At 36.2% G+C, this 439,545-nt stretch overlaps 7 protein-coding genes and 2 long non-coding RNA genes across 24 annotated transcripts; 5 read left to right on the forward strand and 4 right to left on the reverse strand.

Annotated features, from left to right (window-relative positions):
* Window positions 1–10,725: 10,725 nt before the first annotated feature.
* Window positions 10,726–20,553, reverse strand: LOC129924309 (bifunctional endo-1,4-beta-xylanase XylA-like). Its single transcript, XM_056018568.1, has 3 exons — window positions 20,528–20,553; window positions 18,801–19,265; window positions 10,726–11,890 (listed from the first exon to the last, which is right to left on the reverse strand). Exons 1-3 carry the CDS (start codon window positions 20,551–20,553, stop codon window positions 10,726–10,728), a joined length of 1,656 nt encoding a protein of 551 aa, XP_055874543.1.
* A 12,451-nt stretch (window positions 20,554–33,004) lies between these two features.
* Window positions 33,005–37,151, forward strand: LOC106058137 (uncharacterized). Its single transcript, XM_013215518.2, has 5 exons — window positions 33,005–33,108; window positions 34,244–34,333; window positions 35,039–35,137; window positions 35,370–35,425; window positions 35,551–37,151. The coding sequence occupies exon 5, from the start codon at window positions 35,553–35,555 to the stop codon at window positions 36,558–36,560; it is 1,008 nt and encodes a 335-aa protein (XP_013070972.2). The 5' UTR covers window positions 33,005–33,108; window positions 34,244–34,333; window positions 35,039–35,137; window positions 35,370–35,425; window positions 35,551–35,552; the 3' UTR covers window positions 36,561–37,151.
* Window positions 37,152–44,361: 7,210 nt separating this feature from the next.
* LOC106058138 (calcitonin gene-related peptide type 1 receptor-like) lies at window positions 44,362–239,105 on the reverse strand. 4 transcript variants are annotated; one of them, XM_056026572.1, is made up of 16 exons: window positions 229,714–229,857; window positions 151,966–152,135; window positions 136,871–136,998; window positions 77,490–77,606; window positions 76,169–76,266; window positions 64,352–64,443; window positions 63,553–63,679; window positions 61,646–61,799; window positions 55,741–55,807; window positions 55,004–55,067; window positions 51,673–51,758; window positions 50,588–50,723; window positions 49,304–49,345; window positions 47,651–47,833; window positions 46,568–46,644; window positions 44,362–45,240 (listed from the first exon to the last, which is right to left on the reverse strand). In XM_056026572.1, the coding sequence occupies exons 3-15, from the start codon at window positions 136,989–136,991 to the stop codon at window positions 46,591–46,593; spliced, it is 1,341 nt and encodes a 446-aa protein (XP_055882547.1). In that variant the 5' UTR covers window positions 136,992–136,998; window positions 151,966–152,135; window positions 229,714–229,857; the 3' UTR covers window positions 44,362–45,240; window positions 46,568–46,590. The 4 variants fall into 4 exon arrangements, with proteins under 4 accessions (XP_055882547.1, XP_055882540.1, XP_055882525.1 ...); XM_056026565.1 differs by lacking the exons at window positions 46,568–46,644; window positions 229,714–229,857 and adding an exon at window positions 239,082–239,105; XM_056026550.1 differs by lacking the exon at window positions 46,568–46,644.
* LOC106061775 (uncharacterized) lies at window positions 232,826–235,146 on the forward strand. The gene is made up of 3 exons (XR_001216698.2): window positions 232,826–232,886; window positions 233,698–233,735; window positions 234,840–235,146. It is a non-coding gene; the product is annotated as an uncharacterized LOC106061775 (long non-coding RNA).
* A 5,781-nt stretch (window positions 239,106–244,886) lies between the features above and the next one.
* On the forward strand, window positions 244,887–247,743 carry LOC106073263 (60S ribosomal protein L36-like). Its single transcript, XM_013233784.2, has 4 exons — window positions 244,887–245,000; window positions 246,132–246,231; window positions 246,698–246,832; window positions 247,624–247,743. Exons 2-4 carry the CDS (start codon window positions 246,133–246,135, stop codon window positions 247,714–247,716), a joined length of 327 nt encoding a protein of 108 aa, XP_013089238.1. The 5' UTR covers window positions 244,887–245,000; window position 246,132; the 3' UTR covers window positions 247,717–247,743.
* Window positions 247,744–251,571: 3,828 nt separating this feature from the next.
* On the reverse strand, window positions 251,572–414,848 carry LOC106073239 (multiple C2 and transmembrane domain-containing protein 1-like). Of its 11 annotated transcripts, XM_056026675.1 has the most exons (23): window positions 391,271–391,496; window positions 389,862–390,057; window positions 355,964–356,721; window positions 296,987–297,095; window positions 289,483–289,625; window positions 288,891–288,970; window positions 281,932–282,040; window positions 280,280–280,297; window positions 267,369–267,557; window positions 266,952–267,082; window positions 266,407–266,593; window positions 265,466–265,520; window positions 264,215–264,356; window positions 263,809–263,911; window positions 263,616–263,717; window positions 263,335–263,409; window positions 263,135–263,254; window positions 262,388–262,513; window positions 262,216–262,263; window positions 258,464–258,573; window positions 255,893–256,002; window positions 252,804–252,901; window positions 251,572–252,578 (listed from the first exon to the last, which is right to left on the reverse strand). In XM_056026675.1, exons 2-23 carry the CDS (start codon window positions 389,893–389,895, stop codon window positions 252,510–252,512), a joined length of 2,916 nt encoding a protein of 971 aa, XP_055882650.1. In that variant the 5' UTR covers window positions 389,896–390,057; window positions 391,271–391,496; the 3' UTR covers window positions 251,572–252,509. The 11 variants fall into 11 exon arrangements, with proteins under 11 accessions (XP_055882650.1, XP_055882633.1, XP_055882657.1 ...); XM_056026658.1 differs by lacking the exons at window positions 389,862–390,057; window positions 391,271–391,496 and adding an exon at window positions 414,711–414,848; XM_056026682.1 differs by lacking the exons at window positions 389,862–390,057; window positions 391,271–391,496 and adding an exon at window positions 407,744–407,894.
* LOC129925823 (uncharacterized) lies at window positions 252,908–262,540 on the forward strand. 3 transcript variants are annotated; one of them, XR_008777510.1, is made up of 4 exons: window positions 252,908–253,207; window positions 256,945–256,996; window positions 261,548–261,656; window positions 262,399–262,540. It is a non-coding gene; the product is annotated as an uncharacterized LOC129925823 (long non-coding RNA). The 3 variants fall into 3 exon arrangements; XR_008777508.1 differs by having other exon boundaries at window positions 253,176–253,310; XR_008777509.1 differs by lacking the exon at window positions 256,945–256,996 and having other exon boundaries at window positions 253,176–253,310.
* LOC129925815 (uncharacterized) lies at window positions 351,054–355,899 on the forward strand. Its single transcript, XM_056026617.1, has 2 exons — window positions 351,054–354,033; window positions 354,082–355,899. Exons 1-2 carry the CDS (start codon window positions 351,238–351,240, stop codon window positions 354,637–354,639), a joined length of 3,354 nt encoding a protein of 1,117 aa, XP_055882592.1. The 5' UTR covers window positions 351,054–351,237; the 3' UTR covers window positions 354,640–355,899.
* Window positions 414,849–417,440: 2,592 nt separating the features above from the next.
* LOC106073232 (uncharacterized) lies at window positions 417,441–418,310 on the reverse strand. Its single transcript, XM_013233737.2, has one exon. The coding sequence runs from the start codon at window positions 418,308–418,310 to the stop codon at window positions 417,441–417,443; it is 870 nt and encodes a 289-aa protein (XP_013089191.2).
* Between the last annotated feature and the right edge of the window lie 21,235 nt (window positions 418,311–439,545).

Here is a 439,545-nt window from a genome sequence, read left to right on the forward strand (position 1 = left end):
AGTTAGGCCTAAAAAAAAAAACAAGGAGAATAAAATCATTATTATTATTTTATAGTTTTCAAGGTCTCGTCAAAAGCTTAAGTTTATTTTAATATCTAATATGAAAGTATTGAGTAATGGTGCAAACACATACATATTGAGGTTTCTATTTCTATATACTTCGGGATAGAAGATTTAAAAAAAAATATTTTAAATATTACATTACCGCAACCATTTCATAGTGGAATTTGAAATGGCCTACTCAATAACTATATTCGAATTTAGTTTCATCTGTCTCTATAGATGCAGGCGTGTGTCACAGGGCCGGCCTTAGGCCGATTGCTCCAAATCGGGCCCCGCGCTTGGCAGGGGCCCCGCTATTTACTTTTAGCATATGTCATGTCATGGCTCTTGTCACTGAATTTTAAAGGTATAGGTCTAAAAGGGTTAACACATGTAGTGTATCGTACAATTGACGTAACTTTAATTATGCCACTGACATCTATTGCGTTTGAGTTGCTTCCTATGTATGCTGTACAATAAATGTGGATATAATGATCTATTTAATTGTAATAGTTGTAAAAAAAATTAGAAGAGTCTCTTAAGCATCCATTAAATTGGCAGGGCCCCGCAATTTGTAAGGCCGTCCCTTAGGGTGTGCGCATATATAATAAGATTGACCAAAGACAATTTATTTCTCTGTAAGCTACGCTTCTCAAATACAGTCAAATTGGCCTTAATAGAGATGTGGGTTGATTTCTCCCGGTTGGTTTGCACAAAGATGTCAGATAACAGAGGAGCGAAAATTGTATACAGGCAAAAACCAAAAGGCAGGAGACCCAAAGGCAGACCCCGAATGCGATGGATTGATGATGTGGTGGCAGATCTGCAACAGCTTGGGGTTAGGGCATGGCGACGAAAGGCCCAGGAGAGATCTGAATGGAAGGATGTGTTGGAGCAGGCTGTAGCGCCACTGGGATGGATGGATGGATGGTTTGCACTAAGAACAAATATTGAGATCAGAACATACGGCCTGTTGATAGATTGACAACGTTTACGTCCCAAGTGGGGAGAATGTTAAAGTAGATGTTGTCAAAGATGTTACTAAAGGAGTGAGTGAATTAAAGTGTATCGTGTAAACATTTAAACAACTGCATTTTAAACAATATTCCAGAATCATTCATTATATCTATATGCTGTTTAAAGTTTTAATGATCATTCTTACACACACGAAGAAGACAAAAGTGCGTATCTAAATAAATCATACATTTTTAGTTCGTCTATATTTCAAGTCACGAGCAATCCTCGACATAGAAAATATAATATTCATTATTTTTTAGATTTAAGAAAAACCTCAAAGATGTGACATGGGGCTTATTGTTTTACTGACACATTCATTTTTTTTTCCTAAATTTATAATTAGTGACTACAAGAGATAGATAGATAGATAGATAGATAGATAGATAGATAGATAGATAGATAGATAGATAGATAGAGAGAGAGAGAGAGAGAGAGAGGGAGAGAATAGATAGAGAGAGAGACGAAATATTACAAAGAAAGAGCCTGTGTTAAAAAAAAAAAGATCCATTAAGCATTATTTTTGGAAGTAAAAAAGAAAAAACAAAAAGAACCAATTCAATGAAACAGATTTTTGAAAGCAGAGAAGTTTCAGAGGATGAATCCATCTCTTCTATTCTCTGGCGGCGGCCATTTCTGTCGAGTTGTGTGCATATTAAATCTGGTAGGCAGCGTAAAACAATTGTCTGCTCGAGACTAGAGATAATTACAGCAACTAGGAATCGATGTTTGGCCCCATACCAAGGCCGACATAATTGGGCGCTCATGAAACACGCGTTCTTGAGTCATTAAGAATCATTAAGACATTTTTTTTTTTATATTTAAAAGAGAAACTAAAAATCCAAACATCAGTTGATGGTAACTCTGTACAGAATACGTTTGTATGGAGACATTTTTGTAAATGTTTGGAAAATGGGGGGGGGGGGGGAGCAATAGCGGAACCTCATTTTGAAACTACTGAAGTACATATTGGGGACAATTATATGTAAAACATTTTTTTCTTCATGAAGGAACATCTGTAACGTACAAAATAAGAGATGGTCTGACAAGATTGATTGTTATTAGACTAATTTTTTTGTTTTTGTTTTATTCGTTTTGGTATGTTCCTTTAGACTGGACGCCTATTACATCCTAAACCAAACCTTACGCTGGATGGCGGGGATGGCGGTGGACAGGGTTCGAATCCGGGCAGCCAAGACGACAGTCCAGAGCGCGTACCACATCACCAGGCAGCCATCCACGTTTGGTAAGAAAGAATTGGGGTAGATCCAGTGACGTCTATTTAGACAATGTTCATTTTCGTCACGAAAGAACAGTCAACTATTCTTTCGTATAGATCTCGCTTCGTTTCCTAGTGTGAACCTGATCCCCATTCGAACAAGGCTAGATAGATCTTTAGCGCCAAATACCTGCAGTATTGGTATTGGTATTGTTGCAACTCTCGGCTAGGCACTCAACGAATAGGCATGCAACTCAACACAGTTTAACAGGAAATAAATAGTTGTGTTTATTCACTAGGGTAAACACATAACATCCTTCAGCTTCCTCAGAGTCTTACTACTAAGTATACCAGTCCTTTGCTACTTAACCCGAATGTGGACCAACGACAGCCTTCCCCGCTTCTCTCCAGGTCCCTACTACAACCTTCAGGCAGCACAAAAGTTGGCCTCTTAGTTTCCAAACATTCAAACTCTTCACAATCCCTGATGCACTGTTCTTCTCTCCATTCTAGTGTCTTCGTGTTTACGTTCACTAGTGCGCTAGTGCGCACCTCAAGCACTGGTGCAAGGCAGGGTTACAACAATATTTATTCCACATTTCTTAGAGTGTCATATTGTATTTGTAGCAGGTACACCAAGCCAGGAGATATCAATAAAACAAAAGTGATGTGGTTATATGTAAATTAATTTGTAGAAAATGTAAAATAATTCACTTATGAAAAGAAATACCTACAAATCAGAGCACAAGACCAAAACAAAAATGTTAGTATTCTTTAGAATTTCTTCTTTTTTTATACCAAGCTTATTTCTGTTGGAATCATTGTGATGCATGCACAACAGGCTGTCTCTTTTAGGTCTCATCTGTATAGTATTGTAAGGACAATTACTGTAAGGAATATAGGTAGGTCAATCACCAATAGATGTCATTATATACGAATAGATTGTACTTCTTCTGATTTGGATTCCTCAATTTAAGAAAACATGAAAAAAAAAAACAACTAGAAAAAGAAAGTTTATTTGTACATTTTCTCACCCATTAAAATAAAACCAGAAAATCACTACAATTTGTCCAATTATTAAGAATCACAACATGTAAGAGGCCTATAACAAGTAGGCCTATAACAAGTTGGCCTATAACAAGTATATGACAATAAGGAAAACACCAATGTCTCATTTCTCTCATAGCATTAACCTAATGCTCTACTAAAAAATAAAACTTAAAAGATCTCCAAATTTGTCAAAAAATGCATTTATCCGTTTTAAAATATATTTTTTTGTTTACGAATCGGCCTTGAAAGTTTTGGGCCACACTTGTAAATAGTTCAGTACTTCTTAAAGATTGAATGCAGGTTGCACTGGGAACACCCAATCTCTAGGATTACAGTTCAAAGCAAGAGCAATGTGGAAAGATAGAAAAAGAAAACGCGGGAATATTTCTGGTGGAATCACCTGGCACTGTCGAGAAATCAATGGCTGCTGGGAATGAATGAAATCTGAACTTGAACTGTAAAAAAAGGCAGGGAGTACAAAATTCGGAGATATAAAAAAAATACTAACACAAATCTGTATTTTAATGATCAATTTAATAAAATGAATTCTGGTGAGTCCAAAGCTAAGGCGAAAAACACGAATAGAAAATTAACTGAACAGACGTCATATTTTAATGCTAATAAATTTGTTCATTACAAAAACCGAAACAAACAATAAAACATAAAGAAAGGGCACATCTCTTTATCTTTCTTTCTCTTTGTCTCTATCTTTATTTCTCTCTATCTCTTTATCTTTCTTTCTCTCTCTCTCTCTCTCTCTCTCTCTCTCTCTCCCTCTGTCACAAGATTAAAGAGTGTTTTTAAAGACTAAAGAACTTGGTTAGTGTAAAGAAAAAAATGAAGAAATAGATTGACGTTTATACATATAAATTTATATATTTATATATATATATATATTTATTTGCTCAAATATATATATATATAAAAGAAAGAAAAAAAGACAGACGTAGCAATAAATAAAAAATGTAGATCCAGAGAGTAAATTGATAAGAAAACAAAATGAAATAAAAAATACAATAAAAGGCAAAAAAAGGAACAAAAAGAGAGACATTGGAAAAAAGAAAGGAAAGTGAGAGACCGACGGAGAAAAGAAAATTATACCAGAGATGAAGGTCAAAACTGAATTAAAGAGCAAAGACTGAAGATAGGGGGAAGACACAAACAGAGTGATGAAGAGACAGAGTGAGTGAAAGAAGAATAGAGATAAAGATGGATACAGAGAGAGAAAGAAGAGAGAGAAAGAAAAAGAAAAAGAGAAAGAAAAAGAAAAAGAGAAAGAGAGAGAGATAGAAAAAGAGAAAGAGAGAGAGAAAGAGAGAGAGAGAAAAAAAGAAAAAGAGAGAGAGAAAGAAAAAGAGAAAGAAAGAGAAAAAGAGAGAGAGAGAGAAAAAGAAAAAGAGAGAGAGAGAGAAAAAGAAAAAGAGAGAGAGAAAAAAAAGAGAGAGAGAAAGAAAAAGAGAAAGAGAGAGAAAGAAAAAGAGAGAGAGAGAAAGAAAAAGAGAAAGAGAGAGAGAGAGAGAAAGAAAAAGAGAGAGAGAGAAAGAAAAAGAGAAAGAAAGAGAGAAAAAAATAAAGCGAGAGAGAGAAAGAAAGAAAAAAGGAAAGAGAGAAATAAAAAAGGGAAAGAGAGAAAGAAAAAGAGAAAGAGAGAGAGAGAGAGAAAAAGAGAGAGAAAGAAAGAGAGAGAGAGGAAACAAATGAAAGAGAGAGAAAGAAAAAGAAAGAGAGAGAAAGAGAGAGAGAGAAAAAAAAGAGAAAAAGAGAGAGAAAGAAAGAGAGAGAGAGAGAGAGGAAAAAAATGAAAGAGAGAGAAAGAAAAAGAAAGAGAGAAAAAAAAGAGAAAGGGAGAGAAAGAAAAAGAGAAAGAGAGAGAGAAGGAAAAAGAAAGAGAGAGAGAAAGAGAGAAAGAGAGAGAGAGAGAAAAAAAAGAGAAAGGGAGAGAAAGAAAAAGAGAAAGAAAGAGAAAAAAAAGAGAAACAGAGAGAGAGAGAGAAAGAAAAAGAGAAAGTGAGAGAGAAAAAAAGAAATAATGAGAGAGAGCAAGAAAAAGAGAAAGAGAGAGAGAGAAAGAAATGAAAGAGAGAGACTGTGTAGGCAACGTATCCAAGCTGACCAAGACTCGACACAGAGAACCTTCTGGTATGTTTCTCAGAGCTGAACTTGTCTTCACTGTCCAATAAAATTTAATTAACTTTTAACATGAATGACATACACACACACACACACACATCCCCCCCCCCCCTCTGCAAGACTGGTATTGTCATTGTGCTATTTGTTAAGAATTACAGAGAGACGAATAGGCTCAGCATTTGATTTGCATACAGTTGTAAAAATAATTACTTACAGCATATGTTTCAATTTAATGAACTTAATAATTAAAACATTTTCCGTCTATCTTCTATTTGTCTGACAGTTTTTCATATTTATGAAATGTCGCAAGTTCTTCACAAGAGGTTGAAAAAGTTTCACTTCACAATTAAAATTATTCTGATTCCTTTTTTATCAGATCCCGGGGATTTTAAATTTCTCTGCAATAGTAACGCAGATTTTTTGTTTTGTTTCTTAAACATTATAGTAAACAAAGATCGTAATATATCGTCAAATTGAGTTTTGCAAAATACTTATTGTAATATTTATGTGTATATACTATATATTAAATTATATTAGTATTTATCTATATCTATATATGTCTATCTGTCTGTCTGTCTGTCTCTCTCTTTCTCTCTGTGTGTGATATAGGTAATGCTATGTTAGGTATACTCAGTATTTAGGAGTAATTGTCCCTTGTTGACTGTTGTCGCTATCTATTATGGCGTCCTAATAAACAGACGATTTTGTCAGAAACTAGCATAAGAGTTATGCCCTTAACCGTTTGATATATGTATATATACATATATACCATTAGCAAATGGTCATGGAATCGGGTAGATATTACATCACTTGTTTCATATACGCTTGAACGTTTACTATCCTTTGTCCGAATCTTATCACAATTTAAAATATTATTTCCTACTTCCATTGAAAACGTTTGGCATTCTATAAAGAGTTGGAAACCTAGAAAACAAACATGCAAAAGTAAAGTAGCCTATGGAAGCCTATGGTAGCCTATGGTAGCCTATGGTAGTATTTCGAAGCTGCTATTATGTAGGGCTTTAGGCTAATTATTCTAGCCCAAAATGAGATTGAAGGGGATTGACCACCGGATGTAGCTTAGAAAAATAATTTAATGCAAATGTTACCACTCTAAGTGACCAACGTCTTTCCAGCTTGTTTAAGTTCTTTCAAAACACTTTTTTTTTTCTTTTAGAAACAAAGTACACGCGTTATTGCCACGTGTCGATGAGAAAAAAGAATGCGTGATCATATTTCGACACTCCAGAAGCCGGCTCGTGTAAGGAGTTTATCGCGGTATTCATGTCTCTTTTTGTCTCTTTCTAATCTTTGATGTCAAATAACTGAGGGGAGGGGCGGGGGACAATCTGTCTTTGCAAAACAAAACGAAAAAAAAAAGGTTTCTTGTCTTTAATGTCCTGTCAGCTCCCTCTGACCACTCACTTTTTAGTTCACTGTGGCACAAACTAAAGAAGCAATCATTTCTGTCATCACATATTGCCCTTTGACCTTTCTTCACAGACCATCTGATGTCCCTGTTACATTGCCAGGAGACAAATGGGGACAAAATAGTTAAGGAAGTGTGTCGTTCCTGTTGTTTTTGTATCCTTTCCTTCCGTCAAAGTGACCGAGAAGTAGCTAAAATTGTGTCATAAAGATCGCCAAAATGTCCAAAAAAAAAGACGACCATCGCAAGAATGAGGTCAGGACCTAAGATGAAGTGGCTAAGACCGCAGATATTGCAATTCAGCAACTACCGAGGCGAAGCACTGTGGTCAGGTTAATAGTAGCCCTGGGCTATTGTCCTTCGGGGAATGGGGAATTGCAGGGACAAGTCTTTTCATGACAAAAGAAAAAAAAAGCGAGAGGGACAAATGTCCTGGTCTCGATAATGGACGGTCACAAACACAGGGGGAAAAAAATTCTTGTCCAACACACAAGTATGGAAAAAAAAGAAAGAAAAAATCTTGAAGCCTGACCGTCAAGGCGAAGAGACAGAGACGATTTTTTTGTTCTTCTTTCTCCCGTTCCTCCCCCTCTCCCTATCTCTCCCACGGCTGAAGTGTGTGGAAATACAAAGTAATGGAATTATTACATGGCCAAAGACCCTCGATGTACTTCGGGGCGCTGTCGGGTGCCATTCATATCGGGTGTGGGGGGGAGGAGCGCGTGTTGGGCGGCAGAATGGACGTGGAGAGTGAGCGAATGTCTGCAAGTCGCCACTTCTGGGAGACAGCACGTGCGCCCCATTGTTTCGCCTTGCGCATCCTTTTACTTTCTCTCCTGAACAATTGCTCACTCTCGAGCGCCAGTTGACATACCCACTGAGAAGGAAAAAAAAAAAAAGACTGTTTCTGTCCACTCGTATGTAGTTAAGTACTTTTACTGACCATACACTGGACACACAGTAGACCATTAGCGGCATCTTGTAGGCCTTAGTAGAACTTTATTGTCCATTTCTTTCATTGATTATCATTCATTCAGATGACAATGATGAAGTAGTGTTTCATTCTCTTGCACTACATTTTTTTTTTTACAAATAAAAACATATTTATACTAGTAAATAATTGGCTTAAAATATTAAAATGTGTCTTTTTTAAAGTGGGAGAATATAGAAAATAAAATCCCCGTGCTATTCGTTTATCGTGTTATCTTTAACAAAGTTACAAAGACAGTTTGAGTGGAAACACAAACTCAAAATCGGCCCCCGAAGTGGTCCACCCAGCCAGGTAAAAAGGCAGGTTTCAATATTTTCAGAAAGCATATCAGATTGAAATTCAATCAAAGGCAAATGGCAGAGAAAAATGGAAAAAGAAGGTTAACAGATCTTGTGTGGTGCCCCAACGGTGCAGTAGACCAAGGGATAGGTGAAAGTGAAGGTGAAGTTAGATGTGAACCTGACCTAACTGATGTCATATAATAATTATCTAATTGGTTTAATTGTTTTGTAAAGGGTCAATCTCTTATTCAAAGCCTCAAGAAAAAAAAATTCCTTTAGTTGCGTGTACTCATAGTCGGAACTGCACTGCAGTTCATGCGATAATATGAAAAACTACTTATTAATTGTCAATTTAAAATAATTTTACTAAAATGCATACTAAATAGATTTTTTCTCCTTAAAAATAAAAGTAAACATTTTTTTTTTTTGTAAATTTAATAGTTAGTATGACAGAACTTATTTAACTTAATTATACAATTGTAAAAAAAAAATTGACAAAAGAATCTATAACCGTTTGCATAAATATGTTACAAATATGGTACTCACGTATGTCCCTTGTTGAATAACCTTCAGTATCCGTTAATAATAATAATAGGGAATAGTTGTAAAAAATGGTGCATTTTTAGGAAAAAACTGCTTGCATAGTTGATTTAAAAAATTACATTTTTCGCTTTCAGAAAAGGAAATAGTAGCCGTTGCATCAAATCACCGAATGGTCTAAAATATCATGATGTCGGATTTTCAATATCCTCTCTATATTACGAGATCAAATCGAGACGAAGGGACAGACAGACCACACACAAATAATAGCATCCATTCCCCTTTCGGGAGCCGCTAAAAGAATATGAAATTACTTATTTTGAATTCGGTAGGCTACTTCAGTGGAATTAGAACAGAAGTGACAGAGCAAAATGAATGTATTGTTTTAGGCTATAAAAACGAAAAGAATAAATTATCTTACTCCTGGAATACTCATACATTTATATATACACACACCACTTGCATACTGTCACGTGTTGTACGGTCAATGCTGTTATAATTGCATAAACAATAAACAGCATGTTTACTTTTCGAGCAAGTTTCCTTTCAGACCTTGCGATCTTTAGGGCAGATGATGTTAAGGTCATCCGTTTCTCTGGTCAACGGTTAACGATTAGGATGTCATGTGACCAGCACAACGACCAACCGCCTATACTTTACCCAAATCAAGTCAAGTACCCATTAGAGTTGTGTGGACTTTGGGGCGCCTTAGAAATAAAAAAAATCAAATCATATTCACCGAGATTTAAACCCAGGACCCCAGGTTCGGAAGTCTGGCGCTTAACCACTCAGCCACCGCGCCCCTATATTTCGAGAAACAATAGTAATTTTTCAACAGAATTTAAATAAGCAGGAATCTCTATAATATAAGATTTTGGTTCTTTCCTGCCTGTTGAGGAAACTAATTTACCAAGAAATGTTCCTTTTTTTATTATTATCAATCATTTATTAGTTATTAAGCTAATATTGTGTTTGAAGATTTTTTAAAAATCTCAATCGACCACCGGCGGAAAATGGTTGTGCTTGCTTTGGTGTGGCAAAATATGAAGGTCGCAGGTGGGGCTGCGTAGCTAAGGGAGACATTTTCTTTCCTGATTACTTTTCGGACTCGAAGACAAGCCTTATTATTGTGTATAAACTTTTCATGATTTCAACTTGAAGAATTAAACTGTTGAATTTCGTAAAGAGGAATTATGTTACTACCATTACAATTCAGCTTATCAGCTTGCAAACTCTTATTAGACTCAGGAGTCAACAAAAAGCTGGAACCTGGACTCAAAACAAGGATCTCGAAAAAGTTTATGTCTATCTCTGGGGAAAACAATTACTAGCTAATTAGCCACACGAAAAAAAACAAACGACAATGATACTATAATTATCATTTTTTTTCATAAAATAATCATCTTAATATTTAATTGGTCTTGTGATTAGCACACGTCAGTGGAAATTCCTGATCCTATTCACTAAAAAGGTAAATAAACAGATAGATATTCAGGAACATTTTGCGCACCGTCTTATGTAGAAATATGTCTAGACGGTCTAGACTGTCTTTTTATGTTCCTATGTCTGGATCTATATCATCAAACTAGAATTTTGTATACTCTGAGTACATTTCATCATGGGCGTAGCCAGGAATTTTTTTTCGAAGGGTTGATTGGGATGGGTTAAGAAATGTTCTTTTTTTTTTATTATCAATCATTCATTAGTTATTACGAGCAAAGTAATCACTCTTACAAAAAGTCTTTTTATCTTTAAAACTGAAAACGTTATTTGTTGTTACTTGTTTCTTCACCTAACAAAGATTCCCGGCATACATTGGAAATTAAGTCATTAGGACATTGGGTCATTAGGTTCAACTTTTGGAAATAACAAGACGTACTCACCAACCACATCATTGTAACACAAATAGGTCTACATTATACCTCTAGCTATATTTTGTTATTTTATAATATACACCTTCGTAGTATGTATTTTGTATATATGGCAGAGCTAAACGTCTTTCTACCTTGTTCTGAGTAGCCTGTTTCTGCTAGGTTCTCTGATCAAGCCTCTGTCTGTCGTTGTTTCTCTGATCAAGCTTCTGTCTGTCGTTGTTTCTCTGATCAAGCTTCTGTCTGTCATTGTTTCTCTGATCAAGCTTCTGTCTGTCGTTGTTTCTCTGATCAAGCTTCTGTCTGTCGTTGTTTCTCTGATCAAGCTTTTGTCTGTCGTTATTTCTCTGATCAAGCTTCTGTCTGTCGTTGTTTCTCTGATCAAGATTTTGTCTGTCGTTATTTCTCTGATCAAGCTTCTGTCTGTCGTTGTTTCTCTGATCAAGCCTCTGTCTGTCATTGTTTCTCTGATCAAGCTTCTGTCTGTCGTTGTTTCTCTGATCAAGCTTCTGTCTGTCATTGTTTCTCTGATCAAGCTTCTGTCTGTCGTTGTTTCTCTGATCAAGCCTCTGTCTGTCGTTATTTTTCTGATCAAGCTTCTGTCTGTCGTTGTTTCTCTGATCAAGCTTTTGTCTGTCGTTGTTTCTCTGATCAAGCTTTTGTCTGTCGTTATTTCTCTGATCAAGCTTCTGTCTGTCGTTGTTTCTCTGATCAAGCTTCTGTCTGTCGTTGTTTCTCTGATCAAGATTTTGTCTGTCGTTATTTCTCTGATCAAGCTTCTGTCTGTCGTTGTTTCTCTGATCAAGCCTCTGTCTGTCATTGTTTCTCTGATCAAGCTTCTGTCTGTCGTTGTTTCTCTGATCAAGCCTCTGTCTGTCGTTATTTCTCTGATCAAGCTTCTGTCTGTCGTTGTTTCTCTGATCAAGCTTTTGTCTGTCGTTATTTCTCTGATCAAGCTTTTGTCTGTCGTTGTTTCTCTGATCAAGCTTTTGTCTGTCGTTATTTCTCTGATCAAGCTTCTGTCTGTCGTTGTTTCTCTGATCAAGATTTTGTCTGTCGTTATTTCTCTGATCAAGCTTCTGTCTGTCGTTGTTTCTCTGATCAAGCCTCTGTCTGTCATTGTTTCTCTGATCAAGCTTCTGTCTGTCGTTGTTTCTCTGATCAAGCCTCTGTCTGTCGTTATTTCTCTGATCAAGCTTCTGTCTGTCGTTGTTTCTCTGATCAAGCTTTTGTCTGTCGTTATTTCTCTGATCAAGCTTTTGTCTGTCGTTGTTTCTCTGATCAAGCTTTTGTCTGTCGTTATTTCTCTGATCAAGCTTCTGTCTGTCGTTGTTCAGTGTGTAGAGGAATAAATAAAATCTTATGTTTTAATTACAGAAACAATTTGGTGAATTTTTTTTTTTAAATTTATGAACTACTGTTGACTTAAAATTATTTTGTAGATTTAAAATAGTGACATAGTTGTCATTTCCAATTTGGTTAAAATAATATACAAAAGTAGTTAAGACCACATTGGGTAAGCGTCAAAAAGGTAGAGATGTACTTGTTCAGAGAAGAATCATTTTTTAAAGATTGTCTTAGATCACAGATACGCAAACACAAGTTACAAAACTTTAAAAAAATGTGCGATATTTGAAATTAGGTCACTAGAGCATTGAGACGTACGTGAAACTGAATAAATGTGTCAAAACACGAAGATATGTACTGTGTGAAATTTCAGGTAATGATTAAGACGAATTCGAAGAGCAGAAAAAAAAATCTAGACTTTGTGGAATAGCAAATAAAGATCTTAGCTATCAGTCCACATGGGAAAAAGTATCAAAGCTGAATAGTCTGTTAATCTTCATGTTTTCAAACACATTTGGAAGTCTCAAACAAAGCTCGTTTAGTTGACTATCAATGACAGTAGCTGCGCCACTTGTCAGTTACGTCACGTCCGCCAAGTCGAGTGTCACCAAGTACATGGCCCACGAGTCTCTCACTCTACTGACCTGGTGGGCACATCTCGACCTTTGTTCGTGGGGGGTAAGAGGGACGTACACGCGGTGGGCACTCGAGCGTGGTCTGAACGACCGTTAGTAGCTCTGACCTGATGGCACCCTGTCACTTAAGTTGTTGTGTGGGTAGGTTCCAGCAGTGTTTCTCAACCTGGGAGACGGGAGCCCTGGCGAGGAATTAGTAAGACGTTTGGGGACAAATCCTAGAAAATAATATTGATTCTAAGGAAGAACTATTGACTATGTGTGCGTGTGTGTGTTTATGTGTAATATAATGCAATGTGTGTTTGTGTGTGAGCTGTGAGTGGGGTGGGGATGACAATTGAAAATGAATAAGAGATTCTTGTAAAGAATATAAGAGATTGATAAAGAAGTGAAATAAAGAAAAAGAGAAGAGAGAAAGAGAGAGCGTAAGAGAGAGAGAGAGAGAGACAGAGACAGAGAGATTGCAGGATGAGGAGAGAAAATAGAAGAGAGAAATTGAAAGATGTAGATAATAGAGGGAGACTTAAATAATGAGCAAGAAAATAAAATAAAAGAGAAAGTTGTACAATGAAAAATAGAAGAGAATGACAGAGAGAGAGAGAGAGAGTGAGAGAGAGACAGACAGACAGACAGACAGAGAGAATGGAGATTGTGAAAGTGTTGATAGACAAATAGAAAAATGATAAAAAGAAACAACAAAAGTTAAGAATTACAAGAAAGAGAGTTCGATAGAGTAGAGAAATAGAGCTATAGATAGAGATAAAGCAAAAGAGAGCAAGAAAGAGAGAGAGAGATAAGGACGACAGCAAGAGAGAGAGAGAGAGAGAGATAAAGAGAGAGAGAGCTACAGATAGAGATAAAGCAAAAGAGAGCAAGAAAGAGAGAAAGAGATAAGGACGACAGCAAGAGGGAGAGAGAGAGAAATAAAGCAAAAGAGTGAGAGAGAGATATAAAGAAAGAGAGCGAGAGAGACAGAGAGAAATAAAGATATAGGGAGAATAAGGGTTAGGGTTAGGGTCAGGGAGAATAAAGAGAGACGATGAAGAGAAAGAACAATTACATTTACAAAACACAGGCCAACATTACTCGCTTAAAGAAGAAAAACATTGAGATCTACGTAGACTACAGCTCGTTTTTAGAACCGTTTCCTTGACCTACATTCCCTACCAAACGATTAGCAGCGGCCAACGGTCACTATATCAAGGATCCTCAAGCCCCAAAACACAATGTCCCCATGGACTCTTCGTATATGCTACTTTTTTAAACGCTTTTTTTTTTCAATAACAAAAAAAAAAAAAAGTCGGATTAATTTGCATAGTGCAATGTGATCTGTTCGCAAACTATTTAAGAAACATTTAAGTATGGATCTAAATCATTCTAGTTGACAGGGATTCCCTTTATAAAACACAGCCTAATGGTCATAACGAAACGATCAGTATTTTATCTGTAACAGTAGAAGCCCATTCATTTCTCAATAAATTTTCTTCCATTCTTTATAAAAATCTTTTTTTTTTTCTAAAGTTCAAAGTGAAATAAGCGGTTGGACTTTTTTTTTTTATGTTTAGGCTATAGCGGGTCGACTTATAATACCCACAACTTTAGAAAACAAAAGAAAAGGTATTGGCGGTGAGTTATAACTCATTGGCCTTATCTCTTGCTGAGAGTCCAGAGGAAGGGAAATGGTACCAGATTAACGTCTGCGCTTGTCTGAAACGAGGCTCTCGAGGGGTTTGGAGATCCAGTCGCCGAGATCTTCGGATCTTATATTTACACTGTCTTGATTCTAATCAACTCCTCGGGGGTTAATTACGACGTTAGGGGGGGGGGGGGTTACGCCCCTGCTCACCCACACAACATTTCCGCTAGCCCTAATTCTCCCTGCCCCACCTCACCTGTTTATTTTCCAGGTCTGGAGGAGTCTCGATGTCGGTTGAGAAGGGCGCTCACGTGCAAACTGACTGCAACTGTCGGCTATATTTCTTGCGCAACCGATACTCCCGGGAGATTATACTTTATTCCGTAGTTATCCCCCGGTCTATGGAGATCGCCTGGCTCCCCTTCAATACCCGCTCCTGTGCGCATAAACCTGGGATCTACCGTTTGAGAGATGGCGGTTAAGGCCCTCTTTAAAAAAAATGGGGGACGTTACTCTTTCCATTTATTTTTCTTTTCAGAAAAGCTGGAAGTTGTCTTCCCCTGATTGACCGCAGATAAGGATGTTTTGCACTAGTGAGCAAACCACATTAACTGGTACCTTCCGACCAACCGCCCACATCAAACATTTCATTGACCTGAACTATTAGTTTCATCCCCCTCTCCTTTTCCTTTCATATCATGACTATTTTCCTTCGTCAAAAGAAGAGGTCCAAATAGGAAGACGATAAATGAGTGGCTTTGGAGGGTGTTGGTGTGGGGGGGGGGGGGGGAGAACTCTTTGGTAAAGTTGTTTTTTTTTAAACAGTAAAAAAAAAAAAAGTTCAATCTCCACCCAAACAATACATAGAGGCGGGCCCATTGACTAACCCCAGAACGTGCGCCGCAATTAGCTGGTTTGTGTCCGCACGAGCTGCTCAGACCTTCGAGGCACCTCGCCGACATCCGTGTTAATTTGCCGTAATGGGGCTGTATGCGTTTTCACTCAACTAGTCAAGGGGGCCTCCGAGTGAGTGTGTGTCTCTCTGCATACTCCCATAAATAACTAAAAAGGAAGAGGAGGAGTGAGTTAGTTTTAACTTTAATGGTCACACGAGAGGTTACGTGAGCAGAATGCCTGACATGGAAGCCAGAATGAAATATTATTGTTGTCTCCCTTTTTTGTTTGTAAATGTTAGGAATGAAATTATCACTTTTAAGAAGATGAAGTATATATATCAAACAACGTTTATTTAAATGAGTCCTTACGTTTCCTGCACGAGTTAGCTTCCCTACAGTCTCTTGGGAAAAATAGTACGATTTAAAATGCTTTTCCTTTGCGAGGCTTGAGTTCGGGGTTCGTATCTTACTATACATAGTCTTCAAAACATCTCACATGCACAGTGATAGTAGGCCTATCTATTTATAGCTAACATTGCCCAGACTCACAATATGAGGACATTGTAGCAGTGTGGACCTGTAGTGAGTGCATTGGTCTACAGTCTACACTTTACTATTATAATGAAAATACATTAGTGACGTAGTCTGTACAGGAAACAAAAGGGACAATACTTGCATTCGTTAAAAAATAAAATAAAAGGTCAGCAGTCTGGGATGTCTACCAAGTGTTGATGAGTATAGGGGAAATACGACATTAATAGATATCACTGTTAATGGGATCTATTTAGCATCTATGTAGGCCTATTTTATATTGTAAGGATAATACGACAGGATAAGGATAGAGATGTTGAAATCTTGTAGGCCTAATCTATTGTTAACTCTTAAAATACAAAAGACTTTATTCTCTAGTTTTTGAATGCGATATTTACAAATCTCAAAATCCTCGTGTTACTTTTTGTTTTCTGGAAAACGAAACGTTTAATTTTGAATTTAAATATGTTAGCATTTTTTTTCCACAAAATTACATTGTTTTGAATAAAAAAATCTGAGTTTGCACATTTGTACCAAAAAAAATTCACAAACGAAAAAAACTATTAATGACACATTATGATTATAGTGTTGTTTTTTATCAAAGCATTTTTGATCCGCACATTCTATTTATTTTAGCAATCAATATCATGATTATTCTGTAATAGCACAGCTTTGACCTGCGATTTGCATCTTAGGTCATACTCAAACTTAATGGTACCCAGATCTAGATCTACGTTAATTCACAATTTTTTAATTATTAAACAATGCGATTTTAATAATTTTAAGATTAATCGTGTTAGAGACGCAATATGATGTCATTATGTTTTCAATGATAGATGACTTGTAGATCTAGATCTATGAGAAATGTGCTCATCTTCGACCACAATATTAGGGCCTATATACTAGTCGACCGGCGGCGTAGCACACTCCGCTATTTTGCAGGGACGGCCTTAGGCCACTGCAACCTATGCGTCCGCAGTGTGCTCCGCACTTTCATAGGACCCGCGCTAATTCTAGGTGTATAAATTATTAAATTATACAATTTTATAGCTTATAACTGAGTTCCCGCGGCCTGGAAATCCTGGGAATCTCCTGTAATTGCAAACTATACGAAAAAGTCCTGGAAATATCCGGAAATTATTAAAATCGTTTTGAAACTCATACAAATCTCCTGAAATATATAGACACAAATTGTCATTTTGGTGTATCATTCAATATGGCAAACGCCAATCCTACGCTCGATTAAAAAAAAACGGCATTATGCAATACCCGTAATTGTGGAATCTAGTGAAAGAAGCTTCTCGCGCCTCAAACTAATGAAGAATTAATTTAGGTCCACAATTCTCAAAGATAGATTGAAACATTTGGTAATTCTTGCTATTGAGCGTGATCTATGTAGGAAACAGAATTCGTATGATATACTGTATGACTTCCCTACACGCAAGGCTCGTGTAGTAATTCTGCGCATAGTAAAATGCAAAGACGAATATATTTTCTAATACAAACTCGTAATTTTCACTTATTATCCGTATCCCTACCCAAACTGGGCACCGCAAATTCGATTCACATTGGGCCCCACAATGGTTAAGTCCGGCCCTGCTATTTAGTGACGGGTGAATAATACTTGTTCTCCCCCCTCCCCTCTTTTTTTTTTTCGCCTCTAAAATTACGTGGGGTAACTCTAGTCCGTCCGACTTGCAGAAATAAAAGAGCGATCTTTCCATTACTTGGTGTCCAAACTCTTGAGTCATGAAGAGAATTACATATATCTATATCTATCTATCTATCTATCTATTTATCTATCTATCTATTTATCTATCTATCTATCTATCTATCTATCTATCTATCTATCTATCTAAATATATATATATATATATATATATATATATATTTAGGAATAAAAATATAGTGAACAAGAAAGTAAAATAAAAGAGAGACGATTTATGCTCATGATTAAAAAGATGTTTTTGAATTTTAAAATGTAGTACTTAGACAAAAATAATTATTTTGAAAAATATATCGAAATGGAAAAATACTAAGGCCAAGGTGACATCCTAAAAATGGTTCCCAAACTAATTGATTTATTTAAAAGGTGTAATGTTATATATATCAGCGTTAGTGAAGAAAAATAAATGTTTTAATTGTTATCCCTGAAATAACAAATAATTTGTTTCTGGTGATTAATGTATCAACTTCGATTAATGATATCAGCATAACGACATAACTTGAAACACCTTCAACATTTACTCATCAAAATTATTGTTCCGAAATCTAAATTTACACGTCACTCATTCATCATACTTTGAATTTTGGAACAAATGGCAGAAATTCAACGGTTATTCGCTCGCACTCTTAAAGCCACCAAATGTCAACAACAAAAAAAAACATCAATTTCATTCTACACATTCTGGGAGTAACTCCAGCAGGAAAGGATTACGTTTCCTATACTTTTACCTGTAAAAGTAAAATCACGGAATCAAACATTAATTGAATATTAATCTTTAAAAAAATTATTCTCGTGCATATATTTTCGTCTCTCGTCATCAGCCTATTGTTAGCGAGATCTCGCCCTCTCGAGATTTCATCGGAACCGACTCATTGTTGTTTCCCTTATACTGACGCGCAGATCTTCATCGAGGCCAAAACGGAAAGAATATGAAAGTTTTGAAATGAGGGTGAGGTTTGAATTCCCCGGTTTAAAGTGAAATTATTCACAATAACTGAGTTGGATCGCATCCCACACAGGGATAAAGTTGTCAGGAGTTTTGCAATCAATAATCAATATGGATAAACTCATTTTCGGAAGGTAAGGGAGGTGGGGAACGGGGGGGGGGGGGGTAAGATGATGGTGATAATGAAAGAAGAGGGGAGAGATAAGGTGGACGAAAAAAAAAAAAAGGACGAACTTTGAGATATTCTGCAGAGAAACCCCGGCTACCTGGCCAAACAAGATTTCTCGCAGAGCACACACTCGTGAATTAATAATTTCTTGTTTGCTCTCGGTGTCAGGGTCCCCTGGTTAGTTTTCTAGTTTGTGTTCCCTCCCGTGTAGTGGTGGCTCGAACGGACCCAGCTAATGTTTGAACTGGACCGATGAAAGAACAACTGTTAGATGTTATTATGGCCCAGGTTAATCACAACATTTACAAGAGGAGATGTTCAGTTTGGGAATAATGAATAGTGATGACTTTCTGTAACGCGCTTCGTTGTCCTCCAGAAAGTCTTGTAGAACACTTCCTGTTGGAGCTAGAAAGTCTCGTAGAACACTTCCTGTTGGAGCTAGAAAGTCTCGTAGAACACTTCCTGTTGGAGCTAGAAAGTCTCGTAGAACACTTCCTGTTGGAGCTAGAAAGTCTCGTAGAACACTTCCTGTTGGAGCTAGAAAGTCTCGTAGAACACTTCCTGTTGGAGCTAGAAAGTCTCGTAGAACACTTCCTGTTGGAGCTAGAAAGTCTTGTAGAACACTTCCTGTTGGAGCTAGAAAGTCTCGTAGAACACTTCCTGTTGGAGCTATAATGTCCCATTCTGTAGAGCCATTCCTGGCAGTTTTATCACAGGTAAATTTCTGTCTCCCAGGAATATAAATAGTTATGCTAAATGAATCAATCACCCATACAGTGTTGGTGTATTTAAGAAATAATATAAATACAAGGCTGGGGGACAAGTGATATCATGTACAGATTTCTCACAAGAATAAAAAAAAAAAACTCTCAAGAGCTAGAAACAAACTTTTAGCTCAGCAGTTAATTTTTTTCCCCATTTTTCAACCTCGGAAGGTCAATTTTATCTATCTATCTATCTATCTATCTATCTATCTATCTATCTATCTATCTATCTATCTACCTATCTATCTATCTATCTATCTATCTATCTATCTATCTATCTATCATCTATCTATCTATCTATCTATCTATCTATCTATCTATCTATCTAATCTATCTATCTATCTATTTATCTATCTATCTACCTATCTATCTACCTATCTATCTATCTATCTATCTATCTATCTATCTATCTATCTATCTACCTATCATCTATCTATCTATCTATCTATCTATCTATCTATCTATCTATCTATCTATCTATCTATCTATCTATCTATCTACCTATCATCTATCTATCTATCTATCTATCTATCTATCTAGCTACCTATCTATCTATCTATCTATCTATCTATCTATCATCTATCTATCTATCTATCTATCTATCTATCTATCTACCTATCATCTATCTATCTATCTATCTATCTATCTATCATCTATCTATCTATCTATCTATCTATCTATCTATCTATCTATCTATCTACACATGTAGATGAAAAGATAAACTCTCATCCAAGAAATGATAATTATTGCACAAAGTGGATACACAAAAGCATAGCCACTAAAGTATGACTGATGCGCTCCTTCGTCATTACCACATCTTTGTTTCCTTGTTGAACTGTACAACGAGATAGGAAGATTCTAGCCATGAATTTACATGCACATACAAAGACCCGCATCACTGATGGGGAGATTCGAAACAGTATCACACTAGCAATTGGGCCCCACGATGACCTGACCAACGTAAAAAAAAATGCAAACTAAAAGTTTATGGCCATCTCACAAGGCCGTCAGGGCTCGCAAAGACCTGCTTTCGGGGAACAGTACCAGGAAAAAAAGGAGAGGCAGGCAGAGAAAACATCAAAGAATGGATGGACCTGTCAGCGAAAGTGATTTTATTGAAAGCAAAAGATGAATGGAGAAAGACGGTCGTCAGATCATGTGTGGTGCCCAAAACGGACTAAAAGATAGGTGAAAGGGAAAATAGATAATAAACAAAACATTGCTGTTCAAAGTCAAATGAAATCGTTAAAGTGTGGTAGTACAGTTGTGACGTCAGTGGTTTAAAGAAACTGTAAAAGATGGGCTCTCACCTGAAGACAAGTAAATTGTAAGACATGTAGTCTGCATGAGCGACTACTTGAATGGGGGACACGTGAAAGAACAAGCCAGAGTACTCACGATGGTGATTTGCCACCTCTTTCCACCCCCACCCCCTTCACCTTTGTCTTTTTTTTTCCCAATCGATCGGAGTGAGTACCTGGCTGCACGTGCGGAGTCAACAAGTACCCAGTGAGAAGTTTACACTGCGACAGGGTTCTTAGATTGGTCAATGTTTGACTATCGCGGTGTACACACGTTACCCTCGGCTAGACCGGAGTTTGCTCATTTCATTGCGAAGTCATTTAAAAGATGATTAATTAGTTTTAAGCATGCATCCTCGACACGCACATAAAAAAAAAGATCGAATCAAACTTGTTATGGGAGGAGGATGGGAATTTTAATGCAATTTTTTATTCTTACCCGATAACACTTTATTTTATTTGCTTAGATCTAGCTATTCATTCGTGATTTTGAGAACTCCGATGCCGGTATAAACATATCAACCGATCGATCTAAAGCAGGCAAAGGACCGACTATTTTCTTCATATTTGCAAAACGGACTGATTACTTTGAAATACCATTATTGATATTATTAATCTTAGTTATTAACATTATTATTCCAGTTGTGTAAACAGATCTACATTCGACATTTAAAAGACGTCTTTATTCTTTAGTACTATTGATGAACCTTTGGGGAAAGGGGAACATAACTCGTTTCACAATCTCCTGCCAATAGTCGTTAAAGAGAAGACATAACAAGACAGAGCATGTTTGCTGGAGATAGTGGACTTGTGCCGCACTCAGTGGGAGCTCACATCATTCAGGGCAGAGAAACTGCGGAGATAAGACCGGTAACTCCAATCATTAATGGCGGTGTTGTCAATGTCATGCAACTAGTCGAATAATTTCTATTGTGTATCCTTTTAACCAGTGATGCCCAGCCTAGACCGGCACGCGGGCCATTTTAATTTGACACTCATGTCGCGGGCAATATCAACGAAAAGAAAAAAAAAATTAATTGACAATTTTTTTGAGAACTCTTGTTGCAAGTCCGCTGTGACATCCAAACAGACTTTTTCACTTTTCTTCGAAGTTTTAGATTGAGGTCCTACTTTTTGTTTTCTCCCATTTCATCCATGGTACAGTTCCGCTTGAGTTGATACCAAAAGACGATCCAAAATTATGCAGGAATGATGCCCTGGGCTGCACACACAAGATGCTAAGGACACGGCTAGCTTAAGACGCAGTTGACTTTTTAAAGAATTTTAAAGAATTAAAAATAATAGAAGATTCCTGTCCCTGAATTATAAAACATAAACGTAACATAAACAATATATATATATATATATATATATATATATATATATATATATATATATATATATATATACAAATATGAATATTAGAATAGCAAAGAATGGAAACCATGGAAGAAATAGTGAGGTGTGGTTTTCTACATAATTGTCCGATGTTTGGGCGGGCCGGATAACACCATTAAGAGGGCAGAATCTGGCCCGCGGGCCGTATTTTGAGCATCACTGGTTTTAACGATTCTTGTAAAATAGCTAGACTATGGTATTGCCTCCCCTAACAATGTTCAATAAGACTTTAATTTAAGAAGTTTGTGCGTCTGTCATTAGCTTTCGAGCTCAATATATCTCATTGTCAACAATTGTTTTTGGACTATCGAACAACAGAAATGCAATTTATTTGATTTATAAATAACACTAAGTACGAGTTAAAGCCTTGAACTAAAATGACATATTTGAAGGTCAAGCATGCATTATTTCTATATGTCAAGGGAAACTACTGCTGCAGGAATGTCACATTATTAGAAAATTTCGTAGTGGACATATGGCTTTAACAAATTTCGTTCCTAGCATTGCTAGAAAATAATTCAAGTTTCCGATCATAATTACAAAGATAATAATAGGCAGAACGTAATTATGTTCTATTTTGAAATAGCATGTGTAACTTATAAGATAAGATAATATTTGTTTTACAATTATGTTATTCATAGTGAGATTCAGAGATTTTGAAAAAAAAAAAAAAAAAAAAAAAAAAAAAAAATTTATATGTGAACCATAATAAAGGTAAGGCACCACAATGTAATACGGGTAAGAATTTTTAGGAAATTATTGTATTAATAAGAGAATGAAAAAGTTATCATTAATATAATGTGAGAAAATTTTGAAAACTAGTAATATATTGGTTTCTATACTACTGTAGCGATTACTGTCTGTATTGGACTACTTGATGTGGATGAATGTCAGATTGGAAGAAAAAAATCAAAGACTAACAAGTGGTTACTCCTAAATTCAGAAAGATTTCATGCAGAGAGTTGAGAAGAAAGATTGTAAAGTATTCATTTATTGAAATAGAAATCATGATTGCATTTCATTGAATCTCACATGTTCTGTGGTTAAGAAAGCTGGTTTAAAATTCTCCACAAGTAATATTTTCTGTTGTTTAGAGAACTGAGTTCCCCTTTCAGACCTTGCAATCTATACAGCAGGTGGTGTCAAGGTCATCTGTTTCTTTGGCCAACGATTAACGAGCAGGGTGTCATGTGCCAGCACAACGACCAACTAATAGAGAATAATCAAAATATGAAGGAAAAGAAAAAAAAATTGTGCAACATAAAAAAGCAATATTATCACACACACACACACACTTTTTTGTTTACATTGCCATCATGTCATATCGGCAAAATTCATAATATTGTTTCAATGCAAGAGTTGAACTAGGGACATGTTCTATAATCCTGGACATTCTTTTTATTTGTGTTGATCAATCGACCTGTTGAATGAATTAACTTGTTGAGATCAACGATATATGACCACCAGTTACACTGGTTCATTCGCGAGGAAACTCTAACATTTTATCGACAAAACACATTGAAAGTGTGGGTCATTGTACCTTATAGTTCATTTACTGAATAAAAAGGCGTGTCTTCATTTACTGTATATCTATAGTTTATACTAATACAAATGTTTATGTCATATTTACACTTTCATTAATATAATTGGCAGTTGCTTTTCAATATATGAAGATATAAGTATATTATTTTCTTATATTATTTTCTTGTATAAAATTTATTTGGCTACGAACCAAATATAGTCAGAAGGAAACAGAGCCTCGTTAGAAGAAAATCAACGGTTCGTGAAATTTAGAAGTTGACGTGATTCTTGATCGAGTTATGTTACCGCAATGTCTTGAGGGGATTTCTTAGCTGCAAAATCGCGAAGCAGTTAACGAGGGCAATAATGACAAGGCAATCTGGAGGTCCTTTGAAGCGGTGGGTAAGAAGAGCTTGGGGAAAGAGTTGTTCGAGGCAATGATTAACTAAGCCAATAGATCTTACCCGTGACGAAAGGATTCTGGGAAGGAATGGAATTAAACAATCATTTACGTCGCCTTGAAATGGAGACGAGATGGTGACCTGGGCAACTACCTGGTGGTCCGGGGATCAAACAATGAGATAATTCTCAGCTCACACTTTAGGATTCTGCCAATAACGTCTTGGTGTTCAAAGTTGGATGAATGTTTCGGGCAAAGCGAAACGTGCCTTCTATTCTGCAATCTTTTTTCAACGCAGTTTTAATTTGAAGAACACACACACTCAATGGTGAAAGATCTGGGTGACGGTTGTAATGTCAGACAATGTCTCAGTGACCGACGTCCTCAGAGTGACTACAGCCTGGTCCCATGTAAAGGGCATCCAGTGAAGCGTTGAGAATTGTACTCATTTATTCTGTAGACCACAAGACCATTGTTCGAGCACTTCTGCCCTCCCCCTCTCCTTTCAGACACGATGTCCTTTTCATAATCATTTTTTAAATTTAAATTTTTTGACATGGACAAAGCATCGAGTGATAAAAACTGTCGATGTTTTTTTTTTTCTCTTGGTCACAAGTACATTATGGCCGTCTCCCTCTCAACACTAAACGTCTGCAAACACAATAAAATTAGACCTGGCATGGCGAGAGGTTGCATGTTCTATTTCTAGAATTAATTAACGTCTTCCAGACCCCCGAGGATGAGATTAAGGGCAACAGCTCAGCTGTAGTAGCCTCCCTTCTGAGTTTATAAAGAACAAAACTAAAAATAAAAAACAACAAAAAAACTGAAAGAAAATACTTCGAAAAAAAAATGTTCGAACCGTCTGTCGCCAGTGTTATCTGGGCACCTGGTTCTATTCCCTTCATCTTGGTTTTAGGTCCCTGTCTTCAAACTTTTAAAATAAAGAAAGCCTCCTTCTCTCCTTTGTAAAAGTCTTACATCTGCTAGCAAGCTGCAGACACACCAAAGTGTAAGGCTGGATACGGTATTTGTTTAATGGAGAAAAAATTGTTCACCCAAGCCCCTTTTTTATAGTCCACGCTTGCATATTAAAAACTATAAGGAGGGGTAGGGGTAGAAAAAAAAACGTTCGAGGTCTGGCATCCTTTGATGAAGGGCATATCTAAGAAAAGAATGAAACTTCAGGTGTTCCCGATCATAAACCCTTTAACGTTTGCATAGCCTGCGCCCGTTACATGCAGTGAGGCGGTGCTGTCAAAGGAACCAAAGCTTCCAGCCACTTGCCACTTTTGTCTTCGCTTCTCATGCATTTTTATCGTACAAACCTTTCAACCTTACACAATAACGGGACGCCAAGTTGCCTCTTTGTGGTCCCACCCCAGATTGAAGGTTTCCAAGGATCCTGGAGGCCACGCTCCCCCACTGCCTCACCTGCTCCTCATTAAGTGGGAGAGCCTTGTCTTGTATTGGTGGCCAAACGCCCTAGCAAGACACTTTGGTGCGAGACATCGCTAACGGGAACTTCAAATTAGCTGAGTCCCCCTCTTGTTATTTTCAAGTCATCTTTGCATTTGTAATGGATGTGTGTGTGTGTGAGTCGGTTTCCCTCTTCTTCCCCCTCCCCCTTCTCTTTCAAGGCTGTGACCTGCTGTGGGGTGTAGAAGTAGGGGCGTACACAAGATTAGAAGAGGATTACAGAGAAGTTCGTATCTCTCTCTGTATGCTAGTCTGTTAAATCTTGAGAAATACTGCCAGCTTTCCTCTTGCAGATGGCTTCGGTTGAGATACTCCGTTTAGGGTTAAAATAGGAATTAGTTACTCAAAAAAAAAATATCTTGCACAATGTAAGAAGGGTGAGAGGGAGAGAGCAGAGGAAAACGAAGAGAGGAAAAAAAAAAGAGAAAAGAAGATGACTGTCCCTATTTTGCCTGCTCATAGCGAAGAAGAGGGTTTAAGAAGCGCAATAATAACATCCCAGAAGTTGTATGAAAAGTCTCAGTCGCGCTAAAAGAGACAATGACCCCGTCTTTCAGCCTAACCTTTAATAAAACAAAGTGTGTGCAACTCGTTGTCAGTGGTTTCAAGAGTTGTCCAGTAAAGACGTCGGGAGTCCACCTCCTTAAAAAGAAAAAAAAAGGTCTACTCAAGTACCTATTGTTGTCTAATAAATAGGCTCAAGTCGGGAACGAGAAATAGTCTTTGAAAGGAAGATTTACGCGTCGTCTGCTAGCATCTGTCAACTTCCTCGCACTGACCCCTGATGCAATTGTTGTCAGGACGCCAAGTTGAAAACTAGGGCACCGGTCACTCTCAGGTGAATGGCTCAGCCTTCAAGTCCCCTTGCCTTGTCCACCTAGGTTTAAACGAGATCGTTCCTATTTACCTATACCCCCAGAACCGACGAGTCGCTCTGCATGCAACACAGATACGCGAGTATTCAACTGCAAACTGCTGCGCAGAGAAATCGACTGTGTCCCCTTGTTTTGAATTTCCCTCCATTTGGTTGCCATGTAGCAACGACTGTGGTAGCGCATGCGTGCTTTGTATCAGCTTTTCTATTGTGGGACGTCACATTAACATTGGTGCATAGCGCGGAGGCAGCACATTTTTTTTTTCTCTTTTCCTTTCACACGTGTATTAGCTGATAGCTCGCGCCGACGGAAGTACTCTTAGTGTCATAGATCTGTTTTTATTATCTTCTCTTGTTTGGGTGAAAATAAATTAGATTATGAGAATCCACAAAGTAATGAAAAATATATTTAAATAAATACCTTGCACACACCTGCCTAACTCTGGTATGTTGAATTGATGGTTTCTTTTTAATTGTTATATAAATGAAAGATTTTTTTTTTAAATTGGCATCAATAATTTTTAATTCAGTTTAAAGGGTGGAAAGAAAGAAAGAAAAAATGAAAGGATTAGAAGAGGACATGTAAATTATTGAGTTAACGAACAATAAAACAGACTTTGTTAACACGATTTAATAAAACCATTCAAAGAAATACCTATTTTATTTTTTTCTTAAAGACCCAACATTTTTTTTTTACTGTGTGTGTGTGTGTGGGGAGGGGTGTTTAAATTTTCCATTTTCCTTCTGTCTCTTTTTCTTTCTTTCTTTCTCTCTCTCCCTTTACTGTTTCTTCCTTCATTCTTTTCCCTTTTCTTTCTTAACAATTCTATTTTAACAGGTAAACATACTGAATATTAACCTTACATAATTATTAATTGTGCCATTATAAACATATTACAATGACAACACTTCAACATAGAGAGCCACTGAGATGATTTCTAGAACATTGAAGCAAACTCCTTTTGTTGTTCCGAGAACAGAGAACAGTAAAAATGTGAAATAATCAAGTGAAAGACATGAGTTCATAAGAAAGAAAGGTAAATGAATACTGCTGAACATGAACTCTATAGTGGCGATGGAACCGTTATTTGGCTTCGCATTACTTGATAGATTAGTCATAATTACAACGTCATAGTTTCTGGTTTCCTTATAAGCTTCTAGTGTTCAGGACGGTACATTATCAGCCCCCTGCTCACAGAGGGTCCGTTGCTCTCAACCACAATTACCAAAGTATTGGTTACGCTGGACGTATTGTTAGACAAAAAAATAATCTCAAGAAAGTATTATTACTCTCCCCTTCCCTCCCCCCCCCCAGTGGAACAACGCGAGAAAAGTTCCTTTCATTTACTGTCGCTACCTAGGGGCATGATCCCCCCTCCCCCACCTTCGTTTCTACGCTCACCCCCTCCCATGTTCCGCGTACCTCCCCTCCTCACCCACCACCCCGTTCCGCTATCTGTAATCTCTGTTCACTTAATTCATCATTTTGTAGTATCCGCGTCTTTTCCCTCCCGCGCGCTGTTTTTTTTCCCTACCACTAGCTGCCCTACACTCCCCCCCTCTAACTACAAGTGCCATTTATAATAAAGGATGGGGTGTTAGCTTGTTTGATCAGGCTCCAATCAGTTCCTTATTTGGGAGGAACTTCCGTTTTGTGAGAGACCATTATAAAGCACCTTCACGAACTTTATTTTTTATTTCTTCTTTTAAAGGGAATTTTCTAAATAAAGACTGGTATTATTTTTTTTTTTATACTAGCGAAAACTTTAGTCCAGAAAGAGCGATTCATTGGGGTAAAAGACTCTTTCGGATATTGGGCACGGCTCAGCTTTTCTTTTCTGCCTTTTCGTTTAAACGGTTAATATTGCAAACGATGTTTTGTGTTTGTTTGTTGCAGTCGGACCAAATTCATTAGATGTAACCTGAGATGGTACTATTTAGTCCTGCAAACCTTGCTGGCAGGTGCAGACCATTTACATGGAAGGGTGACCTCTGATACATGCCCCTTGCGCTCAATGACAGAGGAGAAGATAACAAGGGCTTATTCACGAGCAACTTTAGAGAGCGCCATGGCTTTCTGACAATTAATGCCCACAGACTAAATACTACCTTGTTCGTAAGTCGTTATTTTGAGGACGAGGAGCTCGAGGGGCTTATTGGTAGGGCTCTTGGCGATGGGTCTTGAAAAAACACTTAAAATTGTTGGCAAGTCCGATACGCGAATAGTTAAGGTGGTTTTCTTTCTTTTTAAAAACATAATTGCAATGTTCCATTAAAATATTATGCATATTTAACAAAGAACTACATGTTATTGTTATATTTTATAAAGCTCAGTATGTCTGGGTGGAATCGTTTACACGATATTTTTCCAATTCCAATTCTCAGATCAAGTTTAAACTTTGCACAATTATTCGTTGTCGATGACAACACATGAATCAGTAAAAAAAAATAATTAGTAAATCAATTAGTCGTAATTAGATCAAATTAATCTTGTTTTTAATATAAATACACTAAGATACGAGGAGATAAGCCTTGTTTAGATAATTAGGCCGTTCATTTAAAATGTTAAACTTTAAACATTTTTAGACTATAAAACTTTCTATTTTTATAAGTACTCGAAAAGCATCTTCTTCCCGTGAACCAACACTTGTAGAAACCTAACATTTAGAGACTCTAACATTGTATGCTTGACATATTTTAAAAAAAAAAAATTCACGCGGAAAGTTTATTATTTTTGTTCCCTAACAAACAAAACGAACAAACAGACAGAAAAATAAACTTTAAAATTGGTTCCTGGCTAAGTTAAATAAAAATTATTTCATATTTACTTATTTACTTTATGACATAAGACCTAATTAATATTCACTAAGTAAATACGATGGATTATTTTAGTGTTTAACTGTTTTACAAGTCTTCCATTTAACGCTCTTCAAATGTCTAAGTGTTTAAGAACATGTTACACTTCACTTAAATTAATTACAACAAAAATTTGCAAAGCCGAAAATTTGACACACTAGCACAATTTGATTATTTTTAACACAACGACATTTTTGTTCTTACTTTTAAATACAATGACATCTTCTTCATTATAACTGTTTTTCCAATTTATTTACTCTGTTAAGTATTTGCACAAAAAAGAATCTATCAAAAAAAAAAAAAAATTGTGGCTTTGGTTGTATACATGCTTTCACCTATTCTGGTATTTACATTGTTATGAACTCTACCAACGAAATGATTCTGAGCTCCAACTTTATCGACACTTTCGTATTGCAGAGTCGGAGACGTAAGAAATAATCTAAGAAACAGTAGGGGAGAAGGGGGGGGGCTAGTATAAAATTTGAACAGAAATTTTATTTAAGTCCAAAGATGAAGGAGGAGTGCAGTATAAGGGAGAGAGCCTAGGTATAAAAGCTGATTTTTGACCTGCTTAGAAGGCACGTATATCCTAAAGTCGCAACTGTTGCCCCCCCCCCCTTTCATTTCATGCACGACTATGGCTCATCTCGTAGAACTTTTCATGTGACTATGGAGCCCCATTTCGGATAAACACTCCCGTCTGCATATATCGCAGGTTAAAGTGGCTTTCGTTTTGGTGGTAGAGCCATTTTTCGTTTGGCAAGCTTTTTTTTTTTCCAGAGCTGAGGCCCAAGCTTTTTCGCTGTCCATCGTTCTGGGGCTATGTCGTCCCAGTAGTCCGTATCAATATTCACTGCTTTCACGTCCCGTTCGATTCTATCCACATAACAGACAGGTAGAGACGACCAGGTTTTCTTGAACAAGTCGCGAGTGCCAATAAAGGATGACTTTTGGGGGGGGGGGGGGAATGCAATTGTCCTCCTTCAGGTGAAGAACATGACCAAACCAGCGCAAGCGTCGTTGTCTGAGGATTGCGATGATTCTAGGAAGAACATGAAGAATTTTGTTCACAATATGAGTACGTTATGTCTAGCTGTATTATGCCTTTATATCGAAATGCGATTATTGTATTAAATGGAAAAGAGGTGTAAGATTAGGGACATTTTGCTCTCGTGAGCTTATGCATGCTAAATTTAGTTTCTGTATTTACTAAGAACATGCATATCTAGATGTATTATAAAAACTAGTTGTCGATTCATGGCCTTTAAAAAATATTTAAAAGGCACAATGATAGGTTTTAGACTCACATTCTCTCAATAAATGTTATAGTAGTAAGTTTACAGTACTTTAATTTGATGTATTGTCTAGAAAGTTACAGGGGAGACAACACTGCTTTTATACTTAATTCTTTTAAAGCATCCTAGATTTCCTCCCTTAGAAAGTCAAAAGCACACATAAACACGTCAAATTTTGTGAGATAAGAATTTGAGATGTTATTACTTATTAATAAGTGCACGATAATTTATGTTGAAGTATAATTATACATCCTAGAAAGAATTTGAGAATAAGAATAAGAATTTGAGATGTTATTACTTATTAATAAGTGCACGATAATTTATGTTGAAGTATAATTATACATCCTAGAAACTAATTGACAGTAGTACTATCAGTGGCGTGCCGAGGGTGCCAGGCGCCCGGAGCGGCATAGTCTGTTGGCGCCCCCCCCCCCCCCTATTAGTATGCGTAATCTATATTTGCATTAAAACAATCACCAATCAATAAATTAATTTTTTTTTATTGTAAACAAAGTTAATGAACAATCTGAAGCAACATTAGCCATTTCTTATAGAACGACTTTTCGTGATCTTGCACTAGCAAAGTTGTCAATGACATCATAAAATTAATTGTTTCGACCAGCTCCTTTTCTATGCTTAGCAATGCCAAGTCTGACAGACGCTCCTGACCCATTGAAGCTCTCAAATAAGTTAAAATGATTTTTAGTTTACTAAAAGAACGCTGACAGCTAGCAACTTACACAGAGATTGTCAGCATAATTTGCAAAGCAATTCGCAAGTTTGGAAATATGTCATTGCCATATGAAATAATAAATGAAAGTAATTCTAATGGGCTGCTTGGGGTAGCATCTGGCCGGATTTCAGCAACATACTGCAGTCACTGATTTCTACGAACAGTTCAGTTCCATCGATATCAGTTTTATAAAAGTCAGCCAGCGTAGCACAGTGCTGTTGAATATCATTAGAGGTATCATTAGCAAACAATTTGCTGATGTTGAATAGAAATCTAAACTTTTCATCTAACGTCTTCAGACGACCAAATCGTGTTGGCATCTCCTGGATTAGTCTATCAATAACTAATTTCATAATGCGAGTTATTTCTTCAACCGCAGCGAGTCCTGCATCACCAGCATTTTCACCAGGCATCTGTTTTCGACGTTTAATTCTTCCTTCTATCCTAATTCCCAATTTTTCACACAGAACTTTAGCTGCATTGACTGCAGTGATGCAAACATCTTCTCGAATGCTACTTAGCCGTTGCTGCAGTCCTTCTAAATCCAGTGCTGCGTCATGGAAATTCATTGATGGATCTTGCAGTCTTGCACCTGCCTAGTGACGCCACTGGTAATACCCATTTTGGCGCCCCCTACTCTCTGGCGCCCGGGGCGGATGCCCCCCCGCCCCCCCCCCCTCGGTACGCCACTGAGTACTATGGGAAGCAATATATCATATAAAATAACAACCCAAACAATTTCTATTCAAATGTTATTGTTTCCCTTTAACTACTAACTACATTGTTGAGATCCAATGTTCACTAAGAAAAAATAAAACAACAACAACCTGGAATTACGACAGAGGGATACATGCAAATATTTACTTAGGTATTCCATCTAACTCATCCTGTGTTACAGAATAATTTACATTTTTTTTTTTACAAAAGAAAAAAAAAATTGCATCATTTCTTCATCTCATTAAGGCAACTTATTGCATGTTCGCATGTCTCCTAATCATAAATTACTTCTTTATGATTTATGTGTTGGTCCTAGCATGTAGAAATAAAGATCATAGTTACATGTGTGTTAATTGGTAATTAAGTTATTGATTTAGTATTATCGTGTAATTATAGCAATTTATAATAATTTGTTTTTGTAAGTTCTTTAAGTTATAAATTGTCAATTGTGATAACGTTAAGTGTATAAGGCAAAAATCATAAGGGAATGAAACTCTAAAAGCGGCATAGTAAGTATGGGACCTAGTTGGAGTCAAGTATATTGTATTTTAAAGTAAGAAACGTTAAGTCTATTACTATTCTAAGTGGTCCATTCAGAGCGGTCTCAGCATTCTATAAAATACCGTTTGACATTTGCTTCAATGAACAAAATTCTTCTCTGCTCCTGCTTGAGTACAAACCACCAGAGTCACTAATGTCTATCTTTCTTGTATGTTTGCATCTTACTTGTATGTTTCAATTTTCGTTATCGATTTTTCTACCGTCTACTCACCAATCGTCATCAAATTTTGCGTACAAGCTCATGCTTGATTCCTCAAAAAGAAAGTTGTCTAAAATGAATGTAAAAATTTGAGACTAAAAAAAAAAAGTAGAAAATAATAAATAAATAAATAATGAAAGCGTTGGATGTGAATTCCACCGGTGCACATACTTAACTCACCCAACGCGTTGATGATTATTATTTATTTATTATTTTCTAATTTTTAATTTATTTTAATATTAGTGTAAAAGAAGATGCATGTGTGCAGACCATAGACTATATATATATATATATATATATATATATATATATATATATATATATATATATATATATATTCTATGGTGCAGACGTCATATATGGATAATCCATGTAGATTTTTAGCTCTTTAAAAATAGAAAACTAGAAAATGTTGCCAAATGGGAACTCTTTTATGACTGGAAATATCAAATAATTATTTCACATTTGTGTACACATTTCACCTTTAGAAGATTTAGATTTTAGATCATCATCTAGACTATTCTAGACTATAGGCCTATCTAAATCTAGAGATTTTAGTAGATCAATTTTTTTTTATATAGAGTCTAGATATAGACTAGATCTAGATAAAAACGATTTTCTAGAATCTGTCTATATTCTAGATTAGATACTCTAGACTCTAGTTTACAGTCTACTATTTACTATTACTAAGTCAGTAAGTTGAGTAAGTCTACTGTCTTAGTTTAGTGTCTACATCTAGATCTAGTTCTAGACGACTGACACAGTCAGTCTAGTTTAGCTAGATCTAGTCACCCAGTAAACCGTTTAATTAGTTATAACTTATATGAATGATGAATCTACTAATCTAGATCCAGATTGTAGACTAGTCTAGATTCTATGACTATTTCAATTTTTAGAGAAACACACGGCTTCGATTGAAACATAAAATTATAGATCTAGTCGTCTAAAAAAGTGTGACACTAACTCAGTGACTGTGAATCCTTTTTCTTAAACTTAAAACTGTGACTTCATATGTAGTCTGTGTATTTGTGACATCACTGAGGAAAAAAAATGACATTGTCCTACCAGTGCATTTTAAGCTAGAGCTATTAAATTTAAATCCTTTGTTTTTCAGAGTAAACGAAACTAAATGTGTCTGAACTATGAAGAAATAGAGCATGCACTAAACAATTGGTTTAATCTAACTCCGCCATACCCCCATGCCCATAGCTATAGCTATAAAAATAAAGCTCATTTTAATGATTTTAACAAATATGAACTTTATTTAAAGATAATAAGAATTATTACATCCTAATTAAAACACTTCTGCTGGACAATGGGGGATAGCAGTGGGAAAAGTTCAAACCCAAGACAATTGATTGACAGTCTAAAAACATATTTCACCACCAGACAGCCTTCTAACTAAATATTATCTAGGTCGTCATCATACATAGTCATAGATCTAAAAGTGGATCATAGTATAATCATAGACTAAATTTTAATTTATTATATTAATATGATTAGAGTTGTCAATTGACGTTTATTTTCATTTTATTTTTAAAGACAGGTTTACAAGCAAATTGTAATTCTAGGTCTTAATTTTAGATCTTGACTAGCTCTAGAGATATTAAAGATCACATATTATATATATATTCAATTCTCAAGTTTAGATCTAGATCTAGTAGTTATGTTTGAGTCTCTTTTACTCCACAGTACATGCCATAAATAATCATGAATTCAGTAAGAAATGCTAGACAACGTATGAAGCAATATCCTGAAGCTATCTCTCAGTGTGCACCCCAGGTAAGTTTTATATATGATATATGTAATATGTACCCATTTCAGACCTTACGATCTATAGGGTAGATATGTAAATATCGTCTGGTTCTGTGCCCGACAAATAACGAGGGTGTCATGTGGCCATCACAATGACCAACTGCCTTTACTTTTCCTCAACTAATGTCTGGTATCATTTAGAGCTGGGTGGATTCAGAGGCGCCCAAAAGATTGCAAAATTAAAAATCCCACTCTTCAACAGGCCTTGAACCCGGGACCCCTCGGTTCAGAAGGCAAGCAATTTACAACTCGGTTCATGTGGCTAGCAATAATATGTGACAAAGATTTTTTTTTTTAAATAACCATCAAATTTTGTATCTTATTCATTTGGACACTTGTTAAGCTATTAGATAGTTGGGGGCCTCTTTCATAAATTATAAATAATTTAGCCATTTTGACATTGAATCCATTGAAAACAAGTCAACACTATAAAAATTAAGAATCATATATAATAATTTCTTAAGCACTATTATTATGCAAAACATAAAGCCACTTTAGTTTTTGTATCAAACACGATTACAATGTAGCTTCTAGTGCAAATGTAAAAATTGAAAGTTGTCTTTGAGAGAAAATGATACCATTTCCACCTTTGCACTGGCTTATATCAAACTGCCAATATATAAGAAATGTATAGATATGCTCCTTTAAACTATACTGATATTTTTTTTCCAGGCAGCTGCATATGGTAAATGCGTTGTAGCCAAAGAAAATATTCAACAAAACTTTTGTCAAAAGGAATTCGAAGCTTTAAAAGATTGCATCAAGAATGCTGTAAGATTGATTTCAAAATCACATAAATTTACAAATGAAATAAACCTGTAATGTCTAATCACTAAAAATTATACATTCTCAAGGCTTAAGGTTGTTAGAAAAATATTTTCTCATGTCTGCCATGCATTATATTTTATTTTCATTTCACTCTTTTGACATTAATAAAAAATACTTTCTTTATCTTTCTGTTATTTATAACAATTTTTTTTATTATTTATTTAAACTAATCCAGGTCAAAAAATAATGTGTACAGATAGAGAAGTAATGATTTAAGACATCAAAATTGTGGTATGTTACTTCTTTAATATGTATAATAATGAATTGAGGCTCTTCTAATTACATAATTTTTTAATTCATTTTATGGTAAATAATACATTTTCTTTCTTTTTTTTTTTTGTTTTTTTGTTTTTCAGAAATGCAAAACAAAATGCAATTTATGGAAAGGCTTACAAAATATTTCTTTAAATTGAAAGTATCTGAATATAGAAAGAGGTGTACTGGTAAAAACATTTGTTTAATAAGAGTTCACTATAGTTCATTAAATCAACAGTGCATCCAGCAGTCTAACAGAAATTACTGTTCACCAGCATCAGTCCCATTACCCCACTTCATCAAATTGCAGAAAAAGTTTGCCACTTTGCCACTTAGCTTTCAGCAATGCCATAACTATTTGATTTCTTATACATTACACACGTCTTCTACAGAGGTTTCACAAGAAGAGTCAGACGATGATAAGGGCAAAGATAAGGGACTCACTCCTAAGCGTCTCAAACTTTTGTCAACACTGTTTGATTACCCTGTAGAAGAAGTGCCTGGGGTAATCGCCAAGTATAAATTTTTAAACCACTTATCTCTATCACTAATTACAGACAAGGTGAAAATAATGCAAGATTTCAATTTGAGTCAGTCTTTCATGAAGAATAACATGCGTATCATGTATCACTCATCGACCTGGGAGCTGCAGAAACGATTAGAGCTGTTAAAGACACATGGTTTCCTAGAAAAGAACCCTGTTTTACATATTGACAAATTAGGGCATTACTTAGAATGCCCAAATGAGATTTTTCATCTTGGCTTTCAGAAGCTGATCAATGAGTACAAGTCACTGGAAGGTTGTTCTAACCAAGAAGAGTACATTCAGAAAAGGCTCTGCTGTTCTAAAGAGTCTTCACATTTGTTGGTATCTTCTTACCCCTTGAATAGAGGTGTCAGCAACGCGAAACTGAAAGAATTCCTTGACTTTGTTTTGATCGAAGCTAACTTGTCTCCTGATGTTGTTATCAACAACATGCGGTTATGCTCATTTTCAGTCACTAGACTGAGAGATCGCTTCAAAATTATGCAGTCTGCCAATATTTCAAAAGAAAGATGGTTTGTATATTGGAATTTATCAGAAAACAAGTTTAAAGCAAACTTTGTATAATTTTTCAGGATTTATCTTTAATATAACTAGCAATCTTCTTTTGAATTAAAAAAAATCTGAATATCAAACAGTTCTTCATTTATAATTACAACTCTCATGAGCTTTTGTTCATCATCACCTTTTTCTGATGTCCTCTTGTTTTGTTCTACCGCTACCAGTACAAAGAAAAAAAGATGTCAATATTATGAGATTCTCTGGCTTAGATCTTTCATGCAAGGTTTATATAATGAACACTGTTAGCAGTGAACTAATTACTTTGTTTATACAGTTTACAACAGATTCTTTTGTTGAACTATTTTGTGTGTGTAATGAAATGTGTAAAATGTGACAACACATTTTTTCATCATATTTTCCTATGACTGTAATTGCATTTACTACTATAAGGTCAGTGCTACTTTTACATTTAACTTTGATGTTTTAAACATTGATGTGGTTTGGGGGGGGGGGGTAGGTAATGCAGGATTTTTGTTGGTCATTTTGAATACTTCACTATTGTAAACTATATTTGTTTGGTTTTCTTGTATTATGTTACATTTCTTTCTAAATTTTACTCTATAAATAAGCTGAATTATATTTTTTCTCACTCATTCATAGGACTGTTAGTTTTTATTTCTTTTGTATTATTACTCACAAATGTAAAATATAAATCCTTTTTTATATTGGTTTTAGTGAAGTGACTAATAAAGTTCATATTGAGAATCATAGCAAGTTGGTATCTAGTACTACTCAATTAACTGCAGCATAGCTTTGCAACCTGTAAATTACAGCAGTATTATAAAATAAAATACTTTAAAGAAGTTTGCATATAATATTTTTTCAAGTAACAGTAATATAGCTTTTCATTTTGCCTTAACAAATAGATGAACAGAATTTTACATTTACAACTAGATCTAATATATGAACGCTGACTATCATTAATTGCAAGTTATCCAATCACATACTTCCATCCATCCCAGTGGCGCTACAGCCCATGGAGGGCTCTAGCCTGCTTCAACACATCCCTCCATTCAGATCTCTCCTGGGCCTTTCGTCTCCACGCCTGAACCACCAAGATGTTGTAGATCTGTCTCCACATCATCAATCCATCGCATTGTAGGTCTTACTTTGGGCTGCCTGCCTTTTGATTTTTGCCTGGTTACAATTTTCCCTCCTCTGTTCTCTGACATTCTTTCAAGGGGACCTTCCCAAAGAAGCACCATAGATTTTCCAAAGAAGTTTTTGTTCCTTAGTATTTAGTAGCTTTTCGGTTGACTGTCAGCGTCCAAGTCTCACATGCATATATTGCTGCTGGTCTTATTATGCTTTTGTATATCATTTTCTTGGTTTACCTTGATATTGTTTTTCTCTTAAGTAAATGACGGGGGCTATAAAATACTCTGTGCCTCCTGCTATTCTTTCCTTTATTTCTGTTAGTAGGTCATTTTCAGAAATTAATTGTTCTTCCTAGATACCAGTATTTGAAAGTTTGGACATTTTGGAATTTGTGGTCTCTTGATTTTAATATATTGTTCTTCTGTTTGATTGTCTCTTGTCATTGCGATGTATTTGGTTTTACTGTCATTGACCTCAAGTCCTGCTGGCTTAGATGCTTCTTCTAGTTGTATGAAAGCTCTAGCAATGTCAGAGGTTTCTTTACCCAATAAGGCAATGTCATCGGCATAAGTAAGGTATTGTAGAGGTTAGCTGTATATTGGCCCTGTTGGTTGTGGATTCATATTTTCTCTCCTGAAGTATATTTCTTATAACTCTCTCCAGTGTCAAATCGAAGAGCATGCAAGAAAGTGAGTCACCTAGGATGGCTGCCTGGTCGTGCGGTTTGCGCGCTGGACTGTCGTTCGGATTTATCGACGGTCGAGGGTTCAAACCCTGCCCGCTCCCATCCCCCGTCGTCCTGCGGGAGGTTTGGACTAGGAAGTAAACTATCTTCAACTCTGAAGGAACATCCGAATTATGTAAAAACATTTTACAAAACAACCTTGTCTTAATCTTCGTTTAATCTTAAATTCATGTGAGTGTTCTCCTTGTATTATGACTTTACTTTTTGAGTTGTTTAATGTCATGTGTATAAGTCAAAATCCTGAAGAGTGTAATATAGATATTTGCTTTTGATTGGTTGTCACCTAAGATTTCTTTGGAGTATTTTCCAATCATAAGCTTAGACAGGATCTTATAAGTCACATTTAAAAAAATGAAACGTTTTAACAAATTGGGTAAACTCATTTTTACAGTATTTTATATTTGATATGAATATGTCGGCTAAACTGGTAAACCCATTTTCACACTACTTTCATTTTTATGGAAAAATCTAAAAAATGTTAAGGGAACATTCATAATGTTATATATACATAGATCGAAATCCAATCCACTAGATCACTAATACCCAAACTAGGACCCACCTTCCGCTGGTCATATCTGGCTAGTAAATCATAAAAACTGAATTTACTGTTTCAGTACCAATTGACTAATCATAAAAACTATCTAAAATTTCCAGAAACACAAATACATACAATTGAAATATGCCAGTACATCTTATTTAGCTTGATTGCAATATATCTTTGATATCTTCAGACTTTTCCTTCCTGAAAATGGTTTGTCTTGAGAACACCTATCATTTTAATATGAGTTTTTTGGTGTGCTGTTTTAAAACCATTTCTGCTCAGCATTAGTTACTTGTAGATCTTTCCTTGACTTTTCATAAGGTATCTACAGCATTATCTTTCAGGTATGTACATGTATCTACAGTATTGTGTTTCAGATCTATATTTATATGTATATACATATATTTAATCTGGTGGCCAACATTTTCTATTGAGTCTGATGAGTGGCAAGAAGAAAAAGTAAAACCATTTTTTTTTCTCTTTTCAATTTTACAAATTTTATTCCACAAAATGGCATGTCATCTAATAGATTCTTATCCAGGTTGTATTTTTACTTTATTCACTTTTCCACTTTACTCTCTACACAGAAAATGTCAAAGTAATATAATAGCTGTCATACAATGAATAGTAAAACAGTTTTCACTTTAAAAAAATATTTGCACATACATACCCATAAATTATTGATTTCAATTCATTCATCCCATTCAATATACTAAAAAGTAGGTAGTAGGTCCTAGTACGGTACTAGTTTGTAGGTAGACTAGATTTTATTTAGGTACTTGATAGTATAAAGTACAGTATTTTGTAGGTTGTAGGCAGTAGAGGTGACATATTTCCTTTAAAAAAAAAAAAAACTTGTTTGTTTTTTAAACCAGGTCCCAATGGTTCTTGTGTACTGGGCCTGACATAAAGAACTAAGAGATGTGTAGTCCTTTGATATATTGTCACTGACCTATACATGATAGATTCTGTTGTAAAGCTTTATATCTTTGAATCACTATTAATTGTGCCTTTCTTTCATTGTGATGTGTTTTCATCTTTTTGAAAGAAATTAGACTCAAAGACATTTGAGACCCAAAGAAGAGCTGAAGACAGGCGCAGACAGCAAAAATAAAACTTTAATAGACCCCCCCCCCCCCCGGGAACATTGGCTTTATTTGCATTAGGTGTGGCAAAATATGTAGGTCACAGAAGGGATTGCGTGTTCACGTGAACTACTGCATTTCTCCTGATTGATCAGATTCAAAGATTGCCTCCCTTATTTTTCTCTTATTATTTTAGTCAACATATGTTTTGTTTTCAAACATATCAATGACATGCAAAAAGAAAAAGTTGAGGGAATTCCCAACAAAATCATTTTTTTTTCATGGGCTTAGAAATGATAGCATGTTGCTAGCATATAAGAGTGAGGAATTTTAAGCTATATATATATATGTGTTTTAAACACTTTACATTAGCCTTGTTCACATTGACTCTAGGAATAGGGCATTAGTCATATTTCACAACTTATGGTTTGGAGACTTTTTCCTTCAATGTATATTTGGGAGACCAAGGTAGGACAATGAAGAAAAGTGGCTTCCAAACAGAAAAATGGAGACTTTCATTTGGCACATGATCTTCTAGCTCCCCAACAGAGTTTCGTGTAGTACAGTATTTCTGCCCACAGTGATCAGCTGAAACCAAAGCTAGCATCTATTTCTTGTCTCATTTAGTCAAGTTGGCGAATTTCTGACAGTTACACCCCACTTCGACTGATCCTCAGCAGAATGTGGAGATTGAAAATGTTGATAATAAACCATTCATTATGCTGATAACAATTTGACTAATATAGTCATTTTATCTTGGATTATCTAATGAATATAATTTTATTAGGTACAATCAATCACATTAAAAAGAAAGATAATGGACAAACACACACACATATTAAAAGACTTAAAAAATTCACAAACACTTTCACTTGTTTCTCTTGATTTAACTTCAAGGGAAATAATGTTACAATTTTGTTTAGTTGTGTTACATAAAGGGATATAACTATGATTAACAGAAATATACAAAATACAAAGCTATTTCATTATTAAGTAATTCAAAACTCCAAAGTATTTCATGATACATTTTATAAACAGTCGAAACTAAATACATGCTTTCAAAGAGTGTAACAGTACAACATAGAATTCATTATTTCACATTATAATAGACGTTGTGGATACGACTTACAACACATAGTAGGCATATAGTTTTTTGAGTGAGACATACAATTAATCACTCATAGTTATTTACATGAGTACACAAACCTTAGTATATACTTAGTAATATTAGTAACTATTCATAAATGATATGATTTAATGGTATAGACATGAGAACATAGTCCACATTCTTCCATCATTTGTCATTTTCCAAGGAGCTCAGTGTGAGGTGACCAGATGATGGCCTAATTAGAATGAGGTATATAGTGAATGTTAGTGCAATACAGAAAGATGTTGCCCTTATAAGCAATAGTCCAATAGTTCCTATTGAAAAAGTAAATAATAAAATCAAATAACACGACACTTAACATTTACAGTAGAGTGATTCGCAAAACTGATATATACTTATATACACAAAATACATGTGGCTATTTAGTTTCTTTTTTTTGGTCTTTGTCTCTTTGAGTTATTCAAAAAATAAATGTGAAGGAATTCACTAAATTTTGCGCACTCCCTACCGGTATTTGAAATATAATTTTAAAAAAAAATCTTTTAACGTTACCGTTACATATTTAAATATCGAGGAATGAATCGAACGTCACGCAACTGAAATAATTGAACTGTAGCTCGACTTCTCGGCTCAAATATTTGAAAGGATGTTTATGAACACAATTTTACTAATAAAATGAAATATTTCCAGACGCATCTTGTACATAAGGGTCAATAGCCCGGTGGTGCTCCGAGTGAACTACTACGGTTATTCATGTATGCCCACGAAACACCATAGCAAATACATTGTATTATAGAAAATATTTTATTTGGAATGTAAATTTACGCAGCCAGGGCTGACAAAATGTTGGTTACTTAGTTTTCAATAATCTATGTCTTAGAACAATAATAAAGTTGGTTGATTCTTTTGCTTGGAAAGAGTAAGTAAAATACTGAGCAAATGTTGATTAAATTGATTATTTAATCATTGTAATGTGATTATTTAGGCTGTAGTCCTTGGTCAGTCATTTATTTCTTTGCCATGCACATCATTGACAAGGGTAGGCCTATAGACTAGTAGGCCTATAGGCTAGTAGGTCTATAGACTAGTAGGCCTATAGGCTGGTAGGCCTATAGACTAGTATTGAGTCTAACGAAGAGTAAGTCAATTGTGTGACCTCTTTAAAGATCTATCAAGTAACCGCGTGTCTCAAAATACAACAGTTCCTTGTTTAAAAAAAAAGTTATCAGCATTACAGGAAATAGTCCTAATTCCTAAAGTGTCAGATAGTTATGATGTGTGTGTGCTTGTATACTGTCAGTAGACGTTATCATTTGCTGGCTCATAAAATACAAAATCATGTCTTATCTTATCTTATATAATACAGACGTTACTTCAAAAAAGAAGATGATTACGTCCTACGCGTCATGCATTTAGTCATGCATATTAACCAATGACTTAAATTCTGCCAAGTCACTGGTTTTCCTGGCTAGCTCAGGCAACCCATTCCATGCTCTAATAGCACTAGGGAAGAAGGAGTATTTGTACAAATTTGTCCTAGCATATGGGACGAGGAATGTGCCTTTATCTTTGTGTCTTTCAGAGTATTTTATTAAATTTTGTTTTTGTATTTGAAGATTATGGTTCAGTGTTTTATGTATGATTGCTACTTTACTTTTGAGCCTTCTGTCCTGAAGGCTTTCTAAATTTAGTGATTTTACTAAAGGTGTTACTCTAGTCAAATGTGAATATTCGTTTGTTATGAATCGCACTGCTCTATTTTGTGTCTGTTCTAGTTTCTTAATGTTTTCTTGAGTTGAGGGGTCCCAAACAGAGGATGCATATTCTATTATTGGCCTAACCAAGGTTAAATAACATTTTAGTTTTATGTTCTTATTTGATTTATAGAAATTTCTTTTAATAAATCCTAATGCTTTGTTTGATTTTTTTGTAGTTTCATCAATATGTGGATTCCATGACAGTTTTTCATTTATTATAACACCTAGGTATTTTGCGTTTTTAGTCTGTGTTACTGGTTTGCCATGAATAAGATAAGTGGAATTAATTTGTTTTAGTTTTTTTGTTACTCTTAACAACTGACATTTTTCTGGGTGGAAAGACATGCTCCAATTTGATTCCCATTTCTGTAATTCATCTAATTCTCTTTGTAAAATATCTGTGTCTTGTGTTGTTTTTATTGTTCTATATATTATGCAATCGTCTGCAAATAATCTGACTTTTGTTCCTGAAGTAATGCAATTTGGTAAATCATTTATGTAAATTAAAAATAGTAGTGGACCCAAGACTGTTCCTTGAGGTACACCTGAGTTTACTGTTATCGGTGTTGATTTAGAGCCATTTATTATTACAGTTTGTTCTCTCCCTATCAGAAAGTCTTTAATCCACTGATGCAGTGGACCATTAATGCCGAAATATTTTAATTTTTTAAGCAAACTATGGTGGTGAACTTTGTCAAAAGCCTTAGAAAAATCTAGTAAGATAGCATCTATTTGTTTGAAACAAACAATGGTACATGCAAAAACAAATAAATTCTTGCATCAAATGTATGAAAGTGTCGAAACATTAGTGCTTTTGCCTAATAAAAATGTCATTTTAAAATGTGCATGAAGACGCATGTAAAACGGAACACATTTTTAGCCAGTTTACGAGATGCATTTGAAATTGTCGGCCACTGTTTGGACAGCAAGGCGGTAAGGCTTATCCGTATTTAAAAATGTATAAAAATTACTTTTGTTTAATTTTATTTTCCATATAAATTTGAGTTATCATAGCAAAAGAGAATTATGTACTGTTCAATGCAAAACTTGTGTGTTGAGTCTGAGTCAGTCTGAGATGGTAATCTGCTAGCAGACGTAGGGATGATGGCGGTAGGGTAATTGTATTAGATCCTCGTGTCGACCTGCTTTTTTTTTTTTTGACTTCCCTCCCCTTGAACAGCTTCAAACTGATTGAACGACTGTTCAAAAAAAAAATCATAAGAGACATTGTTTTCATAGCATTTCACAGGCCACATCTTAGAAAAAAAAACATTGTTTTTCAGTGCATTCCATAGGCCACATCTTGGAAGATGATATCTACACGATTAAACTGACTGGACAATTTTTTAAAATGAAATCTGACCAACCAAACACCCATTGCATACAAAATGGTATTGGAACCTTAGACATATCAAACAAACAAAACAGGCGGCACTGGAAGTCAAGCCCGATCAATGTGTCAACTGTTCGAAGCTTTCTTTTTCTCTTTCTTTTCTGTTCTCTTTCTTTTCTGTTCTCGTTCCTTATTTCCTTCTCGTTCTTCTCATTCTCTATTTTGTCTCTCCTGAGCCAGTACATTGGCTTCCTGTTCTCTTTCCCGTCTCGACTTTGTCCTGCCCACTAATCCTCTCTACACCAGGTCTTTGGTGCATTTCTTGTCTAGACATACCGCTAAGAAGAGCATTTTGTTCAAATTCAGAAGTCATCTAGATGGCCTTAAGCATATATTCACTCACAATATCGAGCAGGCGTTCTCCACTGTTCCAGAACCTGGACCACCATCATATTAAAACAGTTCACGCCATGACGACGATTAGTGTTAACATTATACTCGATATAATCATTTTTTCTCGTCACAAATTCCGAAACATGATTATTTTCTATATAATGAAATTATTATTTTTTAAAATAAATCAGCTGCTAACTTGCTAACGCATTTACAGTTGAAACTAAACTACACAGTTCTAAATAATGAGGTCCACCTGAATGGTAAGGGAGAGTACCGATTAAATACACAATGTCACTGGATTAAAAAATTGCCTCCCTTAGAGATTAGATGCATTAAAACTATTTTTATTGTTATTGTCATTTTTTCTCTCAATGAACACATGGTATTAAAGCTTCTTCGCTTCTTAGACATGTATATTTACGTTGGGAGTAGCAAAATTATTTTGTGAGACATGACAAAGGGAGATAAACCAGAGAGACAGAAATAACGGAGAAATGATTACAGAATAACATCTGTAAGCACTTGATTTCTTCTTCCGACGTTGTGTCCCCTTGTTAGGATTTGGTAGCTGTGATATGGTCTTGTTTGTGATTCGGTACCATCAGTTGAAGTTCTGTGCTGTCCTGGAGAAGAGCGAAAAAACAAATACTAGTCGATGTCAAAATACTATTGGAATAAAGAGCTTAGAAAACACTAATGAAAATGTATATCAAACAACTATGGCGTCTACAAATCATATTAGACTTCACAAATGTCTTGTCTCTCCACTGGTAATTAACATTAGTAGGAAGAGGTTACCTAAAGTATATAGCATAAGTAGGCAACTGGTTGTGTTACGTAAAAAGGATTAGTAGTCTATGTGTTGGAGTTGTCTAAAGTCTGTAGCCTATGTAAGCAATGGGTTGTATTAAGTAAATAGCAATAATGACTCATGGGTTATCTAATGTAGGCTTTTGTAGGCAATGTGTTGTCTAAAATATATTGCATTAGTAGGCGAGTGGTTGTCTAAAGTATATTGCAATAGTAGGCAAGTGGTAGTCTAAAGAATATTGCATTAGTAGGCAAGTGATTGTCTAAAAAATATAGCATTAGTATGCAATGGGTTGTGTTAAGAACAGTAAAGTAAGTAGTTGTCTAAAGTAAATAGAATAAGTAGGCAATGAGTTAATTAAGTAGACATCCTTCTTTTGCCATGTACTTTTCCTGAATAAAGGTCTATGCAAGCCCCGTGGATCTTATGATATGGCGTTGACATGAACCCGATCGTTTTTGTGATCCCGTTTGGACTTTTCTAATTTGTGATTGGGTCTTTGTAGGTGATACGTAGACTCTTTCTAGAGCTTCTTGTTTCCTTGGCTAGGATCCTCCTTTCTAATTCTGCAGTTAGTGTCCAAGAATGGCAAGCATACATGATACAAGAATGCTGCCATGATCCAGCAGCCTATCAATCTGATTTGTGTGCCGATGGTTACGCCTTTGTCTTTTTAGATAGCCTTGAAGTCACATGTGCTGCTGTGAACTGTGGAATTCTATTTAGGAATTCAGGTCTGGTTCCTTCAACTGACCCAATAGCTCCAAATTATTTAAAACTTTTGACAAATGTCAGTTTTTCGTCTCTGATGCTGGTGTCATGTTAGTTCGTTGTTAGTCATAATGTGCGTGTTTTGTTTTCTGCATTGATTCTCATAGTATATTCTGCAGAGGAGAAGCCATGATAAATGCACTATTGAAACATTTCAACAAGATTTGGCAAACGATTATCATCCCCTCCTAAACTCAGCCAAAATTATCGAATTATCAGCCTCATAGGCCACACCAGCAAAGCCCTGTTAAAAATTATACTAAATCGCATAAAACCGCAAGCAGACCAAATTATGCTAGAGGATGAAGCGGGTTCCCAACCCAGGACCGTAGCACAAACTTAAGCCCATGATACTCTCTGAAATATACCTTCAACAACAACAGAATCTCCTTCACTTCTTTGTTGATTTCAAGAACACGTCCGACGGAGTCTGGCATGGAGTACTCTGAGCAACAATGGAGAAGTACAACATAAATAAAACATGAAATAATCCAGAGACTTTTCGATCAGGTCACTAGTGCAGTGTACTTTAACAATAACATTGGAGATTGATTTAAAAAAAACAGCCTGAGACAAAGCTGCCTAATTTCACAACACTTTTCATTATCTCCGTTAAAGGGATAACGAAGGATACTATTGAAGGTTACTGGGGTTCTGCTAGCATTGGCGGGAGAAAAATTATTAACTTTTTTGGGGCTGAAAATAAAATGCTCTGGCAGGGACAAAGGAAGAGCTAGCAGACTGGGTGATGGGCACAGACCTCAGTAGTTGTATTCATTCATTATATTGGCCACAAACTCTCTCCTAGATCTTGTAGATTATCATCTATTGCATTGTAAAGCGTTTTTTTTTTCAAAACATATTAGTACTTGTGTATACAGTATGTATAGTTCATTCGTTAAAACGCTTTCAAAAGATCATAAGTAGCCTATCTGTGACCATAAGTAGCCTATCTGTGACCATAAGTAGCCTGTGACCATAAGTAGCCTATCTGTGACCATAATTAGCCTGTGACCATAAGTAGCCTGTGACCATAAGTAGCCTATCTGTGACCATAAGCAGCCTATCTGTGACCATAAGCAGCCTATCTGTGACCATAAGTAGCCTATCTGTGACCATAAGTAGCCTGTGACCATAAGTAGCCTATCTGTGACCATAAGTAGCCTGTGACCATAAGTAGCCTATCTGTGACCATAAGCAGCCTATCTGTGACCATAAGTAGCCTGTGACCATAAGCAGCCTATCTGTGACCATAAGTAGCCTATCTGTGACAATAAGTAGCCTGTGACCATAAGTAGCCTATCTGTGACATTTACGAAGACAAATACTAGAGTGAAATAGTTGACATTGATTAATCAGTTAATTTTTAATGGTGATCGTTCCATTCATCACGTGATTTAATACGCTTTGAAGTGACCAGGAAACTCTGCCCCCTCCCTTGAATTGCTCACCTTTGCGTTTCTTATCGATGCTTTGGACATTCGATTGTTGCCATTTTTAAACACGGCACCAGTCGTCGAAGTCTCCTCCAAGGTCATGGCCATAGTGGTACTGTTGGTAGTGGGTCTGCCCATAAAGGACTGATCGTAGCTGTGAGACCACTGTCCAAGACGTCGTTTTAAAACGGTTAACACCTTGCGGGAAATAAAAAGCAAAACATTTACAAAGATTATAAAGAAATCAGTTTAACTAAATGGTTTGTTTCGTAAAATTAGTTTTGCGAGCTCCTCGCAAATGTGACCAACAATTCAGCTTGAATCTAAAGCAACGTTTCTTCATTATGAAGTTAGAACTATCAGAAGACCAGTTCTAGATGATGCCGAGATGTACATCAGATATAAAAATGCAGTCCTATGTCTGATATGAACTGCGCAGTGGTTTCCGGGTCAGGTAGTTCTCCTTACATGTCATCTTGAAGGGATGTTCTGGGACCAACTTCTTGACCTGACCTCCACAAAGGCATGTTTCATTAGTTTCGTAGTCAGCGTTGTTATGTCTGCAAACATTTTTCTTCATGTCGATAATTCTATGGCTCAACAGCTCAACTCTTCAAATGAAAAAAACATCTTTTTTAAAGGTTAACAATACTAGTGATTAGGCTGAGACCAATGTTCTTTTTTTTTTCTTGAACAATGGGCTCTTTATCTCCCCATCTTGACAGAGGACTATTTAACGGACTGTCTAGTGGAATGTCTTTTTTTTTTAAATCGATGGCAAAGTATTAGGAATGAAAGAATTTTTTAAAACTTTTCTTCCTTCGTGCCGAGAGAGAAACATTTTTCTAGCTCTGCACCTGCCCGATATACAAACACTACGTTAGCTATTGGGAGACTCCTGCTGTGCGTCAATTGCGACAAGGTTAAACTCTTTCAAATCGTAGACCGATGTCGACAGGCAGAAGGTCAAACTTCACTACCAGACACCAACTGGCTGATAGTTCTAGATTCTAGTAGATCAGCGGTTCTCAACCTTTTATGCTCGGCGACCCCTTTTTACAATCCCTCACTCTGTCGCGACCCCCCCCCCCCCGCCAAAACACACAGCAATAGAAGAATAGACAAACAATTAATTTTTTCGATGGTCTTTGGCGACCCCTGGCAAATCGTCAATCGACCCCCAAGGGGGTCGCGATCCACAGGCTGAGAACCCCTGTTCTAGATGCTTTGTAAAACAAGACGAGTTCTCTCCAGTGACCAGAGAATGTACCGAAAAGATAAAAGGTAAAAAGACTGAGAGTTTCAGAAATAATGGAAAATATAAAATAACACAGACAGTCGAAGATTGCAAAGGGGAGAGAATAAGAAAAAAAATAATTTGTTACAGCGGTAGAGATATTTTAATCTATGGCCATTACATTGACAATCTATACCATACTCCGTAACTATTAACAATATTGGAAAATCTAGGAAAACAAAAAGTTGATTTAAAAGTGACTAATGTTTGTGATTTTGAAACGTCTTTTATGAAATACAAAATAATGTTTTTAAAGATTGTATCTGTTTATATACTTGCTAAATCTCTCTCTCTCTCTCTTTCTCTCACTCAATCAATACTATCTTAAGTCTGGTGTTTGTGTCATTGCTAAATAAATGAAGCGTTCTTACCTCGCCATTGAAGAAACAAAATATCAGAGCAACAGCTGCACCCTACAAGGGAGATAATCAAAGAAACACTATTATATACCGAGTTACCCCTAGACAGCTTACAATGCAGTGTACCTCTATTATTTTTTTTTTACAACAAAGGTATTGTAAGCATGTGGTAACATGCTGTAGGGTAAAATGGTTAAGTGGTTGTCAGTTTAAATACATTTTTCAAGAATAAAAGTAAATATGTCGCATTCCTATGGATTAAAACATCATTTTTTTTGTACTTTTAAATATATATAGACAACAAATGTATACTAATTCAAGAAATACATATTTCAAAGTGGATATACAGTAAGATTATATCCATTTCATGATTTATACATCAAATTATTACATTATCAATAAACTACTTTTAATAGGTCTACATACAATATTTTCCGTAAACATAATTTCTTAATGCTACTATGTGGGTAAATTTGACTAGAAAACAAAAAAAGGAGAATGTAGAAGACTCTATTGAAACGGCCCTAGAACTGGGACAACCTCTCTCAAGAACTGGCATCTCGTCTTTATCAAGAGATGGTATATTCTCTTTGAGGGTATCAAAAACTGGCACCTCCTCTTTCGAGACTTTCATAACTGTGACAACATCTTCCAGAGCATCAAGCACTGGGACTACTTTCTACAAAGCATGAAGAACTGGGATCTTCTTTTCCAGGGCGCCAAGCTCTGTGATCTACACTTCCAAGGCTTTAAAAACTAGAGAATCAAGCACTGTGATCTACACTTCCAAGGCTTTAAAAACTAGAGAATCAAGCACTGTGACCTACACTTCCAAGGCTTTAAAAACTAGAGAATCAAGCACTGTGACCAACTCTTCCAAGGCTTTAAAAACTAGAGAATCAAGCACCGTGACCAACTCTTCCAAGGCTTTAAAAACTAGAGAATCAAGCACTGTGACCAACTCTTCCAAGGCTTTAAAAAATAGAGAATCAAGCACTGTGACCAACTCTTCCAAGGCTTTAAAAAATAGAGAATCAAGCACTGTGACCAACTCTTCCAAGGCTTTAAAAACTAGAGAATCAAGCACTGCGACCTACACTTCCAATGCTCTAAAAACTAGAATAATTTCTTCCAGGAGGAAGAAACAGTTTTCTTATAAACTCATAAACGACAACATTGGGAGGGCGCAGATTAGCTGAAGAGATTTTCAGTACTTCGAATCTCAAGTAACCTTTTACCCACATCAAGGAGAAAAACGAACATTTCAATTGACCAAAGCTTCAACTCTTGACTTACCTGTAGCGACACCAGGACGCTGGAAGCCATGTTCCAAATTTTCATACTGCTTTCGTCTAGGTCTGGCGTGACCAAAGTGAGTAGGTTCTGTAGTCCCAACAGTGGTACAAGAATTAAGGTGGCTTTAACGGCCCGCCTAGAACCAGGAAAATGTAAACAGAACAAAGAACAGATTTTAAGAAGAAATTGTTGTATCATTCAGATTAAAACGTAAAGCAAATTAAACGAACAAACAAAGCTAACATCAAACTATAGGTTTTAAAATCCCAATAAAATTATTACTTTTTAAAACTCGGAGCCCCATCACGCTTCATTCAAAGGGAAGTAATAAAAACTAGTGTAGATATTTGTTGCATTGATCCTTTATTGTGGCCTTCTTGAATAAAAATAGAATATAAATAGGATTTCATGTAGGTCAGTGGTGCATAACTGGCCATTTGGGGTCATTGGAACTTCTGACTCTTGCGTAGGGACCATCAACTTAAAAAGCCTTCAGTTTAATGGAGCCAAGTCTTAGCAGTGTCCTAATACACGCTGGACAGAGGCTTCCAAGGGTTGGTTAGGTCTGGATATGGGCCGCTCCGTAGGTTGGAAATCAATGACGTAGATGCAGGTACCTTACGTGGCCGCTGTATGACGACAGGCTTGATCAGGTTTCGTGAGACAGTGTGTACAACAGAGTGTGCATGAATTTGAAATGGTTTGACTTCCTTTACGATTGTCATGATTGGTCATGCTAAGTTTAAATTTGGCATAGATTTAGTCAACAATAAATGCGTCGATTGCCACAAGTGTTAGAACTCTTTTCAACCATAGACAGAAATATGTCGACAGTCTGAAGGTTAAACTTCACTTTGTTATGTAATAAATATAAAATGTTATGTAATTATTATAGAATGATTTTTGGTAACACTCACGAAATGAATGAGAGTCACCTGATACATGCATTCAATATTAAGTAATACAACTTGGGTTTACTAATTTTTTTTTTATATTACCGGTATATGTCCCCTTGTTACAGTATTTTGTTGTTACTGTTACCGTGTTACCCTGTAAAACCAAATGGTAGAAATGAAGTGACTTACCTATTTTGATTATGCTCTGCAGTGTTGAAAGCTCTGATCTTGGACAATAAGATACGAAGAATGTTGAGCAGTAAAACAAAGTTGATCTTTGAAGAAAAACAAATCATTTAGGATAATTATACAGCCAATAGAAGAAAGATATCATAAGTCCAATAGCGATATCAGTTTATAACAATAATATTTAAACACAAATATAAAATGATCTCAAAACATGCACACTCTCGTTGTTGTTGTTTTTAGGAATACATGATATTTCCTAAATATTTTCCATTTATTTTGATGGCTTACTCAGTGTACAAATTATTCTTGTTTTGTTTTCTGAAGTCGGTTAGTTTACTTTCCCTTGTATGACTTCAGACGATGTCTTCCTGGTCGAGTGTTATGCAATACAGTCCCGAGTTTGAATCCTGCACGCTTCTATCCTCTGCCTTTCTGCAGTAGGTTTTGGCTGGGACGGCAATGCGCTTTGTTACAACAGCTGAACAATTTCTTTTGTTGGATTTACTTGTGTGTGACGTGCACGCGAATTCTTCTAATAATAACTTGAAGTGACTCAATCTTGATGTTAAGTTGATAAACAGTTTAACGCCTTAAAACGAAATACCAGACAGTAAATATAAATCCCTGAAATGAAATAAATTACTTAACAAATGAACAGATCATCAAGTCACGTGACCGCGGTATGACTTCATGAACTGCAGTCAGCTCCAATATCTCGATCTTTCTTTTATATATATTTTTGTAGAAAGTCCTTTCTAGAAAGTCTTGACCTTCTCTTTGAATAGGCTTATTCTTTTGAATAATTGTTCTCTTCTGACCATCATATTTGTTTACTCGACTATCAAGACATCTTTAAGGTAAAATACTTAATTCGTTTACTGGTCTTCCATGTGCAGTCGAGCGTGACAAAAGAGATTATCTTCATTTCCGTAGGAACAACTTAAACTTAAAAGGCCATTAAGCAGTTTCTCATTTCTTCCTTGTTGAATCTATTTGAACAAAATATTTGATTGTATATAACATATCTGTGAGTAGGACAAAAAGAAAGATTAATTTGACCTCTTTAGTTACACGAGAATTCACAAAGAAAAAATATCGTCTCTTGAGACGTCCTTTGCCACAAAATGTCAAAATTGGACTAAGGACTCAGACTAAGATATAATGTTGTACTTGCTATTATAGTGCCAGGCTAAAGTAGTTGGAGGCCCTAGGTAAAGAGAATAAGGGGGGGGGGGCAAATAAAAAAAAAAAAAAAATTAAGACCGAAAATACGAAATGAATTATAGAACCACCCTGTATCTATATCTAAATCAACGAATAAGTTAAATACATAAAGCGCCTACAGCACTAATATTTTTTATGGACGATTCATGAGTAGGCCTACCAGACTAGAAATAACGTTTCGACATTTCCCCAAAGGAAGTATACATAGTCTTCTAAGATACGTTGTCTAACAAATAGATCTAAATAGTCTTCTAACATAGCCTACGTTGTCTAACAAATAGATCTAAATAGTCTTCTAACATAGCCTACGTTGTCTAACAAATAGATCTAAATAGTCTTCTAACATAGCCTACGTTGTCTAACAAATAGATCTAAATAGTCTTCTAACATAGCCTACGTTGTCTAACAAATAGATCTAAATAGTCTTCTAACATAGCCTACGTTGTCTAACAAATAGATCTAAATAGTCTTCTAACATAGCCAACGTTGTCTAACAAATAGATCTAAATAGTCTTCTAACATACGTTGTCTAACAAATAGATCTAAATAGTCTTCTAACATAGCCTACGTTGTCTAACAAATAGATCTAAATAGTCTTCTAACATAGCCAACGTTGTCTAACAAATAGATCTAAATAGTCTTCTAACATACGTTGTCAAACAAATAGATCTAAATAGTCTTCTAACATACGTTGTCAAACAAATAGATCTAAATAGTCTTCTAACATACGTTGTCTAACAAATAGATCTAAATAGTCTTCTAACATACGTTGTCTAACAAATAGATCTAAATAGTCTTCTAACATACGTTGTCTAACAAATAGATCTAAATAGTCTTCTAACATAGCCTACGTTGTCTAACTAATAGATCTAAATAGTCTTCTAACATAGCTTACGTTGTCTAACTAATAGATCTAAATAGTCTTCTAACATACGTTGTCTAACAAATAGATCTAAATAGTCTTCTAACATACGTTGTCTTACAAATAGATCTAAATAGTCTTCTAACATAGCCAACGTTGTCTAACAAATAGATCTAAATAGTCTTCTAACATAGCCAACGTTGTCTAACAAATAGATCTAAATAGTCTTCTAACATACGTTGTCAAACAAATAGATCTAAATAGTCTTCTAACATAGCCTACGTTGTCTAACAAATATATCTAAATAGTCTTCTAACATAGCCAACGTTGTCTAACAAATAGATCTAAATAGTCTTCTAACATACGTTGTCAAACAAATAGATCTAAATAGTCTTCTAACATAGGTTGTCTAACAAATAGATCTAAATAGTCTTGTAACATAGCCTACGTTGTCTTACAAATAGATCTAAATAGTCTTCTAACATAGCCAACGTTGTCTAACAAATAGATCTAAATAGTCTTCTAACATAGCCAACGTTGTCTAACAAATAGATCTAAATAGTCTTCTAACATAGCCTACGTTGTCTAACAAATAGATCTAAATAGTCTTCTAACATACGTTGTCTAACAAATAGATCTAAATAGTCTTCTAACATAGCCTACGTTGTCTAACTAATAGATCTAAATAGTCTTCTAACATAGCCTACGTTGTCTAACAAATAGATCTAAATAGTCTTCTAACATACGTTGTCTAACAAATAGATCTAAATAGTCTTCTAACATAGCCTACGTTGTCTAACAAATAGATCTAAATAGTCTTCTAACATACGTTGTCTAACAAATAGATCTAAATAGTCTTCTAACATACGTTGTCTAACAAATAGATCTAAATAGTCTTCTAACATACGTTGTCTAACAAATAGATCTAAATAGTCTTCTAACATAGCCAACGTTGTCTAACAAATAGATCTAAATAGTCTTCTAACATAGCCAACGTTGTCTAACAAATAGATCTAAATAGTCTTCTAACATACGTTGTCTAACAAATAGATCTAAATAGTCTTCTAACATACGTTGTCTAACAAATAGATCTAAATAGTCTTCTAACATAGCCAACGTTGTCTAACAAATAGATCTAAATAGTCTTCTAACATACGTTGTCTAACAAATGGATCTAAATAGTCTTCTAACATTTGGACGTCGTAGCCGTAGCACTGCAGCGATGTAAGCGATTTAGTTACTTACCAAAAGAGATAGTACAATGGGGGCACTAAGTATCCACATTGTCCAGGAGGGTTCAAACCAGCACCTAAGAAAAGAAAAATTATTTTAAAACAAATCTTTAGAAACAAATAGTTCTAGAAGTTCAGTTGGGTTTATCTAAACACAAACAAGTTCAAATAGAAGAAGGATGTAGAAGAGATGGCTGAGGATGTTAACTAAAAAAACTAACCACGCTCCACTGGTGCAGAGCTCCGCTGGTGTTTGGGTGAACGAAACCATTCGTTATACAAGGTCTCAACACAGACCTGCAACGTCACAACCTGTGGGCAGTTTAGACCAATATTGCAACGACCTGTGAATGGTCTCGGGGTGAAGCACTGAGCTCTGACTGATTCTTGCACACTTGACTAGTGTAGGGACTGTCAGTCGGGGTTAGAATTAATGCTGAAGGGATCACTCGCTGCCACGAGACAGTTGAGGCTCGAGTACTCCCAACTCCGAAGGCCCTATACTGGTGGTATCATAAATGAGTCTTCTGGCCTACTTAACTGTCGTGGATTATACAATGCACACACGAATGGCCATTTGGTAGATTTTATCCAATAAATTGTGTAGTACACAATCTTCTACTTTTAATATCACTGTCCACTATTATTGAATATTGATACTTATACTAGGTCGTTAGTTGAACATAAATAGTGAATTATATTTTAATGAATGGTTAGCACTTACTAAATCTGAATGTCGACACTACTTACTTGACATCAGTGTCAGGGTCTAACACTCGTGCAATCGTGTAAGCAGACACAGGGAGAACAGGAAGACCTGACAGAAAGAAAGAGATTCAGTTTCAATCAAGGAAACAAATGGCTGTTAAAGATTTTTTTTTTTTAAACTAGGATCGAGGGAGATAATTAGATCTATTTATATTTGTCAATATTTGAAAATGTCCGCAACGAGAAGAGATCACCAGGATGCTGAATAGCCTCCCTTGAGTTTATTAGTTCTCTCCCCTTAACTATTTCCCCCACTATTGTCGTTCTGACGTCTTTGTATAATATATAGTATTTGATGAAGCCATCCATTCAAACCACTAATGTTAAATACTTTCATGTCTATTTTCTGTTTCACGGATTTGGATTTATTTACACACGAACAATGCAAGTTGACAATAACATTTTATAAAAAGTTCAGCTTAAAAGTTATGATAATAAAGTCAATCAGCACGAAAAGTAAGCAGTCTTTGTTGTATCAGAGCTCATCTAGACTTGATAATTTTTCTGTATATGTAAGATAATAGGGTACGCTGTTCTGCCTCATCGTGGCACCTGGGTGGAAACGGCTACTTGAGGGGGTAGCTAGGCTAAATGAATGGCGAAACATAACTCCCGTGGGGATGCCCACGGGTAGACGAGAGTCAACCTCTTGCACGGGCGGGGTTGTAAAAAAGTCCCCACGAACACGTCTCACATCCATGCGCTGTTCCTCAAAGGGACCGTTACATAAATGGCGGGTCCCGCACAGTTAGCTTGGTACAACGAAGGAAAATGGCGGAGGCTCCCGGTGCCCTCGGCCTTCGGCCATGTGCAGCCAAGCATGCGTCGGGGGCCAAAGGCATTGGAAACAGCAATGTTTTACATAGGCATTGACTCGGGTCTCTCTCAAAAAGAAATGTGTTCTCACAGGTTTTTTTTTTTTTTACTGTTTGGCGTCCAAACAGGTTTTTTTTCAAACTTAGAGCTCGAAGAGCCTTCGGCTCAGCTCTTGGACACCAACAAAGGTAGACAATGCTCTTGTCACTCACAGGCTTCTAACACAGTCCTGGATATTTTATATTATAACACCAGGTCCCTTTCCACACACTAGCGCATCTGTTAGAGTACTGAAAGGTCATACTGAATACCTTGAAGTCATTCAGGACAAATGAAAGTCAGATGAATGAGAAATGAGACGTCGAGAAAATTTTGGTGTTCGAGACATTCTGGACTAGAGTAGGATATCAAGTGAACCAGAGCGTGCACAGTGTTTTAACGTCGGCACTACATGACCAAGTCTTACATTGGCTACTTTTCAACACTGACAGACATTGACAGTAGACTGCAGTAACCATACATATTGTCCACACTGACAGCAAACCACACATTTTATCAACACTGACTGTAAGCCACTTATTTTCAATATTGACAGTATGCAAAACTTGGCTGCCTGGTCGTGCGCTTTGCGCGCTGGACTGTCGTTCGGACTTATCGATGGTCTCGGGTTCAAACCCTGCCAGCCCCCATCCCCTGTCGTCCTGCGGAAGGTTTGGACTAGGAAGTAAATTATCTTTAACTCTGAAGGAACATCCGAAACATGAAAAACATTTTACAAAACATTTCGTCAACACTGGCAGTACAGCAGACAGTTTGTCATCACTGCCATTACAACAGTCAACGCTGATAAATTGCTAGTCCTTTTGTTACCACTGACAGTTTGAGATAGTTTTTGTGACACTTGATGAAAGCTGAGATCATAACTTCCAGAGGACATTTCACACTACAAAAATCTTGACACAATAACTTTTCAACAGGTCTCAAACATTTTCCATCAGTTCTCCAACATTTTGAAACAATTCTCAAACATATTTCAACAGTTCTCAAAATGACAACACTGCAGCTCTTGTATGAGGAGATAAGAATAACATTTGTCGACTTGAACAAATTGTTCATCTCAACCTAATAAAAAAGTTTGTGTATGAGTTCAACAAAGTTCACTTCCGGTATAATGATGGAGACGACCACGTGGAAGTGAACTTTTAGCGAGATGTTGTAGAAAAGGTTAAAGTTGAGGGTTCAATGTTTGAAAGTCTTTTTTTTAATACATCATTTATCTAAACTTTTCACGTGAAGATCTTCATACGTCCCATTGAAAAATGGTATCGGAGCCAAGAAATGGGAGAAAAACAGATCCCTAGCCATGAACTCCTTTGTTAGGCCCCTGGACTAGATGCCAAAGTTATGATTGACGTGGTGATTCCATTATGGCAGCATCTCGTTCACTTATATTAGGTTTACCGATTCAATCTGACTCCGCGTGCACTCATCGGTATGTCAGTAGTGCTCAAACTATAGGAACTACTATAGGATTTCGGACATTCTCCTACAGGTCAGATCACACACATTTTAGAATACCCATTAATGTGAATTTAATTTTAATCGCACTAGTCCTTTATTTCGTTCAATATGAAACACAAACTAAATTTTAATCTGTAGAGTCCCAGCAATGATTTCAGTGAGTCCTAGCTATAAAAATGTGTGAACCGCTGAGGTGGAAATCAATAGTGTGGGAAGCAATATAAGCGCCTGAACACCGGGTCATAGAGAGTCTCCATCAGTGTCCTTATTAAACATGACAGTGAAATATGATTTATACTCGGTACTATTGTTCACATATCGGTCCATCCTTGTGGGTCTACTGCCCATGAAGAGCTTTGGTCTGTTTCACCAACTTCGTTCCAGTTAGAACTTTTTGATATTTTCTTCTCCCAAATCTGGATTAAAGCTGTTTTAAGTCCGCCTCTACAATGTACAGGATGTTTAGTAAGTGGAGGGGTTTTGTATACGCTTCTACCACCATCAAGCCTCAATAGAAACGCACTTAATGATATGAATACATCTAAAGGCGTGTCATAGTTGGCAAGAAAATAATAGGACTAGTTCTAAATATAATCTTGTTGCTCTTATTTTCATATATTCAATATGCATATTCTATTCAAATGATATATTTTTGAGATGAGGCTGAGGCGCTGTACGGTCTTGCACTGTCCTTAATCCGACCCTGCTTCTTAAACGTTGGTCTGTTTTGATGACTGGTCTTTAACAGTCTTTCTTGTAGGTATTCATGACTGCTCACTGGTCTTTAACAGTCTTTCTTGTAGGTATTCATGACTGCTCACTGGTCTTTAACAGTCTTTCTTGTAGGTATTCATGACTGCTCACTGGTCTTTAACAGTCTTTCTTGTAGGTATTCATGACTGCTCACTGGTCTTTAACAGTCTTTCTTGTAGGTATTCATGACTGCTCACTGGTCTTTAACAGTCTTTCTTGTAGGTATTCATGACTGCTCACTGGTCTTTAACAGTCTTTCTTGTAGGTATTCATGACTGCTCACTGGTCTTTAACAGTCTTTCTTGTAGGTATTCATGACTGCTCACTGGTCTTTAACAGTCTTTCTTGTAGGTATTCATGACTGCTCACTGGTCTTTAACAGTCTTTCTTGTAGGTATTCATGACTGCTCACTGGTCTTTAACAGTCTTTCTTGTAGGTATTCATGACTGCTCACTGGTCTTTAACAGTCTTTCTTGTAGGTATTCATGACTGCTCACTGGTCTTTAACAGTCTTTCTTGTAGGTATTCATGACTGCTCACTGGTCTTTAACAGTCTTTCTTGTAGGTATTCATGACTGCTCACTGGTCTTTAACAGTCTTTCTTGTAGGTATTCATGACTGCTCACTGGTCTTTAACAGTCTTTCTTGTAGGTATTCATGACTGCTCACTGGTCTTTAACAGTCTTTCTTGTAGGTATTCATGACTGCTCACTGGTCTTTTGTTGTATAAAGGAATTAGTCCTACCACTGTGCTAATCCACTGTCCGTAAGTCACCACAGAAGCCTAGTAGTCCCTGGATATTCTTTCTTTAAATTATTGTTTTTCGGTCAGTATTTCAGGGAATAAAATCATGTAATTTGTAAGTTTCAATGTTTGTCCCAATGAGACTAGTACAGCGTGTGAACATTTGCAGCTAATGTGTTGTATATCGTTTAGGTTTTTTCAAATGGTAAACATAAACAAATTATGAACATTACTGACGTTGTGGGGCATTAGAAAATATTAAACTTCAACTTGTAGACACACATATATTTTAATAGTTTTAGAGATGCTGGTAAAAAAAAAAGACTTATGTCAGTGGCATGATTAGAAGTGATTGTGAAGATAGAAGACATACAGTGTTGAACAGAAGTGATAAATCTAATTATTGATTCCCGCTCCATCTTTCCTTGCTATCTCAGCGTACTTTTGTGGTCTAGCACCAACTTTTTTTGTTAGGGTCTCGTGTCTCATCAAGTTAGTCATTTACACAAACAAGCCGCTAATGACAGACACTCGTCAATATGTCCTGATGAAAACACTTCTGTAGCCAGCTTTGATTTGGAGAGAGATGAGAGAAGATTGAAGACGTAGGCTTTCACTTGAACATGAACAAAATAATGTTCAGCCATAATAGAAACTTTTCTTTTATACTCATGTTCCTTTTATGTCATTTGTGGTACTAAATGTTAGGCCCACTAAATGTTAGGCCCCATAAATGTTAGGCCCCATAAATGTTAGGCATCTTAAAGTAAAAGGCCCACTAAATGTTAGGCCCCATAAATGTTAGGCATCTTAAAGTAAAAGGCCCACTAAATGTTAGGCCCCCTAAAAATTAGGTCCCCTAAATGTCGGCAATGGTGTTGAAAGAAGTCAGAAAATAAACGTGAAGTTTATACAACGCTTGCTTTTTGTTACTGGCTACATCCAGGATTTCGATCACTTTTTAATCCTCTATTAAAACTAGTAGCCACGTGGATTTCAGGCAGATATTTATAAAATGAAATATTTTCTCCCCCCCCCCCCCCATCCCCGAGTGATCTGCGTAACTTCTTGTGGTCGTGACTTCTTTAATAATTTCAAACGAGATGCTTGTTGCACCATGGGTAGTTTTAAAGTGTTCAATACAACTAGGTTTGACTTTCTATAACATTCAGTGTACCTGTAGCTACAAAGTAAATAAAAAATGGTTACATAATTTATAATTATAATTAATTTGTGTTTGTTTCTTCCCTTATATTCTCTTTCTATATAGTGTTCCACGTATAGTGAATAATAAGAAAACATGACACTTTAGACTTTTTCCATTTATCCACATCTACAGTCTCCAGTTCTATTGTGTAACATTAATCCTCCCGGAGACATGTATCTTTACAAAAATATGTTTACGACTTCATTCAAAATTAAAAGCAAATGATCTAACATTTAATCCTGAAGACAAGAAAGTTTTAAATGTATTTGGTATTGTTCATGAGTGTCAGTTAAAGATTTATCTTTCTTGGATGTATTCATTTGTATCAACAGATTTTGTAGTTGTCTTACGTTTATCTGTAAACATTTTGTTATGTTCAGTGTTTATTTCAAGATGTTCATTTATCAGACTTTAAGTGACAGGAAAGAAACTGCGTGGAATCTGTTTTCAAGATTTATTAACCAGCAGTTGATTTATAGTTTGGGGAAAAGCTATTAAAACATCGTTTGAAGGACTTGGTCTATAGATAATGAATTTACGGTCACTGTTATTCGAGGCTTTTATTAACAATCTCATACTTGAGTTTATGCCTTGTTCCATATGCTAGGACAAATTTTGTACAAATGCTCCTTCTTTGCTATTAGAGCATGAAATGGGTTGCCTGAGTCGGCCAGGAAAACCAATGACTTGGCAGAATTTAAGTCATTGATTAACATGCATGACTATATTGACCTAGGAACACGCACATGGCGTAATCCTTTTTTTCTAAAGTAACGTCTACATTTCATAAGATAGGATATATCGACAGATTGACAGAGACAAGAACAAGCTCTATTCAACTCACCCCATCCTATAACAGTGCACGCAATGAGAAGTTTCTTCTGTTTAGAGAAGGCCTGTACTACGATGGTATGAAGGAAGAACCCTTCACAGAACATCCACATGTAGTTACAGAAGGTGACGTACTGTGTGGCTACATGGTAGACTTTACACCATGTCTGTAGATAAACAAAGTGTGATTTAAAAACAAAATTAGAAATTTACGTCATATTTAAATTCTGATTCTGTGGCATTTAAGATTTTTCAAACCTATTAGACTTCTCAACTTGCAACTTCTCAAATGACTAATCAGGAAAAACTTGATACACATCCATGGTCTCAGGTTAAAAATTGCAGCGTTTGTCCTGCTTCTGGGGTGAGCACTATCTGCGATGCAGGGCCCCTTCTTTAGGCGTGTCATCCAACTTGGGGCTTAGCTATATCTTTTTTCTCTCAAATGTTTGTTTCCATCTTAAAGAACTTCATGTCACGCTTTCAGACATCAGTGTGTCTTAAGAAAGGAAGACATGCAACTCTCCTGCCCTCCAGGACATGAACTAAGACACGGTGACTGAATGGAGCACTTTGACCATGATCTAAGACACAAGTTGTCACACACAGACACATTGACTGAACTGTGAAACTGTTTTCCGAATTCCTCCATCTAAGGTCTGTTATATCGAGTAATTGTTTTATATTTGACATACGTTTGTACTTTGTACTTTTTATTGGTCTAGACCAGTATTATTCAAATTGGGTACGGGTACCCCAAGGGTACGGTAAGACATTACATGGGGTACCCGTTGCACCTCATTAACTATGCGGATTTTTTAAAAATACCTATTTATTATGTTCTGTAAAAAAATTAAAGTGTGGTGGGGGGGGGGGGGCGAGGGGTACTCAGCATTATAAAAATTATAAAAGGGGTACACATATATCGTTAATACCGATACAAAGAGGCCCCTACTAGTTTAGCTTAAGAAAATAGTGCAGATAATAGGATTGTTTCTCTAATGTGAATTTGTTCATTTGTACTTAGAATAGACACATGTACACCACTACAAGCACAAACAGAGACACACACACAGACACAGATACTCACACAGACACACATACACAGACACAGATACACACACACACACACTTACACATATATGCTCACACTTTCCTTTCTACCAACACAGTACATCTGACCCTGTTTGTCTAAAAGTCGCCTCATTCATTTGTCCAGCCAGAGCCAGGTCAATGTTTGACACGTTGCTGGTCAAGCAATGAATATTTCTAATCTTTGTTTGGAAAGAACGGACTACCATCCTTTTGACTTAACGCTTGTATAGGGCCAACTCCGTTCACTCTCAGACTTTTGAGTAGACAGTTGTCTTTTTATTTCGGGCAACCCACTAAGTCCTTGACTCCTCACCTCATTTCATCCAAACATCTGTACGTGGGTAAGTAGACGTCCAAGGAGAGAGGGACATGATTTGAGCGGGACAGTACAACTAGACCATCACTTGAAATTTGAGGACTAACTCAACGGTTAATCAACATTGAATGAATCATCAATGAAACTAAATCAAAAACCTAGCCTTTTCTAGAAAACTCAACTCAAACATAGCATGATCTAAAGCAGTGTTCCCCAAACTGTCTTCCGCGGAACCCTAGTTTTCCGCAAGGCCTGAATGGGTGTTCCACAAACTACTGAAACAATTAACTTGAGGGCCACCACGTGAATTAATCTCTCTTAAAAAATAAACAAAGTGCCCCATTAAATACTCAGAATGTGCGAAATGTTCCGTTTGAGAAAATGTTTGGGAACCACTCTAGAAAACCCACCCATTTTAAAATAACCTTCCTCGGTCGTTCTCTTGCTGGCTTGATATCAGTAACATTGTAATAACAGTTATTACATACAAAAAGAAACATCTGACTTACCGGGCTATTGTCCTTTATTTCTGATGCTTCCATCAATAGAACGTAGATACCAATCCACAACATCCCAGTTAATATGAATGAGACAAACAAATGTTGATGTATAATGACTCGAGCACATTTTAATTGCCTGCACAGAATCCGAGAAGAACAGAATGGACATTACATTAGTTTGTTTAATTAGTCCTCAACCCATGAGCTGGGTATATCCACATTTCATTTTAAGTCAGAAATTATTCATTTGCAAATACAATTTTTTAAAGAAGTATAGTTCAGAAAGATACACACAAAGACAAAAGCAATATCTTATTTATATTCTAGTAATTCTATATAAGTACTCCTTCTTTCCTAGTGCCATTATAACTTATAATGCAATCAGCTAGGGAAACCATTGATCAAACAGAGTTGAACTCTCCACTTATCATGCACGTCTAGATTGACACATTGAAAGGACGTAGTTATCTTCTGGTAAGAAGAACGAAACGTCTTAATTTTTAAGATAAGATAAGATATAAAATAGAGGATCTTTCTTTAAAGTAAAAAAAATGTATAAAGGAAATAAGCAATACAATATTAAACTTAAAATAGAATTACATTTTGCCATGCATAAGTAAAAACGGTTGGCCACAAAGTACCTCTGGTAGCCCTTGGTCATAGAAACAAGCCAATGCTACAAGTCAGCGACTGGTAATAACACCACTACATTCAATTATGGGTCACGTATATAAACTAATTTTATCATTGCACATTATTGTTTGTTGATGTTTGTTGTTTAGCTAGTCTAAAGTCAACGTTAGCTCACCTGAAGGCGTTGAAGATGACCAGGCTAATCAGGAGAAGAATGCACGAAACGGCGTAGCCCGCTATAGGAATATACAAGGTCGTGTGGGTGTCCTGTGGAGCAGAGTCTATTGTAAGAATCAGGTAGAAGGATAGATACAGGAGAGCATTAAAGAATTGGCAAGAAGCAGGTAAAAGAATAGATACAGGACGGCATTAAAGAATTGGCAAGAATCAGGTAAAAGAATAGATACAGGACGGCATTAAAGAATTGGCAAGAAGCAGGTAAAAGAATAGATACAGGACGGCATTAAAGAATTGGCAAGAAGCAGGTAAAAGAATAGATACAGGACGGCATTAAAGAATTGGCAAGAAGCAGGTAAAAGAATAGATACAGGACGGCATTAAAGAATTGGCTAGACTCACAATGGGGGGAACCTTTAGAACGGCATCAACAAAACAACGCTTTTAGAGAGGAAAGCAAAAGCAAACAGAGATCTCATTGTTTTCAAACTGTCCAGTACATTAAAGTAAGGAATCGTTTAGTACAAGTTTTCATTCGATCGCATAATTACGGAGAGTCTTAGCGTGTAACATTTGTATGGAGAGTCTATGCGTTCTATAAGTATGCGCTCTGGACAACTGTCTGGAGGTTAGGGCTAAGATGTAATATCTTCAATGCTGAAGGAACATCCAAAACATGTAAACAAAAAAATCATAGGAGTTAAAAAAGGAAAGGGGCTGAGAGGAAGCTAACTTCTTGCTCTAGTAGAACATTAGAACTCTTCTAAATAAGAGAAACAGACGGTCTTTTTGTTTTATGTGTTATACACTTTAGTAAACTGTATATAAACCTGACTCCAGAAAGATTATTAGGATCTAGCCAAATCCCCTACAGAACGTCAGAGAACGAGAGCTGGCATTGTTTGAGTTCAAGACTTTTGTGTTATTCATCTGAAACGTTAACTTCTATAGGCCAGGCAGGTATCTGTATAAGTAAATCTGCTTCTCTCTACGCCACTGTATACACGTGGCCTGAATGATTGATTTATATTCTTTTTTACAAGCTTAATAGTCATTAATATCAATAACGTCCAGTCAATAATTGGTCTCCTGTGAAGTAGTCTGCTGCGAGTAGCCCTCTAAGTAAAATAATGTATTTTCCCCCCATTGTATTAACATCCATTAAATGTCATTACTCGAACAATTGATTCAATTTTCCGGAAGCTGACCGCGCCTAAATACGTATATCAATTATCTGGCCGAGACTTGCAGACGGAATAATTTCATTGGCTCAAAGGGAGCAGCAGACAGAATGGCTTACAACGAGATCTCTAGCGAGGTTTACTAGATCTGTGATAATGAAGATTTTATTCTTTAAAAAAAAAACGAATGAAAAGAAGAACAAAGATCTAGTTTATATTCAGAATGATAAGCCTCAAGAATGGCTGCATCCTCACATCGTATATCATTTAAAGCTTTTATCGATGTCATCTCTGAAACCGCATTTTATAACAACAATGTGTGAGAGACATAGAGTAGTTCATTTTCATGTAGAGATAATATCCTTTGATGACTAGATAGAGGCTGAGATAAGCTAACAACTTATCTTCTTAATTACTAATGTTCCTGGAGGAAAGATGATGTTTATGGATGTTTACTGATGTTTAGAGATGTCTACGGATGTTTTGGGGATGTTTAAGGATGTTTAACCTATGTTTAGGGCCTCGACTGTGTATGCGAGGTCAGTTATCACTATCCCTTCGGCTGATATAACAACAGGGTATATTGTTATTTTAATTATCCTACATAATAATAATAATGATTAAAATGATTAATAATTTGAGAGCCTTTTATATAGGAATAAAAGGAGAAGTCTTTGAGCAGGTTTCTGCGCAGTCTTTGGATGATTTAGTTTATTTTTTTTTTATAAGTCATTAGATTTTTCAGCCGAATTAGGATTCCTAGGCTCTATTGAGATTCAAACTCGAGCTGTCAGTTGAGCAGCCATGCAGATGACACTCAATCTACAAAAAACAAGGTTACAAAAGACAGTTTGTGTGGAAACACAAACTCAAAATCGGCCCCCGAAGTAAAATGTTTTACATAATTCGGATAATCCTTCAGAGTTGAAGATAGTTTAATCCTAGTCCAAACCTCCCGCAGGACGACGGGGATGGGAGCAGGCAGGATTGAACCTTCGACCGTCGATAAATCCAAACGACAGCCCAGCTCGCAAACCGCACGACCAGTGGTTCACCCAGGTAGGCTTCAATATTTTCAGAAAGAACATCCGAATGAAATTATGTCAAAGACAAATGAGAGATAAGTATGGAGAAGGAAGATTAACAGATCTTGTGTAGTACCCTAACGGTCCCGCAGATCAAAGGATAGGTGAAAGTGAATGTAAAGTTAGATGTGAACCTGGCCTAACTAGTTTCCTTTTCAGACCTTGTGGTCTATAGGGCAGACGATGTAAAGTTCATCTGTTTTTGTGGCCTACGGTTAACGAGGGTGTCATGTAGCCAGCACGACCAACCGCCTTTACTTTTCCCCAACTAACGTCAGGTACCCATTAGAGCTGGTAGACTCAGAAGTTGAAAATCCCAGTCTTCGCCAGGATTCGAACCCGGGACCCTCGGTTCGGAATAAATAATGTAATTGTTTCGAAAAGGCTTAATCTCATAATCGAGTGCTCAGAAGAAATCATCTGCTATATAAAGAATATGTTCACGAAAATAAAGTTTATAAGATTACTATTCGTTTTAAATTAGGTCTAACATATAATGCATACTAATTAGCTTTTTCTCTTTAAAAAACTGCTTGCATAACTGATTTTAAAAATTAGAATTTTCGCTTTCAGGAAAGAAAAGTAGCCGTTGCATCAGAACTTTGAATGGTCTAAAATATTGTGAAGTCGGATTTTCAATATCTTTTCTAATTTACGAGATCTAAACGGGAAAGACGGACAGACATTTCATACAACATAATAGCGTCTTTTCCACTTTCGGGGACCGCTAAAAATGACATAGTGCAAATTCTTATTATGACTGTTTACAAATGAAAATATTTGATAGTCTTGTACAATTGTACTTTTTATGTTTTACTACTGAGTGGTTGCAATTCTCTATAGTAAAACATAAGAATACTATCTAAAATATTGTTGAATCCTGATTTCGAGGCGGTGTTGCGAAATATAAAATAATGACTAAATTAATTGGTTCTCTTATATTTTATTGTTGGACAGCACATTTCATGCTCTAAATAATTGAAAAGCATTAATGTATTATTAAAATACAAACAAAATGTAAATACTAGTCTCCCTTTATTTTGTCAAGGTTTAATATGATTTCAAGCAGATTTTTTTGGGGCCCTTTATTAAACAAAGATTGTTTTTTTTTTAAACGAATTTCTCTGAATTAAATTGAAAAGAACTCCCAAGAGACACACAGATTCAGTTCAAAGTTTTGAAAGGGTTTAAATAAAATGTTCAGCAGTCTGGTTGAACTTAATAGACGTTTAACTGAAGCTAGGTAATTCAACATTTTACAAATTTTGACTTTATACTAAATGCTAGTCTGATACTAGAATACATCATGTTAAAACAGAACACACACACACACACACACACACACATATATATATAATACACACAAATAAAGCATTTGAAACTAATACTGACGTCAAACAGAGTTACTGAATCCTTCTGGAAAAAAAAATTATTTCTTTTGATTCGTACCGAGAAATGAAAAAACTGACGAGAGCTATGAAAAGTAGAGGTAGCTAATTATTTCTCAGTAAACCACAGTAAACGTTGGTTAAAAAATGTTATATTGAAATATAGAAAAGACACAAAAAAAAGTATACTAAAACCCCTTCTTTTGATGTCCCAAGCTCCATTACATTTTGATAAGTCTCTGTCCATCCTTCTGTCTCGTATCGTCTTTGTTTAAACGTATACACTCAACACTTTAGACACATCTACCCAAACCAAACGTATACACTCAACACTTTAGACACATCTACCCAAACCAAACGTATACACTCAACACTTTAGACACATCTACCCAAACCAAACGTATACACTCAACACTTTAGACACATCTACCCAAACCAAACGTATACACTCAACACTTTAGACACATCTACCCAAACCAAACGTATACACTCAACACTTTAGACACATCTACCCAAACCAAACGTATACACTCAACCACTGGCGGATCCAGGGGGGGGGGCGGTAGGGGCGATCGCCCCCCCCACTCGGCCGACCCCCCCCCCTTCGGGGGGGGCGGACGAATTTTAGTATAGAATTCACACAATTTGTATACGAATTTATTACTTATGTTAATAATATATACTAATTATTTATATTTTAACCTTTTTTTAGATTATTTCGCCCCCCCCCTCTAGTATGTTGGCCGATTTGGTGGGGTCGGGAGGGGGCGATGGTATCAATCCCGCCCCCCCCCACCCATACACTTTCGAGTGGGGGGGGCGGTCCAATTTATTTGTAGAAATCACAGCTTGCTAACAGAAACAATTAAATATATATATATAGGCCTATATGATTAAAACTTGTTATTAATATTTTAACCGATCTTTATATTATGTCGCTCCCTGTTTGCCGATTGGGGGAGGGGGGGGGGGGCGAATACCTCTACTGCCTAAACCCTTTGAGTGGGGGGGGCGGTCCTACTTTTATGGAGAAATCATAGTTTGTGAACAAAATTAATTCAATTAATATATAAATTTTATATTATGTCAATCCCCTTCTGGTATCTTGGCCGATTCGGTGGAGTTGGGGGGAGAGTGATTGCATGTACTGCCCTCCCACTCTAGCCCTCTGAGTGGGGGGGGGGGGGCGGTCCTATTTTTATGGAGAATCATAGTTTGTAAACAAAATTAGTTGAGTCGCCCCACTCCTATTCTTTAATGCCAAATGCAATCTTTAGCAGAAATTATTAAAGGAGCGAGGATTAATCGTTTTCACTCTACCGCTCTCTCATTTCCAGACAAAGTTTATGTAATTTCACATGAATTTATCATAATTATTTTTAAAAAGTTAGAATTCAAACGAAATTTTTAGTATAAGAGTCATGATTGAGAAGTTCTAAACTCAAATAATGTGAAACATAGTCGCCTTTTCCCAAACTTTACTCAATCTGAAATTTTTCTAGTTAAATAAATTTGGGACTATAATTCACAATTTATACTTTAATTTTATTGAATATTATTTATCGAATAATTCTTTTTTTCGGCGGCGATCCTCAAAGCCAAATCTAAATATGTGGGGTATCATATCTTCTCAAAGGAATAAATCGGTTTTATTTGCAATGTATTAAGGGCCTATAAATTCATATTAGAATATTTTTCAAGTACAACATTATTCGAAAGGTCCTTTTTTAATAGTATGAAAAATGAGCTTTAGGTCAGGAGAATGCGTTTCTTCTGTGAAGTATGCAAGAAAAGGTTTTTGGCGTCGGAACCCCACTTATGAATAATGAGCTGCAGTTGTCAGGAGAATGCGTTTCTGCAGTGAAGAAAACGCTTTTGACGAACTCCATTGATAAATAATGAGCTGTATATGTCAGGAGAATGCGTTTCTGCAGTGAAGCATGCAAGAAAACGCTTTTGGCGTCGGGGCTTCGCCCCGAATTCTTTTTATGAATAATGAGCTCTGTATGTCAGGAGAATTCGTTTCTGCATTGAAGAATGCAAAAAATACGCTTTTGGCGACGGGGCTTCGCCCCGAACTCCATTGATAAATAATGAGCTGTAGATGTCAGGAGAATGCGTTTCTGCATTGAAGAATGCAAGAAAACGCTTTTGGCGTCGGGGCTTCGCCCCGAATTCTTTTTTGAATAATGAGCTGTATATGTCAGGAGAATGCGTTTCTTTAGTGAAAAAAGCAAGTAAACGCTTTTGGCGTCGGGGCTTCGCCCCGAATTCTTTTTATGAATAATGAGCTGTAGATGTCAGGAGAATGCGTTTCTGCATTGAAGAATGAAAGAAAACGCTTTTGGCGTCGGGGCTTCGCCCCGAATTCTTTTTTGAATAATGAGCTGTATATGTCAGGAGAATGCGTTTCTTTAGTGAAAAAAGCAAGTAAACGCTTTTGGCGTCGGGGCTTCGCCCCGAATTCTTTTTATGAATAATGAGCTCTATATGTCAGGAGAATGCGTTTCTGCATTGAAGAATGCAAAAAATACGCTTTTGGCGACGGGGCTTCGCCCCGAACTCCATTGATAAATAATGAGCTGTAGATGTCAGGAGAATGCGTTTCTGCATTGAAGAATGAAAGTAAACGCTTTTGGCGTCGGGGCTTCGCCCCGAATTCTTTTTTGAATAATGAGCTGTATATGTCAGGAGAATGCGTTTCTTCAGTGAAAAAAGCAAGAAAACGCTTTTGGCGTCGGAGCTTTGCCCCTAGCGCTGCCCCAGTTGTTTTGTTTTTCGCCGAAGGTTGAGAAAGGCTGCGCTTTTTTTCTCATATATATATATATATATATATATATATATATATATTATATATATATATATATATATATATATATATATATATATATATATATATATATATATATATATATATATATATGCTGTACGCACGTTTATACATAGGGTTAGGGTTTACTGGGCGTTAGGGTTAGGGTTTGGAAAAAAATCGCCCCCCCCACTCCAAAGTTCTGGATCCGCTAGTGCACTCAACACTTTAGACACATCTACCCAAACCAAACGTATACACTCAACACTTTAGACACATCTACCCAAACCAAACGTATACACTCAACACTTTAGACACATCTACCCAAACCAAGCGCAGCAAACTTCCATTATTTTAAACAGTCTCTTAAGTAACTAGAGGCGCAGTGGCTGAGCGGTAAATCCCTTGGCTTACGAACCGAGGCTCCCGGGTTCGAATCCAGGTGATGACTGGGATTTTAATTTCGGGATCTTTGGGCGCCTCTGAGTCCATCCAGCTCTAATGGATACCTGACATTAGTTGGGGAAAAGTAAAGGCGGTTGGTCGCTGTGCTGGCTACACGACACTCTTTGTTCACCATAGGCAAAAGAAACAGATGACCTTTACATCATCTGCCCTATAGACCACATGGTCTAAATGGGGAACTTTTTAGTTTTTTTATGTTTCGGCATCTACACACACATTTAGACATATAATAACGCCTATTTAGTGATAATAAATGTATGTTGACAAAATTCTCACAATTTTTTTTACAATGGAGCAATTAACTTTTTTTTTTCATTCTTTCCCTTTATTCTTTCTCTCTCCCTTTCTGTCTTTTTGTTTTAGCACTTCTAAATCCACTACACTACCGTGCATGGTATCATGTTGCAGATCGCATAGTCCCAGCCTGGCTAAAGTGCTTTCAACCCTCCCTCCCCCAGAACAAAATGTTACAAGTGTAAGTGGGAAGACTGGCCAGAACATAGCTATCGAAAAACTGTTGATAATAGCGGGCAAGAGCCATTTTGTGTCAAGGGTAGATTACTAATGATCCATCTGAAGCATAGACTTGGTCATATAATATGCATAGAATTGTGTTGTTACCGCCTATACTATGTGCTTACAACTTCGATAGGCCTAATTTATTATTGTAAATATTCACATAAATAGCTCGACCATAAATAAACGCTAAACGCGGATGCCATGAAGATATAATGCAATGTTTCTCATATTGCGGTGTGCACCTTCTTTCAGTGAACAAAACATGCCCCCCAACAAGATGTCTTGCTGAAAGTGAGGGTGATCTTACGGCAATCTACTGACTCACAGGTCTCCCTCATTCCCAGCCTGCCCCACTCCATCTTTATTTATCTTTATAAGACATGCGCACTTGCTACTATGTAACTATAATGCGTCGTAGTTCTGACTGCTCAAACTCCCAAAGTAAAGAAACAAGACATTGATAGTTCTACATCTTTCCTTTACAGAAAGACTGGAAATGTTTTCTTTCTTCTATTGTTATAGTTTACCAAATTATAAAACATAAAAAACTTACTTAATAAAGAACCCAGCGGTTTAATTTTTGATAACTAGAGCTATAGGGGGGCCTATAAACTATATTTTTAGGCTGGCCTCTGAACTTTGTAATTAACTTCAATTAGGTCTAATTGGTAATTAGTTGAATACGTTCTTTCAGGGACTATAATTAGAATGGCTTTCATATATAACGTTAAAATTTCTGATCGAATTATTGGATCTGAGTCTAGATCTGTTCAACTAATTGCAAGGTCAATTGATCCACTAGTTGGTCCAGACGACCGGATAGCGGGAGGAGAGCTGCGTGTCTCGAGTAAAGCGGTGGACAGGTTTGTTGTCTCAAGATAGCCAGCCAATTAGTTTCATTATCAGGGGAAAAGCAGATGCGGTCAGTGTCCAAGTTTACGACATAGGCGGCACTTTCAATCAAGAGATATTCGACTATTCCCCATAGTTTATAGGAGATGGGTTGTTTGCTTCTACTATCTATCTATCTATCTATCTATCTATCTATCTATCTATCTATCTATCTATCTATCTATCTATCTATCTATCTATCTATCTATCTGTCTGTCTGTCTATCTATCTATCTATCTATCTATCTATCTATCTATCTATCTATCTGTCTGTCTGTCTGTCTATCTGTCTGTCTGTCTGTCTGTCTGTCTGTACGTCTGTCTGTCTGTCTGTCTATCTATCTATCTGTCTGTCTGTCTGTCTGTCTGTCTGTCTGTCTGTCTGTCTGTCTGTCTATCTATCTATCTATCTATCTATCTATCTATCTATCTATCTATCTATCTATCTATCTATCTGTCTGTCTGTCTGTCTATCTATATCTATCAGACCATTTCTGATCTCCTTCGTTCATCTTTCTTATCTTATAATTTTGACTGACTGTAGAATCTAAATGATGATGACCTCTACATACAATTGACTATTCATAGAAGGACAATCTTGTAACAGAGGTTCTACCCAGAAATTGAGCGACCACATCATATATCTGTACATTGATCATGGCAAACAATGGCATTCGTAGGTAAACATCTATTTTTCTTGTAACACGCTTATTGTATTAATCCGAGTTTATAAGATTATTTATCTGTTAGCAGCTATGTATACATGCGCCAAGCTGTAAAGCTTAAAGATTGCAGTGTAATGTTGATGTAATATTGTGTTTATTATCAAGAAAGCTATCCAAAATTCACAACATGAAGAACTTCTTGGTGAGCTGTGAACTCATGACATTTATGCTCACAAATGCTCGGAGTTATTTGTTTCCGGTCACGTGATATGATCTCATAGCGTCACACGAGTGGACAAGAGAAACAAATACTTGTGCATTAAAGCGGACTTCTCAAATCGGATCAAGTACGTGCGAAACATAACGTTAAACTTTAAAAGAGAAAGGGGGCGGGCGATATTTCAAGGAATGAAACAGTATCTAGCCACATCAACATTGTCAATAGCGTGTCATTGATACTGTCGATATGTTGGGGCATTCGCAAACCGTTTTATGCTTTATCTGACGCTCAAGATTGTTTGCTTCTTGTCTTGCAACATATCAACAAATTGACGGTGAGACTTTGGGTTACAAACAGCGCGGCACCTGAGTCAGATTTGGGAAAACTACAACAGGCACAATTTCTGTAAAATCATTATCATTATACGATTCTACCTGCGGGCCGCTAAGAACTTGAATCGATGTTTCCTAATAGAGGCATACAATAAGGTTAAATTATTCATAAGGTATGCAATTGTGTATTTCTATTTTACAAGGTCCGTTTCTCATATTTGTTAGTAATGTCATGAAATTGTAAAAAAAAACATTTTATTCCATAACATGAAATCTGGATGTATTGGAGATTTTCATACATGGTGGGAAAACTATAAATAGCTAGATTTTTTGTAAATCCGGTTTCAAAATAAAGGAAGTGTGGGTAAGCTTTGTTTTTTTAAAAGGTTTATTGTAAGTCGCAAGGGAGAAACATATATTATTTTAAGATTTTCCAAAATAGGTAACTTGCTATAAATAGGTTGCTAGTCCACTCGCCCCGCCCTTTGGTAAGCAATATAAGAAAAAAAGCTCGAAAAAATACAAACTAAGCAAAACAAAAAAAAACCAACATAAAATAAATTAAATTGCGGCTAAGTGGTAAAGTGCTTGGCTTCTGAACCGAGAGATCTCGGGTTCCAGTTTCGGTGAAGTCTAACATTTTGGGATTTTTACTGTGATGGGTAGCTAACATTAGTTAGGAAAGGTCAAGGCTACCTCGTTAACCGTAGGCCATAGATATAGATGATATTTACATCTGTCATATAGACAGAAAGCTCAATATGGGTACTTCACTTTTTTCACATGTGAGTATAATATGCTTTGTATCTGCTAATATAAAATACCGCTATTTTTCTATTTCTGTTGTGGTAATCTCAATTTGACTAATTAAAGATGCTAAGAAAGGCAGAAAAAAAAAATAGAAAAAGAAAAACTCAGATGACGCTAATGTTGTTGATTACGTGTGTCATGTCCTGTGCTAGATTTGATTATCCCTCGTTGTGATGACGTAGACCATCAATATGAGGAACTGATAACAATTGGTGGCCTAATGAAGACAGAGATGAAGATGAGGGCCATGATGACAGTGAACGAGAGGTAAGGGGAGAGAAACCAAAGATAAAGGGAGAGTAACAAACACCACATGAACAAAATTCGCTCTGCCTTGGTGGTCATGACAGAGTGTACATGCTGAGGAGGACTGGGGAAATGAGAGGGGTGAGTTGGGTAAGCGGGGCGGAGGGGTGGGGGGATTTGATGGGCTTATAATGTAAGTGCCAGGGGTAGCGTTTCTGTGAGGCCGACTAATCTGTTTAGACGAAATTGTATCCGGCCACATGGGCATGACGGGAAGGCATTGTTTCTGTTCTTTACTTCTACGCGTGGCATGGAAACACCAAAGCGTGTAGATTTTTTATGACGTCACACGCAACTAGAAGAAATGGTTTCTATAACAACTGAATCTAATCTGTTTATGCTGCCCCTTTTTCTAAGTTCCACGCACCCGACCTTTGCACTTTTCGATGGCCATATGCAGTACATAGAATGAAAAAAATGCTCGTCAATAGATTTTACAAACCAAATGTATCCCTTACAATGAGATGTACACTTACAGAAGAGGAAGATCCAGTTGACACTTTCTAATCAATAAAATACAGTAGGACAGATAAAGAAGAGAAAGCGATAAGGATAATGTAGAAGCGATATTATTATGGAACCTAGAGAACATGAAAAGAGGAGGATTATGAGCTATTATGGAAACACCTAGGCTTTACATGACAATATCATTAGATGGAAAGATCACTGTTACTAATTCAATATTAAAACGAATCTATTTTGTGTTACAAGTGTTTGAGATGAGAATTTTTTTTTATGTGGTACTAAAATGATTTGATGTTTAGTAAAATACATAGCTTATCTATACACTATCTTGTACACCGGATTCACCAAGGACCACGTTTATATTTTTTAAAACTCTAATTAAAACATTCTCTTCATTTCTTGACATTCTCTTTTATCTTATCGTTTTAAAACTATAATTAACTTGTTCAATCTTGACAGATCATGTCACTAGTTTGGTTGCTCTCAGATCCTCATCTGATGATGTTTCCACTTTTTGGTTTAAAAATGCGCAATTTATGCACGTGTTACAATCGGTTACAAATTAATAGGACAGTACAGAAAAAGATAATATACATATATAAATGTTTTCAATTAAATGAACAACATTAGACAAAACTAACATGTCCTAAGAAATAACTTAAGCAGAGGCGATGACTCACTGTGAGGTGGGCACATCTGAGATAGTTGGTCCACGTTCTATTGGATAGCGGGTTGATAAACCAGTTGCCATTTTCATCACACATCTTTGTGGCCATCTCTGCGGACATAAACACGTATGTCGTTAGAACAGTCTAAACCTGAGAAGCCATTTTAAACAAATACTAAGCTCCGCCAATTTGTATGGTAGGCTTATTGAGCCGTAATGCTATTCTCACATAACCGCAAATGTTTACCCTGCCAGTAGGCATTGATGTACGAAACAAAGGCTCTTGAGAACTGTATCCTCTATTGCCAGATTAGCGTAAATAAATAAATGTAGCGTGAATTATACTTTGGAAACAAATGTGATTGTACAAATATTGTTTAATAACGTCTTTGATGTTTGCTAAATTGGAGAGAATCCAAGTGGCTGGAAAATTAGTGTATGCATGGGAGGATACTCCAGTGTCATAGTCACAGTAAATACTGTTCAGCGTGTTTGTAAGAGTTCAAAGAAAGAAAATATGCTTAGCAGTTAAATTGCGAATGTGTTTTTATTGATTCTAATGACCATAGCTACTGCCAAGAGGTACATGACGGGCTGACGGATGACTCTATAACAAATTAGCTGATCAACCATCTGCTTCTTGAATAAAAAAAAAGAAGAAAAAAAAAGATAATACCCCCTTTATACATCTTAGATAGAGCGATCACGTTATTCTTAATAACTAATCATTGCTAGATTCTAAAAAAACAAAAGCCGCCCCACCCCCTTTCCGCGCGGGGAAAAAAATACTGTTTTCTGCGAATGTATAAGCCTATATACCTTTATAATATTCTAATGCTAGGCCTATAGATCTAGACTTAGAAGACGATGCGCAAAATGTTCCTGAACATGAATTGATTCAACTCTTCAATGAATACGGAAACAGCCAAAGACATAGAGTCTGTTCGAAAAAAGTATTTTTTTTTAGACTTTGAACAATTATAATGGTCATACTAGAGTTTTCCCAGTGTGGCTACGAGCTAGTAATTCTTTTCCCAACTATATGCATTAACTGTTAATTTTCTAGAAAAATCCACCCATGAGTTTCTAGGTTTTGTCCACTCCAAATGTGTGAGTTGACCAGAGGTATTTTAATGAATCATTGAAACGTTAGGTACGCAATGGTGAAATTGATGTTTTAAATGGTGGAAAGCATGTAACTCAAAAATTAGCTTACAAGAACACTAGATCTTGGTTTCATTTTCCCACCTAGCCCAACCCCTACGTATATAGTACTCATCACCCCACTTCTGATCAGCTTCTTCTCCAAGTAACGTGATCACTAGGTCACTTACCGTGTTTGTTAAGCAGTGGCTGAAAATCAGCTGGACAAGGAGCTGAGGCCACTGTCCCTGCCAGTGTATAGTCCCAACATAACCAATCGTCAAACATTGCTGGACAGTAGAGTCGACCTGAGGAGGATCAGAGATCACCATTCATCTCCATCTATCTATCTATCTATCTATCTATATATATATATATATATATATATATATATATATATTTATATATATATATATATTTATATATATAGAGAGAGATTAGGGGTGCACCGGATAGTACTTTTTGATATCCGGCCGGAGCCGGATATAACCGGATAGTACAATTCGGCCGGAGCCGGAGCCGGATACCTACATGACTCAAACAGCTCGTTTTACTGAAGTTTTCGCAAATCTTCTATATAACATACCTATATTCATATTTTGTTATTTACTTTCTTACTTTAAACTCTATCACTGATTGATAAATTAAAATGAACAGCATTTTTTTTTTACAGATATGCTTATCATAAACTAATCTTTGTAACATGAGATGGTGTGTGCGTATGTATTGTAAAGTAGAATGTGGGATAACTCATGCAGAATATATAAACATATATGTAACTAATGTAAATCTTTCAAAGGTAAAGTTCACTCTTGGTTTTATAGCGTAAATCTTTCTTAAGTACAATCTAAGTTGTATAGTGGGTAGATGTTTGTGTTCATGTATTTGACACCATCAATTTGTCATTAGGCTCGTGTTTTAAAGGCCACAAACCGCTTCTGGTTTGTATCTAATACAGATAATGGCTTAGTAAATATCTTAAGTACAGCAAATTTGCAGCCGTATGCTGGCCATTAAATTTTGTACAATGCAAAACATAGCTGCTTCGGTCAAATGACTCATTCAACCAATGGGCAGTTAAACCAAAATATGATTCGGTGGTATTATCAGCTGTCCAAGTGACCGTTGAGAAAACGATGCTTTTAGCATCGGATAGCATTTCACGAAGCTTTGAGGAAATATTGTCGTAGATATCTGGAATAACACGTTCTGTAAAATATTTGCGACTAGGCACAGTGTATCTTTTCTCCAGTACTTTTAAAAGTCAAATAAATCCAGACTTCTCAACTACTTGGTAAGGTTCCATGTCAGTTGCAATCATCTTTGCTATGGCCAAGTGAATGCGTTTAGCATTATCACTATTAATATCCCACAATTTAGCTTTGTCTAAGACCTCTTTAATCCCTGGTTGCTGCTTGTGTGTGAGGCTTGACGAATCACTGGAGCTCGTAGACGTACTGGCACAGGCAGTGATATTACTTGATGCTGATTTCAATGCAGTCATTTCGTTGAATAAGTCTGGGTGTTTCGAGCGTAGATGACTAATCATAGTGGTGGTTGAGAAGTCTTTAGGTTTGCTTGGTTTACCACGTGACATTACTATTTTACAAGCATTGCAAACTGCTTTAGAGTTGTCCATTGTTTTGACATTAAAGTAACGCCATATAAGTGATGACTTTTTATCAGCCATTATTATTACTATTTAATTTACTAAATGCCCTTGCAAGCCACTTTTATACCCGTGGCTTGTCTAACAAAATACTTGTAGGGGTGTGTCTTGTAGTTCAGCGCTCTAATTTACATTTCTCTTCAAGTAAACAAACTTAGTGTCATCATCTAGTGACCTCTAGACAGTGTCAATATGTCTTAACAATTTGGTTTGTGGACCAGACCCTTGATTGAAAACCTATCTCATAATAAACAAACAAACATGTTAACTAACTTACTCAAAGGTCAAGACAAGTTGAAAAAAGTGCCAGCCATTGCTGCTCTGTATGTAAAGCGCATTTATGATGTAAAGTTTCATCTCTATTTATATTAAGTTATTAACACGCCTTGTCTTTATAATAAACGAAGTTTGGTGCATATTCATAATGGCTCTATTTTTAAGCACATTATTTTGTTTTCATATAAGCATTAATACATTCTATAACAGACAGTAATGGAACGAGGTTCACTTTATGCATATTAAATAGGTGCATTTTTTACTATCCGGTTTACTATCCGGTAGTGATATCCGACCGGAGCCGAATAGCACCGGATAGTAAAAAATGCCGGATATTCGGCAGAAGCCGGAGCCGGAGGGACTATCCGGTGCACCCCTAATATAGATAGATAGATAGATATTTATATTTATATATCAAGGAGTTGCTTTTTTTTTTGGGTTCTTTGGGACAAAAATATGCTAATGTATCCAATTGAAATACAGCAATTTTCGTTTGTCTTCGTTTTTCTTCCGGACAGGAAATTTAAAATTAATTAAGACCTGATCATTTTACATTATGCAACCCATGCAATGTATTCTCTATTTTACTAGCAACTTCATTAGAAAGTCTAAATTTGTTTTCTTTTTTTTAGCGGCCCCCGTAAGGGGAAAAAGCCGCTATTAGGTTTGTGCAAAATGTCCGTCTGTCCGTCTGTCCGTCTGTCCGTCTGTCACACTCAGATCTCGAAAACTAGAAGAGATATGAAAAATATTATTTCATCATTAAATCCGGCTTGAAAAGTTTAGGTGCAACGGCTACTTTTGGTTTTCTAAAAGCAAACCGTTTAATTTATAAAATTAATTATGCAAGCGAATTTTTCATAAAAATACACCAATTCTAAAACAATTACGTAAATGTAAGGGAGGCAATGTTACAATATGCTAACAAAGATGGACAGTTTTTGTGTATTTTCAGTATCACTAAGTCAAATATATTTTTAAAATGTACAGGAAATGTTTACAACAAATACAAATAATAGTTAAAGATGTTTTTTCTGGTCAACTAGCTGCTAAAATTAAAAGAAAACATTTCTGTTTGTTTATAAAGGCTAATAATGCACTTTGTATGTAAATATCACGCACATTTTTTTAAATGGACTTTTTATGCAGCGATTTTCGTGCAGTAGCGTAACGTCGCAACATGATCAGGTGCTAAACCAATTCCTTAAACTTTTTTTAAAAATCAGATTTTATTTATTTTTTGTTTAGTGCCCCCATCCGAATATAAGAAGCTTATTTTTGTGCGTTTTGTCTGTTGGTCGGTCTGTCCGTCACGATTAGATTTAAAAAACTAGAACTCTAAAAGCTATTGAAAATCTGATTTACCCTTTAATGTTCCTCCCATAACATCTCAATAGTTTTAAGTATCTAAAATTGATTGTTCCGGATTTTTTTGTGCAAAACTAATCAACGCCAACAAATGTTTGTTTGCTCTTCTAACTTATATTACATTCAATTTCCATGCTTAAACGTTGCAAAAACACATTATCAATTATATGTTGTTCCGTTTTTTATGTAAATAGCATATTAATGCTAAATCATAATCTCTATACTGACTTATATTTCATTAAGTGTAAAAATGTTCCGGATATTGTTTTATAAAACATGAATTATGCCTAATGATTGTTTGAAATCGCATAAGGCTTTTAAAAAAAGTAATTTACTAGAATTGATTACTGAAAATTACTTTTTAGACATTTAATTTTCTTGTAAAACATAACATAGAAGTTTTGTAATCGATAAAGAAAGTTCCGGATTTTGTTTCTTACAAATCGTCGCCAGAAATTTCCGAATTTATTTAAAAATCTACTAACGCCAAATAATTGTTTCAACTCCCTCTTCTAATTAGTAAACAAATAATCTTCTCATTTACGAAATAATGTTTTTACGGATTTTTATGAAAAATATTTTAACTCACTACTCTCTTACAGTACATTTAACTTTCTACCTAAAACATTAAAAAACTAATTATCGTTAATATTATGTTCCGATTTTTAAGGAAAACAGAATCCAAACACCAAAGTAAGGTATGAAAATCTCTCCACGTGGCTGTAGTACATCTAATTTTTATACGAGACCATCCAAAAAATTTAATTAACGGTATTACATTTATCTGAAATTCGGAACAATCTATTATATAAACTTTTCAATTGTGTTCATACCTAAAAATTATTGCGATGTTTTGAAACGTAAAATAAAGGTTAATCAATTTTTAATAACTTTTAGTTGTTTTTTTTATATCAAGATAACGGACAGACCGACTGACAGACAAAACGCAAAAACAATGTGGCTTTGATCCTTTTTAAATAATATCTATTAGAACTCAGTGCACCAATGTCTATGAACCCTCGTTAAATATCTCGTGTAAATAAAGACATTTTTTTTTATGGTACCGGTACTAGCCTATTGTGAGGTAATGGAATTTTTTTTCTTTGACGTCATATGAATGGACTCTTTAAATGTAATGTTAAAAGAACGCACTCGGTGCACCAATGTCTATTAACCCTCGAAAAAATTGCTTGTATTAATGAAAACATATTTTAGTCTAACTAAGCCGTGTGACGTAGTGTTTTTTTTTCCTTTGACGTCACATGGAATGAATTCTTTAATGAAATGCTAAAAGAACGCACTCGGTGCACCAATGTCTATGAACACTCGAGAAATGGCTCGTGTTGATAAAGGTGATTTTTAGTCTAGCTAGGCCGTGTGACGTAGTGTTTTTTTTCCTTTGACGTCATGTGGAATGAATTCTTTAAATGAAATGCTTAAAGAACGCACTCGGTGCACCAAAGTCTATGAACACTCGATAAATGGCTCTTATAGATGAAGGCGATTTTTAGTCTAGCTAGGCCGTGTGACGTAGTGTTTTTTTTTCCCTCTGACGTTATATGGAATTAATTCTTCAAATGAAATGAAAAAAGAACTCGGTATAGTAATGTTTATTAAGCCTCGTTATGTGACTCGCGTTTAAAAAAGGAATGATATCTTGATTTAGATCTAATCTAGATTTTTTAAACTAGATCTAGATTTTTATTACAGTATATCTAGATCTGGATTTATATTCTTATTAAAATTATTTTAGTGTCTAGATCTAGAATTTCTAGATCTAGTTTAGACTAAAATAGACTAGATTAAGATGTAGAATTTCAATTTCTAAACTTAAAGTGTAAAAAAAAAGTGTAGATTTTCATTTCCAAACGTTTTGATCAATATTGTAATGTTTTAATATACTAAAACTAATCTACTATTTTTTTATTAAATTTAAATTTAAATTTACGGCAAATGAATCTTTGAAACATTATTACTTTTGACCATCGGATGGCTGCCTGGTCGTGCGGTTTGCGCGCTGGACTGTCCTTCAGATTTATGGATGGCCCAGGGTTCAAACCCTGCCCGCTCCCATCCCCCGTCGTCCTGCGGGAGGTTTGGACTAGGAAGTAATTATCTTCAACTCTGAAGGAACATCCGAAACGTGTAAAACATTTTACATCAAAATTAAATCACCTCTTGAATATTATTTGCGAATATGCAGATCCGACAGGGATCCGACTTCGACGGGGGCCGCCTCTGAGTTTGTGTAACACAAACTCTCTTTGTAATCTTGTTTACTTTTTAGTTTTCATATCGCAATAATGGTGATGCAGCTGACTGTAGTTTGCTAAGGTAAGATGTTTGATTTCAATACCAGAACATAATGTTTGTAAGAGCAACCTATTTGTTTTGGTTGTGTAAATATTCATAATGTTTGGAGTCGAATTAGAATTCAAATTCTCGTCAGTTTTAATCGGAATCATGAACAGGTAAAAACAAATACACACAAGGTAAATAAAGTTTTGTTTTCATTTATGTAAGCACAACTTTCTATAGAATACAAATATACAAAGTAAAAAAAAAGTATTATGTGGACAAAAGATATTCAGATCCTTGATTACAATTTACAAGTAACATTTTAATTAATTAATATTTTTTTTTTTAAGATATTCATTACATATGCGCGCTGTAATATTAAAAAGAAGTATGTTATGAGTCCATTAGAGTCATGGACACACACACACACACATATATGTATATGTATACATGTATGTATGTATGTAAGTATGTATGTATGTGTGTGTGTGTGTGTGCGCGCGTGCGTGCGTTTGTGTGTGTGTGTGTGTGGACGCAATTTATCTTCATTACATTCCGTCCTTTCATTTTTTTAAACCCTAGAACAGGTTCCTTCTGGATTTTTTGGAACGACAATAGATATCAAAGGGATTTGGTGGAACCTCCCGCAGCGGGGCGCCAAGCATTAATTCTGGTATTGGAAACTTTAAAAAATATTTATATTCTGAGATGTCTACAATGTATTATCCTTGTTTCAAACATTGTAGTTCAAAGATCAAATCTGTTAGTCACTGCACTTTGTTAATGGAGCCCAGTGACTAATTGACAATGATTTAGATTTTGTTTATTGGAGAGTTGGGGCGTGACAGGTTAACTACAAAATCCTTTTTTGGTTACACTCATGGAATTTTCTGATGTAGCTTTGCTTATCGTTTCATAGAAAAGAGCTTTAACCTCAAAACACCCATTGGCTACGTTCATGGAAATCTCTGACTGTCTTTGGCTTTTGTTTTCTATTGAAGAGGGGGGGGGTAACTTCAAAACCCCCTTGAGGAGAAATTTAAACTCAAACCCTCTGAAGTAGAGGTGTTTAAACTCAAAACCCCCCTTGGCTGCGCTCATGGAAATTGTTGACTATAGTTTGCTTTAGTATTTTATTAAAGAATGGATTTTTAGCCTCAAAACCTCTCGGCCATGCTCGGGCAAGTGATGGATAAACATTAAAATCTAATCTCAAAAAAAAAAAAAAATTAAAAAAAAGTCACAAAATTCTACCCCACTCTCCCCTACTCCCATGATTAGAGTTACCGTTACAAGGTTAAAATAATTGGGTCACGTGAAGGAGGATTGGAACAGAGGTTTTGGTCAAGGTTTATAGACTAATGGTGGACATATGTTCTGGCACGAGTTTGGTTCTGCTTCTACAAAATGTGTACCAATCTAACTCTGTTTTAAGCAAAGTAACTGATAGAACATTTCGTAACCACTCATTTAGTAGGTTACCATTTACCAATTACTAGAAAGTAATAAAGGGCTGAAGAAAATGGCTAGCGGTATTCAAAGAGTCGGAGGTGGTAATCCTGGGACTCTAAACGGTGCTAATGGATCTATTCAATATCAAAACAGACCGAGATAACGGTGTGACTTTATCGGACTTCAATTATTCCACTCTCTTCAAAACGATTTTTAAAATATACCTTTTCACTGCCGGATGATATTGCAAAATTACAAATCAGAGACACAACATAATTTATTTATGAACATTTCTTAAGATTCCATTAACTGGCTTTAATTACGTCATTGCGTTTTGAGCTTTAAAGGGAAGGCATTCTGATCGAATGATAAAAATAAAACATTACGGAAGACAAAGATCTCTTTAAAAACCTTGCCTCATTGTAAACACCATAGTTCAGTTACACTGAAAGCCTTCATATAATGGCTTGAAATAGTTTTTTTCATATAAGTGGCCCACACAAATACCATAGAAAGGAAATTCTTTAAGCGAAGCAAAAAAATAAATCATTCGCGATAAAAAAAAATGTTTTCAATAACTCTGCATTGAAATAAAGAATCTGATTCCATGAAATGACTATGGAAAATACCGTTGGGGTTTCAGCTCTTAAGTTAGAAAAAATATAGACAATATTTTGAATTAATTTCAATATTAATGTGTATCATTTTTTTTTTTATTTATTAGCAGTCCATTAGCGTTTTGATGTATCAAACCTCGGGGGAGATAACTCCATCTAATCCAAATATCTCTACAGAGAAAGGTAATTCTATCAAGAACTTGAATTTAAATACAATATGCTAAAAAGGGAAATTCTTCTGGGGGTTTAATGAATTCTATTTACACTAAGTAGGAACATGAAGATATAGCCATCACATTGTGGAGAAGACAATGACAACGTTAGCTGGAGATGGAGAGCTCTTCTATATTATGTTGCACGACTACCAGGATATTATATTGTTATAACCTTGCCATGCACACCGCTATCCAAGATAGTGCAGAAAGAAGGTGCGCACTATCTGTGACCAGACAAGTCGGATGTTGACATAGGAGACGAACGATTTCCGCCCAAGTAGAGAGCCAATATGGAGATGCTGTGCCCAAGGCAGATGCCCCTTTGTGTTTGTCATGTCTCCGTGTAAATAAACGTCTTTGTCTCTTTGAGTTGTCTCCCTTCAGTTATTACAATATTCAAAGGAGAGTTACGTAAAGAAGATCACAAAAAGTATTCCAGGATATACATTAAATGGAGAACAGCTCCACTGCGATAATTTATTTCAGCCTAGTTGACTGAAAGTAAATAGATTTATTAACTGGCTTGCTCAGAAGTCAGATCTCTCGCACACAAAGATACATTTAACTATTGTAGTCTGAATATAATCAGATTTGTAAACTGGATTGATCAGAATTCTCTCGCGCATAGACTGATAAAAGAACAAGATAGTGTAAACACAAACTCAGAGGCGGCCTCCATAGGGTCCGACCCAGGGGCCATATGTTTAGTTAAGAATGCAAGAAAAAAAAGCAGGTTTCAATACTTTCAGCGCCAATATCAGAAAAGTACAAAGTACAACCTATTGACAGCCAAAAATCCTCCTTCCCTTCCTACAATCCTCCCTCCCTCCATACACTCCTCCCTCCCTCCATAAATCCTCCCTCCCTCCATACAATCCTCCCTCCCTCCCTCAATACAATCCTCTCTCCCTCCCTCAATACAATCCTCTCTCCCTTCCTCAATACAATCCTCCCTCCCTCCCTCAATACAATCCTCCCTCCCTCCCTCAATACAATCCTCCCTCCTTCAATACAATCCTCCCTCCCTCCCTCCCTCAATACAATCCTCCCTCCTCCATACAAAACTGACGCGTGTGTGTGTGTGTGTGATTAGAGAAAGTGTAATGTTATTATTTGTCCGGATGACGTTGTTATTATTATCACAACGTTAATATAGAAAGCGTATTCCATCAACTGATTGTTATGAGGCTATAGTTCAGCGTCACTCTGGACTAACAGCTAGGATAAATTGCTCATCTAACTGATGACTGACCGAGAGGCTGGTGAATGTCTAATCTCTCATTCATAGCTTCTGGAAGAAATATTATCTTCCAGAAAGGCAACAGTGGATGCAAATATTAAATTAATTAAAGTATTAAATCTTGTTTTTAAAAATGTCTACTGTATGTACATGTAATATTCATATTTAGGAAAACAAGAAAAACATTAAAAAATAAAAACATTTTAAAAAGATAATACTTCCTTTAAGCAACACATGTATTAATTATTTCTCCCTTAATAACTAATGAATGTTAGATTAAAAAACAATGGAACATTTTTTTACACCACTACCCCCTCCTTTTCCCACGAGAAAGAATCCCGGTTAAGCGAATGCATAGATCTACTACACTTTATACTATTCCAATGATGGGCGATTAGATCTAGACCATAGACATAAATAAATATAGACTGGAAAAAGGAAATAACTTCAAGTAACTTGAAAACATGTATATCTATTGTATTCGGATTTCCGAATTCTGAAAAATTGAAAAATTGCATGATCTTCAGTCTTAGAGATTAAACAAAACTCCTAGACATAAATAAAGTACACAGAAATGCAAGTCACAAATTTTCGTTTCATAAAACTCTATTATCGGCCAGTCTATATTTATTTATGTCTATGATCTAGACTAAAAAGACGATGCATACAATTTTCCTGAACATTAATGAATTCAACTCTTGAATCAATAATGCCTTACATTAAAAAATTCCCGAAAGCGATAGTCCTTTCAAGAAAGCGATAGTCCTTTCAAGAAAGCGATAGTCCTTTCAAGAAAGCGATAGTCCTTTCAAGAACGCGGTAGTCCTTTCAAGAACGCGATAGTCCTTTCAAAACCGATGTTGGATTTAGACCTAGATTTAGTTCTCTAGCAAAATTTACATTTATTTTTTTTTTATACTGGAAAATTGATAACAGTCAAACTTGAGTTTTGCAAGTGTGGCCTACGAGCTAGTAAAACTTTTCTCGGCGAAACAATTCAACTGTTATTCAATTTCTGGAAAAATCATAAACGCTGTTTTTGAGATCAGCGTTAAGGTTCCACTCTTCGCACGCCCACCCACCTTCCACGAAGTTCTGACATGAATAGAGGCATTGTAAAAATAGACGTATTCTGTACATTGTTAGTAGCTTATTTAGTACTGAAAAGCCACATACTCCCTCCCTCCCTTCCTCCCTCAATACAATACTTCCTCCCTCCCTTCATACAATCCTCCCTCCCTCCCTCAATACAATCCTCCCACCCTCCTCCCTCCCTCCATACAATCCTCCCTCACTCCCTCTATACAATACTCCCTCCCTCCCTCCTTCAATATAATCCCCTTCCTTCATACACTCCTCTCTCCCTCCCTCACTCCAATCCTCCCTCCCTCCATACTCTCTCCCTCCAGGTTATTAATAGTTAAAGTTTTAAAAATGATGTATTTTATGAAAATAAAACGGCATACATGTTTAATTTTCAAAACAAAACTGTTTGCTTTCACAAGAAAAACATTAGCTGTTGCTCCTGAAATTTGCTGGCTTCAAGATATCATGAAATATTATTTTCAATTATTGAATCTCTTTTCTTGTTTTTGAGATTTAATAGTGACGGACAAAGGGACGGATCACACAAAATTAATAGCAGCAATTCCCCTTTCGGGGCCTCAAAATGTTTTTAGCTTTTACTTTTTTTTTTCACCAAAGAGTTCTTATCTTAGACATCAGAGTAACACAATCTAGGCCAGTGTTAGATGAAGTTTTGAATAGTTTTGATAGGGGAAAAAAAGGATGTAACTATAGGAGTCTTATCTATTATTAATGGGTTCCCAGATGAAAGGGAGACAAGACTGGACATTTGGACATGACTAACGCCTCTTTGTGATGCACTGTTAAGAGGTTGAGTAAGTGTCTGACTGACGAAGTCAACAAGTAGAGTAAATACGTCTGGGAAATAAACCAATGGAGGAAAGAGAAGGGAGGCAGCATAGGCGTGCACGTTCTTCAAAACTCTTGTAGTCGTCAACCACATGGTCTTCTTATACATTCAGAGGCTCTACGTCAAAGTGCGTTATTAACATGCGCGCACAGGGAAAAAGGCATTAGAGATAGATAGATAGATAGATAGATAGATAGATAGATAGATAGATAGATAGATACTGCTAGTATTGTGTGTTGATACCGTGTAGTTACTGCTCATACAACAACAACAAAAAACAACAACAACAACAGCAAAGTCAATTTCAAACATCTCTTAAAGAACACAAAGGACATTTTTCACTTTGTTGTAAAAAAGTTTCCTCTGTGTGTCTATGTTAATGGGAAGGCACAAGTTCAATAAAAAGAAATAACCAACGTATCAAGTTTGTAAACGACCAACACTGAAAGGGAATAGGTGAAGGTGAAAGGTGAAGGTGACATAGATCGAGTTCTCTACAAAAACAAATAAAAGACCGTACAAATAACTGATATATTTTTTTTCGCTACTTTTTTGGAAGGGGAAATACTTAGATGCATGCTTTTAATAGACGTTGCCATGGAGATCTATTCTCTGCACGATGAGGGCGATGGTCAATTCAGATTTTCCAAAGCGCTTTTTTAAAATCTTAACCTGGACACACAGAGACAGAACAAACAAAATGACATCATTGGACAGAGTAGACAACTAGTTTGACTATTCCATTTCTTTTTGTCTCTCCGACTTGACACTTCACCCCCTCCACTCTGTCTGTCTGTCTGTCTGTCTGTCTCTCTCTCTCTTGCATATCAAACAAATATAACTCAATGGTTCAACTAGTTGAACAACACCAGAGTTGATAAGGCACTGACTAGTACTTTGCCTGTTAAAACACAGACTAGTACTTTGCCTGTTAAAACACTGACTAGTACTTTGCCTGTTAAAACACAGACTAGTACTTTGCCTGTTAAAACACTGACTAGTACTTTGCCTGTTAAAACACTGACTAGTACTTTGTCTGTTACAACACTGACTAGTACTTTGCCTGTTTAAAACACTGACTAGTACTTTGCCTGATAAAACACTGACTAGTACTTTGCCTGTTAAAACACTGACTAGTACTTTGCCTGTTAAAACACTGACTAGTACTTTGCCTGTTAAAACACTGACTAGTACTTTGCCTGTTAAAACACTGACTAGTACTTTGCCTGTTAAAACACTGACTAGTACTTTGCCTGTTAAAACACTGACTAGTACTTTGCCTGTTAAAACACTGACTAGTACTTTGCCTGTTAAAACACTGACTAATACTTTGTCTGTTAAAACACTGACTAGTAGTTTGCCTGATAAAACACTGACTAGTAGTTTGGCTGATAAAACACTGACTAGTAGTTTGCCTGATAAAACACTGACTAGTAGTTTGCCTGATAAAACACTGACTAGTAGTTTGCCTGATAAAACACTGACTTGTAGTTTGCCTGATAAAACACGGTCTAGTCCTTTGCATGATAAAACACCAACTAGTACTTTGCCTGATAAAACAACCTACTAGTAGTTTGCCTGATAAGACACCGACTAGTAATTTGCCTGATAAAACACGGTCTAGTCCTTTGCCTGATAAAACACAGACTACTAGATCTACTTAACATGACTTAAAGACTGCATCTTATAAGGGAAGAAAAGAAATCAAATGAATATTTAAAGCTAGGAGTGAAGCCACGATTCTCCAGTTTATCTATCGTATCAGTCTGGCTGTCAGTCCATGACGTAAGTCACGTGATCGACTTTAATGGCCCACCTCACTCTGCCCACAACGGTCATCTTTGACATTCAAGTGGTTTAGTGAGTACCAGTTTTTTTGGTAACGCCAGGGAGTTGTAGAAGTGTACAGTGGAGTGAGTGCATGTGTCAGTGAGTTCTTCTATTTCATTTCACCAAAAGCAGCAGGTCTCACGGGATTTGCAAAGATCTCCCCCTGACAGCTTCAGTGTTTCTAAAACTCCTAGTGGTAAAACAAATACACTACACATAAACGCAGATCAATGTCAAACACACATTTGCAGCAAATGGCGCCTGTAAGAGACAGTTTGAGAGCTCTCATAAAGATCGCGGGACAAACATCTGAGAGCCAAAGACCAAAGCCGAAGACTTGCGTAGACGACGAAAAGAATAACTTAAATAAACACCCAGCGGACAACGCAGCAGAGGTGGCAAAGTATGTAGGTCGCAACTGCGTCATCATGTAAAATAGTATACTCGACGAAGGCAATGACTAAGACTATTTCGTTTTGTCTGTCTTTTTTGTCTTTTAGGAATATTACTTCTTTATGGCCACCTAACTGACTGGGATCGAGTTCGTATCTCTCTGCAAACACTAAACTTCTCCCGCTAACTCCCTCATCGACATGAACCAGACTGCACCTACCATGCTATAAGAGCATTGTGACAGCAAAGACGGAGACATCGAGTCGAAGGTGTAAAACACAAAGACTTTAATGTAGGATTAACTCCAAAGAGCTTTTTTTATTGAAAAAAGTGAAGACTTTAAAATCAGTTTCATTAGTTAGTGTTTTTAAATTATTCAAATTCAATTAACTAGAACTATCAGAAAAGCGGGTGACAGTGCACGCCGACCTCCTCGTGGTGTCCCCTGGTAACTGGAGTAAGTTCACCCTTTGTTCTCAGGGTGGTCTGAAAAGGGCTAACGTTGTGGGAGCCCCAACTTTCCCAACAGGCTCTCACGCTCTCCTGGTGCAGAGTTCTGCTGGTGAGGTCTGGGCAATGCTAAGCTCTGATTGACATAACCCCCTGCACGCTCGTCTGGTGTAGAGATTGTGTCTGTCAGGGTCTATAGCCAATGCTGAACTGATCAGCTGCCGCCCTGGAGACTAGTGAAGGGTCAAGCTTTTAAAATTTGCGGGCTCTAGACTGGTGGTAAAAAAAAGGTCTCCTGCCCACTCCACTTTCGTGGATTAAACCCTGATGATGATGATCAGAAAAGCAGAAAGAATATTTAATATCAAATAAAGCACACAATTATATTAGTTTAAAGAAATAATACAAACACCAGTCCAGGAAGTAAACGTCCAACCTTCCTGGACCGGGAACAAGACCTCACTGCATAACACACTCTCTCGCACATTCATCGAAGACTAAACCATTCAGTTCATAACACGTGCAAGACTATTCACATTCCTAACCTGGGAGTACTTAAACAAGGAGATATCACTATCATAGCAAAATATCAAAGTAGCATATTCACTCCCACCATACCTCCCCCCCCCTGACATCCCACCTCTCGTGATATGACTGTTATTAGATAACATTCAAATATAATCGAAAAATACATAAATCAGAATAGATAGAGATAAAGAGTAGCACTTAATCTATTATATATTTACAAGTGGCCTGATTGATTCACTCTTTGCCTATCCTACCACTTGCAATAGTACCCATACAACAGAAGTCAAGAGACAGATGATGAAACAATTGAATAGTATGTGCATACAAATAAACCTAGGTGTCTGACTCCATCATTACAATAGTTAATGTTCTTGTTTAGACAGCTGATACATTATTGTAGGCCTAATAAAATACTTAAATAAATATAAGTAATAAATTCTAAAAATAACAAAAGTAGCCAACTAAAAATTCGAATGTCTTTTGTTGTAAACTTCACGTACACATAGATTTGGTTGATCCATAAACCGCAGTCAATTATTGTGAACCCCATCAAAGCTATGTCTGCAGTCGAAGAATTAAAAAAAAACTCTAACAAAAGATTAAAAGATATAAGTCAAGTATTTTTCAAACAACCATCTCTATATTCAGCAGACGTATTCTGTAAATCCAACAGTCGTGGGCGTAATCCCCTGGACGACATGAATACATAATATTCCAATCTGGATTTCTCCCAGATAATCTTTGTTTACGAGATAAGAGAAAGTCAACTTGTGTCATAAACATGGCGTTGTTGCAAGGGCAATTATCATATTTCGAGAGCAATCTAGGAGGACATTTGACATGCATAACTTGGATAACAGTTAATGTTCCATTTCTATATTAAATTCAAATGTATTTATTGATCATAAAAAGAATCTACGTTAAATTTAGAAGACACGTGGCAGATGTGTGTCCGGATAAAATGAATATTTAGCTTTCAACGCTAGATAATGAATTAAAATGGATCTGTTTGACATTATGGTATGATTAAATAACTCAGATAAGCATCTTTAGATTAATGGTGTTTTAAATGGGGAGAAATATTTAAGCTTTGCATGCGTAGGTTAATGAGTTTATGGTGTAACCACTACAGCTTATCGTATCTCAAACATTTCGCCAATGCCTTTCATTTGCATTTAGTGCAGAACAAAAGACCTATAATAAAGTTGACTTCTATGTCGGCACTCAAGCTATATGTATAACAGTCTAATACTTTAACACTTTGTCTACAAATTGGGTTATTATTCAATTTTTCCGATATATACAAATTACCTTTAATGTTGTGTTTCGTGTATCTGCTAATAACAATGCACTACATTGGTGACATGTAGTTTCACGTGTTCTAAAACAAGATCTAACAGAAAGTAACGCTCGGTGTCCGAAATCAATGGAGCAAAAGAAATGAAAAGATTTCTTCAAAAGGCCAAACCCCGTGTCCGAAGGTCGGCATCAACTAAAAGGTTCACTGCTGCTTGAGACTCAGCTACCCCAGACCTGAGGCCGAATCTCACGAGGAGTCCTTCGTATTCCTAGTATGTATGGTCATTAAAAATGTAAAGGCCACCACCACCACCGCAGCTTGCGACGATAGTGAAGAAATTGGTGGCGGATTGGAAAAAGGGTTTGTGAGCCTTTCTTCTTTACCAGGTTAGAGTAAACGGTACTCCGGAAGCACTCTAAGATAATGGCTCATTTTTCTTGTTCGTGTAGTCATATTTTTTTTCTGATGGATCTGTTCACGAGTGGGCCTCAATGAGAGCGGAAAAAAGATAAACACCAGATGCTGCCATGACCATGACATTGCCCTTCTCTTTGTCGACATGGAGAAGATTACGCAATTTCCACGCTGGCCTTATTGTACAGTCGACAAGCAGACATGCATTGGTTGGAAATGTTTGCAGAAAATCATTACAAAGCTTATATCAATTCCGTCCGTCTGTCTGTCTGTCTGGTACACATTTTGATCACGTTATCTCTCCCACTTTCCATTCCTTGATCAAATTAAAACTTTGCACAATTATTCATTGTTCCTAGAAAAACATGAATCAATAAAAAAAATTAATTAATTAATTAGTGGTAATTTAAAAAATTTTGTTTGATATCGAAAAAGGAAATTAATATCACAGTGTTATGTTTTTTTTTAAAATAAATGTTTCTATTTTGCTTGTTTTTCAATGTATATTTTGTATTGAGGGAAGTTGGGATTGTAGCTATTTGTTTGTAATTCATCGCTTCTAATGTTCGAGATACAGATATGAGAAGCTCACTTTACATACACATTACATAAGGGTCGTCTGGGTTTGTATGAAAATAAACTTTCTTTGTCATTTTGTTATTTTTCTTCCAATTTTTGTTGTATTATTGTCGCTCTATTTTTATCTTCCAACTCACAAAACGTTAAGAGAAGTATTTGCTTTTCATTCAGTTTGGGGAGACGAGACAAGACACAACACAATGAGGTGACAATAGCAGTAGAGCGAGTCAGAAAATGTTCTTTAATCGCAAGCGGAAATAATCCGGAAAAAAATTCAAGGAATTAATCTTGGGGATTTATTTATTATTCACTTTTTTTTATGTATTTCCCTAGCTTTGCTTTGGCAACTCTATTGGCTCAGGGAAGCTACTTCGTCGTTAGTTTTTTTTTTCTTGGAATAAACAGATCTGAATTATGTTTTTATTGAAAGAAAGAAATTAGAGAAATATATTTTTTAAACAAATATGCTTTACTTTTTTTTTGGAGGGGGGAGGGATATTTGCATTGTCAAAATTGTCATTAGGTCTAGCTCTATATACTTATAGGAGATGAAATATATTTGCATTGTCAAAATAAATTGTAACTAGATCTAGCTCTTTATACTTAGATGAAAGGTATTTGTATTGTCAAATTTGTCATTAGATATAACTCTATATACTTATAGGAGATGAAATATATTTGCATTGTCAAAATAAATTGTAACTAGATCTAGCTCTTTATACTTAGATGAAAGATATTTGCATTGTCAAAATTGTCATTAGGTATAATCATATATACTTAAAGGAGATGAAATATATTTGTATTGTCAAAATTGTAACTAGATCTAGCTCTATATACTTAGATGAAAGATATTTGCATTGTCAAAATCGTCATTAGATCTAGCTCTATATACTTATAGCAGATGAAAGATAACAATGTACCAAGAATGGTGATATTTTCGATATAACTAAATAAAGAAAAAGTTATTTCAACCATCGATGTGGGAGATAACATGGCAAGATGAGATAACAGTTTGTCTATTCCCATGAAGTAATATCTGCGTGGGAATGGAGACATGGAATTTCCAATAACAGGTTCAATCTACACATCCAGTTTCCGTGTATCTTCAATGGCAATGAAAACATCACAGAATAAAGGTTGTTGACAATGTTCTCATCATTTCTCCATCATGTGCTGATAATTATCACAATCATAGCGAGCTAGTGCAGCCTTTTTAAAATATATATTTTGTGGTTATGGTTATCAATACTCACTCACTTTCCTCTTACAAACACACACATACACTTAATTTGACTTATTTATCTATTTTCTAACTCCTTTCTTCTATAACTTTTTCACATTTTGTACAAAGCTTATATCAACTCATTCTGTCTGTCTGGTAAAAAGTTTGTACACGTTATTGATCCGTTATTGATCCGACACTCAACCTTTGATCAAGCTGAAATTTTGCACAATTATTTCTTTTACACGAAAACAAGAATCAATAAAGAAAAATATGACCAATTAGTTAATTAACAATTGGTCATTAATAATTTAGTTTTATATCACTCAGACACAACACTGAGATGAGTACTGGTTAAAAAAGAGATTAGTTTTAGAGTGAGTGTAAACCAGTCACGTAAATTCATTGATTTAAACGTTTACAAATAATTTTATATATAAGACAAACAGGAACTTAACACTCCTAGAAGCATCTTTGTCATAGTACAATGATCTATAAAACGTAGGTTGTATCACCACCTCCACACAATGATCTATAAAACTTAGCTTGTATCACCACCTCCACACAATGATCTATAAAACTTAGCTTGTATCACCACCTCCACACAATGATCTATAAAACTTAGCTTGTATCACCATCTCCACACAATGATCTATAAAACTTAGCTTGTATCACCATCTCCACACAACGATCTATAAAACTTAGCTTGTATCACCATCTCCACACAATGATCTATAAAACTTAGCTTGTATCACCATCTCCACACAATGATCTATAAAACTTAGCTTGTATCACCATCTCCACACAATGATCTATAAAACTTAGCTTGTATCACCATCTCCACATTTATCAGCGTAATGGTGTAGCTCCTATAAATATACGTAAAAACGGAAACAAAAGTATTTGTGGTCATCCTGATCACGTCTCCACAATAATATTTGAGTCTAGAAATGAAAACATACAAGTAAGAAGTCTAGTCTCACTCACTTAGAGACTAGTTCGACTTAGAAAGCAATGTAACCGACTAGCTGCTGTTTCACTGATGATTCAACTAAACAAATCGGAATCTGTTTTTTTTTTCTCTTCACAAAAATCCTATTTTCAATTTCGACTAAATGGAATAAATAACAGTTATGACACTGACAGCATTACATGTTTTATTTTTTATATCTCTTGGTTTTGTTTGTTTCTAATAGTCTGTAACGGGTTACATAAATGGGATATGTTAACTTTAGTTTTTTGTATGTTGTTTTTTATTGGAGGAGATTAACTCTAGGGGTAAAAAAAAATCCCCAAAAGTTTACTGACGTATCAAACATGGAGAGAGAGAATTCATTATGATTTCTAAGTGGATGAAGCGACCGAGCTCACATTGCAGTGGGTTACTGTGACATAAACTTGTTTTTTATTGCATGTTGCTTGTTAATGCAAACAGATAATTACGCCAACACAATTCCTGCCATTATCCCAAGAAAGAAACATGAAGAGAAACGTACACAGCGATAACAAGGAAATGTATTTTTATATGTTGATGCTTTGTTTCAATTTTTATCAACGCCACCATCACGTGACTCAATCATGTGATCTGCCTAATTATTGATATGTTAATGTTTTGTTTACATTTTTATCCACTTAACCAGCACGTGACACAATCCTATGATCAGCATAATTGCACATCGACGACCTGAGTTGGTTAGATCTACCAACAATTTTTGTTTAATAAAGTAACTTCTGCTGGCGAGATCTAATCAGCGAATACTTGACAAGTGCTGGCACGGCACACAACGTTGTTCTGGAAACAGAAGTAATCTTTTGAGGCAATCATGGTAGCGTGTTGGTTGAGATGTAAAGCATTTGGCTTCTGGACCGTGGGGTCTCCTCCTCAAACCTCGTTAGTCGACGGTCATAGAAGCAGACATCATGTACCCTAAAGATAGCAAGGTTTGAAAGGGATACTTCAATTTTTTTTCTTGACTATTTTTTATCTCAAGGATAGAAATTTGAGATATAAAAATAAGACTGGCGCAATGACGTCATAAGATGTGACATTTTCGTAAAATCATGTGAGCTTTTATACCAGTTATAAGTTAATACCTTGAAGCATTGCTATAATATGGGCTGACATAGGACAAGATAGTCTGACATGTACAACGACTAATACATCTCTACATAGGCCAGACAGATCATCTTCTGACACCGCAGTTTGAGACGCTAACAATTAAACAAGGGAGAGGTGAACAGAAAGTCTCAATTCCTTTACTAATGTTCAATGACGTCATATACGTTGTAAACTAAGAACATCGTATACTGGTCATTATTAGAGCAATGTTTCTCAAACTTTTTCTCTAAAAATAACCCTAAATGAAAAAATAACATCTTCTTTCTCTGAAATGTATTGTCGACATAGTGCCGATATCGCCAAATGCTCCATAAACTATACATAAAAAACATCTCTTCCATTCTCCACAAATAAACACCAATTTTGTTTTCCATTATTTTCCCTTGAGTCTGCATGCATTGGGCTACAACAACACACGACACTCTTTGCTTGTTTGTTTATCTGATGGCTTTTTTTTTCTTTTTAGTTTCAAATACAATAAGCCAAACGTATCATCTGAATTCCGTGTAATTCCCTTTTTATATTATACACATTGTTCCAGTATAGCACAGGGATACAATATAAAATGGTATATGTAGACTTGGCTGCTATCTTTTGGGCCTCAACCGTCAATTATTTCACTCAGGTACACTGGCGACTTTGGTTTAGCTTTATATTGTCTTTGGTTTAACCTTTATATTGTCTTTGGTTTAACCTTTGTATTGTCTTTGGTTTAACTTTATGGTAGTCTTTTAAAGTCGTATACTCTTGCGCAATAAACATTTCCAGTGAGTTGTAAAATCGACCTCCCCTGAATCCTCCTTTCAACAATCTTTCTGCCCGACTCTCTCTTCCAAGCCATCACCATATCCAACAGAGAATAAAAACATATCTCTCGTGATGGAGAAACCATTTTTATTTTACAAGTCACCAAGTCCATACGCATTAGGAAAGACTAGATGATAAAAAGTGAATGGAAAATCAGACTACAAGCAGACGTCACGCTGGGATGAATCTGACTTTTTTTTTTGTTCGGCCAGCAATGGTCTTCGAATATTGTCATCATCACTGTCCCCCCGCCAATCCCCAGCCTCATTAGTCTTCCGGTTCCGGTCTTCCCAGCAGTCTTTCTGTCTCATTAAGCCCTATGAGGTTCCGATAAGTCTGGTTGGTACATAGGAGTGTCAAATCAAGCCGTCAGAATCGGCAGGGCTCTCACAAATTGAAATAGTGAAAGACTTTGCCCTTTCGGGCGACATAGGCGTATCCTTTTTTTATCATTTTAAATTGTCTTTCCAAATTAAAAAAAAAATATTAAAGTAACATTAAAAGTGTACTTACCACTCCCCGTTCTATCCTTTAGTTCTGGTTATAAACAGACAACCTCTTCCAGCGGCGTCGCTAGTAGTTGTGGGGAGGGCGAACCGCACCGGGTGACAAGCACGCTAGATATTAAACAATTTCAGTGATATTTTTGGGGGGAATGATTACAAAGGGTGAGGAAGTGACACATTAGCTTACCAAGTCTAGCGACGCCTCTGCCCTCTTCTCTCTTTCCCAGTGCCTTGGTCAATTAATTGGTAGCTTGCTGACCAAAGTCTCGTTAATTCTTCACATTAGCGTGAATAACCGAGAATTTAGCAGTGATCTCCCCGTCACATTCAGATGTGAGTAAAGGGAAAATCTATTTATAGATCAGTCTGTGGGATTTCTATCAAGCGGTTGAGGTTGTGTTTCATAAGTGGGGCCAATATTCAGTATGTATTTTTATTGTAGCTACTGTACATCAGAAATCCTATTAAGGTTAATTTAGGTAACTGTTCTAGTCAACACATTAGAGCGAGGGTCAAGGACGTCTTGGCCTCACGTCTCTACATAAACGTTTACCCCCTTCCCCGCAAGCGTACAGCGTCTATGTAAACTGTAATTACAGTATCAGTAATGTTTGTAACATGTTTGTAAAAATGTTATACATTTTTCGGATGTTCCTTCAGAGTTGAACATAATTTATTTCCTAGTCCAAACCTCCCGCAGGACGACGGGGGATGGCAAACCGCGGGGTATGAACCCGGGACCATCGAGAAGTCTGAACGACAGTCCAGCGGCATATATAAATATTTTTTTTTTTTTGTAAAACAAATAGTTAATAACCATTTATATATATATACAATTTCGATTTATTTGCAACTGACTGTAAAGTTATCTCAAAGTGTGAAAGATATCATGAATATCTGGGAAAATCTCTTCAAAGAAGCTTGAGTGAAACACGTATCTTATTATTATAATGTTACTAAAATCTTATTTAACAAAGATTTACTTGTAATAATAACAAATGTTTGTGATATTGAACAAGCTTTAAGAAAAGGCATGGGTCACATGATGATGGGAGACAGCCGTGTTATAAACATTTTGTTGAGAATTGTTTTTCAAACTGAAACTCTGAGCACAGGCAGACAAGGCAAACTGTATGGCCACGAGGTTCTCATAGCTCGCAAAAAACTTTCTGCAGGGACCAGTACCAGGGAAAAGAAGAAGAGGCCTATAGCAAAAGCGAAGGGAAGACAATATCAAAGACTGGACTGGCTTATCATTGAAAGAGATTCTAATCAACGCTAAAGACAGAAAGAAATGGGTAAATACAGTCAATAGATCATGTATGGTGTCCCCCTTTGTACGGTCCAACAGACTAAGGCAGTGTTTCCCAAACTTTGGACATATGTCTACCCGTTCTACAATGTTCGTAACGCTGATCAACCCTCGACCAGCACCAAATATACATTATTTTTAATTTGATTTTTAAAAAAATATTTTGGTAAGCCTACATACACAAAATAATAATAAACAAAATATAAAATTGCTAATAAAATAAAATAAAAATTATATTATAAATAACTTTTATTTTGTATCAATGAGAAGGATGATATTGGGTTTAGATGACAAATCATTATAATTTAGTTACCTGGTTGTTTATTTTAATCTGAGGTGCGATTCTACGTCCAACAGTCAGTTCATTTATTGTACTTAAAAGTCTAAAAACTGCTGACAAAGCAACCTTTGTACACATGAAGTCATGCCAACTATTATGAAGAAAACATTGAAGTTCATGTATAATTTCAAATAATCCATTGAATCTTTTCCCTCGCTATAGTCAACGCAAATCGCTATGAAAAAGAAGTTGGTATGACTAGTTCCTATTTCTTCACGAAACCATCGTGCTTTCAAAGGACAGTTTTCAATGTAGTGAAATATTTTCACACTTTCATCCAGAACTTTCAGTAGATTTGCTGGAGTCTTACGTAATACCAAAGACACACAAAGTATGCAACAATATGTGGATAAGCCATTGGGGACATGTTCAATTCTTGCAACGAGTCCTTTATTAATTAATATTGAATGTAAATATTGAATTATAACTCTTCACCTTCTTTGTCATAGCGATGTTCCTTATCTTCTGTATATTTAAAACTTGGTTTAGAATACATTTCTAAAGAATTAATGTAAGTAATAGACTCAAGGTTTCTAGTAAAAGTGGTTTATTGTCTATTTCTTGTTTTCCCCCTATTTTTTGATGTGGCACTCGACACAAGTGACGGATATTAAAATGGCCCGCAGGGCTGAATAAGGTTGGGCATCACAAACTTATAGTAAATTATAGTGAATCAGAGATACGGAACAACCCCTTTTAATCAATTCTTTCTTAATATTGAATTAATATAGTAAACTAAATATTAATATATTATTTGTGACTGAAGAAAAAAGAGAAAAGCACTGGCCAGTATGGGAATCGAACCCACGACGTAAGCGTGAAAATAAGCACGACGCTCAAGTGAGCTAACGTGCGAAATATTGAAGTCGAATATTTGTGTATGTGTCTGTGTAGTGTAATCCATGAGGAAAAGGGAGATAACATTAATCAATTAGGAAGAAAAGCTGAAAACATCCATTACACCCAGTTCTTCCTTTCTACTTCGCACGGAAACAAAAACTAAGGGAAATCAAACATGAAACTTTTTTGTTTGTTTATAGAACACGCCGAAATGAATATGAAATAAAATAAACCAAATGTGACTTTTGGATTCGAAATCTAAAATTAAAGTTTTTATTTTAACTTTTTTTTTTGAGACTTCCGGCAGTGATATGAAGCTCACTCACACTCTCTACAGACATTCCTAGACACTCCCAAATAAACAATATTGAAAATATAAAAGAGAGATAATATATTATACTAGTGAGGACAAATTGTCTTGATGTCTCAAAATGATCGTTACAATTCTACGTAATAGCTCAAAGATGTACATTATAAATGTATATTTTCCTGGTTATTGAGGTGACTTGATACACAGACACGACACATTTATTTACAAGTGTCTGAATGTAAATACAAAATAAAAAAAAACTAAATAAGAATGTGTAGGTGGAGTAGTGAGGGTGTAGGTGGAGCAGTGAGTGTGTAGGTGGAGCAGTGAGGCTGCACGATTGAAAGAGAGAAGGGTATGGGAGAGATGCTTGGCCTGGCAGTTGACACTGTTGGAAGAGTTTCTGGATATTGAGCAGGTCACGTTCTGTGGGTTAAAGAGCCGTCTCAAATGTTTACAGTGGCAAGCATAGAAGGACTTCTGCTTTCTAAAGTGAGGCGATCTGTCCTGTCCCCATTTTAACACGCCTCTCTGGCGAACGTGAGCAAGCGTTATAGGGTTAATGTCATCACTTCTAGGAAAGATGATTTAGTGTTGATAGGTCAACATTGCAACTGAAGCCCTTGATATCGTTACTATGGAGACATTAACATGTGTAGAACGTGGACATTATATTTGTAGTGAAACTATTTTTGACGTAAACATGAATTGTAATCGTTTATCTGACCTCTTTTAAATGTAGTGAAACGACAGCGCTACAAAATATTAACCCTTCCTATCTCTTTCTCACTTTCTCTCTCTCTTTATCTCTAAAAAAATAGACTCTAGGTCTAGATATATCTTCTTGGTGCTATTATGATTAGTTGTTGCTTTTTTTTTTATTTAGACCGCATCTAAACGGAAGCGGAAATGACGCAAGGCAATTAAAAATAAGTTAACTTAGCGAAAAAGAATTCGCTTTAAAAATATGGAGTATTTGTTTTATTGTTACAAAGCGTATATCAACTCAATCTGTTTGTCTGTCTGGTCAAAAGAGTATACATGTTATTTTCCCCATACCCAGTCTCGGATCAAGTTCAAATTTTGCACAATTCTTTCATGTCCTTGACAAAACAAAAATCAATTGAAAAAACAAATAAGTTAATAAACTATTGGTAATTAATTATTTTGATTGGTATCGTCCAAGAGAAAGAAATCGTACTTGAAAGATGTGGCGGTATAAGTTGAATTAGTTCTAATCGCACACATTTATTATTGTTAGTCTAGATCTATTACAAATTTAATCATATGGCTGATTTAAACTGATTGATACTATTATACTATTCCATTAAATATAAGCTTTGCTTTTTTGTAAAATGTACTGTGGATGTTTTTTCTTGTTATTTATGCTTTCTATATAGACTGGGTCTTAGCAAACACATAAGAGGTAAAAGAAACCTGTGTACGAAATATATATATATATATGCCTGGGCGTGTGTGTGTGTGGGGGGGTGGGTGGGTGTATGATCTGTTTATGCCAAGGTTATGAAGGAAGAAAAAATTTTGTCATTGATTTCTTCAATTGTTTGTAATATTTGTTTTAGACTGTATTGGACTCACACAAAGTAGGAACACGTTTTATCGACCTTTAGTCAGTAAGGATTAAGAAAAAACAAAAGTACCACGTCTCAATAATAACTGAAATCTTGTTGTTTTATGCAGATTTATGAAACCAAGATTTGGGAAGTCGCCATTTTTTGCACTTTTACCTTCGCTTTCAACGCAAATAAGACTAACATCTCAGTGGCAACAAGAAAATTAGCTTTCAACTTTAGGCGGCCAATAAAAACATAGATACGTATGATATCAGCAAGAAAAATGTGTCTCGGCTTCAATAAATGAATGCTCACAACAGTTTTGTTCGTTTATCAAAGCTTTCTCCATCTTCATTTTCTCTCTCTCTCTCTTTTTTTTGCCTTTCTCATAGTAAAGGTACACGTGAAAAAATGCAAATAGTACCGTCATAAATCATAACTAATCTTCCATTGGTCACTGGAGCATGATACGTTGATAGATCTATAGGTCAGTGGGTGCCAAGAACCAAGAGTCAAATCAGCTTCTATTGCCAGCCTGTTCTTACTAAGCCGATTTTCCTCCTCAGTCAAGGTCACGACCTTTGTTTGGGTGTCGAGATGTCATTGTAAGTAGTTAATACAACAGGCCTTGCTTTAAACCTGGTATAAGCTAGATCTCATATTGGTGATACGAAGAAGGGGTCGTCCAAAGAAAAGCTGGATAACATAAAAGAATGGACCAAACTCTCTTTTGATATTCTGCTAAGAATAGCTGCTGACCAGGAAAAGTGGAGGGATATGGTTACGCGGACTGTCCTACCACCCCTATGACGAAAGTCGACGGACAGATGATGATGATGATAATGATACGATATCATTGTTGTTATGAATTAATAATGTTTTTATTTTCTGAGAAGACAAATTAGTAGCTTCCACGCTTTAAAGATTTTGTTTTGGTTATATTATATTTTAAACATTGTGTTTGGTTATATCTTATCTTATGAAATACACAGGGGCGTAGCTAGAAATTTTCCATCATTTGGGGTCCCGGGGTCTTGACCTCTTTTGGGGGCCTCTGCATTTTGCGTAATATTTAATATTAAATGTAAAAATACCCACTCATTTTGGGCCCCCCCCCCCCTCAAGTGTCGGCCCAGGGGGATTTTCAAAGCCTTCCCCTCCTTCCCCATCCTAACTACGCCACTAGAAATACATATCTAGACTAAAAAGACGATGCGCAAAATTTTCCTGAACATGAATTTATTACACTCTTCAAGGAGTGCGGAAATACCCGAAGATGTTTAGTGAGTTCAAGATAAATATTTTCTCTAGACAAATTTAAATATATTTCTTTTTTTACTTTGGAAATTAATAACGGTAAAACGAGATAGTAATTCTTTGCCCAACGATATACATCAACTGTCCAATTTCTATGGAACTCGTTAGAACCGTTTTCGAGAACCGTGTCCAGGTTCCACCCGCCAACCCAGAAGTTTCCACAAAGCTACGAGTTGAATAGTTGTATTGTAATAAATAGCGAAAACTAGATTTATGCAAATGTTTTAAACCAGAACTCTAAGATATATTTCAATTTGGGAGCGATGACCACGTTGTTGGACATTTGTATTATCCATCTTCGTCTGGAAACCTTTGATGTTGACTACACTAGATCTCTGAGACTGAAAGAAACATGACAAGGGCTTTCTCTTCCAGCCAGCAGTGTTTATTTCTGTAACTGTAGACACCTCAAACCTCAACACGGTAGCTTATTTGGCCAATCGACTGACCTTTACTAAACTGTCCAGAATAAATCTGTCATTTTATTTACTCACCTTTCTCTTCTTCATGCTCATCAAATATTTAGACGTGAGTGGCAACTTTCAATTTATCTCCCTTTACTGGAAGCAAGGAAAAAAAAGGTGGGAATCAAAGACTATCGGGTGAGGGGCTGGACACAACTAGAGAGTGATTCATTAGCATTCAAGTGAAAGGGGGAGAGAAAAATGTATGTGAGAGGGAGAGAGAGAAAGAGAGAGAGAGAGTGGGTGGGGGGCTGAAAGAGAAAGAGGGATAAAGGGACAATCATCGTGAGCAGTCCGATGGGTTCTGGCCCCTGGCCAAGAGGACTGCGATTTACTTTGATATCCCGCGCCAAAGATTGTACTCACGGAGAAGATGGCTAGGTCATTCTGTTGGTCAGGGTGTACATATAACTTTATTACCACTTGTCATGACAACAAAGCGTGGCAAGGTGGTGTGCGGTGAAGTGTGTCTCATTGAAAGATGAGCTAATAGAATAGGCTTCTCAAAGACAGACATAGCAGGAACCAACAAACAGGCTAGGCTTCACAAAGACAGACATAGCAGGAACCAACAAACAGGCTAGGCTTCACAAAGACAGACATAGCAGGAACCAACAAACAGGCTAGGCTTCACAAAGACAGACATAGTAGGAACCAACAAACAGGCTAGGCTTCACAAAGACAGACATAGCAGGAACCAACAAACAGGCTAGGCTTCACAAAGACAGACATAGCAGGAACCAACTAACAGGCTAGGCTTCTCAAAGACAGACAAAGTAGGAACCAACTAACAGGCTAGGCTTCACAAAGACAGACATTGTAGGAACCAACTAACAGGCTAGGCTTCTCAAAGACAGACAAAGTAGGAACCAACTAACAGGCTAGGCTTCACAAAGACAGACATTGTAGGAACCAACAAACAGGCTAGGCTTCACAAAGACAGACATTGTAGGAACCAACAAACAGGCTAGGCTTCACAAAGACAGACATTGTAGGAACCAACAAACAGGCTAGGCTTCACAAAGACAGACATTGTAGGAACCAACAAACAGGCTAGGCTTCACAAAGACAGACATAGCAGGAACCAACAAACAGGCTAGGCTTCACAAAGACAGACATTGTAGGAACCAACTAACAGGCTAGGCTTCACAAAGACAGACATTGTAGGAACCAACAAACAGGCTAGGCTTCACAAAGACAGACATAGCAGGAACCAACAAACAGGCTAGGCTTCACAAAGACAGACATTGTAGGAACCATCTAACAGGCTAGGCTTCACAAAGACAGACATAGTAGGAACCAACAAACAGGCTAGGCTTCACAAAGACAGACATTGTAGGAACCAACAAACAGGCTAGGCTTCACAAAGACAGACATAGCAGGAACCAACAAACAGGCTAGGCTTCACAAAGACAGACATAACATCAATCAAGCTTAGAAAGCCTTAGTGATGTCCCAGTTGGCTAACAAGTGTAGTTTTGATAGAAAGACTTGGTTGTGTCAGTGCATAGAGTGTTGATCTATTCGTCTCCCACACTGTAGCTCATACACTAGGAAGATCCTGTAGTATTTTATATTACCGCTAACATCTCCAACAAATATATCATTTTCAGACCAACGGTTACCAGTGAATATTAATACAAGTAATTCAGAGCACACAATAAATCGGTCATCTAATGTCAATTTCTTTTGTTTAATGTATTGCAATGTTTTGCTGAGTATGTTACATCACAATGTTTCATCCATGTGTATAATGTAGCTTTCTATTCAATATTGGCTGAACACGATGGAACTATTCTCCTATTTTAACTAGACTATTTCCATCTGGTTGTGAACTATATATGTGTGCTAACTCTTCAAATTTGGATAGTCTCGAGATACACGACAACGTCAACTTCGGTTGAATGTGAAAGCAGCAATAGAGAAAAAAAAAGTGAACCCAGTGAAGACAGTTTTATTTCAAACTCCCAAGATAGAAATTTGGATACATAACATGACGAACAGATGAACAGAATCTGAATGTCATGACAATGTTTATCAAAATATGAATCACTGTATCAGAACAATGTTTTAAAGTGCTAGCTAAAGACCTTGCAATATTTAGATCGGATAATGTGAAGGAAATCTTTTTCTATGGCCGACGGTTAACCAGGGTGCCATGTGACCAGCACAATGACCAACAGTATTTACTTTCCCCAACTAATGTCAGGTAACAACTGATATATGGTAGACTCAGGGCATTCTAAAATTTTCGAAATTTAAAATCCCAGTCTTGAAGGAAATTCGCACCCGAGAACCCAAGGTTTAGAAGTAAAGTGCTGTACAACTCAGCCACCACGACCATAAATATACTTATACCTTTTTTGTTTTGTCCACTTTGACTTCATACTACAATACAATGTGTTTTTTTTTTACTCACTTCTTCCTTCTCAGGTGTCTGGATTCACTATAAAATGTCTGTGTGTGTGTGTGTGTGGGGGGGGGGTCTAAATTGTTAATGGGCCGTTCCTCTTATAATGGTAAAGGTACATGACTAAGAAGACTGAACGAGAAAAGAGGCTAAACAAAAAGGTGATTGGGGCTAACACAAGGTACATCTTGTTATCATTAGGATGTCATTGTATTTAGTTGTTTGTTTGTTTTTACTTGTATATGTTAGTTTGAGTAAGTCCGACACATAGGAATACATGCCTTCCTTGAATCTAAAGAATTGTATGTTATTGGTTGTATTGAAGCCTCATTATGTAATATTTTTTCTCCAGATCCGCTGGTTTAACGTTGCTCCTCTAAAATGTCCCTTTACAACAGCCTTAGCTAAAAATGTTGTGTTTGTTTCGTAACTTGTTTCGTTTAAAATATTATCAATCGATTCACATTTTAGAGAAATTTTAACAACTTTTTTTTTTTTCGTTTGCAAACTAAAAGTATAAAAAGATGAAATAATTAGCCAAGAATTGTCTTTCTTTCTTGATCTTTCTTTGTTCATCTTTCTCTTTCTTCCTTGATCTTTCACTCTTTGTTCTTTCTCTGTTCATCTTTGTCTTTCTTCCTTGATCTTTCACTATTTGTTCTTTCTTTGTTCATCTTTCTCTTTCTTCCTTGATCTTTCACTCTTTGTTCTTTCTTTGTTCATCTTTCTCTTTCTTCCTTGATCTTTCACTCTTTGTTCTTTCTCTGTTCATCTTTCTCTTTCTTCCTTGATCTTTCACTCTTTGTTCTTTCTCTGTTCATCTTTCTCTTTCTTCCTTGATCTTTCACTCTTTGTTCTTTCTCTGTTAATCTCTCTCTTTCTTCCTTGATCTTTCACTCTTTGTTCTTTCTCTGTTAATCTCTCTCTTTCTTCCTTGATCTTTCACTCTTTGTTTTTTCTCTGTTCATCTTTCTCTTTCTTCCTTGATCTTTCACTCTTTGTTCTTTCTCTGTTCATCTCTCTCTTTCTTCCTTGATCTTTCACTCTTTGTTCTTTCTCTGTTAATCTCTCTCTTTCTTCCTTGATCTTTCACTCTTTGTTCTTTCTCTGTTAATCTCTCTCTTTCTTCCTTCCCTCACCCCCACTCACACTGTTTTGAAATATGTAGAAACAATACAAAACAATCCTAATATTAAACATTCATAATTTCAGGTTAATAATTGCTAGATCAAAGTGCCTGACATTGCATTCAATCATTCAAAGTTTTTGTTTTTTTCATTTTTCAACAAATATTTTTATACTCACAAAATTTGTTTTGGAAACAAAAGTCTGAAAACATTGCTAGAGAAAAAGCGTAGTAAAAAGAAAAAGTTTTGATATAAAAAAAAATAAAACGTTTCTTAATGATTTCATGACATGACGAATAAACGAACTTTCAACGCAACGGAAATCACGTAAAACAAAAACAAAACAAAAAAAAAAAAAACAAGAAAAGAAAAAAACAATTTAAATGCACAAAACTATCGGAACGCTTGTCCTTAGCTAGTGTATGTCTCTTCATGTCTTCCAAACAGTGGCTGGATAGTTTGGCTGTTCTAAGTTTACAACCATACACAAGACAAATACAAAAAATACTTTTTATAAAGATAATATCTCCTTTATATATCGTATAGGGCGAGTTGTTTTGCTCTTAATAACTCATGAATGTTAGATTTTTTAAAAGTTTACATTTCTGAAACATTATAACGATCAAACTAGAATTTCTAGCACTGTGTCCATCCAGGTTCCATGAATATGTGACTGGAATTGTAAGAAGACCTTTACATCGAGAACTCTTAAGTTTTGCTAAGGAACAGAATAGATATAATTCAAAATTGTTTACACTAAGGAGTTTGCGATTATATTGTATCAGCTATGCAGCTCGCAACTGGGTTTGCGTGGTCACGTGAGGTACTGCTCCCGCCCTTAATGTGCGCTATTCAAAACAAAATCCTTATTATGGCGCAACTTGTAACCCTAAGTTTCTATGTTTAGTTTTCTAGTTTAGACAGTAGCAATTGAAAATCAAATCGGATGTAAAATGTGTGTGTATGTGTGGAAAAAACAAAATTATGACTTATGAATAAATAAAAAACAAATTTTTGCCCATCGTAATACGAAGATGACCACTTTTGTCCTCTAGGAGACTGATTTTTGCGCCAGTCTTAGCAGCCGTGAGGTTCTATTATTTAATTTCCGTGCCTCATGAGGCAGAGTTTATGTAGACAATGAAATTGACTTGAGAATAGTCAAGGCTAGTGTATCATAGGCAGACAGTCTCAAAATGTGAGGAACTGAGGAGGCATCAGTACACGTACAGTACTAGGGTCTATCGGCCAGCCATTCTCCTGACGTGGCTGTACGCCTCTGAAACCCGACAGTATATCAAAGGCATGCAAAGAAGCTGAACCCCTTCCACGCGATCCGCCTCTGAAAAATCCGATCGTAAAGTGACAAGTTACCTGACACAGAAGTCCTACAAAGAGCGGGTTTGCATAACATCCACACAACTCCTGATGGAGCCTCAATTGCGATTTGAAGATCACCCCTAAAGCCTCTATGAGAACCTTTAACATTATATCACCCTTACATTAAGATAAACATGTTCAATAAGCCATGTGATTTATTACCTGTATCTTTCGTTGACATATTCCATTGTAATATACAATAAACATACGGCCAATCACCTTACCAGGTAACAGCTGACTGGTACCTCAGGTCAATATCCCCCCAATAAATCTTTTAGTGGCAAACACAGTAGACACCTTTTAGAAGTCATTCCTACAGTTGCATTGAGCAGTCATTATCACCAATTGTAGTGATATATGTCTTTCACAAATCTTTTTAAAGGGCACGTGAGACATGTTTAAATCTTACTTCTATTGCTTAGTGAGCTTCTATCACATGTTCCTTATTGACCTGTCTACTATATCCTGTTTGCAATGGATATTGCGTTTCCTGTTCCAGGAGGACCTTAATTCTCCTGTTCCCCATTGACATTATTTCTCCTGTTCCCCATTGACATTATTTTTCCAGTTCCCCATTGACATTATTTCTCCTGTTCCCCATTGACATTATTTTTCCAGTTCCCCATTGACATTACTGCTCCTATTCCCCATTGACATTACTTCTCCTGTTCCCTACTGACATTACTGCTATTTTTACACTGTAACTTTACTTTTCTTGTTCCCCTTGGACCAGGATATTTTAAAAGTAAACTTCTTTTATTTAGTTCTCTCATCTGGCCACCCAGACCTAGATTCTCCTTGTATTTTCAAGCCACCCAAACAGACAAGGATCACACGATAAAACACTCATAGGTATATAAAACATATAACATTTCTTTAACTAATGATAAGAAATTGTGAAACAATTCATTCCAAATTCCTTGTAAGCTCATATACATTACGAAACATAGTTCTACAATGAGAAAACGGCATCAATTCCACAGTGGTGGAGCTAGGAATTTGGGGGCCAGGGAGGCTTAACCTCTTTAGGGGCCGCTGCATTTTGACATTAGACATCATGACATGAGATAATGGCGTAATATTTAATGTAAAAAAAATATTCGAACACTCAAGTGAGGGTCCGGGGGGATTTTCAAATTTGGACCCCCCTTCTCTCACCCTCGCTAGTTCATTGTCATTCTCTTATTCACAACCCCTTAGAACTAAAGAGTTGTAAATGTCTTGGAGCTTTTGCACTTTATTTAGAACACTTATTTTGAACCCCTGGAGACACCGCCAAGAATATCTTGCCCCCAACCCCCCGCTCCCCCCCCCCCCAAACAAAAAACAAAAAACAACAACAACACCCAGAATGAAGGCGTTGTGCACAAATCCATAAAGACGAAAGTATTACAATTTTGCTGGGGTCACAAAGGTCACATAGGACGGTTGAGGGCGGTTAATGCATTTATATATATTGAGTACGAAAATTAAAATTAAAATCAGGATAGGTGTTGGTTTTCATTTTGTTATACCTCGCTCTCTCCCTCTCTCTTTAGTTCATCTCTCACTCTCTCTCTGCCTCTCTCTGTCTCTTTCTCTCTATATATACAAATATATATATATATATATATATATATATATATATATATATATATATATATATATATATATATATATATATATATATATATGTACACATAAATATATTGCATATATCTTGTCTTCCTCCCTCATTCTTGTCATTGTTTCCCCTGTAACTGTTCAATCTGTAGTGTATAGTAGAACATTGGATTCCAGAGTTTGCTGGATTCATCACATTGTTCCACAAGCTGAGCCAAGAATGTGAACCAAACTTTTATAACCCATATCTCAGCACTCAAACACAAGATGCTAGTGTGTCTCAGACTATCACCTGGGGAGGCAACTTCATGAACAGGCTATAGAGATAAACGTAACAGTTGGGTTTATCTTCCCTTGAAATATCTGATACAATTATTTTTTTTTCTCTTCCAGAGAAGCTTTTTCAACGAAAAAAAAAGTGTGTGTGTGTAGTTAAAAGATCTATATGCGTGTGTTTCTTTGCATGTGTGTTTACTGCTCATGTTATTTACTTAAAATAGCCTTCAACCTTGACCCTAGGATCCATGTAGATACAACCAACAATGTTTCAAATGTACATGCCATGCATCGTGTTGAATTCATGTTTCGCAAAAATTCAAATTTTAATGTTTTGAAGTCGTCACTATCCTAATGATTGAATTATAGTTATTTTAAGTGCTTTAAAGTGGTCGACCTTTTGTTTCAACCTACGATGTATCTCAACATGCCGAAGCAGGACGTTTTGGCGCAGCCGTTTTTGGCGCATGGGACGTTTTGGCGCGAAATGTTTTGGTCCCATTATTTACGTTCATCGTATTATTTCTATAAAAAGAATGAGACATCTCTATGTTTTGTGTGTGTGTGTGTTTGTGTTGAATGTATTTTCATGTACAGAACAAGAGATACTTTTGTCCCTTATTTTTGGTATTTAAGTTTGTTATTAAATTAATGTTAAATCACCAATATTACACAAGACCAGGCTGCCATCCATACTTCACAGTATGCATGCATGAAATAGTCAAAGTTATTAAGCCTTTTTTCCGTGATGTGGGGGAGGGGTAGAATGTATACTTTGTTTATCTTGGTATAATATAGTGAAAAAAACTGTTTTTTGTTATACATTTGTAAACACATTTTTAAGCGAAAAACTTTAGTAGTTTTTGTACATTATATATAAGTTACTTGAGTAATTATTTTTTTATATCTGCTAACAAAACTTATATTATGTGAACTACATAGAGATACAAACATACATACAAACATACAGTATTACACATAGACAGGCAGGCAGATAGATAGATAGATAGATAGATAGATAGATAGATAGATAGATAGATAGATAGATAGATAGATAGATAGATAGATAGATAGATAGATAGATAGATAATGTACACTTGTAAAAATGAAGACACATCTTCTTGTTCAATACTATATCAATATTGCAGTATGTCAATCATCCCTGCAGTCTCAATCAGGAACTTTCACTATAATTAGCAGCTATTAATAAATTATGGCCAACTAACCAGTGACCTTGCGACCTCGGTATAGCTTATTTTTGAGATAACAGTACACAGTTAACTTGTTCGAGTTAAGAATAATATATTTTTTATATATATGTATATTTAATATCTTTAACTGTATGTCTCTCTCTATATCTCTCTATATCTATCCATCTATGTATATTTATATATATAAACACTTTATTATTCATAAGGAAATATCTTACAATTCGGGCATGACACAAAAAAAAACCCTTTAAAACTATAGAAAACAAAATATAAATCTACATTCACAGCACATACTTTCATAAATTATATGGAAAATGTTTATATCAGTTGAAATGCATTTGATGATTTGATTGCAAAGGTAACAGAAAAGTTTGTTTGTATGTCGTTTGTAATCGTTGTCTTACTATCAAATATCTTCTTTGTGATGGTATAACAAAAATATAGAAAATATTACATCTGACTTTTTCTTTTATAAAAAAGCATTTTTTAAATTGAATAAATAACAAGATTAAAAATAGAGTTTGTGTTATAATAATAATAATTGAATTTATGTTATCACACAAAATCAGAGGCGACCACGGCACACTGCTTAGACAAAAAATATCTTTTTTAATACGAGAAAATTGACGAGGGCTAATAGACATTGACGCACGAGTCCTTGTAGCATTCAATTAATAAAATTCCAAATGACGTCAAAGGAAAAAAAAGTTCACACTACGTCACACAGCCTAGTTAGACTAAAAATGTCTTTTAAACACGAGAAAGTTAATAAGGGTAAATAGATTATGGCGCAAGAATTTTATATAGCATTTCATTAATTAAAATAATGCCGAATGACTTCAAAGTAAAAATAAAACTTTCCATTGCGTCACACGGCCCAGGTTGACTTACAAAATGTCTTTATCTAGTTGCCTTAAAGCGTTGACGAGAGTTAGTACAAACATAAATAAGGACTCTTTCTATTTTTTAATGGAGCACTTTACCTATATCAGGTAAAAAGATAGTCGACCTATGCAAGCTAAAATTTGATTCCTGCCTTGTCGTTTCATATGCATTTCAGACTGACATCATTATGATCCCAACCTGCTTCCATGTCCTGCCATCCTGGAAGTAGGTCTAAGAAGTAACGCTCTTCATGTCTGAAGGAATGGCCGATACGTCTTATAGAAAAGTATTAAACAAACACAAAAACAACTAATGATTATCATGAACTAATCTATCACGTAGATAATACAAAACTTATCTTTTAAAATACAACATTATCGTACAGATAAGTTTTGAACTTCTTGATGAGAGAACGTCTGTAAATTACAAGATAGACTCTTTATTTGTTTATTTGGAGACGTGACTGGAATGTTTTCAACTAATTTGGTTTCAGTTTTATCACAAATGTTCTATCAAGGTTTGAGGTGAAGGGATGTTTCTATCAAGAGAAGGTAATTACTAATTATGTATTTTTTACATAAAATTTAGATAGTCAATAAATGACAGATTGAGTTTTTAAAATGTACGATAATATTTTACTAGGATTATTTTATATTTGTTTATAAGGATTTTGTTTTCCTCGGATTCACGCTGTTACGTTGTATAATAGTTATTGTTGTTTGTTTTTTTACCGCCGTGAGTCTCGGGTAGGAACAAGGGTCCCAGTTTCGTATCCCGGAGAAGAAAGGGATTTTCGAAATCTTTAGGGTACCTCTGAGTCCACCCAGCTCTAATAGGTACCTCACATTAGTTATAAAGAATAAAGTTGTGCTGACCACATGTCACAGATGTATACTCTCATCAGTATTGAGACTCTTTTGTAGTTTTGTTTTTTTAAGTTTCACATTTTTTATATTGCCATTCTCTGTATGATACGAGTTATCCTGGTGACCTGGTATAAGCCTGGAAGAGTTGTCTTTATCAAGCTAATAGCATTGTGGGCAATGATCATTTTCAATCTTTTGTTTTTGTCATAAATTTTAGATTTTGAAGACACAAACACGAAACACTAAAATAATAATGCCACAAACAATGTGTGGATCACCTTGGAGATTATTGGTCTTCTAACAGTGTGAGCCCTGCATATAGTAATGTAATCTGAATAATCTTTAACAAAATATCTCCTTGCAATTGTACCCTGTATAATAAAGTATTTATGTACAATTCCCTCACTTTCTCATCAGTCTTTGCTTAGAAAATGATTCCTCATTGGGATATAGAATGGCATAGCATTGCTTTAATTCAATAAAAATTTCATAAGCGTTGCTTCTTGGAAGCCAATTATTCTCATTCAGACTTGTTCGTCGCAAGTCAATACTTCATCCCTGATTTCTCTGTATTTTCAGTCAGACATTGTGACCTACCTCCTTTCACCCCAGGATAAATTATCCTCAAAGCTAGTAGCATCCTCCGGTCCAATTAAAGGTCTATCTGTCCATCCCTAAAACTTGCAGACATGAAGATCCATGAAGGAGACTTCAGATGCGCGCGGGTGTCGGTGCGTGAGCGATTGGGGCAAGGCGAGAGCAAATGAAGATCGTCTGCAATCAACTAAGGTCGAAAAGGCGGGAAGATTAAATTGAAGCTCTGCGGTGCTGTAATTTAATTTATAGACCCGAACAGCGGGATACATCCAAGATAACATTTGCATTTTGGTGGAGCTAGCATAGCGCGTCCGATGGATGTCTTCTTAAACAATAGCTTCCTCATGTCAAGTGAGGCCTAAAACGTTATTTGCTGATTCCTCCCATCAGTCTCCTCTATCATTATTCAATCATATTGAATGGAAGACGGGAAAATGAATCAATATGGAAAAAAAAAAAGATTTAGTGTCCATAGTGTATGATGTGTTAGCATCAGCATTGAGTCCGGGCCTTTTCTTTAGGAAAATTTCTAAAGTCAATTCCGCATGTCATTAAAAGATTACAAACACATAACATTAACCTGGTCTTTTATACGTACAGCTTAGATGACATTGACTCCCAACATGTTTATAGGTCAAAGGTCGATCTCTTTTTGATGAGAAACAAAAATTCATCTCATTAACAGCACTGTCCTGTCATTGTCCAGTTCCTCACTGACCTTTCGATGTCTCCAGCGCATTCCATTGGAATGAAAAGTAACAGAGAGAGAGAGAAAGAGAGAGAGAGAGAGAAAGAGAGAGAGAGAGAGATCATTTACAATGACACGATGCCATAACAACCAGTTGTCAAGGACGCCAGATCTGTCACACGTGCTATTATCTCCTCTGATATCTCTTTATCATGTTGTGAGGACCGCACGTCTTGCAGTATACAATTAGCACAACACGCACGCATCACGCACACACACACACGCCCTCGTACAAGTTCATAGAGGCGTCTTCGCGTGGCCGTGGGCCAGCTTTAAGAAATTATAAGCTTGGTCAACGTAATTATCTGGATATGTACAAAAACGTCAGAAGATTGTCAAAATGTGACAGATGGTCATTTAGAAGAGGCACAATTTCGTCCCTTCTGACAAACACGTTTGTTTTTCCTCTAGTTTTGAGTTCAAGGCGATGGGGCAGAGACGCTTGTTTTTTTCTAGAGACGGAATCAATCAATGGCTGGACATTTAGAAATATAAAAAATGTATAAAACCAAAATGACTTGTTTGTTAAGTCCACATTCATACAATCCAATAATTATGTTCGTTTTACTTTTTAACTTAAAGTGTGGTTGTTGTAATTTTTTAAAATGTTTGAATTGACCGATATCTGTTACGACTCACAGAAATATTTCTAAATAAATTCTTCTAAATAGTTTTTGCTGGTATAGCGTAATATAAAATAGATACCTAAATAGATACCTAAATAGATACCTAAATAGATACCTAAATAGATACCTAAATAGATACCTAAATAGATTGTGGATTGTGTGAGATGGGGAAAAGACAAAGTTTTCAAATCCAGGGGACACAAGTCCACTAGATCTACAAAAAGAAAGTTCCAAATCGTTGGGCCCTATTTAGTTAAAATCTTCAAAGAATACGCAGTTTTGCTGCTCAATTATGAATTATGTCCATTTTACAATTGTGACATAGTATCAGTATCTCAGCGAGAGGTAGACTCTGAAAAAATGATGACTTGGGTCAGACCTACAGTAATGTTGAGAATGAGTTGGATAGAGAATGAGTTGGATAGAGAATGAGTTGGATAGAGAAAGAGTTGGATAGAGAAAGAGTTGGGTAGAGAATGAGTTGGATAGAGAAAGAGTTGGATAGAGAAAGAGTTGGATAGAGAATGAGTTGGATAGAGAAAGAGTTGGATAGAGAAAGAGTTGGATAGAGAATGAGTTGGATAGAGAAAGAGTTGGATAGAGAAAGAGTTGGATAGAGAATGAGTTGGATAGAGAAAGAGTTGGATAGAGAAAGAGTTGGATAGAGAAAGAGTTGGATAGAGAATGAGTTGGATAGAGAATGAGTTGGATAGAGAATGAGTTGGATAGAGAATGAGTTGGATAGAGAAAGAGTTGGATAGAGAAAGAGTTGGATAGAGAATGAGTTGGATAGAGAAAGAGTTGGATAGAGAAAGAGTTGGATAGAGAATGAGTTGGATAGAGAAAGAGTTGGATAGAGAAAGAGTTGGATAGAGAAAGAGTTGGATAGAGAATGAGTTGGATAGAGAAAGAGTTGGATAGAGAAAGAGTTGGATAGAGAATGAGTTGGATAGAGAATGAGTTGGATAGAGAAAGAGAAAATGAGAACGAGTGAGGAACAGAGAGAAAAAAAAAAAGGGAAAGAGCGAGAGAGAAATAAAAAGATTCTAAGAGAGAGAGAAAGCGAGAAAGGCTCATATAGAAAGGGCGCGGGGAGGAGGAAGACGAAATGACGAAGGCATTAAAAAAAACCCAATCATATTTTAAAAAACAAATATTTCTTTCAATGCTGTCAAGTGACTTTTTCCCCCTTACTTTTTTTTTCTTTTTCGCCGTTTTTCTTTTTCCTTCTTTTTTTTTTAATTATCTTCTTTGTTTTTGACTCTACGGATGGGCACTTTAGCCGGGTCGCCCCCCCCCCCTTATCCCTTTTTTTGCAATGGCCTTAACAAATAGAAAGATTTACTTACACGTGACGTGGCTCTATGTTAGTGAGAGTTATAGAGTCAAGGAGCTGTATGTATGTGTACAGAAAACACAAGACAAGACAAAATCTAACAATAATAAAAAAAAAGGACGTACCTAAGGCAAACAACCTTTTACAACTATATTTCTCAATAGTGTAAAAGTTATTTCTCCTTTTCGATAACAAACAAAACATTTAATTACCAATAATTAATGGGCTAATTGGTAAGTTTTTAAATTGATTAATGTTTGGTTAGGTACAATCAATAATTGTTTAACGTTTCAACTTGATCCGAGAATGGGTGTGGGAGGAATAACTTATACAATTATCTAAGGGTACAAAGCTCTACATATATTTAGCCATATCTTGTGAATAGCGAAGGATTAATCTCCTTTGTAAGTATCAAACAAACAAAAAAATAATTACCAGTTATTAATTGATTACATTTTTTCATAGATTTATGTATTGACTTCGCCAATGAATAAGTGTGTAAAATTTTAACTTAATCGAAGGATGGATGTAGGAGAAGTAATGTGTTTAAACACTTTACTAGACAGACAGAGAGAGTTGATATAAGCTTTGTAAAAAGGGTTACATTACATGTACCATACCAAGTCTAGCAAGTCGACTCATAAGCAATTTTTTAAAGGTAGATAAAAATATAGAAAAAAGTATAACATAGTTTTGATGTTGCGAAGTGGCGCCTGAGTAGATCATTATGGCGCATACAGGGGAGGGGGGGCACCTCTGTTACGCTGTCCTCCTCTAAGCTCGCCATAGAAGATCGTCCTTGCCATGCAGTCGTCTCCCATAATGATTAAATAGCGAAAATAGTTTTAACAAATTATTGACAAAAAAATCCAATTTCGATACTTTCTATTTACTGTAGGGCTAGGCCTACACTTACAATACGATAGGTATACACAGTCTCAGCCAATGAAAAGATAAAGTTTCTTTTAAAATGGATTCATTGTTTAGATAACCAGCTGTATACAAGTCTCTATGTATGTAACATTACTTGTCTGGTTATTCATCAGTTTTTATCAAAATATTTTGTTATTATAGCATCGGAGCCGTCTAGAAAATAGACTTTTTTTTTTTTAAATCTGTACGTTCAGGAAGAGTTCGTTCCACTCTAAAGATGATAAGATAAGAAGACACGTGTTTTTAGGACACCCCACCCACCACCCAGCTCCAACATAAAATCAAGTTATCAAATGTCTGACGAATAACATAAAAACATTTTCAAGAAACGCTAACTCTTATTTTATTTTTGCACGGGACCAATCTTACAATCTTTATGCCACAGATACGCTTTCTTCGGCTTCTATTTATAGCAGCATTACTCTTAAAAGTAGTCCATTTCTTGTCTGCAGAACTCTAAAAAAAAACAACAGGTTATATGTTTAACTCTCTCACACTTACAGAGCTAGAAAACTGGCAGGCGCTAGTGTATTAGTTAACTCTCTCTCTGCTGGGATAGGACCCTTGCTAGTGAAGGATTACGTGAAAGGCACCCGTCACAAATGATGACGTCTATTACATCGAACAAGATTTGGCACTACCCCTTGACGACTACACCCGGGAAACTTGTCTTCAAAGAAGACCTTTTCTTCAAGCGACTAAAACTATTGACTCGTGCATAGAAAGTCAATAAGCCCAGCCACTCAAGTTGGACCAGAACCTTTTGGTATTTAAGAAATACATGAAGATTAGAAATGACTGATTCGATTTTAAATCCACATAAAAACTTAATGATTTATTATATTAACAAAAGCGATGTGTAATTTTTCGTAATAAGAATATTGATTTTCAAATTATTCATATCGGTTGTAGCGGTTAGTATTAAAAAAAAATGAATTTGAGTATACCTGACGAAGTTTAAATAAGCAGTACTTTCACCATCTTTCAACTTCTATATGAGCTAAATATAGCATATGTTAGAATGTAGATTTCTGTACAGTTATTTATTATTGTTTTTGGACTCGAATGAAATGGCTGGTAGACTATCAGATTTTTTTACTTGTGATCACCATTTTTCTTTTAAATAGGCCCACGTCTCATCAGCTGTATCTACTAAGCTCATTTCTTCACATTAAGATGCTGCTCTTCCATTTTATAATAGAGATAAATGATTGTATGTATGATTATGTTTTGTTTTACATGTTTATAATGATCCTTTAGATTGGGAAATACTTACACCCTAGCATTACAGCTCAAACCTCCCGCAGGACGACAAGGAACGGCAGCATACAGGGATCAGACACGTGACCATCGAGAACAGAGCGCATTCCACACGACCAGATCTAGATCTAGTTGGTCTTTCACATTATAGAATTCTGGTCTTGGAGGGAATGACCATAATATTTTCAAGCAGTACTAAAAATGTCTCTTTTGATTCAAAGAATGCATACAACAATAATAAAATTATTAGATTTTATGCACAGCTTTACGCTTACGTTAAAACAAATTGGGAGTCGACTTGTTTAACTTACACTTAATTTGTTAAGAAACTGAAATTAACTTTTGAAGGAACTGAACAGTCTCGATAAAAAGCCTAAAACTCCGGGGCTCCTAGGCACTAATCTAAGATAACTCTTTAAAGAGGGCATTGTTGTATATTCAAGATAACTCTTTAAAGAGGGCATTGTTGTATATTCAAGATAACTCTTTAAAGAGGGCATTGTTGTATATTCAAGATAACTCTTTAAAGAAGGGCATTGTTGTATATTCAAGATAACTCTTTAAAGAAGGGCATTGTTGTATATTCAAGATAACTCTTTAAAGAGGGCATTGTTGTATATTCAAGATAACTCTTTAAAGAGGGGCATTGTTGTATATTCAAGATAACTCTTTAAAGAGGGCATTCTTGTATATTCAAGATAACTCTTTAAAGAGGGCATTGTTGTATATTCAAGATAACTCTTTAAAGAAGGCATTGTTGTATATTCAAGATAACTCTTTAAAGAGGGCATTGTTGTATATTCAAGATAACTCTTTAAAGAGGGCATTGTTGTATATTCAAGATAACTCTTTAAAGAGGGCATTGTTGTATATTCAAGATAACTCTTTAAAGAAGGGCATTGTTGTATATTCAAGATAACTCTTTAAAGAAGGGCATTGTTGTATATTCAAGATAACTCTTTAAAGAGGGCATTGTTGTATATTCAAGATAACTCTTTAAAGAGGGGCATTGTTGTATATTCAAGATAACTCTTTAAAGAGGGGCATTGTTGTATATTCAAGATAACTCTTTAAAGAGGGCATTGTTGTATATTCAAGATAACTCTTTAAAGAGGGCATTGTTTTATATTCAAGATAACTCTTTAAAGAGGGCATTGTTGTATATTCAAGATAACTCTTTAAAGAGGGCATTGTTGTATATTCAAGATAACTCTTTAAAGAGGGCATTGTTGTATATTCAAGATAACTCTTTAAAGAGGGCATTGTTGTATATTCAAGATAACTCTTTAAAGAGGGCAATGTTGTATATTCAAGATAACTCTTTAAAGAGGGCATTGTTGTATATTCAAGATAACTCTTTAAAGAGGGCATTGTTGTATATTCTACAGACAGTTTTATTTAACTCGAGCGTTGTTCATACGCCTCAATAACACTCAGGGCGCCATCTAGATCAATTTGTTTTAAATAGTAAAGCTTGTTATTAGATTACACATGGAACCAATAATCCTTGAAAAAAGCCCCGAAGCTTGGCTGAGGGGGAGCTAATGGATTCCTCTTTGAGTGCATCTCTGAATGAAGTCCATTTAAAGTTTTTGAATACAAGATGCGTTTGAAAGTCGAGATGCATTTACCTTGACGTCTGCTTAAACAGACGTAGAAATAGAACATTAGCAGAAATATCAAAACTATATATTTATTTACACAGCTAGGACATGTGTGTGTGTGTGTGCGTGAGTGTGTTTGTTTGTTTGCCTGTTTCCCAGGCAGGCTGTTGATCTAGCTCAGACGTTACATTCAGATATTTACTAGTGCAGTGGCGCTTTGTTTTTTTTTTGTTTGTTTGTTTGTAATGGCGGCAGAAAGGCACACGTGTATGTTCTTTGTTTTCCTAGCTTCATATATGGTCTATGTATGTGTGTATGTTCGTTAATTAGCTTCATATATGGTCTATGTATGTGTGTATGTTCGTTAATTTCCTAGCTTCATATATGGTCTCTGTATGTGTGTATGTTCGTTAATTTCCTAGCTTCATATATGGTCTATGTATGTGTGTATGTTCGTTAATTTCCTAGCTTCATATATGGTCTATGTATGTGTGTATGTTCGTTAATTTCCTAGCTTCATATATGGTCTATGTGTGTGTGTATGTTCGTTAATTTCCTAGCTTCATATATGGTCTCTGTATGTGTGTATGTTCGTTAATTTCCTAGCTTCATATATGGTCTATGTATGTGTGTATGTTCGTTAATTTCCTAGCTTCATATATGGTCTATGTATGTGTGTATGTTCGTTAATTTCCTAGCTTCATATATGGTCTATGTATGTGTGTATGTTCTTTGTTTTCCTAGCTTCATATATGGTCTCTGTATGTGTGTATGTTCTTTGTTTTCCTAGCTTCAATTATGGTCTCTGAATGTGTGTATGTGTGTATGTTCTTTGTTTTCCTAGCTTCATATATGGTCTCTGTATGTGTGTATGTGTTTCTGTGTGTGTCTAGCATTCAGTCAATATCATCATGCGGAAAATTATGAAGTATGATTAGTACTACTGTTATTATAAGTTACATATCATGTTTATCGATTCATAAATTTGTGATTGAATGGAAAATTGAATAGTAAAGCGGTATCTCAAACTATGGCAACTGTATCATTTCAAAACTTTAAAAACTATCTTTATTTTTCAAGGTGAAATTATTATCATTAAGGGTCATTTATATTTTGTACTATTAAGCAATACATTTTAACGAGAAAATTGTACATAAATGTACATTCTAGATATACTACATGGCAAGGTAAACAAAAGTGAATCGGTTTTTTCTTAGACTTCACAAGGGTTTAAAAAGTCTACGATTTGTTGACCTTTTCTTTTGCCGATGTGGAAAAAGTGGTACAAAAACCAAGAGAGCCAATGAAGACATACAGACGATGAAACCAAGCTTTCATTTAAGGCATTTATTCATTTACTTAAAAAGACCTATTGTAATACAGATGTCAATACAGCCCCAAGGTTGAGGTCAAACCTGAGACTCACTAGCTGTACATAGTCTTTTACTTTTCTTGGTCTCTACTTCCTGTGACTTTTATAAAAATGTTCTACTAAACCAACAAAACAGCTAATGTTCTACTAAACCAACAAAACAGCTAATGTTCTACTAAACCAACAAAACAGCTAATGTTCTACTAAACCAACAAAACAGCTAATGTTCTAAAGTAAATATGAACCCAAAACATTGAGTCAAGTTCTTTTTATCTTTTGTCCAGTTTTTTTTTTTTACAATAAGTCACGCTAACCAAATGGTCAAACTATCTCCTTGCGTTCTCAGAGATGTCCACGTTCTGTAATTCTGCATCGATTCATTTCTCACTGGCCAAGCTACTCTCCATTGAGAGGGATAGATTTCTCGAGTGCTCTCGGCTACTGCTGTGGTCAATGTTCCCGGACACTGGGAGAATTGTTTTATTTATTACTTAATTTGCTCGGCCTGGGCTGGGAAGAAACTGGTGTAGCCCATGGACACTGAATGAAACGAAGTAATAGAAAGTCTCGAGGCGAGTAACTAATAGTATTAGTATAATAACTCGTTTTGCAGTTAGACTGTTCCCCAATTAGCCTGGAGCTATGTTCCCTGTACATATAAATATACATATAATATAATCAATGCTTCTCAAATGTCTCTCAATGGAGCAAACGTTTTACTATCTATGTACTCTATTTGTGACCTATTTGGATGGCTGCCTGGTCGTGTGGTAGGCGCTCTGGACTGTCGTCTCAAAACAGTTTAAACTATCATGGTACGCACTTCAGACTGTTATACGATAGTCTTGAGTTCGAATCCTTGACACCGTTCTTCAGGAAGCGTGTATTTAGTGTAATTAGATTTTTTTTTTTCATTTTCCAGAAATGTATAACATTTTAAATCTCGATGATGCAGGGTGCTCCTACACTGAAGATTAAAGGGCTATGAAAATGTTTCAAATTGCCATAAAGTATTTACAGTGTGGACAATGTTTTTTTTTTCGTGTAGTCAACACTAGCGGATCCAGAACTTTGGAGTTGGGGGGGGGGCGATTTTTTTTTAAAACCCTAACCATTAAAATTTTTTTGCATTTTTAGGATTCAAGCATAAATTGTGAGTTATAGTCCAAAATTTATTTAACTAGAAAAATATCATATTGAGTAAAGTTTGGAAAAAGGCGACTAGGAAAACATTATTTGGGTTCAGAACTCATCTCAATTGTTACTCTTATACTGAAAAATTTATTTCGCATGAATTCTACATTTTCCAAAACAAAGTCTTTCTTAACATAATTATGATTAATTCATATGCAATTACATAAACTCTGTCGCCTTATTTGACTATCCTGTTTTCCTGTTTTAAACGTCATGTTTTCGTCTGGAAAGGGGGTGGTCGAACGATAGGCGGGGGGGGGGGCGATCGCGCCTACCCCCCCCCCCCCCGGATCCGCCAGTGGTAGACAATGATTGCTTTTGGTGTTGTCAATGATTCATTTTTGTGTGGTCATTGATTGCGTTTGATGTTACCAGTGATTGCTTATCACGTAGTCAACGATTGCTTTTAGTCTGCTAAAATAGAATTGGTTCACATCATCCCGAAGACAGGATGAAAAAAAAAAGTGCTTTGCAAATGTAAGTATTTTTTTATGAGAGTAATGTATTTATTTAAAAAAAAAAAAAGCAGATCGATCCAATTAAGAAAAATAAACTGTTCAAGTGTTCAACATTAACTGGTCCATGCATTGTTCACATGTTGTCCTGTGAACATTTTTTCCCCCTATTTGTTCACATTTCTCTACCTGCCCATGTTGAAATACAGTCGTGCTTTCATTCCTTATTTGTTTTGAAAGTTTGGTTAGTCCAGCACCAAATAATTGATGCCAACTACACAATTCTGTGCTGGGAACATTGAACTCCTAGTCTACAACTGAAACGTATGTAATCAGCGCGAGGACGTCCCCTTGCAACATTAATCTTTTTTTCAACCAGTATTTTGTAGGTGAATTGAATACATCAAAGGTGAAATCCTCAGGAGTAATACATTTATTGAAGACTATTCTGGAACATTGTTGAACGCAACGTAATTGTCTCTCTATAGAAGGGGACCAAACTCTGCTAAAACATAATAGATGAGTCGTAATTGTTATTGAGATTTTCGCGATATACTAAACAATGTCAAGGACACTAAATTAAACTGAACTCTTGCTAACTAAATGAAAAAGAGTTGAGACTTTAATTCTAACACTATCTAGCAGCTCTCGTCTGCTCTACTTTATTACTTGCCCATTGGATTGCTGAATTATTGAAAGTCTTATGAAAAACTAGAAAGACTCATTCTTCCTCCATATTGAAGTACGATTATTTTGTGCTACGAACTAAGGATTCAGAAGTTTTATTTCTGTAGTTCTTAGAATGTGCATAAAAAACATCACATACCTTTTAAAAAAAAACATAAATTCATTTTGTTAAGTACATCCAAAAAAAAAAAAGGTGGCTATTTATCATTTTTCTTTCGAAATAGTGATGAAAAACAAAACAAGGGCCTATAACTCTGAAGAAGATTAATTTGCTTTTTTCGATATATTTTAAGTCAGTTTTTATTAAGTCAGTGGACATTGTCTACTTTGAAGGAACTTATGTAAATGATAACATAATACATTAACTCAGAATCGAGATACCATAATCAAACATTAACGTCTTCGGACTGTTAGGCCATATGCCAAGTTAAAAAAAAAAGCTGCAATAATAGAATGCATTTTTTTATATTATCTAAACTATTTTAGACCATATTTTGTGATCTAATCACTCATTGGCCTCCTTCAGTCGTAGAACGACATTGGTTCATCTCGTACACTTTTTCATATGGCTATGGAGCCCTATTTTGGAGAGACACTCCCGTCCACATATATTGCAGGTAATCTAATAGGAGACCAAATAAAATACACTCCTCAGTAGGACTAGAAAGTAACTCACTATTGAGTGTGTATCTTCTGATAGCTCAAACCTACTTGTGAACTTGTGAGAGTCACATTAATTACTTTAGTTTGACTTCTTTCTACTCTACCAGCTACTGGACCTATAGTCACTTCTGTAATGGACTAAAGGTCAGTTCTGTACTGGACTTATGGTCAGTTATGTACTAAACCTATGGTCAGTTACGTAATTATTTAATTAAATTAGTTTTTGACTATAGTTAGAAACACATATCACAAAACATACTAATGTAGATGACCAGATACAAGTGCTAGACTTATATGGTAAGTTCTGGGTCTTTATGTTTATTAAGATTTTGGATGACCACAGACTATACTAGTTCTCAGCTCCGTACTTTTCAACAAAAACATAGATCCCTAAGATAACAACTCGCAGGATTTTATTCTAAGTCTCTGTCTCTCTCTCTCTGTCTCTCTCTCTGAGCTATCCTTTGTTCTCTCTCTCTCTCTCTTAAACCGTTTAGTCTCTTCTATCTCTATGTTTATCTCTCTCTCTCTCTCTCTCTCTTTTCCCACTGTTTATTCACAATCTTAAGCTGTCCCTTTAAAAATATATACTTGACTAAACTTGGCTAAAATTCAGCAATTTAGCCAGTGAGCCCAACCCTCTTGACTTGGTCAGCAGTCATTAGAGGTCAGGGGATTCCTCCCTGAGTCAACAATGGAATCAAGAAGAGAGGAAGTGATCGGAAACTATATGTTGCACCGACTCATGAAGAACTTTTTTTTTTTACGGAACTCAAATCTTTTGTTTAAAGGATAATCACGAGAGAAGTAGCTACACATTTGTAGTTGTTTACCATGTCACATTTCAAACAGAACTATGGATTTCATCTCCTTTTTTTTTAACGAATCGTCTTTTTAAATTAAACTATAAAGTTAAAAAAAAAGTTTGTTAGAGTAAAACATGTGATGGTGACTTTTTTTTCATTCTATATATTTCCGAACTAATTGATACAATTACACTTTATATAAGCTTTGTTAAAGAAATTTTATTTTTCTTGTTCCACTGTTTACTAAATACAAAGAAACAGTGGAGTCGAGTGCGGGAATTCCCGCCGAGCCATGCTCAAGACGTACACCAAGTTTAATGTTTAGATGACTATACTTTTGAAAAATTATAACGGTTAAACCAGGGGTCTCAAACTCATTTCAGCATGTGGGCCACAGTGGAAAGTAACAACCATTCAGCGGGCCGCACCACAAAAAGAGAATGTTTTTTCATTAAATTTAACGAACACTACTGTCGCTGCAGTTAAATGCTAAAATAAAGTTTTTTATAATTATTAATTACATTTAGTGTAGTTTATTACATGCACAGGCAGTATAGTTTACTAAAATAAGTTGACGTTGTCTCTGTCACTTATTAAAAAGCAGAAACTGTAGTTACCCAAAAAACTACAACTATAATTTCTAGGCCTACTGCAGATGGCTCGTCACTCATGTTTCTGTCCACTCAGCTGAGAGCGTTTGGCAGAGACCAGACCATCGACGTTAGGCCTGAAGTCGCGTGTAGTGGCAAGCCGCAAGGTTGCTCTCAGATGCTCTCAGATGCTTATCAGTCAGCCTTGATCGTAATTCTGTTTTGTTGATCATTCTGAAAAAAAACTGTTCGCAAACGTACGTACTCCCAAACATCGCTAGAATTCTAGCAGCTGCGCAGAATAAGTTTGGAAACTTCTCTCTGGTAAGAAACTGGTAGAAATCTGAAACGCCAACATCAGCGTATTTTTGCTTCAGAACAGTGTCACACTGCAGGTCCAGTAATTCCATCTGGACTTCCTCTGGAACGTTTTTCACGTCAACTGCGAACGGAGTGGCAAAAAGGAAAAACTGTGATTCGAGAGCAGTGAATTGCTGAAAGCGGTAGTCCGGAGAGAATGTCTACGTAGTCTTTCAGGCGCTGTGGTTCAACCGTAATGCTCTGTAGAAAAGACAAATGAGCCAGGTTTCCATCTGCCAGCTGAGTGGCCAACAAAATCAGCTAGCATCTGAATGATTTGATGCGGTCAAACATCACGGTAATCAGCTGCTTTGTGCCTTGTAGTTGTGAATTGAGTGCATTGAGATGTTGCGTGATGTCAGTAAGAAAAGCAAGATCCGACAAAACAATTGGGTCACTGAGCTGAGGTATGTCTTCGTCTTTCATTGCCATGAACAATGCTATTTCCCGTCTCAGTTCAAAGAATCTCTGCAGCACTTTTCCACGACTCAACCATCTGACTTCCGTATGATAAAGCAACTCACCGTATTCCGTTTCTAAATCAGCTAGAAATGACACAACCCGTCTGTGGTTGAGACCCCGTGCACGTATGAAGTTCACCGTCTTCACGACAACATCCATCACGTTCTTCATTTGTAGACTTTTGCCACAGAGTGCTTCTTGGTGTAGAATTCAGTGTATGGCTGCAAAAGGTCCCGCCAAGCTGAGCTGATACCGTTTCTCTACCATTAATCCAAAAACACCAACCTTCTCTGAACACATTGCTGGTGCACCGTCCGTAGCCACTGAAACAAGTTTTTTTCCCACGGTAGCCCACACACCTGCCAATACAAGCTTCCAGTTCTTGAAACACGTCGCGTCCAGTCGTCGTTCCTTTCATGGGTAGTAAGTCCAATAGCTCTTCAACAATGTTCAAGTCGACCCACCGAATAAATACAGCACAGTATGCGGTGTCTGTTACACCAGTAGACTCGTCCACTGCAATGGAATATGCTACAAAGTCTTTTGCAGCGGCAATCAGTTGCTATTGAACATTTGTCGACTCGGTGATCCTGCTTGCCACTATGTTTGCAGACAAACTTATGCCTTCGAAGAGTTTCTTTTTCTTGGGGCAGATAATTTCACACGCATTCACTCTTTTACAAACTGGCCTTCAGTGAATGGTCGTGATGCCTTTGCTATCATCTCACTAATAACAAAGCTTGCCTTCACAGAATCTTCGCTTGCAGTGGGCGGACACCTCATTTACTGATTTGTGCAGTTGTAAATCATTTCACGGCTTATATGTGGTCATTGTAAATTTTATCTAATTTTTTTTAATTCGAGGAGGTGGCGGAGGTTTCTTTTGTGGCCCGCGGGCCACGTGTTTGAGACCCCTGGGTTAAACCAGAGTTTTCCCTGTGTGGCCAATTATTATTTTTTGGGCCCAAAGATAAATATATAAACTGCAATAAACAGTTTAATTACTAGAAAGTCGTTAGTCGTTTTCGATATACCCGTCCAATGTCCACCCAGTTCTTTGAAACCATGAAGAGTTAGCCTGCTATAATGAGAAATCGTATTTATTAATTAAAACAAATGCAGTTTCACTTCTATTAATTGTAAATAATAAGCATTCATTAAAAAAAAACATTTAAAAAAATTCATTTGTTGATGATAATGTCATAACCTGGTCAGATAGAATATTTCTTTAAAATAACAACAAAAAACAATGCTAATTGGTTTATGCTTATTACAACTTAGAAACAAAATCAATGTCACTGCCACCGACCAATTACGTTATGACCACGTCGTCTGGCGCATAAAACCTTGTCAGCACGGTCTTGAACAATGCTACAGTTGTCTGTTTATATAAGACTAAATCCAGACAGACTTCTGCCGTTTTCAATTAGGCATCCAATAAATCAGCCCTACACTGGATGGAGCAATAACTGTGGATAGACATTGATCCGATTAGCTCCCCTAATGGGCTGTACGGAGAAAATGAGAGTTTCGTTAAAACCTGTACAATTAGAACTGGACTTCTAGTTTTTAAGTTTTCTCATCTCATCCGTTTCCGGTGCATCTTAATTGAAAGAGTTAGCCTGTTGCGGGAACATTGAAACAACTCTCATTTAATGGTCGATATTCAAAGCTGTTTTTTTTTAAGTTAATGTAATGGCGAGTCATATCAATGATGAGACCATTTGTAGTTGGCTGCTTGGTCGTCTGTTATGCACTTTGGTTCCGACTTTGAACTCTGCTCTAGGCCATCCCTGCAGTCCTGCGGGAGATTTTGGTTTTTATGTAGTAAAGAAACGTAAGAAACATAGAAACAAATCAATTCTATCGATATGTTTCTGCTTGTTGTTGACAGTCGTTGACTAGTAGCACCAAACTGTTGGTAGACAACTCAATCGCTGTAGGTGTAATCAATTTGGACATGTAAAACTTGAAATAACTTTAATAATTTCTTGGTGAAGAATGCTATAAGGCTTGTCTTCGAGTCTGAAGATTAGTGATGAATGCAGTATTTCCCGTGGCTGCGCAGCCCCAGCTGTGACCTACATATTTTGCCACGTACCGAGCAAACATAACCATTGTCCGCAGGTGGTTGATTTAGATTTTCTTTTCGCGGTTTGCGTCTGTCCTCGGCAGCGGATCTTCTTTTGGTCTCAAATGTGTATAATACTATATATAACATTTATTACAATATAGACAAATTTAACTTGAGATGAACTGAAATAAATGTAGAAGACTTTAGTAATACTATAAAGATGGTATTTCGAACCCAATCTAGCTCACTACAAATACAAGTACTCTGGCCTACCCAAGACAGCTTACAACAGTGACGCCTATCTTGCTTTCTTTACACTAACTTCTTCTAACCGTCACCATAGAAACGCTCGCACAACACCATAACACGGGTGTACTAAACACTTGTCTTTAAAATTAATACTTTGAGAGTGATCTTATGATCAAAAGGATTTTATAGCTCTAGAAATAGTCATCTTTCGTTACGCCTGTATTACGTTTGCAATATTAAGTTGTGTTTGTTAGATGTCAAATTTTGAACATTTTCAATTGTCTTTTTTAAGGGACCTCCAACATTCGGTATCCTCATAGAAATAAAAATATTTCACTGTTTCACTTCCAGACTCCTCTTAATACAAACACACATTTAATGCTACACACATGCACACATTACACATATACATTCAATTATACACATCGACACATGTATATAGAAAAGATGCATGAATGATAAATTGTTCATGAGGTGGGTTTTTTTGTTTCCTCCCCACAGATTCTATCAAATAAAATTCCACATTATCACCTCGTTCTTCCGAGAACATAATCTCCATTGCGATCTGGTGGCGCCTCCTAGTGTTTGGGTCTGATTAAAATGATATCACTTGGAAACAAAAATGTCTGTTTGTTTGTTGTTGATATTTCTTTTGTTTTTTTATTTGCTTGTGCAAATATTTGTCTATTTTGAAGACAACATGTGTGCTAGTGTGCAACATTTGTTAGGATTGCAACATTGTTTTAAATTTAAAGAAGCATTTAGATTAACATAATTTTATATCAAAAAGATCTTTGTTTTTTTTCTGTGTGTCTATCTATCTATCTATCTATCTATCTATCTATCTATCTATCTATCTATCTATCTATCTATCTATCTATCTATCTATCTATTTATTTATCTATCTATCTATCTATCTATCTATCTATCTATCTATCTATCTATCTATCTATCTATCTATCTATCTATCTATCTATCTTTCTATCTATCTATCCGTCTGTCTTCCTGTCTATTGTTTATTTATTCAAATACCCAGTAAAAACAGAAAGAAGTAGCTATCTATGTCTTAGTGCACATATTACTTGATGTACGGCTATATGTATGTCAGTGCATTTCAACGTTTCATCTCCTAATAATGTGACCAGTTTCTCATATCATACAACCTTAGGGCACATCCCAATGGGACGTCACTCTTGTCTCTAGGCACTGAACTACATGCATCAGCGATGCCCAAACTACGGCCCGCGGACCAGATCCGGCCCGCGACATGCTTCTATCCGGCCCGCCAAAACATTAGAACAAAATGTAAAAAAAAAAGAAAAAAAAAATAAAATGTTGAAAAACTATTCTCTTGAAGTTAGGATGCTAACCCTTTCTTGGACGATTTCCTCCTTTAGGTTTGTTATTCTAACATCTAAGTCAATATTTGTTTTATTGTAAGAACACAAGTGTGGGTTTTTTTTCAATGGCGATAAGACTTGACAGCTATTTTTAAATCTTGGACAATTCCGCTACTGTCTTGAGCTAGCCGTGTTCTTGACACCTTGTGCAACACAGAGCATCATTTCTGGTCGTGTTCTTTTGATATCGAAGCCATTGGTACCGTATTGTTTAACGCAGTGATGCCCAAAATACGGCCCGCGGGCCAGATCCAGCCCTCGGTGTGGTTCCATCCAGCCCGCCAAAACGTCGGTGTATAAAGTGATTGAAAAAGTGTATCTTTACCTACATTGGGGCATTAATTTTATTCTAATGGATTGGTACCATGGCCTTTAACATCTGTATTTTATGAGATTGGACTCTGAATGTAGAATCTAAAAGTAAAAGTGAACGGATCTTGACTTGATTACGGAACATTCTAAAAAGCCAACAAGTTTGCTTCATAAAGAAAGTTTGACTTTAAAAAAAAGAGAACAAAATATAAACGGCATTCTTCATTTGAGCCGCGAATAAAAGATTGTTGAACTAGTCTTAGTCTTAACTACGGGTACTAGAACAACAGGTTTCTACTTTCTAATAGTTTCAGCTTAATTACATTTCATTTCTGTATCTTTTTGTTGATGTGGCCCGTGACACGAGTGTTGGAAATTAAAATGGCCCGCAGGAAGAGTAAGGTTGGGCATCACTGACATGCATGATTCTTTGATTAGAAATAGTAGCAATGCTCTTCCAGAAAATAAAGAGATAAAAGTAGTTTTAAGTTATTTCAATCCATCATGCACATGTGTTTGTGTGTGTGTGCGTGCGTGTGTGTGTGTTTGGAGCAATAATAGGTATGCGCTTTTATGAGTTTTGTTTGATTTGTGTTTGAATGTCTGAGTGGATTAACATGTTTTGGCATTCCTGGACAGTAATATATAAAATTGGATTAGTAAAATCCCAGTAGCATGATGAATGTATACAGCTGTTAGACAGACTACGTCAACTACAAAAGGCTTGATTACGTTTGGCTTCTTGGCTCTTATATCCATTAAGGCAATGGCCCCTGTTAATGTCCACACTTATATCCTCTGAATTCTGGAAGTTAGATCTACTGAGACTGTAGCCTAGTGGTTATAAATACAATCTTGCTTATTTGAAAGACCGCAATTTGGTTAATTGAGATCTATCTACAGAATCTACACCATGACGAATATGTGTACGTTGTATTTTAATGTTTCAATACATCTACTGCGGTTGTCCTTCAACATTTGCACAAATCCTTCACGATTAAATAGAAACGCGAATATTTAGATATTATATTTTTTTCAATAGCAAAAATTAAGCTTAGTATAAATCAGGCCAAATCTGGATTCAAAAGTTTTGAATCTTAAGAAAAAGAAAGTTATGGTCACAACACAAAGAGAGACCCCAAGAATTCGAGATGAAAATATTCTCCTAACCCTTTTCTCATTTCATATTCAAGCGAGGGTTTTCATGAGGACAGTTATTGCCACTGGCTGGAATGTTCCAGATTTACTGAAGCCCATGTTCCAAAGTTCACTGCCAGTAGAAACACTAGTCGACATTTGTAATCTTTTAAACCACAAGGGCGTTGTGTGTGTGCGCGTGTGCGGGAGGGAAGGGGGTAAGGAAAGGAATCAGCAAAGGAGAGGAGGGTTCCCGAAAATCGTAAAAGGTTTGCGCTAAAAGAGAAATGAGTGTGTCTTTAGAAGGTACGCAAGTAAAAAGAAATTTGAGAATCTTTTGGAATGTCTTAAACATCCGTTATGTTAAATGTCTTTTCTTTTGTGATTATGTTTCTACAAGTTGAGTACGATGAAACCTATTTATCAGTCTTTGACCACCGGGGGGGGGGGGGAGGGAAATCCTTAAACAGAAAATGATGTTTTGGTGCTTATATTACTGAAATGTGTTGATGTCTAGTCAATGTAAAATATAAATGTTAAGAAAGTCTTCATCAGTGAAATAATGTTTGGATTTGTAATTAAAAAATGAATATATGAAATGGACTAGATATCAACATATCTGATATATATCATGTACGTATCTAGTTCTGTCTAAGGGCTTATTGATCTTTTAATCTTGCTTGAGATGAGAGATTCTGATATTTAATAGATGTTGCGTCAGATGATACAGAACTGAAAACATCTGACCAGGTCTGTCCCTTCATGAGATGTGCTACTTCAGATGATACAGAACTGAAAACATCTGACCAGGTCTAGCACTTCATGAGATGTGCTACTTCAGATGATACAGAACTGAAAACATCTGACCAGGTCTAGCACTTCATGAGATGTGCTACTTCAGATGATACAGAACTGAAAACATCTGACCAGGTCTAGCACTTCATGAGATGTGCTACTTCAGATGATACAGAACTGAAAACATCTGACCAGGTCTAGCACTTCATGAGATGTGCTACTCTGTCATGATTTGTGTTCTTGTAGTTCTATTCGTCTCCTTGTGCATAGTTTTAACGGTTATTTTAACCTGATTTCAAGACTCCAAGTTTTAAGAAACACTTCTTTATAGAATGTTTACCAAACAAAAAAACTCCCTAACTGTTTTCTTGCTTTTTTATGCTACGCCCGTTAATTTGTTCCTCTGCTTTTTATTGTATATTATGATGGCCGTTAGATTTCCTTCTTTAATAAACACATTTTAATGAGCAACCTAACATTTTATTTTAGCCCGTGAATTCTTGCATCTCTTACAATGAAAGTTCACGTCCGTCTCTCACTCTCTCTTTCCTAAACACCTCCTTTCTTGGTTTTAATTTTTTTAATTATTTTAATAAACGGGCCTGATTTTATTACGCCCCGGACACATACACGCACTGATATTTCGGGCCTGTTAATTCTTGTAGCACTTTTGTTTACCTGCTTCCTCCCGCCCGCAGGAAAAAAAAGTTGCCACGTCACAGGTGTGACGTCACCTGTGTTACAAACCAAAAAGAATTAAAAAAAAATCTGTAACATTTTCATCAGCGACTTTGATGAACTACACAAGACTTCAAAACGTTGAGATACCAGTTTCAAACTTCTGCTTCTGAAATTCTGTATAACAGCGGTTCTCAACCTTTTCAGCTCGGCGACCCCTTTTTACAATTCCACACTTTACCGCGATCCCCCAACAGTAAATTATTTTCGTTTCGTATAAGTAACTGTGCTTTCGCTAATGTTAGAATTATAATTGTAAATAACTTATTTGCATTGCTAGAGATTTATGTTTAATCATGAAACAATATAATAATGTAATAATAATAATAATAATAATGTAACATATTATTATATGTTACAATATATTATATTCTTGAGTTAAATACTCTCTTATCATCAAATTACAACTAAATGAAATAATATCTTTTTGACATGCATTTATTGACCTACTTCTTATTCACATTATCAACATTTCATTCACATGTGACGAGTTTCTGTATTTAGACATGATAATGAACAGGCTGTTATGCAATATATTATCGCAGATTGAAGGTGCAACACAGGCAAATTGGACATGACTGAAAACACTTGGTCCAGATTTATGTAATTATAGAGGCATTTGTAGCTGTATCAATACATTATTTCTGTCTTCTAAACATCTTTAACTTTGACTTTCATTGGAGTTCTGACATGTGCAAATGGAATGTTAAGTTTGGAAAGTTTGATGTGGTAGCAAATGTTCTTTCACTTGATCCTTGCAGTGACCTTTTTCATCGCGTTTTTTTGTAATTTTAGTAGCATTGTTCTCGTTATTAATATAGGACGATGAATCACAAACTGAGTTCCGATGACTTTTGGTGACTCATTCTGTTGAAATCGAGACCATCATTATACTACCATACATCTGTGCAGAGACACCTTTAATATTTGTCAAAAATATTTGACACTTGTCCAAAGATGAACAAATTTTCTTCAACACGTTCCTATAATGTCGTGTGTAGCAAACATCTTGAAATGGCCAACATTTGTATGCCTAACCATTCCTCTAGAATACTGTATAGTCATGAAGACAAAGTTTGGATGCTAGCTATCAAAATGACATTGCAGTTATATTTCAAGTCCATAGACTTAAAGAACTTCGTTACATATGACATAATGGTGCAGACAGAGGAAACAGTGGTGCATGTCTTACAAGAGTGTCAAGAGCTGCGGGGAGACAACTGAGCTGCATGGGAGCTAGGAGGCACTACGTTCAACAACAGAGTCTCTTACCAGGGCACTACGGGAGCCCCATGCTTTCCTGTCCTGCTGTCATTAAAATTTCATCCAAGTTTCATGTTGTCCTATAGTTTTTGTATTTCTATACATAGTTTGTGTATTAAAATTCAGATTTATGGAAGCTTTCTTCAACCTTTTTCAAAACGTACTTATTATAATTCTTTAGTTACAGTTTTGGTAAGTCGCAGTGTTATAAAGGATATATAGACCGTTACTGTTATCTTAATTAATTAGTGACTATAAGTACTGAATTTTGACCTTACAGACGATTAAACGTAACGTTACGCATTAATGCGCATTAACTTAAGGTCTTAAGCTATTGAAAATATTTCTGCTGCGATAATTAAAATGTTTGAAACCAATTCTGATTCAGTTATCTGCAACATCCTCGAATAACAACAAAAATAAAAAAATTCCAATCAAATAAAAACTTTGCATGTTTCAAGTTGTATAGGTTAGAATTGACAAAACAAAATCAATATTTTCAATGGTCTTTAGCGACCCCTGACAAATCGTCAATCGACCCCCAAAGGGGTCGCGAACCACAGGTTGAGAACTCCTGCTGTATAACGATTCCCCCCCCCCCTTCCTGTCAATCAAATCTATCTTAATGAAGGCACGTCCTGCTTGCTCTGAGACTACGGTGGGAAACATTTCTCGACATCTATTTCTTTCTGCACAGATTGAACAAAAACTTAATTTGGTGTTAACGGAGCACGTGATGGACGCCCCGAGGGCGCTAAGAAAAACGTAACGTACTTACCGTCATCCGGTGGGGGCTTGTCCAGAACACTGAGGCATCGCTCTTTCTCCTTCCAGTTGACGCCGTGAGATTTATTGTCAAAAGTCTCGGTCTCATTGGGCCATTTCACGGGGATTTCCATGATGTCACTGCCAGATTAAAAATTAAAAAAACGTTTGAAGAGTGTAATTTGTACATAGCTTTTATCCACTCGCTCTGTTTGATGCTTTGTCATACAGAAACAGAACAGACCCAATATAGTGCAGTGAGATTTATAACAAACAAATACTCTCATTTGATTAGATTAACACCATTAGTAAAATGACTCAATTTAGAGACACTTCAGGACAGAAGTCTAAAACGTAAAGAAACACTGTCTACGTAAAACATCAAATTATAATAGAGAAAAATCAAATATTACCTAGTAAAATACTCAGATATACACAAAGAGAAAGGCATATTTCCTATTCTATATGCTTGGACAAATCGTATAAGTGCTCCTTCTTCCATAGTGCCATTTGAGCATTGAATGCGTTGCCTGAATCAGCCAGGAAAACCAATGACTTAGTAGAGTTTAAGTCTCAACATACACCACTAGTAAGATACATTGATGTGCGTAGGACGTAATTATCTCTTCTTGATAGAACGTCTGTATTCTATAAGACTTATAACGTTCATAGCTGTGTCGTGTTTCCAGAGAAAAACTTTGATTTAATTCCTAAATTACATGCAGGGGAAGAATTAAATTCACGATTCATTTAATTTAATACTTTTTTTTAAAAAGACGTACTATTAGTTGTATTGATTCGTATATACACAACATCTGCACTTGACTACATCACCTTTCAACAGTAGGTCTAAATTTTGATTTAAGTAATTTTTACCTTGAATGTAAAAAAAAAAAAAAATTTGTAGATTTAACAAGACTAAATTGAAAATATATTAATAGACTAAATTGAAAATATATTAATAGTTTGAAATAGATTGAAGTGCTAAATATATGTCACCCAAAGTGCATGCGCTCAACTAAGGGAACATAATGACACGATTTTAGAGCTCAAATTGATACTTGTGATTTGGATAGTGTAGAGGAAATGATTCTGATTCGACAGCAGTGCATTGTGGGACATAAATCGTGTTTACGTGGTGACAGAATGATTAATGTTATTGTTATTATTATTGTTTTTATCTTGCAAGCCAAAATAAAAGTGTACTTCCAGAAAATGGTTTAAGAAGATGCTATATAATATATATTGGCTTATGGGAAAAACATTTTGTGTAGAAGGCTTCGAAATAGACAGTCCGAAGAATTAGACGCGGACTTTCATATATGCGGTACAGACCCAGGAATCGGACACTTTCTGATGGACGATACATACCGAGGAATTAAACATTGATCACGGACCGTTACTTAGCAGTGAAGAAATGGAAAGACTGAAACTGGAACGTTAGTTGCCTCTTTCTTTATGTCTTCTGCGACAGCTGTACAAAGACTAGCGTTCACATGGACAAACACTTCAACTTCTCAAACTTAATTCCACATTACATCGTTGGCTCTTACATCCATCTTTCTAGCATTGAGAGGAGCCAGTAGCCTAACGATTATATCCCGAAAACTCTTCCTTGCTCTCAATTTTCTATGATAGACGCTGTCCCTCCCCTTGAGATAAGTTGTCCATCCCTGTGATATAGGCTATTCCTCCCTTTGAGATAAGCTGTTCCTCCATTTAATATAAGCTGTTCCTCCATTTAATATAAGCTGTTCCTCCCTTTGATATAAGCTGTTCCTCCTTTTTATATAAGCTGTTCCTCCCTTTGATATAAGCTGTACCTCCCTTTGATATAAGCTGTCCCTCCCTTTGTCTACCTCCTGCTGTTCTGCAAGTACGAATGCACATGTCATACATGTCATTATTAATGACCATTAAAGAGGACAAAATCGCATTGTCCGGGTAATTAGTTTCTCCTTAAGGGCAAACCTCCACTCGTTCTGCGGGATGAAATAAACGATTGCGGAGTGGACTGGACACATAAAAACTAACATAGGGAACCAGGGAACACAGGAAGCACAAAGGGAAAAACAAATAACGTTAATTTAAGTCTATGCTGAAGTATGTTTACATCGTGTTTGCAATGAATTGTTAATGAGAAAGTTTTCTGACTCGGGCTGCTGGACAGGTCTTCTACATGATGCCTCGCATATTCTATTGAATAACGTGAAAGCCACATTGAAAGAAGCATCTCTGAAAATGGTAAGTAAACAAAACAAGAAACATTTTTTAAAATACTTTTTTAGAAAGACAATACCTCTATTATACAACTTAAAATAAATTATTGAAATACAAATATTTAAAAAAAAATGTACATCCATACCATACATGGTATCGAACTCGTGATGTTGACACCGTCAGCTGCGTGATGGTACGTCGTTAGCAATTAGGACAACGGGCAATGCAAACATTAACGATTATTTATTGATATTATTATTATACGGACATATAGATCCAACACTAGACCTAGACTTATGATTTAAAACTCCTCTTCAAATTTAGTCTAGTTCTAGATCTCGAGAAAAAAAGTCATAAAAGAAATTTCTTCAATTGCGAACTAAAATTCTACTTTAACATTTCATTTATCTTGTCTAAAATGTTTTTTTTTTTTAAATTCCTCTGTCTTTCTTTCTCTCAATTATTCGGGCTTTCTGTTAGGACCTAAGGGACGTTAATCTTTCAGATAAGGTTCCAATCCCACCAGAGTTACGCTTTTATTCCCCATTGACTTCATTTACCACACGAAGCCGTTCGGTTTATTAGGTGATTAATTATTGAAGAGCAATTAACAACATCGGTAACAGAAATCTATTGGATGAAATCTATTTGCTTGTAGTTAAAAAAAAAAACACAAACAAAACGAAAGTCAACAAGAAAAAACAAAACTGTTTTCCTGTATAGCGCGGTTTAGTTCCCTGGTTCCTGCCATCACTCTTAAACAGAAGTGACACATCTTCCTGTTAGAGTCAGCCATCTGCATATAATGGTTTTTTAATGGCCTCTCTCAACAAATTGAGAGAAGAAAATGTTACGATAAAAATTGTCAGTGGTAAAAATCCAACAATATTTTACATGATATAAAAATTCCCTTCAATATTTTATTCCAAGCCTTTAAAAATGTAGTGCTTGCCTTTACCATTATGTTTGTCTTGTCTGTTTAATACAACTTTTGTTTGTTTTGTCTGCTTCAAACATTTTTTGTTCCAGTTGTCTGATTAAAACAACTTTTGTCTGTTGTTGTTTATAAAATGGCTACTCTCGGAATTTTCTCTGCAATAAATCTGAAAACCTGAAAGTTTTATCCGTTTAAAATATTTAGATTCAGGCAGCATTCCCACCGTGTCTGAGATGAACTCCAATAGGTGACAAGGCAGGGAGACCTAGGTCTCCCATAGTGCTCTGGTAAGGAACTCTGCTGTGTGGCGTAGTGCCTCATAGCTTCAATACAAACTAGGTCTCCTGTAGTTCCCTGCTAATGAACTCTGCTGTGTGGTGTAGTGCCTCATAGCCTCCATACAAACATAGTGAACCACTGGATACGTCTTCCCGCAGCTCGCGGACACTCTTGCAAGACGTGCGCCACCGTCTCTTCTGATTCCCCACAGTGTCGGCAACGGGCATCAAAATTTGGCCGGAACCGGGCGAAATACGCACCTATGGGGCAGTGTCCCGTACGCCACTGCGCTATTGTTGTTTGTTCCGACCTTTTTAGCCTCCACCACGGGTCCTCTCGATTTGGGCGGCGCATGTGCTGCCAGACTCCCCTGGCAGTGTTGGAGTCATCCCAGGATTTCAACCACTTTTCATGTACCCACTCTCGTATAACTGTGGTAGCCTGTTGGAACGTACTTGGTGACTCGAAAGCGGGCACGGCCAGCGCTCCTTCTCGTGCTAGAGCATCAGCCACGGCATTGCCCCTCACGCCGCAATGCGAGGCACCCACTGCATAAAGATGACAGTTCCAATAAATAGGCGGATGCGGCGACTAATGCCTCTTCCACCAATTTGGACTTTCCCCTAAGCCAGCTATGGCTTGGAGCCGAGAAGGAAGGGGGAGAATTGGCGGGGGCCACCAAAAGTGTTTTTTACATTAAATATTAAACATTACACAAATCGCAGGGGCCCTTAAAGAAGTCAAGCCCTGCGGGCCCCCAAATGATGGCAAATTCCTAGCTACGCCACTGTTTTAATGATGTATATACTTGGAGGCAGGACTGGTCCCATCGTATCACCATGAATCACTTCAGAACTAAGTAGTTTCTAAAACATAGCATTGGCCGAAACAAAAACTCTTCCCCCATTGCATTTCTGTTCTGAGGAAGACATCCAATAGACTTTTAATTCGTACTAACTATTGATAGACTAGAACTGTAGTCACGATTGGCACTGCGTTGAATTCTATTTACGCCTGTAACTCAACTTGTTAATTGCATCGGTTTCAATCTCTTCGATCAGTACTAATGACCAGGAGATAAACCCAAAAGCACTCACATTTCCCCTTAGGCTGAAGGATGTGAGTTAGTGCATAGGACTGCTTTAAAATGATCGCTAAATTAATGAATTTTTTCTTAAAGTTCAAACTGAGTAGATTTAATCGAATAGGTTTCTGGTAAACAAAAACCAAAGAGTATCAACAAACTAAATATTTAAGAGTTTCTTGGCCTTGTGCTATTTTATGGGCGCACATGCACAAACGCTCGAAAACACAGAGAGAAGAGAGAGAGAGAGAGGGAAAGAGGGAGAGAAGAATTGAGGGAGACAGAGAGAGAGAGAGGGGGAGAGAGAGGGGGGAGAGAGAGGGGAAGAGAGAGAGAGAGAACTGAGGGGAAAACGTAAAAATGTATATTGGCAAAAAAAAGAGAAAAAAAACTTTTAAGAATCACTGATATTAAATAAATATTGATCTATTCCTTATTGTTAAACGTGACACTAAGCTCAACACTTTTACTCGGAATTTTTACTCCATTACAGACTTTATAGATCAAATATTAACTGCAGTCGTAATTCTAAACCAAACTAACAGTCTCACTTACAATCAATATGTTATCGTAAATAAGAAACCACCTTGAAAAGCAGATATTTCAATACAGTAAACAAATATCACATGGCGGCTTTAATAGAGTCTGAAAACAATAACAACAAGTTGGCAATGATTACATTTCTCTAGTCATGATTATATTTCTTGTCATGATTATATTCAAACAAAAACTATATCTATTTTTGTAGGTCTAAAATTACAAATGTCTAATATTTTTCCGTCTAGATTTATACTTCTATGGTCATGATTAGAAAAATATAATTATATTTTCCAAAACCATAAATATAGTTCAAAGGTTATGTCGACATTCGAGAGGTCATGTTAAAAAAACAAGTTTCATCGTTGTATTTGCCAAGTCAGTTTCCCTACAATCTCAGACAGATTTTTGAATGCTTGATGTAATGAGTTCACTTGTAAGGCATTCATTCATTATTCTCGCTTGCTCAACATTTCTATCGGACTTCTCTCGTTAGAAACATGTCCTTTGAAATTATATTAGGGTTTTTTTTTATTTGAAAGCAAGCTAACGATAGAGTTTTGTTTTCAGTCCTTTGTATCATGTCAGAAAATGTTTTGAATCAAAACAAAATGTTCAATTGAGAGGAAATATTTCTGAGAATTTATGTTTCGAATATATTTGTAATTTGAAAGATGTACAAGTCTCGGTGCTTCCAATAGTTTCCGTGTGAGTTTGAATCAAGGAATAGATATCTACATTCAGTGTAATCTAATAGAGTACTACAGAGGAGATTTTAATACATTAGGAATAGGATAGGTAACTAGCAGTCATTGTTAGAATACAACATTAGCAAACCATCATAAGTGACAGAGCCCTCTGTTGCTTCTCAAGACATTAAGTTCCACTCGTAGATCTCACTATGGAGACACACAAAGGAGCCACGAATATCCCCAAACAGAGAAAAGGAACCAAAGAAGCCAGTGCTAGATTTACCTACCCCAAACAAAGAGACAAGGAACCAAAGAAGCCAGTGCTAGATTTACCTATCCCAAACAGAGAGACAAGGAACCAAAGAAGCCAGTGCTAGATTTACCTATAGACAACATAAGCTATAGCTTGGGCCGCTACTTTTCGAGAAAAATCAAAGTAATAAATTACCTTAGGTTGATTACAAGGGGGCACCCTATCTCAGATAGTTTAAGGCTTTATCTAATCTAAATTCGGTCCTAGATCCAAACAAGGAGAAATATAAAGAACCAGACATAGATCCAATCAGTGAGAGACATTAAGAGACACATTATGTTCCTGAGGATAGAACGCAAGACAGGCCTATACATATGTAGAGTCAGATTTTGAAGGTTTTCATTACTTTAAAAAAAAATGTTTCCCTTTCAATCTATAGGGCAGATGATGTAAATGTCTTCTGTTTCAGTGGCCCACAGTTAACGAGGATGCCATGAGGCCAGCAAAACAACCAACCGCCTTTAATGTCAGGTACCCATTAGAGCTGGCTGGACTGGCGCGGATAAGATCATGAAATAAAAAATCCCAATCTTCACCAGGATACGAACCCAGTACCCCTCAGTACGGAAGCCTCTTCCCCTCAATTACTTAAAACTACTTCCAATCAGTCCCTCATGAATGACTAAACGTGTGTTTGTTTGATGTGTTCTAAATACCGAATATCTTTTTCTGTACCAGTCTTGTGAACTTAACAAATATTACATTCGCCATGTTTGTGTCTTGAAAAGACATTAGTCGATGTGAAACTTTCCCTCATTAAAACCATCAAGTAATCTTCAGATTGAATGTCTCCACAAGACATTCTCGAGCAATAAAGGCAATCATTGGAACCATTACCTTCATTCTAAAGCCATTTAGATAGGATGGAAAACCTAGAACAACATTGATATGGAGCTATAAATGTTCAGATGTAATCACGGAATGAAAACATGAACATTCCCATTGGTGTTGAACTCTCTGGAATGAACGTTTATCTAAGTAACAGTCGTGTCACAGTTGACTAAGAAACCATTTTCCAATCATGTCAACATCTTGGCTATTAGTGACGAGGCAATAGAGGAAGACAGGAACTGGTTTACACTAGTTACACCAATATCTTTTAGGAAGCCCGAGGAACAATTATTGCCCAGTTCATTTCTCCGATCCATGAGACCTATCCCGCCAGATGGACGCCTGTTTGATGGACCAGTTCAGACGATTAGGCTACTTGTTTTCCGGTCCTGTCTATGATTTTCTTGTGAGTGATTTTGAAAGGATCATTGACTTCAGTTTCTTAAAAGTTTCTGTGATACCATCTGAAGGTCGGTAACTGTTTGAGTGATGGAACACCTGACTTCCTTTTTTCTCATCTTCAGTTTTCATTTCGCTTGAGGGTTTGTTTACTCCGGTATTTTTTTTTTTAGTAGAATTGAAATATTGTACGACTTAGACCTCCTCTCTTCTCCCCCCCCCCCCCACCCCCTCTCTCTCTTTCTTTCATTGTCTACCATTCTTGTTCTTCATACACAAAAATATTGAATTGTTCTATCAAAATGAACGACTTCTATTGATAATCTAGAGCTCAATTTTTCTCAGGTAGATCCAAAGACTTTTGCTCTTCCTGGTTAAACAATAGATGTATCTGTTAATTACAGTTTATAATTCTAATCACACACTAAACATACATATAGGATACCCTGCAGGACGAAGTAACAATAAAGGACTTTTGGGCCGGTTTTAATTGGCTGTATACAAACATAAAGACAGGGCTTCCTAAATGTATGTTTTGTGTGATTTCTTTACACTCATTCAGCCTTAAGGCTGGAAATCTTTTTATTTTGTTTTTATTTTCAGTTTCAGTTTCTGTTTTACAGTTATAGCTGTTATTATACAGATATAAGAAACAAAATATAGAAAGGCTTCTAAAATGGGAAATATCCGAGGAATTACTGTCATATCGCTTATAATACTGCAGGATTTATCTTCCTTTTTATATATATAAAACAAATTTATTTAATAACCACTAATTGGTTACTTTTTAAAATTGAATCATGTGTTGTCTGTCTTCGACTATGAATAATAATATAAAGTGTAAACTTCATCCGAGAATGAGAAGTGGGAGAAATAACGTGTACAAAATTTGTACCAAACAGACAGAGTTGATATAAGCTTTGTAATAATAATCAATAAGATTGCAATAACATTCATTGGTACAGTCAGGAAGATATGAACCAAAAATCTTGTGGTGGGTCTCTCTCATGGGACGCTCGCAACGAACTAAATAATGTCCTTGACAACTTCAAAGTTTCTAACTCAATATGACAGAAATGAGCTAGATAGAGAGGAGCTTAGAAAACTTAATTCACTAGTGCTAAATAGTGTACACCAGTGATGCCCAACCTAATTTGACCCGCGGGCCGTTTTAATTTCCGACACTCGTCTAGCGGGCCACATGACCGAAAAGTTACAAAAACGAAATGAAATTGTTCTGAAACTATATTGGTAGAAACTTGTGGATTTAATACTTAGCTAATAGGTAATTGGACAATTATCTTTGTTACGTGTCAGAAAATAGCTTCATTTCTCGACTTAAAATGTGAGTACCAGTGTAGGTAGCTTAACCACAGACTCATTTTATGGTCTCTTTTTCCTATGGATCCTCCAATCTCTAGGCGTAGTTTAACATTCTTTTAGTCAAGAATGCCGCCATATTTATTTAATAATGCCGTTTTTATGTTGTTGTTTTATTAGACAGCCAGACACTTTCTGTATACAATAAATATGTCGGCTTATAAACATGTTCAACAAAGAAGTAAAGACAGAATCACTGTCATTCAGAGTTCCAAAGCATAAACACACAAATGTTAAAGATCATAATACTAATCCATGGGAGAAAAAATGAGGGCCCAAACGTAAATAAAGATACATTTTTTCAATTTTTTTTTTTTGGAAGGGAGATTTCTACACTTTGTGCCAATGATTCGGTGGGCCGGATGGAACCACGTCGCGGGCCGGATGTGGCCCGCGGGCCTTATTTTGGGCATCACTGGTGTACACAAATCACTTTAAAAAAAACAACTCTCTACTTTCTTTACTATGTACACTAGAAGAAGCTAGCTATTGGCAATAGTTCTTCTCTACATTTAAAAGAAGCTTGTTATTTATAGTTGTTGTTTTTTTCACTCTCCATATATTGGCTTATAGTTTTTCAAAAAATCAGGGAACAATCTATTTATTAATCTATCATATCTTTACATTCGTCCTTGAGTTTAAATATTTGTACTGACGTTGATTCATTATGAATCAAGTAAACATCATCGGAAAACAAAGTTCTTTGTTTTCATCCGTCATTCAAACTCATCTTTCTGTTTTCTCTTGGTTTATGTCAAATGATATTTTTTGTAGCGCTGGACTTCTATCTATCACATGTCAGCTACACGGGGAAAAATGTTTTAATCTATTTCTTTCACAACTTTGTTTTTTAATCTAATCAATTGAGCAGATTGGACAAAAAAATGGAAGAAATTAAAATATTTTTTTTTAAAGTTTGGAAAAGTTTGGCGTGGAGTAGAAGATCTACGTTCTTAGTGGGTTTGTAGCATAAACTACATAGACAAACCAGTGCGCTACACTTCTAAGAAATATTGCATGTCTGGTTATTTTAAACGGAGGTAGAAAGATGTTGATACCAGAGATTAACAGATGACCAGTTTTGAAATAAAATATCTCATGACCAAAAGTTACTGTAAGGACATACTAAATCAAAAGAAAAGAGAAAGTGTCTCGTTAAAAAGAAAGCAATAATGATAAGTTTGAATTTTTAAAAAATCTCACCACTAAGTAAAAAGCCGTTCTTGGTTTTGTGCTGTTCGTCTGTCTCATTTAGAATTGAACAACTTAAATCTATTTTTAAAACCGGATTTCACTATCGGATCGCATCGGCCATTTTGTGTCTTTGAAAAGCAAACTTTGTTTTATTTTATTGTATTTGTTTTTGTAAAGTTTATATCAACTCCCTCTGTCTGTCTGGGTGGAGTCTTGTACACGTTATATTTCCAACTTCTCATTCTCAAATCAAGTTGAAACTTTGCACAGTTAGTCATTGTCGATGACTACACATGAATAAATGAAAGAAAAAACCATTTGATTAATTAATAAGTCGTTATTAATTAATTTTGTTTTATAGAGAGACAGTAGGACCTACTTAGCTAAAGGGAGATAAGCCTTGTGTAGAGAATTAGGTCGTTCATAAAACTTAGATAGCTCATTTGTTAACTAGTCGGCCTTCCATCGTGGAGGCTCGAGTTTGAATTCAAACTGTTTTGCCTTCTATGACCCACAGGGTCCACCTACGAATTTGTGTATCACATATTTTTTAAAATTATTTATATCCTTGTTTACAAGAAAAAACAAAACTAGACGGTCATTTTGAAAGAATCAAAATAAATAAGTCCTGTTGTTTCTTGTATGACACCTTATGATTTTGAAAATTCCTTTTTCTTAGGGTCATTGTTCTGTTGTTGTTTTTTTCTTAAATCTCCACATTGGAACATTAGAACAAAGTCAACAAAAAACGGCTATTGATACACCAATCGATTCTAGAAAATTGTGCAAGTTACAGAGCTAATCAACAAAGATAATATTACCTCAATCCTCTTGGTATAGATACCACAATGAGACTCTGAACCTGGAGGTCAAGGGTCATGTGGACAGTTTGAGTTAATTAAGAAATGTGTGGAAAGAAAGGAAAGAAATAGCCTTAGCAGACGACAATAAGTTTTCAAACTAAAACATAAATAAATGTAACTTTGGCTGGAGATTATATCTAGATCTAGAGCCAACATGGCGCAGTCAGTCGTATTACCGTAATTATGTCATAACTGAATAAATGTAAATATGTAATATAGAATACATCTCGATTCTAGACCTAGAAGTAGATCTAGACTAGATCTTGAGAGTTCTAAATCACAACTTTGGGTCTAGTGTTAGATCTAAATGTCCATATAATAAACACACCAATAAATAATGGCATATGATTGCCTTTCTCGCTAGCCGACTCAGAAAATGCGTAAGTTCTAGTTGTTGATGCTGTCACTGGTTCAATACTCACATTGAACCAAATATTTTTCTTTTTTTTTTTTAGAATTATTTTATTCTATTTGAAGTTTAATAATGAAGGTATTGTCTTTTTTTTTAAATATTTTTAAAATGTTTTTCTTGTTTTCAGCTTTAAAATGAACAGTTTACTATTACCAAGAAAGACTGGAGCAAAGTTCAACCGTGACTTGATTTGGTAGACGTAACAGGCTGTTTGACCGAATTACTGCCACGTGACGTAATGTCAGTAAAACCAACGAGAAATGACGTGGTGGTCGAGTTCCAGTTCTGGACACTTTACCAATGTACTGGAACGCATTTCAGTCTTTTTATTTGTACTATGTCTTGTGTTTGTGTCTCTGGTCTCAGTGTTTTATCTCAAATCGCATCATTGAACACGTTTTGGCTGATTGGTTAGACTTCTGAAATTAGAATTTCATTTTTTCTAGTATGTAAGAATGTGCCAAAAAAAAAACAAGAAAAAGATTTGTTACAGTAATTACAACATGATGCAAGTACCAATGTTCACAGTTGAAAATACCTACAATATTTTCTATGTAGCGCTACTTTCATGCTTATATCTGCCCGCTTTTGGTCCAATCTCATTTGTGGACCAGATGGGGGAGGGGGCATCTAGGAGTTGGTTTTCCGTGCTGCCTTTAGGCGCTCAGTAAACACAACTCTGCCCGTGTAGGGTGTCGAACCTCGAGCCAAGCCAAGTTCAAGCGCACTTGGCCTCTCGACCCCGCTTCCCACCAAATGAGCGAAGTTAATAGATACTATAGATTTTAATCTCTACTTTTATATTTTCGGTTTTTCTTTTTTGATTCATTTTGTTGAGAAGTCACGTAAACCAGAGTGTCACGTGTCAGTGTTGAGACCTTCGATATCTATTGGTCTAGATAGAACCCGCAAGGCAGCAACCCAATTTAAACCGCAGCCTTTATTTAGAGTTTAAAGTTCCGAAAAAAAAAAGTAGAATCTAAGCCGAGGCTATTTTAGCAGAATCCTGTTTTTTTTATCATCAACACGGTATTCATTGATGCCACTCCCCCCAACCATTAGAAAAAAGCGAACCGTCTGATCGGCCTAAAATTATGAAAGACAAGGAAGAAGAAGTGGCTGAGTGGTAAAGTGCTTGGCTTCCGAACCAGAGGGTCCCGGGTTCGAATCATGCTGAAGACTGGGATTTTTAATTTCGGTATCTTCAAGGCGCCTATGAATCCACCCATCTCAAATGGGTAACTGACATTATTTGGGGAAAAGTAAAGGCGGTTGATCGTTGAGCTGGCCACGTTAATCGTTAATCGTGTGCCACAGAAGCAGATGACCCTTAGCACAACCTGAAGGGAATTTTGTTTTTGTTTTTAACTAAGCCGCTGTTATGTTAGCAGAATCCAATTTTGTATCATCCACACGGTATCTATTCATTCCTCTCGCAAATATCTTCCCTAGCCAATAGAGAGAACCGTGTTGTCGGCCTCAAGTACCAAAGACCAGGAAGTAAATACGAGAAGAGAGTGTTCTGAAGCGCAAAGATCAAAAGAGATATTGCTAACCGAAAAGGAATGCAATAGAAAAGCAGCAGTGACATCAAATCTGCTCATTAGACGATAAAGATAACTAAATTGTATTTGACGCGAAAAGTAATATAAGGGTAAACTTGAAACTTAACGGCTGTAACGGCTGTCACGCGTGGGTCATTTTACGAGTTTTAGTTTTACGAGTTTTAGTTTTACGAGTTTTAGTTTTACGTGTTTTAGTTTTACAAGTTTTAGGTCGTAGGTCGCGAATGTAAGCCGCACCTGGCTTTTTTTTTTCTTCCGGGCAAATAGGGATTTTGGCCAATATGTCTGCTTTTTCATTGCCTTCCATTGACTTGGAAATACATTTTGTTTCACTAAGCCAATGTATTTACAATGACATTTTGATGTAATGTGTAAGCAAGCTGCTGATCTAGCGTTCATTCAGTCCACTGACAAAACATCCACTTTTTTCTTTTGACGAATGTTTCATTTAATTAATTTGAAAGCATCATAATTACGGCCATGCAATTAGATGCTTAGGAAAAAGTTTTCCCATAAAAGAGGGAGGGGCGGAACAAAGAAAGGTCGTACAGTGTAGCGCCCCAGTGCATGTATTATTCCCTTACAGAGCGTTCCGCGTGGTCTAATGTAATCAACTGACAGCTTGTTGACGATTCATTAAGCTCAACTCCAGGACAAACTCATTTTGTTTACTTTTATTTGAATCTGTACAATAACGTCAAGTTAAGTTTTTTTTAATGTAAAGTCCCTTTCTCTCTCTTTTTTTTTATACTCTCTCTCTCTCTCTTGTTCTCTCTCTCTCTCTCTTTTTATCTCTCTCTCTCTTTCTCTCTCTCTCTCTCTCTCTCTCACTCTCTCTCTCACTCTCCTATCACATCACCCCATCTTTTTTTTTAACTCTTTTTTTCTTCGTGCTCATTGTACTGAACGGGTCAACTGACACAAAGGGAAGATAACCTCACTGTCTACTTCATGGAAGAACCCTGGAGAGTTATCTCTGAACTGTTTAACATATTGCTCTTCATCCCGTGCTAAACATTGAAATAATTGTCGTTGGGAAAACATTTACAGACTCATTCCGATGAATGATTTCGTTGAGGAGCCGGGGCCGCAGAGCTGAGCTGAATTCAATGCAGGTAAGCTCACGGAATGACCGTACGCCGTAATGAAAATTAACATTAAATCAAGCAATGTTTACATCTGAGGAGGGCGGGAAAGAGAGAGCGGAAAAATGGCGGTATTGAAGTGCAGCAGACGACAATGAAACGTCTGTATATCACACAAGGGGACAGAATAAACAGACGGACGGTTAGGATCATTGCAGCGACAACGCAGGAGACAAAGCGAATCGTTGGTTAAATACACTAATTAATCTGGGGTCAAAGATACGTCATTTTAAATCTAATAGTTCTCTTAAATGAATGCATGTATTTAGCTTCCGGCAATGTCATTTGTGCGATTTCTATTGGGGATTTTCACACTAAGAGTTAGTCTCAGTAATCTGCGCTTTGTCTATTCTTTGTTTTTAAGCTCGCGTTGATGTTCTCTCAGCTTTTAAATTCAGTCAGGAAGAAAAAAAAAGAGAACGCGATATGAAGAAGTGTGAAGCGATATAGTGGAGTTGAAAGAAATTAGTAGGAAAATGAAACGATGAATATCAGGAGAGTTTTGAAATAAATAAACAAAATAAACTTATGCCACATTGAATATGTCAAGGTTATTCCTACTAAATAATCAGAATTAATGACGCTACAAGCTAAACTAATTAGTGATTTGATTCTACAGAGCTGATAAGTGCAGATCAATTATTAAAGGGCTTATTGAGATACCTAGCTTGTCACTACTTTCGTATACTGTACACTGGATGCTCCAATTAGATTGGAGTTGCTTCCACGTATGAACATTTAGTGTGGAAGAAAATTAAATATAGAGCACAACAAGATGTTCAACTTAGTTTTACGGATATTGGCCAGCAGCATTATCTCATTCTTACAACTGCAAAATCGTTTACCAAAAAATTTTTGTATGATTATAACAAGTAAAAAGGGGTCTATATGTTTGATGTATGTAAAATTAAATGACAATACTTTGATATTTTTTTAGAATCTTTAGATTAGATATTATCGATAGATAGATAGATAGATAGATAGATAGATAGATAGATAGATAGATAGATAGATAGATAGATAGATAGATAGAGAACAAATTAGACTATAAAGCAAGTAACAAATCCACCCACTTCTATCTTTATACATAAACATCATGCGTCATCTGCTCCCTGACGATTGTATGTTTGGCTATCATGCTCTACTACTTATATTTCAGTTCATCTCACGTGTGTGCTCATAAAACAGCGCACGCTAATGTCCACCAGACCTTAACCCGAATAGCAAAGTAATTAAACAACCCAACTTGTGACTTACCTGACGTCAGGGTTGGAACGACAGGTGTTGACTGCGTTGAATAAGATCACAACAGCAGCAAAGCTTGACGTCAGTAGATTTAGGATCTAGATCTCTACCCCAATGGCCTCAAGCTGTGTTTTGTCGTTACTTGAAGTGAATGTAGGATAGATCCATAGCAGTTTCTATTTCTGTAGACACACAAGACAAATATATGTTTGTTTGTTTCAACAATTGCTTGATCTAAGTATGAACTTAACAAATAACTTTTAAAAAATACAAAGTTTAACGGATATTTGAATCAGACAAATGTTAAGGATTGAAACTTGAAAATCAAAATTGGAGTCTAAAAAAACTAGGAACATCTTTGAAGAATAATTTGAAACTTGCATTTTTGAAGCCGGACCAGGAAGGGAGGGAGCAGACATTTTGTCACACATCGATAAAACGTACAGAGAAATAGGCGAATAAAAACTAATTCGGAGGACAACAGTTGGACTGGGCGGACGAGACTTCACCAGACAAGACGAGCTAGCTAGCAGAAGACTTGTCCTACGTACAAAAGGCAAACACCCAGTCGCCCGTCTACATTCAGTTCCTTAAGCGTCAATCTGTAAGACAGAGACCCACAACCTTTTGTATCTACCTGCCATAGAAATATTATCATGTGCCACGGGGACAAAATGGGTCGAGTCCAATCATAGACAACTTTCGAAGGGCCGGATAGAAGCGTATCACGAGCCGGAAAAGTCCCGAGGCCGTAGTTTTGTAGCAAATTGAGTACAAATAAATTCGAAACAATAATTGCGCTCATTGGAAACTTACCAAACTAATCTCTCTTATAAATAATAATGAACACATCCAGTTCAGTCTTAATGCTGTTTGGTTCAACTGGCTCAGTGCTTATTAGACTTTTTTTTCCCATGTGAATACTTTCAATGTAGACTTAAAGACTTGATTGAACTAAACCAGGTGCTGCTCAGTCTCAGTTACAATGTCCATAGACATGTCACTACTGTCAAGTATTGCGATACTTGTGCAAGCGAAAAGCAGTTTAGTTTTCTACTTGGCAATATCACACTGGTAGTTAAGGATAAAATGATTGGATTTTACATAATCTATTTTGTTTCTTATATATATGAACACTTCTGAAAATGTCTTTTAAATTATAAATGAGATTTAGTGGTCAATAAGATGTGCCTTCTATTTTATTTATATTACTACTATGCTTATATTAACTCGCTCTATATCTTTCTTAGATGTATAGATTTTCACTATCGATTTTTCGATCACTTTTACTCATCCAATCGTCATCAAATTTCTGCATATAGTTAAACTTTTTTATACAGCAACCATCAGCAGTCTAATTAACTTTGCCATCACCTGCTGGTATGGTAATACTTCACTGGCACAAAGACATAAACTAAATAGACTAATTAAAAAAAAAGCATCGTATATCACTCGAACACAGCTACCATCTCTTGAAGAGTTTTGTCATGAAAGATGCCTTTCCAAAACACTCACGATTCTTAAAGACAACCTGCACCCATTAAACCACTGTTACATAGGATCTGAAAGAAGTGGTCGTCTCCTTTCCGTTAGAACTAAAACAAAAAGATTTAAAAACTCCTTCTTCCCACTTTTGGTCAGAGTGTTACAAGATCATCTATCGTCATCGAGAAGTACATAGAAGTCTAATTCATAAAGCGCTGGTTGTGAGTGTGTATGTGTTTCGTGTGTGAATGTTGTTCGTATTTGCATCTATATTGTTATTGTACAGTATTACGCTGAGGTTGTCAATTGTAGTCAAACTGAATTTCCATTTGATTGGATCAATAAAATTATCTTATCTTATCTTATCTTATCTTATATAAGCTCATGATCGAAGACAACATTTGAATTAATAAAAAAAAAAGTCAACCAATTACTTAATCAATTAGTCCTAATTAATTAAGTTGTTTATTTATGTAGAATACATAGAAAAAAGTTTACTAATTTAAAGAGAGATAAGCCTTGTGTAGTGACCTAGGTCGTTCGCTAAAATTTTCAAACTAAAAATAGACTAAAATGCTTTCTATTTTTCTGACTACCTGGGTTGCTCAGTGCAACTTTTTAGACAAAAGTTTATACCAACTCACTCTGCCTGTTTGGCGAAAGTTTGTACACGTTATTTCTGCCACACCCAATGTCGGATGAAGCTGAAATTTTGCACAATTATTTCTTTCACCCTACAACACAATAATCAATAAACAAAAATTAACCAATGAGTTAATTAACTAATGGTAATTAATTATTTTGTTTGGTATCTTGAACAAGGGAAAGAAATCGTACTTGACAGATGTGGTGGAATAAGCTGAATTAGTTCCCTTGGGGGCTCTTGACCCCTTAGTGAACATTTGTTTAAATACTGCAGTAACTCCAGTGGCGGACTGAAAGGGTTAATGTGTGTGCGGCCTACTGATACACACGACTCAGGCCAATCACACAGGTCAACGGGTCAACGGCTGTTGAACAAGAGACAGTACTGCTAGTGCACGCAAGTATGATCCGTGCTGTGTTCACGTGATCAAGAGCCTTCACGGTCGAGAGACAATTTGTAAAGAAAGGACAGTTGAGTCCAGGACAGCAAAGCAGAAGGACTGTGATGTACCTTTGAGTCCTCGAGAATGTAGCTGTACGAGCTAGAGAGACCTGTAATGTTAAGTTAGGCAATTTTGTTAAGTAAAAGAAAGCATTTGAAGTTAATGTAGCCAATTGTGTTGAATTGGCTGTCGATGTAATTGTAATTAAAACACCACATTGTTTATTGAAGCTCTTGTTGTCAAGTTCTTGTGTTAGATGTGCTGTGTTGTGTTTAGCAGTGTTTACAGAAGGCCTGATTGAGAAGATCATAACAATACATTTAAAAAGCGATCATGTAAGCATTCACCAAGATACCCCATTCTTCCCTCCCCTTTTCCCAACTGGTCCAGACAATGATAGAAGCATAACACAATTAGAAAATATTTTTTTTTGTTGTGTTACTTGTTTAATAATTGCTTATGAAAAGGCAACACAAGCTTCCCCTATAGGCCTACGCTCATATAAAAACGCACTAAAAAGTAGAAAAGAAAAAAAAAAGCTTTGGGTGTGAATTTTACAACTAACTTTTTTAAAATTATCTACTTTTTAGTGTTATAGTGCCTTTTAATATGAGCTTTGTTTTAAATAATTTAAAAAATTATCTCTAAAATTGTACAAGCCCGAGAGAGTTAATATGTCACACCAAGTGAACTAACTTTAGAGGTCGAGTTCAATCTCTTGTACCCAAGCCGAAGTCCTCGAATATATTCAGTTAAAAGCTGTGCTTTAGCACTGTGTGTAGTCTAAATCACACCAATACCATTACATTGGACAGTCATGTGATGTAAATGGTAAGAATGTTGTAGGTTGTGTTTGTTCGCGAGATATTGTGATTTGGGGGGGGGGGGGTAGGGTCAGTTCACATAAGCCAATAGAAAACCACGATGGAGAGAGGGAACGGAAAAGAAAAGGGGCTAGGGGAGAGCATCGGGTGTTCACCATTGTAACAGAGTTATGTTTTCTTGGGCTGAACAGCCCCCCCGCTCTTTGTTCCTTTGAAATGATACGATACGTGGACATTAGAAATCAATTAGCGGTTGGGTGTGCCAGTGTTTATCATGAAGGCTATGGGGAAGTAGTGTAGTCATTAGTTGCTTATCACTCTCTGCTTGATTAGTGTCTAACTCTTATGTCCATCTTAGACTTAGGTCTAGACCAGGGGTCGGCAACGTGCGGCTCGCGAGACACATGTGGCTCTTTGAGTGTTAAGCTGCGCCTCTTTAGTTCCATGCGCAAATATTATTTATTTTATTGAAGAAAAAAAACACTTTTAAAATTGTTCTGATTCGATTCTATCTCTCAGCCACTTGTACTCGCTTTTCAGCAAGTGGAAGATATTCAATTTTCTTCTGCCTTATCACTTGATATAGATCTAGATAAAAGACACGGCACAAGTTGGCCTATTTGTCAGATATATGTCTTCCCAAGGCCCCCCAAAAAAAAAGAACTTCTAGGATTGCTAACGCTCTCGTGACAAACTAGAAGAAAAGATACAGCTAATGAAGTGCGAAAATAAATTGAAGACAATAAAATCGATATAAATAAATCGTTTCAATAGAAACTGATGGAGCCAGAAGTATGACAGGAAAAAAAAAGGGGTAACTACGATTCTTTGTCGCAAATTCAACCATGACATTTTTACGTTTCACTGCATAATATATCAAAAAGCGCTTTATCTCAAAACATTTCCGGATGACATAGTTGAGGTCATGAATTTGTTAATCAAGATTTCTAACAGCATCTTGTTGAAAGCACTCTAACATCTCAGTTGAAAGAACTCTACCAGACGTCAGTTGAAAGCACTCTACCAGACGTCAGTTGAAAGCACTCTACCAGACGTCAGTTGAAAGAACTCTACCAGACGTCAGTTGAAAGCACTCTACCAGACGTCAGTTGAAAGCACTCTACCAGACGTCAGTTGAAAGAACTCTACCAGACGTCAGTTGAAAGCACTCTACCAGACGTCAGTTGAAAGCACTCTACCAGACGTCAGTTGAAAGCACTCTACCAGACGTCAGTTGAAAGCACTCTACCAGACGTCAGTTGAAAGCACTCTACCAGACGTCAGTTGAAAGCACTCTGAACGAAATGTTCGGAAAAACAAAAAATCTTGTGGCGCTTTAGAAACGTTGAAATTTTGTAAATTGTGATTTACATCCGACTCCAAAGGTTGCCGACCCCTGGTCAAGACCAGCAGTTTCAAAATAATGTGCGTAAGTAGTGTGTTAACGTTTTAAATGATTAAAACAAAACATGGAGTGCACAGATAAAAAACAAATAAATTCAAGCATCACATGAGGTGCATAAGTACTAACTGCCTACATGACAGTAGGTATCCTTGGGTCCGGGTTCAAGAATATGCTGATGGGCCTCCATTTTCCTCCCTCCCTTAGGTCGAGTGTTACAAATACCAAAAATCCTGTATGAATTGGTACACTTACACTATTCACCTACTGCCTTACACAACCATTAATGTTATTACTATCGAAAGAAGAATTGCCATGTTCTAAAGAAAGTCTGTACTAAGCAAGAGAAACTGTGAGAGACACAATGGACAGCATGCTCGACGAATACATAACAATTTACATTCACTTACAAAGTGAAGATCAGTTGAAAGTATCGAGATGATTAAATACAGCAAAAAATCAATAATGCTGAAATCAGAGCTTTTAGTGCAAAGGTCCAGGACTATGTTTTGGAAACTATATCTTTCAAAGCAAATGTCTAGGAAGATGAAGCCTTGGCGTTTAAATCAAAGGTCCAGGGAGTTGCTTTGGAATTCCACAGAGTAGCTAACATTGCTATAAAGAGATCATTTCAAAATATTGTAATAATGGATTAGCAGCTGAACTTAAGAAACTTGAGAATTATTTATTATTGCCCAAAAGGTGGCTACACTGAGGCCCTTGTTAAAAGCGACAAGAAATCAGTAAACAAAAAACACATTAGGACAAAAGATGAATAGATAGTCAAAACATTTTCAGTAACATCTGCATTGACCAGCGCCTTAAAATATTCCAGTAATTAGTACATCTTGATTTAAAGTGGGGTTGTCTTATAGTGATACTTCTTTCGGCACATGGAGAAGTCTTCAACTTGATTCAGCAAAACAGAATTAAAATGTTCACAGAACTCGAATTATTATAAATGTCAGAGCTAAAGAAGCATGTTCCTGAAAGATCTTGCACGGATCAAGCGGCAAATCAAACCACAACTCTTCGCAACTCTCGGTGGAATGGAACCTTTCAGTGAAGAGGATGTAAAAACAGTTCAGAATATTTCTATACTCTATAAACAGTTCAGAATATTTCTATACTCTATAAACAGTTCAGAATATTTCTATACTCTATAAACAGTTCAGAATATTTCTATACTCTATAAACAGTGAAGAATATTTCTATACTCTATAAACAGTGAAGAATATTTCTATACTCTATAAACAGTGAAGAATATTTCTATACTCTATAAACAGTTCAGAATATTTCTATACTCTATAAACAGTTCAGAATATTTCCATACTCTATAAACAGTGAAGAATATTTCTATACTCTATAAACAGTTCAGAATATTTCTATACTCTATAAACAGTGAAGAATATTTCTATACTCTATAAACAGTGAAGAATATTTCTATACTCTATAAACAGTTCAGAATATTTCTATACTCTATAAACAGTGAAGAATATTTCTATACTCTATAAACAGTTCAGAATATTTCTATACTCTATAAACAGTTCAGAATATTTCTATACTCTATAAACAGTTCAGAATATTTCTATACTCTATATACAGAGAAGAATATTTCTATACTCTATAAGCAGTTCAGAATATTTCTATACTCTATAAACAGTGAAGAATATTTCTATACTCTATAAACAGTGAAGAATATTTCTATACTCTATAAACAGTGAAGAATATTTCTATACTCTATAAACAGTGAAGGAAAAAAAGTTTATTTATCATCTATTCAATGTAGCTCTCTGTCGCCTGAACATTTATAATACTATTTGATAGGAGAATCTAAATTTCTGCATAGTCTACCTAACATCTAAGTACAATGACTGACCACGGCTGTTTCTGCCTATATCGTTATATTCACACATGATAAGGCTCTAAATGACGTATCTGTCGTAGTGAGCTTAAATTAACTTTGTCCTGGTTGACTCAAGGTAACAAGATGAGTTGAAGTTCTTATAGTGTTCTAGCAGACCTGCAGACGACATATGATTACTGCCCTTGTCAAAATAATCGCTTTCGCGACATAATAAACGAACTCGAGATTCCCTTTTATCTTACACGTGTTTAAAAATAGACTAATCCATTCTAAAGTTTTATCAGCTGAACACAACCAGAGGGTTATTTGCAGTTTGTATATCTCTAATTGAAATATATTTTGGAGAGAAAGAGATACTATAGTATTATACGTCTATATTAAAATGTACGTTTTCAATAACCTCTAGTTTACATCTAAATCAAGGGACACTCCTTGGGAATCTCCTATAGCTATGGGATCTCTCCTAGCGTGCTGTCCCTTGAGATGCGTTCCTTGTCCACATGTCATTCACAGAAAGGTAATTGGGGGGGGGGGGGGAAGTCGGGGGTAGGTGGACGAGGGGCTGGCGCGAGCGTTTTGTTGTTGTTGTTTTTTATGTACGTTGAAAGATTTTTACATTTTTTTTGGTTATATAAAAAAATAAAACAAAATATATTCTGGAAAATAACAATTTTTTTTACAAAGATAACAGCACAGAGAAATGGGGGGGGGGGGATGGTTAGGTTTATATGTTGGGATAACGCTACTGATTCAGCAATTACTGCACATAACTTGAACTATATTTATAATTTAGATAATTTGCAACTGTATTACATTTCGTTAACTGAAGAAATTTTCGCTTCATGGGGTCCTGAGTATCCTACAGTGACCCCTTCAGACTTCCAAGATACAAAGATAGTATTGAGTTGTAGCTCCTGACAGCTAGATCAACGTAATCCTGTAGATGCAAATCTTAATACAATTCTCAAACTTTTTTTTAGGAAAAATAAACTTGACTTTATATAGCAGTTATATACAACTTTCAATATCAACGTAGACAAGTTGGAGAGCACACATTAAAATACAGGATAATGCATTATATAAACCATATACTTCAATTGACTTTTAAACTACTGCTTTTAACATACATCAATCAAGGGGGTAGGTCTACTTCTCTAAGATCTCTTTCTTTCATTCTTTCTCCCTTATTAACCTTTTTTATCCAGCCCTCCTCCCTTTGATAATCCTACTCAAAGTGTCAGCAGCCACAAGACAGATCGGTAATTTCTAAACATGTAATCAACCCTCATCTTTTATCTTGTGTAGAAGATAGTCTCATTATTGAGTAGATAGAAGAACACTTAGCGTGATTACGAACAGTCTCCATGAAGGAAATTCCTTAAATTTAGGTGTAGCCCTACTAGTTAATTATTCCAGTAGTTCGAGGAACACCAAGTCACGCCTCCAGGATCTTTAGTGTTCCGCGTAATGAAGTTTGGGAAACACTGACATAATACAACCGCCTGGTCGTGCGGTTTGCGCTCTGGACTGACGTTAGGATTTATCGATGGTTGTGGGTTCAAACCCTGCCAGCTCACGTCCTCCATCGGTCTGCGAGAAGTTTAGACTAGGAAGTAAATTATTTCAAACTCTGAAAGAACATCCGAAACATGTAAAACTTTTAAAACCACTATTTGACTCACACAGTTATTGAACTAATAATAAGTCTTGACCAAAGATTAATGAGGAGTGCAATATTTCCCATGGCTACGCAGCCCCAGCTGTGACCTACATATTTTGCAAGGCAAGCATAACCATTGTCCGCAGGTGGTTGATTAAGATTTTCTTTTCGCCATCTGCATCTGTCCTCGGCAGCGGATATTCTTTTGGTCTCCAATATGTATCCCTCGGCCTTTGTGAGTGACCTCCAGCTGTCTCGTTCTGAAGCCGCATGCAACCAGGTGCTCTCTTCTATGTCAGCTAAGGCAAGTTGGCGCCTAAGCTTTCTTTAAAGCGTTTCCGTGGAGAACCTCTGTTACGTCGACCACCTTTTGGCTCACCAAAAAAAGACTGCCTTTGGCATACGTTCGTCTCCCATACGGATACGCGCCCTGCATAGCGTTAGAGTCAGACTTGAATTAATAAGTAAAGATTGAAAATGCGCAACACATCTGACACTTTACCATGTAATCATGAAGCAGACAAACAGCACGACTTGACTGCATAGAAACGCTAATACACAGCAAACTGTAAATGATTATGTCACGTGGTTTGTTATTGATGTACACACCATTGAACATTTTCACGAGGAATTAAATAATGTCAAGGACGTTCTCTTGAACTTCAATGTTGCCAACTAAATACAAACTCAAAACGGAAGAACTGAGAACAATTGATTCTGCAGTGCTGCACAGAACTAATCCTAGAACGTTGGAAAATTCTGTACACCGGAGACACCAAAAAGCGAGTTATTTATAGATTTATCTCCATGTATGAAAATAGCGGTAAACTTGCAAACTTCATCGCTGCATTATCACGCTTTATGAATGTATCTAAAGTACAATATTACTTTCTTTTTTGTTTTTAACTGCTGCAGATCAATAAACCATTGAATGTCTAAAACATTTGAATCCTGGAGAATAAATAGGAATCTGCAAACAAGAGAGGGCACTCGTCTTAAATCGCTTCTGATCTATAATAGTGCCACTCTGTAAAAGTGTAAAATATGTGTGAGTATGTGTGTGTGCCTGTGTGTTACTGCCGCGGACATTTTCTCCTATTTATCTGCTCACATAAAACTATGGTTTACGATTTTAAAAAAAAAAGCATCGGAGGTAGATGTTATAGCTGATATTTAAAAAAAAACTTTGAATACTTTAGGCTATATATTATAAGCTAAATCTCAAAGTGGGAATGCACCCATAATTACAGATGTAAGCAGTAGAGAAACATGGATGTATATCTGTTGTCTGAAGTCTCCTCCCGTTCTTAACATAGATTTTAAAAGAGACGCTTATCTTGCATCATTCTATAAGAAGCACACAAACACACTCGCTAACAGCAGGACCCGCGAGACAACTGAACGTCAGTCCAATGTGCATACTGCATGACCAGGCTGCCATCCTCTTTATTATCTAAAAGGTAATTTCGATGTTCATTATTTGACAGAGACTGTATGAGACATTGGTCTTATTTTGTAGCTAGACATAATTGTTGGACAACAGCTAATTCGTGACTAAGTCCCAGCACAATGAACAATGAAACTCCAACTAACAGACCTTTGCATAGAGAGACTTACTTGTTAACAAAAGGTGCACAAAATTTAACTTTTTATATTGCAATGATTACTTGATAAGATTATTACCACTACAGAAAACAAACATACAATCAAACTATTTTTGAATTAACCTAATTACCTTTCCACTATCTCCCATCAAATTCTTTTAAAACCAGAAACTAAATACCCAGAATGCAAGCTAATACCCAATTAACCAAAGACTTAGTCCAGTAAGTCCATATTTCAGACTTGCTAAGAATTTATTGATTCTAGCTTTTATTTAAGCTTTTCAGAATGAAGTTTTCAATTCCTGTAAATGTGGTATTATAGTGTTTAAAAACGTGGTGAACACAGTCATGTGTGTGTGTGTGTGTGTGTGTGTGTATGCTGTAAAAACTAACAACTGTAGACAAAATGAAATACATTAGCAGCAAGCAGTAAGAGCGAAGTAGCCGTGCACACATTACATGTAGCCACTAAGTGTAAGCAGATGGTTGACTAATGCTATGTAATAAGCTGCAGACAAAAACTGAAGACTGCAGCTGCTGTTGGCAAACCTTTCAATGTTCAATCACCTCGTACAATGGAAGTGATCCGTGACCCCAAGGGATTAGAAAGCTTTTTTATTCTATGAATGTGGCCACATACACTTTATCAAACCATGCAAAACGTCTGGGTCAAGAAAATTTAATTATGACTTTTAATTAATGAGTTAAAGTATAATGGCTCATCTTATTAAAAATAGTTTTACTAGCTCCGTTCAAAATATTAGTTAGCTAGTTAGTTAGCTAGATATTTAGTTAGTTAGTTAATTAGTTAGTTAATGTGTACATGTACACATTTGTTTTGACAGCTTTTAAATAATCCTTACTCTAGTTTAATGAGCCATTTTAATTAACCCCTTGCCCCTGAGGAAAAACTGAAGTGTCTTCCTAAGTTCCTAGTCATAAATTTAGCCTTGACTTTAAATGTACTGACCGAGAGCGATTTGAATTGTTTCATTCAGAAGGATAGACAACTCAGGCCTGTTGATTATAGTGTACATTTCACCCTTGTTAGGTTTCCAGCCATTCGTTAAGAAACTTCACATGCAAATTCTCTCTCTCTCTCTCTCTCTCTCTGCTTGACCAGATTTCTTTCTTTTGGAACTGTGCCACTGACACCAGTCTCCTGATGAGTTTCCTGCCCCCCCCCTCCGGTTCTGAATAATGGATGCAGTGGTTTTAAGCATAATAAATGGTACAAGACTTTTCAAGCAAAGACTCATTTGAGTTTTTATTGATTGTATGATAGTGGAACCATCTCGTTGGGGGAATAAAGAGTGATTGAAACCGGAAGAGTACGTGAATAATTTGAAGAGTCCACTTGTTGGTTACATCACAGTATTAAGATATGTGATGTGTGGCCGTCCCTGAGACATCCTCCAGCAGAGACTGATTCAACTAGGAATCTCATTGCTCCAGGTTTTTATTCGTTGATGTAGTCAAGCATCGCCAACATTGATACTTAGCTAGAAGACACGAAATGAAACAAATATAAAAGAAGGGATTCCAAACGTATCCTGTTTTCTTTCGACGATAACGCGGATATATTTGTTTGAAATTCTTTTCTTTGCCTATTTTGTAGAAATTGAGCTCGCGCTGTCTCAGAAGGTAGTAGAGTTTCAGTGAATGTTGACTTATTTCAAGCATAATCGTTGAGACTATGTGGAGATTTTTGCTTTTTTTTTTTGTATTACTTTCTATAATTAACTCAACACATTAGTCATATTTGGACAACCTTTCATTATCATACCGAGCTGCAACTTTACACAAAAGTCGTGTAGGGTGACAACACATGTTATTGAAATTAATATTGTTTTTTTGTTTATTTCTGTTAGAGTTTATTTTAAGGGACTCATGGGTATAAACTAGGGGTGCACCGGATAGTCGCTCCGGCTCCGGCTTCTGCCGAATATCCGGCGTTTTTTACTATCCGGGTCTATTCGGCTCCGGTCGGATATCACTACCGGATAGTAAACCGGATAGTAAAAAATACACATATTTAATATGCATAAAGTGGACCTCGTTCCATTAATGTCTGTTGTAGAATGTATTAATGTTTATATGAAAACAAAATAATGTGCTTAAAAATAGAGCCATTATGAATATGCACCAAACATCGTTTATTATAAAGACAAGGCGTGTTAATAACTTAATATAAATAGAAATGAAACTTTACATCATAAATGCGCTTTACAAACAGAGCAGCAATGGCTGACACTTTTTTTCAATTTGTCTCGACCTTTGAGTAGGTGAGTTAACATGTTAAAATGCTACATTCCTTGACTACGTCATGCTGACCAGACGTCTGTCTAGCTGTGCGGGTATATCTCCAGAGGTAGAGATGAACAACTCCCACCCCTTTCATTTGTTTAGTCCATCACATTGAGTTTTTTTTAATAGGTAGGTGACCACAAGTTCAATACGAAGTTTAATGTCAGCGTATTGACACTCTCTAGAGGTCACACCTTTCGAGGGAACTGAGTTTGTTTATTTAGTAGTTAATCTTTATTAGGGGGGGGGGGGGCTGGACTACAAGAGCCACACCTCTAAGGTAACCAGGTATATTTCCAGATGAACAACACCCTCCCCCTTTTATTTGTTTAGTCCATCCCATTGAGTTCATTGATTGACAGGTGACCACAAGTAAGATACGATGGACGTAAGCACTCTCTAGAGGTCACACGAGGGAACTATGTTTGTTTACTTAATAGCTAATCTTAATTGGGGGGGGGGGGGGAGTGGACTGGACTTCAAGCCTAACATCTACACGGGTATCCGGACAAAGAGTTTGCTTATTTGGAGAAAAATCTTAATCACGTGTTTGGGCTAGAGGCCACACCTTTTCAAGTGTGCCGAGTTACTTGAACATAAATCTCAATTAGTAAGCTGGACTAAAGATCACACGCACCTAAACGAGTGACCTTTAGCTACACAGAACACAAACCGCGAGATTATATAGCCCAGTAAGCCAGTAACTAATTATTTTGTAGAAGACACGACCAGAGCTATATCTTGAAATGGAGAGCTAAACACCCCCTACTCTTTATTTCTTTGGTCCTTGACACCCAATTTATTGATAGACATTGATCATTTTTTTAAGCCAGAATGAAAAAAACACAACGTGCTAACAAAGGATATTACACTGTCAATAAATATTTTTCTAACGTGTTGACTTGAATATTACTCCTGCAGTTAAGTGTCTTGATTTGATATCAATATTCTTTATAATTTGTGACAGTCAATTAACTCCCTGTTATTACTAATTTTTTTTACTTAAGATGCGTACTTAGCCACTATGTATCAGGCTAGGACGACTTTTACACACCTAACATCCATAGGCTTACTATCGTTCCCTTTTGTAACAGTTACTGAAACCACAAATAAAATAATTAATAAGTAATAATTAAGGAAGATGTTTCTAACATGCGTTCTTTGCATTTAATGTTTCTTACGTACGTTCTTTGCACAATAAAATAAAACAAAGATGTGCATGTTTGCGTGTGTGTATTTTTTTTGCCTTGTATTAAAACCTTTAGAAAGAAAGCTAATTTCATTGTTTAATTCTTTTGGCTTAATAAATAACGGAAAACATTTTAAAATTGCATAAAATAAATTTAATAATAATACCGCAGTTAGATCCACTAGCGGATCCAGAACTTTGGAGTGGGGGGGGCGATTTTTTTCCAAACCCTAACCCTAACGCCCAGTAAACCCTAACCCTATGTATAAACGTGCGTACAGCATATATATATATATATATATATATATATATATATATATATATATATATATATATATATATATATATATATAATATATATATATATATATATATATATATATATGAGAAAAAAAGCGCAGCCTTTCTCAACCTTCGGCGAAAAACAAAACAACTGGGGCAGCGCTAGGGGCAAAGCTCCGACGCCAAAAGCGTTTTCTTGCTTTTTTCACTGAAGAAACGCATTCTCCTGACATATACAGCTCATTATTCAAAAAAGAATTCGGGGCGAAGCCCCGACGCCAAAAGCGTTTACTTTCATTCTTCAATGCAGAAACGCATTCTCCTGACATCTACAGCTCATTATTTATCAATGGAGTTCGGGGCGAAGCCCCGTCGCCAAAAGCGTATTTTTTGCATTCTTCAATGCAGAAACGCATTCTCCTGACATATAGAGCTCATTATTCATAAAAAGAATTCGGGGCGAAGCCCCGACGCCAAAAGCGTTTACTTGCTTTTTTCACTAAAGAAACGCATTCTCCTGACATATACAGCTCATTATTCAAAAAAGAATTCGGGGCGAAGCCCCGACGCCAAAAGCGTTTTCTTTCATTCTTCAATGCAGAAACGCATTCTCCTGACATCTACAGCTCATTATTCATAAAAAGAATTCGGGGCGAAGCCCCGACGCCAAAAGCGTTTACTTGCTTTTTTCACTAAAGAAACGCATTCTCCTGACATATACAGCTCATTATTCAAAAAAGAATTCGGGGCGAAGCCCCGACGCCAAAAGCGTTTTCTTGCATTCTTCAATGCAGAAACGCATTCTCCTGACATCTACAGCTCATTATTTATCAATGGAGTTCGGGGCGAAGCCCCGTCGCCAAAAGCGTATTTTTTGCATTCTTCAATGCAGAAACGAATTCTCCTGACATACAGAGCTCATTATTCATAAAAAGAATTCGGGGCGAAGCCCCGACGCCAAAAGCGTTTTCTTGCATGCTTCACTGCAGAAACGCATTCTCCTGACATATACAGCTCATTATTTATCAATGGAGTTCGTCAAAAGCGTTTTCTTCACTGCAGAAACGCATTCTCCTGACAACTGCAGCTCATTATTCATAAGTGGGGTTCCGACGCCAAAAACCTTTTCTTGCATACTTCACAGAAGAAACGCATTCTCCTGACCTAAAGCTCATTTTTCATACTATTAAAAAAGGACCTTTCGAATAATGTTGTACTTGAAAAATATTCTAATATGAATTTATAGGCCCTTAATACATTGCAAATAAAACCGATTTATTCCTTTGAGAAGATATGATACCCCACATATTTAGATTTGGCTTTGAGGATCGCCGCCGAAAAAAAGAATTATTCGATAAATAATATTCAATAAAATTAAAGTATAAATTGTGAATTATAGTCCCAAATTTATTTAACTAGAAAAATTTCAGATTGAGTAAAGTTTGGGAAAAGGCGACTATGTTTCACATTATTTGAGTTTAGAACTTCTCAATCATGACTCTTATACTAAAAATTTCGTTTGAATTCTAACTTTTTTAAAATAATTATGATAAATTCATGTGAAATTACATAAACTTTGTCTGGAAATGAGAGAGCGGTAGAGTGAAAACGATTAATCCTCGATCCTTTAATAATTTCTGCTAAAGATTGCATTTGGCATTAAAGAATAGGAGTGGGGCGACTCAACTAATTTTGTTTACAAACTATGATTCTCCATAAAAATAGGACCGCCCCCCCCCCCACTCAGAGGGCTAGAGTGGGAGGGCAGTACATGCAATCACTCTCCCCCCAACTCCACCGAATCGGCCAAGATACCAGAAGGGGATTGACATAATATAAAATTTATATATTAATTGAATTAATTTTGTTCACAAACTATGATTTCTCCATAAAAGTAGGACCGCCCCCCCCACTCAAAGGGTTTAGGCAGTAGAGGTATTCGCCCCCCCCCCTCCCCCAATCGGCAAACAGGGAGCGACATAATATAAAGATCGGTTAAAATATTAATAACAAGTTTTAATCATATAGGCCTATATATATATATTTAATTGTTTCTGTTAGCAAGCTGTGATTTCTACAAATAAATTGGACCGCCCCCCCCCACTCGAAAGTGTATGGGTGGGGGGGGGCGGGATTGATACCATCGCCCCCTCCCGACCCCACCAAATCGGCCAACATACTAGAGGGGGGGGGCGAAATAATCTAAAAAAAGGTTAAAATATAAATAATTAGTATATATTATTAACATAAGTAATAAATTCGTATACAAATTGTGTGAATTCTATACTAAAATTCGTCCGCCCCCCCCGAAGGGGGGGGGGTCGGCCGAGTGGGGGGGGCGATCGCCCCTACCGCCCCCCCCCTGGATCCGCCAGTGGTTAGATCTAGCAAACAAAGAAACAATATGCTGGAGCGTAAAAAAAAAAAACCTTGACCTCTAACTAGTGGACGGGTATAATTTATCTACATGCTTGACTGACCATGCCAATGTGTTATCTTTTTTGACTGACACCCAACTCTATTGCGTGCGTATGCTCAAGGAAAAAACAATGCGTGATGGTTAACACAAACAACTATACACACTACACTAGGACTACATGTGTAACCTCACTAGGTATATCTGACCAGGTTGTTGGTCTGAAATTCATGAACACATACATCCGACCACTATACAAGGCAGATTGCAATTTACTTATGAGAGATTTACATTAGTAACTAGTTAAATATATACTAACATTATTTACATTGACCTTCCTACACACATCCTTTACAGTTGGTGGCATCGTACATACACACAGACACACTCATGCTATACCGATTTTTAGAAATACTGTTAAGTTTGAATAAATCAATCAGTAACAGAGTTTAAAACAATACGGTATATAAAAGGAAAAAAAAAAACCAATATAGGTATGTTATTTAACAGTTTCGTAAAATGTTCAGCAACACAAGCTATTAACAAGACACTTAGGTATCCGGCTCCGGTCCCGGCCGAATATCAAATTTTACTATCCGGTCATATCCGGCTCCGGCCGGATATCAAAAGTACTATCCGGTGCACCCCTAGTATAAACATTTTATATTGTAATTTTCTTTGTTCTTATTACCATGCCAAGGCAAATTATATGAAAAGGAAAATTGAAAATGCAAGTAAAATAATCGCTTTCTACTTTGCTACTTGTGTGTGTGTTGATATTTATCAAATATTTCCACTAGTCGCTTCGATGTGTCTATGGCCCAACCTACCAGACTACAACGCAGCTAAGATCTTCCGATGGTTCCACTCTACTAACAAGCAAGGCGGATATACTAAATAGCTCGACAGTGCACTATAATCAATCATTTAGTGGAATTTATTTTTGGTCTATGACTGAGGAATCCCTGGCCATTATCCCTCCCAAAATTGTGCGAGAGGAAATCTCTAAAAATGGAGCTGTTACCCTAACAGACAGGCTAACAGAAAAGTTCGCTCTATGCTGGTAGAAGTGCGTTGTTCCACCTGAACTTCGAGATGCCGTTATTGTATCCAACTATCCAGGCATCACACTTCTGTCTGTAGCAGGAACAATCTTTACAAGAGACCGGTGCAACGCTCGACTGACCAACTCTGTAGTGGATCGAGGTGCTATCTGAGAGTCAATTATTCTTTAGCAGAAGTATATCTGACATGATATTTGCTTTGCGACTATTACAAGAAAAGGAGCAAAACCAGGACATATGGATCATATCACGGCTTTTCACACGGTCAGTCAAGATATCTAACGGAGTAGTTTGTCCAAGCTAGGATGCCCACCTAGGTTCCTATCCATTCTCAAGCATTTTATGTGAAACAAAAAGGCCAAATCCGAGCCAATGGTGACCTATCTGATCTGAGAGAGAATGTCGAAGCGCAGGATTCTGTCCTTGACCCTACTCTTTTCGTTTATATCTTCTTTGGAGTAATATTGGGCAAAATATGTAGGTCGCAGCTGGGACTGTGTAGCCACATGAAGTTTAGTGCATTCAAATCTTTGGATACGAAGACGAGCCTTATATTATTATATATTTGAATTCTATCATTTTTACAAATGACAAATAAAATATTAATGTTTATTTTACTATATTATTTAAATGTAAAGTAGGAATTGATTTTTCAAAATGCTTCCTCGTGGGACAGTGCAGTCCTATTAAAACAACCTTTTCTGCAAAGAATTTTAAAATTTTGCTTTGATCTATAAATTAGAAGGTATTTCACAGAATGACCACTTATTGTTCTTCTTTCTAGAATAATGAAATAATGAAAAGTAATATTTACACATTTTGACATTTTTCGCTAATACACTTTGATGTCTAAGGCATTTTGTAAAGCATCATCTGAAGACACACGATGTATTTAATGATTGCTTAGCCCATCTAATTGATTGGTCAAACTGTTTTAGTAAAGGGATCACTAACAATTTGATCGTGAACAAGTTGTAAATGTTGGATAAGTCAATCGATGCCAATATCTTATCTTATCTTATATAATACAGACGTTACTTCAAAAAAGAAGATGATTAAGTCCTACGCGTCATGCATTTAGTCATGCATATTAACCAATGACTTAAATTCTGTCACTGGTTTTCCTGCCCAGCTCAGGCAACCCATTCCATGCTCTAATAGCACTAGGGAAGAAGGAGTATTTGTACAAATTTGTCCTAGCATATGGGACGAGGAATGTGCCTTTATCTTTGTGTCTTTCATAGTATTTTATTAAATTTTGTTTTTGTATTTGAAGATTATGGTTCAGTGTTTTATGTATGATTGCTACTTTACTTTTGAGCCTTCTGTCCTGAAGGCTTTCTAAATTTAGTGATTTTACTAATAATATGGTAATATATGGGTTGATTAAGCTTTGTAAATAATATGTTATTGTCAGATTAATCTAACTATATTAGCATGGTAGATAAAAGAGTAATCAAACTATGTTATATAAAAAGATTTATTGAATTATTTATATTTAAACTAAAATTGCTAGTATTTTAAAATGGAAAGCAATGGGTTAGCCAAATGATCCCCTTAGAAGACTTGCCCCGAGGAGGATAAATGAGTACATTCTTTAAGTGACTGCCTTAAAAACAAAAAGCCACAACAACAAAACTAAAAGGTTAAGGTTATTTACGGTAACTACCTTCTTTCGTCGCGTGACTTTCCTTCAGTGTGATCTTCTGCTTAAAAAAAAAAGATCGTCTGCTGTAAAGGGAACGTCACGTGAGATGCAGCCATTGACTAAAAAGGCGGAAACATGATCGTGTGTGAGGAGCCAGTACATTTCGGGGAAAAATGTACGGTCAAATAAATCAAAAGCCAATTTCCAATATAAGTCTTGTCCATGCTTTTAGACTCCGCTATTCCCATGGTGTCTTTAAATTTGTAATCTCAAAATATTTTTAATGGCTTGTCAACAGACCGGTGGTATCAGCCTTTCAGATAGTTTTTGCCTAGCAGTACAAAATGTGAGTTTAATGGAAAATTGATGAAGTGTGTACAAGTGTACGTGTTTTTTTTTGTGTGTATAGAATGGGATTGGCTGTGAACCTATTGTGGGAATATGTGTCCGCGTAAATCAGTGTACATCAAACATAAACCCTAGCAAGGTCTGTAGCGTCTTCTTTTTCTACATTTCCTTATGTGAGAGAATATACGTGGAGCAACTGTTTTTCTAGACACCTAAGGATTATTTAGGAGATTTCAGCGAATGTCTTATACATTTTGTCCCGTAAAAAAAAACAGTAAATAAAACTTTGTTGTTGCTCTTGTCTTTCCGACAATAAATCACTTTTATAATGTTCTCACAGAAAGTCGGAAATTGAGTTCATCACTTCCTGACAGAAGTAATCATCTTGTAGATTTAGGTTATACTCTTTGAGGACAACGTGGGAGAACCAAATAGAGTTGCTTCTTGAACCAAATAGAGTTGCCTCTTGAACCAAATAGAGTTGCTTCTTGAACCAAATAGAGTTGCTTTTTGAACCAAATAGAGTTGCTTCTTGAACCAAATAGAATTGCTTCTTGAACCAAATAGAGTTGCTTCTTGAACCAAATAGAGTTGCTTCTATTAAGTTGTTACTTGTGCAGAAGTTTCTATCCTTGAGTTAACTGTCAAAAATCTGTTCCAGCCAGTATTTGAGACTACCATTTCCAAAATGTTCAAAGTGGTTAAACCGCGTTTTTTTTTCGTCCTTACGTCCCATGACACTGTTTCTCTCAGATCGGTACGTGACGTTTTAGCGCCGCCGTTTTGGTGACGCCGTTTTGGCCCCGCCGTTTTGGCGACGGGACGTTTTGGCGCGAGATATCATTTGACGATAATTTAATAAGCACGTAGCTTTTTTTTAATGAACCCTTGAATTCCAGCGACTTAGGCAAATAACCCTGGTGTCTATGTATACGTAATTTAAAGTATTTTGAGAAACATGGTACATGTATTATATTTTTACTTATATTAGCAAGTGTTTGGTATGTATAGCTGGAGATACCATACAGTTATTAAATAAACCAATGTTAATGTAAACAAATAATTGCATCAATTTTTAGTCTTTCATCGTTTCATTTTGTTTTTAATTTTTAAAGTAATATCTTAAAAAACTTTTTTGAAAATAAAAGTGTGCCTCTTAATAAACACACATTCACAAGCCAAAATGTTTATTAAAGAAAATGATGTGAAAAACAAACACACATTTACATTTAGTTCGTGAAAAATATGTCTTAACACAAACACTCATGCAAAACATACATATGAATAATTCTTTTAAAAGAATTAATACAATAAACGTACATAATGTATTTCGCGCCAAAACGTCCCGTCGCCAAAACGGCTCGCGCCAAAACGACCTTTTTGCCAAAACGGCGGGCCCAAAACGGCGTCGCCAAAACGGCGGCGCCAAAACGTCCTGCTTCGCTCTCAGATCGTGAAACTAGGGGCTAGGTTGCATCGTCTGTTCATCCAGTTCATTTGATGTCTCTGAAATAGATATGTATCGCCTTAAAAAAAAAAGAATCGCACTGTTTAAGATGACAAGTTGATTCCCCATTGTTTCTCCAGCCTGTATTTCAGACTATCTTCCTCTGTCTTCTTTAGCTCTACTTGGCCAATGATTGAATTTTCAATATGCCTAAAATGGTTAAATGAGCGTGTACTAAGTTAGTGCAAATGAAGTATCAACACATAGTCAAGAATAATGATGTGTTTGTTTGACGTGAAACACAAACTAAGATTCAAAAGCTGTTCACAGGTAATACTCAAGCAACCACAAAGGGATGCTTGTGAGTCTCATGATAGAAAGCCACTGTAAAGCTTTTAATTTTGTGGTACTCTCTAGTTCCAACTGGTTAGGCTGCGCACTTTGGTGTGTCCGATACCCGATCCTCTATTCAAGTTTTACATTTAGATTGCATACTTTTCATCAGTGTTATGGTATGTGTGTGTGTGGGGGGGGGCGCTAAGGATATCTGATGAAGCCATGAGTAAGACTAAGGCGAGTTTATAACTAAATGAACAGTTGGTGACAATGAGTTGAGATCTTAAACTGAAAGTTCAAAGGACGTGTATGTGTTGTCGATTTCAATGGAGTTTTATTTTCTTTTTAAATTGTTGAAAATTTCTTTTATTATTTCCCTTGTGTTTCTAATATCAGCATTGGAATTAAACGATTTATATATTGTCAATACAAATACGTTTTTGCTTAAAAAAACGTTTAAGTTCCATGTAAGTTCCTCATTAAGAATATAATTACACCTACAGCCGTTGGTTGGACTAACTTTCAGGAGCTACAATAAGTAAGCAATCACAATTTGATGGTACTTTAACAGACAAAAATAGTTGGGGGTTTAAACTAATTTTAAAGTTACTTGTAAAATTTAATTTTACATACTTTTTAAAAAATTAGATTTGTTACATATTTGGAGAATTCGAGGGTATTTGTTTGGAGTAAAAGAATATCTTAATAGCTTACTGGATTCTAGAAACTCAAACTGAAGGAAATCATTTGCAAACTGTTTAAAACCGAAGAGATAGATATTATGTTGTTTCAAACCGAAGAGATAGATATTATGTTGTTTGAAACCGAAGAGATAGATATTATGTTGTTTAAAACCGAAGAGATAGATATTATGTTGTTTAAAACCGAAGAGATGGATATTATGTTGTTTAAAACCGAAGAGATAGATATTATGTTGTTTGAAACCGAAGAGATAGATATTATGTTGTTTAAAACCGAAGAGATGGATATTATGTTGTTTAAAACCGAAGAGATGGATATTATGTTGTTTGAAACCGAAGAGATAGATATTATGTTGTTTAAAACCGAAGAGATGGATATTATGTTGTTTAAAACCGAAGAGATAGATATTATGTTGTTTAAAATCGAAGAGATGGATATTATGTTGTTTAAAATCGAAGAGATGGATATTATGTTGTTTGAAACCGAAGAGATAGATATTATGTTGTTTAAAACCGAAGAGATGGATATTATGTTGTTTAAAACCGAAGAGATAGATATTATGTTGTTTAAAACCGAAGAGATGGATATTATGTTGTTTAAAACCGAAGAGATGGATATTATGTTGTTTAAAACCGAAGAGATGGATATTATGTTGTTTGAAACCGAAGAGATAGATATTATGTTGTTTAAAACCGAAGAGATGGATATTATGTTGTTTAAAACCGAAGAGATAGATATTATGTTGTTTAAAATCGAAGAGATGGATATTATGTTGTTTAAAATCGAAGAGATGGATATTATGTTGTTTGAAACCGAAGAGATAGATATTATGTTGTTTAAAACCGAAGAGATGGATATTATGTTGTTTAAAACCGAAGAGATAGATATTATGTTGTTTAAAACCGAAGAGATGGATATTATGTTGTTTGAAACCGAAGAGATAGATATTATGTTGTTTAAAACCGAAGAGATAGATATTATGTTGTTTAAAACCGAAGAGATGGATATTATGTTGTTTGAAACCGAAGAGATAGATATTATGTTGTTTAAAACCGATGAGATAGATATTATGTTGTTTAAAACCGAAGAGATGGATATTATGTTGTTTAAAACCGAAGAGATGGATATTATGTTGTTTGAAACCGAAGAGATAGATATTATGTTGTTTAAAACCGAAGAGATGGATATTATGTTGTTTAAAACCGAAGAGATAGATATTATGTTGTTTAAAATCGAAGAGATGGATATTATGTTGTTTAAAATCGAAGAGATGGATATTATGTTGTTTGAAACCGAAGAGATAGATATTATGTTGTTTAAAACCGAAGAGATGGATATTATGTTGTTTAAAACCGAAGAGATAGATATTATGTTGTTTAAAACCGAAGAGATGGATATTATGTTGTTTGAAACCGAAGAGATAGATATTATGTTGTTTAAAACCGAAGAGATAGATATTATGTTGTTTAAAACCGAAGAGATGGATATTATGTTGTTTGAAACCGAAGAGATAGATATTATGTTGTTTAAAACCGATGAGATAGATATTATGTTGTTTAAAACCGAAGAGATGGATATTATGTTGTTTAAAACCGAAGAGATGGATATTATGTTGTTTGAAACCGAAGAGATAGATATTATGTTGTTTAAAACCGAAGAGATGGATATTATGTTGTTTAAAACCGAAGAGATGGATATTATGTTGTTTAAAACCGAAGAGATGGATATTATGTTGTTTAAAACCGAAGAGATGGATATTATGTTGTTTAAAACCGAAGAGATAGATATTATGTTGTTTAAAACCGAAGAGATAGATATTATGTTGTTTAAAACCGAAGAGATAGATATTATGTTGTTTAAAACCGAAGAGATGGATATTATGTTGTTTAAAACCGAAGAGATGGATATTATGTTGTTTAAAACCGAAGAGATGGATATTATGTTGTTTAAAACCGAAGAGATGGATATTATGTTGTTTAAAACCGAAGAGATGGATATTATGTTGTTTAAAACCGAAGAGATAGATATTATGTTGTTTGAAACCGAAGAGATGGATATTATGTTGTTTGAAACCGAAGAGATAGATATTATGTTGTTTGAAATTTTAAATTTTTCACCTCGGTATCGATTTTCACAGACTTTGGCCTGTAACTATATTTGTAGCATCAATAGGTCAGAAATCTCAGGAGCCAGGCCAAGTCGTGGGGTAGAGATTTATGCTGGTCAAATGTAGTGGAAAATAATCACCCCTCCTCCTCCTCCTCTCATATTTGCGGGGCTGCACTGGCTGCAATGTAATTCTTCTTTAATGTTCTTTATTTCTGATGCTTCGCAGTTTTCACGTATCGCTTATAGCCAGAAGATGAAATTGTATCAGGAAATGATCGATAACTCGTGAGTGTTGAGTAGCTCCAGGGAGGGGAAAAAACGTGGCTTAAAACCCTAACCGCTAATAAATGTTTTCAAATATTTTATTTATGTCACGTGGTACTCTATCGAATTTTGAAACAGTTAAAAAAAAATGCATAAGTCTAGATGAGAGGTGTTTACATGCTGCTTTAGCATTCTCAATGCACTCTTGTTGTGGGGAAGGTGCGGCTAAGGTTGTCAAGTACATGTCTTATCAAGTCTACAGAGTAACCTCTGGTGTGTCTAGGGTTGTCAAGTGTTGTCAAGTACATGTCTTATCAAGTCTACAGAGTAACCTAGGGTGTGTCTAGGGTTGTCAAGGGTTGTCAACTACATGTCTTATCAAGTCTACAGAGTAACCTAGGGTGTGTCTAGGGTTGTCAAGGGTTGTCAAGTACATGTCTTATCAAGTCTACAGAGTAACCTAGGGTGTGTCTAGGGTTGTCAAGGGTTGTCAAGTACATGTCTTATCAAGTCTACAGAGTAACCTAGGGTGTGTCTAGGGTTGTCAAGGGTTGTCAAGTACATGTCTTATCAAGTCTACAGAGTAACCTAGACATTAAAAAATAATAGTTTCCGTCGGAATTAAAACTTGAGCACCCTCAATCAGACAATAGCTTTAGGTCACTCAGCCACAAGTCCCGTGACTAACACGAAATTAACGCTATATTTGATCATGCATCAAACACTTAATATTTCATCATGCGTCAACCACTTAATATTTCATCATGCATCAACCACTAAATATTTCATCATGCTTAATAAAAAGTAAATATGAAGCGGTGTTTTTGATTCCTGTTGGACAATTCTTACAGCATTCTAATAAGAGAGAGAGAGAGAGAGAGAAAGAGAGAGAACTAAGAAAACAAGAGAGAAAAAAAGAGAAGAGAACTAAAATAAAGTAGGAAAGAAGTTAGAGAGATGAGCTGGTAGAGAACGCGGGAGAAAAGAGAGAGAAGTAGAATATATAGAGAGAAGATAAAGAGAAGGAAGATAGAGAGATGTTAACTTAGAATCTTATCAACACGTTACTTCCCCCCCCCTTTCCACAAACACACACACATCCATACATATTTAATATTCACCTCATTAGAAGCGGAAAAATCAAGGCTTAAATAATGAATGAGGTAAGACAGATACTTATATACGCAAAGACTTGCCTTGAATACAAACTTCTGAGCAAATCAATAGAAATTACTTGTGGCGGGACAGGAAAGTATTTGTGTGTGTGTGTCAATCTGAAACATAAATCACTCGAAAACAAAAATTCGGTCACAGCTTAATTTTGTTTGGCGACTCAATATTTCTGTAATGTAAGGATGGCTGTTAAGTGTGCGATGTGCGCTCGGAACTGTCTTCCTGTGAACTGACGTCCTGTGAACTGACGTCCTGTGAACTAACGTCTCGATGGTCCCAGGTTCGAACTCTGCCCGCCGCCACCCCCCCCCCCCCACCGGCGTGCTGCGGGAGGTTTGGGCTAGGATGTAATAATCTTCATTTCTGAAGAAACATTCGAAAAATGTGAAACAAACAAATTAAGTAGCAAACAAGTATACAAACAAAGTGTAACAAAGACACACAAAAAATGTGTTCTCTACAAAGGAGAGTGAAGCAATCGGAATATAATTAAAATAAATAGTCCGTTCTAAACTCAAACAATTCATTGATGATAGATTACCAATGGACAAATACATGTCCATCTCGGTTTCATCACCGGGGGTAAAAAAATAGTCAACAGAAAAAGGAAACTACTAGTATATACTGACGAACCGCTCAAAACGTTTTTTTTTTCTCTTCCGATTTCTAACCTAATAACTAAAATAACATCTCTGAACAGATTATCTCACAAGTGGCACTGATGTTCATCCTACAATTGTTACATAGGTCAAATATATTTTCTTCAGCATTCTACTGTGTTATAAAACTGTCAGTAGATGTGCATTGCACTTCCTCTCCCCCCTCCTTTTTGTTTTCAATATGAGTCACCTCATGGGCGTAGCTAGGATTTTTTTTCGGGGGGGGGTGGGTTTGGGGGGGGGGGAGCGCGAAAAAATGTGTATATGTATTTATGTGTGTGTGTACATAATTTTTATTACATTCTGACCCTTCATTCTTTCGGAATACGTTTATTGTGTCCTAGAATAGGTTCTTCCATGAGTTAGTGGAAAAATTGTAGATTCCCCGCCATTACTAGCAAGGGGGTCTGGGGGAGCGCTAGGAGCTCCACCAGCGCGGGGCAAAGCCCCGCCGCCAAGCACCATTTCTGATATTGAAAACCAACGAAATGCATATTCTGAAGTATCGACAGTGCATTTTCCTGCAATTAAAAAGTTCTATTTCAAAAACCTAATGTGCTATTCTTACTGACTTAGACCCTCCCGCGCCGTTCTGCGCATTTGCTGTTAAGCTGTTTCCATAAATTGTAAATTCCCGCCATTACTAGCAAGGGGGTCTGGGGGAGCGCTAGGAGCTCCCCCAGCGCGGGGCGAAGCCCCGCCGCCAAGCACTATTTCTGGTATTGAAAGCCAACAAAATGCATATTCTGAGGTATCTACATTGCATTTTCCTGCTATTAAAAAGTTTTATTTCAAAAACCTAATGTGCAATTCTTACTGACTTAGACCCTCACGCGCCGTTTGGAGCATTTGACGTCAAGCTGTTTCCATAAAAATCTGTCACTGGTAATGTCTGAAGCCTCTTCCCACCTGCCATGAGGACCTCCATGAATGAGTGGCGTCAAGTTGTACTAGGATATCATTGCAACTCTTCTTATGCGTAATTCATTTTGTCGGAGAACATGTCCCGCAAACCGTATGCGTCGCTCTCTCACAATCTTACTAAGGGGTCGACTCCCAGTTCGGCATAGGATTTCCTTTATTTAGACCCGATCTCTATAACTGACTCCTAAAATCTGTCTAAGCCATCTTTGTTGAGCCACATTTAGTGTTTTTCAATTTCGGCAGATGACTATTCACTGCAGTTTATTAATGGAGCCCTGCCACTGGTAAAAATGTGTAACCTCTCTTGAATACGCTCTTGGAATTAAGTGACTGTAGTTTGCTTTAGATTTTATATCGAAAAGAGAAGTTTTATCGTCAAAATCATCTGTTGGTTTTTTTTTTTACCTCAAAATGCTCTGTAGGGGGATCTTAAACTCAAAACCATCTGGAGGGGTTTTAAACTTTAAAAAAAAAGCCATCTAGAAAAGGGGTTTAAACTCAAAACCCATTTGGCTACGCTCATATATTTTAGAGTGAGTAATTTGCTTTTATTTATATTGAAGAGTTTTTTTTTAGCTTCAAACTCCACTGGAAGGGAGTTTAAACTCAAAACCCTTTTGACTACACTCATAACATTTTGAGTGTATAATTTGCTTTGTTTTTATTACCTTCAAACCCCGCTGAAGTGGGGTTTAAACTCAAATCTGAGTCAAAACCCATTTAGCTACGCTCATAACATTTTGAGTGCGTAATTAGATTTTTTTTTTTATATTGAAGAGGGGGTTTTAAAATCAAAATCTTCCTTAACTGTGCTCTTGGAATTAGGGGATTTTAGTTTGCATTTTTTTTGGTTTTGTTTTATAGAAGAGGGGGAGTTAACTACAAAAACCCCAGGTAGAGGGTTTCAAACTCAAAACCCCTGCTAGGGGGTTTTTAAACTCAAACCCCTCTGGTAGGGGTTTTAAACTCGAACCCCCTGGTAGGGGGTTTTAAACTCGAACCCCCTGGTAGGGGGTTTTAAACTCAAAGCCCCTTTGGTTGTGCTGGGGCAAGTGATGGTTTAGTATTAAAAACTCACCTAAAATAAATAAAATCAAAGCAAAAAATCAGTCATTAAATTCCGACTCCCACCCCCCCCCCTTCGGAGGGGGGGGGATTTCATTTGGGGGGGGGGTTGAACCCCAAACCCTCCCCCCCCCCTGGCTACGCCCATGAGTCACCTTATTGCAAACAACTTTAATATTGAATGTTTAATATGAATAGAGTTCAACTCTTCTTTGGAAACATTCTATTATATTCTTTTAGAAATGCCATAGCATGGCATTTTACTACAAGGGACAATTTTAGCACCTATGTCTTGAACGGGAAAAAATGTCATTCTATTCGTGTAGTATCACTGTATCACTCACTTGAAGTTCCAGGTATTTTCCTGATCAAGATTTAAATATTAAAAGATTTAAAAAAAAAACATGTTTGTTTGTCTTTTTTTTGTTGTTGGTTTGTTTTGTTTGTGTGTGCTTGTAAAGCTTGACATAATTAGTTTCACTGATTTTATCTCTTTGTCAAATATGTTTTTTTCCCTGGCTTGTTGAACACTCAGTCTTCCCACAATTCCTCTCAGTGTTCGAATAAAGTTACAACGTGAAAGAAACTCAACAAGGTCAAAATACTTTGATAGATTCAACAACGTAGAAGTCAAATACAGTTTAGCTCCCGCCGGATCACATTTAGCACTTTGATTGATTTGATGAGCGTTTGAGTTGAAATGAGGAATGAATGTAAATATCTTGTTGACTTTTATTTCTTATCTTATTACTTTTGTTACAAGAAGCGTTAGGAAATAACAAATTTCAAAGTAGTTTATCACTTTCATCATTTCTTAGCTATTTGTTTCACAAAGTCAATATTTCTATCAGTAGTTTTTGTTTAATAGACCTAATTCACCAATCGTAAACAAACAACATTTAGCCAGGTGATAATATTGATAAAACAATTAAATTTACGTATCACGTGACATTGGTAATTTGTAATTTGTATAGAAGAGATAGAGAACCACGTGGCAAAATGTTGTTTAAGATTGGTGAATGAGGTCCATTCACTAAACGTGTGAATGTGATAAGTAGATTGATCTTCGTCTTCAGGCTAATAGGTTGCTTTGTCCAAGAGTAATTTTTGAAAGATAATCCCTGTCTTCCTATTGAGCACCACGATATGTGCCCCATTGCTTGACTTAGTGCTGGGTATTTTCTTAAAAGTTACTATATGTTCAAGTTGTGTCTGACCGGGACTTCGTAATCCGGACAGAAATCTAAACATACGGAAGAAGAAGAGGCTAAATGCGGCTCAGCATCAATAAATAAAAAGAATATTTGGAGTCAGCAACAAAGAAATAGTTTACCAAGCTTGCTCACTTAAAGAACGTAGCAAGGGGTACGAGGGACATGTCCTTACACAAACTTGCTCACTTAAAGAACGTAGCAAGGGGTACGAGGAACATGTCCTTACACAAACTTGCTAACTTAAAGAACGTAGCATGAGGTAGGAGGGACATGTCATTACACAAACTTGCTCACTTAAAGAACGTAGCATGAGGTAGGAGGGACATGTCCTTACACAAACTTGCTCACTTAAAGAACGTAGCAAGGGGTACGAGGAACATGTCCTTACACAAACTTGCTCACTTAAAGAACGTAGCATGAGGTAGGAGGGACATGTCCTTACACAAACTTGCTCACTTAAAGAACGTAGCAAGGGGTACGAGGAACATGTCCTTACACAAACTTGCTCACTTAAAGAACGTAGCAAGGGGTACGAGGGACATGTCCTTACACAAACTTGCTCACTTAAAGAACGTAGCAAGGGGTACGAGGGACATCTCCTTACACAAAATGAAACACGTTCCTCAAAGTTGGAAGTAACATGGAGACCCAAAGGAACAAAACGGAAACAGTACCGTCTTCGCATAACATGGCGTCGTCGTACCTTCATGGAAGACTTAAAAGCAGCAAACTTCAGTTCAGGCTCTAAACATGTTGAGGACAAACCTCAGCGGAGACAAGTTGACCCCCTACGGAGCACCGAAGTAAATATATGAACGTACACCACATAAAACTTGTTACGGCCTATCCTATTAAAACTTGTTACGGCCTATCCTATTAAAACGTGTTACGGCCTATCCTATTAAAACGTGTTACGGCCTATCCTATTAAAACGTGTTACGGCCTATCCTATTAAAACTTGGTATGGCCTATCCTATTAAAACTTGTTACGGCCTATCCTATTAAAACGTGTTACGGCCTATCCTATTAAAACGTGTTACGGCCTATCCTATTAAAACGTGTTACGGCCTATCCTATTAAAACTTGTTACGGCCTATCCTATTAAAACGTGTTACGGCCTATCCTATTAAAACGTGTTACGGCCTATCCTATTAAAACGTGTTACGGCCTATCCTATTAAAACTTGGTATGGCCTATCCTATTAAAACTTGTTACGGCCTATCCTATTAAAACGTGTTATGGCCTATCCTATTAAAACTTGTTACGGCCTATCCTATTAAAACGTGTTACGGCCTATCCTATTAAAACTTGGTATGGCCTATCCTATTAAAACTTGTTACGGCCTATCCTATTAAAACTTGTTACGGCCTATCCTATTAAAACGTGTTACGGCCTATCCTATTAAAACGTGTTACGGCCTATCCTATTAAAACGTGTTACGGCCTATCCTATTAAAACTTGGTATGGCCTATCCTATTAAAACTTGTTACGGCCTATCCTATTAAAACTTGTTACGGCCTATCCTATTAAAACGTGTTACGGCCTATCCTATTAAAACGCGTTACGGCCTATCCTATTAAAACGTGTTACGGCCTATCCTATTAAAACTTGTTACGGCCTATCCTATTAAAACGTGTTACGGCCTATCCTATTAAAACGTGTTACGGCCTATCCTATTAAAACGTGTTACGGCCTATCCTATTAAAACTTGGTATGGCCTATCCTATTAAAACTTGTTACGGCCTATCCTATTAAAACGTGTTATGGCCTATCCTATTAAAACTTGTTACGGCCTATCCTATTAAAACGTGTTACGGCCTATCCTATTAAAACTTGGTATGGCCTATCCTATTAAAACTTGTTACGGCCTATCCTATTAAAACTTGTTACGGCCTATCCTATAAAAACTTGGTATGGCCTATCCTATTAAAACTTGTTACGGCCTATCCTATTAAAACGTGTTACGGCCTATCCTATTAAAACGTGTTACGGCCTATCCTATTAAAACTTGTTACGGCCTATCCTATTAAAACGTGTTACGGCCTATCCTATTAAAACTTGTTACGGCCTATCCTATTAAAACTTGGTATGGCCTATCCTATTAAAACTTGTTACGGCCTATCCTATTAAAACTTGGTATGGCCTATCCTATTAAAACGTGTTATGGCCTATCCTATTAAAACTTGTTACGGCCTATCCTATTAAAACTTGTTACGGCCTATCCTATTAAAACGTGTTACGGCCTATCCTATTAAAACTTGTTACGGCCTATCCTATTAAAACTTGTTACGGCCTATCCTATTAAAACTTGGTACGGCCTATCCTATTAAAACTTGTTACGGCCTATCCTATTAAAACTTGTTACGGCCTATCCTATTAAAACTTGGTATGGCCTATCCTATTAAAACGTGTTATGGCCTATCCTATTAAAACTTGTTACGGCCTATCCTATTAAAACTTGTTACGGCCTATCCTATTAAAACTTGGTATGGCCTATCCTATTAAAACTTGTTACGGCCTATCCTATTAAAACTTGTTACGGCCTATCCTATTAAAACTTGGTATGGCCTATCCTATTAAAACGTGTTACGGCCTATCCTATTAAAACTTGGTATGGCCTATCCTATTAAAACGTGTTACGGCCTATCCTATTAAAACGTGTTACGGCCTATCCTATTAAAACGTGGTATGGCCTATCCTATTAAAACTTGTTACGGCCTATCCTATTAAAACGTGTTACGGCCTATCCTATTAAAACGTGTTACGGCCTATCCTATTAAAACGTGTTACGGCCTATCCTATTAAAACTTGTTACGGCCTATCCTATTAAAACGTGTTACGGCCTATCCTATTAAAACGTGTTACGGCCTATCCTATTAAAACTTGTTACGGCCTATCCTATTAAAACGTGTTACGGCCTATCCTATTAAAACGTGTTACGGCCTATCCTATTAAAACGTGTTACGGCCTATCCTATTAAAACGTGTTACGGCCTATCCTATTAAAACGTGTTACGGCCTATCCTATTAAAACTTGTTACGGCCTATCCTATTAAAACGTGTTACGGCCTATCCTATTAAAACGTGTTACGGCCTATCCTATTAAAACGTGTTACGGCCTATCCTATTAAAACGTGTTACGGCCTATCCTATTAAAACGTGTTACGGCCTATCCTATTAAAACGTGTTACGGCCTATCCTATTAAAACTTGTTACGGCCTATCCTATTAAAACGTGTTACGGCCTATCCTATTAAAACGTGTTACGGCCTATCCTATTAAAACGTGTTACGGCCTATCCTATTAAAACGTGTTACGGCCTATCCTATTAAAACGTGTTACGGCCTATCCTATTAAAACGTGTTACGGCCTATCCTATTAAAACGTGTTACGGCCTATCCTATTAAAACGTGTTACGGCCTATCCTATTAAAACGTGTTACGGCCTATCCTATTAAAACGTGTTACGGCCTATCCTATTAAAACTTGTTACGGCCTATCCTATTAAAACGTGTTACGGCCTATCCTATTAAAACGTGTTACGGCCTATCCTATTAAAACGTGTTACGGCCTATCCTATTAAAACGTGTTACGGCCTATCCTATTAAAACGTGTTACGGCCTATCCTATTAAAACGTGTTACGGCCTATCCTATTAAAACTTGTTACGGCCTATCCTATTAAAACGTGTTACGGCCTATCCTATTAAAACGTGTTACGGCCTATCCTATTAAAACGTGTTACGGCCTATCCTATTAAAACGTGTTACGGCCTATCCTATTAAAACGTGTTACGGCCTATCCTATTAAAACGTGTTACGGCCTATCCTATTAAAACGTGTTACGGCCTATCCTATTAAAACGTGTTACGGCCTATCCTATTAAAACGTGTTACGGCCTATCCTATTAAAACGTGTTACGGCCTATCCTATTAAAACGTGTTACGGCCTATCCTATTAAAACGTGTTACGGCCTATCCTATTAAAACTTGTTACGGCCTATCCTATTAAAACGTGTTACGGCCTATCCTATTAAAACTTGTTACGGCCTATCCTATTAAAACGTGTTACGGCCTATTCTATTATGTATTATGTTTCTTTCATGACGTGTAGCTTGTAGGGTGTAAAACTTTTAATTGCTGCGTTAAAATGTACGTGGATGAATTTGAATTGTAAATACTTCACGCGTTGCAACTTCTTTTTGCCATTAATTAGCTCGCTCATGAAACGCAAAATGTCTGAATTGATGAATACTAATTCATTTCATTTATCTTTAATTTAATCTTTGCACACTGCAAGGGTCATTCTGTTAGAGTAACTGTGTCAAAGGAAGATTTGTACATCAACTGGCTTTCTATTACTTCCGTTACTTAGTTCTAAACGATCTATCCCTGCTTTTTAAATAATGAATCTAATAAAGGATATAAATATTATATAATTTAGTTGAGTCTTATTTTCAGCATCCATTTCATCCAGTTTCTTCAATATTTTTTTTCTCTCCTCTTAAATACTTTTCGGTCTTGCCAAATTTGGCATGCGATCCATAGATTTCCAACACCTTATAAAGAAAATGGCATAATTTAATTTGTAAGAATTTAATTAGGTCCAACACCACAGAACGCATTTACCTCGGGTGTGTTTTGAAATTACAAGCAGAGGCTGTTGTAATGATATTTCATTATCCTTATTAACATTGAATGTTTGCAGCCGGGTTAGGCTTTTCAGCCTTCATGTGGCTCCCGTCGTTAGAGGAAACGATTAGGCCAATATAGAAACAAAACAGAGCACCGTTGGGGTGCTTAAGGACCGAGTCTATTGCACTGGCTGGGATGAAAGAGAGCATGTCACTATCCAGTGTCCACACGTTCTTCAATGGGCAGTCTTGGGCGGACGCCAACACGGCTGAAGGAATATGACGGAGATTCCTCTGTGTGCATGCCTTCGGCATCACCGCTAAACAGAGCGTCTAGGGTGACTGTCCATCAACACTAAGTGTTTAACAAATAATATCTCCCTCCACTACAGAACAGTTATTCAGACATACCGGATGAGGAGAGCTTGAATGGGCCAGAGTTCCTACAGTCTTCGACTCAGCTCTAAGGACCATTATAAAGGAGATTCACACTCAAAACATAGACTTTTATTTATAAGCCTACTATATGTTTCTTAGTTCGTAGGAAGTATGGCTAAGTGGCGAAAGCAAAAGGTTCGAGTTCGAATCCCAAAGTAGACCAGGAATTTTAGTATGAGGTTTTGAGCACTGAAACCGCCCAGATATTCTTCAGGCCCTTCCCACACCCTACAAATGTCTACAAGACAAATGAGACCAGAGAGAACTAAGCATGCAATAGAAGTAGGAAACACGGGCTATATTAAAGCAATATTATTATTATTATTATTATTATTATTATTATTATATAGTCTACTACTTTAACTATAAGCTTCACACCCTTATATTTCTACACTGTCTGTTCACATCCCTTTTGATTATCTTTAAGTTGATCTAAAGAGATCGAGAAAGTGTGAACACGAAGCGAGAAGAGAAAAAAAAAAGAGAAGACGGAGAGAATGAGTATGAGAAAGTGTTGTGATGTTTTTGGCCATTGTGTTTTTGTTTCAGATGCAGCCAAAGTGCCAGGCGGTGTAATCAAATAAGGGAATGGTTCCAGATCGTTGGTGGACTGGGTCCCAGGAAATCTCCACAATAGCTGGAGAGTTTGAGATCAATGTCGGGGGAAAATAAAAAAAAGGCGGAATGAATAAAGGTGTGTGTGTGTGGTGGGGGGGGGGAGACAGAGCTAGCGGCATCAATGGAAGATTAAAACATATCTATCAATGTCAAGGTCACTTGAACAAATCGATAGAACAGCGCTGGCGAGACATGCAACCACTGGGAATAGTGGGTACAAATAGATTGTCGGTTGGACCAATATAGAATGTGTGTGCGTTTGTGTGTGTGTGAGTTGACCACGTGAGTTGTTAGATCATAATCTGTGAAGCGGAGGAAGGATTTAGTTTCTTCGTGTCAGTCAAGTCCTAGTGACTGCTAGTGAGAGAAACTTGAAAGTTGAAACAAAGATTTGTCTGTGTGTCACTAAGCCAATACTAAATGTTTTTGTTTTTTTTTGTTAAAATCAAATCTCTTATCTTTTTCTTTCTCCCCTTTTCACGATCTCTTTCTCTCTTGCTTTTTCCTTTCTCTTTCTCTCTTACTCTCCTTAATACGTATACTTGTCTTCCTACGTCTGTGTGTGTGTGTGTGTGTTTAATACTTTTCTCTCTTTGTTTCTTTGTTTGACATGTTTTGAATGTCCCTTCAGGTACTGAAGACAATCTACTTCCTAGCCCAAACCGCTAGCAGGAAGACGTGGAATGGCACCTGGCAGGGTTCAAACCCGGGACTTGCGAGATAACCGAAGTCATGAGCGCATACCACACTACCAGGTAGTCTATATTTACTACATGGTCGACATAACTTTTTAGTCGAGTTTTATTTATTGTTTCTTCAATGTACATGTCACGTGGCCAAGCCCAAAACGGAATTAGTAATAATATACGTAATTAATTTCTCTGTTGTAATTAATTTATCAAACTTCAAGACGTTGTTTTCAATTGTCTATTTTTTTACAAAACTTATATCAACTAACTCTGTCTGTCTGTCTGTCTGGCAAAAATTGTAAACATGTTGCACACCCATTCTCGGAGGAAGTTAAACTTTATACAATTATTATTTGTACCTACAAAAGAGAGAGAGAGAACAGGAAAGGGAATGAAACAATAAACTAAATTAATTAACTATTTTTTCGATACCAAAATGGAAAATTAATCGTTCAGTATTAAGAGATATGACTAACTTTTGGGGGGTTTTATTCCCTCAGATAATTGTGCACATTATCTCATTATGTAAATGTGGATTCCTTCCCCTTAGATAAACGTGTTTTTTTTTCTTCTTTAAACATGTTTAGATTTGGTTTGTTTGTTTGTTTGTTTGTTTGTTTTTCATCCTCGAGATATGACGTCACACAAGTTCATGTTTCATTTCTTTCGTTAATTGATGGCAATTATTTTGTTTAATTATATTTTTTAAAAAAGATTAGATGTTGCTGTGTGTTACAAAATTATCCATCATTTACATTTTACAGGATTAATGTTACAGACGATTGGATCTTCCTAGAGGCTTTAAATATAATTTTAGAGAGCCTTGCTCAGAGGTTGTATTTCTTCGCCTTCTTTGTTCACCTATGTATTGAGTAAGGACCTAGCTGAAGGATTGGAAACAAAAGTAAAATCTTATAGCAAATAAACTCAAAAGCGTTCGACCCAAGTCTATTTATAGCTCAACTTTTGCCATTCCCATGAGTATGTGTGCTTGTGTCCATATTGAAAGAACATTTGATCAAACATTCAATCACCGTGCTGGACAATGCACCACTTGGTATGAGGGATTCGATCATCGACTTCTTTCGACCAATAGTGGTGCTACTGGTCGAGACCACCCACTGTTTATGTAGAGGTCAATAAATAGTTGTTACATTCGAAAGTAACACTGAATTCAATTGTGACTGGTCAATGTAAAACAGAATAATGTTATCTTATCTTATTAATTACAGATGTTAGGAAAAAAAGATAACTATGTCTTGTACGGCATGTTAATAAGATACTTAAATATACTAAATCATTAGTTGTCCGTCTGATTCCATGCTCTAATTGTAGGCCTACTGGAGAAGAAGGAGCACTTTCACGAATTTGTCCTAGAACATGTAATAGGCCTTTGTCGTTACGAACATAAACAATGAAATCCTAATCCGAACGATTAAGTGAACCCCTTAGGGACGTCGTGACTGGGTGTCGCACGAGATTTGTTCTCCGACAAAATTATCCACTTGCCAAAAGGGTAGATAGGCACGATGCGAGGCAGACGTCAACATGGCGCAGCACATTCATGGAGGATCTCAGGTCAGTGGACAGCTGTTGGTAAGAGGATGCTGTCATAGCTGGACACTGATCACCACAGCGCAAGAGAATGTAAGTCAAAATAAAGAAATTCCTTATCTTTGAGTTTTTTATTAGGTTATTTCTGTTTTTTTTGGAGGGGGGGGGGTTGTTTTGTTTTTTCTGTTTTTGTAACTATGGTTCAGTTTTTTTTATGTATTATTGCTACTTTACTTTCTAGTCTTCTGACCTAACGTTTCTTTAATTTTACTAATGGTGTTACTCTAATTAAACGTAAATATTCAAGGAAACTGAATTGACCTAAATTGACCTTTTTATCCTTAGCCCAATACCCAAATTGTGTCGCTTCAGTTCATGGTTAATTAAATTTAAAAACAAATATAATGATTAGGAAAGACATTACGAACTGACACATTAACCTTATCCACATATTGGCGGCATTAAATGATAAATTAAAGTTCTCATTTCAAAACGTGCGCTTCAATGGGGCAGTTGATATGAGACCGACGTCACTAGGACGGGTGACAGCCGGTGCGGTAAGGTCAGGGTCTCACCCGTCCCGGCCCCAATATCCGTTTAGTTCTGTTTGTTGCTCCATGATACAGTTCGTTGATTGCCGTCACACGAGACGTTATAAGGAGTGTCGAGTCTATTTTTTTAAAAAATTTGTCTCTAACATTTTATCATTAGTTCTGACATAGATTTTTAAATTAGAAACATATTTAACATCAACTGTATCATCTTTCTTTAGTCAACTTTAAAGAGCTCCTTATGGAAACTGTTTAACTTTATAGTGTTAGTTTTCTAAGGACCACTAATGAAAAAATGCAACTTTAGGAAAAGTCTATTGATCGGTACTAAAACTTGAAAAGAAAATGATACTAAGCTTAACATTTAACAGCATACAATATCTTTAAAAAATTACAAACTAAAGGTTTCCTTTTCAGGATTTCAAACGTGAAAACTTATAAATAGCTTTGAATTCAATATCTTTTGCGACTTCGTTTTTAATGGACAGAATCGCCTGATTAGAAATTCGTGTTTCAAAAGTTCTTAATTAATACTTCTTAATGAAATTTAGTTTTGAAAAGCTTCTTTCACGTGACGCCACTTGGCAAGAAACAGTTCAAGGCTTAAATCAAAGGCTGGTAGAGAATCGTTTAAGGCTCATCAGTATGCCATTAGATAAAAGTACTTCCCAGTTTTAACTCCTTCAAAATTAACCTGCCTGTAGACGTCTTCTAGTTTTGGTATTTCTATTAAAATATCGTCAGGCTAAAAGTATAAAAGAGATCACTGCACTCTAGCATTAACCTCTTGCTCTCTATTTGAATAGTGAGTCCAGGCATCTTGAGATTACTCTCCTGACATTTTCATATTGTTTGAACTTATTTTTTGTTACAATAACATGCTAGTTTGATTAGACAAGAGTTATCTCAATAACATGCTAGTTTGATTTGACAAGAGTTATCTCAATACCATGTTCAGCTAACGTGTCATACATTTCGTAGAGTCAATGTTGAAGTGCTCGAGCTTAGCCACCACTTTGACAATAATTAACCCTTCAATTAAAAGGTGTTCTGTACATCTGCCAACAAGAAAGTAATTCAATGAACTCATAGACAGCTGGCTATAGTCTTTGCGCTGCGCCTTAAGTGTCTGGATCTTCAGATTGACGGCAAAGATTTTCAATCGCGTCACATATTCATTAAATCTTTCTTTCACGGGTCTAACAGCAACACAATGTGCACTCCAGCGAGTTGTTTCTAGACATTTTAATGACACTCTTTAATTAATAAAAAAAATCTCCCATCGATTGATAAGAGCGGCAAAGAGATTAGCGGTTGTGACAGACATACACTCATAAAATCTCATCCACCTTATCCAAGTCATTCATTTCAAAATAAAGTTTAAACAAAAGTTATAATCTCAATAAATAATCTTTAAATAAAATGTTTCCATGTTGTTGTTATTTTAATATGTAACCTATGTAGTATATATTAGGCGTTTATGTATTTGTTTCACTTAGAGTGGGCAAGTTTAAAACTGTATTAAGGGGTTCCCGAGTCAAAAAAAAAAAAGCTTGAGAACCACTGATCTAAGGCACATCTATGACGATGTTTTCGATCAAGATTATTTTTTCTTAAACTCAAATAAAACTCCTCGTTGGGGAGGAGGGTAACAACATATCAAACCAGGACAAGAGAATTTCAAAATGTTCAACAAAAAAAATTGCTTATCGTTTGTTTTTATTCTTCACCGACATGTCGTTGTTGGTGTTCATTCATCTAATGGCTTTTTGAAATGTTACAAGAGTTTATTTCTAGTCTAAGTATTGAGTTGATGCGCACTATTTACTAAATCGGAACAGATTTTAAAAGCTAATTTCATTGTGACTGAAAAGTAGAAACAGGTATAAAATCTAAGTCTTGCCGTTATTCGTTATGGAACATCCAAAATGAATTAAGAATAAGATTGGAAAAAATAAAGAGAATTTTTTTTTTTGTCTGAAAAGGAATTGCATGTATCATTTTTTTTTTATTTTGCAAACAGACGAATTCTTAACGAATCTTTAAATAAAGAATAGAACGCTAAAAAAAAAACTTATTTTTATAAGTTTTTAAAACATCAGCGAGTCGTCTTCAATCAAACACGGAAGTTTTACCGCTATATTTTTTTTTCATGCACTATGACGTCCTGGGGACCGGGAAAAGGGGGGTATAAAGATTTCCTGTTTAGAATTATTGAGAACTCTCCAGCCCAGGCCAGGACAAGAGCTTGAGTTCTGACAAGGGCAGTGCAAACAGTCCAGTGGTTATGGCCAGGTTTTTCTAGAGTTTATTTCATAAGTTCAACGATTATTTAAAGTTGCTGATGAAAGATGGAGGCCAAAAATACGGATACGGTATTTTACAAAAATGTTTTCACAAGATTTTTATTGATTTTTTTCATAAAAGTGATGTTCTGTTTCACCATGTGAGCTGACATAACAACACGCTACTAGATGTAGTTTCCACTGATGATGATCCTCGGTCGTTGGTTTGTAGCTCTAAACAAGTAGTACAACTAAACCGATGTAGGTGTATTGAATGCTTGACATAGAACTTGAAATAAACATAAACACGCTTCTTTTAAAGCAGAACTAAATATAGCATTTATTTATAAACTAACACAGATTCAACTTGAAAGTAGATATATGTAATACCACAAATGAAATGATAATTTATACTAAATCTCATTGAAATATGCTCGTCTTTTCTGTTTCTCATCCTTTCTGTTTCTCATTCTTTCAATTTCTCAACTTTCTGTTTCACATCCTTTCTGTTTCTCGTTCTTTCAATTTCTCAACTTTCTGTTTCACATCCTTTCTGTTTCTCATTCTTTCAATTTATCAACTTTCTGTTTCACATCCTTTCTGTTTCTCGTTCTTTCAATTTCTCAACTTTCTGTTTCTCATCCTTTCTGTTTCTCGTTCTTTCAATTTATCAACTTTCTGTTTCTCATCCTTTCTGTTTCTCATTCTTTCAATTTATCAACTTTCTGTTTCACATCCTTTCTGTTTCTCGTTCTTTGTTTCTCAATCTTTCTGTTTCTCATTCTTTCAATTTCTCAACTTTCTGTTTCACGTCCTTTCTGTTTCTCGTTCTTTGTTTCTCAATCTATCTGTTTCTCATTCTTTCAATTTCTCAACTTTCTATTTCACGTCCTTTCTGTTTCTCATTCTTTCTGTTTCTCGTTCTTTCAATTTATCAACTTTCTGTTTCATGTCCTTTCTGTTTCTCGTTCTTTCTGTTTCTCGTTCTTTCAATTTATCAACTTTCTGTTTCATGTCCTTTCTGTTTCTCGTTCTTTCTGTTTCTCGTTCTTTCAATTTATCAACTTTCTGTTTCATGTCCTTTCTGTTTCACGTCCTTTCTGTTTCTTGTTCTTTCAATTTATCAACTTTCTGTTTCATGTCCTTTCTGTTTCTTGTTCTTTCAATTTATCAACTTTCTGTTTCATGTCCTTTCTGTTTCTCGTTCTTTCTGTTTTTCGTTCTTTCAATTTATCAACTTTCTGTTTCATGTCCTTTCTGTTTCTCGTTCTTTCTGTTTCTCGTTCTTTCAATTTATCAACTTTCTGTTTCTCGTTCTTTCTGTTTCTCGTTCTTTCTGTTTCTCATTCTTTCAATTTATCAACTTTCTGTTTCACATCATTTCTGTTTCTCATTCTTACTGTTTCTCATCCTTTGTTTCTCAATCTTTCTGTTTCATGTCCTTTCTGTTTCTCATCCTTTCTGTTTCTCGTTCTTTCAATTTATCAACTTTCTATTTCACATCCTTTCTGTTTCTCATTCTTTCTGTTTCTCATCCTTTGTTTCTCAATCTTTCTGTTTCTCATTCTTTCTGTTTCTCATTCTTTCTGTTTCTCGTTCTTTCTGTTTCTCATTCTTTCTGTTTCTCATTCTTTCTGTTTCTCATTCTTTCTGTTTCTCGTTCATTCAATTTATCATCCTTTCTGTTTCTCATTCTTTCAATTTATCAACTTTCTGTTTCACATCCTTTCTGTTTCTCGTTCTTTCAATTTATCAACTTTCTATTTCACATTCTTTCTGTTTCTCGTTCTTTCAATTTATCAACTTTCTGTTTCTCGTTTTTTAAATTTATCAACTTTCTGTTTCTCGTTCTTTCAATTTATCATTTTTCTGTTTCTCGTTCTTTCAATTTATCAACGTTCTGTTTCTCATTCTTTCTGTTTCTCGTTCTTTCAATTTATCAACTTTCTGTTTCTCGTTCTTTCTGTTTCTCGTTTTTTCAATTTATCAACTTTCTATTTCACATCCTTTCTGTTTCTCGTTCTTTCTGTTTCTCATCCTTTGTTTCTCAATCTTTCTGTTTCTCATTCTTTCAATTTCTCAACTTTCTATTTCACGTCCTTTCTGTTTCTCATTCTTTCTGTTTCTCGTTCTTTCAATTTATCAACTTTCTATTTCACATCCTTTCTGTTTCTCGTTCTTTCTGTTTCTCTTTCTTTCAATTTATCAACTTTCTATTTCACATCCTTTCTGTTTCTCGTTCTTTCAATTTATCAACTTTCTTTTTCTCGTTCTTTCAATTTATCAACTTTCTGTTTCTCGTTCTTTCAATTTATCAACTTTCTGTTTCTCGTTCTTTCAATTTATCAACTTTCTGTTTCTCGTTCTTTCAATTTATTAACTTTCTGTTTCTCGTTCTTTCAATTTATCAACTTTCTGTTTCTCGTTCTTTCAATTTATCAACTTTTTGTTTCTCGTTCTTTCAATTTATCAACTTTCTATTTCACATCCTTTCTGTTTCTCGTTCTTTCAATTTATCAACTTTCTATTTCACATTCTTTCTGTTTCTCGTTCTTTCAATTTATCAACTTTCTGTTTCTCGTTCTTTCAATTTATCAACTTTCTGTTTCTCGTTCTTTCAATTTATCATTTTCTGTTTCTCGTTCTTTCAATTTATCAACTTTTTGTTTCTCGTTCTTTCTGTTTCTCGTTCTTTCAATTTATCAACTTTCTATTTCACATCCTTTCTGTTTCTCGTTCTTTCTGTTTCTCATCCTTTGTTTCTCGTTCTTTCTGTTTCTCATTCTTTCAATTTCTCAACTTTCTATTTCACGTCCTTTCTGTTTCTCATTCTTTCTGTTTCTCGTTCTTTCAATTTATCAACTTTCTATTTCACATCCTTTCTGTTTCTCGTTCTTTCTGTTTCTCGTTCTTTCAATTTATCAACTTTCTATTTCACATCCTTTCTGTTTCTCGTTCTTTCAATTTATCAACTTTCTTTTTCTCGTTCTTTCAATTTATCAACTTTCTATTTCACATTCTTTCTGTTTCTCGTTCTTTCAATTTATCAACTTTCTGTTTCTCGTTCTTTCAATTTATCAACTTTCTGTTTCTCGTTCTTTCAATTTATCATTTTTCTGTTTCTCGTTCATTCAATTTATCAACTTTTTGTTTCTCGTTCTTTCTGTTTCTCGTTCTTTCAATTTATCAACTTTCTATTTCACATCCTTTCTGTTTCTCGTTCTTTCTGTTTCTCGTTCTTTCAATTTATCAACTTTCTATTTCACATCCTTTCTGTTTCTCGTTCTTTCAATTTATCAACTTTCTTTTTCTCGTTCTTTCAATTTATCAACTTTCTGTTTTTCGTTCTTTCAATTTATCAACTTTCTGTTTCTCGTTCTTTCAATTTATCAACTTTCTGTTTCTCGTTCTTTCAATTTATCAACTTTCTGTTTCTCGTTCTTTCAATTTATCAACTTTCTGTTTCTCGTTCTTTCAATTTATCAACTTTCTGTTTCTCGTTCTTTCTGTTTCTCGTTCTTTCAATTTATTAACTTTCTATTTCACATCCTTTCTGTTTCTCGTTCTTTCTGTTTCTCATCCTTTGTTTCTCAATCTTTCTGTTTCTCATTCTTTCAATTTCTCAACTTTCTATTTCACGTCCTTTCTGTTTCTCATTCTTTCTGTTTCTCGTTCTTTCAATTTATCAACTTTCTGTTTCATGTCCTTTCTGTTTCTCGTTCTTTCTGTTTCTCGTTCTTTCAATTTATCAACTTTCTGTTTCATGTCCTTTTTGTTTCATGTCCTTTCTGTTTCTCGTTCTTTCTGTTTCTCGTTCTTTCAATTTATCAACTTTCTATTTCAAATCCTTTCTGTTTCTCGTTCTTTCAATTTATCAACTTTCTGTTTCACATCCTTTCTGTTTCTCATTCTTTCTGTTTCTCATCCTTTGTTTCTCAATCTTTCTGTTTCTCATTCTTTCTGTTTCTCGTTCTTTCTGTTTCTCATTCTTTCTGTTTCTCATTCTTTCTGTTTCTCGTTCTTTCAATTTATCAACTTTCTGTTTCACATAATTTCTGTTTCTCGTTCTTTCAATTTCTCATCCTTTGCTACTCTCTCTTTCAAATTTTACACCAGTGTCGTTTTATTAACTTGCATAACGACAGACCTTCTTGTGGTTTCATCAGAAACTCAGTCGTCTGCTAGGTATTAGATCTAAACCCATTTTATAGCTTGAAAAAATCTGGCTATCAATTAGTCGATTGATTTTTTTTTTTTTTTTTTTTTGAACATTAAAAATATAACCTTACTTTACATTCGCTCTATCCTTTGGGTGCTCTGGTTGCTTTACTATTTCTTTTCCTGATTAGTTATTGGGCCTACTATTAACAGTTTTTTGATTTGCTTGGTTTAAATAGATGAAACATTCATCGGCATTTTTTTTTTAATTTTGTTAAGAGCATATTTGTTTCATTATTTCTTATAGGATGATTTTAAAGACACAAACAAAACAGAGGAAGAACGTACAACGGAAAAAAAAATCTCCTTGCAATAAAACAGAACTTGACATTTATGTCAGACGAGCAAAGGTTTAAATCTGGCAGTTTCAAAGTCAACAGTAACGATGTTATCTGTAACTTCCCAGAAAGTTTTATACGCTGGTAAGAAACCAGTTCACAGCTCTTGATGGAGAAAAAATAACGTAATTTAATAATGGAACGTTAGCTCTGATAACAGCACGCTATTTAGTTCCAACAAATGGGTTGCTACAATTCAAAGACCTATATATTGAGAGAGAGAGACAAGATAGATAGATAGATAGATAGATAGATAGATAGACAGACAGACAGACAGACAGATAGATAGATAGATAGATAGATAGATAGATAGATAGACAGATAGATAGATAGATAGATAGATAGATAGATAGATAGACAGATAGATAGATAGATAGACAGACAGACAGATAGATAGATAGATAGATAGATAGATAGACAGACAGATAGATAGATAGACAGATAGATAGATAGACAGACAGACAGATAGATAGATAGATAGATAGATAGATAGACAGACAGATAGATAGATAGACAGATAGATAGATAGACAGACAGATAGATAGATAGATAGATAGATAGATAGATAGATAGATAGATAGATAGACAGACAGATAGATAGATAGATAGATAGATAGATAGACAGACAGATAGATAGATAGATAGATAGATAGATAGATAGATAGATAGATAGATAGATAGATAGATAGATAGATAGATAGATAGATAGATAGACAGACAGACAGATAGATAGATAGATAGATAGATAGATAGATAGATAGATAGATAGATAGATAGATAGATAGACAGACAGACAGATAGATAGATAGATAGATAGATAGATAGATAGATAGATAGATAGATAGACAGACAGACAGATAGATAGATAGATAGATAGATAGATAGATAGATAGATAGATAGATAGATAGATAGATAGACAGACAGACAGATAGATAGATAGATAGATAGATAGATAGATAGATAGATAGATAGATAGATAGATAGATAGACAGATAGATAGATAGATAGATAGATAGATAGATAGATAGATAGATAGATAGATAGATAGATAGATAGATAGACAGACAGACAGACAGACAGACAGATAGATAGATAGATAGATAGATAGATAGATAGATAGATAGATAGATAGATAGATAGATAGATAGATAGATAGATAGACAGAGAGACAAGATAGATAGATAGACAGACAGACAGACAGACAGACAGATAGATAGATAGATAGATAGATAGATAGATAGATAGATAGATAGATAGATAGATAGATAGATAGATAGATAGATAGATCGATAGATAGATAGATTGATAGATAGATAGATAGATAGATAGATAGATAGATAGATAGATAGATAGATAGATAGATAGATAGATAGATTTCCCTTTTTTTACAGCAAGTCCAAGAAACATTAAAATGAGAGAGAGAGAGAGAAAAAAGGAGAGAGAGAGAGAGAGAGACGGGACACATCAACTTGGTCTGTGGCCTAAGTCACATTCCGATGCAGTACAGCAGTGGGATGGAGGAGATTTCAAACACGATGGACGGCATTCAACTGGATTAGCCTAACTGTCGTGCTACAAGTGACTGACCAAAGCGTTGACCAGATGTTGAACATCGGTGTTGAATACCAATGACACGTCAGAAAGTTTTGGTTCGAGTCGAGTCACGTTCCGTTCTAGTCTCTGCAAATGTGTTTCTCTTTTATTTTTGTTATTTTCATGATTGTTTAAAATTTTTAATATCCTCATAGAGTTTGTGGTCCTCATGTGTTATTCTAGCGAAATAACGACTTTCTTTTGTGATGTGAATGTTAGACATAAATTTGGTAAAACTATGATGTCGTAAAGCCATGAAGGTTGGTTCTCAAACTTTAAATAATGGAGATTCTTAAGACAGCACTTAATGTTCCTCTGAGAACTATTCACACTTACAGGTCATATTTATTTCCAACCAACATTTCAGGATTATTGGGGGTGGGGGGGGGGGGGCTAAATTACTATCACTCCTTTTCTCTTCCCTTCCCGTCTTCTATTCCCACTGACCTACTCTACAATTTCGAGGAACAAATTGGATTTCTCTCAGACATTAGACTCCATGGAAAGATTATTAAAAAGTTGTCCTACACCAGAGATTCTCAAACTGTGGTCCTTCTGCTAAAACTTTTGTTTTAAATCCTCAAAATATTACTCAGTCAAAAAACAATTCATCGTAAATAGGTGACATGATGAACAGCTCTGCAGATAGGGAATGGAGATCTCATTCTTACAAATTATATGTCCTGTTAAGATTCCGGCCTATCAGCCTATCAGTCTGTGTTCAATCCCAAATGCCAGCATCTTGAGCAACATAAGTGTATTATTATTAGTCTACATAGCGCTTCGAATTCATGAGATAGGCCAACTCAGCCAACATCCCATTCAACAGCATCGAGCATAAATGTACGTAACTCCTTTTGACAAAATAACGAGTGATACGTTTTAAACTGTGCAATCTAAAGTTTGGATTTAAAGTAAGTTACAACAAGATAATATTAAAAAAAACACTTTTTAAAAAAATACAAGTGTGATTGTATAAATTAGTTTGGATCAGTCATGTAAATAAATTTGTAATAGATCAAGACTAACAATAATAAATCTGTGCGATTATAAAATATTTTTAGCAATTGTTTTGTTTAGTTCAATTTCATGTTTTTAGCCTTTAAATGCACTATGATTCTAAAAATTGTCTGGGCCAATCGGGAGGGGGGAGTGAGAAAGATGGGGGTATCTTGGTGAAAGTTACCTTGATAGCTTTTTTAATGTATTTTATATTAAAAAAAAAGTTGTCAAGACTTAATTTCGAACTGAAGGGCCCAAGCCTCCTCAACTCAATACACACACTAACCACTGTGCCAGCGAAGTGCTTATGAAAATAGAAGGTTTTCAAGTTATGTATTGTAGTTTCAAACTTTTAAGCTATCATCTAACTCTCTACACAATGTAAAATGGGTACTAATTCAGCTTATACAGTCACAGCTGTCAAGTATAATTTTTTTTTCTTTGTCTGATTCCAAACAGAATAATTAATCACCAATAATTAATGTTTTGTTATTAATTCTTAATGAATGAATACAAGAAATAATTTCGCAAAATTTCAACTTGATCCGAGATTGTTATGGGAAAAATAACGCGCACAAACCTTTATCAGACAGATAGACAGAGTTATTATTAGCTTTGTAAAAATAAAGAAGGAGTATTTAGATTCGCACGTGATCTCGCTACAACCCAATCTTAAATGTATCTTTTTATTAGCGCAAAACTAGGGGGAAAATATTTAAAAAATCAGGGCCATCATTCAATTGAAATCATGTCTTCATAGGGAAATGAATTTCTGGATCCTCCTCTCTGTCCATCCACTAGAATGAATACATTGTTTTGTTTGTTCTCTAGTTTGTAATAGTTGCGTTTGAAGTTAGCAAAAGGAATTCATTTCAAATACTTCAAAGTAAGCAGTTTACGGTCATATCGAAAATATTTTTTTGTTACCTTCAGATATTAATGACACATTTGTTTACGTGTAAAACTTACTTTTAACAATACAGTTTAAAAGACAATAATTGAAGTTCACTGTCCAAGATTACTTAGATCTCATTAAAATTCCTATAATGTTGACAGATTTTTTAGTTTCTGTCGCAAGCAAGTCGGGCAACTCTATTTCAATTCAATCGACTCGACTTCCGTGTCATTACGCCAAAACAAGGGCACCACTCCAACAAATCTTTAGATACTACTGTGTGTTGTGACCGGATATGACCCCCCAGCGACCATCACCTCTCATCCTCGATGAGAAACCAATACCAGGCAGACGCCAGATTCCCTATAGCTGCTGGTTATTGCACTGCAGAGACAGTCAAGACAGACATCCACTATTAGTTTGCGCGGATCAGTTTGATCATTAAATGTTATTACATTGAAAGTCTATCGTTTGATTGGATATTGCAACGATATAGCGTAGATAAGACCACCCCAGATGACTGATGACAATAACACCCCATGACAAAAACACCAAATGACAATAACACCAAATGACAACAGCACATAACAACACTTGAAAACAACAACAACACACGGCAATACACATCAACACATGACAACACACAACAACGCATGACAACATTTAACAACAATGACAACCTGACAACAACAGTAGTATATTTCTTTATTCCTTAGATAGTTAAAGTCCGTAAATATTGTAAACATCGAATGACATTTTTAAAAATCATAGGTCACGTGACATCTTTTAAATTTACACCTTTAGGCAGACGTTTTGCGTTGTGTTTTATTGAACTTAATGACATATAAAAGCTCTGCAATTTGTTTTTCATAATTTAGCATTTTTTTAAACACCTCGCGGTCTATGTTATATGCATCATTGTTGGTAGTTTAAAAGTATGCTAATATTTTAATCATTAAAACATATTCTATTACTTTCACCGAAAATTATACAGGAAGTTCCCGCGTCTGCTGAGCTACAAACTATTTAGTGAGTCAGCAGACGGAGTGAAGTGATTGGTTGAGAACTCTTAGATGGTGTGAAATGTCATTGATTTCGTTTGGTTTTAATGAATTGAAGAGTTCAACAAGCGAAATATTAAAAGATCCTTTATAAATAAAAATGAAAGGGAAAGAGCTCTGTCCTTCAAACTATATCTACCAATAATGTACAAGTTGTTTCCCTTATTCGATATCAAGCAAAATATATTATTTATCAAATAATTTATTTGTTTATTGATTCATGTCTTGTTAGGTACAATAAATAATTGTTTAAAGTATCAACTTGATTGGAGAAAGCGTGAGGGAGAAATAACGTTAACAATTATTTAAGTAAACTAAACCCAACAAATTTAGCAATATTTGTGATTACTGAAGTATTAGTTTCCCTTGTTGCTTTTAAAAAAAATAATTTATTGTCTAATTGGTTACTGTTTTATTGATTCATGTCTTGTCTATGTCAATGAATAATCGATCGAAATTTCAGCTTGATCCGAGACTGGGTGTGGGAGAAATAACGCATACATACTTTTTACCAGACAGAGTAAGTTCATGAAACTTTGTAAAAATACAATGTAAGCATTTATAAAACACTGATTAGATGCTATCTTAAAAATAGTTGCTTCTTTTTTAAATATAATTGTTAGTGGATAGGACTACTTTAACATGTCTTTCATTTTCACAAATGTAGATCATTTTATACATATCATATACAGATCATTATATACACATCATTGCCATCTATTCTCTACATACGAATAATTATAAGGTTGGACTTTTTCAATTATTCCCCCAGTTGCTTTCGGTCATAGGACTCCCCATCCTTTCCCGTCCCGCCCACAAATTAAACAGAGAAATCAAAAGACTCTATGAGACTGGGTGTCATATTTGTCCTGGACAACTTTTTTTTCTGGCAGTTCCATTTGTAGGAGACAGACGAGAGTAATGTACCAAGAGAAATAGATCAGACAGAGAGAGAGAGAGAGAGAAAGTGCAGGGCCGGTTTTAGGCATAGGCAAACTAGGCAGCCGCCTAGATTCTAGAATTGATGGGGGCCTCGTAGAAGACTTTAAAAAGTCTTTTTTGATTAGCAATTACCAAACTTGGATCAATTGTTATACATAGCGTAGCTCTATGTCTCTCTGTCAACTAGCCTAGATGTAAGTCTCTACCTAGACTTAAAGTTGATACACTAATTAGACCACCAATGTAAGAAGACCCTTGTTGCTTCCTTTTGTTGAACAAATCGACACTTTGTTTCGAGTCTGGTTTGTTGAAGGTTTAAGACATCTTCACGAGTATGTTTAAGAAGCTTACGGAACCCTAGTCACTCACTATGTATACTGTGCGGAATATTTTCCAGTCAATAGTTGGCCTAGATTTAAATACAGGTTGATGATGATAATGATGAGGTTTAAAATAAATTGCATAATTTTATTATTTCGGTGATTATTATTTGTTATTTATTTTTTGTTTCATTTGGATCCACCAAAACCTCTTCGCCTAGTGCCTCCAGATACCTATGGCCTGCCCTGGTGTGTGTGTGTGTGTTAATAGGGTCAGGATGCCCTGGTGTGTGTGTGTGTGTGTTAATAGGGTCATGACGCGCTGGAAGAAGATGTCGTTATGAAGATACAAACATCCTAGATCTAGATCTCTAGCTAAATTTAAATGAATTTCTTTTACTTAAAAAATGATAACGGTCAAACTGGAGTTTCATTTCTAAATAGTCATTTTGACAAAAGTCTAAATGTGTTTCAATTTGATTAAACATTTATATATCCTTACTTTCCAATTAAACTATTTTACATTTAGCTGGGAAAATGTAACCCCATACATTGGGGTCACAGTAGATTATTACTAGCATTGAACATTATCACTGATTCAAAGCACACAGATCAAAAGGTCAGTATTGATTATAGAGCACATCCTTGGTCAATGCGTTGTGTTTCTCATTACAAAGACAAAAGAAGGTTAATAGGCCCAGCGATTTCTCAATAGCAAACAGAGACAATGAAAAAGGGGGCGTAAGTCATTATTGATCACTCTTGCTTAGTCCAGAATTATCGGCTAATCCCAAACTGATTGAAAATCTGATCAAAACGATCTCCAGTGGCGAGTTGAACTGGTCAGTACAGATGCTAGAGATGGGAAAGGAAAAGTGTCTCCCTTGAACAAGTGGAGATAATCAATACTAGAGAGTTGGTGCGACTCCTGCCGCCTCAAATAAGCTAGCGTTTCATTCTATGCGAGGCTCTGTATCGGAGCTTGTCCCATAAGCATGGCAAGTTCGATAAGTCTTAATTGTTACTAAGCTCGCTGCGCCCTGGGAATAGAAGAACTCTTTTGGACACATCTGGGTATGTTACGGTTTATAATACAGATAAGTAATACACATTTTTTTGTTCATAACCAGCATGATCTGAATTCTTTGTATTCACTTTTGAATCTCTAAAGATCATGTTGTAACAGACTCTGTGAAGAGCTTTAAGGTTTGTTCTTTCACTTGCATAGCACCTACTGCACTGCAGTTTGTTACACAGTTCCAATGATTGTTAGGCTTTCTTCACACTCTCTGAGCTCGACAGACCAGCTCACTAACTGTGGTATGGGCTCCTCTCTTCTGTTAAAGAGTTATTTGGCCTGGCCCATTAGTACCACTTTATGTCTTGTTTTTCTATCCTTTTGTTTTTCATCTATATCCTTTTCATTTCGTTTTTACAAAGCTTATCTGCACTCAATCTTTCTGTCTGTCTGTCTGGTAAAAAGTTTGTACAAGTAATTTCTCTCATATCCAATCTCGGATCAAACTGAAATTTTGTACAATTATTTCTTTACCTGACAACACACACACACAAAAATAACCAATTAGTTAATTAACAATTGGTAATTAATTATTTTGTTTGGTATCTCGAACAAGGGAAAGAAATTGTACTTAACTGAGGTGGTGCTATAAGATGAATTAGTCCTTTTTAAAGCTCTTCGTCTGAGTCTCAGTGAACACAACATGAAAAATAGGACGAGACTATAGAAACAATGGACAACTAAACCATTTTCTATGTTCATAAGCTCTCCACTAGCAGAGTGGTTATCGTGTTGGCTTGAAAATCCTGAGAAGGCTTGAGCCATGAGTTGGAAATCAGGTCCTTCCCCCTTTTTGTTATTTTTATAAATGTTTTTTTATTGTTAGTCTAGACTAGATCTATTACAAATTTAATTACATGGCTGATCCAAAGTAATTGATACAACTATGCTTAATATAAGCTTCATTTTTTTTTCAGAGTATTTTTTTGTTACTAGCTTGTTTCTTTTATTCCATGATTTTTGCATTTCATGACATGTAACTAAAACTTAGCAAGCGGAATAATTATTAACATCACTTATATATCATTGTATTTTTTCAAAGCACCTCTCCGATTTCTCATCCTCAACGTTGTGCCCGGGTACACACGCTGTTCCTCAAAGATAGGAGGGATGTCATTTTCGTCGGACACTCACACTCCCACGGCTGATGTGGCACCCGAGCGTCTTGGGATTCATGCCATTGGTTACAGTAAGGCTTGTCTTTGAAGACTAAGGAGGAGTGCAGTATTTCATGTGGCTACGAAGTGCCATCTTTGACCTACATATTTTGCCACATCCAGCGCAGACATAATCGTTGTCTGCTGGTGGCCAATTTAGATTTCCGCAGTCTACGTCTGTCCTCGGTAGTGATTTCCTTTTAGTAACAAATGTGTTTCCCGTGACCTTTGTATAGATTTTCAACTGTCTGTTCAGAAGTCAGATGCTCTTTTCTATGTCGATGAAAGCAAGCTGGCGCCTAAGCTGGTCATTAAAGCATTGAGGGGGGTGGGAGGCACCACTGTTACACCGACCAATTTTCAGCTCACCAAAAAAAGGTTGGCTTTTGCATACGGTCGTCCCTTATACGGGATAGGCGCCCTGCTCAGTGTAACTGTCGAACTATAAGAAGTCCCTCTACGTTGTACATACCGGCATTCGCAAGAGCATCGTTGTTTGTAGTACGGTCTTTTCATCGTGTGCCCATGATGGAGCAAAGAGCTCTTTGGTGAAAGCGTTCAAAAAGTCTTAGTTCCTTTCTCCATATTACCCATGTCTCATATAGAAGTGTTGAGAGAACCACTGCTAGGTAGAAACTGTGTTTTTGTAAGCACCTGAAGCGATTTCTTCCGCCACACTCTCGCTTGGAGTACTACTCACCTTAGCAAGACGGTCTTCAACTTCTCTTGAAGGTGATGCTTCATTGGATGGCTTGCTTCCCATGTATGTAAAGTGGTCTAGCACGTGGAGCGGGTGTTCATTCTTTGGAGTTGAGTAGATTTCATTTTTCGGTTAAATTCTGTTTTTCTATTGGTCATAGGAATGTGACCTATTACATCTGCTTAGATCCTTCAGAAAAAGAACAGTATTTCATACAGGAGGATGGAGTGAATCTTCAGTGGGCTTAAGAGTTTCAAGAGTCAACTCTTTGGGCAATTATAAAGAAGGATTGTGTTATCTTTTTTTTTCTATTTATAGTTCCATCCCTCTATACAAATGTATGATCTGCACGGCTGGTGTGGAGAGATGGGACACTACTCATCATCCAAAAAACAAAAAAAAACCGCAACAAATAAACTATGACATGTGAGAGTCCAATGATGTTGTGATGATAAAACATAAGCACTTCTTAGTTGCTCACTTCTCAAACTATTTTTGAGGCTTAAACAGTCTCACTATTAAATACATCTTATCGTTTAGTTATTTCTTCGTACATTATCTCATTTTCATTCAAAAGTGTTATCACACACACACTCATAAAGTAATGAGCTCAGACAGACTCTCAACCAAATTTAATTATACCTTGTACTATCTCATACTTATACTTTCATATACTTTGTATTATCTTATACTTTGTTCTATCTCATATACTTTGTATTATCTTATACTTATACTTTGTACTATCTCATACTTATACTTTGTTCTATCTCATATACTTTGTATTATACTTATATTTTGTTCTATCACATTTTTATATCTTGTTCTATTGTATACTTATATCTTGCTCTCATATCTATATACAAACTTGTTTTGGTAATTTAAATTGAAAGCAATGTCTAAAATTAGAGACTACAATATTACTTGAAGAGTACTGAAAATAGGAAATGACATTGACAATGTGTGAAAAGATGACGTAGAATTGTATTACACACGCTTCACCAACTTTACAGACAAACATCTCTCTCTCTCTCTCTCTCTCTCTCACTCGCTCTCTCTCTCTCTCTCTCTGTCTCTCTCTCTCTCTCTCATCTGAAACAGACTAAATATTGGGGAACACAAAAATAAAATACTTCAAGAAGCCTTAGTCCTAGCAGATCTCAGTTTTCTGTCTGTATTGGTGAAGTTGGAAGCCATAACAAGCGACACTGGTCAACAAGGACGACTCAAAACGTCTAGTGGCTATTTCAAGTATAATAACTTCCCTAAGTGGTCAGATCTGTTGCTTGTAGTGTTCAGTACAATGTATATTTAGAACCTCACAGCCTCCCCTCTACGTTGTTCTGATTGGTCAATATAATTATTTACTAAAGTTTACAGAGAAAAACACAGTACCTGAACAACTAGATCTAAGAGTAAGTTTATCTTTCCCATTTTCTATTTGGTTAATGAACGTATTTATTAGTCAATATTATAAACGACAACGTCATACAAAACAGTCACGCGCAACTTCTAGCATCTTTCTTTCTTTCTTTATATTGAAGAGACAAAATTTTAGTTTCAGAAATCAAGGAAAACGAAAAGTGCACAATTGAGGACATAGAAAACAATCTTGAATCGAAAAAACTTGATTAAAGCTTCCCGTATATGTCAACAATTGTCAACTCTCAAATGTTGACTGGTTTTCTTTTCAATGTGTGAAATTATCATTCCATCTATCCAGGGCCTGATTTAAGTAAGTAGAGGGCCTGGGCAGGATTTCTGTGAAGACCCGTACTCTCTTAACAATAGTTTTATAAAAATGTATTTGTAGATTATGGTTCTGTGTTGTATGTATTATGTTCTGCTGGAGGCTGGAGTGGAGACCCGTACTCTCTTAACAATAGTTTTATAAAAATGTATTTGTAGATTATGGTCCACTGTTGTATGTATTATGTTCTGCTGGAGGCTGGTGTGGACAGCATAAAAGCACTAATTACCATTGGACAGCTGCGCTGGGTCGGATACCTGTCCCGCATGGATGACGACCGCATGCCAAAGGCGATATTATTTGGCGAGCTTAAAGGAGGACGGCATTACAGAGGTGTCCCCCCCCCCCCGTAAGCTCTATAAAGATCAGCTCGGGCGCCATTTCGCCCTCACTGGCATACAGGAAAATAGCTGGCAGCAGATGGCCTCTAAAAGATACAGTTGGAGAGTTCTCACAAAAGCTGCGGGACACACATTGAAGACCAAAAGTAAATCCTTTATGGAAGACAGGCGCAGACAACGGAAATAAAACTTAAATAGACCGCCGGCGGACAACAGCTTTGTCTGCACTAGATGCGGAAAAATATACAGGTCGCGCCTGGGTCTGTGTTGTCACGTGAAACAGTGCACTCATCCTTAGTGTTGGGAATCGAAGACATTGCCGTTATTATATGTATTTGTACTACTTTACTTTGTAAGTCGTCTATCCTGAAGGGTCCACTGTTGTATGTATTATGTTCTGCTGGAGCTTTTCTGCTGCTTTTGTAAATTTTAGTATTGGAATTAGGGCCTACTCTAGTCAAAGCTGAATATTTGTTTATGAATTTGTTTATGAATTTCAAGGCTCCATTTTGCGTCTGTTCTAAATTCTTTATGTTTTCTTAAGTTCAGAGGTCCAAAACTAATGATGCATATTCTGATATTGGTTGAACGAAGGCCAAATATTATCTTAGTTTTATGATTTTTATTTTATATATAAAATTCTTTAAATAAACTCTAAATGTTTTGTTAGATTTTTTAAAACGAATTTCATCAATATCAAGATTGTATTATATTCTTTTTCATTTATTATAACACCTAGGTATTGATATTTTAGTCTGTGTAACTAGTTTATCCTGGATACAATAAGTAGTTTTTATTTGTTTTAGGTTGTTTGTTTGTTATTGTTTTTGAGTTACTTTTAATGGTCGAGATTTTTTTTTGGGGGGGGGGGGGGAAGATGTGCTCCAATTTGTTTTCCATTTCTCTGTAGAGAGCCAACGTTCATTGAGTTTTATCGTTCAATAGATCACTCTGGTCTTCTACTATTCACTGTGGCTATGTTTCAGCGCCGCTGCTCTTATGTTATCATCACCTACTTTCAACTCTCCACCTGTAGACATATTTGTATTTATTTCTCTCCAACTTCTGTAACGACTAATTAAACATTAAGTGAAACAGATGTTAGCTGTGAGGGAGGGTGTCAGGCGGAGATAGGAGCAAGATTCTGTGACTTTTTTGTTTTGACTTCATAAGACTTACTTCATGGGACGCATGTAAATGTATTCAGGAGGGAAAAAAATGTTTTCACTTAGTGTTCTCCCTTCTATTTCTATGTTGACTTTTTTACAAAGCTTCTATCAACTCTGTCTGTCTGTCTGGTCAAAAGTTTGTACACGTTATTTTTACCACACCCAATCTCGGATCAAGTTGAAACTTTGCACAAATAATTTCCTTGGCATAGACATAAATAAAAGACATAAATTTTAAAAAGAATTAATTAACCAATTAGTCAACTAACTACTGGTATTAATGATTATGTTTGGTACCCACAAGGGAAATAAATCCTTCAGTATTCACAGATATGGCTAAAGATGTAGGGTTTGGTCCCCTTATATAATTGTTCACATTATTTCTCACACACCCATTCTTCGATCAAAAAAAAAAGTTGAAATTTTAAGTAATTATTAATTGTACCTAACAGTGCTCCGAACAATTAAAAAATAAATTCTACATTATTGAGATATATAGCTGTAAGTGCGGAGTTCTTCTTGCAATACATATTAAAAGACTAATTGTTTATAATAAATGTACACCTAACCTTATTATTTTCTAAAATTGTATGCGAAAATTTCAGCTTGATTCTAGATAATGTGTTGAAGAAATAACGTTTTCAGACTTTTTACCAAGCAGACAGACAGAGTGAGTTGATATAAGATTTGTACACATTCTGACCACAATTAGAGAGCTCAAGAAAATAATAAATACTTATTGACCTACCTATGCCCTCACAACCAATATATTAAGCTTTTTGATAGTTTTTTTTTTGTAATTACAAAATCATTAGCATTGTGTTATGTAATATATGCAGTTAAACATTCATACTCTGTGAAACCAAGTATAGCCCTTATGTAAATTAATAGGCCTGAGTGTTTGCCGATTGGTAAAAAGGCCCAACTCTGAGGGGGTAAGAACTTGCATTTCGTTGAAGACTTAATCTTAGTTTAGAAAAAAAAAAGCCGGTCAGTCTTTGTCCTGGCCACAAGACACCCTGTTAACCATCGCCATAGAAATAAAGGTTTTACATCATTTGTTTCATAGACCGCAAAGGGAAGTTTATATTTTGTTCTAGACTGGGTGGTAATCGTAGAGTTGCATCAGAATAGACTTCCTTGATGAATGTTCTATCTCTTAAGTCACATTCTGTCGGTACATTTCTCTCTTGTCTTGTTCAATACATCACGAAATTTAATCTATTCTTTTATTTGACCACGAAATGATAAAAAAAGAACAAAATACTTGTAGATCTTTCTTGAGGCTATGAAAATTTTTTCCACTCTTCTTCCTGTGCTTTTGTATGAATAGAGAGAAGAAAAAAAACACACTATCACATTACTTAGATTACATTTTCGGACAGTGGCCCTTCCCTTTCCTTGACCAAAATGACCAACTCCCGAGACATTCTGTAAGAAGAATAAAGAGTTTAATTACCGTACGATCAATGGGAAGTAGTTTACTCATCACCACCCCTCCTCCTCCCAATGTGCCAGGGGCTTCCTCAAGCTCCCCATTCCAGCCAGATCAATCTTACAATGTGAAAGATTCTTTCAAGGGAAAAAAAAGACAAATTGTTTCTCCTAAAGATGCTGCTATTTTGGTAGATTGTTCTTATGTATGTGGGAGGGGGAATAGTCATCAATATTTGTGTGGATAGAGATATATCCATCATCCGGACTTGAAGGATATTTCGGAAATTATTTTGAAATCGATTTTATTTAATTTCTCTAATACTGAATGCATAAATAATTATCTTTAAAAAAAAACAAAAAAAAAACAATCAATCCTGATAGCTTTTATAACATAGTATTATAGTAAAACTGTTTGTTTACACTGTTAAATAGTTAAATAGTAATTCAATCGATCAACCACAAATGTGATGGTCTGTACGTGATGTAAATACATTTTATCTGCTGACGTAGAAAACTTTGTATGGACCTAGACAAACCAAAAGCAACATCTCGGGCATAACAAGATAATAGAGATATTGACAGGGTCAAAACAATACAGTAGAAGTATGCATCTGCTTGAATGGCAGCGTTTTTTCTTGAATTTAAGATTTGATAAAACACTTTATGTTACGTATCATCTTGTCACATTGTGTGTACCAATTGAATTTTTACGCTCACCAACCACATGCAAGAAGATAAAGTACCAAAACACAGGAGACCAGCAGTTTAGAAACTGAGCTTTTGTATTTTTTTTTGGGGGGGGGGGGGGAGGGGTAAGTTGACTTATATATAGACTTATATATAGACTTATATATAGACTCTTCTGCCCAGAAACTGCCGATAGACGTTTCGAATAACAATACGAAAAGGAAAACTGGCTGGTTCCTTAGTAACCAAAATGTGACCTGTACCTGCGTTGTATTAGGACAGAGATGTCTGACCAGACTAGGGCTCTACAGTCTCATGAACAAGTGTTCTAAGCGAGGAATCATAGTGTCATTGTACAACTGATAGAAAAAAAAAATGCCAGGACTTGCACGATAGAAGGAAATGTCGAAACAGTAGCGAAAGACTAGGCAAAGTGTATTAGTGTTGCAACTTGAAATGGGATGACCTACATTAATCATTTGTAATTAGAGAAGATTATTAAGTCTCTTAACACGCTGACCTTAAACAAGTTTACGTATATTTGTGACATAACATTATAAATATAATTACATATTAGGTATATAATGCTAATTTAAAATTGCATATTTGCCTGATTTTTTTGCGGGAATATGTAAATTGAAATCAGCTAAACGTCTCATGAGATATGATAGTGAAATAACTAGAAAATAAGGTGCATTGTGGGAAGTCCGATCATAGAGTTTTGATATCATTTTATTTGTTATCACAATAAAATTATTTTCATTCAAAAGACCCTAGGACACTTCTCTGCACGTGATAGCTAAGCAAAAATAGACCTGGAGATAATAATTTCCTATCAAAATCATCAAAATTATGTTCTTTATATTGAAGCTAGGATGTGAGCCAAGAGGAATACATGCTTAATGTTGGAATGGTTTCAAGTTTTTAGAAAAGAAAAATGTCAGTTTCCTGAGATGTTATGATTTCAACAGAAAATCAAAGAGTTACGTTTATCTTCTGATGTCTACAAATTAGTGAACTTCAGTTTTGATTTTTATTTTACTTACCTCGACATCAAAACATTGCACATCATTTTTTATTTTATTTCTTTTACATTTAGAATTAAATGTTTTTACTACATGTCAAGTTAGTGATAGATGATGTATAACGTTAATTTTATATAAATGTGTTTGAAGATGTTTCTTTTTTAGAGATATGGCTAAATCTTTGTAAATATGTACGTCTGTCTGAGGGTTTGAAGAGTCGTTTTTATAGGCGTTTCTGTTTTTTTTTATAAAGTTGATCTTCTTTAGGGGATATTTATTACGTTAATCTTTTATTTAGAACTTTAAGATTCAGGTATAGACTACACAAGTTGTAGCTGGTCCAGTGAATTTGTTTGGAATAAAAAATGATGTTAAGCCGATGTATTTTTTGTTTATGACAAAGCTAATACTCCGTCTGTCTGTCTGTCTGTCTGTCCGTCTGTCTGTCTGGTACACATTTTGAACACGTTAGTTCTACCACTTCCTAGTCTCAATTGAATTAAAAACTTTGCACAATTAATTAAAACATAAAACAATGTTTTAAAAAAAACAATTTGTTAATTAAATAATGGTACCTATTTAATTTTGTTCAATATGAATAAGGGAAAAGATCTTACTGGACTGAGAGATATGCCTGTAAATGTAGAGTTATTTCCCTTAGATATGCTTTTTTTTTTTGTTTAATAGCCTTTTTTTTTAACTTTTCTCGTTTCAATGTGTATATACTTCTATATTGTAGGCTACATCAGTGTTTCATTTGAGTATACAAAGAATCATTGGCACAAGCATAAAACATCTGGACTAATATATAACTTAAGGCCTTTTCCTAAATACACATAGTGTAGTATGCTGCCACAGTATCAAAAGTTCAATTAAAGACAAACCACAACCAGTTAGAATTGTTGAGTCAATTGATTTTACATAATACTATTATACATTTCACTTATTTCAGAAATATTACGAATCAGATCAATAATTGTTTACACAGCTTTCCATATGTGGTCATTATTTGGTGTATTCACGAACAATAAGAATATGTTGATGCTTGAAGAAGCCAGGCATAGAGTTTTAGATGCATTGGTCAAGAAAAGTACTGAAAAACAAATACTAAACTTGCCAGTGGATGTTGTCTTTAAACAAACTCAAGAAAGGGAGGGAAAAAGGAACAAAAGGTCAAAGGAGAAATGGTGTTTCAAAAATAAGGTTATTAAAGGGGCAGACTATAAACTTAGATTTCTTTTACAAAACCTTACGAAAAAAAATCCTTCAAGAGCTTTCTGGCGTGAGGCATGCAATCAGAAATAAATAAAGAGAGTGAAAGAATGAGATAAAGAGCGTGGAAAGCACAGAGAGAAAGAGAAGAGAGAGAGAGAGAGAGAGAGAGGAACAGAGAAGAGGAATAAAGAGAAAAACATATTGACAGTATTATTCAAACATTCACTTTTCTTTTTTTTCCCTTCTCAACACACACCTGAATCAACGACTCGACCCAATAACCGATCTGATATGCGCGCCTACTATTTATCTTGTCGTTCACGCCCATGTATCAGCGTATTTGAGATAAGTCTAGCCGGCACTCACACTCAGTCGTAGCTGGCGCTATCAGTGAGTAGTGAGAGTGAAGTCTCCGAGATACTCACCTACAAAACTATACACACACACACACGCGCGCACATATCATGTTACTAATGATCTAATTCTTCTTATAGATATAAAAAAAAAGAAAACTTCTCAAGGTTGTAATGATCTGGTTCTACTAATTAAAAGAAGCCCATCTTGGTGTATGTAAGTCTCTGACATAAGAAGACAATTTTTAATTAATTTTTTGAATACCTAAAGTTTGTTATTAAGCAATACGAGACCAGCAAAGTAGTCACACTACAAGTTCTCTACAACATGAAGTAAACAGAGTCGAGTAATAGTATAATATTTGAGTTCAGACTTAATAAGGCTTTACATTAACCCATGTTCAGTAAAAAAAGTTCCCCTCGCAGATCATGCGGTCTATAGGGCAGATGAGGTCAAGGTCATCTGGAGGTGAGGCAGCCGAGTGGTAAAGCGTTTGACTTCCTGGTGAAGACTGGGGGGGTTTAATTTCGAGATTCTTAGGGCGCCTTCCAGTTGTGGAAACGTAAAGGCGGTAGATCGTTGTGCTGGCCACATGACATCCTCCTTAACCGTGGGCCACAAAAACAGTTGTCAAGTGGACGTATGAAAATAACGAAACTGAAGCTTGAGATGGATTATGTGGATTATGTGGATGCGATAGTATTAATCATGTAAAAAGGCTTATGTTTATCTCTACATTTGGGTCCAGTACCAGTGTAGGTAGTAGTACCCTGTTGGTGTTTGTGTCTCTGTATGTGTGTGTGTAGTTATTATTCCAACAAGGCGAGACATTGCAAAACAAAAATTAGCTTAGAGACAAGTTGTATTGGATCATTTAGAACGTTGGGCTAAAAGTTAATCGTGCGGATTTTTTTTAAAAACATACTCAGGGAAATAGATAGATAGATAGAGAGATAGATTGATAGATAGATAGATAGATTGATAGATAGATAGATAGATAGATAGATTGATAGATAGATAGATTGATAGATTGATAGATTGATAGATAGATAGATAGATAGATAGATAGATAGATAGATAGATAGATAGATAGATAGATTGATAGTTAGATAGATAGATAGATAGATTGATAGATAGATAGATAGATAGATAGATAGATAGATAGATAGATAGATAGATAGATAGATAGATAGATAGATAGATAGAGAGAGAGAGAGAGAGAGAGAGAGAGATTGATAGATAGATAGATAGATTGATAGATAGATAGATAGATAGATAGATAGATAGATAGATAGATAGATAGATAGATAGATAGATAGATAGATAGATAGATAGAGAGAGAGAGAGAGAGAGAGAGATAGATTGATAGATAGATAGATAGATAGATAGATAGATAGATAGATAGAGAGAGAGAGAGAGAGAGAGAGAGATTGATAGATTGATAGATAGATAGATAGATAGATAGATAGATAGATAGATAGATAGATAGATAGATAGATAGATAGATAGATAGATAGATAGATAGACAGAAAAGAATAGAAAAAGACTAAAATACTCTTGACAACAACTTCTCTTTTATTGAGTTATTTGCTCTTAACAAGATACGACGCTAATTATTTATTTCACTCTATCGTTCAACAAACCCTATGACAACGACTCATAAAAATATACAAAGTTAGAAACAGCTACGACCGGTCACTCTGATATTTCACATTAAAGACGACATAATGAAATTTCTCTTAACGACATGATGGAGCAGTCTAAACCAGTTTCTCTGGAAATTAAGGCGGGGGAGGGTAGGGGTGATCACGTCATGTACAAAGTGGCTCAAAATCTTTAAATAGCTAGATCTAGCTTATAAGACAATGAATCAGGTAGTGAAAAATATGTTGGACTAACGAAGGCAATGTCCTGTTTCGAATTAACTTTGTAATATTTAGTGATTATATATTCTAGTCAAACAAGGTTTAAACCACTTTTAGCCTACTTAACGTAAAAATATGTTTTTCTGGTTTATGTTGTTATAATATTTATAAAATCAAACTATTTTAAAATACATTACCAGTATTTAGCGTCCTATATTTACCAAACCTTTAAAGAAAAGGACTATCGTTTTGTTTTAGAGGCACGCTTATTACAGAAACAGAAACCTTTGAAGTTTGGTCTTTCATTGATATTTCTAGTTCTTAAACAGAAAGAGGTTTTTAATGTTGTCAGTCAGATTTATATGTTAGAAATATTAACTAGATCTAGTCTTACAGAAACGATTTTATATGTATACAGTTTTAACTCATATCTAATAAGTATCCAAGTATCGATATATTGTATTATCTAGTATCAATCAATCAATCAATCTATCGATACATCTATCTATCTATCTATCTATCTATCTATCTATCTATCTATCTAACTAACTAATCTATTCCTCTCTCAAATTTGGCAGATGTAGGTCTTTGCAATCCAAGTTTAAACTAAATAGCGTGCTGTTATCAGAGCAAACCTTACATTATTAAAAAAAAAAAATTCTCCATCAAGAGCTGTGAACTGGTTTCTTACCAGCGTATAAAAACTTTCTGGGAAGTTACAGATAACATCGTTACTGTTGACTTTGAAACTGCCAGATTTAAACCTTTGCTCGTCTGACATAAATGTCAAGTTCTGTTTTATTGCAAGGAGGATTTTTTTTCCCTTTGTACGTACTTCTCGGTTTGTTTCTGTCTTGAAAAACATCATATCAGAAATAAAGAGAAAAAAAAGCTCTTAATAAAAATTACAATTAATAAAAATGTCGATGAATGTTTCATCTATTTAAAACTGATAATAGTAGGCCCAAAAATATTCGAAAAAATAGTCAAGCAATTAAAACAATCAAAGAAATGTAGGAACGTAAAGGAAGAGCATATTTCAATCTTACAGTTGACAAGCAAAAAAATATGTTCAGATCTAATAAAATACCAAACCGACGACTGTGTTTCAATCAAATATTTCTTTCCATTTAGGCTACGGACACACAGGATGAAAACATGGGAGTTTTTAAGACTTGCTTTTTTATTTATTAATGTAAGCGCTGTTAACTCAAACCAATCTGTCTTGCTGGTTCTAATTAGGAAACAATCAAAAGACTGAGTTTGTATTTTTTGAACAGATAAATCTCCGCGTGTACACTGATGGAGTGGGCCGGAAGGTAAAAGTCACCATTCTGTACAGGAGCCTGTTCTGTTGAACTTAGAATATGTCTTTCAAACTATTCTCAACTGTTCCTTTCAAATTCTGTACAGGAGCCTGTTCTGTTGAACTTAGAATATGTCTTTCAAACTATTCTCAACTGTTCCTTTCAAATTCTGTACAGGAGCCTGTTCTGTTGAACTTAGAATATGTCTTTCAAACTATTCTCAACTGTTCCTTTCAAATTCTGTACAGGAGCCTGTTCTGTTGAACTTAGAATATGTCTTTCAAACTATTCTCAACTGTTCCTTTCAAATTCTGTACAGGAGCCTGTTCTGTTGAACTTAGAATATGTCTTTCAAACTATTCTCAACTGTTCCTTTCAAATTCTGTACAGGAGCCTGTTCTGTTGAACTTAGAATATGTCTTTCAAACTATTCTCAACTGTTCCTTTCAAATTCTGTACAGGAGCCTGTTCTGTTGAACTTAGAATATGTCTTTCAAACTATTCTCAACTGTTCCTTTCAAATTCTGTACAGGAGCCTGTTCTGTTGAACTTAGAATATGTCTTTCAAACTATTCTCAACTGTTCCTTTCAAATTCTGTACAGGAGCCTGTTCTGTTGAACTTAGAATATGTCTTTCAAACTATTCTCAACTGTTCCTTTCAAATTCTGTACAGGAGCCTGTTCTGTTGAACTTAGAATATGTCTTTCAAACTATTCTCAACTGTTCCTTTCAAATTCTGTACAGGAGCCTGTTCTGTTGAACTTAGAATATGTATTTCAAACTATTCTCAACTGTTCCTTTCAAATTCTGTACAGGAGCCTGTTCTGTTGAACTTAGAATATGTCTTTCAAACTATTCTCAACTGTTCCTTTCAATAGAAATACAGGACAAATCGTTAGGGTGGAAAAATTAAATGGGGGGGGGGGGGGCGATTATAAAGCAAACTTAAGGTAAAAATTGTAATAATAATAATATTTTTAAAAAAAGGAAAATCTGCAACGGATATCAACATCACAATACCACTATCACAATACCACTATCCCATAATATCAGAAAAACTTAAAAAGAGAAAAAAATATAAAACAACCTAAACATTGAGATCAAGCAACTATGGAAGCTTTGTAAAATAACCAAATACCCTGTTGTTATATCAACCGAGGGAATAATGACAACTGACCTCAACAACATATTCGAAGCCCTAAAACATTTTTACGAAGATCCTCGTCACCTGCAGACCTGCCACATCATCCTAAAATTTCTCAGCCGACACTGTTAGGGGAACTACAATCAATTCTGTTTCACGAAGCTCGACCCTAGCAGCGAATGAAAATTAATTCCTTTCTACAATAATAAGACATTTGTGTCTGTCGACATCTTTGTTGTTTGCTAGATCAATTTCACTTGCATGTAGAGCTTAGAGCAGCAGATCTTAACCTGTGGGTCGCGAGTTGGGGGTTGAATGACGATTTCACAGCGTTCGCCTGACACCAACGGACACCAATATTAAAATCTCTTCTGACGACTAAAACTAGACATTCAACAAAGTGTTTCCGTTGGGAATAACTTGGATTTTTTAAAATTATTATTAAAATTGTCACTTGAGGATAAATGTTGCATACAACTGAATCAGGCCGATTTCAAACATTTTAATTGTTAAAGCATAAATAGGTTTCCAATACAGTCCATCATTTGGTGTGTTACGTCACTGCGATATCATGGATATTAATTAATATTTCTTTTGTGCAGATTTAGTCTAGTCGTGATGTCATTGAAAAGCACTTCCGTTTATAGTTAGTAACACGCCATTGCTTATGTAGTTCCTGTTATTGAAGATATGTTTGTATTGTTATGACTTTGCCATGCGCACCGCCATCCAAGATAGTGCAGAAGGAAGGTGCGCACTATCAGTGACCAAACAAGTCGGATGTTGACATAAGAGACTAACGATTTCTGCCCAAGTCGAGAGCCAATATGGAGATGTTGTATTCAAGGCAGATGCCCCTTTGTGTTTGTCATGTCTTAGTGTAAATAAACGTCTATGTCTCGTTGAGTTGCCTCCCTTAAGTTATTACAATTGGTCTCAGAAGTGGGATTATAGGCGACTCAACGAGAGGAGGTAGGATTCTAGCACAATGGCATCTTTGAAACAACTAGACCAGCTTTTAGTTAAAGAGCTAAGGCAGGAACTTCGTTACAGACGTCTGAAGCTTGGTGGTAGCAAGGAGGTGCTTACAGCTCGTCTCCGGCAAGCCCTAATTGATGAAGACGAAGATCCGGAGACCTACCTATTTGAAATTGAACCGGAGATTTATGAGCTTATTGGCAAGATAAATGAAGGTATTGATGCAATGTGTGAACAAATGAACAGTATGGGGAACAAGATAGATAAAATGGTGTCTCAGCTGAAAGAAGGAGTAGACTCGTTGGTAAAGGAGCAGTTGCCTGTAGACTCGTTGGTCAAGAAGTTGCGTGGTCAAGACTGTGGTTGCACAAACAGTGGTGACGGAGACGCTGGGGATTTGAGCGCCGTCTGTGTCTGTGTTGTGGGCAAGTCTTGTGGTTGTGACTTTCAAGACGAGAAACGTGATGGCGATTGCTGTGATGATCTCAACGGGATGTACCGAATCGAACGGAAAGAGACAAATGAAGAAACTGAAGTCTGTTATGTGCCTGAAGCGTTTGTTCCTGTTGTACCTGTTACCATTACCTCAATGAGCCGGACAGAACAAGACAACGTTGGGTCTGCGTTCAAGCCTGTTGCTGTGGACTTTAAAGACCTCTTCCGGTGCCTACGAAGGAAATTCGAAGCTCGACAACTGCATCCAGAAGTTTACCATGAATTATACTTGCGGCGCATCACACATAGAATTTAGATGCCAAGAAAACCACCAACAGGGCATATGTACTTCTACCATCATCATCGACATTGGCATAGATGAATGTCAATCAAACCACTCTAAATCTGAGCTGTCAAGAGGAAGACATTTTCCACTTGAACCTGAAGAGACCTATCTTCTGGACGTAAGACTGTTGTCTGAGGATGACTGCGGTGTATTGGACTTTGCTTGCAACGTGGCTGCAAGCGAACCTGCAGCTCCCTTGAGAGGCGTCTGTCGGGAAGGTCTGCTGAGACAGCGTGTCCGATCAACGGCTGTGCTGAAGAAAACAGTGCTTGACCCTATCTCTTTGTGTGGCAAACGGCCAGGTCATTATCGCAACAACAGCCTGGTCAACTGGAGAAAGAGAAAGCGGCACTGGAAGAAAACAATGCGGATGGCCTCGTGGGGAACACGCTCCCTGCCGCCTGTGGCTCCCACTGATCGACCTCCACCTGAACTGTCAAACCTCAGCTGCAGTGTTTCTTTTCGGGACGAAAAGTGCTAAGACGGGGGCAATGTTATGACTTTGCCTTGCGCACCGCCATCCAAGATAGTGTAGAAGGAAGGTGCGCACTATCAGTGACCAGACAAGTCGGATGTTGACATAAGAGACTAACGATTTCCGCCCAAGTCGAGAGCCAATATGGAGATGTTGTATTCAAGGCAGATGCCCCTTTGTGTTTGTCATGTCTCAGTGTAAATAAACGTCTATGTCTCGTTGAGTTGCCTCCCTTAAGTTATTACAGTATTATCATTGAAGAACCTTTGAAAATTGATCTGACAGAAAAGAACGTCAAGAAAAGAAAATATAAGGATGATTTTGTACGGTAACATTTTGCTCCAATAGTTACAGAAGGAATTGAAAAATTCCATTGCGTCATTTGTAGCGAAGTTTTATTAGCCGAAACTGTGGAGGCAAACAAACTGGAACGCGATTTCAGGATTTGTTTTCAAAGAGCTGTCTTGGGTTTGATGCGCCAACAATGTTCTGTTTCCGCTATTTCACACTGAAGACAGGTGGCTGTCGAGAGGCAAAGATCTAAATGTGTTGTTTTTTTATCTACGTGACCAATTCAAACATTGTTTTTATTAGAAAGCGAAACCACAGAAGCACCTTTATAAACGATACATATTTATAATGTGTAGCCATCAATAGTTATAAAATTGAACACGAAATATATATATATGAAATACTACAAGTCTACTTTGATTGTACGTACGACAATGCTTTCATAGTTTCTATTTCATTTTCCCGCCCACTTTTTACATTCAATATCGTCTGCTCTCTCTTCTTTATTGGATATTTGAAAAGCTTTGTTTTTGTGTCACCAGAGTTTCAGATAAGGAACTCATCAAGTGTTCCTAATTCATGCTCACTTTCTAGAACTGATCCAAAAAAATATGACAGAAATCATTGACGGCGCTAACTTCTACATCTACTAGGTAATCCCAACGCTCAAAAAGGGGGGGGGTATGTTTTCTGATTTTCCTAGAGGATGGCTGCCTGGCAGTGCGGTTTGCGCTCTCGAATTTCGTTCGGTTGTCTCCATGAGCCTAGATTCATACCCTGCCCGGTGCCACTCCCAGTCGACTTGCGAGAGATTTGGACTAGGAAGTAAATTATTTTTAACTCTGGAGGAACATCCGAAACATTAGGCAAACATTTTCCAAACATTTTGCAACAAACTTCAACACGGCAAGGCAGTTGTGGCTGCGAAGGACAGAGAGATAGGCCCAACCCTCGTCAAGATGTTTCACTAGGCTGACAAGCTCCCCAATGATCCTGGCACTAGTTAACCGCCTTCCCTTGTCATTTAAAGTTGTTGCGCCACGTATTTTAACCCAAACTAAACAAGCAGACAAGGATCAGGGCTGGGCTGTCAGAGGCTATTTTAAAACCTATGCCACCTAGATGTCGGGTACTTATGTTCAAATATCTAGTGCAATGTGGCTTTCTAATGATAAGACTATCTTGAAATGGAGCTTGGTCACGTGTTAGTCTTCCTCTGAAGTACCTCTGCCTTTCTTGACTGTACAATTGTATCAGTATTGGAGTAGTACTGTCTTGGTTTTATTTCCTTATCACAGAAGATAGACAACACACACACACACAAACTTGACTTTCCTTGTGAGTTTAATTAAAAGAGCTCAGGAAGCTCAGGAGTTTCTCTTTGTCTCTTGGTATTTTCTTTTGTTGTCGTTTTCTTATTGAGCTCCTATAATCTTTCTGTCTCTCTTGTGTAGCCTAGCACTGCTTTTGTTTCTTGATCAGACGTACACTCACACACACACACACACAACTTTTTTTCTCTTAATAAATAGTCATTGTTTTCTTCACGTCCCCTTTCTCTACACGCTACTTTTTAAAATTCACTCCTGCTTTCTCTCCATCTCTCTCTCTCTCTCCACATTTCTCCCATTTTAAAATTGTATCAGACAGAACTATTTTTTTCAACTAAAATAATGTCCCAGATAACACAGGACTCATCATGACCTCGCCACATTATTAATTATTGCTAAAAACAAAAATGAGTTTACCCATGGGGATGAAAATTCCAGAACTCCGATTGACAGATAGTCCATTAAATTAAGATCATCATTGATAGGATCGAAATCAACGCGTGCTCTGCGAGATGTTCTACACGTGAAGGTCAGGGTGTCATAGCAGTTATGAAATAGTCTCAAAGTTAAGAATATTTTCAGTTTCAATGTTACACACACAAAAAAAGATTGGGGGATCAACAGGATGTACCGAATAGCCTTTGTGTATTTCTTTCCGAAATCAAACCAATCAATAGCATCAAAAAACATGGACCGCACTCCTTATGACCCCATTAGATCTATAGAATTTAAATCAATATATCAAATCAATATATCAATGTCACCATCAATCTCGATAAATCAGTGCGACTCGAACAATAATTCAAATTGTCAAAGCTTCTCGTGCTCTGCTGTTGTTTAAAGTATGATAACACTAGTTGTCACTTGATCTAATTCTGAGCTTCTGGAACATGGAATGTTACATTCAAACATTATGTACCAAAAGTCATTTATGAGCTGCCATATCAGTAGCATCGTTTCAAATGTTTACAGACAATTGTTTTTCGTAACACTAAGTAAGAAGTAAGAAGTCGCGGAGGCTGCGTGGTAAAGAACTTAGCATCCGAACCGGGGATCCCGGGTTTGAATCCATGTGAAGACTGGGATTTTTAATTTCGGGATCCTAATGGCACCTCTGAGTCCACCCAGTTCTAATGGGTACCTGACATTAGTTTGGAAAAAGTAAAGGCGGTTGGTCGTTGTGCTGGCCACGTGACACCCTAGTTAGCCATGTGCCACAGAAACATCTTTACAAGGTCTGAAAGTGAAACTTTACTTTTCTTTTCACTTTTCTTTTCACTTTTCTTTTTACTAAAAACATTTTTTTTTCAAGACGGAGAATAAATTCATCAAGTCTCTGAACTGTCGTCTCGGTGGTCTCGGGTTTGAATCTTGCCCGCTGCCGTCCTGCGGGAGGTTTGAACTAGGATGAAACACTCTTCGATTCGGATGGAACATGCGAAACATGTCAAACAGAACAAAAACAAAACAAACACGTGATTCTAGAAAGAAATAATCCACAAATACTCCACAAATACTCCACAAATACTGCACAAATGCTGCACAAATGCTGCACAAATACTCCACAAATACTGCACAAATGCTGCACAAATACTCCACAAATACTGCACAAATACTCCACAAATGCTGCACAAATACTCCACAAATACTGCACAAATGCTGCACAAATACTCCACAAATACTGCACAAATGCTGCACAAATACTCCACAAATACTGCACAAATGCTGCACAAATACTCCACAAATACTGCGCAAATGCTGCACAAATACTCCACAAATACTGCGCAAATGTTGCACAAATACTGCACAAATGCTGCACAAATACTCCACAAATACTGCACAAATGCTGCACAAATACTCCACAAATACTCCACAAATACTCCACAAATGCTGCACAAATACTCCACAAATACTCCACAAATACTCCACAAATACTCCACAAATGCTGCACAAATACTCCACAAATACTGTAATGAAACCAAATTTTGAACAAAAATTCAATCTCTTCTCCTCCTTGCTTACTTAGCCTTAGTTCCTCCTGTTGCGTCTGGCGCAAAGGGTGAAATGTTCTCGCCACAGAGATCGGTAGCAGGCGACTTCCAAAGCCACTTCCCAACTAGTACCTCCGAATTGTAGATCTTCACCGTGTTAGACGTGGGCGTGTCTTAGCGTTCATCTTCTAGGCCTCCATCTTTTGGGTTGGTTTTTGGTCAACGTGTTTCGTCGTGGCCGAGGAGTGCCCCCCCCCCCCATCGTGTGGAGAAAGATTTCTCTATTGATGACAGGATTTCTATATGTTAGGTCTCGGCTGCTACTCTGCCATCGCTGCTAAGTCACATTTAGTCTCTTTTCTGCATCTTCCCCTATTGACAACAACTGTAAGAAAGGATTTTAGTTGGCACACAGATCCAGAATAAAGTTACAAGTTATAGACGATTAAGATAGATATAGATAGATAAATAGATAGATAAGATAAGATAAGATAAGATAGATAGATAGATAGATAGATAGGATAAGATAGGATAAGATAAGATAAGATAGAAAGGAAAGCAGACAAAGATACTATATGTACGAAAAAACAAAAAAAAAAAAAGAAAATGCAATGGCCTTGTAAACGCATCGATCTATATGTGTGTGAGTTTGTATGTATATAATTATGTTCGCGTGTATGCATGTGTGTGTTTATGCCCATGGGCCCAGATTCATGTCGCCACACAATTGGATCTTGAAATGTGTCATCCTTCAGTTTCGTGCTGCCCATTGGTTCATTCCCATGTCACGTGACTGGTAAATGTATACTTTCTATCACCCAGGCCATGTCATTAGCCCAATCTATGAACTTGTCAAACGATGCAGGCACGTGATAAAATAACTTAGCGTGTATTGAATGTTGATTCCTGTTATAACATGCCAGATCCTAACGCTTTCTATGAGAATAGTTTATCTGCAATCATATCTGGTTTGTCAACGACACCCGGAATCAGTGTATTTAGTGCAATTTGTATCAGCGAAAACCCAGACTATCACACATGAAATGTTAAGGCAAAACAACAACAACAAAAATAATTTTTTAAATGAATTTAAAAAAAAACGACAGTATTATTCCAATATACACCAATCACTCCAGATTTAGTTCGGGAAAAGTTAATGCGGTTGGGCGTTATGCTGGCCACATGATACCCTCGTTAATCGTGGACCACAGAAACAGATGACCTTTACATCATCTGCCCTATAGATAGCAGTGTGAAGGTGGAACTTTTTTTTTTTTTTTTTTTTTTTTTTAAATTTAGATTTAGTGCAATATAAGACGATTAAAGATAATAGATAGATTATCGTGTCTTATCTTATCTATCTATCTAATCTATCTAATCTATCTAATCTATTTATCTATCTATCTTTTTATCTATCTATCTTATCTTATCTTATCTTATCCTATCTTATCTTATCTTATCTTATCTTATCTTATCTATCTATCTATCTATCTATCTATATCTATCTTAATCGTCTATAACTTGTAACTTTATCTGGATAGATAGACAGACAGATAGATAGATAGATGGATAGATAGATAGATAGATAGATAGACTGATTGATTGATTGATTGATTGATGACATGCCATTATAAAGAACTGTGACTAGCTGGTTTTGAACCTCAGCTGCTGTGATAGGTGGGAAGAGGACTAGAAGAGAGGCCTTATCCTTCCCACCTTTAACATAATAAACCAAGAAAAGTTTTTTGAAACACTTATATTACAACGCACTAAAAAGTAGAATTTTAAAAAAGCGTTGTGTGTACTTAGTTTGGCTTAGAATGAGTTCAGGTGAAACTCACAGCGCTTTTCTGTTTCTACGTCTTAGTGGTTTTTAATGTAAGCTTTTTAGTATTTATTATTATTATTATTATCTCTACGTCGCTTAGCCATGCAGGACAAGACGCACACGCGCCGACTCTCTATCCCTCGATGAAAAAGTCATAGAAAGATAACACTTTTATTTCTGCAAGTCGGACTAGAGTTACCCCACGCGGCTCAGAAAAAAAAAAGAGGGGGGGGGGGAACAAGTAATCTTCGCTGTATATATAATTCTCTACGTCGCTCAACTACCCATCGTCACTAAAAAGCGGAGTATGCTACGCCACGGGTCGGCTCGTTATTATTATTTATTATTATTATTATTATTATTATTATTAAGCCAATTATTAATTATTTTGCTCTTTATTAGTTTAGCCTTTTTTAAAGATACTTTAGCGTATGCTTCAGACATTAGTATTATATACTTTATAGAGTGCAACGATTGTTCACCGGCAAAAACCAAAAGGCAGGCGCCCCAAAGGCAGACCACGAGTTACGGTGGCTTCATGACGTAGAGGCAGATCTACAACAGCTAAAAGTAATAGTCCGGGCATGGAGTCGTAAAGAACAGGATACATTGGATTCTCAGCACGTGCTAAAGCAGGCTAGATTACCTTATAAGCTGTAACTCTGGTATAAGTTATAAGTATTTACTAGTATATTTGTAGAAAGATAAATGATTTGTGAAAATTATAATTAAGACAGTGTTAATTAGAAAATCCATTACAAAGATTTCTTTATAACTGCATGCAGTCATTGATATAATCTTGTACTTAACACACAGTCATTGATATAATCTTTGCATTATCATTTAATTAAAAACAATATCGCCTAATTCTATACACAAGGCCTATCTCCCCTTAGCTTAGAACATTTTTTATAGAAAAATAAAATAAATTAATTACGACTAACTGATAAAATAACAGGAGGATTGTTTTTAATGATTCATGTGTTGTCATAGAATATGAGCTTGTATGCAGATTTATATGACGATTGGATGAGTAGAAGGGGGTGACAAATCGATTGCAAAATTGTAAACAATGTACAAGAAAGTTACAGAGTGAGTTGTGAAAAAAAGAGTTTTGGATCATCTCAAGTTTCCACAACGAGACCAATGAAATAGCGCACATAATAGATCAAGTTGGTCGCTGTCATGTCTGTAGTAGAAGAACGTGTTTGTGACCTAAGTGATGGTGGTTGGTCAATGTCATGTCTGTAGTAGAAGAACGTGTTTGTGACCTAAGTGATGGTGGTTGGTCGCTGTCATGTCTGTAGTAGAAGAACGTATTTGTGACCTAAGTGATGGTGGTTGGTCGCTGTCATGTCTGTAGTAGAAGATCGTGTTTGTGACCTAAGTGATGGTGGTTAGTCACTGTCATGTCTGTAGTAGAAGAACGTGTTTGTGACCTAAGTGATGGTGGTTGGTCGCTGTCATGTCTGTAGTAGAAGAACGTGTTTGTGACCTAAGTGATGGTGGTTGGTCGCTGTCATGTCTGTAGTAGAAGATCGTGTTTGTGACCTAAGTGATGGTGGTTGGTCGCTGTCATGTCTGTAGTAGAAGGTCTAGTTTGTGACCTAAGTGATGGTAGTTGGTCGCTGTCATGTCTGTAGTAGAAGATCGTGTTTGTGACCTAAGTGATGGTGGTTGGTCGCTGTCATGTCTGTAGTAGAAGATCGTGTTTGTGACCTAACTGATGGTGGTTGGTCGCTGTCATGTCTGTAGTAGAAGATCGTGTTTGTGACCTAAGTGATGGTGGTTGGTCGCTGTCATGTCTGTAGTAGAAGAACGTGTTTGTGACCTAAGTGATGGTGGTTGGTCGCTGTCATGTCTGTAGTAGAAGATCGTGTTTGTGACCTAACTGATGGTGGTTGGTCGCTGTCATGTCTGTAGTAGAAGGTCGTGTTTGTGACCTAAGTGATGGTAGTTGGTCGCTGTCATGTCTGTAGTAGAAGATCGTGTTTGTGACCTAAGTGATGGTGGTTGGTCGCTGTCATGTCTGTAGTAGAAGATCGTGTTTGTGACCTAACTGATGGTGGTTGGTCGCTGTCATGTCTGTAGTAGAAGATCGTGTTTGTGACCTAAGTGATGGTGGTTGGTCGCTGTCTCGTCTGTAGTAGAAGAACGTGTTTGTGACCTAAGTGATGGTGGTTGGTCGCTGTCATGTTTGTAGTAGAAGATCGTGTTTGTGACCTAACTGATGGTGGTTCGTCGCTGTCATGTCTGTAGTAGAAGATCGTGTTTGTGACCTAAGTGATGGTGGTTGGTCGCTGTCATGTCTGTAGTAGAAGAACGTGTTTGTGACCTAAGTGATGGTGGTTGGTCGCTGTCATGTCTGTAGTAGAAGAACGTGTTTGTGACCTAAGTGATGGTGGTTGGTCGCTGTCATGTCTGTAGTAGAAGAACGTGTTTGTGACCTAAGTGATGGTGGTTGGTCGCTGTCATGTCTGTAGTAGAAGATCGTGTTTGTGACCTAAGTGATGGTGGTTGGTCGCTGTCATGTCTGTAGTAGAAGAACGTGTTTGTGACCTAAGTGATGGTGGTTGGTCGCTGTCATGTCTGTAGTAGAAGAACGTGTTTGTGACCTAAGTGATGGTGGTTGGTCGCTGTCATGTCTGTAGTAGAAGATCGTGTTTGTGACCTAAGTGATGGTGGTTGGTCGCTGTCATGTCTGTAGTAGAAGATCGTGTTTGTGACCTAAGTGATGGTGGTTGGTCGCTGTCATGTCTGTAGTAGAAGATCGTGTTTGTGACCTAAGTGATGGTGGTTGGTCGCTGTCATGTCTGTAGTAGAAGATCGTGTTTGTGACCTAAGTGATGGTGGTTGGTCGCTGTCATGTCTGTAGTAGAAGAACGTGTTTGTGACCTAAGTGATGGTGGTTGGTCGCTGTCATGTCTGTAGTAGAAGAACGTGTTTGTGACCTAAGTGATGGACGCAATCCTCCCCACCCCCCCCCCACCTTTTTTTTTGTTAGGCCTATATGTCAGCATAGTGAAAACTTGATTAAACTTATGTTGTTATGTTGTTATGTTGTAGGTACACCACCTCTGAGCACCTGTTGCGAATGCGAAGGTGATTGTTTTTGATGTCGTTGTCGATGAGATTTATCACAAAGTTGCACTCGCTTGGTGTGGTTAAACTGCGCCGCGCAGTGCTAGTGTGGTCACGCTAATAGAGAAAAGATAGATCAAGCTGACAGAAGGGAGTCTGGTCAACATTCCTGGTGAAAGCTTCCTTTCTTGTATGTTTTAAAGATTATAATTGCTGTCATCTTGTTTTGATGCATGCTGTTTAAGTCCCATGGTTCAACATGTCATACTATTTTGATATCACAACTATAGCTACTCGGAACTACTGGTCTTAAGTCATATGTCTTATGTATTACAAATCCTTGTGAATGTGCATATATGCACACATCTATAGTGCTACGATTTAACAGTACTATAGTTACAAGGAGATGAAATATCAAGTTACTTTTCATTTTTTTTTATTCAGCACTATTATAAAATAGATACCGGTAGTTTAAAATGTTGTGTGGTAAACAGATATTGTTTGTTCAAGAATGTTTACATAAGTGTTACTGAGTAGCATCAAATAGAAGGCTTCTGAAAACATCGTTCTATGATTTACTGCAGTCATTTCACACGTTGTAGACAAAACGTCTGACAGTGATTAGACAGCGAGACGTCTGCTACTTCATTCATCATATGTATATTTACAAAAGCTAGACTATAATTTTAAAAAATTGTGCGAACATCCAAAAGCGCGATGATAATGAGGGCGGTTAGAGTATGAACTGTAAAAAATGTGGCAGCAGACAAAATGGAAAACAACTAAATGACAGCCATTCAGTGACATGCCCCCCCCCCCCAACCTGTTACTGTTGGCAGGGGGGGGGGGGGTAGTAGGTCCCACGTCTGTAATTTCTAGGTCACATTACTTTTTAAAAAAAGTAATCTTACCATTTATTTGGATTCAATTCTTTAACACTTAAATCTAGATTAATGATTTTTATAAACGTCCTCTTCTGGTCGTGTGGTAGGTGCGAGTTCAAACCCTTTCCTCTACGATCTCTTGCCGTCAAGCATGAAGTATGGTCTAAGACAAACCTGCTATCTTCTTGGTTTTTTTTTTTTATTTCTGAAGGAAACTTTGAAACAATGCAAAAAACATAGACATTAGGCTTTAAACTGGCTCCTCATTTATAATCAAGGCAAAACAATATCATATATCTTATATTCCTAGTCTACCTGGCAACACGGTGTCACAGCTGTCTTACTTTTGATTAACAAACAGTGGCCAGATTTAGTAGCATTCAAGCCAAAGAAGGAGACTTTGGCGTAAAAAAAAACGGGGGTGGGGGGTGTATAAAGAACTGAATACTGATCTGAAATTAATAAAAAATATTACGATACAACAAAATATTTCTCATAAAATTACTAGAATTAGAGTCTACATCTTAGCCTAATCGTTGTCAATCCTTTAATCCTTCTAAACACATTAGTTTTACATTAATTTTTCATTTGTTTTATTATAATTAGGGGCAAAATCAAAATAATAGAGTTGATATACATAATTATTTTGTTTAGAAGATCTAGATATCTATATGAGATCTTTACCTTTAAAACAAGTGCTAAATATCCACATCAAGTCTTTGGGAAAGTCAAAGTTATGTTGAAAGTTTATAAACTGTTGCAAACTTCGCAAACCTTTAAAGTCTTCCACAGTACTGTGTTTTCGCGGTCAGCTCGCGTGACGATGGATGCGCGGCACGGTGGGAAGAAGAAAAACAAAAGCGAGGCGAGGCAAGTGCAAGAGCGGGTAACACAGAGTTGTCTTATCGATCTTCCTCAAAATTTTCCTAGTTATGTCCCCTTGTCACACAATCTGCGGTATAGCTAGCTTCACACCTGTGATGGTAAAAGGATGGATTACCTTTTTTCCGATAACTGTAATTCATGATATAATATGCACATTGGTTAGCATTGCTTTATTCTTATTGTCTGCTTTCATACTGTCATTTGTGTTGCCTGAAGTATGAAGAGAAATTATTTTAGTGTTCTCATCAACAGGCATAGACAGAATCTGGCAGGTATGAATGGTCTCTCCACGAGCTAGTGCAGGTGGCGTTTGACCGGGTGAAGTGAACTTTTTTTATTGCTTCATGAAACACAACTTAATTGGGGGGGAGGGTGAATGAAGATAATCACAACGAGCGAGATTCGTAACTTTAAATTCGAAGACACTGAGAGTGAACAAAAGTATTTTTACAATGACGCCGCTGATCCAAGATTCAAGACCTAGGAACGATATCTAAATGATAAAAAAAATTACAAATAAAAAAAAAAAACAACAACACTAGACTCTTTAGTCTATACCTTAAATACACCAATAGTTTTGGATTTTTGTTCGACGCATCAGATTTTCAAAATGGAAGCATATTCCTAACAAGCTTATTGGTATATCTGGTGTACAGTAGCCATTGATAGACCAAGTATTTGTTTCTTTTTAATTATATATAAGAAACTTTTGGGGGGAACTTTTAAGCGCTGTAGAGCTTCCAAAATACATGTTTTAGATGTTTCGGATGTTCCTTCAGAGTTGAAGATAGTTTACTTCCCAGTCCAAACCTCCGGCAGGACGACGGGGATGGGAGCAGGCAGGATTTGAACCCTCGACCAGCGATAAATCCGAACGACAGTCCAGCGAGCAAACCGCAGGACCAGGCAGCCATCCAGCTATTTCTCTTGTAGAAAAAAAGTAATCTTTATTTCGTTGGCAACAGTGACCTTTCAATCTGGCGTCCTTGACATTGTTTAATTTGTCTATTTCAGAAGTTCTCCCAATCTTCCTCCTTTCATTTCCATTAGATCGCCATTCACTTGAACAAGATTACACGGCAGTGGCGTAATATTTAATACTAGTTGACCGGCGGCGTACCATACGCCGCTATTTTGCAGTGCCGGCCTTAGGCCACTGCAACCTATGCGACCGCTGTGGGCCCCGCACTTTCATAGGACTCGCGCTACTTCTAGGAGTATCCATTATTAAATTAAACCATTTTAAAATTATAACATTTGCCGCGGCCTCCTGTCGATTTACCAGGAGCTCCTAGAAATCTCCTAAAATTGCAAAATATACGAACAGTCATTGAAATATCTGGAAATTATTTAAAATCTTTTGGAAACTCATACAAATCTTTTGAAATCTATAGAAAAAAAAATTGACATTTTGGGATGTCATTCAATATGGAAAACGCCAATCCTACGTGCGTTAAAAAAAAGGGCATTATGCAATACCCGTAATTGTGGAATCTAGTGAAGAAACTTCTCTCACCTCAAACTAATGAAGAATTACTTGAGGTCAACAATTCTCGTAGGTAGATTGAAACAATTGGTAATTCTTGCTATTGAGCGTGATCTATGTAGGAAACAGAATTCTTATGATATACTGTATGACTTCTCTACACTCAAGGCTCGTGTAGTAATTCTGTCCGTAGTAAAGAATGATTAAAATGCAGAGACGAATTTATTTTCTAATACAAACTCTTAATTTTCACTTATTATCCGTATCCCTAAGGCCCTGCTATTTAGTGACGGGTGAATACAGAGTAGATTACTTGTTCTCTTTCCATGACTTCTTGGTCACAATGGTTAAGACCGGCCCTGCTATTTAGTGACGGGTAAATACTACTTGTTCTGCCCCCCCCCCACCTCTTTTTTTTTTTTGTCTCTAAAATTACGTGGGGTAACTCTAGTCCGTCCGACTTGCAGAAATAAAAGAGTGATCTTTCCATTACTTGGTGTCCAAACTCTTGAGCCGTGAAGAGAAATATATATATAGTGTGTGTATATATATATATATATATATATATATATATATATATATATATACATATAGATAGATAGATAGATAGATAGATAGATAGATAGATAGATAGATAGATAGATAGATAGATAGATAGATAGATAGATAGATAGATAGATAGATTTACTTTTCAAAAAATTGAAGACATTAATTTGAGGCCTCCATCTGGAGGGGACTTTCGAATATGTTTCAGTGTTTCTAGTTGGTGACAGTAATGCCTTCTAAGAAACGTCCTACACGTAAAGACTAGTCAACTGTGTATATGTACTAAATTGATTATTTAATTAATGCAATGAATTGTATACAATGAGAATTATTTATAGTTCGGTAATATATTTCCATATGCATACTTATTAATATAAACAAAGTAATTATAATAATAATAATATCAATTTTAATATGTCTCCGCATATTGCTGACAATATAATCACGGTGGCAACTATTTCGCCCCGCACAGGTCTATTTTATTTAGAAGTTGTGAGGATGGTAGTTCTTCATAATTTCTAGTTCTTATAACTTCTGATAGTCGTGTTGAAAATATTGAAACCTGCATTTGAATTGCATGGGCTGCCTCTGAGTTTGTGTGAAAACACTAACTCTTTTTATAATCTCTGTTTATCTGGGGTTGTTTTTTTTTTTTTTGGGGGGGGGGGAAGGGGGTTAAGGAACGTTTGCAATTAATATAGTTACGAAGATAAGATGTTAATGTAAAAAAAAAGTGAAAGTAAATATCGTGACCAGAGATAGCTACAATCTAGACTTGTTCCCTTTTTTTTTTCCTTGTATTCTCTTGCGTTCTTTTTCTTTATCATTGAAGTCATTGGATTAAGTCTATTCAACTTGTAACATAAGTTAGTGGTAGATTTAAAAAAAAAAATGAAATATCTCCTAATGATTGTTTTGATTCTAAGTCTCGCAGTTTTTGGTAGGTAGAAGTTGTTCGGTTGAATCGAGAAACTATTTCAAAATATTTTCTTTTATATTTAGTTTTTATTACATAAAAAATTTGTATATAATTTAGTTAGAAAGGAAATTAAGCTACCAACAACTAAATATTAAGAGAATTATTGATTTATTATGATCACACACAAACACACACACACACATGCACACACACACATACGGGTACGTTGAGGTTTCGAAATATCAAAAGTGTTGTTGTTGTTTTAGCCTTCGAACTGAAGGACCTGACTCAGGACTAGAGAGGACACTAACAATTTTGGGATAATGGTTTCTATTTAAATTGACTAGTAATTTTTTTAAAGTGTGTCGTTGAAAATAAGGTCAAGGTTATTGTTCTGGCAACAGTGACGTGTCTGAAAGTAACAAAGCACACAAATCTAAAATGTGACCTTTGCTTGGAGACACTTAGTGGCAGAATCTCTCAAAAGTACAGCTCTTTTTATATTTTCTTTCCAATTTATATAAATTTTCCTATATATGTAATTATATGTTTCATCACTAGGTCTAATAAATGCAAAATAAATGACGTTGAGTAGAGCAAGGGGGAGGGGGTAAGTGTGGAGGGAAGTCTAGTGACTGTCTTTGATAGAAGTAAATTCTCTAGCACAATAGTTAGGCTATACATACAACTGAAAGCTAAACAGCGATCATCCTTGAATCACGATGAACGTATAAATAAGAGAGTAAAATAAAAAATGACTTAGAATCTGCATCTATTTATTCTAATGACAGATAAAGATGTCTGTATTTTTACTTTCCTCAACTGTATATAGGTAAGGCTGCTGTCATAGACACGTCAACTACCACACAGGTAGGAATACACCATTCTTCTAGTAGTTCATAGTTCATCGTCTCGACCTTGTGAGACAACAACAAATCTTTATCTCAATATCTGTGGTCAAGACACTATTGCCAAAATATGCACAAGTTGGCATTGATCTAACATTACGATTAATCTGATAAAAACAAATAGTTTCATGTTTTTTGTTGAATGATACAAAGAGTATAAATAAATGCTGAGCTTTACATCTAAAATGAGTTCCATCGATAGCCCAGGAGTAGATATATAAGTGTAAAATGTCTCCAGGCCGGTTGATGTGGAGCTCGATGTCTCTATTGTGTTCCTCATGCAGCTGATCAAACGAAATTCGACCAAATTCCCGTTCTCGCTTTTCTCGTAACGATATTCGACCAAATGCTCGTACACGCCTTTTTCATGTTTCGTTACGGCTCATTGACTTCTCCATTATTATTGTAATGTATGTGGTCAATGGTAAATGTTACTTTCACTGTGTCTTTCTTGTCATCCCCTACACCCTGAATCAAGTTCATACAAGTCCACATTCTTTTAAATTAACTACATAAAGATTAAAACAATACGATGAAAGAATAGTATAGAATGATTTTTGAAACTTTCTTGACTCTTTAAAAATACATAATTAGTATGAATCCCAGTTTTATCCCAACCAAACCTAATTTACACAATAATATAGATTTGTGTAATGTGTTGTACACCTGGTCACTTATTCCTATTAGTTGTTATTGTGTTAAGGAGTTGAGCTTAAGACTATTGGAACTCTAAAGCTATGGAAGCTAGCCTCCATCTGCCTGTGAACAAGCTTCTGCCTATGAAAAATCCAAGTTGTAAATTATTACCTTCCTACTACCGATGGATCGTATCCCAGGTGGCTAGGATTCGAAGCGAGACCAAAGGTCGAGCACATCGGGGAATCTCCCCCATATTCCTCCACAGCCGTGCAGCTGTCCGCCATAAAAAAAAAAAAACAGCCCAAATCTCCAATATTAGCCAGAATAGACTAACTAGCTTCTCTCTCTCTCTCTCTCTTTCTCTCACTCTCTCAATATATATATATACCCTCTCATTCTCTATCTCCCCCTTATTGTGTCTTTTTAGAGCAGTACGACACAGATCACTTGCCCACGTCTGCCTTGCCCCTGGACAGGATTCTGTACTCAGACTGAGCCCACCTACTACTACTACCATGGCATCAAGTGCCGAGGCTGTGACAAGTGCATTGATTGATGACATTATTTGCAGCCAATCGAACGTTGTATGAGGTGCTCGCCAAGTCTTTACAGTACATATATTCTATACCATGTTCAGCTAGTTTCGTTTCCATTCAATTCTTTAGTAATATGCTGTTAGCAAACTCGAGGGCGAGTTGATATTGTGAGAAATATATACTTCAGATTCTAATGAACGCTTATAATATTTGTTTTATTTAATGTTGTCTCCTTTTAATAGAATGATTATCGCATTCCTACCGGCGACGCCAGTTATAATGTTTTAAATAGTTCTCACATATTATACAAGCAAAATATTTTTTTTTTAAAACAAGGTTTTTATAAAGGAAATAACTGCATATTTATAGCCATATGTCTTGTTAGGAATAATATCTAATTGTGCAAAGTTTCAACTTGATACGAGAATGGTAAGAGAGAAATGACGAACAAAAACAAAGTTGTGTTAGTGAGTTAATATACATGTTGTAACAAGCAAAATATAAAGATACTTTAAAAAACAACAACAAAGATAACCTAAAGGAAGAATTCTACACATACAACTATATATCAATAATGTAGAAGTTATTTCTCTTTTTAGATATAAAAAACTATAAATTACCAATACTTAATTGAATAATTGATTATTTTTTAATTGATTCGTGTTTTGTTAGGTACAATAAATAATCGTTTAAAGTTTCAACTTGTTCAGAGAAAGGGTGTGGGGAAAATAACGTGTACACTTATCTAATGGGGACGAAACACCACATATTTAGCCATGAATGTGAATAATGAAGGGTGATACTCTTTTGTTTGTATCAAACAAAAAATTACCATTAATAAATAGGCTAATTGGTTACTTTCTTAAATCTTCTTTTTTTTTACTTTGCCTTTAATTAAGTGTGCAAAGTTTCAACTGATCTGAGAAATGGTTATGAGAGAAATAACGTGTTCAAAAATGTTACTAGACATACAGACAGATTTGATATAAGCTTTGTAAACAAACAAAAAATATCCAAGAATTAGAGTTCACCGAGGCTAAGAAGTGGGAGATAACACCGGTAAACTTCGTAAAACCATGATCTCCAATGCTCTCCCTTTCTCAGCCCAAAACCAGGACTGAGTTGTGACATTTAAAGAACTTCCTTCCATTTGCCTACTTCTCACAAACCAGCAAACATACGTATGTGTGTATATATATATATAGAGAGAGAGAAACAGTAACCAGGGCCGGATTTAAGCATAGGGAGGACTCGAGTTAAGATTTATATTGGAGGCCCCTACAATTTTCAAAACCTTTAATAAAGATCCAATTATTTTAGAAGAAAATTGTTGATTTAAATCTCAGTTTCGTTACACACATAAAGTAATTGATATGTATATTTTTGTTTTTAAAAAGTGTATAATAAGGTAGTTCCTTATTTCTGACCTACTTTAACCAAAGTCACGTGATTGTTGGACAACAAAGAGAAGAATGGCCTTGTCTTCCTATATTTCCATTGCTGTTGCTCCTCTTTTTTTACGAAATTTTACATTTACAAACATTTTAAAATATACAGAGTACATCAAGGAACTCCCTAAATGTTCAAATAATTATACGAATGTTTTCATAAAGGGCCAAGAACTGTTTAAGGATAGGTTTAAATTATCAATGATATTTCCTTTATAGTCATGACAAGCGTCAACACATTGCCGATGATACATTCACATTCAGAAGAAGACGTTTTTACAATCGTTCTTGTAAGATTAAAAAAAAAGCTTGGTATAAACTACACAAAACACACACACACATATATATATATATATATATATATATATATATATATATATATATATATATATATATATATATCTTATCTTATCTTATATAATACAGACGTTACTTCAAAAAAGAAGATGATTACGTCCTACGCGTCATGCATTCAGTCATGCATATCAACCAATGACTTAAATTCTGCCAAGTCACTGGTTTTCCTGGCTAGCTCAGGCAACCCATTCCATGCTCTAATAGCACTAGGAAAGAAGGAGTATTTGTACAAATTTGTCCTAGCATATGGGACGAGGAATGTGCCTTTATCTTTGTGTCTTTCAGAGTATTTTATTAAATTTTGTTTTTGTATTTGAAGATTATGGTTCAGTGTTTTATGTATGATTGCTACTTTACTTTTGAGCCTTCTGTCCTGAAGGCTTTCTAAATTTAGTGATTTTACTAAAGGTGTTACTCTAGTCAAATGTGAATATTCGTTTGTTATGAATCGCACTGCTCTATTTTGTGTCTGTTCTAGTTTCTTAATGTTTTCTTGAGTTGAGGGGTCCCAAACAGAGGATGCATATTCTATTATTGGCCTAACCAAGGTTAAATAACATTTTAGTTTTATGTTCTTATTTGATTTATAGAAATTTCTTTTAATAAATCCTAATGCTTTGTTTGATTTTTTTGTAGTTTCATCAATATGTGGATTCCATGACAGTTTTTCATTTATTATAACACCTAGGTATTTTGCGTTTTTAGTCTGTGTTACTGGTTTGCCATGAATAAGATAAGTGGAATTAATTTGTTTTAGTTTTTTTGTTACTCTTAACAACTGACATTTTTCTGGGTGGAAAGACATGCTCCAATTTGATTCCCATTTCTGTAATTCATCTAATTCTCTTTGTAAAATATCTGTGTCTTGTGTTGTTTTTATTGTTCTATATATTATGCAATCGTCTGCAAATAATCTGACTTTTGTTCCTGAAGTAATGCAATTTGGTAAATCATTTATGTAAATTAAAAATAGTAGTGGACCCAAGACTGTTCCTTGAGGTACACCTGAGTTTACTGTTATCGGTGTTGATTTAGAGCCATTTATATTTATATATATATATATATATATTTATTTATTTATTTATTTATAGGCCTATATATGGGATAATATGCATATTAGTTGAAACATTGTTATTTTCATAAATTTCAGCTATTTTATGTTATGCTGGTTATGTATTTCATATTCCACACATCGTTAATACATTATGCACATCGATAACATTAAGAATTATTTTTTGTTTTGGATACATACTGTATTATTATGTTGTTAAAAGTTCTATCATTTTTAAGAAATTCACAAAATGTTACATTAAAGTTTCAAAAATGCGTCGACGAAATTGATCTAGATCCATTTTATGACTTAGAAACCAAATTTAACAATGAAAAGGCGGGGTAAGACACATTTGGCCTGTGTAACTGTAAGAGTAGATCTAGATTTATCCTTGACTATCAGATGTGTTATTTGTTCGCTAAACAACTGAAGCCTATTACGCACAAGGAAAACTCATGGCAGTCTTTTTATCTTTTCTAACAACTAGTCGACATATCGACTACACACTAGCCCTAGAGCTATCTGACCAATACACACTGGTCTGCTGTCCAACTTTTAGTGTTCTACTCAAGTTCAAGCTTGTTTACTTTTGGGCAGAGAGGAAAGGGGGGGGGGGGGTGAAAGTGTTACTTTTTTTTCTAGGACTGGTTACCCGAATGCTAAGAACTGTAAGTGTAGTCATTCATTGTAGATCAAGAAATCTTGATCTCAGTATGGCAGATTATAGGCCAACGCTTCGGTACCTTCTATCAAAGGTATAACTATTTGTTTTAGTTGAAACTATTAAAAATATGTATCTCTAGATTCTCCTGTTATTAACAAATTATAGTTTAGCGCTAATGAGTAAATTGAAACCACTAAATATTGACTTAAAGCGCTTCAGATTCCCACTACAAACTAACTAAAACTAAGCACGGTGCGCGTTGTATACACAAACCACGTGACTCGGGGGGGAATACGAAACTACCTCATTTTAGAGTTTGTAGAGGTAGACGCACTGTCGTAGATCCAGAGTTCCAAGCATGCTACAGGCGTACACGTCTTAGTCACATTCTTGACAGCCGTAAAAATTAGAAAAAAAAATGTTAGAAAAAAAAAAAACAGCTTAAAAGATTCTGGCCCTAGAAATTCGGATATATTTTTATATCTTTTGTGGAGACCCCTTTTTGTGGAGTTCTCGGAGCTGTAGCCCCGCCTGCTCTTCCTTAAATCCGGCCCTGCCAGTAACGCCTGAATGACATTACAATAAAGACTGGTCTAGTGTTTGTCAAGCTTACCTGGGACAATAGTGATAGAACTAAATCCATTATGTTCATGGAAAACAAATCCTATACTCTTAAACGAGCAATTCTCGTATGTATGTATATATATTTATATATATATATATATATAAATTTTATTTCAAAATCGGCTCTAACGATTTTCTTTAAAATTTCAAGGTATGTGCATATTAGTGAGAAAAAAATTCTCAACTCATTGGTCACATCGGGAAAACTCGAGGTCGACCGTTATATCGGTTTGAAAATGGCTCATTATCGAAAAATTTATTTTGGCTAGAATGTTTTATGAATGAAATTTTCTGTATGACGTCAATGGGAAAAAAAACTTGACACCGCTTACGTCCCTAGCCTCACAGCAGTACACTAAGACTTTTCTTCGCAAACAAGAAAAAATTTTAATGATTCAATTGGCGTAATTAAACATTTGCGCACCATCTTATTGTACATTGATCCATTAGGAATTTATGGAAGAAAAATAATGAAATAAATATCTTAATGTAAGATTAGTTATTGTGTTTTAAAGGCTTTATAAATTGTTTACACTTTAATTGCTTACACCCGTAGGTAGCTTTTACTTTGTTATTATTTTGCTGGTGAATTATTGCAATGTGTTTAAGCTTCGAAGTCTGCTGTCCAATACCAAAGCATAGGAAATGGTCATAACACAGCATATCTATGCCTTACTTGCACAACCAGGGCCGGCCCTAACATTTGCGGGGCCCTATGTGAAATGTGAGAATTGCGCGCGGACCAGTAAGGGTAAGTAAAGATAATAAGTGAAAATAAAGATTTTGTATTAGAAAATAAATTCGTATTTGCATTACATTTTTATTAAATGAAAGCTGACGATGCCGTTTTTTTTATATCACGCGTAGGACTGGCGTTTACCATATTGATTGACACCCCAAAGTGACTATTTTGTCTTTTTAAGGACATTTTTATGAGTTTCAGGAGATTTCCAGGAGCTCCTTGAAAACAAGGAGACCACGGGAACCCTATTATAAATTATAATGGTTTAATTTAATAATTTACACCTAGAATTAGCGCGGGGCTTTTGAACCTTCGGAGTCCACCACTGTGACAGCATAGGCCTAGGGCTGGCCCTGATGATATCCAGCTCGCGGTCAACGAATTTTCATCACGCTGCTGCCTTTTTTTAATTTGTTAACCTATAAACCTCGGTAAAACAGAAATCATGTTACAAAAGTCACCCAATAAAACCTACTCAGCCCAAAGATCACTGCGCATAGATATCCCTTAAAGTGGTAGATAACTTCACATTATCTGGGAAGCATTTTATCAATTGACGCATTGCTTTAAAGAGAGGTTGATATGTGATCATGGATAGTCGTGCTTTTGGACGCCTCCAAGCGAGAGTGTGGCGAAATAAATCGCTCCGCCTGTCTACAAAAATCAGTGTCAACCAGTATTCTCTCAACCCCTCTATGTGGATCTGAGACATGAGTACTTTATAGAAAGCAACTAAGACTTCTTGAACGACTTTACCAAAGACCACAATACAAACAGCGATATTCTTGCAAAATGGTATGAAATTCGAGTCCGAAGATAAGTGAGGAATGCAGTATTTCCCTTTGCTGTGCAGCCCCAACTGTGACCTACATATTTTGCCACATCCAGGGCAAGCATAACCATTGTCCGCAGGTGGCCGATTTAGATTTTCTTTTCGCCGTCTGCGTTTGTTCTCGGCAGCAGATTTTCTTTTGGTCTCAAATGTGTATCTCGCGGCCTTCGTGAGAGACCTCCAGCTGTCTCGTTCTGAGGCCGCATGCAACCAGGTGCTCTCTTCTATGTCAGCCAAGGAAAGTTGACGACTAGGCTGGTCTTTGATAAATTTCCGTGGAGCGCCTCTGTTACGTCGACCACATTTCAGCTCACAAAAAAAGACTGCCTTTGGCATTCGTTCGTCTCCCATACGGGATACGTGCCCTACCCAGTGCAACTGTCGGACCATAAGAAGTCCCGCTATACTGTCCATACCGGCGTTGGCAAGGACATCGCTGTATGTAGTGCTGTCCTGCCACCGTATGTCCATGATGGAGCGCAAGCATCTTTGGTGAAAGCACTCAAGAAGTCTTAGTTTTTTCTGTAAAGTGTCCATGTCTCAGAGCCATAATAAATATACTAATTGCAGTATTAAATGTCATGAAGTAACCATTTTAGAAGTTATACTGCAAAGACTTTCTTACAAGCCTATAATAGCCCAATAGTTCTACATGAAAGAAGCAATGTAAAACGTTAAGAAGTGAGCTGTGGTTTTCTATAGGCCTACTATTGGAGGGACTTTCTATTCTAATCGCCATGTACAATTACATTGAGAACTGAAAGAACTAAAAAGCAACTCTTCGGATTGATAGTCTTTACCCGATAGTTCATTTTCGTAATTACAACAATATTCCCAAAATAACTTCGGGTAAATATCCTTCCTTAACAAATTATTCATCCGAGCGAGGCTCGGTCACCTGATATTATGTCTTATATCCAGTATGTTGATTGAATATGAAGGGAAAATAACGTTTTATAAAGCTTGGATCAGAGACTGAGTTCAACCTCAACAAAACAATTAATGAAACGTATAGTGGCACTTCCGTCAAACAAAACTAAATTGCAAATTTTTATACAATGAAAAGTATTGGTGTACCCGGCCCAGAAACAATATTCATTAAGTCTGTTCAGTCATGGGCGTAGCTGGCAAGTTTGTATAGGAAATAGTGGAAATAGTGCGGGAAGGGTGGTTGCTGGCAATTTAAAACAGAGTCCGTTGGTGAAGATAAACAATTATCAACAGAAAAGAGAAAGTGTGCAGAAGCGCAGCTGGCAATTTAGAACATGAAATAGAATTTACGCAGAGGTGACAATCTTTTAACAGGAAAGAACTGCAACCGAGATTAAATGTAACTATTTTCCATATAATCCTTTCAAACTACACCGGATTAGGTTCATGCTTAAGTTCACTTCTAGATACATCTCTAGACACATTTATGTTTTTTTTTTTTTTTTTTGTCAAACAGACGTGGCTTCACCACACAGACCTTTTTTTCCGCTTGACAAGAAGTTGAAAGACTCGGATCAGCAAAAGATAAACTTAATGTTATTGAAAAGACGTTTTAACTCATTCTAACCCAGCTTGTATTTTAGCTATTGCCTATATCTACTTGTTACTGCGCTGATCGTATACCGACATTGTCCCATTATCTTTACCGTCTATATCAGGGTATCATGTGACATTCTGGCAAGCTAAAGACATCCCGGTGGGCTAAAGACACCTCAGCGAGCCAGGCGACATCCAGCCACATCCTGGTGTGACTTGTCAAACTAAACAGACCCACGGAATGATCTATTCAGCCACATCCTGGTGTGACTTGTCAAACTAAACAGACCCACGGAATGATCTATTCAGCCACATCCTGGTGTGACTTGTCAAACTAAACAGACCCACGGAATGATCTATTCAGCCACATCCTGGTGTGACAGACCCACGGAATGATCTATTCAGCCACATCCTGGTGTGACAGACCCACGGAATGATCTATTCAGCCACATCCTGGTGTGACAGACCCACGGAATGATCTATTCAGCCACATCCTGGTGTGACAGACCCACGGAATGATCTTTTCAGCCACATCCTGGTGTGACAGACCCACGGAATGATCTTTTCAGCCACATCCTGGTGTGACAGACCCACGGAATGATCTTTTCAGCCAATTCAAAATGATTCGACGAAGCTATTTTGAACAATGCAATGCCTTATAAACACGTGAGGCCTAAATCTTTCTAAATTTAGTACCTGGACAGTAAAAACCTTTTCAAATGATCAATCAATGAAATGAAATATAAAACTTGTATTGAGCTAGAAGTATCAGATAAGAAGAAGAAACAGTGCTAAATTCATTTTAATGAATTATTTTTTAATTATTATTTACCATTTATAATTTAAGCTTTACTTTAAATTTAGAACACTCAGATATGTTTTCATGAATCAGTTTCAGTTTTGTATAGGCCTACACAAGAAAAATAGTATTATTTACACATAGATCGATATGAATAAAGCTTGCAGAAGAACCATTCAAACACACATATACTGCTGTGATTTGTGGTTCAGGTGAATTAGAAACTACAGAAGTTTAGTTTTATGTAAATTAGAAGCTATAGAAGTTTCAAATGAAATATAAGCTATAGAAGTTTCGTGTGAAATAGAAGCTATAGAAGTAACAAATGCATCAAATGCAACTCGTACACAAATCTTGTAAATCAAACATAGGCCTACAAAGCCTACATGTTTACCTTTACTTTTTAAAAATATGGTAAAATGCAATCTTCCCAACAAAATAGCCTCCTGTGTTTGTTACTATAAATAGTGAATAGTTGTAAAAATGGTGTATTTTTATTTAAAAACTGCTTGCATGGTTGATTTTAAAAATTAAATTTTCACTTTCAGAAAAGAAAAAAGTAGCCGTTGCATCAGAAATTTGAATGGTCTAAAATATCATGATGTCGGATTTTCAATATCTTTTTTAGTTTACGAGATCTAAACGGGACGGACGGACGGACGCTAGACAGACCTTAAAACTAATAGCGGGGGCCGCTAAAAATGAAAATCAGATAATTAGTTCAAAAGTTATAAATTTTTTGGTTATTATTTTGACCGCTTCTTCACCTTTGTAAGTAGTTCCCTTTTCAGACCTTGTGGTCTATAGGTCATCTGGTTATGTGGCCTACGGTTAACGGGGGTGTCATGTGGCCAGCACAAAGATCAACCGCCTTTACCTTTCCCCAACTAATGTCAGGTACCTATTAGAGCTGGGTGGACTCAGAGGCGCCCAAAGATCCCGAAATTAAAAATCCCAGTATTCACAAGGATTCGAACACGGAACTCCCGGTTCGGAAGCCAAGCGCTTTAGCGCTCAGTCACCCCGCGCCTCCTTTGTCTTTGTATTTTACTTTTTTTTTTTCATCCCACTTTTGCTTATTTTCTCTTGTCTTATATTGTCCCTGTGAATCTGGTATGTTGTTAACATAATTACTGAATATAACAAAACACTTGGTAAATTTTTTTCTTTCTGTTGAACTATAAAACAAAAAAGCTTATTGAGCAATACAGAGAGTATATAGGCTACTGCGAACACCACTAATGACTATCCCATTATTTGCTAGTCAGTATTAAAGTCATCAGTTGAATCCCTAAATAAAGAGACGTCACGGGAAGTTGATAACGAAGTCATGCATAGAAGTCCATTTAAACTATGTCACATCATCATAGTTTCAGAGACAAAACAATTTACAACACTTTATTTTATACCGATACTGTAAATGTTGGAGACGTTACTTCCTGTCAATGTTATAAGCACCAAATCCAAGGTTTATGACTTAGGCAAAAAGGAAGCAGACATGATCAAAAGATAATCTAGGCTTAAGTCAGGGTTGTAATATACATTCGAAATCTAAGGGTAAAGTACGTTAAAAAAAACAAACAAATCCTTTGCTAGGAGCTTAGCACTGGGTAATGAGTATTCTGAATAAGAATAATAAAACTTTACATTGACGACACAATTATGCAAATAATTCAAAACCTCTAAATAAAAGTAAAATAACGATAATAATATTCTTTTCCGAAACTTATAAAAGAAGGAGACTACATACTCATAAAATAATTTCATAACTATGAATCTCGAGTGTTATGATTTTGTTATTCAAAATAACAGTTTTTAATGATCACCTATATGGTCTTCAACTATGGTCCTCAACTAATTACTAAAACTTTCTTACAAAACGTCTACGCTATAAGTTTTGGGCTCCAAGGGAAACTATTCAATTAAAAAAAAACTTCACCCGTAAACGCAGTAAGCCGGAAGTAGAGAGTGTTCTTCCTTTTTTGAGTTGAAAATCATAAGCGAACAGGTAAACAAAATCTGAAAATAATATCTCTAATCATCTATCCAATCTAATATTATTTCAGTGTAAAAAAAATTAATTACAATGATTTAAGGTCTAAGAAGTTATTTAAAATAATTCAGATTTATTCTAAAGTCATAATGTGTTTAAAATAACAATTAGACTTTAGTATCACTTAGAACCTGTTATCGATAACGAGCAACGAATGTCGTTTCATTGAAGTAATAAAGATGTATAGACTCTGTCTTAGGCTATGAAATGTTATTTATATCGTGGTCTATAGAATCTAAATTAAATCTAATCTTTTTAATCGATATCTGTCGACTATCGAGATGTATGTTACGGATGTTACTAATATTAAATATAGAGTTATAGATCTAGAATAAGAATCTAGACTAGACCTAGCAGACTTTTACTTTTTTTAGTGAGTGTCTGTCACACTGTCAGTACTCACTAGAATCTAGAAATATAAATTATAGATTAATAATAGTGTAGAGACAGGAGAGTAGAGGATGAGAAGTTATATCTAAATCTAGGCTACAAGATCTCTTAAAAGATCTAGAGTAATGAGTAATCTAGACTCAAGTTGTAGTACACAGGAATACATGGTCATAGTCATGGAGCCACAATTCGGAAGCAGTTGGCTGAGATGGGCAAGATGTGGGGAGGCTTACTGAACCGCCTGGAAGACTTTTGATCTATGCTGCAGAGGCAGAGATGATATCTAGATCTAGTTCAGATTTTAAAATTTAGATCTAGATATTGATCTAAATTTAGGCTACAGAATTTTCATTGTAATTTTGTCTTTTTAAACATTGGTCATGTTAACAATATTAATATTAACATCATGATCATTGGTTTAACACATCTAGATATAGTCCCACATCTAGATTGCTGACTTGGATCTAGTCATTTTTTGCTTAGCCTTATCTTATTAGAATATTGATTAAGATCTAGATTCTAAATCTAGTTATTAAATTTGATTCTTAAGCCTTTTCGTGATATTTGTTTTTTTATGGCTCCTATCTGTTGTCATCTAGTGAATTTCAATATCTAGAATAGTGCCACTAGAAAATTTAAGAATTTTTAGCACTTAGATTTATTTTGTTGTTGTAACTTATATTTTTCTATTACTAGAATGGGCATTCGCTACAAGCTTGCTGTAGGCCTGGACAAAGGTCATAAAGTCACAAAAATTGAAGGTGGAAGAAAGACAAGACCTACTCGTAGAAAGGGGGTGAGAAATTATATTAGTATGTCCCAAAGCAATCTAGCTCCAGACCATTGGAGTTTTTTATTTCAGCATTCATTTCTTAATATAAGCAAAATTGTTTTGATCTATTGGCTCAGGCCTGAACAAATTATAATTATTTATCTACATTATTTTCAATAGGAATAACAACTCTACTTGTTTATGTTATATGGGGTTTCGCTTAGTAAAAGGCGATTTCTAAACCTTTCTTTTATTGGAGTGTTAAAATCTTATTGCCGGAGATCTACGCCAGATTTATTTAGGGCAGCCACTGCTAGAAGAGCATTCTTATTTTATTTAAAATTACTAGACTCTAGCCCAGGTTTTAAGTAAAATGACAAAAATGAATTACAAAATGTCAATTAAATTTCACTTAGTTTATAATGTTTTTGGTTTGTGTAAACAACAAATCTATTTTAAAATAAATTTGTATGTTCATTTTATATTCTAGAAAGCAACAAAGCATGCTAAATTTGTAAGAGACCTTGTTAGAGAAATTGCTGGATTTTCTCCATATGAAAGAAGATGCCAGGAGTTGCTGAAAATCTCCAAAGATAAAAGAGCACTCAAGTTTTGTAAAAAGAGGGTTAGTTAAAATTTATTTCTTTTGTATTTAAAATTAAAGCATTTCATATGGCAACCAACAATCCCAACAAATGCCAACATATATCATACTGCTGTAAAAAAAAAATGTTAAAAATTATTGGCATAGGCACTTTGATGATGAAAGGTATTTAAATAATTACATTTTAGTTTAGTATTGTTACTTTGTTTCCTATCTAATTTGAATTCTATATAGGCTACCCTTTCGTGCCCCCTTCCTTCCACTCATTCTAGCTCTAATCTATAAGAATTTTTCAAACGAATAGGCTCATAGCCCTGTTGTATAATCCGCCATCCTGGAAAATAGAATAGCTTTTTTTTGTAATCTAAAGGTGTTAAACGTATTTATTTTTTTATAAAGTTGTTTAATTATATATTATTATAATATCTATGATCTAAATTATTTTTTTTCCAAATTTTTATTTTTTAAGAATTTCTAATTTCAGTCAAACCGGAAATAGGAGCTATTAGGTTAAATCAGTACCACTTTAGTTGGTTAAGGGCTTATTATGATATAGCTGATTGAATAATTTCTATATTTATCTACTAGCTATATATATATTAAAATTCTATTTTAAGTTCTTAGTGTATGTACCATATTGTTACTTATTTTTATCCCTCTACTGAAATGGGATACTTTCTTCTAAAAAGCTCCTAAAATTAGTTTAGAAAACTTATCTGCTAATGGACATCTGTTTTGGACCTAATAAAATTTGTGTCTTTACCAGTAGTTGTGAAATGTATTGAGATATTTATATTGTTTTCTATTCTTAGTTGGGCACTCATGTGAGAGGCAAAAAGAAGAGAGAAGAAATGCAAGTGATCTTACAGAGAATGAGGAAGGCTCAACAGCAGGCTGCTAAATAGTTTGTCAATAAATTATATTAAAAAATATTGCTTTGTTATTTTGTTTATTAATAATGTCTTGTGTTGTGAACTAAGTACCATGGTTCAAGTGTTAAGATTGACTTATAACAGAATTGACACAAATTAAAAATTTTAATCAAATAAGGAATATAATTATAGTTCAACTTTCTGCTATAAGCAAGTATTTTTACAGAAATCTCAATATATTAATAATTGTTCATTAAAACTAGTCCATTGAAATTGATTTTTAATAGTAAATAGCTCCTGTCAAAACCATACATGTTCATTTCAGTCAATAAAAGACATCATTAGTACAAATATAGAAATGCTAATATTGAGAAAGGCTGGCCCATTCTATTTATGTTATCCACCCAGCTTTTCTTTGGACTACACTTTCTTTGTGATCTCTCCACTGTACCTTGTGGAATGACCTTTGATAGTGAGTTTTGTCTTGCAATACTAAAATATTATTCATTATATTGACAACTTTTGTGTGGGGAAAGTGGATTCTGATTCTTGCACTTCATTATAGTGACAACTTTTGTGTGGGAAAATAAGGTACATGACAGAGATGTACTTCACACGAAGATGATCTTGAAAAATATCACACCCATTACAGATGTCCATGCACTATATACCGGTATACCCATACCTAGAAAGTCCCTAGCATAATACTATAGACCAGCGCTAACTCTTTATTGTAAGACTTAATATGGCCCTCGACTAATTTTTTTTAATATGAATAGTGTGAACGAAAACACATCAATATTGGCCCTTTTGACATTATTACTACAAGAAAAAAGATGTAGATGCCAGGAGAAAGAATTTCTGAAGCTGAAAACGCCGGAATGTGCTGTCTTCCTGTCCCAAAATGTAACCCTTTGAGGACTTAATCGGGAACCTGCCACATCTTCTATTTTAAATCCAGAAAGAACTTTTTACAAAACTATAAAATTATATAGGCAACACATTATTATTTTTGCTTCTGTTTCTTACGCACATTATGTGGAAATACCTAAACATTTTCTTTGGTTTCACCCAATTACTGATACAACTGGAGAAAGACTTTATGACTTCGTAATAAACAAAAATGGAAAGTAAAATAGGAAATAAAACATGTTAGAGGGCATGAGGGATACGACAACGATGTGAATATGAAAGAAGGAAAAAAAGAATGGTCTACAAAAAATGGTATTACATCAGAGCGCTTTTGGTACAGCGTCCAGTCTTAATTAAAAAAAAAAAGGGGGGGGGGGGCTGGAGAGGGGCGGGATTTTAAAATTCCACACGCATGCAGCCACAACCCTTGCTGCGTCCTTGATTACTATATTCAGAATATGTTAAAGCCTTATCAGAATAGAGGGTATTTAAATGTTCAACATAAGTTTAAAGTCCACCTGACAATTAGAATTCTAAATTTAAAAATGGGGAAAATTCACCATGTCCAATGTTTTGCTTCATTTTGTAAAATTCTCCAGAAACGCTGAGAATATAGGTATGGACTTCATTTGTATCAAATTTATGTTTGAAACTTTCTGTTGTTCAATGTCATAACTCTTTCCACTCTTATGCCTTTGAACTGCATTGTTGCTTATAGGAATTCTGTTTTCAGATTCCATATGCAGGTTTGTGTAAAATAGTTTTCAAAACTTCTGCAAAATGGATTTTTGGCTAAAGTGTGATGTTTTTATTTTCCCATAAGTAAAGATATTGTAAGAGATGCAAATAGCTTACTTTGTGATCTTGAACATTTTGTCCACTGTGTTGGAAAGTATTTCAAATTTTAATTCTATAAGGGTGTCATCATCTCAAATGATCCTCTAGCTTAGATGGTTTGATAGTGTACCTTTTGAAACAACTTTCATTGCATTAAAGCCACATAACGGTATGAACTTGTTTGTTCCACAAGGAATGAAGCCAAGTTTCAAATATTCAATGTACTCTCTCTCTGTATTTCTTTTTTTAATTCAGCCATTTTTGTTTGTTAGTTTTATATTTAAGCTATTTAAATAAAGATGTTACATTTGTAAAAAATTCATTCAAATAAGGATTAACTAAGGCACAAAGCATGTATATGTGTGAGATGGGAAATGAAATTTAAAGTATAGACCTGCTTCAATGAGATTCATGATAGTAAACCTCCATTTACATCTCATAGATCCCTGATTAATTTTTTCACTCAAGTAGACCCTCAGTGAGCTATAAAGACCCTTTTGGGAATCCTTGTAGTAAACTGACTAACAGATTCAGTAAATAACAGAAACAAATGTTTATGAAAGCCAGCACATAGTATTTATTGCTAGTATTTGTAACAAAGTTTTATTTCACATGTATGATTTTTTTTTTTTACCGATTTCTAAAAAAAAAAACTAGACATCTTAGCTGCTTTATTAGACCTTTTATATTTTTTCATAAAAATTTAATTATTTTGTTTTTAATGCAAATATTAAGCACAAAACTGAAGTGAGATTATAACACAAGTTCTTATTTATGTTCCTTAACAATAATGGTGCAGACTTATGAAACTAATCCTGAATATATCTTTAGTGATGACAAAAATGTCAACACTGTATAACCAATAAAAAAAAATTGAATCTAACCATTTATAGATCAACTTTAATTAAGCATTATAAATTATTGGAGACATCTTGTTTTCTTTTTAATACCGGTAATACAAAATGTAAAGTATGGAATGTAGAAAATCATTTAAAAAAACAAATGTAAACAAGTTTAAAGCTGACATATTGCTTGAACAATATTCTTTTTATAATCTTAACAGATAGTTCAGTTTGTGTTGCTGATCAAGTGTGGTCCATATATTGTGGTTACTTTTTTTTTTACAGGTACATTTCCACCAAGCTAAGAATTAAGAAAGTTGTTATATTTAGATCTAGGTTTAGAACTCAGGATAGATAATTAGGAACATCACAGCACTCACCACTTTCATGCTTAACTACTTCATCCAGCCCATTCATTCTTTGCATACAGATCAGATAATTATAATACAATTGACATAGCCACATGGCACTAGAAATCATTATTCAATATAGAATATATTGACATCAAATAAAAAACGAACAGTTTGAATTCCGTTATTTTTCTATTTTTACTTATAACTTTGATGTCAGTTATTGGACAATTTCAATGGTTTCAATGACTTTATTTGTTTTTTAAAAAAATATTTTTTCTTGCAATGAAGAATTATAATTAATATTTTCTAAAAAATTGATTTAAAATTATTCAAAGTGCAGTAGTTAATGTTTGAAAATGTTTTACATGTTTCGGATGTTCCTTCAGAGTTGAAGATAGTTTACTTCCTAGTCCAAACCTCCCGCAGGACAACGGGGGATGGGAGCGGGCAGGGTTTGAACCCTCGACCGTCGATAAATCCGAACGACAGTCCAGCGTGCAAACCGCACGACCAGGCAGCCACCCCGACCAGGCAGCCACTAACAGCCAGGCAGTTAATGCATTACAAGTGGCTACTTAATAAAACAGTGCTGCAAAAACTATTGCTGTTTTTCCTTAATGGTATTTCCCAGTCCAAGTCACATATTATTAGCAAAGTCATGTTTAAAAAAATTGTACATTTTACTTTGTGGGTTTATTTTTGAAAATTTGGATAGGTTACATTTTTTTCTAAGAACATCAAATGTGATTTATATTTAACATATTTTAGCAGTAAAATACTATTAGTAGTTGGCAAATTTCACTTTTATTTTACCATTTATTTGTTTTACTTTTGACACAAAGATAAAAGCTTATAACTTTGAGGTTAGCAAAAAATTTGGTTTCAAATAATTTTGTACTGTTATTACTAAAATTTAGGTTAGACATTTAAAAACTTTAAAACTCTCCCCCCCCCCCCCCATTCTATCATGAATCTTAGTTGATTGTATTTTATATTGCCCAAAACATTTGATCAAATTAACTAGTTGAAATAGTGATATTCTTTCTCCTTTCAATATATAACATATCATTTACAAAATAAATACCTGCAGTTTTTTTAGATTTATTGATTTCATTTGTCATTAGCATCTCCTTTGGAGATGATGTCAATTACAATCACATTTAAACCTGGATCAGACTTCAACACATTGTACTAGGAACTGTTGTTCATATGTTGGGCTTTTTATTAAATACACAAAAAAAAAAGTGCTTTTTGAGCACAAGTGCAGTGGGGAAAAAATGAGCAATATCAAAGTGGTATTGTCACAACTATGTGATAAGAGACAAGTTTTAAATACAAATAGTTTTAAAAAAAAGTGTTTTGTGATATTGACATAAGAAATACATCTCTTTAAAAAAAAGTTTTTTTATATATTTATTACAAATACATTAGTTTTTTTTCCAACTGGAAAACTATGTACAATATCTATGATCTAGTTTCATTTTAAATATATCCATTATTGAAAGAAATATTTTGAGACGACTGCAAAGTTTTAAATACTGAGATTTAGGAAAACATTATTCTTTTTTTAAATAATAGGTAACAAATGTGAACTAAAAATGTGAACACATAAATAACAACTGATAAGACATTGAAATAGCACTTGTGAAGTTAAAAAGTATGGCAGTGAATTATGCAGGTAAACTTGAAACATGTAGGCCTATTCAAATGGCAAAGATCAAATAAATGTGTCAACAAAATGGGCATGTATTTACACAAATGGTATCAAGGACAAGTTTGACATTTACAAAAATTCTTGTATTAGGCCTACATGAAAGAACAAAGAAGTCTGGAAAAAAATGTTCTAAAAGGCACATTGGATGGAAATGTTAGCAATATCATGCTAGGATCTTTTCTTTTTAGCAGATGGAGTATTCGCTGGGATGTCAGGTCTCAGCTCTCTGTATTGAATCTGAAAAATAGCAACATTAAAATAATTTACATTCTGCTATTATTCAAGTTTTATTAGAAACATTTTTCCAATGAGATAAAAGAAGAATAAACCTATTATTTTATATAATATTAGACATATTTAAAAGATGAGTTTTGTTTTATTTAATTTCATGAGATTTACAATGCAGCAATTTATCTTATGTGCATTATCAATATTTCTTTCAACTGTTTTCTAATATCTCACCAATTCATTATCTGAAGGAACTCTTGATAAGAAATCCAACAATTCATTATTGGAGATTGCATTGGGTTTCCTCAATTTCTTTGTGAATTTATTGATACCTGGAAGTAACAAGTTTTCATTCCCTTTTTAACTGAACACAAGAAAGTTTAAATAAACATCTATATATATAATTCTCTTCTTCCCTCAACAGTTTGGATGAGCAAGAAGTAAAAGAAAGTGCGGAGTCACCCCACGAAATAACAAGAGGTGGGGGGGGGGGGGAGAACACGTGGGTATTCACACGTCGCTACGGATGGCTGCACGCTGGACTGTCAAACCCTGTCCGCTCCCATCCCCCTTCGTCTTGCAGGAGGTTTGGACTAAAAAGTTAACTATCTTCAACTCTGAAGGAACATCCGAAACATGTAAAACATTTTACAAACAAACATTTTACAAACACTAAATAGCAAGGCAGGACTTACACATTGTGAGGCCCTATTCGAAACGGATTTCGCGGGCCAATTTTGGGTAGGAAGCAGACAATAATTGAAATTTAAGAGTTTGTATTAGAAAATAAATTCGCCTATGCATTTTATTCCTTCTTTACTATGTACAGAATTACTTTACGAGCCTTGCATATAGCAAAGTCATACAGTATATCATAATAATTCTGTTTCCTACATAGATTCTGCTCAATAGGAAGAATTACCAAATGTTTCAATCTATCTTTGAGAATTGTTGATCTCCTGGTAAATTGACATGAGGACGGGGGAAATCTGTTTTAAGTTAAAAAATGGTTTAATTTAATAATTTATACACCTTGAATTAGCGCGGGTTCTATGAAAGTGCGGATCCTTTGAAAGTGGTGGCCCACTGCATTCGCATAGGTTGCAGTGGTCTAAGACCGGCTATGCAAAATAGCAGCGTATGCTATGCCGCCGGTCGACTAGTATATATATAAATAATAATAATCATCATTATTATGAATAAGAAAATTTGTCTCACAATTTGTGCATTACACAAAAACATTATAACTATAGAAAACCAAAATATGCATTCACACCAGACTCACTTAAAATTTACAAGCAAAAAGTTTAATTCAGTTAATTTTTTATGTAATGATTTAGGCTAATTACAACAGAAATATAAGATTTTTAGAGTGTAAGAACTATAAACTAGTCTTAAGCTAACCCAATTTTATCTCTTTATATTGGGGAGGTACCACACCTCTTATATAACTCCACTCTGCAAATTTTATAAATAACTATATACAAAATATAGGCCTAAAATTTAGGCTAAAAATGCATAAAGAGCCTGTTTTTTTAAAAAATGATATAGATAATCTTTTGTTTATAACTCAGGAGAAAATATTTATTGCTCTACTCTGGGCAGCTAATATGCATGCGGTTATTGTTCTTGCAATGGCAAAATGGCACAAGAAATGTTTTCAGCAAAACAAATGCATAATTATAAGTGTAGTATTACATTAAAACTTTTTTTGAGTATGGTACTTCTCTAATTAGTAGAAAATATGCTTGTCTCGTCTCTGCCTGTTGTTCCATTAGGGGCATAGGCCACCAATCAGGTACCTGTGGGAAAGTCTCTCCTACTGTCCCCTCGTCTTACCATCTACTTGGCATCTGCTTCCATATTGGGGCACCATGTATCTATGGGCTGTCCCCTCTTCCTCTTTCCTTGGGGGGGGTTCCAGGCTTGATTGTTATGTTGAATGCAGGCTTGTAAAGGCTGCAACCTATCCATCTCCAGCATTTCTGAAGGATTATATCTACTTCATTGGACTGCTGCTTTATTCTTTTCCACAGTTCCTCATTTGAGATCATGTCTGGTCAGAAGATCATAAGAATCTTCCTTTTTTTTAGGATCTAAGTCTAAGTAAGTAAGTAAGACAGTGGTTCTCCAGGTTCTGCTCCATAAAGTTGTATTGGCTTAACAATAGTGTTGAAGACATCTGCATCTGATCCTCCAAGGTTGTCCAGGACATACTGACAAAATAGGTAAAGCTTTTCACCTCTTCCAGTCATGGACTGTAATAGGTGTGTTGTTGGATGCCTTAAAATGTTTATGGGTAACACCTTTCCTGAAATGGACAGCAGCTTTACCCCTCAGAAGTTGAAGCAGGGGGAGTTTGATGAGGTAGCCTTCCATCCACTCTGTTGGCACTTCTTTTTCCAAAGCAAAAGAGAGGTTAGGGTAGCTTCACACAGGTCTTAATATCTGCCTTTAGTGCTTTAACTGGGATGCTATCAGTTCCTGCAAATTAGCCATTCTTCAATTGCTTGATTGCACTGTAGATCTCTTGGGGGGGGGGGGGCACTGCACTTGATAGGAAGCTGGTGGTATCTCTGGTGGCTTTGCAGGAGTAGGTCAGTTCAGAAGCTCCTGCGGAAATGTTCAATCCACCTCTTCTTCTGTCCCTCTTCATTGGATATCACTTCTTCATTCTTTACTGGTCTCTCTGGCTTGACAAATTTTCCTGATATGTTTTGATGATAGAGTACAAGTCTTTAGAGCTGTTCTGAAAGGGTGCTGTTTCTGCTTCTGTCACCAGTGCTTCTATGTAGTTCTGCTGATCTGTTCTGACAATATGCTTGATATTTCTGTATATTCTGGATAGCTTGCTACTAAGGGCAAAGCTGTGTTGATGGAATGGAATCCAACAACTACAAAAGAACATTGTTATATAAATGTTATAAAAATGTGCTACATGATGACACAATGTACTTAAAAGCAATGATGATTAGTTTTGTCCATCTTGGTCAAATAGCTTATTCAGATTGGCTGATCAGAAATATCATGCATTAATTTCAAAGTGAAAACAATTTTAAAAAAAACAATTTTAATTTGTTAATTATTTATTTTCCAAATACACAACACTGTATTTATTTTTTTAAGGACACATAAATACACATATTTCAGCAGTAGTTATATGAAAAATAAAATAAAATATTCAGTAAAATTTCAAAAGTATTATATAGAAAATTTCAATTTTTAGTTTCAAGAAAAATAATTCTATGAAAAAGACTGTCATGGGAATAGATATTCTACTGAACTCAATTTATTATAAAGTAATTAAAAAAAAAACAACTCACCCCATGCTAATAACAGATATCTTAATGGAATGTAGTATAGAATTATGATTCCTACACTAAGGGCTATAATAGCTAATGAAGACAACCATGGTACACTCCAGTTGAAAGTACTGAAAGAATAAAATGCAAAATAAAATATTACAGTAATTCAAATAACTCATCAATTATTTTCTAATGTAGTGTACCTTTCTGATTACATTTTTGTAATTGGTTTAAAAAACTACTCCTTTGTTCTGTCATCTTGAAAGTCCAGGGTTCGAACCCTGCCCACCATGATGTTGTCTAGTGGGAAGTTTGGGCTGTGGTGTAATAATCTTCAAATCTGAAGGATCGTCAGAAAAACATAAAAACAAAACAAAGACTTTTGACACTGTGAGACACAATGGTTTGTTGATGGACTTTTGTCTCTGTTCATGTGCCTTCAAAGATATCTTTCCATTTTATAGCAACTGCATTGGAGGGTCAAAAGGTCAAATTAGGCACAATGGTGACATATCAGCTCAATGCTCTCTAGAAAATGGCTTAAAACAGGAGTGTTTACCTGTTTCATTACTTTGTTATCTTTTTTAAAGTAATACTGAGTCAATCTGAGGCATACATTGGATGTCTAAGTCCAGTTACCCACCAACAGCAAAATATTCAACTTGTATCTATGCCTACTCTCCCATACTAAGCTTAAATAGATGATCATTACAGCTTAGAACTTCACAATGTTGTAACCTACTTGCTCACAATGAAAAGGAGATTCATCTACCTGTCTAACAATTTTCTAATGCTGCTGCTTTGTTTGATCTAACCATCTTCCTCAGAAAACAGTAGTCAAAGAAGCTTCTTAATCAAATTAACTGTTAAACACTTTTGTATGATTTTAAGACCTCAGTGCTAAATAGGATTGAAGCATCTTTTCTTTTTATCTTATAAATTATAAATACAGACATTACTTCAAAAGAAGAGATAATTACACCCTAAGTGTATCTCTGTGTCAAACTAGTCATGCATATTAATCAGTTATTTAAAATCTAACAAGTTGTTTGTTTTCCTGGCTGTTTCAGACAACCCATTCCATGCTCTAATAGCACTAGGAAAGAAGAAGCACTTGCACAGGTTTGTCCTAGCATATGGAAAAAGAAATATGCTTTTATTTTGTGTATTTTATCAGGTTTTGTTTTTGTTAAAAATTTTACTTATCTTAATTCACTAAATATAAACAAGCTATATTGGTTCAGGAGCACATGATTATTGTCAATCTAATAAGGTTCTAGGAAAGATTTCACCAAAGGTGCCAGTGTTATAAATAAAAACCAGACTACACAAGAAATAACCATGTTCTGTAGAACGCTAGTGTGGACAGAGACGAGACACTAACTTATTGTTCCATAGTTGCACTAAGTAATGCCATCTATCCAGTATGTATATTAGGAATTTTCTTTTGAAAGATTAAAAGGAGTACACCCCCTCTCCCCATTGGGGGGGGGGGGGAGGAATGCTTTAAAAACCAAACTCATCAGTTTACATTCACGGTATAAAACAGCTAGCAGCAAATGACTTCAGAAATAGAGAGCTGAAGAATTATTATAAGGCAGCATGACACTCATAAGAGACCCAAGGAAAAGCTCCCTCCAAATGACTTCACAATAGCTTAATCTCCACACTAAATGAAAATGCCTTATAAATAATAATGATAAAAAGAAATTTTCTTGGAGTCTAAAGGGTTAAGTATTAATTTAGGATGACAATGCAAACCTAGTTGTTTCCCACATATTTTTTCACATCTCATGTTGCCAAAATTGTTGTATGGTATATTATATCACCATGGTACCCAGCAAGATAAATTAATTTCAAATGTAATAAGCAATAAAAAGTTTCAAAAATGTTTGTTTTGTAAAATGAGAAGTCTGAAGGACAGTCCATACCGCATGACCAAGCAGCCATAAAGATTGAATATGAACTGAACATATATATATATATATAGCTGTAATTTTTCTTTAAATTTACTAATTATAATAAGAGCCAAGTAAGAAGATAAGAGTGTCTGTATGAACTTTTTTTTCTATATTTGTTTAAATACAAAATGTTAATGTTTTGTAAACACATGTATGAATAATGAGATGATTTAATCAAATGTTACTTTAAATGTACCATTTTTTGGCTTAGAAACAAATTGCTCTCTATTGAAAACTATTCATAAAATAAATAGAGAAAGTAGGCCTACTTGGAAATTAACAAATTTACTCAAAAGGTATATATATATATATATATATATATATATATATATATATATATATATATAGGAGCAGGTGGAGGTAGGGAATGCAGTTTGATTTGATCATTCTTATAGGCCTATATTTTATAGTTTACAAGATAACCATGGCTGCCTGGTCGTGCGGTTTGCACGCTGGACTGTCGTTCAGATTTATCGATGGTCCCGGGTTCAAACCCTGCCCGCTCCCATCCCCCGTCGTCCTGCGGGAGGTTTGGACTAGGAAGTAATTATCTTCAACTCTGAAGGAACATCCGAAACATGTAAAACATTTTACAACAAACAAACTAATTGTGGACAATAATACTCACTTTTTGACTCTTTCTCCTAGACAGGCTACTGTGTCAAGCCCTTGCTGTACTTGTAAACATATTTCTTGTATAGCATGATACCTGTCCACTATACTTTTTTTTTCTTCTTGCTGTAATATTGGAAAATTTATATATACAGATATACTTATAAAAATAATAGGTCTACTATATTTTATTCTACCAAACACAGACCTTCAATAGAAACTTGAAGAATGGTAATAAACAGTAGAAATCATTTCAAATACTGAAATTTACAGGCAAACAAAGGATTTTAAAAACTTTCTTCAATTTCTATTTTTATTATAATGTCTGAAGTTATATAAATGGCCTAATATATTTATAAAGTATATATAAGCCTAGAATAATTTTACAAAACAAATAAAAAAAAGTGTTAAGTCTCCAGTTAGAAAGCTTAAAGTACTACAACTAAAATGCAGAATAATATGTTTGAGTGAACTAGCACATATAATGTCATGGAATATAAGTGGAAAAACCAATATTAAGGCACAGTTAATCTGTCAATAGTAATATTATGAGCCTAAATTGATAATCCAAAGTACTATAAATGAAAATTTAAAAAAACCTTACTATTAGTTTTGTTATGGAGATAATTAAAATTGCTTAAGAGTTTAGTCAGACCAAAAAATGTTGATAAAAAATATTGATACAAATTTTACTTATATTACTAGACTTTTATGAAGTTTCTAGAAATTATTACTTTTTATTTATTATTGTACAAATAAATACATGTGAAATTTTTTTAAAAATTTAATATTCCGGTAGATTTATAACAGTATGTTAATATCAAAGTATCTGAGCATATCAGTACAGTTTAAAAAATCTTAAAAGTAACAATATGAAAATATTGTTAATAAAATGACAAAGATAAAAGATTTTAGTTACAGAGAGACAATTTCAGAGCATAGGCCCTGTTCTTGAAAACTGATTAGAAGAGGTAGCTGCTAGCTTCATTTCTATACAATGGATTTTTACCAAAATGAAAACAACAAAGCTAACCTGTACATATAATATTTTTAAATCAAGAATTTTGAAGTAAAAATTAAGATTTGAATAAAAACTTGTGAGCCATCCAACTCATCAATGTAACATACAATTTAAGGGACTTTAGTTACCACTCTGTAAAGAAATGAAACGGTGAGAACAGAAAACTATTGACCATTACCAGTAAACAGGATAAAACTAATTTTTCTTCACCCTACTAGACCTAGTTTTAAAGAGCAGAGGGAATATTTATTCTATTATTGTAAAAAAACATCTGGGAAACTGCAGAAGAAAACAAAATGAGTTTTTAAAAAAAATGAGAAAATTTAATATTTTATTAATGGTTAGGAGGATATATATTTGAATTCATTCTTTAGTCAACCATGATTAAATTTTCCTTATACTCTAGAAATGAGATATATGACCTTTATATCATCTGTACTATAGATCACATAGTTTGTAAGGGGAACTTCACTTCACTAGCAATGATAAGTGATTTTACTTTTTAATGTGTAGGCTCATAGCAAATAGAATAGCATATACTGTCCATTAACATATTTCTTAATTTGATCTTTGCTGGATAAACACTAGTTGGAAAGAGTGCAAGTTTTTGTTGTCAGTGTCCAATTAGTTAGCTGCATGTCAGTAATCAGTATTGATTCTTTATTATTTTACTTTGTAAAGCCGATATAGAAATGTAAGAAACAAACACTACAAAAGAAAAAAAAATGTACTTATAGAAAATAAGCAGGTCTATAGATTATACAGTTTGTAGTTAATGTCAACTTTGAAGTAAATTTTTTTAAAAAATGTTTATAAATTTTTTTTATACATATGGAAAAAAAAGCAATTTATTCTTGTCAAGAAATATGCTACTTAAAAGCAGATAGTGAATTTAATAGATACAATTTTTAGGATTAGAATCTAAATATAAAAGCCATTAACAATTTGATCAAATAAAAATTATGAGCAAAAACAAAGTTACCTTCTTTTGCTAGAATAAAAATACATTAATTGTAATACATTAATACATCTTGAAATCTAAAGATTTCTATACTTTTTAAAATTAATTTCTATATACTTGTGTCCCCTTTGGTCTGAGAATACAAACAGACATAACTGAAAGACTTAAACTAAATGTACATTGAAAAGTTAATACCAGTTAAATGGTTGTAATGTTCTAGCAGAGGCATAAGCTTCAGTCATAATGATACAAGTCATGAGGTTAAAATCTACTTGCCTCTATCAAAGGCCATTACAAAGGATTAGTCTGGGATTTAATGATGAAAAATTTGAAACACTTATTTGCTTACACACTAAATAAAGAAGCAGGCTATCTGCAACTGATTAAACCTACCCATGCCAGGTATGCAGCCGCTTTTTAAAGCGAGGATTTGACATAACAGTCATCTTCGTGTTCATAGGATATGAGAAATGTTCTCATCTTTGATCACGAAGGAGGAGCTATATATGTGTATATAATTTCAATCAAAATAAATGGCTGAGTTGCTTAAAACTCTTAGCTACCTATAAAGCTCAAGTTCTAATCCCCTAGCAGAGTTTTGCAACACAGAAACCTTCTCCCATGCAAATAACTCTCCTCTACACCACAGGTCCACAAAAAGAAATTGGACCATAGTGCACTGAACATGCTATAAGCATGAAAGTTGCATTACAAAAAAACAATTTAAAAAAATATTTAAGTTATTAAGACATTAAATTTCTAGATTTTTGAGGCACTAATAGACGCTATTATTTTTCTATTATGTTTGTAAATTTGTGTTTATTAAAATTTAAGAATAAATTATATAAGAAAAATAATATTTTATTAACAAAATGTTCTTCTTTGTTAAATTATAGCCATACATATATAAATGCATTTCTTCATAACAAATGCAATACTGCAATTACTCTTTAAACAGTGTGAAGGTCTACATCACAATATATGATAATGAAGTTGATGTTCATGTTTGTCCTTAATTAGATTTCATACAGTTAAAAAGCACTTTATTAAATATAATGAATAAGAGGATTTTATTATAACCATTTATGTCAAGTTAACATTGTTTCTATACATTTCAGTTAATTCAGCCTGGTCGTGTGGTATGCGCTCTAGATTGTCAATCAGAGGTCTCCATGGTCCCTGCCTGATGCCATCCCCTATTGTCCTGCAGGAGTTTTGGGCTAGGATGTAATTATCTTCAAATCTCATGAAACACCCAAAGCATGTAAAAAAACAAAACATCATGCTTATTTTATGAAACCCAATAAATATACAGAGCATTATAATTACAATAAGACTCATACATGCTGAAAATACTAGCCTATTTTACCATTAATAAAAATCTGTGGGACTAATATAATAAATAAAAATATAAAGAGATGAGTTAAATGTATACACAATCCAGATTTCTTAAAATTTTATTAAATATTTATACAGTAACAAACCATTCCTTTCCTTAGCCACATAAGCTGTAGTTAGTATAAGGAGTGAGCATATTTAGATCAGTCAAATGAAAACAAAACAAAAACATTTTGTTGACAAATCTATTAAATGGTTGGGAATATTCAGTAGATATTATTCATTAGCTGTAAAAAAAAAAAAAAGATATATTTTGTACTATTGTACTACCAAAATACTTGTTAGTGAAAAACTGTTTTCATAAAACCCAATAACAATTTTGAATAAAGAGCCCTTTCAAAAATGCCAAACTAATCATGCACAAGTCTTTAGTAACAAAAATTCTTACTCTGTCTTTTTCTTCATCATCATCTTCCTCCTCATCAGCAGGATAATCCTGTCAATTAGAGATAACATTCTGTGAGCTTAATCTTTTTATTTTAATTAGAAGGTTAAGGTTTCTATTGCTAAATAATTATTTGTTATTACAGTAAAAAAAAACAAAAAAAACATAGGCCTACATCCTCAACAGGTTCCTTCCTAAAAGAGCCAACAATTTGAGCAACAATGAGATTCTTCAGAAAAATGAGAAGCAATGAGATGGGAAGCATGTACAGTTCGAAATTCCAGACTATCACAAGATAAACCTGAAACAAATGGAATCTGGTTACTAACATGGTATTCTAAAGAAAAAAAATTCAATAAATTTGTTTTGAATAGTTTTGTTTTATAAACTGACTGAGACACAACTTAGTGAACAATCACATTGAATGTATTCTAAATTTTATTGTCTATTCCCCCAAAAAAAACATAAATGGAAAATTATAAAAAAAAAGCTGTATACATATTTCTTCCTATTGTATGACAAATCAACTACTAGATTGTAATTTATTTGTTTAGTAAAATAAAAACAAATTACATTTAATTAAAGAATCAATTGAGTTTTGGTGTTATTTTAATATCATTATGTTTTTTTTTTTCATTAACTAGTAAAACAGCCTATTTATTAGCCTTTATTACAGTTGTATTATCTGCACATATTTAATAAAGGTATGGTTATTTTGACCATCAGAACATTCATGCCATGGCAAGCCTATTAATCCTTCTCAATACTAACTATGATGATTAGTAAGTAACATTTAAGAATAAAAAAAATAAATCAACACAGTACCAGCTCTGTAAAAGCAAGAAAGTCTGGAAATATTTTCCTTAACGTGGTTAATATGTAACTTTATTATAAAAAAAATAATTTCAAAAGCCAGACTTACAATGAAAGCAATTATTGTGCGAGGTGGATATTGCCAATCAAAACAACTCTGAATAAATCTCCCAGTCTCCATGAATACACCAATGAGCTGAGAAACTCTATTAATGTTTTGTTTCATAATCTAGAAAAAAAAAAGATAAAACTAGAACATTTGAAAACTTCTGAAACTTGAACAATACTTTCAGCCTAAATGTAACTCACTGAGATTTTAAACTTTGATTCAGGGAGCATCAGCTTCTCTTCTCTAGGGTTTATTGTTCGAATAGCTGCCTTCACCTGTGCAAATTGTAGAAATAATGCTTTTACTTTTTGAAAAGAATTTTTAATTTTATAATAAGTCAATGTACCAGCAGTCTGCTTTAAACAGAAAAAAAAATCTGATTTTTTTGTCCTCAAATAATCAGGTCTTTATGTGTAAGTTTAGAAATAAAATTTCGTTGCCACCAGTTTTATCAACTTAAATAATGAAATTTCAGACTTACATGATTATATATAAAATCCATTTCTAAGAGTATTGCTCCTTTCGTTTTATGTATTATTTTACGATCTTTTAAGGCGTACCAGCGCCTTTCTCCATTTCTAATCTGTATGTACAAAATAGAATCATTTCAATTAATAAATTTATAACAGTCTATAAAATGGTTAATTTTGAAATTAATGTTATTGAGTAAATACCTTTAAAAGAGGTATTGCAACTTTCCCTAAGAATTCTATTTTTTTATTGCGATCCTCATCATAAACAGTTATTTCCAACACAGAATGTATATCTCTGACATGACTGAAACAGTTCAATGTGAAATTCTTTTAATAAAAAAATGTTACAATGACATCAATAAATTAATATTTGAAGATTGTTTTATAAAATCTTTTTTTTTCACATATTCATAACTTTTTATTCTTATTACTTTAATTTCCTAAAGTTAAAGTGCAAAGTGAAAGTTCAGTTCATGTAATTAACTTGAGAAAAAAAAACAAAAAAACTTTTGAGACTCATTTTGATTTGTTATCCAAGCATTGCTTACATGCTTTTCCAAATGATATATTATACAATTTCTATGTTCAAAAAATTCTATAAACATACAATGTAAAGACTTTGGACCATTCAGGATTCAATGTCTTGTACTCAGTCTGTGTCTGGACTCTATCATTCACCAGTTCTAGCACACAAAATGGATCGCTCAGTCCTCCAAAATCTGCTGCCTGAAGACCATGAGCTCGAAAAACTAATAAAACATAAGTAGTGAGACATACAGACTGTTATCAACAATGAATGTTGTATGTAGACAAAGTTTGTTTTAAATAATTTAAAAAAAATAACATTGTATACCAGTGCTAAATATTTAGAATAACAGATTGAAGCTAAGGTATAAATAGACTTGTTGTCATAAAGTCATGTTCACAATTTTATCACATTGTATTAACCTGTAGTGATGACAAAAATTTAGACAAGGTACAAAATTTATCTATGACTTCTCTCTTGCATTTACTTTTGGAAGAAATAAAAAAAAAGATGGTAAAAATACATTTAAAAAAAACAAAACAATTTAACATGCTTAATAAGATATAGTTCTATTCATTTGTGGCTGAGTCTACATTTTGTGTAGTTCAAGACAATATTAATGTATTTTACTGTTTTATATTTCATATGTTTTAATATAACAAAAGAATTATAATTTTCAAATAACTGAATAAGTCTGTGCAGAATGTTTAGTATTATTAAATTATTAATGGAGCGTATGGATATTGTAAATTTTATCTTTTAATGTGGTTGTGTATTTTCAATTTGATCTAGAGGACATAATCTAATAATATACACATCACATATTTATAATAAACAGGTTTTTAATTATAGTTTATGTTAAAACAAATGTTTTCTTTTCTTCAGAAATTATGATCAAACTTTTAAACATTCATAGCCATTTAGTTGGTTATGAATACATTTTTTGCATGGTCATGATTCTCCTCTTTATGTTAAGATTGATCTAGGTCTCTATGTTACAAAGCCTATTGTTCAGTTAAATTTGCAATAGATTTGCTCTACTGGTCTTCAGTTTGTTGTTGAAGATAGTGAAAGAGAGGCAAGTTTTAAAAATCCTATTTTCCATGAACCCTGGCTAAAGATAATTGATTTGTACTTATAGTGGTCCAGGGTAAAGGACCAATGTCTTTAGCTGCACTCATTAGTCCTATGAAGACAATGGTGATTATAGTTTTTAAGGTGGACAGTGCTTTATCAAGTGATTGTGCTAAGTTGAGGAAATGGCTGTGTTAAAATATATGAAAGGAAAATTAAGTTGTTCTTTCTTGTCTGATAAATTTATCGAACACCTACCTTTAACTTCCAAGTGACCAATATCATTAATATTTCTAAATGAGTTGAGGAGACTCTGAAACAAAGAATGAAAAATTTTTGAATATTTAGCAAAAAAACAAAGACAATAGCTAGGCTAACACATTCATTTTTTTTACAATATTTAAATTAATTATAGCTCCAAATAATAATAATCAAGTTGAGCAGTAAAACTAAAAATCAATAATCAGGCCGAACATTGTAATGATATTCGTTAAGAAAGGTTACACAGCAGAAACAGCCATACAAACGATGACAAGAAATAAGCAAGTTTCCACTCCTCTTACAACTATTTCAAATAGAACTAAGAGCATATCAGTTTGGTGTATACCAGAAGTGAACCAAGTGGGATCTGGCTTTCAAAACAATCAGTTTGGTGTATACCAGAAATTAACCAAGTGGGATCTGGCTTTCAAAACAATAAGAATTTTTAAGCTTAAGATTTCTGAAGCTATAAATGTTGTGCAAAACAATAAATGATATTTGAAAGATTAGAAAAGAAAAAGAAGCTAGAGATAAACAGACAAATAAAAAAAAAAAGGATTGCTCCAGACAACAAGCTTAATGGAATGCATCCTCTTGACAACCTCATACATCATAGGAACTAATTAGAACAGAGAGAAGTTGAGAACAGAGAGAAATTGAGACTCCCCAAGGACTAGAGTTATGCATCTTTCTATCCCTCCTTTTATTGACTGGTCACACACTGCCTGGTCGTGCGGTTTGCGCGCTGGACTGTCGTTCAGATTTATCGATGGTCCAGGGTTCAAATCCTGCCCGCTCCCATCTCCCATCGTCCTGCGGGAGGTTTGGACTAGGAAGTAATTATCTTCAACTCTAAAGGAACATCCGAAACATGTAAAACATGTAAAACATTTTACAAATATTTTTACCAGAATGTTTATGACATTCATTTGACTTACATAATTATTGACAATAGAATCTTTATTTATTGCATTAGGAGTGTAGTTGGACAGATCTGAAGCCATTTCAACCCCATAGGTCCCACTTATTGTAAGCAAGAGTTTGACAGTGCCTGCACCATCTTCTAGTGGTTGAACAATTGTGTGGGTTTTCTCTTTCTCTAACTTAGACAGATCTATAACAGCTCTGAAAAAGTAAGTCAATTTAAAATATTCAATCAAATTTAATAATGTTGGAAAATTTATAGAAAATAGAATTAATACATAAGTTTGATCTAATAGGAAATGGTTTTGAATCACTTCATCGGAACATTATTAGACAATTGAAAGTACTTCATCAGTCTTTTATCTACCAGATACAATTTTAACATTTTGTTTTCACAATCTTGATTTGACAAATTAATTTAAAGATGTTTTACATTGAAATGATTCATTGTTAATGTAGAGAAAGAACTAGTCTTACATCTATGAAATATTTTTGTTAAAGACATCACTGCAAGCTTCTGCCAACTGTGAAGACGACCTTTACCCTTTGTGTTACTTACCTGCCCATGAAATCATCTTTTCCCCGAGTGTCGTGATCATAAACTGATATTTCAAGCTGTGATGACTGCTCATCAAAAAGCCGAAGATCAAACTGTTCCAGCCAGCTTGGGTTCAAGGTCTTACTTTTGACCTGCCCATCAGACAAAAACAGATAAGTAAAATTCTTTATAAAATATTTATTTTTAGATTTGTTTTTTTTTGTTTTGTTGTTGTTTTTTGGGTAAACTCATTGTCACCCATTTCATTTTCTTTTTTTTTTTTTTAAATACAGACCAACTTTGTAGTTTACAGGCCTAAAAGTTGCCAATTATTAACCAAACAATAGCCTGCTATTGATAAATGATTTCAAAATGACTTATTTAACTGAAAAGTATTTTTAAGCATAAACCTCCTTATACTGTCTCAAGTAAACTCACCTTGCTTCTGTATTTCTCAGTTCCTAGTTTGAACTTCACATAAGGATCACTCAGCCCATTATCATCCATGGCTACCAAGTTGGATCCTTCCACCAACACAATGTTGACCACACTGTTCCAAAGCTGCATTTTGATTTTCTTGGAGATGGTGGAAGCTGAGTCTGTTGACCTTGTAGACTTTCGAAACAACTGCAATACAAAAAAAACAAGAACTTGGCTTATTAAGTGTTAGTAACTGAAGTTTCATTATGTGCATCCAGATAAATTGAATACATTCTGTACCTTTAGGAGTAAGTCCATAGAAATAAACTGTAAAATATACTAAGGAAAAGTTTGTCAAAGAATTGTAATTATTCCCCACCAAAAAATAATACAAGTTAAAACAACATGGAACATGATTTTTGGTTGACTATTGATTTGAGAGGAATAAATCTCAATCAGAATCATGCCTCTCAATGTGGCAAACTGATGGCTTACTATTCTCTCCTCTAGAGGCAGACCAACAATGACCAGACAACCAGAAAGCCTTGCTAATGTGTTTGAGTTTGTTTAAGAAGCTTAACAGCAGTGTTTCTCAAACTGATCAAAATTCGTGTAACAACCCCCCCCCCCCCCCAAATGAAAGGAGTAAAAGAAAGTCTATTTTTGTTTAAACACAAAACAAATGTGTTCAATTTGAAGTGTATGCCTAATTATAAGTCTATATTTGAGTATTAATGAAGGAGGAAAAAAAAGACTTAATTGCCAAAGTGACCTTTCATCGTTCTGTGGATCTTTTTAGTGGAAAAAAAACCCAGGCCGGCTACAAGTTGAATTACAGAACATGTACGCCCTTCTATGCCCATAGCAGGACGAAAAGAACAATAAAGCCTTAGGCCTACACAGGATTAACATACGCACACACAAACCAGGCAAAGTATACTTTCAAACTATAGTCGAACAAAAAAGTATTAGTTGAAATATGCCAATAAATATAAGGCTGTAAAACTAACGTTTGTATTTCTTGAAGGGCTTTTCAGTGTAGTTCATTTTTCGCGTAAACATGTTTAGAATTCCATGCACATTTGATCAGATTATAGGCCCTACTATGTGAGAAAAATGCTTCTAAGAAAGTCTTTGGAGAGTTCATTGCTCTTGTCGCCTTAAAACACTCTTTTTAACTTTTGCATTATGCCCGAAAATGCGAAAGAAACAAACTCAATGTTAAGAAGCTCTGAATATTTCTTTTAAACAGCCCTAAACAAACTCAATGTTAAGAAGCTCTGAATATTTCTTTTAAACAGCCCTAAACAAACTCAATGTTAAGAAGCTCTGAATATTTCTTTTAAACAGCCCTAAACAAACTCAATGTTAAGAAGCTCTGAATATTTCTTTTAAACAGCCCTAAACAAACTCAATGTTAAGAAGCTCTGAATATTTCTTTTAAACAGCCCTAAACAAACTCAATGTTAAGAAGCTCTGAATATTTCTTTTAAACAGCCCTAAACAAACGAATGTTCAATTGTTTATGAAGTAGTAGGTTGTCAAGAAACTTTTCAATATTCTATTTTGAAGTGACTTTGTTTAAAGCAGAAGATATGAAAGAATGAATTCGACTGATGGAAAATATACTATTGCATTTAAAAAAAAAAACGAACGAAAGCCTACAGAAAGGAAGACATAGACACTCCCCCCCCCCCTCCCAAAAAAAAAAGGAAGACATGTCTACTTTTGGCCGGAAGTCTGGTAACCCTAGCTACACAACGTCATGCTGGGATGATCTTACAACTATTAAACCCGTTACAAAACGTACATGCTTTATTGCCTCGAATGTCTGTCACATTTCAGTTTAATGACTAATGACAGTATTTGAACTGCGTTGTAGACGACAGGACCTAGCTGTGGGAGATTTCTGAGCTCGAGCGCCCCAGACCCTCCTAGCTGGCAAGGGGCCACGGGGGTACGTGAGCATCATCTTTTAGTTATGGAGGCATCACTCGTAAAAAGTTTGAGAAACATTGCTGTACAGTATTGATTTTTTGCCACAAGTTTTAAATAATGCATTTATCTATTTATCACGTATTAAACTCGTACTGTACACAACAAAACATTTGGTTAGACCGTCCTACACACCAACTAATTGATTTGAAATCGGCCCGGACATTATCATATGATTCGGCCCACAACTAGATTGCATATAATATGCATATACTGATCGCATTTATGCAAACGTGGGCTTCAATAACGTATTGTATTTCTACATGTAAATAGACTAGATAGAGGCTATAGGAAACCTCAATTTAAAAAAAATCTACAGTGCAATCGCAATCTTGTAGAGTTTATTACAATATTTGGATACCATAACACTTGACAGCTAATTATTTGTGTGTTATGTCGTCTCGGAAATGTCGTCTCGATGGTCCCGGGTTTAGATCCACCGCTCTCCCTCCCCTCCCCGTGACGTTCTGTGAGATAATTGGGCTATTTTGAAGTAACAACCAAAAAAAGTCAAACAAAATAAAATAAAATTTGAAAGAAACATGAAAAGTTCTTGCAACAGAGAAATGTATCGATATTCAAGGGACAAGAAAGGTTGCTCATCAACAAACTGCTCGCTGACGTTTATGTTTGTGTCCAAAACAATGTCTTCTGAACGTCTTTATCTCCAGCCTCCAACATGAAGCTCCCAGCAAGTGTTCTTGTGTCATGATGCTTTTCAGTATATTTGTTATATGCACAAACGTGCGCAAACCTTAGTTCACAAATTACTTACGAATATTACAGCGTCATTAGGAGACATCCGAAGTTGAAGGCGTAAGTATGAGTTAAATGTTTTAAATTAGTGTAACGTGGCATAATCTCCAGGAGTAAATGGAGTTAAGAATGTTTCTGTATTAGGCTATATAAGATAAGATAAAATAAAGTTATCTTGAGATTCAGTGACGTTTTTGAATTGCTTGTGTCAAACTGGCGAGAAAGTCATCTGTTGCCAGACGATTTCAGCCATTTTTTGCTTATCATCTTTCATTTTTTTCTGTACTTTCTCCTTTCGATTTCTATTTGGTTCCATGTTTATCTGTGTAAACAGTAATTGTGATTTTTCAACTGAGAAATCCTGGGATCTTGCGACGAACCGACTAATCCAATTATATAGTGCACATTAGACGGGACAATCCATCTGGCCATCTGAGTCAATTTTGATAACAGTGGATCTACAGACTGCTGTAATTATAACTAGATCATAGCATTAAGAAATAATTCCTTTTTTTTAAGTTCAGTGCCTGTTTTAGATTCGCACGAATATGTTTGACTTCTTTAGGACAATATACAAAAAATATAGGTCTTATGTTGTTTGTTAATCTCTTACTGTTAATAGTGGATTAAAGCTCGCAGAATCACGGTATAGGAGTAGAAGCGAAATGAGCGAATCCATTATTTTGGAATATATGGCTAGTATTACACAATAAAGTATGTAAAGCTCTTTGATCAAGTTAACGTTACTTATTGACATTTAATAGGGCCCATTCGGCAGCACTAAGGGCCCATTTAGGTACCGGCCCATATAGTCACTCCGCCAATGAACACGCGCCTCCCCTGAGTTTGTCCCTTGATTCAATTTAATGGATGCCTGGTCGTGTAGAATACGCTTCGGAATGTCTTTGTAATAGTAGGCTAGTAGAGACTAACAAACACTTTTTTGTCTGTTTAAATGCTGCTTTATTCAAGTTAGATCGTCCATATATATAGGCCTAAAAGGAATTCAATTATCCCCCTTATCTGTTAATTAGCACATTCTTTCAACATGCCAGCAATGTGGGTTACTGGGTTACAATAACAGGACGGGGCTGACAAGACAATAACATTTACTATCACATCTCCCTTCTTACAAACATTGAATGATAAAACATCTATAAAACTATTTCTACATTCTAGTACAAATATTGACATCTAACATAGATAATCAATAGACATTTCCATGTAACTATTCAAAGTTATAACATTTACATTATAAAATTCTAACAAGATAATTAATAGACATTTCCATGTAACTATTCAAAGTTAAAGCATTTACATTATAAAATTCTAACATTGCTATTATGTTTACAAGTTACAGGTAACGATTTACAGTTGTGTTTAAATATTTATATAATATAACATTATAATATATAGTGTAAGAAAACATCAAAAGCCTTTTACACAATAGGCTGTATTTGAAATAATGAATGTCTAAATATCTACATTAGGAAAACGTTTTGGTGGTCTTACTGGTCTGCCATAGCGTGTAACCACTGGGGCTGGGCCGTATTGTGTTACAACAGGCGCTGTACTAGCAATCGCAGTCTCGGGTTCTGTAACTTGCGTTTCGTAGGATGTATCAGAATTGTCCCATTCAAATACATCTGGAGTTTCGTCTGGTATAGAAAATGTCTTTCTTAACATTTTTCTATTTCTTCTGTATGTTCCCCCTTCAGGTGTCTGTACAAAATACGATCTTGGCGTTGAAGCTTCTGAGATGACAGTGGCTGGCTTCCATTGACTTCCAGGATACTTTTGCATAAAGACCTTGTTTCCAGGATGAAACTGTTGTCTTTCAGTGCGTCTAGCCGTTCTGTCATAATATTTTCTTTGACCATTTTTTCTCTTTCTCCATACATCTGCCATTTCTTTCTGGTCTGGAACTTGTGGTTTGAGATAAGTATTTGTTGTTGGAAAATTAGTTCTCAAACGTCTGCCCATGAGCAGCCTTGCTGGTGAAGGTCCATCCGGACTTGGGGCATTTCTGAACTGTAGCATGGCTAAATATGGGTCTTGACCAGATGTTTTAGCTTTATTCATAATTTTCTTTACTGTCTGTATTGCTCGTTCAGCCATCCCATTGGACTGTGGAAATCTGGGACTCGAAGTAATATGTTGAAAACCCCAGTTTTTAGAGAATTTGAGAAACTCTTCGCAACTGAACTGAGGTCCATTATCAGTAATTACTTCCTTGGGGATGCCATGACGAGCAAATTGTGACTTCATATAAGCAATCACGTCTGAAGCTTTAAGTGTTGGAATGAGATTAATCTCAAAGAATCTACTGTAGTAGTCAACAAGAAGTAAATAGTTCTTACCAAAATGCTCAAAAAGGTCAGCTCCAATCTTTTCCCAGGGAAGTTGAGGTATATCATGTGGTAACATTGGCTCCTTCTGCTGGGAATTCTGGTGTTCATTGCATACTGCACAACTAGATACCATGTCTATAATTTCTTTTGACATTCCAGGCCAGAAGAACACCTCCTTGGCTGTACCCAGACATCTATCACGTCCAAGGTGACCTTGATGGAGTCTTTGCAACATTTCTTTTTGTAATGCTTTTGGTACTATTATTCTTTCTCCTTTTAAAAGTAGACCATTGCTTTCACTAAGCTCTTCTTTAAATCCATAATAAGCTCGTATTTCTTGAGGAATTTCATTTCTTGTGCTTGGCCATCCTATCAAAATTTGATCTTTTAACAGTCTTAGAATGGCATCGTTAGCAGTTTCGTGTTGAAAATTTTTCAGATTTTCATCTGACACAGGCAGGCTATCTACAATAAGATGAACTTGTGCGTCCCAGTCATCACTTGATGGATGTTTCACTGGCAGCGATGCTCGTGAAAGTGTATCTGAAATAGACATTTCTTTTCCTGGCTTATATTTCAGCAGGATTTCATACTTCATTAGACGAAGAAGCATTCTCTGAAGTCTTGGTGGTGTGGATGACAAAGGCTTTTTGATGATCACTTCTAATGGTTTGTGATCTGTTTCAACTGTTATTTGACGCCCATACACATAATAATGGAAATGTTCAACTCCAAACACTATTGCAAGCATTTCTTTTTCTATTTGTGCATAACGTTTTTCACAGTCTGTAAGAGATCTTGATGCGTAAGCCACTGGCCTCTCATTTTGAATTAACACAGCTCCAAGTCCCTCTTGCGAAGCATCTACTGACAACTTGACTGGTTGTGAAACATCATAAAAAGCTAGAACAGGGGCAGTTGTGATCATACTTTTCAAGTAATCAACGGCATTCTGATGTTGTTCCAACCACATCCATTCATTATCTTGTTTAAGTAGCTCCCTCAAAGGGGCAGTAACATCAGACAGATTTAGTATGAATTTGCCAAGATAATTTATCATGCCCAGAAATCTTTCTAGTTCTTTGCGGTTTGAAGGGCATGGCATAGAGTGTATTGCTTCAATCTTGGAATTGTCAGGCTTGATTCCACTATCTGTAATGACGTGTCCGACAAATTTTACTTCTTTTACTCTAAGGCTGCATTTTGATAGTTTCAATTTAATCCCTTCTTTTCTTGCTATGGCAAGGACTTTCTGAAGTTTCTCGTCATGTTCTTTTGTATTTCTACCAGCTATCAATATTTCGTCCATGTAGGTTTCAACACCTTGAATATTTTCGAAAATTTGGTGAAATCGTTTTGCAAATACTTCCGCAGAAGAGTTTAGTCCAAAGGGTAGTCGTAAAAACTTATATCGACCAAACGGTGTGTTGAACGTTGTCAGATCTGTACAGTTCTTATCTAGTTTGATTTGCCAAAAGGCACTGGTTGAATCTAGTACAGTAAACACCTGGCTGCCACTTAGCCGGCTGGCTATTTCTTCAATGGTAGGTAACTGGTAGTGCTCTCTCTGAATGGCTGTGTTAAGGTCTCTAGGATCTAGACAAATTCTTAAACCACCTCCTTTCTTTTCGACAAGAACTAGTGAGTTGACCCATGCGGTGGGACGATCAACTTTTTCGATGACACCCTCGTCTTCCATTCGTCTCAGCTCTTTTTTCAATTCTTCTCGAAGTGCCGCTGGAACCTTTCTTGCTGCATGTACCACTGGTCGTATGTTTGGATCAACTTTGATTGTATACTCTTCTTTCAAGCATCCAAGGCCAGTATAAACATCAGCATAGTTGTTTAATGTTTCATCGTCTAAAAAATCTACTCTCTGAATAAGGTTCATCTGCTGGCAACCTGGTAGACCCAAAATTGGTTTGGAGTGTGTATCTACTACTTGAAACTCTATCCATGCAGTTTTTTCTTTTACTGAACATTTAATGTGTGTTTTGCCAACAACCTTTAAATGTTCACCACTGTATGTAGTAAGTCTTGATGATGACTTCTGGAGTTTCTTTCTTCTAAGTTGATGAAAAATCCTATAAGGAAGAATGTTGACTTGTGCTCCTGTATCCAATGTAAATGTTACATGTTTGTTTTCTAGAGTGATAACTGTATTCCACTCATTACATTGGTTCTGTGAACCTATACTGCCAATTATAGACGTTTCAGTCTTGGTATCATCTGTAGCTTCAGTCTTGTAATTGATGAATTGGATGTTATTTGATCTGCATACATTAGAAAAATGGTTCATTTTGTGACATTTGTGACATATTTTACCGTAAGCTGGACACTGCTTTGGTAAATGTTGTCTGCCACAATTACTGCAGTTCAAGGTTGATTTCGTTCTACTAAAGTTCTTTGTAGCTGAAGAAATCGCTTGAACGTCACATTCTTCTTTCATGACTTTGAGTTGCCATTCAGTTGATTCCGCTGCTCGGCAAATGTGTTCAGCCTTTATAATGTTTAGATCAGGTTCTCTTAAAAGTCTTGCTCTTGTGCTGTCATTTTTTATACCGCCTACTATTTGATCTTTAATTAGTGAATCTTTTAGTGATTCAAATTCACAAGACCTTGCCTTGAGTTTGAGGTCGGTCAAAAAGCTGTCAAAGGTTTCTCCTTCATTTTGGCTTCTCTTGAAAAAAATATGCCTTTCAATCGTTACATTCTTCCTGGGAAGGCAGTATTTTTCAAACTTGTTTAAAATGCAATTCAGTGTATGAAAAGACTTGCTGATTTCACAGTCTTCACACTCATCGTCCGTCCACTGGAATGTATTGTAGACTTGAACTGCTTCGTGGCCAATTACATGTAGCAACGTCATGGACTGTACTTCTTTACTTTTAGTATCAAGTCCACTTGCTATTGTGTAAATTTGAAACGACTGTTTAAAACTTCTCCAGTTTTCTGCAACATTTCCATTAAATTCCAGCGGTTGTGGCGGGTGGAGTCGGTCCATCTGACACCATGTAATAGTAGGCTAGTAGAGACTAACAAACACTTTTTTGTCTGTTTAAATGCTGCTTTATTCAAGTTAGATCGTCCATATATATAGGCCTAAAAGGAATTCAATTATCCCCCTTATCTGTTAATTAGCACATTCTTTCAACATGCCAGCAATGTGGGTTACTGGGTTACAATAACAGGACGGGGCTGACAAGACAATAACATTTACTATCACAGTCTTCACGACGATCCTGGGTTTGAAAACTGCCAGCTCCCCCCCCCCCCCCTTTTTGCTATTGTACTGAGATTCGGGATAGTACGTAATGATCTTGAATATTTCTGAACCAATGTTTCCAAACGGTCAAGTCAAACGTCAATGGAATTTAATCAAAACTATTTTGTGTCAGGGAATTTAGGGGCTGAGTGACATAATATACTGTCATAAACAGAATGGTTCTAATAATTTACTTTAAATAATCTTTTCATTGTAATTACTATGATTATTTTCATGTTAACAAGTTTCCATTCTAAGGCAGTAGGCAGAAAACAAGGGCTAAGACTTGTATCTTCACAATACTGAACAGTTTTATCTCCCATTACTCACAACGTGGAGCAGAAGCTCCTTTTTTTTTTTAATCCATCCTTTTATATGTCGCGAGATATTGATTTTAACAGTCTTTGGCGAGATGACCCAGATTTAATTTAAAAGGCAAGAGGAGGGAGGGAGAAAGAGATAGGGAGGGAGGAGAGAGAGAGAGAGAGAGAGAGAGAGGTGACGAGCAAGATGCCCAGGGACTTCCCTAACAGCTTCTCCGTCCTATTTCACTACATCATTTCTTTCCCACAGCCCAGAACTATGGACATATCCCTGTCTCGTTACTCGTAAGTTTTCCCTCATCCTTGTCTCTTGTGCACATACTCTATGGTCAAGTCAATACCAATAGTTCGACCTGAGACTCTTACACATTGAAACACGCGTCCTGTACAAATAATTCAAGTCTGTAACAGACTTCGATTTAATTATTTACCCACGTGACTGTCCAGGTGTACGTTTACATTTCAACAGCACGCGCTGAGCTCTTTAATAAATGACGCCAACTAATAGTGCGCAGATAGAACGAGTCCGCTTTCATTTAGCCGCGTCCATAGTTATTGGAGCAGAAACAAAAAAGGTTATTGTGGCAACACTGCAACGTAACAAGACTGAAAATAAACTGCATGAAGTCTAAGACTTGTATACAAATCTCAGTGACCTACTTCTAAATAGAAGGAAGCTGAATGAAAAGTGTAGCAGAAAATTCGTTGTGCATTAAATTATAGATAATGCCGTGGCTTTGTTCTAGTCCATTTAGTGTCTTTGGAGAGGAAGTAAAGAAATGGGCGGATCCTTGCCAATGCTGTGGAGGGTGGGGGGGGGGGGGTGCACTTCGAACATTTTAATTGGATAGTTTTTTTGTCCTCATTTCTGACATTTGAAACCCATCCAATGTCCTGGCACAAAGTAAAGGCTCAAATGATGGTATTGCAACAGATTTCGAAAATATATAAAATTATTTTTAAAAAGCTTGCACGTGTTCGTGGCACTCAGATGCTTGAAAAGACAACACTTACTCCCCCCCCCCAATAAAAAAAATGACATTTAATAAAGAAGTACGATGCTGCTTAACATTTTAAAAAAATGTCAGTTCCATTTCGATGTAGATCTCTGGATGTAGGCCTACATAGGCCTACTTGACTGTGGACGAGTCTGAAGTAGCAAATGTCCACATTAACAATGAGTAACAACAAAAATGTCCACATCAACAATGCAAGAGAAATGTCCACATTAACAATGAGTAACAAGAAAAATGTCCACATCAACAATGAGTAACAAGAAAAATGTCCACATCAACAATGAGTAACAAGAAAAATGTCCACATCAACAATGAGTAACAACAAGTCCAAACACAAAGCCGAGCGCTACTTTTGTTGGATAAGTTTCGAACGTTCCTCCAGAACTGAAGACTATTACTATTATTATAGAGTTCAAATCTCCAACAGGACCGCAGGACACTCTCAGGGGTTAAAATTGGAACCGTAGTGACAGTCCTAAGCGCAAATCACACGGCCAGGTAGTCATATTTTTTTTCCAAGAAAAGAAAGAAGGTCGAATAAGTTTGAGGATGATGGTTACTTTCTATCACAAGACCAGCTGTTATATATATAGAGAAAGCATGTGATTCAGATATATATGTGTAGAATTGATTTTGTTCATTCATTCCAGTTCTTATCTTATACAATATAGAGGTTACTTTAAAAAAAGATGATTACGTCCTACGCTTGTCCCTAGGCTAATCTGTCTTTCATGTTAATCAATGACTTACACTCTACCAAGTCGTTGGTTTTCCTGGCTGATTCAGGCAACCTATTCCATGCTCTAATAGAAAAGAAGGAGTAGGCCCTATTTTTAGGCCTACACATGTGGCGTAGGATACGAACTAAGAAATATGCTTTCTCCAGAAACCAATGTCCGATGACTGACCATTAGAAAATGAAATTACCAAGTAACAGATGTACATTATATTCGGTAGATGTAGTAATTTGAAGTTGTGTGACCGTATCATTTTTAAACATGGATTATGAATAACTGCGTCCTATATCTGCTTGAAGGATTATAGGTTATCATTTATTAGCAATACTTACATTTCAATTTAATAAAAAAAAAAATTAATTTCGCCCCTCGTTAATCTTTTAAGTGTACTTTAAGTCTAGCTATTAAATGGAGCAAAGCAAAATGATATGATACTGCGAGAATTAAACAAAACTAATACAATTTTACATTTCAAGCAATGGTAATACAACTGCAGCGTAAATGCAATATAGGCCTATAGAAAGACACACAACCAGGCATGGTCAAGAGCATCAATGGGGAATATTTAGAATCGATTTTTATTGTTTTACATTTTTTTTTTTTTTTTTTTTTTTTTTACAAATTCTCCACTTTCAATTTAATTTTTTTTATAAAAAATGGTTTAAATATAAGCCCCAGACCCCGCCCAAGTCGACAATTTATTAAAGATTTTCTCAATAAATGTTAATCTATTTATAGTTTTATAAACTATTTCAAAATTGTAAAAGAAGTTATATATAATTGTTATTTATGAAAATAATTATACATCACATAAAAGACAGTTACTAAAATTGTAAGAAAATGAAAGCGGTGTTCAGTTAAATAGTTATCTGTTAAACTTATCATCTATCAAATGCCCCGCAAGTGAAACTGTAACAGTGCTATAAGCAAGGACATGAGACTGCACTAATTAAATACTCTCAGTGTATATTGAAGGTCTATGAACACAATTTAGACCTAGTCTATGTACAATGTAGACATAAAATTGCTACTCAATAAGAAATTTTTAGCCTTTTCATATATTGTCATCATATAAACGTTTCCACAGGTAGGCTATGCCATTTATAAATCTCAAGTGACTAAATCTCAGGCTCCCCAAGGTAACAGTAAGAAATAAAGTCAACCAGACATAGCCATTTGAAAGTTAGGAATCTAATTGAACTAGATCTAAACTCAGTCTAGCCAACTACAAATTGATCAACACAAACATGGGTTAAATATGTGATTACAGTTTTGCAAAAAGCAGACAGTTTGACAGACAAAAACGTGTTACAAGGGCAGCATTGTTACTGTAATAGAATTCATGGCATTCACATGATAACATCAATGATTCACCATTATTTAGTAACATTAGGGCATATTAAAGTTGAATAAAGGCAGTCTTACGTTATGCTTACATCTATGTATCTATAATAGTTCATTTGAGATTTAAACTTAACTTAGTTATTTTTTAAAAGTTATTTGGAGAATAGGTTCAATGATCTAATTGCATTTTAAAACAAGCAAATAAAACCAAATAATTAATTAAATAGTAACCTTTTTTAAAAAATCAAATAATAAATGTTTTAATTTTTCATTAGAAGATAAAGTCTTGCTTACAAGGGCTGAATTGTTAACACACTACTATCATACTATCATACTGCACACTATTATTACTGAACAAAAACAATCGGAAGAAAAGAGTTTAAAATGTTCTAATTTCCTTTAAATCTGAATGTTATGGAAAATTATTATTTATGCAAGTTAAATTTTATTACAGAAGAAACAAATTTTTTAAAGGAACTAGTTCTATTAAAATGTTTTTTTTTTTTTTTTTGTTTTTGTCTGTTTGTTAAAATGGCTATAAGGATTGATTTTAATTGTAGGCTAAAACATACAAGTTAAATTTAAATTATAGTAATAGTAACTGTAATATGGGTCAAAGTGACAATAATTGAGAATTTAAAAAAACACACTGATAGAATAAAATTAAAGATTTAAAACAATAAAGAAATTAGTTTAAATATGAGTTTATATGAAAATGTAAAACATGCAAGGTACAATTGAGGGGATATTAAAGAAATTATTTCTTTCACTGTAAAAATTTTTTTTGTTAAACGTTATTCATATTACAAAAGTAAAAAAAAAAGTTACAAAATTAACAATAATTGGAATAATTAAAAAAAAAAAAAAACTATGAATGTAACAATCATATATACATGTAATACAATCCAAAGTAAAGAACAAGTCATTATTTGGTCATGGATAATAAATAGGCATTTACATTAAAGCTTCTAAACTGTGAGCAGATTATTTAAATAGCTATAATATCTTATAAACAATATGTAGGACCAAAAACAAATATTTAAATATAAATTTATAGTGAATAGTCAAAATGTGCACTATAATAGAAGAAAAAAAAACATTAAGGAAAAAAACAAACTATTGAGTCCAAATGGATGACTCACCGAGGACTTTTTAGACCCCTGAAAAACATTATACAACAATGTAACGATACAACAGATTGTTGATACTGAAAATTGACATTGGCATAAATTCAGTATTACACAGAAAGCCAGAAACATTCACAAATGTGTTTTTGTGCTTGGGTTCACAATTTTTGGGTGAAGAAAATGAAAGCCTCTAATCATTGTGCAAGAGATTCAATATGCAACACTCTTGTTGTAGTAGAGTTCTACAGCAAGATCTTTTAACATGTATTGTCATATGCACCAAAGCAGAGATATACTTAAATCTGAACTTTTCAACCAAGCCACTTTAAAGTCTGATGCAATGTTTGGTAGAGTGTCTAGACTTTTATTACTTTGGTATTAATTTTTAATAAATTGTACTTTGATGGAGAAGATAACAGTGATTAAGGGCAATGTTGGAATATTGAAAAAAAAAAAAGAAACACTTTTTTTTATTTTACATGGGCCAATACTATTTTATAATTCTAAGTTAAATAAACACTACTATGTCTTTGCAGGTTGTTGTTTTTTTTGTGTGTAGTAATTCCTGTTCTGTCCTGAAGTGTTTCTAAGTTAAGTCATGTTACTATTGGTGTTACTCTTGTCAAATGTGACTATTTCACATCTGTTCTAGTCTTGTTGAGTTGAGGGTCCCAATCAGAGGATATGTATTCTAATATTGGTATTTATCAAAGTTACAAATGCATTCTAGTTTTATGCTCTTGTTTGATTTTTTTTTAATTTAATAAAATTAATTCTGTTTAATTTCTTAATTATTTCATCAACATGAGAGTCCATAATAATAACAACAATACAAAATAATTTAGGTTTATTACATTGTATTTTATAAAGAAGGGCTCTTATCTCCATGACATCAGTCATCGTTTAATAACTGATGGAGTAAACATCATCAAATAATAAATTGCTTTTTTTTTTTTGTTTGATTATAATGTTCATAATGAAATCAATAACAGGGTTGAAACAAATAATCTTAGCCAACTTCAACTTTTTAATATTAATGCGATTAAAAATGTTTATGTCATTATGAAAACCAAAACAAAAATGATGCTACAAGTAATTTATACTTAATATTCTAATATCCAAATTGTAATAATAAACATACAATCTAAAGTTAGAAAAGATGTTTAAAATCAAAATGTTTTTCCCAGGATGAAATGTCTGTACAGAGTACAAGGAATACAAGACATACTAATACAGAAACATTGACACATGAAGGAAGTATTTGTGGAAACATGGAGCTGATACATTCAATCAACATGTTGCCCTCAAAAGTGGAGGGGGGGAGATACTGTTTAAGGATTTGTATTTAATGCTTTGGATTACTAGTTTGTTCTGATTGAGACAATTATGCAAGTATAAGTATTTAACTTGAACTAAAAGCCTACTGACGATTGACAGCATTATTAAAGAAACACATTTTACAAGTTAGAAATACAGAAATGAGATTGAAACAAGGAAAGACATACTGTAACGTCCAGCGCTTAGTTTTACTGTACCAAGGGCTGAAACATTAGAAACATGTAGCTCTAGTCTACCTAAAAAATCTAGTTAAACTATTTCCCCAACAAATACATGTGTTTAGTGGTTCTAATTAAGTCAATTTTCAAAGGTGACAAGAAGTGCCCTACCTGTTCTTTGGGTTCCTGTGACTTGGGCACCAAGGAACATGCCAGCAGGAGGTAGCCCATGTACTCACTGTTCCCTCGCTCTGTCAGCAGCAGTTTTAAATCTGTTTCCCTGAAACAAGTCCAATGAAAACTGTTTAATTTGAGAATCACTGAAACTGCAAAAGTAAATAGGATTGTCCCAATCTGTTGTACATAATATTTTATAACATAACAAAATTATTAAAAAAAACATGGCAAAGCTATCTCATCAGGATAATTTACTTTGATCCAAAGCCTGAAGAATCAATAAATAAATCAGATTTTTTTGTTGTTGGTGAGAGTAAAAAAAAAAAAAATCAAAAGGAAATGAACTGTATACAAAATAATAAACAAACAGAAAAAGAAGTTTGTCATTATGGATGTGAAATAAAAAAAAAAAAAAAACAGCTGCATCCGTCCCTCTTTTTTGCTTCCCTTGGATATATATACAATTAATCTACTTCATAATACTACACTTCTGTTAAATTCTTTTTATAGAATATACATCTATCTTATGCAACGTTTAATGATGTCTATAGATAATTAAGAGAGAGAAAATGATGTAATAACTTTGCTTTTGATTTAAAGAATATTAAAATTTAAAAAAAATGGAATAGCTGATCACAGTAATATAAGAAAATTAGAAAATGTGAAGCTAGTGGTGGGTTTTGATTATGATTATGAAATTTAAAAAAAAAAAAGCTATTGAAAAACAAACACAAAAAACAAGGGAGATAATATTATTCACATGGGAATGAAATTTAAATAGTGCTAAAAAAAAAAAAAAAACAGGGGAGACAATACTGTTAAGCATCAAAATGTTTTGTTAGATGGATAACGCTGAAAACGACTCCTCTATGCCTGTGTTCTTTTTGTTTTATTCTCATGAGATGTTTTTCACTTTAAATTATTATTTATTTGAAAATGGAAACAAAATATATGTTTCTTAGAATGAAAAATTATTAGATCTAGTAGCCAATTAGAAAGTATAGCATTAAAGCTGCATTAAACTTTCAACAAACATTCTTATTAGAAAAATACATTAACTAATCAGTCGAAGACCTCTGGAATTTCATTAAAAACCATCTTAAAAGCATTATAGAAAATCAAATACCAACTAAATACACATCAAACAAAATAAATAAATGCTGGTTTAATAATAGACTAAAGAAGCTTTGTAAACAGAAGGAAAACCTATATAGAAAATTTAAAGAAACTAATGCAGAAAGAGTTTACAAAAAGTATATAAAAATTAAACACTTAGCCCAAAAAGTAAGCAGACAGCTGCAGAGTGAATACATAAACAATGTAATATCTAAAGACAACAACAAAAACCTATGGTCATACATTAAGTCTAAGAAAATGGAAACAACAGGCGTAGCGCCATTAAAAGATGAACATAACATAATACATAATGATAATGAAACTAAAGCAAACATTCTAAACAAATACTTTGCATCAGCATTCTCAGCCCCAGGAGACAAAGACATATTACTGAATTTGAACCAAGTAGACAACATAGAAGATATAGTAGTACAAGAAAATGGAATTCAAAAACTATTAGCCAACACCAAACCAAATAAAGCTTCTGGACCTGATGGTATTCCAGCTAGATTACTCAAAGAACTAAGTAATGAGCTAGCCCCAGTGTTCAAAATACTCTTTCAGGCTTCACTTAACCAGGGCAGAGTACCAAAGGACTGGAAAGAAGCTAATGTCACCCCCCTATTTAAAAAAGGAGAAAAATCTGACCCAGGAAACTACAGACCAGTATCACTTACCAGCATCACATGTAAAATCCTAGAACACATAATATGTAGCAACATCATAAACCACTTAGACAAACATAATGTCCTCACACCATACCAACATGGCTTTAGGAAATATAGATCATGTGAAACACAACTAATAGGACTAATTGATGATTTTTCAAAAGGTTTAGATAATAGTGAACAAATAGATGCTATCTTACTAGATTTTTCTAAGGCTTTTGACAAAGTTATATCAATTATATGAAGACCCACCAATAGTGAACGAAATAAAAAAGAACAGACTACGTTGGGCAGGTCACCTTGAAAGAATGTCAGACAACAGAGGGGCGAAAATTGTATACAGGCAAAAACCAAAAGGCAGGCGACTCAAAGGCAGACCCCGAATGCGATGGATAGATGACGTGGAAGCAGATCTGAAGCAGCTTGGGGTTAGGGCGTGGAGACGAAAGGCCCAGGAGAGATCTGAATGGAAGGATGTGTTAAAGCAGGCCAGAGCCCTCCATGGGCTGTAGCGCCACTGGGATGGGATAGATGGATTTTGACAAAGTTCACCACCATAGTTTGCTTAAAAAATTAAAATATTTCGGCATTAATGGTCCACTGCATCAGTGGATTAAAGACTTTCTGATAGGGAGAGAACAAACTGTAATAATAAATGGCTCTAAATCAACACCGATAACAGTAAACTCAGGTGTACCTCAAGGAACAGTCTTGGGTCCACTACTATTTTTAATTTACATAAATGATTTACCAAATTGCATTACTTCAGGAACAAAAGTCAGATTATTTGCAGACGATTGCATAATATATAGAACAATAAAAACAACACAAGACACAGATATTTTACAAAGAGAATTAGATGAATTACAGAAATGGGAATCAAATTGGAGCATGGCTTTCCACCCAGAAAAATGTCAGTTGTTAAGAGTAACAAAAAAACTAAAACAAATTAATTCCACTTATCTTATTCATGGCAAACCAGTAACACAGACTAAAAACGCAAAATACCTAGGTGTTATAATAAATGAAAAACTGTCATGGAATCCACATATTGATGAAACTACAAAAAAATCAAACAAAGCATTAGGATTTATTAAAAGAAATTTCTATAAATCAAATAAGAACATAAAACTAAAATGTTATTTAACCTTGGTTAGGCCAATAATAGAATATGCATCCTCTGTTTGGGACCCCTCAACTCAAGAAAACATTAAGAAACTAGAACAGACACAAAATAGAGCAGTGCGATTCATAACAAACGAATATTCACATTTGACTAGAGTAACACCTTTAGTAAAATCACTAAATTTAGAAAGCCTTCAGGACAGAAGGCTCAAAAGTAAAGTAGCAATAATACATAAAACACTGAACCATAATCTCCAAATACAAAAACAAAATTTAATAAAATACTCTGAAAGACACAAAGATAAAGGCACATTCCTCGTCCCATATGCTAGGACAAATTTGTACAAATACTCCTTCTTCCCTAGTGCTATTAGAGCATGGAATGGGTTGCCTGAGCTAGCCAGGAAAACCAGTGACTTGGCAGAATTTAAGTCATTGGTTAATATGCATGACTAAATGCATGACGCGTAGGACGTAATCATCTTCTTTTTTGAAGTAACGTCTGTATTATATAAGATAAGATAAGTATACAGTATTCATCAAACATAGATATCTCTGACATGGTGGTGCATTATTATCATTATGGATATACAATATGACTCTTGGTATCATTGAGAGACTTCATCAATGATGCAACTAGTGGGCAGTCAATAAGTAGCCAAACCTGATTATGGAATATGAGATGTTAACTACTATATGGTTTCTTTCTTAGCATATATACTAAGACGCTTGCTGTTTACTATAAACATATACAGTAGAATAAAGTTTTGTAAGACAATTTCCTACCCAAAACCAATCTATTTATTGAACAGCCGTGGACATACAACACAGTTTATAATTTATGGGATCATTCTTAACTCAGAAATATACACGAAATTAAATTCCACTATTACATTTTTTTTAAATGACGCAAACAGGCCCTATAAGATCTTAAGATGTGACCATCTCCTTCTTTTTGCATAGCCTCGAGGCCATTGTCAAGAGCAGGCCACCAAAGAAATCTTTTAAAAAGGTCCGATTGATAATGCGGATTGTCTCCTCTTGTCTAGTTGGTTCATCATTAGCTCTATAGCCGGGAGCGGTACTGGATGGAAACGGAGGTCATCTAGTAGTTACTAAACATGTTGAGTTTTCTTTCGGAAAAAACTCACGCCCACACTCACACTTCAGTTTTTTAAGAGTTGCAAAATTCAATTTTGATCTTGATTAATTTGTCTTTTTTTTTTTTTTTTAATTTAGTGGTTCCACTTTTGACACCAAACTTTTGTCTAAATATTCCGCCGATGAACAAAACCATTTTCTGCAATGAATATATATCACGTTTTAACACACTTTAAAACAGTTCATCATTTTCAAGTTATTCAAAGAAAGCCATTGTGATTATTTTATGGACAAATAAGTCAATGAGGCGAAAAGAATTGTAGAACCACTGGGATACACATGTTGTAATGACCTAACCATCTGTGTAGAGAAATGGATGGACACATTATAAACATACAACATGTGGTGTGGCGAGATGGAAATCAGAGCCGCGCTGAGATCGAAGTAACTCATTAAGTTTTTAACGTATAACTTTGGAGGCAATGACACTATATGGTTATTTAGATAAGAGGAAGGAACCAATAGATGTATGCTTTTTACTCAGGTTTTTAAATCGCTTAACTACAGCAACTAAACAGCTACGAGATGATTCTTCTTCCTCGCTGTCATTACTATGTTGGAGAGTTCAGATGACTACAACAATATAAGAGATGAACTGCACAAAGGTTTCCAAATCAATGAGCTCTCCATATAGTCTGCTTTCTATAGGGGTGTTTTAGGGACATATCTTGTTCGGACCTCTTGGTAAAGAAAGCTACGAGATGAATCCTATGTTAACCTACACTTAGTAATTTACTATACTTTTACTCTTACGCCTACTGTGATACAATATATTCTCAGGTGAAAAAACGAGACAGAGAAAGAAAGATCAACAAAATGATGGAGAGAGAGAGGCATGGGCGTAGCCAGGGGGGGGGGGGGTTGGGGTTCAAACCCCCCCCCCCGAAATGAAATCCCCCCCCCCTTGGGGGGTGGATCGGAATTTAGTGAATGATTTTTTGCTTTTATTTTGTTTATTTTAGGTGAGATTTTAATACTAATATACCATCAATTGCCCCAGCACAACCAATGGGGGTTTTGAGTTTAAAACCCCTACCAGGGGGGTTCGAGTTTAAAAACCCCTACCAGGGGTTTTGAGTTTAAAACCCCTTACTAGGGGTTTTGAGTTTTAAACCCCCTACTTGGGGTTTTTGCAGTTAACCCCCCCCCTCTCTTCTATATAACAAACGAAAATCCCCTAATTCCAATATCACAGTTAAGGGAGATTTTGATTTTAAAACCCCCTCCAAAATTTACGATAAACCCCCTCTTCAATATAAAAAAAAGTTAATTACGCACTCAAAATGTTATGAGCGTAGCTAAATGGATTTTAACTCAGATTTGAGTTTAAACCCCACTTCAGCGGGGTTTGAAGGTAAAAAATACTCTTTAATAATAAAAACAAAGCAAATTATACACTCAAAATTTTTTGAGTGTAGTCAAAGGGGTTTTGAGTTTAAACTCCCCTCCAGTGGAATTTGAAGCTAAAAAGTACCTCTTCAATATAAATAAAAGCAAATTACTCACACTAAAATCTATTAACGCAGCCAAAGGGGTTTTGAGTTTAAACCCTCGCCAGGGGGGTTTGAGGCTAAAAAATAAATCTTCAGTGTAAGAAAAAAAGCAAATTACGCACTCAAAATGCTATGAGCGTTGCCAAAAGGGGTTTTGAGTTTAAACCCCCATTCAGAGGGGTTTAATGCTAAAAATACCTCTTCAATATAAAAAAAAAGCAAATTACACACTAAAATTATTTGAGCGTAGCCAATCCATTCGGGGGTTTTGAGTTTAAACCCCTCTTCTACAGATGGCGTTTCTTTAAAGTTTAAAATCCCTCCAGATGGTTTTGAGTTTAAGATCCCCCTACAGAGCATTTTGAGGTGGAAAACCCCCAACAGATGATTTGACGATAAAACTTCTCTTTTCTATATAAAATCTAAAGCAAACTACAGTCACTTAATTCCAAGAGCGTATTCAAGAGTGGTTACACATTTTTACCAGTGGCAGGGCTCCCTTAATAAACTGCAGTGAATAGTCATCTGCCGAAATTGAAAAACACTAAATGTGGCTCAACAAAGATGGCTAAGACAGATTTTAGGAGTCAGTTATAGAGATCGGGTTTAAATCAAGGAAATCCTATGCCGAACTGGGAGTCGACCCTTTAGTAAGATTGTGAGAGAGCGACGCATGAGGTTTGCGGGACATGTTCTCCGACAAAATGAATTACGTATAAGAAGAGTTGCAATGATATCCTAGTACAACTTGACGCCACTCATTCATTGAGGTCCTCATGGCAGGTGGGAAGAGGCTTCAGACATTACCAGTGACAGATTTTATGGAAACAGCTTGACGTCAAATGATCCGAACGGCGCGGTAGGGTCTAAGTCAGTAAGAATAGCACATTAGGTTTTTGAAATAAAACTTTTTAATAGCAGGAAAATGCACAGTAGATACCTCAGAATATGCATTTTGTTGGCTTTCAATACCAGAAATAGTGCTTGGCGGAGGGGCTTCGCCCCGCGCTGGGGAGCTCCTAGCGCTCCCCCAGACCCCTGATAGTATTGGCGGGGAATCTACAATTTTTCCACTAACTCATGGAAGAACCTATTCTAGGGCACAATAAACGTCTTCCGAAAGAATGAAGGGTCAGAATGCAATAAAGATTACGTACACACATACACACACACATAAATACATATTAAAAAAAATTTCGCGGGGGAGGGGGCGGGAGAAAAAAATCCCCCCCCAACCCCCCCCCCCCCCGAAAAAAAATCCTGGCTACGCCCATGGAGAGAGGTACTTTTTAAAATCTGGAAGATTGTGATTTAGAAGCAGTGTAGCTCAAACCTAGTAATATATATATTACAAGTACCGATGGTCAAAGAATATTTCAAAGTGACTTACTTGTTGACCTCCAGTGTGGTGATGTCCAGATCCACGCCACCCATTGGGTCATCATTCCAGGCACGATCATAATCAAATACCTGAGGAATAAGCCATGCAGAAATAGCAGAGACCAGTGATACAAGACTTTCATTTCATGAGCTAAACATTGATATGTTGTTATTTTATTTGACGTATTTCAATCATGGTAGGCCGAGTTGTTATAGAGTGAAATCATGGCAGATTTAAGGAAAGTACTTGGTCTGATGATGTGCTGACGTGATCAAAGACAACACATCACACGGGTGTGAGTACATAAGGAGCGAAAGCAGAGTTTCTAAACACACAGCTAGTGGTCAATGGTGAGGACAACGTGAAGGTCATAGGCAACAATGGACAAGAGTTAACTAGTAAGTTGTATGAAAAGTATAAAGACCGTTCGGCTTTATATAAAAAAAAAAAACAATAGTGAAGTTATTCATTCAAATCCCTAATTCATACTTATTATTCAGCTCTTTAAAATAAATGAAGTTACTATGTACACGAATGAACTGCCTTGTCTTGACAATCCCCTCCCCAGCGTGTGATGTAGTATTCGAGAAAGCTGACTTACTTTAATGTTGATAGGTTTCGTGATGTCCTCCACTGGTATAGAGAAGCGTTCATCCCACTTGGGGTTCAGATTTTTGAAGACAGTACGACTTTTGTAAAGAACCTTATTCCCTATCTTGAACTTCACGTACGGATCACTGGTTCCTGCAGAAGACACACTGGTCAGAGTGACACAGCCAGAATGAGGCTAGGTTTTTTTTATTTTTTTGGAGGGGGTGTATGATTATTCCTTACAGTCTGACGGAACCTGATGGACTATACAGACTCAAAGGAAATAAGGTCCAAAATGCGAAATGCATATTACAACATGAAATAAAACCAGACACACCAAAGGACAATAGTCAGACCTAGTCGGTAGTTAAAATATGACGTTTTCAATTTAAAAGAACAATTACAATTGTCAATCTTTATTCATTATGGCTTACGGCTTAAGCTACTGGTTAGTAGGCCTACTAGTTGATAGAATACTCAGTGTACAGTTCGAGATTTATAACTAGGGTTACATTTGTAATAGTGGGTTAGGCTTAGTTTCACTTTAGTATTAAAGGGTTAATTTTGAACAAATCTTTAGGGTTCGAGTTACATTTAAGATTAGCTTTAAAGATAGAATTGCTGATAAGTTAAGCTTAACATTTATATATTTAGGAAGAATTTAGATATGCATTTATATAAGAGATAAAGATATCTATATTTGTCTTGCAATTTAAGTCATCTACCAATATTCATAAATACTATTACTTAATTCAAACACTACAATATATAATCCATCTGCATCATATAATACTACTGCATCCATCGCAAGGTTGTACATATAGTATTATAATACAAGGTTTTTCATTTTAGGAAATAATGATAGATTTAATTTATTAGCCATAAAGCTGAACAAAGATTCTGAAAAAAGGGTTGAATTTGACTAACTGTAGGCACGCCATTATACTCTTATTTTTACATTCAAGACACTAACATAGGAAATGATAGGATGTCCTTACTGACCAGGCAGGGAACGAATGTGTGTGAGTGGGTGGGTGGATGTGAGCATGTGATGATGTAGATTACTCACGAGCCAGACTTTAAAACACAAAATCGAAGCTCCATCACATTTGTCTTACATAGACCCTTGCGGCTTGGTTTACCAAGTTATTTAGGTCTGTGGTCACATGGGATTAGGTCCAGGGCCTCCGAAAAGACCCATTTGAAAGAAATTTAAATGAACGGAACAGTCGATTCATTAAACGAGCATGCATAGCACTAAGATCAAGACGCGAGGCTTTAATTTTGATGATTAAACGTGAACCTAGAGGATCAAGAACTGGGTACTAATTCTTAAACTACCACTATTTTATCAGACATCAAACCTCAACTGTCGTTCGTTCTCTTCAATTTGTAATAGACCTTACATTTGTCTCTTTTAACCCAAACCTCAATAAGATGCTGGAAATATCATCGACAGCCATCAGATAACTTCCTATCGAGTCACAGTGTCAGATAAATTATATCTTGTTACAGTGTCAGATAAATTATATCGTGTCACAGTGTCAGATAAATTATATCTTGTCATCAGAGTCAGCTTCATTTCTTAATATCTTTGTCAGATAACTTCATATCGTGTCACAGTGTCAGATAACTTCATTTCGTGTCACAGTGTCAGATAAATTATATCGTGTCACAGTGTCAGATAAATTATATCTTGTCATCAGAGTCAGCTTCATTTCTTAATACCTTTGTCAGGTAACTTCATACCATTTTTTTCTCCTAAATTCAGGTAAAATAAAACTCTCCACCAGAATTCACATTTCGTCACATATTCTTGCAGTTCACTCTATGGCCTCTAGACGTTTTTAACCCACATCATCTTGTTTCGTTACAAATAAAATTATAGCAGCTTTTAGCCACTAAGCTTGTACTTGATCATACAAAAGTATGCCATTAAATATCAAAATGCACTGCAAAACCTTATCTTAGTTTTTACAGATGGCTTCCTGGTCGGAAAAAAAAATTCTTGCACCACAGCTCTGTTCAAAAAGCTTGTATTAAAACAAGATTAACATATTCAAAAAGAAATTAAAACAGAAAAGACAATTCCTCCTTAAGGAAGCTGATGACTTTTTTTGCAAGAACGAATTTTTTACTGTCAATAACTAATGATGATCTTTAAAAAAAAAAGTAACTATTTTTACCCGCCTCAATCCCCCCTCTCCGAAAAGAATTCTGGTTATTTAAAATGCTAATGATAGTTCTATAGATCCAGGCTTAGAAGACAGTGCGCAAACAAAATGTACTTTTTAAAATTGAACTCTTTAATGAATCCATGCGGGGATAGCTGTTGACGTACATGTGTTCAAAATAGAGTGTCTACACCTCCAGACTAAGTTTAATTTTACGAAAATTAGACAAATTAAAACGGTAAAACATCAGAACCACAGTTGCAATAAATAGGTTGATGTCTTTAACCGTTCAACAGTTGGGTCTCATCGTGCAACGCAATGTCTCGAGCTGCTTACTTTTTTTTTTATAAGCATGTGAAAACTGTTTGAATAGTGCTTAGTAAAACTGTAAACTTCGAATGCGCATTTGTGTCAAAAAGTCAGATTATCTAAGGCAGGTTGAAGAAAAAAATATCTTCTAGACACCAGATAAAATCTTGACCACTCCAGATGTAAACAAGACCGGCTGGCCAACACCTTGTAAAATCACTAAATTTAGAAAGCCTTCAGGACAGAAGGCTCAAAAGTAAAGTAGCAATCATACATAAAACACTGAACTATAATCTTCAAATACAAAAACAAAGTTTAATAAAATACTCTGGAAGACACAAAGATAAAGGCACATTCCTCGTCCCATATGCTAGGACAAATTTGTACAAATACTCCTTCTTTCCTAGTGCTATTAGAGCATGGAATGGGTTGCCTGAGCTAGCCAGGAAAACCAGTGACTTGGCAGAATTTAAGTCATTGGTTAATATGCATGACTAAATGCATGACGCGTAGGACGTAATCATCTTCTTTTTTGAAGTAACGTCTGTATTATATAAGATAAGATAAGAATGTTCAAAAGTCACTGTGGCTTCTAGAAAAGTCTATTTAACAGGCCAGAAAAATGAGACCAGTATTCCTGTAGTAATTATTAGTGTGAATTCTTCTAATTTCTTTGAACTTTTGGATTTACATTGATCAAAGCTTAAATCTCAAAAGAGCACAAGCTGTTGAGCTAACAGAACACGACAGATAACACCTCAATTATAGGTTCTTTTCCTCAACATGTTGACCTTATGATACACATTTCATCTTCATTTCTTCATTTCAGCAGCTTACTCCTGTATTCATCATGTCGAAATCTGCTTAATAAATATTGAATGGAGAGCCTATTGGCTAGCAGACGAACGAGTCCACGGCGGAATGCCCCCCCCCCCCTGCTGGCTAAGTTAAAATGTAAGCGCTCAACCAAACACGTTTCCATTTTAAACTGGTGGTTGAAAGTAAAATTACCGTCAATCCCCGTAGCGGAAGTTGCATTGATCAGAGTTCCAGCAGCTAATCCTAGGATTGCACAAACACGACGTTACTAGGACTAACATCAAACGGAAGCTTCTCAAAATTCATAGTAGGAACACTTTTTGTTTTTTACAACTAATACATTTATAGAGGTAATTAAACTGTAATAATAATGGCAATGGTCCATAGATCGTAATGTTGTATCTTCAAACAACTTCCAACCTACAGAGATGTCTGCATGCAGTTCTCGGAACTACGTCTATCAATGATTTTGTTTGGGAAGAAATTTTGTCAAATAGGACAGTATGGTGGAAGCAGACAGTCAGGGCCGGTCCTAACATTTGCGGGGCCCTATGCGAAACGGATTGCGCGGGGCCCTGTCTGGGTTGAGATAAGGATAAAAACTAAGTGAAAATTACGATTTTGTATTAGAAAATTAAATTATTTTCAAGAGATTTTTATCATTCCAGGAGATTTCCATGAGCCCGTGGAATATCAGGAGGCCGCGGGAGACCCTGCAATATAAGTTATAATGATTTAATTTAATAATATACACCTAGAATGAGCGCGGGCCTATGAAAGTGTGGGGCCCACTGCGGCCGCATAGGTTGCAGTGGCCTAAGACCGCCCTGCAGACAGTCGTCCTGATATGATTCCAGTGAGAAAATAAGGTTGCCTTAGACAGGAGAAAGAAAGCGTCCCAATCAGATAGCCCTAAGACAGGTTCAACTCAATGCGTGACACAATTGGCTGCTCAAAGGAGACAATTTACACCATTATAACTTTCATGAAAAGAAATTTTGACATAACCGGGGGTGTGGAGTTAACACATTACAAAAAATATTCAACTAACCACAGTTTATTTATTTATTTATTATTTTACAAATCATCGTCCAAACTTTCAAACTAAAAATGTGTGTTTAAGTCAGCAAGCCACTAATTGTGTTCAGCCAAGTGAAGGCAAGTTTAAAAAACAAATGAAAACATTTGTGATCGACACAGTGCTCAGGCTACGCCTTACTGCTCAGGCTGTTGTGCTTCATTGAACTACTCTTAGTGATTGATGAACAAAACAAAAGCCAACCATGTCTGATTGGAACTATTGATTTTGTTCATGGAAACAAATGAGAATGTTTATTATCATGAAAGAAAAATGGATATATGGCGTTGTGACGTGAACTAACAATGTAAAGTCATATCCCAACGTGAACACTCAGATGACACGTTGAGAATTGAATTAACTACGGTGTAACGACTGTCACGTTCAGACTTTACAGCGAGTAGTCATGTCAAAACATGAAGTAACAATGTAGTGTCACGTTCAAATATGAGTTTTACTCTTTTGTTCGAAAGTATGTAGAACTGCAGTGCTCACATCTGGACAGTTCTGGTGAGAGAGTGTATTGGCTAAGAAATAAGCACCACTGTCCGTTATAAACCGTCTGCTCCACACGTATTGGCTTGAAGGGAGGAACTATTATTTTAAAACAAAGTGAACTTCTATCTCCACCCTCTTCGAATTTGAGGTGAATTGAGGATAGTTCAAACATTGTTTCACAGGACTTGATAATCGTCTAATGTTTGAAAGTGAAATTCAGATATCCGTTTATCCTATACTTTTAACCGAGCATATTATATATATGGGAGTTCGTTCGAAACGAAACGTCCAGGCACAAAGAACTTTGTACAATACTTTCAACTCAATACCTCTTCTATTGAAACGACTTCCACCCTTCCCTCTCGTATCAGAAAACGCATATCAAAGAACACATATCAGAGAACGCATATCAAAGAACACATATCAGAGAACACATATCAGAGAACACATATCAGAGACCACATATCAGAGAACACATACAAGAGAACACATATTAGAGAACACATATCACAGAACACATATCACAGAACACATATCACAGAACACATATCACAGAACACATATCAGAGAACACATATGAATAAAATAACGCAACACTAGTGTGTCGAAGACAAACATTTTCCGGATTCAATGCTGTTCAGAACCACTGCTGATTGGAACCACAGTCGAGAAAATATATAGGTACTTAGTTTGTATAATTAGTTATAATTGTAATCAATTCAACCCGATGCGCTCATAAGTAAAATGTACAAAATAATAATTTAAGTAAGTTTTTGTTTTATGACTTTATGCATGAATCAAAGTCAGTTACTGCCCCCTCCCGACTGGAAGAGGACAAAATAAAAAAAAAGGTCTAGAAGACCTAAAGGTATATTAGGCCTACTATAACAGCCTACTAAAAAATCTCCAAAAGCAAAAGTCGACCAATACCAATATATTAGTTGATAACATTTGTAACAAAATACCTCGTGAGCAGACTAATTAGTAATAGCTAGCGTCGCTTGAACGAGATTAACAGTGGACTATCTTTGGAATAACGACGTTTGGTCCTGGACTGGTCTAAGTGTAAACCTTGTTAATTATACCTTAATTAGACACAGCATAAGATATACAGTCACTAATTGTCTCAATAAATTTTGGTCTGGTTGCAGGCAGAAGATTGCAGTGGGTGTGTATCCCATTAAAGGTCAAACAGTGCAATTTTTGTTGTGATTCTTGCTGCTGTTTTCGGTGAGACCCCAGAAGGTGAAAGAGGAGTTAAAATTTCTGTGGCGCCCTTGTTGGCAGTCTCAAAGTGAATGCAGCGAAATGATATACATCTTTTATCGACCGCCACATTTTTACACCTCCACCGCCACCCCAACTGCTAGCAGGGAGGAATGAATACCAATTATTTGTGATCCAGATAGAAGGCTAACTGGAGTCAGACAATTCGTTCACTAGATGATTGGTGTTATTTAGTGCTCTAGACTGATCGGTTTGACTCATAAATGGATAGTGTTAGGGATGGTGCCATGTTATGGCTACAGAAAGGATCAATACATTTCCAAGTATACTATAGCACACATATAATGAATCACACTGTAATCACACATCTATTCGAAACAAAAAGAAAAATGTTCTTATTGCTTTAGATTGACAAGAGATATTTTAAGTTATTTGAATGTAGGATTCCAGTATCTATGATAATATCTCCATTGATGAAATTAAATATCTGTTGGCTCTGAATGTCACACATAAAAGATAATTATTTTGTTTCACTTTTAAAATTAGAGTTAAAAAAATAGATGTAAAACTTAAATTGAAAATGAAATCCTTTTAATCTGAGCGAATTTCGTATTTTATTAATCAAAGAACTCGACATGAGAATTAAAAAAAAAATATTAAACTAAGATTCAGGGATCGATATGTGCATTTTGAATATTGAATTTCGACCTTTTCTTGTTCTCCTCCCCCGAAAACTCTATTATCTTCATGTACTTTGTACAAACTAAATGATTGACACTAGAAAGAAATTATTAGAAATTGCTAATAATTGAGTACAAATAGATTTACTGAAAATTAAAAGACATTGCTGTTAGATTTCTATGCCAGTAGCAGTGGGTCGATGAAAACAGAGGTGGCGTCTATACAGTTGAGCAACCATTATCAAAGATTTCTGTGGGTTATTGAGTTTTACAGACATACTGGGTAGGGCATCTAAAGGCAATCTTTTTTTTTCAGCCAGCTTATAAGCGGGCTTAGGGCTTACCGGAAGCGCTATAAAAACATCGCAGACGTCTGTTTAGTTGGCTTCACAAGGAGACTAATGGTACACAACTCTACATTTGAGACTGAAAAATAGTCTCAGTCGAAAAAAAGACGCAAGACGACTGAACTACCAGGTTATCGACCCCTAGAAGACAACGACTACGTCTACTTCAATGAAACAAAATAATGTAGGTCACAGCTCAGTCTGTGTTGCCATACAAATGACCCAAGTCTTCCTCAACTTTCAAACTTCCATACTTATTATTCAGGTTTACATTCTGTCAACGGTAGACAAAAAAAAGTGAATATTTTTATTATTTAACAACATTATCATCATTAAGTTACCGATCCCAGCCGTATGGTATCTTATCAATGATTCAACTCACCACAGCTGTCTCTGATGACCAGGTCGCGTCCTTCCTTCAAGTGGATGTTGATATGAAAAAATGAGCGAGACTGGGAGAGTTGCTGACTGACCGAGTGGACCGAAGGATCCTGGGGAAACACAAGTCATCCAATGTCAGAATCAATCTATGTCAAACTTATAGGTATAACTAAATTTACCTGTTCTTGAGTACACTCATTCATTATAAATATATTAATAGCATAAGAGAAGTGATCATAGGATGAAGTAGGAATAAGATTTGAATAGACAGAACAACTTCAGAAAGTTATCCAATAAGGAAAATGAAATAAAAAGTCTGCTACTATAAATATACAGTGCAGTATACAGTATGTGATTACAATGAATACACTACGTGCATTGTTTGTTAGACTATTGTAACTTCGATACAACAACTGCAAATTGGAACAAGGATTTTTTTATTTTGATTTTTAAAGAAAGACTGCATTTTAACAGCTCCGATATGTCTTGTGTGTGTGTGTGTGTGTGTGTAATTTCGTGCGTGTGTGCAGGAAAACATTTTTTTTATTGTATATATTCATATTACAAAAAAATCTGCTCTTGATCTGAAATGAATGAAAAATACTTTTTTAAAGTAAGGTCTCTCAATTCTAACTCAATAGTTAATGTTGGCGTTATCAATCTCCATGTAATATATAATTTTGTACTTTTGTATCAAAGTATAGAAAGAAAATTTAATAATAATAATAATTGAAAAAACCAGCGTATGCAAGCTATTCCTCCAGTTGGGTTACTCAACACTAATGAGCTATTTAGAGCAGATATTCTCAAATCAATTTCTTTCTTTTGATTTGATGGAAAGACAAAAACCGATGTGAAGGAGGGCAAGGGTTAGGAGAGAGTCAAATGTTGACATTGTTCTATACAATGACCTTACAATAGATCTATACATTTGAGAGAGTCAAATGTTGACATTGTTCTATACAATGACCTTACAATAGATCTATACATTTGAGAGAGTCAAATGTTGACATTGTTCTATACAATGACCTTACAATAGATCTATACATTTGAGAGAGTCAAATGTTGACATTGTTCTATACAATGACCTTACAATAGATCTATACATTTGAGAGAGTCAAATGTTGACATTGTTCTATACAATGACCTTACAATAGATCTATACATTTGAGAGAGTCAAATGTTGACATTGTTCTATACAATGACCTTACAATAGATCTATACATTTGAGAGAGTCAAATGTTGACATTGTTCTATACAAGGACCTTACAATAGATCTATACATTTGAGAGAGTCAAATGTTGACATTGTTCTATACAAGGACCTTACAATAGATCTATACATTTGAGAGAGTCAAATGTTGACATTGTTCTATACAATGACCTTACAATAGATCTATACATTTGAGAGAGTCAAATGTTGACATTGTTCTATACAATGACCTTACAATAGATCTATACATTTGAGAGAGTCAAATGTTGACATTGTTCTATACAAGGACCTTACAATAGATCTATACATTTGAGAGAGTCAAATGTTGACATTGTTCTATACAAGGACCTTACAATAGATCTATACATTTGAGAGAGTCAAATGTTGACATTGTTCTATACAAGGACCTTACAATAGATCTATACATTTGAGAGAGTCAAATGTTGACATTGTTCTATACAATGACCTTACAATAGATCTATACATTTGAGAGAGTCAAATGTTGACATTGTTCTATACAATGACCTTACAATAGATCTATACATTTGAGAGAGTCAAATGTTGACATTGTTCTATACAAGGACCTTACAATAGATCTATACATTTGAGAGAGTCAAATGTTGACATTGTTCTATACAAGGACCTTACAATAGATCTATACATTTGAGAGAGTCAAATGTTGACATTGTTCTATACAATGACCTTACAATAGATCTATACATTTGAGAGAGTCAAATGTTGACATTGTTCTATACAATGACCTTACAATAGATCTATACATTTGAGAGAGTCAAATGTTGACATTGTTCTATACAAGGACCTTACAATAGATCTATACATTTGAGAGAGTCAAATGTTGACATTGTTCTATACAAGGACCTTACAATAGATCTATACATTTGAGAGAGTCAAATGTTGACATTGTTCTATACAATGACCTTACAATAGATCTATACATTTGAGAGAGTCAAATGTTGACATTGTTCTATACAATGACCTTACAATAGATCTATACATTTGAGAGAGTCAAATGTTGACATTGTTCTATACAAGGACCTTACAATAGATCTATACATTTGAGAGAGTCAAATGTTGACATTGTTCTATACAAGGACCTTACAATAGATCTATACATTTGAGAGAGTCAAATGTTGACATTGTTCTATACAAGGACCTTACAATAGATCTATACATTTGAGAGAGTCAAATGTTGGCATTGTTCTATACAATGACCTTACAATAGATCTATACAGGTCTAACTAGACTATATTCTATCAATATTCACAACTTAAAGGTATTTCTAATTGTTTACCGGCTCTGCCACTGTTCAAGCCCTTCTTCCCATACGTCATCTGCCCACGACCCCCCCCCCACACACACACACAAAAACAAAAAGGTTTGTTCTTCCAGGATTAAAAAAAAAAATTATTATAAATAACTATATACGTATATCGACGCATTTTTTCTTCTCCACTGCCTTCTGTAACCTAGGATGTACATCTATGAGGATATCCTTGTGATGACAATATGAATGAAATACTAAATACGTCATAGCCTCTTCACTTCAGCAATGGCGCGTTGGGTTCTAACTGCCTACAGCAGACGATCAAAAGCTCCTGACAAATGTCTGTGTCCTGCACAGTGCCCTGGTTGTGTTCAGCTACTGGATGTGACCAACAGAACGGAGCTGCATAAGATGAGAATGTCTTTAAGACTAGACACGCCCAAGTAGGCCTTCACTAAACCAAAAAATATAGGAAACCATGCTGAACCAGACGTGACCTACTATTGTGACCTCATTGTGACTTATTCCGATCCAGGCGACAACTTCGATATAGGTCACGGAAGTCAAGATCCAGGTGATTGTAGTGGTAAATTCTTTAAGTACCTATATTACCTCTTTTAAGTACTATAGGCAAACAGACAACAAAAGTAACATGTTAACCTGTGGGTATTGGAAATAATTATTTCAGCACTCGAATTTATTCTTATTTTTTAGTGAAAAAAAATCTTTATAATTATCATTATCATTATGATTATTACTTCAGTCGTAGAAGGACTATGGTTAATGTCGTGGAGCAAGTGTTTCGTTCAGAAAAAAAGGATTGGGAAACACAGCGGTATGGATATGAAATGCTTGTAGAACTAACACAGGTGAAAACCGATCAAAAGGTTCTCTATGTAAATAATTTCTAGTTTCCATGGAGATACAAAACATAAAATTGAGGCTATTGCTGAATTAAGTTTCAACAAGCTCACAAAAAAGAAGTAACGAACATTTCAACATTTGTGTCACACATTTCAACATTTGTGTCACACATTTCAACATTTGTGTCACACATTTCAACATTTGTGTCACACATTTCAACATTTGTGTCACACATTTCAACATTTGTGTCACACATTTCAACATTTGTGTCACACATTTCAACATTTGTGTCACACATTTCAACATTTGTGTCACACATTTCAACATTTGTGTCACACATTTCAACATTTGTGTCACACATTTCAACATTTGTGTCACACATTTCAAGAAGATGAAACGAAGACCAAACATTCAGTTGTTGAATAAATGAAACAGAAATAGAAAATATCAACTTTCTTTGATGTCTTGATAAAAATGTATAGAAGCAACACAAGACATTTATAATATTTTTTAGATCCATCTCAAAGTGCCTTTTATAAATGACCAACATTACACACCAGTTAGGGACCTTTGATTTGTTCCCAGGAATATATAGATATATAAACCACACTAGAACAATCATCGTTCTACCACTGAAGGAGAATAACAAACACAGACTTATGGTTCAAACAATTGAATATGTTGCAGATTTTGATTTTTTTTTTCTAATGTTTCCCGAAATCATTTTAAAAAAATAATTACTTTGGCTTCAATTCACTTACAACAACCATCTAAGTAGGCCTAAGTATCTATCTTAGACTTAGCAAGCCTTTTCTTGCAATCCATGTGCAGCTAGAAAATTTAATTCAAAATTAAATATGTAACTACACCTAACTAAGGACAGGCTTGAATCTAAGTATCTCCGCATAGTATCATAGCCCTTTAAACTACATTTAAATAAAAATGTAAAGTACATATTTAATTCAAAACGATAGACGTCTTGAAAGAGGAATACCAGGCAGGCAGACAGACACACACCATACTACTCACATCGCTGTCAAGTAGACTGCCCTCATCGGTATTGCCCTCGTCACTGTCAGTCTGCTGTGTGTCCACTAAGCTATCATAGGATGTGGTTGTTTGAATAGAGGAATAGCTCCATGACGTATAAACACTCATTGTAAAACCATACAATGCTCCATAGAGTCTGTCTAGTCCAGTGAACGCTACTACGAATCGGATCTCTGTCTTTACTGTACACCAACCTGCTGTTTGTATCTAGTTGTAGCCACAGGTGTAGAATGTATTTAGGTCACGGGGTCACGTGGACCCTGCATTCACCACCTCAACCATAGCAGACTCAACGAAAGAAAGAGAAGGACAACCAGGAGCTAAAGGATATCCTTACACTCGTTTCAGCAGTTCTCAATGTGACCTATAGACTAAAAACTGGGACCATTTCAATCACAGGACTAAATAGTGTACCTTTTGGTTGTAAAGTATTTTTTTTAATTCTTATAATTCTCTTTGTGTCCAAAGTTTATTGCTTTGTTTTGTTATGGCGACAAAAAGCTTATGTTCATGTAGAGCAGCTAGCGAAACATTTGAACTGGAAGTTTTCCTATCTCTGTATCTCTAACACTTACCTATCTCTCTGTATCTCTAACACTTACCTATCTCTCTGTATCTCTAACACTTACCTATCTCTGTATCTCTAACACTTACCTATCTCTCTGTATCTTTAACACTTACCTATCTCTGTTACTCTAACACTTACCCTACATAATCTCTTAGTAAAAAAAATGAAAATGTTTTACATGTTTTGGATGTTCCTTCAGAGTTGAAGATAATTTACTTCTAGTCCAAACCTCCCGCGGGGCGACAAACAAAGCCTAGAAATGTAAGCAAACATCTGGGAAAATTTAATGAATATTTGCTTTAGTAATCTCAAGACCCGGCCTTGAACCTCACCTACGAGTCAGAAGTCTAGACAAACATTCAGTTCGGCCTGTTATGTTACGACAGGAGAGATAGCGAGTTCTGTTATGAACCAGGGAATGGTAGTGCTCAGCAAGGTTTGAGAAACTTTTCAAATCCTTCAGCCAATAACAACCGGAACGTTACGATCGCCTGGGTGATTCTCAAAAAGCTAAGAGATACATTGAAATAGAAGTAGGGACAAAGGGCCATCACCGTGTAATTTCCAATGAATGGGGTGAGAGACTCCTTCGTAACTGTTATGAGAATTGAGTTTAAGACTATTGGAACTCTAGGCCTATGGAAGCTTGGCTTTAACTGCCTGACTGATAAAAAAAACTTCTCTCTGGGAAAAGATCCAAGAAGATCTAAGATTTTAGATCCCTATTACCGAGGGCTAGTAGCCCAAAACGCTCGGGTCAGAAGCAAGGGAGGAGCATACAGATCAAGTCATAGGAATCCGTTAAGAAGTAACTTTAAAAATCATATATTTGGTAGAGTTGACTGTTTGTTGATATCAACGTATGTATGGAATGTGTGTTGTAACAGAAGATAAAGCGTGTAGGCATACAGTGTATTAGGACTTATAGCCTACAGATTAAGTAAATGATCGCTTAATGAAAGATTTCATTGTAATCTATCGAGTTGTCTTGCTACAGACTGGCAAACTTAAATAACATTGACATAAAAGTCTAACACATATGTGTGTTTGAAGCAACTCAGTGTTTGAACATCTACTACTATTCTAATAAGAAAAAAAAAAGTCAAAGCTCCCTATGTCCACCAGCTCATACAAAGTTTAATACACTAATAAAATTTCGCTTTCAGAAAATCAAACGTAGATGTTGCACCAACTTCGAGCACAGGCGATGGTTAAATCAGAATTTTAAATAGTATTTTTAGTTTATCAAGATCGAAACTTGACAGACTGAAACCAGTAAGCGTAAAAACAATAGTGGCTTTTACTTGCGAAGCATTTGGCCCCACGATATAAAAGGAAATAAAATATAAAATATACATTTAACTATATAAAGGGGTCCCCGGGTCAAAAAAAGTTTAAGAACCTCAGCACTGAAATACATATTTTGAAGTAGTAGGTCTGCAGTACTCTGACTGGTCGGTACAATATAATCTTCTCAGTTATATTCATAACCCTTATGAATGCCAACGATGTTTGCGCTCCATCATGGACATACGGTGACAAGATGTCCCCTTTTATGGACAGTATAGAGGTCACGTATGGGGGGACGAACTAATGCCAAGGCAGTCTTATTTTTAATGAGCTGAAAGGTGGTCGACGTAACAGAGGTGCCCCACGGAAACGCTTTATAAAAACCAGCTTAGGTGCCAACTTACCTTAGCTGACAGAGAAGAGAGCACCTGGTTGCATGCGGCGTCAGAACGAGACAGCCGGAGGTCACTAACAAAGGCCGCGGGATACACATTTGAGACAAAAAATCCACTGCTAGGACAGACGTAGACGGCGAAAAGAAAATCTAAATCGACCACCAAAAGATAATTGTTACCACGTGAAATGCTGCACCTCATATATCTCCGGACTCGAACTTATGTCTTATATATGAACCCCACATAACAAAATGAAGTCTAGCTACGCCTCTGGTTCCTTCTTACAGGTTCAGGTATCTCATCTCACTAGATACATTTGAAATAAAATCTGTTTCAATTTCTAATGTTATAATGAAGTACTTCTCTTTCAATTATAATAAAATTATCATAATTTAAGTGCTTTCTCTCAGCAAAACCAGGAAGTTTTAGGGTAGCTACGAGTTTTAAAAAATCAATTGAATGTCATTTGGGTCAGTGCATTTATAGATCTGTAGTAAACAGCCTTGGGAAGGCAGGGGGAGAGGAAGAGGTGTAACATTAACTGGTGTGTGTATGTGTGTAGTCTGTATGTGCTTTAATATATGTCTTTGCACTTGGACCTATCTAAATGGAATGACTATGTCCCACACTCATGCTTATTGACTTGATACCAAACTCTTGGATACTTCTGCAGATTAAAAAGTCATGGATATCCAAAGTCTATATTCACAATCAACTTACATCGGCGCAGCCGAACCAACTAAAAAGTTGACACAACTGATTCAAAAAGCTATTTTAAAGACCCTTCGGTGGGAGGGGCGCTTATGGATTTTTCCTCAACTCCCCAACTCACTCAAAAAAAAAAAAAAAAAAAGAAAAGGGTTGTTGGGTGAGAAAAACATTTATTTTTTTAATTTATGGGAGCGCCACTAGTAGTAAAATTTGAGGAAAACTGTTTTAGTCTCAATGTCAAGTGCAATCTAAAAAAAAAAAAAAAATCAAAGAAATTTACCTGCATGACAAACGACCAGTAGGCTTATGGAGTAAAAAAAAATGAATATCTGTACACACTCGGTACACAATAGCGCAAGCACTTTCAGAAGTACTTTTGTATTATAATGCAAATAAAGGAAAATCAAAATAAACATCAAACATGCCTTCAAATAAAATCCTTCATTAGGAATGATGTGTTGATTGAAGTTGTCCCAGACTTATCTCCCATTGTCTCTTTATGTTATGGTATTGGACAGAAGTACCACCAACCATCACATTGAAAGAATTTGGTCACACAAACGTTGGCACCACCCTTGCAAGAAAAGATCTGACATACCCGCTTTGCACACAAATGGAAGAAGACTCCTCTTTATATTTACATCTTATATATTTATTCATTTAATTAAAAAATAAAGATTTCTGTGTAGGTATTAATCCTTTCAGTTGCTAGGAAGTACTTCAAGCTCGATTTATTTCAGAGGAGCTCTAATGGTAAAGAAATCAATGAATGCAAGTTTACAAATAAAGACATCCACAATAATTTTTTTTAAACGAAATTCTTCGTATATATTGTAGTATTCATAACCCCAACCCATTAATTAGAAGAAAAAAAACATTGTGTAACCATTTGTAAGTAAAAGAGCGAAAAAAAAATAAACTTTTCATATTTTTCCCCTGTCTAACAGTTTACCTCCCTTTTCCTAATTGCTCACCACATAATCAAATTACGTGCCGAACGAGCAACGAGCTATGCAAATTGGTAGCAATCTCAGTTGGCATTGTAGGTCTCCTGGACTTTTGTTAGACATTAGTTAGATCTAGTCACAAACATGAAAACCTACATTCTTTTAAACGAATGTATATTGAGCCTGGATAAGTATTAAGTTGATCTCTGTTGATTTCATTTGCTCAACATTTAATCTTACAAAGCGTAGCTTATTGTTTTTAATTAGTAGCTTTTCTATATCTTAACTTCAACTTCACAGTTCAGTTAAAAATACTTTTTAAAAAAAATTAATTATGAATTATGATTCATGTGCTGATAGGAACTATGAATAATTGTGCGAAGTTTCCACCTGAGCCGATAATGGGAAGTGGGAGAAATTACGCGTAAAAAATCTTTATCAGACAGAGCGAGTGCATACATGCACAGAGTCACGTGGTCACGTGGAGTTTTTGACGAGACCTTCACGCTCTAGATCTCAATCCCAAACTCCAGTAAAACGTCTGCTCTTGTCAAACTACTATTTAGCTAGGAGTTACGAATCAATTAGTTTCTGTGATTAATTTTAAGCTCGGATTTTTTAAAATTGTACATTTTACAAACTAAAAGAAGAAAGCCCAATGGATGGTTCAATATACAAAATACTTTTTTAAAACTCTAAAGAATAAAAAGAAATGCTTAAACTAGGCGACTTGTCAAGTCGATGGCCGATGCAATTCTCTATATGACCGTGGATTAGGCGTGGAAGGACACCACAACAATCAAATTGAACATTCTCAAAAAACTATCTGACATTCAATCACATGCAGCACATTAGTTTAATTCCACAACTACAGAACAGAATATGAAGCGTGCAGAATGATTGGCATAAACAAAAAATATATTTACATTTTTTAAAGTTCATTATTGAACTAACTAGCTACAAGAAACAGAAAATATGGCGTTTTTGACTGTTTCTTTTTTTTTTTTTATCAGCACAAATTTCATTAGTTTAAATCTTATCTTCTGTGTTTCACTCGAGATCTCTAAATCAATTTTTACCAAGGAAATGTTTCTTTGAATTTCAACGGCAGCTATACAGGCAAATTGTTAACAAAGAATTGAGAAACATGATTTGGAAGTCTCCTGAAAGTGGCAATGAAGCAGAAATAATGTCCGTACTGTATGATCAAAAGACCTTAGGAGAGCGATCAAGTTTATGTATTTAACAGTGACCTTATTTGATCTCTTTTGGGATAACTTAAATGGAAAAATTAAGCTATAAATATTGACGAATCGGAAAGGTATTTTGTTTTCAGTTTACTGGCAGATTTTGTTTTCCGATGTCTCTCACTGTAAATATGTCCCCTTCTAAATCTAGATTCTATCGATTTCTTTCTAAATTTGGTATGAACCTGGAGGAACCCTCGGAGGGTAAATCGAGAAGCTTTATTTATTTTTAAACATTGTTTACTAGGAAATAAAGAGAAGAGGATACAAGGCAATATTTCGTGGGTTAAGAAATAAAGAGAAGGTAATAAAAATACAAAATAAAATTTCAGAAAGGAAATATTTATTTATACAGCGTAATTGTATACATATGTATGTCTCTGTGTGTGTGAGTGTGTGTGTGTCTGAGATAGCAAGAATCAGTCTATAGGGAAGGGGGAGGGGGCAGACAGAAAGAAGCTACACCATTAACCAAGAAGAACTGGTGACAACGAAAGACAAACGACAGACATAAAGAGAAAGAGGCGTGTCTAGATGACAACTTTTATACTTCATCAAAGACTTGGAAAACAATGTCAAACACATTTTGACTTGGCGTGCAAAGAAGCCAAACAGTTGCCCAGTCCAACAGTAAACCAGACATAGAGAAGTGATAGAAGCCAAACAGTTGCCCAGACATAGAGAAGTGATAGAACCAAAGCTGATAAGCATGGCTAGAGTCTTTGCACTACGATTTATCAAGTTATATATTAGAGTAGCACCTTTCATATCTTTCGATCTATGGGGCAGATGATGCAAAGGTTAGGGTTAGGGTTTCATGTGAACTACTTTCTCCCAACGAAAATCAGGTACTCAGAGGCGTCCTTAGAATCCTGAAATTAAAAATCTTTATCCAGATTCAAACCCGGAACCTCTCGGTTAGGATGCCAAGCGATTTACCACTCAACCACCAAGCCCAAGTAATAAATTAAATAGAATCTAATTCTTTTGTTTGCAAGTGGCACTTTTATGTGCTAAATATGATTTCAAGTATGAATATTCAAGCGAGTTAGAGATTTTCTCTAAGGATACTGACTTTTTAAAAATTGTACAATTATAAATGTAGTAAAAAAAACAACAATAGCTATAGATCATATAGCTAGTAGCAAAAAAAAAAAACAAAAGTCTGTCAGTAAAGTATACCTCAAGGGGTGGACAATTCTTGGCAATTAAGCAAGATTTATCCGAGTCTTTGAAGCGCCTTTGAGAAAGATTACACACTGTTGAGACAGAAATGGGCCTTTTGGTGTTGAAACGCTTTTTTTTTTAAATTAAATATTTTGTCTAGATTGACCTTCATGGTTCTTAGCTATCTAATTTAATCACTTTAAATAAGAACGCGATTTTTTAAATTAATAATAATCTTAACCATCTTGAATATAATTTAATTCTCTTTGTTCATAGCTTACTGTAAAAAATCATAAAGTGAAAGTAATCAATACAAGTGTTATGTTCTGAGACATTCATATGATCATAAATACCGTGGCTCTTAAGGCTATGTGGGACACTAAATTTAGGTAAAAAGGTCCAAAATATCGATTTTCAGTTTTAACCTAATTTAAATAGCCCAACCATTTCTGGACATTAAAATATCATTTTCATGATTGGCAAATAATTACTTATTTTTTTATAATTTTTTTTTTGTAAGGTATATACAGCTGTCTCTTTTCCAATTTTGTTTCGTTTTTTTCGATTTTATCAAAAATTCTATTTTTATTCACTTTTTTTATACTGCTCCTTCATTAATTCTGCATAGAAATCAATCAAACTTGTCCTGCTTATTATTTGTACCATGTACAACAACTTCTATAAAATATTTTCTAAGTTTCAATTAATATTCTGTCTTTATTGCAATAAAATATTAGAAAAATTATAAAAAAATGTTTTTCTTTAGCAAGGTTAGAAAAAAAATTATAAAAACAAAAGTTTTTATTTTATTTAAAAACTAATTTATAGAAAATGTTCTGGAATGATTGGTCTACACATCGTATATTTTTGTTTGGCAATAGCTTAAATAATTTTAAAGCCTTAGCGATTTAAAAACGATAAACAATAATCCAATATGGCGGCCGTTGCCATGACAACCATTATAAGAAAACATTTTTAACCACATTTTTTTTTTAAATGGCTATTCATAGGGAGTATACAAATAAAGTTTGGAGTAATTTGATTAATAAATTAAAAAAAAGGTGTCAAGTGTCCCACATAGCCTTAAACAAATCCGTGAGATTCAGCTAAAATCTTAATATAAACACTTTATGTGTCAATAGGATCTGTCTGTGAGAGTTCAGCTTGGATCAGTGGCAATTTGATGAAGCACTGGTCTCTTTATCAAACTTAGCAAGACACGCTGCGTGGTTAAAATGTTACAGACTAAGGAAAGGGGGGCAGTTCGCAGCTCACACTCGTCCCCTTTGCACAGCCCCAATCACGCGAAGAACTTTGCTTTAGCGGGAGGGAGTTGGATAGAGGAAGTAAGGGTTGAGTGGACCTAACTACAGAGCACTGCTGACCAGCTGCCGCTCCTGGACTGTTATTTCAGAGCTCTGCTATCGGATTCTTTTTGTCTAAGATGAAATTTCGGAAAGTGAATAATTGATTTCTTTGTATGAGGATTGCGAGATGGGGAAGCTTTACTATAGCACAGCCCACCACATTAAACATAAATGTATACACCTAGCGAGGGGGGGGGGTAATATCATAAACTGCAATACAAATACAAATAAAGGACCGGGGGGGGGAGAGGGGTTATACCGAGCATATCAAGATGTCAGCGGTCTGACATGTACGACTAAAACAACATTTGGTTTGGTGGACGTTATCCCTGGATGTCATTGTTCTTAGGCTGTCATTGTTCTTAGGCTGACATTGTTCTTAGGCTGTCACACGTCTGTCTGTCAGAGAGTAACAACACACTCCATTCATTGAGAAATCTCCTGACCAACTAACTGTCAACGTAAAAGCTATAATACGTGATCTTTATTATTCATTTGTTTATAGAGCCCCGCCTTTAGTTTTTCTTTAGGAGAATAATATCACAATTTGAAATATAGATCTAGCTTAGAAATATTTCTACGGCAACTTATCAGAAGATCCCGGATTCGTGTTGATTAAAAAAAAATATGACCACAACGTGATATAGACACGAAATAGACACGAAATCGACATGAAATAGACACGAAATAGACACGGACTTCTCTCTGCAATGAATTGAATAACTTTTTTTTGTAAGTGCTAACTGCGGCAATGAAATAAGAAAGGGACTAAACTCTTGTTAATTTCTGAATGCAACAAATACGAAAGTTGCTGATTTCAACAAGAAAAAGACAATTTTTAAAAGTGGTTATCATTAACTTCTTACAACTGTGGATAACATCATTGGAGAATTGACTTTTTTTTTCTTCTTATTTTTATTAACTGTAACACTGAAGGCGTCAAATAACTAAATCTAGTCTTGTATCTAAATTAAACTAGGCTGTGGCCTGCAGATCTGGCAGAGTTTTTCTTTGAACATGTTATCTTGGGTGGGGGGGGGGGGGGGAATCACAGTCTCGACTGGACATCTTGATAAAGTAGGCAGGCTAGAAAGGCGTGGTCGACATTCTCTGATGTCATTCCCCAGTGTCATTTGTCGCTGGTTCCGATTTTTATCTTCTGAAACATCTTTTTTTTTTCCTCCTTCTGTGTCCTATCTGAAGATCATATTACATGGAGGTCGTACAGATGTAGTGAACATCACTTTTACCTGTAGTTTGAACGAGAGTTCGATCAATTTCTTAACGTTACAGTTCTGAAAACATATTATCAACTGATTTAAGTTACTGAAATTGATCTCAAAGACGGATAGAATACTAGTCAGATTATTCTACTGTTAAAGGAAAAAAAAAACTGACCGCCAGTAGATGCCGTAAACAAAAATAAATAAATAAATAAAACCACAGATATGCACACCAACCACATGAAAAGTTTATGTCCGAAGACTCGTACACTTTCTATGTCTCACATACGTATCTCTAGTATGTAACGTAGTAAGTAAACATCTGCGTCTTCTTTTTCACAAGCTTTAAAAATAACACAGTGAGGTGTCATTTAATCCATGCCTACCTATGAAGTGTCATTTAATCCATGCCTACGTATGAGGTATCATTTAATCCATGCCTACCTATGAAGTGTCATTTAATCCATGGCTACCTATGAAGTGTCATTTGATCCGTGCCTACCTATGAAGTGTCATTTGATCCGTGCCTACCTATGAAGTGTCATTTAATCCATGCCTACCTATGAAGTGTCGTTTGATCCGTGCCTACCTATGAAGTGTCATTTTATCCGTGCCTACGTATGAGGTATCATTTAATCCATGCCTACCTATGAAGTGTCATTTGATCCGTGCCTACCTATGACGTGTCATTTGATCCGTGCCTACCTATGAGGTGTCATTTGATCCCTGTAACATAGTAATGCCCAAAGGACGTCCTTGGGAACATATCAGGCCCCTTGTCTGGCTAAAGTACACAATGAAGCCGTAGGGCCTCAGTTCCATTGGATTGGACTATTTGTGGCCCGTGACTGGCTATCGAATATTTTAATGGCCTTCGTGTCGAAAACGTTGGGCACCCTGCTGTAGCATTTACAAGTGTCATTTAAAATGTTTTTTTTTTGTTTTTTTTACACTTACACGATTTTAATGTTCATTTTTTTTTGTATCTCCCCCTCCCCCCAAATGACGTCCAAATGTTTTTTTTTTTGAAGTTGCAGTGGTAAATATTTCTGCGTCAGGCATCAAAGTGAGATACCCAAAGTGGCTGAAAGAGTTAAAGAAGTGGAACTACGGCCACAGAATAAAAACAGAATGTAGAATACTATTTAATATCGAGTACTTACAACTGATATAATAATCTAAACACTACGCTTAACTCTTAATACAAAGATAAAACCTCATGGATTGAATAACTCTGTAATCAAGTTGGAATGCGTTTTAAAGGTTTTCTTTTTGGTGTTTTCAGTATTAGCTAGTGTTTTGATTAAAAATGACTTTTTTTTTCTCTTTTATCTAACTATGAAAACGATTTTAAAAGAGTTAACAAAAAAAAATGTTTCATTAGAAAACTTTCAATATTTTGGTGAGAAATGTTACATCAACTGAAGCTCTAACTAGAACACAACCATTTCTCATGTGGACATCGTGCTATTCGATAAGAATCACCTCCCTTGTCCCTATATATGTTGATCAAAATCATTCTGTGGATATTGATAAAACTAATGAGCTATTCTAATAGGATTATTCAATGTAAGTAAATATGTACGGTGAGCATTGACGTATATATAATTAATTCATAGACCTAAGCAGAAAATTAGCTTGCTGTTCTTTTTTTTTTTTTCAATCATCATATTGAAGGGTTGCAGCTAGTACACAATTCTTAATTGCCTTAAAGTTTCCGATGCGCACGAGTGAGCCATAGTGAACACTAATCATATCTATTTAGAAGCCTACGTCAATTTAGTTAGATACAAAAGCTTGTTCATTAAACGTGGACATAGTCATCTAATGGTATACTTGACAATGGCACTGAACTACATAAAGAGTAAACAATCCGACTGAACGGAAGCAGACAACTATACACTGGGACCAGGCACATGGACCGACATCTTAAACAACGATTTTCAACAGCGAACAGAAAAAAAAAATTGTTAATTTAATTTTCAAACCACAAATTACTCTTATTATTTGTTGAAAAATGTAATCGGTTTGACATTTTAACAAATCTTGACAATAATTTTAAAATCATAATTTGCCCAACCTTTGAAAATATTTAATTCAACACACAGCTCCTTTTCTACAAATACCAAACACAATTAATACCGGTAATAATAATAAAATTGGAGCAACCATTGATCTGGACACATTTTCTCAAATCATAATGGGAGCTCGGCCACAAACGTTCCCCGTTACAACATAACACACAAATACCACTCATATATAATGATATATTCAACAATGTCGCTGAGTATCAAAAGCGAATATTAAAAAAAAAAATTCAGTGTCAAGTCCTACAAAGTATTTCCCAAACATCGTATATTATGGATGATAGATAGAGCTGACAGCAGCAATACTTTCCAGTGAAAGTAAAACAGTGTAAGAGTTATGACATTTTATTTATGACATTTTATGTCAGCCATTAATCAGGGAAAGGTCACCACAAGCCCACAAGCCTATCGATGATGCACTTGGATGTGTTTGGGCTTTGCTCCTAAACAGGTCAACAAAAGCAGTTACATCGATACTGTATTAAATACATACGTTTGCTGTTTACATTCAGAACAAGTTTGTCTATAGAACTATGTGAAAACGTTAACAAAGTATGATCTCTAAGACATTACTACATCTTGACAATCACAATTTTGTAGTGACATTACTGATGCAGATTATTCCATTTCTCCTACTCTCTCTATACAGTATTGATTGTTTCCCTTTCCTTGACAGGCTTTTCTCGACCACGTTGTAAACTTCGATGTTCTGCTTTCTTCCAATCCCCATGTTTGTGTCTTCTCACATTTACCTTTCTTTAGCCACTAACTATTATCCTGCCTTTCTGTCAGTTTGACATCTCTCTCTCTCTCTCTCTGTCTCTCTCAGCTTGTTTTGATCTCCTTCCTCTTCAGATTATAATTAGGTTTTACTCCTAATGGTATTGTGAGCTCTTCATTGAAGTCTTTTAGGTCGAATGATTCAGTCATGATCACTTAGTTGAATGCCAATACTCCATTTACTCCGTTTTTTGTTTTGGACAATCTCTACTATTAGCTCCCACCCCCCCACCCCCACCACTTTTCCAACCAGCCGATATGCCCTGTGGTATTCACCATGAATAAATGATGCAGGACCAGAGAAGATTAGTTAGAATAAAAGGGTCTGTTTATGACAGCTCGGGCCGATGTGTCAACGTCACACAATGCCGGGACATTTTCATTGATCAAACCAATGTCTATGAAAATAATGTAAGTTGTTTCCTTGAATTGTAAGAGTATTTAACACATAAATGTCTAGTAAATACAAGAACTATACAATTATAACACAAAAGGCTATTGAATTATAAAATAAAATGAAAGCCTAAAAATAGATTAAATATAGAACAGCTTCAACTAAACAAAAATTTACAGCAATCTCGTACGGTTATATACACCACATGACTATAGTCTTTTATCCTAGTGGTTTCAAAGCTTGTCACAGTCATAGGTGTCAATGGAGATAAGTTCCCATTGTCTAAATAAACGACATGCGTCTCAAATAATCTAAATGTAAGTCTTGGCCTGCTCGTGTGGCTTAGACATTAAGCCAGGCGAAACTGCTCTTACTAACAGTTAAAGGGGAAAAGGCAGATATCTGGTTCCTATACAAGAGGGAGATTCGGGAAAATAGAGCTTGTCAGCCTAGGTAGGCATTATAGCAATGAGGGGGGTATTCCCATCTGCCTTGCGGTACAATAGCTTTAAGAGAAAACCTTGAGGAAAAATCAGGAGTGGAGCCACTTAGACTCCCAAGACAAGAAAACGGTTATTATTCAGCAATAGTTATTATTCAGTATCTTTACTCCCAAGACAAGAAAACGGTTATTATTCAGCAATAGTTATTATTCAGTATCTTTACTCCCAAGACAAGAAAACGGTTATTATTCAGCAATAGTTATTATTATTCAGTATCTTTACTCCCAAGACAAGAAAACGGTTATTATTCAGCAATAGTTATTATTCAGTATCTTTACTCCCAAGACAAGAAAACGGTTATTATTCAGCAATAGTTATTATTATTCAGTATCTTTACTCCCAAGACAAGAAAACGGTTATTATTCAGCAATAGTTATTATTCAGTACCTTTACTCCCAAGACAAGAAAACGGTTATTATTCAGCAATAGTTATTATTCAGTATCTTTACTCCCAAGACAAGAAAACGGTTATTATTCAGCAATAGTTATTATTATTCAGTATCTTTACTCCCAAGACAAGAAAACGGTTATTATTCAGCAATAGTTATTATTATTCAGTATCATACTAAGTCACTCGAAAAGAAAATAAGATCTCGAGGTCTTAAGTCAACGCTTAGCTACAGAGTAAACACTAACAAAAATGAAATAATCCTTACATTTTTAATTAGTTAACTCTTTTGTTATGTTATTATTACTGATGAAGACATCTGTGCTATTTCGACATAGACTCTACTGTTACTGTTTACTATTACATGCATTATCAATCATTTCATTTGTGAATCTAACATTTGGCCGCAGAAAAATAAACGAAATATGTTTTCTTTAAAAACAAAATCATAGACCAAGTTGAATACGCAATAACTAAGAACAAACAATTTTAATGAAAACTATATAAAAAAGAAAGTCGATCATTAAACAACAAACAAATATGTTGGCTTGATTATTCTTACCTGCACTGCACAGGTGTGGACAGTGATGACAGGCGAGCTGTTAATGCTGGAGTTATCATCCGATTTGTTCAAACTTTCCTCATCCAGAACCAAGCTGTTCTTTTCGTCTATGTCAGACTCAGCCGAATCCCAGTCGCTGTTCAGACTGATCGAAGCCTCCAACGAAGACATGGTGGACTGTCGCTGGACTCTCAGTGGCTCCGACCTAACGCGGTCAGGAGACTGACCGGCAACATTTTTAGGACGAATGAGCGGTGACGGTTCTTGGCTGGAGGAGGTTAAATCACTGGTTCCGTCCTCACAGTCAAAGAACTCGTAGTCCTCCTTGGCGTGGACGTCATAAGAGTGCCGTCTAGTCTGGCCTGATGACGATCGGCCATTGGCCCCACAGGAAGAAGATTGAAGGCTGTGACGCTCCGACCTCGGATTTTTCCGGAGTGTCGCCTCCGGTGGAAGACTGATACTTGAGGATACAGAGAGAAGACTGTCTACGGACTTGCTTACCTAACACACATACGATTTGTGAATTGTGAAATATAGAATAAAGCCTTTTCTTACTAAATATTTTTTATTCATACATACAAAATATATAAAGGACTCTGAGAACTGTCTTATTATAGAAATAAAATACCGACATGTCTGAGACATAATTTAGTAGCTTAAGCATTTAAGTAACGAGACTACAAAATAATTCCTGTCCAAACTTCGATTTAATATTTGTTGGATTTCACTACGAATTTCGATATTCTATAACTATTAAAATTATGTCTTGATTAAAAACATTTTCACATAGCAAAATCATTATTGTACCGCCATATCAACGCAGTTTCTCTAAGTATTTACTTATAGATTTCATTTCTTTCCCCAATCAAACATGACTACAATGACTCACAATTTCCAGTTTCCTTATCAGTCTTGTCCTATATTTTTTGTGATTTTCAAATTTTCATTCAATTTAGTTTCAGTATTATTAAGTCGCGACTAACCCTAACTCTTGAAGGATGACGCTAATATTACAATAGCACGCTCACTTACCAGATCCGCTTGTTTTAATTCCGCGGCCCGGACTAGCAAGGGACCCTGCTTCTTGCCAGCTTTAGTTCTCTTTTGGCCCCTGTTCAGCAGAAAGGAAGGGATGTATCGCGGTTGTTTTGGTGCTTCCGCCATGACGTTCTACTGCAGAATAGTCTGAGCATCCTATTGTCCAAAATAAGAAACTCACGAACATTGACCCGAAGACTCGTATTTCTTTTCTTTTTCCTTTTGACTAGGAAGCACTTAGTGGAGGAAAAAAACTTTTTGTTTTACTTAATGTGAGTATATCCAACAATTTTATTTTTGAAATATTACACAATTGTATAGCCCAGACCATGTAATGACAAGAGCAAAGCTCGTGGAATGAAATTATTCATCTGGGTATATCATCCATGATTGCGAACTTTCAGGATGTTTTCCGAGATACTAGCCCACATGACACAATTAAGCTCTCAGCTTTACAAAGATTGTAGACCTGGCTCGCAGTCCCTGGATCGATCCAACAGAAAAACCAACTCTTCCTCTTCCTCACAATACAAACATAATTTATAAGGCTGAGTTAATTGACAGTAATTGAGATAAATGGATATGTGAAGATGGTATGTTCTTTCAACTTCATATTCCTTTTTTTTTTGTCCTAAAGTTCCTTTATCTTTCCAAGGTTAGGTTGTTGTTGTTTTTACATGCTTTGCATGACTTTTAGTGTCCGAGTAACAAAAGAGCCAAACACCACCTATGGACAGTATAGTACGATAGAAGATAAACTAGAGATGAGATTGCGAATTGAATGTTGTTTGTATTTGTCCAAGTCCACACAGAACGCTGGGAGATGGACAAAAGAACGGCCAATGAAATAATAATTTGTACGTTTGTCAGACACAGACATTGTGCAAGGGCAATGGCCTGAGGCAACTTTCCTGTCCCTCTGGTGTAATTGCGTTTCTATTGATCAACAAATGGGAGGGAACTGTGTGGGAGGAAGGAGCGCATACATCGCGTTGTGAGTCAGAAATACGGAATTGAGCAATGAGAGCTACAACCAGAACTGCATTTGAGTTTTGTATACAATTTACAAGAAATACTATTGGTTATTTTCTTAAATTGATTGAAAGATGTCTAATTGGTTACGTGTTTTTTTTCCCACTTGATAGCTACAACGTATCCTTTTATTAGCGGTACGGTAAAGTACAAATAAATAAAAGTGTTAAAAGTGGTATCCAACGTGTAGTGACTTATAACCCGAGCCTCAAACTCCATACCGTTGTATTCAAATAAAGATATTACAATTTACAAGAACTCTTTATCGAGACAATGTTACTAGGAACATTCTCAGCCACTAAGTACACATTTCTTTTGAGCATTCAAAACATGGTTAGGACCAGAGTTTGTCGTGAAGAATTATTATTAATTATTGTACGACCTCAATAGTAAGACGAGTAGGAGTTGGGTTTATTTGGGTTTTTCCTTAGTGACGCGACAGTACATGTAAAAGTTAAAACGGAACTAGGCTAGAGACTACTTGTAGCATACAGTGACGACCTCGACTGTGCCCTCATTTTCTAGACCAAATTATTGTTGTTTCAAAAGGCTGGACTATTTCATTCTATACCGTTTGTTCTGTGGTGATTAATACTTCATGAGCTCGCAGATGACATTCACTATATGCAAGAATCACACAACACAGTGCAGTCTAGATATAAAAGAACGAAATGTTTCTATGATGTTGGGTGTCAAAACATTGAAGCAAAAACAAAAATAGATCTTCTTTAAAAACAACACTTTCTCTTTAAGACATCGTACTGTTATTTTTGTTCCAAAGTTTTTTATTTATTATTTTCTTAATTTACTTTTAAGCAGACGTGTGCAAAGTGATTATACAAAAAGTGGTCAAAGAATCAATTTTATGTGGCGTTACTACCCGGATAATGATAATAGATGTACTGAACATTTCTATCTAAATCTCCATTATCCTCACAAGAGTTGTTGGACTCTTGGGATGCACATAGATCTAGTTTTTCTCTGCAAAGATTATACTACATAACTTCCATCTCTCTCTCTCCCATTATTAAATTTTCTCTGTTAAATGAGTCGAGAGAGTAAAGTCCCCTTGTATGATCACAGTTAAAGTGTTAGATGTATATTGATTTCTATAGAAACATCATTTATAATGGATTAACTATCCCCACTTTTGAAAGAGGACGCTGGACTGACCTCGTGGCACGTGCTGTGTGAACTATGAATAACATGCTCGTTTCCAAAATGGCATTATGGCCAAAATATATTGGCACGATGGCGTCAAGCCAACAGGGGAAGGGGGGGGGGGAGAGTTACAGGGTCATGGCTCGAAATGCTGAATAATGTTTGCCTGGAAAGGGGAGACGATTGTGGCTAGAGAGGACTGTGACTAGAGAGGACTGTGACTAGAGACCACTGTGACTAGAGACCACTGTGACTAGAGAGGACTGTGACTAGAGACCACTGTGACTAGAGACCACTGTAACTAGAGACCTTTGTGTTCTAGAGAGGACTGTGACTAGAGACCACTGTGACTAGAGACCACTGTGACTAGAGACCACTGTGACTAGAGACCACTGTGACTAGAGAGGACTGTGACTAGAGAGGACTGTGACTAGAGACCACTGTGACTAGAGACCACTGTGACTAGAGACCACTGTGTTCTAGAGAGGACTGTGACTAGAGAGGACTGTGACTAGAGAGGACTGTGACTAGAGACCACTGTGACTAGAGACCAGTGTGACTAGAGACCACTGTGTTCTAGAGAGGACTGTGACTAGAGACCACTGTGACTAGAGACCACTGTGACTAAAGACCACTGTGACTAGAGACCAGTGTGACTAGAGACCACTGTGTTCTAGAGAGGACTGTGACTAGAGACCACTGTGACTAGAGACCACTGTGACTAAAGACCACTGTGACTAGAGACCAGTGTGACTAGAGACCACTGTGTTCTAGAGAGGACTGTGACTAGAGACCACTGTGACTAGAGACCACTGTGACTAGAGAGGACTGTGACTTGAGACCACTGTGACTAGAGAGGACTGTGACTTGAGACCACTGTGACTAGAGAGGACTGTGACTAGAGACCACTGTGACTAGAGAGGACTGTGACTTGAGACCACTGTGACTAGAGAGGACTGTGACTAGAGACCACTGTGACTAGAGAGGACTGTGACTTGAGACCACTGTGACTAGAGAGGACTGTGACTTGAGACCACTGTGACTAGAGAGGACTGTGACTAGAGACCATTGTGTTCTAGAGAGGACTGTGACTAGAGACCAGTGTGACTAGAGACCACTGTGACTAGAGACCACTGTGATTAGAGACCAGTGTGACTAGAGACCACTGTGACTAGAGAGGACTGTGACTAGAGACCAGTGTGACTAGAGACCACTGTGACTAGAGACCAGTGTGACTAGAGACCACTGTGACTAGAGACCAGTGTGACTAGAGACCACTGTGACTAGAATGATGATGAGACAGCTAGAGGATGAGCAGCCAATATCAATTTTAAGAACCAAACGAAAGCAATTCAAGACCACTGTGCGGTTGCTGGGTGTTTAAACAACTGAAGAATGAAAAGTTATGGACCTTCTTTTTAAATAAATGTTTTCTTTTTAAAGAAAAGTATAAGAGAGAAAACAATGTTAAATAAATTAATAATTAATTAATAAAAGCAAAAATGATGGCTAATAGATAATATACGCCATATGGAACAAGACATTCGACAATACAACACAGCCTATAACGAAACTTTAAAGTGCATCTAACACAAAATGAATTAGACATGCCATGAGACATGTGAAGGATATCCATTATGAAAATATTGCGACCCAGTTTAGCGTTAGGGCTATTTATTGATCTGTCTATCAGTCTGTATTCGATCTAGCTTGGTTTCAGCCTAGTTTAATCAACCCAGCCAAGTGTGTAGATGGGCATGATAAGAGTGGGCAAAATACAACTCGGTCATTAAAGCAGTGATAGGAATCTAAACACTTTTTTTTTTACGCGCCAAACATAATTTAGCTTTAACAAATAAATGCGATTACATGTAATGGACTGTAATATTTAAGAATAAATTTATTGCCTTAAATATAAGCAAAGAATAAAAGCATTATCAGTTGGCCTCCTTCAGTCGTAGAACGACTATGGTTCATATCGTACACTTTTTCATGTGGCTGTGGAGCCCTATTTTGAAGAGACACCCCCGTCCACAAATATCGCAGCTTAAAGTGGCTTTCGCTTCGGTGGTAGAGGTGCTGGCGATTTTTCGCATTGTACGTTTTTCTTTCAGAGCTGAGGCCCATGTTCTTTCACTCTCCATACCTTTCTTGGTCACTGTCTCTCACCAACTGGTGCGGTCTAGAGCTATGTCTTCCCAATGGTCAGTATTGATGTTCACTGATTTAAGTTCCCGTTTTATTACATCTATGTAACGGAGGTGGGGGCATTATACATCATTCTATATCGGAACTCTGTTGTTAGTCATTGTACAAAGCGCTTTTTAAAATAATGTAAAACATCTAATATTGAAAAAGACACAAAAAGAGAGAGATTAGTACAGAGAAGAAACGAGACGGACAGACATAAAGATCTACATAAAGAGAGATGGGGAGACAAAAAGATAGACAAAGAGTGAGAGAGAATACAGCGAAGGATTCCTCGTTGAAGAGAGATAATGCCGTGTGTATGTGGGAGAGACAGAGATACAGACAAACACAGTGAGAGAGAGAGAGAGAGTTTGGAAACAAACCACCAGCCTTGTAGAGTAGCAGCAGAGTGCAACACTTGATAAATAGTATTTTCAATAACAAGAAAGTGAAAATCCTACTGGTAAAGAACATTTTAAAAGTCGTTTTAAAATGTACTTTCTAATCGTCACAGACCAGGGCTGGCATTAGGTTGATTTGACCGATTACTTTAAATTGGGCTCCGCGCCTGGCAGGGGCCCTGCAATTTACATTTAGCATATCACTATCATTCATGGCTCTTGTCACAGGCTTTTAAAGATGCAGGACTTAAAGGGTTAACATATTTTGTTTATCGTACGATGTTGTATAATAAATGTGGATATAATGATCTAATTCATAGTCATAGTTGTTATTGTACACAACTTTAGAACAGGTGTCTCGTAAGCATCCATTAAATTGGGCCCCGGACTTCGTAAGGCCGGCCTTGACACAGACAATATACATTCTAGCCAGAACGTCGTATTACATTACAGAAATGACAAGGGATAATATATTTTACACAAGTCTAGCATTGACAGGACTGATGATTAGCAAGAAGAGTCGTATCATAATTATACTTGTCATTTTCTAAACTAAATAACACTGTAAGCCTTAAACAATATAAACCACACCATATGCAAGTAACTCAAGAATGTTATTCCATGTATGGAAGAAACACAACAAATATAGAGACACAATTATAAAGCCTACGAAAACGAGAAATCTACGTCCAGCACACTAAACACACACACACACACACAGTGCAACATTACTTGTGAAAGAACTTGCGCTGGTTTTTTCTGTTACCCCCTACAGCAACCAACTCTCTCCCTCCCAGCTATACATAATGTCTAACAGCGCGAACTGGGGGGAGCGTTTGCTGCTAAGCGTAGGGAAAAAATTAACGACTCACAAGGCGAGCGTCAATGTTAGCCCAAGTACTCACGTCCAGTGGGGGAGCAAAGGGTCTTGTTTGAAGAGTTCAACCGTTTATACATATATATATATATATATTAAGGCACTTTTCCATGGCAAGGAAACTAGTACTGGCAACATAATACAGTTAATATATATATAATATATATTATATTTTTACTGAGAAAAACTACAGAGCATTTCGAGAACGGATAAGTTGTAGTATCTTAGAAAATCGTTCGGCTACTAGAGACCTTGAAACACGCTGAACATAAATGCTAGTGAAAATAAAAAGTAAAAAATGTAGACAGATAAGTTTTAAGATGTTGCCCAAGTACTACGGGACAAAGCTGTTCCTTATGAGAGGAAGATGAAGCAGACCTAGTCCAAACCATCTGCAGGGCGGCATGGGATAGCAGAGGATAGAGCTCGAACTCCAGACCCTAGTAGAGACAGAGCACATTCTACACGACCAGGCAGCCATATATTAGGATGCTGACATGGTGCAGTGCCTGGTTACAACTATCAGGAACACACACACTTTCTATGGCTGTAACATGTAAACACATCCCCCATGTTCTAAGTGTAGGGCCATGGTGTGTGTTGACATGTGTTAATTGTATTACAAAATCATTGATGTCACACACCTACATACACATACAAACACACACGTAAAAACACGCCCACACGTATACATTCAAACACACAACATGAAATCCCATATTTACATATTCCAAGTCCTGGACCCGCACTAGTATCACGTACAACATTTGCATGTTCCTGCCGGTCTTAGCAGACGACATCAGCTTGTACTGAGCTCTATAAATGAGTATACAATATTCCCTTACGGCATTTATTTGGAAAGACCATTCATGATAAATATAAGGTCACTAGAATTCAAAGTAATTTTGTGTAGGACAGCTTCGAATGTCGGCCATAAATTCAATAGTTTCTTTATTAGGGAAATATATTAGAATAGATTATTTTATCTTGTGACTACATGGAGATTAGAACATATTGATTTGAAAGACATGATAGTAACTATGGCACAAGGTTTAACCATGTCCCTCGCATCTTGACATTGAAAACAACAATTTGATTTTGAATTATAACTTGACTTTTTTAACTTCAACATGATATTATGTTGTAAATTGGCTGGTCCAAATGTGTGGTAGAATCAGACATTTGTTGTTTTTATTTTATTAGCATTAAATCAAATCGCTATGGCGCAGACCACTAGATAGGTAGTAGAGGAAAACATTCTCACACCCTCCAGGGACGTGGACTGGATGGGTAGACTCAAGCAAATTAAATTATACAATTATTTTCTTCTTTACCATTAAACATTTTTCGGATGTGGTCACAAGTAACACCTTTTAATTTCAGTGTATTACGTTGAACGTGAGCGGAAATCTGGGATATTTCGCAAAGTGGTTAAAAACAAGGTTACAAAGACAGTTTATGTGGAAACACAAACTCAAAATCGGCCCCCGAAGTGGTCCACCCAGGCAGGTAAAAAAGCAGGTATCAATATTTTCAGAAAAAACATCAGAATGAAATTTTATCAAAGACAAATGACAGAGAAGAATGGAGAAAGAAGGTTGACAGATCTTGTGTGGTGCCCCAGCGGTCCAGAGGACCAAAGAATAGGTGAAAGTGAATATGAAGGTGCAGTGAATGGTCATCTGCTGAAATTGAAAAACACTAAATGTGGCTCAACAAAGATGGCTATGACGGATTTTAGGAGTCTGTTATAGAGATCGGGTCTAAATCAAGGAAATCCTATGCCGAACTGGGAGTCGACCCCTTAGTAAGGTTGTGACAGAGCGTCGCATGAGGTTTACGGGACATGTTCTCCGACAAAATGAATTAGGCATAATAAGAGTTGCGATGACATCCTAGTACAACTTGGTTACACACATTCATGGAGGTCCTCAGAGCAGGTGGGAAGAGGCTTCAGACATTGCCAGTGACAGATTTTTGTGGAAACAGCTTGCCTCCAATGCGCCGAACTAATGCCTTATAATGAATATCAATTGATCTATTTGTTTTCAAATCATCAAGAAAAAAAACATTTCCGTAAAAAAAAAATTAGTAAAGTCTACTGCTTGTATGTTACACTCTTTCTGTTCACGCGCTAATATGATAAACTACTTATTAATTGCTGTTATAAATTATGTCTAACTTATATGCATACTAAATACATTTTTCTCTTTAAAAAAACAAAACATTTTTTGAGTGAAATGTAGTAGTTAGCATGACAGAACTTAAATAACTTAGAAGTACAAATGTAATAAAGAACCCTTCCCCTCCTAAAGAGCCTCCCGTGTTTGTTACTATTAATAGTGAATAGTTGTAAAAGTGGTGTATTGTTATGAAAAAACTGCTTGCAAAAGCGATTTAAAAAAAAAGTTTTCGCTTTCAGAAAAGAAAAAAGTAGCCGTTGCATCAGAACTTTGAATGGTCTTAAGTCTAAAATATTATGGTGTCAGATTTTCACTATCTTTTCTAGCTTACGAGATCTAAACGGGACGGACGGACAGACATTCCACACAAAACTAATAGCGTCTTTGCCCCTTTCGGGGGGCCGCTAAAAAAAAAACGAATGAACTAAATGTGACTCATCAAAAGTGACCTTCCCGCCTCCCAATATTATAAGATCGATATTTAGAGCACTTATGTGTGGTGTGTGTGTGTCTCTAATGTTAGTTTGGAGGGTTGTCTGGTCATGTATTTGAATACTTTATATGTTCAATGTTACTGTATTCCTCACTAATGTTCGGACTCGAAGACAAGCCTTATATGTTCAATGTTACTGTATTCGTCACTAATGTTCGGACTCGAAGACAAGCCTTATATGTTCAATGTTACTGTATACCTCACTAATGTTCGGACTCGAAGACAAGCCTTATATGTTCAATGTTACTGTATTCCTCACTAATGTTCGGACTCGAAGACAAGCCTTATATGTTCAATGTTACTGTATACCTCACTAATGTTCGGACTCGAAGACAAGCCTTATATGTTCAATGTTACTGTATTCCTCACTAATGTTCGGACTCGAAGACAAGCCTTATATGTTCGATGTTACTGTATTCCTCACTAATGTTCGGACTCGAAGACAAGCCTTATATGTTCAATGTTACTGTATTCCTCACTAATGTTCGGACTCGAAGACAAGCCTTATATGTTCAATGTTGCTGTATTCCTCACTAATGTTCGGACTCGAAGGCAAGCCTTATATGTTCAATGTTGTTCAATCAGTTCAACTGACTTGTTGTGTGGCAAGATTCGAACTATAGTCACGTGTCACCCCGCCCTGCCTTCCCCTGACGCCCTGCAAGAAATACGGACTAGAATGTAGCCATATTTATTGACGAGCGAACGTCCGAACTTTCCAAAACAAAACTGGTATTAACTAATTGAAACATAGCCGTTGTGTTCAGCATTAGGAAAAGATAATTGGAGAAACAGATTGGCGTTGATCTCTCTGTCTGCGTGTATACGAGACTAAAAAAGAAAAAAAAAGGCTTGGAGAAACAGAAAGATATGAATTATGCATTGAATGGCATGAGAGAGAGAAAGAGAGAGAATATGAGAGAGAGAATGATAAAGAGAGAGAGAGAGAGAGATGGATAGCAAGAAAGAGAAATTAGACAAAGAGGGGTGGGGAAAGAATCAGCAGTGTGGGCAATTTACAAACCGATTCTACATTTAGTTATTACACAAAATTATTTCAGAAATGTTCCCCTCTGTCCAGTGAAATCGATAATTCTTCTAGAGATAAGTAGGATCAATATCGGTGTCCCGAGTCCAGGGTACGATTGATTACACAGACTAGTGAAGCGAAGACGGACTTTTAACTTGCGCCAAGACGTTGCAAGACACATATTGACATTGTTGTGTTGACTGGAATCAAATATGTACTCTACCAAGGACTTTAAATGGCATTCATCTTAGGACAATGAAGCTTCACTAATGTCATGACCAAAAGTACAGCATGTATTTATTTATTTATATTGTAATCGGAATTTTCGACATTTGTATGTCTCTATGGCTGACCCCAAACTAAATCTAACATCTTTTTTTTTTAAATGTGTAGGTTTTTAGCAAAGGCAATCTAGCATCTACTTAGAACATAGTATGTGTGGCCCAGTGGCACAAACTGCTTGGCTAACTATCAGGGGGGTCACGAGTTCGAATCCCATTTCAAGTGAAGCTATGTTTGCTGAACGCCTAAAGGCAACATGGGAAAAATTGGGTTGGGAAACATGCAAGATGTCAATTTAAAAACAAAACAAAATAATATATAATACTGTATAATAATAGACTTTTCTTCCCACGATCAATGTGGATATGTTGTAAAAGTTATTGAAGAGAGCGAGAGATAAATGTTTTAATTGATTTGTCAAAACGTTAAAACTTATTTGGAAATTAAAGGAAGACCTCTTGTTTAAGTCTTTTTCTTGACTTAAACTGATATTTCTATAGTTTTGGGCTAATGAAATAATCTTATATTATCCTATTTTTCTTCTATTTATTTAATCATAAAACAACGTGAGGGGACTAGTTATTGATTTGCAAGAGTGAACTAAAAAGTTAGACACTGTTGGTTAACTAAACAAAAATAATTATGGCCAAAGTTTAATTAGAAAAAAATTTAGTTAAAATCGTAGTTTAAATATTTTTTTATTGGTAACAAACTAAAAATTTCAATTAAAATGTGTAGGCTACAACTTTTCAATATGTGGTCGCGGTTGAAACGCACATCCCAGTGATCTGACCATGAACAGGATATGGACAGCGTTGATTATATAAAAAAAAAGGAAAAAAAAGGATGCAATAAACAACTATTTAGTCTTTTTACTTGACTGCATTTGAAGAGAAATGTATAAGATGGAGGTAGACTTGACGGAGTCACTATCTGCACTTGAAGAGGAATGGGTAAGATGTGAGGTAGACGTGATGGAGTCACTATCTGCACTTCAAGAGGAATGGGTAAGATGTGGGGTAGACGTGATGGAGTCACTATCTGCACTTCAAGAGGAATGGGTAAGATGTGAGGTAGACGTGATGGAGTCACTATCTGCACTTCAAGAGGAATGGGTAAGATGTGAGGTAGACGTGATGGAGTCACTATCTGCACTTGAAGAGGAATGGGTAAGATGTGAGGTAGACGTGATGGAGTCACTATCTGCACTTCAAGAGGAATGGGTAAGATGTGGGGTAGACGTGATGGAGTCACTATCTGCACTTCAAGAGGAATGGGTAAGATGTGAGGTAGACGTGATGGAGTCACTATCTGCACTTGAAGAGGAATGGGTAAGATGTGGGGTAGACGTGATGGAGTCACTATCTGCACTTGAAGAGGAATGGGTAAGATGTGGGGTAGACGTGATGGAGTCACTATCTGCACTTCAAGAGGAATGGGTAAGATGTGAGGTAGACGTGATGGAGTCACTATCTGCACTTCAAGAGGAATGGGTAAGATGTGAGGTAGACGTGATGGAGTCACTATCTGCACTTGAAGAGGAATGGGTAAGATGTGAGGTAGACGTGATGGAGTCACTATCTGCACTTCAAGAGGAATGGGTAAGATGTGGGGTAGACGTGATGGAGTCACTATCTGCACTTCAAGAGGAATGGGTAAGATGTGAGGTAGACGTGATGGAGTCACTATCTGCACTTGAAGAGGAATGGGTAAGATGTGGGGTAGACGTGATGGAGTCACTATCTGCACTTGAAGAGGAATGGGTAAGATGTGGGGTAGACGTGATGGAGTCACTATCTGCACTTGAAGAGGAATGGGTAAGATGTGAGGTAGACGTGATGGAGTCACTATCTGCACTTCAAGAGGAATGGGTAAGATGGGAGGTAGACGTGATGGAGTCACTATCTGCACTTGAAGAGGAATGTGTAAGATGGGGGGGGGTAGACTTGATGGAGTCACTATCTGCACTTGAAGAGGAATGTGTAAGATGGGGGGGGGTAGACTTGATGGAGTCACTATCTGCACTTGAAGAGGAATGTGTAAGATGGGGGGGGGTAGACTTGATGGAGACACTATCTGCACTTGAAGAGGAATGTGTAAGATGGGGGGGGGGTAGACTTGACGGAGTCACTATCTGCACTTGAAGAGGAATGGGTAAGATGGGGGGTAGACTTGATGGAGTCACTATCTGCACTTGAAGAGGAATGTGTAAGATGGGGGGTAGACTTGACGGAGTCACTATCTGCACTTGAAGAGGAATGTGTAAGATGGGAGGTAGACTTGATGGAGTCACTATCTGCACTTGAAGAGGAATGTGTAAGATGGGAGGTAGACTTGATGGAGTCACTATCTGCACTTGAAGAGGAATGGGTAAGATGTGGGGTAGACGTGATGGAGTCACTATCTGCACTTGAAGAGGAATGGGTAAGATGGGGGGGGGGGTAGACTTGACGGAGTCACTATCTGCACTTGAAGAGGAATGTGTAAGATGGGGGGTAGACTTGACGGAGTCACTATCTGCACTTGAAGAGGAATGTGTAAGATGGGGGGGGGGTAGACTTGATGGAGTCACTATCTGCACTTGAAGAGGAATGGGTAAGATGTGGGGTAGACGTGATGGAGTCACTATCTGCACTTGAAGAGGAATGTGTAAGATGGGGGGTAGACTTGATGGAGTCACTATCTGCACTTGAAGAGGAATGTGTAAGATGGGGGGGGGGTAGACTTGATGGAGTCACTATCTGCACTTGAAGAGGAATGGGTAAGATGGGGGGGGGTAGACTTGATGGAGTCACTATCTGCACTTGAAGAGGAATGTGTAAGATGGGGGGTAGACTTGACGGAGTCACTATCTGCACTTGAAGAGGAATGTGTAAGATGGGGGGTAGACTTGATGGAGTCACTATCTGCACTTGAAGAGGAATGGGTAAGATGGGGGGGGGGTAGACTTGATGGAGTCACTATCTGCACTTGAAGAGGAATGTGTAAGATGGGGGGGGGGTAGACTTGATGGAGTCACTATCTGCACTTGAGGAATGTGTAAGATGGGGGGGGGGTTAGACTTGATGGAGTCACTATCTGCACTTGAAGAGGAATGTGTAAGATGGGGGGTAGACTTGACGGAGTCACTATCTGCACTTGAAGAGGAATGGGTAAGATGGGGGGGGGGTAGACTTGACGGAATCACTATCTGCACTTGAAGAGGAATGTGTAAGATGGGGGGTAGACTTGACGGAGTCACTATCTGCACTTGAAGAGGAATGTGTAAGATGGGGGGGGGTAGACTTGATGGAGTCACTATGTGCACTTGAAGAGGAATGGGTAAGATGGGGGGGGGTAGACTTGATGGAGTCACTATCTGCACTTGAAGAGGAATGTGTAAGATGGGGGGGGGTAGACTTGATGGAGTCACTATCTGCACTTGAAGAGGAATGTGTAAGATGGGGGGTAGACTTGACGGAGTCACTATCTGCACTTGAAGAGGAATGTGTAAGATGGGGGGTAGACTTGACGGAGTCACTATCTGCACTTGAAGAGGAATGTGTAAGATGGGGGGTAGACGTGACGGAGTCACTATCTGCACTTGAAGAGGAATGTGTAAGATGGGGGGTAGACTTGACGGAGTCACTATCTGCACTTGAAGAGGAATGTGTAAGATGGGGGGTAGACTTGACGGAGTCACTATCTGCACTTGAAGAGGAATGTGTAAGATGGGGGGGGGGTAGACTTGATGGAGTCACTATCTGCACTTGAAGAGGAATGTGTAAGATGGGGGGTAGACTTGACGGAGTCACTATCTGCACTTGAAGAGGAATGGGTAAGATGTGGGGTAGACGTGACGGAGTCACTATCTGCACTTGAAGAGGAATGGGTAAGATGGGGGGTAGACTTGATGGAGTCACTATCTGCACTTCAAGAGGAATGTGTAAGATGGGGGGTAGACTTGATGGAGTCACTATCTGCACTTGAAGAGGAATGTGTAAGATGGGGGGGGGTAGACTTGATGGAGTCACTATCTGCACTTGAAGAGGAATGGGTAAGATGTGAGGTAGACGTGATGGAGTCACTATCTGCACTTGAAGAGGAATGTGTAAGATGTGAGGTAGACGTGATGGAGTCACTATCTGCACTTGAAGAGGAATGTGTAAGATGGAGGTAGACGTGATGGAGTCACTATCTGCACTTGAAGAGGAATGTGTAAGATGGAGGTAGACGTGATGGAGTCACTATCTGCACTTGAAGAGGAATGTGTAAGATGGGGGGTAGACTTGACGGAGTCACTATCTGCACTTGAAGAGGAATGTGTAAGATGGGGGGGGGGTAGACTTGATGGAGTCACTATCTGCACTTGAAGAGGAATGGGTAAGATGTGAGGTAGACGTGATGGAGTCACTATCTGCACTTGAAGAGGAATGGGTAAGATGTGAGGTAGACGTGATGGAGTCACTATCTGCACTTGAAGAGGAATGGGTAAGATGTGAGGTAGACGTGACGGAGTCACTATCTGCACTTGAAGAGGAATGGGTAAGATGGGAGGTAGACGTGATGGAGTCACTATCTGCACTTGAAGAGGAATGTGTAAGATGGGGGGTAGACTTGACGGAGTCACTATCTGCACTTGAAGAAGAATGGGTAAGATGGGAGGTAGACTTGATGGAGTCACTATCTGCACTTGAAGAGGAATGGGTAAGATGTGAGGTAGACGTGACGGAGTCACTATCTGCACTTGAAGAGGAATGTGTAAGATGTGGGGTAGACGTGATGGAGTCACTATCTGCACTTGAAGAGGAATGGGTAAGATGGGGGGTAGACGTGATGGAGTCACTATCTGCACTTGAAGAGGAATGTGTAAGATGTGAGGTAGACGTGACGGAGTCACTATCTGCACTTGAAGAGGAATGGGTAAGATGTGAGGTAGACGTGACGGAGTCACTATCTGCACTTGAAGAGGAATGGGTAAGATGGGAGGTAGACGTGATGGAGTCACTATCTGCACTTGAAGAGGAATGTGTAAGATGGGGGGGGGGTAGACTTGATGGAGTCACTATCTGCACTTGAAGAGGAATGTGTAAGATGGGGGGGGGGGTAGACTTGATGGAGTCACTATCTGCACTTGAAGAGGAATGTGTAAGATGGGGGGGGGGTAGACTTGATGGAGTCACTATCTGCACTTGAAGAGGAATGTGTAAGATGGGGGGGGGTAGACTTGACGGAGTCACTATCTGCACTTGAACGCAGCAGAATTAGAAATGTTACACCCCCCCTTTTTCTATTCTATGTCGCGCTTAACGTCCTCGAGAAAGTGTCACATTTGTTCGCATGTTTCCTTTTGTTTTGTAAATATTATTTATACTCCCCACAAGTTACTTGATACATTTTATGACATCAATAGCTTCCATTTTGACTCACTGTGACTAGCTATCGTTTGGTGAAAGGAGATAGTAAAAATATTGATTCAGGACTTGCGTGTTACTGCACTAGAGTTTATTATTATTTGTATGAAGAAATGACGTAGGCGGTGCTTAAATAAAATTTAGTTCAATGACAATCAGCTCATGCAGTTTTCAAAAACTAAAACGAGAGAGAGAGAGAGAGAGAGAGAGAGAGAGAGAGGTTTTAATGTGTACAGTCACAATGATTATTTTTTTTATTGACATGGAATCACTTTTCATTTCCTGGTATGAACAAGAATGTTTCGATCCATGACTTAAGTATACCCCCTCCCTTGTAGTCCCTATCACTTCTTGAAGACACGATTACTTATCAATGTATCTCGAACTTTTACTAGTGGCGCCCATAAAAAAAAATGGTTGAAAAAGTGTCAATTTACATCGTTTATATTCAAATCTGAATTAATAACTTCTTCGAAAAAAACATTTTTTTTTTGGTTCCTTGAAAATTAAATTGACCCCAACTTCGTTCCGTTGTCATGACCTTACGTATCCCCTAGTTTGAGAAACGCTGATTTATACCACACCTTAAAGTGACATGATTCTATCCTTTCGACTGATTTTTGAAAAAAATAAATAATGAGACAAAAAAAAACTAAAATCTAGATCTAGATCGTTTGATCTTCACACAATATATAAAGTAAAGAACGAAATAAATCCCACATCTTGTAATGACCACCCGTGTCCAGCAATGATGAGCTCGTATTGAAGAGCTAACAAAAGCAACCGAAAAGAAAACAGAAACTAGTTGACAAGTGCTATCTCGCGAGAGTGATGGCACCAACAGCCAGACATCAGCTAATAGAGTTGAGGCTAAACCAAGCACAAATCATTCGGCCCATAGAACGAAAATCAATTCGGACGAGGGGTTTGAAGCATTAAAAAAAAACTGAACAGCAAACACAGATTATTACTTATTTCAGAACTAATTTTAAAAATAAATATCTAGACTCGGTATAACACTCCTAGAGAGAACACATGACATCACAACACTTTTCCCGTAGTTATAGAATGAATCCAGTATTTTGATGGTGTGACATCGTGATGTAAACTGTACGAGTGGCTGATGTTACTTTCACCAGTCACACTAAGATAAGCAATATGGGTGTACGAGAATGGACACGTTCAAGACTGTTTTGTTTTGTTTTTTTAAAAAAAGGGGGAGAGAAATCTGTTGAATGAAAACTCCTTGTCCTACCAGCCTGCAAGAATCGATACACCACACTAGTGTCCCCTTTTTACACTGCGCGGGGGGAAAGATTGAGGTGCGTTGTCGTACTTGGAAGAGGAAAGAATTGAGGAAGAGAGGGCTGAGACGAACAGGAAGTGGGAAGAAGATGGAGATACAGGATATTTGAAACAGAGAAGGAAAAGATAACTGGCTTAGAGATTTATTTTTATTTTGAAATTATATTTGTTTAATTTGATTCTAAGGACAGCAACAGATTTCCATTGTCTCTGTCTCAAACTCAAGTGATTTGAATCATAGCGTTTTTTGTTTGTTTGTTTGTTTCTTCTAAAGCGTCTACTTATCAACTCTCCACAGCAAAGACATTCATATCTATTTCCGTGAGACAATTGTTTAGAACCTGAGAGTATTTGTTATATTTTTTTAATTCTTAAGATTTCACATATGCTACTCCCAGGAAACTAAACAATGGAACAATTCAAATTAAATCTTTTCAAGTCGTTTTCCAATTTTTCAAGCACTCGTTGAGTGTTTGTGTGTGTGTGTGTGTCTGTGTGTTTGTTTTACATCTATATTGTCTGTGTGTTTGTTTTACATCTATATTGTTGTTATAGATCTAGTTGTAATAGTCAGGTGTATAAGTGTAGTCAAACCGAATTTTCCTTTCTTTGGACCAATGAAATAATCTTATCTTGAAATAAAAAAAAGAATAACATATTATGAAACATTTATAATTATTAAAGAGGATTAAAACTACACATTTCTAAAAAAAAAGTGAAAATCCTCTGCCATTGTACTTTAAATGTAAACATATGTTCAATTAAAAATAGGCTGGACGAGCCTGTTCCCAGTGTCTTGCAATCAGACCTCACAATTCATGTATAAAAAAAAAATTGCAGGTCAAAGTAAGTGTAATAAAGAAAGGGGCAGCACTGGCACTATGATGCGAGGGACATTCCAGGTAAATATAACGCACGTACGACTGTAATGGATGGTTGTACGAGCATCTTCGTGTTAGGTCAGACCTCTTGCCAAGGACAAAAGTCGGCAGCCTAACTTGTACAACAGTCGAGAGGACACATTCGAAAAGAATCACGTTTGCGGAGACGTTTTTAAAATGTCTTTTTTAAACACTTTTGAGTCGATATTGTTGCAGAGGTCTTTCGTGAAAGAAGCATACATTTTTCAAGGTCCTTATTAGTAGAAGATGTAACAATGTTTTTTACTTAAAATATTTACATTTTTGAAACGCTTTTTTTTTACTTATTATTTAAACATAAAATGTTTCCCTATCAGACCTTGCGATCTATGGGGCAGATGATTTTTAGGCCATCTGTTTCTATGGCCAACAGAAGCTTTCCCCAACTTAAGTCAGATACCCATTAGAGCTGGGTGGACTCAGGGGCGCCCAAAACATACATAATTTAAAAAAAAACAGTCTTCATCGAGATTCGAACCCAGGATCCCAGGTTCGGAAGCCAAGCGCTTAACCACTCGGTAAATTTAAAAAAAAAACTTTTTTTTTGTTCCTTGAAAAATAAATTGACCTGTTGCGTCCCTAGGAAAGTGTTCCCCAAAGTTTTAAAAAAGCTGATCTTAAGTATAAGATGATTAAAGAATCATTTGGCGTGGTTTTTCCCTTGTAAAACGAGATTAAATCAATGTTACTAAAAAATGATTAAACTTTATTTCATCCTTTCACAACGCAACTCGAGAGAGGTGCCTGCAAGAAATGAACACACAACTTTATATATCATGTTTGAACAGTATGTTTCTTCCGTTGAACCATCGTTCCGTTGTTGTCTTACGCATAAGTAAACATGACGTCTTGGTGATCACGGAGATAGCACTACTCGGATTAAACCTTAGACAACTTCTACATGCGTTCTTAGCACGTTACTCTACGACTACTGTACTCTACTCAAAGCAAGAGAGACAACTAAACTCATTTCACTTGCGCTGCCTCCGAAGGATCTTGAAAATAACATGGAAAGAAAGAGTGCCATAATGAGATCCTCGCGCGAACGGGTTTTTTCAGCATCTTTACAGTCCTCAGGCAACGCCGCCTTCGCTGGCTCGGACATGTTCGCAGGATGGAGGACAATCGCATCCCGAAAATCATTCTCTACGGGCAACTTGCGTCTGGCGCAAGAAAAACTGCTCGCCCACACCTCCGTTAAGTGGATGTGTTAAAACGGGATTTAAAATAAGTGAACATTGATACTGACCATCGGGAAGACATAGCCTTAGACCGCACTAGTTGGAGAGAGACGGTGACCAAGAAAGCTCTGGACAGCGAGAAAACATAGGCCTCAGTTCTGGAAGAAAAGCGTGCAATACAAAAATGGCCAGCTCCTCTACCACCAAAGCGAAAGCCACTTCGACCTGCAATATATGTGAACGGGAGTGTCTCTCCAAAATTGGGCTCCACAGCCATATAAGAAAGTGTTCGAGATGAACCATAGTCCTAGGACTGAAGGAGGCCAATATATATATATATTGTAATAGTAGGCTAGTAGAGACTAACAAACACTTTCTTGTCTGTTTAAATGCTCCTTTATTCAAGTTAGATCGTCCATATATATAGGCCTAAAAGGAATTCAATTATCCCCCTTATCTGTTAATTAGCACATTCTTTCAACATGCCAGCAATGTGGGTTACTGGGTTACAATAACAGGACGGGGCTGACAAGACAATAACATTTACTATCACATCTCCCTTCTTACAAACATTGAATGATAAAACATCTATAAAACTATTTCTACATTCTAGTACAAATATTGACATCTAACATAGATAATCAATAGACATTTCCATGTAACTATTCAAAGTTAAAACATTTACATTATAAAATTCTAACAAGATAATCAATAGACATTTCCATGTAACTATTCAAAGTTAAAGCATTTACATTATAAAATTCTAACATTGCTATTATGTTTACAAGTTACAGGTAACGATTTACAGTTGTGTTTAAATATTTATATAATATAACATTATAATATATAGTGTAAGAAAACATCAAAAGCCTTTTACACAATAGGCTGTATTTGAAATAATGAATGTCTAAATATCTACATTAGGAAAACGTTTTGGTGGTCTTACTGGTCTGCCATAGCGTGTAACCACTGGGGCTGGGCCGTATTGTGTTACAACAGGCGCTGTACTAGCAATCGCAGTCTCGGGTTCTGTAACTTGCGTTTCGTAGGATGTATCAGAATTGTCCCATTCAAATACATCTGGAGTTTCGTCTGGTATAGAAAATGTCTTTCTTAACATTTTTCTATTTCTTCTGTATGTTCCCCCTTCAGGTGTCTGTACAAAATACGATCTTGGCGTTGAAGCTTCTGAGATGACAGTGGCTGGCTTCCATTGACTTCCAGGATACTTTTGCATAAAGACCTTGTTTCCAGGATGAAACTGTTGTCTTTCAGTGCGTCTAGCCGTTCTGTCATAATATTTTCTTTGACCATTTTTTCTCTTTCTCCATACATCTGCCATTTCTTTCTGGTCTGGAACTTGTGGTTTGAGATAAGTATTTGTTGTTGGAAAATTAGTTCTCAAACGTCTGCCCATGAGCAGCCTTGCTGGTGAAGGTCCATCCGGACTTGGGGCATTTCTGAACTGTAGCATGGCTAAATATGGGTCTTGACCAGATATTTTAGCTTTATTCATAATTTTCTTTACTGTCTGTATTGCGCGTTCAGCCATCCCATTGGACTGTGGAAATCTGGGACTCGAAGTAATATGTTGAAAACCCCAGTTTTTAGAGAATTTGAGAAACTCTTCGCAACTGAACTGAGGTCCATTATCAGTAATTACTTCCTTCGGGATGCCATGACGAGCAAATTGTGACTTCATATAAGCAATCACGTCTGAAGCTTTAAGTGTTGGAATGAGATTAATCTCAAAGAATCTACTGTAGTAGTCAACAAGAAGTAAATAGTTCTTACCAAAATGCTCAAAAAGGTCAGCTCCAATCTTTTCCCAGGGAAGTTGAGGTATATCATGTGGTAACATTGGCTCCTTCTGCTGGGAATTCTGGTGTTCATGGCATACTGCACAACTAGATACCATGTCTATAATTTCTTTTGACATTCCAGGCCAGAAGAACACCTCCTTGGCTGTACCCAGACATCTATCACGTCCAAGGTGACCTTGATGGAGTCTTTGCAACATTTCTTTTTGTAATGCTTTTGGTACTATTATTCTTTCTCCTTTTAAAAGTAGACCATTGCTTTCACTAAGCTCTTCTTTAAATCCATAATAAGCTCGTATTTCTTGAGGAATTTCATTTCTTGTGCTTGGCCATCCTATCAAAATTTGATCTTTTAACAGTCTTAGAATGGCATCGTTAGCAGTTTCGTGTTGAAAATTTTTCAGATTTTCATCTGACACAGGCAGGCTATCTACAATAAGATGAACTTGTGCGTCCCAGTCATCACTTGATGGATGTTTCACTGGCAGCGATGCTCGTGAAAGTGTATCTGAAATAGACATTTCTTTTCCTGGCTTATATTTCAGCAGGATTTCATACTTCATTAGACGAAGAAGCATTCTCTGAAGTCTTGGTGGTGTGGATGACAAAGGCTTTTTGATGATCACTTCTAATGGTTTGTGATCTGTTTCAACTGTTATTTGACGCCCATACACATAATAATGGAAATGTTCAACTCCAAACACTATTGCAAGCATTTCTTTTTCTATTTGTGCATAACGTTTTTCACAGTCTGTAAGAGATCTTGATGCGTAAGCCACTGGCCTCTCATTTTGAATTAACACAGCTCCAAGTCCCTCTTGCGAAGCATCTACTGACAACTTGACTGGTTGTGAAACATCATAAAAAGCTAGAACAGGGGCAGTTGTGATCATACTTTTCAAGTAATCAACGGCATTCTGATGTTGTTCCAACCACATCCATTCATTATCTTGTTTAAGTAGCTCCCTCAAAGGGGCAGTAACATCAGACAGATTTTGTATGAATTTGCCAAGATAATTTATCATGCCCAGAAATCTTTCTAGTTCTTTGCGGTTTGAAGGGCATGGCATAGAGTGTATTGCTTCAATCTTGGAATTGTCAGGCTTGATTCCACTATCTGTAATGACGTGTCCGACAAATTTTACTTCTTTTACTCTAAGGCTGCATTTTGATAGTTTCAATTTAATCCCTTCTTTTCTTGCTATGGCAAGGACTTTCTGAAGTTTCTCGTCATGTTCTTTTGTAGTTCTACCAGCTATCAATATTTCGTCCATGTAGGTTTCAACACCTTGAATATTTTCGAAAATTTGGTGAAATCGTTTTGCAAATACTTCCGCAGAAGAGTTTAGTCCAAAGGGTAGTCGTAAAAACTTATATCGACCAAACGGTGTGTTGAACGTTGTCAGATCTGTACAGTTCTTATCTAGTTTGATTTGCCAAAAGGCACTGGTTGAATCTAGTACAGTAAACACCTGGCTGCCACTTAGCCGGCTGGCTATTTCTTCAATGGTAGGTAACTGGTAGTGCTCTCTCTGAATGGCTGTGTTAAGGTCTCTAGGATCTAGACAAATTCTTAAACCACCTCCTTTCTTTTCGACAAGAACTAGTGAGTTGACCCATGCGGTGGGACGATCAACTTTTTCGATGACACCCTCGTCTTCCATTCGTCTCAGCTCTTTTTTCAATTCTTCTCGAAGTGCCGCTGGAACCTTTCTTGCTGCATGTACCACTGGTCGTATGTTTGGATCAACTTTGATTGTATACTCTTCTTTCAAGCATCCAAGGCCAGTAAAAACATCAGCATAGTTGTTTAATGTTTCATCGTCTAAAAAATCTACTCTCTGAATAAGGTTCATCTGCTGGCAACCTGGTAGACCCAAAATTGGTTTGGAGTGTGTATCTACTACTTGAAACTCTATCCATGCAGTTTTTTCTTTTACTGAACATTTAATGTGTGTTTTGCCAACAACCTTTAAATGTTCACCACTGTATGTAGTAAGTCTTGATGATGACTTCTGGAGTTTCTTTCTTCTAAGTTGATGAAAAATCCTATAAGGAAGAATGTTGACTTGTGCTCCTGTATCCAATGTAAATGTTACATGTTTGTTTTCTAGAGTGATAACTGTATTCCACTCATTACATTGGTTCTGTGAACCTATACTGCCAATTATAGACGTTTCAGTCTTGGTATCATCTGTAGCTTCAGTCTTGTAATTGATGAATTGGATGTTATTTGATCTGCATACATTAGAAAAATGGTTCATTTTGTGACATTTGTGACATATTTTACCGTAAGCTGGACACTGCTTTGGTAAATGTTGTCTGCCACAATTACTGCAGTTCAAGGTTGATTTCGTTCTACTAAAGTTCTTTGTAGCTGAAGAAATCGCTTGAACGTCACATTCTTCTTTCATGACTTTGAGTTGCCATTCAGTTGATTCCGCTGCTCGGCAAATGTGTTCAGCCTTTATAATGTTTAGATCAGGTTCTCTTAAAAGTCTTGCTCTTGTGCTGTCATTTTTTATACCGCCTACTATTTGATCTTTAATTAGTGAATCTTTTAGTGATTCAAATTCACAAGACCTTGCCTTGAGTTTGAGGTCGGTCAAAAAGCTGTCAAAGGTTTCTCCTTCATTTTGGCTTCTCTTGAAAAAAATATGCCTTTCAATCGTTACATTCTTCCTGGGAAGGCAGTATTTTTCAAACTTGTTTAAAATGCAATTCAGTGTATGAAAAGACTTGCTGATTTCACAGTCTTCACACTCATCGTCCGTCCACTGGAATGTATTGTAGACTTGAACTGCTTCGTGGCCAATTACATGTAGCAACGTCATGGACTGTACTTCTTTACTTTTAGTATCAAGTCCACTTGCTATTGTATAAATTTGAAACGACTGTTTAAAACTTCTCCAGTTTTCTGCAACATTTCCATTAAATTCCAGCGGTTGTGGCGGGTGGAGTCGGTCCATCTGACACCATGTAATAGTAGGCTAGTAGAGACTAACAAACACTTTCTTGTCTGTTTAAATGCTCCTTTATTCAAGTTAGATCGTCCATATATATAGGCCTAAAAGGAATTCAATTATCCCCCTTATCTGTTAATTAGCACATTCTTTCAACATGCCAGCAATGTGGGTTACTGGGTTACAATAACAGGACGGGGCTGACAAGACAATAACATTTACTATCACATATATGTCTCATCGCTTGTAATACGTTATAATGACATTGTCTGCCAGTGTCACCTATTCTTAGTTTTTAACTTTATTTGACTTGCACCTTTTACTAGGAGGAACATGGTGCGCTTCAGAGACTAGGGGAATACATTTCTGACTGTCAGGCCGCAGGAAAACACATGCAACAGATGGCTTTAAGTGGAGCTCGAGAGGTCGAGAAATGGCGTCCAACGTAAAACGTTGATCAATGATGATGTGGTGCCACCAGTTCAAGCTCCTTACGACCGTCCTGACAATGCAGACTCTAGACTAGACAGTCCGTTAGTGAGACTAACTATTGTTAGGTAGATCTACTGGATAAAGTTAACAATACACAAGCGTACTATCAGACGATATGGTATACCCGTATAACCCGCACTAATTACAAACAAGTAAAAACAAAATCGTAAAACCCGCATCCTTATATGCCCCGCATGTGCACCTTTTGACACTAGCGGTATCGGCAGATTAGAAAATTAGTTAAGTTGCCTTTATTACTTGTCACAATTGATTAGGCCTACTGGTATATTAAAGATTCTCTGCCGCATTGGCACCATTTGTTTTGTTGAGGTTTATAATGAGATGTTTATAAAGCCTTCAAATATGCAATTGATAAACACCTAGAGAACTATTAGAGATATAAAGACCCACCGGTATGCACATACTTTCCGTCATGCTATGTTTATGAGTAAAATAAAGAGAAATGTGCATGAAGTTTACTAAATAACTCAATTACATTTCAAAGAGAAATGTGAATGAAGGTTATTAAATAACTCAATTACATTTCAAAGAGAAATGCCTTATTGGTTCTTTCTAACTAAAATTCGAAGTCACTTATTTGTAAAACATTTTTTTAACCAAGAAATCTGGTTTCTCCAATGGATCACTGATGTGTAGCGGCAGGTATCTTAGTCAAACCTTTCACTTGGTGTCAAGGTACTGTCAGTAACTGAATATACAAACCTTCAAATGCGTTGCTTCAGATTATTGAGCACATCTTTACAGGGCCGGCCCAACAGATTGCGGGGCCCTATGCGAAACGGATTGGGCGGGGCCTAGTCTGGGTAGGGATAAGGTTAATAAGTGAAAATTAAGATTTTTTGTTAGAAACTAAATTCGTCTTTGCATTTTATTCATACTCATGAAGTGCAAAATCACAACCTAATTAACTTTACGAGCTATCAACAAAAGAAGGTAGTTTTCCAACAAAAAGCAGATAACATTCAGATCTGCCTTTTACATTTACTATCGACTAGCAAAATATCGCTTTTGTTTTATTTATGAGATCGAGATAGATTTAGATCTATATTTATATGCCATTCACTAGTACAGTAAATAAAGTATTGGACCTTCCTGTTTTGGTTAAAATTCACCCTATTATTATATTTTTATTAAATGAAAGCTGACAATGTCGTTTTTTTTTTCAAAATCGCTTGTAGAATTGGCGTTTTTCATATTGAATGACACCCCAAAATTACAATTATGTCTTTTCCAGCCAGTTGTATGAGTTTTCATGACTTATTTCGTGTACTTTGCAATTTCAGGAGATTTCCAGGACATCCTGGAAAATCAGGAGGCCGCTGGAGCCCTGTTATAAGTCAAAATGGTTAAATTTAATAATTTACAACTAGAGTTAGCGCGGGGCCTATGAAAGTGCTGGGCGTTTGCATAGGTTGCAGTGCCCTAAGGCCGCCTTTCATCTTTATGTCAGATTTCTTCACGTCCTCCTAAGTCACGTGATGAATAATTCGAAACTGCTCAACAATAGCACAGATTATCCAGATGTTAATCTATCAAAGTTAATTTGTTTCCTAACAATGTCAACAGATCATTGAAGTTATATTACATAAGTCGCCAACTGTCAAAGAGATTAGCACTTTATAATGTGAGTGTATATTTTTGTACTGTTGAAAAACAACGTACTGAATACCCATTCCTATCAATTTATGAAAAAAGTTTTGGTTAAACAGTGTTTAGATTAAATAGTGTTGTTGTTTTGTATAAAAAACAATTTGTGACGCTTAAACAGCTTTTGGGATTAATACAAGAAAATAAACACCACAGGGGACATAACTGATTTCCAAACTTACAAAAATAAAATTACTAGGGTTATCGTTCGTAATCAAACAATGAACAAAAGATAGGAAGGTCGATAAAGCAGTGGCGTAGCTACCAATGTGCGGGTGGTGCGGGCCGCACAGGGCACCAAGTTGAGAGGGGCACCAAAATTCCCCCAGTGTGTATTAATTTCCTATTTCCCTGAGCGTTTCAGTAAAAACGACTAATTGTATGGACACGAACAAACATAAACTAGTGTATTTTAAACATGAACTAACGATTTATAAACTAGTCATGTCGCTATTTTGTTTCATCTCCTTGACTATTTCTTCAATACAATGTAAGCTATAAAACAGTTTGAATCTAATTTACTAGATTTATTTCGGACACAAGGTACATATTGTTACAACACTGATCAATGCTCTGTAATATAAATAAGAAGAAGAAGATAGCCCAACCCTTTTTACTTCATTGTTTAGTCCACTGAATTAATCTAGATATTGAGTTTACAAATATATTACTAAACTCTAGCTCTAAACAATTGTCTTAGTTTATTCATTTCTTTATGATTCTTTATAGCTTAATTTTGGAAATAATTCTATTGTAATGTCAATATTTTTAAATAAGCTAACCTTTGTTTTCTACGAGTTTTTTTTTTTAAACTAACTAGTTAATTGTAATACTGTAACGTAAACAAAATGATGAACAATGCTCAAGACTGACTAGTCTGGCTGGCGCCTCAAAACCCTTTTAAGCTCAGACGGAGAAATCGGCATCTCTGGTTCTGTCCGGTCTGTGTAGTCTATAAGGGCCCCATACCCAGATCTATCGGGGTTCCTCTTACCGACCCATCGGTATAGCAGAAAATGGCATCTGATGGGTAGGACTTTAGTGTAGCTGATGCCAAGTTTTGGAGTATGGCAGGTGTTAATCGCCTCTTGGTGGCTCCCTCTTGCCCTATAAGGGACATGTTTATTTGTGGGGTCGGCATTCTCCTCCACGGAGGGCAAGTATTAATTCTTCTAATAGAAATTCTATCAGTGAAGAGCCCAGATGATTTTGACAAATTGGCCGCAATGTGGAGGAACGATCGCATTTTTATGCGGTTCCTCTCTCTCCACTGTTGCACTAAGATTGTGGTGGGTAGCCTAGAGTCGCCCCTTTTGTAACGCTCGTAGGCCATAAGTACCGCCCTCTCCCTCCTTAAATGTAAAGGGGCCACGTTTGTTAAGATTTCATCATCTTCATTTAAATCCAAAGATGGATTCAATGAGTGGTGGAGGTTATCCCCGAAAATAGAAAAACATTAGACCAGCAGAGCTCACATTCAGTCATCGCTTGCTTGGAGGGGACTTGAAGTTCGCCTGAGAGTAGGAAACAATATGGACAACAAGGCCCAAGATTTGATTATACAAAAAACGAAAACCTGGAGAGTTAGTAAAATTACTATCAACGTACGATCCACTCTTGAGGGAGCATGAGCTTCGAACTAAGCTTTGTTCCAGACCGAATACATACATGTCTCCACAAATACAAAATGAATTTATTACAAAATTGGGGGATCACGCTAAAAAAACAAATAATACAGCAAGTAAAACAAGCCAAATATTTCTCTATTATTTTTGACAGTACACCTGACATCTTAAAGCTGGATCAAACTTCCCAAATTTTACGGTACGTTGTCATGGATAATGACGGGGTGCAGGTTCGTGAGTCTTTTATTGACTTCATCGACACAAAGGACAAGCATGCTGCTGGAATCGCTGAGATGATTCTAGAGAAACTGCGTTCGGATGGCTTAGACATAATGGACTGCAGGGGTCAAGGCTATGATAATGCTGCGGTCATGAAAGGTCAAAACTACGGTGTCCAAAAACATATTCTAGAAGTCACTATTCATTGCCTGCTCAAACTCTGGAGACATTAACTAGCAGAGATGAAAATTCATCGACTAGATCTGAAGCAGGTGGATTATTGGTTGCTGTTCAGTCTTTTAATTTTGTCACCTATCTTGGATTTTGAGCTCCTGTATTAACTGAAATTAATGATGCGCAATTCTACCTTCAAAAACAAGGATTGTCTATTCGAGACTGCTCACTCAAACTAAAAACATCAAAGAGATTTTTAAGTTGCAATCGAGAGGACATCGCTGAAGCCAGCATTACCTTTGCCGAAAGCGTGTGCTCATATCTGAGAATCAGTACAGAACCTCAAAAACGTATAGGCCATAAGAAAAAGATGCCTGGTGAGAAAAGTGACTACTCTGTACTTACACACAAAGAAGAGCTACGAAGGGAAATTTATTCTACCTTGGACAGGATTGTTCAAGAAATAATCACCCGATTCGAGCAACTTCATAATGTAGCAGATAGATATGAATTTTTGTCGCCTTCCCAGCTATTAAATCCTCAGGTCGAAATCAATCTCGATAGTACTCATAGCGACATTGATAAAAGCAAATTTCTTCTGGAGCGAAAGAGGCTTCAACTGTTTGTCACAGTTTCATCAGAAGCCTCCGAACTTCCAAAACAAGGACCTGTTGAGCTCTTGAAATTTATAAAAACAAATCAGATAGATGATTCAGTCCCGAATATCGTCATCATGATTCGCATATTTTTGACTATTGCGGTAAGCGTCGCTACATGCGAGAGAAGTTTTTCCATACTTAAACGGATCAAGAATTACTTGCGATCAACGATGACAAATTAACGACTCACTAATTTGGCCATTTTGTCCTTTGAATAAGAGGTGGTGGAAAAAATGGATTTCGATAAAATTATTGATACTTTTGCCAGCAAGAAAGCGCGTAAAATTCATTTGTAGAATGTTTATGTAAAAGTAATATTTTTAAATTAACAATATTTGATAGATGAATATATATTATTTTGAACAGGTTTTGCAATGTTATTAATTTGTTAGTTGTTTTTTTTTTTTTGGGGGGGGGGGCATCAAGATGAGGTACCGCACCAGGCATCATATACTCAAGCTACGCCAATGCGATAAAGACACACACACACACACAGATAGAGAGGAAAAAAAGAGAGAAAGAGACAGGCAGGGAGTAAAAAAAGAGAAGAGGAGAGAAAGAGAGAGAGATTGTGTTTTTTTGTTTTGTATTGGGAGTACCTAAGTAAAAGGGCACGAAAGAATTAATTGACCAAAAAGATCGAACTTTTTTTCTATCATCGATTCTTAGTTCTTTTAGGCGTTTACAATAATCGATCTGCTCTTGTCGAAACAAAAACATTAAGTTACTCTTAGTTCTACTCATGTATTATTTATAACAACTGCAGGCCATTTTTCTAAGTCGATCAGTTCTGGTTTAGGCTTTGGCCAAGTTGATTCTATGGTGGGATGAACATGTATAAAGAGATTAAAAACAATATGTCTATTTTAGTGGCTGGAAAGTAACAACGACTTTGTAGTATTTGGTATTAGATGTAACAAGACGAGGCTCAGATTTGTTTTTCAGACAATAGAAAGTTTTACACGCACACACACACAAACACACATTCACATTTAGAACTTCGGGAAAGAAGTGTGTGCCTGGCCGTGTGATAAATGCTCGGGAATGTTGTTCCGTGGTCTCGGATTCGAATCCTGCCCACCGCGTCGTCCCGAGGAAGGTTTGGGCTACGAAGTGATTATCTTGAAATCTGGAGGAACATCCGAAAACAAACAATAATAAGAAAAAAAAAACTTTAAAAAAAAAACAACTAAGCTTATACGAAGTGTAATTGTATCAATTAGTTTGCATCCGTCATGTCATTAAATGTGTAATAGATCTAGATCAACAAAAAATAAATCTGTGAGATTTGTTTACCAATTGTTTTTTGTTAGCGCTATTTTGTGCTTTTGGCTTTTTCAATACTCAATGATCCTATCACTTATCTGGACCAGTTTGAAAAATGGGGGGGGGGGGGGGAGGGAGGGAGAGAAAGAAAGGGATATATGGGTGGATTTTACCTCATTTTTTTTTTATTAAAAAAAAAAGGGGGGGGGGGGATACCTGAATTTGAATTTGTGGCTCAAGCCTCTTCGGGCTGACGCGCTAACCATTCTGCTAGTGAGTTTTTTATGACTAGAGAAATTAAATTAATAGTAGTATATTATTTCTTTCAGTTTAGAGCGGCGACCTATAAAGGGGACTAATTATGCTCATACTTTCACTTCAGTCAAGTAGGCCTACAACCTCTTTCCCTTGTTCGAAATACCGAAACAAAATAATTAATTACCAATAGTTAATTAACTAAATGCTTTTTTTTAAATTGATTTTTGTGTCATCTGGTAAAAGAATTGTGCAAAAAAACAGCTTGATCCGAGATTGGGTGACGGAGAAATAACGTATACACATTTTGTCACCAGACAGACAAAAAGACAGACAGAGTGATTTGATATAAGCTTTGTCAAACGTACACCAGAAGAGTACTTCTCACGAAATGCAAACACAAGTTGTTAAATGACAAAAAAAGCCCCTAGGACAGATTTTATATTCTCGAAGATTCCACCTCCACCAACCATGGATGAAATTAATTTTGTTTCAAAGTCAGCAATTGGGTGCGGGGGAGAGCCGTTTGGTACAGCAGCTGTAGACAACAGGCTATTAAACTTGTCCAAGATGACCTGACTGACCACACAACATTGACAGTTTGTAAATTAATTCCAACAACGACCTGCCACCTTTTTCCCGATGTATTCAATCATTCCTGAGACATATATACAGCCAATCATAAAGCCGTTAATTCAAAAATGGAAATTTGTTATTAAAAGATGTATAAGGATTATTAAAAAAAGGTTTGGCTCTGATGCCACTCAGTAGGTTTATTTTGTGTTCTCGTTAGGCCCGAGTTAGACTTACGGTATTAACCCGAACGAAACTTTATTTTTACACAGAACATTAAACGCAAACAATTTAGTTGCCTTCTGTTTGTCTAACGGAGTCACTGCCCTTAGCAACCATATTTTGACTTCATCTGTAAAATGCAAGATGGCTCCACGCTTTCCTGAAATCGTATAAATCAAAGAAGCTTAAAAGTTCTGAGACGTCACGAAATGTGTTAGAGTAGTTTAATGTTGGCGCTAACTTCATCGTATGGCCAAGGGCTTACAAGGCTATTATATGAACGCATTATCATTTAAACAAGAAAAATATAAAAATACACTTTAAAGAGACTCATAATAAAATAACACCACACTTATATATCTCGAAAAATTTAGAAGTTATTTCCATTTTTCGATAGCAAACAAAATAATTAATTACCAATAATTAATTAACTAATTACAAACTTCTATCAGCTCACTCAGTCTGTCTTATAAAAAGTTCTTCAATCTCGGATCAAGCTGATTGCTCAGTTATTTCTTTTACCTGACAACACAAGAATCAATACAAAAAAGTAACCAATTAGTTAATTAAACATTCATAATTAAATATTTTGTTTGGTATCTCGAAAAAAAAATTGTATTTGACTGAAGTGGTGGTTGAACTAGTCTCCTTTAAAGGTCGTCACTTTAAAGTAAGTTTGAAACGAGCAACACATAACTATATAAGCTTCTATTTTCATAAGCCACTCACTAGCAGAGTAATTAGTATGTCGGCTTGTGGAGGCTTGGGCCTTGAGTTCGAATACAGGTGTTCCTCCTTTTTTTTAATTTTATAAATTCTTTTAAAAAGCGATTACGGTAATATTCACACAGATATACCTTTCTTTCTTCCCAATTACACTTCGTACACGTTTTGTTCTTTTTTTTTTTAAAGTATTCTTTCTATGTTATTCTCGTTTTTTTCTAAATTATTCGATGTTTTGTTAGGTATGATAAATAATTGTTTAAGTTTCATCTTAGTCCGAGAATGAGTGTGGGAGAAATAAAGCCCTACACATGTCGTCATATCTGTGAATACTGAAGGATTAATTTCCCTTGTTGGTATCAAACAAAATAATTATTACCAATAATTAATTGGTTAATTTTTTTTTTATTGATTCGTGTATTGTATTCGCCAATAATTGTTGAAAGTTTCAACTTGATCCGAGAATGTTTGTGGGAGAAATAACGAGTTCAAACTTTTAATCACACAGACAGAGTGCAATAAAATGGAAAGACATCGCTTAACACGTTCAGGCTTTTCCTTTATCACCCTCCAACTCCAGCTTCAACTCAAGAAAACAAAAAAGGTCGTTGTAGTAGTCACATAATATCCATGGGAGCTTCATTTAAGCTGATCTATTGAAGAAACATTTCATTTATTGAGTTGACACAAGGCTGTGCTAGGGATGACTAGGTTGGCGTGTTGTGCTTTAAATATCTTCTAAATAAAAGTTTTGTTGTTGGAACCCTTTAGTTTGTTGTTGTTGGAACCCTTTCGTTTGTTGTTGTTGGAACCCTTTCGTTTGTTGTTGTTGGAACCCTTTCGTTTGTTGTTGTTGGAACCCTTTAGTTTGTTGTTGTTGGAACCCTTTCGTTTGTTGTTGTTGGAACCCTTTAGTTTGTTGTTGTTGGAACCCTTTAGTTTGTTGTTGTTGGAACCCTTTAGTTTGTTGTTGTTGGAACCCTTTAGTTTGTTGTTGGATGGAACCCTTTAGTTTGTTGTTGTTGGAACCCTTTAGTTTGTTGTTGTTGGAACCCTTTCGTTTGTTGTTGTTGAAACCCTTTCGTTTGTTGTTGGATGGAACCCTTTAGTTTGTTGTTGTTGGAACCCTTTAGTTTGTTGTTGTTGGAACCCTTTAGTTTGTTGTTGTTGGAACCCTTTAGTTTGTTGTTGTTGGAACCCTTTCGTTTGTTGTTGTTGGAACCCTTTCGTTTGTTGTTGTTGGAACCCTTTAGTTTGTTGTTGTTGGAACCCTTTAGTTTGTTGTTGTTGGAACCCTTTAGTTTGTTGTTGTTGGAACCCTTTCGTTTGTTGTTGTTGGAACCCTTTCGTTTGTTGTTGTTGGAACCCTTTAGTTTGTTGTTGTTGGAACCCTTTCGTTTGTTGTTGTTGGAACCCTTTAGTTTGTTGTTGTTGGAACCCTTTAGTTTGTTGTTGTTGGAACCCTTTAGTTTGTTGTTGTTGGAACCCTTTAGTTTGTTGTTGTTGGAACCCTTTAGTTTGTTGTTGTTGGAACCCTTTAGTTTGTTGTTGTTGGAACCCTTTAGTTTGTTGTTGTTGGAACCCTTTCGTTTGTTGTTGTTGGAACCCTTTAGTTTGTTGTTATTGGAACCCTTTAGTTTGTTGTTGTTGGAACCCTTTCGTTTGTTGTTGTTGGAACCCTTTAGTTTGTTGTTGTTGGAACCCTTTAGTTTGTTGTTGTTGGAACCCTTTCGTTTGTTGTTGTTGGAACCCTTTAGTTTGTTGTTGTTGGAACCCTTTAGTTTGTTGTTGTTGGAACCCTTTCGTTTGTTGTTGTTGCTGTTTTTCCGTAGGTTTGTATCAATATTAAACTGTACACGAGGACGTTTAAGTAGAGAGCTGCTCGTTTGAAAACAATTCTTCAAAACACAAGATTAATCTAAGTCTAAACTCTCAACTTAAGTGATTTTATAGTTGAGAGAACTTACGTGCACAAAGTGAACAAGTAGACACAGCCGTTCGCCTTTTCATAAGTAAAGGGAGGCTAGAAAGATGGTAGAAATGCAATCAAACCAAGTAGTAGCTAACATCAACTCTAGACGAAGATAATATCAAGCTAAGGAAAACAAACAGGAGGAACGGGACATAAACACCTACGCAGATCGGTGATATATATGAGGTTCGATTATAAATAAGTGTCCACGACAGCAGGACGGGGGTTGATGTTACTGGAATGAGCACAGCTGTGTTCCCGTGGGTGAACAGAAGATAACTGAAGCATGTGTGTATATATAGATAAACATTTATTATTAATACTGTTTGTGTGTGTTGATATGTGTGTAATATTTAGCATTAGCCCTGCATGGGGAGAGTACTATAAAAATTTCCCTCCAAATATCGCTATCTAAAAAATATATTACACTTTTTTCAAAGTAATGGTATAATGGTAACAATCGTACTAGTAAAAAAATAAAAAGATCTATCTAGGCATTTAGACTAAGACGACCTTTACATATGTGTTACCCTGTCCATTAAAGTCTCCATTCCAAAGCAATAAGATCATTGCAAGACTTTCGCAAAATTCAAAATCCTAATGAATCTCATGTATGATTTAATAAAAAAGGAAATTGGGTTTTAATTTATCATTTTGTTTATAAGTCCAAGATAGTCCATGCATGTTAAATGTAAGCGAACAAAGTGTTTGTGTTTGTCACAGATTACATTATAGAATTGTTTGTACATTTCACTTTTGAAAGAAATATAAGCCCTCGACATGAGTCTCGGGATTTAATCCTCAAATTTAGACACTTGACATTCAAGTCAGGATTTACCCAAGGGACGTAATTAGTATGTTTGAAATATATTGGTTGATTTGAATTTAAACAAAGACATTTTTGAAAAGAGTTAGCGCCAGAGAATTGGCGGTAGTAAGAAAGAAAAGTCAGTCGATAAAATAATGTCCTTGTAGACAGTCACGTTTCTAAGAGCTCTGTTGGAAAAGCTTTTGTAATATGTTTCATGCTCATTGATTTGTAATTTGTACATAAACTGTACTTACGTTGTATTTAATAAAGTTCCAGAGTTTTGTTTTATCAAAGAATCGTCAATTGTGATTCTAGATCGTCATTTTTGTTAACTATTGAATTCACGTAAAATCCCCGGCATAACAACACATCATACCATCTAAATGTTGTCACATCTGGCACTCTCCGACTAATAAAAGTTCATGGATAACTTTTAACGAAATTTATTCAAGATCTAGATCTGGGACCAATTTCTAAAACTCTTCAAAGGAACTTCATTCTTATTTAACGGAGGACAGAATTTCTGTGTTTAACAGGTCAGTTGGTTATCGATAATTCTTTTATAAAGATTTTCGTTAGAGTTACGTCTAACTCACGAAATCTATTATTATATGTAATTGGCAAAAGGAATAAGACCAATATACATAATAACTGGCAATATAAAAGACCAGTAAAGCAAATAACTGGCAATATAAAAGACCAGTAAATCAAATAACTGGCATTATAAAAAAGACCAGTAAATCAAATAACTGGCGTTATAAAGAAGACCAGATTTAACCAACTGTTAAACCAGTAAAAAGTACATCGGCTCAATAGATCTATATATCAATCATACGACTCCAGAAACTACAAGTCTACTGTCAAGAATTTATTAGCAAATTAAGGCTTCAAGAACTTTGTCACTAGATCTATATTATTATTATATCTGAGATAAAGCCAAAATCCAGATATCGAACATTTTGCTCCAATACAAGAAACTAACAAAAAAAAAAATATGGCTTCCAGTTCTAGAACACAACGATTCTTCGAATTGATAGAATTAGCCAAAGAAAAGAAAATCCCAAAGCCAGACCTGTGGCAGTGGGCAGAGAAACAAGAAGAAGAATACCAAGAGCAAGAATCTGAAAAACGCATGCAATTAGAAGAAAAAAAATTGCAAGACGCCGAAAAACAAAGGCAAGACGCCGAAAAGCAAAGACAACATGAAAAAGAAAAAATGGAATTCGAAAGGCAAAAAATAAAGAAAATAAAGAAAGCATTCCAATTCAAGGTCACTCAAGTATGTTTGACAAATACAGATTAATGAACAAAATATCGGCTTTCAACGAAAACATTGACAATATGGACTCGTATCTCATAAGATTTGAAGAAATAGCTACAACATCCGGTCTACCTGAAGCACATTGGTCGAGCTCACTCCTCACCCTTTTGACTGGCAAAGCTGTCAACATTTGCTCACAACTGTCCATCAATGAACGCAGCACTTACTCTGATATCAAGGAAGCTCTACTGCGCCAATACGGAGCAACTTCAGCCAACTATAGAAAGAAATTCTATAATGAAAGGCCACAGCAAAATGATGATCCTCAAATTTTTGTAGCTAATATGTCAATGTGGTTTGATAGATGGGTATCCATGGCAAAAATAGAAGAAAGTTACCAAGCTCTTCGTCAACATATTATTATCGACAACATCACCCATGCTCACTCAGAAGATATTCAATCCTACATTATAGAGAGAAATCCTACTGGTATACAGACATTAACCAAGATCATCAGACAATATAGAGCAGCCTATCCAAACAAGTCAGTCAAACCATCTGTTGAAGAAAATTTTGTCTGCTTTGCTCAAGACAAAAATGCAAGATATAAGTCAGATGACAAAGTCAAATGCAACAAATGTCATAAACTAGGGCATTTCACGTCTCAATGCCGCAGCAGAACCACAGAATGTTCATATTGCCATAAAAAGGGTCACCAAACTCATGAATGTTGGAAAAAACAGGCAGTCTCCAAAAATCAAAATTTTGACAGACCCACATCACCAACTCAAAGATACAGCAATAGAGAGCAATACAATCTCAACAAAGCACCTGGAAACAATAAACCAGATAACAACAAACCTCGCTACAGAAGACATTCACAGGACTCCAGACCACAATATATGCCAAACAGAAGCTCATATAACAGAAGCTATTACAATGAGCATTCAACTATGACAGTCATTGCAAAATCCAATGGTCTCAAATTTTATCCAGGCTTTGTAGGAGACAAGAAGGTGGAAGTTCTTCGTGACACCGGAAGCACGTCCACATTAGTACATGAACGCTTCGTACACGCAAACCGTTTCACAGGCAACCACGTCCAAGCCACTGCATTCAACGGAACTGTCAGCAAGTTACCTGAAGCCATCATTTATGTTACTACACCATTCTTCAGTGGTCCAACAAAAGAATTAGTAACACCCAATCTACCAGTGGACCTAATCATTGGAAACATAGAAGGAGTTAAAGAATGCACTCCTCAAGAACTTACTGAATGGACAAATGCCATACAGCAAGGTCAAAAATGTTTGGCAGTAATGACAAGATCCATGTCCAGACAACAAGAACATTTGGCACCTGAACAAGTTAGCCAAAATAATCACATGGCTACCCCAGTTACTCAAGTTATGCAGAATGCATCAGAACCAGTTACTAGTCCAGTAGCCAGCAACAATCAAGAACATTCAACATGGACACCCCCAGTTACATCAAACCCATCCCTACCGGTCATAAGTCCACCTCCAATTCCCGAATGTCCATTGTTGAACTTTGAAGAACAAGACGACATGCCCAGAGTCTCTAACAATGATACAAGAACTCTAACTGGCCAAACTGAAGTCCATCAAGACAAGTCATATTTCACACATGATGACTTCAAAGAAGAACAGAAACGAGATCCAACATTGCGAATACTTTATCAGAAGGCTCAAGCAAACAAACAGCTGAATCTACCAAATAAACCATATTTTCAAGATGGCCTCCTGGTGAAAAATGCCATGCATAAAGACAATTCCATTCAGCAAATAATAGTGCCACAGAAATACAGGAAAGAAATACTGGCAACAGGACATAACATTCCACACGCCAGCCATATGGGCGTAGTCAAAACTAAAGCCAGAATCCTCAAAGAATATTATTGGCCTAGCTTGAACAAAGATGTCAAGAAATACATTAATAAATGTTTACATTGTCAATGGGATCATGATGAGAAACAAACTCAAAAGAAAAGCAACATAACTAAAAGAAAGAATGAACCAGACTACAAAGTCAGAATCGACAACAATGAATCTATGAATCATGACTCAAGTAAATCTACAGGGACATCACTGCCTACTACATGTCCATCCCTACCCACTACATGTCCATCCCTACCTGACAATACAAGCCCGTCCCTACCAAGTACTTTCCCATCCCTAACCATTGATGATGACTTCATACATCAAGACTTGAATAAGACTACATCTGCATCAAATACTATGATATGCATTGAACATTTTTGCTACAATCAAGACAAGTCTCAAGAACCAGAAGCAGAAACTAAAGAAACTTATACTCAATCAACTTTGGCTATACCAGACAAAAGAAAAACTTTTCAACTTGACTCTACCACTCATACAAGTATTCCTCATCTGAAAAAATGTGAGTCAACTCAAGAAGCCATTACAACCAAGAACATTGAAAGTCAAAGAATATTACATGAACACATGAAATCAAGATACTTTGCTCAAGGAGATCAAGTCAATTTACTGTTACCAGATTGGAGTAACAAGCTATTCTACAAATGGCAGGGTCCATTTACCATCACCAGAAAGATTTCCAACCTGCTTTATGAAATCAATGTCAACAAGGTTACCAGAGTATTTCATGTTCATATGTTTGAACATTACCATGAAACAGATAATGAAGACATCAAAGCAGAAGTTGATAATTTTACAAGCTTAGCAACTATTCCTGAGGAAGAAGAAACATCATCAACACCCATTCCTGAGATAGATGTTTCATTACCAGCATCAAATCAAATTGACATTCCAAAGGTCATCACTTTGGATGATATATCATCAAATCAATTTGACATTCCCAAGGTCATCACTCTGGATGACATAGCACTACAGCAAGTGAAGGACACTAAAGTGTTTCCAGACCATGCAGATTTCTTTACCGGTATTTCTGAAACATTCCCAATACTGCAATTTGAAAACAACTCAGAGAGCAACAACATTGACAACACCAAGTTTCATCCTCCTTCTACTCAAGGGGCAACTTTTCTTCAGAAAGGAACAAATGAACTTCTTCAACATTGCTGTATTGACCGATTGAACTCAGACATGTTCAGTCATTGCTCTATTGAACATTCTAATGCAAAGCATTCTGCTACCATTGTTCTACAGCGTCAAAGTTCATCAACCAGAAAATTGAGTTTTGGTTTCGGACAGTTCTTATTTTCACCAAACTCAAACGCGGTTCAATCAGACATTATCTGTGAGATCATTATGACATGGAGACAACAGCTTCATAAACTGAAAAACCTTTTTTTCAAGTTTAGAAAACGCGTACACACATCCATGACGGCAACTCAGAAGGGTTCTGAACTTCACACTTATATTTTATACATGTACTATAGCATATTTAGTGCCACTTGATCCATTATCATTCATACTCGTCAATGAAGAACAGTATTCAGTTGTACCTAATCAAATAATTTGTCTACTCATTTTTTCCACAGGTATTCTATATCAGATGTTACATTTATTTTAGCACCAAGCAACCCACTGAGGAAGGTCATTCATTCAAGATACTTTGTTTATTATGTTTCAGCATCTTTGCATATGACATGCATCAGACATTTTAATTTTTAAATCATGAGCATTTTATTTCAGGTATATTATTATTGCATATATCCTATTATAATAGTACAGATACATGACAGACAATTGGAATTTTTCATGTTGAGATTTATATCACATTGAGTATTATTTTCTCAGAAGATTGTCATGTACTATCACAATTATTTTTTCTATGTCAATTTTTCATATGCAATATATTTTTCCATATACACATTTTCACATTAGTACTAACCAAATGAGTTATAATGTCATATTTTAATTTCATCATGAAGCTTCATAACCTATTCAATTCAAGATTTAATTTATCCAAGTATTATGCTTTGTACAATTTTTGATATTGTTCATGACAAGCATTGTCTCATTTTCATAACCACTTGAATAGTGAGACAGGTATTCAAAGTCATCAATAATTTTATTCACTGCATTTACATATTTTTCATCTCCAAGTTGACTTTATTTTGTCATATGTTACCTCAACCATTTTTCTATAGTTTCATGTATGGTATTTTATGTATACATATGAGCATTTCTATTACCATACAAATGCTAAATGGAGGGGGGGGGTAATATGTCACAGATTACATTATAGAATTGTTTGTACATTTCACTTTTGAAAGAAATATAAGCCCTCGACATGAGTCTCGGGATTTAATCCTCAAATTTAGACACTTGACATTCAAGTCAGGATTTACCCAAGGGACGTAATTAGTATGTTTGAAATATATTGGTTGATTTGAATTTAAACAAAGACATTTTTGAAAAGAGTTAGCGCCAGAGAATTGGCGGTAGTAAGAAAGAAAAGTCAGTCGATAAAATAATGTCCTTGTAGACAGTCACGTTTCTAAGAGCTCTGTTGGAAAAGCCTTTGTAATATGTTTCATGCTCATTGATTTGTAATTTGTACATAAACTGTACTTACGTTGTATTTAATAAAGTTCCAGAGTTTTGTTTTATCAAAGAATCGTCAATTGTGATTCTAGATCGTCATTTTTGTTAACTATTGAATTCAAGTAAAATCCCCGGCATAACAACACATCATACCATCTAAATGTTGTTACAGTGTTGATTCCACGACATTGAAACAACTTGATGATTAGAAGTAACAAAATGTATCACTTACCAGCGTAGCACTCTGGATGAGTATAGGGACGTCATCCTCCGCTTCTTCGTTTTCCTTATCTTCACCATCGTTGTCTTCATCTTCATCTTTATCCATAGACATTTCATTGCTACTCTTTATAGTGCCCACTTCGGCATAGGAGTCCACCAGCGAGAGCGTGGCCTCAGTCTCTGGGGTCAATGCCGTATCACTTAGTGACCTATACGCTGAGGCCGTCGAGTTGTCAATATAACTCCGGTATCCGTCGTCCTCTGTGCTATCCCCGTATCGATGCCCGCTGCGATGCTTTGACGCCCTGCCCTTAGGGGTGAAGCTATCGTCGTTTAAACTTGACTCGCTCCTGGTCAGTTCTTTTTGTTGTCGAAATACAGCTCTCCTTGCGGTGCTGCCGTCGCAATGATCTAGTCCGTTGGGTAGGTGGCTATGGCTGCTGCTTTCATCCTTGACCCGAGAGGGACTGGCCGAGGAGCTCCGTGAGGAGATGGGAATGTTTGGCTGACTGGAAGACCTTCGGTGGAGTCTTGGAGGCATGCTCTGATTTTTGTCTTTCTTTCGGATGCGGATGTGTTTGGTTTTGTTAAGGAAACTGTTCCACAGTTTGATGCGGTGTTTGGTTTTCGCTGGTGGAGGCGGCTCTGGGCTTGGCTGCGATGAAGAGTCCACCGTATCTGCTGACATTACGTGATGGTCATCGGGTGGGCCGCTAGTGTCCGAGCTGGACAAGCTCTTGTGGCGTTTTAACGAGCGCCGCTTTGTACCTATAATAAAGACAAAAATATAAATACTCTATCTTGTAATACCTGCTTGTTGTATTAAATGAATATATATAATTATATTATATAAAAAAAATATAGTGAAACGAGCTATTATCAAGATGATATAAACCTATTCCATTTTTGTATTAGCGATCCGCGTAAGCGGAAAGCTGCTATTACATTTGTGCTGTCTACCCGTCTGTGCGTGCGTCTGTCTTTTATGTTTAAATTAAACTATAATTTGGTTTTTATCGTGCTCAAAATAGGAGTAACAGCAACTTTTGATTTCTGAACGCAAATCATTTAGTTTGAAAAATTAATTATTTACTTTTGTTTTCAAAATACATACACCATTTCTAAAACATTTCTAAAAAGTCTTAATTATAGTTATATCACTGTATAGCGGTCACTACTTTATAGCCGAGCAGGTTTTTATGTTTGTTTGTTTGTTTGTTTTTTACAAATATGATTTGGATTTTTTAAGTAATGAGCAGGGCGCCGCCAACGAGTTTGAGTGTGTAACACAAACTTACTTTCTTTTTTCTATTTGTTTTTTAGTCTATAAGTGGATTATGGATATTAATATTGCGAATAAGTTTTATTATACGAATGATTTGTTTATAAACAAGGTTACAGAGACAGTTTGTGTGGAAACACAAACTCAGAATCGGCCCCCGAAGTGGTTCACCCAAGCAGGAAAAAAGGCAGGTTTCAATATTTTCAGAAAGAATATCATAATGAAATTCTATCAAAGTCAAATGACATAGAATAATGGAGAAAGAAGGTTGACAGATCCTGTGTTGTGCCCCAAATGTCCAGCAGGCTAAGGGATAGGTGAAAGTGAAGTTAGATGTAAACCTGGCCTAACTGATGTCTTATAATGAGTCACTAATTGTTTTGTAAAGGGTCAATCTCTTATTCAAAGCCTGAAGAAAAATACATTTCCGTAAAAAAAAAAAAAAAAAGCTAGTACTACACTACCGTCCGGCAGATAATAGTTCACGCGATAATATGAAAAACTACTAATTAATTGTTTTAAATTATGTCCATATCATTTGCATAGTAAATAGATTTTTTCTCTTAAAAAATTTTTCTAAATGTTGTAATTAGTAAGACAGAACTTACACATAACTTAGCAATACAATTGTAAAAAAATAATATGTTTTGATCAAAAATCTAAAACCATTTGCATAAATGTGTTTAAAAATGGTAAATAGTTATCCCCCTTACTAAAAAGCCTCCAGTGTTAGTTACTATTAATAGTGCATAGTTGTAAAAATGGTGTATTTTTATGAAAAAAATGCTTGCATAATTGATTTAAAAAATTAGATTTTTCGCTTTCAGGAAAGAAAAAAGCCGTTGCATCAGAACTTTGAATGATCTAAAATATCATGATGTCAGATTTTCATTTTCTCTTCTAGTTTCTGAGATCTAAACGGGACGGACAGACAGGCCACACAAAACTAATAGCGTCTTTTCCCCTTTCGAGGGCCGCTAAAAAAATGTTTATGGAAATAAAAGAGAAGTAAAATTTTAACAATGAATCATTTCATTCTTAATGCATGCATTAACTCTAACCCTAAGCTTCAAGAAATACACTTCCTTGTCGTAAAGCTAATATCTAATTCTATCTTGATTGTCGGAAGATAAATAATCCAAAAGGTCAAAGGTCAGGGGCGGACTGGCTATATGGGCAAACGGGCAAATTCCCGGTGGACCGGTACCAAATGGACCGGTCTGGTCACAACCAAAGAAAACAAATTCAGTGCAGACAGCAAGACACAAAGGCCCGAACACGTTTTCTTGTTGTTGTTTTTTTTTTTAATTATTATTACAATTAATTTTTTTTTAATTCAACAAGAATAAAATTTAAGAATTACACTATTCACTGTACGTGTTATCATTTGTAAAACGTTAGACCGTACTTTCTGCTATGCACGAGTGGCATGGCCTTTGTCACAACGTGTGTTGTGGTGCCGGGAATATCACTTGAATTAAAATAGTTGAATAAATGACGATCTAGGATTCACAATAAAAGATTCTTTGTTAAAACACAACTCTGGAACTTTATTTAAATATAAAACGTAAGTACAGCTTATGTACAAGTTACAGATCAACAAGCACGAATAACATTACAAAGGCTTTAAATCAGAGCTCTTAGAAAACGCGTCTGTCTACTAGGAAATTCTTTCATCGACTGGCGTTCTTTCTACTCTCGTCAATTCTCTGGCGCTAAAATGTCTTTATTTATTTCCAAATCAACCAATAGATTTGCAACATCGTAATTACGTCTCGGGTAAAACCTGAGGCGCTGTCAAGGATCTAGATTTGTGGGGTAATTCCTGAGGCTCAGTCAAGGGTTTATATTTCTATTTACACATAAGCTTTTAAATGTGAAATATACAAATAAATCTATAATGGCATCTGTGACAGCCTTCAACACTACTTTGATGTCTTCAAGACTGTTTGGCCTGATCATTTTGCTGGTCGGCATGGGCCTTTCATGGCACTCCTATTTTTGTTTTGCTCCTTCCCTCACCCGTATTTTTATGGTTCCATTGAAATTTAACGAAAAAGAGGGATGGGAGAGGTTAAGTTAGAAAACATTGATATAACATTGATATAATGCGGCAAAAGGGGAGACAATTAGCTCTTTAACAAAACTTAATAGAAGTTAACTTAAACACATACACACAGCCGCGAAATTGCAAACCACCCAACTTATTCATATCTCAATATGGGTATAACCGTATATAGTTCTAGTTTCTGCGATTTGAGAAGAAAAAAGTAAGTTTCTTGTTGTTTATTTGTAATAACAGATCTAAAAATACTACACTTAAGGCTTACATAAAAAATTATTTAATTAAAACATAAATCTAGATCAAAATGAACAATTACACCATTATGATTAATGGCAAACTTATGCTTAGTATGAAGTCATAAATAATGAAAATTATTACAATAATTACAATAATTTATATAGCGCTGTCACATCCGATATTTAATGAAAGGAGATTTAGAATCATTTATATTTTAAATAATATATTCATATACAAATTGGGTTTTTGAGAATGTACTAGGACGAAGCAAGAGCTTTACACATTTAGAAGTACCTCTCTAACCGTTCTGCTTTCTCTTATCTGGTAAAGGAATATATATATATATATAGTATGTCCATCGTAGTTCGATTATGACCACTTTGTCATCCAGGGGGGCTGAGGGCTTTGCACTGGGGTTTTATGTCTCCTCGTGTGGCTGGTGAGACCTATGTTAGCCCGGAATGTTCGGCCGCACACTAGGCAGGTTATTCCAGCTGGAGCTAGTGTCATTGGCCTTGCTTTTCTTCTCGGACGTTTTTTTTCTGCCAGCTTGGTTCTCTTTTCCTCAGCAACCTGTGCGCCGGTTTTTACAGCGCGACGCCATGATGCTCCGTCATGTGCCTCTGTCTCCCAGGTGGCTGGGTCTATGCTGAACGTCTTCAGAGAAGCTTTGAGGGTGTCCCTGAAGCGTTTTCTTTGACCACCTTAAGAGCGCTTTCCTTCGCTTAGTTGGCCATACAAGAGTCGTTTAGGGATGCGGTGGTCTTCCATTCTGTATACGTGTCCTGCCCATCGCAGCTGGGACTGCATCAGGATTGTGTGGATGCTTTGCAGACCCGCTCTTTGAAGGACTTCAGTATTTGGTATTTTGTCTTGCTATTTAACATTCAGTATTTTTCACAGACATGTCGTGGTAGTGATTCAGTTTCTTTGCATGTTAACTGTACACTATCCATGCTTCTGAGTCATAGAGCAATGTAGGGAGGACGACGGCTCGATAGACCCCTAGTTTTGTATTTGTGGTGATACCACTTTAAAGAAATGGGTTGCCTGAGTCAGCCAGGAAAACCAATGACTTAGCATATTTTAAGTCACAGATCAACATGCATGACTAGATTGACACGTGAAATGCGTAGGACCTAATTATTTTTATTCTTTTGAAGAAACGTCTGTAATCTATAAGTAATACCAAAACGTTTGAAACTCATTAAGGCTGCTATTGTAGTGTTTATAGTTTTCAGACTACATACATCTATAAATAAAATACATTATGTAAGCCTACGAAAGCATACATCCAGTTTTCGATGCGTTATCAAACTTTATATATTTTGAATAGAATTAGGCTTACACCTATGATAAAACACGGGCGTAGCCGAGAGGGGAGGAGTTCAAACTATCACCGGCCTCAGATCTCATTGTCTGAAAGGGAAACTTTACTTACTTCCCCAGTGCAACCAACTTAAGCAAACTACAGTCACCAAATTTCATGAGCGTAGCCAAAAGGGGTTTTGTGGTCCCCCCCCCCACCTCCAATACAAAAACTAAAGCATTTTACCTTTCTCTACCAGTCGCTGGGCTCCACTGAATAGAAGATTTAGTTTTTGATTTTTTTAAGCGGAAGAGTAGCAGGCTAATTGCACTGTAGATACCTCAAAATATGCATTTTTTAAAGCTTAAAATAATGAAAATAATGCTTGGGTCCGGGCCACTGGGGGAGCTTACAGCGCTCCCCCATCCTCCCTAGCTGTCCCTTGGCGGTGTATACTGCCTTTCACTAATTATAGGAAGAGAGTATTCTAAGCTAGAAAAAACGATTGAAAGAATGAAAGATAAGAATGTAATAAAGATTAATTACAAATAGACACACACTAATATATTGCGGAGAGGTTTAAAATCCCCCACACACACCGAAAATATATGACATGACATTTGTGGGCCGGTTTATAAGGTAATGCCCGGGCCGATTTTGATACCCAGTCCGTCCGTGTCAAAGATGCATTGCTATAAGATTCAAACGGTTTGTATGTTACGCTGGCCACATCAGTGTCGGGAGCGTACTGGCGCCCTCCAACTCCCCTATCCCCTCTCTGAAATCACCCATCACTGGAAGTCTATATTCAAGTTCGTGTCTGTACAAAGTTGATAACGATGTGACATCGTTGCCGGAAATAAGATAGGAGAGTCCTCTCGTCAACTATTTGGTTATCATACCATGTCAAGGAGGCTCCCGGAAAACAAACATACGCGATAGTGTTTCATGTCCTTGACATTGAAAAACAAAAGCTCAGACTTTCCATTGTGTCAATTTGTATCACTTTTTCCTTTGGCTGCTAAGTTTAACCTGACATTTTGTTTTGTTACTTCCTTGTGGCACAGAAATCCTCTTATCGCTAACTGAAGATTCAAACCCAAGACGTATGTGTAGTCACGGCAGTAAAAGTTAATGTATCGACATGCATTTTTAAATATTTGAAATAATCAATTACCAATAATTAATTGTCTAACTGGTTAATTTTTGATCATTCATATTTTGTTGGTTACATTAAATAATTGTTTAAGGTTTCAACTTGCTCCGAGAATGGGTGTGGGAGAAATAACCTGTTCAATCATCCAAGGGGACAAAACCCTACAAAAAAAAATGAATACTGAAGGATTAATTTTTCTTGTTGGTCTCAAACAAAATAATTGATTACCAATAATTAATTGACTGATTGTTTTTTTTTTATTGATTCGATTCATGTCTTGCCTGTGCTAATATATAATTGTGCAAAGTTTCAACTTGATCCGAGAAAGGTAGTGAGAGAAATAACGTGTACACACTTTTTACCAGACAGACAGAGTGAGTTGATATAAGCTTTGTAAAGAAGACACATAAATATATGAAGTCTTACAAGCATAAACGTTTTTGTCACAGTTGCTCTACAAAATATATGACTGAGTTAACCTCGGTACTGTAGCTACATATACTATATAAGACTGAACATCATTACTGTAGCTACACATACGCTATAAGACTTACCTAGCCTCAGTACTGTAGCTACACATACGCTATAAGACTTACCTAACCTCAGTTCTGTAGCTACACATACGCCATAAGACTTACCTAACCTCAGTACTGTAGCTACACATACACTATAAGACTTACCTAACCTCAGTACTGTAGCTACACATACGCTATAAGGCTTACCTAACCTCAGTTCTGTAGCTACACATACGCTATAAGACTTACCTAACCTCAGTACTGTAGCTACACATACGCTATAAGACTTACCTAACCTCAGTACTGTAGCTACACATACGCTATAAGACTTACCTAACCTCAGTGCTGTAGCTACACATACGCTATAAGACTTACCTAGCCTCAGTACTGTAGCTACACATACGCTATAAGACTTACCTAGCCTCAGTACTGTAGCTACATACACCTGATGAAAACGTGAAGAGCACATAGATCTGGTAGAACGTTGGGACAGAGTATTTCCTAAACGATTGAACTCCATCATGTCTCTAGAACTAAACTGACTGTAAAATTGCAAGGCAACTGGCTATGTTCTTTTTTCTAGACAGAAGTGATCTAGACAGGCGTTAACTCCCCTTGCTCCCCCCCCCCCCCACTCTCTCTCACTTACTTTCATACACAAGATGTGTTTGACACAAGACTTGATAGAGAATGAAATGACCTGGAGTCTACCAGGGATCGATCACTGCTGTGGTCATGAAATAACAATGACCTCCACCCTAACACCTTTTTTTGTTTTTTTTTACTTTCTGTCGATGAAGAATGCGCATAAAGAGAGTAGGCCTGGCGATAAATCAAAAGGTGATTATCTGAGTCAACGACGGATAAGAGAGACACTAAAATACATTTACATATCCAAGAAATACATTTCTTATAGAAGGATGATTAACAACTAGGTCTGTAAGAAAAAAGTAAATTTACTACTTTACTATCATGGTCATGAACTCGAGTTCGAGTCCTCGTTCTCAATCTCTCCGCTCTTCACCCCCTCCACCATTATCGCTGATATTTTGAGTTTTTTTTTTTTGTTGGGGGGGGGGGGGGGCGATGATATTTTGAGTTTGTTTTTTTTTTTGTTGGGGGGGGGGCGATGATATTTTGAGTTTGTTTGTTTTTTTTGTTGGGGGGGGGGGGTTGTTGGTTTTCTGCTTCCCGTACTGAAAATGTTAGAAGTTACTTTTTGGAAAGATCTGCCTCTAACGCCATTTTCTGACTGGGAACTGCCGCATTATTAACTTGATTAGTCACTAAACAAAGTGTCTGTATCTTCAATCATGTAGAAATATAAATGAAGACTGCAGCAAACAAAACGAAATGCGCTTTAGAAAGTTTCTAGTCAATTACGAAATAACAAAGGGAGATTTCTTTAAATGCAACATCGTAGGTAACCTCCCCCTCCCCGAGGGGTCAGACGTTAAACCCAAACTCAATCTAAGGACCTAGGAATAGTAGCGGATTAATTGGAACAGAAACGGTGTTTTTTTTTTTTTGTTTTTTTTATCATGTTTTAACAACAAATATAGCTATGTGCACACAATATTGGCCTCTTGACTTTTGCGGAAGGGCTATAACCCAGGTTTAAAAAAAAATGTTAAGGAAAATTACTTCGCGTTTTTTTGTTTTGTTTTTACATAACGGATTTCCCCACGGGTTCTTCTGCGTCCGCCTGATGTATATGTACATTGTACAGTGTTGGGGGGGGGGGGCTGGAATGCATAGGTCATCACCAAACTTTCTGGATGCTGATTGGCCGAAATAGCTTAACAGTTTGAAAATGCGCTAGGACACAGTACCTGACAAGAAATCTTTCTTATTGTCTCACATATCAGCCTTCGTCCGGTTTGTTTTTCTCTCAGTTGTACATGTGCGTAATTTGTGAATAGTTAGACTTAAAAGTATGAAGACATACCCAAGGTAGATGCCACCGAAACGTTATGCCTCGAGTGTAGGCAGAGAAAGTAAACACGAAAAGGAAGAATCCAACGATGAAACAGGAAATTGAATTGTTAGGTCTGTTAAAAGAGGGGCGCGGATTGTTGGCCGCCATTATGGAATAAATGAATCGAGTGAGAGGTACATTCAAAAAGGATAAATAGATGAGAAGAGATAAAGCTGTACATTCAAAAAGGATAAATAGATGAGAAGAGATAAAGCTGTACATTCAAAAAGGATAAATAGATGAGAAGAGATAAAGCTGTACATTCAAAAAGGATAAATAGATGAGAAGAGATAAAGCTGTACATTAAAAAAAAACGATAAATAGATGAAAAGAGATAAAGCTGTACATTAAAAAAACGATAAATAGATGAGAAGAGATAAAGCTGTACATAAAAAAAAAAAGATAAATAGATGAGAAGAGATAAAGCTGTACATTAAAAAAAAGAATAAATAGATGAGAAGAGATAAAGCTGTACATAAAAAGGATAAATATATGAGAAGAGATAAAGCTGTACATTAAAAAAAAAACGATAAATAGATGAGAAGAGATAAAGCTGTACATTAAAAAAAACGATAAATAGATGAGAAGAGATAAAGCTGTACATTAAAAAAAACGATAAATAGATGAGAAGAGATAAAGCTGTACATAAAAAAAAACGATATATAGATGAGAAGAGATAAAGCTTTACATTAAAAAAACTGATAAATAGATGAGAAGAGACAAAGCTGTACATAAAAAATGATAAATATATGAGAAGAGATAAAGCTGTACATAAAAAAAAGATAAATAGATGAGAAGAGATAAAGCTGTACATTAAAAAAACGATAAATAGATGAGAAGAGATAAAGCTGTACATTAAAAAAAAAGATAAATAGATGAGAAGAGATAAAGCTGTACATTAAAAAAACGTTAAATAGATGAGAAGAGATAAAGCTGTGATCACGTTCAAGAAGGAAGCAAAAAGGATGGTGATGACTTAGAGATAAAACAAACGGATTGTGAGACTGGAAGTTGATTTCTGTCTGGACACAAGACTGCCGGGATCGTTTCATTGGATACCACTAGGATACTGAGAAGACAAAACCACGTCTAGGGAAGAAAGAAGTAGACGTAGCTGTGGAAGTAGAAAACATTTGAGGAGTGTTTGGAAAGAAACAACATCGACAGATTATTGAGGGAAAGGAAAAATGTTATGTAGTGATTTAAAGTTTAAAGTTTTAGAAAATATCCTGCTATTCATATACATTGAAAAAGATGCCGTACGGCGTACTTGTGCGTAAAGTAAAGTTCCCCTTTCAGACCTTGTGGTCTATAGGGCAGATGATGTAAAGGTCATCTGTTTCTGTGGCCTACGGTTAACGAGGGGGTCATGGTGCCAGCACAACGACCAACCGCCTTTACTTTTCCCCAACTAATGTCAGGTACCCATTTAGAGCTGGGTGGCGCCCAAGGATCCCAAAATGAAAATCCCAGTCTTCACCGGGATTCGAACCCGGGACCTTCGGTTTGGGAGTCAAGCGCTTTATCGCTCAGCCACCGCGAAACGGCTTTGACTGGCCGGCTAAACCAGGCAGAGGGTATATGACGTGTCCGTGGCATTCAGTACACTAAGGTTCTGTCAAACCTAGCATGTCAAGTCTGGACTTGGCGACCTGTGCGTAACGTCACAAAACTAGACAAATCGGACAGAAAGGCAAATACCAGCACAGTGCTGTGGAGCACTCTAGAGCAGGACAAGACACATAGAAAGTCTCTGGTCATCCACTGCACCCAAACTTGTCCCCATACCAAATCTTGCTTCCAGAAAAGGATGGGCTTTAGGGAAAGAGAGTGAGGTCGACGTGTTGCGCGAATTCTCCTCACTTAAATCAAAATTCCAGCGCGTCACTAGCCATCCCCCCAATAAAATTCGCCTGCTGTGAAAGTGATCGTCAGTGACTTCTCAAGAACATGCTCAGACTTTGGCTTTACCATTAACACAAAAAAGACTGAAGCATCAAGATAAAACTAGACGTTGCGACTATTTTCAACACGATACAGGACATGGTTAATAAATTAAGATTTTTATTAGTACTTTAATGCTTTTTAATCTAATTGTGACAGTCGGACGGACCCAAGTCTTGAACACTCATTGTGAGATAACACGTCTTCTGAAAAGTGAATAGCGCGCTATGAAATAAGTTTTTCTTAGACAAGATCTAGTCTATTATAAAAGTTGAACGTAACGATAAACCAATACCCCCTTTTATCTCAAAACATTTCAGCAATACGAAGTCAAAGAAAACATCGTATCGACCACTGTGTACTGTATGAACATCACTTGTCTTGAGATTGAGGAGGCCAAGGTCAACCTACTTGTTTATTGAATGTGTTTGCCTGAGCCTTTAAAAAAGTATATTTGCATTTTAAAACACGTCCATGGGTAAAGTGAGTGTATGATTGGAAGAGGTTCTTTGACAAGTGATTGTATGATTGGAAGAGGTTTTTTGACAAGTTGATTGTATGATTGAAAGTGGTTTTTTGACAAGTGACTGTATGACTGAAAGAATGTTTTTTTTTTGACAAGTGATTTATGATTGGAAGCGGTTTTTTGACAAGTGATTGTATGATTGGAAGAGGGTTTTGACGATTGTATGATTGGAAGAGGTGTTTGGACAAGTGATTGTAAAGACAAAAGAGCATGTTCTAAAAAAAATCAACTACAAAAGTGCAGTCATCAACCACAAGTGAGATGGTCTGGACACACACACACACAGTTTAAGTCCTAAGCTAAAACTTGATTTCACGTCATCCTTCAGCTAGATGTACTACTCAATGTTTCCCATCTCTAGATGTACTACTCAATGTTTCCCATCTCTAGATGTACTACTCAATGTTTCCCATCTCTAGATGTACTACTCAATGTTTCCCATCTCTAGATGTACTACTCAATGTTTCCCATCTCTAGATGTACTGCTCAATGTTTCCCATCTCTAGGCTAACTCTGTGTATTGTAAACTAAAGTAAAGTTCCCCTTTCAGACTTTGCGATCTATAGGGTAGATGATGTTAAGGTCATCCGTTGCTTTGGCCAACGGTTAAAGATCATGGTGTCATGTGGCCAGCACAAATCTCAGTCTTCACCGGTATTCGAACCGTGGAACCCAGGTTCCCAAGCCAAGCGCTAAACCACTTAGCCATCGCGCCCCATGTATTATAGAACATATTTATTGCTGTAGTATAGTATATCTTTGTATCTGAGTTGAGAGCGTCCTCTCTTGCTGATACTTTGATATAGGTGAATTAGTCTACATCTAACAAATCCTTATACATGAGAGTTACTCCACATCGTGCTAAGCAATGTCAGAGATCAAGCAACAGAGTACACCCTTCCATTCCTGTTCTTTTTTTTTTTATCAATTTCTTGAAATTTTGAACTAAACTTATGCATCAATTTCCCGGGCATGCTACCCTGCCTATGGCGCCCGGGTGGAAACGATCGTAGGAGGAAACGATTAGGCTAAAGGGTAGCAAAACAAGACTACCATGGGGGTGCCTAAGGGGGTGCGAGAGAATCCTCATTGCACTGTGCGGAGTTGTAAAAAAGATCCCACAACCTTGTCATAATCCAGGCACCGTTCCTGAAGGGGCCGTTACATAAATGGCGTGTCCTGCACGGTTAGCCTGGTATAGAAAAGGAAAATAGCAGGGGTCCCTGTGCACCCCTGTGCACGCGGTCTCTGGCCGCGAGTCTGACACCCCGCCAGACAGGCCGGTGAAAGGGAGCTGTTGTTCACTTTTGCTGGCCTGGAGTTCCAGGAGCCGAATGCTCAACTCTAGCTGACAGTTTCAAGAAGAAGAAGAAGAATGTATCAATTAAAGTGTGCAAAGGGAGGGAACACTGCATGAGAGCCGACTCAACAGTTACTCCCCTGCGTTCTAGACAAAAACAGTGAAAGTGACTTACGAGTGTTGTTCATGACAACAGCCTTGACAACGCGCGAGACGAAGCATTTACCAGGAATTATTATTATTATTATATCATTATTTCGTAGACGACAAATGGCATTGATCAAGACACACGCGTCTTAGCTATCAAGTCACAAGTGTCTCAGCTTTGGTGAAACGTTTGACGTTTGGGTAGGAGGAGGAGGGGAGAGTAGTTTCAGTAAAACTCAAGGTCAAACAAAATAATTACATTCATTTAAAGTCTTGGTAAAGAGTAAAACTCGGGGTCAAACAAAATAATTACATTCATTTAAAGTTTTTGTAAAGAGTAAAACTCGGGGTCAAACAAAATAATTACATTCATTTAAAGTCTTGGTAAAGAGTAAAACTCGTGGTCAAACAAAATAATTACATTCATTTAAAGTCTTGGTAAACAGTAAAACTCGGGGTCAAACAAAATAATTACATTCACTAAAAGTTTTTGTAAAGAGTAAAACTCGGGGTCAAACAAAATAATTACATTCATTTAAAGTCTTGGTAAACAGTAAAACTCAAGGTCAAACAAAATAATTACATTCATTTAAAGTTTTTGTAAAGAGTAAAACTCGGGGTCAAACAAAATAATTACATTCATTTAAAGTCTTGGTAAAGAGCAAAACTCGGGGTCAAACAAAAATAATTACATTCACTAAAAGTTTTGGTAAAGAGCAAATGCCGCTAGCGAAACATTGTTGCTGATATTCTGTATACTACTTATTGCTGTCTCTATTTACTAATAAATAAATATCTCGAATCTTCTCCGACTTACTAGAGTGCGGGGATGATGTACCAAAATGCCAAAGATACACAAGAGTCTAGGTCTATCTCTAAACTATTGACAATGTGGTAACTAATTAAACCTTTTCTTTAACAAAAGCATAACACGTTAGCACAAAGTGTTATGAAAAAGGCTCTTCTAAAAAAAACTTTGTGATTCAGAAGAAATACAAATTAAAAACAAGAAGAAAATGTCAGGCGAGCGATCACTAGATGCCGGACTCACTATTTAGAAGAGAAAAAGAGTTATGTGCATCCAACTGATGTAGCAGATAAATATGGAGCAAGCCAACCCAAACATTCTTTAGTTCAACAACCAACAGACTATTGTAGATGACAGTTTCAAAATATTGACGTATATGATTTTTCCAAAAGGCGACATTCAAACAGAAATACCATGACTGAGAAAGTATTTAAAGGCAATAAAAAGTTAGTCTTGAAGAAACTAAAAGTTGACATTGCATGATTCATATGCCACTAAGACCTTAAAAAATATCTCATTTAACAAAGTCTTCAACCGTTTCTTACCATCTGCATACCTATGGCGTCTCATGAGAAAAACGATTTAAAAAATTAAAATTAAGAACTTTTTGAGACAAAGGAACAAACGATACTTTCACAAAGGGGAATTTTATTTTAAAAAAATGAAATCGTTAAAGACATTTACTTCAATCAACTTAATGATACGTTTTCAAGTTTGAAATCCAGGGGAAAAAGTGTAATTTACTTATGGAGGCGTTGTTGTATAATTGAACTATAGATTGATTCGATTCCAAAGATTAAGGATGAGAGCTAAGTTTCACAGGACTACGCAAACCCAGTGAACTGTATAATAAATTGTAATAAACAAGTGAACTTTAAAATTCAAGAAACACACATTTTATAGTTGTTGAACAATCAAATATAGTTGACCGCACCGGGTGACACCCACACTAGTGACGTTACTGATTATATTTACGTTTAGATTAATCAATTATAATATTATAATTTTTCAGAAATAGTTCGGAAGTTTGGAGTCTCTAGGGTAAGCTATTTCACAATTATTCTTGCTTTATGACAAAGCAGTAAAAGAACAAGACTATTTCTTATACTCCAAGAGTCTGCGTTTGAATCTATGTTCGAGTCCGAGGATTAAGGAAGAGTCTACGTGAGCGACTGAAGTGATCTTGACGTGTTGAATAGTTGTGTTTTTATTGTACAGGAAGTAGTTTGTATTTAGGGCGTGTGTTGGTGTCAAGAATATTGTGTGTGTGTGTTTACGTCACGCTTAGTTCCCGTAGTGTTCTGGTAGCGGAGAGAACTTTCTAGCTGTAGAATCTGGTAACGCTACAGTCTCACTGTTTCCCCATTTTAACGGTACGGTGTTAGGCTTAAGGCTATGATGGAGCGTGTAATCTTGAGCTCGCCCTTGGAGCCGTGTCTGATTCTTGAGCTCGCCCTTGGAGCCGTGTCTGATTGTTGAGCTCGCCCTTGGAGCCGTGTCTGATTCTTGAGCTCGCCCTTGGAGCCGTGTCTGATTCTTGAGCTCGCCCTTGGAGCCGTGTCTGATTCTTGAGCTCGCCCTTGGAGCCGTGTCTGATTCTTGAGCTCGCCCTTGGAGCCGTGTCTGATTCTTGAGTAATATCATAGTGTTTGAAGCTATCGAGCCTTGTGGCCGAAATGGAGTGTGTGCGCGTGAAGTGTGTTCATTTGTATCAGTAACAATGCATTATTTAAATGCCCATGATTTGCGCATGTTGGAATATGGTGTATTTGTATTTAGCATTATTATTAAATATTGTTCTTGTTGAACTATCGTTGATCATTTATTCACTGTTCAGTTTGAATGACCATTTATTGACTGTTCAGTTTGAATGACTATGTATTCACTGTTCAGTTTGAATGACCCTTGTCACTGTTAAGTTTGAATGACCATTTATTGACTGTTCAGTTTGAATGACCATGTATTCACTGTTCAGTTTGAATGACCATTTATTGACTGTTCAGTTTGAATGACCATTTATTCACTGTTTAGTTATCAACAACTTGGTTTGCTGTTGCTCTCAGATTACTGCCTTAGTCTGTTGAGGTGGGGAACACGGACTAAGTAGGTCATTCCCAAGATAAACCCATAGAACCCAGCTTGACACTCGGCAGTGGACTGTCTTCTGATCTCAAATGGTGGGACCAATTTGAAAGCATACATCTACTTTTGTTTCGTCAACGTTAGTGAATAAACAAGTGAATGGTTACCGATACTCGAGCACCAAGAAAGTATTGCGTAATTAACTTACGGAGTATATGTCTCTTAGACTAACCACGAATATCTCCAGTCATATTAATAGCTATTCTCCTTTAACCCTAACATTATTATTGATTAATATAAACGTAATATAATATAAAAAAAATTCTTTCAAAAAATACTTCATAAAATTAAAAAACAAAATTACTACTAACGTCATCTATTTAATACTTGAAGCAAAGTTTAACGTCGCTTGTTTGTAGTTGAACCTACAGAGAAAATCTAACTTCGTGTATAACAGTGTTGTTCTTTACTAGCTAATAAAAATGTATGAATTATTCTCTCGACAATATTTCAAGAGGCATGGAGAGTGAATGAGTTTCTCTTTAAAAAACTTAGGGAAAAAGCGACGATTTGTTTTCGAATGAAAATTTTTCTTACATCGAAAACAAATGTGTTTTCTTTTCCTTGTATCCTAAAACTAAGCTCATTTAGATGTGAAGTAACATTCACCATGAAAAGAAATGTTTGAAAACACATATCCTTCGTTAGCTCTGCACAGTGAACGCTCTTTTCAAGAAAAAAATACATTTTTCTTTAATTTCTCAATAGCAGACCTAGTCTTTAAGTCATAAAGTTAAAAACTAATTTCACTATCCTTTCGTTAATTAGCCAAGGTCATCATTGTGAGAATCTGTTTGTATTTTAGAAAATAAAATCATCCTGCCTAATTGAATCACCAGGTCATACTAAAAAAGAGTAAAGCAAAATCAATTATATTGCTGACAAAAAATCCCAAGCGAGAAAGATCGCAGTTAATCTGATTTCGTATTGACCTTTTAAAATAAACCTATATTTCGTAACAATAAAATAAATGCCTATGATTTGTGTGTATGTGTGTGTGTATGTATTCATTTAAGGTTATCTACATTCTTCTAAAGTGGCAATGTGACATTAAGTAAGTCAAAACATCTTTAGGAAAGAAATTGACATATTATCTTGATACCTAGTCAAGTGCAATACAAAGTCAACATTAAATGACACCCTTGTATTCAAAGATATAATTTTCTTTAAATACTTATTATTAATATACCTTTTTTTTTAATTTTTGATCTTTTTAGCGAGAGGGACAGGTCAGAGATACTAACAATCTAGATCTAGTATTGATTAAAACAGGATGAAATGTTTGCCTCACATTGCACTTAAACTGGTCCAAAAAAAAAAAAGCAATGAAAGTCAGTTGACTGTGTAGGTCAACCTATTTTTTGTTTCTTTCGGCCTTGAGATATGTACTCAAATACCTTCTTGAATGTAAACATAAGCTGTATTTGTGATATGATGAGTAGCTTAAAATCTGTCTCACGAAACGTCAAACAGGCCTGAGATTACATCAACATACAGGACAAAAGTAATCGATTTTAAAGGCATCTCAGGGTTTGGTCAACGCCTTAACTTCTTAGTTACACTAAATATCATAAAAAGAACTCTGACTGTAATTTTGAGCGTATACACTACAGACTAGTACAGCACGTTTACAAACGTTTAAATAGGGCTTAAAACAATACATGTTTGGAACATATTTTCTATTGATTTTGCAACGTAAAAATGTTTGTCAAGTTTCATTCAAAAAATGTCAGAAAACAATACTAAGTAGTACTAAGTAGCATAGTTCAAATTAATTCCATGAATGTGTTATTTTATTTAATTTTTGTTTTCTGAAAGCCTATAGTATTGTGGTACATGATATTCAGATGCCCTTTATGGCTCAAAGAAATGTCCGAGAATAGTGGTCTAAATTACATTATATATAGTGGTCTAAATTACATTATATATAGTGGTCTAAATTACATTATATATAGTGGTCTAAATTACATTATATATGTCACGTCCCTAGTGACACCTCATAGTTTACAAAATGAGGACATTGTACCTATCTCAAATCAGGTCAGCGTACCCACGCTTAAATGCCAGAAAAACGCCAATTTAATTCAAGACAGCAGGGAAACAAAATTAACATAACTTAAATTACAAAAACAGTTCCTAGTGACACCTCGTTGTTCACAGAATGAGGATATTGTACCTATCTCAAATCGGGTCAGCGCGCTCGCGCTTTAATGCCAGAAGGACGCCGATTAAAACTTGATTCAAGGCTACAGCAGGGAGACATAATTGGCGTAGGTTAAATTACAGAAACTATTTAGGGGAAAATTAAATGTAAACGGGTCAAGGAGTCAAGGATGGGTATTGAGATGTCACGGTTCTTTATTCTAAAGAAAGATATAAAAGGCGGAGTGTTAGCTTGAGACGGGAGAGAGAGAGCTAGAAAGTTAGACTTAGAAGTCGTTAGTTTTTTTAAGTAAATATTTACTCATTGATCATTTTCACTGAATCCTGTATCAGTTATATATATATATCTTTGTACATACATTTATTGTTTCAAGTTCAAGTTTTAAATAATTAAAACTAAAAAAAAACATATCAGCACTTTGTTACTTCATTGATTATTAAAGTGTTTGAACTATAATCAAGGCACCTCCGAACCCACATATATCAGAAGTTTATAGCATCAAGATCTTCAAGTCAAATAAACGTAATAAACACGTGACAATATATAGTGGACTAAATTACATTACATATAGTGGTCTAAATTACAAGGAAAACATTTGATGCCAATTTTTTTTCTAATTTGAAAACATGTAACATAAAATTACTTGCCTAAAATGTACACATCAGAACCAACTGTACCACGCGTTCTGACAAAACAATGACCCCGAGATGAAATATCTTTGTTATCCACCCTTAGGTCCTGTAGGAGGTGTGAGTTTAAATCTCTAATGAACATAAGCGACCAAAATATCACGTGGTTAAGCGTAAGTTATACTTTTTTAAAAGGAACATATGAAATTTATGAGATAAAAAGATAAAATATCTTAGGTCTTCTTCTTCAAGCCTGCTAAACGCTGCTGTGAGCTCCTTTACAGTCTGTGACAAGATCTTAGGTCTTTAAACAAGGTGTATAAAAGAACAGTAACCATACGAGAAGTATAGCCAAAATAAAAACAACAACAACAACAAAGCCACAAACGTTGGATATAAAACAGTGTAGAGAGGAACGACCCAAGGGAACAGACCGTCTGATGGTTCCTTACAAGTTACAAATTATTATTATCATCTTCCTAAAAAAAAAATTGTGAAACCCCAACTTACGTATGACATGATCTGGTGGTTGAGTTTCTCGAAACTCGGAGTTAGCATGTTTTCTATCATCAGATTTCATCTTGGAACCTTGATACCAAAATTTCAATTCAGTGTCTAGAAAATCCCGAATAATGTGTACACAACCTTCATCATCATCTTGTAGTGAAACGTCGAAAAGTCGATGATCAAAGTATTAACACATCTTGAAGTCTAAGATTTAATCCAAGTTTCTTAAAGCACTGCAAGAGACAATAGCCACAAGAAAAATCCTTAAATGACGAAACGGGAAACGAAAGCAAGCGGCCAATGAAAGCTAAAATGTGTTTTTCAAAACTTAGCTACATTTATTTTGACCCTTCAGTTGGCCCATGAATTCGCTTATTAGATCTATACGTCTATCAATAAAATTCAGCAGTGAGCAATAAAGGAGTAAACAGTACTGCGAGTTTAAGATCAACAGTACAAAAAAAGAAATCATATACTGTAAAAATCTAAAATTTGTTGTCAAATTAAAAGAATAAAAAAAAAAGCTAAGGCTGCTCGAGACGCCAAAAAAAGAAAAGATACAAACTGCTGAGAAAATAGGATCGCGTGTTGCTGCCCACCAATAAACTCTTCACCAGGATAGGAATAAATTCATTCTAGAAAGCTCTGTTACCAGCAGTAAGAAAAAAAAAACAATAAGAAGATAACAGTAATAAAATGGGGGAGGGCAACTGACACACTAAGAGAATGGAGCTTCACGTAAAGGGGGGGGGGAGGCTAGAGCAATCAGAGACACATCTGCTGCAAGCCATCGCGTTATTACACGAGTTTAGCTAAGCATGGATTTTCTTGAAAGCTATTGAAACACTCGCACGCGTTCATATGCCCACATATGTCCATACCACTCTTCGCACAGCCACACAGCCAACATCTGCTGAGTTTTGATATTTAGTTCTTTGAAAAACTGCAAAGCCTACTCCCTCCATTCCCTTCCCCTCGTCAATTGGTTCACAGTGTTTACTCAAGGTCCTAGAGTTTCCAAGCCTAATAACACTGGTCAAACAAAATCCATGGAAATAATCCAAGTTCCCCCACAACAAATAGACAACAAATGTTATAATGTTAGACCTGACTTTTCAAAATACAGATTTGGATTTGGACTGCTCGAATCTAGTTATAATGTATAATTGTGTAGATTCTGCACATATCTGCTAGTTATAAGGTATATATTGTGCACATATCTGTTAGTTATAAGGTATATATCCTGCATATATCTGTGTTACGTATACATGCATTTATTTTAAATAAATGTAGCCCATATAAATAAAATGAAAAAAACAAAAACAAACAAGGTTACAAAGACAGTTTGTGTGGAAACACAAACTCAAAATCGGCCCCCGAAGTGGTCCACCCTGGCACTTAAAAAGGTAGGTTTCAATATTATCAGAATAAAATTCTATCAAAGACAAATGGCAGAAAATAAGGAGAAAAAAGGTTAACAGATCTCGTGTGGTGCCCCAGCGGTCCAGCAGACCAAAGGATAGGTGAAAGTGAATGTGAAGTTAGATGTGAACCTGGCCTAACTGATGTCTTATAATGAATATGTAATTGATCTAATTGTTTTGTAAAGGGACAATCTTTTATTCCTCAAGAATAAAACATTTCCGTTAAAAAAAATAAGAAAAAAAAAAGTTTTTTCTTTGGCTAGGTGTTCTATGATGGCCACAGCACTGCATTCACGTGATAAAATGAAAAACTAGTTATTAATTGTTGTTTTAACATTTTTGTGTGTGTAAATATGGTACTTGGTATAACAGAACTTACAGAACTTTACAATACAAATATTAAAATAATTGACAAAAAAACTACTGCCATTTGCATAAATGTGTTAAAAATACGGTAAATAGTCTCTTCCCTAATAAAGAGCTTCAAGTGCTTGTTACTATTAATAGTGAATAGTCGTAAAAGTGGTATATTTTTATGAAAAAACTGTAAAATATTGTGATGTCAGATCTTTTCTAGTTTACGAGATCTAAACGGGACGGACGGACAGACGAACAGACAGGCCACACAAAACTAATAACGTCTTTTCCCCTTTCGGGGGCCGCTAAAAACGAATGTCTAAAGTATATATATTTGTAATAATAATTTAATCTTGGCCACCTTGTAGTCGATTCTTGCTTTCACAGGAAGCCAATGGAGTGCAAGAGAGTAGTAGCAGAATCTCGTCTTGTTTTTCTTAGGTCTAATCGTGCAGCTTGGCGATTTTGTCATCGGGTACCACCTGCTAGCACGGCGTTGCAGTAGTCAAGAGGGAAGAGTATGAATGCCACAGCTAGCTTTTTTGTTGACTCAGTTGTCAAATAAAGTCAGATCTGGCTTAATCTGTGCAGCTGCAGGTAGAGACACTTGCAGAGCTGAAATAGGTTTGGGTCGAAAGACGAGCTGAGTCAAAGAAAACTCCAAGATTGCGAACCACCTAGACAAAAGAAACCCGGCAGCCTGTAATATCTCTTGTTGACATGTTTCGTAGACATCTTGACAATGTTAGTATCAGAAACTTTCTCTGAGTTCTAAGTTGTTAATGCAGCAGTCAGTATGTACAATGTTATGAAGAAAATGCAATGTAAAGTGGCTACCTAGAAAATAAAAAGCGCCACAAAAGAACTATAATATTTTTACCCATGTGATTTTAGAAAAATACGTATAAAAGCATTTCAAATTACAGTTAGATGAATAGTTGGAATGTTTGCCTGAGCATACGAAACTCCTCAAATAATGCATGGTTAGTACTTCAATAATTAACTTACGAATTTTAAAGCGGTCCTGAGCAATTATAAAACTTGAGAGGCATGTCATTCATCAAATTCTTCAAATTTATGAGTCAGAAGTTAAGTGTATTAAAGCAATAAATTATAATAAAAAACTAATCTTTGAAGTCACTGAATGGTGAGAGAGACTCTTTGAGGCGGACAAAGTAACATTTGTTCAAGTTTCTTTTTGTTTCATTTAAAACTTTTGTTAGCGGAAGTGAAAAAGAAAAGTATCAGAAGTGAATAGAGTGTATGTTGGGAAAGACGAAGAAAAAATGACTAAATCTTTGATGACCTTTTTTTGTCTTTCTATTTATTCGCGGCTTTATTGGCTTAAAGAAATGGTGTTAAGAGGGGATTAGAAAAACATTTTGAAAGACCTAAATCAAATCTAAATACACTCACAAGCACACAAACGGTTTATACTGAACCATTCTGGCAGACAAGGTGTTCCTAATCCTGTGGTTATGTGTAGAGTATGCTGTGTTTTAAACCATAGATCTTGGTTGTTGTTTTTTCCCAATCCTTTCACCCCTCTCATATTATTATTTTTATTATTATTGTTAGAAATGAATGGGTAGTCATTCTCTGGCGCTGACAGGGTCGAGTCTCATTAAAGGGAAACAAAATTCATCGTAGTCCCTTTATCAGTTTCCACCGAGGAATTTTCTGGTGATGTGGCAGGTCTGCAGCATTACCGCCCTCTGACAGGCAACGAAGATGTTCCTAGGAATGTTAAGGACCTTGAAGGTGTCTGTGAGGTCAGTTGTTATTATCCCCTCGGTTGACATAACAACGGGGTATATTGTTATTTTGGACAATTTCCATAGACAATTAATCTCCAAGCCTAGGTTCCCATATTTTCTTTGTTTTTCTATATCAGTTTTTCCTTAATTATGAGACAGTGGTACGGCGATGTCGATATTATTATTATTATTACCACCATGGGCGTAGCCAGGATTTTTTTTCGGGGAGGGTTTTATCCCCCCCCCCCACATACCCCACCCCTCGGAAAAAAATTATATATATATATATATATATATATATATGTGTGTGTGTACATAATTAATCTTTATTACATTCTGACCTTTTCGGAAGACGTTTATTGTTTATTGTAGACTCCCCGCCCTTGCTAGCAAGGGGGTCTGGGGAAGTTCGCAGCGCTCCCCCAGCGCGGGGCGAAGCCCCGCCGCCGAGCACTATTTCTGGTATTGAAAGCCAACAAAATGCATATTCTGAGGTATCTACAGTGCATTATCTTGCTATTAAAAAGTTTTATTTCAAAAACCTAATGTGCTATTCTTACTGACTTAGACCCTCTCGCGCCGTTGGGCGCATTTTCCGGCAAGCTGTTTCCGCAACTCTTATTTTGCGTAATTCATTTTGTCGGAAAACATGTCCCGCAAAACCTCATGCGACGCTCTGTCACAACCTTACTAAGGATTCGACTCCCAGTTCGGCATATGATTTCTTTGATTTAGACCCGATCTCTATGACTGACTCCTAAAATCTGTCGCAGCCATCTTTGTTGAGACACATTTAATGATTTTTAATTTCGGCAGAAGACTATTCACACTTAATTAATGGAGCCCAAGCCACTGGTAGAAATGTGTAACCTTTCTTGACTACGCTCTTGGAATTAAATGCCTGTATTTAGATTTTATATCGAAAAGGAAAGTTTTTTCGTCAAATCATCTGTTGAGGGGTTTTAAACTAAAAAATCTCTGGGTTTTTTTTGTTTTGTTTTTAATTCAAAACCCCATTTAGCTACGATCATAGAATTTGATGGCTGTAGTTTGCTTTAAAATAATATTGAAGAGAGAGGTTTTCAACTCTAAACGCTCTGTAGGGGAATTTTAAACTCAAAACCATCTGGAGGGGTTTTAAACTTTAAAGAAAAAGCCATCTGGAGGAGGGGGATTTAAACTCAAAACCCCTTTGGCTACGCTCATAGATTTTATAGTGTGTAATTTGCTTTTTTTTTTATATCGAAGAGGTACTTTTTAGCTTCAAACCCCAACTGGAAGGGGGAGTGGGGTTAAACTCAAAACCCCTTTGGCTACGCTCATAGATTTTATAGTGTGTAATTTGTTTTTTTTTATATTGAAGAGGAACTTTTTAGCTTCAAACCCCAACTGGAAGGGGGAGGGGGGTTAAACTCAAACCCCCTTTGGCTACGTTCATAGAATTTTTAGTGTGTAATTTGCTTTTTTTATATTGAAGATGGGGTTATCGTAAATTTTGGATGGGTTTTTTAAATCAAAATCTTCCTCAACTGTGCTGTTGGAATTTCGGGATTGTTGTTTGCATTTTTGTGTTTTGTTTTATAGAAGAGGGGGATTTAACTGCAAAAACCTCTGGTAGGGGGTTTAAAATTCAAAACCCCCTGTAGGGGGTTTTAAACTCAAAGCCCCCTGGTAGAGGGATTTGTATCTCAAAACCCCCTGATAGTGGTTTTTAAAATCTCAAAACCCCCTGGTAGGGGGATTTAAACTCAAAACCCCCTGGTAGAGGGTTTTTAACTCAAAACTGCCTCGGCTGTGCTGTGGTAAGTGATGATTTAGTATTTAAATCTCACCTAAAATAAACAAAATGAAAGCAAAAATCAGTCACTTAATTCCGTCCCCCCCCCCCTGCGGGAGGGGGATTTCATTTCAGGGGGGGGTTGAACCCCAAGAACCCCCCCCCTGGCTACGCCCATGATTACCACTATTATTGCCACTAAAACAACAATATTTGGAATAATTACTATAAATTTATATCCATAATTAGTCTAAAAGTTACATATTCTTTGCGTTACGAATTGGGGTCAGACGTGAATTCAAGGGAAATCATTTTGTTACTCTGTTAAGTAACTCTGAAACTGATTTCTAACTGAAATGTTTTTTGGATATATGTACGATAAATAAATATGTATTTTTTAACTTGATATGCTAGCATTAAATGTATTGAGTCAGACATTTTGGGTGCTAAATGTATTGAGCCAAACATTGGGTGCTAAACCTATTGAGCCAGACATTTTGGGTGCTAAATATATTGAGCCAGACATTTTGGATGCTTAACGTATTGAGCCAGACATTTTGGATGCTAAACGTATTGAGCCAGACATTTTGGATGCTAAATGTATTGAGGCAGACATTTTGGGTGCTAAATGTATTGAGTCAGACATTTTGGGTGCTAAATGTATTGAGCCAAACATCGGGTGCTAAACCTATTAAGCCAGACATTTTGGGTGCTAAATATATTGAGCCAGACATTTTGGGTACTTAATGTATTGAGCCAGACATTTCGGGTGCTAAATGTATTGAGCCAGACATTTTGGGTGCTAAACGTATTGAGCCAGACATTTTGGGTGCTAAACGTATTGAGCCAGACATTTCGGGTGCTAAATGTATTGAGCCAGACATTTTGGGTGCTAAATGTATTGAACCAGACATTGTGGGTGCTAAATGTATTGAGTCAGACATTTTGGGTGCTAAATGTATTGAGCCAAACATTGGGTGCTAAACCTATTAAGCCAGACATTTTGGGTGCTAAATATATTGAGCCAGACATTTTGGGTACTTAATGTATTGAGCCAGACATTTCGGGTGCTAAATGTATTGAGCCAGACATTTTGGGTGCTAAACGTATTGAGCCAGACATTTTGGGTGCTAAACGTATTGAGCCAGACATTTCGGGTGCTAAATGTATTGAGCCAGACATTTCGGGTGCTAAATGTATTGAGCCAGACATTTTGGGTGCTAAACGTATTGAGCCAGACATTTTGGGTGCTAAACGTATTGAGCCAGACATTTCGGGTGCTAAATGTATTGAGCCAGACATTTTGGGTGCTAAACGTATTGAACCAGACATTTTGGGTGCTAAATGTATTGAACCAGACATTTTGGGTGCTAAACGTATTGAACCAGACATTTTGGGTGCTAAATGTATTGAACCAGACATTTTGGGTGCTAAACGTATTGAACCAGACATTTTGGGTGCTAAACGTATTGAACCAGACATTTTGGGTGCTAAATGTATTGAACCAGACATTTTGGGTGCTAAACGTATTGAACCAGACATTTTGGGTGCTAAATGTATTGAACCAGACATTTAGGGTGCTAAATGTATTGAACCAGACATTTTGGGTGCTAAATGTATTGAACCAGACATTTTGGGTGCTAAATGACGACATGAATGTACGCCACCACTTTTTCCCAAAGGCGCAATTAACGTTTGAATCGATGTCCAAAAGTTCGCAGAGCATCCACCGACAAGGAAACGATAAATTTCCGATTCAAACCCTTTCCCTCTCCTTTCTCAATCATTTATAGCTTCATTTACTAAGTGCATCGCTCGTGTTTGACATTTCCAATATATTTGAATATTACAGGAATCCCCAGTTGGGCACAATCCTAAATATTGTATACCCTGTATACACCATCCAAAAAAAAAAAAAAAAAAGAGACAACTCTTTCTATGCCAACTCTAAAAGGGAAATAACTCAATAAAAATGGACGGGAACCACTGCAGTAGGAGATTCAACACCAGACATCGATTAGTGTGATCAGTTGGCGAGTCCTTTTATCAGGGACAGATGGAGGACTCAAAGGCTCATTGCATAATGGTCATTGATTCTATACATTATACTCACTGCACGTGTGACAAAATGTAGAGTATTTTACACAGGACTGGACTCGACGAAAAAAAAAAGAATTAACAGGTTCAACGCACAGATACGTTTTTTTTATAGCATAGACTTGATGCGGTGTTGAAAATGTGGATGGTGTAGCATAGACTTGATGCGGTCTCCAAAATGTGGATGGTGTAGCATAGACTTCATGCGGTGTCCAAAATGTGGATGTTGTAGCATAGACTTGATGGCGTGTCCAAAATGTGGATGGCGTAGCATAGACTTGATGACGTGTCCAAAATGTGGATGGCGTAGCATAGACTTGATGACGTGTCCAAAATGTGGATGGTTTAGCACAGACTTCATGCCGTCTCCAAAATGTTGATGGTGTAGCATAGACTTGATGCGGTCTCCAAAATGTGGATGGTGTAGCATAGACTTCATGCCGTCTCCAAAATGTTGATGGTGTAGCATAGACTTGATGCGGTCTCCAAAATGTGGATGGTGTAGCACAGACTTCATGCGGTGTCCAAAATGTGGATGGTGTAGCATAGACTTGATGCGGTCTCCAAAATGTGGATGGCGTAGCATAGACTTGATGACGTGTCCAAAATGTGGATGGCGTAGCACAGACTTGATGCGGTGTCCAAAATGTGGATGGCGTAGCATAGACTTGATGACGTGTCCAAAATGTGGATGGCGTAGCATAGACTTGATGCGGTCTCCAAAATGTGGATGGCGTAGCATAGACTTGATGACGTGTCCAAAATGTGGATGGCGTAGCACAGACTTGATGCGGTGTCCAAAATGTGGATGGCGTAGCATAGACTTGATGACGTGTCCAAAATGTGGATGGCGTAGCATAGACTTGATGCGGTCTCCAAAATGTGGATGGCGTAGCATAGACTTGATGACGTGTCCAAAATGTGGATGGCGTAGCATAGACTTGATGCGGTCTCCAAAATGTGGATGGCGTAGCATAGACTTGATGACGTGTCCAAAATGTGAATGGCGTAGCATAGAATTCATGCCGTCTCCAAAATGTTGATGGTTTAGCACAGACTTGATGCGGTCTCCAAAATGTGGATGGTGTAGCACAGACTTCATGCGGTGTCCAAAATGTGGATGGTGTAGCATAGACTTGATGCGGTCTCCAAAATGTGGATGGTTTAGCACAGACCTGATGCGGTCTCCAAAATGTGGATGGTTTAGCACAGACTTGATGCGGTCTCCAAAATGTGGATGGTGTAGCACAGACTTGATGCGGTCTCCAAAATATGGATGGTGTAGCACAGACTTCATGCGGTCTCCAAAATATGGATGGTTTAGCACAGACTTGATGCGGTCTCCAAAATGTGGATGGTGTAGCACAGACTTCATGCGGTCTCCAAAATGTGGATGGTTTAGCACAGACTTCATGCGGTGTCCAAAATGTGGATGGTGTAGCATAGACTTGATGCGGTCTCCAAAATGTGGATGGTTTAGCACAGACCTGATGCGGTCTCCAAAATGTGGATGGTTTAGCACAGACTTGATGCGGTCTCCAAAATGTGGATGGTGTAGCACAGACTTGATGCGGTCTCCAAAATATGGATGGTGTAGCACAGACTTCATGCGGTCTCCAAAATATGGATGGTTTAGCACAGACTTGATGCGGTCTCCAAAATGTGGATGGTGTAGCACAGACTTCATGCGGTCTCCAAAATGTGGATGGTTTAGCACAGACTTCATGCGGTGTTCAAAATGTGGATGGTGTAGCATAGACTTCATGCGTTGTCCAAAATGTGGATGGTTTAGCATAGACTTGATGCGGTGTCAAAAATGTGGATAGTTTAGCATAGACTTGATGCGGTGTCAAAAATGTGGATAGTTTAGCATAGACTTGATGCGGTGTCAAAAATGTGGATAGTTTAGCATATACTTGATGCGGTGTCCAAAATGTGGATAGTTTAGCATAGACTTCATGCGTTGTCCAAAATGTGGATGGTTTAGCATAGACTTGATGCGGTGTCAAAAATGTGGATAGTTTAGCATAGACTTGATGCGGTGTCCAAAATGTGGATAGTTTAGCATAACTTGATGCGGTGTCAAAAATGTGGATAGTTTAGCATAGACTTGATGCGGTGTCAAAAATGTGGATAGTTTAGCATAGACTTGATGCGGTGTCCAAAATGTGGATAGTTTAGCATAGACTTGATGCGGTGTCAAAAATGTGGATAGTTTAGCATAGACTTGATGCGTTGTCCAAAATGTGGATGGGTGAGGAGAGCGAGGGACAGATTAAGACGTGCAAACTTTACAACAGCTCCTGGCCACCAATCCCCAGGAGTCGCCATATCAATAATATGACACTGTATAGCTACTGTGAGTTTCAGAGTTGAGTTGGATTTACCATATGTAGGCCTAAGATTTGCCTCGAAAGCCTTGGAACTCTAGGCCCACGGAAGCTAGCTTGCCTCAATAAGCATATCTGAACAATTATTCTGTCTGGGAAAGATCTAATTTATTACATCCCTATTATGGATGGATAGTATTTCCAGACATTCGGGGAAACTGATCCATATTCCTTCACTATACCACATCTGTTGTGCAGGTGTCCGCCATAAAGATGTCCCCTTGAGTAACGGTGTGTGGATGTTTGTTGGGACTCTATTCCACCATTCATAACAAACATAAATGATATACATTATAGAAAATGTTAAGTTCATTCCTCTTAAATCTTGTGTAGTAACAAATTGTAACGTCGAGCTTCAGGAAATTTAGAATGAAAAATTTCCTCTATATTTAAAATATTTAAAACACGTCAGAACAGTCATAAAAGTACACTATGTTTTGTTATAAAATGACAATATGCTCAGTCATAAAATGACAATAAGCTCAGTCATAAAATGACAATATGCTCAGTCATAAAATGACAATATGCTCAGTCATAAAAGTACACTATGTTTTGAACAGATAAACAAGTAATGTATTCAAAATTTATTTGAACGTCGAGACTCTAAAAGCAGCGGTCACAATAAATGCTAATCCTTACTTACACCTAGACCTAGACCAGACTATTTCATGACAGTGAATGGAGAGAAACAAAATGCCTGTTAGCAGCAGCAGCAGCACTACATTTAGACGTGGAAACATTTGCCTGAACCTCAACAAATCACAGATACAACAACGATTACACCTCGATTGATTTCGGAACGCTTCAAAATAAACTTCGATCTCACGAGTCTGAAGAGAATGACCAGTATCTGCAGACGTTCACGGTAAATCAAAAATATTAACTTGTATATATTCGGAAACACACAAAACAAATATTAGAAATGTACGGAAAAGGTTTTAATAAAAAAAATATATACTTAAAAAAAAATTAAACAAGATTACAAAGAGAGTTTGTGTTACACAAACTCAGAGGCGGCCCCCGTCGAAGTGGGATCCCTGTCGGATCTGCATATTCGCAAATAATATTCAAGAGGTGATTTAATTTTGATGGTCAAAAGTAATAATGTTTCAAAGATTCATTTGCCGTAAATTTAAATTTAAATTAAATAAAAAATAGTAGATTAGTTTTAGTATATTAAAACATTACAATATTGATCAAAACGTTTGGAAATGAAAATCTACACTTTTTTTTTTACACTTTAAGTTTAGAAATTGAAATTCTACATCTTAATCTAGTCTATTTTAGTCTAAACTAGATCTAGAAATTCTAGATCTAGAATCTAGAATAATTTTAATTAGAATATAAATCCAGATCTAGATATACTGTAATAAAAATCTAGATCTAGTTTAAAAAATCTAGATTAGATCTAAATCAAGATATCATTCCTTTTTTAAACGCGAGTCACATAACGAGGCTTAATAAACATTACTATACCGAGTTCTTTTTTCATTTCATTTGAAGAATTAATTCCATATAACGTCAGAGGGGAAAAAAAACACTACGTCACACGGCCTAGCTAGACTAAAAATCGCCTTCATCATTACGAGCCATTTATCGAGTGATCATAGACTTTGGTGCAACGAGTGCGTTCTTTAAGCATTTCATTTAAAGAATTCATTCCATATGACGTCAAAGGAAAAAAAAACACTACGTCACACGGCCTAGCTAGACTAAAATCGCCTTCATCATTACGAGCCATTTATCGAGTGTTCATAGACATTGGTGCACCGAGTGCGTTCTTTTAGCATTTCTTTTAAAGAATTCATTCCATATGACGTCAAAAGAAAAAAAAACACTACGTCACACGGCCTAGCTAGACTAAAAATCGCCTTTATCATTACGAGCCATTTATCGAGTGTTCATAGACATTGGTGGACCGAGTGCGTTCTTTTAACATTACATTTAAAGAGTCCATTCATATGACGTCAAAGAAAAAAAATTCCATTACCTCACAATAGGCTAGTACCGGTACCATAAAAAAATGTCTTTATTTACACGAGATATTTAACGAGGGTTCATAGACATTGGTGCACTGAGTTCTAATAGAATTTATTTAAAAAGGATCAAAGCCGCATTGTTTTTGCTTTTTGTCTGTCAGTCGGTCTGTCCGTCATCTTGATATAAAAAAAAACAACAACTAAAAGTTATTAAAAATAGATTAACCTTTATTTTACGTTTCAAAACATCGCAATAATTTTTAGGTATGAACACAATTGAAAAGTTTATATAATAGATTGTTCCTGATGTTTGTATAAATAGTAAAAGAAAAAGAGAATTTCAGTTAAATGTAATACCGTTAATTAAATTTTTTGGATGGTCTCCTATAAAAATTAGATGTACTACAGCCATGTGGAGAGATTTTCATACCTTACTTTGGTGTTTGGATTCTGTTTTCCTTAAAAATCGGAACATAATATTAACGATAATTAGATTTTATAATGTTTTAGGTAGAAAGTTAAATGTACTGTAAGAGAGTAGTGAGTTAAAATATTTTTCATAAAAATCCGTAAAAACATTATTTCGTAAATGAGAAGATTATTTGTTAATTAATTAGAAGAGGGAGTTCAAACAATTATTTGGCGTTAGTAGATTTTTAAATAAATTCGGAAATTTCTGGCGACGATTTGTAAGAAACAAAATCCGGAACTTTCTTTATCGATTACAAAACTTCTATGTTATGTTTTAGCAAGAAAATAAAATGTCTAAAAAGTAATTTTCAGTAATCAATTCTAGTAAATTACTTTTTTTTAAAGCCCAGAACAACCTATTGTCGATATTTTTAAAATTTGTTTAAAGATGAAAATACGGAACAATTTGATATTGATAACCAACTTATAGTTACGCATTGTCAAATAATATAAGTGTAATGTTAGTAAATTATGCGATTTTAAGCCGTCATTAGGCATAATTCATGCTTTATAAAACAATATCCGGAACATTTTTACACTTAATGAAATATAAGTCAGTATAGAGATTTTGATTTAGCATTAATATGCTATTTACATAAAAAAACGGAACAACATATTATTGATAATGTGTTTTTGCAACGTTTAAGCATGGAAATTGAATGTAATATAAGTTAGAAGAGCAAACAAACATTTGTTGGGGTGGATTAGTATTGCACACACAAAAAAATCCGGAACAATTAATTTTTAGATACTTAAAACTATTGAGATGTTACGGGAGGAACATTAAAGTGTAAACAGATTTTCAATAGCTTTTAGAGTTCTAGTTTTTTTAATCTAATCGTGACGGACAGACCGACCAATAGACAAAACGCACAAAAATAATCTTCTTTTATTTGGATGGGGGCACTAAACAAAAAATAAATAAAATCTGATTTTTTAAAAAAGTTTAAGGAATTGGTTTAGCACCTGATCATGTAGCGACGTTACGCTACTGCACGAAAATCGCTGCATAAAAAAGTCCATTAAAAAAATGTGCGTGATATTTACATACAAAATGCATTATTAGCCTTTATAAACAAACAGAAATGTTTTCTTTTAATTTTAGCAGCTAGTTGACCAGAAAAAACATCTTTAACTATTATTTATATTTGTTGTAAACATTTCGTGTACATTTTTAAAATATATTTGACTTAGTGATACTGAAAATACACAAGAATCGTCCATCTTTGTTAGAATATTGTGTAACATTGCCTCCCTTACATTTACGTAATTGTTTTAGAATTGGTGTATTTTTATGAAAAAATCGCTTGCATAATTAATTTTTTCAATTAAACGGTTTGCTTTTAGAAAACCAAAAGTAGCCGTTGCACCTAAACTTTTCAAGCCGCATTTAATGATGAAATAATATTTTTCATATCTCTTCTAGTTTTCGAGATCTGAGTGTGACAGACGGACAGACGGACATTTTGCACAAACCTAATAGCGGCTTTTTCCCCTTACGGGGGCCGCTAAAAATTAAGAGAAAATCATGGCATAAAGAAAATATTTTTGTATCGAGTTTAAAACAAATTTCAACTCAGTTTAAAAACATTCTTAATAGTCAGCAGCACTTTTATCATGTACTTGAGTATATAGATGTGTGTCAGAGTCTATGTTACTATGTGTTTTTTATATATATAATTAAGTGTTAATGAATTTGTCTTTTTCAAAACGTGAATTATGTGAAAGCAAAGACGTTAAGAAAAAAGTATTTTCAGATGTCATAAATGTGTGTGTTAGTGTGCATATGTGTGTGTTCTAAACACCTTTTTATCACTATATTTGCAATGTAGATGCAAAATTAAAAAAAAATTAATCTAAAAATACAAGACATTGAACGACATACATTCCAGCCCAAAACCTATTGATGTATCTAGTCCAGGTTGCCTCAGACACCACTACAAGAGACAGATCTGAGCAATGCATGCTGGACGTTATATCTGTTCAGTCTTTACAGTCCTGGACTCGTCCATCATGCTGACCTCATCGGGACATAGCGTTAACTGCATCGTAACTTCAGATTTGTTGCTGTTTCCGAAATGTGTTTTGTGTGTGTGTGTTTACACGAGAATAACCCATAATCGTCTTACGACTGAAGACCAATGTGTGTGTGTGTGTGTGTGTGATTCATATGCGTGTATAATGTGTCGCGGTTTTAGTTCATTTTAAATGAGTTTGTACTGTTAATTTAACCAACTAATAGCACCACGAGTCTCAATTTGAATATATTAGAATATTTATTTCCATGAAGAAATGAAAGCAAAATATTTCAACATTCCTGGATTGGGAAGAAAGGGGGGGGGTGTGCGTGGGTGTGTTAAATAACAGATTCTATATGTTTTATATAGTATGTGTTTGTTAAATAACAGATTCTTTATATTTTATATAGTGTGTGTTTGTGTCGAATGACAGATTCTATATGTTTTATATAGTGTGTGTTTGTGTCGAATGACAGATTCTATATGTTTTTTTATTTTTCTTTAACTGTTTTTTTGTCTACTTCAACACGTAAACATTCCATGTAAACATGGCACCTCTAAATGTCCTTAGCTATAACGTTTCTTGGTATACATTTTCTGAGGTCTCACATATTGCTATGAAAGGCACATTGCTGTGCTTCGCCTGATATGAGAAAAAATGATCACCATACTCAGCGTATATCACTTGTAACTCGAAAACAAAAACGTACAAAGGTCAATCCTAGTCAAAGTATGTATTAATTTGTTATTTAAATATAGCACTATGTGAGACCCAGCGAGTATTTTAGTTTGTGTTAATGAAGAAACATAAATAACTTCCAGTGATGTCATTGTCGAGTGTACGAAGACGGGACGACAACTCATTCAATAGTTGGCTAGACGAATCAAAGACAGAGACATGTATCTGTGTAGATAGTCAATGTTTTTACCTTTCAGTTTTCTTGGTCCTCTAGCTTTCCACATGTTTCTTGTGTATCCAAACTTAGTCTGGCCAGTTCAGTTCACTCCGCTACTCCATAGAACAAGACACAAACACCAACTGGACATTTACAACTAGGCTATAGCCAGTAGTCCCGTGCGTGTGTAGTGTATTAAACGTGATTGTCAAACGCGTGGACAATGTCCCTTTTGATAAGCACGGGAAAAAAACAACAATAAAACCACAAAACAAATGGCCAGTGCACTTCAGTAAGATATTATTTGTTTCAACATTGCCGATAACTAAAATAAGATATAATCTCCAGTAGCGCTATTATAACTCCCACTAAGCTATATCAAGCTGCTACTTAAATGTATACTGTAATTTATTATCCAAAGAGGGATAGGGTGGGTTTGTACTATAGTAGATGTATACAGTAAAAGAAGGGAAAATTAATAGAGTAAATGGAAACTAATCAAGAAGACCAAGATCTTATGTAGGATTACTTTCAGCTGTCGACATGACATCCATCATTGAACTGACACCATGTAACCTTAAAATTTCTGTAGGTTTATATATTTTTTTTTTTTTACAAACAAACTAGGAAACTGCTGTGTAAATATTATAATTTTGTTTTGGTCCATTATCCTTATAAATTACAAGAGTTCCTTCTAACAAGATTTACCTCCTACGCATATCGATCTAGTCATGCATGTTAATTAGAGACCTAAACTTTGCTTAATCATTGGTTTTCCTGGCTGATTCAGGCAACCCATGCTCTAATGGCACAATATGCAATCTTTTTTTTTTTTTGCCACTATGTCCTAACGTATGAAATAAGAAATGTGTCTTTATGTCTTTCTGAGTATTTTATTAGATTGTGTTTCTTTGTTTTTTGAAAGTTATAGTTCAGTGTTATATGTAGTGTTACTACTTTACTCTTTACCGTCGACCTGCGGGAGGTTTGGACTAGGAAGTAAACTATCCTCAACTCTGAAGGAACATCCGAAACATGAAAAACATTTTAAATAAATATTTTTATTAGTCTTTTACTAGTCTAATCTAACCAGGTTAAATAAAATATCTGATCTTTAATAGCCTTAAATATACCAATGACAATTTCATGTTGTCAAGATAAAAGATTAATCTTAAAATCTATTAAGTCCATAATACGACCATTGTCAAACAGGTTTGTCTAAATCTTGCAAATGTAAACAATTCAACGCGTAACAGTGACTAAATCCCAATAATTACGTGAATGAATCATCAAGAATCAATCTTATCGATCTGAAGCCTTATCACTGTAACACTATTTTAGTCGAAGGTAATTCTTTGAGAACCAGTGATGTTTGGTGCAATAGTAAATTGACTTAATATTTAAAAATAAAACATTCAAAAGAAAAAGAAGGCTAAGGTGACCTATTATGTGGACTAGATCTCTAGAAATATTGTTGTCAGCTTAAAACTTGGGAATTATACTTTTATAAATTCCTTAAAAATATCAATGTCCCGTTCGATTCCTATAATAAACTTAAAATGTTCAACATAATTATATCGCCTGCTTCTATCATCCTTCAGAAATTCGAATGTGAACTTGAACACTAAATCGGCACAATATCCTTTCCATTTAGGCGCTGTAACTAGGGAAAACAAAACACCAGAAATGAGAACAAGAGAGAGAGAGAGAGAGACAGAGAGAGAGAGAGAAACGGAAGTGGATGAAATAGTGGGATGGCGACAGGCTGACCAAAAAAAAAAAAAGAAACATAACTCTAAAAGTAAATCAATAGATAAGCTCTGCCTGTGTATGAAAGGGTATTAGTTACGTCACAGGGGGTGATAACGTTTGATCATAGGCTAGAGTTTCCGGGAACATTTAATGTCACATTTCTCGTCTGTTGAGGCCCAGATGGAATTTCAGCTCACGTAATAGGCATATAATTGACTATTTTCTTGTATTAGATGGCCTTAGAGAATACATTGGTTGAAAGGTCCAATACCTACCTCGGTATTGCGTGGGAAAATGTGTACATGTAAATGCTCTAAATTGGCGTCTAATCATTTAAGCTGTATATTGGGGTAATATTATTGTCAGGGAGAGGTATGGCGAGAATGAATGTTAGTTTGATATTTTGGTATGATTGTTATATCCCCTTGTTATGAATGCGAAGTGTTGCACGTGTTGTGAACTGAGTGATTAAGTCTTTGTTGAATGTGCGAGAGAATGTGTTTGTCAGTAAGGTCTTGCTCCCGGTCCAGGAAGGTTGGACGTTTACTTCCTGGACTGGTATTTATGCATTTATATATTTATAAGTTGATGGACTGGTGTTTTGTTTATTAATATTTACTTGAGCAATATTGGATATTAAAATATTGATATATTCTTGGAGATTTGGAGTTGGAATTGATGTGTAGGCTATCTAGTGGTAACTGTTCTTATTTGAGTAATTAAACAAGTATTGTTAAGTGTTATTGAGGATTCATACCCCCCAACGAGCCAAGTCAAGAAACACACCAACCAAGAGAGACAAAAAGCAAGCAGCAGTACATATATATATATATATATATAATTAAGACATCTGACAATTATTATGCCTGGTCGTGTAATAAGCGTTCCGAACTGTCGTCGCAATGGTACAGGGTTCGAATCTTGCACTCCACCGCACCCACCCCCCTCCTGAAGGAGATTAGGTTTAGGAAGTAATATACCTTAGAGAAGTCTCAAACTTGAAACTTTATTTCTAGAAGAGTTCGGATGAAAACTCGAGTCTCATTTACGTCAACATATTTCTTTTTAAAGTGGCAGCCCCCCCCCCCCCCCAACCAGACCTGAACAAAAAAATGGCTTTTGGTTCAATAAAAGAAAATGTTTACCATGTCTGAATTCAACTATCTGGGTGCCTGGCATCTTAGAAAAGCAAAGAGTAAGTTGTTAGTTGGCCACATTATTTTAATCTTAAATAATCTCTTGTCCAGAGGCGCGTGGCTGAGTTGTAAAGCGCTTGGCTTCCGAACCGAGGAGTCCCAGATTCGATTTCTGGTGAAGACTGGGATTTTTAATTTCGAGATCTTTATACCAGATCTACCTGACATTAGTTATAGAAAAGTAAAGGCGGTTAGTCATTGTGCTGACCACATGACACCCTCGTTAACAGATGACCTTTACATCATCTGCCCCATAGATTGCAACGTGTGAAATGGGATACTTTACCTGTCCACGTACAGAAGGATTACAATACTCAACAAAGAAAAACAAATAGTAGTAAAGATGTGCTAGTCACCCAAGTCGTATTGTTTTAATCAAGATTTCTAATTTCAGTCTGGAAATAAAGCTTTGGATTGACACAGCTGAAACACCACCATTGAGATGCAATATCGAAAATCTAAAAAGATTTTCTATAAATTTTACTTAACAGTTACCACCAGTGAAAATGTGTTTCAATTAACAATGAAATATTGATCACGTGTCTGTAGACATATTTAGACGTAACATAAAGAAATATCCCTGTATGACTACGGCATAAATCCAGACACATAAATATATTTAGTTCTTCTGTAATTCGGATACTACCTAAATCTAGCATAGAAAATAAAATAGCTCCATATTTGTACATCTATTAATCAGGTAATGGTATAGTAATAAATGAAAATACATCGGAGTCCGAAGAGCGACGAATATATTGAATAATTAGTAAAACATCGAGTTTTACTTCGACACAACTAACATCTCGTTAACAACAAATTCTCAAAAGAGCCTGTTGACAGTTCAAAGACTCTCGCTGTCAATGTTAGAACGTCCCAGTATCGGTCAGAGTATTTCAAGACCATTCCACGTCTTTCAGAAACACACTGGAGTTTTAAGCAAGCAAGTCTTTTCGTTTTCCTTGACAACTGGTTTTATATGTACTAGTCGACCCGCGGCGTAGCATACGCCGCTATTTTGCAGGGCAGGCCTTAGGCCACTGCAACCTATGCGACCGCAGTGAGCCCCGCAATTTCATAGTACCCGCGCTAATTCTAGGTGTATAAATTATTAAGTTAAACCATTTTATAACTTATAACAGATTTCCCGCGGCCTCCTGACGATTTACCGGGAGCTCCTGGAAATCTCATAAAATTGCAAAATATACGAAAAAGTCCTGGAAATATCCGGAAACTATTAAAATCTTTTGAAAAATCATACATATCTCATGAAATATATAGAAAAAATGGTCATTCTGGGATGTCATTCAATATGGAAAACGCCAATCCTACGCGCGATAAAAAAAACGGCAATATGCAATACCCGTAATCATGGGCGTAGCCAGGATTTTTTTTCGGGGGGGGGAGGGGTTTGGGGGGGGGATTATTTCTGGTATTGAAAGCCAACTAAATGCATATTCTGAGGTACCTACAGTGCATTATTTTGCTATTAAAAAGTTTTATTTCAAAAACCTAATGTGCTATTCTTACTGACGTCTGAAGCCTCTTTCCACCTGCTCTGAGGACCTCCATGAAAGTGTGGCACCAAGTTGTACTAGAATGTCATCGCAACTCTTATTATGCGTAATTCATTTTGTCGGAGAACATGTCCCGTAAACCTCATTCGACGCTCTGTCACAACCTTACTAAGTTGTCGACTCCCACTTCGGCATAGGATTTCCTTGATTTAGACCTGTCTCTATAACTGACTTTTAAAATCCGTCTTAGCCATCTTTGTAGAGCCACATGTAGTGCTTTTCAATTTCATTGCACTTTATTAATGGAGCGCAGCCACTGGTAGACATGTGTAACTAATCTTGACTACGATCTTGGAATTAGGTGACTATTTTGCTTTAGATGTTATATCGAAAAGGGAAGTTTTATCGTCAAAATCATCTTTTGGGGGGCTAAACTAAAATATATCTGGAGTTGTTTTTTTTTTTAAATTCAAAACCACATTTAGCTACGGTCATAGAATTTGGTGACTGTAGTTTGCTTTAGAAATAACATTGAAGAGAAAGGCTTTCACTCAATACTATCTTGAGGGGTTTTAAGCTTTTAAAAAAGCCATCTGGAGGAGAGGAGTTGAAACTCAAAACCCCCCATTGGCTTGGCTACGCTTAAAGAATTTTAGTGTGTAATTTGATTGATATTTTTTTAAATAGAAGAGGTATTTTTTAGCATCAAACCCCTCTGAAGGGAAATTTAAACTCAAAACACCCAATGGGCTTAGCTACGCTCAAAACATTTTGATTGCGAAATTTATTTTTTTTACTTTGAAGATTTATTTTTTATTGCTTCAAACCCCGCTGGCGGGGGGTTTAAACTAAAAAACCCTTTGGCTATGCTCATAGCATTTTGAGGGCGTAATTTGCTTTTTTTTTATATATTGAAGAGGTATTTTTAGCTTCAAACCAAGTTGAAGAGGGGTTTAAACTCCAAAACTCTTTGGGTACGCTCATACAATTTTGAGTGTGTAATCTGCTTTTTTATATTGAAGAGGGGTTTATCGTAAATTTTGGAGAGGGGTTTAAAATAAAAAAAATCTTCCTTAGATGTGCTCTTGGGATTGTCGTTTGCATTTTTTTTTTGTTTTATAGAAAAGGGGGATTTAAATGCAAAACCCCTAGTAGGGGGTTTTAAACTCAAAACCCCTGGTAGGGGGTTTTGAAACTTAAAACCCCCTTGCAGGGGTTTTCAAACTCAAAACCCCCTGGTAGGGGGTTTCAAACTCAAAACCCCTTAAATCCCCCTGGTAGGAGGTTTCCAACTCAAAACCGCTTGGTAGGGGGATGGAGTGATCGTTAAATGAACTTGTGTGTTACCCGTGCTTGTAATCGTGCTAGTATTTGTAATCGTGTTCGCATTATCGTAGTCTGTGAATCGTGACCAGTCTGTACTGTGTTATTGTGTGTATCAGTCGTGTTTTATTGAAATAAAGCCTTGTTTCTAAGGTTATGAATTGACTTAGTATATTACAATTTATTTCAATAAAACCATTCTTAAATGGACAAGTTTTTGCGTCCCAATAGACTGGATGCTGATCCTAGTTCAACTAATGCTTCAGTTACATGGAAACATTGGATTTCTTGTTTTGACAGATTCGCAACGAAGGTAGGGGCTAGTGAAAGCGAACAGTTTGACCTGCTATGCAACTTTGTGTCTCCATCCTTATATCAGTATATTTCTACCTGTTCTAAATACTCAGAAGCAAAATCTATTCTTGAGAATTTATTTGTGAAGGCCCCTAATGAAACATTGGCCAGACATTTGCTTGCAACTTGCAAACAAGAAGTCGATCAAAGTCTTGATCAATTTGTACACAAGCTGAGAGTGATGGCCAGAGATTGTCAGTTCCGAGCTGTCAGTGCTGACAAAAATGAAGAGGACGCCATTCGCGATGCCTTTGTTAGCGGCATGCGTTCGAGTGTAATTAGACAGAGGCTACTTGAGAAAAGATCCCTTGACTTGAAAATGGCTTTAGATATTGCCAAGACACTCGACATGGCCCAAAAAGAATCCAGTTCGTTTAGTACTCCTTCTCAATTGGTAGAGTCAACTCTTTCGTCATCGGCAATCTCAACCGAAGAAATGGTGGACTCAGAAACAATCGCAACAGTGAGTACTAAATGTTTCTTTTGCGGAGGTAGTCGGCATCTCAGAGCGAAATGCCCTGCCAAAGACTGCATGTGTCATTCGTGCGGGAAAAATGGACATTTTTCGAAGGTTTGCAGGTCTCGCAACACTCCTATAACCAAAACAAAAGTCAAAACATCTCCTAGCCACGAGATTAAAAGACAATCTTGTAAAGATTGTAGCTGCATTAAGGACTCTACACATCTAACATCACTAATTGCTACTTCGTCTGTATCTGGTTTAACTAAATCAACAGTACACATCTCTGTAAATGGCGTGAACCTAAAAGCCCTAATTGATACAGGTAGCGGGGAAAGCTACATTTCTTCAAACATACCAAGAGAATACGATTGGTCAGTGACACGTTCAAAGCACAAAATTTCTATGGCGTCATCTCAACTGTCAAGCGTCACAAGAGGCCACATGTTTGCATCGCTAAAATACAAAGGGGAAGTTTACAATCAATTCAAACTTTCGTTACTAGATGAACTTTGCACTGATGTAGTGCTTGGGTTAGATTTCCTCGCATTGCACAAAGAACTGATAATTCCATTCAAAGGTGGTCGACCCGCATTTCATGTCTGCTCGCTCAATGCTGTTAAGGTAGAGGCACCACAATTGTTTGCAAATTTATCCCCTGATTGCAGACCTATTGCTACTAAATCTCGTCGTTACTCCTTCCAAGACACACAATTTATTAAAGCTGAAGTTGAGAAATTGATACGAAACGGTATCATTGAACCTTCCAAATCACCTTGGAGAGCTCAAGTCCTTGTCACGACCAATGAGCGGCACAAAAAGCGAATGGTCGTTGATTATAGCCAAACTATAAATAGATTTACTTACCTGGACGCTTACCCCATGCCTAGAGTGGATGAAATGGTGGAGAAAATTTCCAGGTATGAAATCTTTAGCACATTGGATTTGGAGAGTGCTTATCACCAAATACCTATCCAACAGAGCGAAAAGAAATACACAGCCTTCGAAGCTTGTGGTAAACTCTACCAGTTTTGCAGAATACCCTTTGGGGTCACTAACGGTGTAGCTTGCTTCCAGAAAACCATAGACACTATTATAGAAAAAGAAAAGTTGTCTGACACGTTTGCCTATGTCGACAATGTAACAATATGTGGTACAGATGTAGACTCCCATAACAAAAATCTGTTGCATTTTCAGAAGGTAGCTCAGGAATACGGAATAACTTTCAACGAAAGTAAAAGTGTATTTGCTACTAAGAAGGTAAAGCTGCTTGGATATGAAATATCCAAAGGACATTTAAAGCCGGACCCTGATAGATTTCAAGCTCTGCGAGATTTGCCACCTCCAAAAGATCTGAAGTCTCAGAAAAGGATTGTAGGACTTTTGGCATATTATGCTCACTGGATACAAAATTTCTCCGACAAATTGTATCCTATAATGAAAAATCAAATTTTTCCTGTACCTACAGAAGTAAAAACAGCGTTTGAAGACTTGAAAGAAGAATTGCAGAAAGCAGCAATTTTCACCATAAAGTATGACCATCCTCTAATTGTGGAAACTGACGCTTCTGACATCGCAGTAGCTGCCACTTTAAATCAGGACGGAAGACCTATTGCATTCTTCTCTAGAACTCTTTCACCTAGTGAAAGGCATCAATCTGCCATAGAGAAAGAAGCAACTGCAATAATTGAAGCTATACGCAAATGGAAGCATTATTTGTGTGGCAATTATTTTACCCTTATTACGGACCAGCGGTCTATTTCATACATATTTAAAGACATTCATGACAAGAAAATTAAAAACGATAAGATACAAAGGTGGAAATTGGAACTGGCAAGCTTCAAGTTTGATATACAGTATAGACCTGGGAACGCCAACACAGCAGCAGACACCTTGTCTAGAGGGCACTGTGCAACCATGACGAAACAAAGTAGCCTGAAGACGTACCATGACTACCTGTGTCATCCAGGTGTCACTAGACTTCTACATTATGTCAGGTCAAAGAACTTACCCTTCTCGGTTGAAGAGGTCAGGCAGACCATTCAACAATGCAGAACCTGCAATAGAATTAAACCGCAATTCTATAAGGAATTTGCAGGTACGCTCATCAAGGCCACACAGCCGTTTGAAAGAATAAGTGTTGACTTTAAAGGTCCTTTGCCATCAGCTACTCGCAACAAGTACTTGTTAACAATGATTGACGAATATTCGCGGTTTCCATTCGCTTTTCCCTGTCCTGATATGACATCTAAGACAGTAATAAAGTGCTTCGACCAGTTATTTTTCCTCTTTGGAACACCCAGTTACATCCACTCTGATCGTGGCTCATCATTTATGTCCACAGAAACTACAGAATATCTACATTCTAAGGGCATAGCCACTAGCAGGACAACGCCCTATAACGCAAAAGGAAATGGTCAAATAGAAAAGCTGAATAAAACATTGTGGCAGGCTATTTTATTAGCATTGGACTCAGGGAAGTTGGAACTATCACAGTGGGAATCTGTGTTGCCCCAGGCACTTCACTCCATTCGATCATTACTGTGTACTTCTACTAATGAAACTCCACACGAACGGATCTTCAAATTCAACAGAAGATCGCCAACGGGAACATCCTTGCCTACTTGGCTACAGAACCCAGGCAAAGTATTACTAAAATCACCTGTAAGATCTTCAAAATTTGACCCATTGGTACAAGAGGTTGAACTTATTAGCTGCAACCCACAGTACGCCCATATACGATTTCCAAATGGCCGGGAGGAGACAGTGTCGCTTAGGCAGCTGGCGCCGAAGGAAAGTTCCACGAACGACTATTTCGAACCAGAGAACGGTATTCTGCCTCAAGAGGTCGGTGACTCTTTGGATCTCTCACCAGGGAGTCGCTACGTGCCTGAAACTATCAGTAATTCACAGAGTCCCACCCCAATGATGTACAACCAGCCAGAAGTCATCAGTGACTCACAGGGGAGCCACCCAATGCCAGAGGCCAATATTGACTCGAGTCCCGTACAGGACAGTTACGACTTGCAAGGAGAAAAGTCTACGCCAGAGATACCTCCGGATCCTTCCCTTCATACGCATGGCTATAACCTAAGACCCAGAAAGAAATGAAGGAGGGGTGAATGGAGTGATCGTTAAATGAACTTGTGTGTTACCCGTGCTTGTAATCGTGCTAGTATTTGTAATCGTGTTCGCATTATCGTAGTCTGTGAATCGTGACCAGTCTGTACTGTGTTATTGTGTGTATCAGTCGTGTTTTATTGAAATAAAGCCTTGTTTCTAAGGTTATGAATTGACTTAGTATATTACAGGGGATTTTAAACTCGAAACCCCATTGGCTGTGCTAGGGCAAGTGATGGTTTAGTATTAAAATTTCACCTAAAATAAACAAAATTAAAGCAAAAGATCAGTCACTAATCATTTCGGGGGGGGGGGGGTTCAAGGGTTTTGAACCCCCCGCCCCGGCTACGCCCATGCCCGTATTAGTGGAATCAAGTGAAAGAAGTTCTCGCGCGTCAAACTAATGAAGAATTACTTGAGGTCAACAATTCTCAAAGATAGATTGAAACATTTGGTAATTCTTGCTATTGAGCGTGATCTATTTAAAAACCAGAATTCTTATGATATACTGTATGACCTCGCTACACACAAGGCTCGTGTAGTAATTCTGTGCGTAGTAAAGAATGAATAAAATGCAAAGACGAATATATTTTCTAATACAAACACTTAATTTTCACTTATTCAAACTGGGCCCCGCGAAATCCGTTTCGCATTGGGCCCACAATGATTAAGTCCGGTCCTGCTATTTAGTGACGGGTGCGTGGGGTAACTCTAGTCCGACTTTTAGAAATAAAAGAGTGATCTTTCCTTTACGTCTTCTCGAAACTGTTGAGCCATGAAGAGAATTATATATATGGATGGTGTATCACGGCACAGCCAGAGGTGGATCTGGGGAGGTTGCATGCGGCAATCTTCATCTCACAGCCCAAAGAGTGAGGAGCGATTGATTAGTTTTTGTAAATAATAATTTTATAATGTAACCTAAATGATTGTATTGCTTACATGGTAAGAGAAAAAATTTATAACGAACCATTTGTAGATGTATGTATGAAGAGAAACAGTGATTCTTAGTAGAGATTATATAAGGGGAAACAGAGACTAACCATTCTTTGATTAAATTATATAGGTCTACTGAAATAATGACGTCTTTTTTTAAATTAAATTATGTAATGAAATAATAACAAGCCACTTTTTACAAAGCTTATATCAACTCACTCTGTCTCTCTGTCGGTCTGTCTGGTAGAAAGTGTGTACACGTTATTTCGCCCACACCCATTCTCTGATCAAGTTGAAACTTCGCACAAGTATCCATTGGCATAGAAAAAAAACGAATAAAATAAGTAACTAATTAGTCAATTAATTACTGGTAATTAATTATTTGTTTGATACCAACAAGGGAAACAAATCCTTCCGTTTTCACAGATGTGGCTTCATTTGTTGGGTTTAGTCCCTTACATAATTGTTAACGCTACCATTCTGCGATCACGTTGAACCTTTAAACAATTATTTATTTACCTAACAAAACATTAATCAATAAAAAAATATATCCTATTAGTCAATTAATTTTTAATAATTAATTATTTTGCTTCATATCGAATGAGGTAAAAAACTTGTACATTATTGATGAACATAATGTTTAGGTCGGAGTTCTGCTTATGATAAGCTTTGTTTTTCTTGTTTTTTTTTAAGGATTTTTTTTATTTTGCATGTTTTGATTAAATTATATAATGAAATCATGACAGCCATTTTTTGATTAAATGATATAATGAAATCATGACAGCCATTTTTTGATTAAATTATATAATGAAATCATGACAGCCATTTTTTGATTAAATGATATAATGAAATCATGACAGCCATTTTTTGATTAAATTATATAATGAAATCATGACAGCCATTTTTTGATTAAATGATATAATGAAATCATGACAGCCATTTTTTGATTAAATTATATAATGAAATCATGACAGCCATTTTTTGATTAAATTATATAATGAAATCATGACAGCCATTTTTTGATTAAATTATATAATGAAATCATGACAGCCATTTTTTGATTAAATTATATAATGAAATCATGACAGCCATTTTTTGATTAAATTATATAATGAAATTATGACAGCCATTTTTTGATTAAATTATATAATGAAATCATGACAGCCATTTTTTGATTAAATGATATAATGAAATCATGACAGCCATTTTTTGATTAAATTATATAATGAAATCATGACAGCCATTTTTTGATTAAATTATATAATGAAATCATGACAGCCATTTTTTGATTAAATTATATAATGAAATCATGACAGCCATTTTTTGATTAAATGATATAATGAAATCATGACAGCCATTTTTTGATTAAATTATATAATGAAATCATGACAGCCCCTTCTTAGATCGAATTATAGTGTTCGAGGGAAAACAATAAGACAGATGCAGATATAGAGGTAGAGAGGGGTGCGGGACAAAGGAGATGGCGAGAAACCGGTGGTTACTTCCAGTTCCAAAGATAAATAAATAAGTAAGAAAGAGAGAGAGCGTGCACTCAACAATGACATAGTCCCAACATAAAAAAAGTATGACAGCAGTTCCTCTACATCGTCCCATTGCACAAAGAAAACCATAAATTAATCATTTGGATGGAAGGCAACAGAGTCCTTGGTTACCTAGTTCGGAATATTTCATCCGTTGAATCTTGTATTTAAGTTGTTTACTCGTTGTCCGCATGGTTTCCAAAACAGCCAATTGTTGATTTTTTGTTCTGTAAGCATAAACCCCGATGCATACCTTAAATGAATTTACAATTTAACTTTAATTTTGTTGCTATTATTTCTATGACGGTCGATCAAGTCCTTATTATTTAGCTAGTTTAACAATAAAGCATTGCCTTTCGAGTCCGAATAATAAGGAAGAATGTACTATTACACGAAAATCCGCAGACCCAGCTGTGACCTACATATTTTGTCGCAAACAACACAAACAAAGCCCTTATCTGTAAGGAGCTTAATTTAAGTTCACATTCAGCAGTCTGCACCTGTCTTAGGATGTAGATTTTCTTTCTATGTCAGATGTATCCCTATGACCTGCTGTCTATTGGAAAGTCATATGCTGTCAGAGGTTCTCCTCTATACCAGTCAAGCGACAGAGACGCCTATAACAGCTCGCACATTTCACTGTTATTTTGTCTTCCTTGCATGACCATTGGTGTGTTCATAGCGTACAATTCACATACTAGATCTAGTGCCAATGTCAATGGCTCAAAAACACTGGGGTCATTAGCTACCTGTACGAGTCTCATTAAAGCTGTTTTATTTGAATTCAGTTCACCATTATTAAACTGTTCACCAAGAATAAATACAGTGTATCATGATTGATAGAGATCAATGATCAATACGAGGATGACACACTCGACTCCGATACAATGCTTGCTTGTAGAACTGAACTTGTAAATAACATCTGTCCGACAATAATGTTTAATTTCCACTCTTGAGTACACTTGATGATAACAATGAGTCATTTCGATGATACTCTTAGGGTTATAAAATTATTAAATTGTGACTGAAATAAAGGTATATAGTTTATGACCAGTTGATATATAAACGGCACCATATTTGGAATAATAATTCTATGTCTATGAGAAAAAAGTGGGTAGGCAATCTAGATATCAAAGTTAAAAGCTTGTTACTAGTTTTTTAAAAGTTAAAATGTTTTAGCATTATAATTTTAAACAGTGCACATATTAAAAAAATAAATTTTAAACACAAATTAAATGTATTTTCTTAAAATTTATTTTTTTCTAATAGTACATTTACAGACCTACTGAATGAATTAATATTTATTGTTAATAATTTTTTAAAAATCAACTTTGCTAATTTGTAGTTAATCCAAAAGTATAAATCAGTAATAAATTCCTAGAAGCATTATCAAGCGGTATACTCCTCCCCCCCCCCTCCCACCACTAAAAATATTGCCTTCTCTATTTGTTAGTATTGGTTGTCTTAATTGTTTTTTTTTTAATCTTATGCTACAAAGGCATTAATCCCATCCCCCAACCAAAACAACAACAAAAAAAAAAACGTAAGTCTAAAAAAGAGGCATAGACCCCAAATAAGCAGTACTTTCTCTATATTAGGTTAAACAAATTCTGTGACGAACTGTCATAACATATGCAAGTTAATTTGTATCTCTACAAGTTAAGTTGTAACACAGTCAGCTTGAATAAGCTCTTTGCGGTAAAAATAGTACCGAACTATCTCATAATAACCATGTCTATATAACATATAACATATAACATATGTTATAACATATAACAGTCTACACTCTTGAACACCTTGCATTTTTTGGGAAGCCATTAAATTGTTTTGCCTTGTGTGTTACTGTAATTACAAATAAATACTGATTACCTTACAAAAAAAAAAAAACACGATTCTAATCTGTTCGCAAAACATGTATAGTAAGATACGCTCTCAACTTTATTCAGAGCTATCGGTTTCTTAATCGATGTTTGTCATCAGTTCTGTGGTTCACATAGAATAAAGAGTATCAAAATAGGCAAGTGGGAAAGCTCTCCTCTCATGAGTTTGTGTTTTGACAGTAGCTCACAGTGGCCAATTTCAAAACAGGAAGAGAAGTCTTTCAAGTCTTCATAAGGAAAACAAAAGACAACGCTGCAGAAGACCTCAATGTAAGTGTGTGTGTGTACAAACTAATATATGAATACAACCAACCAACAAGGACGGCAGACTACAAACAACGAATGAAGCTGTAATGCTGCTGAATAGCCAATAAATGATAGTGTCATTAAAATTAACTACAATGTCACACTCACACACACATGCACTCTAAAGCGCAGTTGTTGTTTTTTTAAACTAATGACATAGGTTAAAAAATAATTTTTAAAAAATTTAAATGATAACATAATGTAGGTGCCCAAGGTAGATCCGTTTTTGTTTTTTGGTAAACAATACAAGCAAATACACATGTTATTACAAGCTTACGGTATATCAACTCACTTTGTCTGTCTAGTAAAAGTTTTGAACACGTTAGTTCTCCCACACCCATTCTCTGATCCACAATTATTATTGCACCTAACAAAACAAGAATCAATAAAAAAAAATTAACTAATTAGTTAATTAATGATTGGTAATTAATTATTTTGTTTGGTATGGAACAACGGAAAGAAATCCTACTTGACTGATCTAGCAGTGTAAGTTAAAATAGACCTCTTTTTACTTTGTTTAAAGAATAAGGTCGTCACTTAAACGTTTGAAAGTAACCTACGAAACGAAAACTTCTACTTTCAAAAGCACTTTGCTGGCATAGTGGTTAGTGTGTATTGGCATGAGGAGACTTGAGCCATTTTGTTCGAATTCAAGTCATAGTTTTTTTTCAAGTTTTTTTTACTCGTATACATGGACATCATTACATTCTTATACATTAACATCATTACATTCTTACACATTGACATTATTACATTCTTAAACATTGAGATCATTACATTCTTATACACTGACATACTTACATTCTTATCCATTGACATCATTACATTCTTATACATGGACATCATTACATTCTTACGCATTGACATCATTACATTCTGACACATTGACATCATTGCATTCTTACACATTGACATCATTACATTCTTACACATTGACATCATTACATTCTTACACATTGACATCTTTACATTCTTACACATTGACATCATTACATTCTTACACATTGACATCTTTACATTCTTACACATTGACATCATTACATTCTTACACATTGACATAATTACATTCTTACACATGGACATCATTACATTCTTACACATTGACATCATTACATTCTTACACATGGACATCATTACATTCTTACACAGTGACATCATTACATTCTTATACATGGACGTTACATTTTTATTTTTTATTGTAGATTCCATTAAGCAAGTAAAAACATACTTTCTTTTAACGTTGTAACATTCAAAACTACTGAAAGTAAAAATAATCCACAAAGTGTCACCTTTTTTTCTTCATTGTTTACATAAGCAGCAACAACAATCTGCTGACGTTCGTAGCACGCCAAGCCTCATTGTCACATTTACCATCTCTGTTGTAACAAGTGTTCCAAAGAACCAAACTCTGCTCACCGCCGGTCCAATGTTTAAAGATGATGATAATGATAAGAATATTCCGCAACTTTTCTTTTTAAAATGCCGTCCTAACCCGTCTATATGAGAGACCAGCTTCCCACTCCGGAATAATGGTCGCAATTGTTTTACAAAGTGGCTGAATGGTAACGCCCAAAAAAGTTCAACATTTGAAGGTGTGATCAAACCTTAAACCTTGAGACATTTTGTATTGGTCATTTAACACCTCGCTACAATGTCTGAAGGAGGCGCGGTGGCTGAGCGGTAAAGCGCTTGGCTTCCGAACCGGGAACTGGGGTTCGAATCCTGGTGAAGACTGGGATTTTTAATTTCGGGATCTTCGGGCGCCTCTGAGTCCACCCAGCTCTAATGGGTACCTGACATTAGTTAGGGAAAAGTAAAGGCGGTTGGTCGTTGTGCTGGCCACATGACCCCCTCGTTAACCGTAGGCCACAGAAGCAGATGACCTTTACATCATCTGCCACACAGACCACAAGGTCTGAAAGGGGAACTTTATTTACTTACAATGTCTGAGCTGCATAGAAGTATCATAATACAGCATAATCACATGCCTGAAAATCAACGGTTCTAATTTACGCTACGACAGAACAACCACGTGAATCAACAGTTGTAATGTAGGCAAGACCGAATTTAAGTATTTGGAAGCCCCCGGGCAGAATATGTGTGGAGACCTCTACACTTTTTGGAAAGCTTCAATAAAAATCAATTTATTAATAAAAAAAAAAAGCCAATATATAAAAGCATGCCATATAATAAAATCAAAGAGAGTATTTGTCAATTATATGTAATTTTCCTGCCTTAAAAAAAAGATTTCTTCATATGCAAACTTCCGTAACAAAAATGTAAACCTTTTGTTTTTACTCAATGTACTAAGTTCGCAATATATCATGCTAATAGCAGACACTTATAAACTAAGACAGTCTTGACAACTGTAAGATTTAAAGTATTGTCGGTAAAAATGTGAAAAAAATGTGGCCTCCCTCAAATACGGCCCTGAATATAGGCTACAACAAAATATTAACGTGTATCAACCGTTGTAATGTTGGCTACAACACAGAACATTCGTGTGAATCAACCGTTGTCATGTAGGGTACAGCAGTACCACCACGTGGATCAACAGTTGTAATGTAGGCTACAACAATGAACAACAACAGAACATCAATGTGCTATCAACCGTTGTAAAGTAGCCAACAAAACAGAACATCCTAAAGTTTTAAAAACAACCGGGTTTATGTTCGTACCACATCCCTGACCAATGAATGTATTTAGTGAATGTTCTCGCTAATCAATCAGCTGTCAGTAAACATGTCACTGAAGACTGTTTTTACAAAAACATCAAAGAAATGGCTGCATTGAAATATCACCCTGACTAATGAATAGAATTGATGTGTGCGTGGACATGTGTGTGTCTATGTGCAGTGTGTAGGCCTACAAGCGAACGTGTGTGTGTGTGTGTAATGGAGAACAGAAGAGTTAATAAAATTTACAGAACAAAATAAAGGATCACAGCATTAAAAAAATAAATGTATAAATCATTAACACGCAAATATGGCGAATAAAGAGAGAAAGAGAGAGAGAGTCAGAGAGAGAGAATGAGAGAGAGAGAGAGAAAGATTGGAGAGACAACGAGCGAGAGAGAACTGGAGAGACAGTAGCCTATATTTTATTTGAATGATTCAAGAATGGCAAGTTAATCAGACCATTTTAATAAAGGGACCGGCCAACGCAATCAAATTATCAAACAAACAGTTACACACTATCAGCCAAACTGACGTATAAATAAATAGAGGAACAGACAGACGTATAAATAAATAGAGGAACAGACAAACAGATTATTTTAGAAAAAGATGAAAGTCTAAACTAAAAGAAAGTACAAACAAACGAAATTCTCTTTTAGTTAAATGTCCTTTACGTACAAGAAATGTGGTCTCTCACAAACCCTCGAGGGAATCTCGCCCCTCACTCATTCTCTACAAGACGCTCTACTAGCTTCTAGATCTGAATGGCAAATCGCTAAACATCTTTACAGATCTAGAATCAATGGAAGCCACAACACATTTGTACATATTTAGAATAACAATTTATATCAATCTTACCTCCAGTTCTTATAGTCGTATTTCATATTTATGTCAGTGAAATAAACAAAAATCTATCAATTCTATTTGCTCTTCTAAACCTCGAACTTAAATGTCTGGTATCAGCTGGTCAGTTCTTTTACTTTATATTAAGTGTTAAGTTTGTAAACACACTTGACCCGTCAGCTACCATAAAGTCAGTTGTAACGGTTAACTGCTGTGATAAGTTTCTTCTTTAAGTGGACCACTTCATCATTTATACCGAATAAAAAAAGGATATGTAACTGTATACCCCCTTTAATTATTTGTTTCTACTATATAATTAGCACACAACAGCTACATACACATATGAAGTAAACAAGATATACATTGATAGATGCTTACTACTTAAAGTAGTTTACTGCTATTGATGTACAATCCCATCGAAAGGTTGATGCAATCGCATGTGTGTATTGTAAAAATATTTAATACTAATGTTGCTTATATCTAAAAACTAGCAATATGTCACCAGCGGCCCGCGGGTCTTAATTTGCGTATCACTGTCGATATAGTCACTGATAGTGTTTTGTAAACAATTAAGCGAAATAATAATGTTATAAGTAAAGCCAATGCGGAATGCGTGCATGTAAAAATAGTATGAATGGAGCTATCAAAATAACTTATCGACCTAAATCCATTTTTTTCAAATAAAAACATTTGCTTGTAGGCCTACATCAACACCAATAACAGTAAACTCAGGTGTACCTCAAGGAACAGTCTTGGGTCCACTACTATTTTTAATTTACATAAATGATTTACCAAATTGCATTAGTTCAGGAACAAAAGTCAGATTATTTGCAGACGATTGCATAATATATAGAACAATAAAAACAACACAAGACACAGATATTTTACAAAGAGAATTAGATGAATTACAGAAATGGGAATCAAATTGGAGCATGTCTTTCCACCCAGAAAAATGTCAGTTATTAAGAGTAACAAAAAAACTAAAACAAATTAATTCCACTTATCTTATTCATGGCAAACCAGTAACACAGACTAAAAACGCAAAATACCTAGGTGTTATAATAAATGAAAAACTGTCATGGAATCCACATATTGATGAAACTACAAAAAAATCAAACAAAGCATTAGGATTTATTAAAAGAAATTTCTATAAATCAAATAAGAACATAAAACTAAAATGTTATTTAACTTTGGTTAGGCCAATAATAGAATATGCATCCTCCGTCTGGGACCCCTCAACTCAAGAAAACATTAAGAAACTAGAACAGACACAAAATAGAGCAGTGCGATTCATAACAAACGAATATTCACATTTGACTAGAGTAACACCTTTAGTAAAATCACTAAATTTAGAAAGCCTTCAGGACAGAAGGCTCAAAAGTAAAGTAGCAATCATACATAAAACACTGAACCATAATCTTCAAATACAAAAACAAAATTTAATAAAATACTCTGAAAGACACAAAGATAAAGGCACATTCCTCGTCCCATATGCTAGGACAAATTTGTACAAATACTCCTTCTTCCCTAGTGCTATTAGAGCATGGAATGGGTTGCCTGAGCTAGCCAGGAAAACCAGTGACTTGGCAGAATTTAAGTCATTGGTTAATATGCATGACTAAATGCATGACGCGTAGGACGTAATCATCTTCTTTTTTGAAGTAACGTCTGTATTATATAAGATAAGATATATTTGATTAAAATATGAAATGAATAGACTTTATTTAGATCTTGAGTTAGAGCTAGATCTAGAGTTCCAGACTAATCTAGAGTTAAATATTGGCTTGGATAGAGTTCGTTCTGCGCGTGCGTGGAGGCTTCGCTCTGCACATGCGTGACTTTTTTTGTTAGATTTACTCGACTCATGAATGGAACTATTAAAATGTATGTCAACAAAGCTTCGCAGCTATAGCGCAAGAATGTATGAAAATTGCTTTAGAAAAACAAATTTGAATGTTAATTTGATTAAAATATGAAATGCATGGACTATAATTAGTATGTTCATGAGTTAAAGTATAAAACTATCTTTGCGAAGAGAAGTTCTATCATCTTAGAGTTGAATTATAGTTTTAGACCTAGGAATAGAGAGATGTGTAACTCTTAGGTCTTATCTAATGAAAGAATGTACGTCAGGAATTCTAAATTCGCAGATATAAGGAACGAATGTATGTAAAAATGCTTTGAAAAACAAATTTGAAGGTTAATTTTATTAAATTATGAAATCAATAGACTATATTTTGTATTTTCACGTGTCATGTATCTGTGCAAAGGGTAGTTTTAAAAATTAGATCTAGATCTAGATCCTTTCAATCTAAACATGGTAAATATGTTCTAGATCCATGAAATACTTATACTTTCATAGAGTTGGGCAAATTTTTTTTTGAGGGTCTTTAGTTTGTTTTAGGGCTACAATACATACGTCATGGTTCCAGTCAGTACCCAAGGAACATTTCTTCCAAGTTTTATCAAGATGGGTCAAACGGTTTTTATTTTTATGCGGGACATACATATATACCTACATACGCCTTACTTTCTACTTTATAGTATAAGATAATAATAATTATTATAATTATAGCTTTTATATAGCGCTACGTTCATGCTTATAGCATGCTTAGAGCGCTATGGTCCAATCTCATTTGTGGACCAGTGGGGGAGGGGGGGGGCAGGAGTTATCTGGGAGAAGGTTTTTCCGTGCTGCCTTTAGGCGCACAGTAAACACAACTCTGCTCGAGTCGGGTGTCGAATCTCGAGCCCCCTTCATAGGTAGTCAAGACAAGCTTAGTTCAAGCGTACTAAGTCTATCGACCACGCTTCTCACATGTAGTAACAGAGTGTCTACATTTATTCTTTAATATAGATGTTGTTTATATGTAAATGTAATAACACAGAGTACACTATAAGTAAGGTTATCTATTCAGAGCTTACGATCTATATAGATCAGCTGTTTCTGTGGCCCACGGTTAAAGAGGGTGTCTTGTGGGTCAGATACTAGACTTTTCCCACCAAGTAATGTAAGGTACCTGTTAGAGCTGGATGGACCTAGTCTCTAGTACTAAAGCCATAATGAATATACTAATTGCAATATTAAATGTCTGAACGTAACCATTTGAGAAGTTACACTGCAAATATTTTCTTCCAATGTAAACGACAAGATCGAATGCTGTGGTTTTTCTAAACTGTTGGGGGACTTAAGAGACTCTCTGTTTAATCGCCATGTACAATTACATGTAAAACTAACAGAACGAAAATGTCTATACCCGATCGTCCATTTTCGTAATTACAAAGGTAATCCCAAAATGACCTCGGATATATATCATTCCTTAAGAAACTATTGAACCGAGCGTGGGTACTTAATGTTATGTCGCTACAATTGTGTGGATTTTAATATTATCTAAAATCAAAGTGAAAAAAAAATGATTGAACAAAAAATCAATGCAATATTTTGTTCACACACAAAATGTTTTGTTTTTCTTTTAATGTATGGTTCCTTCAACTGTTTAAATAGAGAACAAAAAAAAAAAAGATGGGCATCATGTCGTGTGTTTCGCACTCTTCTTCCCCTCGTCTATAATGTACGTCATTAGCTGTGGTCTCATGTAGCAGTATGATCTAGTTTGCGATATATGTGCCCCTACTTTAACATGAAGTAGTCAAAAACTTTATATTTGTTTTTGTTGATGTTGAAGAGGGTGAGGGAGGAGTGAATAAAATATATGAACTTTATTATATATATTTATTCTAAAAATACTAAACAAAATGTAATTATTGTAATTATTGTCAGAAATTTCTGCGCAAAAAACAGTGGCGTACCTTGGGTGCCTAGGTACCTTCCACTTAAGAAGGGCCCCCAAATGACTGTTCGAATTTTTTAAACTCAAATAATATAATATTACGCCATGAAGTCGAATGTCAAAATGCTGGGGCTCCGCCGGGCCCCCAAATGATGGCACATCCCTAGCTACGTGTGACAGGTGGGGAAATGTGACGTGTGTTTGGCACGTTTTAGGTCTAGGGGATGATTATTTTTGAAAGCAATCACACCCCCACTTATCAGCATATGAATCGGGAGCAGGCACGCAACGAGACAAAGCAATGAAAGATAGATACAAAAGTTAAAATAAAGGATATTTATTTACATAAATATACATATAATAATAAAAAGGGGGAGGGTTTGCATCTATCTCTAGTATATTCTATGTTTAATCATCACTCTTGCACCTAATGAGAGTATGCCACTTTGTCCTCTGACTTAGCTGGTTTTTCCTGTTGATGTCACAGCTGGCTGGGTCCTGGCTTGAGGTTCTGCAGCTGGAGGTGGCGCTCTAGCGGATAGAGGGACGCCGGTGATATAGTTCTTGTGGAGTCTCAATCCCCAAAATCTAATATCTGTAGTGGGCACAGTAGGGCGGGTGGCCGGCTACCGTGGGCACAAGGATACTGCGGGCAGAGCTGATCTGCCGTGGGCAGCGTAGTTGACAGGATATGTCCAGTGAGTTGCCGAGGGTTGGCGTAGCTATGACGTCTCGCACAGATCTGACTCTATAGGGACGTCGCGCCTAATAGCTTGACAGGTGGGCTGTCGAATAGGCGGGCAATGCCGATAGCGCCAAGTAGTAGAATTGAGTAGATCTCCGTAGGCGGTGGGTGATACTCAATAGGAAAATGCAGTGCTGAATAGCATTAAGCACATAGATAGGCCAGTAGGCAAATAGGCAGGTAAGTAATCCGATACATAGGCAGACACCTGAGGGAGGCACCAGGTATTCCTCTAGGAGTTAGAATAAATGATATAGTCCAGACTCGATAGCTCAGCTCGAATGCGAAATGAAAGAGAGTCTGGCTCCTTTTTGGATCTATTTTATATATGCCTGGAAAATGTGGGCGGACGCAGGAAATGTCCAAGGCTAAGATTTTTCTTACACGTGGATGGATTTGACTCGAGGTGGGAGCCGCACCTTGGAATATCACGCGGTGTGTTGACCAGGGTAATCTCTTAGATCAAAGGGAGACGCGAGAGAAAGGGGGGGGGGAGAAGGATTAGCTTGCATTCAAACCAAGGTGGCGTCCATTGCGGCTGTCAGACATCCTGTCGGTAAGATCACAGAGAAACGTGGGAGAGAGGGGGGAAGAAAGAAAGACTGACTCGAATTCCCCTCAAGGTGGTGTCAACCGCGACCGTCAGTCGGACATCCGGCGGATAAGACAAAAGAGATAGTGTGATTATCTTTCCCCGATCAAGGGCAGATAAATGAAAGGACTGGCCTAGTTTTCTCCAAGGTGGTGGGCGAAGTCTAGCCTGGTATAGAGGAAAAGGTGGGGCGGGTGGAGAATTTAGGGGTAGGATGGTGAAATAATTAAAATAAAATAAATAAATAATGAAAAATAATAATTAATGCTGTGATAAAATTGAGTGACTCTGACAGCGAGTTTTTGACTTGTCACACTACGCCACTGGCGAGAACAGATCGCGCCATAAAGGCCCTCGCCAAGACGTCGCGTATCGACTGCATTGTTGACACCAAGAATTATATATATATTTATTATATACACTTCCGATGATATGGACAAGAGACACCTTCACATGTACATGCACTAATGTACTGAAACTATCCGTGACTGACCGTGACAAACCCATTATAAGGATGAAGCTGGATCTATCAGCAACAAATCCTAGCCACATGCCTGAAAGTGAATCTTAATCTAATAGTTTACCATTTATTTAAAGGTTAAAAATAAACACAAAATAACAGTAGCTGCGTGTACCTCCCCCAAACCCCGCCTCCAGAAACTAGTTGAAGCTGCTTCCTCAGTTAACGAGGATCCTGTCTGACCAGCACACACACACACACACAAAATAAAGAAAAGAAAACAGACAGCCATTACAGCTGAGACCAGGCAACAATGAGCAGCTAAATATTTTTAGCAATGATAATACCAGAGACTTCACCAGAGCAGCAAGCCAGAACTCTTAGAGAAAAAGAAAATTGACCACAGCCTATATAACATGCATAAAAACTCGTTCTGGACAAAGTTTGATCACTCCTCCTCTCAACTCTTCGTTATCTTCCTTTAAACTCTCTTCTTTTTCTCTTTCTTTCTTTCTTTCTCTCTCTTTCTCTCTCTCTCTTTCCCCAGTCTCCCTACTTCTTTTCTATCTTCTCTATCATCACAATTGTTTCAATTTTAGAAAATAAACATTAAAAAAAAAAAGAAGATGTCTAATGTTTGGTCTACCCATGTGTTTGTGGGGGTTTTATGTGTCACTGGAAATATATAATAGTCAATAATAGACATAGATTAATTATAGTTTATTATAATATATGCTACATGTAAAATCTTGGCTAAAAGACTAGAGCCTATAGGCTACATCTGATAATGGCCCATTCAGCGATGTCCCTATCTGTGGAGCCATGAATTTATTTCAAAGCTGATCCAACTCTGATATTAAAAGCTTTATTTTTGGTACATTGCAGGTCTACATAGGTCTTCATACGCTTTTCCCTATTGAAAAAAAAAATCACGGCTACAGCAATGTAAATATTAGACTGTTAGACAAGATCTATTTTAAATACAAAGTGAAATCGGAAATACCAACTACTAAAAATAGATCGTCTCATCCGCATGTCAACCTTTCTTTCCCAGTGATACACTTGTGTGTCTAGAATCTGGTCTAGTTTAAAAGAAACAAAAAGATTTCTTTATTATTTAAAATATTCAGCAGGTGGTTAGATATATTTGTAGATATGATTCGGACACTAGATTTATTAACATGTTATCTCGCAAACGCTATAATGAATAGATCATGTTCAATAGCATGTTGTTAATGTGTAATAAGCGTCTAGGCCTCATCACACACCTGCTGACCTACTTATGATTAATGTGACAAGAAAAAGGTGAAACTTTAGTCACATATACATGAAATACATCTAGATGCATTGAAATGAAGAAAAAAAATTAACTGTTTTGAAAATGAATTACTTACCGTGGTCCAAAGACCGAGAAATAAATCTTTGCTTGAACATTATTTTCTATTATCCCATCAAGAAAAAAAACAACAACGGCAACTAGCGTCGTCTGCTTCCAAAACATTGTCTCGTAGTGCTACGCATGCGCCATGACCTAAAGCCGAAAGGCTTCTTAAAGTATCGATTCCAGGTAAAAGGTGAAGATGCAGTATACGGATGTCAATGTATATGTGTGGAATGTGAGAAAACGAAGTCTATCAGGATGCACGATTCGTTTAATTAAGGCCATACTCAATCATATTACAGTTAAATTATACCAATATATATATATATATATATATATATATATATGCAGTTCTCAACCTTGATTGTTTTGTGTTTCCCTTCTGTAAGTTTTTTTTATAACTGTCGGCTACATTTATATATGCATAACAAAGTGGAATATACTTGTTCAAATCAGTTCAAATATACCCTTTCTTAATATTCAAATAAAATAAATAATCATTTGAGGGTTCCAGCCCCAGCACCTTTTCTCTCCCAAGTTCTTGATTGTTCTGAAACAAAATCCATCAAGGAGATAGAAGGCTGCCTGGTTGTGCTGTTTGCGCGCTGGACTGTCGTTTGGATTTATCGATGGTCCTGGGTTCAAACCCTGCCCGCTCCCATCTCCCGTCGTCCTGCGGGAGGTTTGGACTAGGAAGTAAACTATCTTCAACTCTGAAGGAACATCTGAAACATGTAAAACATTTTACAAAACAGGGGACATTCGGATATTACGTCACGCCAAAAAATCACCCTTTTTACACGCTCCCCCTCCCCCACATTAAATATTACGCAAAATACAGGGGCTCCCAAAGAGGTCAAGCCCCCCCCCCCTGGGCTCCCAAATGATGGCAAATTCCTAGCTACGCCCCTGCCCCCCCCCCCTTGTAACAAATCGTAACAAAACTCATTCACCCACCTATCGTTTACATGTTTCATTATATCTCTACTCTTTAAAAATATTGGACAGAAATAAGAATCGACTTCTTTCAGCGCTTCGATGATGTATTCATTCCCTTCCCCCCCCCCCCCCCCCCCAGTACTATACGCATACATCGGGCGGCCGCTTGGTGTTAAAATAAAACGCGGCGTATTTTGAAAACCCGTATTGTTAAAGAAGGTCTGAACACTGACCAGCGACGTCCCAACCTGTGGGCAGTTTAGAACTTTAGACCAATAACTCGTTTCCACGTCACTGGGCGTGACGCTAGACGTTATTCCCATTTGGTTTCTACTTTGAACATGCATTTGAAGTTGATTTTACATAGTCTAGCTGTCACGTAATAATAAAATGGCAAAGTCAATGCTTTTAAAATTGAACAATTTAAAACAAGGTTACAAAGACAGTTTGAGTGAAACGCAAACTCAAAATTGGCCCCCTAAGTTGTCCACCTAGAGTCTTCACCAGGATTCGAACACGGGACTTCCATTTCCAAGTGCTTTTACCCTCAGCCACAGCATCTCTATATATTCATTTAGCGTACACTTATATTTTTAAAAATAATAATTATTAACCTTATCCATACATTCAAAATTAATAACGTTACATTGTAATAAAGAGAAACTAAAAAAGATTTATTTTTGGATGGCTGCCTGGTCGTGCGGTTTGCGCGCTGGACTGTCGTTTGTATTTATCGAGGGTCCCGGGGTTCAAACCCTGCCCGCTCCCATCCCCCGCCGTCCTGCGGGAGGTTTGGACTAGGAAGTAAACTATCTTCAACTCTGAAGGAACATCCGAAAAATGTAAAACATTTTACAACATTTTCTAACAAAATGAGATAAATTGGCAACACGAAAAACAAAATTCTTGACCTAATTTAAGCTACAATTGTGTACGAATGACAACAAGACTGTCCTATCGCAAATAAAAATTAATATCTCCATTGTCATTTGTCATACAAACTAGACATAGATCTAGCTAGATCTAGACCTAGTTTAGATCTAAATCTAGATTCATAAGATCTAAGTTTAGGTCTAGAACCGGATATGATAATGCATCTAAGCCTCTAAGTTTAGATCTAGAGTTAGATCTAAGTCTATATCTATATCTAAGTCTATATCTAAGGCTACATCTAGATTTACTTGGGAAAAGACGCTATTGGCCTACAGTTTGCCTGACCGACTGACCACAGTCAGAGTCCTAAAAAATTAAAGCGTTATTTAAATTTCGATATCATTATCGTGTGAACCGTGTTTAAAAAAGTGCATCTGTTACTTTTGTCTTCTGGAAGCTAACCCTTCTTGTCATTGCGATTAAATATGCAAACTTGTCAAACAATTCAATTTCACTAATCGCATCCCTCAGATCCTTATGCTTGGTATATACTATAGATGGTCTTACAGTCTTCTTTTAAAAAGATTTACATGCATTTAAATATTATTTGCAAGTTAATTTTTTTAAAAAGCCTTCTCTTACAGAAGACCAAATTATCATCGGCACTTTTTTTTCACTATAAGGATGATAATATGCCCAAAATTTCAATAGGGCATTCAATTTATTTAGGTCTTAACGTAGAGACAAATCTGGAGAAGAGAAACACTGCATAAAACACAGCTAAAGTATTTGTGCAAATAAGGGCCGCTATAAAATGATTGGTATTTCTGATTTGCAGGTTTTATAAGGATCGTTATAAAATGTTTATTGATAAGAACAAATAGTTTCCATTCCACATGTAAAAATATCACACACTTTTTAGCATATTTATCTACATATCTTTTATTTGAAACATCATATGGACTATTTTTCTGTACTTTGAGTTTAACTGATAGTAACCACAGAAGCTGCTACAACACGTGACGTTGCTGAAGACGGCCATTATTGCCCACATGATGTTAATGGCGTTTCTCTGGTAGACAGCACTGCTCCATGGATACGTGTAAAAGAAGACAGATAGTGACAATCTGGGCAAGTTACACACTAGGTGAAGAAGCGATAGAAATAGGACCACTGTCAGTAGCCTTGTCTCTTTCTTGGTGAGCTGTGTTTGGCTGTTGTCTGTTTCTTTAAAGACATCGATTTGGACGCGAATTCTTGCTGAAGTTTTTAAGGCGACAGTCATCCATACAGAGCACACGAAGAGCACTGACTGTGATACGGAGAAGAGAAAGAGACCAGAAGTCATACGTAGAACTGTCTCCACTTTGGCGGTGGCGTAGGAGTAGACAACGGTGTAGATCCATCTCTCAGCATCGGAGTCGTCAGAGATGTTGTGGTTCTGAGTCACAGTGTTAACCCATTCCATCTTCTCAATAACGAACCCTGGAACAAACATGACAATGTGAATCACGTAGACAGCCAGCACCGCCAGAGAGCTACGCTGCATCGTAAAAAGCTGTTTTACTTGAAACGGGTAGGCCACGCTGAAACATCTTTCTAGCGATACAATTACAGTGATCCAACAGGAAGTTAAATATGCAGCGTTGACCGCCCAGGTGAAATGAACACGTGACAACGCTTGAAGATCGACAGAGATCAAAGGAGTTGCTCTATCCACGATGTCCATACACACGACTCCTAACTCCAGAGTTGCAACTAGGAAGTCTGCCAAAGCAAGACTGAACAATTCTACAGTCATGCTATCGTGAAGGCGTATCTTAACAAAGATGATCATATTGATAACATTGCTGATAACACCAAGAAATGACATAAAGCCTAATATAATTATGTTATTTATTATTGCGACTACAAACGCAACCTCGTCAGATAAAATCCACTGATTTATTTCTAAGCTACCACTTTCGTTAAGAATGGAATGATTCATTTGATGGTGAAATTCAGATCACAAGCCAAATAAGAAATTGACATTTATTTTAAAGTTTTTCAGACGGATTTTGTTGATGAAAGCTTTTCAATATCAAATCTCGCAAATCTTCAGGATATTATGATACTAATTGATACGGTTTAATTAGCCAACATCTACTAGTCATCTAGCAAGTTAAACAAATGCCCAGTAGATAACCATTTCAAATCAACAAGTCTATATCCAACATCTAAGTCTTCATCCAGATCTATCTCTTAGTCAAAGGTTGACAAATGAGCCAATTTATTCCTGATTTTGTCAAACTGTTGAGACTGCCTTTTGAGGGTGAAACATGATCGGGAGGCGAATGCCTGTGTTTCGAAGATTTGTAGGCTATATAACTTCTGCTCTATATGTGTGAGCGCGTTGATTGGTCTCGTCTGCTGTACGCGTCTTTCACACTTCTCAAGTACGGAGCCACGTTTTTTTTTTATGTTTTGTCTAATAGCCCAGACTTCAATAATGGTTTTAAGTTATATTCAGTTTTCAAACAAGTATTTTTTTAACATTCATATTTGGAGTGATTGATCTCTAATGCTTGTCAATATAGTGCAAATAGCCTTCATTGGATGACCTATAACGACCTCCAAATCTGATTCTTTGAGTTAAACTAGACTTTTAGATTAATGCTGTGTCGGTCCTACTAATTTCAATATTTTTATATTTATATTCTTCATTTTGTGTCTCTTTTCATTTAACTAGTCTCAAATACAAATACATTTTGTGTATAGACTAATTTCATAGAAAAATGTTGAAAGTTAATAGTAGGATAGATAAAAGAATATATAAACGAAAAAGGAAAAGCAACTGAATGATTAGCTAGTGCGTATCTCCATTATGTTTTTCAACTTAGAAGAATATATAATTAAAAAAACGGAATCAATCTGGCAAACAGAAAGTCCTACAAAAATATTAGACAATACATTTATGTTATAATTTTTATTTTGAAAAGATATAGTTAATACATCAATATGACTATTACAAAAATAAAAGCGCAATTTTATGGGCTTAATTTGCAGTCTTTATAAAAATAAAATTCAATATACAGAATTATAACAGAATAATTATTTGAATCAGAATGCAACCAGCCTCGTGTTAAATTTGGCCATGAACCATTGAGAAATTACTCTAGCATTCACTAACACCACAATTAATAGAGCGTACTGTGCTCATGAAATCAATAGTAGTCCGAAATGTCAGTTTTGTCTATTTTGTAGAGCTAATAATAGACCATGAGTAAAACGGTTCAACTAAGGGAGACAATTGGATATATGCAAATTACAACGGACGTAAATGATAAATGTGACAAGTATAAAATAATCCACTTTCTGAATTGTAAATGTTGAGATTCCACAGTTTAGAACATTAAAACAAGCAAGGGGCAATGTTTCGACACTTAAAAAGCGAGCTCCCATTTCATGGACATTTTATATCGACAGATGTGGGTAAATGAATAAATTACGAGAAAACCATGGCGGCACCCAAGAGAAATGCTTTGGCCGAGTTCTTTTCATTTATGGTTAGGATGCAACTTAATTTAAAAGTTTAGAGTTCATTATTGTCTCACATCCTACAAAAGAGTAGCCTAATACACAATAATTACAAGATTAAAACGAAGGTTTTGGTAGCTTTACTTTACAGAACCTATTCAGTATGTTTGTACGGTTGCAAGACATAGGATTGCAAACTTGTCAATACCTCAGTGAATTCACGTAGGCCTTGATTTAAGTGTTCTTAGCACCAAGCACCAGCTGTGAATGCAGTGACAGGAAAGTGCTTTCATTTCGTGGGCTGCTGTGCAGGAGACAGTCAGTAGTTATGCAGTAGAAATGAAAAACTCTTCCTACTGGCCATTGTGGACACAAGCGTTCAGGCTAGTCAGGCTAGTCAAGAAACTGACCTTCTATTATTGCCACACTTTCTACTTATTCCAATGGCATTCCTGTCTGTGACCGGTGGGGAAATGTGACGTGTGTTTGGCACGTTTTATGTCTAGGGGATGATTATTTTTGAAAGCAATCACACCCCCACTTATCAGCATATGAATCGGGAGCAGGCACGCAACGAGACAAAGCAATGAAAGATAGATACAAAAGTTAAAATAAAGGATATTTATTTACATAAATATACATATAATAATAAAAAGGGGGAGGGTTTGCATCTATCTCTAGTATATTCTATGTTTAATCATCACTCTTGCACATGATAAGAGAGTATGTCACTTTGTCCTCTGACTTAGCTGGTTGTCCTGTTGATGTCGCAGCTGGCTGTGTCCTGGCTTGAGGTTCTGCAGCTGGAGGTGGCGCTCTAGCGGATAGAGGGACGCCGGCGATATAGTTCTTGTGGAGTCTCAGTCCCAAGTTCTAGTATCGGTAGTGGGCACAGTATGGCGGGTGGCCGGATACCGTGGGCACAAGGTTACTGCGGGCAGAGCTGATCTGCCGTGGGCAGCGTGGTTGACAGGATATGTCCAGTGAGTTGCAGAGGGTTGGCGTAGCTATGACGTCTCACACAGATCTGGTCTATAGGGACGTCGCACCTAATAGCTTGACAGGTGGGCTGTCGAATAGGCGGGCAATGCCGATAGCGCCAAGTGGTAGAGTTGAGTAGATCTCAGTAGGCAAGTGCAGTGCTGAATAGCACTAAGCACATAGATAGTAGGTGATTCTTGATATCAAACAAATAGGCAGACACCTGAGGGAGGCTGCGGATAAATAAAGACAAGTTAGGACTGTCTCTCATACATCTTATCGATGCCCTCGACTGAGGTGCATTCGTCAGATTGGTAAAATTGCTTTAGAGCATAAAGGGGAGATGATGACAAATGGGATTTGGAAAATAGATGGCAGATAGTAGCAATATAAAAATGTACATGAAAGGGAACGTAATAATATAAAAATGTACATAGAAGGGGAAATAATAATCTCAAATAAACAACACAGGTGGATAGAGAAAGAATGGGGGGGGGAGTGAAATGGGCGGTGGTCAGTGACCCAGAAGATTTGTTTACATATGACCGTGGGTCGAGAACAATGGAGCGGGCTTGAATGTCCCTTCAAGCGGCGCAACTCTCATTAGAGTAAAATGAGTAAAGGGGAGATAATTCGTTACAGGGGAGATAACTCGTATCTCTCTTCTAGACGCAGTATCAGTGCGCTAGTAAGATTATCAAGGCGGCCAACCGAGATAAAGGAAATAAAATAAGATGTACAAATATATACATGGTTGCATCAACTATCAATTGAGCAACGTAGCATTAACAGGGTAATGCAGTATACAAATAAACACATAGAACATGTTTATGTTTTCTACTTACGCCAGTGAGAAATACACAATGCACTAATTAAATATAAATGAACTAAGCAAAATACACATGATAAAATCCAATGGAAATATACACAGAGTAATTGAGATGGAACTTGTGATTAAGTTCGGCTTACCACCAGGTATTCCTCTAGGAGAAAGAATGAGTGATATAGTCCAGACTCGATAGCTCAGCTCGAATGAGAAAGAGAGGGTGATTTGAGTTGGTTTACTATATATATATGCCTGAAAAGTGTGGGTGGACACCGGAAATGTCCTAGGCTAAGAATTATCTTACACGTAGGTGAAGTCCGACAAGAGCCGCACCTTGGAGTATCACGCGGTGTGTTGACCAGGGTCATCTCTTAGATCAAAGAGAGACGTGAGAGAAGAGGGGGGGGGGAGAAGGATTAGCTTGCATTCAAACCAAGGTGGTGTCAACCGCGACCGTCCTTCAGACATCCGGCGGGCAAGACAAAAGAGATTGGGTGTTTACCTTTCCCCGATCAAGGGCAGATAAATGAAAGGACGCGCCTTAGCTATCTCCAATGTGGTCAACTAAGTCTAGCCTGGAGAGGAAAAGGTGGCGCGGGTGAAGAAATCAGGGGTAGGATGGGGAAATAAATAAAATAAAATAAATAAATGATGAAAAATAATAATTAATGCTGTGATAAAACTGAGTGACTCTGACAGCGAGTTTTTGACTTGTCACATACGCCGCCGCCAAGATGGATCTATCGCAGAAAGATCCATAAAGTGCGAGCAGACTGATGTCACTCAAACTTTAAGATCAGTTGTTATCACAGCATTAGAAAAAAAAATCTGGGAAAATAAAGAGAAAGCCATGCCAGGAGGAGAGTCTGTCCAAGTCGGTCCGTGGTCTACTTCCCGTCCCTGTGTATGTAGTTACCTGAGTGAAACATATGGGGTTGCTTGGGAGAGTATATTGGGCGATTGGGTGAGTAATCATTCATTCCTGGGGCGGATTGGGGAGTGTGATTGGGGCTTAGGCGGGGTGCCCAAGGCACGTGTGCTCGTTGGGGCTTACCTCCGAAGCCGCTGTGAGGCGCTTCTTCATGAGAGTAAGTAGTCAGCTTACTTCGGTTTCGTCTGACACGATCAATGTCAGGGAAGAGTGGCCTGATAAAGAATGTGGAGTTCTGCCGGAGAACGTCCCCACGAGTGCGATAATCTGGCTTACATCGTGGCTTCCTGGCACGGTCAATGCCAGGGGAAGGTTGACTTGGAATGGTGGCTGAGGAACCATAGCAAGAAGTGTTTTCACGAGCGCGAGGGTTCGGCTTACCTCGTGACTTCCTAACACTATCAACGCCAGGGAGAGGTTGATTTGGAACGGAGGCTGAAGAGCCATGAAGAGGAGTGAGTCCACAAGAGCAAGGGTTCATCTTACTTCGTGGCATCCTGACACTGTCAATGTCAGGGGAAGGATGCATGATTGTGGCTGAGTAGCCTGGGTCAAATAGATCCTCACGAGCGCGGGTGTACGACTTAACTCGTGACTTCCCAGCAGTGTCAATGCCAGGGCAGAGTGGTTTGAGCTTTGCTGATGAGTCGGGACTGAGCGTGTTAGCGTGGTGACCAGGGCTTCCAACCAGCTGGTTGCTGCCACGTTTCTGCTTCGTCGATCTACCGACGGGCAGAGAGAAGTATGGCTTGTTGACTACTCCAAGAGGGACATATTTGGAGCCTAGAATGAAATCATACACTGGCGTGTCCATGACGGCGGCGTCAATGGTGCCATGTACGTATCTGCACTCCACGTGTACCCTCGCGACAGGTAGAACCTGCGGAGAAGTGCCACGGTCTATGGACTGGATTGTCACTGTTCCACCAGTGAGATCCGATGGGTCAATCAGCGTTCTATTTATAACCGCGCCGAACGAACAGTCTGAGTCGTAAAGGCCCAAGACTTCAACACCGTTGGCCAGAATGTTCTCTACTCCGGGAGGAGAAGAGGTGGGGTGAGGTGGCACGGGTGGGAGTTCTGGTTGGCCGAGTTCAGTGGCAGTGGGTTGAGGAGCCACGGCCATCGTGGAGACGAAGTAGGTGTCCTCCTCCGGTTGGTCAGAAAGATCGATCGCGGAGGGTTGAGAGACTGGCGTCACCGTAGATAGGGTCCGTGGGGCCTGCTGCTGCCGTTGTGGAGTGGGTCTACTGTCACGCGCGCTATGACGTGAGTCACGCTGAGAGTAGTTGGTCTGGTTATAGCGAGACTGGTGGTTGGGGCAGTTATTGTGGCTATGAGGGGCTGATTGCCGACCTGGTGCCTGGTTATGCTGGGGAGTTTTAGGAGGAAGGTTTGACGGAGCAGGAGAAGTTGGTTGGTCTGTTTGCTGGTCTGTCGCGGTTGCTTTGCCTTTTAAGTCCTTACGAGCGTTCAAGTACCTATCAGCGGCGGAAGCTATGTCAGCGGGTGCAGTTGCTTGTTGCTCCTTCACATAAACTCTGACCTCTGGGGACATGCATTCTAACAGCTGCTCAGAGAGTACGAGGCATGCTAGGCCATCAAAAGTCTCTGGCAATTGGCTGAGAGCGTGCCACCTGACAAGGTACTTGTCCAGCCTTTCGCAGAGGTTGCCGTAGGTCTCTCTGCGTTCGAGGCGGGAACTTCTGAACTTTTTGTGATAGGCCTCGGCGGTCAACTCGAACTGGACGAGTAGCGCCTGTTTGAGGGCTGCGTAGTCTTCTCGCTGGCCGGAAGGAAGTTTGGAGTAAACTTCGTAGGCTTTGCCTCGGAGGCATTGGGATAGCCGGAAGCACCACTTCTCCTCTGGCAGACCGTAAAAGCGTGCTACTTCCTCAAAACGGACAAGATAAACTTCGATGTTCTCTGTCTTCTCGTCGAAGTGCTCCATTGGCATGTGGGGTAGACCGTTCAAGGAACTTTGAAAGGATTCTGGGCTAGCCGGGCGAGACTCGGAAGAAGCCTGGCGTGCGGCCTCGTTCTCTTTGTCCGCGGCTATCTTTTCTCTCGCTGTAATTTGTTGCTCCTTTTCTCGCTCCGTGATTTCTTTAGCGATAGCTATTTCAGCTTCCTTTCTTTCCCTCTCTTTAGCAATGGCTATTTCAGCTTCCTTTCTTTCCCTTTCTTTAGCAATAGCTATATCATTATCCTTTTCCTTCATCGCTAGTTCATGCTCCCTTGCGCTTGCTAATCTTCTTTCTTCCTTTTCGTCTTCCTTTCTTTTTTCTTCTTCTCTTTCAAACGCCTCAAATCGTGCTCTCACAAATTTTTTCCGTTCTGCCTCATCATCAAATAAGGTGGCTGCAAAATCCTTCAATTCAGCCATTTTCTGCTTCATGTCAGAGTCCGCTTTCGAGCGTGTGCCGCTGGCCATAATGATGAGGGGTGGGTAATGAGAGGTACTAGGATGGTGGAGGGGCCGATAGAATGGATAATGGGATTGAGCTAAAATTAAAGAAAGTGGGTTAGTGAAAGTGAGTCGCTGGTTATAAGAAAGAGTGCAAAAGGAATGTGGTGTCTGCCTATGTTAATCACAAAGTTCCTGCAAGAAAATATTACACATGAAATGCAATAATAATAATAAATAAAATATGATAGAAGTGACACTCTTGATAATGCGAAGTGATGATACTTATAAATATTTTTAGAAAAATATTGATAGGAAATTTGGTTATTGCTGCCTGTTCGTGCCTGCTGTACTAATGGGTTAAATCCACGGACGGGCTCGCCAAAATGTGACCGGTGGGGAAATGTGACGTGTGTTTGGCACGTTTTATGTCTAGGGGATGATTATTTTTGAAAGCAATCACACCCCCACTTATCAGCATATGAATCGGGAGCAGGCACGCAACGAGACAAAGCAATGAAAGATAGATACAAAAGTTAAAATAAAGGATATTTATTTACATAAATATACATATAATAATAAAAAGGGGGAGGGTTTGCATCTATCTCTAGTATATTCTATGTTTAATCATCACTCTTGCACATGATAAGAGAGTATGTCACTTTGTCCTCTGACTTAGCTGGTTGTCCTGTTGATGTCGCAGCTGGCTGTGTCCTGGCTTGAGGTTCTGCAGCTGGAGGTGGCGCTCTAGCGGATAGAGGGACGCCGGCGATATAGTTCTTGTGGAGTCTCAGTCCCAAGTTCTAGTATCGGTAGTGGGCACAGTATGGCGGGTGGCCGGATACCGTGGGCACAAGGTTACTGCGGGCAGAGCTGATCTGCCGTGGGCAGCGTGGTTGACAGGATATGTCCAGTGAGTTGCAGAGGGTTGGCGTAGCTATGACGTCTCACACAGATCTGGTCTATAGGGACGTCGCACCTAATAGCTTGACAGGTGGGCTGTCGAATAGGCGGGCAATGCCGATAGCGCCAAGTGGTAGAGTTGAGTAGATCTCAGTAGGCAAGTGCAGTGCTGAATAGCACTAAGCACATAGATAGTAGGTGATTCTTGATATCAAACAAATAGGCAGACACCTGAGGGAGGCTGCGGATAAATAAAGACAAGTTAGGACTGTCTCTCATACATCTTATCGATGCCCTCGACTGAGGTGCATTCGTCAGATTGGTAAAATTGCTTTAGAGCATAAAGGGGAGATGATGACAAATGGGATTTGGAAAATAGATGGCAGATAGTAGCAATATAAAAATGTACATGAAAGGGAACGTAATAATATAAAAATGTACATAGAAGGGGAAATAATAATCTCAAATAAACAACACAGGTGGATAGAGAAAGAAGGGGGGGGGAGTGAAATGGGCGGTGGTCAGTGACCCAGAAGATTTGTTTACATATGACCGTGGGTCGAGAACAATGGAGCGGGCTTGAATGTCCCTTCAAGCGGCGCAACTCTCATTAGAGTAAAATGAGTAAAGGGGAGATAATTCGTTACAGGGGAGATAACTCGTATCTCTCTTCTAGACGCAGTATCAGTGCGCTAGTAAGATTATCAAGGCGGCCAACCGAGATAAAGGAAATAAAATAAGATGTACAAATATATACATGGTTGCATCAACTATCAATTGAGCAACGTAGCATTAACAGGGTAATGCAGTATACAAATAAACACATAGAACATGTTTATGTTTTCTACTTACGCCAGTGAGAAATACACAATGCACTAATTAAATATAAATGAACTAAGCAAAATACACATGATAAAATCCAATGGAAATATACACAGAGTAATTGAGATGGAACTTGTGATTAAGTTCGGCTTACCACCAGGTATTCCTCTAGGAGAAAGAATGAGTGATATAGTCCAGACTCGATAGCTCAGCTCGAATGAGAAAGAGAGGGTGATTTGAGTTGGTTTACTATATATATATGCCTGAAAAGTGTGGGTGGACACCGGAAATGTCCTAGGCTAAGAATTATCTTACACGTAGGTGAAGTCCGACAAGAGCCGCACCTTGGAGTATCACGCGGTGTGTTGACCAGGGTCATCTCTTAGATCAAAGAGAGACGTGAGAGAAGAGGGGGGGGGGAGAAGGATTAGCTTGCATTCAAACCAAGGTGGTGTCAACCGCGACCGTCCTTCAGACATCCGGCGGGCAAGACAAAAGAGATTGGGTGTTTACCTTTCCCCGATCAAGGGCAGATAAATGAAAGGACGCGCCTTAGCTATCTCCAATGTGGTCAACTAAGTCTAGCCTGGAGAGGAAAAGGTGGCGCGGGTGAAGAAATCAGGGGTAGGATGGGGAAATAAATAAAATAAAATAAATAAATGATGAAAAATAATAATTAATGCTGTGATAAAACTGAGTGACTCTGACAGCGAGTTTTTGACTTGTCACACTGTCAAAAGTGGAGTGACCTCACTATGGGACATCAATATTAATTACAACGTAGGGAACCGCAAGTACTCAATATTTTATTTATTACAAGGGAGAGAACAAAGTAAATGTATTCAACCGAATAAAAAAAAATCACATATGCTAAGTAAAGTCCCTTTAAAATATTATACTATTCTAGGATATGATATTGATCAAATAATTGCAGTTTCTACTTAATTTATTGATGCAATAATTTAGTCACAATTTATGAAAGTGCTCGTTCGGAGTAAATTTTATATTGAAATACAATAAAATATTTCTGTTTTGTTTAAGTATGACGCGTATGACTTGAACTTGGCTTGACTTGGCTACCTATGAAAGGGGGATCGAGATCCGACACCGGACTCGAACAAAGTTGTGTTTACTGAGCGCCTAAAGACAGCACGGAAAACCCACTCCACTGGTCCTCACACGAGATTGGACTATAGGGATCTGAGCATGCTATAAGCATGAAAGTAGCGCCATATAAAAGCTATAATTTAGTTTTTATTTTATTTACGTTATCGAAATAATTCCGTTTTTTTGTAGGCTACATAATGAAATACAATAAAACACATTCAACACGTTATTTTGAGGCTAATGACTTTCTCAAACGAACTCCACCAGTCGCTCGAGTAAGTCAAAAGTTCGTTGAGCAGTTAATCAGGCTATGGGTGACGGGCCTTTTCAGTAAGGGCTTCGGAAGTCGACAAAATTGAGGCCAACTTTAAACCAAAACCAACAAAGCCATCTTGACTTCACCTGCCCACTTATTCTAATTGGCCAGTCCAACAATAGGTTAAGTTCTAATTTGTTCCACTTTGTATTGGAACCGTCTATCACCTGGTACTCATATGACGTGATTAAACACTTGTTCAATAGGACTCATGAGTACTGAGCGACCATCGTCTCTTCGTCTCCCGCACTGGCAATGTGGCCTTTTTTACCCAGAATGCATTGTGGGCAACCTTCTCAGTTACTGATGTTCATAAAAAGTTGGATGTTTATTCGTGATGCAATGAACCAAACATCATCACTGGTCGTTTGGGAACATTAGAATTTTTTTTTTTTTAAATTGGTTTATAAATGAGTGTAACAGAAATGACTGCCACTAGGAACAAGAGAGAAACCATGCTAAACTACAAGAGGAAGCCCACCCCAAACAACCTATAAGCGCTTAGATCTACATCAGGGGTGGGCAACCTTTTTTCTACCGAGGGCCGCATTAAAAGAATTTTGGGAATGGGGGACCGCATAACTTATAATATATATGCTAACTGTGTATAATGTCTTTTAATTCACATTTATACTGTATCATATATTTGCTTTTCATTGTTCTACACTCCTAATTCAGTTAGCGAATTCTGAAACTAATTTTATGAATATCTTTTCAAAATTTTGTTTTTGGCTATTTTGATCACAACATTTCACCACAAAGACAGTTGTACTTAATGCGAAGTTATTGAACTGTTTACACACGGGCATAATGTTCTGGAACTGTGCTCATTCCATAGTGAACTGTGCTCATTCCATAGTGAACTGTGCTCATTCCATAGTGAACTGTGCTCATTCCATAGTGAACTGTGCTCATTCCATAGTACTTTGTTGTTGTTTCTTTCAGCAATCTAAGCCAACTGTTCTAGCTGTAGAATTCAGTTTCAAAAGTACGATCTTGTGAATGTTTTGAACTTTCTCCAAAGAAGTCTATAGGTAGACAGCAGTCACAAGGATAACAAATAGTAATGTTAAATTTCAGTCAGTCAGCATCGACCTGTTCTTACTTTTGTTTATTTTCAAATAAAGAAAAAGCTTGTTCACAGATGTATATCGACCCAATCAATGTGAAAGTTTAGCAGCAAAGACCTTTTTTTAAGTGTGGAAAGCTTTAAAGATTTTTAAGCTTCTGGCACCCATAAAATTTCGTGGAAGAGCTGACTGGATATGTAGTCTGGAGCTGAAGCAGCCTCTGCACTAAATGGTGAGTTGAGAGCATTGAAAAGTGGTTCCAAGCTCTTGAAATCTTAAAATTGGCTTTCAAAGTTCACAATCAAGGAATCTAGATAAATTTTGTACTTTCAAACCATTTCACTAGAAATAGTTTCACCTTTCATGAAAGGAACATGACAAAACCTGTTTTCACTTGCTTGCCTGGAGAAATGGGAAAGCTTTGTTTGAAAAGATTTAACATACACATATATTTCGTGTGCAAACAACCCATTGTGATTGTGTTATTGACTCTTCAATAGAAGTATTAGTAACAAAGTCACAGTCAATATCAAGGAATGTAACAATTTCTTCTTTGAGATTCCATAGTCTTCTCACTGTTTTCTATATTGTGTTTAATATTCAATGCAGATTTGCTCAAACTTACTCGTTTAGAGTTTATGGTTGGGATATTGTTCCTTAATTTATATAAAAAAACTTTTTCTCACTCAAATTAGGGCTCAATACACTAGCCATCTGGCTCCAAGCCAACCAACACTTTCAACACAGTTCTTCGTAGCATTGACTGGCCTGAGTTTGTGTCTTTGACTGAATGTTTCGGAAAATTGCAATTACTTTCCACGTTTTAGAATGAAGTGTAGAGACAATATTTTATTGCCTCGTCATCATGAGAGATAAGAATCAGAAGTTTCAATGGTTTCTATAGATATTTAAAATTATTTATTTTTAATACCTTTGCATTTTTATACGTATAATCTGTGGCACATCTGATTTCTGTAGGTGTCCGCGGGCCGCATGTGGCCCGCGGTCGTAAATTGCCCAACCCTGACACGGAGCACGACTTAATTACGAGACAGTGAGCTAACAAATGCTTGCAAGACCTAATCTTGTGCCGACAGTGGTAGCATCAATGAACTATATGAGGGCATGAACAAAAACCTTTGGACCTCAGTCCAGCAAGTGTTCCCCGCTCAAGTCAAAGGACTGTATAATCATCCAGTGGCGTAGCAAAGTACCCGTTTGTCCGAGTTCAGGATTATGACATTAGGCCCCCTACAGTTAACTGAGTGTCGATGAACTCAAACTGAGCCATACTGTATCTAAATTGAGAGTAAATTTTAAGAAATTAACAAAAAAACAAAGTACACATGTTCCTCATGGGGTCCAAGAGAACAAGGTCCTCGAGATTCGATTCTTTTAAAAAGTCATTAGTCAACCATATCACTTTCTAGAACAATCTTTGTCTTTTGCTGAGTCCCCACTCTTCCCATAACTTCATCTGTATTGCTCATCACAATTCATCAACTTTTGTGTCAAAAATAATTCATTATGGATAGATAATTCAAAGAATTATACACATTTGATTAATAAATTACAGTATAACTGTTTTTATTCAGTACTGTGTTTCGTTAATTTCAAACAACAAATAAGACACAGTGATATGTTTCCATTAAAATGACTGTATTGTCACTGTCTACTCATGTCATTAATTAATATATCGTAACAAGTTAAAACATATTGTAATATAAAAGAAAGATACATCTATTTAACAAAAAATAATAATAATAATAAACAAAGTTTATAGAAATTTCACTTTGTTAACTTAATTGTCATTATTATTATTTAAAAACAAAGAGAATTAGACGTTACAATTTAATGAAACACTGTACTGATAATTTAAGGGTTACTTCCCTTACTGTAGATTTCATTCTACATCAATACAATTAACACTTTAAATATACCAGGAATATAATTTTAGACTTTAGACCACTGAATATAGAATGGTTTAAATAAAATATGTAAGAATTATAAACATTTAAATTCTACTGTCAGCACATTTTTTTTTTCTTACAAGGACCCTCGGAGCAATGAGCCCCTTGGCGTCATGGTTGCTGCGTCACTGTAATCTGTACAAAAAACTACTACTAAAAATATGTGTACAGTGTCTACTGACTTCAAGTGACTACTCCACTCAACTGATCTAAAGTTACTACTGACTAAAAGTCAATTTAGTCATTCTTACTATGTACAAGGTTTCTCGTGCTTTTCACCTTCTTGACCCAAGGTGAACATGTCACAGGCAATGTCAAGCGAGACTGTGACAGAAAGGCTTATGCAAGAGTAATATTTAAGCGGCTTTTGCGGAACGAATTTATCCTGAGTCGCAGACTCGCAGTGTGGCTTTAGGGCAGGTAGATGTCCAACAGATATGATTTTGTCCTTGCGGCAGCTACAGGAGAAGAGCAAAGAATAAAAACAGCCACTCTAAGGAGCTTTTATCGATTTGACCAAGGCTTTTCAACATTTTCAAGTGGTCTGTTTGCCGTACTAGAGACAATTTGCTGCCCAGACAAGCTACGGAAACAAGTGTCATCTTTTCGTGAAAATATGCAGGACAACTGTTCAGTTTGACAATGCCGCTTCTAGGCCAATTTCAGTCAAGAGCCGGGTAAAACAATGATGTGTTTTGGCTTCAACATTAGTCGGCATCTTCTTTTCAGTTGTACTCGCTAGTGCTTTTAAATCCCTGGAAGCTGGAGTATATATATCCCATGGGTGTACCCATGATTTTTTAAGGGGTTGGGTGGAGGTGAATTTTATTCCTCGCATACACACACACACACACAAGTATAGTAGTTGTAGCAAGACAGTATGTGGTAGCAAAACAATTAGTGGTAGCAAGACAGTGTGTGGTAGCAAGACAGTATGTGGTAGCAAAACAATTAGTGGTAGCAAGACAGTGTGTGGTAGCAAAACAATTAGTGGTAGCAAGACAGTGTGTGTTAGCAAGACAGTATGTGGTAGCAAAACAATTAGTGGTAGCAAGACAGTGTGTGGTAGCAAAACAATTAGTGGTAGCAAGACAGTGTGTGGTAGCAGGACAGTATGTGGTAGCTAAACAATTAGTGGTAGTAAGACAGTGTGTGGTAGCTAAACAATTAGTGGTAGCAAAATAATTAGTGGTAGCAAGACAGTGTGTGGTAGCAAGACAGTAGTGGTAGCAAAACAATTAGTGGTAGCAAGACAGTGTGTGGTAGCAAAACAATTAGTGGTAGCAAGACAGTGTGTGGTAGCAAGACAGTATGTGGTAGCTAAACAATTAGTGGTAGCAAGACAGTGTGTGGTAGCTAAACAATTAGTGGTAGCAAAATAATTAGTGGTAGCAAGACAGAAGTGGTAGCAAAACAATTAGTGGTAGCAAGACAGTGTGTGGTAGCAAAACAATTAGTGGTAGCAAGACAGTGTGTGGTAGCGAGACGGTATGAGGTAGCAAGACATTATGTGGTAGCCAGTTATCGTAACATGTTGAGGCATGTTGTAATAAGTTGAGGAATGTCACTGATATGATGATAATTATCATGATGAGAATTAATTGTAGGATGCTTGTGGGCATCTTTCTCGTAGGCATGTCATTCATAGGTAGCATTTCAGTTCTAAGACTGGAACGACAACAACTACAGGAACTACTTGCGAAATGTAAATAAAATGGGAGGTTTATTTACAGGACATCAATCCAATTTTCATGATGATATTTGATATCATTTTCCAGCTTCACTTCTAGTACAATGGCAATATAGTGTAGGCCACGCGACTTCATCAATACAACTACTCACTTCTATTTCTAGAATTCAACTTATAACAGCTTGTTACGATAATAATAATAATAATAATAATGCTTGTCTTAACGGCGGTTCAAATCACCCAATCAGTTTTCAGCTTTACATTACAACATGATGTCATACTGGGAGCCAGAATTCGCCGCCAGTTTTCAAATGTGTGATATTTCAGCTCCAGACGATAATACGTTTTTATCAACGTGCTGTATCCAGCTGCAGAAGACCACCACCCTTTATCCCCTTTCCCCCCTCCCGACCTTTGTCCTGTTCTACATAATGTGCCGGCCAGGGAATCTGTGTCAAGGAAATCAGCTAACTATTCAAAATTGTGAGCGTCTGGCGAGCAGGCGTGAGATCTAGGGTGAGTAATATTTATATTTTGAAAATGTAGACACTCGTTATAGATTAAATTAAAATCCATTTAGTTTATATATCTATATATAATAATATATATATTATTATTATATTATTTTTATATTTTATACTATGCTTTAAATGAACTTAGAAAGTACCGCGTTTATTTTATGTTTATGTCCAAATCTGTTGATTTTAATCTAGTTTTCATACAACGATCAATTTTGGGGAGTTTTTTTTTTTATCCTACTCTTTGTAAAAAGATTTTTGGCTCCCTGCAATAAACATAAATATAGCAGCCGTACTACACGTTATGCTATGATACGCTATGATACGCTACATTCAGGGTTGGGCAAGCTACGGACTATCAGCGGAGGCGAGCAGTTTCACATTAGTGCTTTAGTTTTAGTTTCAAGTCAATCGATAGTCCATGAAACAACATTGTGTATTCAGACATATAGAAGGTCACTACGTCGAGCACTAAACACAACATTAGTCAATAAAAAGTAGCCTATAGAATCATTAAGGGAGTTTGTTTTACATACAAACGTGTGTTCTAACAACATACATTTTTTTGATGCTGAAAAAAATATTTTAACCGGGAGCAATTATTTCAACCTAGTGATGGTCTTGGTCGAGCTGGATATTTACTCAAAAGGGATTTTAAGAATAAAACAAATATCAATAAAGATGCTTAGAGCCGCACTGTCCCAGCTTCTGCATAATGTCTCTGAATGAATGCAACATAACACAAAATTGCCTAAACTCTGCTAGTTATTTGTTAAAGGGCATGGGTTCATCACTCACCAGAAATCCTCTATTTAATGTATCACTTGTGACTCGGGCTGTACCACGTGTCTGTTAGCGCAGTGTTTAGACCTAGAATTAAAAGTTATATGAAGCTAAGCAGGTTCTTCTCCACTCTCTCTCTCTCTCTCTCTCTCTCTCTGTTTATATCTAAACTTTTCTGTCACGCTCATACACAAAAACACATTACAATAAATTCACTATTTAAACACATTTCAAGGAGTTTGAATGTTGATTCGTGCCGATCAAAAACGTATTTTGACCAACAAGCTAACTAGAGCACATGGGCGTAGCCAGGGGGGGGGTTTTGGGGTTCAAACCCCCCCCGAAATGAAATCCCCCCCCCGGGGGGGGGCGATCGGAATTTAGTGAATGATTTTTCGCTTTGATTTTGTTTATTTTAGGTGAGATTTTAATACTAAACCATCAATTGCCCCAGCACAACCAATGAGGTTTTGAGTTTAAAACCCCTTATCAGGGGGTTTTGAGTTTAAAACCCCCTACCAGGGGGTTCGAGTTTAAAAACCCCTACTAGGGGTTTTGTGTTTAAAACCCCCTACTAGGGGTTTTGAGTTTTAAACCCCCTACTTGGGGTTTTTGCAGTTAACCCCCCCTCTTCTATAAAACAAAACAAAACAAAAATGCAAGCGAAAATCCCCTAATTCCAAGAGCACAGTTAAGGGAGATTTTGATTTTAAACCCCCCTCCAAAATTTACGATAAACCCCCTCTTCAATATAAAAAAAGTTAATTACGCACTCAAAATGTTATGAGCGTAGCTAAATGGGTTTTGACTTAGTTTTTAGTTTAAACCCCACTTCAGCGGGGTTTGAAGGTAAAAAATACCTCTTTAATAATAAAAACAAAGCAAATTATACACTCAAAATGTTTTGAGTGTAGTCAAAGGGGTTTTGAGTTTAAACTCCTCTCCAGTGGAGTTTGAAGCTAAAAAGTACCTCTTCAATATAAATAAAAGCAAATTACTCACACTAAAATCTATGAACGCAGCCAAAGGGGATTTGAGTTTAAACCCCCCGCCAGGGGGGTTTGAGCCTAAAAAAATACATCTTCAGTGTAAGAAAAAAAGCAAATTACGCACTCAAAATGCTATGAGCGTTGCCAAAAGGGGTTTTGAGTTTAAACCCCTTTTCTACAGATGGCGTTTGTTTAATTAAAATTTAAAACTCCTCCAGATGGTTTTGAGTTTAAGATCCCCCTACAGAGCATTTTGAGGTGGAAAACCCCCAACAGATAATTTTGACGATAACACTTCTCTTTTCGATATAAAATCTAAAGCAAACTACAGTCACTTAATTCCAAGAGCGTATTCAAGAGTGGTTACACATTTTTACCAGTGGCAGGGCTCCCTTAATAAACTGTAGTGAATAGTCATCTGCCGAAATTAAATAACACTAAATGTGGCTCAACAAAGATGGCTAAGACAGATTTTAGTAGTCAGTTATAGAGATCGGGTTTAAATCAAGGAAATCCTATGCCGAACTGGGAGTCGACCCTTTAGTAAGATTGTGAGAGAGCGACGCATGAGGTTTGCGGGACATGTTCTCCGACAAAATGAATTACGCATAAGAAGAGTTGCAATGATATCCTAGTACTACTTGACGCCACTCATTCACTGAGGTCCTCATGGCATGTAGGAAGAGGCTTCAGACATTACCAGTGACAGATTTTTATGGAAACAGCTTGACGTCAAATGCTCCGAACGGCGCGGTAGTGTCTAAGTTAGTAAGAATAGCACATTAGGTTTTTGAAATAAAACTTTTTAATAGCAGGAAAATGCACTGTAGATACCTCAGAATATGCATTTTGTTGGCTTTCAATACCAGAAATAGTGCTTGGCGGCGGGGCTTGGCCCCGCGCTGGGGGGAGCTCCTAGCGCTCCCCCAGACCCCCTTGCTAGTATTGGCGGGGAATCTACAATTTTTCCACTAACTCAAGGAAGAACCTATTCTAGGGCACAATAAACGTCTTCCGGAAGAATGAAGGGTCAGAATGCAATAAAGATTATGTACACACACACACACATAAATACATATTTTAAAAAAAAAATTCGCGGGGGGGGGGGAGAAAAAAAATCCCCCCCCCAAAACCCCCCCCGAAAAAAAATCCTGGCTACGCCCATGCTAGAGCAAGTAACAAAAATACATTGTCTGCAAGTTTTCAATGTCAGGCTACAAAGACGTGAGTGTTTCAGTCCAACAGAATCAGGGAGTCGTATCAGGGTGTGTTTGAGCATGGCGTCACCTCCAGGGATTCCCAAAGAGAACAGACAAGAAGTGAATAGCTTTACTACCTTGCCTCTGATAGTATCGCATTGGGAGGGGATGGGTTGGACGTATTTCTCCTCTATTGATGTGTCATGTTCACTTCCTGTGAGAGTGCAGGGAGGCTCTTACATCTGGGCTAGAATAAACCAGTTAGTGTCTTTGTCTCGAGTGCAGGGAGGCTCTTACATCTGGGCTAGAATAAACCAGTTTGTGTCTTTGTCTCGAGTGCAGGGAGGCTCTTACATCTGGGCTAGAATAAACCAGTTTGTGTCTTTGTCTCGAGTGCAGGGAGGCTCTTACATCTGGGCTAGAATAAACCAGTTAGTGTCTTTGTCTCGAGTGCAGGGAGGCTCTTACATCTGGGCTAGAATAAACCAGTTAGTGTCCTTGTCTCCAGATTCCAACACCGCGTTTAAATTTAGGCTTTTTTTTTTTAACAAAGCTTATATCAACTCATTCTGTCTGGTAAAAAAGTTTGTACACATTATTTCTCCGACACTCAATCTCAGATTTCACTGAAAATGTGCACAACTATTTCGTTTACCTGACAGCACAAGAATCAATTCAACAATGAGCCAATTGGGTGTTCCCTTTTTTGAAATGGTTTTAAAAAGCGATTATGGTAAAATTACCCCACATGCCCCCCCCTCCCCGCTTCCCTCATGTTCTAAACTGGTTCAGACAAGTGATAAAATCATAGCGATTTGAGAAAGCTAAAAGCATGAAATAGCGCTAAACAAAAACAATTGGTAAAAATATTTGTAATAGCACAGATTTATTGTTGTTGGTCTAGATCTATAACAAATTTAATTACATGACTGATCCGAACTAATTAATACAATTACACTTCGTATAAAAATTATTTTTTTTTAAAAGTATTTTCTTTGTTCTTCTTTTCTTTTTTAAAAACCTATGGATATAAAAAGTTAATAACTATAGATCAGTGGCCAACTAAGGCCGATGGCCATGGCCGCTAATCAAAACTGCTATTCAAAACGTCTTCACATAATTCGTACAGAAGCTGCAGATGAGCAAATGTGATAACTTCCTCGACACTGATAGAATGAACTTTCAACTTATAGGTTACAGAAGCTTCAGAGTGCACTGCTGGTTTTAAAACATCATTTTGTTTATAAATGTTAGATAGATAGATAGATAGATAGATAGATAGATAGATAGATAGATAGATAGATAGATAGGTAGATAGATAGATAAATAGATAGATAGATAGATAGATAGATAGATAGATAGATAGATAGATAGATAGATAGATAGGTAGGTAGGTAGATAGATAGATAGATAGATAGATAGGTAGATAGATAGATAGATAGATAGGTAGATAGATAGATAGATAGATAGATAGATAGATAGATAGATAGATAGATAGATAGATAGATAGGTAGATAGATAGATAGATAGATAGATAGATAGATAGGTAGATAGATAGATAGATAGATAGATAGATAGATAGATAGATAGATATATAGATAGATATATAGATAGATAGATAGATAGATAGATAGATAGATAGATTAAGGCTTGAACAGAAAGTTTAAAAACTCCTTTATTCCATTTTCTGTCATGTGGTTTCAAGGTCATCTGTCGTCTCCGAGACGTACATACCAGCGCTGCTTGTGAGTGTGTGTGTGTGTGTGTGAATGGTGTTCATGTTTGCATCTATATTGTTATTGTTATAGTAGTATTGCTGAGATGGACTGTTATAGTCAAACTGAATTCCCATTTGTATGGACCAATACAATCACTATATCTAATCTTTATTCATACATAAAATTCATATATTTAAAACTTACATAGATTGTAACCAATAATTCATCCAGGTGCATCCATTATGTTATGAGACTGAAGGATACATACACACAAATAAATACATACAATGTCATACATACATAGAATGTCATACATACATTTTACATACATACAATGTCATACATACATTTTACATACATACAAACATACATACACACAAATAAATACATACAATGTCATACATACATAGAATGTCATACATACATTTTACATACATACAATGTCATACATACATTTTACATACATACAAACATACATACATACATATAATACATACAGACATAGCTCTGCTTTGACTGAATTTTGTTTTAAAAGTAGATTTAAATAAATTAAGGCTGAATAAGTTACATCCATGTGTAAGGCCAGCTATCTCGGGGATAATAAGGAGCAGTAAATAAGAATGAAATACATTGAGAAGAAAGTAAAGAGTAGGCTACTAGTCCTTTGATAAGTTTCTCATTAACACTGAGCACATAAGGTTGGATTGAAGAATTGTAATTGAGAATTGGTTCCGGTCAGTGTCGGTAGTGAAGTAGATTGCGAAATACAAAGTGTAGCTTTAAGGACTAGGGGAAAGCGAAAAATTATTTAAAAAAAAAAAAAAACTTTAAAAAATCTCAATGTTAAATATAAAACCAATAAGATTGCATTAAAATACAAATTTAACAACAACTTTGGAACTAGATCTACAAGTTCAGAACTGCACCTAGACATTTATAAGTTGAAATGTATCATCTGAAAATATAGGATTACAATAAGAAGTTCTAAAACAAAACATTAGAACTTTGTACCTTTAGAGATAGGATTACAATAAGAAGTTCTAAAACAAAACATTAGAACTTTGTACCTTTAGAGATAGGATTACAATAAGAAGTTCTAAAACAAAACATTAGAACTTTGTACCTTTAGAGATAGGATTACAATAAGAAGTTCTAAAACAAAACATTAGAACTTTGTACCTTTAGAGATAGGATTACAATAAGAAGTTCTAAAACAAAACATTAGAACTTTGTACCTTTAGAGATAAGTCTGTAAAGCCGTAAAATAATTTTAAAAACTAAAACTAGAAA

Source organism: Biomphalaria glabrata, chromosome 1 (assembly GCF_947242115.1).
Source record: "Biomphalaria glabrata chromosome 1, xgBioGlab47.1, whole genome shotgun sequence".
NCBI classification, from domain to species: Eukaryota; Metazoa; Mollusca; class Gastropoda; family Planorbidae; genus Biomphalaria; species Biomphalaria glabrata.

Excerpts from the sequence above, each read along its gene's own strand:
- LOC106073263 (XM_013233784.2), top strand. The coding sequence starts at position 246,133 with ATGGGCATTCGCTACAAGCTTGCTGTAGGCCTGGACAAAGGTCATAAA. Across the intron at positions 246,232-246,697 it reads GACCTACTCGTAGAAAGGGG|AAAGCAACAAAGCATGCTAA; the intron begins GTGAGAAATTAT and ends TTTATATTCTAG. Across the intron at positions 246,833-247,623 it reads TCAAGTTTTGTAAAAAGAGG|TTGGGCACTCATGTGAGAGG; the intron begins GTTAGTTAAAAT and ends TTCTATTCTTAG.
- LOC106073239 (XM_056026631.1), bottom strand. The coding sequence starts at position 363,040 with ATGATGGAGTTCAATCGTTTAGGAAATACTCTGTCCCAACGTTCTACC. Across the intron at positions 297,096-355,963 it reads TCATCCAGAGTGCTACGCTG|GATCCTTCGGTCCACTCGGT; the intron begins GTAAGTGATACA and ends GTGTTTCCCCAG. Across the intron at positions 282,041-288,890 it reads ACCACACTGGAGGTCAACAA|GGAAACAGATTTAAAACTGC; the intron begins GTAAGTCACTTT and ends GACTTGTTTCAG.
- LOC129925815 (XM_056026617.1), top strand. The coding sequence starts at position 351,238 with ATGTTTGACAAATACAGATTAATGAACAAAATATCGGCTTTCAACGAA. Across the intron at positions 354,034-354,081 it reads ATCAAATTGACATTCCAAAG|GTCATCACTCTGGATGACAT; the intron begins GTCATCACTTTG and ends GACATTCCCAAG.
- LOC106058138 (XM_056026565.1), bottom strand. The coding sequence starts at position 136,991 with ATGGAAATCCCCGTGAAATGGCCCAATGAGACCGAGACTTTTGACAAT. Across the intron at positions 49,346-50,587 it reads GCGTCCTGGTGTCGCTACAG|GGTGCAGCTGTTGCTCTGAT; the intron begins GTAAGTCAAGAG and ends TCTCCCTTGTAG. Across the intron at positions 45,241-47,650 it reads CATCGATAAGAAACGCAAAG|GACAGCACAGAACTTCAACT; the intron begins GTGAGCAATTCA and ends GCTCTTCTCCAG.
- LOC106073232 (XM_013233737.2), bottom strand. The coding sequence starts at position 418,310 with ATGACTGTAGAATTGTTCAGTCTTGCTTTGGCAGACTTCCTAGTTGCA.
- LOC106058137 (XM_013215518.2), top strand. The coding sequence starts at position 35,553 with ATGCAAAACAAAATGCAATTTATGGAAAGGCTTACAAAATATTTCTTT.
- LOC129924309 (XM_056018568.1), bottom strand. The coding sequence starts at position 20,553 with ATGTCTTACAATTTACTTGTCTTCAG. Across the intron at positions 19,266-20,527 it reads TACAATTTACTTGTCTTCAG|CCTTGTATTTATATTATTTC; the intron begins GTGAGAGCCCAT and ends CTTGTCCCCCAG. Across the intron at positions 11,891-18,800 it reads AACGAAGCGCGTTACAGAAA|ACAGAAGCTTGATCAGAGAA; the intron begins GTCATCACTATT and ends GAACAACGACAG.